This window comes from Euwallacea fornicatus, chromosome 12 (genome assembly GCF_040115645.1).
Source record: "Euwallacea fornicatus isolate EFF26 chromosome 12, ASM4011564v1, whole genome shotgun sequence".
NCBI classification, from domain to species: Eukaryota; Metazoa; Arthropoda; class Insecta; order Coleoptera; family Curculionidae; genus Euwallacea; species Euwallacea fornicatus.
This window is the reverse complement of record NC_089552.1, coordinates 9,960-566,340: the sequence shown is the minus strand read 5'-3', so window position 1 is coordinate 566,340 and position 556,381 is coordinate 9,960. Positions and strand designations below refer to the sequence as shown.

Genomic DNA, 556,381 nt, shown 5'->3' with positions numbered 1-556,381 from the left:
CGAGCTACAGGTAAAACTAAAGATCTTCATTAATGGTGACTACACACAGAGATATTAATATTAATTATAATAAATTTTAGTGAGGACAAAAAATTACATTCTCTTCACAAACTATAGTTTTTTGTACAAATAATTTTATAACAGCTTATCTTCTGTGCCCCCGTCCATTCATTTGAACGCCTGGCATAAGCACAGGTCCTGAGCCCATACCCCTCGGATCATACATTCCCCGAGGCACTTCCGACCTTTCTAATTCGTCACCGGATAGATCCAGATCCTGGACCATTTGCATTATTTCCCTTTCTTTTTTTATGTCCTCTCGATCTATATCCTGAAATAAAAAATTATTAGCCTTCCTAAAGCACGGCAGTTCTAAAGTTCTGAGAAAATTATGAGACTCTCGCTAAATTGCTTTGGAACTTACATCGTGAACGCCGTTGGGTGTGGGACTTGCAAATTTAAGATTGGCGAGACTGCCGTAGCTGCGACTCCGATGTTCCTGCCTAATAGAATAAGAAAATGCCCTTTCGTTAAGATGACCGTTTTTCCTAAAAAAAGGTTGTATTTATACATGCTCTGTGTGTGCAGGGGATGCAATGGAATCAATTTGAAAGCAGAAAATGGCACTTCTCTGCCTTACCTGTAAATCCCAGTGTTGAAGGGACTCTCGTCGTCTCGCATTATATTTGGATCATCCAGGCCGTTCATGCTTTGCGCCAACTTTTTGCTCAGTTTAGCTTCTTTTTCCACAGATTTTTCTCGGCTTTTTCGTTGCTTTCCTGTAAAGAGAATACAGAGATAAAACGAGCGGGACAAAATAATATGCAATGTGGAGAACAAATCGTTCCTCAATCTCCATTTGAAACATATTTTTTCAGCTTCGAGATGTAAGATACTCCACGATCTTTCAATCACTCTGAAAGCTCGCAGAATCTCTTGAAAGTTCAAAACTAGGGACGGGGGCGTCTTAGATTTTTCTTATGATTTATTCAAATTGTGGCGCTACCTTGACTTTCCATAGTAGCGTACTGCTGCATCAGATAGGCCTCATGCGGAAACGTGACAGGCTGATAACTAGCTACAGGACTGAGCGCCCTACTGCTGGGCATGTAAATGGGCTCCTCCATGGGCAGTTGTTTCTGCTTTTTCTTATTTTTTGTCAATGTAGTCGGTGCAGAAATCACCATGGGTCCCATAGGTACCATTGGCGGCGGAATTGGACGGGCTGGTATTAGCATTTTGCCTCGGGGACGGTGTGAAAATGTGTTGCCTGAAATAAGCGAAATGCATGACTTAGTCTTATGAATCTACTACTATTAGAATGAAATAGAAAAATCAAATTTTTTGACTTTTTAGAAAATACACTATTGATTGTATTCAAACCTATTGGAAAATCAGTCATTAGTTTTTATGAACATACCATGTTTAAAAAACTTTGGATTAGGTAAAGTGCCTTGATAATGCCCTGGTGGTGGCCCCATTATGTATACTGGTTGCGGAGCGCCGGGTTGCATACCCATTTGCATTGGTATGCTATGTCTAGGTTTCATTAAAGTACCTGATACACTTTTTGCCTGTAAGTTACAAATTATATCAATTATAATTAGCAAATAGCTGAAGACGAAAAAGTACTTTGCCATTCATCATGGGGTGATACAGATCCTCCCTAGATCCAGCTAAGGACTTCGACAGCATTTTATTCTTCTTTTTCTTTTCTTTGGCAGGGGGCGGCGGTACCGCCACAGGTTGAGCTACTTGCCGAGGTCGGGATGGTCGACTTAAGGTGGAAGAAGGGGCGTAAATATCATAGATTCCGTCCAGGTTGTCCTGGCTCCCCGCCCAAACCTGAAACACCTTTGTCGATATGGATTCTAAATTTCTAAAGAATCTACCAGCGGCATAACCAGTATTGAATTTTAGGCTTCGAAATATCCACCTAATTCTCAGGTTAAGATAAATTAAAACTTACTTTGTGGTTTTCATCTCCGTTGTATATGCTGACATCATCTTTCCCGTTTCCGATGGTGTTGATGGTCATTGTTGAGCCTGATTGTGACCTTGTCATCTTCCATTCGTCTATCTGTGAACAACCTTTTTTTTTAACTCGAATGCAAGTGTATGCTATATTTCCGAACAAAAATGAACACTTGTTAACATATGGCTGGAACTATTAGCACGTCTTAGTTTAATATCGTCGTGTGTCGTTATTAACATTAATATGAGAAGTTGATTAGTCAAATTTGATCTGGCCATCTGTTCAAATGAATAAATTAAAAATTCAAAGTTTCGTCTGTCATGTGATTTTTAAGTGCCCTTCATAGAAATCCAATTTAGGCGAATCCTAATTGACTGCGCGATGAGAAGTATTCAGAAAAGTTCTTCAAAGTGAAGACGTGACCTATGTATGTTAGAAGCGAAGCAGATTGTGTTTAGTTCGCTTCTCACAAGTCAGAAGCCGAAGTAGGATATTTTTAACCATTTCCCATACATCAATACGTACGCAACTTTGTATAAAGCATAAATCTTTAATTTAAAACATTGCTGACGTTTTTATGGCCACAATTAGTACAATGGATTCGTAGGCCTTCCTTTAAATACGTGGGTGATCAGATTGCTCAAATCACGAAAGGAAATATTTATTCTTAGTTAAGGCAAAACTACCGGGAACCACGTCAATATTAATATTTATTTATACAATGCGGTTCACTGCTTTGAGTTTACTCACCTTATCTTTATTAGTTAGTCTTTCAGAAGCTAAAGTTCCGTAGATACTTCCGGCAGTGTCTACTTGTTTGGCATAACTAGAATCGGCGTAAGCGTGAAAACAACATCGCACCTACGAACGACAACATTAAAAAATCATTAGGTACCACTAACAGCAGGCAGTACCAAGGCGTTTGCCGCCACCTCCCTCTTGCAGATGAAGGCGTGGCATTCCAGAACCTTGATTCCCGTCGTCCTCCTCAGAATTGCGGCAAATAGAGGGGGATGAGTTGGATTTGGAGCTCTGGCGAAGGGCGAGTCCAGAGGTAGGAATTTGGGGGATGGCGCATGCAGAGTGTTTTTCTCAGGGACTAGAACGTACCTGCAACAGTAATAATTAAATGTGTCATTCAGTCAAGACTTTCCCGAGTTTTCCCCCATTGAAAGAGGAATTGGAAATTGTCTACAACGAAGGAATATTTGTATGTAACATAAACGGTACTCCATGTCTTGGGAAGTAAATGAGGCGAAGCAACCCACCCAGTGCAGGCAGACTGGAGCTCGACGGGGCGATTAATGTGATTTGTATTTTGCAATTATATTTATTATTAAATTGAAAAGTTAAAATGCTGCTCGTTTGTAACTTGCACGCCGATTCTTTCGAATAGTTTCGTGCAATTAACGTCGATTTTATACTCTCTCGCCCTGTCCAGACGTTCTCGTGTCTTGGGCTTCATTACCTTTTCTCGCATGAACGACATCTCCGGTCAGTATCCAATAATTATTTTAATTAAACACCGAGAAAATTTAAAACTGTACCCTTGCTAAATTAGTAACACAACTTCTTCGGTTTCCGGTGCAAATTCCTTGCACTGCAGAGCACCGAGTAGAATTCAGGACGAAGATAGAATCCATATTGTAGCAGTTTTCTAAAATTGCGTAAGAAGCCACTATTGATCAGATACAGAGAGAGAGGAACAGGTTATGAAGAATCTCGCCGAGGACCGGCCTCGGGACGCACGATATGTTTTATTCATTAAAAATTCCTTCATCGATAATTATTTAAAGTTTTATCGGTCGCTAACAGGGTGGTACCGGCACCTGGTGATGGTTTACGATGGAATTTGTCACCATTTGAATAGAAAGTATAGGTTTTAGTAGGTAATGTTGCAGACTAAAACTACAAAGCTTTATGTTCAATTAAGGCGAGGTTCCAGAACGTTTGCGATTTGCTATGAAGACTGACATCATTGGACCCACAAGGTGTGGTTTCTGAGAGGAGGAAAGAGCTCATTTATTTCCCTCGAAATTTCGTTTCGAGCTCTGCTCGATTATTAGTTTATTCCGCGTTAAGGATATTTTGTTTACCGTTGTAGCACTCCGCTGAATCATCTAAAAACAGATATCGGCACGAAAACGTGCAAAAAACTTTACGATCCGGCTTTTGCAAAGATACGAGTTAAAGGGCGAACGATAACAACGGTACGATGGGGACTCCAAACATTCGAACAATCACAGTATTTTTCCGAGCGGTGCGGCTCATCGGCCAAGTCACGGAAATGATACGCGAAACGAAATAATATACAGTGGGTGCATGCTTGAGAAACATATAGACGGGACAGAAATTACTTAGAGCGTTGGCCAAAAGAGAGAATGAAATTTATAAAAAGAGAGGAGAGGAAATTACGTAGGTACCATGATCAAATAGCTATCGCTTACCGTGAATAAACCTCTTGGCATTATGATCCTTTTGGGATCCTGTCGAAAAAACTGTCATTTCGCAGCCACTGAGAAAAGAAATTTCAGTTACTGCTCATTTTCAGCGCACTGCACTGCCTGGTTTGGCGTCCGCCTATGCCTTTTTTATTCACAATCGGCGAAACTTTTACGTCAAATTCCAGTCCCTTCCAGGAATAACACTCGGCGATCGTGCAGTTTCGGAGACCCGAACGCAAACGAGACGACATCCCAGCTATTGTCGAATAAAATCGAATTTTCCAAGTGCGATTTTCGCCCTTTACCAAATTCGAACGATCCCGTACGAACACTCATTACGGCGACGTTTAATTAACTTTTAAATCCGCACATGTTTTTCCGAATTTCCCGCACATTCGAGCCAAAATTTGATCATTTTCGCGAGCGAAACGGAGGAGACGCGAAGACGCCATTCACACTGGCAACTGAAGTGCTATTCTTTTGTTTCCCAAGCCTTCTCAAACTAAAGTGTTCTTCCCGTGTGACGTATTATTATACGTAAATCTACCGAAGTCAAAAACCTCTCCTCACCCTCACGTGGTGACTCCTGGAAGCTTTTTGGGCCGAGTCCGACCAACCAACCCCGGTGGAGGGAGAGAGGAGGAACGGACGCGGAATGATCTGTTGCATAATTAAAAATCAACCCTGGATCCAACACGACTGGGAATGCCATAGAAGTTCAAGACGAATTACTTACGAAAACCCCCGCGGGGCGGCGAAGCCATCGCAAAGGCCCTCTGGGTTGCACGAAGGGCGAAAAGAAACACAACAAGACCGAAACGATCCAAAAAGATAGATGGATAGATAGACTAGAAGATAAGTAGATGTTGTATAAATACATCGCAGGAGGAGAGCTCGAGATCAACTAGCAGAAGACGAGTAGATAGTAGCTCCTCGCAGCCCGCTTCGACCCTGACGATATATCCCGCGGGGACAGTTCCGGAGTCGGAGAAGGTTCTGTCATCCCGAGGTTTTTAGTAAGCCGCTGCGGTGCACCTCGCATCACCCGACCAGAACACCAGGCCGGGTGGCTTTCGAAGATATTCAAGAAACGAGTTCTTCCACCTCCACGGGACATATTTAACGCCCTGGCCACGTAAATTACCCCATTTCGGTAGAATTGGGCCGAGTCTTCGAGTATCCACTCGTACGTATAAGCACCTATTGTTGTTACAGTACAACACGAGAAGTAATCATATTTAGTATGCATCTTGATTATTGTTTCCTGCACGATGCCCGATTGTGTTTTACATACAATGTGTTTAAGAAAATGTCCATTTCCTCGCAGCTTAGTTACCAGCGTGTGTGGTATCGAAAACTACGTCTTGAAAGAAAAAACACTTTCCGGTTATACCTGAGACAATCGTAAGAACACTCATATCAGCTGATTAACTAACGTAAACTGATGTTAAACAATGAAAGAAAAGACTGCACAAGCATTACACACATTTTAGTCATTGTTCGACTTTTCAGTTAAATTCGCCGTAAAATTGCGAGGCGGTATGACGTTTGCCCTCGTGCATTGTTAAATTACTTTTCGCACTGTGAGAAATTGCCAAATACCCTTTCGAAAAACGCCTACTTGCAGCCGTGAACTACCGTGAATTTTTTATTATAAATGCCAGATAGAATTCATATCAATTGCGAGTAACGTTTCAAAATGATATGGTTGGTAAAGTATCGGTTACGATGCAGCATTAGCTGGTCGGCAATAAAGGATTCGCTACGAATTAGCGGTACTTCAAGGTTAAGAAGTCAACATTCGACCATGCAGAACATATTGCTCGGGTATTATGTTCGAAGAGTCGATCATTTGGAATAGATCAACGAGAAAGGACATACTCATTGAAATTTACCATAATAACCAACTTCGCGCGTTCGGAAACCGGCATGGAAAATTCTTTCAGTTTCTGCGATCCTCAGCGGCGTCTCGCAAACCCGGAGAGCGAACGATGCGGGGGTCCTTTATTGTGTTCCAACTTTTTGGGTGCTTCGAAAATAATCAAGCTGCATTTCTAAGGTTACAGTCATCAGTTCAAGAATCCAGGTGAGACATATCATAAAAATATCCAGTATTGGTGTTTTCAGCTGAAAAGTTGCTGAATCGAAGTTATCGCGTGGGAAACGGCCCGCGGAACAAATTTTCCACGTTTCGAGGGGGCTTAGTTCGGATCCCTTAGAACAACATGAATTTTCTACCATGACCAAAGAACTCTATGGTATAAGCGCCCACTTCGATCGTTCCGCTCTGCAGTCGCTTGGGTGTTTTTCAACGTCTTAGTTGCGAAATTACGACACTTTTTAATCAATTTTTCAACGACTGATCCTACATCAATTAATCTTGTTATCTAGGAAGCACATTTCGTAACGAAAAAACTCGTGAACGCTGTAAGAGAGTTGTTACAGAGATTACCAGGACTTAACCCATTCGTTATGCTCTGGATTTTGGACACGCGTAACATTTAATAAGGAAGTGCTCCTCTACTACTTATGATTAAAATAATTAATAGAATTATTTAACAATTTTTGAAATTCCTTTTTCAGCTCAGTGTTACACTCAGGTTAATCCTTTAATGGGTTTTTATCCGTCAATTAACTGTATCGTAATTTGGGCGTTATGGTCACAGATCATTAACATTACCGTTAACAAGTTGTTACCCATGCCCAAAGCTTTTAATCTAGGTTGACCACAGCTAATGTCATTATTATGATATTGCAAGGATGGACAAATGTGAGGCCGAAATTTGCATTAGATTAGTCATTCGGGTGATCTTGGAGGTTAATTTCCTTAGGAATTGTAACTCACCTTACAGCTGCACAATAATGAAGGCTTTCGATGGGGAAGAACCTCGTAATTTTTTTGTGATTTTCGTCTACGTTTTCCAGCAAGATTCCATTTGACCATACGCTCAGCCAACTGTCTATCCCTTTGGCGCCGATAGCCCCCTAAAAATAAGAAACCTACTTCAGATTTCACCAAAACTAAAACTTATTTACAGCGTATTCCTGCTGGTACAGGCTTGCTTGAAGACACCACTACATATCATGCATGCCGTTAACGTGCAGCATACAGATAATTAAAGACCTCGAGTCTAGTATCCTTGCAGGCACTAATTCCCTAACGTAATTGGATCAGTTCTCACTTTTTTGCTGAAAATTCCACCTTTAATGGATATTCTGACAACACTTTGTAAATTTAAATTTTAAATAGCATTTTAATGGGGGAAAAAATGTGAAAACGCAAAAATACGCTTCACCTCAAAGGGAGGTCGACAAGGAGATTTCTTTCTGACCACGTCGAGGCACCGAAAGTAGAAAATTACATGCGGCACGTCCGGCCTGCACAGGGAGGCCCAAAAACCGATAGTTTGCCCGATTTGCCCTAACCGACCATCAAATCAAAAACGACTGAATGATGAATAGAGAAAACACTAATGACTCGTCTCACCTCATCGGGGTACAGCTCCTGCAAGGGTTCCTGAATGCCCTGAAGTCCGTCTTTAGTTTGATGCGGCACGCTCGAACCTAAATAGAGGACCCTGCACCTGCATATCGGAGTCGATTCGCTCATATTGTCGCCGGTGTGTGATCTCCCTTTGCCGTTGACCAGTCCTCAATCTCCCCTTTGCAGTTTTTAGATCGAACTCACCGGCCTGGGAGGGTGTGGCCGCATGATGGCTGTGTACCTGCAATGAAAGTCGGGTTTAAGATATCTCGTTGAATTCGGTTAATGACGGTCTAGAAGCTTGTGCTTCGATTCCTTTGGTGTAAGGAAATTGTTTAAAAAAATCAAATAAATTTTAGAAAATTTCAAATTATGAAATATAACGTAAAATTCCGCCTCTCGGAATGCGTCAGTGGGGCACGCTGCGCATATCGCTGATGGTGAAAAGATCTGTGTCACAGTGTGGAGAGAAATTTTATCACCTTTTGGTAACAGGTGGCAAAAATAACAATAACAAACCTTTTTCAGAGAAGTGTGTTAAACAATTCTCATAGCTTCATAGGTGGTTCAACGGTACTGGACAATTAACGAAATAAAATTAAAAAATCACCGTTTTTTGTTCGTCTTCAAAATTTCATGAGTCAGGATCTAGAACCATCATTATTTATAGTTTAGTTTTCAATGTAAAATTATTCAAATGCGCCCGTCCACTAAGGTCGCATTCTTCGATCCAAAATTGATAATGAAAGTAAAAAATTGTTTTGCACCGGCTTTCGACTAAATATGGATTCTACAAGGCAACGTGTGAAAGCACATTGTTGTGCAACATTTTTCTCTTTGGCAGAAAGGTTTCTTTTATCACTTATATGCACATAATTGCAATAAATACCTAGAACGCGACATCGCTGGTTCAAGTGCGTAGTCGAGACGTAGGCTCGCTGAAAAGATCTTCTGCACGTTCGATTTGTAATTTGTTGATGGAATAAACAATTAATGACACCATCCGGAATCTTTAATCAATATCTAATTTTAGATCATTTGTGCAATGCTAAAAACAGGTTTCCAGTATTTCCCCGTCGGAAACTACCAATAACATGAATATACGTTTATGGTTCAAATCACGTAACTTTTTATGCACGTCACAGGCTTCATAACAGCGTTGATGCCAAATCTCCTCAAAATGAACCTGCAGCAGGGACGCTACAAATTCCACCACCTACGTGCGTAAAGCGACTCTCGATTGTTACATTTTGTGACGCGATAAACCGTTACGTCATTCGAACGATAATAACCGGTACCGGCCTTACGGGGGATGGAGGGGCGAGGTTGGGCGACGGACATTCCTAGTCGGCGATTTTTCTTGGGGGCAGGGGGCGGCGGTTCAAATTTTCGCCCGTTGCGCCTGACTTGCTGAGGCTGGCCCTATGCATAACGCATGTGGTGGCGGCAGCAACGATGGAAAATTAGAACGAAAACAGCGACTTAAATTGAATAGAAGATATTTTCCGCCAAAAATTTTGAAATTTTTCGCGCTCACGAGGGAGCAGACATAAGGCGAAACAAGTAGTAGTATGATAAAAGGGGAAGTTCGCACGCGGGCGAAAACCCTCTGATCTTCCGAGAACGTGCGGGGAATCTGGTAAGAAAGGATCTGGATCCGCTTGGAAAGAAAGGGTCCTAAACAGGACACATTCCAAATGGACTGTTCAACGAAAATTCTTCGAAAATCGCCCAAATTCTCATCGCAAAAAGTGCGTAATATCTCAAGAATTAAAGAAACCTAGCATTCATCCACTTGCGGTAAAAATTCTCTAAACAAAATGATTAAATTTTCCTAACCGTTTGCTCGCAAATTTCCACTTCGCAATTTTCCATTCAATAATTTATTGATTTAATGATTATTTCCAGTCCTGAAAATTCCAAATTTAGTCTTTTAAACGCAACACTCCATTTCTACGTGGCAATATCGTTGAAGTGGACATTAACGCATGGTAACGGGTAGCCCCTGATCAAGGAAGGGTTGCTTAAATTCTACTGCAGCTTTAGTCCGTTTCCACACTAAATACTGAATGATGGGATTATACAGTGTGCAAACAATTCCACAGCACTTGCCACCAGGAATTTCTGCCACACCGTATAGATAACAAAGCGAACACTTAATGCCGCTTTTGCGCGACTGTGTTCGAGGATTCACACATGTGAAGATCTGCATAATTCACGGAGCGTCTCTAAGCTCAAAGATAGCGGTGTCTCATAGATATTTACCACTTGGAGCTCACTAGCGTCCATAAAAAAGGATTTGAAATAGATAATTACCCATTAAAATGCCTCTCCCACAAGCGATGACCGTATTGTTGAAGTTCTTGTGTACCATACAAGTATGTCCTGTTGCGACACAAGAGGCCTTCCTATTATATGCTTCATGTGACTAATGATTGCGCTCATTGTCTGTCAAGATTGCTCAACGCATTTTTGTCCATTTTAATCATTTTCCTACCTACAGGAGGAAATTAAACAAGGTTCCCCGCTTGTGAAGAACACATGTGCAATCATCTTGAAGGCGTCATATATCTTTGGAGCCCCTCTTCATTACGGAGGAATGCAAACTTTGCCAAAGCTCAAATTCGCGTTGTTGTTTAATTATTATTAATATTAATAGTGGTGTTCTGCATGTCTGGTTTATCGATAATTGGGTTGTTAAGTTTATTAACGTGGCCTTGCACAAATGCAATAATTATATTGTTTTCTTGTCGGTATCTAAAACGATTTTCGTGAGCGGGTTTGCAACAGTAAAAATCCCGTTCAAGGCCGAACGAAATGCCAGTTGAAAATAACAAAGCTAGGAATTTCGTTTATTTTCAATTTAAATTGGAGCTTGCTAATTCAACAAAATACACGTGAATTTTTTTAGCCAAAAATTCACAATACTGCAATCCAGATACACTTCCGCAGATCCTGTACCGGACACCCCCACCAACAACACGTAAGTTTTGTCGCCCTTCTTCCAACACCCCCCACAGCATTTCACCGAGTGGGAGGTGGGATTAATGCTCTCTGTGATTTCGTGAGTCATTATCTCTTATTTAGATTCGAAGCTTCATCCTCCCTCCTAATAATTAAAGATCTTTTTTCCTCTTCTACTGCGCCCCTCTCGGTAAGTAATCCAACAGCACAGGTGTGGAATTAAATCTTTCAGTATTTTCTTGCATTTTTCTCGCTTCCCTTTTGAAGTTTTTTCCTCAATATGAGTCTTTGGTTTTTTAGGTTTATCAGCACGTGAGAAAGAAAGGGAGAGAGAGACAAAGACAGAGAAAAAGAGAGGAGAGCGACAAAAGCAGAAAAAAAGAAAGAGTGATAGAGAGAGAGAGAGAGAGAGAGAATGAACTTGTTTCGTTCTCATTCCAGCCGACTTCAAGATTTTAGATATCTCGGGAGCCCTCGCCTCTTCCATCTGTCAATCCATTTTCTTCTTTTCATTTTTTCAATTTTTCCTCCGTTGAATTCATTAATTGAGTGAGGTCAACATAATCCGCCGACGGACCAACGTTAAGAGACCTTTCCGGTTTTGTGCTGCACGGTCATTGAGGGTCAACTTTCAAAGAGAACAACGATTTATATGTTCTTAGGGACTTCGGGCCCTCTAATCGGCACCTTTGGTGCAATTTTTGCTGTTGGACCAGTGACCGTTTTTCCGACCCGACGCATTCGCACGGCAGTTAATGTGCCAGTGATAGAATTTATGGCACTCGAAGAACAATATCCAATGCGTACTTGGTGCTTAAAAATGCGAGAGAAAGTCTAGACAAGCGCATATTTGTTCGGTGATTTACGTGTGAGTAAAACGACTATCTTTAAACAAGAACGTCTGCTTAAGTTTCCAATTTGCACTACAAAAAATCTCACTCAATAATTACGCGTTAAATTGCCGGACTTACCCTTAAAAGGATCAAATCTGGGTCAAAGTTGATGAGGTCCGAAAGCCGCCGAGTTTTTGCTTTGTGCAACAGAAATCGCAGTAAACGCATTAAAAATTAATGCTAATTCGCATTTGTGCTTATGGTGCATAACCGTTTACTAATAATAATTACCTTGCCAGGTAGACTGACTTCCTGGAGGTTCTCATGGTTTGAGTAATACGCGGGTTCTATGACACGCAGCTTAATAGGTGCATTAATACTGGTTTCGTTTATAATTGTCAAGGAAACGCTTATGTAACGTTTCCTGACGAATGCTCTTTATTTTAATAAAACTGCGAACTGCTAATTATTTAGGTGTCTGGGTGTAGAAACTGTGGAAAAATTTGCGTTTCTCTATAGGAATATGTTGCAAAACATAGCAATTGGACCCCACGTCCTCGACTCTTGCATAAGAGGGCTGCTATCAGTTCGATTTTGGGATCCATAAACATACTTCTATTATTGATTTTCCTTTACTACGGTGGTATCCGGGCCTGTGCAGGTAGGCATATGAGGCTCAAGTCGATTTGGCAACGCCGCCATCCTCCATTGACGTTTTTCTGTTGTTTTGTTTATGTCTAGATTTGCATTTGAAGTATGAGGGTAGGCACCCTTTTTTACGCACTTGGTTGGTGCCACTTGCCTCGAAAATGCCTCTCTGTTACGCGTAATTAACGGGAACAACTCGTTTTTCTTTATATCGTTCTTTACCACGTATGTTATTGTTCAGCACCACTAAACCTTGTCAACAGTGCCGGTGTCTCTGCGACTGCGAGCCCGGGGTGGTCCGAACGTGATTGTGCAAGCCATGGTAAGTTTAGCGAGCCATTTTAAAAGTCCTCGAATTCCGGCAATGTCATCAAAAAACATCATTCCTTTGCCTTTCGATAACATTTCTGGTCACTTCGGACCGGAATCACATCGCCGATAACTTGAATATTTTTACGAATCCTCTCGACCGTTTTACATCAAAAGGAATTCTGCAAGAGCGCTCGTATCTCTCAAGTGTTTTCGAGATGTTTCCAATTAGGCGATTCCGCGAATTTTCGTATATTTCTCTATATTTCCTTGTTCTCGAATATAATAGATGAAAAAAACAGATCGTTGCGTGGCAACGTTAGATAACTTATTCGCCGTGCAACATCCTCGTCGACGTCAATTTGTTAACTGCGCCACTGATTTCGCGAGCCATTGTAATTTTCAAACGGAGTTTGGAATTTGCAATTCGAACGTCATTTCCAGCTGTGCTCGGCGATCTTCGATACGATGCATAAATAATTGACGACTGAGAAAACATCACGTGAGAATTAGAGCGGTTTAGGCAAGATCGGCCTTAGCAGGTATGACGCCCCTCGGGTCTGTCATCCCGTCAGGCCTGTACTGCGTGTATAAGATCGTGCTGCGATACCCCTCTTCGCTGAGAAATTTGGGATTCTTCCGGTTAGCTGAAACTCAGCTTAGATAACTGAAATTTCAATCACTCTCCGCCGGTCGCGTTTCGCCGTAGCGCTAGCCTGAACCGGTGATAATTGGCGTACTGCGCAGCTAGTGCCGAAAATAGTACTTTCCGCACGATTAAGACATGAGCCGCGGGCGAGAAATTGGTGAGCGGTGGATTGAAGCGAGATAATTTGATCACATCGATGAAAATTCGAGATTTTGGTATGCGCAAACCGAGGCGCGTATCGTCGTTCTGGTCCTATGTACAGGATTAATTTTAAAATGTGACAAGTTACTGCGAATGGATTATTGAACTTAGGAATCGGTTCTTTATACAGGTACTTTGCGCAATATTTTTGTGATATGACATTAGAAAAACAACGAATATCAGAAGTATCAATAAAACTCAAGTTTTTTTTTTTTTAATGGGAGCCCCCGTATATCAAGGCATATTTGGACCCCGGCAATTTTCCCCCTTTGAAAAATTCGCAATGTGTCAAGGTTGCTCCGGTGGTTTAGAATGTCCTCGATGGACCGAGGATTTTCGCTTGCCGAAATATGAGTATTTTTTCCGTTTTAAATGCCAGCCGTTGCGAAACATACCTCGTTGGTTTGCGGTACCTTCTCAAAAAAACACCGGATCCTCGTTGCTTAAAGGCGGCATTCTTTCGTAATATTCCAAACGTGGTATTCTTTGATTATTCTCGATCATCGCTTAGTTTCTGAACGGGCATTATTTTATAAGGAGAGCGGTGATATCTATTGAGAGCTGCAACCATTTTTCCTTGACTTATATTGAAATAGCTTGAAGCGTTTACCGTAGAATCGCTTGGCCTTTCTATAAAAATATCGAATTCTTGTTTACTTCAGCTCGAGGAGCGCGAAGGAAAAATGTCCTTATCTTCGAAATATAATAGTGCGATTGGATCTAACTCTCCATTTGGAATAACTTCGAACCTCCAATCTTCGCCGAGCGTTACTTTATATTTTTTAAATAATCGAACGACAATTGATGGACGACTTGACGTCGCGCAAAAGCGGCAAGTGACCACTCATGGCGTTTTTGCAATACTTTACCTTAATCGAGTATCGAAAACTGTTATTGTATCTCTGTGAAAGGGGAAATTTTGGCGAAATGTGCATTTTCTCGATAACCTGTTACCTCCATCGATTTGCCACCATAATTCTGAAACACCCTGTATATATATAGATATATATCGATCGCTGATGAACTGGCCTAAACACTTCCTCCCCACCCCTAGGAACGGTGACAAAGATGTTCATTTCAGTATAGCGACCCGTCATGTCGGGTTCCACGTTCCTGCCTCCCTGCCTACATAACCGGCCTGCTGGTAGTTCCATATCTACTGCGGCGATTGTTCCCCTGTTAGGTTGACTGCGATTCATGTGTTCAATTTATTTTTGAGTCTTTATTATGATTGGTCGACCTCAATTTAAAAAAATCGCTTAAGATGCACGACTAATAAGCCCATTGGCGCGCTCATCCATGGCCGACTTGTCGCTTTGCTCCTCATTTTGCAACACGCATTTGTTTCTTATGAAAATTATATCTTAATGTGCTGTTATGTGCTATCTTTACCAGTACAGTTAAATTGGGCAACCAATCATCTGCCCGGCGCTTATGAAGCCTCGGATATGTTTCAATGTTTTTGTTTCTCTACGCCATTGCTTAGAGAACTAGTTTATTTTTACTAGACCGTTAACTGAAAAGGTGAAAATCCGATAATTGCTTATTCATAATTAGCGATATGCACATTTCTCCCGCGTGCAGCTATAGTCTTGTTTTTGCACTAATATGGACTTACGCTGCTCCGGTATCGCAGTCGGATATCGTTTAATACGCAAGTTGAAAGAAAGTGGGATCGAATTCTAGATTTGCCCGCGAGAATTATTATTATTTATTATGGTTTTACGTAAATGTTGTGTAAGTTTATGAATGGCTGTGGTCGGTGTGGTGGTTGCACTCGAGATGAATTCCCTAAAGGGAATTGTGCAACGCGAGGAGAACGTCTGCATGTTTATCACTGTAGTTTCTGTTGCTTCGAGTTGGTTCTCTGACGTCACCACGGGCAGATATTTGAAGCGGAGTAGCGAACTTTTATCAATTAGTCGCTCCAGCGATGGGAGAGCCGCGTTGCGGGAATCCTCCCAAGTTCCTCAGATTTGCCGATACCATTGCGGAGTCCAGTTTATCAAAAACTTGCGAGGAAGCCCTCCCATTCCTCCACCCAGTTCTAGTCGTTGACGTGACCGAGAGCCCAGGAGTTTTGAACGAGAACCGTTTATTACGAATCGAATCGGAACAACGCACAGGGGGGAGCATCGGGGTATTGGACGAGGACGGGTGAACCACAAGTGGAAAAAAACGCGGAGAACGTGGGCATTCTTACGTCGGATTTCGGTTTTCTTGGTCGCACGCCCAAACCGACCTAATTCGGGTTGCCTAAACTCGTCGAACACCTTAAGGATACAATTAAGAAGAAAATCGTCACTGTCAACTTTTGTTAGCTCGACTGGTTTCCGTCAGATTCGTTGAGGTTCGCACTTGAAAGCGCGATTCCGCAACGCAAAAATGTCTCAGCTGTGCCGCGGCAAATTCCCTACGGCCCACCTCACAGATCTACCATCACCATCGACCATAAAAATCCAAAGAATCCTTTCAACCTTGAAAAGAAGGCACACCCAATAAATATTTTCGAAACCTACCCTCTATTCTGTGGAAGCAGTCCTGTCACGTCCAGCACACAGACACACAATTCCGAAAAATCCGACTCAAATCTCGGCGAAAATCCACGTTTTTAGCACAACAGTTATTCAAGAAATTCCAGCGCAAATACACACCTTGAATTCTTCAAGAAATTCACACTTCACGAGCTGATGGTTGGAAGATCACGAGGGGCCGTCTTTGGCCGGCGCGAGGTCGCTGGACTCGAAATCGCCTCGATTTTAATGCAGAATCTACCCGAAATCGGTGGTAAGACTGAAAGTTGGATATTCACACCCCTTTGAGTTGCAAATGTGTATGTAATTAACGGAATTTCGAGGGCATTCGACAGCGCTTACGTAGACAGCCACGAAAGTCGTTCTCGGCTCGCGATTCGGCTCAGGTAACTGCGACCGCCACAACAGGTAAAGTTGGAGAATGTGGACGGCGGTGGGGGCACGACGAGGTACCAGGGGTACTACTTAGATCAGTCACAGGTACTGTCTTGGCGGAGATTTCGACGATGCGTTAAAGAAGGAAACCTGCTTTACTTATTATAGGGACCTACATGCATACAATGTACGTAGCTAAAATCCATACCACGTCTTGCGCCTGTTTCCATGCATTTAACTATGCAAATTCATAGATAAAGAAACCAAAAAGCATCGCGATCTTTTTAAAATTGAAGCCATAAATTTTAATACTCCTTAATGAATGGAGCTTGCAAAAAGTCCTAAATACGGCGCTATCTCTCCTCTGTACACGAATATTGATACATTTAAGCAGAACACAACATTAATGACTCGTTTTAATGAGATTTTTTGCAAAGAAAGATTGTTTGCTTTCGAGGAATGATAAGAATTTCAACACTTTAGCAATCGCTTGGTCAATATGTTCGATGTTGCAATAATCTCTACCTGCGCCAGGAATGTCGGTTGCAGGTATTTTGCGTGTTTTCTTAATCACCGCTGATGAATGATGTGTAGTTTATATGCACGACCTTAAGTAATAGCATTATTGCAGTAATGGTAATAATCTGCTGAGTGAAAAAGTCGTGTACCTATAGCAGCCTCGCTCAGCATCAACTTATCAAATGATGAGCAATGCGATAATGAAGAAGTCTTGATAATCAGATGCGGACACCTAAGGCTTAAAAATATCTCAACGCATGAATACGAGTATTAACTGCGTACAGTTACAGAAAACAAGTATTAATGAGTTCCGTTTATGTGGGAATTACTTTATTATGCCACTTTAAGGTGGCACAACAATTGAGAGGTTCAGACATAACTGGGAACGTATCTATCATACCAAAACTCTGTAAAATATATAAATTTCGTTACCTACGGGTACGTCTTAAAAATTACTCCACTGAATAGCAATTTACGGTCGCAAATCCTGACGGATCTGTTAGCTATCGAAATTCCATTCAGAAAATAGTCTTTGAGGTAGTGTGCGGCGTTTTCTTGTTCGTAATAAGTTATCATTGGCTCTGAGGAAGGTAGCGCCAGTACAAATGCTTCGTAATTTAATAAAAAACAGGAAAAAATAAATATGAGAATGATTATTTTACTGCCTTGGACGGGTAAGTATTCTCAATATCAGAGGCCCTGGGCGACACAATTATAATTTGTAAAGTTATAAATCGAATCAGGGATCCATCTACCTTCGCATATTCGAACTCTTCAAGAGCAGACAATGTTGTTCTTGAAGGAATCGTCGTTGCACGCAGATATCTTCAAGTAACGGCTTAGTCGTACTTTCAATTAGCGGATCGAGTGCCACTCGGGTTACCATTACCGTTCCCAGGTGGCGACACCGGTAAAAACTACTTCAGGGAAATCAAATAGAAAAAGTGCCTAAAATAATTTTAAATTACATATTGAGATATTTTTGACTATTTTAATAACTTGGAAACATATTTATGCGCGATTTGCGATCAGCTTAAACGGCGAACAAGGTGAAGGAAATATAAACACCTTTCCTTCTTTGGAATTCATCGAAATTTTCCAAATTTTTAAATATATTTATGAATTCCAAATTATGCCCTTTGCCCCAGTTCAGCCGACTTCGGATCCTTTACGATTGCCGAGATTCCCTCAGTTGACCTGATAAAGTGGAGAATTTGTATAGATGACGGCGACCCTTTAAAAATACTCGTAGAAAAAACGGTGCAAAAACCGATCAAATCCGCATTGTAAAAATTCCACCCGCAGTGCCAGCTCAAGGACGAAAAAAGATTCCGTTCTTCAAGAAAAACGGTAAACATTCGCTTCTCCAGGCCTGACCTACATTCCATACATTCCAGTAACAAATGCTTTACCGCTACTCAAAGGGGATCTTTCGTCAATAAACAAATAGCTCTGAAGGAATGTGTAAATAAGAACGTTGATCTGCGCAATGCAGAATTGGTCCGTAGTATACACATCCTTGTCTCAGTTTCCCAGATCATTCGACACAGAGAGAGAGAGAAAGAGAGACAGAATGACAATATTGGAGACCTCCCCCATTTCATTCCTTTGTTCATCGTATTCTCAAAAATATTTGTTTTGATTTTAGCCAAATCATCATCTCCCAGCTTATAGCTCAAATGTAATTAAAATAGCTAGAAATTACATTTGGAATTAACACTAATATATCTAAGGTATTCAGGCGTCCTCATATCTCTTCACGAAACCCTTCCCAGAGCTAGAATTAGTACAAACTAACTTATCGTTGTACCCTCAATGTTTAATTATGTAGAAGCTACATTGATCCCTTCTCGAACTTTTTACTAATGTGACTCACACAAGATGTTTGAGAAAATGCCCTTCCTCTTAACCGTGAGGAGGGCTGACATTGTGGATCTGAGACCCTTCTAGTTTCTTGGCATGAGCATATTTATAGGATAAATGTACCCAAAGATTTCTTTCTTTGGCCCCGATTTCGGTTTGGAAACGTGTAGTGACTCATATACAAAATAGCGGCGCAGATAAATGAAGTTTTTTCTTATCCAACGTTACTATGCAAATATCCGCTTTTTTCTCATATATTATTTGAGAATTTCGGCTTCACAGGAGTACGAGTGCAGCTTTATATTTTTTTGGGTAAATAAATGAAACATTTTTTTTCTGAGGCAGCATATATAAGAGCCTTGTATATTTATCTCAATTCAGGTATCCAGATCTTATATTATATATTATCCAATGTATATTCATACTAAATAACATTTTTTCGTTATCCTTATTAACTAATGTTCTTAACTGTATTTAATTAAGGTAAAATAATAAAACACTCTGATGATACATCAAGTAAACATACATTCATACAACATTAAGACTATAAATGCAAAAATACATTACAATCCCCACAGAACATGTAGGTACACCAGCATTATAGCGCACATTCTTAATTAAACAGCTGTGTCAAGACTTCGTTTATATTCGTCTATTTTTCCAATAACATCGTTTATAAAGGGCCTTTCGGATGGATTCACTTGTAATATGTATGGCACTAAATCATGCAGACCCTGAAAAGAAACAAATATATTTTAATGATGGGTATACATTTTTATATAGTACGTTTCTTTAATGCACAATTTTGAAGAGTTTCAACAGAAGAAAACTTGGCACGAGCAAAAATCTAGTAAAAATCCTTGTTTGATTCAATATCGCCTTAAAATTCATATTTATAACATTTACCTGTGTAAACGGGCTATCCTCTGGAAAAGATATATTCCCAGAAATAACCGCTAAATTGACGGAATCTCCTCTTTCATAAACTGCATCAAAGGGTGAGTTAAAATACATAAGTGCATACAAAATACAACCCAAACTCTGTAATTAAAATAAAATATGTATCTAATCTGCTCAAATCATCAAAAACGGGCCATACCCAAATATCAATTCGTTGATCAATAATACAATAACTTTCCACGTGGAAAAGTTCAGGAGCCCTATAGGTAATAGAACATCTTTCAGCGGCAATATCTTGCATCCTTTGAGCGTCCTGTGCCCCGCAAATTTGAACTCTGGCAGGGGCGCTTGAGCCTGTTAAGATATAAGTTTAATGTTACCATCCTATTTTATCTGAAACTTACCTAAATCCATTAAAATCGGGTCCATATTGTCAGTAAGGCATATATTTTCGGTTTTCAAATCTCGATGCGCAATAGGTTCAGGACTATATTCATGCATGTATTTTACAGCTTGGCAAATATCGCTAAAAAATCTTTAAAAAAATTGAACTTTTAAAATCTTAAATTCATGTATGTTAACAAAAAAATATACATGTCCTTGGCCTATGTTTCAACATTAACTGACACAAACTTACCTTATCACTTCCCTCACGTCTAAGTAGTTTTTTGAGAAGGATTTTAAAACCAAATAATCATGTAATGTCCCTCTCCTATAATATGGAAGCACCAAAAAGGCTTCTGAGGTAGAATCTATTACTGCATCTGCTGTACCCTTAACACAAGAATCTAGAAGTGGGACATGTACGTTAAACAAAAGGCAGTTTTTGCAATGTGCATTATTACTATACAAGCCCAGATATGAACATCGCCCAGATCAGATAATAATTAATACCCACAGAAACGTCATAATTGAACTTATGTTTTGATAATTTTGAGATGTATATATACAAATATATAAAACGAAAAGGATAGAACTTACCAATGAGTTCAATAATATTAGGATGCTTCAATGTCTTGCAATAATTAATTTCGTTGAGTGCCATCTTCTCATCGTCAAAGCTGTGGCATTTTATTCTCTTCAGTGCATATTTTGTTTTTGTGGATGCCTGCTCTACGAGATCAACAGAGGAGAAACCCCTGGAAACAATACAGTAAAGGGGAAACAGTAAATCGCTGAAGGACCGGAATAAATGCCAAAAAATGTCAAAGGTAAACACCCACACAATGGTGCCTAAAGTGACCAACATATGACAAAGGTATATATATTGAGTGTTTCCCAATTACCGCCCTCGGACACCCATATAATCTATAATGTTCTTAGTACTATTATTTCATTACCCTTCTCCAAGCAAATCTTTGACAACATATCTGATACCGTGTATTTCAACACTTTCACTGGCGCATAGACATCCTATACGGAGAATAGTACTCAGACCTAAAGCATTCATTTCTAATAAAATTAATTGGCATAAGAATCAACTTTATAAATTATGTTAATGCAAGAAAAATGAAGGTACTTGTACGTAGGAAAATTATATAGTTAAAAATATTTTAATGAGATCATAAATGGCTTAAATAATAGATATAACCACACTCTATAGAGATGCCTACTCTACGCTTTGCTTTTTTCCCACCTCTCTGTCAAATGACGACACGTGACACTTCGAAAGGGTCATACCCTCAGCCTGACCAATCAGAAGTCAAAAGGGACTCACTGAGGCGTGCGATAACCCCACTTAATGTTTAATATTATAATAGATTGTTTAGTTTCTATATTCTTAATTTAAATACATTTATTGATTAAATAAAACTCGATTTAAAACTGGTATAATATACATAACACCATATAAACAAATACAATGGTTCAGATTTCAAAACAAATTGTGGAAAACCTGTCAATATTAAATGGGGACGAAGCACCTTTGAACAGTAATTTGGAGGAATTGCTGAAGAATTCGTTTAATTGTTTAAAAAATGCGACACAGGATGTCGGAAAAGGTACAACTTGGATTTTTAAAAGTCAAGTCAAGTTTATATTACTAAATAGTTCCTCCTCATAATCTACCAATTCATAACAGTAACAACCCAAAAGATCTGCCCCATGTATGTACTCAGGCTTTCCCATTCTCTATTTCATTCCTAGGCCTTGGTTTTAGATTAATTCGCGGGGATATTTTTTTCCTTTGCCTATACTTACCCGAGGCCTGCCTGTCTCAGAATTAATCTGTTTTTGCACACGCCATGAAAAGATGCAAACATGTATCATAGCAATACCATTAGAAGTCATACTTAACCAATACCCTTACACAGAAGTCTGCAAAATTGCACTCCTGGGCGTCATTAAATTGCATGAGCATATAATTCATTTTACAAATTTGTTCTTTCTGAATTTCCAAAGAGATTGTACTTTTGCAACTTTCAATAGATTCATATTGCTTTTAGAACGTTTCTCAAACTCTTTGAAGGGGTATTTTGCTATAACAGGCCTTCATCTGTTATTTTTAGCTCCCTTAGAAAGTAACAATATCCAAATAAAAAGGCTCCAATCATCCTTACTATATGTCTTCTCTGAATTTGTGAGACATGGAAAAACAGCTGAAGATCTCACAGAATTCCTTACAAATCAGTGCAGTATAGAAGCAGGAAAAGTGGCCATATTGAAAGATTACTATGAAAAATGGGAAAAATTTATAAGACTCGAGTTACTCTGTGTTGGGAACCATTTGCCACACATAACTGATATCAAGTGGAAGATTGATCATATTGTGAAGGTGGGATTTCAATATTTTGTTATGATTCCTACACAAAAGTTCATATTTTGGTGCATCTGTAAACCTTATTTTATAAAGCATAGAATCTCTAAGGTGCTTATATTACTGAACTATCAAAGAAATTGCACTGCTAAGAACTTTATTAAGAAAGGTAATTTCTATGAAAGATAGGAAATCAACCTTATCAAAATATCCAAAAACGTTCATTCAAAAAGTTCACATTAGTAGCTTGACCCTTCATTTTATGGGTCCGTGCTCAAATAACGAAATATACAGTCCGATCCAATATGATTCATTGTATGATCATCCAGGTATGTCATCACTTTAGATGTCGAATGTGTGACTAATAAATTTATCACAGACCGTATATACAAACCGACTTCGGTCTCAGCGTTGCCAATTTGTATTTTGAAATCGAAGATTTGATATAACTTTATGAAAAAATTAACGTATTTTCGTGAATTTGTAAAACTATTGCTGCAGGCAACAAGTTTGCTTAATGCAATGATAAAATGTGCGGTAAATAAAGTGTCCTCTTTAAGCCACCTTGGCCTAGAAAAGTCTGGACAATTTGATGAATCCGCGTCATTATCATAAGAGTGTTTTATATTTACGGATGAAGACGCCAGACTTATAAATTGCCAAAGTTTTAAGGAATTTTCTGGCCAATTATACAAGGAACCGTGACCCTAGAATCAATCCCTATGACGTTTTTCTTACATATGTACAGATTTATGACTTTTTTCCAACAAGTAACGTTTATTCTAACTGCAGACAATATTTACTAAATTCCAGACGAACTCCCTCAATCAGCCAGAAGGGCCACTTTTCCGGATATCCCTAAAAACTAACACACATAATAGTGATTGTCGGGATGGTCTTCACGCGGAAAATGTAGATTTTACGTGTAACACTCAAGAACTGCAAAACCTGGTTCATAAGTTGAAAGACGCAGTGAACCATTGCCAGAAAGTAGCTAGTGGGCACTTGCCAGTCGAGATCCGTGACGAATGTATGAATTAGTTAATGGTAGTGTGGTACACATGAGGATTAAATGATGGTTTAAATGGTCCCAGCAGGTCAGTGGCGCTTCATATAATAATAATCGAGTGTTTAAATATTTTAATAAAATATGAATTATTGTTAGGTAAGTAAACGGTTTCTGTTCGTCCCTGAACTGTAAACGTAGGGCGTCGATTAAACTAATTAATGACGACTCCAGTTAACCCACATAAACTAACACGTAGCAGATAAGTCTTGGATATTATTTTTTTATGAATTTCACACGCGGCATAATTCGCCCAAATAACCCTCCCTGTAATCGTAAAGCCAACAATATCCACTGGACTTCAGTTACTCGACCGGGGAGCAAAAGCAAATTTTCCAATTTACATTTAATTTATGTTTGAGTATAAATCTGCGATTTAAAGGGGAAGGGAAGAGGGTAAGGTTGCGAAGAGAAGCAATATTGGAATCGAAAATTCGCTACCTATGACGAATCGACGAACAAGGGCGTCGTGCATTAAGGTAGGATTGCCAGTTTAGGCATGAGAAAATAACCACAATTAGTTCTTCGGTACTGGTAGGTTATTCGAACAAACGATGAAGGATTTAAGAACTGAAATTCGGTTTAGTTTAGGTCGTAATGATTCTCACAATTTATTCCAGGCCGCATTAGGCATTTGGCAAGTAAATTAACGAAACATTTCATAAAAAGACAACTAACCTGAACTAACTTAAGCTGAATATTATTACAAAATATAGGAAATTTATCGCTGATAGGCACTTAAAATGTAAAATATTCACCATAATTACCTGCAACATCTTTGCAAGTTGCAGGTACTTAAGTACAACAAATAATAAAATAGGAATCAAGAGGAATAAAATGTATATCACTAAAAAATTCGCACCACAGTTTTAAAAAAAGCACCAGAAAACAACAAACGATTCTGCCTTCGTCCGATCGATTTTTCAAACTTAAAGAACAAACATCTCAAGCTACGAGCTATGATTCGAGGGCCTAACACGCAATCGAATGAACGCAGAACTTTCTTATCACAAGCTGTAACTCACGTAAATCTGAACCGTTACACTAAAGATATAAGTAGGCACCTGTAAACTAGATTAATTAGATATGAATATGTGTGCATTAATCATATATTTTACCATACGTTTATGATTTTGTTTGGGGGACAGATTTGTGCGAGTTTGTGTAAGTAGGTCTTTATCGCTGTTAGTCATATCTCTACGTTTCTTGGTAGCACCATTGTATAAGTTAAAATTAATTTACAGGGCGTCTCAGGTGCGTATTAATAAAGACAAAATGATTTCCCGACTATTAATAACTCTTGATTAAAAAAATATGTTGGGAGCGTATACCGACCAGCAAAAATCTTTCACAACAGCCAATTTTTCGTTAATTTTGTCGATTTCAGTTCTGCGAACGTGCAATTTGGACACCCTGTATAGCGAAGTATCAGATTTGCAGAGAAAGAAAACTCTAGTTTTCGACTCAGCTTATTTTCAGCTTAAAAATATACGTGTATAGTTTGAATACATACAGATTCTTGTTTCTTATATAATAAATTTATCAATACAGGGTGTAACATATCGTCATGGAGATGTTTCAAGGGCAATGGTACTCTGCAAAATAATAACGAAACGTTAAAAGACCCACGATCGAAAACGCTTCATTTTCGATATACAGGATGGTAAAGTTTCATGTTTTTGTCATACTTCGCGTTTCACTCACGTATGCCTCGAGTTAAATATTTGAAATTTTGCTTAAAACTCTCTGCAACTAAATCTCAAAGCCATCGGCAACCATATACAGGGTGTTGTGTTTTTTTTCCCGTCATGTAGTTTTGCGCTTTGCATTTTTTTTTAATTTAAATTCTTTCTTTACTTGTTTAACTTTTCGATTTTTTACAGTGTTTTCGTATCTTTCTAATCTCTAGAATTTACAAAAATGTCTCTCCATGCAAATTAATAACGTGAAGGAAGTTTGGGAAAAAATTTGCATCCTGTTTAGTCTTCACAAACAAAAACCAAATTATAAGAACTACTCAAAATGTCCTTTGAACAATAGGAAACTTGGTCACTCTGTATATAAAAAATGATGCGTGTTTTTTATTACTTTCTAGAGTACTATCGCCCCGTGGAATATGTCCGCGATGATCTGTTACCCCCTTTATATTTAATATATTAAAGATATTTTTATATTTGGACCATTTCGAGAAGCTTAATGATATAGTTTTGGCAAGGATTATGACCATCGGAATGGTCGCCCCTCATGAGGGTTTTGCCACGAGATTATTGTTACAAACGCTTCATGCCGCCACTCACATTTAAATTTCATGAGTGGTGTGTATAAAGCTGATTTGGGCAATTTTACGTAGTGTAGACAGCTATAAATCCGATGAAACTCTGATAAACAAACAGCCCTAATCGTACTTATACGTACTTTGCACTTATATCGTTAGCAAAAGCATGAAATCATTTGTCGAGAACTCTAGTAAGAAGTGCGCAAAACAGCCGTAAAAGGATAACATAGTTCCATTGGGACAGTCAGTTTTGACTTGTTACTCATTTTGGTTAGTCAAAACCAATTCATCGTCTGGTAAAGGGTTGCGCTTATACGTGGTTTCCGTGACCAAATACAGCACCAAAAGACCATAAAGCACTAGTGCAACGGCGATGAAGTTGAACACAAATGCTTCAGGTACAAAGTCCGCGTATTTCTTATCCCTGAAAATTAGGCCAAATTGAATCCCGTACACGAGACGACCGACCTTGATATACTACGAGCTAACGGACATTCATAATTTATGATCTATATACCTGTCCGTGTTGGTATTTAAAAGAGCGCCAAAAGAAATTGTAAGAAGGAAGATGACCGGACTGCCGTTCGACAGAGTCCGAGACCAAAATAAATAAGAATTCACACCGAATTTGTCCCAATTTTATTTATGGTCACTAGGACAAACCATCAAGATCAGGTTTAGCCCTAAAAAGTCTTTGTGCTATTTATGAGGGCCCTTTCTCAAGGACTCGGACACCTTATCCGTCCAAAATTTTAGCAAATTAGGGATGAACTACCCTTCAATAATAACCGAAGTTTTACCTTTTGTAAAGCAACGAGATTCATTTCTGGTCACTTTCCCGTCAAAATTTGTTTGAAACCTATTTGAATCGCTCTTTTGCTTAAAAAGTCATGAATCAAGAAATATGCGTAAGCACAAGGGGAAAATAATGAGGGCAAGCGCTCTAAGGGATGATCGGAATAAATAGCTGAAACTGGTCTGAAAACATCATCTGAACAATGATAGTCGCCAGAGGCCAGGAGAAATAACGTGGATACGTACAACGCCCATATAGCCTTCTCGGTAAGGCCGGTGATGCAGCTAATCAGTCCCATTATAAATGCACCCGTTCCTATAGTCACATGAATCGGCATCACAGCTTTCCTAATAGACATGGCAAGTCCGGGATACAGGAATGTTATGAAACCTGAAGCAAACTGAAACAAACCATCATCGATTCATGATTGATCATTATCGAACGTTAATTAGGTAAAGTGCTATCTGCAGGGTTGTTCTTACTCAAAAAATTAATAATATAGAAAACAATGATAATATTGCGATGATAGAGTTTTCCTTGTCAACCCCCGCTGAACTAGCCTGAACCTGCCTAAATTTCACAAACAGCCCCGGTATACTCCCATACCTGTATAGAAAAAATTATAACAGTCAGCAGTCCAATCCATGAATGCATCGTATAGAGATTGGAAATGGGAGGTTGAGCTAAATTGTGCGAGTCAAACACAGCTTGTAGGCCTATGACTGAGAAGATAAAGGCCAAGAAATGAAGAGCACCATGTAGAACTTTTAGCCTCATCTTTGGTATGTTTCGGCCCGTGCGGTAAATGAGAATAGCTGCAAATTGGAGTTTCGTTTGGCGCAATGTCTTTAATATCGAAATACGTGCGGTACCTTGAGAGTACAAAAACACCATACCGAGAATCATGAAAAACGGGTGCCAATTAAATTCCGCCTTAGGATTCGAGTGCCATGCGAAACCACCTCTATAGCGTAAAATCCAAAATAAGACTAACAGGAACGTGCCGGCGCCCAACGAAGTAGTAAAAGTATACAGGGTATTGTAGGTTTTTAGTTTTTGGTGTTCCGCCTGAGATTCCATGGCTCTGAAACAGGGAGAATACTTGAATAGAGATGCTTACGATGGTAGGCATTGAAATGGGGAGATCTTTAAAAAAAACCTGAAGTAAGCGATGAGATATCACATGCATGCCCGTGATCAATTCATCTGCGAGTCAGATGTTTCAAGTAGACAGTGCTTAGGGCTTACCTTTGCGACGCTCGCCGTGAGGTTTTTTATAACGATCACCAGTCACTACTATACGGGGTGTTCACGTCGAAACTTTCCATCCTGAATTTTTCGGATGTGCTCGAGGACCGCCCAAAAATATAATTGGAACTCGTTTTTATGTCGAGATTGTGGAGTCCCGATGCCCCGTTTTGCGTAAAAGAATTTTAAATCCTTGGCGAGTTCGGCTAATTCAACGAACACTAATATTTTACAAGTTCAGGGTGAAGAGTCACGGAAAATTTATGCCAATAACGTGAATTCCCCGTTTTACCTTCAGATCTACCGAACTACCTGGCTTGTTTTTATAGACCAAAAGGAAGGAGCATGAAGTTGCAAAAATCTCAGAGATTCAGTGCTTTTGTGCCACATCATCAGTGCATTATGCCAACATGATACAGCCTTACAAATAACCCATTGACTGTGTCCTATTGTTGATGTTCACTTCGTAGAATTTCGTTTTAAATTGTTATTGCTTGTTAACGGTGTTGGTTACTTAGTAAAAAAATACGTAAACAAGGAGCAGCGGAGGTAGGAATAGTGGTGAATTCGAAGCATTTTTGACGTTATGTATTTAGGTTTTTGGGAGAGAATTCAGTCACGGTCCCAAAAGTGGCTTTATTGCTCCACGTTTAACCGTTTTACGCATATAAATTGCCGCTGCTTGTTTACCCATTAGTTTCCACGGTGGAAACAATGAGTTACGACCAGCAGGGCGTCAAGTCTCAATAACACCCTTCGTCCCTGGCAGCAGGCTGTAAAGTAAAAATTATTTCTCTTTGTGTTTTTAACGCCCTTAATTAAACAACTTTAGAGAATCTGGCAAAAACATCAATTGAAATGTACCTGCTAGAGGCCGAAAGAGAGGATTTAGTTTTCAGTTTAGCAATACGAAATCCGACACGGTTCAAATCTGACCTCCAGCGGCTACGGACCTTCAGAGCCCCCTTTTATCTGAATGACTATGGCACCATGGGACTGACCAATGAGAGCTATCATTTAGGTAGACTAGCCCTGTGAGGCTATTGACGATGATTTATTTGCATAAATACATATGAAAATGGAAAAGACGACAAAACTTACTCCCTAATAGGTAGTTTTCACGTTTAACCACTAAAATAACTACCTGTTAGTGATTCCAGATGTTGAATTAACTTCACGCTCGTGTTGGGACAGTAATGACTCTGAACTCATTTACCGTAACTTGTGCAACAAGTCTGAAAATCAATATCTTACACGTTACAGTTAATGCGGGAAAACTATGCTATTAGATATTGTCATGCGTTATTCTCTTTGGTTCCCGGTAGGATAAGGTTGGAGATACGCGCAGGTGGCGGACAGGCAAAAGCACAATAAAGAATGAGGATAAATGAATTAAATATTCTTCGAAGACTACAGCGGAATTATGGAAAAGAGATTGACTTTTCAAAAACAGTGAGTTGAACAAAACAAAAACAGCTGATTCCGATGACAGATGCCGTCAATGTCACGAAATCGAGAAACTTTTCGAATTCCACAAGTTCGCGCGAGGATCACGAGTTCAATTCGATTTTTCGATGTCGAAAGTTGAACCCTTCGAGATATTTTGAATATTTGTGTTCGACGAGTACAATTTTATTTATTGGCGTATCGAAAGGGATTAAAGAAGAAAGGATAATAGTGCTATACACAGGCATCGGTTTGCGATTTTGCTTCGCCTTCGCTATGCATTATATGATAATAACAACAATGAGGGGTTCCAGGTAGCCCCATAAAATAAGGTTCTTGGCTCATTTGATCTGCATGTATCTACTTTCGTTTGCCTTCGTTCTTATATAGGTGTGCAATAAAAATTCGGACGCCTATTTTCGTCAAAAGGTATAAACGAGACTACCGAAATTCTTAATCCATTTACCTCCGAAAGTTCCGCTAGTAAGGTTGTGGAGCCACGATGTTCGTGTTACTTACGTGCTTTACCGCGTTTCTCATCATCATTTATGGTACCACCATTTACTATCGTCATTATTGGAAACGTTTTAACGTGAAACTTAATTATCGTGAACGATGTGAACGTGAAACGGAAACCTACAGGTTAGTCGAATGTGTGAAAACGCCTAAATTCCCACCCGATGGAAAATGTCAAAAAGAACCGCAGCTAACTTCAGAATTATTTTTATCTCTTGAGAATGAATGTCAGACAGAAAAGAGCGGGAAGAATCAGCTTAAAATCGGCGAAAAAATGGTCATTAGCTCTCCCCAGTTACCGTCCGATACAAGTGAAAATATGGAAGAGGTGTCTTTATTCGATGCAGATTCGAAGGACTCTGGATATTGTGAGGACATTTCTGAGGAAAAACAACGGCGATCACTTTCTCCTTGCCTGGAAGACAGTGAACTGGACGGTGATGAAGCTACGATTTTAAGTTTCCCCCTTGAGGGCTTGAGAAGCCGAACTCCCGGAAAAAGTAATTTCCAAACTACAAAGAGACGATTGTTTGCGAGCCCCGTTCGGAGCCCCTGTACTGCAACGGCCACTTCATTAAAACGGCTCAAATTATTTGACACTGAAACAGATATTGACTGCCTTCCTGCCTTAGACTTCAGTGACAAGCTATTAGCGGAAGATTCTGATCATGAGGAGCCCACTTCAGTTCAGCTGCTTGCTAAGTTTGATCAGGAAGTTACCGAGGCTCAGAAAGATTTAATGAAACAGGCTGTAGAGAGATCAGAAGATGAGGAGCTAATAGGAGATTTTTCAAAGTCATACGCCTTGCCATTGATTAGAGGGGCTCATCCCGAATTAAAAAGCATATCGGCTGAGACAGTTAAGAATTTGCTAAATGGACAATTTGATGCCGTTATAAACTCATTTGTGGTAAGACCATTCTTTGATTTATTTTCTATTGCTGCATTCCTCATTCCATTTGAATTAAGAAACCTCTAGTATCTTAGGAGAAGCAAGATGACTAATAAAATGTTTTTTCTTGTAATTTTCAGATTATAGACAGTAGATTTCCTTACGAATTTGAGGGGGGTCACATCAGAGGTGCCAGAAACATTTACATGATGGAAGAATGCATCGAGCTGTTGAATGTACCGATCAAGCCCAGCAAGGAAAGGCATATTCTTATCTTTCACTGCGAGTTCTCCAAAGAACGGGGCCCAAATATGGTCAGGAATCTAAGGTAACTTTGTCAAGATCTTGTAAAATTTAATAATAAGAGATTGCTGTTCACAGTTTTCTCTCAGATTACAGTACAGGCATCCATGTGTGTGAAAACTAAAAATATTTTCTCTGGTTGCAGGAAAGAAGATCGTACAAGGAACACAGTAAACTACCCTGCTCTAACCTATCCTGAAATCTACATCCTCGAAGGAGGTTACAAGAACTTTTTTGAGTCCTTCCCCAGTTACTGCCACCCTGCTGATTACAAGCAAATGCTGGACCCCGCGCACGTCGATGACATGCGTTTCTTCAAAAAAAAGAGCAGGACTTCAGAATGTGTCATCAATACCGCCAAGAAGGGCACTTACAGCCGACTGTCGAAATCCTCTGCTCAATCGTCAAGGTTGGTGAGAAAAGCCCTCTCTACTGATTTTTAAATCAATGTGTTCAGTATGCCAAAACAAAAATGAAAGATAGATTTAGTTCCATTCCTCGTATCTATTTGAGTGTTCTTTGATGCGAAATCACGAAGTTGCGTGTTGTATTTGAGGTTTTAACATTAAAAGGCAGTTAAATGGAGGCCGGATCCAATCTGCAAGTTGTGATTTTTTTTGTAATGTGATTGTTACATTTTTTTGTCGTTAACCCTCAAGGGTTGTGTTCGTTTTGTATGAGTTACAGATTTTCGTTGACTGATGCGTTAGAAACTTGTGTATTTGTGACGTATTTAGATACTCCAGACATTTAGGAAATTGGTTTGTTCTTATTTGTTTTTTAATAGTCAATGCTCAGGACAGTGTGAAAAGAGCACTAATAAGACTTTTGTTCTATTATACTCACGGGAAACAGTCGGATCTTACAAATGAAGTATTTCTAATACTAAAATACTCAAAATCCTGAATATTTTTAAGCACTACGTGGGTCAGTTAGGGTGAACATGATGGAACTTATTTTGCAACGCTCATAGGATCTATTGGTTGTGTGATATTACTAAGATTGTAAAATGCCAGTTTACACTATTTTTGATTGGCAGAATACCTTTAACTACTTCATTGCAACAAGTACAACGCCTTGCTGGGTAGGTATCCATAGCAATGCTCGTACTACTGGATTATGAATGACTTAAATGGAAGCTTTCAGCGTTTGTCGAGCAATTCCGGCACATTGATGTATTTCCGAAAGACGTGTTCTATAATATGCCCTTCTAAAGTACATTAATGCTACAATTAATCCTATCAAATTTAGGTTTTTCCTTTGTTCCCCCCTCTGTTGAAATTAACTAGCCAGTTCTACGCTGTATCTGTATATCTGCGTTGTTCCCTTTTTGGTCATGTTTGGTCGGTGCGAAAATAATCCAAATTCCCTCAAGACGCCTTTGGGTAACACTTCAATGAAGTTTTGCATGTATCCACGTTCAGGAAAGGCGCTTATTAGTCAGCGAGATGACATTCCCCCTTGCTTGCGAAGTAAGCTTTTCGATTGCTGTATTTCTATTCTTAAGTAGAAATTGAAGCTACTTAGATTACAAGATTTAATTAGTTCGTGAAAGTCGTGCGTCGATTATTGGGGAATGAGGATCAACCCCCACAGTCCGTTTTTTTTATTTTTATGATACTTAGGAGTAAGGCCAGTTAGAGTAGACAATAGTTGAGATTTTGCATGCTTTCCATAACTTAGCAGTAGGCAGAAAGTTCTAATGAATTTCGAACAGAGCCGATATTCGGCTTCACCATTAAATTCCTCCCGTGTGTTGCTTCATAATTGTCTGTTCAAGGAATTCGTGGGCATTAATTCTATTCGAAATTTTGTTGTAAATATGTAAATTCCACCAAATAGGTAGAAGATTTTGTGCAATAGGAAATATTTTTATTAATAGGTTCATATGATACATTGTAGACAGGACCGGCCTAAGGGCCAACGAGGTTGGCGGCCTTCCTGGGCGATTTTTTTGGAGTAGTGGGAGATGATTAAAAATTTCACCCAGGGCGTCAAACACGCTCGGGCCGGTCCTGGTTGTAGATATCTCCGGTGCCAAAATATGTGTTAAGGCTTATGATTGAGGGGGCATTTCTGTTAATGTTTCAGACGTGAAGATTTCCATGTTTTAGGACTTGTAAATTTGATCAATAATCAGAAATGCCTTGTAAAGATTCCTTCTACCTATAAGAGTTCAGGTTTGTGCAATTAGTGAAATTGTATTATATTTTTCAACTTGCGTGATTATATTTAATAGTTTAAGGTTAGTTCGATGAGCTGCAGCCCCACTCTTGAAAACTTCAAATTGATGCTGATGCCACTTTATTAAACTTAAACCTCTCATTCGATAGGAATTCGAGATGATAATGCTCCCCCGCAAACTTCTTTAAATTTCTCTATCGAATTCCTGTTTGATAGACTCACACAACTTAATAAAACGACGATCACCGTCAAATTGGGGTTTTAAGAGTCGGGTTGCTGATATATGATTTTATAGAATGATTTATTTCAGTATTAATAAATGGAATGTTGAACGTTTTTCTGTGTGTATTTTTCCCGTTTCCACGGTCTCCAGACTTTTCCTTCCGCGCATCGTGTTGTGTAATGGAACACCCGATGTATTTTTCACCAGCAATGGGGTACCAACTTCTGCCGAGCACATGCTAGAAGTCTGTCTTAGCAGCTTGAAAACTGAAGTGTAATTCGTTAGAAATATTCATGGAAGCCAGTAGCCTCCATTGCGCTACGAGTGGCACTCCAAAACTTGCTATTTGTAGGGGAAAGCACCGCAATTCTATATTAAACGGGGGAATTATTGACATTTTCTTAATGCACTTTAATGAGTAGAAAGAAAACAACTCGTCCATCCCGTACACGGCATCAGAGCGGTATAAAGACACGGTTTGGATGTGGTGCGGTCTATTATCCGCCTAATGCGTGCAGGACGATCGGTGCTCTCGACGATGATGATTGTCCTCGTATTAACAGATCCTAGATAGTCATTAATTCAATATCACCGAAGGTGTTCGTCCATATAGAAAACCCTTCGTTGTCATATTATAGAGGGATATTTCAACGGTCCACTGCATGACAACCGTTATGTTGTCAGGACTTTAGATAGTTGTTACATCTTACTCGTTCTTATTTGATTATACTTATTGTCGTCACAAACGTTGTCCATAATCAGTATAATCCTTGACCCAGCCAGAACTAAGATAAGCACTATTGCCTAGTACTAGGGATGTTCCAAAATATGTAATGCGATTTTTAAAATTAATTTGTGTTGCTGAGTCAAGCTAATTAAATATATTTTTTTGGCTGCTTGATAGCTGTGTGACTAAATTCAGATTAAGAACAACATTATTTTGTTGTTGCCAATTCGCGACAAAAGAACGTTTTGAACGCCCTCTGTATATTATATCGATGTCGTCAATATTTAGATCATTATCGAAATCTTTCTTAATTAAGTTTTAATGAATAATTCGAACTAACAATCTCTTGAATTTGTGAAATAATAGCTGAAATTCGGACTGACAAAAACATGTTTTCACCAAGAAAGCTGTTAACGAACCCTTTCAATTCTTGGAAGAATATCCTTCAAGTTCTGGCCTATTCAACGCACCCATCAGGGGAGACCACCACTCTATACGATTTTCATGTGAAACATGGGGGGAAAATGGTGAACTTTGGAGGATTTATATTACCAGTGCAGTATAGTGATCAATCAATAATTAACTCGCATCTTTTCACAAGGAAATCTGCCAGTGTTTTCGATGTTTCTCATATGTTACAAACTGAAATTACAGGTAAATAAAATTCAAATTTTTTATATTTTTATATTTTTTATATATTTTTATATTTTTTATATATTTTATATTTTTTATATATTTTTATATTTTTTATATTTTTATATATTTTATATTTTTTATATATTTTTTATATATTTTTTATATATTTTATATATTTTTATATTTTTTATAATTTATTTTTAATAAATTGTAATTGATTTTAATTAGGCAAAAACTGCGTCGAATACATAGAAACGTTATGCACAGCCGATATTCAAGGGCTTAAGGAAAACAACGCCACTCTGACTGTATTCACCAACGAAAAAGGAGGAATTTTGGACGATCTAATCGTCACAAAGGTAAACGAAGAGTTTATCTATGTCGTCTCAAATGCAGCAATGAAGGACCAGGACCAAGGAATTATGTTGAGTGGTTTGGTAAAAATTCAAAAACTGTGCCCCATTTGGCGCTTGTAAGGAGTACCATTCCATTTCAGGCTAACTATAAGAAACTACATAAGCCAGACTCAGACATAAACATTAAATTCTTAAAACCAAACGCTCGATCGCTGGTGGCGCTTCAGGGGCCCGGGGCAGCGGCGGCCCTTCAGAAATTGACGAATATTGATTTGTCTACCTTGTACTTCATGAACAGCATCGTTACAAATGTAGCAGATACTCAATATAGAATTACCAGGTAAAACTGGAGAAGCGATTTATTTTTCAATCGAATTAAAAAATATAAAGTTTTTAAATTAATTAATTTTATTTTGAAATTAAATTTAATAAAATTTTATTAAAATTTTATTTTTGAATTAATATTTTTTATATATATTTTTTATTTGTAGATGCGGTTATACTGGCGAAGACGGTTTTGAATTATCGATTGACTCTAGACATGTGGAAAAGATAGTAACTTTGCTCTTGGAAGATGGAGAGGTAAAGCTGGCGGGTTTGGGGGCACGAGATTCTTTGAGGTATACGTGTAAACAACTTTGATTAAAAATACCATTTGTCCATATATTTCCACTAAAACTCACAATTTTGACGATTTTTTCGCTTTTGCTTTGCCGTTCTATGCACAAAAGGCGAGACCCAATAGCATCAAGGTGATAATGGCTAAACCGATGATTCACAGCTGATGCGAAACATCTGCCTATTTTAAATGCTGTTAGGCTTCACATTATCAACAGCATCTATGCCGTAGATTGGAAGCTGGACTGTGCCTTTATGGAAGTGACCTGAACGCCAATACCACACCCATAGAAGGCGCTTTGACATGGCTGGTAGCGAAACGACGGAGAGAACAACAAAACTTTCCCGGAGCTTCGAAAATTTTGCAGCAAATTAAAGAAGGGTATATTAACAAAAGGGTCATTTTTGGATGATGCTCAAAGGAGCCCGATCTCGCTTATTTCAGCTCAAAAATAAAGCGCGTGGGCGTGACGTCAACTTTAGGCCCCCCCGCGAGACATGGAGCGGAGATATTGGACGAACGTGGTAACGTTATCGGAGAAGTAACTTCAGGCTGCCCTTCGCCCACTTTGAACCTCAATATAAGCATGGGATATGTCCCTACGGAGTTCAGCAAGGTGGGCACGAAGGTGGGTTTAAAGATACGAAACAAGACTTTCGAGGGAATCGTCACGAAGATGCCGTTTGTGAAAGCGAAATATTACAATAAACCGAAAGCTAATTAAAAACGTGGAATTTCTAGTTACACACCAAAGCAACCTCTCCTAGCTAAAAACGTTAAGTCCTATAAAGGTTTTTTGGATACGTTTTTGGGACAGTTTCTTAACGCATTCAGAAACATTTACGCACTTTTATTCTTCCAATAGCAAGTCGTTAAGCTCCTCTTTAGCGACATAATTAGGAAACGCGTTAATTGACATTAAAAGCTTTTGATCTCCGAAATTCTGTGCAAAAATCTAAGATCAAAATCCCCTCTGACTTTCCCGATAAAGTAAGGAAACCATGGGCGTATCAGTTTCGCGTAGAAGAGCTGTCTAAACTGCACGAATAAAGAACGCAGAAATACAAGAAAAAATTGTTTGAAACCAGAATTCTGGAATGCCGTTGTCTCCTAGACCACCCTGTATATGTACGCATATCGAATATTGCGCTTCGAAATTCAGCCACAAGTGGGTTTGTCCCGCAGATTTCGTCCAGCAATTCAGTGGGACAATGAGTTAAATAGCGCGATTTGATATTTAAATAATAAGCGTCATTTAAATTAAAACAAACAGTTCGCATAATGCTTTAGCTTTTAGCTGGGAAATCGTAGAAAATTCACTGGAAAGCTCTTTAAAAATAGTTAATATCTCTCGTGTATAAAAGCATTTCGAAGGCTTCATCTATAAGCACCTTATTCAGTTCCTGAATTTGCACATAACGTTATCCGAACAGTGTGTCCAGTTATCTACACTATGACATAATGACCATTAAAAGTCGACTTTCAGGACAGTTATTCGAGTTAGTAAAGTGAGGACAAAAGATAGATAAATCGAAGCAAGTAGGTGATGGATAAACCAGATAGAACAAGCACTCTAAGATAACCGCAAACGCCAACTGATCATCTTAGTATTTGATATTTTAGCACCTAATTAATTAGTATCAAATGAACAGTAATCTGCCCGAGCAAACCGTTGAAGGTGAATTGGAAAATCAGGGTTCGTATACCATAACTGGCCTCCTCGGAGGCCTCAGCGAAGAGGCCGAGGGCACGGATGATCCTGAGAAATACGGTAAGTCTCAATCCTCTTGTGGACGTCGTTTTACCGACCGAACCGAAATTAGGCCTGTAGGAAAGCGACTAAGTATTTTGCCGATCAAACTTTGAGTCCCAAACAAATGTGGCTTAAAGCTGCGTGTCCCTTTAATTGGCGGTAATTAAATTACTTACGCGACATGAGGAACTCTGAGAGGTTTTATTAAATTAAATATAAATTGAATAAAGCCCACGAGCCATAATTTAATTTTCCATTCGGCCTCAGGTACGGTACACGCACGCAAACCTCGATTCGGCCACAACCGGCATTTGGCCTCCCTACCCTGCTTCAGGACTCTTCTTAATTCCTTAAAATTCGCGAATTTTTCTCGATGAGTCCTACAGGATCGGACTTAATCAGCCTGATTGTTAATTGAGGGTAATTCCTCGAGGACTGCTCCGCTTTAAGGCAGTTCCGCTGAGATCGCTGCAGCTAATTAATGACGCGTTTAAAACCCAAATTGCAGGGTCGAGGGACAGCGATCTCGGCCTCGATCGCGAGGGACGGGAGGGGAAATTGCTAAAGTCAAAAAATATATATATTTTCTAGGATTCTCGGACGCCTTTGGCGATCTTCGAAACCAGGCCGAAAATCCCGGCAGCTCGAACTCTAAACGCAAACAAAGAAGGTACAGGTAAGCCTTCGAATTTATAGAATATTCTATTCTCGTGTGTTAAGATCCACCTATTCATTCAGGTTGGTTTTATTAGAGCGGACCCCGCATTTAGAGGTCGCCTTAATAACACCAACTCTCCGAAATCAGACAATTCCTTACGGTTTCGATCAATTACTCTCTATTAATCAATAATTATTATCGATCAATATCATTTAATTGCCAGAACGACGTTCTCGAATTACCAACTTGAAGAATTGGAACGTGCCTTCCACAAAACTCATTATCCTGATGTATTCTTCCGCGAGGAACTGGCCCTCAGGATTGACTTGACGGAGGCGCGCGTGCAGGTTTGGTTTCAAAACCGAAGAGCCAAATGGAGAAAGCAGGAGAAATACTTCGCTAAATCCATGGAACATACGCAAGTGACTGGGCCTCAGGAGCTGTCAATGCAGCTGTCATCAGGTAGGATTCAGAGGGGCTGCCAGAGGGCGTTTCCTTAAAGTTTCAGATCACAACCGAATCACTTGTGATAACGCACGCGCAATTATGATAAGGAGCAACCATATCCCCCCCTTGATAATTTCAGACAATCAGCAGACACACTCGCCCCTTTTGAGTTTCACCCCGATCGACAATTCACAAAGCTTGTTGATGGGTTTGACCTGGCCGAATCCGGTGCAACCCATTCCGATCACTTACACAGATATCGCCTGCACTGGCCCGCATCAGCACCAACTCGTAGGAACTCAAGAGACTAATCTACAGTAAGTACCACACTACAAAAGTGAGTCAGTGATGATTGGGCGACGCATCGTTTGGGCGAATTTCCATGAGTTTCTTGAAGAACTTTCTGCTTTTCTCTCGATGTAATTTTTCTCACCTTCCAGCAACAGACTTGCAAACATCGACCACACCACTGCCTTGAACAAATGCCCTATGGAAAGCCCCACCATAACCATTTCTATGGAGAATCTATTAGATTGTAATAATTCATCAATGGACAACTTTGATAATAAAACTGGTTCCCAGAATCATTGCCACATGGAAAATTCGATGGAGAATATCGATACTCATTTGATATCCATAGCGGAAAACTTGGAAGATTCGATGGAGAAGACGAGGAACGTACTGCTCTCAGAAATGGAAGAGGACTGTATGGCGCTGCATATCTCCGACTGCATTAGTAATCAGGAGGACATATCCATAGACTCTGATTTGTTGACGTTGAAGCCCCGAGAGGAAGGGGTTGTCGGAGCTTGCAGCAACGCTATTGAATGAACGTTAGTGAGATTTTTTTTTGTAGGCGTAAGTAAGAAATAAAAAATTAATTGTTGAGTAAAAATACACAGCAAAAGTTGATTCCTTTACTTTTGCCCCTATATCGACAAAAGAGAAGGTAATTTGGCAAATTCGTGCCATTTGCTCAGTTACCCCCAAGCGTGCCTTTCCGCCTAAATCATAAAAACGAAGACTTTAACTGTTTTTTGCTAAATTCTTTTACTGCCTGCTGAACCGCAGTTTATAAACTTATTGTAACAAAAAATGATGAGCACAAAAACTGGTTATAGGCACATTCCAGACATTCTAGGTATAAACAGGTATCAGTGTCGGGGGTTGATGACCTTAAAAGGGGAAGAACGGAAGTAGGTCATCAGAGTAACGCAAGTCAGTTCGTAAGAAAGACAGAAAATATCAGATCAGATTAGATCATTTACATATCTTTATTGTACGTTGCCATGTTACATAGATTAGAAAGAGATAGAACAATTGCTGTGTTGCCATGTAGCTGGCAACCGTGTAATTTCATAACCCTAAAAATATTTGTTTTGATCTTAAAAGTTAGGTGGATTGTTCTTGTCGATTTATTTATTATACGATAAAGAATAAAGTTGCAGTTAATTAAAGCAGTAACTAAAGAAATACGTCAGTTGGGCTTCATAGCTACCAGCAAGGTACACCTAAACTTGTAATCTTAATATACAACTTCTAGTGGAGGTAGAAAATTCCCAGAAATCACTTATCTAGGCCTGAGGGCTAAGAGGAGAGGACCTGCAATTTGACTAAGAATTAGTGTGAAAAATGCCTGTTTAAGCATCAACATATCATTTGAAATTGAGTATATAAGACAGCTGACAATGTGTCCAGAGCCACAGTAGACTTCAGGTCACTGTACAGGATCGTTCTGAATGTTTTAAACCAGGTTTTGAAAGTGTTCTGTACAATTGGAATTACTGTAAATTACCAAATAGCTGGGTGTCTTGCTAACAAAGTGTTTTAAATTGTATTCATAGATAATATTAACATGTCAGAGGATACTGATGAATGGTCAACAGAGCAAGTGATTGCCAGTGCAGGGAACTGGTCACTCGCAGGGGATGTGGCAATATTAAATAGATTAAAAAATTTTTCACAAGTAGGTAGAAATGAAATACATTAGCATTTGTTATTAAATTCCTAATCCACTATACTATTGATCATTTTTCTTTTGCAATTTATTACTATAATATTTAATTATCTTCCTTCTTCAGACTACAGTTTGAAGTCAGCAATTTTTTATTCCAGGGTCTTTTGTTGGAAATAAATTTGCTAAATACAAAAGTTGATAACTTGGCAAATAACCTCGAGCTTGTGGGTTTGAAGGTTGATATTACAAAAAACGAATTTCATGGATTGAGAAACTTGAAGTTCATCGAGAATAGAGTATATGAAGATGATGAAACCACTGAAATTGAATCAGATAAGGTTATTTTAGTGTTTATTTGCTGCAAACTAAGTTAAAATTGTAAGAAAATACAGGGAGGTCCAACAAAGCTTTGATTTTTAAAATTTTAATTTCGTGTTAGATAAAATCTTTGATAACTGTACCACTTAAAAATTTTATTTATTCTTAAAATAATATATTTAAACTCATTTCAGGTCCCTTCAAAGGAACCTACTGAAGAGCTAAAACAGAATGTTTTAAAACATGCAATATTAAATGGTTTTAAGGTGGTAGATAAGTATTATGATAAGATTGAAGTTGATGTAAGCGATAGTGAGGGAGAATCCAATGAAAAGGGGTACTTTCTATAAAAACCATATTGCATTTGTGTTAGGCTGTTTTTTTAGTTATGTTCTTCAACCCAAAGATCCCTACATGGACAGGCCATTACCATACCTCGTTGGATCTGACAATTGGGTTAAGAAGCAGCACATAGGGCTGCTAATTTCAGATGAATCTGAATCTGAACCGGACCAAGAAGACGTATATAGTAGTAGCGATTCAGAAACGTACTTGCCAAAGAATAAGGCATTGGTAAGATATGCTCATCATTTATGGGTTATTATACTATAAGTATAGCTATGAATAATTTCATAAATTTCACCTAAGACACTTTGGCTTTTAAGGATTCGGAAACAAGTTCGGAACTAGATTTCACTAGTCGAACTTCTGATCCCATTGCGAGTTCGTCCTTGAGTAATGCAGAAGGTTTCAAAAGAGATGACCTTTATTCTTACAATGACGGTTCCGAGACAAGTACCTCAGTGTCAAATAAGGTAAGACATGGAAGATGGCACAGATATATTATAAAAGGTGTTATATCTCGTTTATCTAAATATGATTTATTGTTTCTCTAAATCCTTATTAAGTTGGATTCGCCAATAAATCAAGATAGTTCAGGTTATTCTTATTTTTCCTATATAGGTTCCAATATCAAAAGAGCAGTTTGCCGAACAGTTGGCTTCTAAACTTGGTGATGTAATAACATCAAAACAAACAAATGAGGACACCACTTCAGATTCTCAATCGAAACCCAGACAGAAACTATCAAACTATGGTACGTGTTATTGGTATTTGAAAATTCATTTATAATGCCTCACTTTTTTTCGTGGATATCTACCTACAACCATAATAGTGAGTTTGAGCCTCGATTATATTATCTTGTATTCGTATCATCAAACTACATGGTTTTTGATTTAACGCAGAAAGTTTATTCTCTGATCAACCGCCGCCACTGGAGGATCTCAACAAAAGTATTCTACCGAAACCAGTACAGCAAAGTTTATTTGGAGACGACAGCGATCTTTTCTCCGAGAACGATTCACTTCTTTGGGGTACCACTAGCAAACCAACTCAAAAGTTTTCAGATGACCAAAAATCATCAGATGTCACCCCCAGTTTCTCAAAAAAAGTTCGTATATTTTAGTGTTTATCTTCGGCTACATTATGGTAATTTGTAATAGCAGGTCAAAGTTTCTAAAGGCTTGTTCAGCGATTCGCGAAGTTCTAGCGAAGAAGACATGCTAGCAGTTACAGAGAGGAGGAAGTTGCAAAGCTCAGCAGTTCACACGAATCCATATTTACCACCGTCGAAAAGCACTATTCCATTTTTAGCTGATCAGCCACCTGGCATTAGTCCAAAGAAGGAAACGCAACCCAATAGAAGGGTAGATAATAATTTATTTCTGTAATTTCTAGTAATTATTTTCTGTTTAGATACCCATTGGAGGTGTATCGATTTTTGGGGAAAACACCGATATTTTTGGTGAAAAACCTGTGAAATTTCAATCGCCACTGAAAGAGGACGAGTTATCAACGAAAACAGAAAATAGCGAAAATTTCAAATCTCAAAATGTAATCCCTAAACAATCTATTAAGAAAGTAAGTTTATTTGACGATTCTTCTGATTCTTCTGAAACCGAAGATGTAAAACCTGTTAAACCTGAATTGCAAGTGAAGGGTAAACTATCACCAAAACCAGAAAAGGGAAAAAATATTGTATCTCAAAGTAAGACATCTCAGAAAACAACAATTAGGAAAACAAACTTGTTCGATGATTTTTCTGATGCTTCTGAAAATGATTATATAACCTCTGCTAAACCCGAATTACCATCAGCAGATAAGTTGCCACCAAAAACAGAAAGTATCAAAACCATTGAACCTCAAAGCGGAATACTGAAAAACTCCATTAAGAAGATAAGTTTATTTGATGACTCTTCTGATTCTTCAGATACTGATGAAATATTTTCTTCAAAAAAAGATTCTTTGAAATATAAATCCACCGAAAACTCAAGCAAAGGACATTCTGGAATATTTGAAGGTTTAGATGATGATTTTACACCGCAAGAAAACACAGATTTTAAACCATGCTCAATCCAAAAAGGCTCTCACCCAGTAGTCAAGAAAATCAGTTTATTCGATGATCATGATGAGGAGGATGACGACATACTAAAAGAAGAGAAAGACCTTTTTTCAGGCCTTTCCAAAAAGGAAGTGGATGCAGAGCATGAAATAAAATCAGAAAAGATTGATGATCTTGAGACGCCAAATCATTTTGATGATTTAAACCAAAAACCAAAGGAGCCAAAGAATGATAACACTGAGAAATGTCTTAAAGACTCTGAGAAATTTCTTGTACAACCTGTGGAAGAACATGTATCAACAGGCTTAGTAGAACCTAAGAATGATGATTTATTTGCTGAAGAGCGAAACATTGGAGCCAGTCAAACAGGTTTAAGTAATGAACAAACTTTAAAAGATGTGAAACATGACTCTGCAGATGTGGGCACTTTGAGTTTTGAGCAACAACGAGATGTAATAAATCAAGTAGATTTCATTGATGAAGGCGAAAGTGAAATAAATATTCAAGGAATCAGCGACAGTACTGCTTATAAAGGTAAGTTATATTACAATTGTTTTATAGTCTTTCTGTTATATACAGGAGCTCTAGAGTTATTTTTCTACAAACTTTTGCACTATCACTATTTTCGTACGTTGCCCATGGCAGATGTACGTAGTAGAAATTATTTTCGATTCTGAACCAATTTATTCTACAAACGTAGCATTTAGAGCCTGCAACTAAATAATTATTTAACTTCATAAGGCGATTCAAGTCCTCCAGCAATAAATTTATTTGATCCAACACCTCCACCGGTGGATTGGGCAGCCTTATCAGATGATAGCGCTGAAAGCGATAGACTGTCGTGGACCGAGGGCATTTTTGACCAAGTTGTTACTAATTCATCTCAGTTAAAGTCGAACATTTTTGATGAAGCACCTCCAAGCCTTCTGGGAAATCAAATTGAAAAAACGAGTTCAACAAGGTAAAGTTTTAGATTATTTTCAAGGTTAACTCTGCCAGATCTAGATAAAATGAATACGGACCAGAGAAAGCGAATTAAATTTTTAAATGGACTCGTATTAGTTAAATCATAACATTTCTGTTCTGCAGAACTGATTTTGTTTGCTTTTTAGACTGGATACAGACCTCTCGTTCGCCCATGATTCATCACTTACCAGTCCGTTGTCACCTGATTCATCCTTTGATCTACCAAGTTCATATGATCCTTTTCCGGAAAAGGTCGAATCTGGAGGAATTCCTCATATAGAGAGTCTAGATGAGATCTCAGTAAACGCAAACGTGGAGAATAAAATTATCTCTGCTGGTGGTGATACTGAAGAAAAAAAAGGCGGAAGTGCATTTACAAAAACGGGTATGGTAATGGTTGGCATTAACGTACAAGTCGAAGTTCAAATAACCTCATTTGATACATATTTCGATAAAATCACAGAATATATGCACATTTATCTAAATGTCTCTCTACTTCGTGCTATCTCCTTGCAGTAGTCCCCGGTAAACTCAAGCACAATCTTAACATTAATGTGAAAGCGCTGCTGCCAGGGAAAACAGTTTTTAATAGTAGACCTGTTACGGGAACTTCTAATTCTCTTGACCAGTTAGACGAATCGCCGGTTTTAAGTCCAACCAGAGATGTGACTACCTCAGCCCCTAACCGGCTTAGTTCAATGGCTAAACCCAAACAAGAAAAAATTTCTACGAAAAAAGGGCTTGGGAATTCGAGTTTTGATGAATTAGGGGGGACGCAGATACTACATAGTATTACAAAAGTAAGTATGCGCGAATTAAGCCATATATTTAAATAGAAGCGTTTCCTAATGTACACGATTAATTGTCGGAAAGCAATTAAATATTAAAGGCAAATTTGTAACGACAATTTAAACATCTAACCTTAGGATCGAGCAAGGGTCCCAATAAAACGGAGACCTTCAAGAAGAGCTAGGCACGAAGCAGCAAATACAGCCACGATCAGTAAAGAAGTGCCAGCATGGAGCATTTCTAAAACGTCTAGTCCGAATGAAGAGTCAGATCTCTTTACAAATGAGAATTTAGGAAATCGTAGTGTAGAGGAAACAGCAAAATTAAAAGATCGGTTGGTCATAAACTTTTTTATTATTTTATTAGTCAACAAATCTCTCATTAAACTAGGATAATGACTGAAAAGAATATTGAACTTTCTGCTGCAAAAGATGAAGAGAAAGACACAATTTTTGACAAAAAAAATCAAGTGGAGCCACAGGTACCCAAAAGAGAAACCGTTGCATCTGTAGAAAAACCAGCACCCTCAGAGAAACAGACATCATCAAGGCTCTTCTCTGACAAATCTGACGACTCTGACAGTGACGCTGGATTATTCAGCAGCAGTAAGCCGAAGTTGCCGAAAACTGATTGTACTAAAACGAGTCTCTTTGATAGCTCTGGTGAAAGCAGCGAAGAAGATTTATTTGGCTCGAAGACATCAAAAAATACGTCATCTATCCGCAAAGAACTTGGTAAGCCACTCTCAATAATGTATTTAAGATTTTCGGACAACCTTTTCAGAGTTTTTGTGTTATATGTGCCTTTCAGTTTCAGATGCAAAAGTAGAAAAGAAAACTAGAGAAATTAAGACGGCTAATATAAAGAAGTTGGAAAATAAACAAGTAACTGATTTTGACCCATTATCAGGATTTAAGTGATCGGTGTCCTGTTGAAGATTGTGATGACCTTAACACACTCAGATTGTGTACTTGCGAAGCCAAGAAAAAAATGTTATATATCAAGAAATGTTTATTTTATAAATTTATTTCCCCTTGAAGTGTATTAAAAATCAAAGGTAATAAATCTAAATAGCAGTCGTTAATATTCATGTCTATGATTTTTATTATCGTGATTCACAAGTTGTTAGTCATGTTCCTTGCACGAATCGGCTACATGACATGTGAAAAACTTATTATTACTGTGTATAGGAGCTATGCTGTTGAGCGTCTAAATAGAATTGGGAACCCCCGAATATGGATAAATGGGAATTAAGAAATAACCACTATTAAAGGTGACTTAATATATATTTCTTCTTAAATACAACTTACAACTTATTAAATGCATTTCACTTCACCCAACACTATAATAAAAATACTCATCTTAACAAAAGCTGCTTTTAGCTAACAAGGTAATTAGTGGACAACAAATATATACGATCTCAACAAACTAGAATATAATAAGTCTATTTCAACAGGAAAGAAGATCGATTTCGAACCGTCAGAAATTGGTTTTCTATTCTATTGGAACAAACTAAATATCTATAAATTAAATACTGTTAAATGCCCCACGTTTACGTTTGGCACTGACACCCAATCATTCCAATGAAAAGTTGGAAACATCACGAATTCTTATGTAAATAAATAAATTTTTCAAGTGTTAATTGCTGTTTACACTGGATTTTCTTTTAAGTCCATACTATCTACTTTGCTCTCCATTCTTTTTGGCCAGTTTTTCCATTTTTATAATTTTGCTTTGCTTTTGATGTTCTATTTGGAAGTCTCGTTCTGTTATGTCCAAGCGGTTGATGTTGTAGATTAGAGTCTCTTCATTTAATAATTCCTCAGGTGGATTTCTCAATCTGGCCAAAGTTTCACATAATCCTGGAAATATTTTTTCTTCCAATCCAATAACTTCTTAAGTGGTTCAGGTAATAAACTGAACATTCGCGCGAAAATCAACAATCGCACTCACCTGGACAGTTCCTTCTACTTTTAGCAGTCCCTAAACAACCTATTAATACTACAAGAGCCGTTTTGAATAAAACTTTCACTCCTTCGCATAAGAATACGTCCCAAACCCGCAATAAGGTGTCCCATGGAAGCGTGCGAGTGAAAGCACATAAAAACCACTCTGTGCAGTAAAACATTGGTTCTGCGTTCACTTTTTTCAGATGTTTATAAACTTGCGGACAAACTTTCTTTAGTAATCCTGCAACGGAAAGATAAAAATTGGGTTACAGAAATAGGAATATTGGGATAGATAAGGAATTAATACCTTGTAAAATAAATCCATCCCTTTGTACGACTTCCATGTTAGGTGAATAGTAGTTCTGTAAATATTTATCTGAAATTGAGACTAGACACCAAAATGCTTGCTCAGCAGGCATATGCATAAGGAGAAAAGCAGCCACCGGAGCTTGCGCCTGGCAATAACCAATATCTGGGTTATAAATCGTGTAAGCTTTAAGGACATTAAACAGTTCTTGTTGGCTAAAAACGAAGAAATAATAGTATATTTATCCATTAAAAAATTTGTCATATAGTCATGCAATTCACATAATATTAAATTTTGAGAATATTCAATTAGTCCTAAAGTATCATTAGTGTTAAAGCCCATTTAGGCCTTTGCAGTAAAATGATTGCAGATGCTAGACACAGGTTTTCTTCATAATTTCATTAGAATATTCAAATTTTGATAAAATACCCTGGTTTATCCTCTGAACTAAACATTTCATGTGTAGGAAATTGCCTGTGAATGTCTTTTTTTATGTCCTCTAAACACTTTGCATCAGCAGTAGCATTTAGACAATCTTCGTATCGCCCTGGGTGTTTGCTCAATAGCATTTGACCACCGCAAAGGTAGAGCCATGCCCTGGGCCGAATTGACATTGGTATTCCTGCAAATAATAAAAAAATTACTACAGAAAATTGAATAGAAAGTTTATACTACAGTTCTAATTTACATATTTTTGAAGCACACATGAAATGAGGGCTAAAATATTATTTACCTTTTCTACAACGTTCCTTAATGTTCCTGTAATTTCTTTCCATGTAGAAATTCCATTTACCTAACATTTTAAGCCATTTTCTCTCTCGTCTCAATACAGTTTCAGGAGGGGGCCCTTGCCTTGGCTCTGGGGAGTATTGTGCACCTCCTAATCATATATTTACATCAGAACTCTTCAAACAATTCAATGCTACATTAGGTGGTAGTGAAAAGTATGATTAACAAATTGAGGTAAAGGTAGCAAAAAGTATCCAAGAGTCTTATGTGATAAGAACCTGAAGAATTCACCAGGGGCAGTTGTCGTTTTTTATATTAGTGACAAAATGTCGTTTATCAAAATATACATTGTTTCTCTAATGTAAAACTTTGAAAGAGCAAAGCTTTGCTTCGAGTAGTTGTATGTCGAAACTTCAAAACCCTGACACCCAAAGGTATTGACACACATATTCTTCTTTAATTCACTAGCTTTAATTACGTACCTAAGAAGCCATGCCTATCAGGTACATTAGAAATAACTGAACCATCCATAAGTGTACTAGCTTCAGAACATTCTGAAACAGTGTCTCCATTGATGGATAGAGCCATTGCAATTCGCTAATGTATACTTTTCATAGAAATCTAAAATGGATTAAAAGCTATAGGTGATTAATGAAGTAGGTACACCCACCTTCAACAGCTTTATTAATATTTACCTATAAAACTATGTTTACCACCCACACCCACTCACGAACAGCCCATCTTGGTCCTCATTCTAGACATTTGTACTGAATTTCCTGCATTTGCAATAACACTAGTTTTAAACTTTGTTGCAAACTCTAAACATTTACTTTTTGTACTTTTTTTGGGATGTTTTTGTTGTTAATTAAAAAATTAAATCGATATTAATGGTGATGGAAAAGGGACATCTCACGCAGTACGATCATGTCACTAGTGTAATGATAAGTGACAGTGACAAAATGGCATTTGTCATGACAGTTATGGGCGCATTCAGGCAATTTACAACCGTGAGCGCTGCGGCACTTGAATTCGTTAATTCTTTTTTTTGCCAAACAATTTGATTTGCCAAGAGACAAGTACTTGTTGACTTGGAAATGTGGAAATTGATTATTCAAAATATTAGCTTTCCAGTGTAATACTCTTCATCGCTTCCAGGATAGCGTAATGCAATGGCTACAATAAAGCGCTGTTGTTTCTCATTGTGCTGAACGCCATCGTTACTGAAGCCTGAAATTAGTTAGTTTTTATTGTGGAATTTAGTTTACAATCTTATCGAGATCCAGTACAATGAATAATGTTCCCACCGGTCTCCAAAGTCTCTACGTTAAATTTAACTTTCGTCAAAGTCTCTACCACATATATAGCAGTTTTCGTATGAAGGGTAATTTCCCCTGTTTTAACACTGGACGGGCCTGAAGCTAAAGCCATAAAAATAATAATTTGGTCTTGACAGTGACTATCCACACACGTTTGCTGATCCATGTTCTTCAACAGCATCTCAGAAGCTCTCTCTCCAGTTTTTTCAGGAGATTCGTTTCTTTTGCCCAGAGCATCTGCGCCTAAAATACACTCCGTGTCCGTGTATGCTGTAAGAATGATTCCCGACGCGTTATCTACGGCAACATTACGATCCTCTTTGTAGCTTTCTATGTTTATATTACGGCAGACTTTTAGCAACATTCGTCTCGCACTATCAGCCATTCTGTTTGATATGTGGGGCGGTAGTGCACCTGCTACAAAGCTCCAGCCACTAATCGACGTTACTTTCCCAGGGTTTATTAAGTGAATGCCTTTTAATTCCTTCACAGGTTGAATGGTAATTGCTACTTCGCCTCCTCCTTTGGGGAAATAGCCCCTTCTTACGAGCTCAAAATCAAAGGTAGCCCCGAACTTCTCCAATACAGGTCTGAAGACTTCTGTCATATAATCCACTTGAGGGGCCATCTCGGCGTTAGTTCCCCCACGCAGTCTTAGATTTATAGGAGATTGTGCAAATAATGCGCACGGGAGGGCTACCTGCAATAGTAAACTAATGCTTCCAGCTGTTTTAACAAACGCGTTGAATGTTCCTCCGACAATTTCTTTCGGAGAGAACGATATTTCAGTGGAACCTATAGAAGCTCCGCTCACATGGGCGTTTGATAAATCTTTTACAAGTTCTAATCCTTTTAAATGCTGCTCCATTAGTCCGGGCTTGCTTCTCCCGGCTCGGATGTTGTAGATACGGATAGGTATCCGCTTCAGACAGCTCAAGGTTAAGGCGACTCTTAAAATTTGGCCCCCGCCTTCCAAAAGGGAGCCATCTATGGTTACGGTTTCTGACATCTTTTTGCTGCTAAATGAAGCAGATTATGATCAGAAAAACCTAAAAATAAAATAAAAATTTATATGGAATTCATAAAAACTATTAAGATCTGTCCCACAAATAAATATCAACACATTTTAGAATATATATGGGCATAATATACATTTGAATCTAGAAAAGGTCCATAGCAGAGGGTGCTTCTTTGGTTTGGGGAAGGGCCCATCAATTCACCTTTGTTCCTCACGGAAATCGAATATAAGATCTTACGTGGAATATCGGTTTATATCTCGCACCCGCACTATCATCACGTCTAATTTCTTTAAAATAAAGAGGAGGCAAATTCCAAAAAATTATTGAAATTATAAACTCAATTTTGTATAATAGCGACTGCGCAATTGAGCAACGTTGCCATCAACGCGAACTGAAATGGTGTGTGGGGGTGCGCGATAATAAGTAAGCAGGTTGCCATGAAAACATGCCCACCTTATATGGTCAGCAGGACTATACTTTATAACCGACACATTCCGCATTATTCCTCCTGGCATAATGTGATTCTCGTTTGATTTCAGCCAGGAAGGTGAATATCTGTTCATTCCACAAGTTTCGTTCTCCCCCAGAGTGGTGAATGAGCGTACGTTTACTCCACTGAAGTTGAATGAAGTTTGGATATCACAGCATTGTTGTCACTTTAAAGAAATTAGCGATCAAAGCAGGGAAGTTCCATAAGGAAATTCTTCAGGTCGATGAAGTTTGATTAGATCTAGCAACGATGTAATGTTGAAACGTCAAACACGAAGGTGACGTTTTTGTGTTTGTTTATTAACCTAAAAACCTAAAATAGACGTAAAACACAATCAATTTTTAAGTTCTTAATCTTAATCTGTATTTTATTCTATAAATATTTAATAAACGAAGAATAATCCATATCTATCCTGTAATAGAGATCCACGACATGGCTTTAAACAACTTCCTTGAGTTTTTTCAACTCCAGAAAGGCAAGGTAACATGAGTTTTGAGCTTGATAAAGAAGACAAAAATAGTGATGCTGTAATAGAAATGTATTTTTCTATAGTTCATATTAATGTTATATTCTTATATAAAACACGACCCTAAAAAAATATACATAATCCTGAGGTAAAATATTATGTTCTAGGGTGTCTCTAAAAATCTAGCAAAACTTTAGTTGCATATTTCACATTCATGCATGTTTCAGACCTTTCGGCCAAAGAAGAAATTTGCTCATGGTACCATAAGATACAGCTTACACAAACAGGCCCAAGCTAGTCTAAACTCTGGCATAAATCTCAGATCTGCAGTGAAATTACCTCCAGGTGAAGACCTCAATGACTGGATAGCAGTTCATGGTAATTACAATTATTGGTAACTTATCTTAATATTGAGTGTCTCATTGTTACAGTGGTAGACTTCTTCAATCGAATAAATCTCATATATGGTACCATATCTGAATGTTGTACAGAGCAGACTTGTCCCACAATGTCAGGAGGTCCTCGGTTTGAGTATTTATGGGCTGATGGAAAGCACTTTAAAAAGCCTACCCCGCTCCCAGCAAGGGAGTACATAAGCCATTTAATGGATTGGATTGAAACACAAATAAATAATCAGGCTATATTTCCCTGCACAAGTGATTTGCCTTTCCCTAGAAATTTCAACTCACACTGCAGCAAGATTTTGGCTCGATTACACAGGGTGTTTGTCCATGTCTACATTCATCATTTTCAAAATATTGTGGCCATTTCTGCTGTAAGTATACCTACGGTAATGGCATGGCTTTGAAAAAAGAATAAAAATTGTTTCAGGAAGCTCATGTGAACACTTGTTACAAACACTTCTATTACTTTGTAACAGAACACAACCTTGTCAGCCAGAAAGAGCTTGAACCTTTACAGGAAATGGCATCCAGAATCTGCAAGGATTTACCCACCTAAACCAACTAAATGATGTTTAGAAACAAAGAATGGTAGAGATTTAGGGGCAAGAGTTAGATTTAAGGTAACAGTCATTACTCATACTCATTCATCACCCAAGTTATTGCTCACAATTTGGTAACACCAACAATAATTGATGACTGATTTTCACTTTTGTAACTTTATTAAACATTGTTGGTAGGAATTTAATGGCTTTCAAAGCTTATAAAAATCTAAATTTCAGCCTAAAAAATGTGGTGATTCAACTGAAAATTTATTGGGGAAGATTATGTATTTGAAGATAATACTGTGACTGCTGTAAGTGAATGTTGTACATCTTGCATAAATGTCCTTTTGTCAATTGATGTAGTGTCTTGGATATTATTACTTCTTGATTGGGTCTTCATCAGTCACATCATTTCCGAATAAAAAATATTAAAACGAAAGCTTTAAGTATCGTGAGCTTTATATTAATTATATGCTAGTATTCTGGCTCCATCAAGTCATTCAAATATGTGTACAGGGTCAGTGAAACTGAAAACATCACCGTTTTACGCAAACTTTGTTGCAGAATAAATGTTGTTACATAGTATTTGAGGTTCTAAAACGGTTATTGTTATATAACCGAAAACGTGAGATTTTACTATGTTATTTAGTTTCACGGGCGTTGGCTGAACCTGTATCTTATTGTTTATGATTATTTTCTTGTGTATAGTCAGTTAAGTGTATTATTATTTAAACTTAAGATGCATTGCCGTATAATCTCAATTAACGGGATCTGAATTGTTGAATTAATGTTTGTTGGTATAATTGTCTCTTGTTTTAATGTTTGTTTTAGTGTGTAACACTGTCAATACACCGATACCTAAAGAAAGAATTATTGCATCTACAATTCTTCACTAAAATTTATGATAAATAATAAATATATAGGTACATTAAGTTACTAATAAGTAGTAATTTACTTGAATACTCTTTAATTTGTAAAAGTACAAGTACAAAGTAACATGGATTTGGAAGCTACAAAGAACACTTTACTTTTTACATACCTTTACTACAATCAGAACAAAAAAGTCAGATATGCCATTATTCTAGCCTGACTCCTTTTTGGTTTATTATTTATATATAAAAATTAAGTCCTCATCTGTACCATAACTTTTCCTCGCCTCCTCTAACGTCGATAGAGCCATCTGGCAAACATCTGAAAAGCAATAAAATACGTAAGATTCACAGAGTGGACAACGAGTATCCGCATAGTCGTATTTTTAGGAAATCCCCATCTATAATATTATTTTAGGTCTTACGGTCAGCAAATGACGGATTCCTATAGAAGATCTTTTGTCTCTCAATGTCATATCCACACAGCACAATGTAATGACCTTGATATGTCGTAGGCCACGGCAGGCATTTCCGTAGTTCGGTTGAGATCTTGTTTGATTTGCATTTATCACAGTAAAGAAGTCTTGCGTTTGTGAGGATGATGATGGGTCCATTGAGAAGCTGTTCGATTAGGTGTAGTATTGAAATGGAACGTTTTTTCACTGGAATATTGTTCTCTTTGGCTTCTTGGAATTTCAGGATTACCCGGGTTTCGTCCTAGCAATAGAAAATTTGTGAATATTAGCTCCAGATGCTTATATCTCTATTTCAGGAATTAAAGCAAAATTGAGCTTGTGTCAAGGTAAACGCACGGCACATGATTCTTCACGCTTTTAGTCGATTTTAACTTTATTTTAATTTCATTTATCATCCTCTGGAAGAGTCATTTTTCAAAATCGACTTACTTTGGTTAAAACATGATGATAGTAACTATTTCCTCGATACCCTTCGTGTACGCCAATAGTTACAGTGTAGAAGACATGGTCAATGTTGAATCTTTTCAGTAGATAACAGAGATCTATCGTCCAAGTGCTGAAATCAAAGAAGTATGCTGCAATACATATTGAAACAGGGTTCAGCCAACATTATTGATCCCCAAGAGCAGAGTTAGCTTCTCAAGCCTTTGGAAATTCTGTATGAACAAGAACTGAAAGAGCTGTAAAAAAACCTCTAGTATTAATTTAAAACCCAAAAAGACTAAGTAAGTCTTGCGTTTTGTTGGTATTTGAATACGAATTGCTCTTTATAATATCTATAACATCTGTCTTACCTTTTATTAAAACCCTCAATTTTACTAATTTTAGATAAATTTTTGACTAAATGGTGTCTATGCTTTTGCGGCAGTACCATGAGAACGCAAGAGATGCCACAATCCCAGTTGGATTTTTGCTTGTAATGGCATAGCTCGATGTGGTGTTTCGGAGGTATATCTGGAAAAAAATTTCTAAGAAGTGTACTAAAATCTAATAAGGAATAAAACGCGTTATCTAGGAGGACTACAATGGTGGATTAGGCTATGAGACTAATCTGCTCGGAATGCGATAAAGATTAAGCAAGGTTTTGATAAAATCGCTCTGCAGATAATCCAAGAAAACTCACCAGGCTTCAGTTCAATTCGTCTCCTCATTACTCCACATTTATATTCACAGATTTTTCTCTTGCATTTAGACGTAGATAGTCGAGCGATTTGATAACAACTAATCAATAGAAGTAATTGGAAAACTTAACCGAAACCGCAACATTGCTGACTATCAGCACAAAAGTGGTTTTCCGAATAACAACACTGTTTCAAGTGGAGGCGGATTACAACAATATTTCAATTACTGTGCATTGGAAAGATAAAAAAAAAACAACAAATCCCCCTGAGGTGGACGAAGCTCGTCTGATTGCAGTCGGCAAATTACACGTGTATAGTGCGACGTACGGGCGAATCTAATCTATATCTTTCGAAGTAACCTGAATGCAGATAAAGCTCCGTTTATAGCATTTCGTAATAATTCCTCTGCAACAATGGTTATTAGTCACACAATATGTGACAATGTAATAGCTCATTTGCTTTTTGATACTTAATTTGCTTAGTGAGAAGTAGTTTGATTAGTCTTAGAGGTTTTCGACTGCACGTAGGTTGCAGATTTGCTGAAATATTCAGAGGGTGAAGTGCATAATAGAAGTTATTAAGCACACAATTAAATGAAGATCACAACGACGTAGGAAAATTGATAGGAAAGTTTCGAGGTGGGATTTCTCGCACGTTTTAATGAGGCCTCTCGTCCCGATTAACGCTGAAATGTCACCGATAACGTCACAGGAACAATACGTCACCGCTTTGAGGCTGCAAAAATGTGCAATTGTTCTCCGCCATTGTGGCCCTCCACGGCCGCCTTCGGCGAAAGTGACAAAATGGTCCCCCACGTTTGGGGGCGACAATGCACAAACGGTACTTAATAGCGAGATATGAAGGTTTAAGCCGGGAAGCTGATTAACGGTTTTTGGGGGGAAATTTAAACGTCTTTCGGCGCAAGCAACTCACACACGAAACATTTCATTTGAACAGAACGCACCTTAAGCCAATGCAGTATCTACTCCCACAAGAACGAACCCAAAAAACTCAAATTCCTGACACCTTTCCGGCGCGATCGGCATTTTTGGGCCGGCCGAGAAATATTTGATGCGTCACACTTCCATAAAATCGTATCAGTCCCTGAATTTTTTTGCCCCATTGTGGCGTCGCCGGACCGCTTTCGGCAAAAAAGCCAAAAATTCCTATGCGAGCGCAAACCATAAACAAAACGGCATTTATTTGCGGAATATCACGATTCAGGTGCGGGGACGTGTCGCTTCTACAGGATGTCCGATAGTGGTATGTTAAAAATTCAGGGATTAACGAGTTCCTATGAACGCGCGTCGGTTTTCGTTTCCCGTCTGAAATTCAAGGTGATCATTTTTCTCATCACTTTTGAGCGCAGGATGTCTCATTTAAGCAAAACGCTCTTAGGCGTGATTAATGCCTAATCTTGAAAGCGTTAATTTCTATGTGCTGTTTCCGCACGGGGCGAATTCGTAGATCCTTCCAAAACAATCTCAAATCGGCAAATTTGCCGGGCGACGAACGATGCCTCGTGCCCTGAAGACTGTCAGATAGGGGTACATTACGCCGCAACTCCGGGGATCGTCAACAACCCCGGATCGCAGTTACTTTCGAGGGGGCGTCACTGGATTTTTCGTCAAGTTGCCGAAAAGCACATGATGAACGATAATACTTAAAAAACGGGAAAAAGATGTCGGCTCACATTGTACGTGGGTGCGTTATTTGACCAATAGGCACCCTTGAAGGATCTTGGGTCGCTCGCTGCGACTCCTAAACAATAGTCGGACGCATTCAGCAAAGTCCTACCTCTGAAACTCGACGCATCTTCGCAACTCATGCTGCCACTTTCACACCAAATGCTGCACGAAGCTCGCACGCACCACTCGAATGACTCCGAACACAAAACTGCAATATCAATGACAATGAAATTAATTATTGTTAACTAACTAAAACAACGTTAATCAAGCATTATTTAAATATATCTGACCCAAATCCCGGGCTATTTCTACAAGAACCGCGGTCAGACTGACCAAGTAAACACGAAACGTGCCAGCGCAGCGCGTGTTTCCGAGTGGTTTAAAAATAAATAATAATAAAGGAACCTAACGAGTTCACCCTGAATACGGGAGAAGTACTTTTGTTTAATTAAAAATATAAATAAAAAAATGGAGTCTGGTCAAAAACCTTGATCGTCAAGTTTGTTTTAATTATGAAAAGTGCGCGATTGTGCACATTCGATGGGCGCACGGCTCAAGGGCATTGCGTGCGGTTTTTAAATTATGCGGTGTATTGATTGGCTAATTATTCAAGGGAACAATAGATATAATTTTTTTTAATTTAAGATGTAACGTTAATGTGATAATTGTCATTAAAGCGGACCTTGATATGAAAATCACTCGGTGAATCAATCGCAGTCCATTGATTTAAGTATAAACGCATAAGATTTTGTGAAAGCCACGATGCATTCACGTGAACTAACGTAAAGATGACGTACCGCTTCTTACGTTACGTACGTAAATAAGGCTCAAACCTCGGAAGCAGCTGAGAGTGATAAGTGCTTATCTCCCACGAGGTGCGGAAAGCGATACTGCTCCGCTCGAGGATGACTCAAGCGGTTGAGCGCGGAAATAGTTACTAAACACCTGAAAGATTGTTAACGGACGGAAGACGTGTTTCGTACAATTTACGTTTGGCTTTACAACACACGCAACACTTCAAGGGGGATTTCACGGAGACGTCGGGATAAGAAAATAGGGGGGATTGGAGAACGCTTTGTATAACCGACCAGAAAGTGGCTCTTCGCTGGCAAAAAGTAGGAAGCCCCACTTATTCCGCGGTTCAAACGCACGCGCACTCAAGACAGAACATACATACGTTTGGACAAATTTAATATTGGAATAAAACTATACAATTCACAAATAAACATCATGACCGTTTTATTTGTAACAAAAAATATTAAAAAAAAAAAAAAAAAAAAAAAAAAAATTTGGGTTCGACTTTTTTTTCATTGTTTTCAATAAAGAAAAACGTACGATGCAAAAACAAAACTGTTTTGAGAGCTGCCGCGAATGAACATCGCTCTCGTATTGCTGCGGCCAGCAATAATTCACTATAATTCTGTTAAGATTTGTTTTTAGAAAAAGTGAAAAAGTTCATAAACAAAAACATAAGCACAATACAAAGTGTTTATAAATTTTACTCTAAAAGAAATATGGCGCCGAAAAACAGTACTTTTTGACATTAGGAAGTTAAAACGTATTTATATCGAATAAGGTATACAGGGTGCTTTGGGCAATAATAATTTGCTCTTCATTTTTATTGCTATTATTTAAATATCTTGTATATGAAGCCACCCTGTATAACTAAGGCACCTAAACACTTCTGCGCAATGTCTTTCCTGCGCAGATATTGGACAATACTTCTGACGCATGTTATTTACTTGAACATAAACAATTATTGGGAGAAAGTGTAGATTTGACGAAGTGTTGTCCGATAACATTTTTGCCTTCAGATTGTTCCACAACGCCTCTGCCGAGGCGAAACTCACAATTACATTTGATATTTAACTATACACATGAGCCTTCTTCAACAATCGAAAAACGACCCATTAAGTTTGCTACCACATTACCGTGGTATCCCCTCAATCCGTACAATATTATTTGATACTTCGGAGAGACTCCACCAAGTCTGTGTTTAGACCCTTGAAGTGCCAAACAAATTATCCCTACTTAAGACCTAAATTACAATGAACGCTAATGAAAAAAACGTTGTCTCTACTATAAAGGAAAATCCAATCAACGACAGCGACAGATGAAACTGAGAAAGTTCAAAATGAGTAACAAAAAAATGCAATAACAAAAATATATTATTTAAAAAAGTAACTTAACAATTTCTCCACTTTGGATAGAGAATCTGGTGTTTTCACTACTCGGTTTGTTCAGGTTTAAAATATAAAAAACATTGAAATCGTGCAATGGGCCCTAAGATTCTCTATCAAGTTGCAGAAATATTTTCAGGAGTGTTACGTTTTACTTACGAGGTAAGATATTGATTTTTTTGTTAACTATATATCCAAAGAGAATCACGAATGGAAAAAACGCAGGAAACGAGATAAAAATTATGAATTTTACGTCAACATAAGGTTGTTTTAAATGGAAATATTTTGTTAAAACCGCAATATAAACTCATTTGATCACTCATATGGAATTCGACAGGAGGGCCCCAAGGCTTCTGAGGCGGACCGAAAACCAAAAGGTGGCTCTAAGAACGTGTCTCATCTGTTACGAAACTAAACTGATTTTCTGAATTAGATACGAACGAAAACATTTCACGTATCGAAATGAAAAAAATGAGTTTATAATTTGGTTTTGCATAACAAGGACGCAGGATGTAAGGATAGTGTTTCTGCAAAGCTGCCGCTTTGTTGTTCCTGGGAAGTGCACAGAAAGCATTCCAGGTGAGTCATGCTCATTCATTTTGCATTAATTTGAAATTGACGACTATTGAATTACGGTTGTGAGAACGCAAAGAGCGTCTCGTAATAATTTACACAAAGCGCAGAAAAAGAATCCTCATTTGGGTGGACAGTTCTGCCCGGACTCTGAAGTTGTTTGCATCAGTTTTTTCCAGGCCTATCACGAGTTTAAAGCTCCCTTTTCGCGGAATCACACAGTATAGTTTATAAGGCAACGTTTCCCTGTAAATTCAAATGACCACAACAATGCACCGCCCCACGGCTCCCCGCGAAGAGGAGGATTACTTTCAATATCCAAGAAGATGTAGTAATTTCCACCCCTTTATAGATCTGTCACTCCCTCCGAGTTCGCATTCGTGACCTATTTTGATAAAAAGGACGGACAAAGCTGTAAAAACAACGACGACATGCACAACTCTTGTCCCTCAAGAAATCTTCAGCAAATCGAATGTATCGCACGTACCTATACGCGCGCTAGTTGATTTTTCCCATTTAAAATCGGAAACAGGCCGTGGAAAGTAAAAAGTTGAGAGGAATATGACTAAGCAAAAAATTTATAAGGTTTACAAGATGTTTAGTCACCTTCGTCTATCGCCCAAACTGAATGCAAACAACTGTAGGTTTTTTTAGCTTCTAGCAAAAAAAGTTGTTTTGAAACCTATAGGTATTGACGTCCACTCGACCTTACTGAGAATGTTTAATATACCGACAATGGTGAACTCGAAACACTTACATCCTGTTCGTTTTTATTTTTCAATAAGGCAAAGAGTGAGAAATAAAATAAAACGTCGTAAACAACGTAACAATTAAAAAAGGTTTAAATACTTACCTAATTAAATAAAACTAGACCCATGAAAATACGAGAAATGAGTAGAAAATAAATTAGTCAATAATATTTATGAATATCCTCCTGTATAATAAAGAAGTAAACATGAACAAATATGGATAAATCCATACTATGGATTGGCGGAGAACTATATTTGTTATGGACATTCGCAATAAAAATTTAGCTTTTATTAATAGTTTATGCACTCCTTGTAAGTATTTAAACCCCATGTTTGCTCCTCAATTATCATTATTCCCAAACAATTTATGGCTGTATCAAACTTCCAAAGTAAATGCATACTTTTATTATATTCCGTAAGTGGCGTAGCTTCTGCTTCTTCTGAAAACACTCCTCGTTTTTTCACAGACCCACTTACCATATATTAATAATCGAATGATAATTTACAGTCGAAGGCAAAATTCCCGCCATGACACCCATTAATTTTGCTGCTCCCTTATAATACAATATGACTCCAACTTATTCTGAAACTAGAGGTTCCTAATTTCGACAATAGTTGGACAGTGCATAATCGGGAAGTCTCAGTGCAGCCTGTTAACTTTTTAAGAGTGTACGAGTAACAGTGTTTACAGCGATTAGTAACTTAGTCGCAACGAAAATTTTTTGCCTCCCCTGTAGGAAAATAGATCTTCATATATCCTTACTACCTAAATAAAATTAAATTTTCTATTAAAATCGAATCCCTTCCCGAAGCTGTTGGGTTCAGCGTTAAGGATTCTGGCCGTGATGGTTTCCACCTTGGGAAGGGTGTTGATGCTGGACTAGCACCTGTGTGAACAAATGTTTGTTACAGTATGACAAAATGTGGATAGCAAAATCAAGGGGAAATGACTCATAATACTTTTGGTAAGAAAACTTGAACATAGTTTCAGACAGAACAGGCCGATTTTCGCAATGGCCCTAGAAGTACCTTTTGGTTTCTGTTGGATTTGTCACCGTAGAACCACTTTATTATTACATTATTTCGTACTCCAGTTAGCCATTTTGTCGAACTTAATCTCAGCTATGCAAACCTAATTTAATGCGACATATGGCGTCATTATTGAAGTATCGAATAAAGGAGACAACAAGTGATCGATTAACGAATCTTTGCATTATATTCATCTAAAGAAGCACTTATTAGGAGACAAGTTGACAATTATCATTTTACTGCGTACCTGCAGATGCTGCGGGGGCCCCGGTGGGGGAGCCTGCTGTAGGTAAGGTACATTTGGCATTAAATGAGGTTGCGCTGGTATGCAGAACATACCAATATTCTGCATACCAACCTGCGGTGGAGCCTGTTGTGTATGTTGCACAGCCTGCAATATAGAGAAATAATCCTTAACAATAATGTACAAATAAGCTCTTATTACAATTATTATCGTAATAAACGTATTTCCCCTAGTAAAGAAAAGAAGAACTTACCTTGAAGACGCGTTGTTACCATTATAGATCTTACCTATCTTTTATATAGCCATATTATAATAATCTTAAAATTTAAGGACTAATAATTTGAATACCTTAGGACGAGACTTCGGCTTTAATCGCAATTATGAATGTAGCACCCTACCTGGTATCCTTGAGGTGGGCCCTGTTGTTGCTGGACAGCAGCAGGATTATAAGACTGCGCCGGAGAGGGGGTACCACTCGGCTGTGGAGGTAGGTACGGAAGCTGAAAGATACACGGACGTTAAACAATACAAGTTGAGACGATGCTTATTCTTCAAATTCGGTAATTTGATTCTGTACGACTTAAAAGTGACTAAATAAAAGCTCACCTGTGCCTGCGCTGCTGAGGCAGCAGCCGCCGAGTCATACATCCTAATTGTAGCAGCGGCAGCCGCGTGCATAGCAGCAACCGTCGGCTGATATGCAGCGGCGGCCTGGTTCATGCTGTGCGCCGCTGCAGCAGCCGACGGATATATGAACTGCGGAAGTGGAGCGGGTGCAAGCAACGGTTGCCCCGTTACAGCTGCGGCGTGTTGCATCTGAGATGCCATGTCGTTCCGGATTTGACTCATCGGAACTGGAAAAACGATGGAATTATTGTTTTCAGTTTAAGTTGGAAAGGTATGCAGGGTTATTCAAATCCGCTGCATTCCACTTGTATTTCGAAAATTGTAACGCATATTCTATCTAACACTTACTTTTTCTCATTCTACTTGACTGCGGAGGTGGAGGCGGCTGGTACTGGGGTTGACTGATTGCCATGTAATGCATGGGCATCATAGTAACAGGCATCGGTGGACCGCCCCCAGGTCCGCTCACAGCAATGTAAGGACTATGAGATGGCGTTTGGGGTGTATGCGGTCTGCTTGCAGAAGGAGTACTCGGCGATCTAAGGAAATGAACATTTCGGCTCTTTAAACTTAAAAATGAAATAAAAAACTTAATGTCGGATCTCCTTACGGATAAACATTATTTGAAATAGCAGCATAATTCTTTATTTACTTTACTAATTTTGTAATATATTTAAATTTCTTAAATGATTCTTACCTGGGTTGGAATGGCTTAGCCGTAGGATTCAACACAAATTCCTTGGCATTTGGATTCAATTTCGACTTAGCCACCGCACTCTGCAGTTTCTCGCTTTCGATGCTCTGCGGACTTTGAGCGGGACTCGGTTGCTTCTGCGAGCTGATAGATGTTTGAAGTTGCTCCTGTATGCTACTGCAATAAGTAGATATAAAAATTACGGAAAATAGTCAATTACTCGCATATAGGTACGGATCAATTAATACTCAACTTCCGCATACGAACCTAGAAAATTGGGTGAAAATGGCAAGTAATAAGAAAAGAAATTAATGACACCTCACGTGACACTGTTTGGCGATACACGATCTCACCTGTGTGCACTCAGATTGCTGCTGCTTCCACTAGGTGACGTGCCGGCGCTGTGCGTCTGCACCGGTGGCGCCATTTGAGTCACCATTTGCGGTGATTCCGTGCCCTGTATATGAGAAAGGCTCTGATTAGCCAATCCCTGTTGGACATGTGGTGCAGGAACCGGCTGTAATGTGGGACTCGTATGAGCAGGCATTGACGACAAGGTAAAATCTTGCGAAAAAGCATGAAGCTCTTTCAGGGTTTCCTGGTTTTGAACCGCTTGCGGGGGTGGCGGTTGAGAACGGGACACTTGCTGGGGTGGAGGAATTGAGTGCGGTGGACCTTGTTCCTGATAATAAAACTGCGTGTTATTTAAAGATTTTGGAATATTTTTTTAGAAAAGATATAGTCACAAAGAACCGATTGATTTTATACAATATGCATAGAATTAGGTATTTTTATGACAAGAGTGAGTCCTCACCTGTTTAACATCCTGATACGCAACCTGTTGCGGCGGCGGACCCTGAGGATGTCCAGGCGGCCCAGCGTGCATGATTCGATCTGGATGATATTGCTGCTGATGACGCTGCTGTCTTTGTTGCGGCCCGGATTTGATTTCGCCATTCATTTGAGGTTTGCCGTGAGGCGGTCCCGTATGAGGCACTGCATGAGGACCGCCGGGTCTGGGTGACGGCCCTTGAGTATATTGATGCGGTGGCGTATGCGAATTCGGGCGCGGGGGTGGATTATTAGGCAGTGGCACATGTTGCGGCATAGGCTATGAAGAGATATATTTAGAGTCATATATTAGAAATTTTATTTTTAGTTCGTTTTACAGTCCGACTATTGCCAAATGCGAAGAATCTTCATATTTAAGGAAAATTAATTCAATATAAGAACCAACTAATCAATTTACCATTGGCTGTGCGTGTATTTGAGGAGGAATATTCTGCACCTGAGGCGTCAAAACCTGGGGTGGTACTGCCGCGTGAACATGAGGGGGGGGAGGCATATGTTGTACAGGTTGGGGACCCTGCGGTGGGTGTGGTTGCTGAGGTGGAGTGTGGGCATCTGTAACACCGATTAAAGATTATTAAAAACTCTTAAACATCCACGAAGTATAGTAAAACAACTATAATCATTTAACTTCGATAGGGATAAATTACTTACACTTTTCTTTGCAATTTAGGTGCAAAAAACTGACCAGATTGTTTAGTAGTATTCGAATTCCAGGGACTTAAATATACAGGGAAGTTAAATTTATCTCGTTTTGATTAAAAAGAAAGCTAAATGTACTAGTTGGGCGACCCTGTGGGTTAAAAATTTTATAAAAATTAACGACGTTACATTGTGATTAGTGTTATATGAGCCTAGGAGATTATCCACAAATTCAGGAAGATCCCGTATATTTATTTGACTTGAGATTTTTGTTGAACAAATTATATAAATCATTCATTACATATTTAGTACTATAAACCCAAAATAAAATATTTCAGTTATTATCTTCTAAAATGAAAGTTTTTAAATTTTTAACCGATTAAATAATACTTTACTACTATTGGCTTAATACCCCTCCCACTAGTAAATGTGTATTTAATTTGCTAGTTACTAATATTTACAATTCACTTATTTTTATATATGATACCTCCAAAATACACAGTCAAAAATAAACCCTAAATGATATTATTTCACATACAAAATCCCGGTCCAACACTACACTTGGTAAACTTACTTGGTGAAATGGGGTGAATGTTATTTTGATGGCCTTGGTGTGCGCCACTATGAGCTGGATACTGAATTGGCGCTCGGGTTTCTTTCGGCGAGGGCGAATTTTGAGCGCTAGACCCGCCTGATGGTGGGGGAGTACTACGGACCAATTTACCATTATTTTGTCCCTTTCTCTTCGCTGGAGGAATGTATTTTCCTGAGGAATATTATTTAAGTACTTAGTTGATTCCGCAATACCGCAAAATATAACCAAAAAGTAATTCATTTTCGCTGTTTCTCAATTATTTAATGAGCAAATTACTTCAAAATCGAACCTTACCGTTAGATTCTTGTTGTTGATTTGGCCTTACAACTGCAGCAAAAGCAGCTTCTTCATCTCCATTTTCTAATTCCAACCTAGCCCGATGGCCCGGTTGATTCTCTGCAATAATAAAAGCATCAAACACCTTTTAATTTGCTTAAAACTGTGCATTAAGTACCAATTTCACTAGCAATTTGTTCAGCCTTTGCTTGAGCCTCTTTGAAGTCTGCTGAATCACTTGCCTGCAACGGAACTGTGTAGCCCCTCAAGGAATGGTCAAATGTTGATTGTACCTAAGTATATCGGAAATAAGCATTCGTTAAAACCGTTATTTGTACTGATTATATACCCCATATTCTTGCTCATTTTTGCGAAACATGTCTTGAACATCCCACCCGTTTGACGCTTCCAGATCTAGGTTTAAATCATTCCCGTTTAATTGGCCTGCGTCCCACGGCTCTAGTTCCTTTTCTTCATTTCTATTACCGTTTAATCTTGCAGAAATTGCAGTGTCAGTCTAAAATATTCTGTTTAATTAATCGGTCTATAATAATTACTGAGAACGTCTAACCTGAAAAGTGTCCTTAACGGGAAAATCCAGATCCACATTTTTAAAAGTCATATTCAAAATATCACATGGCTTAAAGATTAACTTGTCCCTATGTGTCTCCGTTAATAAACGAGAGTCAGGTGCGTCAGGATTTTCCACCTTTGCAACCACTTCCAGAACTACATCGAAATTTTGGGAAAATGTTCTGAAGACACCTGAAGGAAAACAATCACATTGGAAAAGTTATTTCTAATGGTGCAGACGTAATCGTTACCTTCCCACACTTGCCCAGAGGCTGTAGTTATCCGTGCCACGTTACCTACTTGTGAGGTGGCTGCATGCATAAAAGTGGGATTGCTATAGACCCCTTCAGTTCCTAGAGACCTCTGTCTTTGGCCTCTGCAAAGCAATTAATCTAGCGTGAGGTAAATTAAAGAAACAATCCCACTTCAACGAAGTTAGCTCAAACCTTGTTTGATGAAAGTGAGGATAAGTATCAAGAAACACTATACTGAGGCATTTATATATAGGCCTGTTATCAATAACGTTGTTAACTGAATAAAAACGCTATAAATGCAATATTTAAGCTGGTTCATCAGTCGCCTTTTGGGGCAAAGCTTAAGGAGCTTTGATATTTCCTTAATGAAGCACATTTCGAGATACAAAATTAAATGATTTTGTTAAAAATGAAATGTTCTATGTACTGACCAAGACCATAATCCTATTAGTAGTTCTCATAGGCAAAAAAATCAATAAGTTTTTATTTAATTATTTAAGGGGACTCAAAGAAAAGGTTATAGCCCTATTTGCAACTATTCTGGTAGATTAGAAAAATACTCCGTTATACAGTATGATTTATGAAAACCATACTATGCCGGTTGCTATGCGCGTTCCTACACCGTTTCCATTATTTATTTTTATTTTACGAAACACCCTGTACAACGTATTATTGACATCAGACATAATTGCAGAAGATTATTTACTACTGGTTCGGAGATGTCCATGGCAATGTTAATGTATGATATTTATTAACGTCGCAACAATTCAAAAATATAAGAACATAGGGATCACAAAAAACCAAAAGGGCCAAAGATACATAGGTATGGAATACGTTTTTTGCAGGATACAAGATGTAAATTCATGGTAAACATTAAGCAGGAATTTTCTTTTTAACACGACACAGAACTCAAAAAACTAAGTAAAATCTTCATATAACACGTTTTTAAATCTAAAAAATTGCCGAAACCAGCATGTTAGAGGTCTGCGTTGTGTTCAAAGGAAAATCCTTACTTAAAATCCACCCTGAATATTATAAAAATTATAACTGAATTCAAATTTACTAATCAATTGTAAATGTAATGAAAAGTTAGCCAGTAGTTATTTAAAGGGGCTTAAAGGACCCATGATTTAATTGATAAGGGAAACGGACATTGTTCTCTAATAACTTACATCAAACAAAACCGTTATTTGATGGCTATAGGTCCTATCAGTTTATCAGTCCTTAATTACCAACCCAATTACCCCAAGAACCATTATTTATTAATATACCTAATAGCTGGCTTATCAGTAAATAACTAATAAGAAATCTGATTTATGTATGGTAACTGTATGAGGCTCTCTTGACTTTCATTAGGCAGCTACAGAATATAAAATTTACCTGGATGTGAAAGGACATGTGCGGATAATTCGAAACTGCTAATTAGGGTCTCAATTCTGGGTAAAGCTTGGATTCGCCAAAGAGACCCAAAATATTTTCAAGCAAAAATGAAACAATTAAACAGACAGAAGGTAGGTAGGTAACATACGTGACCCTTAGAAAAGATATTTACTCACCAAGGCTAGGCTTATGCAGATTTCATTTAAAAATGAGTGGTTTATGACTTCATAAATCGGTTGGTGTCGGCCTTTGGGTTTGGGGCCCATTATTGATTTGTTAAGGAAGCTATTAGTTGATGTCTGGGCGACATCCATAAAATTAAAATATGATAAGAAACTTTCAGTTCAGCGAAGGGACTTCACGGTCTTCTTTAGGCTATGAATATGGCAACGGAAGTAAACTTATGTTTTCGATAGGACGGATATAGAAAAAAAAACCGACTGGGTCAATTCGATAGAAAAAATTCACGCTTTGCTTCTTAATTTCTCAAATGAAAATGATTGCCCATGCCAAAGAAATGAAAAGGCTGAACAAGTTTCTAAATTGAACAAGGATTTAAAATTTAACGAAACTATAAACCAGTGTTTTACAATAGAAAAAAAGGAGGATGGTCAAAGGAGGTCTGACCCCAGAAAAATGATCAGTGATTCCCTGTGGACTACTGGGATTGTTTCGAAATATACTCTGCAGATGCTAAAGCCGTGTATGACCTCAAAATTTGACTTAAGCATCTCAAACACTGAAGGAGCCAAAAACAAATACGAGTTGTGTTCCTATCTGTATTTTAATAAGAGTTTTGGGTTATTTGTGGTACCAAGTTAAACAATGACTTCCTATGGAAGAAACCTTTCGAGTTTTAGATATTACTTTTACTATCAGTACATAAAAATAATTCAGGTAGCAGTGAAGTTCTAACTAGCTATCTTGGGGTGTAATGTCTTCATATAACTTAGTTACCAGAGTTCAAAAAGTCACCTACTAGATGGATCTACTGGTGATACTGTGTGCAGCCCTTTGAAATCCCCCATTTAACTAAAGCGATAACCCTTTGGACAACCTTGATATCTCACATTAGGTGAGAGAACTAATGGGAGATCTCCGATCACATTGTCAATAATATTATTATATAAATGGCTTCTATTTGAGGATTTCTAATGTATCACTGACTTGGTACCTTAGGGGGCACACAATAGATGGTTCAGCTTTGCTTATAAATGCATTTACTGTACAATACAACTGACTAATGCACTGACAATTTACTATTGGAGTTGGTCCCACTTGAGGGACAATAAGTCTGCAACTTACATTATTCTTTCAAATGTACCAATAATGGCGTCTATTGTTTATGTGAAAAATACACATAATTAGTTGAAAATCTGGGAAGTTGTTCACTAATTTTTTAATATTCAAGCGAAAATGGACGTAAAATCGAATTCCCACGAATGTGCATTAAAACGGGAAAGCATTTGAAACGAGGAAAATGGAGGAATGAAAAGGATGTAGACGGCAACAAAAGAAAAACATAAGGAAAAACAAAAAATGGCATACCTGACAGAGCCTCCCCTGGTCTTTCTCTTGTTCATATCACCGTTACCGTGTACGGTATCCTTGTTTCTCGTGGGCACCGGAATTTTGATAGTTTTCCTCTGATCTTCGTCGCAAAAACACGGAAATCCCAGGAACAGATCCCGAATTTTTCAAATAGCTAAATGAAAATTTCAATGTGTCTAGTACGAAATCAAAATGGCCTTTCTAGCGTGACGTAACACGGTGGTTTTCTTTGTTCCAAGAACGGGAGGGGAAGGACAGCCGATTTCTTCAGCGTGATAAACTTTAGATTTATTTGTTAACGCAAAATATTCCCGTGAAAATACGTAAAAGTGTTTAGAAAGTTAACAAACGTTTCCCTGACCAGTGCTGCTGGTGGAAAATGTCTGTCAGACTGGTTGAGGTTGACAGATTTTTGACGGCGTCGATTGCCGCGACTGCGCTTTTGAAGAAGCGGCTGTGTCACGTTGTTCTGCTATGTAGTACATTTCCTGAATTTTTTAATGCGGTTTCGATAAGTATAACACGCCCATCCTACACAACTTTATAGATGCATAATAGGTAATGTATCAAACATTTGATACATTTTTAACATTCAACATTTTTAAATTACTTTTAATGTTTTATAACCTGAAAGTTGCTTCGCAGACGGGAGTTCCGAAGACAATCATGCCGACAAAAGTTGGCGTATCTATTTGCCTTTCGCTTTCTATACATTTTTAATTATAGTCGCGACGACTAAGCGCGAAACAAAGACGCAGTTACGTACGCCGCCTTTTAATCGTTCGCTATCAACGGAGATTGCAGACAGCCAATTTTGGACGCCCTGTGCACAATAAATTGCACGAACAAAAAAAGTTCGAGATACGGTTAAAATTTAATGAAAACTTTCAAATGAGAATTTTTTATTTGAGGAACCTATTTACAGGAAACAAAGTACCAATTTTGCATACTGAATTCTAAAAAGGAAAATAAAACTTGGCACATGCTGGCAACGGCGACAGTGTAGTAGCAGGTCAACGACAGCAGAGCGCGCTATGTTCGTTTTGCCCTCGCTCGCTTTGGCGCCGATTCACTTTGGTTTTGTGGCGGCAAATCAAAATTCTGCGGGAAATCGATGGCCCGCAATTGCTAGGGCGCAATCGCCCGTCTACCCATCAGATTTCCTCCTTGGGGAGTTATTTCTTGCCAGAAATCTTTGTTTTGAAGTTTAGCAACCTGTGGCATATTCTATGTAGTGTTTAAATATGCAGGAATAATATATCGGGTGATAGAATTCAGTAAGTAGTTCACAAAGAAATGAATAGAGAGAGTTATTTAACGAATTACGGCGTGATGAACTGCCGATCCATATGTTCACAGAGAAGTGATGTTAGTCCGATGGACAACGACAGGTTGCGAGTGGTGTTTTACTCAGAATGACTTTCAGGGGCACATGAGCAATAGTTCTTTGGGAGCTGATCGCATGTCAGTCGCGTTCTGACGAATTAGTTACCGCTAATTTCAATGTAGACCATATGGTAGACTAAGGAAGACTGCGTCAAAACGCGTTTTTTTCCATATGAAAAACACGTTTTCATTCTCCATACAGTCGTGTTTCGTACTTAGAATTGCGCCTCTTGAAAGGTCTTCTGAGTAACACGAAAAGAGATTCTATTCAGCGCGATTCCCGTATTTACTTCTTATTTTCGCTCCCGTTTTTAGGTGGTCTCAAAATGCCGAAGACAACTCAAGACAAGCCGAAAAAATCTCAATCCAAGTACACCTTCAATGATCTAAATCGGGATCTCATCGACCTCGACCACTTTTGCGAAGAGAACGACATCAAGATCAAAGATAGAATCGAGCTGCTGAAACCCATAACTTCCAAAATACCGAAGAAACCTCTAAGTCGTTTCACATTACTGTACTGGTTGCTGTTTCTCGGAGCTGTCGGATTGGTGGTGATAATCGTGAGAAAGAATTGGGAACCAATTTCATGGCACATTGCCGCAGTTACCAGAATTACCATGATCAAGGTTCTGCCATACTACGATTGGAGATATTTGAAGGATGAGCGTTGTTTAATACCTAAATGGTTTTCTTCTTCGGTGAAAAAGCCAGAAGAGGTCTTCGATTGCGATCTCTGCGAATCATTCAGAGATTTTAACGACTTTTTTGTTGCGTTGAACGAAGAAAATTCCTCGGTTATGATTAGTCAATTTATAGATTTGGATAGGCCGATTCTAATCCCCGGAGTCATTGATTACTGGATCACGAAGACCCCCGAAGACTTTATCAGCCAGCTACTTGACCAGAAAGAATTCTCCTTTTCCTTTCCTTGCAATTTGGAAACTAACATCCACAACAACAAACGCGACGACATCGATTTACAAGAGCTTTTTGAGAAAACTCCCAACTTCGACAGCTTCTTCCTGCACTTCCAAAACTGCGATAAAGAGGCCATGAGGATATTCAGGAATTACACGTACAGGCCTTCCATCGTTCCCGACGAAATTGCCCCGGTGAGCTACAACTGGCTAATATGGAATAAAAATTACGGCCCCACCAAGTACAAGAAGCTAAATTTGATCGAGAAACACACTGTAGTCGGCCAGTTGTTTGGAAGTACTGCTTTGAGGCTGATCCCAAGAAAAAACTGTGCAGATATTTGCGATACTATAGAGGGAGCGTTACCAGCAGGTTATATTTTAATATTCACCAGTCTCTGGGATTTGGAGTATTCGCCTCAAGGGGAGGAGGACAATATGGCTGTTGTATTGGAAATCAGATAGATTTAAGGTTCGGCGTTTGAATTGTTGTGGTTAATGTGGGCGTTATTGAATTAATCTGAACTAGGGAGTAGGAATCTGTATTACGAATGGGTCCAATCTGGCGGATTTCTGGTACAGATGTAGGTACTCTGGGATTCGTTGCTAATCTAGTAGTATGCAAATTTACTATCTCTAATGGATGTGTAATATACTCTGCTGCGGATTAAATGCCGCCTTATCATTATTACTGCCTTATTTCTTCGCCATCGGAGAGCACTAAAAAACTACTAAATCGCAATGAGAGCGGCAGTTACAATAAATTATTTCATAATTCCTATAAAGCGCTAATAGGATTTGCGGCGCACGAGGTCGGCCGCGCATCATAGGGGGTGTTTCAGATTTTAGGGCGCAAATTTTAATCGAGCAATTCATCTCCGAAGACACGTAACTAGTTGCTGAAGCGAGAAGTTTTCACCGCTACACGAGTACAAAAATTGAAAAAAGCAGTGTACGATTGATATCGTTCTCCTTTTCATCAACGGTTTCGAATCGTTATTGTCCTATATGTAGGTAATATTAAGAAAAAGTTAGCGGGATTGAATTACTCCATAATAGTAAAGTAGGAAAAGTCTTCTCTGAAAATACCGAATGATAAACTTGGCACGATAATCGAAATCGCGTAGGTACGTCGTCACCATCATCATCATCAGCGTAATCGGCAAATATCTAGCATTTGCTACATTGTACTACATGCATATAGTCATCAGAATTTCAAATATGGTTATATAAGAATGCTGCTTGCTCGCGTGGCTTGTAAACTTTCTCTTTTCTCGTTCTTCATCGGGTCCGTACCGAGTCGAAAATAATTACCATCTAACCCACGACGTAAAAGAGTCACGTGTTCCTTTTCTAGTACTCAAAAACGTTGAGTAATCTATATTTGCTGGCTATATCAAGCCAATTGTATTAACCCGAGCTAGCTCGCATGGATCGCTCAACTTTATCTGACCGGACGAACCGACTTCGTTGTCGAAAAAGTTTACCCATCGGTGTTGCGTAAAAAATGTCGTGTTCCGCCCATGAATTTTCACCCCTCCCCCAGCTGGTCGCGAATCTACAAAACTCGTCGTCGACTCGCGTTCCATTACTATTAACTCGGGGATGTTACATTGCCCATGCGTGCTCGTTATGGCATGTACATTTCGCGCTGTGAAGTTACGCGCCTCAACGTAAGTCGGGAGGTCCGAGAGTACCATGTAAACTATTAAAATTGCGCACTTTATTTCGAATTTACTTTTTATTGAGGTCGAATTGAAATTTCTGTTTTTGAATTGACATCACTCGAAAATCAGGAGCATTTCTTTCGAATTTCTTCCTCTAAAGCCCAAAAATCTTGCTTCTCGTTAAACTGCTGGATCGTCCTTTTATGCAGTTCCTCGACCGAGGGCAAGTCGCCTCCATAGTCTGCTGGCCAACATTTTTTTGGGACTATAGAAAACAATCTCTCTTGGCTAGCATTCGGAGGATGAGTTTGTATCTAAAAATCGCAATCACCAATGGAAAGGACAACAGATACCTACAACAATATTACCATGGTAATGAGCTCACTCTTCATGAATATTTTGATCAGATTCATAATTTTGCCGAAGAAACTCACGGTGTTGATAATGTGAATCGTCTTAATTTGGATTGGCAAACCTTCTTGGAGGAATTCTAGATATTTTTTCAATGCGGACATCTTGAGTTTTACGAGGTGCATTAGGCCCACCTAAAGGCGCTTTCCAAGTAAAACGGTGACTTAAAAAGCGTTAAGACTTACACCTTTGGTATCAATGATAACGATTAAACCTTTAGGCGGATCTCTTTCCTGGGAGATATCTAGGAGCATGTACGACACAGTCATTGCGGGGATTAAGTCGAAATTTGAGTAATTTGTGTCTTGTAATTTGAAATAATGGACGACGTAGTCCTCGTCCGTTCTGACAGGAATACTGCTTAGACCTCTGTAATGATTGCAATGCTCTAAGGACAATTACTTGCACGTTTACAAATTTGCACTTACACGGTATTCATTGCCCGTTTCAGGTCAAGTCTCTCCATATTCCAGTTATCGAATATTTCTGGACCGTTTTTCTTACACTTATAATACATTATTATGGTATTTTTTGTCAGAGGAATATCGTGTTCGCAAGATAGCAAGAAAATAACGATCAGTTCGTCTTGAATCTCCGGAAGCGATTCGCTCTGCACGGAGCTCAACCATGCTCGAATCGCATCTATACTCTCTTGCGTCGTTCTACCTTGCTTCACAATATCTTCTGATGTAAACTGGTAAGGTAGTTTCGTCATTGCTTTACCACTATAAGCGCAAAAAATTAATTACAAATATTTTAACGATTCTTCTATGACTCTCTAACGAGTTCAAGTTCTCAAAACCATTTTTAATTCGATGAAATTAAATATTTTATAATTTTTCATTATACATCATTAGTGCCTGACGTAAAAGCAGATGCACGTATACTGAGAAGTTACGCGTAGCCGTCGAGTTATGGCTTATTGATGTCATTTGGAGATGACAGGGGCAAGTTGAAAAAATGTGTCGTTTCGTGAGATTATAATTAAATGCAAATTAAATAAATTATATGGAAAATTTGACCAAATATGCGTAGATTGCCACTTAGCAGCAGTATAATAACAACCTTTATGCGGGCAAAATGATTGCGTCAAGAAAGTCCTTCTAGGTGGTAGAAATCCTCGATATTCGCATTTTTTCGCAGCCAGAACCAATAAATTAAGTCCCACTCAAAGGGCACATTTCGTGCCTGCTACGTGTGCGTTAAAGTTCGCTTTTGCCACCGAAACGCATGCGCGTTTGCCTCCTTAGTTCACAGTCACTTTGCACTGCGTGAACTTATAACCCAAAATGAACGTTGCTCCCTTGGTGGCAAACACCGCGGCCGATGCCAGGCGGGTAGTTAAACAAGGGGGCTACCAAGCCAAATGGTGGGTTTTCGCACGGTCGATTTAAGGCGGATTTACGTTATTTTGTCCTTCCGTAATGGAAGCGTCAGTGCTGTGGGGCGAGCGCAAGTCGCAACGTGAACATATCGTTGAATCGCGAAATCTACTTTTTGTCGTTGAGTTAAGATTTGCATGCAGTCTTGTGAGAGGCAGTTTGTCGTTACGTTAAGGATGGCGTTAAATGTACCTCCGTCTCTTACTGCGAGTAGAGGGGGTCAGGGACGTACTTATTTTTTTGCGGTCCAAATAAAAAAGGGTGAGTACGGAACTGGGTCTCGACTGGGTACCGACACGCAAAAAAACATTGCAATTGATTGCAGCCCGCAGGCGCGACCTCGAGGGCGAACCAAGGGCGAACACCTGGAGTCTCGTTGTACGACTTGGACTTTAAAGTTGCGCTTATCTTACCAGGTACCACACGCGCTGTACAACTTAACAAGTGCAGAGTGAGCTTTATTTCACGCGCAACGGGTATTGCATTATACACGAATGCGTTAAAATGAGCAATGAAAAATAGTGTAGAATTTCAATCGTACAAGAGTTGATTGACTTCCCCAATTAGTCACTCTATGAGAAACGTAATGAATGTAGGATTTTGAACGTAAATCGAGTTTTTGCGATCTACACGCATATCAACGTAGAAAATGAATAAACATGAACTTCCTCTCGAGCAAATGTTCGATCTTCGTATGTATTTTACTTCTTACCTTTCCTTTTGTCGTTCTAATTTCCTGTAACAAGGCTGTGCCTAGTAACCTCAAATAAACGTGCTAAATCACTGTTGTGCTCACGCTATAACTCGTCAAACCTTTCTGCATGGTAATACATACGTCTAGTACGATCACAATACTTTAATGAATATTGAATTTCGTAAAAGTGGAATTAGCATAATGCAATTTCATTGACGATTCGGCAAATTCGACGCATCAGCGTGAGGAATAGGGACGCACGTCTCAGAATCGTTTCACACGATAATTCAGAACCGGCGGCCGTTAAGGAGCAATAGCTCTTTGACATACATTTATAGCGCAAAATTCTTCAGCGTACTTCCTCGGATTTAAGTATTTATTTTAAAAATTATTGTTAACCCACATATCAGCAAAGGTGATTCGGCCACGGTATATAACAGATACCACTCGGTGCATGAAAGAGAAAATCGTTGACCACGTTTGTTTCGCTGTTAGATCTCGCGAAGGCCTAGGCGGAGTTGCATAAATATGGCGTTCGACGGAGTAGATCACCGAAAACGTGCTAAAATTCTTATCGCGGAAATTGCAACGTCCAGAACGAACGCACCAAATTCAACCAAAATCGGTGTACCAGGAACACGTCGCCAAACTTTAGGAAAATTCTCGTAGAACGTTTCAGAAGTCCAACCAATATCAGTTCTCTACCAGCGCGTGGGTTGGCACAATGGGAAATTATGCCGGCTCCGGCACGCTTCACTTGCGACGTGTGGGACCACTTGAACTTACGATTCCCCGAGAGTTGGATCGGACGTGGTCGACCTGTCAACTGGCCGCCCCGGAGTCCAGATCTGATACCTCTCGATTTATTTTCTTGGGGTTACCTCAAATTACTAGTTGGTGAAACAGCTGCAGCAGCAGAAGAAGAATTCGTCGGAAGGGTGACGGCTGCAAGTCACTCTGTTCCGAAAGATCCACATGTTGTTTTCCGCGTGGTTCGGCGTACGTCCGTACGTCAGCAAGGCGGAGGCGGCGATTTTGAACGACTCTCGCAATGCTTTATTGCTTCTCTTTTCTAATAATTACCTTGGAAGGCAAAAAGGCGTAAACATATGCACAACAATGTTTTTATCAATTTTTTTCCAGTGCCTTAACGACCCATTTCCAGATACGTGTCTGTAAGGTAACGTGACTTAACTTATCGCCCTTCACAACCTCCTAAAGTTGGGCAACATGTTTCTGAAACACCCTGTATGTAGCACGTATTTAGGTCGCAGTATTAGCACAGTTGATCACATTTTACATGCAACGCTGCGTGCCACATGCAGGAACTGTTGGAAGCAGTAGCTGTACCATACATTCGGCGTGCTGGCGTGGAAACGCGCTTTTTCAACAAGGTAATGCGCGGCCAGATATTGCTTATCTACGACATCGCACTGTTAACGTGCTTTCTTAGCCTCGGCGCTCTCTTGAACTTATCCAAGAGCTTTACAATCTTAGCGGATTATTGTTGTTTGTTTAGTTTACATAATGAGTAAACCCACCCAAAGCGAGTCGTGGGAGGTATCCGCCGGAGCGTTACATTCGCCAAAGTGACGTCACATTTTTTGGCGAAGTTTGGGGAATCGAAAGCTTCAATGGTAAAGTGAGTGTTTATATGCAATTTCAGGTTATTTATTCTTAGATATTCCGTGGTTGCCGACGAAGGTAGAAGTGGTATGCCAATATTTATTCAGTGCTCTGAGCAAACACGATTTACTCCGATTGCAAATAATCTATCGAGCGAGCTCTGAAAATGGGGACAACAATAACATTTTTCCCCACGAAAGCCGTGGCGCAAGTCGTGCGCAAAAAAAGCAGAGAATAAATAATAATAAAAAAATGTTACGGCACAGTTTGGGTCGCCTGTAAACCGCTTTATGGGAAATGGGGCAAAAGCGTCGGTCCTCGCCGATGCGTCGCATCTTCAGATTACCCCACAAGGAAGACGTTCACGTCTCAGCTACATTCGGAGCTTTGGCGTTTGTTCAAAGTCAATTTGAAAGCTTCGCAAGTGCAAAAAATCCGGCAAGATATTGCGACTCGCAAATGCAAAACGAATTACCCAACCATTGCAACAGTTACACAAGACATAACTTCTAACATGATTCAAGAACTTAATGAATACGTAATGTTTTGAATTTGAAACGCAACTCGAATGCGAAGAATTCATATAGAAAGTGATCTAGATACGACACGAGTAAACTTTTATCGACGATCCGAACAACTTTGGATGCGAACTAACGCGGGGGACCATCGGCAAGGTAAAGATGCACCAGTGTAAGCAACAGTAATTAATTGTGGCTACTTCGAGCCCCTACCCGAGATCGAATTCTTGCAAAAGAAACAAAAGTAAAATTCGTGGTCGGATCGAATCAGTTCCCACCTCCGCTGTGCGTTTCGCTAGTGCCCGGTATCAGGTACCAACGCAGCGAATACGTTAAATCGTTAAACTGCACTGAAAATCGAGACTAGAACATGGAGTTGTGATTGTGCGTTGAACCGCCTTTTGTGTACGTCATTTCGTTAGTTTGTGAGATAAAAAAAAAGGAAATTTCGAGAAAAGTAGAAATGTGCGCGTTGAATTTGAAACACCGCCATCCCTTCATCGATGGGTTACCGAGTCGCCCCGAAGGGAAGAAAAAGGATATGATCAAAATTCAAAACTGGTAGGTGAACCATGAATGTTGCCCTTCAATGGGAGGACTTCACGTTTGTTTTACCAATTTGCCAATTTGCTGAAATACCGAAATTAACGGACGCCATCGATGTAGCGTGTAAGTTGTGCGTAGTATACGCCCGACTCAATGCTGAATATCTACGAACTCCGTTAGTTTCGACACTAATTTCAACGACGGCTTTTATATTATTTGTGAAATAATTCCCAAGGCTGATTTCGTTATCCTCGTCGCTGTCTCCGCTTATTAAAGTGTCTCATTAAGAAACGCGTAATATCGGGTAAAACTGGAATTTCGTGGATTAAAACCTGATCACGCGCAGCAGCAGCAGCAAATTTTAAATTCAAATTTTAAATCGGAATTAAAGCGAAAATCATTTGGGTGAGATACTGTTTCGATTTTCTGCGTCTGTTCAGAGTCAGAGATTCGGGTGATTTTTCTGTCATGCATAAACTAGTTCGCACAATGAGCAGGTATCTGTTCAGGCCAAAGCAGAAAGCTACTCGAAGCACGGGCATACGGCGATGCATGCGATATTGAAAATTCCTGGAGGTGATTTTCGTAATACGAAGGGCGATCCCGAACTGATCCATCTGCCCCGGCAGGCGTTACCGGATGATTTTTCTTCAATGTGAGGAATCGCGAAAGGGGGGGGGGGGGGTTGCCCCTCAAGATCGTTTAGCTGAAGCGACTGGGGGAGGGCGAGTAAATATTCTTTTGAATATTCTTGGACACTTCCGCGAATTTTTATGGGGAAACGTCCGTCTCGCTGGGCGCAGCAATTTTCGTAACTATGCAAATGTCCGTATTGCAACATGTCGTACGTTGAACGTCTCGGAGGAAAGTTACATGATGGTGCTTGTGTATTTACTCTATTTGGAAACTCCGAGCGCTTTTACTTTTCGGTTCTAACGTTGGATCACGGCAGGTCCCACCCGACGCTGGTGGGATCACTCATCTATTCGTCACCCCCGGTATTTTCGGAACAAATTTATTCCTGTGAATAAACTGCAGAGTTAGTTCCCCATTTGTTTTAATCTAGGATTTCTCTCTCCTCTTCCCGATGCTGCGAATAACCAATGCTCCTGCGAGCTTCAGTTGCCGCAACTGTGCATACATTAACGAGATCGGTCCTCCGCATCAAAAATAGAGGACGTTCGCGACTATCAAATTTTCAAGCCAACGTGTACGGCCAAAATCAAATGTGAATGTATTATTATGCTCCGTTAACGAACGCCCGTAAACGAATCGCGACCTTTGTGATCGCACCTGGGTGGGTTCACTTCCCAATATCTTGCAACCAACTTTCCCTGCTACTTGCTAGTTTACGCTGTTGAGCTGAAAATGAATTATTTTCGTGTTATATCCAAGATATGAAACGTTGCTCAATGGGAAACGGGGGGAAAGGGACAAAGCGAGAACGTTCTGCGTTCCAATCTGTATATTGCTTAATCAGTAATTAAATATCTTTGTTTGTTCACAATGACAAACAACGATAACTGTATTGTACCTGTCAAGTCCTGATCAATTATCCGAAATTAGCACTGCCGCCGAAGTGAAAGAAGTGGTGAAAACAGTATTTTCTACGAGGCAGTTACGCAATTAATTGTATTGCTTACACCATCAACTTAAAGCCTCTAGTCATGTATTATTATTTAATGATCTATGTAATTTAAATGATAAGTTTCTCTCATATATGGGACACCGCTAAATCTCTACTATAATTAATGCTCGGAGAACTTTAATTAGTGGATATTAACTTTTGCCTTGATTTTAGGTCACAATTGACAATTATGCACCTAATTATAGCATGGACGGTATACTCTAACGTCAATCTTAATATCCGTTTACGTGCGAATGAAAGTAAATATCGGCGTTTAGGCGTACTGAAGCAACATTTGGATTTACAGGAAAGTAGGACGAAAATGTACGATTATTTGGATTTTTCAGGATGTCATCACAATCACATCTCCCAGAAGTTCACGAGGAGTTCGTCTATCTTTTCCTGCACGCGTGCTACTACTCTCACGAGAAAACGAAAAGTGCAATAGAAAGTTGGTTTACCATCAGAGCCAATTACCCCTATATATTCGGCAACAGAGACCCGCTGGAGCCTAAAATGAAGAACTTGATGGATATGGGGTAAATATTTGTTAATATTTAGGAACGTGGATTAGTAGGGAGGAATGCGGATGAAAAAACGATTTGACTGGTTTCCGCCTTTCGTTTTTTCTACCTTTTTTCCCTGCCAAAAACCTCAAAGAGGCCTCGAAACGGCAAAGGTGCGGCTTATTAGGCAGGCATTAGTTCCTTCTTCCATTTACAAATTGTGGTGTGTGAAAACCTAATCTTTAACAATGAAAAAAACTTAATTGAATACGTCTACCTAATTGTTGATTATACTGTAGCCATTAGGCTGATAGGTCTATGTGAAGCAACGTAACAGGATTGGAACATTTTCTGTGACGATTAAAGGGACATTTTCTACAGGAAAAAAACCGCGGTACAGCAATTTAGCGCTTGGAGGATACGTTCACTTCCTATGAAGAATTTTTTTTGATACGTCGTCTATTATTATTAGGAGCACAGATAGGTCGTAAACGGGGGCATCAGGAAGAAACCGAAGATCAACTCGAAGCCTTCGGCAATGCCCACTCTGTAACCACTGTAAAACGTCATTTTCGTCCGCACCACGCGGCAATGGCAAGACGTTCTACTTGATTGAAAATCAATTTGGATCTACTTAAGTTATCCAAATTTGTACTATACCGTAAGCAAGGAAAACACTTGGGTACTTAGCTTGACGATCGAATACCAGTCACTCAGCGGCAGCTAATCTTCTGCAATTATCATCCATTTGGAAACCTGTAAGATGAACCTCCCCTCCTCGGCCGTTGGGAAGAGAAATTTCAGCAACTGTTTATTTCCGATACGGCACGCACCGCACTGCCCGGCCCGGCCTCGCGCCCGCCTATGGCTTCATTCTTTTCAATCGACGAAATTCTCGTTTCGATTCAATATCAGCTGCTCGGCGATCGTGCGTCTTCGGAGGCCCGAGCGCAAACGAAACGATGTTCCCGGTATTGTCAAATAAAATCGAATTTTCGAAGTGCGACTTTTCCCCGTTTTTAAACGGACGCGATAAGGCACGGACGCTCGTTACGTTGCGGTTTAATTAAGCTTTAAGTCTGCACAGAATGTTCCGAATTCTTTCGCACATTTTCAGTCAAAATTTGACGATTTTCGCGAGCAAAACGGGCGAAACGCGGACGCGCCACTCACACTGACACCTGACAGTCGGTCTTTAGTCGTTTTCAAAATCTTATTGCTCGAAGCGGCGCTCCCGCCCGATGTACTCCCGTAAAGCAATGCCTCGTCTTGTTTATACTGAATTCGGCGAAATTCTGCTATCGGAATTAAAAAATTAATAAGATAAAATAAGTCCGAGAACTAGCGGCCCTTCAGCAAATAAAAATTCCCGTAAAGGGGGTTTCCTTCCTCGGTGTCGCGTAAACGGCCGAGCTTTGGAAGTTGGTGGTTCATGTAGAGATTGACCAAAATCAGGTGCGTACTTTATAATTTGCAGTCCGCTCGCTTAAATATCAATTGCACCAGCGACGTACCTTACGAGTTTTTCTAATAAAAGATGCGTACGATGATTATTTTATTCCGTATTACGAACATCTCGCTCGTCGCGCTAGCGCTCAACTGAATCACAAATGAAACGATATCGGTGCGAAGATATAAAAAAAAAACTTTACAATCCGCCTTTTCTAAGGGTACAAGTCACAGAGTGAACAACAAGAACGATCCGATGGCTTCCAAACATCTTCACAGCCTCTTTTGCCACCGTACAGCTCATCGGTCTAACTCCGGAAATGATATGCGTTCGGAAACAACATACATTGTCCCAATGTACAGATATAGAAGAACGCGGAACTTTTCCGATTTGGGCAAAAAAACCGCACTATGTGAGGATTAGACAAAAAAGTACTTCATTATGCATCCCGAACAGATCAAACTTAAACTAAAAGGGAGAGGACACAAGTGGAGTATCTAAATTCTTGAAGAGGTCGGGCAGAGTTTTATCAAAGGGCATGGCTAAGGGTTTCTTTAACTACAACTATTACGCCGCTTTGCAACTCTCTGCCTCAAGTTGCTCACAAAGTCAACAAAACGAGCACATATTCGCCCATGGGAAAACCGGAGCGTCTAACAGGTGCGGAAGTGTCAACTGCAATCGACGTGCGGCAAATTTTCACTTCCCACCCTTGTTAGACAAACAGCGATTTTTCCCTGCAAGAGACAGTTTTAGTATTTATTGCGTTTACACAGAGGTATAAAAAATGTCAACACGGATTGCTGGGAAGAAAACAGATATTAAAGAAGTTTATTGCTTTGTACATTTTCAGATATTTAATCAGACTTCCAAAAACTACCCCAGAGGGTTACCGGGTGCTTATGTATTCCGTGCGAGATCCAGATCCTACCAAAATGAACTTCAACGATGTCGTCAAGGGGTTCTGCATGTACAATGACTGCGTGCTGTCTGAGGATGGTTTGCAAGATGGGTAGGGGATTTTTATGTATAGTAAAAATCTTCGTTCTTCTTTCCCTAAAGCTTAAGCGTTTCTGAAACGTAATAAAAAATCGACTTCCTTAGATCCTCGACAAATTCTCTCGAGCGTTTCACCTTAAAATGTGTTTTCTCTCTGTTTCAGATATGTTGTTATATTTGACATGAAAGATGTATCGCTTGGACATCTGGCCAGAGTGAGCCTTCCAGCCCTGAAATGTTTCCTGTATTACATACAGGTAACTGCGAAATCCCACAGCCCGTTTCCCACAGGCTTTCCATGAAGCTCCGTATGAAAACGGAGCGCGGGAAGAATTGAAGAGCGGCGCAGATCCCATTTTCGGTCAAATCGTACGGGGTCCATTGAAGGCCAAATTACTAATACATTGCCAACTTTAACAGCAGGCAATCTTCCACAAAATCGTTCAAACACATTCCCAAGCAAAGAAATCGACGACTCTTCGTGGATGATCTGAATTCATTTAGATGCGAGGAAGAATAAAATTCATGAAAATTTGCCATTTTCCTTAAACAATTAACCGCTTTAAATGAAACGGAACTTTGTTATTTTCAGGACGCTCACCCTTGCCGCATAAAGCAGATCCATATCCTGAATACCGCAACATGGATTCATCACGTAATGAGGCTGGTAGTGCCTCTGGTACGATCTGAATTGCTTAATCTTGTTCGGTTCCATAAAGGTAAGAAAACAGTGGCGTTCTTCTGCGTGTAAGCTGCAGCTCGTCCGCCGCGTCGCTACGTCGTGGAAGCTATCGAATTTTTGCATAAAACTTGAGAATATTCTGTCTGAATATGTTGGTTGTGCTAATGTTCTACTTCTAGGCCCCATCCCGGAGGGTCTGCCTCTAGAGCTCTTGCCCATGGACTACGGCGGAGAAGCTCCGACTGTAAAAGAACTAGACACCATTACGAAATCCCTTTTGGGCAAGTATCGTCATTGGCTCATAGAATCTGAACACCTGAAAGCCGATGAGTCGAAACGCGTGAAAAAGGCCGGATTCTGGAATATATTTTCAAATCGGAATTCTCAACCGGTCGAACTGGACGAGAAGACCATCCTGAAGAATCTTCAGATTGATTGACAGGAGTTAAGTTGGGAGCAGGTGTTTAAGGTATATCTACTGCTGTTATGGTTAAATGTGTTACTGCTAGATTTCTGTACATAAGCTGTAAGGGAGAGTTGAGTAAATTAAATATTTTCTTCTATATATCGACAGCTCTGCTGTAATCTCGCTATATTTCTCTTTCTGTTGTGGAAGATTTATGTTACATTTGTATTATATTTTTAAAGCGTTCAAATTATCGTAGTCTTTATTTTTTTAAGCGGATAATATAAGTCGTTTTGGTTAACAGATTTTTCCTCTCCCCGAATCCCTCTGGACAGCCCGACCGTCGAGATTGTGCGGAAATTATATTCTTCCAGTTCAGGACGCCGAAACTGACCCTTCTCAAATTGACCCCCCTGTATATTTTTTGTTTTTCAAATTAATTTTCCATTGGAAGAACTTTGAGCTACGAGAATACCAACATCTGCACAATAATTGTTACTCGTGCGAAATTAATTAAATTGTTTATTTGGAGGTACTTTATCTTCCAGTTTATCGTTCAGTATCTGGAATACAGGTTCTGGTAATTAAATTTTGGCTTTGATAACGAAAAGAGATCAACAAATCTGCTCAATCAAGATTCGAAACTTACCGTCGGTGCTCGAAATGTGCATGTTTCTAAGAAGTTCTGTGAAGCACGTAATGTGCAGTGAGCGCTGCGGGAGCTTGAGAATAAGAATTGCCCGGTTCTGTCATGGAAAGCGGAGGAAGACTTTCGTTTTCAATGTTTCAAAAGGAATGGTGGTTTTTCCGGAAAAAGAAAAGGTAATGTGGTGAGAGTATACAGGGCGACGCTGGAGAGGTTCCTGTGCATTCATACCGTGTGGTGAAACAAGTCTGGAAACCCCCACGTCAGGTGCTCAGCATCCTTCACTAATTTATCCCGACTCCGTATCCGAAGCATAATTCCTTATTAATCATTGGAAATATCCAAACGTCCCAAAATTTTAGCTTGAACGTGCAGTTTAAATCATTTATCATCTCTGTGAATAGTGTATCATACAAAATGCATTTCCGCGATTCAGCTACATACATGCTATATCATAGAAATTGAGATAAACGGAAATCAATATGCATAATGATAGGCAAAATGAGGGTGTTTATACCAAAACGACCAAATCGGACAGATCCAAGAAAACTAACAGGAGAAAACTGAGTTGCGACCCGGCTCGATAGATGGCTGCAGCGAGTTTTCCTGGATACTTTTCCAGGCGGTGTTGTCAACGTGTGGCTATGTAAACTATGAGGGTATAATCGGTTTTCAAGTGTGTCGAATTAAATTTCTATGTTAAACCAACAAACTAACAACGTCGGGTCAGCCGGACTCGGAGGTGGAAGAAGATCTCCTCTTGAGTGAGCTCTAAAGGCGCAAAGTGGCAGAAGATGTGGATACGTGAGGAATTCAAAAACTGACCGTTCGCAAATGGTCTAGGGGAAAATACGAAATACTCGATTTATTCGCTAGTTGATGTCTTATGGGTGCAAAAAATGGGTATTTGATGATACTGTCGATCAGCGGTGAGTTGTAGAACCAAATTTTCAGTACTGAATAAGTCGTTTATGTCGAAAAGATCGCAATCTTCACTACTAAAAAACTTTATGCCGACCGGGGGTTATTGCGGCCCCGACTCCACTTCAGGGTAAATCGAATCTTTGCCTCCCGTACCTGGTTTCGTAACCTTCCTGCTGTTACCGATCCCTCTTGATCCCGTAAGTCGGTTCACTCCAGTTCCTACGAAAATCTAAAAATATTCGGCTCACCTCCGCCGCCCTCCCCGCTCACAATATTTTCCCGAAGATTCGACAACCCCGCATCGGCGATTTCCACTCTGCGTGACGTCATCCACCGGGAGAAGAACAAAATCAATCCGTACTCGCGCCGTGGAAAATCGACCACCGTATGACCTATATATAGATATGCCGCCATTGTGAAAAACCCCAGCTCCGTCCCAAGTGAAAAATCTAATTTTCAGTGCCCCACAACATCTTTCCACGGGGTAAGTCGATCCTACATTGTGCACGTTCGTTTGTGTCGCTTTCCCTGTATCGCTTACTGGATTGAGAGCGGAAAATCGGGACGGGCCTGCCGGACAGACGAAAGGGGTTAAAATAGAGTGAGTTGTTAATTGTTTTTACGGGAAAATGTTTTAAATTGAGGGTGGGTGCGTTCGGGGCTCGTGGAAAGTCATTTCGAGTTGGAGATTTGTTGCTTTGGAAAAAAAATTCACCGGACGGGCTTTTAATGGAAATTTGAGGGTTGCGGAGGAACGTCTTAAAGGCGACGGGAAGAATTTTCAATTTAGGGGAATTGTCGGAAATTTGGGGCGTAGGGCTGTAGCCGACCGGGACTTAAAATAGCTGCACAAAAATTATTGATTTTTTCCGATTAAAAGTAAATTTTTGAGTTTCCAGGCCCTACAAGAGTGGCTGCACGCTATCCAACCCCGACATAAAGGCTTTTTTTAGTTTGGCGACATTCATAAATCAATGCTAAAATCCGATTGTTATCACACTAGGTAGTAATTATCGGAGTAACAGGTTTAATTCACGGTTTGGGTGTTTGTTGATCAATGAATGGGAGTTGCGTTTATAAGCACTCGTTTTCTGCATTGATGCTTATCAATGCGTTATAATGGAATTTCGAATATATTACTTATTGGAGTAATTGGAATGGCTGATTTTCCCTGTGGTATGGAAAAACAACTGACGTGGCGATCACTAACGAAATCATGAGAATGAGGACGCGTCCTGAATCACATACGTACACCAAAGTAGAGAGAGGCTACGTGCCTCTGTGTGTTTCACGTGATTAGTGAAGATTTTTATATATATATATATCTGTGCACCTTCCCTTCCTAATTCACGTTGAATTCGTACTCATCTGCCAAATCCATTCGCGTCTGTACGTTTAGTATCTTTCAATCGCAGCTAGAAAAATTAAAAATGGACGCTGGGGGGACGATGGATGAATGCTATGTATGCCCAGCAGAATCAGCTGCACAACGTTCGTTTCTTCGGAGTTAAATCGGGCGGCCATTTAACGAACGCACCTGTGTGATGGTCATCGTCGCGATGAAATGACGACGTGACGGATGTTCGAACTGCCCGATTCCCATGACGCCTGGGGCATGCCGTGAAGAGCGGACTTGCGAAGCAGTGGAGAGATGCCTCCTTACGTGCGGTTTCTCTTCCCTCCTTGCAGCTCTACGTGTGTGTGTGTGTGTGTGTGTGTGTTTGTGAGTGTGGAATCTCTGCCAGCCAAAATAAGGTCTTTCATGTTTTAAACTTTGGGATCAGTGTCGTAGAGAGCGCTGGGCCTGTGGGACGATGAATGGGGACCCGTTTAAGCGTCCTTCCCTCGCGCCTCTTCGTTCCCACGCAATTTTTCTACGCGTTAGTCGGTGAACTGTACAATTGCCGTTTGACTTGCGAAAATTAGAGAAATACTCGATCGCTCCGACTCGCGCCGAAACGCTGAGCCTCGCTTGAAGCTCGCCCCGCAAGGCTCCGCTCATCGCACAAAATCGCGCGTTTCCGGTTACATAAATATACGTTCAACTTCTGGGACTGACGCTTCTCGTCGGAGTCTTGCTCGAAGCCAAAAATGGCCGCATTTTCTCGAATTTCCATGTGCAGCTTAGAAGGCGTCCGAGGCCTCTTTAGGCCGTACTTTCCGTCTTAATTTCGTCCCCCGCTCTCGTCTGGTAGAATGTCGAATTCGTTGCTCTCAAAAGTCCTTCGTGGCCCGAAATTCACGCAGGCTTCCTGAAAGGAACCCCTTCATCACGTATTTACCAATGACCTCCAGGATCCGTACGTCTCCATTCGGTCGTGAAACGGGTCCGAAGTGATATCTGCTTCAAATTCACTCTGATGGCGTCACGAGAGTACGATTTTTCATACATTATGTGTGATCCAAATAAAATCAATGCGGCATCCAGGCCGGAAATAGAACGACGACCACATGTTACTGATCTCCGCAAAAAGTCCTTCCCAAGTGTAAGAAAATTGGGTCAAACTGCTCAACTAATTGACGCCAAACAGGCCCATTTCATATCTGACACGCTGCTTTCGGTCACGAGACGCTTATTACCAAAGTGCGGATTTATGGGCATAAAAAATGTTGATATCGGCACTTGGAAAGGGGGAGAGGGGGGGGATTTTCACACAACGTGCAGGTAAAGTGCCACGAAACTTGACAGAGGCAGAAAAATCAAGAGTTGACAAATTTGAATGTTCTCTATTCACGTGAACAATTAGCGTTTACGGCGAGAGCGTGCTAGTTCTGGTCAGCGATCGGTCCGGGATCCCCCGGTCTGGACCGTCGGGATGCCGCAGCCGGCCGGAGTTCCCCGGTTGCGTTATTCACGCGAAGTTCTCGCTGAAAACGAGCTCCGCGACCATCTCCTGAAGCATCTTCCTATCAATAGACTTTGGTGGGATAAACGGCGTATGACGGAGTGACGAGTGACGGAATGAATGACGATTTTTCGGAAGTTTACATGAAGTTTGAGAAATAAAATAAAAACACCGAGCGAAGGAAACGTTTGAAAGTGTTTCGTAGGCAAATTAAGAACACTCAGAAAAGCCATTAGCGGGGAAATACAAGCTTAATAAGCCGCTATCAGGGTTTTATTGTGCTGTTAACGATACGATGGAGTTACCATTATTATTTTTATCTCTCGATATTTTATCGATTTCAGAGATAGACAACACCAAGCGATCCGTCGGTTTATGGGCCGTTTAGGTTGAAATCGGGCAATAAATTTTCTATGGGAAAATAACATTCATATGTAGGTCCCATACAATCAGTTTCTCACATAAAGAGATATTGGCCTATTGAATTGTTGACTTTGAATGTGGCGTTATTCATGCTGGAAATTGGGTCGCAAAATTAGCAACAACTAGGTCGCAAACTGTCCCAACAAGAAATTGTTTAGCCAGAAAGGTCAGGGAATTAAAGGTATTGTTTGGACGGTATCTAGTCCGACGTGGTTGCGTGGGTGTAGAAAAATCGTCCGATAGTACGTATGGTGACGCCGTCAGTGATTTCCAGACAATGGACCTCGAACTCCAATTGAGGGCGGCCGAGGCACGTCGAGCGGATCTGGAAAGACAACATCAGGAGGCCCTCAGCGTGCTGGCAGGTTGCGGTCCAGACACGTTAGAAGCCCGCCAATCGAGGGTCAGGGAGCTGGACAAAAAAATTGCTCTGGAAAATGTCAGGTAGCTATACTGTTAATCTAAATTGAAAAGAATCTTCTTTGCTGGGATGGAAAAGTCCACTTTTCCTCCCGCCGGTGTCGTACCAAACGACTTGCCGATGTCAAGTTCCAGGAGGCTTGAGGTTGGCAGGTTCCCTTGTTAGAAGGTTGCGGTCCCGTCTCGGGACCTCTTCCGATTACCGAGGTCCGCATAGTCGAGCCCGAGAGAGGCAAAGTCGCACAGTTTTGCCCCAATTTGACCGACTTGGTATTTTCCACTAGATGCGAAGAACTCCAGCTTGAGCTGAGTTCCGCCACACGTACCCGGGGCCCAACTTCCGCCGGTTTGTCAGGCCTCACCTCGAACTACTCTACTGGGCAGCACCAGCCTTGGTCCCAATCTAAAGGTACTGAGATTGAAAAAATTATGGCAAAAATAGAGCAGGATAACAGAATATTAGCTGAGTTAGACCATAGTCGCAGTACTACACTAGGTGAGTTTTAGTTCTGCTTTTTTCGTAGTTGTACACACGGTTTGTCGTCAGCTTCGTAGTTTTCTGTTTTGTGTCAAGTAGTACTGGACCTGCGCTGGTAGAAGTGTGGTTTGCTCACCTTCCCCATCTATGTTCAACCATTTCACCACATTGCTCCCAAGGCACTTAATAATAAAAGCCAATTGCGTTATCCCCATAGCTGTTTGGTGTCGGTAACTAATGATCAAAGCCATTACTGACCTGAAACGTTGTTGTTCACATAGGTCAAGGACTGGCAACAAGTGTCAGTTCTCATGCTTTAGGAGAATGTAGCCCGCCAATTTCACCGATAACTATGTCGCATACTACTCCGAACATTTATCCGACCAATACGTCGCTAGGCGGTCAGCATAGCTACAATGCAGGTACCGCTAGCGCTACTTTAGGTTTAGGTTTTTCGAACTTTGCCAGCGAGGTGGTATCCATTGAAACGACAAAGTCACAGCAGAACATTGGCCAGTTTATCCGTTTGAATTTACCTCGCGGCAAAGTTACCAGGAGCTTGAAAAACCGGGTCTTAGACACATGCCAAATAATGCTAATGAATGATCTTTTTGGAGGCAGCGACGTAGTTATACGAGAAAATCCTTTCAGGAGTTCTTTCGAGTACTGGTACTGCGTACATCTCGAATCCTGCGAGCGTTGGCAACTACAACACTTCCACGTACAACAGCCTGGGGCAGCACTATGGTACTAGTAAATCTTTGATGGGGGCCACGGGGATTAGTAGTCTTGGGCATCATACTATAGGCATTGGCGCTAGTGGGATGGGACAGCAATCGGTTTTAGGTACTATCGGGTACTCGGCTTGCTCGAGGAACTTAAACGGGCATTTTTCAGGAACATTGATCCAGCCTATGTCGACCTTAGGGGGTAACGTCATCGGGGGAGCTTCGCTTCCATCCTCTGGTTTAGGAACTTCCATTGTACCTCCCACGAATTACGCCACTAGCACCATAGCAAATACTACCTTCACCAATCCGTTGGCGTCCTCTAATCCTAGCAGAATGTTAAGTGAGTTTTGATAATTGAAGATCAGGGATTGTTCAGTTTTAATTCAAACTGTTGCAGGTCAAGTGTCTTCTTACAATAACCCGTCGTTCAGCAACCCTATTACAAGTACTCTAAATCAGTACTCTACTCTGAATCAGTACTCCAATCCGCTTCCAATCGTCACCACCAGTTACACCAATGCGGTGACATTTTCCAACCCCTTAAGTTCCCATTTTAACAGCTTAGGGACTTCTGGCATGAATATTAAGTTGAAAGCTATCGATGACGTTGATTTGGGTAAGTGAGGACCAAAAACTCTCATTAACGAACTTTTCCGTTCTAAGCGAAAAATGTCTTCCGTTCAATTAAAGCACTATTTCGGTAGTTGCTAAATTATCGATTGAGATTCCGGAATGTTCATTCATTAAGCTCAATTAAATTATTCATGAGACAGCCGGTAATATCCTGTTAGGAGGTGCCAGTCCACGCTTGTAGAAACATGTGCGTTTTTCTGCCCGACAAATTAGTCGCGAATGAGCAGCTCATTAAATTGAGCTTCGATAAAATTGTTATTTTGAACAAAATTCTTGAAGATCATTCTGTTGCGTGGGCTTCACAAAGCTGCAAGTCTCGTAACACGGCCCTTTTCCCTTCCTTTCATATATGATGGATCCCCATGTATACATTAAGACGGGCCCGGAATAGTTCGCTTTCTGATCTCTGATCGAGCAAACAGGACGTTACTTAAATTACGATTTCCTTAAGGCCTTAAGGTCCATCATATTAGTGTAGTGGCAACTTTAACTAGAAAATAATTTTTCATCGTTTTCATCGGGGTTCACCCATTACCGCCATCGCGGTACTACCGCGCACATCATCGTTACTCCCACTAGGGTTAGCCGCTCCACCAACGAACTTCATAGTCACACACTCACTTATGAGCACCCCCTCATGTACATGTGCATAACTCCCACAACCCCTCCTTTCAACGCCCTCATGTTTTCCACTTTCCGAATCATCGCATCGCTCATCCTTCAGCCACGCTCCCCAATCTCATCCCATTTTTCCCACCAGGTCAACGAAGAGTGGCCACCCCCGTTACCCCACACCCTCCTCCTTGGACAGGGACGTTGGGTATTACTGACCTGCGCCCGCGCATGCTTACAGATGGCTTGGACTCGGATTGGAGCGGAGGGGCGACCCTTGGGGGCATCCAAACCGGTGACAGGAGCTTCTTGAATGGGCAGCAGGTTCCCGATGGCCAAGTCGATATGCTGGACATTCCAGGAAAAGGAAGATGTTCAGTGTATATTGCTAGGTTAGTTATAGATAGCTGCGTTAGACACCTCTGACTGTATTCCCGCAGGTTCTCCTACGAGCCCGAACCGGAGTCGGAAGAGGAATTGAGCATTGTGGCAGGAGATTATTTGTTGGTGTGGGGGGAGCCTATGGGCCCTGGCGGGTACCTGGACGCGGAACTTCTAGATGGTCGGCGGGGATTGGTGCCTGCCCACTTCGTCCAGCGGCTGATTGGTGGGTCTTCGTTTCGAACCCCACCCGAATCACATAAACTTGTTAATAGGTGACGACCTTCTGGAGTTCCATCAGGCGGTGCTTTCCACATTGCGCGAGGAAGAAATCAACCAAGAGAACTTTGCTGCCGATGTGGCAAGGCTGAACGAACTGGCAGAGATAGCGGAACAGCAAGAAGATGATAACAGTGGCCCTGAAGGTGAGGCAGGTAGGATCACTCGTGCATGAGCGGACTCATACGTCATTTCATTTGATCGAGGTGTGTGATTGTGAGGACTGTTTGATTAAGACTCCTTGAAATCGGGTAATACTAAGATTGATGGCTGGATTACATTACATTCTCTAGAGCTTAGGTAGTTATCCCAGGTGTGTCAGATGATGAATGCCCTAAGTGTACAGATATCATGAGCGGTTTGAGCAATATGTGTACGGAGGGGTGCTCATCGTCTATCACAACAGGTTTTTGCAAAGAATAATATAAGTTTAACGGTTATATTGGCGTACACAGTCCAGTTACATCAGAGTGAGTATCGTTTAGCAAGTGAATTTATGCTGAATTTCGTGGGTGTTTGTCATAGTTTTAGTATTATATTATTGCAGCTTGAATTGATTTAAGTATTCACATTTGTTAGGATTTTTGAAAATAATTTCAAGAGGCACATGGTTAGTTAAAATAGATCTAAAGTAATCGGGTACTTACACTACAGCTACAGTGTACCTCGAGAAGAGTAATACATCTAATCTTGGTTACTTAGAAAGCAGTTTGGTAATAGTGGCACGTTATTATAGCCTTAATTTTGTTTCACCTTTAACATTTCTTTGCTGTTTGGCCAATTTAGCGTTTTAAGCGTATTGGACTTGGTAGGCAGCGTTCGGTTAAAAGTGGCCTTAGCTCATGCTAGTCTCCCTTAAGCGACTTCCACTGCTTGATTGCAATCACGTATGAAGCTCAAGATGATTTTTAACTGAACCTCCCGTTTCTTGACAAAATGGCGCAGGCTTGGTTATCTGTTTTAAGTTTAGCCGGCTCTAGATGCCATATATGTAAATTTAGTCAGTTGAGAAGGACAAGCTTCCAGCCCGAAAGATTTGTTAGCTATATTGATAGATGACTAGTATGCATGAAAGCGAGCTTTCAGTAAGTACCTACGTATAACTTTAAACGATAAGCGTATGCGCCATAAATCATGAACGTCCATTCGGCAAGCCCTCTGAACCCTAGGGCGCAACAGGTGCCATCGAGCGCGATAGAATGATGAATCGCTTTTGAACTTGCACAACTCGCCCAAGCTAAGCCCAACAACGCTTAACTCGACTAAAACGGCCACATCCAAAGCTTCCTAGGCACTTTAGACTGATTTTAGAGTTTCACCTCACAGCTGATCTGCTGTTTTCCGTACTAGTGCCTGCTCCCAGGCAGCTAACCCTGGAACGACAGCTCAACAAGAGCGTTCTGATCAGCTGGACCGCTCCTGAGAATGTCGGTCCCAATCAGATCGAAAGTTACCACGTATACGTAGATGGAGTGCTCAAAGCTACAGTTAAAGCAACTGAGAGGACAAGAGCTTTAGTTGAGGGCGTCGATAGCAACAGAGTGAGTATGGCGAGTTGGTGGGCAACGAATCGGGGAGAATGTTCAATTCTGTTCAGCCACATCGCATCAGCGTTCGCTCAGTGACAGCCAATCGACGTACCTCACGTGACGCAGCTTGTACCATGATCATAGGCCGAGACACACATCAATTAGGACCCAGTGCCGTGAGGGCTTCCAATATCACCTCAACCTCGGCGGTAATAAGTTGGTTACCGGCCAACTCAAATCATCAGCATGTGGTGTGCGTTAACAACGTGGAGGTCAGGACTGTGAAGCCGGGGGTGTACAGGCACACGATCACTGGTAAAGCTCTGCGAGATAATTCGATTTTTGATCATTTAGGAGCGTGCTCTATTAGGTTTGGCCCCGAACACCCAGTACAGAGTGACTGTGCGGGCGAAGCACCACCGATCTGCGCAAAATGTGGCAAATTTAGCTGAGGAATTGCCCATGCCCGCAGCTGCGCATACGGATTTTAGGACGCTTCCGAAGGGGCTGCCCGACCCTCCTAGTGACATTTTAGTCGAGCCCGGTAGGTGATTAATTCCTCCGAATATCCGGACGTTACTATAATTGAAGTTATCGCGAATAGGGCCCCAGGACGGGACACTTTTAGTCACGTGGCATCCCATCACTACACCACACCACCCGGGTTCCAGCATCACCGGATACGCAGTATATGCTGACGGGAAGAAGGTGACAGACGTAGACAGCCCCACAGGTATAAGAACCCGTCAGAGAGCTTGAGGTCCCAAAGGCAAAATTACTTTCTTAGGCGACCACGCCCTGATAGATATCTCGAAGCTCCTGGGACTCAATCCCCGTCACGTGACAGTGCGCACTAAAGCTCGCGACAGTCAATCAACCGATAGCGTCCCCACAGCTATACCCGTGAGTGTGCTTCGAGGGGGCCCTGCCCGCAGGCAGCAGCCTCACAGCGCAGTGATGCCTGCCCATTTACGTCAGCAGATGCCTAGGAGTCAGCAGCCCGGGCAGCAAGTAAGTGTATTTGATTTGATGTAAAAATATAAGTTGCGTGGCAAATTGGTGATACCCTGTAGGCTCGTACAGGGTGATTTCGCCTAAGACTTGGATTTCGCTTTCAGGTCATTGAGCCTGACGAAAACTTAAGTGATAAAGAGATCTTCCCAAATTCGCAGGTCCATAGGCAGCAGCAAAGTGGTATCCCCTCAATAGGTAACGCAAGCATGACTCATTACTGAGTATGGTATCTATGAGATATCTTTGATTATTAACGAAGAGATATATTCAAGCGCTGAAGCCTTCATTGAAGCATTGCAATGTCGTCTATATCTCTTTTCAAGGAGACACTTAAAAGTTTTTTTATTGCGTAGATTGAATAAGTCATAGATCATCTTGGCATGAGAATGGTTAGTAGTTGGTTTACGCGCTTATAGAAGTCCGAGTAGAGAGCCATTTTATCACGAGCAGATTCTGTTAACCGAGAGAAGCAAGTGAAAGATACGTAAAACGTTAACAGGATTTGCGACAAAAGCGATTATATTCTTTAGATTATGTTAGGTCTGTAAAATATTTACTTGATGAAGGCCCTTTTGCTCTAACATCTATGGAACCATCTAGAATCTGCAAGGAAAGTAAATATTTTAACAGGCACCGATAAGTGTACCATAGAGGTAGCAACGTCTTGGCGCTCTACATCTCCTACCTCTATAGTAGATAATTGCCAATGGTATATTTAGATCTTGAGTTTTAGAGAGATCTTAGATTCTTGGTGTCGAAATTCCAAATCTACTAACCGCTTAGGCCAAAAATTTCTCTCCCAAACGAACCTTTAGCTCCCCGATCGCTTACAGAAATAACGAAAGAAAATTACGACCCCAACATGTCTGAAGACGAACTGGATTCTAGAAACAGGAGATTCAATAGGAACCAGCCCAGGCAGGTCCAGAATCCTGGCCAGCCCCAGCAGAATGTGCAGGGGGTCGCGGGTCAGACTTCGCAACAGTATTATCCCGGTGGTCAGCAAGGTATTGTATGAGTGTGAATTAAAGAGCAACTCTGACATTACTATACACAATTAAATCGATCGATCCTCAACCATTCTAATCTCAGCAATTCGGGTTTTCCCACATCGTCTCTGTCGGAGTCCCAGGGGGACGTGCCATAAAAACTATTTATGCGAGATGATGAGTTCTATAGGTAGCTCGGAAATCGTTTGCGACTGACCAGAATAATTTTTTCATCAGAAAACTCGACCAAGTCCAGAAGCCTGTGCTTCTAGAGGAAAGAACCCGGAAGGTTCATCTTCTGAGCCTCTAGGTGGAGTCTTTAATTGTGCGAACTGTGGGCTCACTCTGATGATTATTGTTGTGAAAATGCGAGAGAATAGAAACTGACCACGCCTCATGACAGGCGAAGATTGACTCAGGGGCTCCGCTGAGGAACTCGACTGAACGTTCAAACCAGTGGATCGACACTCAGGCTCAAAACATCTTACTCACAAAACTTTATTGATAAAGACACCGCTCTTTTGGATAGAAATTCATGTGGAGACCTGAAAGGCCTGACGCGTCCTCAGACATCTCCAGGGAGATCCAAAGTTTCGATTTCTCCAGAATCTGAAGGGAGGAAATTTGAGCAATTCCTAGGAAACCGAGGAATTTCTCTTTTCCTCAGATTTTACGTTCGTAGATTCGTTCGGTGGTGCTGGTCGAGGCGATACGAAGCATTTCGACCATCAACTACGTCTTTTTGGTTTTTTGAGGGAAACTAATGCTCATATCTCGATCGTCAAAACCCTGAACAGGAACGAACAATTTACTCTCTTGCCTTCTTCATCTTCCCTTTGATTTTTCTTTCAGCTCTTACGCGCTCGAAATTGTTCATTTTTTACCTTTGTCCTGTTCGTACGTGAATCTTCGAACGCCCAAAACGCTTCTAATTTACTCTCCATCATACCCAATCACACATCTTCCAGTGCAGGTAGGTACCGATCAAGTTTTTAACACTGATTTAATTTGGAATTTAATAGCTAGATTCTGGAGTTTTATGAGGGGAATGAAAAGCTCATTTTAGTGATAGTGTTCAAAAATCCCATTAGCTAATAGCGTTACATAGAGCATTAGGTAATTCTCCTGTATCGAGTATACGTACAAACCTCATTCACATAGAACCTCCCACCTTACGCCCAAAAATGCGTGAGAACTTCTGACTTAACGTTGCTTTTACAGTGGTCCAAAATCAGCGCCAAAACCAGATAATGCGCAACCAGCAGCCCGTGATGCGTCCATCCCCCAACAACCCCCAGAGCAAGATGCGAGACCAAAACACCAAACCAAAATATTTCGTTGCTTTGTTTGACTACGATCCCGCCACCATGTCTCCGAACCCGGACGCTTGTGACGAGGAACTGCCCTTTTCCGAGGGTGACACCATTAAAGTGTGGGGTGAGAAAGACGCGGACGGGTTCTACTGGGGGGAGTGCCGAGGTCATTAAAGCCGCCCCTGATCTCCCTGCGGCTCTTTAAGCATTTCGATTGCAGGCAGGAGAGGGTTCGTGCCCCACAACATGGTAATGGAGCTCGACAACCACAGCAACCAAGCACTGCAGCAACACAACAATCAGTCTTTGCAACAACCAATGAATCAATCGGTGAGGCGAATGGTCGCACTGTACGATTACGACCCTCAGGAGCTGAGCCCTAACGTAGATGCGGAAGTAAGTGTCTACAAGAACTCGTATTAATATCTGAGACAGAAATCACGGAACATTTTACAACGCACTCTACCAAACGCCTTTAACCCCAACTGCAGGTAGAGTTGAGCTTCACCACCGGGCAGATCATCACGGTCTTCGGGGAAATGGACGAAGACGGATTTTACAATGCCGAAATTGACGGGGTGCGAGGACTGGTACCTTCGAATTTCTTAGCAGACGCCCCTGACCAGTTCGGAGCGGGAGGTCCCAATCAAGGACAACCGAGAGGAGGTAATTGAAGGTGTTACGATCGAAACGGAAATGATGGGCTGACATGCTTGGTCCGAATTAGATAACTTCGCAGGTAGGAACCAACCCCAGCCGCGGGGAGTTGGGCCTGGCGCCAGAGGCCCTCCTCCTCCTCCCAGGGAGAATCAGATGAGAGGGGCAGTCAGCGGCACGCAGAATCGAGGCAAAGGTATGCTAGATTCTTGTTACGTATTTTGTTTGGTTTGGCGGACTCAGGAAATTCATGAAGTTAGGAACTAGGCAGAGCTACGTTTCAGATACAAATCGTTTATTGCAGACTATTCGTTTAGGGTTAATTGAGCTAGGGTTATACTCATCACACACTTGCTCTTCCCTCGATTGTGAGGTTTTTCTAACTTTATTTTTGGGTTTTCCGTTGATGGGCCGAGGAAGAGTACATCGCCGGATGTATTTTACTGTTAGGATTCCTTTCAAAAGACACCATACACATTCTATGTTTGTAAGAGACTGACACTGTATTTTTGTGTTTTCTCGCAAGCGTGTGATGTAACAGATTTATTTTCGATACAGTTTGTCATCAAATTTTTCTGTGTTGAAAATAGATTGTTGTTAGCTTTAATTGTTTGCCATAAATAGCTTCGCCGCTCATGGAATTTTTCTCAGTATGGATATGGTGCGCTATTTATGGCGCGTAATCTCAATGTATGAATTTGCACTAATATCAGATTGCCAATTGCTAGCTCTAACTTTTCTACCTCTTTAACTCGCCTTAATTCAAAAGACAATTTTACTGCCAATTACGTAACAGCCGGGCTGCGCGTCCTGCGATGTCTCGTGCGTTCGACCAATCGCGGGCCTCCGTCGAGGTTCGCATAGAGTCGCCTAGTTAGAGTGTTATAATCTCATCGAGCCACTGTTGATTTCAGATAATCGAAAAGACGATGCATTCGCCCTCGTTATTTCACATAAATATCACTTTCGTACGATGAAACACGGCTTTCTCTCAATAACCGCTGGCGGCCTCGGTAACGGGTGCTATTTCGAGACAAATACCTGTTAATTGAGTAAACTGTTGACAGCATCCTGGATACGGATGGCTGGACGAAAGAAGTAATTATTGGATAAAAATCCACCGGTGAAGGGCGATCAATGTAGGGAGGTCAGTAGGACTTCGCACCGATAACCGACCACGAAAATGAGACAGATGGATTATTGAAAATTGGGTGGGCCTTAACCAAGTGCGTTCAGACAAGCTGGCACGCTATTCCGAATCACTCTGATTGCGAGCATACTTGCTTGGGAACGTCCTGCAAGTCTCATCGAATCACCCCGAACAGCTTGAGATAGCAACCGTCTTCCAGATTTATCTCCACCCTGTACACATTTTTATTAACTTTGATCATTTTCGCTTTTACCATACTCTTATGACGTAAAACTGATAAAGGTAAAGCTGATAAGTAAATATATTTTGTCTTTTGAATTAAAACAAGAATGGCGTGGCAGACTGTGACATGTTGGACTTTCCCTGTACATTCGAGTGAATGCAACTTGAACGGCTTAATTGCGTTCATCGGAGGGTGCGCTATGGAAGTGGTGGAAAGCTCTCCCGGGAGGGAGTTTCCATGGAAACCAGACTGAACCGCCGACCTCCAGGAACTGGAGAGTTTTCGGAGGTCGCAGGGCGCTCGCAACGTTCACGAATAGTCCCCAGAAGAAGCGGATGACACTGAAGATATTCTCCGAATATCGCAGGCCAAACGTGCCGGTTGCGAAGTGTCTAGTTCGCGCGTTTCCATGGAAGCCATACTTCCCTTGACTTTTATAGTGACTGGATCAACGCGCATGACAACTGCGCCCGGGAGGTTATTCCTATGGAAACCACGAAACTGGGGCGCACTCTATTTCAACGCTTGCGTGCATACTACCCTTTAGGGAAACTTGCCTCGAGAGCCAGTACTGTTTCCGTTAAAATTGCATCCGGGATTTCCACGAAAAACCAAGAAAAGCTTAACTTATTTTCTTAAAGTCGGAAAATTATCTTTTCGAGTTTGCCGGCTCTCAATAATTCGACCGTAAAGAACTGAAGATCCAACATATCACATGGCCACGCCCTTAAAAACAATCTCTGTCCGCTATTCGCTGATCAGACGCAGGGTTGCCACATTGCCTGACCGTTGTTCGTTTGTCTGTCTGTTGGTCTAGATGCCTGCCACCTGTTGTATAGCTCCTCTCAGTTAGACTCATCCTTCAACAACACTCAAGCATCGATGTCGAACACCAACAACACTTCTACCGAGCACCAACAGGTATATTTGTTACTCTGTCTCTCAGATTCTTTCTCTCGCTTCGCTTCGTTCTTCACTTCTTTTTTGTTATTTCGCTTTGCCTATTTGATGTCAGAGCTGTTGCTACTTTTGCACTCCAAAATATTTTGGATACTTAGAGGGTAGCCAGAGCTAGAATGAGCTAGAATGACATATCGGTGTTAGAACTGCTTCATTACGTTACTTTTTTGCTGAAAATTTATTGTTGTGTTTATTACGCTAGTGGTTTGCGATTGCGCGTTTGGGGGGCATTATTGGGACGTCGATGTTGTAAAGCTCCGCTCCCACGTTAGTCTTTAACATGGATGTGTTTGCTGCATGTGAATACTGATTTTTGGTAAAAACATACATAACTGTTCCAAAAATACCCGACAAATGAAACTGCTTTTTTAATTATAATTTTAATGTGTAAAACATGATTACACGTTATTTTGCTAGGATTTTAATATCGAATGCTAATTTGAAGGTTGTTTTGAATAGGACTAATTTGTTTTAGAATATGTTAGACTTAGCTCTGAATAGACGTTTTTGATAGTTTGTTGGAGACCTAGACATTACTTATTGCTCTGGTATTTTTATCCGGAGCGTGTTTTCTACCTATTAGGCCCCCTGAACTGCCCGGAACCCCTACAATCCCAAAGAAATATTTTTCAAAATTATTCTTTTAACGGGATTTATTACTAAAATTAAAGGGCGATTAATTTATTTTTTATTCCAGTTGGAAACGAAGGAAACCTTACGAGTTGCGTTTATTATCGAGGAAAATTCTCACTTCCCCCCCCCCTTTCGTTCTCCCCCCTTTCCCTTTTCCCCATTTGACCTCCCCCAAGGGGTTACACCGCAACGACCTCGTCGGCTTCATTAAATATCCAAGGCTTCACGTGTCAAAAACACTTCTCCTGCTTCCCACCTCCTTTAATCAATCAGTCAATCAATAAGTGCCGCTCAAGATTAAATTGTGCTCTTGGCACACTTATCGTGACGTGCATTTTCTTAAAGTTCCAAACTCCTCGACCTCCAACCCGCTTTAGTGATTTCTTCAACAATTCTCAATGATCCTGCGACCTCTATATGTTGTGAAGATCGTCGTTTCCGATCATCCCGATTTTGCCGTGAACCTTTCAAGAAGCTGTAAAAACAAATAGTTTCTCTGTTGGGCCTTCGCTCGTCATATCAACTAAAACCAGAGATTTTAAGCGTCTGGATAACCATTAGCCCGGCGACACGATGAGGGCCAGACCATTGATGTGTTACCAATTTTAACCGCAGCTCGATCTCCGTGAAGTCCTTCGAATCCGGAATTTCCACGAGAACCATCTTCCTGTTACATTTAACCGCATTCTTATATTTTACCCCCAAAGGAAGTTCCGCCCATTCGCCTACAACCGCCTCGCGAAAGACTAATTGTTGCTTGAATTTAAAGGGGAGGCTTCGAGGGATGCTGAGACCCGGGCCTGGTAACCAATCCCAAATGCAAACGACACAGCCCAACCAATCGCAGCCATTCGGCCAACCAATTTCCCAGAACACCTCGATGGGTGGGCTGTTCTCCAGCATCACAGGGTCCGGCCAATCGCAACCAATCAACCAACAGACTTACGGCCAGACGAACCCGCAGAACCAAAGGATACAGCATAAGGGGGTGCCCCAAGTCCTTCCTACCGTCGGAGGGATGGCTTCGAGCGGGGTGCAACCTCAACCAGGTGCCGGAGGCGTGCCAGGCGGTCCAAATTTAATGCAGAAGCTCAACGAAATTACCGCACCAGGTGGTGATATCTTGTCGAAGGGGAAGGAACTTATTTTTATGAAATTTGGTTTGGGGGGTAAATAACCCTTGAACAACTGGGGCGTGGTGCCGTTTAGGTGTTGTTCCAGACTTCTAATGACGGTCGTAGGGTGAGTACTGGAAGTACTCCACTATATAAAAATTAGCTAGCAAGGGCGAAAGCCATCTGTAATGTAAAATATTGAATAATCATTTAATATCGGCTTTTGATATCACAAAGGGAGTGTCGAAGTAGGGTGAGGCACGGTTATGATGCGTTGTTGACACTTGTTCGCTTTTGTGGGTGGTTTTGGAGATGCTGCGTTTATGTAGATCATGGGAGGATAATAAGACAATAATAGCCTTTACTAGAAAAAAAAAAAAATATATATATATATATATATATATACATGTATATGTATACATATAGGATAAATTAATTGAATATTATTATTACTGATTAGATAATTTACCCCTTTTGCGTGGCGGTTATTAATTAAACACTTTGTCGGTGCAATTTCAAACAAGTTGTTCATATATCGCATGTAAGCGCACCATGTCCAAAAATGCCCTTTGCTGCAAGTCGCATGCAGGGTGCCTCGTTACACACTCCCGCTTGGTAATTTTGCATGAAACTTCTGGGGTTTCGTGTAAAGATTTGAAACGCTTTATTTAAAATATACAGGGTGTGCAAAAAAAAACGGGGCGGAACAAACTTTTGCTTTCTTAAATGGAACACCCTGTATATTTTTTAAGATCGGGTAGACTGCATCGGGGATTTGAAAATTTCTATGATGTATCATCCCTCCACGGCGAGCCGTGAAGCGCGATGAATTTTTTTCCGCAAAATCTATCACAAAAAGCCGATTAGGGAAGTTCGTTTTTTGCGAAAATCCCCGGATATGAAATTGAAATCGCCGCGACGCAGCCCGTCCAAGTTTTGTAAATATGCTGGTCATCCCGTTTAGCGAAACGGAAGTTTGGTTTGTCGTATTTATTTGGTGCACCCTGTATATTTCAAGTGCGGTGCGCGCAAGAACTTAAGAAAAACCCCACATTTTCGTGCCGCACAATTTCGAGAGGGAGCGTTTCTAGCGAGCCACCCGGTACTACATAAATTATTGTAAAATTTTGTATGTGATGGTTTATCGTGCAACAAAGAGCAATCGGAACGGTCTTAGCTTGACGGCGTCCACCAGAATATAAAACGATACGGGGCGTTTCCCAACAGTTCGTCGGAAATTCAGGCAGTGCTTTCGTGTGCAATTTCAAGGAAATCAGTTCACATGGACATGGGCCCTCTTTCGCCCCCTCTGATATACGACAGACTTATCAGGAAAACATAAAAAAAATTAGGGTTTTTTATCATTCCGTATTTCAGACTGGAGGAGAGAACGGACCCGCGTTCATATGACCTCGTTTCCTTGAAATCGTCCACAGATTCACCATTACGAAACGCCCCGCAGTTGGCAGCTGCAGCGGCAGCTCGTCCACATTTGTTGCAGCATAAGCCGCCACATGCGTAGCAGGGAAAAACTACTTTTCATAATTACTCACTTAAATCTATTTATGAACAATGCAATCGTACAGGATGTATCAAAAGCACTAGTCAACACATTCTTTGTCAAGGCCCCTTTCTCTCCAATCCATTTTGACATACCTTGTACCATACTATAATTAAACATTAGCTTTTAATACTAATAACATAATATATCTGTATGTAAATTTTTCAATAGCGTTATACTATTATAGGGTGATCTAGAGAATGCAAAACGAATCAAAGGCTGTTGAAGGGGGCGTAATGATCGTTCTAGATCTCCTTCACTTAAAAATTCGTAACTTCTTTAAACAAAAATATAATATTGACTGAAATCTTTTTCTATATGTATAAAAAGACATATTTTGTCCGAAGAGTTGAATATACAGGGTGTGTCAAGTCCCAGTTTCGTTGCAATCGTCGGGGACATCCAAGGTGTGTATCATTAAACTTGCCACACTCTATACATTTCCGCCAGTTTCTCTTATGTATGCATATAATAAGTATATTCGACAAATTCCAAAATGTTAATAAAAAAACTCGTGTTCAAAAAGCTTCTATGGTTACCCATATTGCTTGACTTTGTTACCATATCTTACATGTAAAATCTATGATATATTTAATGAACGTAACAGTATTAATCACTTAAAGGTCATCACGACAAGTCGGTTTTAAGTACAAACAGAAATTAAGAAGACCAAGTATCTTAATACTAAAGCGTAGACTTATTTTCAATTATTATTATTATTCATAAGATTTCAAACTGTTACGTAGATTTTTTATTGGAATGTGTTGGTGGATTGACAAGAATCGCAGTTTTCACAGAAACGCATCTTCAATCACCTCTCGGGTCCCCGCTTTCAGCCCTTTCAGACGCGAACTGCCGAAGGTGCGGTGCGCGCATGCGGCGCGAGGGACGCGCGCGCGTGCTCTCGTGCCGCATGCGCGCGTTGAAAGCTCGCCAATCCGACAATCACGGGACGGAATAGTTTCACGAGTGAAATTCGTCGAACGTCGACTAACCGCACTTTTCTGGAACTCGAGAGCCCCCCCCTCCACCCCGCGGGAGCCCTTTTCTATCGGCGAATTTACCGCGCAGGAGCGCGAAGCATTTTTGCACCGTCATCAGTTACAGCCGCGAACCATCCCGGACTCTTTCACGTGGAAGAGGACGAAAAATGCCTTTTTATCATTTCAGAAAACACCGCATTCCGATGGATTTGTTTCTTTTCCGCGTTCACCAGCCCGACGGGGATTTCACGCCTGATGTGACGGAACGAGTCCCGATCACGTGGTCCAACACGCTCACTGCCCCTTGTGAATCCAAACACACGTTATAATTTTAGATGTTTTAGTGTTCTCGTGTTCGTTTAATGACTTCTAGTCAGCAGAATGATTCGTTGCTCTTAAGTTCGGCACAACAGTTATCGTTAAACATGGCTTAAAATAAATTATAATGTACAGGTATTGTTAACTGAATGTTTGCTAAATGTATAATGAGTTGTGCCTTCTCGATCAGTTTATAAATAACGCACAAAATACAGTATGAAGTACGAAGGAGCTTTGGCGGATAGTTTCCTTGTCCTGATTAACCCAAATTTGTGCCCAGCAAAGGTGCGGTAAAAGTCACACAGAATTTTTCCATTCAGTTTCTTGTTTTCCAGCAGGGAATTTTGTGATACTTACTTACTTTTGCCCGCATGATTCTTCGTGTACATAGTTATTATATTTCCGATAATAAATACGCTTTTATATTGTATAATTCAGAGGCGTGCGGGATGTTCGGTTCACGGCGCCTGCGCCTAATCCGAGCTTAGGTGGCAGATTACGTGCGAGGCGGGCCCTCTCCGCGCTCCGCGACGGAATCGATCATCCCGAGTCTCGATACGGCTGAAAAGAAACATGTGGAAATTATCCGAAATATCTAACGAGACTCTTAACTTTATCGCAACCCCCAATTTCCTGATCCTTCATTGTCGGGAATGCAGCAATCAATAGAAGCGCACACCTAAACATGAGCAAACTCGTATCAGCGAAGTTAAGCGTCTCTGATTCAACTTACCGAGTATTTAGTGATTTTTATGAATGGTTGTGAACTTGGTCAGCTGACATATCAAAATATGGCCGAGAAGTAAAGATTGTGTATGGGCCTGCTTGTTACAGAATTATAAAGAAAACTATCAATGTATTATACACACTGTATCGATAAAATGATGAAAATAAATCATTTACGAAGTTAGATTGTCCCTTTATTCGGTACGGCCACGAAGTAATCAATCGGGAGTGTCAAAAATATATTACTCAAAGGATATGGATTTAGTTACAGAACAAATATTTCTTGCTGGACTGACGTAATAAATCATCTCCTGTTCTCCTTATAGGCTTGAACCTGGTTTTCGCAGGCCTCCAAATAACTTCTAACCTTTTTGCATTTGTACTTAGTTTCCTGGCAGAGTTGCTCCAGATTTGGCAAAGTGCCACCAAAATCGGAAGGAAACGTATCTTTGCCGATGTGATTTTTGAAAAACGCCTCCATGTCCGCGTTCGGGGAATGAGTTATTATCTAAAATTTACCATTAAGGGAAAAAAAAATCGGAGCTGCAGATTGCCTCACCATGTCGAAGAGCTCTCTGTTCATAAACGGCTTCAAAATGACCAGTATCTTATCGAAAACGTATGAGGTGTTCAAAATGTGAATATGTTTCAATTGGGTGGGCAAGGCCTCTTGCAGAAAAGCGAAGAACTTCTTCACAGTGGACAATTTCAGTCTCGTGATGTGCATTAACCCCACCTGAAAGGTTGCTTTACATGAAGGCATTGACGAGGCCTAAAAGGCGCGTGCGTACCCCTTTTAAATTCAGGACCACTATCAGTCCCGCAGGTGGATTTTCGTGTAGTATGTAATCGAGGTACATGAAGACCACTTTACATTGTGAGTCCAGGTTAAAGCTGGAATAGCTGGTGTCTTTAAGGGATCCTATCACCACCGAGTAGTTTTCCTTGGTTCGTTGAGGCATTATTGCCACGCTCCTGCAAGGAGTGGGAAAATGCTGTTGGAAATAAATAATTTTCAACTCTAAGGGACTTTTACATTAGGGGGAATGGAAAAAAGAAGAGGGGAAAATATTGACTTTCAGATCAGATCTGGAAGATTTCTCTTACACATCGGGTAAAGAATCTCGTGCACGGCAGCGCGCTCGGAACCAATCTCAGGTAAGGTTGCTTTGCGGGGAAAATCTCGGAAATTTGAACGTGAGGTTGTGTTATGACTTTCCCGTTAAAGTACTTCCTGGGCCCGGTTCTGGAGTTTCCTCGATCAATTATCTATTCATCACATTTCGAGAAACACAGTCAAACATCACGACGTACCTTCAATCCGGACAGATTTCAGAGTTGGGGAGCTCTGCGTTCAACCATATCCGAGAATTTTTCAAGTTGCGCGGGTACACAGAATAGAATCAAAGTGCCCGAACGTGCAATGAAAATATGGAAAGTCAAATGAGATAAATCGCGAAAAGGTGCTTGTTCTGAAATATCATCAGATTTGCAGCTTGGAAAAATCGATTGACTGGACCTATTTTCATTCGGAAAATGGAAGTTCTCGCCTAAACGCCCCTTGTAAGATTTTCGCTATCTTCGGTCCGAAAACTAAGAAGTCATACTTACGACACTTTAAAGCTGTTAATCATCTCGTCCCCATCCAGATCCCTTTCGGCGAACAGCTCAGGGGCTGCCGCCTTATATTTGAAAAAACAGACAATGCAGTTCTTCGTGGCTTCTATATCGTTTTTACAGGCTATGAGAAATATCGCAATCTGCTCGTCCGACAAATGAGGTATCGTCGGCATAAGGTTCAACCATTCTCGTAGCGCGTCTATGTTGTAGCTGGTAGTTCGATTGGCCTTGACCAGATCTTCTGCTGTGAAATTGTATTCTATCCTCGGTTCCACCATTTCAAAGGTCAATGTCCTATGATGGTGATAGTAGGTGCTTAGGATTAGGAGTTTGTTCTGTCTGCTAACTTTTAGCAGAAACTCTTCAAAACTGCAGTAAAAGCTCGTTTACCTACCAAACATTCGTTCGTTCGTTAATGCTGATGAATTTCGAGGACCGCATAAACGGAGTGAAGTGTGAAAATGGAAGTGCAAAGGGAAAGAAGTAACGAATTAATTTTTATTACAAAGTACAGGTCCCAGGTACCGATCTGGTATAGTACCACAACTCATTTTTGTTTATAGCTGCCATTTTAATTACTTAAATTGCAATTAAGGAAGCTACGTATGACTTGTTGAGTTCGGAAGTAAACGAGCATTTAATGACGTTCGTAGAGTGAAATGATGCAAAATTGAATTATAAATCCTGGAAAACCAGGCCAAAAACGGCTTGACTTGTCTTACAGTTGTTTTCTAATCGCATCGTATTGGATTAACTTAGAAACTTAAAGTCGGGCTTCCTTACCGTTAGCTTCGAGGAAAACAAAACTGTTACAGCATGAACTGGCCCAGCTGGACTAAACCTTACACGAAACTAAGTAAGCAATATTATCCTATAAGCTTAAAATGAACTAATTTCGCATAAAAAATGTTGGACCTTGTGGACTATATTCAGTAATTAAAAATTAATTAATTACATGCCATCATAATTAGCCATCGTTCGATCGTACATGTACGTATGTAAATTTGAGTTTTTCCACGTGTTGGATGTTTCCCAAATCGATGTTCAATGTCCCGACTCTAATTGTTGTTCAATGAATGCTACGAAATGTATCGGAAAGATTAATAGTGATGTCACATGCTTTTTGTAAATTAAAGGTCGAAGATTATATTAGCGAAGGTGCATTTACAAGTGTACGATTTTTTCCTCCTTGCAAGTCCGAAATCGAACTTTTTGTGATCCAGTAGCTTTCCGAAAGCTTTGAACAACCAGAGTGATTTGCATTCGCAACCTCACGTTTCTCATGAAGAATTTTCGCACGGCACCAATGCGCACAAGAGATGTTGCTCCTAGACCAAGTGCACTCTGTTACTCCTGTAAAGTGTCTTTTTTGCATCAAATACGACGCAATGTTGTTTAGAATGGAGACCTAACGCCGTACACAGCATTTTGTTGTATTTTCCTCATCAGACAATTGTATTTTTAGCAACTTTTGTTTCGTTAAAATGGTAAAGTGTTATCGTCAAACAAATTGAAGAACGTGTAATCCGTTCTTTAAAAGCTGCCTGCATTGCTGTTGTTCTGTTGGAGTCTTAAGGGAAAAAGCTTCTGACACCAGGTATTCTTTTGTACGTGGATACCGCCACGTCAAATCAGGACGATGGTCGAGACAAAAAACTACCGTAACGTCAACAAGTCTATATTTTAAAAATCTGTGATAACTATTTTGTATTAGGCGCGTTCGAATCTCTAGTATTGACTAATGATTTTTTCCAAAAAAAAGGGGCAGGGAAAAAAACGAGCAGAATTTGGTTTCAGCCCATTTTGTTCTAGTCGACCAATCAGAACACAGGTTTGGTAGATTCCCACGAGCTTAGGATTTTTAGATTGAATAACAAACAGACCTTAAAAGGTTTTTGCAATTAATGTCTTAACACATGTGATTCTGCGAAGGGCCAAATTACTGATAGGGACTGGTGAGTGGCGACAGAGTCACGGTGTGTTAAGTGTACTCGAGAATATTTTTACCTAATGGTTCTCACGGTCAAACCAGAACATCCCTTAAGTTGAGCGATTTATGTATATTGGTTATCGCTTCGTTTGAGATGAGGCATAGCAGATGATTTGGACGGGTATCCAACAGTTCTCTAGGACTTAATCGAACTACTTCTGTTATTCTGTTTTGAATATTTCTGCATCATTTAAAATGTGCTCTTCATAAACAATGTGTTTCATTCTTGCCCAACCAAAAAAATCCATTATTATCTGTTTATTTGTTTTTTCACGTGAGGAATTTTCAAAAGAACCTGTTATTCTGTCGGGCGAGTAGTGTGGGATTCACTGAAGCGCCTACCTACTGAAAACCTTGAAGTTTTTTTGTGCCCCATATCGACCCGAAACTGTGCCTGGTGATAAAAAAAATCGGTGCCGGTGGAGATTGCGGTACAATAATCAGGCGTATATTTTTTTTTTCAGGCTTGGAGGCGCCTCACCTTGACTTATATCCGTTCTTTATATGCGTCAATATTTACAAAGTTTTTGTCGCAGGACTTATTATTACTTATTTACAATAATGTTGATAAATGGCCGAGAGTAACAGAAAATTGCAATGCTGATAACAAAACTTATATTTTGCAGGAACCTGCGTTGCCGGTAAACACCTACATTTTGCAAAAAACTATAACTCTTGTTAGCCATATGACGATTATGCGTCTCGAAACATTTGGGGCTCTTCGCAGCGAAGATTGCCGCCTCATTCTCCCAAACCATCTTTAATCAAATTGATTATTGACCTTATTTAGCCGATCAATGATCATTTGCGTAGAACGGGCAGGGCAACCGACATTTTAAAACAAATACGACTGTCGAATGTTTAATAGGAACTCGTCAATAAACCATTGGAGAATTTGTAAATAAGTATGCTGAGTTAATGTGCCTTCGATGAAAAAAGGTCCAATTATGCCTATTAGAGCTCCTATGATCCGGCACATTAAACATTCACATTTTTTGTTTAATTTTGCTTATTTGCGTTAATTACATAATCGAGGTTGTTCTCGGTCCAAAGCGTGAGTTTTGGCACGAGGAGCACCACTTACGGTAAGAGCCCTATCCCCAGAAAAAAATTATTAGTTTATCAAAATTTCGGTTGGCTAAATTGAACAGTCCCAAAAACCAAAGAGAATTGCAATTGTGTTGCTTCGTCACCTTCCTCTTAAGAGTAACAATATTTGGGTTTATATGGATTGTTGGAATTCTTAAATAACAAATTTATGCACAAAACTAGAATCTAAATAGTAACAGATAAATAATAATTTCGGCATGGTTGACTCATATCCTGTACGCACCAAGCTGATTCATGTATATATAAAAAGGGAAATATTTCTCGTAATCTTCCACGATGCTCGTACTGCAGTAGTACCTTTGCCGTTTATGAGCAACGTCGGTTACTGCGTTCTTGTTTTGTTAATCTCAATTTCCACTAAATATACTCATAATTCCCAACATGGATAAATGTGGTTTGCTTTATAAATGTGTTTGTATGTACACTTCATTTCTTTAATGATGGTTTGGAATTTGCATCTATTGAATTTAACGCAATTAAAGCACCTGCATCAGAGCCGGTTCACCTATCCTGGGACACGCGGTTAACAAGGACCATTGTTATCAAGAATATTTTTCGTGTTGATATGGTATATACATTTCCTAAATAGTCGCTCTTTTTTAATAAACTATTATTTGCTAAAGAAACTTTTGCGGATAAATATTTACTTGAACTTTTTTGCTTTAAATCGCTATGTATACGGACTTGCGATACTTTTGTGATTTTTATGAACCAATATGATTCAAATAAAATTATATGATGCCCATCAAATTAGTCATATTTCTATGTGAAATAAGTGTTTGCTTTATGTACAATAGAATACATAACTACTTAAAAATAGACGGGCAAAAGGTAATTCCAAAAAAAACACTTGACGTAACATATTGTTTATTAAGTAATATTATGGAAAATATATATTTTGCATACCAGCCACACCACAAATATTGATATATTAAATCCGTAAAAGTTGCAACTAGTCTAGAAATATTTATTGTAAATTACAATATTAACGTAAAGAATTATAGTTTTTGCATTTGAAAGAACCCTAAACTTAACGAAGTGAAAAGAAGACGCAATATCAAAATATATTATCATCAAAAACATTTAAAAGTCTGAGCCTTATTGCAAATTAATTGGAGTTGAGTCGTTCCATCATTTTTCAAATCTTTGTAGACGAAATAAATGCAAAATCTTACCCAAACAATTTAATACTGAACTTAGTAATAAGATCCTAAGCAATTCTAAATAGAATGTGTCTTTTCTAGTTAAAGCACTTTAATAATTTACGTTTGAAATATTTTAAACGATAGCCAGATACGCTATTCCCATCGGAATAAGGAACGGCCAAGAACGGCGCATCCCAACGCCTAGAAGACTGGAAAACAGGTACCACATTAAAACCACCACACCAATTCTCAATATTGCATGGGCAATGAACAACCTGAAAAAAATGTTATGTAAACATGTATTCTAAATGTCGTCTCATCTGAATGTGTTCAACCAAGATGTTTTACTTACATTTTGTCTTTTCGTCTAGCAGCATCAAGAGTTTTTTCAGAATCTTTGCTTAAGTATACTCTAGCGCCTAAAGTTAGATCGTTGAAATACACCGGCCATATGAGATTTGATATATCCACATTGTAAACGTCTTGCTCGTCATCCTTAAGGAATTTTTGGAGTGCGTCTGTTTTTTTCGCCGAGAACTTCCATTCTGTAAATATGAATTTAGACAGACGATTGAGAGAACTGTTTACGTTCCTGTGCAACTTCATCAATCTATTAATAAAAGTACATTTAGTCATACTGACATGGACCACTTATGGACAACTCACATGGGTCTTCCACCGGTAACCAAAGCAACGGCATCCAAAAGGATGGCTGGTAAAATATGAACGAAGAAAGCCGAAATCTTGTAATACGTGATGGAATTCACGAGTTTTAGGTTGGGGTACCAGACTGCCGATATTAATGGGTATTTATGTAAGTAGTTGTTAATTGACTGCTCGATAGCGTTCCATCTGAACGGGTTCCTAGTACTTGAGGTGCAATGATAGATTTCCAGTTGTTTGGCATTGGTAATTGCTGCCAAAATAAATAAATATTCCATTATAAAAATAAAGTTAAAATTCAGTAAGGCCATTTGAGATAATAGTGGATTTTGGATCAATTATTTACCATTACTCAAATGTATTCCTACATCTAAGATATTATTTAATTGATAATAAAACAGCACTACTCTAACAATCTTACCTACATAACAACCAGCAAGCAACAAATTGTTCACCACAATATCAACTGGAATATAGTCATACACCAGCTCTTTTGCCACAGGCAATCTTCTGATTACCCCCTTGGAAGCTCCCATGATAAATCCTTGTGGTCCGTTTTTACTTACTGTCCATCCTGGTATCGGCTCTTTCCATGCTCCAACGACTGAAATTTAAAAACTTGAGCCATCTCAAGATCAGATTTATATTTTGATCACTGCACATACTCATGGAAGGCCTGACAATGGCACATGGAAATAAATTTTCACATTTCTTGATTTCATGCTCTGCCATGTGTTTGGTAATGGTGTAGCTATTTGGGTGGTCGCCCAATATTTCAGGGGTTTTGACCTCTATTTCTTCAGGGCTTAATTTGGATACCAAGTCTATGAGCTCCTCTGGATCTTTTGTCAGAGGGTATAAAATCTTGATGTATCCAAAAAAAAGAGAAAAATAATTGAAATATTATTTTTGAAGACTGAACAAAATGAAAAAACTTACTTCATCAACTTCCAACTTAAATGCATTTACATATGCACTGCTGACATGGACGAGAGCTTTTAAGTTGGAGCATTGTTTAGCTAATTCAGTAACTCTTCTGGTACCTAGAAAGTATTGTGTTTATATACATATGGGAAACCAGAAATTCTGAAGAAAATTAAAAAATATTACAATTAAGAAGGTACTTATACTGAGATGTTAAGTTAGAAGGTTGAGTGAGGCAAATTATTGGAACTCATACTAGAAATATGTTAATGTTAACATCATTTACCTAACAAATTTATGTTAATGCTGGTCTGGAAGGGATCTCCAAAATCTAAACTGGCAGCAGAGTGAAATATAACATTAACATTTTGAAGTAAAATATTTCTGTCTGTGTCAGATAATCCCAAGTTTTCTTGACCTACATCTCCAGCTATAGGCTTCACTTTCTCAAATAACTACAAAAATAAACATCACATATGTACTATTTCTAGATGTAAGACTAGCTAAATATTTTAAAATCAGGATATTCTTCTTAAAAAGTTTAGACTGCACCTACCTTTGCAGCAGGCTGCTCTTTCAAGAGAGTAATAAATACAGAGTTTTTCTGCAATTCCTCCAGACGTTCAGAAATTTGTTTACCAAACTTTGGCCTCATAAGTAAGTAAATGTCACCGTGATCAGGAATGGTTCGCAATATCTTCTCCAACAGGCAAACTCCCACAAAGCCTGTGGCACCGGTAATGAAGATATTCTTACCTGAGTAAAACTGTTTTACGTTCCCCATATTAGAGGTTATTGTAAGAGCTTTTCACAAGGAGATATTTCAAAATAGTTTGTAAGGTGATAGTACAGTTTCTGAAAGAGAGATAAGAGTTGTTAAAGTAATATGCTGCCAAATAATAATTATTGTGTGCTGAGAACAGTTTTGTATCATCAACATGCAGATATTTTGCGAAGAGGTTGAGGGTTCTAGTCCCTCTTTTCAGTAATCTCGGACGATATTAAATTTTTCTTAAAATTCATTCTTAATTAATAAAGCCAGGTATTTTTTTTACGGGTAGCGCCCTGAAACCTCTACTCTACCTGTAAAATGTTTGGTTCGCTTACTGTAAGCCTATTTTAGAAAATGTTAAAGGATTTAATAGGTCTTGAAAAGGTTACAAGTAAGGGCTGTTTCCTAATTAATAATAACTAAAAATTACCTCGAAAACCTCAAAAATTAAAGATGAAAAAAGAAATGGGGAAATTAAGTGAGGTTAAAACGGACAAGGTCATAGGACCAATTTGTGTCTTTCATACACACGTATGACAGAAATGGAGCAAATTTGTACCTTTCTTACACACGTGTGACAGAGATAGAGCAAATTTGTGCCTTTTATATGTATGTGTGTGACAGAGATCTAGTCCTAGCTCTGTCTCTGTCACACATCGGTCCTAACCGGTATGGAGAGCGCTACGAACACCGGCTACTTCCTAATTTCGAGAATATGTATTGTTTTTGGAACGTAAAATGATTAAAATTGATTTATTATGATTCGTTCGATTTATTTTCATTTTTCACAATTATCAGAAGAGTAAGAAAGCAACAAGTAACTGGAAAACAGTAATCGACATTTTAATGCGACAATGAGAAAACATTTATTTTAAAATTGGTGTACGCCACTACTAAAAAATTAGGTTTTTCAAACGACGGAAAAAGTTCCCCTTTGGTCTGTTTTGATCAACAATTGATTGATTTTTTTTAAGAGTCTAAAATAATATCAAATACTCGAGGAACGCGCGACGGGGAAAAAATCTCAATTAAATATACGATTAAATGTAATTTCACAAAAAATCTGTCATCTTTATTACGAAATATTGCCATTAAAAGCGTTTAATAAACTCTGACGTAGTTGTTTGTGAAGCAACTAAGTTGTTTTCAACAATTAATTTGCAATCTTGTCAAGCATGTATCCATGTAATAAACGCACAGTTAAACATTTTGAGAGATTTCGGCTCACGGACGGTATACGTTTAGTCTTTTAAATTAGTCCATATATTATTTCTTGATTTGAAATCCTAAGTAGGACAACGAGAAAAGGACACACCAATTTGCCGGACCGGAGGCCTACGCGTCGCTCCGGCCGGAGTCGCTCTTTGACAAATTCAAATATAACATTCCTCGACACCGTTAAGCACCAATTATGTGGTTGTAATATAATGCTAATTCGCTTGTCATGAAAATTATTGTATATTATTAGCGTATAAAGGGGCCTTTAAAATCCTTGGGCTGTACCGTAAGTATCTATATCCGAAAGTAAAAATAACAGAATGACACGTTCACTAAAAATATATTTTTTTCATTAATGATGATGATAAGGCTGCCTAGTTTCTCATAAAAATTAAATTGTAGTCAGCTGGCGACTTGCGATCTCCATGGCAGAGATTCAAAGACCTTATTGTATGTCCACATATCACTCTTGCTCCGAGATCATTTATTCACGGTTGGCGCATTTGGTGGATTTATTGTAGTTATTATTGAAATGTCCACCGTCTTTCATTCAGAGGAAGCAAATATTGGGGATTTAATCAATTAGTGTCCGCAGTACCCTCGTATGCGACGAATTTGTATAGACCCATCACATACATATTTACAATAACACATAATTAACTTCGTTTTGTATTAAATAAAAGGGCAGTTCGTAAATAAATCGTGAATGTGAAAGAAAGTGCGTTAATTGAAATAACTGACATGAGATTGCCGTGCAATTACGTAGGGCCGAGACCAAAACACACTTTACTGGGGCGTACGTGCAGAGGGGTTGGAGGGTACGATAAAAGTGAAAAAAAAAAGTGTTTTTTTATTACTATCTTACACAACTCGTCAAGAATGCAATCGTTGAACGTTGCCTGCAATTTTGGAAAATATAAAGGGCGTTTCATAATGGGGAGTCACACGCTCAAGTTGTGAATCTGCGAGAGATTGAAAAAAGTTCACATTTGCGCGGCTTTGCTTTCGCTTTCTGTCCGGCTGATAATTTTTCAATTTTTTTTTTTTTTCGTAAGTCCGTTCCGGCAATAAATATTTGCATGAAAATTGGAGAGCGTTAAATAGGTGTATAATATAAAGAGCAATAACGAGAAAGAGTAAGATAGAGAGAGAGAGAGAGAGAGAAAGTAATACAAAAAATACGAAAGGAAATGAAGTAAAAATTTTGTTTCGGTCCACCGTGTATAATTTCCTCTCTCAGATAGCAGGTATACAGTACATATCTCTGGAAATTACTCATGAGATTTCAAGGAGATTAATCTTAAAACGTGTACGCGTGAGGTCGGAATGCTGCAGGCGACAATTCGGTACTATCGATAGTACGATCAAAGACAGGTGCAAGAAAGCAGTTTTCCCGCGTGCAAGCAAAAAGTAATCCGGATATTTTTAGAGGTACCTCATTTTTAGGTGTTCGACTTGTATAAACGCACAAAGATAATATTTAACGGTTCTTGATGGTACAAAGCCTTTCGAGCCGGTCTCAAACGGGCAAACAATCGCATTTACTTTCTTCAAAATAAATAATTCCATCTTTAAATAATTGCGTAGACAGTTTTCTCGAGGTATGTTATACACAAAGTAATATATGAACATGTTTTACCTGTGTCATCACGAAATTGAGAACACTGAGACACCGTTAGTCCTCCTAATGGTAACTTGAAGTGTAATTAAAAGTACTCCCATGTTTATTTGTACATAATGTAATGATATGTGTGTGCATGCGATTGTTTTCATTGCGTGTGTCTAATTTTTAAACAAGAGTCACTTCAGACGAACTGATGAACAGGTAGATAGTGAAGAGGAAAACAGTTAAAAACAATTTTTATACCTTCAGATGATACGGTACTTTCTCACTGTGCACATTTACCGGCCATTCACTCTACTTATTCGCAACAGCTAAACAGTTAAAGTTTACTGATAACTCACCGAAAAGTCTACCGATTTAAGTCCTAATATAAGTGATATTAAGTACTGCAAAACCAAAGATAAGCGAAAATATACACTACTGTGTTTTAGTGCTTGGACCTTACTTATTGACTAAGCGACCCCTACCACAGAGATGGTACCACCAAGCCAACTTGCTACCTTGCACTAGTATGTATTTCATACCACGTTGAAGAAAATATAACTGCGGACTTTGGTATTGCATACCTGTCTTTCACCTTGGTAATAAACTATTTGGGCCCAGCGTGTTATGGTCATTATTAATCAAATACCAATTTGCATGAACATGATCAACAGTATTTCATGTTTTTAATACTCGAGATGTGCAGATATCCTATAGCGAAAAATTCTAGTGCATTTCTAATTGATTTTACCGTCTCATGGATATTCAATGTCCAGCATAGATTATAAGAACAAAGTACAGGGTGTCGAAGGTATTTCGTTTGCATTATTATTATTATTATATTGCACAGAAATTTCAGTGGCGTGCGCGCGGCGAAGGTCTGCCGGAATTTCCCACAAGAAACTAATGAGGCCCGCCAAATCGTAACATCCAGTGAATTTTTGCGTCTTTCGGAACCGATCCAAATAAAGCGACTGAAAATGCAACTTTTCCGCCCCACGATTTTTTCTCACGGTTTCTTTAGGACTTTACAATGAAATCTTAAACGTTTAAAATGATTATAGCCAATTGGGAGAGGGCGTAGTGCGTGAAGTAATAAAAATTATATCAAATCTATAAATTTTTCATATATGTACATAATGGTTCTAATTGTGTTAATAACACAAAAATATGTTGGGAAGGTCAAACGCTTCGCGTCAGTATATTTAACGTCACTGGTCAAATTAGGTGGTACTCATTAAAAAAAATTAATAAGAGATGACCATCATGTATGTTAATAATAGTGTTTAATTATGCATGCGTAATCTAAAGAATAAGTATCTGTAACATCAACCTTTCTAAAACTAATCGATCATTTTGGAAGGGATATGTAATGGAGTCCATGGATTTTCACCATCATTTGAAGCAAGTTTTTCTATGCTCTCCTGAAGTAAATGTAAAGAACCTTACAGTTCAGGATAACCAACAGTCAGTGATTGTTAATTATGGAGATGTTTCATACCAGTCCTGGCATCAAATGATGATTGAGATTCGACTTCGTTTCAGCGATGAATTGTAAATTTAGGGTGGCGATTAGGCCATTTCCCCTTAGTAGGCTTAAAAACAAATGCTATATTTAATGCTATTCAAAGAGCATCACTAGAATTGAGTGTTGCTATGGATACGTTCGTGACGTGCTACAAACAAGTCTCCACTATTGTTGTATTTGAGGTCAATTTTTTTTTCGTTTAAAGTTATTTTCTCTATCAATTTCACACTTTCATTCGGCAAAAATTTTAAATAAATGAAATTATGCAATGGTTTTCAAATCAAGAGAAGCTGGAGATAATTGACTGCTACATTTTGAGTGGAAGAAATGGAGGTAGAGCTCAAAATGTTTATCTTCAGAGGTATCCAGAGAGGTGTCAACCTGGGCACGCAATATTTAATAGGTTTAAAGCGAATCTATTTAAGTCTGGATCGCTAGAGAAGAAAATCAGAACACGCGAGATTAACGTAATAATTAACGATAACATGTTGAAAAATTTCGCGTCCCACTGCGTCAAATGAAATATAATATTGGTATAGCCAGATACCAGAAATCGAGGACCTGTCAATTAGCCAGCACGCTCCTCAGACTTGACACCTGTTGATCTTTTTATTTAGGGATACGTGAAACGCACTGCAGATCCTACGAAACAGTGGTGGAGTTGGAAGCTGAAGCTGTGCGAACCATTCAAAAAAAACCTCCAATATGGTAAAAAAAAACCTATTTCTTCATTGTGTTATATTGGTAATTTTTGGAAAATTTATGGAGTTATAATTGGGTTAATATTAAAAACGCATTAAGTTTTTATTGTCCATTAAACCAAATACATGAAACATTAGTGCTTTTTGAACAGTATAAAACACAACGCTTGCTTCTAAATCCACTATGGTGAAATGAGGTTTTTATTTATTTTTTATATTCTGGTAGATCCAAGAACACCTTTATGATGTGTGATTAAAAAAATTTTTATTGTCTATTCGACACCACGAAAATCCAATATGGCGATCATAAGAAATAACAAAGTTGAAGATAATTTCTCAAAATTTAGAAGGTCTGGGAAAATTCCGAGAACGCCGTTCGATTGACAGTTGTCGATAATACGATACTGCCAAATATCTTAAAATTTGCTTAAACGGTGAAATCACAATTTATAATTTTCAAAATTCACAGTTTTCAGTTTTTTGCTCACATTTTGACAACCCCTGAACATACTTTCAATTTTAAAACATTTTCTGACCGAGCATAAAACTATGCATCTGTTTTCTAATTTGAGCCACCTTGTATCTCTTACCGTTCCATAATCCCCATGGAACTCACTTTATTTGGGACATCCTGTATTTCAACACCTACTTAAGGTTTCTTCGATAAACAACTTCTATTTGCTTCTTCTTTGGCCTAAGGTTTGATGCTATTCATGGACGGTTGCACCAATAAACTGGGCCTGTTCATCAGATCCTTCATATAGTTTGTGGCAATAAATCAAGTTTGGAGGTTGCTCCGGGCATTATTGGTGCAACAATCCCTTAGCCCTTTCCAATTGTGACTCAAAATTATTGGGTGGCCACAGTGCACGCCCTTATCAGAATAACACGGAATGTAGTCAATAATTTATCAGTATATAAAGCTGCAAACACGTGGTACTGATTATTCACTTGAGACTAAATAAATGAGAAAACAAGCGCATTACTCCCGTTCAGACGTAGTCTTTTACTATTCAGACGGAGCGCGGTCGATAGAGATATAAACTGTTGGACAACAAAAATTCATAGGACATTCTTTAGCTGCGGGTTTGGGATTGCGATTACGTTACCAAAAAATAATGAAAAGTGATGGGCTCCAAAAAGTATTTAACACGTTTGATACTTTAATTCACGGTAGTGGCATCTTTCATATCGATTGGTTTCATTTCCTCTTACCACGAAAGTACTGTCCTCACGAGGCATACTTCGCGAAAGTGAGGGACACGATCGTCCTTCAGTACCCAAGTTAATGGGGCTTTCTTTTTAGTTTAATTTACATTAATTTAATAATGCAGGTATAACCACACTGATATAAGTCATATCAATGGCAAATTTAAAAAAAAAAAGTTTTCTGAAAAAAAAAAAAGATAAAAAATTTGTAAAAAATTAAATTAACGTTTTTATTTGATCATTCTGCCCTTAAAAATGTGGCTGTTATGAGCCCACCTTAGTATGAAGTATTTATCTCTAAGTGCTTCAAAGGTTCACCTCTTGAAGTCTATCTATATACCTAATTAACACCCTGCATAATAGGTCGGTTTCATGTCAGTCGATCAACAGTTTACATTATCATTGCACCAGACTGAGCAGGGGGCCTATGCGTTCCGTTAATAAATACAATGTTGTCAGACTTGTTATTTTAATATGAGTTTCTGTTATTTTTGCCTTTAACGCGTCTTCTATTATAAATTCAAACAGAACAAAATTAATAATAATTGTTGTGTTTTTGGCATTACACAAAAATTAATTGTTTATAGCATTTGGCCACAACGGAGCAACTCCTCACGGAATGGCACTATTGTAGCATTCCCAATGGAATGGTTGAATGACGTTGGCACCAGTAAATTTCTTATCCCATTATATAATTTATTTTTATTCAATTTTCTTGTGCATTCAGTTCTTTAAACAAATATGTCAATTTATCGAAAATAGGTCTTTACTTCTTTGTTAGTTATTTTAAGATATTTTAAATATATTTTTGATACTTTGTGATGGTTTTATTTATCTTGATACTGTTCCTCGGTCCCTTTTTATTCCCGAAGAAAAAAGTTATTCATTTGGCAACATTGAACATATTTAGTTAGGAGTACGCCGTCGGCCGTGGCAACTGGTATACGCTAAACTGCCGGCAGCTGCCATTATGGTTTCACGTTCACGTTAATTCTTTTGAGCTGTTGCGAATGATACAAAAGAAAACTTCAGTGTGGTTAATAACAATTACAGTGAAATTGAAATGTCGATAATAGAGTCAATTGTAAAAGAAGAAGATGAAGATTTCGAATGCACGGAAGCCGAGATACAAGAAGCGAAATTAACGCCTTTAAATCAATTGCCACAGAAATCGCGAAAGTTATATTTGGCTACATATAAAACTTTTATGCAGTGGAGAATACAGAAGAATGAGGAGTCATTTTCCGAATCAGTGTTATTGACATATTTCAACCAATTATCAGAAAAATTCAAATCTTCTTCTTTATGGAGAACTTACTCAATGTTACGTAGTACGCTGGACTTTCACCATAATATCAAGATAGACAAATACATCAAGTTACGAAAATTTTTAAAGCAGAAGTCTCAAGGTTTCCACCCAAAGAAGGCGAAAACCTTTTCAGCTATAGAAGTACGGCGATTTCTAGCTGATGCCCCCAATGATAAATATTTAGCCACAAAGGTAAAATTTTAATCAAAATTTTTAATAATACTTTTTTCTCTTTTTAAGGTTGCTTTAGTCATAGGCATATTGGGGGAATGTAAAGCAAGTGAAATGTATGCAATGAAAGTTAAAGACTTTGAAGAACAAAGAAATGCATATCTAGTTACTATTCCAACAACTGCTTCGAGAACTGTGAGGAGGTTTATAGTGACTGATGAGTACTATGAGTTGTGCAAAAAATACATGGAAATTCGAGCCCAAAATATTACGAGTGACATATTTTTCTACAATTTTCAATATGGGAAGTGCATGTCAAAACGCATTGGAATTAATAAATTTACCTCCATGGGAAGAGATATAGCACTTTTTCTAAAATTAGCAGATTCAGAAAAATATTCTGCCTTAAGTTTCAGGAAAACTTCAGCATCAATGCTGTTGCTTGATACTGATGGAGACAACCTGACAACTGTAAAAACCACACATATTGATAAAAAGCATGTGGATAATGTGTTAGAAATTAAGGCAGAACCTGGTACAGAACCATCAAAATGCATTCACATAAATCAGGATGAAGATCCTCTACAAACAAATGATACTGCAGAAAATAATGTAAAATTTAAAAAAGTTAATATTGACTGCAATTCCACTATGCCCTTGCCTTCTATTTATGTATCTAACTGTAAGAATACCCATATAGTAATTAATATATATAAGTAACTATCTGACATACAATAATATTAGAAATATTATACGTAAGGACCTATAGGATGTACTTGAAGAAAAGTAAACTGTCTTGTAGGTACAATTACAAGTAATGTCTGTCTGTGGCTATTCGTTGCTCTGTACAAATGCGTATTTTGCATAGTGAGTAGCATGGGCTGTAAGAAAAAAATCTAATAGCAGAATATTTTGTAAAACATAAATTAAAGTGAATTTATAACTTCCTATTTCCTTAGTAGTTCAAAGTCAATCTCTATAGATGTATCTATTTTAGAAAAATATTTTTAGATATACAGGGTGGTGCAATAAAATATAGCAAACTAAATTGTTTTTTATTTATAATGGAAACCCTTAATACTGCTATTTGCCTGTAGGCGATAGTTAAAGTCTTACGAAGAATATTTTATACAGGTTGGATGCACTGACTAACTTTCATCAAAATGTCAAGAACATCCAGTTACGAAATTTTTAAAGCACGAATTTTAAAGTTTTATCCGAAAAGGGAATTTTTCTGTAGAGAAGTATGGCGATTTCTAGCTCATGCTCCTAATAATAATAAGTACTTAGGCGCAACCGTAAAAATTTATTTCAAATATTTACCGCGTAGCATATATATCTATTAAGTTATCTTTTCGCCACAATGTCAAGATAATATTTCTTGCCCCGCGTTATTAAATTTTAATTAAAAACGACAATTATGAGATTATGGTAATTAATAGAACGTTGTTTGCTGTCGAAAGCATATTGTGGCCTATTTGTCACGTTAACAGCACAATTGCTTGTACGCTGTGTCATAACGTCTTTGCCAAATCTAATTGAAATGAATCAAACATTTGTTGATATGATAATTTGTTAAATAGATTATGGTGTAATACGATGCTAATGATAATAGAACAGTTTAAATATTAATCTTCGGCGAGTCCAACCATATGCGCTCCTAAGAGAGAGTAGAAGAAGCCCTTTATCGATTATTTGCCAATTAACTTCGAAAATTTGATATCTTTGTAATTAGGGGTATCGAAGGGCTACATGAAATTAGTGTCATAGTATTTGCAATAAATATTTGAAACACTACGGCACTGAATCTTCTTATTCGAACGCTTAAAATCCAAAATATTTGTCGGACGAGTTTGTTGACATCCTCTGTAGTAAAAAATAAGCTTCTTAATTGGCTAAACGGTTATGCGAACAGCCATGTGGGTTACTAATAATTATAATTTGCTTAAAGATGGTTCCTTTCAATAGAAGTGTTTAGTAGCGAGATAATTTACATTTTACATAACAGATGTTAATTTATTCGATTTAAAAGGGCAATTGATATAGCGTTCACAGGACTGCAGTTACCTTACAAAGAGGGTTTACCACTTAAGGAACTCGTACCAAACAGGGGTATCATTTAGTATGCCCGTTCAGTTCTGGTTAGTTCCGGTTGATGCTGCGAATTTTGTAACATTTACTTGTCAGGAAGATCTGATTCTTTATCATACCAGTCTCCTTAAGTCGGCTCAATTCAAGTTCATGCAACTTCAGAACGTTGGAAATTCGCATTTTTCAGGGAAATTTATTTTCAGAAAATTGCCGTTGTGCTTGAAGATGTAAATTATGAAACGCGTGAAATCATTTTGTGGTTCTTAACTATCGAGAAATGAACGCATTTAAATGCTCAGTAGAACGTTTCGTCTCTTTTCCTATTTTCATCATCTCCATGAGAGTCATTTCTCCCCACACGCGCTATGACGACAATGATGATCTCGCAATAGAACCATAAGTGCTCTGCTTTGTCAATTACCAATATGTTAATGTCCCATTACACAAAATGATTAGACACATGTTACGATTTAACTAGGTTCTTTAGATTTAGTCTATGGCCCATCAATGGAGTGAACATGGTGTTTCGGACCAGGGCTAGAAATGAAAAAGCACCTTTTTTCTGGGCACTAATTTTTAGTTTTGTGTATTTGTCGTGTTACTTGAAACGAGTGGTCGGTCAAGAAGGTACGTATGAAATTAATCGTCAAAGAAAACTGAACTCGCATCCATAGAATTCCCCTTTGATTATTGGCACTCTTTACACTTTACGAGAAACCTGATGAGCCTGATAAATTTGGATAAAAACTGGATAATCGAAGACTAAAAAATTGCACTTTGCACAACTTGAGAAAATATTCGGCCGATCACTGGAGGATCTAGAGACGGTACCCATCGTGGCTCCAAAGCGGCGGTGATCAGCAGACCATCAAATTACAAATTTCTACGGAAAGCACGGCGGTTTCCGTGTCATTTTCAGCCTCCTTAAAATTCCATTGCAAGAAACTTTCAACGCAGAATCGATCTCTGCAATCTGTTACTCCAAAAGCAACATCGCGGCCCTTTGTCCTTTAATTTTGCTTAATTTCTATTCTAGATCAATACGCTTCTTATCCAGGTGTTTATAACTTGTTGAAGCTGGCAGATATCGATGAAGCACCGAACATTAATATCAAACCAGTTGAGGGCCCCTGCAAAAACATATCTAGCAATTTGACATCCGGAGGGTACGAGTGGGATTTCGTAATTTGTGAACAAAAACCTAAATATTTCTTCCGATTGCAGTCAACAGTGGGCTTACAGATGGACGGAAAAAAACGAAATTTCCATTAGCACCGAAAACTTATTTCCACAGGGCTTTCCCGCAGACTTCTCAATATCGATAATAATTCGCCCTTCAAAAGGTTGATCATTTATTCTGTTTTCGTCTATAGTTTTAATAACAATGAACCTTTCAGACCAATCCTTCCCTCTCCTGACTTTGTACAGTGCCGAAGGGGATGAACAACTTTCTGTCACTGTGGGCCGGGAAGTGGGTCTCTATTATGAAGACGATGAAGAGCTACCAGTGGAAGGGAACTACATGACCTTCAATGTTTCAACCGTTGATGATCAGTTAGTAGCATTGATATCAATGAATCTAATTGCCAATGACGATGTATTCTAGATGGCATAGCCTCGCCTTTAGTATCAAGGGGGATTCCGTAACATTAATTTTCGATTGCAATACAACAATTACTAAAGCTCTAACCAGAGGAATTTCATCGAGATTGAACAATAAAGGGCTAATTAGTTTAGGATATCAGCTCCTCTCGGATAGTAATTTTCAGGTAAGGACTGATATAAGTTCGTAATATTTTGCAAGATAATTGACGATGATCTAGGGCGATATCTTTGCTTTGGAAATAGCTGATAAGCCCGATGATGCATACGAGCTTTGCAATCGATATTCTTCATGTCTGCATGGAAGTTTCGCATTCACACGTCCGCAAGTTGAGATACCTTTTCCAGGATCGGCATTCGGTTTTGTAGGAGGTAAAGGGCTTCAGTTTCATCGCAAGGGTTTAGATAAATATGCTTTGAAATTCAGAAGTTGCGTCAGCTTCTTCAGATGCCTTCGGGGGGTCAGTTGGGGGTGCAATAGTGAACGCCCAAGAGGGAGTTAGACTCGAGTCGAACATTGAGGTGATGGAGAACGTAGTCGAATCCGATATCGACCACACCACATCCGGAGAAATTCGGTGGGGATTTGAGGAAAACGAACCGGAGATCACAACATTGCATCCGGTTAGTGCAAATTGTGAAAGAAATGATTCACGTGACATGTATAAAAACCGGATGCAAAATAGTTCTTTCAAACTGGAACGACGTTTTCTTCAATTAATGCAGAACCATTTTAATCCCTACGATTTCACATTAGACAATTCATGGACCTGAAGTAATCCTCGGATCACCGTATCACAACTCTTATCGAGGTCCTCCAGGTCTACGAGGCTACCCGGGTCCCCCAGGAGTGGTGGGAGCTCAAGGCTCAAAAGGCGATGCTGGAATAAAAGGATTAGATGGTACACCTGGTATTCCCGGAATGCCTGGCCACGTATTTATGATTCCCGTGAGTCGCCCATTTAAATCGTGAAAGGAGTCCATGCAACATGTGCTTTTAACGTAATGTAGGTCGCTCCACAAGGCAACGAAAAAGGTCCGGATACCAATATCGAGGCCTTCAGGCAAATGCTGTCGCAGCATATGGTATCGAAACGATAAAAATCAATTCTATGCTTACGTTAATATATATTTTGAATTTAATAAAGGTTTCAATGAGGGGAATTGAAGGACCGATGGGATTGACTGGGCTGCTAGGTCCTCAAGGACCTCCGGGTCCTGAAGGGCAAAAGGGGGAACAAGGAGATGAAGGAGAACCTGTAAGTTAATTGAAGAAGTTGTGACATTTTGAGGGAAAATGGAACAAGTCCAGGATTTCTAAAAGCATAGTTCCTCATAAGTTTTAAAAACTAGTGTGAAGTGATACCTGCGCACGTGTCATTTTAGGGTCCAAGGGGAGACAGGGGGCATCCCGGGCCTCTCGGCCATCCAGGTCGGAGGGGACAAAACGGGAGAGATGGAGAAAGAGGCCTCTCAGGTGAAAATAGAAATTTCAAAAATTAAAAATGCATAATTTTTTTCTTGTGTTACTATCTGTTAAAATCGATAGGAATCGCTTGAGATGTACATGTATTAAATAAAATTATTAATATATTATCCATCTACATGTTTAGGCCCTACTGGTGCTAAAGGAGAGCAGGGCCTTATAGGCCTTCCGGGCCTACCAGGGGACAAAGGGGATCGGGGTTTACCAGGATCCACGGGACAAATTGGTTTGCCGGGTCACGACGGCATACCCGGAGAAAACGGACTACCCGGGTCTCCGGGATTAACAGGAGAAATGGTACGATCAAGCAACTGAAATTCCTTAGTTTCAAAATATAATCCAGCACCTTTTGGATGATCCGCATTTATTGGACAGAGAAAATAAGGACAATACCGTTAGGCGTTTGTGACCCTTTTCAAGGCTATTAGATTGAATAAATACATACTTAATATATAGTTTTCCTATAGGGTCCTAGAGGGTTCTCAGGTCTCCGAGGAATGCCCGGTTTGCCTGGAAGTCCGGGAATACCAGGGGCCGAAGGCCCACCAGGAATCAAAGGTCACGAAGGTCCTGTGGGACAACCCGGACCACCAGGTCAACCGGGACCCATAGGTCATTCTGGTCCCAGTGGACCACAAGGTTTGTTAGGACCACCAGGAATTGCGGTAGTTGATTTAAATTTGTAGTAAGAATGTTCGTAATTGAAATGTGCAATTGTATTTAGGGTCCACGCGGTAAACCAGGAATACCAGGCCTTCCAGGGGCAGAGGGGTTGCCAGGTCCTTCAGGAAAATCTGGCCCTCCAGGAATAAAAGGGGAGATAGGGCTTCCAGGACTTCAGGGATCGGTCGGATTTCCTGGTTCCAGAGGGGTTAAAGGTGAAGAATTCCAATTTTCATAAAAGAACAAAGTTTGAAACGCGACCCGTGATATCAGGTGATGAGGGAAAGCGAGGAGTTTCTGGAGAAAAAGGCGACAAAGGAGATAGGGGTTTAGAAGGAGAAAAGGGTGATATTGGGGTTAAAGGAGAAATTGGTCCTCAAGGGGTACAAGGAGCCACTGGATTGGAAGGTCCTGAGGGCTCAAAAGTAATATCTGTAGATCTATTTTTTAATCTAGCTTCTAGCAGTAACGTTTCTGAAGGGATTTGAAGGACCAAGGGGAGAAGTTGGCCAAATAGGTCTTCCCGGTGAGAAGGGCAAGGACGGTTACAGGGGATTTCCCGGTTATCCCGGAGCAACAGGCGATAAAGGGGAAAAGGGAGCTACAGGCAGACATGGTCCTCCAGGGGAGAAAGGCGAACGAGTAATGTATTATTCTCATTGCTTAAGGAATATCCGGCACAATTTTATTAGGGCAACCCGGGCGTGCAAGGGGAGCGAGGAGAAATTGGACCTCGAGGCTTCAGAGGAATGAGAGGTAGAAGAGGACAGGCCGGTCAACCTGGTGCTAAAGGGGATACCGGTCAACCTGGACCACCGGGTCCTCAGGGAGAAGTTGGCCCTGCTGGCAATGAAGGACTGCGCGGTTTCACCGGAGCCCCTGGTCCGATAGGAAACAACGGAAAGGATGGACTTCCCGGGCAACCTGGAGAGCGCGGCCCTCCAGTGAGCATTTCAAGTTTTCAGAAGTTAAAAGATTGAAATGAATCAAATTCGCTAACTTCAGGGAGAGCCTGGACAACCTGGCACCATTGGCCTGCCTGGAGTAATAGGACCTCCGGGAAATATCGGAGAACCGGGTCCTATTGGTGAGCCCGGCACTCCAGGTGCTCCTGGTGTTCCTGGAGAAGTAGGTCCTCCAGGAGACGCAGGAAAGGAGGGATTAGTGGGTCCGCCTGGGGCTGAGGGACCTCCCGGAATTCCAGGACCGTCTGGCTTGCCAGGATTTCCGGGAGAACGGGGACACAATGGGTTAACCGTAAGAAATTTAAATTTTCGGATGAAATTATGTATCTCTTAACTACGATAGTAATAGTTTGGGCAGCGCTCTGATTTGGTCCATAACACGAGCATAAAATGGTATTTTTAATCTTAAAGTAAATAGAGGTTATTGCCGGATATAAAATTTGAAATATTCCTAAACATAGGGCATGCCCGGTCTGAAAGGAGAATCGGGACCAATGGGACTGCCAGGGCCTCAGGGAGATAAAGGAGTCCAGGGCGAACCTGGATTACAAGGACCGCAAGGAGCGGAAGGGAGAAAAGGGCCTCCAGGTATGGTCGTAATAAAAGGAAGTCGTTTTAATTTCATTGTATGTGCTGATATAGGCTCTAGAGGACCTGGTGGTGCCAAAGGTGAAAAAGGAGAAGGTGGTCCACCGGGAGCTGCCGGTAGAGATGGCTTACTTGGTACAAGAGGTCTTCCGGGTGTACCAGGCCCTGTAGGCACCCCTGGAGAAGATGGAGATAAGGTAAGTTCGAATTTACACTTAAAAAACTGCGTAAAATTTGATTTTTTTTTGAAAGGGCGAAGCGGGACTTCCAGGAGAAAAAGGGTTTAAAGGATCCAAAGGAGAAATCGGTCCAGTGGGAAGTCTGGGTGCTCCAGGTGTTCGGGGAGAACCGGGCCAACCAGGGCCAGGCGGTGAGCGGGGACCGCCAGGAGAAATAGGACGAAGAGGAATTAAAGGGGAACATGGACCAGTAGGCATTACTGGACCACCAGGTTAACTAACGATTCTCAATTTCATTTTATTGTTGCTGGGAATCCTATGTGAATGATTCCTGTGTCAGTGGGTACAATCACAAATTTCATTTTCGTGTTTTTCTCATTTAGGAGCAACTGGTCCACAGGGTCTTCCTGGTCCACCGGGAGTCAAAGGAGAAATCGGAGACGTAGGTCCTCAGGGGTCACACGGTCCAAGAGGATCTCCAGGCGAGGCCGGACCTAGAGGCCAAAAAGGAGTTGTAGGTTTCCCCGGTCCAATAGGTCCTGAAGGCCCTCAAGGTAGATATTCGTTTCTCGTTTTTGTTATAGTTAATTTAATTGATAAATTTTTCTTCAGGTCTGAAAGGAGAAGACGGTCTTCCTGGCATAATTGGTCCCCCAGGAAAGGAAGGAATACAGGGAGACATAGGACCTCAAGGACAAAAAGGAGAAGAGGGAAAGCCTGGCTCTCCTGGACCGCCAGGCTCGAAAGGTTTACCAGGCATAGAAGGTGAAAAAGGTCCTCTTGGACATGCAGGTTTACCGGGTTCACCGGGGGTACCCGGTCCGCAGGGCTTGAAAGGGGAACCAGGCGAAGCAGGAGATGATGGAAAAGAAGGACAAGTAGGACCACCTGGAGAAGCGGGACCGCCAGGTCCTATGGGATCTCCAGGACTCCCAGGAAAACCGGTATTAATGTTTTGTGATCGGTTGAATCTGCAAACTTGGATGCAGTCTACGTTGAGTAGAACATGGAATTTTTAATAGGGTGGAGAAGGAGCGAGTGGGCCACAGGGCAATACAGGATTTCCGGGCGAAAAGGGAGACAAAGGCACAAGTGGACCTCCGGGCCTTCAAGGCAACCCAGGTTCTCAGGGACTACCAGGACCGCAAGGACCTGTAGGCCTTCCTGGAGCTCCCGGAGCTGGGGTAATTTAGAAATAGTCTTCAATTCTTTATTTTTTTCTATTGTGAGCACTAAGTGCGCACATATTTTATCTAGACAATCTCTTATCTCTCGAAAAAATCTAGGGAGAGAATGGTGCCATCGGAGTTCCAGGGCTAATTGGCGTTCCAGGAAAAATAGGAGAATCCGGCCCACGAGGTCAGAAGGGCGATAGAGGGCGACGTGGTCCGAAGGGCCACAGAGGAGAAATAGGCTTGAATGGATTGAAAGGCGACGAGGGCGAGAGCGGAGAAAGAGGTCTTAAAGGAGACCGTGGGTTACCTGGGCCTAAAGGCAATACTGTACGCTGAAGTTTTCAATTATATGTATATACATATTGTAATATAACAATTAACAGGGACCAGTCGGTCCTATAGGTTTGAAAGGCGATGAGGGTGCTCCAGGACCACCGGGGGTGGAAGGCCCGCCAGGGCCAAAAGGCACTGAAGGCCCTGCAGGTCACAAGGGTGAAGTGGGACCTTCGGGTCCAACTGGACTTCCAGGGCCTCCAGCAGAAATGCCTTTAATGCCTCCAGAATTATTGTTCCATTTGCAAGAATCCCAGTCAAGTAAAGGTGTGACAAGGCGAAGACGAAACGTGGAAGATTTAGTGTAATTAATTTATAAATTAATCTCCGAACGTTTAACGTTTTAACCTTTGTTTAGTTCAGAATTTCAAGAGACCGTCGACAAGATGAACAACGAAGACTCAACTGAAACTGATCAAACAGTGGACAACAACAGCATTAACGTAAAGTTTTTGGATATGTACACATCGATCTATTCCATGCGCGTAGAACTGGAGAACGAGAAAAAGCCTTTGGGCAATAGGGACAATCCCGCAAAGACTTGCAGAGACCTCTATTTTGGACACCCATACTTCAAAGACGGTACCCTTCAACAGCACGTTCAATCGACTTTTGGAGTTGCAAATTCCTCCTTGTAGATTGGTACTGGATCGATCCAAATTTGGGAATGATCGACGACGCAGTATACGTTTTCTGCAATCTGACTGCGGGCGGCGAAACTTGCGTCTATCCAGACGTGCACACCTCCAGTTTGCCCGCATTGCCATGGACGAAAGAGGATGAATCGTCCACCAAATGGTTTTCTGAACTCCAGAAGGGATTCAAAGTAAGTGTCAATTCGCGAGAAAAACCGGTACTTTCACGGATTAACATTCATCAGATGACGTACGACGGAATCGGGGTAGTTCAGATGGGTTTTCTTAGATTGTCATCCGAAGGAGCCCATCAGAACTTCACCTATTCGTGCGTAAATAGTGCGGCTTGGTACGATTCTACAAACAACAGTTTCCACATGTCCGTTGACCTGTTGGGAGCCAACGAGCAGCGTTTTGGATTTAATGGTGCGTCTACAGTCGAAAAACTGAAAAATATTTTCTAAAAACGTTTTACAGGAGAAAAATTCAACGTCCTGAATGATGGATGCAAATCCCGCCAAGGAAAATCCGAAACAACGTTTGAAATAAGGACTAAAAAGCCAGTACAACTGCCTATAACGGATTTCCACCCAGTGGATTACGGCAGTCCAAATCAGGCTTTCGGATTTAATGTCGGCCCCGTGTGTTTCAAATAAAAACCTCGAACTTCATTGTCGGACTTCACTTATCCAATTACTCATATGATTTATGGAATATTCTCATTTTAGCACTCTTTCGTTGACTTATTTAATTGTTAAGTTAAAATGTGATATATTGTTAAGACAACTGCTGCCTTAGTTTTAAGTGTATTATCGTTCAATAGAACCAAGACGTAAGCAAAGGGATGGTAACGTAATTAACATTTCCATCGATCACGGACGAAACCTCTCTCCATTACTCCATCTCACCGACGGTACAGATACTAACACGGAACGAAAAGAGGGAAATTGTAGTTATTGATCTGTAGCCGATGTCCGGAGTCGCGACGGGGGCGGACACTTCGGCTGTAGTTCAACAGATGCAGGCATTATTAACAGGATCTATTTTTAAGCCCAGTTCACGCTCGCAGTTCATATGCGAGTATTTAATAGAATCGTAGCTTCAAGCTTAGTAAGTTATTTTCCACATTCGTCTCAATCTCGGGACTTGAAATATCTGCGCAGAGCGTGATTCTAGCATATACAATTTAATTAAACTTTGAAGAAATGCCTCGCAGATGCCTGCATAATTGTAACACATAACAGGCCTATTACGACTTAATGCCTTATTCAAGTTTTGGGTTTAATTAACTTGAACATCTCAAAGACCAATTTCGATTCTATTAGGGATCGTCAGTTCGGTTCATCCAGAGTCAATTAAATGTAGACAGAAATCGGCAATGCCAACGGCAAACATATCGGGAACGAGGCATGGAGTCGTGCTAGACCTTAGGTTTTTTCCTATTGCCATTTGCAGTCATCTACATAACGGGCAGGCAGATACCTAAAATCCAATAACACGGGAATTAAAATCGAGATTATCCACCTCGGATAAAGAAACCAATTACTAGGTGGATAATGCGGCGGTCCGCCGCGTTCGAATGGACTTTTTACGTCGCCCATTTCATCAAGAAGAGGACTCGCACGAGTCACAAAGGCAGGTATTCGCTCGGTCCAAGGACGGGGCCCGCAAATGGGCCATAAAATTTGTATGAAATCGCACAAAAAGTGTCATTCCATATCGATAAAAAATTATCGCTGAAGTCTGCCCTGCTGAGAAATGGAAAGGGATCGGACTACGTATATTTAAATAATTTATACCCTTCACTAAAAGATCTATAAAACCGATTGACTTTTTATTAGCTCTAATAAATGTTCGGGAAACAGTAGGGCGTTTTCAGCCGAGGAAAAGAACCATAAAACTACCTATTTGAGGATTGTTTATTTTCTGTGAATATTGATTTTCATATTTTGTCGTCATTGTGCATCCGACATCATGGTAAAAACCGAGATTTATGATCGCGGAATTGCCTTATTACCATTTATTTTTGTTTTGTACTGAAGAGACGGATCAGAGTCATCAGCAATATTATCCGGTATCGGCTATTCTGGGATCATAAAAAGAGCGATGAAGGAGGGGAAGGAATAAGTTTTGAAAATCGATATTGTGCAACCTACGGAAGTACGCATAGTTTCAAAGGAATCTTACGCACTCACTTTCTCGTTGAATTTTTCAATAGTTGAAATAGTCACGAATTACCTCGGCAGACACGTCCCTCGAATTATTGTCTGACCTTCCCTCGGTACTTACGCAGCCCCTTCACAGCTCTTTGTTCTTTGTCCAGTATTACCCTAAACGTTTCTTCGTGACGCCAAAGCTATAATGTACACACATTATGGCTTCTACCTAAAACAGTTTCGCCATCAACACCAACTTTTCTTCAACAAACACTTAAGTGGTGAAATATTTAATACAAACTCTGGCAAATTACTGGCTTTTAAAAGCTCTTGCCAAAATAATATTCTCTAGAGATTCTGTTTTCTAAGCGAGACCTTAAGAAGGCCATTCTTTCTAATATTGTTAACAAAGTTTTATCTTCCAGCATTTTATGCTGTTCACCCAACACGCTTCCCAAATGGGTTACTGATATAAAGCCTTCGTTCCTGCAAATGTCTTTTTTAATTTTGTATATGGAATAGTTACTGTAATGGCTGACGTTATTAATAAACTGATTTGGAAATTGACGGTCTGTAGCTGAATCAGATTAAATTAATTTTGCTGTTTAGGAAATACTCATATTATTAGGTTCGAATAAAAAGAGTTTAGCTCCAGAACCGAGTAATTTGGGAATAGTTGGACCTATAGGGATTACAATGAAATGCCTCCTATTCTGAGGCACTTCGTCTTCTAAAATGTCTTTCTGGAGTATTTTTGAGGCATTAAAAGTTTTCAAAGAGGCCACGGAATCAAAGTTATATGGAGATTTACGGTTATGAACGAAGGAAGTCATTTCCAATTTGAAGTACTACACATTTAAAAATGTGGATTTTGGATTTATGGGTTTTCAGAGATGTCTCAGTATAAAAAAATCTATATTTATAGCAGGAAAACTGCCATTTTCAGGCCTCGGACCTTCAAAAACGTCTTCCTGGAACATTTCCGTTATTTATACAGAGATCAAAACCAAAGCACTACTGTTTTGGTGGCATTACATGTTTATAATACATTTTGGCCCTTTAGGTTTTCGGTGCATGTCTGGGAACCACTTTTGCGTGAATTTTTATGCACTTGATAAACACGTCGTTTCCCGACTTTTTGCTTAAAACCCTTGGGCTCCTTCTCCTAGAGAAATGGGTCCTACATGACGGATTCGCCAGCTTGGCCGATTATACAAAAATATTCTACCTTTTGAATAGATTTCTCGAAGCAACAATTTGAAAAATCATTTTCCTAAATCTTTCAGCAAAACTCTAAAACTTTAAGTAAATAAATTTTATGAACAGGTCCACTGACAAACTAGGTAAAGTCCCTAATCGACCCTATTAAGGGCAATGTTTGAGAAAATTAAATTTGTTTGTAGCAGGCAAAGTAATTTTACCTGCCATTAAAAAAAGTTCCTACTCCGAAGTTTTGATTAGTTTTTGTTCCGCTATCGGTTAAAAACTTTAATTATATTACCGATTATAAAGTTTAAATGCTTTTGGAGGTGTTTATTTAAGCATTATCGGGAGTTTAATTACTGGGGAGTCCCTAAGCTTATCCTACGGAAGGCAAACGATTAGAGAATTATAAGCTTCAGTTTTTATTTTTTTCCACTAGTGGCTTTAAAAGACGTCATTATTGGGTATACTGAATTATTGTAAAATACGCTTTCTAGCCTTTTTTGCATGAAATGCCATAATTTATGTTAAATAAAATTGTTCCGTGTGATTAATGGTGCGTCGTCCTTCTATGTTTGGGTTGTTCGGATTTAATTTATTCTAATTTCCAGTAAGTTGATTGTAATATTATTAAATCTATATAAATTCGATGATGGAAAAAATTGTTTATGCACGGTATTAATTAAATATATAGGCTTTAAAGGGCGACTCTGGCCCCTTAAAAAAAGGGTCTCCGCCTGTTATCCACAGAAAGCTCTTTACCCTTGTTCTCGTCTCATACCACTCTTGCCTTGGACTTTGAGCTTTTTTTTATCCCGCAGCCATCCCGGTGGGAGAAATGCGGCAGCACATTTATATTATAATTTCTTAATCATTGAAAATACACACGATGATGTTGAACATTAAAAAAACTTGCAGTAAATAATGAACTGTACACTTACGGCCATAATACAGCAATTTGCTATCCACCATTGAACAATTTACTAACAAACGAATGACAAATAACAAACAAATGAGCGGATGAATTTGACATGCCCGTGACGTTTCAACGCCTACTTATAGTTTTTTTTTTAATAACACTTACCCCGTCCAATATACGACGATTGTCTCCTTTACTCAGAATTCCATCAAAGAAAACTCAGAAAAATGTCAATACTCCATGTGGAAACGTCATGATCACGGTTTTTTTTACAAAAATTCGTTCCTACGGGTGCGTCATTTCTTTCAAGTACGTTACGTCATCCCTGGTAAAACAAAACACTAACGCTCCGTCAATAGTGCCGCCGCGTCCCTATGCATTCCGCTCGTTCTGATGTGATTCCGGATCTAAATGACCAAAAAAATGTTTTAGTTCGGTTCAAACGAACAAAAAACGGTGTAAATATGGATTGAATATTCACCTTCGGCTCACTTTGAGTTCGCAGTATAACGGACAGTTTTTTGTGCCAGGAAAAGGTAATCAACAACTCGCAACTATTACTAAAGTAGGAAACAATGTATCTGTTAAACTTCTGTGTATTGGAAAAGACGAGTAACGAGGACGCAGCGGGCAACAAGTTACTTTTAACCAGTGGTGCTAGGTAACTTCCTAAAACGGGTGTGTGTTTTCGTACGTAAATCTAAGCCTAGACATAACAAAAACATGAAAAAAAAACCGTCTGCGGCGAGTCGCGATGTTGTCACGTCGTCTTGGGTTTCACAGTACGCAGGTCATGACAGGGCAACTCCTTCAATGTCGTGCCATGGCGAAAGCAGCGTGGCAACGTGGTATTTAAGCGTCATTTTGCAAACACTAACTAGTGTTATGGCTCTCTAAGAGCTGACGTCTATTCGTCTTAACGTTGGTCGATGCATTTTTTCGCATATACTTGGTGTACGCTTATTAGATGTCCTTCATTTCAAGTTGTCGTTTAATGAATTAGTGAGTTCTAGTGATCATACATAAGATTAGGGTGGTGGTCCTCCAGAAATCTCTGCGCCACTAAACTAAAATGTAGGGCCACGTTATCATATGTGAATCGCATCTTTTCTTTTTTTACTCAAATCAACATGGTATCAAAGGTGCTGTTAACCATTCGGATTTTCTCACAGAATTCGAGGGCCAACAAGGTGATCACCGCTGATAATTACAACCTAAATGTTGTACTTGATGCACTTGATGAGGATTTTCTATGAGAGTTCTCTGCAGCCCTAATGTTATTATTGTGGATGTTGGTGTTTTCACTAAATCATCAATTCACTAAAAACTGAAAATCTGCGATTTTATTACAACTGTTCGGACTGCTACAGGTTTTCTTGGTACATGTGTTGCCTCTTTTCACTGCCAGCTTCATAAAGTCTTGCATAAATATTAACAAAAGTTTCAAATATTTGGGTATACACATACATATATCAAAATCTTTATTGAATCAACAACGTACATATGTACTACATAAAAAGTTTTTCCCCCGACTTGTGCAGCCATTATTATACATTCAAGGCGGGATTTTACTCACAAACTATTACATGAAGTTTCCAGTTTGAAGCTTTGCTTCAAACTATATTTCTGGAGTTTTATCATCATATTATTAACCCTCTACTATCAGCTCTGTTTCGAACCTACCCCCCTTCAGATTCCCTGACATCAATCGTCCATGTTATTTGCCAATATAAAGATTTTCTCCCGAGGTATATTCAGAAAAACAATTTATCCACGTGATCTGACCCGCATTTGTTACAAATAATTCTTAGTGGAAGGACCCGCTTTCTCAGGAATAAATCAAATTAAAAGGGTCCAGTGCTTTTTTCGGTATTTCCTATTTTCGAAGTGACTCGATAGTTAAAGTTAAATTGATCCGAACGGCTGGATGAACATTTAGGTTATATTATATATGTTATAAACAAGATTTCGGAAGGGCGGACGTTTGATAAAATTTCGACACCCTTGGGAAGATACTGCTTTCTCATCCGGGGAATTTCCGACAATAGGTAGGAGCTCTTAAAAATTTCCAGTTAAATGTTGTTCAATTTTTCTGGAGATCCATTCGTTCCCAGGAATTCCGAGAATGCTGTGGTATTTTTTGAGTTTTAATTTTAGTGTACACTTAAGATTAAAGCAGCAAAAGCTATTTTCTGACCGTTCACGTTTGGTTGTATCGAGTGTCTACGTTTGAAATTACAAAGAAGCAATGAATGTCAAGATAAAAACATGTCCCGACAATGCTAGCTTCTATATCATTTTACTCACTCAAGAGGAAAAAGTATAAACGATTTCCTCCACTCAAAGACTATTCAATCCATTTCCTTTAATCCAATTTTCATTTCCTCTAATGGATCGCCTAGAAGTAATATATTTCATATTTTGTATTTTTGAAACATTTTTTCCGAGCCAGATTTTATTAGTTTTTAGACCGGAGCAAAAAAGTCTATTGAAATCCGAATATTAGCGCGCGTGTGTGTGTGTGTGGTGCGCAACGGATTTGAATAACGATTCTATGGCACTGTATCTAGAAGATTGAGTGTGTGCAAGTGGATGGGAAGACCAAAGGGTCGATGGCCGTTTTCTCTGGAAATCAGGATGCCCGCTTAAAAAAATAATCGATTTTGGGCGAATTCGTGAAAATTGTTTCTTAAGTTCCGGTTGTTTTTTATTCGCCTCTAAAACCTATGAATAATAATTAACGCGCCATTCTAGGGCAGCAGCTTCCCCTTAATTTAAGCCAGTTAACTTTTCACAGCTAGCTGAAATATTGTTGTACGTTGCCGACGTTTGTTGAAAATAAAATAGTTTATTGCCCCGGAAAAGCCGGCCGTTTCGATCAATTTTGAATAAAGCACGATCCATGCACGTATGATTGCACGGGGCAGTGGAAAGAGTTACGCAACACGTGCGGTAATCACCTACTTGGCGCACGTACACGACGTACTGTCAACGAAATAGATTTTTAGAAGGAGAATTTATTAAAGGCAACAAAAGATTCCCTCATAATAAGCAGAAATTTCCGCAAGCACTCAAGAAAATGCTTTTACTCCTATACCTATTCTAAACTGCACTCGAACAGAAACACAAACAGACCGGAGTTAATATTTTCATATGAAGGGAATTCGCCTCTAATAAAACTCGAAAAAGTTTTGACACTTTTTTCAACATACTACGACATCCAATATTTCTTAGTAGCGACTGAGCTTTACAGCAACCCTATGAAAGTTTTAGAAACTTTGGATTAAAAATTCCCTTGAACAATATAAGTTTCAAGTAGTATTCTTGGAAATGTAAGGGGACAGGCGAAATTGTTGTGAAGGCATGTTTTAGAACTCGCGAAACATTGACAGATTACTCTTAAGGTTGAGATACTGTTTTTTCTTCTCAGACAGTGGTTTTAAGTTTAAGTGGCTTCCTTGTTGCGATCGACAAAAGAGAATGGCGAAATTATGTACAAAATTTATACCTGGAGTAAACTCGTTTCACAAACACAAAATAAAAGTTCTCTGGGTTTATTGAAATACCATACCTTCAAAGGCGGGCGAATATAATTCACAACAAAGACCAAACTTTTCCGGAGCAAAGAAGACAAATTCTTTTCACGTAAACTTTATTGTTCCAAGTTTAGAATTAAGAGACGAAATATGTTGGCTTCCCAAAAGTACAAAAAGAATCTTTTGCCTTCGAAAAACTTTCACGGTTGCCTATTTCAGAACGTAAATCGAACAAAATCCGTAATAGATTCAACTTTAGTTGTAACGTCACCGAACTCGAGGAGGTACCGAGTGGGTTCAAGCCTACAGTACGCGGACAATAAAATAGCACACAGTGAAATTTATGTCAAAAGTCATTTGTAACGCATTTCATTTAATAATTTTTTGTTAACTTACGTAATGCATAACAAAGGAGAACGATTGCTTTACAATTTTCATGGAAGAGAGGTATTAATAAATAATACAATCAAAATCGTGAAAAGTTAACGCGACAAAATAATAGCACATTCTTCAAAAATAACTAATATTACAATTATTTAATTAACACAACCTAATACATTTTTAAGCTAGTACTTTGTACTACCACCTTTAATTTTTATCATCTCTATAAGACGATCTGGTATTGATTTGAATAATTTTTTAATATATTTCCTAGGAATCTTATTCCATTCGTAAATAATACAATTTTTTAAATCTTCTGCATTATTAAATCGTCTGCCATTTTTGTACACAGCTCTTGCAAGTTTGCCCCGACAATTTTCGATTATATTCAAATCGGGTGATCTTGCTGGCCATTCCAAAACAGTAATATTATTCGTTTCAAAATATCCTTTAACGCACTTTGCGGTGTGTACAGCTGCGCTGCCTTGTTGTGGAAAATAAAATTTTCTCCTGATATTTGTGTAGCATACTTTTTGTGTATCAATTAATTTTATGTACTCACGACTATTCAACCGTCCTTTAATAAAGTTCAGTTAAGTCTTTCCTCTATACCCGATACCAGCGCCAATCATAAGGCTGCCTCCACCCATTTGCCGACGACTTAAATAAACTTCCTCCTTTCTCAAATCATGATAGTAACGATTCCACCCATCTGGTCCATCAAGATTTAATTTTTTTTCATCACTAAATATAACACATTTTAATTTTTTTATAGATTTAAGATGTTTTGTCGCAAACTGCAAACGAGCCTCTTTGTGCCTTGAAGATAGGGGTGGCTTCTTTTTAAATTTTTGATGTTGTATGATTGAGGAATGTTGAAGCACACGTTGTACGTTTCTAATATTAGTATTTATGCCCACTGAATCAGCTATTTCTCTGGCCGTAGCAAGAGAGTTTGATGCTGCTCTCAAAATGGCACGTTTCTCACGGTCTGTTAAAACTGGTGGTCTGCCCTTACCTTTTTTTTGCCATAATTACTGGGATTTTTAATTAAATTATGTATTACTTTGCAGCTTCTACCCACAATTTTGGCAATTCTTAATATGGAATATTTTTCTTTCCATAGGCATAGAATCTTAGCGATTTCACTCTCATTTAACCCTCGCCCCATGACTTCGAAAATTGAATGGTATTTGTGTTTATTTACATTGCGTATGGGTTTCATCCTTCATAAAAAAAGATTAAGCATAAATACTTCAAATTACTATTCGCTGAATCACCGCAGAGATAAATCAAACCAAAATGTGCTATTATTTTGTCGCGTTAACTTTTCACGATTTTGATTGTATTATTTATTAATACCTCTCTTCCATGAAAATTGTAAAGCAATCATTCTCCTTTGTTATGCATTACATAAGTTAACAAAAAATTATTAAATAAAATGCGTTACAAATGACTTTTGACACAAATTTCACTGTGTGCTATTTTATTGTCGCGTACTGTAGAAACCAAGCCTCCATCGATTAACTAATAAACCTCCTGTCCGAGCAGCAGAGTCAGTGATAACTTTTTATATCGTTTTAGTACTCCCTAACGCTTCCCGGGCTTTTGCGTCCCAATGGGAAAGTCAGATGGGAGATACTTCCGAAATTCCAGCTTCAGTTCCGATTCAGTTCTAACGTTTGGAGACGAGTCGACCGCGCGCTTGCGCGCCCCCATCTCAAATGACGTCTTTTCGCTACTTGCCCCGCACCGAACACCGGCGACGTTCGTCCCGTTTCCCGCTTCGCGAGCGTCCTCCTATCCTTTATAAATTGAGTAACACTGTTTCATCAAAGACATTTATTCCTCAGAATTCCATTTGCCCCTATCAAAGCCAAGCGCAGAAATATTGAGTTTGAGGTCGTCGGACTGTTCTTATCAGTATTAAGCAATCTAGAGTTATTTTGCTGGCAGTGAAAATTTATGTCAGCAAACTATATTCGACCCTCTGACAGCGGTTATCAGTATATAATATTAATCGCCGAAGTTTATCCCTGAACGGACCTAGTATTGAGTTAAATGGCCATTTCGTAACCAAATGAAGGTGCATAATGGGAACGAAGACAATAAGAGTATATTAGTTTTGATAACTCGGTCGGTTGGATTTTTTGAAGGGTAATCGAGGGTGTGGCCAGCTAGGTGACCCGTGCACTCGCGAATAAGCTGCGAAAATGCCTCGAGGCCATCACAGCGTTTTTATCGCTCGCCCTATGGCTGGTACATTTCCAAAAGGTAGATAGCAAGGTTTTTGTATGCGTTCGAACCAACATCGTTCCAAATGTAAATAATTCAGTTTGGTGTTGGCGCGGGGGACGAAGCAGATGTTCGTAATCTGGAACTGTTAATCGGGACAATCGACGTTCTTTTGTTTCAATTAGCGGCGAGGTGCGTCACTGGTCTAGCTGACATTTAGCAACTGAAAGTCTCTGTCGCGTAACCGCAATGACGTATGCGAGAGGCGAAGTGTACAATATTCAGAATATCTTTGTGTAAGCGAGAGTAAAAATTTTTTAACTCGACGACTACGTTGTGGTTAAAAAAAAATAAAAAAATCGGTTAGGTGGGTGAGCAGTTAAGCCGGAATTATTCGACGCCGAGCCCGTATGTCTTTGACACGTTCCGCGTAATTCCGAATATAAACAAATAAACCTAACCTCACTTAAATACGCCCCCGTTTACCTTCGTCATTTGTTGGATTTTATTAAAACTGGTATTTTTCAACGCTCCACGGGCTTGTGTGCTGTTTAGTTAAAGTTTTCGAAGTGCTAAAATGATGTTTATACTGAGATAAAAAGCTTTAATTGTTGAGACTTATTTTCCTAATGGACAGTTCTTAAACGGAAAATGGCCTTTAGAAATTCGACCCTGCCTTTGTAGCGCTCGTTGAAAATGGGGTGAATAAATAAATGTTAACTAGATTTGTTTATGTTTCATTTCTTCCTCACCGCCAGCACTAAACCGCTTTAATTTTCAGTCGCGGTACCGCCGTACCGCCACCGTGTCGAGCGCGCGAGTCAGGTCTCTTCTCCTCCCTCCCACCCTTTCGTGAACGGAAAGTTCTTCAAAAACTGCTAACGCCTCAATTTTAGCTTAATTATCCGTCGAAGCACACGCACATGTATATCAAACAATCGTGCACAACCAACAATTTTCAACAATATTAATGAGAAATTCTAGCAGAAGTTGGCAGCAAAAAGGCAACTTGGCTTTTAATATTAGTTCAGATCACGGAAATATCTCGAAAGTGGTTAGAGCTGCCAGCTAAAAGGATTCTGTTGGTAATTATGTTTTTATTATTACCAAAATACGAGGCATATTTTAATGTTGTTTCCGAACAACAGGTTTCAACTATAAATTATTGCCTCTAAGTGCCAGATTTTTCTCGATTCGCTTTGGACCTCGTTATTAATTGATCTGGTTACTTTAGACCTGAACGAAAGTGAAAGTATAATTTATGGCCCCGTACGTATCCCACGGCCGATTGAGGCAATTTGGAAACGTCAAACAATACGCACAATTTGCTTCGGAGACGGTCTCCGAATTAATATTTAATTTATGCGAGACGTTCAGACGAATATAATTTTCGATTTGGGGGTATTAAAGAAGCCCGTTTTCGCCTTAAACCGGTTAGAATTTCATATTTCTCCTATCTTTCTCGTAATCGTTTCCTCGATGACAATTTCAGCTACGATTCATATTTAATGTATTAAACGTCCACCGAAAGCAGGATTTTCGAAAAATCGAGTTTTTAACTAAAAAACACTACGGATACAGAGTTTTCTTTTTGTAAAATTTTGACCATGAATCGAAAATCGTGGCCTTTCGAAAGACATGCGTAAATTTCGATAAGGCCGCTGTCTTATCCGCCAAGGCCTTTGCGAAAGGCTTTTTTGCTTCAAGTAAGAAAAATTTACTTTGCAGGAAATAGAGCGGAATTGCTTTATTTTCCACGAAGGAGATTTGAGCGGACAATCCTTGAGCTGTGGATGTGTGACTCCCCCCGCCAAAACGGTAATTTCGAACTCCGACAATAATTAATATTCACTTAGATCTTCGCTCGTGTCGGCTCGTTAAAAAAGGACTTTTCCCTAATCTCAACGAAGCGGGACGTGGTTATTTATTTAACATTGTAATTAGCCTAATCGTCCTTTATTTCGGAATAGATGAAAAACTCCAAAGAAAGTTGCTTTTCAATTATTCTAACAAAAAAAAAATATATATATGAAAAAGCGCTTACGCATTAGCGCAGTTCACTGAGAAATAAATAAAACCGCACAGATGCGGTTTATTGTGTTGCTTTATTGCCCAGTGGTCATTCGGCACAAAAAAATCATCGTTTTTGAGACGTGCAAAGTGTGAAATTTTTTGCTTTAAAAGTATGCAGCACGCAGTAACCCATATCTGTTTACCATATCTTATTTTTGCTACATTTGCTCAAACATCCGCGAATGTGCACGGAAATATAATCCATTAAATTACTTAGTGCTCTTATGATCTCTGTTTTAGTTTCGGGAAAGTAACGCGGATTAAAAAAATTAATAAATAAAACAACAGTGACGGCGTGATCTTTTAGCCACAGCTGCAGCCCTGAATGTTCCTAATTTCACGGTCATAGGGCGCGCTTAGTAATTTCGAGATTTTGAAGATTCCTTCTTTACCGTCTTCCTTCTTTATTGTCCGACTTTCGAATATTATCGAATTTTCGACGCGTCCCCCTACTGGCGACTGGCCAATGACCAGGAGATGGGAACGTCATGCAGCCTGCCTCAACTTGCTTTCTGGGCCTCTCCTCTAGGTACAAGTACGGTTTTGTTCCCGATTCAAGGCCGCTTCGGTTCACTTCCTGCGTTAACTTACACGTCTGAACGTTAGCTCCATAACGCACCAATAAAAGGTTTAATTAATCGCGAAGGTGCCTCGCCCTCAGCCTTTCGTCAAGCGTTAAAAATTCCATTTGGTGTCAAAACTCTATTAACCCTACACAAAATCAAGGAAGTCGGTATAAGGGACTGCGAAACTGCTGTCAGTTTCCATAAATAATAAACTGCGACTCTAATGGATATATGGAGAATATGGAACACGTACACAAACGATCTTTCCTCTTGTACCATGATAGAAAATTTCCATAAATATTAGGTATGCGTGTTGGTCCGGTTTGCTAAAGGGATTAGTTTGAATGGTTCGGGTTTGGTAAACAACCTCTAATATGAATAATGATGTTCGAGATGTGTTATAAGGTTGCTCTCTCGTACTTAAATGGCGCGCGTTATGTACTCTCGATGTGCTGAAAACATCTCCTGGTTCTACGTCTAAAAAAAGTAAAAAATCACGTTGCACCGCAAGTCTTCGACATCTATCATTGCGGAGTATAGAAGTGAGACGTTTTTGGCGTTCAGTGAGAACTTGCAGCAACACGCGACCTTAACGGCACTAAATTTCTATCAAGCACATCGGTTTAGGGCGCCCTCCCCGGGTTCCGTTTCACAAGAAGGTTAAGAAACCAGCGGTTCACAAATAGGGATTTATGCCAGACCCCAAAAGAGCACGCTTATGCCTATTAACACCGAATTTAATGTGCACGAGATAAATCGTTAACGCAGTAGACCTCTGGACTCTTGTCGAAAGGTCTGCGTGCGCGCGCGCGTGTGTGTGTGTGTGTGGATAGCAAAGTAGTTGCTGTGGCATTTTTGGAGGTGGTCACCAAGATTAGGGTCTTTCATAACCCTCGTATTAAAGTTCCATAAATTTACTAATTTACTGTTACACTTTAAGCTAAAGCAGAGATACCCTAATCATACACAAACGGCGGACCATTTGTTTAGAACAACAACGAGCGCTCCTTTGCATAAAATTATCTAGATTTCTCAAGCAAATTAAACCTGGTTTATGGCATATTAGGTAAAATTTAAAGAGGGAATTTACAGCGGCGCGGCGTGCTCAAAACTTTCCTATTAAAGTTATTAAAGTTTGCTTCCAATTATCTCATGTCACTATTCCAGCCCACTTTCGCATTTGCGAAGTTTTCGCTCCTCCATGTTCATGTTCAGTTTTGATTACTAATTGCTAAATATCTTAAGAAGCATGGCGAGCCGAGGGAAACTTTTCAGTGTGCGAGTAGAGGTATGTGGAAGGAGCTGATGCTCCCGTGGAGGTCATGTAAAACGTCGAATTGGTCGCAAAGGTCTCCGATTTACGACTACGTAAAGTATTAAACTGAGCTTCTTGCGAAACGCAAAGCTTTGAGGAATGGGGGCTCAAAGCGGCATGTACAGCGGCGATCGAAAATTTCGGCCCAGACGCTACTTCTTTTTACTATTTGACAAGAGAGGGCATTCAAAAACGAATTCTATGAATAGGGCCTAATTTTAACGCGAATAAACACGTTGATTGGGAAAACGACTCGGGTCGTTTTCCCTTTATTTAATAAAAAAAAAAAAGAAAAATTTAGGTGCATAAATGTACGTTTTTATTACGTTAGTCTAGAGTATAAATTAAATATGTGTTTATGAAGGCGGGCGCGGCCTTTTTCTCCATTTTAAAATCGAATATCGGCGGGAATCGGAGTTGGAATAGAACAGGACCCCGGGGGTAAAAAATCTTGTCAGAAGACGATGCTGGTGCCCGTGCGGGGTTTCACCCACTGAAAACCCCGTCTCGCCAAGAATTTCGAGTTCCGACGTTCGAACTCCTTGATCGCGCTCCTGTTCATCTGTGAGCTAGCAGAGCTGAGCGAAACTGCCGCCCTTTATTCCGCTCCCGCTCCAGGCCTTTTCTTGCCCCTCCGGGAGGACGTCTGATACCTCTCGTTCTTTCGACTTAAGTCACCTCGCCGACGTGTCGTTCTCCTGTCCGTCTGGACGCTTCCCTCCTCGTCGGCCTATAGCTACTCCCCCCTTTATTTATTTATTTTTTTTTGCGGGGTGGGGACACGACCCCGGGTTGAAAAATCTTGCCGAAAAGACGGTACTGGACTGGATACTGCTCAAGTTTCTCAATCGCGCTTTTGTTTTTTGGGTCTTCTAATGCCAGAGTCGAGCGGTACCACCGTCCCTTGCTCTGTTAATAGGAATTCCCCGTCTTCCGTAAAGTCTTAAGTGCCGAACCCTCTGGCGGCGCACCGTGGGCGTACCCCGGTTGGGGGTGCCACCGGCGCCACGTGCCCGTCGCCTTGGATCGTGGTGCTGAAGCTGACAAGGAGTCCCTCGTCGGCGGCAATTGCGTCTGCGTCACAAGGGCGGCACCGATGCCGACAAAGTAACTCGGTGAGAACTCTCACGCACCAGCTGAAGTCTTTCACGGGCGCGCCGAAGTGATGCATCAGCTCCTCAACAGTAACTTAACCCTAACTATTTATAATTTCACCACGTTTCCGTTAGAGTCTCAACGTAATCGAGATGCGCAATGCAATGGAATTAAAAATTATGTACTGGGTGGTTGGTTCGACTACTGGATCCTACACAGGTATCGGGCCAAGAACTTAAAACCGCTTTAAGTCACGCAAATCATCTGAATGGTTACGCCAAATATTGTGTATAACGAGCATATTACTCAACGTATTATAAACATATTTAACGTTTGGCACCCATACGATTTTGGTTTTTCGAAAAAGCAGAGGCGTAACATGTTTTTCCCAGAAAATAATCAGGGGCACCGCCGCTGCTGGCACTTAAAATTCGTTTTTCTCTTGAAAGGTGTGTTTCTACGCCCGGCTCACGCCCACCAAGCCTGATAAAAATGTTTAGTGCAGGTCCGGACTTATTAAAAAAATATATATAGCAAACCCTGTATTTCAGACGGAAAGCGGAAACGGAGCTAGGCTCATATAAACTTTTTTTCTCAAAATCGCCCCTTGAATTTGTGACATACTACTTGAAACGCCCTGTATAAATAGTAAATATATCGTCGTCATGCCTATTTTTTCATGGTCCAATACTCTTGGACGGAAAAACGGGCAAAGTTCACGACAAATCTGTGAATGTTTATATGTTTTTACTTTAAATGGTATTGAATGGCTTTTGAACAGTCGAACCTCCGTCGTTACGTTGTTCTTCCTGGTTCGAGTGCGACCGACATCTATTCGGGCCGAAACTTTTGTTCGTCGCTGTAAGTTAACGCGGGCCGGCGCACTAACTATAAGCGTTTAACTATGAATTATGACGTTTTTTCACGCCGAGCATAAATCTCTGGAAAATAGGGTATTAGATCAAATTATGTGACTTTGCGAAATATTTTAATCAATGGTTAATTACTGTATATTATCTGCATGGCCAAAATGTTTTCTACCAACTAGACAGGCCACAAATAAATTAGCGCGTAATAATATTAGCAAGTTGTATAATAGAGTTTGCAACTAATTAGCAGGCACATGAAAGCAACTCTATACTTGTTTCAATTTATTCGCTGAAAGTCATGGATATTCCATATTATTATTAATACACCATGACAAATGCTTAATTGGAGAGGTACCCTCTGCCAGTGGCTGCGGTTCCAATTAAAAGGGTTCATCGCGAACGTCACGTGGTAGCAGTTGCCCGACGGGTACCGTCCGTAATGCACCTTTACGGTGCGACCCGGCCCCGAGTGCGGGCGAACGACTCGCACGGCTACCGCACAATTGCGCCCATCTTTCAGTTCATTACTTGCCCTTTTATTCCCCAATACGCTGGATTTTCATTTGTAAAAGTATACATATGGGTCCTGCTGGAAATTTAGATTTACTGAAGCAATTAACATTTGAAAAAGCACGCCACTCTAGAGAGTGCTCACTCATAAAGGTACATTTTCAGGCGCACATTCTCCGTGTGTTTTTAAAATACACCACATATTTTTTTCAAACCAGCCGTGATTTAAATATCGAATCTCCCCCCTGCGCCCCCGCAGCAATTACTACGGCCCGGTTACTTAAGTTTAACGCGCCTTAAGCCTCCCCTCTTAATTCAATAGCAATAAAAAATGTTACAAAAGGGATCTTGAAGTTTCTCTAAGCTTGTGCGACTTATAAATTACTGCTGAATATATCACGATAAAAGGGGTTTAAATAGACACCCCCTCTGTTTAGATAAAGACAGTTCAGACCAAGTTTTCCGATTGATCCGTTAGTTAATCTCCGACATAAGTTCCTAACAGTAATAGAATTGTCATTTGCATACCCCTGCATAATCCTATAGCTTAGTCGAATTCGCTAAGCAGGTAAAACAGAATTAGATGGAATTTGTAAATTACATTAATATGGAAAGGCAATTTAATCAGTTTCCGAATGAAATAACACGGGCCCTTATTCTTTCCGAATTTGCGCAATATCAATTGAATATAAATCTGGGGCGATAATAATAATAATAATAATAATAATAACACGTTCTCACAGCAGCGACAGCGTTGCCAGTACTTTTACGAAGTACAAAGGGCTTCGGCCCGGCCCTTGGGGAAGGGCCAACGTCATTCTCAGATTTAACGGAGAACTGCGCGCAATTCTCCGTTAGAACTGAGAATTGCTTTCGAACTGCACGTAAGAAGGAATACAGCATGCCGTGATAATGAGGGTCTACTTAAGCATACTTGCTTAAACGCCATAAATTATCTTTAGGGTCCGACAAGTTTTAAACGTAATGGCCGCCCTTCAGCCAGTATATTATCCTTCCCGCTTACACCGGTAAGTCCATGCTACGTACTCCCGTTTTTTCGATCTTTCACTCCAGATCTTATTGACTAACTCACGTTAAGTGCATAAAACTTGTTTGAATGTCCAGCCAGTAATTACTATTTTCCCCGCCCTTTCCATGTAGGGCCATATACGCGTGGCCTGCCCTGATTAGATATGTTCGGATCTTGATTTGGGTCAGACCGGCCTTTGCAATTAGAGGAAATTTCAATTTAACATATTTCTCGGTCTTAATCTCAGGAGGGACACCTGCTCATTCGTCATATTCCTCTTATCTCGGATGATATTTGACGTTTCCCGGTGTAATATACAATCTTAAGAGTCCCGGTTATCACCGGACTACATTTGAACATAAAAAGTATTGGATTTTCCGCCCTCACAAGTGGGGAATCGTATTATGGTAACGAGTCCTTTTATATGAGCGCCTACGAGTGCACATGGCGTAGCACTCGTAGGCATACAAAAGCAAAATTTTCTGCTTGAAAATTATTTTGAAGGTACGAAATGGGGAAAATGGGGAATATTTATTCGTCGGTCGGAAGTAGTGTTGTAGACTGAATTTGACATTGATTTCACATCTGAGCGTGATGCCAATCTTTTGATTCATGGCGTAATAAGTCTAGTTAACATGTCTTTGTGCGCCGCTCCCTCATGTTTAAGGGAAACGGATGACTGTTTATTAGGGCTCCTTGTGTTTTGCTCGCTTTAAGTAAGATTTATCTGAGGTGTATTTTTACATTAAAAATGCACCTCAGTTTTCTTTCTTTGCCGGAATTACAGAAGGCGATTCGTTATTCCCCCTCATTTTGCCGCCGGAAAAGTTACGTTATTTGCAGTATATTCCGCGATAATACTGTGCATTCATAAGCTAATGAATTGCATTTTTCCCCTGTTCTGTCCGGGAGTGAGGGCTCACGCACGGGTGGGGGTGCAGCCGCACACCGCCTATTCTCGGTTGAAGCCGGACGAGAACACCATTGCCGGACACGAGTCGGATGGAAATCCTCGCGGAGGTTTCCTCGACGAACCAGTTACCGCCTCGAGGGCTCAGGAAAGGTCACGTGGAACGTTCCACGTGGCCGGTGTACTAATCGTCATTTTAATCCCCGATTGAAGGGCGCAAACGACTTCCATTCGTGAAATTCAAAATTACTCAGAATATTGGCTCTCGAGCTCGGCAATTTCGAAAGAAAAATATTTTGGGGTAAAATCAGGAAATCGATTATAATTAGAAGGATTTTGTGTGATCGACTAACATTTCTCCGTGATTCGGAAGCTGAGCAAGCTAAAGGAAATGAAAATCGTGCCAGTCATTTATAAATTTAATGTCCTTATCTCACCCTATTTTTAATTAAAAAAAAGAGACATGATTCCTGTTTAGGACTATGAATTAAAACGCCAAGACTAAATGACGTTTGAAAGTCGAAGCGGCTAGGTGGCCCCGATTTATGTCGCTCCGTACAGGGTGCTCCGGCTGTAGGAGCCGACTTTTGGCAAAAACATCGACGAGAACGTTGCCCCGCAAACTCCTCGTTACCGCAAACGAAAGGGGTCGAAGATTAGACCATTTTTTTTTTTCAGTTTTATTTTTCTATTCGATGATCAATCCCGTGGGCGCGCTCAGCAGATGGGGGCCCAAATGCAGCCAGCAAATTTCCTAACATGCTGAATCATTCACGCAAATATCTCCTTACGTGAAGCTACTGTTGAATTGCTGAATAAATCTTTCATAAATAACATTTTTATAACTTCGTTTTCCTTTGTCAGACGCCACCTATATAATGCAAAGTTTTTGATTCAAAACTCGAATGCGAAATAATAAATTTGACGTAGCGTCAACTAAATTAAAAACGATGTAACAAAAGGGACAATAAGACAGGATTAACGATAAATCATGAAAAAACCTTCATTGCCTCTGGAAACTCCTTTTTATGAAGTAATCTGATGAAATTATTTTCATTCGCGAGGGGAGGAAATTTAGACGTTTTAGGTACCTGCCTAAATGGAAAAATAAAATATCTCCATTTTTAGGAAGTTTAAAAAAGCCGTTCGATCCATGTAAGTAATTAAAAACCAAACTTACTTAGAGGCAATCGAATCACTTTAACGGGAAAGCCCGAAAGCTTTGTGGGAGATGAAAACAAGCGTGCTATTAGGCTGGTAGAAAAATAGTTTCGTTTTTGTATTTTGGATTTTTACAGCGCGATATTGCAATAAATTCTTTGATAAGTACGGCTATGCTATATATCACTTAAAAACGTCGACTTTTTTCCATATTTTAATAATGAACAGTGTGTACGTAGTGCCCTTTTACAGTTTAGTTAAGGTACCCATACACGTACGGTTCGCCGGACGATTGTTGCCGGAGAGGCCAGAGCCGGCCGGCCGCTATCGACTACAGACGATCGGTCAGACGGCAGGCCAGGACCTGTCCTCCGCCGATAGATGAAGGAAACTTAACGTGTGCAGTCCCGTATTTCGGTTATTGGACTGCCGGCACAAATTTTGGTCTGTACCTAAATTTTTACCATAAATAAACACGAAGGTACGTTTTACCATGTCATGGAAAATCAGCCAGACTTTATTAAAGAGTTTGTAAATATTTATCGGAAACATCAATTCTTATGGAAAGTTAAACGCACGGTGTATTCTAATGAAGCGCTTAAGACCAAAGCGCATAAATTATTGGAGCTTTACGAAACCGTAGATCAAGAAGCTGCTATTGATCGTGTAAAAAACAAAATGAATGATATACCAAGTGTCTTTAGAAAAGAACTATAATTTTTCAAGTCGGCAGCACTCGAGCACGTGTATAGGTACCTTTAGAGAACTTTAGTCGAGATGGAAAAGGGGCAAATTCTTACGATTTCCTTACACGAGTTTAAACTGGGCACCAAAGCAACGGAGGCGGCTCGAAAAATTAATAATGATTTTGGTCTAGACACTGTTCATGAACGGGCGGTACGACTTCGGTTTAAGAAGTTCCGTAGTGTAAATGGAAACCTCGAAGATCAAAGAAGTGGTGGACGTCCGTCGGTAAAAGACAACGACCAGTTGAAGGCCCCAGGCCAAGCGAACCTCCGCACAACTGTCAGAGAGCTCGCGGAAGAATTAGGCACGACTCGTCCAACAGTTCTGGACCATCTGCTGCAGCTTAGGAAACAAAAAAGCTCGACAATGGGTCCACGTGGCACCAACTGAACGAAAAACAAAGACATTGTCGTTTCGAAGTGTCGTCGGCCCTCATTGAGCGCAACAAGAACGACTCGGTTGTTGGTCGTGTTGTGACGTGTGACGAGAAATGGATCCTCTACGGTAACCGTCGACGTTCAGCTCGACGGTCAGACCACGATCGAGATCCACAGCACTTCCCGAAACCACATTTGCACCAAAGGAAGCTCATGGTAAGGGTGTGTGGTGGTCAGCTGGCGGTCTGATCCATCGCAGCTTCGTAAATCCAGGCGAAACCATCGCAGCTGGGAGATATTGTCAGCAAATTTATGACACTAGAAACTACGGCGTATCTACGCGGCATTGGTCGACAGAAACGGCCCAATCCTTCCTCGTGACAACGCCCGGTCACATGTCGCGCAGTCGACGCTACAGAAATTGAATGACCTTGACCGCGAGATTTCGGCTCCTTCGCCATACTGTCCAGAGCTGTCATCTACCCATCACCATTTTTTCAATCACCTCGACCTACGCGACAAATGCCTTAAAAACCAAGAGGCTGCCAAAAAGGCCTTCGACGACTTCGTCGCCTCCAGGTTTTTGGGATTCTATGCTTCCGGTATGCATAAATTTGTTTCACGTTGGCAAAAATGTATTGATTCGAACGGTTTTCATTTTGATTAGTAAAGTGTGTTACAAGTTGAGTGGCATTTGTTTACAATTAAGGGTTCAAAAACGAAATTATTTTTCTATCAACCTGATAACGGAAGGCTCCGAAAGCTCTTTGGGGGGATGAAAACGGGCATATTATAATAAACATTTTGCTAGGGTATCTTATGCAAAGGATAAAGTGTTAATAATCGTTGTCTTAATAATAACTGGCATATTTTCTTGACGTGCAATTTCAAACAATACCCCACGAAACTAAAATTTTGTATTAACTTCTGGATTCTCGACTGTTATTAATTTTGGCAGACAAAACGTTGCGTTAATTTAAGCCAACATCTGCAGAGACGATTATATATTGAAAATGAAATTTTAGATGGAAATGAACCTGGCTGTAATTTCCAAGTAGTATTCTATCATCTTGAAAGACGAATGAGATATTGAATGTTAGAAAGAGAATTGCCGTCAAGGCGATATTAACTTTTAAGGACAAAGTGGAACGAAAGCAAAATTTGATGTATCTCCGGTGCTGGTGCGATTCGCAACGCACCAGAAATATCAAAAGCAATAACAGATAACCAAATTTTATAATTCGGATCGATAATTGATCGAGTTTTTGCCATTTAATGGACAAAAGCAAATTTTAATTTAAAAATTGTTATTGCAAATTAACAATGTTTTCGATGTTTTCGAGATTCGGAATTGTGCCCGTTCTTCAAAGTATTTCTACGTTATTTCAGAATTTGACTATTTTTAAAATGCTTTGTGGATTCGACTGTGGCGGTCACTGAGGATATATTATATACATATTTCCATCGTCGTTATACGGAGTGTCAATATAAAAACTCACCGCCTCTAAAACACATGGATTTCGTTATCGAAGACGAACAATTCTTGCCTGCGCTTCTTTCAACCCTCTATCTCCCACAGCCACCCTCGCAAATACCTTAAATGATAAAAGGGGTTAAATGGTATATCATTTAAAGAGCTTTTCCTTCTCCACATTTTGGTACCTCATTTGTTACATTTGACTGTTGCGTTATCAAATTAAACGTATTTCATCATTCTAAATTCATTTTTTCTGTTAGTGTTTTGATAGCGTTGAAACTAAGAATTTTTTAATTCGAACATGTCTTACGATTGGGAAATTGTCGTAAAAAATCTATTTACTTATTTTCCTCGAGGTGATCATTAAAAGGAAAGATTTATCATTTTACCATTTAATTACCCCTTTACCGTTTAAGGTATTTGAAGAAGTGGCCCTGAGGGGTAGAGAATTGAGGGAAGCGCAGTGAATTTTACGTAAAAATTATGTCCCCTCGATAACAAAATCGACGCGTTTGGGCGGTTTTTTAAAAATTGACACCATTTCAAGATAATAGAGGTGGGAAACTTTCCAATTGACATCTTGTATACTAGGTGCACAACTAAGTTTCCGGGTTTTTTCGATCAATGAAAAATGGCAAATTTTAAGAGAAACACAAAAAACGGTTTATTCAAAGTACTGTCCCTCTCCATCTACACATTGTTGCCACATCTCTGGCAGTACACAGATACCTCGACGATAAAATGGCGCGTCTTCGGGCCGAAACCATTCGTCCGACCAATTTTGCACTTCCTCGAAATTGCCCAAGTGCAGCCCCCCTGCCACGCCATGGGCCATCGATCGGAACAAGCGAAATTTCGACGGTGGTTCTATCTGTCTCTCAGTCTACCCTTGCGGCACCCCTTTTCCCTCTTTTTGAATTTGTCCCGTGGCACTCGAACGTGCGGAAATACCTTGGTGAGCCACGTTTAATGCCTCCGCAAGTCGATCTGGTGTTCGCGTGTCGTCTTCATCCGATGACGCCCGCAGGTCGGCGTCTTCAGTTGATTTCGGTCTTCCGGAGCGCCTCTCGTCCCCGACGTCGAAGTCGCCCCCTCTGAAGCGCTTAAACCGATCTTCACAAGCAGCTTTCGATGGTGCGCGTCGGTCGCAGGCCTCCTCGAGCAAATGACGTGCTTCGGCTGCATTTTTCTTTCAAGTTAAAGCGAAACCTCCCGCAAATGTTGTTTATTTCGCACAGAACTCGACGTCTTCGTTAGAAGAAATAACTTTGCGTTACGACGAACGTTGACATTCCAATTGGTTGTCGATGACAACCGTCTTGATAATACAAACAAAACACGGTTTTCGCCATTTTGTCGATTACACGTGTCGATAGCGCCATCCATGTGTGAAGCCCGGAAGCTCAGTCGAGCACCTAGTACATCCTCCCATTGACAATTTTTCCAAAGTTTAGTGTAAATGAAACCGGTGTTAATTAAAATACTTTCATGAGTTTATGTGCAAAAGCGGCAAAACATTGAAAATTAGAGTGTGAAATCGATTAAGTCTAATTATCTCTGAACCAAAAATTGTGTTGTTCTCGGTTGTGGGAATTCGACACATATTTAACCGTTTCGGTTGTATCAAGGGAATTATTTTACAACATAATCATTAATTAGATGCTAACACTGACTGCTTACAAACATGAATGCTCGTTTCAAAATTGCTAAAGCCGACACGAATTGAAATATAATGTTCGCAACTATCAATTATGGCTTTGTTCCAGCTCGTCAGAGCATTCTTCTAGAATGCGTCGAGAGTCCTCCCGGCCGCTTCACATTGAAAATTGGTCGTCGTTCACGATTTCATGAAGTCCGAACTCGTGGGACGATCAAAGCAAGTTGATTTTTTTTCGCATTCCAAGCCGTTTTCCACCTTTTGGAGGAAGCAACAGGTCCGATTTCTTCCGTGTCTCTGCTTCAAGGTGAAGTTTTTCACGTGGAGTCGCACCGCCGCCGCCGCTCACGAACGGCAGAGATCCTCTGACTTTCCGTTGAGCCGCTTTGTCCGGTTGATCTCGAAGCACGTCTCCCAACGGTTCCTGAAAATGCGGACACTGACCGCAGGAAGGGGGCTCGATAATCACGAATGGAACAAAATCCAAATACACCTATAAACAAACACATAACAGGACCCATTAATCTTTTGAAGGCATTTCCCATTTCATCCTCTAAATTCCCGCAAAGTATTTCCAACACCCAAACTTGAAAGTGTCATCAGAAAATGTGGTCTGGGAAATGCAAACAACCTGGTTACAAATTTAATTTAAAATGAAGTTTGAAGGTTTAGTGATGCATTACGTCTTGCGGGGCGCCATCTTGGAATATCGATCTGTTTGAAAGTTTAATTGAAACCGTTGTCTAGGAAAAGGTTTTAAATTGTTTTATTGATGGGGAGAAAACTCGTTGAACAATTTAAAAGTTTAATCTTTTGGTAACAGCCTCTCGAGTTCCCTCTATTAAAATTCGTCAACTCATAAGAATTTATGGGTAATCCCTGAGAGATCCCTACGATTCGTACCTTTGTTTATTTATTCACTTCCCCAATTGCCCTTTCTTCATCGTCGACCGATCATCTGTCACTCCTTCGACGGTTGATTTTTTCCACGTGAAATTTCGCTTCAGTAAGTCCTCACTTCCCCTCCTTAAAAATTCATTCAATTTCAGCACATCAGTGATGACAAATTGGGATCGGTTTACGTCGAGTCTTACTGAAAACTCCATTAAATCGGGGAGTGCATTGAAAGCTTAAATTTACACATGCCGACTTAAAAATATTTAATTTTCAGCAGAGAGCAAAAAAACTTCATGGGAAATTTTCCGGGATTACACAGGAGCAGGTACAATAGATACGAACAAAAAGAGAGAGAGAGAGAGAGAGAATGAAATTTATTACAAATAGTTGCGAAATAAACAAGCGCAAAAAGTAAATCTTCTATTCAATTATATCATTATGATTCATACAAAATAGCACAAAATTCACTGCCTACATGTAGGAGGGGACCTGTGCGGCGGTTTTAACTAATAGTGAATGAACTACCTCGCATTTTCCCCCTCAAAATCTGCTTAATGCCGTCGTTTTTGTTATTGTCCTAGAGCACACGTCACTATGATTGCCCCATAAAATGACTGACTATAAACGCTTATCAAAAAATAATTTTTAATCGGAACTTTGTAGCTCATTGTTGAAAGAGCATGTGTAATCTGTAACTGACTGGGACCAATTACATAATTGACTTTATTTGCCGGACCAATTTGTAATCGAAATCCCTGCGAATGTAACTGCAAATTGCAGCTGCATGCAATGGTATTTAATTATACTATCAACTAAAGGACAATTTTGAGTAAGCAGAGCGTGCCATTATAATGAATTAATGAGTGTTTCGTTTTGATTATTATTAACTCTGATCAGTTTTCGTTAAACTGGACGTTATTCGTCGTCGAGGGTCGGGACGGGATCACCGTTACTTAGGCGTTTAAGTAATTTCGCTCAGGCTCGTAGTGAAGCTATTCCGGCATAAAGATAGCGATCGGTGCATTTGCAACTAATCAATAGACAAAAACGGCGAGATTTGGAGAATTCTGGAAACGTTCGAAAAAGATTCGGATCTGGAAATCGAACGAAGTGTTCGAGTAAATCCTATTATATGTGAATATATTTCCATATCATTATTTCGCTTTAAAATACTTGATTAAAAGCCACGTATTTTTGTATTACAAAATACAAAAAATATGAGTTCTGCATATTCATTAAAAATTATTTACCTACCGCATGATATTCGTTTTCCATAAAATCAATAGGGAATAGATCATTCAGGATTCGCATTGTCATCGATCTATTTTACGCAAGCTTTGGTACCAGAGACGGCACCTCGGAGCCGTCGTTATTCCACCAGCCCCAATCCGATATTTGGTTATTCGCAACTACTTCCGAATTAGAAAAGTTCAATCGCCTCAACCCCCGGGGGGCACACTTCGAGCTAATCCCTTCTAAAACTCTTTTGGGAAACTTTGTGTGGCCCCCTTACGTAATATCCTCGTGAGTCAACAAAAAGTCCCGCATACGTGTGTAATGAGACACGCAGTCTCACAATGCACCGGCCATTCTATTCCGCTTTCGATATCTCTTTAACACTTTTTAATGAGCGCTGCACTTATTTTGCGTAGAAGCCCATTTGGACGTGGGCCCCTTTAATTAATTTTTTTGCTGTCAGATAAAAGCCATTTAACTCGACGAAAAAGGCTTGCTAGGGATGAAATAAACATGGTCGCCTTTTAAAAATATCTAACAAAAAAACTTCTGGTTATGAATAGAAATGTACAAAGGCATATATTCCCCGAAAGTAAAATACAGTAAGTAGATTAATTTCGCCCACCCACACGCATTAATCATTTCAGCAACTTTTTACCATTAAATGGAAAATAGACCTGAAAGTGGCGTCATTAGTCATCAGAGCCTCTACCCTTTGTGCAAAATTGACCCACTTTTTTACCGAAGTCCATTTGTAATGCGGGGTACAGATGTTGCTTATGGTCAGCCACTCGTTAAACTGGTCTCCGGAAAAGTTCTCTCAGAAGCGGAGTAACAGCAGTGCACCCGGTGGCTCGAATATATGAATATATGCAATTCAGCTTCTAGGAAACTACGAGTATTTTACCCATATACATGTCAGAAAATTGTTTTTAAGGGTAATGAAGGAGGGTGAAATAAAGCACAAGTCTTGGCAGTACTTCTTTACTTCTCTGAGATCGGGGGTCGAATGCCCCCCCACACATAATGTATCCGAGTCACCCTGGGTGCACCTGTTCTTTTTCACCAGAACCGGCACCCAGGCCTCCACATTCTTCCCACGCTCGCATCCCTGAATCACTCCCTTCACACTTCCATATATTTTTGGCGAGATTATAAACAGGCCCTATTTATCTTTTATCACCGATAATCTATTTAACTATTACAGGCTAAGTCCATTTCTAAAATGTGATAAGACAGTACCAAGTGTTCGTAACATTGTCCTTATGCCTAAGGCCAGGTTATAGCACTATCTTTATGAGACAGCATGTATTTTCACACTCACATTAGGCGAATCGATAAACACCCTTGTATCACTTTCTTCATAAAAGCTCACACGGCCAATTCTGACCTAAAATTCGTTCTCGGATTTTACCCTTAGTAAGTCTACAATGTTAAAGTATTGTCACCCTGCCTTGCCGTTGGTGAAAGCTACTTTTACACCTTAACAACTATATTTTAGCAATTTACAAAGCGTTATTTTTTTTTTTTTTTTTTTTTTTTTTTTTTTTTTTTTTTTTTGCAATTGCAAAGAGCACGTCGTTTCAACGTTTAGATCCTTATGACCTAATCGCAAAGAGCACGTCTTTCAACAATTTTTGAGTATGTAATTGCAAAGAGCACGTCATTTCAACGTTTAGGTACTCGTGACCCAATCGCAAAGAGCACGTCTTTCAACAATTTTTGAGTATGTAATTGCAAAGAGCACGTCATTTCAACGTTTAGGTACTCGTGACCCAATCGCAAAGAGCACGTCTTTCAACAATTTTTGAGTATGTAATTGCAAAGAGCACGTCATTTCAACGTTTAGGTACTCGTGACCCAATCGCAAAGAGCACGTCTTTCAACAATTTTATTGTTATTATTTTTTTTTTTAAATATTTATTTTTTTTTTTTTTTTAGCAGTGTAACATGGAACCATTTAATTAACCTATGTTTCTATTAACTAATAAAGCTCACACGAGCATCCATTGTGCGGCACACCTAATAGCAATGGCATAACAAGGTTTACAGATTATTACTAGAGATATGAAATAGCAAGCGTATAAAGTACAGCAATATCGAGAATTATCAATGGACAGTTCAAACTTCGTTTTCTTGAAATTCGCCTGGCCATATTCGCATCATGTCCTTGGCAACAGTTCTTTTGCGGTTAGTGGCTAAATTTTTAATCTCTACCCGATCGTTAGGCAATATCTGCAAAATTTCGAATGGACCTTCATATTTCGGGTCTAATTTAGACAGGTGTGAGTTCCCGGATGGGTGAAAAACTATGTCACCTACTTCAAAAATTTTTGTCATGCGTCGCTTTTTGTCGAATCTTTCTTTTGACTCTAACCCGTACTGCAATGAGCGCTTATGAGCTGTTTTGCGGTCATCATCTAGATTTCTGTTGGTAATTATTACAGGCTTGATAATTTCCGTTAAATTTTGAATCTCTGGAGTATCTATGGTTTGCCCTGTAAGTAGATAAAGTGGGGAGAAGCCTGTTGTTTTTTGGATGGTCGTATTGAGAGTCAGCTGTAGCTTCGAAAGGACGCTCGTCCATCCTGACTTGTTACCATTTAAGTCCGCTCTGAGCAAGTCCAACACTGTCGAGACGTACCTTTCAATTTGGCCATTTCCACGTGGGGCACTTTTGGCAATAAGATGTTGTGTAATTTGTAATTCTGACAGTAGCTGTTTGACTTGTTGATCGGTGAAATTGGTTCCTCTATCACATATTAACTGTTTAGTGTTTCCAAATATAGTTAAATGAGTCTTTAGTTTCTCGCACGTCTCGGGGCCGGAAAGGGTTTTTAAGGGGATTAGAAACAGGTATTTTGTGAAGGCATCGATTATAAGAAGGACATGCTTATAACCGTCTGGTGATGTAGGGAACGGGCCGACACAGTCGCAGTGTACGGTGTGAAAAGGAATTGGGATTTTATTGATAGGGTGTAACAGTCCCTGTTTGGGTCCAGTATGTTTCTTGTTCGCAATGCATTTTAGGCATCGATCGCAGTATTTTTTAACAAATCTGGCCATCCGTGGAAACCAAAAATAGTGATTTATCTTAGAAAACGTCTTGTCAGGTCCTACATGAGATTGTTCATCGTGAAATATTTTTAGTAACCCTAGTCTGCTCCCCTTAGGGACAAATGCTCTATAGATTGGTGGATTTTGGCCAGGGTTTATTTTCCTAAACAAAATGTTGTTTTGACAAAAGTATTCGTGAGTCAGGTAACCGTCCAGTAGTTTTGATTTGATTTCGCGTGTTTCGGGGTCACGTTTTTGATTAATTTTGAGCCAGTTATCGGTGGTGAGAACGTTTACGGGGGCTGCGTAGATAGATTCCCCTGTAGATTGCGGAATGTTCCTACTGAAATAATCCACGTGAGGAATGTATTTGCCTTTTCGGTATTCAATGTCGAAATTAAAGGATTGTAGGTAAAGCCACCATCTTGCAACTCTTGGCGCCAAATCCCTTTTTTTTTGTGTCAATCTCAGCGAATTGCAGTCGGTGACAAGTTTAAAGTGAATCCCTAATAGGTAGACACGGAAATGCTTTGTGGCGTAATACACAGCTAGTGTTTCGAGTTCGTACGAGTGGTACTTGCATTCTTCCTTTGTGGCTCGTTTCGAGAAATACGACACAACTCTCAATTTGTTGTCGTGCTTTTGGAACAAAATCGCCCCATATCCTAAGGAGCTCGCGTCTGTGTGAAGCTCAGTGTCTAGCGCTGGGTTGAAAATTGCTAACAGGGGGTACTGGCTTAAAAATGCACAAACGTAACTTTTGGCGATTTTCTGGTCAAGTCCCCACTCGAATGGCACATCCTTTTTCGTTAGTTTTGTGATGCAAGCCGTACGTGCGGCGAACTCTGGAACATATTTTCGAAAGTAACTAGCTAAACCCATGAACTGTCGGGTCTGTTTTACATTTTTCGGGTCAGGCGCATCAAATAAAGCGATCAGTTTCCTTTTATCTGGTCTTATACCTTCTAGGGAAATCTCATGGCCAAGGTAAAGAATACGGTTCTCGAGAAACTTACATTTATCGATATTCAAGGTAAAACCTGCTACGGTAAGCGAGGCTAGTACCCTATCGAGTTTCTCGAGCCCCTCCCGTATGGTCTTAGATGGAATGATTATGTCGTCCAAATACACCAACGCCTCTGCGTCCTTCAGTTTCCCTAGTGCTCTACAGATTGCTCGTTGAAACACCGCAGGAGAGTTCGATAGGCCAAAGGGTACACGCAAGTACTCAAAATGCCCGTCCGGCGTCACAAATGCCGTCTTTTCGATTGAACTTTCGGCTACGGGTATCTGATGGAATCCCGCCGCCATATCCAAGGTCGTGAAGTAGCTGTGTCCCCCTAGTTGGTCAATTTGGTCATCTATGCGTGGTAATGGGAAGCGATCTTTGATGGTGATTTCATTGAGCGCGCGGTAATCTACGCATAAACGATGACTACCATCCTTCTTGTGAACTAAAATGACCGGGCTAGCGTATGGTGATGAACTTTCGCGTATGATTTTATTTTGCAATAGGTCTTTGATGATTTCCTTGACTTTCTCTCGTTCACTCAATGACATCCGATACGGATTATAGTGTATTATCTTATCACTTTTCAGCTTTATTTCCATTTCGCCGGTTGATATTGGCCCTACGGAGTTGCCGGTAGCAATAAAATCACTATACTTCGTCAATACCCTTAACAATTCGTCGTATTCGCTCTCTCGAACGCTCGTCTTAATTTGTTCGGAGCAAATCCTTGCGTTGTGAATTAACTTAGGCTCGTTTTCACCTTCATCATCATCTAGGTAGATTCTGGTTCCGCGCGAATCGGTGTAAATTTTGATACCCCTATATTTGAGTAAATCCCTGCCTAATATCGCGTCTGGTTTCATAACTGAGTCTTCGACGACATAAAAATTGATGTCGAACGCAGTACCATCTCTTTCAAGTAACAGGGTTGCTTTTTGGCGGGTTGGCACCAAATTGCCACCTATACCCCTTAACATTATAAAGGTTGGTTCAAAACGGCAATGTAGCCTACTGGCAACTTTTTCAGAGATGAGGCTGCATTCGGCACCAGTATCGATCAAACAGCTTACAGGCAAGCCCTGTATCTTAAACCTGACGCAGAAATCGCTATCTAAGTCGACACAGAAATAGTTTACTTTTGAAAATTTCGACAAGTAGCCCTCTTTTTTATTTTTAAGGAAACATTTTTCGGGGGCATGTCCAATTTTTTTGCAGATATCGCAAGGTTTTCTAATTTCCGTTGATTTTGAACCACTCGCAACAGCGGTATCGCTCAATTTAGGCGATTTCCAACAATTTCGGCTCATATGCCCAGGCTTATTACAGGTATAACAAATAATTTTTTCGTCGTCCTGCCTAGACAGGTGTGGACGGGAACGTTTTAAAGGTCTTTCCTGAGGTTGATGACCTCGTTTATCAATTTGATAGTTGCTAAGTACACTAAGTAATGTTGCAATAGAATCAATATTGCTATTAAAGGCCGTTGTTCTAACATGGGTGTCGGTTATGTCACCAATAACCAGCTCAATTATTTGGCCAACACTTAACTCAAAATTCAACCCCTTTAATAGCGATATCTTTTTTCGTGCGTACTCACAGTAACCCGTTGCTTGTTCGCTGGTGTACAAACTTGCCCTACGCAGCCGCTCGCTCAGGTTTTTTCGCCTAGGGTAAAGCTGGCAAATTTCTGCTCGGAAGCTGGCCCAATCCTTCCTTGTTGGGTGCCAATTGTCGTACCATTCCTTAGCGTCGCCCACCAAGGCGTTTGCAGCTCGGCAAAGTTGTTCAAAGTCCGTCCAATTAAAGGTGGTCGCCAAGGTCTGGACATCGTCACACCACCCGCTCGCTCCCGCGTCGCTCTTTGAAGGGTCGAAGGTTGGAACGTCCATTTGAGCAGCAGGTGCCTGCAGCACAGGTGTGGCTTGTTGAGGTCGTTGTTGTATCTCACGAAGAACAGCCGTCAAGACACTGGTCAGTTCTTCCATTTTCACAACACTTTTCCGCGCACACACAAAAAGGAGAAAAAGCAAAAGCCCACTTCTCACTCAATTAATTGTTTACGCGTTGTGGTACTTTTAGCCGGTCGATCCCACTTCTGATGTCAGAAAATTGTTTTTAAGGGTAATGAAGGAGGGTGAAATAAAGCACAAGTCTTGGCAGTACTTCTTTACTTCTCTGAGATCGGGGGTCGAATGCCCCCCCACACATAATGTATCCGAGTCACCCTGGGTGCACCTGTTCTTTTTCACCAGAACCGGCACCCAGGCCTCCACATTCTTCCCACGCTCGCATCCCTGAATCACTCCCTTCACACTTCCATATATTTTTGGCGAGATTATAAACAGGCCCTATTTATCTTTTATCACCGATAATCTATTTAACTATTACAGGCTAAGTCCATTTCTAAAATGTGATAAGACAGTACCAAGTGTTCGTAACATTGTCCTTATGCCTAAGGCCAGGTTATAGCACTATCTTTATGAGACAGCATGTATTTTCACACTCACATTAGGCGAATCGATAAACACCCTTGTATCACTTTCTTCATAAAAGCTCACATACATATTTCGGTGAGTAAGTGTTTTACGGGTTGATTTCGAGACTGCCATTAAAAATACATTCGCCGAGGGGCGGTTGCTCCATGGGGCTAGAGGAGGGGGGGGGGGGGATAAGAAAGTCTCCCCGGTGCCGCGTTTAATTAGGTCCTGAAGACCGATTTCGATCCTATTAAATTTCGTCAGTTCGGTTCATTTTGAATCAATCAAACGCAGGCGGAACTCGGCATTGTCAATGGCAAGGATGCAGGGCCTACAGGAAAATATCCCACCACCGCCATCTGCCGTGTCCTTTTTGCTGCACCTTAATTTCTGCACCCGTCACTATCAGATCCGTGATAGATGGGACTTTTTTAATTAAAACATTGCTATTTGGAAATTGTGCCTTAAAATTGAAATTGCCTGATATCTTCTAATTCATTACCGAGCCCGACAAGTGTCGTGGCCGCAATCTACGAGAGGAACGTTCGGACTCCCACTAGTGAAACGAAATTCAGGTGATTCCTGCCGCGGCAACTATCAGCTTCGCGAGGGATAAGTTCCATTGAAATTTAAAAAAAAGTCCACTTTTACATTTACCATCCGAAGGACGATACCGTTCGACGGATACGCGTCAGATATCCAGGATGAGTCATGTTTTCTTATTCATCGGTAAGCCACACATGTGCGGAGATCGTAATCTGCGAGGTACAGGCTGTCTCAAATTGGATCACTACGTATCTTAGTTATTATTCAAATATGGTTTTTCTCGTTCCCGTGCTCCATTTTCACGGGACGAAAGACCGCGGCGACGGGCCTACGGCGTGTCGATTTCGTAGATACAGAGCGTTTGAAAGAACGCTACGTTTCGGGCCCTTCACGTATTGATTTCGTTCAAAAAGAGATCGGAAAAATAAAAACCGACTCGGATGGAATTTTTGCTGCACAACCGAGTGGTGTAATTTCATTTATTTTCACCATATGGTTACGTCGCAATTAGCCGTGATGTTTTTATCGACATGTTTTGAAATAAAATTGCAAAAGGTCGTACACATGCGATGGCAAGACGAACTGTTCGGTGCGGTAACGCGGTCCCTCCATTTTTGCCGTGACGAGGGACATCTCGGTGCACTCTCACCGGAGGTGAACGCTGAAAAAAATCCGAAATTGACCTGTTCCTCGTAGGAAATAAATCTTCGGTTCAATTAAGGGAATCTGCGTGCGGCGGTAATGAAGAAGGATGCACCTTTTAGCCTAATTAAAAGCACGCGTAGCGAAATAAGTCGGTCGCAGGGGCGTAATTTTCCAATTTTTTTCCAAACGACGTTCCAGCCGATCAATTAAACGCTCCCTTAGTTAGTTGACCTCTCCCTTTTAAAACAAAAACCGTATCTTGGATTGAAACTGATCGTGCTTTTTGCCTCTGAAAATGCCTTTAAAATAATGCGTCTACATTTTCTAAACCTTCGACGGCCATCCCCTAATGGAAGAAAAATTACTCCATACGCTACGGAGAAAGCCCGGCGAGAACTTCAATTTCACATCCAAAATTTATGTGCCCGATCACGAGCGCGCAAATATTGGCTAATCAATCACTGTGAAGTGCTCGTAATTGTAGTCGATTGGTAAGAGGATGCTCCAGAATGTTTGAATGTCCAACATCGATATTCTGATTATCAAACTACAAAAGCTGAAACCTTTCGAATTAATTACTACGAGTCTCGCAAGTCTGCAAATCCAATGCAAACACGATACATACGTATTAAGTTACACAGTGGCTGAATTTTAAATTCCCGATACTTGGCGAAGTACCTATTGCGTTTCCAAGTGGACTTTAGTCCGAGCTCGCAATTATACAATCACCGAAACAACGGTCAGCCGAACGTATTCGGTCGGAATAGTCGAGTATCAAACAAAGGTCGTTGATTAAGTATCAACTTAGTTTCGGAGTTATTACAAGTTTTTTCGCCATAACTTTCCACGTCCCGATAGCGAAACTGAAGGCGAACGCTGACGGCTGGAAAGCATAATTTAAAATTCATGACTGAGGAATAGTTCAAGTACGTTAACAAATATATTTTTCAGGCGTAATGAAAGCTCTGTTATTGCCCTCATTTGCTATCGCATAGTCCAGGTTAGTCTAGATTACCGGACCATACGTAGCACAGTCCGAGTATTGAACTTGCGGAGGTGCGTCACGGGTTTGCGGCATTAAGTAACGCAGTTCTTCTGGACAAAGTGGCGAACTAATGACGTAGAGATGAGCCGCGAGTCGATCAAATCCCTATGACGTAACGGCGCCATAATTCGTTGTTTGCACGCGCTCCGCTGCAGAGCAGCCTCAAGGATGGAGGTTCTAGGAACATCCTGCAGCGAAACGAAAAACAGATTTTTTGCTAGGAAACCTACTTTTCAAACCGCAATCCCGTGTAACACAAACGACCGGCCTAAACGTTGGCAGGAATCTAACTTGAACTTCCTCCGAGGGAGGCAGAACCCAAAACAATTTTGATAATCAAAGGTAAATCTTATTAAGGACGCGCCGCCATTTGGAGATGACATCGCGACTGATGACGCAACTCCACGAGCTCATCACTCAGACTTCATAATTACCGAACTTGCACCGAATGACGAAATGTTTGTTATTGTGTTGTACGTGTAAGGAAATATTTTATCGATTTAATCATTCTCGCCAACTTTGGGGACAGTCGTATGCATCAAGCAAAATTGCCTCTGCCATTCCATTTGATCCAACTTACACCGGAATATGCTTGAATCCGAAGGGGATTTGATTTATTGGACGGTTCAGCTCAAACGGGCTGTTTGATCTAATTAGAAAACAGTTCCGATAAATTCCGGACCCGGAACTCCAGTCTTCCACAAAATGCCCGCCAAGGGTTTCTAAATTTCACTGAAATTAAAGGATTCGGTTTATTCGATATTTAAAATTAAAAATATTGCTGAATATCGCAAAAAGTTCGCGACCAGTCGTAGATCATCGCGTTAGGTGTTGGTTCGGTCAGAGACGGACCCGCGAGCTCGAGGGAGGACAGGGCGGTACTGCGATCGACCTACGTGACGGATTTTGAAAAATTCACAACTGCCTTAGAAACCGGCCACTTCACGGGGTCGTTTTCTAAATTACGCCTCGGTTATGCTGTTGTTTTAAATTGTATTGTCGCAAGCATTCCAATGCTAATGTAGCAAGGGAAGATAGATTTACAGTGCTCGATATTTTGTTACTCCATGAATACTGTATCAACGAAATAGCAAATACCAGATGATTTAAAGCAAGCCGTACGTCTTGTTGATTTTGCCATTTCGAGTTACTCCTGTTAACATAAACCAGAGATCCCTGTGTGTGACCTGATTGCATTTTGTGTCCCTAGATGCTGCAATTGGATTTATAGACTTCTACCAACCGATAAGGTTTTCTCAGCATGTTAGCATGCATCAATAATCGTACCTTGGGATATCTTAATTTATAATAGTTCCACAAATCTCGTGCCCATACACCGGCCATTTTAAAACTAGATGCAGGGATCGGGTCTGTCAGGACTACGGCGATTTAAGAATGTATTACCTCTATCTCACTTCACCGATCCAACTTATTGGATACTTTACATTCTGCCGTCGAACATCGTTTATCGTTTTAGATTAGGTTGCACCCAGCCACGATACAGGTTCTAATGAAAAAATATTGGAGATTCGAAGAAGGATACGAGTGTAATGTTAATCGAAATAATTTAGGTACTATATTGCCTTTAAGCGGTTAGAAAGCTTTCCCAGAAATAAATATTTTTCTCTTGTTCTATTTGGGAATAACGCCTCACACACAAGTAGGGATTGTGTGGTGAAATTGCACATTATCCTCAGTTAAAGCCTTTAGGGCAGAAAACACGCTACGTTCAAGATTTACGAAGCCACGAAACCAAAGTGGACGTACACAAAATATCGCACGTATACAAAGTTCCCTGCGAACGTAAGAAATTTTTTATCGGTCAAGCGTCCAGACCATTAAAAAAAGGGTTAAAGAACGCCTGAAGTATGTTTCGCAGGTCCTGTCCGTGCCAGCGCGCCCCGCACAATCGTCACGAAGTTTCCGGGTGTTTCGCACATTTCAGATATTCACTTCGCGCACGTTTCAATTAACCGTTAATCTTCATCTATGTCTGGTAATTTCTTCTAGTTTCCGAGGGCCGATATGTCGCTCAATCGCTGACAAGGTTCCCATCCAAACCTTGCCGCCATGCCGTTTTCCAGCGATTTTTTTCCCCACCTTTGCTTCGGCGAATGCACTGAGTGACGTTGGAAGTGTTACACCCAGTAGGAGTCATTTTTTGGAATTCGGCAACAAGACGACTGCGCAGAAACCAGGCCACGTTCAACTGTTCATCTTCAACAGCTTTCGCAAAAAAATGCTAATTTCTTAGTTTTTTGCGAAGACAGCGTCTCACCCTTGTACGGCCACCATGCATGCCTAAACAGAATCGCCATTCGCCGCCGGATGCGACATTATGCCATTCTGCCTCCCGACGCTGCCGCTCTCCGCACCAGTCCAAACGTCGACGACGGCGTGCCGCCGTTAAAGGTACCACCAATCGAGGAGAGTACGAGGAAAGTCCAAAGGGTCTCGAATGCGACGGTGTGGAGTTGTTCCAGAAATTCCAACGTAAAGATCGCTCTCGCGCAATGCCCTAACATCTGGGCGATAAATACTAACAGAAAGAAACCAGAATCCGAACCTCGACCCACCATTAGGTGCCAGACCATGGGCATCGCGCTGAGTACCGTTCGTCTGGTTCACGTCCCTCTTGATTTATGAGGTGCGAATCGTATAACAGATAAAGGGCCGCAGTCAATTAGGATGGAATGTCTCGCACCAACCCACGCAAGTGGTCCAAGAACCGGAGGGTGCCAGCGATGAGGCAATGGCGTGAGAGCATCGAGGTGCTGACTTTCCCACGAAATCGTGGCCGGACACTGACACCTGCATTTTTCGGGAAAGAGCACCACTCCCTCTTGGAGCAGAACCAGAACCGTTTCTCATCTCGTCGCGTTAACAGCAACCTCTCAACTCTCCCGATTTCGCAGTTAGAATAGTCAACTTTACCAACTTCTAACGCATCTCGTCGCAACAGAAATCTGTACGCGGGCATTATAGTTAATAGTTTAATCGCCAATTAGACCCTGTATTTCAACTAGGCTGTGATTAAATTTAGTGTCGTTCGTGTAACAGAGTTTCTGAACCCTCTCGAACCTTCGGACCCCCATTGTTTCATGGCGGAAGCCCGTCTGACCCTTCGACTCGAGTGAGAAACCTCGCCAGCGAATTTGGATTTCACTGTGGGTGCCCAGTGAGGCAGTCACTACTGTTAGGCAGGAACTGGCGTCTCGATGGACGACAATTCTACCCCTGTCAAAATCGTTGAGATGGTGATATTGCCGACGTGTCCGCACCCTGGGCATGTCGCGCGGGTGGACAGGAACGTGAGAACTAAAGACGTCTGTCCCGAGCAGGTCGCACGAACCGTCGTCTTTGCGAAAAACTAAGAAATGAAACTTTTTTTTGCAAAAGCTGTTGGAGATAAAGTGCCGAACGTGGCATCGTGGCCTGCTTTCTATACAGGGTGTCCGGAAATAACGTTGAAGTATTTTAGGAGGTGATTCTAGAGGTTGAAATAATAAAAAAGTTCTTATAAACATACTCCAAAAAAATGCTTCTTAAAGGGGTTAGAACCCTTCAAAGGAGGACCTCTGAAGATGGTTTTTTTTGCAATATTTTCGAAACGGTTCGTGTTAAAATTTAAAAATTCGGTATATTTTGACACGTTAGAACGGGAGAACTTTCTTTGCGTCAATAATTGCAAATTTTAGTCAGGGTCGTCACATACGGGGGGTCTCCTACCTCCTCCTCCTCCTCCTCTTAGTGACAATTATTTATTTTGGAAATCAAATTGCCGATTCCCAAGCACTTTTCAGGAAAAAAGGCCCTCAAATTTCGTTCATCGCGTTAGGACGGACCGTTTTCCAAAAAAATGGATATTTACAAATCGATGCCCGATTGCGGGGGCACAGAAATGCATCTCTAGTATGGTAATTTCGTTGCCGAAACGTCAATTCGAAAAAATTATACCTACAGGGTGGGACGCTTCCAACGTCACCGAGTATGCCCGACGTTTACTATTTCTTCGGTTGCGACGATGTTCGTGCAGCGGACCCTGCTTCGGGCAGATTAGATATTCGATGATATGTGTGACAACTCGATACATCATTCAAACAAGGGCAGATTCACCAGGATACACAAAGCCCAACCATAAACTAGCAGATATAAAATCCTAGACGTGGCGGAAGCTCAAATATTTGCTGCATATGTATCTGAAGCCAGCTCGCAAAGAAATGACAACGTTAATATATCATGGTGAGGGCGCGGTATATCAAAACGAAATGGTCAATAAATCTAGTTAGTTTTCGTCTAAGTGTTCAAGTGTAAAGTTCCGTGGAATTCACTAGTGATTGCTTAATTCTGCAGGACACATTCGACTTAGGTCGATAATTGATTTTCGAGGAAAGCCGCCATGGAAAAAGGCCTGTCGATCCTCAAACTGCTTTAATCTCAAATGAGCAAGTTTGACAGAGATATTTCTAAACTAAGTTTGAAACGGGCTGACTTTGATATTCTGGTCAATGTCTAAAATACGGCGGGGCAATCATCTAAATCCGCTCAGAGGGTTTAAATCGTTTAACAACCCCGTATTCTTGGTTTGGATCTCATTCGTTTGACACAATAAAACATGTCCAATCACGTGGAAAGGCAAGGCCTTTTGATGTATGTAGAAGTCGAGAAATCGAGTATAGAATATTTGCTGAATAAGTTCGTTAGACTCGGGGTTTTTCGATACAGAACCATCCTGGCTTATTGTGTCCTTGGATACATTTAATATTATATATATATATATAGATGTGTGTGTGTATGTGTGGATTACCGCAAATGACCACAGAACGGTAATTTCGATTTTGCAACGTTGCAAATTGGCGTTGCAAGAAACGGCCGTTGACCATCCGATATTTTCGCAAATGCGATAGTTTCTAGAAATCTTATATATGCGCTAATTGGAGGCAACGAACCCAAAAGCGGAAACTAAGGAAGATTTATCGGAAGACCATTGACATTGAACGCGATCAATAAAATACAGTGTTGCGTGAGCCGGACCTTGGATATGAAAGTGAGCGGTAAGGCGGCGCGCGTGGGAACACGGCCTCGGCAGTACAATAACGTGAGTCTCGGATTTGACTCGATGGGAAACTCAAATTTGGAGTGTCGATGCGGACGATCACAAGACTTCAAGGGGCCGAAACGTTGAATATCTGGGGGGCGCGCGAATACACACCCCCTGAGTATCAGGGCGCGAGATTGCTAGTTTCGCATTACGACGAATTATCCACTGGCGGAAAACTGAAACCGTTTTGAAAGCGCTTCTAGCAGCGAGACTCGTGTGGGTTTCCATGTCGATCCGTTTTCGATTAATTTTCAAGTCGATTCGGGAACGATTTTGAAACGACGCCGACGAAACTCGGAAACGACAAGGCCGGTCTTCGGCCCTGGGTTTGCGCCCTTCATGCTGCCACTCTTACCCAAATCGTTGGAAGTTCTTTTCGTTGCGATTCTTGGTTTCTCTCTGGGCACGCTTTGTCCCGCTCGTCGTTTAAGAAACTTCCTCAAAGGGCACACACAGGACTGGTAAGCGAGCAAAGTCCGCCGAGGAATGACGATTGCCGCGTTAAAATCAGCAATTTCTAAATTGCATAAAAAATAAAAGAAATTCCTCTGGTAAAAATTGAGCAGATTGCTTTGTAAAAGACTTTAACGAGTTTCAGTTTTGAGGTAGTTATTGACTTTAGTCTCAAATTCTGCCTCCCAACATAGCAAATTAAGCGGATTGTAATATCAAACCCCGGCAATATGGTTAGTGAACGACATTTCACTACGTCATTCGAAAGTGATTAATTGCCTCAAAGGGGCCTAACATACACAGTCAATAAATCATAACAATAGCGTACTCGCTTGTGGCTGCAATTCCCAATATAATTGATGTAGGAAAATTCATAGTATTTCATCGGTTTTGGATGTGGTGACATATCTAATAAATAATTGACCACTCTACTTATCCAGATACCTACAGCACGTTTCCCGGCGCAATAAATCTGTCGAACCGAGGAAATATCCAGGCAGTACCGAGGGTTCCTCGGCTGAAAAACCGATCCGAGATACCAATTAGGTGATCGTGCATCACCTAAGTTGGGTAATTAAGGCTAACTAATTAGATTTTGCAGCTAAAAAAAATTGAAACGATGGATGCAAGCAGTTTCATAACTTCGTGTAACAAGGGCACTACGTTATTGATAAACTGCCAAAGTTAGTATCTCTAACATAATATTCCTCAGCAACAAACTTGACCAAAATTAAACTTGAGGAAGTTTGTATGGCGGTAGTAGGAAAACTGAGATCGATGCGAGTCGTTTAATCAATACACACATATGAGTGTTTGGAACTTTGCGGAAGACATTTTGGAATCTCGAGGAGGTCGGCGCTCAGAGAATTGAAAGCGTTTCAGCTTTCGCACGGAGGAAGTCGATTTTTTCTTATCGTCCAGACGATCCCGCTGGTTAGGCGAGGGGCTCGCACCCACGGTGACATGGTGTTCCCTCCAGGACGAACGTCTCCCTTATTTCGACCCCGCCCATTGTGCGTCGCGCGATTGGAAATTCCATTAAAAAAAAAAAAAAAAAAAAAGTACCCATGGAATTGCGATGGTTTTTAAATTTGTATGACGATTCGATATTCAGTCCCTATAGACCGCCTTTTTGGTTTATCTGTAATTGGTTGTTATTTCCCCGCTCGCAAAGCTCATCCTGTAAAATTTGAGAGTTTCCACTTCGCACTCACTATAATGGAAGAAAAACAAAATTTGAATAAATACACCTACATGGAAACGGGAAACATTTCAACATTAAATCAAGAATTTGTTTTCATACAGCAACTTGGTAATTAAGGTGCTAATTATTTAAACGAATGCAAGACACACCTTGTATTACCCAGGGAACGAATTGCTGCATTTCAGTTAAAGTTTTGCCTAATTAAAAGTGTAGGATGTTCTTCAAATATATTAAACCGTGAGGAAATTTGTAATTTATCGTTCAACCAGTATAGAGTTATCGCTAAACGTCGGAAAAGTTCCGCATGATAAAAAGAAAACTCAGTTCTGTTCAGAGATTAATTATCCGAATTTCGCCTTAGTAAACAACTTTTAGAAGCCTTCATAAATAAAAAGAGCCTCAAACTTCGGACAGCTTTCTTTGTGGCCCGAAGCGTTGAGGACGCAGTTCGTAATTGTCACTTTCGAAATTACTTCTAGGTAAGAAGAACCAGGTAACGGATACATTTTAATTGGAAGGCAAACTGGGCACTTATATTCGCTATTGTTCGAACATTTGCATTCCTGCGAAAGGACCAAATTGGAGGGCTTGAGATAAAATGAAGACCCTAGAATTTTTTGCAAATAAAACTTCCACGGCTGAAGGGCCCACCGACTTAAACCAAATTGGCTCATTTTTTGCGTTCCCATGTAAAGAGAGAAGGACAAATCGGCAAAAACTCGTCCAAATTCATATTAGAATAAATTACGCCGATATTAAATTTATATCGGTTAAGCTGGTTTGCGTTGGCCCTTCCCCGCACTCTGAAATACGCTCGATCAAACTTATACCGAATCATCCGGTATTTCGCAAAGAACCGACTTTCGGTGGGGATCGGGTTCCGGAAATTCAAAGATCAGGCCCAAAAAACATTTATATTGCAAGAATTCAAAGAAAAAAAAAACGATTCTGTGTGGAGCAACGGAAACAAACCGAAAGCCCTCATTTTGTAAAAGCGCGATTTGTGAGAAATTCAAATGATGAATGAAATCGTAGACTCTCCGGGTGTTTCAGCAATCTGCACTTCCACCCCTAGCTTCAGTGCAAGGACGAATGCGACGGGGCATGCGCCTTGAAAGGCTGTCAGTTTTTCCTCGAGGAAGATTTCTCCATTCTTCAAGAACCGCTTGCATCGGTTGCTCTGCATTTCCCGGACTGAGTTGGCGGGCCCTAACCTTTCCTTTAATCGTGTTCCATAAATGCTCTACGGGATTCAGGTCCGGAGACTAAGCAGGCCACTACTGGTACGCAGTGGGGCATTGTCGCGCCTAAATAAAAAATTCTCTCCGAGTTGTTATTACTGGTGGGAGCACCAAATCTACGTACCTCCGTCCAGTTAAGGTGGGCCGAATGGGCCTTTTTTTTTCTCCTATCGTTATGCCGCCCCGAAACGTTACTGCCCCCCCACCGTATTTCGGGCAGTTCGGAGCCTGGCTTGCCTTCTACGGCCTCTTAAAACGTGAAATCGCCGATCATCAGGTCTAAGACCAATCCCGGTCTCGTCCGAAAACAGGACGTTTCGCCATTCCGTCCATTGTCCAATATTGGTGCTGTAAACACAAATTTAATCTATCGCGTTTATGTTGTCTCGTCAATTGGGGGACTTTTAGTGGCCTTCGACTAAATAATTCTCTAGCTCCAAGTCGTTTTCTAATCGTTTCCATGGATACGCGTATCTCCGTCGCTTGTAGAAATTGCCTTTGAAGCTCTGAAATTGTTGCCGTTGGATTTCTTCCAGCTATTTGCACTAAAAATCGGACTCGCTGATCTGTAGTGAGGTCTTGGCAACCTCTTCTTGGCCCGATTTGAAACGTGTCTAATTCCAAGTACCTTGAATAAGTTTTCGAAACCACCCCCTGCGAAACACCATCTGCTCGGGCGACAATTCTTTGAGGCATTCTCGGCTTCACTAACGCAATTATTCTTCCTCTCTGTACATCAGATAATCCCACAAAAGGCATTTTAAGGCAGTTTAAAACAAAAAATTCAAATGAGAGAACCCGAGGCGCGATTATTAAATTAATGAAATCTATACTGCCGATGTACCAACATTAATAAGTTATTGAATTAAATGTTGTTTATCAATATATACAATATTACTTTATTTGAATGCAAATACAAATCAGTAAACACGACTTTCTGTAAAATACTGGGTGATTCCATATAAGTTCGATTGAATGTATCTGCGTGCACATGTCCGTATGTCATTTACCCACATTTACTAGGTGCGCAACTAGGTCTCCCGGTTTTTTCAATCAATGAAAAATGGACAATTTTAAGAGAAACACAAAAAACGGTATATTCGAAGTATTGTCCCTCTCCATCTGCGCATTGTTGCCACATCTCTGGCAGTACACAGATACCTCGACGGTAAAATGGCGCGTCTTCGGGCCGAAACCGTTCGTCCGACCAATTTTGCACTTCCTCGAAATTGCCCAAGTGCAGCCCCCCTGCCACGCCATGGGCCATCGATCGGAACAAGCGAAATTTCGGCGGTGGTTCTATATGTCTCTCAGTTCTACCCTTGCGGCACCCCTTTTCCCTCTTTTTGAATTTTTCCCGTGGCACTCGAACGTGCGGAAATACCTTGGTGAGCCACGTTTAAAGCCTCCGCAAGTCGATCTGGTGTTCGCGTGTCGTCTTCATCCGATGACGCCCGCAGGTCGGCGTCTTCAGTTGATTTCGGTCTTCCGGAGCGCTTCTCGTCCCCGACGTCGAAGTCGCCCCCTCTGAAGCGCTTAAACCGATCTTCACAAGCAGCTTTCGATGGTGCGCGTCGGTCGCAGGCCTCCTCGAGCAAATGACGTGCTTCGGCTGCATTTTTCTTTCAAATTAAAGCGAAACCTCCCGCAAATGTTGTTTATTTCGCACAGAACTCGACGTCTTCGTCAGAAGAAATTGCTTTGCGTTGCGACGAACGTTGACATTCCAACTGGTTGTCGATGACAACCGTCTTGAGCTACAAACAAAACGCGGTTTCCGCCATTTTGTCGATTACACGCGTCGTTGGCGCCATCCATGTGCGAAACCCGGGAACTTAGTCGCGCACCTGGTAAATTCGTCGTTCAATTCGCGAACTTTCCAATTATTTTTGGAAAATATTCATCCGGATCGGTGCGAGATTTTTCCTGAAATAGTCGGATTTCTAAAACAGATCTCGAACGTAATGTGTCTTTACCAGCGTCGGAAAACCTAATTCCTCAGAGGCGGTTGCAATCTAGCCAAGAAACGCAAATGATTCCACTTTCTACTGAGGTTCGTTGTTTTTGCCGCGAGCAAATTAAATGTTTTTTTGAAAACGAAGTAATTAATTTCGTTCGGCTTATTAATGAAAATCCGATTGAGATTAATTGCCAAGGAAACTGAAGAAAACGATTTCCCTTCCAATTAGAATCGCGTGCTATTGTTTGCAATGAGCAAAAACGGTAGTTGTTAAAGTTTTTGAAACAATAGCTGCTCTTGTATTATGCAACTTACTCCAAAGTATCGGAATAATTATGAAAAATTACCCATTGTGGTTAATCTGCGATGCTTATTTGAAACGGGCAGGGTTTCAAAGCCGGGAATTTGGGCTTTAAAATAAGTCCACAAATCTTGCTTCTGTAAAACGAAAATTAAAAAGCTCGCGATGAAAGTTTTTTAGCAGCTCAAAATTGCGAGCAAGGGATTAAAAGTACGTAACATTCTAAGAAAGCCATCTAACAGTTACGAGCTACGACTTTAAATTCCATTTTTACAAACCGAGTCCATTAATTACGCAACCGGGAAGCTATTGTTCTGAGGGAAACGGTTTTTTGTCTGTAATAAGCTTATTCTTGTCCCGAATTGGGATGTTAATTTGTAATTATAGGACTTCTTGCCTGCCTAAAAACTTCGGTAAGGCCACGCAATAAAATGCTCTTCTCGGTTGCTCGTCGTGCTGTAAATTCAAGGTTTATAACATCCATAAACATTACAACGTTTCACTTCGCGATTTTATAGGCGTTAGATAAATTTTCCTAAATTTGAACCCCGACCTCCTTACCATTGCCCGTTTTAAATTGGAAATTAGAGGTTTATTTCGGGCCGCGGTGTCAATACATACATATGTATATGATCCTCGGAAATCTCAACATAACAATGTTATAGACGTGACATCAAACTCCCATGGTAAGAATTTCAATTTTAGGAAAGCGGTATTAGGTTTGATCTGGAAACTAAATCATACGTTGTGACCCCAAATCCTTCCTCCGGCTTTGGGATTACAGGCCCAGTCGGCTTAGAAAAGGGATAAAGCAAAGGCCTGTCGGCTGCCATATCTAGAGGAAATTAGGTAATTGTATTCGTTTCCCCAAGAACTTAAAGACTTTGGTGCTTCGCAATTTCGATGAGATTTGGACAACTTCGAGCATACAAATCCATATTTATTAACCATCGAATGCCCACAATAATAAAATATTGTCGAAAGTCTTACAAATGTTTTTCTTGCAGTTGAGAAAAACCTTATCCCTTTTTGAGCTTAGGAAAAACCCTTTTATTCTTATCATTTCAATTTATCAAATTCCAGAGCTCCGCCGTAACAAGAACGGAGATTTGATATTTTCTACTTTAATCTTTTTTATTCAAAACAGCGCTTGAAACATTGGGAATTTTAAAACTCCATCCAGAGGCTTTTTCCTACGTATTACTTTCGTACGGCCAACACGTCTAAAATCGCGACGGCAGCAGCTACCTGGTCGCCGGGCGAGCGAGTCACTTTCCGAATTTTCCTCTGTGAGTACGTTTTCCAATTATGACGTTACTGCATTCTGGAAGAATGTTATATATTGTTGAATCGGCTTATTGTTTCACGAAAGCCATTAATAAAAGCCCCGATATGGAGGTTTTCCTGGAGGGACGACGTTCGGCGCCTTGCGAGCGAAGCGCCACGTAGACTCGGTCCGCGGCTGAACGTTCGCAGGTTCCGCAAACTGGTGAAAACTCCTTTTTACGCAATTCACCTGAAAGAATCCTTTATTGCTCGCTTTTGAAGGGCAAATCCCTATAGCTTTTCGAAAGAAACATTTATATATATACAGGGTGTCCCACAAGTGTTTCATTATATTTCAGTGGGTAATAGTACATTGAAAAATAATATGACTCCCTATATAAACCATATTCCAATAATGCTTCATTAAGAAGATACAGGGTGTTCATTTATGGAATTTCCTATGAAATTTATAATTTTTTTAATTTTTATGTTTTAATTTTATTTACGCTATAACTTGTAAACAAACGAAAATCGGATGACAACATTTGAGTTTTTTTACATTTATTTTTCATGCACAACACGCTCCTGAAGTTTGGCACGATCCTCCCGACTCACCCCGTATATGTACAAAGTACAGATGGTTACAGCATTTAGCTCTTAGGGCGCGTATTTACATGCATACGCCATGATAAGATCCACGATCTTATACGGCTTAACTTTTAAAGTGGACATATAATAGGAGAGGCGCATTTACCACTAAAACCCACTTTATTGTAGTTTGTTATTTTCCTAGATATTGCAGCAGTATTCGTTGCACGCATGTGCTTTAGGACCAAAAATGATTTACTGCAATATTTTCCTGCACGTCCGTGAAACTATTTTTAGGTTTTTAAGTGTGTTATAAATTTGTCCCTCTAATATTTTTGTCGGGTCTTTATTTAATTTAGTGCCGTTCCCATTATTTAAAAGGCCCTCGATTTTTTGCCCGGAGGTGGCACAGTCCATCATGGGTGTAACGTCACTTTTGCTCGCCGCAAGGACTTTAACGTTATTATCTCCACGCAAAGAACTGAGCGTTTTTCATTCGATGGGGTTGAACTGTGTACAATTTCGGAAAGTCGATCTGAACTCGGTGCCGACGTCCACTTTCGCTCCCTCGCTGGTACTTCTGTCGCGAGACTCGAGCTCCATCTCGTGGGCGAGACTCGAGCTCCATCTCCTGGGCGAGACTCGAGCTCCATCTCCTGGGCGAGACTCGAGCTCCATCTCCTGGGCGAGACTCGAGCTCCATCTCCTGGGCGAGACGAAGCTCGGCTCGGAGCCGTGTTCGGCGGCAGCAGAGCAACTTGAGCCTCTACAAAAAAAAAAAAAAAACAAAAAAAACGTGAATTTCGTCCTCGGGGGGAGGTTTTCGTTGGGCAGATCTGCCACCGCCGTCGTGGCCGCGTTATTATTGTTGTTGTTGGTCATCGTCCGAGCTCGTCCCATTTCTGAGTTCACCGATCGCGCCCACCTCAACGGCGATCTTCCCACCGGGAAATTGGCCAGGGAACTCGCGGCGTTTAGGGAAAAAATTAAAAGCGCGGCAAAAACAAGTTCGGGAAATTTCTTGTTTTAAAATTAATGTAGAATTAAACCGATTCTCATTTTGGTAATCGATTTAGCGAAATTGCTTTCCATGTTTGCAAAAACAAAATGAGGGATTCCTGCATCAAGCGATTGGATGGGGCTTTGTAAATTTCCTATACGTTTCGCCGAAACCGCGAATAGGTGTAAGGCGTTTTTAATCATTACAACATCAATATTAACTTTAAAATATGAATTGTTTACATGGGAGAGAATCCACTGCTGATTTGGGGCCCCGAAATTGAAAAGTTTGACATGCTAAAGCTTTCATTCGAGGGAGTTTTTCCGCAGCGGAATCAAGATCCAGAGCAAATTTTAATTAAAGGATTTAATTTAATTGTTCGACAATACAATAAAGCTAGGCTTAATTCGACGAGAGACAACCTCTAAAAAGGCGGGTATTTGTGTTTTCTCACCAAGAAAATAAATTACTCGAAGAAATATTTTATGAAATCTGCACATGACGTATTATATAAAGGGAGTACGTGGCCGAAATACAGGAACGTGTGCCGGAACCCCAGGGCTGCAGCAACTGGCACTATTTTATCATTTACCCTACCCATGTTCGACATTTGATACACGGAATCGTTAAAATTGTTTGGGGATTTTATTACTTAGCCATGTCACTAGGTAATCCCAAAGCGAATTGGAAGCTGGCTTCCGAAGGAAACTGAGTTAATATAATAAAGTTAGGAGATAGGTTAGAGGAAACTTAATTTTTAGGGTTCACTTCAATGGGAGATACGGTCTCGGCGACTCGAGACAGAGCGGTTTGGTGGCATGTTACGGCTTTACATTCAGTTATTTCGATATGAAGTTTGAAAAAATGGCATCAATGAGCGCCCCGAATCGAGTGGAAACCGGCGTTTCCAGTTTCATTGTCCCAAACTGGCTTTAACGATTTCCAAGGCGAAAATCTACGGTATTCTCTGAGTTTCATAATTACCTCTCCACTCCGGCCTGGCAAAACGAAAAGTCATCTCAATTAATGTATTTGTGCTCCTAGTGGTTTTTGGTAATTTCCACTTGCACCAGTTACTTCCACATAAAATGTGCTTATTGCAGAACTTGAATCGTGACATTAAACTTGATTCTAATTGTAAATTACTGGCCCCAAGTTTAAATCCGACCTGTCAAGGAAAAACCTTCATCAAGTCGACGATCCTAATTTTAACTTCCCAGTTTACATCCGACGGTATATTTCGAAACCATCCTCGACCCTCGGCGTGACCCTCTCAAAAATGGGATTGAGTAAATAAAGTAATAATGGCCTAAGTTTGGATTTCCATAAAAGAGAGCGAATGCGCGCTCCACTGCGAATATCCTCTTATGGATGGATTAACGAATTTTTAAACGGTTAATGAATCTTGGATTTTCCCTAAGTTCCAGTTTAAATCGTCAATTTCAGCTTATTTTATACGAAACATTCGACGTGGACTTAATAAACGAAGAATTAGGGATGGGGAGCTGCGGCCCCGGTTTCCGGATCACGTAGTTACATTTCGCCACGTATCCCTTTGAAAGTCACGTGCACATTTCATAACATTTTTTCTTATTAATTTACTTTCTTGGTGAAAAGAGCCGAGTACGTGGTCCCCTGCGCTGCTGGACAACTTCTCTATACTACTAAATTTCTGAGCGAAGAGAACTGCTTGGTCAGGCTAAGTATTAGTTAAACTGTAGTTTGCGGGCCGCGTCTCTGTCAATTCTTCTGCTATTTGAGGGAACTGAATAGAGCGATCCCCGTTGTGCTCTGTGCGTAGGGCCTGCGCCATCTGTAACGGAAAATTTTGGAATTTAACACTTTTGGAGCGGGGCCGCAGCGAATTTGCCTCAAACTGCCTCCCGTAAGTTTATTACTTATCGTTTCCTTCGCGTTCGGGGTTGGCACTCGCTCTTGCTGCGTAAATGCTAAAAATTCCAATCTTAAACTATTTCGCATCGAAAGTAAATCTTTTATTCCGTATTTCCTCTATATTAAGATGCATCGAGGCTGGTATTCCGACTCCTATTGATAAACCATCGTTCCACGATACATTTGCTGCATCGATAAAATAAAAAAATGAAAATATATATTTGCGCATTCGCCCCCCGCGGCAACAATAAACGTAAATCGTGGATTTCGAAAAACTGTGCAAAAATGGCATTTTTACATTGTTCTTCACTCGCATTTTATCGATAAATCACTCGATTCATTTCGGCGGTCGGTGCGCCGCGTTTCTTCACCATCTCTTCGCCGTTTTTGTTCGTTCGACTTGGAACGACGACGAACAGCCGAAAGATCTCCAAGAGATTTTTGGAAAAAGCGCCGTTACCACCGGCGAAAGTTCATTGAAAAATGGCAGAACCAAAGCTCGCGTATCGTCAATTTGTAAAGTTTGCGAAACGTTAGGTCCACCGGAAAGTTTCGTCCGATAACTTCGTTTCGGGTTTAAACACGCATGCGCACACCCTCTTGAGCCGTATGTGGCCGTGTTTCTTTACAACTGCATGTACATACGTGTTTCCTACGAAATTAACTGCAGTGAAGATATCTCATGTCGCCATTAAGCCAGACGCGATCGTGAAAACATGGGTACTAATAAAGTTCATTTGGGGCACTGTATGTTGTACGAATTTCAACAGGGTAGAAATGCTGCCGAAGCATGTCTAAATTGAGCGAAGGTGTTTGGAGGAGATGCCGTTTCAGAAAGGAGGTGCAGGACATGGTTCGAAAAATTTGAAGCAGCCGGTTTCGATCTTAGCGCTGAGGCACGCTCTGGGCGGCCATCTCCGATCGATGACCATATTGTAAAGACGCCAAGATCTAACGACTCGCGGAGAAACTTGACTCAGCCCCACAGGCTATTTCGGACCACACTCGGAAGCCAGGACTGGTCCATGAGCATTCCAGACGGGTGCCTCATGAGTGAAGTGGAAAAAACTTGCATGACGTCACACCCGCTTGCTCGGACCGGAAGCGAACCTTCCTTGGACCGCATGATAACTGGCGATGGCAACCGGATTGAGTATGAAAACATTGTAAGGAAAAGAGCGTACCGTGACTTACCCCCTCCACTCCTAAGCCTGGATTGAGCCTTAAAAAGAGGGCGCTGTGCGTATGGTGGGACATCCGAGGGCCAATCCATTACGAGCTTCTGATGCCCAGCAGAAAGCTCAAGTCGGAGAAATGCCGTTGGCAAATGGGTGAGTTAAAGAAGGCACTCCGCGAAAAGGTGGACGGTGGAGACGTTCGACAGGAAGCCAGCCACGACAATGCAGCTGTGGCGACTCGCCGGAAAATCGCAGAGCTAGGCTGGGAAATTCTCTCGCATCCGCCACACTCCCCAGACCTTGCACCCTCGGATTTTCGCCCGTTCCTCTCTTTGCAAAAATTTTTGGCCAAAAAACGGAGGAGACGTCGAAGCAGCACCTCTTGAGTTTTTCGTCTCCGAAGACGTTCTTCGGAGATGGGAGTAACGAATTTCCATCGCGTGCGCTGGCAAGAAGTCCCAAACAATAATGGAAATTACATCGTACAGTGAATGTTGTTAGATGGACCGGCAACCGCATCATTTTCTTCTTCTTCTCCTTCATGATCGGACAGGACTTTCCGGTAGAGCTGACAGTTCAAAAACTCGTGACCTCAATCGGTGAGAAGAGACAATACTTTCCACCTCCAAACGAAACAGATGGAAAATGAGCATTCCGCTCAAAAAGTACCTCCTTATAAAATTCGCTTAACGGTTTCGAGAAATCTCAAATAGTCCTTTGAGAAGATCTTCGAAAAATTCCGACGCTCACAAAATCGATCGAAGGACTTGAAAAATTCAAATGTAGTCTAATCTCACGTTTGGACAGATGTGGAATCCGGAATCTCGTAGTATGTGTGTAGTATGTACGGATGTTGGGTTGAAAAACTAGGAAACGCTGTTTTACATTTAAATAGATTTTATTTGCGAGAAAACGATTTGACGTTTCTCTTGCATCGAGATTTAAGTTCGTCTCGACATCCTTCTGCCAGATAATGGAAATGAAATAATAACGTGCATTCGCGAACTCGCAGGTTCGACAGGTTTTTAAACGCACACCCCGACGCTGCGTTAACTGATAAATTAGTCTCACCTGCACTTTATCATTCTATTTCTTCGGTATACGGCCGTTCTATATGGAATGGAAATTTAGTATTTCCATAAAGAGTCTTCAAAGAATATTATTATAACGACGTCGATCCTGCGGAGATTGATTTTAAATTAACTTGGTCCAATTTTTTATGGGTTATCTGCATTTCGCAGACCAATTTTTTTTTATTAAATCCGGTTCGACGGTCGGGAATGTAATAACGGTTTTCGATAAGCGGATGACAGCTAAGACAGAAAAATGTTTGAAAATGATTACAGTTTGGTAGCATATTGGCAACGAATCATTTGATAAAAGAAGTCAATTATTTTCGGGAGGCTCCGGTGCATGTGCCCTGCAGGCCCAGCTCCTTTCGAACGATCCAGACGCACCGTCGCAGGCCACTGAATTCGTCCAATTTTTTATTTATTTATTTTTTTTCACGCAACTTTCAACGCGGATTCTCACCATTAGATCAAAAGCACGCCCCTACCTAGTTATAAAGTACGTGGAGCTTCACTCTGCTGGCTCCCATGAAATGGTAAATCCACATCACTGCACCGGGTTACCTGCTTGCCTATGTATATCTATTCAGGTCTAAAAATAACGTGATTATCCACCACAGAAAATCGGTTTCAATCGATTTAACCTTTCACTGACCCTTTAGTGTTCAATGTTTGCTCCTTTTGATAGCTCTTGAATTTGAGGGTCATTGATAGTATCAGCGATAAATCTACAATGTCCAATATAAACTCAGTTTTAACCGATATGATCGGATTTCCGGGTCAAAGTGAAAGATTATTTAAGAACTTTAGTTTCCCCTCCGTCCGAGAATTTGGAATTTGGTTTTGTCTCTGGCGCTCTGTTTTTGCATTTCGTTATCGGCGTCATTTCATTTTAATACGTGTACGTGACATAAACAATGTTGGAGCGCGTTCCGAGATCCGAAATAAAGTAGTGTTCCATACGGTAATGAAACATGTTCCGTCTAGTATTGCCGTGTACTATTTCCGCGAGTACTTGCCGAAAGAAGGGGCCAAAGGAAAACTGAAGCTTTGGGAAGGAAAAAGGCCCCGGTCGGCGGATATTCTAATCCCAAACCGAGCTCAACGCGTTGAGCATTACCCAACAGATCTATTTACTAATTGCTCAGATAATATTATGGGGAATTTCTTGATAAAATCCCGAGTCCTTTCGAATATTAAAGGCGCCCGAACCACGGAAAATTAAAGAGCCCGGCGTAACTAATCGAATCCCTCGGGATATATTCGGAAATCGAATATTAATGCCTCTACCTCTAGGTCATTAATTTACAATCGAAAACTCAAACGTATAGGCGACCATTATGTGTTACGAGTTAAGTGGAAATTTGCATTTATTTTTCATAGGCCAAATTGTTTTCTCGTATAATATATGAAACCGAAAGGTTGAAATGAAGCTAACCTTTCAGGGAAAATTGAGCCGAGCTTCCTGTTTCATGAAAAATTTAATTCCCGAATAGGAGTAGTGTGTGTTCCACTTTCGAAACTTATTCCATTTATTTAATAATGTTTTCTCCGACGGAACAACAGGAAGAAACAATTAATGGTGGATCCCTTCGATCAAGATTTGCTAATTTGTACGGGGTGTCTCGGAGATTAACGCCGCCGTGGCTTCGAGACCAACGAGGAATTCGGAAAAACGAGGTCGCCCGCCGCGGTCGAATCGTCCCCGTCTCCCCGCGATCGTTATTCCGTTTCATTTTATTATTGTCGTCATTGTTAATTGTTCGCACCTCTAAATCGCCGAAATTCGTACGCAATACGTTATCTGCTCAATAAATAGCTTCGGTTGTCGGAATTGTGTTTTCGCGGCCGAGTAAGATACTTCTTGTCTTGTGGTAACTAAACACAAATTGGTTTTGCGTGGGATAAACGCCTCCAGGGAGGGAGAAATTGTTTTGCTTGTATATATTTGCTTGTCTTTTAGTACGCGTTTGTTAATGTTGAAGTTATGGTGGCTGAGAAATTAATTTAGAAACTCGTTTAAAGACGTCGCCGTCGGTAGGTTGTGAGATTAGTAGGTATTTCTCACTGCGGTATAATCATCTAATATAAATGCACAGCGACAGGGCTCGGGAATTTCTATTCTGATTTTAATTCAGACGAAATTAGATCGACAGTTGTTTCGGGGTAGTAATTTCCAACATTTCATCCCATAACTTATCTCTCCGACTTCTGAGACGGTTTAATTCTGACGTGGTGGTGAGACGTTCCAGGTATTGCCCCGGTACTTACGGCCTCCACATGTTACTGTCTCCATGACGTTGTCTTTTCGTCGAGGACGTGTGACGTATTGCCCGGCGGCGCCACCTTCCGCGTCCCTTCGGCACTAAGTCCCCGAAACGCGGAACCAGAGCCGGAACGACGCGTCGAGTCGTGTGAAACTCTTCATTGCTCCGCGCCAAAAAGTAAAATAGTTTCATTCGAGTTACTGTAGATCGATACCCTCGCTGGGGCTGCTGCGACGAGGCAGCGTGCGTCTACCGGCGAGGTCTTAGATCTACAGTGCACAGGAACGGCTAATTATTGCGTAGGACTTCGTTAATTATTAGGCCCCCGGCTCGTCAACTCCGCCGGGTTTTGCAGCTGGTATCACGCACGGGGAAAGACACTCCGGTTAAATGACTAACCCGCCGAAAGTTCGGTACTTAGAACGGAACGATACGCGTCAGTGGCAGGTCGTGGGTTCCGCGTTTTCCTTTCGTCAAAACAAAACGGTAATTTCACTTCGAAATCGAGAATTAAAGCGATGTAATATTGAATACATTGCACAAGCAATAAACTCTTTGAGGTTACAGTTGTTCCGTAGATATGAATGAAAACGAAGGCATGAAGTGAGAATATGACGCCCATAATAAAATGCACTGGGCTGTCAGAGAACTGTGAAATTGCATTCGGCTACGATTTATCTTGCTAGTCATATTAAATTTCACTATTATCAGCCATGAATCAAATGACTGGCACGAATTAGAATTTCCAGTATTTACAATTAAGTAGATTTCCATTTATCCATAATTCCGTTTGTATTTGCCACAACTGTTCTGAAAATTGAGCAAACAGCAACATGTTAATTAATTGTTGAAAGCGTCATCAAATATTGGTGGATATAAATGTTATTTCAACTTATTAAAAATCGCTGTTGTGTATTGAACTGCGAGCGTTTTCCCTCGCATAAATTACGAAAGTCGGTAATCGCGGCCGTTAAGGTATATCCCGGATTCGGGACCCCACACACACACACACACACTTGTGCGTAATTAATTTCCTCGACTCGGGGCCCCGTTAACTGCCCCCAATATTTTTGCCGCAAGACGCTGACCGATCGATTCCGTGAGATCTGCAATCCTCGTCCAAGTCACAGCTTCCACCCCCTCAAACCCGCAATTATGACATCATTCCCAGTAGATTCCAATAACAGACTTCATTGGCCGTTTTAATAGCTAATGGGTCTCCATGGACATAGAAATATAACCAAAAGGCAATATCGGTGCTTTGATGCATTCCGTTTTAGAACCCAAAATTAAACTTGCAATATTATACCACAAACCCTCTTACATTTGCGTTCTTTTTCCCATTAAAACGGCAAAGGGCTTCAAGAACAGCTGCTGGGCTTAAATTATAATCAAATTCGGTGTAGTTCCCGAACTGTAACGTAGGAATTCAATTATTGGTGTCGTCGTTGGATAATTTTGGGAAAATAAACTTGAATAGCCATATTTGGGGCCGTCATTAGAATTAAATTTTAGGGGCGAAATAGTTCGTTCGTATTTAGACGGCGCTCAAAAATCCTCCGGCTCCCTCGGTTATCGCGGAGCGTGCAAACTGGCATAAGAATCGGACGGTTTACCATAACGGGCAGCCTTTACACGTAAGCGGGTGCACGGTCGTAATTAACTGGTACCGATGGTAACTGTGGTAAATTGGTGCAGACATTTCGGCTCGATCACCTGGTGGTTTTAATCAAATTTACGATCGTCCGTGCAAAAATGAACTTGTTTGGCTTCGAAATTGCGATAGAGCTTTCATCAAATCTATCCTCTTTTGAGTAATTGTATTCGAAATCGCAGAAGAATAAGGGCCCTTAACGTTCTCACCTTTCACCGAAAGTAAATTAAATTACGGTACCCTGATTTCCACCAATTTAAAAACATTCATCCCTCCGAAACTAATTTCGCGATTGGCTGTTTTTCGCTTGATTGAATAAGTGTTATCTATCAGGCTTTAAAGTTGTACTTAAATTGTTTTAAAAGCTTTCTATAACGCTTCCCAGGATGGAACTTCTGTCTCTGATAAGTAGTTTTTGTTTGCTGCTTGAGATATATAATTTGAAATGCTCTTTGTGACACGAATTTTACAACTTTCAGTCAAACTTAAAAGTTTAGCCAAAAGCGGAGTCTTCCCGAATTGCTATTTATCCGTAGACTTAGAAATTAGTTAAGGTGAAAACCGTCGGTTCGAGGATCACCTTTTACGTACGTTACATACAGCGTGTAACAGTTCTGTTCGTACACACGAATTTTTTTAGTAAAACGCTCGATTTGTGGTTTAAAATGCAGCGTTGTTTGTATTTATTTCATTTTTTTTTTTAACAATTACTATGTTGCGAACATCTGTAGAATTCAAACATATTTTAATGCCCATTTTAACATCATATATAATTAATTAAAAAAAATAACTCAATTTTCATGCAACAATTCCGCTCATGTGCCTCATCTTAAATTTAAAAATAAACAAAGTTTTTTCTTATTCACATCGTTAATTAATGTTTTGTTGAAAGCCTCTTGCCTCGATTACCGCATGACATCGTTTTTTCGTGGAACGAACCAAGTTCTTCCACGTGGCTGGAGCGATTCTTCCTCTCTGCGACTCCCCAAGTCAGATTTCGATGAAATTCGATGCTTTCTAATGTTCCTTTCCAAAGCGGCCCGCAAGTGCTCGATGGGATTTGAGTCGGCGGATTGTGGTGGTGTCTTAAGCAACTTTGGAACGTTCCAAATTACTCATTCTTCGTTAAGCAGGGCCGTATGCTTGGGGTCGTCGCCTCGTTGAAGTCTATAAACCCTAATTTTCGTGCACTTAGCCTCACGTTTCTTTTCAAAATTTCATTGCAGCCATGCTTACCCATAATACGTTCCATAGAATCAATAGTTCCGACTCCTCTTGATGGCACGCAACCCCAAGTCGTTAGAGGTCCACCTCCATGTTTTACACCTGAAACTGTCTTACAGGGATTATTGTCGCCTTCATTGGCCTTCCTCCGCCCTCTGTGGATTCCATCGCACCCAAAAAGATTAATTTTTAGTTCCATCCGGACAAATTCTAGTGTTCCAAAACTCTTCGTCTTTGTCTATGTGCTCTTGAGCAAACGGAAGTCGTTTGCGGCGGTTTATCTTATTAATGTGGGGTTTCTTTCCAGGAATTCTACCATGATATCCGTTTTCCCATAATATACGCCGGATTGTTCGATTGGATTCAACCTTTCCTGTTGCACTTTCGATGACCGGACGAATTCGTGGCACGCTTATCCTCGGATTCTTAATTTCGTTGAGAATTAGCCGTTCTTCTCTTTCGTCCAATCGTTTTTTTTTCGGTTTTTGGGAGGGTTTTTAGTAGGGCCTTGATACTTAAATTTGTTCACAATATTCCGGATTGTCGAGCGTGCTTTATTAGTCATTTGACCCATTTTTCTCAAACTATAGCCCTTTAGGGCCGTATTAACAATAGCGCTCCTTAAATCGCCACCAAGTCCTTTGCGATTTGCCGTTTTACAGGGCACTAATGCAGTATTCTTGACAGACTACATAGTGACGGTTATGGGCACGCAAAAATTGTCTGCAGAAACGTTTGTCTACAAAGTTGTTGCTCCCTTTTTAATCGACTGTGCCAACAGCAGCGTTGCTCGAAAATAAGACGTTTATGCTGAATTAAGTAATTACCCGCTTTATATATGAACAATAAAATTCGTTACGATTACCTAAATGTTCGCAACGTGGTGATCGTTGAAAGTCACGAAGTGGCCATAAGCAACGTCGCAATCGAGAACACGAATCGAGTGTTTTATTCAAAAGACGCATCTGTACGGGCAGAATTGTCGCACACCGTATACGCTACGTAGGTAGGAAACGAATGATTTCTGTCGATCTGCGAGACTCGCGGCACGTAACAACGCGCCATTTTCTCGTCACTCATCGAAGTACGGTACGTCGCACATTCCTGCGTAACAGAACGTCTGCGCATATCATAACAGCAGGACACGTCAGCGTTACGTCAACACTAAAAGAATGAACTTGTAAGTACGGAAAATAGATCGGGACCACGTGACGGAGATCCGTTCAGAGACGCAAAGCAACGGCGCTTGTCCTGAGATCGCTCGTCGACGGCTGCTCGGAGATCAGAACGCTTCCGATGCGTCAAATCGGCAATTGGTCGTGGCGAGTTATTTCGAGTCCGACTTACATGGAGAGTTGTTTCGGGGGAAAAAAACCTTGGCATTTATTCCCTCTCCCCGTCACGAGTTCTGAACCTGCCGAGCACACGACCAGACCCCCGAATTCGTTTTGAAGCGGTCGAACAATCACTAATGACCGCCATTTGAAAATAATTCACTGTGGGCGGGACCTGGATATCATATGCATCTGTGTTCTCCGCATAACGCGTCGCTTAAAATATGCATCGATATAAATGAATGAATTCATAAAACTACGAAAAGTGTGGCAAAATGTAATATGTCTACAAACAAGTTTTTGATAAGGTTTTTTACTTTTACGACTCGCCCAGAATGTGATGCATTGAGCGCCGCTCACAGCGTAACGCCGACGTTAAACTCATGCATATTTTACGGTCCATTCACAGGAGCGCAGAAAGTTGAATTTAAGAAGATGATTATGGTTTAAAGTATAAGCAAGTTAGGAGGGAATTAAATTGGCCGAGTGTGATTATTTAAGCATATATGCGAACACCGAGAAGGGATAAAATGCTTAATTCCCGAAAGAACATAAAGGTGAAACCCTGCAAAGCTATCCAAATTTAAACCGTGGAAATGAGATTTTCACAATTGCAAATGATGTCAGGACGAAGCATCGCAAAAGCACTTTCCTAAATTGAAAATGGTAATGATGGGAATCGACATTCATAAATTCTCTCCGAATTGAATTAAAAATGAATAACCGACCGGTGTAAGTTTTAATATGGGTAACGAACCTAAGGGAAGGTCAAAGTTCCCGTATCGAGAAGATTAATATTTGGGCCTCACCCATAAAATATTTCTAAGTTTTAATATTACCCATTTTACCACATTTGCGCCGAACTCATCGAGACGGTCATACCGAGATGGCGGAGACCTGTCGATTCAAATTGGAATTCGCGCGAGAACGCGTTCCGAGCAGATTTGAAACTGTTGCCGTAGCAACTCGAGGTAGTTTTTCCTCACGAGACACTGGCGATCGAAATTCAGGGCTTTTCGTTCCACTCGTCACAACTCAAGTCAAGTTCGCAAGTCCTTCGGAAGTCACAAGAAACGGGCAAAAATTTGAACGCAGAGCCCTAAATCGTTCTCGTGGCCGGCCCCATTCGCCAACCGAATTATGAAACGCAGATGCTCGCTTTCGTTGTGGAACTAGTTACGGAATTCGACCCGCTTGGTCAACGGTTTTCGTCACACGAATTGTCACCTTACGTATCAAGATCAGGAAAAATAGTTTTCGTGTTGTTGCTAGCCGCTCGAGGGGTGCCATTAAGGCTTAACGGTCTCTCACGCAGGATTTCCCTGTAAATTTAAATCCAGTTAAACCCTTCGCAAAGATAAATTAAATCCTGCGAAATCTGCATTTTTCAAGATTTCCGAAGACATTAATGGTTCTTTGGGAAAATCTAATAAAAGAGCCCTAGTGTTTTCCATCCCATGCTCCTCCGTTGTCCTCTGTACACAGCTAATAAAGAGCCCCACTCATCTTTTTAAGTCAATTATGAACTTCAGCCATTAGGGCTGATTATCCCTCATCGGCCCTTAACTTTCCGTTATATTCGTTAATTTGATTAAGAGCTGTTTAAAACACTCCCGTTTGTTAGGCGAAATCGACTGCTCGGTGTTACATCACAAAAACAAGTGATGGAGTTGTGACGCGTCGAAGCTGAAGAATACGCGCGCGTGAGGAGGAGGAGTGCGGCACAGAACTCTCGAGATTCACCAACGTTCCCGATCACTTCTCTATCGGAGAATACGACGGGAATGAATCGTCAAATAATTGTAATAACGCTGCCCGGTGAAATGAGCTTTTTTCTAGCGTTAAGTGGGAGTCTCCGTAATCGTTTAAGTGTTCATTTAGATGCGGCTGCAAAAGGACCCGTAGAGAAATAAATTCTACCAGAAAATTATTCGAATACCAAAACGTATACACGAAAGTAATTTTCAACATTGACAAATTTCCCATTTCTTCAAAGCTCCGCGTCCCTAAAGTGTATACAAACGTCTATCAAACTGAAATAAAATTTAATGTACTGAAAAATAATTTAATTTAACTGCACCAGGCACATTCCTTGGAAATTAAATCGCTCGAAAACTTAAAATATGCTTATATCGCTGATATTCGACAGACGACGAACCCTCCGACGCCGTGAAAATCCAGTTTGATGGAAAAATGTCTTGGAGATTGTTGGAAAATCAATATGGTTCTTTCGCTGTAATTCCAAGGCTAAATTTTATGATAAACCGAAGGATTGCTGGTGAGCAGTAAAGTGAGCATTTAGTACTCTCATTTCCTTTCATTACAGCGACATCGAGCGACGGATTTATTCAACGCACATTACACATTCATTTTTTCTCTTCTAGCTGCTACTCGGACGTTTCTGAGCGGCGCTTTCTTCGCCGTCTGAGCCCTTTTAATAATTGCGTTCGATCATCCATGGCCGCTTTAATGGTCAATTATCAAATGTGCGTTCCATTGTGTAAATAAGGCAAAAACGGTTACTCCCAAAACAAAGGGATTCTGCACGGCGGGTTCCAAAAATATCCGGACGCGCCCTTTTCGCAGATTTCACGCGCCCTAACTGAACGTACTAGTTATTAATTCATTTTTTTTACATCAGAAACGTCCTTATCTATCATCAATTTGGGGGCCTGCATAAAAACGAGCGCGAAATCTCAATGGAGTGGCCCGCAAGTTGACCAGATTTGAGCCCGCTGGATTTTTTCCTATGGGGCGACTTAGAGAGTAAAACCTATAAAACTCAGCCAGAGCCTCTAAATTGTTTACGTCAACGAATCATTGATGATGTCGCAAGATCACACCTGAAATGCTTCAAAACGTCCGTTTTGAACAAAACCTCTATTTCTGTATGGAAGCAGGAGGGCAACACTTGGAACACTTGTTAAATTAGAAAGTCAGTAAAATTGTAGATAAATGTTTTAAATAACTCCTCTATTGTAAAGTTATTACTATCAGAAACTTAAATCTGTGTTCACAAAGAATAGTTTTTCCCGCAGTTTCTTTGTAACGTAAGTTACGAGTTGAAAAAACGCTATTATTTGTTCCACGTTGGCTTCTTCAACATTTATAACGTGATTTCTCGAAAACTACTGCGTCAAATTCAAAAACTTTGATAGCGCTGAAAAGAGATTTTGACGATCTTTAAAATGATGCATCACTTGACTCCTGATCCTATTTAAAGTTTAAGGGTTGCATCTTCCCCCACCAAGGGGTTGAAAGTGGCAAGGCTGGCAGTGGTCGCGAAAGATGTCCCGCTCGAAGCAAAAATCGACGGGTCTCAGCGATTTTTTTTTTTTTTTTTTTGAGCGTAAATATGAGAAATCGGCATCGTTCCGTTTTCATTGGCCCACCCTGTATTTCAATTTCAAGAAGAAGTCTGGAGGACCATTGAACGCGTCACAAAATATTCGGACTGCACGAGTTATATGATAAATTTTGCAAATATTAAGAAATAGGATAATAGTTAAACTAATGAAACGGCTTCTAGTGAGTTATAGGACCCAATTACGCATTAGAAATTGTTTATGTTTATAGTGCATTTTACAGGAATATAAATGGGTAAAATAGATTTCGACGATTATTCTTAAACTGACGTCGTTCCGCATCAAAGCAGTTTATTAGGAAACTTTGGATTATTTTCGTTTTGAAAAGCTACTTGTTCGTTAAAAGTTCGTGACGTCACGCACCACCATAGCAAAAAAAATGAATTCCTGCGCAAGTTATATGGTAACCATCGCCATATTTAGGAAAGATGAGAAAGGGCTCAACTGCGTAGGATCTATTATTGTCTAGAACTTGCAATTGGAGGAAATACTACACTTTACTGTGACGTAATATAGGAAATCATAGATTCTAGAACCCTCATGCATAATAAGCAAATTTTTTTATATAAATAGGTTAAAACGAAGAACGAAGGGGATTCCGATTCCTACCTCAGTCTAGTGTTGGTGTTGCTCAAAATAAGTGTAAATTGTAATAATAAATTTACATTTATTTTTCTTTAAATAGGTTTGTTCGAACCTCAACCTTAACTCGCATTTGGCATGCATTTGTTGCTTGCTGAATGCAGGTGTCGCAAAGCCAGAAATAATATCCGCCATGGGTCGGGCACAATTTCGTTTAGAACTGAGTAACTTTTATTTTTAAAAAATAACTTTATTCCTTTTTAAACGATCACAGAGCCCTTATAGGTTCGTGAGCTAACACCTAAGTCAACTTAAATTAACTAAACTGCGTATTGGAGATTCCTGATTTTCATAATAATATTCTGCTGATTCACCACCGTCTGCACTGATGCTGCGCATAACAACATGCGCAGTTGATCTTTTAATGCGTCATAAAGGTAAATAGTCATATAACTGTATCAAACAAAATTAATGTTAGTTGCGACGAAAGGCAGTTGGTAATACTTCCTCGCGAAAAGGGTAATTCCTATAATAAGATTGGGGAAATGCTCCAATTAAGTAAGGGCGCAGTTGGAGACATAGCGAAACGTTATAAAAATGTCGATAGAATACTTCGAAAGAAAAAACAGGTCGACAAAAAATGTTAAATGAAAGGGAAAACCGGTTCGTAATGAGAACCATTAAGGAAAGCCCCAAAGTTAGTGCTCCAAAATTGAAGACCCCATTGGAGAATCGTTCCGATAAAGTAGTTAGTACTGAAACCTTTCGTCGCACGGACGTCACGACGGCAGCGTATGCAGGAAAAAACCATGGTTTAGCAGTAAAAATGTTAAAGTGCGGTTCAATTTTGCTAAAGAATTCATTTACAAACCAGATAATTGTTGGAATTGTGTAATTATTTGCCATCGGTCGAAATTTAATATTTTTGGCTCAGACGGACGTCAAATGGTACGGAGGAAAGCCAACGAAGAACTACGGAAACAACATCTCTGCCCAACGATGGTAAAAACGTGGAGGAGGTTCAATTTCGATTTGGCAGTGTACGTCGTCATCACTGAGGGTCGGCGAATTAGTTTTCGTTGACGGCATTGCGGACAAAGATGTCTGTTTAAACATTCCAAGACAAAGTTTACGAAAAAGTGCGGAAAACGTGGGCACATCAAATTCGTTCGAGCTATACCACCAAGACAACGATCCAAAACATGGCGCCCATATTGTTCGTGAATGGCTCTCGTCCAATTGTCCTAAAGTCCTTGAAACCCCTCCCAAATCTCCAGACTTAAACCCGATAGGGAATGTGTGGCATTATTTGGAAAAACAACTTGGAAAACGTGAAATAACATCGAAAACACCGTTGAAAACCAGGTTGCAGGACGAACGGGCTAAAATTGATTTAAATTATTTGAGAAAAATTGTATCTTCTATGCCTAAACGTCTGAAAGGTGGAGTTGAAGCGAAAGGCGGCCGTAGAAAATACTAATTTAATAAATTATGTTAATTATTTACCTTCAAATCAATTATATACAAGTAGTGGTTATACAGGGTGAGTCGGGAGGATCGTGCCAAACTTCAAAAGCATGTTGTACATGAAAAATCAATGTAAAAAAACTCAAATGTTGTCATCCGATTTTCGTTTGTTTACAAGTTATAGCGTAAATAAAATTAAAACATAAAATTACAAAAATGTATAAATTTCATAAGAAATTCCATAAATGAACGTATGGATATCATAGTAAATGTTCAAAAATATCGCCATTAACTTCTAAACATTTTCGGCTTCGTCTATGGAGAGCATTCGTTGCGCTCCTGATTGCTTCATGTCTTTCTTTAATGGCAGCTGCAGCATATCTAATGCGTTGAATTAGTGCATCTTGAGTGTCCACTTTTACTCTGTACACTTCAGTTTTAAACCAACCCCACAAACAATAGTCTAGTGGTGTCAGGTTTGGAGACTTTGGAGGCCAACTAATAGGGCCACCACGACCAATCCAACGTCCAGGAAACGTTTCGTCCAAATGTTGCTTAACCTGTCTGTACGTTTATGGTAGATAGAATCCTAGTTAAAAAAATTTATTTACGCTATAACTTGTAAACAAACGAAAATCGGATGACAACATTTGAGTTTTTTTACATTTATTTTTCATGCACAACACGCTCCTGCAGTTTGGCACGATCCTCCCGACTCACCCTGTATATTAGTTATCACCGTCCGGATGTTTTTGTGACGCGTTTAATGGTTCTTTTGACTTTTTTTTTTTTTTTATTGAATTATAAACCATTAAGATTTCGCGTTCTTTCTCTATGCAGACCCCTGAATAGATGGTGGATGAAGACGTTTCTGATGCAAGAAAATAAATTAATAACTAATACGTTTAATGGGGACTCGTGAGACCTGCGAAAAGGGCGCGTCCAGACATTGTTGCGATCCACCGTACATTGATTTGCGACAATGTTTTGTTTGAATTAAGAAGTAAATAAACAACCGCATGTTTTTTGAATTATTACGAAAAAATAGGAAAACATTTTTACTTTTCCCGAAAGCGAATCATTTATCAGAACCAATTAAACTAGCTAACATAAAAATATTTACGTGTGATTTTTCATTTATCAATTAGATAATTTTTTCGCTTACCGGTTTAGTTGAATGAAATACCTGCACAAAGGCATTGCACAGATTAAACCAATTTATTTCCGACATGGAAATATATTATCGAGCCTATTTTGTTTTGGAAATGTTACGATATGTCTGACTAAGAGGGAAAAAAAACAAAAGATATCGCCCCTTTATGAACAGTATCAGTGACGAAAATTGCAATTTATTGGTGCAGTTTATTTTTCTAATAACTACACATGGGTTTTAAAACGTGAAAACGCCGAAAATACAGGGTTGTTCACGCTAGCGCGGCACGGGACATCGCGGCCGAAGTACGAGCCTTTCAGAAAGTTTCACTTTTGGACCGCCTGAGGGCCTACCACGGCTGCTTTTTGAAATTATTCTCGTATTACCCAGGGCGTCCCAAAGGCCCTCGAAGTGTCAAAGTTGTGTTTTTTTCAAACGGAACCCCTCGTCTATTGTTACGTTTTCGAATTCTCCGATCAAAGCGAGTGTCTGTTTTAGTAAGATTTGCAACACCCAACGTTTAAATAATTGAAATATTATCAAAATTTTTATGTAATTTTCACGTTTCGATCGCCCAAGAAGTATTCGAGTTATGTAAGTGCGATTTGCAGCCTAACGTAACAATAGGGCGTATTTTATGTCCCAATCGTCGTGAACTTGCTGCCCTATACGGGGTGTGCAAAGATTAAAACTGGACAAGCACGAACTTCAAGCGGGCAAGAACCTTTCATCAGTTTAAGTGCAATGACACGTTTCCTAACTTACCAGGATACGTACTTTCTAGTCGCCCATCGAGCGGTACTGGGACGTTCACAGCTAAGTCATCGCCATTTTACTGAACGCGCTGGACAATTGTCCTTCGCACCATTTGGTGGGTTTCAGCTCAAACTTCTAAATTACACATCGACCACAACATAAAACGAAAACGAAACAATTTATACGGGGTGTCCAGCGAATACGGGCCACTAACCGCGTCTTGAAAACTGTAGAAACTATAAAAGAAATAAAACGTATTTGACGTATCGTGACAATCCTCGTTTGAACAATTTGCGAGCGCCGCCATGCTTAAATTCCGGCGAGCAGCGCCACCTGGTAACTCTGGACGTTACTTGTAATAAATCGTTAAGTACTGAGCGTTGCAGGGTGTTTTTTTTTTTTTAAATAAAATGAAAACGGGTAGATTGAGATGTGGACGATTGGACTGAAAGTGGTACTTATTTTCTGTGTTAAACATGTATTCGTTGAGGAAATAGGGGGTTGGCTATTTAAAAAATTCGAGATCTTTGCAATTCTCGAATGATGATTTTGGACTCTCCGTTCGAATACCCTGTATGAAAGAACTTGATTTCACTCACCGATCCAAGGACTGTAAAGCGATTTGTGCAATAGCGCAGAACTTCATCGCAAAATACTCAGCCGTTCTCGAATGATTAGAAAATACATTCGTGGCTGCAACTCTAATTTTTTTCGTGGAGAATTCTAAGTATCTCGAAAACCGTAAAAATCGGGTACACAACGACGCACACGAAAAATACTCATAACGCTCCACAGAATCGAAATTTGTTATAATATGTGTTCCATCTAAAATGGACGAGTCGACATTCGTTTCCGGTATAACCGGAAGTGGTATTTTCATGGAAATATTTTTAACCAACAGATCGCCTCCACTTTAGTGCGATGTCCAAGTTTCAACTTTTTCCTAGTCGCAGCTTCCAAGACGCGGATAGGGGCCCACGTTCGTTGGACACCCCGTGTGCAGACTTGCACATAAATCTGCGTTCGTGTATGTGCGTCGATCTATTCCGTGCGAAATTCGTCCACTGGTCACGGTCGTTTCGGTCGACGTTCGCCCAAGGGGATGTGCCATTTACTTTTTCGCTTCAGTACTTCGGAAAATAATGCGATCGGTACAATTTCGGCAGCTTCTCAAATGGGACGGATTCATTAGGGATGCCCTCAACCCCTTATACGGGAGTAAATTAAATTAAAATCAATAACCGCTATAGTTCGGGGGGCGACGGAAACCTGGAGCAAAATTATGTACTACATTTCCTACATACTTTACTCATAAAAGAACCACATCTTTCAATCTATCAAACACTTTCTTCGTAAAAGTTTAATAGGTTGCCTTCAATTTAGAAGGTTCTTTTAGCCACCCCATTGTACGATAAATTTATCAAATTCAGGTCCCGAAAAATAAAACTCCTAAAAGCACTTTAACTCTGCATAACCGCGATAAGAACAAGGGAAGGTCAATCCATCAATTTTTTTCCATTAATCTTGCTTTCTTCTCCTGAATATTGTTCCAATCAATCTTAAATTCATACCTATTGTGAATAAAGAAATAATATACTTTAGAATATCATATTCTAGAATTTTAATACGTTCACTAAGTAATTTTCCGATAAATCCAGAGTTTTAAACTTCCTCAACAACCATAAATATTTTATTATCCTATCTGCCTGCTAAAGTTTATAACAGGACTTTTAACATGCTTTGTGAAGAAGGGGCTGGCTTACAAACGAAATAAACTTATTACCAAGTAAAACTTCTTCCCTCTTTATTGCCTCTTTATAGGTAACATTGGAAAAGATGTAAATACGGCATGAGTAAGGAAATTACGAAAAATCCGGAGAACACAGTCGTCAGTCCCATCGTACGGGACAAGAGCGGATCTGGATCGATCCTGACCGCGTATTAGCGAACATCAATATGTATTTCTAAGTTTTCAAAAACACTGTCCATTCGAGGAAATCAGAGCCACTAAAGCATCCAGAGGCACACATCAACGTTTCCAACTTTCAAAACTTTCTAAATTGTGTTACCAAAGTATTTACTAACTTTCGACGTTCTGCAGACGTCAGCAATTATTATAGATCCGACTTATGCATTCTTGCCGTAATATGACTTTTATATAGTTTTTTTCCGAAATGTGTTGTTTTATCATTTATGACATTAGTTGTGTGCATTTTGAAACGGGACCAGAATAAACAAACATGATAAATCCTGATCCTGAGTAAACACCAAGATAGCAAGATGAGGCATGACAAGCCTTAAGTTAGATACGAGCTGCTGTCCGTCGAATGCCAAAACAGACCGCCATAATGCAAATACAAACGATTTATCAGGGACAGTATCATGTTCGAAATAGATGCTGTACAATTTATCTTGATCTCTTTCCTGTACGTATTAAATAATATAATTGTTGGGAAAAGTATGTCTACTTTCAAAAAAGACACAAACAGGATTTCGTCGTCCTGACAAGAATCTGTTTGGGGAAGCGTCCGGTCCCCTTTGTCAATAGGAAAAGCCAATTAATTTGAGAAATTGCTGCGCTTTCATAGAGTTTCTGAGACAATTGCAGCTGTAATTTATTTTTCTCCAGTTTAATCCGATTAGTATGTTAATCTAAATTAACATAATCGGCCGCATTTCTTAAGATGGCTGAATTAAGACACTGGTCGTAGTAGACCTAAGCCGAGTTCTAATGGTACACAGGGAGACCCTTTATCGAAGGAAAAAAAGTCGCTCGAATTGATCGCCGCCATATTTCTTTGCGACCCTCGATACGCCGCGAGACGCGGGAGCATAAAAACACTGTTCATCCTTCTTCTCCGCTTCACGTGGATCTTCCTATTGTTTATAAATCGAGTACAAGTGTTTCGTCAAAGACCTTCATTCCTCAGATCTCCATTTGCCGCAATCAAGGCCGAGCAAAAAAACACCAAGTCGTCGGGTTGCTTTAGTCAGCTACGGCAGCTGCACACTAGCAAAAAACCCCCTGGAAAGTTATTGGAATGTTTGCGGGTCGTCGGATCGTTTTTACCGCTCGCCCTATGACTAGTACGTCTACCGATGTCGCTCAGTACATAGGTGAGTCGGTTCGGTGCTGGCGCGTTTACAAAGACGTTCGTATTCTGGAACCATTTATCGGGACAATCGGGTATTATTTCGTCTCAGTTAACGGTGACACTACGTCACTAGTGTAGCTGATAGTGACCGACAGTGCCTGTCGTGTAAGTAACTCTTAAAGAGTGTAAGTGCATGTCGTGTGGGTGACATTTAGCGAGTGGCAGTACGCGTGGCGCAATCAAAGAGACTTTGAAGAAGGCTGAATTTGGCATCGCAAGGTAGCGGATAAAGGTAGTTTGTCTTTTGATATTAATTCTGACGTTCTTTAATTCCAACTTGGCACGGCAATGCCTCGGCGGCGCGTGGGGCCGTGCCACAAAAAAATGTCTTAAATTAACCGCTTTACGACCCTTCGGAGACTGCACTGCAACATCTCTCTTCGTTCCTGAGATATTAAGTCGCTTTGGTACTCGTTTTTTGCAACTTTCGTGGGCCGAAAGCGACACTCAAAACGGGGCCCGTGTTGCGTTTAGACTTTCCGAGGTCCCATCAGCCATTGTCCTGCCGCGATTCTATAGCGTAAATCGGGAACTCGTGGCAGTAATCGTTGTCATACTGGAAGTTCCGGAATAGTATTTCATCAATTTAAGAGGTGATTCTATGAGCGATTTTGAAGAAGAAAGTTTATATGAACCCAGGCCCGTTTTCGCTTTCTGTCTGAAATACGGGGCGTTAAGATTTGCTATATTTTTTTGTTCTTTTTGTTTTTTTTTTTTAATAAGTCCGGACCTGCACTAAATATTTTTATCTAACTTGGTGGGCGTGAGTCAGGTGTAGAAACGCACCTTTTAAGAGGAAAACGAATTTTAAGTGCAAGCAGCGGCCGCGACCCTGATTATTTTTTGTGAAAAATATGTTACGCCTCTGCTTTTTCAAAAAATCAAAATCGTCTTAGTTCTAGTTTTTGCGAAAAAGATGTTCTCTTAAATTTTTTTCGTAACACCAAGCGTTTCCAAACAACAAACGGATTAGTTAACGTTGCGTGTTACAACAACAACCAAACTAGTTACAACAATACTTGATTTGTGGCAATTTATAACGACCGTTCAGACGAGAGAAAATTAAATAAGTTGCTGAAAGTGTCCTCCGCCCGCGAGGGCACATGCCTCAGCCCTTTCTCCCGTACTGTCGCGCAGGCTGAAAAATTCCCGGAGTATTTCTAATAGCGTTGTAAGAAGCTATTATGCGATTTCTCAGACCTTCCACATTGTCAACTGGAGTGCTGTAAACCAGAGTTTTAAGATAAGACCGCACAACGAAAAATCCAAACCGTTTAAATCTGGAGACCGAGGGTGCCACGGTCGTGGTCCGGCACGACCTACCAGCCGGTTGTGAGATGAACGATTGAACTACTCTCTTGATTCAACACCGCAATGAGGTGGTGCACCGTCACGCACGAACCGCGTTCCGTTTCTCGTTTTTTTTTTTTTTTTAGCTAAAAGATCTAGAATTAAGGTTTTGATTTTTTGAAAAAGCAGAGGCGTAACATATTTTTCACAGAAAATAATCAGGGGCACCGCCGCTGCTGGCACTTAAAATTCGTTTTTCTCTTGAAAGGTGTGTTTCTACGCCCGGCTCGCGCCCACCAAGCCTGACAAAAAGGTTTGATGCAGGTCCGGACTTATTAAAAAATATATATGGCGAACCCTATATCTCGGACAGAAAGCGAAAGCGGACCTAGGTTCGTATAAACCCGAAATCGCTCATCGAGCCACCCCTTAAATTAATGACATGCCATTCCGAAACACCCTGTGTGTAGATTGAATCGGTTTGCAACAACGCTTGAAAAATACTGGAATTTCTGCGCATTTACCCTCGAGGATCCAGAATGTAGGAAATCATTTTTATACCCAAAATTATATACCTCATTTCAGCAAATTAATCCTCCAAGTTTAATTGAACCAGCGAAGTGTGAGAATGGCTTTCTATGTGATATTTGCTGGAAACATCGACCCGACGTACGAGTAATATTATGAAGTGTTATTACACGTTTAACTCTAATCATAGACGTACGAGTGTTCGTGGTCGCATCGAGCATTTTCTTAACGGTCCGTCGTAAACTAAAAATTCTCCTCTTCACACTTCTCCGTTAATTTTGTTTTCCTTTCAATATTTCTTTGATGAAAACCACGCTCTTCCGGTCCCGCACCTGCGGCCCCCCGGGCGAGTCTTCTCTATGCAAAACCAAGAGGGCCATCCGAATCAAGAAACATACTTGAGCATTACATAGTATTTCTCTGGAAAAATGACGTTCTCTAACGTAACCCACAAACTATTTCGTTAAGCTTTTGCTCTGGACAGGCCCCACTTGTTATTTTTAGGGTCTGCTGGATTACCGGATTGAATGGATGGTGGTGTTTTATTCGGGTTATTTGGAAAGATTTCGTTTTATTTTAAACCGTGGCCATCCGACCTGACAAATGGCAGAGACTGATGATGCGACCTTTCTCTAAATGCGTAATCTGATTTCATGCTTAAGTAAGAATAATCTTGGCACCTTTTTCCGGGAGACACATTTGGTGCATGTCCCGTACGTAACACACAACCAACAAACGCCGCCTTCCTAACTGCGTGCATGACTGAACGTCGAAGTGACGTTAACGTACAACCAAGTCCCTTCCGGGCTTTATTTGCCTAAAATTTTTCTTCCCGCTAAAGTGGGTTTAGAGCAGTGAATGGCTATCGGTGTGCGCGAGCTATTTTTACGTATTCAAACCCAGAGTGTCGATATCTTAAAAATTGATGAGGTGTCAAGTACCACGCCTAAACGTCGGATGGTCTAGGACGGAAACGCCTATACAGGGGGGATTCACGCACGTGAAAAATGTCTGATAAAGTTTTCTTCGCACGAAAATGAAAATGTATTTCATAGTTCAAATGTGCGGGAACACGCCCGACGAGCCAATACGCTTTAAAAATGATGCATGCGCCAGTGTAATGCAAAAGAGAATAAGTTTAACTAAGTTATGTTTGGACGTTGACCCCCCCCCCCCCTTCTCACCCCTCTCTGCCCCCCCCCCTCACCCCCGTCCCCGTCCCCCCGCCCCCCGAAACGATCCGACGTTCTTCCGTCGTAAAAGTCGGAAGTGCCCTTATTGCATGTGTGTTTAAACATGAACATTCTGATGACGCCATTACTGCTGCTACATCACCTTATCAGCTCTCTTGCATATATTCGGGAGTAAATTTCTCCGTTGGTAACGTTACCGCGTCAATTATTAAGCTGGATATTCTTTCCTTGAACTCGCCCAGCTCTAACAACTTCTCAATTTATATGCGGGATATCGTGGTTTTATAAAACTCGTTCCATAGAACGCAAACAAATAAATTTTAGTTCCCTAGAACTGCGGCTCCCATCTCCATACAAATACGTGTTAATTCAGTCTTGATTACTCAGCATCGATCGCTAATTAGGTATCATTAGAGTTGGACGGGGAAGGAAATACACTACACAGCGTTAACGATGCATTAATTCGAAGATAATGATTCTAATATCGACTAAGAGGGAGACCTTATTAAAATATGTGTTTTCGAGATATTCTTCTGCCTTCCGATGGCACGGACGCGTTGTAGAAGATGGGCGATCGTGCGATTGGTCGCCGGCACGTAAGTTCTACTCTCGCGCCGGTCAACCCTTTGTGTCCCGCCGCACGGCGGAGCGTTTGGACATCTTCAACGTTTCCCACTAATTTGATGTCCGGATTGAGGCGAATTTACATAATATTTTCTTTTCCTTTCACTCCGGCGGCTTGAAATTAATGAACAATTCTATAGAAAGACCGTTTACAAGTGTAGATAATTCCTTAATAAATATTAATGAAACTTAAGCCATTCCTTATAACCTACAAAGGCTTTGAAGGATATGCAAATGCCGAATCAAAATGGTAATTTCATTTAAATTCGCCGAATTTGCTCAAGTTGCTAAGTCTCAAAGAGTTTACCACGCTTCCCGGTGCAGCCAGACATGCCATTTCCTACAGACAAATAATTGTAGTCCAATACTTAGAAAAGGTGCTGATTATTGAAATGCAGCTTAGGGACATCAGGAACAGTAAATCCATTAAAACTTTGCCAATTTGCAAAGAAGTTTTCATTAATTTAGTCCCAGTCGTATTTAGCAGAACGAGAGTGGACCCTTTGTAATTTCATTTCGGTTTTCAATTCAAACTCATATAAACAAATTCTTGGAGCATTACGATCATTTCGGTAGAGGTGTTTGTCGTGGCATCGTCGGCAATATAACTTTATGAAACGGAAAATGCCCGGTAGAACCTTAATTGATTCCAGTGGATAACGCGAAGTACCAAGACATGTGCAGGATGCTGTCCTCTTGTCTCTAGATTAAACTCAATCTTGTCCCAGATAAACGTATCTCGGTTTTAGCACAGGGCTCTATACGATCCGTACATAAAATTAGGTTGCCTTATTTAGCTGCGGGATTACAGTTTGTTCTCAATTACGCATGCCATACAGGCGGATAATGCTTACCCCATGCTGAAACTAAGAAGCTTATACCTAGTTAAAAAGAGATAAATTAATAAATCCCGCTGTTGGTATTGGAGAGATTAGACGAAAGATTAATTTTGGGGTTCCCGATTTTGCACGGCCAGAATTGCGAGGAGTACTCGAGGATTAATCTTGACGGTGGTATCGAAAAATGCCTGGTCGACAGAGCTCTCGGGAAAAGGTCTGTGGGCACGATTAAGTTTCCAGGTCCGGGGGCTTCGACGAGATCACAAAGGGTTTTTCCTTCCAGATCACTTTATTGCCTGTCAGAAGCTCTCCGACTATCCCCCATGCCCTCTCTAACCACATCTAAACTTATCATCGCAAAACCTCCCAATGGGACTCGAGCAACCGACATCCTTTAGTAATTTTCATTCCCAATAAGCCACATAATCTAATGTAAACTATTTCGCAGGCTTCTTCAACCACGTCGATTCCCAAAACTTATCAAGGAAAAACCACCAGCAAACGAATATAAATATACCCCAGAGAGTATTGCGGCTCGGTTTCGTCTTATTTATTGGAAAGCGTGCACTATACCTTAGAATTTACTTTACGGATCATGAACAGAGATGGGCGAGCTAATATAAAAAATTGATCGAATCGCTTTAATTCAGATTTAGCGCAATCCAGGAGAGTTTAGGTAAAAGTGTGAAGGTAATTGTTCTCGGAAATTAAATTGGGTTTCAAGTCGTATATGAACGATCGGAAACGCGGCTTCGTTGCAGCGTTTTACCAGATGGACGACCAAGTTTCCGAATTTCTCCGATCAATGGAAATTGGAAAATTTTAAGAGAAACACCACAAAAAACGGTTCATTCGAAGTACCGTCCCTCTCCACCTACACATTGTTGCCACATCTCTGGCAGTACACAGATACCTCGACGGTAAAATGGCGCGTCTTCGGGCCGAAACCGTTCGTTCGACCAATTTTGCACTTCCTCGAAATTGCCCAAGTGCAGCCCCCCTGCCACGCCATGGGCCATCGATCGGAACAAGCGAAATTTCGACGGTGGTTCTATCTGTCTCTCAGTCTACCCTTGCGGCACCCCTTTTCCCTCTTTTTGAATTTGTCCCGTGGCACTCGAACGTGCGGAAATACCTTGGTGAGCCACGTTTAATGCCTCCGCAAGTCGATCTGGTGTTCGCGTGTCGTCTTCATCCGATGACGCCCGCAGGTCGGCGTCTTCAGTTGATTTCGGTCTTCCGGAGCGCTTCTCGTCCCCGACGTCGAAGTCGCCCCCTCTGAAGCGCTTAAACCGATCTTCACAAGCAGCTTTCGATGGTGCGCGTCGGTCGCAGGCCTCCTCGAGCAAATGACGTGCTTCGGCTGCATTTTTCTTTCAAGTTAAAGCGAAACCTCCCGCAAATGTTGTTTATTTCGCACAGAACTCGACGTCTTCGTCAGAAGAAATTGCTTTGCGTTGCGACGAACGTTGACATTCCAACTGGTTGTCGATGACAACCGTCTTGAGTTACAAACAAAACGCGGTTTCCGCCATTTTGTCGATTACACGCGGCCTTAGCGCCATCCACGTGCGAAGCCCGGAAGCTTAGTTGGGCACCTGGTAGAACTTCCCAATACCCGTCGCCTTGATAAAACAGATCGCGAGTATTTTTCGAATTGTAAAGTTTATCTGCACGTGCAAAAGAAACTTGAGATTTCCATCTCACATCGCCACGTCGAGCCGCGATGGAGGCCTCCAGGCATCAATTTGCCCAAACTGAACTCGAGGAACTCGCCTCCGTCCTGGGAGACTCGGCATTCACTGGAAAATTCACCTGTCTAATTGAAGCTTTTTGAAATCAAATTTTTCCTCCTGCAACGCAGGCACCTGTGGAGCTGGACAGCTACCACACGTGTCCTCTGGTTCGCATCCGTCCGTCTACATCGAGACAGCTCGCGGAGATGATCATTGGATTGCGTTGTAATCTCATGGAAATTTAAGATAATTGATAGTGTTCGAAATTCACTTTCTCCGAATTACACTCGAGATGTGGAGATGGAAAGTGCATTTAAACGATACCAACAAAATTTGTCGCCACCGTCGCAGATTAGAGGCAGCTAACTTGGCTTAATAGAATTTAGTTTAGAAACTATTTCGTATTGTTTACGGTTTTATGAAGTGTAGTTAACGAGATCCAGAACCTTCCAAACTCCGTGTAACGCAACTGCAAAACTTTTTATTATCGAATCGGACGTGTAAAGGATTTTCGCATTAACCGAACAACATTAAAACCCCACCAAATTAACATGGAAATATTTACGAGAAAATTTCATTTATCCCGGACACATTTAACCTGCTTTGGAAAAATCGGGGTAACATCCTAATTGCGATTTTTGAATCAAAAGGGTGTTTCAGCACTTTAATTAATATTAACTAAAGGGCACAAAACATATTAATTAACGCCAACCTGCCATGGGAGATAAACGAAAAGATAATTAAAATGTTATACCTACCTTTTCAAAACGTAATTTATTCCTGAATGAGATATAAAATTCGGGATACAGAAGGAGAATTAATTATTTATCGAAGGAGAAATTTGAATTTGTTTATGATTGATGATGATTTATTTATGATTGTCACTTCGCGTCTCCTTGGACCGAGTTCAAAGCAGACGTTGCGGGAGTGGTCCAGGACGGCCGCCGGGCCCGCCGCGGCCGTCGGCGTTTATTTCCCCTAAATGGGCAGTATCAACGCGTTTTTGCCCCGAAATTACAATGAAAAAGCACTTATTCATCGAAAATCCTTGTTCTCATATATGGCCGAGCTGAAAACTAAAAGTACCGAAAGTTTCCAGTTTACAGATAAAGGAACTATGGCGTGTTATAAAGTTTCGCAGTTTATTTTCGACTTTTAAGCCCTGTCTTATGAATGCGATAACGAAGTTCTATTTTATTTTTATTTCGTTTGAATGCAGTTGCAGTTGCTTCGCGAAATGTAGAAATAGTTTTTCGGTACCTGGGTAGATTTCGTTTTACCTCGATGTAAAACAAATATTGAGCTCTATTTGTTTAGCTCGAACATTTCATTTGATCGCATTCTCTGCCCCCTTTCAAGTGATATCCCAGAGTAGAAGGTTGAAGAGGAGAGGGACGCTTTAGACCGGGACGGAACGGGATCGTGACCTCCCGCGGTGTTAATATCATCGAGAAAACTTATTAACCAAATTTGCTTCTTTTTCCGGTGTCCCGGACAATAGAAAAAGCAGGTTTAAAACGTAAAACCTCTAATAGAGCTTTTATTACAAAGCCATTAAAGGTTACGAGAGGTCGGGCGAGACACAAAATTTATTTTACACTTACTGGTTTTAATATGGCGGCTATTAAGCACACCCTAGAGCTTCCAGAAAACAAACACATTAAAAGTTTTGCTTCTCTTTCCCTCTGATAATTATGCGCATATTTTTGTGGAGGCATCATTATGGTGTTATCTTTGTTATGTATTTTGGATTTTCGGTTTAATTGGATTTGCGTATAAGCCGCATAAGGGGAGGAATGAAATTGACCACGTCGGCGTCGGTGGGAGCAATTAATGTGCTGTTTTCGTTGAGGTGAAAATAAAATCTACACCGACCCAGTCTTCGGGACGGTTGTTTTAAATATTACGCTTCTATCGGACGATTTAATTAACGCACGCATGATATTTCCCAATTATCATCCCCCGGCGAGGGTGTCGCCACCCACCCCCCTCCTCGCCCCCACACCCCAATCATCGATTCGAAGATTGTTTTCCGGTCTGGAACGTTCTCGACTTGAGCCGCTCTCGAAACTCTCAACACACCGACGTCCTCGCTCGGACAATCGCGTCCTTCCGCGTTATGGGTCGCGTCGAGCGGACGCAAGAATATTCAATCAAAATCAATTTAATTATGCCGAGTGAAGCGGGGCGTCGCAAAAACGGGAAGACTTGCTTTTCGGCAATGGAGAAGGGACGGCGTCGCAAAAGGGAGATTGTGGCCTAAGCGCCACGCGATTAGGGCGCGTCCCGCCTCGGTTCTACAGCGTCTCGGAAACGAGAAGGGAAATTGTCGTACGCCGGGACACCGCCCTCCTTGGCCGACGCTTACCTCAGGCTCACCCTTTGGTGTTCGAGGAAGAGCGCGGCACGCGCGACCGCGAAATTGGAAATTTCGGGTCGACGCTCGAGCGCAAAAATCACCTCGCTTCGCCGATGCGAGTGCGCCGGAGTCGCTTTTCGCACAGCGCCACGCTCCGATCTCATTTCGCGTCCTCTCACCTTCGCTCAATAGGTTCCATTCTTCTTCATTTTTCTTCTTCATATTTCTTCTTCTTATTTTCCTTCTCCCTCTCCTCATTCCTCTCCTCCTTCCTTTCCCTTTCCCCCTTCCTCCCCCCTCCTCCTTCCCCTCCCCCTCTTCCTCCGCCCTCTGTCAGGAAACCTCTCCCACGCTCAATAACCATTATTATTGTTCGCAGGAAAACCTTTAACGCGGTATAATATAAGCGGTCATGGTAGATTTAACTGTTCAGAGCGTCCCTTGCGTTTCATTGTTGACTCTGTGGATTCTTTTGCGACAAAATAAGTCTGTCTCCCTGTCTGTCGGTGATAAATGGCTAGAACGTTATAAAGCTACGGAAGAAGGACGTTTTTAGTTGTCATCAAGCCCCGACAATATACGAGTTTACACAGGAAATTTCTTACTATGAGCTGCCCGGCTACTATGTGCATTGTTATTTCAGACATTCGTACATTTTAAAATAGGTGTCTTGGAGTGAGCTCGAAACAAACAAAGTGACGTAGATGATTAGAGGCAAATGCTGAGTGCAGCGTTGCCTGTCGCAAACCTGCGGGAAGGGAGGAGCATTAACATAATTAACCGATGAGCCAATTAGAAGTCGGCGGGCCCTAAAAGTTGAGGAGGGCGCCGGAGAGGGAGTTTGCGGAAATGGGCGTTTGTTCCCAGCTGCGAGAGTCTGACCTGCGCACTTCGCCCGTCGCCGGACGGGTGGCGCTCGTCACGTGAACTCTGACCTCGTGCCGTTTTTCATTCTTTCTGGCGTCCCGCGGGCTTCGTCGTCTGTCTCATGAACGAGGCGACGCACTTTTTCGAAAACCGAATTTCGGAATCCCTCCATGTTCTACGTGCCCAAGGCTTCCGATAGATAAGTACGTTGCGAAAGGATCTCTTGTGGCTTTTTATCTTTTCGCCGTATCTTCATTCACGTCTGTTTTCGCATATCCACCCTCACTCTCACTTACCAACTACGTCGTCTGTCGACGATTGGGACACATTCGTGGGGAGTAAAGGGAACTGGTTTTTATCTCATAAACTTTATATATATATATATATATATATGTGCATTTAAAAAAAAAATACTGCTATCTTTGTAAATGTTTTGATAAAGCTATTCTGCTGCAATATTGAAATTTATTCTACTGATACCACATAAATATGTGTATATTCCACAAGTCTCTTTTGGCGGCTACTACCGAGATCCGCGATGTTCGTTCTGGTATATTCGATTTAACCACTGACATATTTATTGCCCTATAGGATTTCAGGCCAAGCTCTGACTCGGCACGACCACGTGATATGTATAATGATTACAAATTTTATAGACCCGTTTTAAACGCCACCCCATGATTTATAGGCAATATACCCGAAACTAATGATTTATCACTGTATTTGTTGCTACTGAACACTGTTGATAAGTTGGTTACATTATATTCTGTTCTTGCCAGTAGCTTGATAAATTTCCGCGTTATGCGGGGGTGGATCAAATTTGCAAATTTTTCCCATTTAGTATAGGAATGTAGCTATTAACATAATTCACTAGCCACGACCGGCAAGGCTTTTTGTTAAAATCAAATACATAATGAAAAGAATGGTGCTTTATTATTCTCCGAACAAAAACTTAACAAAGAAGGACGAACGTCTACAAAGGAATCGGAGAAAGAATTATTGTTTTATAGTTCGCTTTGTTAAGTTGCTTTATGGAGTTATTGTCACTCTTCGGATCACAGTTAAGGGGAGAGAAAATTGCCTTTATTGATATTCTCTGCTGTGTTTTCATATACATAAGTTCACGAAAAAACCGTTCGTCAACCGTTCGTTCTCGAGAATAATCGGGTGTCGGAGGAGCCGAATAAGTAGCACTGGAAAGCGTAAACGATAAACTGTAAAACATATCCGGCGAATTTGAATCCTAACCGTAACCTCGGCCTAACCGTCTTGGAACCTCCGACAACTTCAGCTGGTGGCAGCGCGACAAACCATCGGGGGCCCTCGATCTGCCGTTCCGGTCGCAGAAGATCATCTAACGTCATCGCTCGTCTCGGTAACCAACTGTGATTTTTCAATCGTCTCGCCTCAAACGAGTATAACTCTGAAATTCACATTTATGATCGGTCCCGCACACGACATCTCCTCTAACTGCCATCTTTAATCATGCTTACATCATCTATCACTTTCCAAAACGGCTTAATGTACGTGTTCTGAGGCTCCAATTTCTCAAAACTAACTTATATCTCAAGACGCTAATCCTCCCTCGACAAAAACATTAAACATTTAACATCCGGAACTTGTATAACACAAACGGGAAGGAAGATTAAGTGATTAAGCCAACAGGTTTTCCTGCTTGCGTGTCTAGAGTCACGAAATCTGGGGTCTCTGTTCGTTTAACGAGGCCTCCACCACAAAATCAGGTAATTTAAGACTTATAAAGAATAATATTTGGCTTTTTAACACTTACCCAACTGCGGGAAAATTGTTTCTCCTACGCGATTGGAAAGTTGAGAGTCAACGGAAGATGGCGGAGGCCTGCGGCCTTAAGCAGGAGTGGACGCGGTTTGAATCCAGAGATTCCTTTCGGCCTCGATTGGGGGAGATTGGGGGAGATTTTTGTGACGTGACGACAGGCGGTCTCGAAAATTGTCTCTTTGAGGAACGCTGCGGAGGAAAGAGGCCGTGGCCGTTCGACGTGGTCTCAGCGCGTGCCCCTCTGCTTCTTCTCCGCGCGTAGAGCGCGGCCGGAACCTCGTCCAGCGCTAGTTCCTTGGAGGCGACTTGTCGATTACGCGAAATCCGAGTTCATGCCAAACGTCCTTCTGAGGCCCCCGACTTGCAAAGGGGATTTTTTTTTCTCCGAGCGCGAAATTACCTAGGCGCAAGCGCGGCAGTCTGGTCAATCTCCGTTTCGGTTTTAAAATCGAGCTACCTCGAGCGTGCCAGTTAGCTCGAGGAGGAGGAGGAGGAGGAGGTCGCTCGGTGGCGAGAACACGAGCAAAAAACAAACACGAGACAAATGCGAAGAAGAGTTTTCCAAATTCACTGCCAAGCCCTTTTAATGTAAGTTACAGCTTTCAAGATTATCAACTACTTTATCCGAGAGACACCAACCGATATATCTAGTCATCAGCCGCATATATCATCCGTTCAACAAGGACGAGCAGCGCTAAAAGCTCCATATACACACGGTTGGCAGTAACTTTAACTTAGTCTCATCTAACTGTTATTCAATTGTGTAGAGAAAAAGGCTTTTAGCGTAATCTAACCTCGGTGGCATTAAATTCCTAGCAAGAACAGTTTTCCACGAACACCCCTCCATAGTTTTCTTCCAAATAAATTTACGAATCCTACGGACTCTAAATAAGGATTTATATCGGACCCCAAAAAGCACGTCAAGGTTTATTAATACTAAACGTAATGTGCCCGAGAAAAGGCATTAAAGCATGGAACTCGGCGCAATATTTAGGTATAAGATTGTTTAGGTGCGGAGCTGCTGTTTTGTTGAGGAAATGAGAGAGATTTCTTAAATAAAAACGTTAGAGTTTTTGTAGTTGTTTGCGGAGGTGACAAAAGAAAGACATTTGCAGTCTGCGTCTGGTTGATTGGTGCTCTGATAAAAATCCATTATTTTTTTCGAGGAACTGCATAGCTGGGACATGTCCATTGCGGAAAGAGGAACTTCATGTAACTCGGAGTGGGGAGGCTTTAAAGGAAACAATTCTGCTTTTTACTAATAAAGTAAGGTGGAAAGCGTCCACTTTCCGCTCGGACGGAAAGTGCGCGCTTTCCACTCGGACGGAAAGCGTCCACTTTCCACTCGGACGGAAAGTGACAATCGGCCGCTTTCCACCCGATCGAAACGGGAGAGATGACATCACCGCATACGTGAGCACATGCGGAATTATGCTTTTTTACGGTCCAAGTTACGATCACGCAGTGAAAAAAGTTCCTAAGCACCAGCCTTCCTACTTTTATATTCTTATTTGTCATTGTACTTTATGTCTTGACATTAAGAGAGATTTTTTATTGGGGGGAAGAGAGCAAACTTCTCGGTTTACTTGAATTTTTATTTTGATTGCAGTTTGTCGAGTTCCGTTTCACTTGCTGCGACTTCCGGCACGAAAGTTTAATGGTAAAAATTCGTTCGATCGCGCATCTAAGCGATCCCTTTGATTCTCCGCGTGTAACTCGGTCCAGCGTGGGCAGATTACTTAAGGAGACGCCCGACATCTCGTCCACTTGGCAACGTGGCTCGCAGGGAACTCCATTAGGACGTATGGGACTAAATGAGTCATCAAGCGTTATCTATAAAATTTTTTATTAACATCTTATACATCCTAACTGACTTCGTAAAAAATACACGATTACCAACAATGATAATACTGCGGAATTCTTCAAACGTCAATTTAACTATATGGAAAGCTATAACAAATTAGATTACAACAAAACGGACTTCAAGGGATGATGCACATCTTAATTCATCTTTCTCCTCACTTTTGAACAAGGAAAGTGACGACAACAACCGTTACGTGTGTTAAGGGTCGGGGCCGAATCCGTGGTTTACGATTGTCGTCCCCTAAACTGCTAGAGTTAGGCGGGCGGTTAACTACAATGGAACTCGGCAAATTCGATGGTAAATTGAGATGGGAAAAGGGTACTCCCGGCTTTCGTTTGGTTCGCGACGTGTTAGGGAAAAATCGGAACCTCGCGAAGCGGTTTTCGCCGAAGCAAACGCAAGACTGGCGGTTTCACCTTAGCACCGAGGCTCGCTTCTCTTCATCACCTTCAGCTTCTGCAATATTGAAAAAATGCACTAATAAATTTTGAGAGGTTCATTCTCCCTAATTTTTCTTTCCGACATACACAAGGTATTTTTCGGTTTCTTGTAAGCTGTGAAGCCTTTGTTCGTCCTCCCTTTTCCAACATCTGCGGAATGAAGGTTTTGGGATTATCCAAATTACAAGGTGGTTAACCCTCTTTCCTCGTAGGGTTACGAATACTGTCATCGCGATGACGTAGGACACATCATCTATGCATTAAAGGAATTTTTATCAAACAAGAATTAAATCCGCACGTTTTTCGCGGGGAAAAAATCCGCAAAATTGCGAAAGTTTTTCGGTCCGATCAAATTTCCATTTGTTTACCGAATGAGGAGCGACGAGAAACCGCGTTGCGTAAGGCAAAACGGCCAAGTTTGCTTCGGCCTCAGGGAGGGCGTAAATGCATTAACATGTGTCACTCTCCTTGAAGTAAACGGACTCGTGGAGAATTATTGATTATTCCCAATGGAAAAGTGCAAACGAACAAATTTTGTACATAACTCAGGGCGTTGAATTGAGACAGAAATGAGAATTTGCAGCTAAATTACCTATTTCGTAAAATATCGGTCATACACAGGAGGTAACATCGTTTAGGAATAATACTGATTGTTATTACACTCACAGATCAAAACCACTAAGTTACATATCGTCTTCTTTATTATTTAAGAATCTCTTTGTCGGACGCCGCGCCCCGTACGCAATTTTGTATCCGCTGTAAACGATGAGATAGGTCCGTGTCACTATAGAACTACTTTATCTCAAAACAGGTGAAAATAATACCTTCGCATTTTGAGATAAAATGTCACCCTTAACGCAGACATAAAGTGCCCTTTTTCCTCATTTTTCGCGAGTTCGCAACTCCATACGCGCTCCCCGAAACAACGTCACTTGTAGCTTAACAATCCACCATATTCTTATACAAAACAATTATTTATATTACTTATACAACTTAAGATCTACACTCGAACCTATAGTGAGTAAATGGAGTTATTGTTTCCATGGTAGATATGAATTTTTATGTCGTGGGAGATTCCTCGACCTTGGAAAGTCGGTACCTGCACGCACGTTTTGCTTACGTCTTATTTAACAAGCACTGCATCAGTTAAGTCACGGGAGAGGGAAAATTATCATTGATATCGGCATGCGGGAGGACCTTCTTTGATGGCGTACGAGCCGTTCGTGTCTCTTTACTGTCTCGTTACGTCGCTCAGCTCTCCTTTACCGTCGCATCTTTTCTTCCTTTTCTTCCCAACTTAAACACCACTAATTTGCAATTTGTGCCAACAATCCATATAACGTCACAACCGAGCCCTTCGGATCTCCCGACCGGACAATTTTTTCGGTTTGCCGACGCGCCCTTCCTAATGGCGAACTGGAGCAATTTGCGCCAAGTGCACGTTAGTAAATTTGTTTAGTTCTCATGCCCTTAAATGAATTTTGACTAATGCGACCGGCAGTAGGGCGATTTTGATCCGACTCTTGACTCGTCTCGAGATCTCGCTCGTTCCGGTCCTCGACCGCGATCTGAACTCGATTCGACGAAGAACCGAACGTGTACGGCGGCGATCAAAGTTGCAGCAACTCTTCGAAATTTCAAGTAATTTAGATTTGACGGCCTAAATTCAAAATAGTAGATTTTGAAAATGCGATTCTACAATGACTGTCGACGACAGAAGCGCATAACAAAATACAACAAAAAAAAAACATAGAAAAATGTATTCGTTTCGACCTGGACAAAAACACGGCGACTTTTCCAAAATAATTACAAAGAGCAATAGAACCTCAACAAATTACATAAGAACCGTTCAATAATTAACACTTTGCACAACGCCCTCGCTGCTGCACAACTTCTGCACATCTCCGCGGCATTGAACTTATTAAATTGTCGATGTAATTGTTATCAATACTCTTCCAGGCTTCCCGAAGTGCCTGAAATAAATCCTGCAAGTTGGAACGTGTACTATTCCGAATTTTATCGTCCACGCATTCCCGCGAATTTTCCATGGGATCGAGATCGGGAGATTGCGACGGCCAAGCAGGAACTTCCGCCCTTCCCCCTCTAAACAGGTTCCGAAACAAGTTTCGATCTGTGTTTGGGGCCGTTGTCTTGTTGGAAAGTGCTTCTTAGTGGCACGGTTTCTTCAAGATACGGTTGGAAGTGATTCCTGAGAATATCTCGGTACACGAACCTGATCCGTGCGGCCTTCTGTTTTGTGAAGCGGACCCGTACCAAAACCTGAGAAACGACCCCGAACCGTAATCGAACCTCCTCCATGTTTTACGGCCGGTAAAAGAAACTTTTTTTGCGACCTCGCGCCTTCGGGTCGTCTGACGTATGATGGGCCATCGCTTTTGAATAAGTTAAATTTGGGCTCAAAGCCACCAATTTCCACTGTTCAGATGTCCAGTGTTGGCGATTCTGCGCGAACTCAAGTCGGGCTTTCGCGTTCTTCTCAGGCAGCAATGGTTTCTTCGCTGGCCGCCCACCAAACAATCCATTTTCCACTAATCTTCATCGTATGGTCTCGGAACTGATGTGAGCTACGCCCGTTTCCTTTAAATGTGATTTCCTACGAGCGGATGATAGAAATGGATTTTTTTGACGCATTCGAATTATCCGTTCATCAGTTCTTTTTGTAATTTTCCTGAATTTTTTACAGCTACTTCACTTCCCGCTTGTCCGAATTTGTAAATAATTCGAGATACGATTGACTTGGGGGCACGCCCGAACTCTTTACAATTTCGCTTTGCCGTTCGTCACTTCTATGCCGCTCAATGATAATTTTCCTGATCTCTAATGAGACTGTTTTACCTCGACCCCTAATGAAAATCGTCGATTCAATTTAGAATACAAAACGTCCTTAAACACACAAGTCTGTTAATCAAGTGAAATTTCAAAAATTCCAAGAGTTGCTCTGTCTTCGTCCGGTATTGAACAAATGTGTTTCGGTAGTTTCTTATAGGAATCGTTGATATTTCATTTGGATGCGGTTTAAACGTCAACGGTTGTGGAAGATAAATAATATAAATAATATAAAATTAATTAATTAAATAATATAAATTTTTTTTTAAGTTGCTTTAATTACAACCACCACTGTATGTTCGACGACATATTTATTTTATTATTGAAATTATGAAAACGAGCTACGTTTAAGGAACTTTTTATTCGTGTCTCATCCGTTATGTCCAACACTTTACAAATGCACATGCAGTGTGTCTCCCTTCGGGGGTGGTTGATCGAATTCACCTTTACGTAACACCCAACGACTAAATACATCATAATACTTTTATCTTGTTTAATTCTGCCCACGAATAAGCATTTTTCTTCCACTTTTGCCCCGATTTCGCGCGGAATTTGAACGCTCCACCAGTTCGAAACTAAATTTAATAGGCTTCGAGACCAATTTGAAATTCTGCAAGTGAAAGAAATCCGCACAGTAAGTGCATACAACCATTCCTGAAGTTTTACTGTGTGAACTTCAGTGAAGGCCCGAATTACCGACTCTTATTACCGGTTCACCAAAATACCGTCCCCAATACTTCTTCTTTATTACACGAATAACGCAGGCGTTTCGAGACTTAATCCAACTTTCCCTTACATGTTTTCTCATTTCTTTTATACGGGTGCTATATCTGACTTCCGACTCGATTTATAAAGGTAACTAATGGAATAAAATTGTTATGGGCAGAATTATACAGAACGCTATACCGCACACGTGGCCCGATATTCTCTTCGGGGACGGCATTTCCCACTTGTGCCGTAACCCTAAATTATCTTTTTATCCATTTACCGTTTCGTTAAGGCTGCTCTAATATACATATTTACACAAAAATGTATGTACAGTTTGATTGGTTTCATGAGCTAAAACGGAAATTGCTGAGTGATTCAGTATTGCCACTGGAACTGCAAAATTAGTCATTGATCCGTTAGAAACAGTCACGTTAATGTTCATAAAAATTTAATTCCCTGATATGTGTAATTTCTTTACAAAAGTGCGGAGAAGTGGTGTTACCCAAATAGGTTGTAGTCCTCGTGGAAGTGGAGCGTTATTATTACTGAAATCATCAGAACCAATAAGAACATGTTTCCTTATCGGCAAAGCTGCATGAGTAGAAGGACAACGGCGTGTCCAATTTTGGGAGCAATTTGTCGTTTGGCATCTGGAACAAAAGAAATTCCTGTTAGCGTTGCGTTCCTAAATTTTAATCTGTAAACTTTACGCTGCTCATTTTCCATATACAAGAGGTTGAAAAAAGATCGTAAAATATTTAAAAAGGCAGCGGCATGGGCCAAAACAAGCAAAAAAGTCTCAGTGAACGTGGGTCCGCAACGTAACGGTTCCGGAGATGCGGAAGGTCGTTCTTTTTTCAAAAGACTTATTTATTCATAAACAAACAAAGATTACTGATTTTTACTCGATTTTTTCTTCGTGTTGCAAAAACTTGCATTTTCTCATCGTGGCACATACGTGGCACAAACATTAAGCATTTGATCGTTGTCTGCGCACAAGTCCTCGTCTGCTGCGGCCGTTTACTCCAACGCAGGATCAACCGACGCGCATCTCACGTACGGTCGTGCCGATGGCACCGCCGCCGCCAAGGCGCGACGCCTTCGCGCTGAAGCTCATCCAAATCGCCAGATTCCTTCACGTCGTACGTTTGGAACGATTCGTCAAAGATGGCGCGATGCCGGTCTATCGTACAAACGATGCTACTTATCCGGATGTTCAAGGTCGGCATCCACCCCTAGAGCAGAAGCGCGGATGGGGCGTAATCCAAAACCCTCCGCGAGGAGCTGCTTCATCCATGTCGCGTACAACGAGTACAGGCCTCAAATCCACTTGATCGTCAAGCGCATTTGGTTTTTTGTCGCCTGTTTCTGCCAGCGATGCCGAAAACCCCCGTTTTCTTGCCGACATTCTTTTTACTGACGAGGCCGGATTCACGCGAAATGGAGTTGTTAATTTTCACAATGCCCATATTTGTGCCGACGAAAATCCCCATGCTCTAATGGAATCCGGACATCAGACACGTTTTTCATTAAACATTTGGATGGGTATTGTAGGCGACAGGTTTCTAGGTCCTGTGGTTTTACCAAACCGATTAACAGGCGCTGCTTACTTAAACTTTCTGCAAAACACAACGGGCGATCCCTTTGACGACATTTCTTCAGACCAAAGGCAACAAATGCGGTTTCAGCACGACGGTGCTCCAGCTCGTTTTTTCGATATCCGTTTAGACTGAACTTTTCCACGTAGACTGGTAGGAAGGGGCGGACCTGCATTGCGGCCTGCAAGATCGCCCGATTTCAACCCCGTAGATTTCTTTTTTTGGGGATATTTGAAAGCGTTGGCCCGTGGTGCTCCTGCGAATGGCCGCGAGGGGCTGCAGCTACGGATTAATCAAAAATGCCAACGAGGGGGTTTTAGAAAGCGTTCGCATGCCCTTCGGTTAAAGATGTCGGGTCTGCCTGGAAACGGAAGGAGGCCACCTTGAACACCTCATGGAACTGCATTTTTTTGTTTCCGTTGGAGGTTTTTTTCTGTTATTTGCAGATAACAAATAAGTAACAAGTAATTAGAAGTAAGTCTTTCGAGAAAGAGTAACCTTCCGTATCTCCGGAACTATCACTTTGCGGTTACTTTACTAAGACGTTTTTGCTTAATTTTGTCCGCACTACTGCCTCTTCAAATATTTTACAATCTTTCTTTAACACCCTGTACGCTCTTCGAGCTAGTTACTAATAATTTCTTGCCAGAACGTGCTCATAGTACTTTTTTCATTCGGAGCGATTCAAAGTACCGATTTCTGGTTAGGTTTCGCCAACTTTTTATCGCTTCTCCGCCGGCAAAACGACACCATAAGGGAACTAATAAATGGCCGCTTCCAGACCGAATAGTGAATCCGAATTTAGTGAACCGCACTCACTCCTCCCGGATCGTTGTGACGAATTGACGCGCGCCTCGAATTTTTTTCGTCACTTTTTACGACGAATCTACGGACTGTCCCGGCGCTAACGTATGGCTCGCACGTTAGCGAAGGTGAAAATGTCAGAGTCCTGCTGTGCAGTCACTTGGCCATCAATTTCGGGGACTTTCGGTGACACTTAGCAAATAAGTGTCCGAGATGATCTCAAAACTTTAAAAAGAATCCGGACGAAATTTGTTTGCTGTCAGCGTGTTATGGCAGCATTCGTACAATATTAAGGGCCATATTAAAGTATCTAGCACCCCCACGTTCCAGACAAGAAACGAATCGTGAAGGCGATGTTAATATTGAGTTTCCCATATCCGCCCGTTTCGTGCGAAAAACTCGACACGTCATTTTCCACTAAAAGCTCGAAAAAAGTCTATTTACTTTAATTTACTCGTATAATAGTATAAACAACTATTACACTATAGATGTTTCTTGAGCGTGATAGAGAGTTCTTATCCATTGAAGTTTTTAAAACAGAGTAGTGTTTACCAAAAAGACAATATAACACAAATGTTGGTTGCTATGGAACGCTAAAGGAAATGGAAGTTCTCCCGAGGCATTTAAACCTTTAATAGCATTTCGTTTCGCACGTAAATTGCATATTATATTGTTTTCGTCACGAATTGGTGAAAGCCCTTTTCAGTGCGAATATTTTTAATTATTCCCTTGTTCCATTACTTTTGTAAATAAAAATTCGTTTCAGTTGATTTTTCAGCGCAATCTCTCGCCCCATTCAGCACTGGCACAAAAGTGGCCTAACGCCGTCGGCCGAAATCGGGACGCGCCGAAGAGCGACCGAACGCGGCGATCTTCGGCGACGGCCCCGTCGTCGTGTCCGGCCTCGTTCGGACGCGCGCACGGCGAAGATCGCCGTGCGGCGCGGTACGCGTCCGCGGAAACCGATCACCGGGAGTCTACCGACCGATCGGATTTGCGCGATTTCAATCGCCACGCGGACAACGAAGATCGCGGAGAAACGGTACTTGTTAAGACACTTCCGAGGTTCACGTCGGCCAAATCAAGGCAAAAGTAATCCTCGATAATGAGAAAAACAAGTCGATTCGGGGGAGCGACCCGATTCGGAATCGGGATTTGCGCCCCCCTAATTGCTGTCGGAGGGCACGGGCGGAATGTCCAATGAGGACATATTTAAGTTTTCATATTGCCAAAATCGCATCCTCCGCGCGCGGTCCTCATTGTTGTATTTCGGTCCTTTGAAAAAGTCTTTGTCGGGACCTTCGCGTCCGGCCTTTATGATAAGAGTGGGCACTGTCTTTGATGCCAAGAAGAATGGGAAAAGCTTTCCCATCTGCAGTGGGCCGCGACGCGCCTCGAATCGGAACGTCTTATTCTTACGTGGAGGAACAGAGTTTCATTCCGATCATCGAACGATCATAACGATATTCCGATCGGTCCGGAATCTGGTGCCGGCGGCGGTGGGTGACGTCGTTGCGTCCACGTCACGGCGTGGTCTTTGTTACGTCCGCGAACACTTCTCTTTGGTAAATAACACGTTGCAATATAACACAGAATAAGATTACAATACAAACAGTGGCACTCTAACTTTATATGACTCCAATGCCCACTTTGCTTTTAAAATGTCTGGGTACCTACTGTGTTGCTGAGCTTTACAGCAGATTAAAAGGACGAAGACTAGTTTGTTTTATTGTGAAGCCCTTTCTGTTACTGGCAGAGATAAATTGCGGCTGCAGTCGCAATTTGCATGAATTGTTAGTCAAAGATATATTTCTAGTTTCTACCTTTATATGCTTTACTAAGCTGAGAGACGCTTTCAGAAGGCATTAACAGCGTAAAAGCGAATTTGCGGGGCCCTGCGTGAGATATAATAAAACTGTCGGGTCTAACTTTAAAGCCAACTAATTCTTTTTCACATTCTTCATTGACACAAAGCTTTATCTTATTAGCGTCTAACTGGAAGCTCGAATGCAAAATTAGTTCCACATAATACAAAGCCTTAACATTGTGCTACTTGCTGTGAAATCAGAGACATTGCACATTATCGTAATTGGCTGTCTGGCACCTCTATCTTATGAATTACACGAGTTTTGGGGCTCTGTCAGCATTGTCAAACATTGAGGTACATTGTCTTTACTTGGGAGTGCAGATAACTTAGGTTTCTGGTTCGCTGAGTTTCAAGTAAATGAATGCGAATTAGATTTTGGTGCCGATTTAGCTCGCTTATATACTACATGGCGTCGGGTTGGGAGTACCTATGTGCCGGCACGAGGGCTCGAGTGAGTCGCGCTTCCGTCACGGCGCGGACCTATTTGCCTTTTTTTGAACTCGCGGCAGTCGCCAAAAAAACCCTGAGAGACGCCGGCCGTTAAGGCTAAAAGCCCTCGCAGAAATATGAAAATTTATTATACCGCCAAACAGCATTTACTTTTTATTACGGTGTACATGCGAGTTGATTCCGCAGTTGGCATGAAAATTTATTCTCACCTGAAGTTTCATCCCTAGGCCCTAAAACAGATGAAGACATGGGCTGAGACGTTGCTTCGCCTAATAGCTCCGTTTTCTCACCCCTATATATACCGAAAACGGTTGCCACGCAGCTCAGGTTCGCCTTGCCGTTCTGAAAGGGAAAAATTCCATTGTAGCTACATCTGAAAACCCGCCAAATATGGTGCACAGTGGGCAGTTAATTAATCCTCTGCGGCCCCTATTTTAGCGGCCAGGAATTGCTCGAAAATTTTTAAATAATTTCACCTCGTTAGTGTACAACTTACTTTAAATGTATCTTTTCTTATTTTAATTTCAACTTCTGACGTCGTAATTGCCTGCCTCTGCTTGCTGAATAGGTCCGTGGGCAGTGGAAAAACCTTTTGAGGAACTTTCGGTATAACCTAGGTCAGACGGAGACGATCACAGTTAGAAAACGGCGTAGGTGTTGCAGAGGAAGCGGTTACCTTAATTCCGTCCAAATACCAGCTGATATTGGAGTGGGGGAACGACGGGGGACTCGAACAATTGGCGTAGATGGTCTCATCTACATCTGCGAATTTCTTCTCTACGTAGATTACCGGGTCGCCCACGGGGGCGTCTGCAAAAAAAAAAATACAAGTTCAAAAATGTGTAGTTCGTGGCGCGTTCCGAATTGCGTCCCAAGCCAGCGGCGTCGCTGTCGTGTTAAGGTCCCGCTAAAATTATCCGAAAATTTTCAAAGCCGCCCTTTAGGATTTCAAAATTCCGGCGCCGGGCCGTGGCCCCAACGTCGAGGAAAGTTACACGTAAACCGAGAAAATGATTGCTGGCAGAACGCATGGTGAAAAGAAAAGGGAGTAGAAAATTGTATGAACGACATTACTGTTTATTCGTCTGAGACGGTGGGCAATGAAACTTCCTGCCTTGCGGAATCGATTTTTGCCATAAATATAAACAGCAGGATAAACCGCAACAGTGGTATTTCCGCGCAAAACTGTTTATAGAAATCAGCTCTCGGAGGAAGTACATAACTGGATTTGCAGTATTGGTTTGCCATTATCCGAGTCCACTAATGAAAAGTATCGTTCTTTACGCGCGCGAAACGTGCGTTCCCGCGCTTTCGCGACTTTCCGAGTTCCGCCTCGCACGAGAAACCGCCGCTCGCGCACGAAAACGCGCCATTTCGGCGCTCGCGCTGAGACGCACCGATGCGTACACGTGGTGATCTGTGAGAACCTTAGACGCGCGGCGATTTGGTGTGGCATAAGCTAAGGGAGTCGGATCGCCGACCAGGCGAGGTCGGTTGCTCAGCGTCGTCGAAGTTTCGTCCCTCTGTCATCGCACGCTCAGAAGAACGGGAGCCACCTCAACATCCTCGATGTTAATATTAGAAGTGAATGGCAAATAAACTCTCGATCAATTGAGATGTATCACAAATCGTTTAATATGGGCTGTAAAAGAAACTATCGGAGAAGTGTCTTATTTAATGCTTAATATCAATAATAGAATACTCCGAGACCCTATTCGACGCCCTTACTGTGTTTTTGGGGAAGATCCAAATAAATGGAGACCATTTAGCCTGTGGCATTTTTAGCTGCAATCTCTAAGCCAGCTATTATTCTTCTCGTGATTACACTCAACTGAAATGAAAAAGTTCAATTATGCCGCATTTTTCCTTGAATCTCATTTTAAAATCTAATAAAATAGTGTTTAAAATATGTTATTTAAATTTATCACCCCATTTCTCAATGGCACGGGAAATTCCTGGAATATGCAATGAATGCGTTATAAATCTTAGAGTTTTTAATAAATTTCCAACACTTACTATGCCGCTAATCCGCTAACAAACAGCCTTCCGGGTTTGCGGTCACGCGAAAAATGATAACAATTAAGTGCCATTGGGGGGCAAGACGGGCATTAGGTGCGCCAAAGGAGACAGACGGAATGATTTAAATTCAAACCAAATACTACAACTACAAATGAAGCAAACCTTAGAGACGTTTACACTATAGTTGACCTGATTATCGCACGAAATTCCATTTCCATCTGCTAACACGGTTACGGCGAGCAAATCTAACCAGCTGCTTGTTGGAGGTCATAATCCCCTGATTTTCAACAATGGGGGCAAAATGTACCTACACCACGGCAATGCTATATAGATATAGAGATAGAGCGTGCTAAACAATAATTCAGAAGTCAAAGATTACAAACATAAATATGCCCACTATCTTAAGCGAGGCTAAATTAAGTTAAATAATGTTTTAAATGTGGGGCCAAGAGCAAATCGCATTACTATTTCAGAGATAGGTAAGCAAAATGTTCATACAGTTTTGCAATTTTCTCTTCCCCCCTCTCTCTCTCTCTCTCACACTCTCTCGCCCCCTCTCTCTCTCTCTCTCTCATTCCCTCATCTCCCTCCCTTCACGTCGCTTTTATAATTAGAACTAGATTGTTGCACGAGTTTAGAAATTAATTTTGATAATTTCATTCATATGTCAAACTTAATATTTCATCAGCGCAACGCTAGCATCTCGTTCTTATGCGGAACCAACTGCTGGCGGATTGCAACGGCAATTTCCACTAGTTACCATAGGTAATATAGCAATTATCACGGGGAATGCGGCAAGTGAATTTAAAATTCATAAATAATTAAACGGATTGTCGGGAGATACGCACGCAAATACGCTTCGGTCGGAGCGGGGCGGGAGTGCGCAGGAGCGAGCGCCTTTTGCGTGACGCGCCTCACGCAGTTCGTTTTCTTAAGTGGAACTCGTGCGGCCAAACATAATCCGTGATTCGTGACGACTTAGCGAGGACTCGAGCCCGTGCGTCCTAAATTGATGGGGGCACTCCCGAGGCGCGTGCGCGCTGGTGCCCTTTTTTTTTTTTTAATTCGTGCAAACTTCCCAAATATTATCGATAATTCCCGCTGCCCTTACGCCACCCCTGGACCTTCTGCCGAAGGTGCGCGTTCGCGGGAACTGTCTACGGTTTAAATAAGTGATGAGGGATTTTTGACGGTCAATGAATGGCGAGAGCCGCCGCACGGGGGGAGGCGTAGTATTCCTGAGGATTGTACGCGTCACGATGAGAAGATTCGACACTCGTTTCGGAACCGTCGCCAGCAATCCCACAGCCGCTGAAACTGCTCGAGACATGCTTGAAAATGCTCCTCTAAACGTTTATGAATTCCGCCCTTTCATATGCACGTTTTTTCCCCTTTCGTCGCTCAAGTTCCAGCTCATAGACGCAGAGGTGGGCACACGGGCGAAGCCTCCGGAGCCGGCTCCTCTGCGACTTAAGTATTCACGTCAGATTGTTTCGTGTCGCTTCTCCAATCCGACAACGGCTCGGCTAAAAATTGATTATTGCTCAGACTTCCCGTCCATTAAACAATATCGATAAAGTGTGTATCTCTTTCGATATCTCTGAGCTGACGCCGCAATCACCGTAAAACTACCGACGATTATTGTTTTCGGTTTAGTAATCACCGCCAAGAAATAATTTAGTGATCGCTTCACGGTCGCGACGTAGCTTGCGTAAAGCACCAGCGGCCATTGCTAGACAAGAAAATCTAGACGAAGAACGAATGGTATGACGAACTGTTAAAAGCTAAAGCGAAAGCTGAAAAATCTCTGTCGACTTTGAATTTTAAGAAGGAAGTTGCCCCATTAGGGATCATGGAAACTAATGCCCCCAAAGCGAAGTTGAGAACGGGCTTCTCAAAGGACGTCGAGTCCAATTCGGTTCCATAGTTGAAGTACGTGGCAAGTGGAGATGTAATTTCAAATGGAGGGGAGATATATAATTTCTACGAGTTATGGAACAGATCCAGCGGCCCGATGTAACACATTGTTGTGAGGCGTATCCTAATGTACTTACATAAAACGTGCATGTAGCCCCAGTTCATTTTAGTGTCAAAATTAGGGGCATCGGAAGAAACTTCGCACTTGTATCGTCCTGTCACCTCCGGCTGCACACTCCTTAGAACCACTTCGTGAGGGCTGCTTTTACTGAGCTGCAACAACAAAGTTACTTATTATTAAACACCTCACAAGTCGCCGAACGCGAATTATGTAATCAACATCGTTTGCCGATCGATGACCGACCGTCGCAACAACGTGCCGATGTACTTAACAACAAACGGTTATATTGTTTTTTTGCGAATGAAGCTTTAGAAAAATGGATTACACTCAAATTTTAGCTGTTCGTCCTCGCATGCGACATTTTGTCCGCTCGCAACAAAGGCGGAGAAAGTCTGGTCAGGAACCATCTAAAGGGCAGCGATTCATTGTCTACGTGTGGCTCAAATCACGTAGCTTTTTATCACGTTACGAAACGTAACGATTGGTAGTTACCTTACGTAAAACGACGAGTCGCATAAATTTAACATATTAAAAAAGAATAGAGATATATTTGAATGTCTAAGCGTATTTTTTTCCACGGTTGCGGCTTAATTTGTTCAGGTTTTGCCTTAATTTTTGGTAGTGAAAATGTGTTCTTTTGGGAACTAAAATAGTGCCCCGAATTATTTATTATCGGTGTTATTGCTACCGTGGGCATAATGCCCAACTGCGCAATTATACGAGCACAAATAAATAGCCGACAAATTCCTGCTACATATCAATTTTTGAAAAGACGTGGCATCACCGCCGACACGAAGCCCGTGCCATGCATGTACGTTACGCGATTTCCGCCATAGTTACTTTTTTAGATAGGACAATTCTAAATTTAGCTACACGGCTGTTGTAATTCGCAGTTGATTTTGTTGAAATACCTATACGCTCTGCAAACGTAAAATATATACTTGAAAACTGGCAAAATGGTCCAGGACCTTTTTAACACATTCATCTAGCTAAAAATATTTACTTAAAACTTTTAGTTGGACGAAAATTCGGACATTTTGACCCTTATTCCTCTGTGCATGCGCGCCAATGCATTTTTACTGATGCAATCACTGATGATATCGACTGATAATACCTGGATTAAAAAACGATGACAACTCCAATATCAGGAGCAATCAAATTAAAACAGTCGATGAATCGCTCTAACCGGTAAAAATTGGGAAAAAGGTTTTTAAAGCTCAATGCGCGAGGTTATTTATCTTAGTAAGTGACTGAGTGAAGTAACGAACTCTTAATGAATATTTCTCTTCCTCTTCGGTCCTTTGTCTAATTCCGGAAGATCGATCCCTTTACAATAAATAGGAGCAAACCGGGCATGGTCTAGCCAATCAATCAGTGTACCAGGTGCGCAACTTAGTTTCTGGGTTTCTTCCATCGACGAACAATAGAAAATTTTAAGAGAAACACAAAAAACGGTTCATTCGAAGTACCGTCCCTCTCCACCTACACATTGTTGCCACATCTCTGGCAGTACACAGATACCTCGACGGTAAAATGGCGCGTCTTCGGGCCGAAACCGTTCGTGCGACCAATTTTGCACTTCCTCTAAATTGCCCAAGTGCAGCCCCCCTGCCACGCCATGGGCCATCGATCGGAACAAGTGACAATCGGAGGGCGCCGGGGGTCTGGCCAATATGGCGGGCGCATATACCATTTCAGCGTTTCGATGGTGTCCTGGACGATGGAAGTGCCGTCGATGTCGACGCTTCGCCGGGCGAAGGCCACGATCCTTTGCGTTTGGGGCTCTCAAAATATCTCATCTCCGGTGACAGTTCGGCGCAGGAAGCTCTTTCTTTAATGCCGTAAAAGCGAAATTTCGGCGGTGGTTCTATCTGTCTCTCAATCTACCCATGCGGCACTCATTTTCCCTCTTTTTGAATTTTTCCCGTGGCACTCGAACGTGCGGAAATACCTTGGTGAGCCACGTTTACAGCCTCCGCAAGTCGATCTGGTGTTCGCGTGTCGTCTTCATCCGATGACGCCCGCAGGTCGGCGTCTTCAATTGATTTCGGTCTTCCGGAGCGCTTCTCGTCCCCGACGTCGAAGTCGCCCCCTCTGAAGCGCTTAAACCGATCTTCACAAGCAGCTTTCGATGGTGCGCGTCGGTCGCAGGCCTCCTCGAGCAAATGACGTGCTTCGGCTGCATTTTTCTTTCAAGTTAAAGCGAAACCTCCCGCAAATGTTGTTTATTTCGCACAGAACTCGACGTCTTCGTCAGAAGAAATTGCTTTGCGTTGCGACGAACGTTGACATTCCAACTGGTTGTCGATGACAACCGTCTTGAGCTACAAACAAAACGCAGTTTCCGCCATTTTGTCGATTACACGCGTCGTTGGCGCCATCCATGTGTGAAATCGGGAAGCCAGGTGCGCACCTGGTACATCTCCCATCCTAACAACGCATTTTTGTAACAACATGTCCGCACGATCAATTTATGGTAAAATCGACGCAGGATCCTGGTTTTCAGTCAAAAATTCCTCAATATTTTCGACATTAAAACTGAAGTGAAAATATGTATTTATCCCAGCGCTCATATTGTCTGGCATGTTCTCGAATATAATCGCAAAGTTACATTGAATCGCATAAAAGAAACGATTCAAATATACATTTCTCTATTTGTCCAACATCGAACGTTTTTGAAGTAAATATTGGTTTAAAGGCAGAGAATAATAATGTCCTCTCATGGCCGACAAAACTCTTCCTATTGCTGTATTGAAAATCTAGATTTTCTAGATATTTGGTTTTATTGCCACGGAAGACAGACTTTTATTTATATGGTACATAAAAATACTGTAAGGGAAATGCGGAAGGATGAATCACAGTGGAAATCCCTTAACTAATGGATTGAAAGGAGATGAGAAAGTGCAGTGACCTCGTTAAGGACAACGAAAAAATTGATTGAAAAAGCAAAGAAGTGTGTTGGGATTTCGAAGTTTCGCTTAAATTTGATCATCCTAATGTAACAAACAGGAATCGGGACAGATTAATCAGCAAAATTACAGATGCTGATGTAATCGTAAGATAAAAATCCTGTCGCACGAACAAAATTGCATTTTAAAAACGTAAAAAAATAATATGAGAGCGGAAGAGTGGATTTATCTGTTGCCTTTGACAGTCCTTAGATGGAAGACGGTAGAATAGAATTAAGCTCAAACAGCTCCCAAAATATCGAATTTACAGAATATATTAAGGCTCTAGTGTCATGAAAATTGTCGTTTAAAAAACGTTAAGTAATTGAATGAAAAAACCCGACTTCGGGTCGGGCCAAATCTGGTTATTTTTTCCTTTGTGGCCTTTGTTTTTCCCCCTCTTCTATATGAGAAGCCGATGCATGCGTCCTCCATTTTTTTCACGTTGTTCCTGCCTTCAGACCGAACCTTCAATAGTTACTCTTAAACATGTATTTGTCAATTTTTCCAGACATCGGCGTCAAGGGAAAATTATTGAGATGCAAATTTCGCTTATCCCTTGTAATTTCACCGAACTTTTTCCTTCATAATCCAAATCACAAATAAAGGAGCCCCATATTTGCCTGCGAAATGGTCGTCCTCTGTAACCTGCTCGCAATAAAGGGCATATGTGGGAATTTTTAGCATTGTATAAAAAAGCTCGGTCCCCTTTCGGTTATCGATTTCATTGGGAGCACATTGTTAAATATCGGTCCCCATTTCTGGACAGTTTTCAATCTGTCTGGGAAAGTGAAGAATTTCACTCAAAATAAACGTTACATACGTTTTCATTAAAAACGTCGCTGCACAATTTTGGAAAGTTCTGAAAATACTTACATCAACATCGATCCCGGGTAATACGAAGACTCTCGTGCTGGGCAGTTCCTTGGGGATATACCTGTAGAACTCGTTATTTCCTTTGTACCACTTCACTGTATATAAAGGCTCATGTTCTAAATCATAAGTGCACTGTAATACGACAGTCTCTCCTACTTGAACTCCCAATGGAATGTTAACCCTGATGTCTTTTAGGCCATATACTCCTGCAAAAGAAACGACAATTAGCACGCAATACAAATAAACTCGGTCGCATTAGAAGAGTTACGCCCAGCAGGAATGATTTTTTGGAATTAAGTCTTTGGCAATGGGGAAGCCTCACGTCCAGAACGAAACGATAAACTTTGCAAGAAATATTATTAACGTATAACCCGGAAAAAAATTAATAATGCGTTTGCCGACCTCGTAGATGAGCACACCCTGTACACGTCTGGGCGCGACAAAATTAGATGACCGACGTCCGCTTGCGGCGCTTCGTTCCAGGTAACTTGAACTTCATGAATTAATTGTGCCGAAGTCTGCGGAGGATGGGGCAAAGCGGACAGTCTTCTCCCCATCGTATCCCACACACGTTCGATGGGACTCAAGTCCGGCGAACGGGATGGCCACGGCAAAACGTTAACGCCAGCTTCTCGGAGAAAGTCCTCAGTTCGAGGGGCAATATGGGGACGTGCGTTGTCTTGCTGAAAAGGGACGCGCGGAGGACCATCTAGATAAGGCAGTGAAGTGTATTGTAGGACGTTATCTACGTAACGCGCAGCGGTCAAACTGCCTCGAATATACACAAGAACTGATCGGCTACCATAGGCGATAGTCCCCCGAACCATTACTCCGATAGTCCTGTGTACATGCCTCTCAGCGGCGTATTCAACTCACACAAACTCTTATTCGGCCATCGTGCAGGCTTGAGCAGAATCGCGATTCGCCGCCGGATGCGACATTATGCCATTCTGCCTCCCGATGCTGCCGCTCTCCGCACCAGTCCAAACGTCGACGACGGCGTGCCGCCGTTAAAGGTACCACCAATCGAGGAGCACGGTCCACCAGTAACGGGTCTACCTCCTCCTCCGAACCATCGGTTACCGCGTTGACGTGTGGCGGCAGAGCGGTCTCCCAGAGCTGGTTGTCCGAAGCGGCGACGTCGACGCTCTGTGGCAGGTCTCGGTTGACCAGTCGGTCCGCTACGCGTTCCTCTGCCTCCTTCTGGCCACACCCGACGCGCATGCGCGTTACCATCATTGCAGCGGTGTCAAAGAGCCAATTTCGCGATGAGACAAGCCAGCGTCTCGATGGGCGACAATTCTACCCCTGTCAAAATCGCCGAGATGGTGATATTGCCGACGTGTCCGCACCCTGGGCATGTCGCGCGGGTGGACAGGAACGTGAGAACTAAAGACGTTTGTCCCGAGCAGGTCGCGTGGACCGTCGTCTTCGCAAAAAAAACCGAGAAGTGAACCTTCTTTTTGCGGAAGCTGTTGGAGATGAACCGTTGAGCGTGGCCTGGTTCCCGCGCAGTCGTCTTGTTGCCGAATTCCAAAAAATGACTCCTACTGGGTGTAACACTTCCGACGTCACCGCGTGCATTTAGTCACGTTGGCGGAGATATTTCGAAGAGAACGGGCGGATGTTTATAAAAACGAAGTGACGCGCTTCACTGCGAATGCCGTGTAAACAGGACTTCCACGAGCTCCAGAAACGTCTACAATGCCCAAAGCAAATAAAACAATGCTGAATGTTTAATTGCAATTATGTATCAAGTTCTCAAGTTAAAATCTGATAAAAGTACTGTTCGAAAGTTAGTTGGAAATATCGTCCTTAACGACCTGTTCTTAATCGAGTTAGATGGGTGTTCCGACTCGAACTGCAAACTTTTTGTTTAACTGGTTTTAATTTAATACTACACATACACTAAAGCGTGCATAAATGCGGAATTAATCGAATTTTATTGCGTTTGGAGTATAGTTAGATTCGAGTTTAATTTAGCTAAAGTTTTAAATATGTTCCAATAGGTACGGTTTCGGTAAAAAGTTTATTCTTGTCATGCACTGGATGGGTACATACATTCATTTGTGTCGGATATTGAACATGAGAGTTTTTGAATTTCATATCAAAATATTGAATGATATTCGTTCGAACTATTCGAGAAGTTGCGATATATAAATATAAATATGAACGAGCGAGGCACCTTAATTTTACACTGCGTGACATTAAGGCGATTTCTCTTCTGAGCCCGGAGCACCTTTACGAAATACCGATAAATCTACCAGATTGAGATTGTTTTGTATGTTTCGTGTGCAGTATCGGAATTCGGTGGGACGTCAAATTGCAATACCAGAGCAGACGCGTGGTGGCGCTTACATCTCCGGAAGGAATCGCAGTCCGAGGAGTAAAAGCCGTAAGTGCGCGTCCGTTTACTAAAACGGAAGAGCGAGCGCTGCCTCGTCCCAGTTCGTGCTTTTGAGATTGCCCGGGCGCGCCCTCTCGCCCTCACCAAATGACCCGACTACCACCCGGGCTTCTCGCCCCCCGCTCGGCCACCACCGGTGGTGCCCGGAGGACCGTCACTCTAATTGCCTTGTCACGATATCTTCGAGGATTCAAGGACGCGGCGTCGTAAAACGGAAAGAGCCGATACGTCGAGTCGAGCAAACGGTCGACCAAATCGTGGCCCGGCCTTGGGCCCCTCCACGTTTGATGAATTACGACCCTGTATAATACGATCGAGTAATGCCGCCTAATCGCGACGTGCTCCGGCATTTTTCCGAAAAAAAACTTCCCGATTTCGCGGGTCGAAATCGTCACTTGACGCCCTTACGCCGAGAAAAAAAATGGCGTTTCCCACCTTCGAATGGAGGAGCAAATCCTCCTTACAATAAATTATTTCGCGAACGTGCCGAATGTGCGATGGAGGGCACTCACATGTGCCGCTGATAACAGAACGGAAGTTTCGGAAGAATTAAATGCAATTTTTCGCGCTTAGGAAACAAGGCGAGAATATAAATTATAAGAAACTCGAATTTCATTGAGAATTTCTTATGGTCGAAAATTTTCCTTTTCACTTTTCGAGGTTCGGTCCGCGTTTCTTTACCTCCAGCGCGGGGGCTCCGCTAATGGCGCGGCGTCCTCGCGATCCGTGCCGAAAAACGGCCGAGGGCTTCGCCACGCCGATTAGAGAAAATCCACATTTTCTCAAGTTTATAATTATTTTTACATTATTATTATTATTTTTTTTTAACTCAGGCGCGAGCGGAAGGCATTGGAGAAGCGCGTGGAAACCGGACCGATCCGCATCGACCGGGCCACAAATCGAGCACAATTCCTTTCGAACGATCACCGGGTAGGTATCTGTGCCTTTCGTCGGTTTTGTCCCGATATTTCGACTTTGCAACGTTCCTTTTTTTCAGCCCCCTCCCCCCGAACCCCTCGGCCGAGTTCGCCGAGGCAAAGAAAAACAATCCAGGGAAATGTGGCCCCTTTGAGCACTTTGCGGTTTTTACATCCGACGAAATTTAAGCATTTGCTTAAAAGTGTGCTTAGATTGTTTACCACACAAGTTCTTTTATTCATTTTCCCGCACAGGGAGCGCAACATCCTTCGTGCCTCGGCGTCCTCTGGATTCAGTCGCTCTTTATTAGCGATGCAGAATTTATCGAATTAAGCAGAACCAAGATGGATAGGTACTTCCGCGTAACGAGTTCTATTTCGGTTCGGGGTTTATGGGAGTTTTATATTTAGATTCTCCTTTTATTTATGCAAAATAATAGGATCTTCGAGGTTATTCCGCTGCATTATCTGCCACGACGTATTACAAGGTTTATGGCCTCTCAGGATTTGTGGTTTGTGTTTAAGGAACGTTTCGTTCTTAAATTCGGTACTTTTACGAATCCGAGCGCACAGCAGCAGGTATACATGCACCAGGTAAAATGCTTCGCTTCTCTTCTTTTATGATGATTTGCTTCTTTATTCTACCGCATCCGAGCTGGGGACTCTTGTTCAATTTTAACGTCGAGAGTCGCACAGCCGCTGCGGCCCGAGCAGTGTCCCGACTCGGGACGGCGAAAGGATCGACCTAAAATGACTAGACAGCTAATGAAATCTCGCCCATGAAAGAATGGGAAACTTACCATGTTTGCTAATGGAATTGGCACATAATTCAATAACAAATGTCGCGGCGCGAATAACGATTTTGCCACACACACACACACACACACACGCGCGCGGGCCCTGATATGTGTTTACGGCATGATGTATCGTGCCTTTAAGGGACGGTGGGAAAAAGCACTGTTATTGATTTCTGAATTTCTCATAGGCGAATTAATGTTCACTGATTTCCCGTAGGGCTTAAAGAATTTCTTAATATTTGCAGGAAGAAGATGCCTCTGCCCGAAGTCGTCTGCTCGCGAAATTAATAAGCTTGACGTAAACAATAAATTCCATTTATAATCTTTAACATTTCTGACGGTGTGAGTCAGGCCTGGAGAATTGCGATAAAATCCACTTCGAATGCTTCCGAGAGAATTAAATTAATTTTAGCGGTGAATATGCTCTGCTAATGTATTGGAACTGTTCATCGTGATTAATTACTGTTGTGGTTAAATTTTCACTGGCTAATTAACCAAATAATATAATTAAGCCGCTTATTATCCCTCGTGTCAAGTAAATCACGAATAGAAAATTTGTTTCGTTGTGTCCAATTTATATAAATTGCGTTTTAAAGTTCCCTCAGCGAAGCTCTACTCCAAGAAGGGAAGCTCACTTAATCCTCAACACCTTTTATTCGACTAAGTTAACCTGCCTTCTTACAAAGAGCATAATTCGCTCGCTAATTCTAGTTGGGGGAATACTAAAACACACCTGCCAGCGAATTACCTCCGAAACTAAACCGATTGAGACAAAACTTTAAGAGTTTACTGCGGGTGTTTATATGTTCCTCTAAGTTATTGAGGTTGTGCCAGAAGTCACTGTTTATGCAGCTCATTTCTCGAAAACGCAATATGTTCCGGGTGCCTGTAAGTAACGCCTGCCAAAATATTTCGGCATAACTTTCCTGGCAAGTTCTCTAATTGCCCTAATTCAGTTAAGAAAATCTCACCGTGCAGAGGGGCCGTGGAAAAGAAACGCTCGAGTTTCGCCCCACTTAAATAAATGTAAACATGTGAAAGCAGACACTTTGCGCCGAAAGAAAACCCTTATTGAGCTTATTGCCTCGAAGCAGGAGAACGGAATCACTCGGGGAGGGACCAGGGTAGTTAACCGGAAAAAGCTTGTTATACGTCGTGACGACCACCATCCTCGGATCGCGTTCGGCCGCGTTGCTTGTGTGTTTTCCTTCCGTCGAGACACCAGCCGGCGTTTTCTACGTTGTCGACGCCGCGATGTAGATTTCCCGGGATCGAGACAACTCCCCCACAACTTCGTACTCCCCTAGCGATTCCAACGGGGAAAGGTAGTACGATGGTTTGGAGCACGGGAGATTCAGCAACATTTAACGATCCAATCGTTGGGGACTTTAATAATAACTTATTGTTTTTTTTTTTGTCAGTTGTTAGTTGCTTGCACTTTTATCCCGTAAGCTGCGCCCATGTACTTCGACACTCCTTCTGAGAATACCTTCCGGGTGCCAGACCGCGACGCCCGTAAGGCCGCATCCAAGGGTCCTTCGTGGCTGGGAAACGTGCTACCGCTTCCGAGTGGCACCATTGCCGCGATCGGCGGTTCGCCGGGCCTGCGCGGTATTCGCAGGAAAGCGCCTCGTGTAGGTATTCGCCGGATGGCCGCGCCGCGTGCCGCAAATCGCGGCCCGCGAAGGCCCTTGGTGGTGGTGCGCCCCTGGTTGGAATTCCTCGCGTCCGGTACTTGAGGGATGATCGAAGTAATTTCGCCCTCTTTTTTCTTCTCTGCGTCCTGGAGCGGTGTCGGATGTGTCATCCGAATCGTAGCCCGTAACCCGCCCCAACTGAGCGCAATCTCCCTCTTCACACTTGGCCCAACAAGTTCCGTCATTATTAAAACGAGTGAAATTTAATACGGTCCATTTTCGTAAACCAAACTGTCGGTTTCGTTTGTCGGAGGAACCCCTTAACACTAATGATAATTTGAATGAATCTAGGATAATGGAATCTCTATGAGTCTGGAACGTGAATGCGTGTATGAATGAAAGGGTCTTGACTGCTTGTGCCACCGCGAAACCATGGGCGTGCAGCTGATAACGTGAATTTATCCGGAGCACATCGTTAACGCAATGTACCTCCCGTATCACCTCTGTTCTCACGGAACATTCCTCAAATATCACAGAACAATTAAGCTATTTGCTGCATCTAGCCATTATCTATTCGTTCGGTACCGCAAGTTACTGGGTTAAAGGCCTAAGTTCGGTTAAATCTACGAACTGCCCTTAACGAGACGGTAAGCAGTAGCACTTGAGCTACTCGGAACTCCTCGAAAGAGGTATTCCCTCGACGGGAGGCACACAGATTTCCCGTCTGAAGCCGACACGAGAAGGAACCCATAATTAGCGCCCAGCGTTGTCTCGTTCTTGTACCATCGAGAAGTTGAACAGAAGTAGTGTATCCCAATTCGTGGCCAGTTCCCTGCGGTCGCGTTACATTAAGGGCGGCTAGTGATTCAAACGGATCCTAGACCTTTGGTCTAAGCTGACCGCATTTTGATGATTTCGTCGTGGCAGACGAAGGGATGACGTTCCTTAAACGACCCAGTACTCTGACTGCGCTGCGACGTCACCATTAGGTTTTCACGAGAAATCGAATGGGAACAATGCAAGGGGAACAGATCCGTAGGCGTAACACGGGGCGCTTGGTTTCAAGGACGAGTAGGCACATAACGCTCCAGACGGATTTTCCCATTTGGCTCGCGTCGCGAAGCGTTGCGGGCCAATCGCCTTACGCACTCGTGGCGTAAAGCGTGCGAATTGCACGAGCAGTTGTGCGGCAGGCGCAAGTGAAAATCGAATTTCGACTGCAGCTTTCGAAAAATGTCCCTCGCCGCCGATGAACTCCGGGATAAAGCGCAAACGATGGCAAGGGAAAGCGAAACCAAAAATACCAGAAATCGGATAAGCTGGCATGTATGGCGGCAATTTTCTTTGTTCGGAAAATATAAACACGCGGAACACACGAAACCGTTCATGTTTCAAAGTAAACCGATGATTTAGCATTCAAGCGTATTTTCTTTAAAAAGTGCACTTGTTCATTTTCGCATTTCACCCAGAGAGAGAGAGAGAGAGAGCCCGCCTCGCCCCTCCTTTCCCGCGACTTGGGTGTCGGGTTCCTCCGCGCAGGACGCGGGAACGAAGCTCGCGCAGCCTCCGGAAGGTACTGCGTCGTGCGAAAAGTGTCGGCGATTTCCGCACACCCGTGCCGGTGCTCGGGCGAACGATCGCGACACTTTCATTCGTCATTACTTAACTACACACGTGCATCCGAGATCGCTTTTCGTTGATGCAAAATTCAAATCGCTCAAATAGGTTTTACGCTCTGCTGCATTATTTCCCATTTATCTGAGATTAAATCTAACTCATATTAAAGTTAACGAGATTCACTGCAACTTCTGGTGTAGTTTCTAGTGCAGTAGTCCGCCATAAAACTTCTTTCGAAGTGATATCGGCGTGTTATCGTTTCAAATAACTGTTTTGAAGTGTATTCGAACCGCGAAGAGTTTTAAAACCGCACGATTGGAATGCATTAAACATGATCTAAGTTTGATGAAATCGGATTCGCTTATGGCTAAACCTAGAATTTCAATATCCCAAATTGTTTACAGTATGTTACGTGAGATCAATTTATACCAGCTGTGACTCGGATAACATAAAAAGTAGGGTCCTCCGGTTCGGAGGTCTCCCTCCATTAACGTCACCTTATTGGGCACATATAGGTTATTTATTACATGGGACAACGGGGCTTGAAGGCATAAACTTAAAATGCATAGGGATGTTCGATTTTCCATGCAAATTGCTTCCCTCTCGAAGCTGAGGGTGGACAGAATTCTAATTCCGAATTGCGGAAGAGTCTACATTTAATTCGAGTGTGAGCCCGCAAGTTAACAGATATCTTTGATTTAAACCGATACAATTTACTTTGGCTGACGCGAGCAAAGGTCACAGTTATATTTCGCCGGGAATGGTCGGGAAACCGATAGCCATTTGCCATCCAGTGTACAACCCAACGAAAGTTGTTATCTAAAGTAGACCACTCTGAAATTATTTTCCAGGCCATTATTTCAGAGATCGGATAGTTAACGAGAGTCATTACGGCTACCTTCTCGATTTATATTCACGACAATTTAAGGCGGTCAAGCCGGGGTCGCAACGACCGCAGTGATTAGGGCACACAAAGATCCACTTGCCCGGTCCCCTTTTTCCATGTTAAGAGACCCGAAAGTTTTTTATTAATGATTTTTCGAATTGCACTTAAGTCGGGACGTTCGGGTTCGAAACAAACGCGTCCAGTGTCCGGGGGTCCGGCCTGAAACGGTTCACCTCCGTGACGGGGGGTTAAATGCGATCCGAAATTTAAGTTTCTGGTCTGTCACAATCATAAGCTTAACGGTAAGTGGAGGGCAAACTTGCAGCCCGGCCTAAGCACCAAACAAGGTAACTGTTTAATTGAAATGTAGCTTGATTTGATAGGTTTAATGGATTACAGATGTTTTCCAAGTGACCTGAATAATAATCTTCTATAATGGAGCAGTTCATTAAGCAAAGTGGCTTCTCAGACTTTCGTCGTATTTAACACTGATCGTTATCGATCCCAGCAGGCCTACGTTCGTATCGATTCCGGCGTCCCCGCTAAAACGAATTATCTTTCGACTACTTTTGAGAAATGTGGAGAAATCTCCAGATCTTCGGGGCACCGCGGGAAGGTGCAGCGAGTCGTGAACGTGGGGCGTCTATTAGGCGATTTTCTATTTATCATCAAACATCTCGCATTGACAATGGATAGAAGATGAATCTATCTAGGATGCGCCCTTAATATTTTATCGTCCGCTTCGGTTTTTCCGGCGATCGCCCCTTATTTTCGTTGACACTTAATGAACCGATCTAGCGGGGGGGAGGGAACATGCGACGAAGAGACGGACGAGATACCTCGAAACGTTAAAATCATTCACGTCCGAAGTACGATCTGGACACAGAGGGGACGGTGCGACGAAGACGATTTTCCGGCGATTCTTGCGGTCCGGGGGCTGAATTTTAGTCCGTCGCGCCCAGTCGCAGTGCCCGCGAACGCGAAGCGGTTCGGGGACGAGCGGAGCATCTTGCGTGTCGCGGAACGTGACGAAAATCCCGCCTATCGTGAATGTTTGGCGGTTTTTAAGGTCAAATGACACCGTTTCCTTCCATTCGCAGTCATAACGCGACTGGTTACGTTCCGGCATCTCCTGAGTGCGAACATTTCAATTCGCGAACGTCGGCCGCAGTAACTCATATTTACATTTTTCCCCCGTACGCTTCTTTCGTCTCACGGAGATAATCAGGTCATTACAAATCACTTGCACATTTCGCAACGCTCTCAAGTTCTGCGCGACAACTTGAAACGTTTTATGTCCAGCTTCGGGAAATCCAACTTCCCAGTTTTCGTCGGATATACACGATGTAACTTTGATATAAACTCAACTCTTAAAGATAAACTAACCAAGAAAATTCGTCCAGTCATCCTTACATTGTTCCTTGTAAACTGAGGACCCGGAGGAAAGCGAAAAGTCAGTCGAGCGGAGAATCACACATATCCCTGATATTGCCGGAAAGAATGGGAACTTGGGATTGAACTAGGCTTGGAATAATGATTAATGTTGCCGATTGAAGCTGGAAAGCTATTCTGGACGCCACTTCCATGTAATACAATTACTCGTGGATACGTGAAATTGGAGTTCGTGAAGTGGTGTCACTTATAGAGGGAATTTAATAGTAGCGAACAATTTTGCCAGGAAACTAAAAGCAAAATTCTGTTAATGTTTGATACGAAAATGGAGACTGAACTTTACTGCTTCTTATAAGTTAATTAATTAAGATGGATTTGGGAATACTAAAATTCGGTTTGATTACTGCATCGCCGCGCACGCCGCCGGGATGCGTCTCCACTCTCGGCGCGGCGCGGAAGTGCGGAACGAACGTGCGAAAAAGTCGGAAGGTCGCGCCAGGGCTGCGACGAACGTCGCGTTCCTCGCTCGCCGCGCGCTATTCGTCGAATCGTCCGCGTCCCGGCTCAGATTCTGAGAACGCGGCGGACCGTTGAGCGACGCACGAGACAGGCGTCAGCTCATCGGATCGTGTGAAACGAGCAATGTATAAACTGCCGTCGTACGTATTCAAAGTCGGAGTTTGGCCCCCGCACGGAGCCGGTTCTATTAGAACGTGACCAGAAAAATCGTGTGACACAGATAACATAATCTGACACATCCGTATGCGTGACACGGAATTGATAATGTAGATATAATCAACTGTGCCGCCTGCAAAGTCATATTTATGTAAAAAAAAAAAAGCCCGAACGGCCGTGCATAATCAACTTTGATGATTTAATCGATACGTATGGTCTTTTGGCCCCATCGTCCACGCGGACAGCCGAACGATCGATAATTGCTTATTGCCGGCTAATGTGCGTCTTATTTAAATAAGAACCGAAAAGTCCTCGAAATGAGCAGATTTCTTTTGAAAAACCAACGATTATCTAAATAAATCTCGAGTGCTCCAGAAATGAATACTTACTACCAGTCCCTTTCAGTGGAATTGAGCAATAAATCCCCTTGGGGAATTTAAAACCTTTTATGCCTGGAGATTATTTACATAATGAGGTTTTCTTTTAATATTTTGAACAGAGGTAAGTAGTAGAAATTGAGAATTTTCTTGTTTGGCGGCTTGGCGATGGTAATTTCCTCTGCATTAAACGTGTGCGTTGTAACATTTTTTTTTCTTTTAAGTGACTGGAACGACTTGAGACCGCGAGAACGCGACGGGAAACCCCACGATTTTCAAAAAAAAAAAAAAAAAAATTTTTTTTTTTTCGGTGAACCCAGTCCCCGTTATTTCGAGAGCAGAAAATGAAATAATTTATGTGCATAAAGTGAAAATAAAATTTTAAAATCATTTTATTGCGCCCGTAAAATAACCGGGACAGGCCCACGGTACATTACATAATTGATTATTCATTAAGAAACGCATTTATTGCAACAACAAATATAACAATAATAATAACGTGCATTATTTTGTATGTTTAAGCCCAACTGTTATTTTAACATGCATTCCGAACTTGCAGATAGGGAAAATTGCTTTAGATATGGAATACTAATTTGTATTCCCTAAACTTTGTCAATGAGACTTTCGGCAATTTTCGCTCAAAATTACCGAGATAAAATCCAGGGGAAATTCGCAGGGAATAAGTGAAACTTCACACCAATGAACTTTTATAAATTTTAACATGGAACTTCGGAAACTAAAACTTCCGCTCAGACATGTCGCAAGTTCCAAGAACGGCATTGCCAGTATCTTTCGGCCTCCAACGGGGCAGCATGTCGGCGTCAGTTCTTTAAAGTCGTTTTTCGAGTCCGAGCATGAACCACCGACGTGGGCAGACGACCGTCGTTCGTGGAAGAAGCCGCAGGCTTACGGCGTTGCTCTCCACCAAGAACGACCGGCCAAAGGCTCGGAACGACTCCCAAATCTTCCCTTCGAGAGCATTCTTGGACGTGGCGGCTCGTCGAGACGTTATGGCGGCGGTTTCGGAAGCGACGTCCTCGATACAAATCAAATATTACACGAACTTCAAACCTGGAATCGTTTTCTCTGGAGCTAACGAGGCGATAATTACTACGCCCGGCTGAAACATACTTGGAATTGACATGTAAACACTTTTCGTCCAGTTTTGACGTCACTTAAATTGCCCCAGTCTCTACGTGCGCCGCCATGAGACCTCGATCTCCTCACCCTTGAAATTCGATTTCCTTCCGTCTCGCATCACCACGGAATCTTGAGACCTCACCTGCATTAGGGCACAGGTGGTGGGTCGCGAAAAATGCGATGAAAATACGCAGATTTATACAGCGTGTGCAAATTTTTCGAAGCGCGACAGCGTCGAACGGCAACGAATCGACTCAACTGCGGGTCCGACAGTTTTTGAACTGTTTCGTTTCAAATCGGGCTCCGGAACGTCGAATCGATCGGAACGGCACGGGCCGGTTTTCCGTTTCGTCGTCTACGCGAACAATTTTGCCGGTCGGAGAACCGTTAACTGAATACCCGAGTTCCTTTTTGAAAAACGAACGTTTTGCATTTGCATTGCGAACGAGATGCCAAAAATGAATCGTGCCAACGATCCTGCGAGGCCCATCGCGAACTGTTGCAAATAAAGGTAATTTCGAACTAGATTATGGCTACTTTGATGGAGCGTTCCATTAAGTCCCGAAATGAAATATATAGGTAAGGTTAAAAAAAAAAAAAAACGAGAAAGAGGGGTCGGTGATAATTTAACAGGTGACAAGGTGACAAGGGCTTAATTGTTAAGATGGATGATGACGAGCAGTGACCGCAATGCGGTAAATACAGCGCCGGAATTGAAGACAAACCTTAATTCCGTTTTTTTTTTTTTGTTTTTTTTTTGCGCGAGGAAGCTTTTGTTTTCTGTAATTTTTCGAGGGTTCGCAGAAGTTGCATGTGAAATCGGCACAACAGGATTTAAAGTTCGCTCAAATTGCGTAATTAACGAAGCAAGAAGCGGTGGTCAATGAGCCACGTGAGTCGCCGGCACTGCTGTGAGCACGCGAAAGTAGTGTGTCAACGCAGGAATTCCCCCTTTCAACAATTCACAATACTTTCACACAAATTACATTTTTTAATAAAGCGCCTTCGGGGCTTCCGCTTCGAATCGCGGACTTGTAATTTCTATAACAAACGCTTTTACCCTAAAAACCCCAATACAAAAATACATACCCCCGAGCCCCCGCGCGCTTCTCCCCCCGAAAGGAAGGTGAACATTACCGCTGGGAAAATAAATCAATGGCATAAATCCTCCGGTACCCGCGTAATATTTTCTCCGGTTTTGAATCAATCCCCTTGTCGCTCTTTAAAATTGAAACTGAAGTTTGCCACTTTGTAAGCCCTTAAGATGTTCAATTTCCATAATCCTCCAATTCGAAACTCTAACCTATCCCCGGGGATGTAAATTAATCAGTAAATGGATATGTTGGGGCATACAGTTTCTCTCGGAATGCCAACCGCAGGTTTTGTGAGCAACCGAAAATCGAGCCGAAAATACTACTACGGGTGTATTATTAATAGACGTAATTACTAACCTAAAACTTAATAGCTGTTTCCCCAAATCTTCAATGACGCGCCTTTGGGTAGAAGAGATTAAATGTCTTCCGAAGGTTTGAGGCGGGTTTGACCGTTCTTCCTGTTTGGGGGGGCAAAGGCGATGACGGGGAGCAGTGAGTCCGTCCGACAGAAACGCCTCTAGATGAGAAATCTAAAGGACCTTCCGCGTTGAAAAGAAGCTATGATTCCTTGACAAGTGAGAAGAGGAATTTCGGAATGTTTCACACGTTTCGCGTGCTCATCCCCCGTACATTCATGTCAACTGCTAATTTTCGCCTTTCCAACGATACTTCCCAGGTTTTCCTCAAAGCCTTTGATAAAGGGCGTGTATCGTCCTCATTTCGCCTCCACTGAGAATACCGTGGGCTTCCGCCTCTCCGACAGGCCTCGCCGGTGTGTGGGGCACTAATTATCATTTTTTTTTTTTTTTTTTCTTTTTTCGAAGCACCAAGATTTAATAACTCGCATTTCTCCCAGCAACATATTGTATAAACTGTCCAGATATTCCTCCAGTTGCAACGCAAACGGTCAGTCAAATTGAAAAACAATCAATTAAATTCGAACATGTACGAAGTTTAAAGCGGAAAAAGAATCCTACAGTTTCTGATGAAATTAAGCTGAACTTTTTGTTAACATTTCAAGAGAATCCCAGTAGTTCAACTTGCCAAATTGTTCGTAACAAGAATACCACACGGGAGACTGTTTTGGCATGCCTCGTTGCTGATTTTAGCAAAAGCATCGTTTCAATTGCCCGGAAGGTTAAAATCATATTGTTCGCGAGACCAAGACCCGAACCTCCTCCCTGCAATGGAAAATTATCGCATATTTCCATCATCTTACCCGGCGGAAGTCCTACTTGTGGCAGACGTTTGCGTTTTCTCAAAATGCAGGCTACAGGACCGTTCGCCGTATTCTTCCCCTTGATCGGTCAAATACGCGGCGTTGCAAGTTAGATTCGTATTGTTTACGTCACGATTGATCGCCGCGTCTCGCCCTATTGCTAATCAAGAATTTAAAAATAGCCGGCGAGCTCCTTGATGAGACGGGCGCCTCCCCCTAAACGCCCACGAGAACGTGGACAAAAACCGATGGCCCGAAAAGCGCTTTTGGACAAAACCGTGTCAAAAATGTTAATTCCTCAACGCGAGATTTGTCATCTGAGCAAAAAGCCGAAACCAAATTATTTAACATCAAATGACTACATTAATTGTGCCACAAAAAGGGGAGAGCTTGTGTTAATAAAGTAATGAAAAATTTACATTTTCGGGTAGGTTAACGAACGAGCGTATCAGATAACTGCTGAGACGTTATCCAGTTAGTAGACGCGCTAAAAATGGAGATGAAACAGAAAGCCTTAACGACAGCCTAGAAAAACGTAATATTATTTAATGTGAAGTGCGAAATTCCACGGAATGAGTTACACATAATAAGCGCCCCGTTCGCGGCAGTTAGAATCTCACGACGGACATCGATTTTGTGCACATTTTTGAAGCATGTGCGAATGCTTGCAACGCTTTTATGAGCATCGTTTTAAACGAAACGGAAAAGTCACGTTTTCTTGGGAAACTGGAAAGATCGCGAAGAACCGACCGACGATTCGCCTCCAACGTGCGTGGCGAAGCCGAAGTTGCCGGTACCGTCAGCGCCACGAAACGTACCACTTGACGCGGCCGTGAAGCGGAACCGTCAGAGGGGCAGGAGCGAAGCCGCTGCAAAAGCGACGAGGTCGAGGTGGATCTTCGCCGAAAATAATTACTTGATCACACCATCGATCGCCAATGGACGATCGACTTAGTAATTGAATTTCGTTAATCATAAACTTTCCCCACTTCGACCGTATCGAGAATTCGACGCGAATTGACGTAATCTCCCCAAAAACCGATCGTCCAATCGTCGACCGATGGCCGTGGGTGAATCCCAAGGCCGACCTTTAACGTTGGGAGTCACGATTTTTTGTGATAAAACGACTCGAAATGCAATAAACTAAAAAGGAACGAAATATTGGTCCAACGCATTGGCACGCCTGACGGACTACTTCACACGGAGTGCTACACGCTCGCGTCTCCGCCACTGGCGAATGGTCGAGGCTGATCATTTTTTATGTTACACCCACCGATGTTTTAAACTCAATTGCGAAATTCGTTAAACAAACTTAGAGCCATTTGGAAGTGAAAATTATAAATTTCAACGTTCTGTACCTCGAACCTGGAGGGCAATTAGACATTCGCTCATGTAAACTTCATTTTTCAGGTCAGTCACTGGCGCCCACGGCCAGTAGCTGGGAGAACAGCTCTGACACACCCTGTATGTGCAAGTTATCAGACGTTGCGGGGAAAGCCTTTAATTGTGTTTCGGCGAGAATGTGCGCTAGATGAAGGTAATCAAACACTTAGTGTCTTAAATTCGTCCACGAAATCCAAACACGAACAATGTTTCCTACGTATCCAACTTACAACATACATCCATCAAACAGTCAGGAAACTGAGAATACTGGGAACGAACCTTCCCCGCTATACATCACTTTCGTGCATAATATATTACTACATTTTATTTAAAAGTTGCGAATTCGCCCTTATGTATCATCAAATGCTTGTCATGATTTTCTTCAGGAAGCTTGAAAGAAACTTTTTCGTATCTCCCTATATCACGTCATATCTTAACCACTTTTTAATGCCTCGCGATGGGGAGGTTCTCCAGATGATTTATGGATACTCTTTATATTATTTTTTAAGCCAAGAGGTCTGTTTGCGGCATGAGTATTGAGTGCTCGGTCACGTGTTTGATTTGTTTTTGATTGATCGATTGGCACTTTAAAGGTGCGACACATTTTATAACGGCCCATTTCTTTCTGAGCGTACGGAATTGTCGGGCGACGTAATGGAAATTCGGCGATGAGGCGTCCGCCACGCGCCTACGCGCAACGAATCCGTACAATAGCGCGTAGATAATTGGCGCGTGCTTCATACGCCGCGCGTTCCTTTTGCCGCGCGTACGTTCGTCGAGTAGAAAAGTCGGTTCGTATCGCCTCTTAGCTGTCCAACGCATCGCCCCCCTTTAAACGGAAAGAGGACTCGATCGAATAAATACTTGAAAGTGTATAATTTTTTTCTAGGCCTTCCGCCCTCCTCTTTCGTCCACACGTGAGGTAACAAAGCTTGAATAATGTCCTAGTTAGAGCCCTGATAAAAGTCCATTAATTTAAATCTCTGCAGATTTGCCAGAATTTAAGGGCGTCGGCATCAAGATCTCTGCGCGAATTTTCCATTTAGGCCCAATTAAAAAAATGGGTCGATCATTCCCAGATCAAAAATGAACGCAATTATGAACTTCAATTTTCGAGGTATTGAGCGTTCCATTTTGATTTTGATCAATAGAGCGAGAGTTTCCTTAATCGGAACCGGCGACCGAACGAGCCTAAATATTTCTCTTGTAGGGAGTGAGCTTGGTGTGGGTCGAGGCAACGGCCGCCGCGACAGACTACACAATACGCGAATTTAATTCCGGTTAGAAAACGAGATTGTAGTTTGTAGCGTAAACTTAAGTGGGGATCGAACGAGGAATTAACGTGCTCTGCAGCGCGTCTCATATCGCACACCACACAATTACGATCGTCTCTTGTCCGCGTTCGACCTGATGGTTCCGAACGCACGTTTAACGCCAAAAGGGCCTCAGGTTCTCGAGCAGTTGTGCTCAGCAGAGGCGCACCACCAAAGGGAGACGACTTTCGATGCGGCGTTGCGAGGTCGTCGCTATTTTCCGAGATTTCGCGGAACGCGCAATCATCGCGCCGACCTCCTCGCAACTTTGCCACCAGAGACGTTAATCCGCATTCGAATGTCTCTATTTGCACTCAATCACACACTCGAGCTCGGCTGATGGCAATAAAAATCTTATCTTCGAATATCGGCAATATATTCTTGGCTTGTGGGCTCAAAATCGTGATATTTCAGCGATAAATCAACGATGTTAATTTATGTTATCGTTTCGGAGGTTTCACGGTAAACGCCACAATATAAGACAAGATAAGCAACGCAATTTACAATTCTATTAGTTATCATTGTGATGTATATATATATATTGTTATTGCCATCCATTGTTGTAGGCTGTAAGGCGTTAATTACTCATTACATTCGGAATTTTTCCTCGCCCCCTCCCGCTTCCCGTCTTCCCACCACGTCCTACTTCCCTAAATTCAGTGGCGCGCAGTCCGCCAAACGAACTAATTTCCGAAGGGAGGCGATGCGCTTCGCCTTAAAATATTGTTTTTTCAAAGGAAGATGCATTATTTCTCAAAGAAAATGGACTTCGCTAACTCGATAGATGCCGAAGTCTCTGTCCGATTTAATCGATGATCCGAGATAGGAGAAAACTGAAATGTGCCGCAAATAATGCAGTAGATGTAGTCCATCTGTTCATTGAAGTGCCAGACACTCGGTGAATAATTAAAGGCCGATGTCCATGAAGAAAGAAAGGACTTTTCGAAAATGGACCGGATCCTCTTTTGGTTAATATCTCTCATGTGAACAGGCACCGTATGAAGGTTTTCCTTGGCGTTTACTTTGGTCGTCTCGTGCAATATACACTTCGCCACGTAATATATGGGCATTATCCGACGAAAAATTCAAGTAAAACGCAGTGTTGGAGGACGGGAAATGTCCCGGCTAAAAAATCTGTTTCGGGCGCGGCAAATTCTTTATGGTGTTTATGGAAGTGCCGGGAAGGAATTCCGGAGTGCCAGCTCCGACTTGGGCAAACGTCGCGGACCAACGGTAAAAATGGCAATTAAGCAATCCGGAAGTGTTCCCTCCGTGGAAGTGGGAGATTTTCCATCGCTTCAAAGTCGGCGGAGGGATAAACCTCAATCTCGAACTAATTTTGTGCCATTATTGATTTCGAGACGATAAAGTGCGTTTCCGAATTCTAGGTACTTTAATTAATATAGGGAAATTTATTATAGTTTCGAGCCATAATATTGCAGTCGGCAGGTATTGATTGCAGGGACTCTTTAAATGCACATTATGATTTCAATTTAAAGTACTCCGAAATGCATTTTATGTTTACTAGTGTATTTCGGCATGAAATCGGTGAGAGTGCTGAACAGCGCCCGCTAATTATCAATGCACGTAACGACGGACAGATTCGTGGGATTAGAAGTTTTAGGTGTTCCGGTTGTACCGTGTCCTGTTATTATATCGTCCCGCACTCGTTATCTTAGTGCCGGGAAAACCCGTGAAATTGGCGATCCGGAGCAGCGTTGCGTCGATACGATGCAAAAATTCACCCTTTCATCCCGTTTCAATACACCATAGATAATGGGTTTCCAACCGACCCAACTGTTAAACAGCGTTAATGTAGTTATCAAAATGTGCCCAGCTTTCGAAATTATCATATGAATGCTTTTATCTAGAAACTGCACATTTCCCGTTTGCCAAATTTCAACCCGCGATTGCTCTTATTCCGCCTGCCAACGTTGATGTTACGTCAACCCGGTAATTGCACCAATTTAAGCCTTAAAATCATATGCGCACATATCTCCACTTGCAGGCCTCCACTCACCGAATATTGTCATACTAAATACAAGAATCAGGCACTGTCTCACTGAAACTCCCATGTCCAGTTGGGGCTGGTAACAAATTTCAACTAACCAAAACATCCACTCACTTAACGCGGTCATAAATCGGTGTTCGCAGCCACGTTATGGCACCACCACGGAATTCCACATTTTCAAGGGTGTTTTAGGTACAAAGCGAGATTAGCGAGGGCGAGTTTAGCGCCAAATTCTCAAACCGCTCCGACGCTGAAGGTTCGCGCGCGGAAACTGAATGAGATGTGCGTCGGGGCGCGCTACCGAACCAGACGACGGCGACGCCACTCCCACGAGCACGGATTGCCTTGCCCCATGATGTTGTGCATCCAAGTTTTTCAAGATTATTTGAGATTTTTTTGCACTTCTCACAATCGATATTAGAACTGCCGTAAATTCCGCGGGGGCGTCTCTTATTTCTTATCAAGAGAACGTTGAGAAGGTAATAAAGAAATAACGTGTGCTTTTAGAGCGAGCTGAATGGACAAGTCCCTGAAAGGGCAACTGCACCTCCGATATTTTATGAAAGCGAATGGTTCTGGTTTCTTTTGGGCCGAGGCTGGCACGGTGACAGCGAGAGCCGAGGCTCCGGGGGCCGCACATGCCATTTACGTGAAGTTGACTAATCCTGACAGTGGCGAGGACGACAAACTCGCCCGCGGCCTTCTCGGCGGCAGCTCTGCCCCGTGGCGTACCCGCCGCTGCCTCACTTCCGTTTCAAGGTTCGATAATTTACAAAAATTATTTCGTCCATTACGCCCCTGCGTTTCGTTTGTGCGGGGTAATTTTTCAAATTGTGGCCAACGCTCCGAGCACACCACACACCCCCGGGCATTGGCATAATGTTTTCTTACAAATGTATGACTAGCAGTGGCGCGCTCCCTTGTCAGAGCTTCGGCGGACTCTCGCAACGTCCGAATGACGCACAGGGCTGGCGCTATCGAATGTGCAATAGGGGCATTTGCACAAGCTGACACATCCAGGGGACAGCAAGTGGCCACGGGCGGGCGGAAAATTGTTACATCTTTTGATCTTTTTGGAAAGTAAAACATCACCCCCCCCCCCCTTTTTCTGAACGTGATAGGAGCTTCGGAGAGGTTCGGCCCACGACAAACGGTAGGTAAAAAGTGCGACAACATCCTCGTGGTGGTGTTCCCCCTACTTGTAACGTCCACAATTGTCCATCTCTCATAGAAATTGCTTTAGCAATATTAAATTACACGTAATACATTTATTATTTACTAAAGCAAGTTTTATGAGAAACATGGGGAGGAAGGAAGCCCCTTAATAAATTTTTGCTCTTCGTGGAACAAATTCCTTTGGTCAGAAGTATGGAAACTTTGTACAAGTTGGAAACTGCTTGATAATGTTTTAAAATATCGCCGTTTCAAGTAAACTGGATTACAGCTGTAATGCCTAAAATAATTTATATTGTATTAGATATGGAAAGTAAGTTCCGTGAGGCACGTTTTCCAGGTTAATTCTTAAGACTGAGCAATACTTCGGAACGGCCTTATCTAGCAAATAATTAGTTTTAAAATGTAATTTAGGTACAAATTGCACTCGTTTCGTAATTTCTAAAATGAAGGTGTCTTTCGGGTCCATCAAATCTGAGGATTAAACTGAGGAATCGGGCAATCAGAAATTAAAATTGGAGAGTCGGCGAAAACTGGTTGTTAGTAAATATTGGATTAGGGAGAAAGTATTTCGAGCAGACGGGCGTTAACTGGTGGCAGCGGCAGGTCTCAGCCTAAGCCCGGCTCGAAGCGAAATTAAACTTACGCCTTGTGCCTCAGCGTTGTAGTCCACTGTCTCGAAACACGAATGTTAAACACATCTTTGCATTATTTCGCATTTGCCTCAGAGTGGCCACAGACCATCGTGGCGATTTCTCGTGGACTCCGAGGTACGCGGCACCTCTTAGTTCCCGCACGTGATTAAAACCGGCCAACAGCTCACGCCACCGGCCGGCTTCGCCCTGTGCCTTCACCAAAACGGTGAATCAATCACGGAAAAGGATCGGTAATAACGCATTTTGCTAGTGTGGAATTTCACTGTCCAATTTTATTACATCGTCGACTGATTGATTACTCTTACCTCAGTGGCGGTTTATCTGATTGCCGGCAATTTAAATTGCTGACGCTGCAAACCAAATGTAAACTGAGTATAACTTTATGAAATTATTTATCCATGACAATTTCGCATTCACTCCCTCCACGACCGCGACGGACGACTCGACCGACTCCGATGGATTTTGGCTCGACGTTTTTTCGAAGACAAGTTCGGAAAATTTCGAAATTCCTCCCCCTCGTCGGTTTGATACGTGCAGGTCGGAATGCCATGTGACATATTAGAAAAAATACGGTGCATTTTCTGGGGGATTTTAATATGATCTTTCATAGACTGTGACTCACTCTTCTCGGTCGTAATTTAGTTTTATTGCCCTGACGTCTTCGAGTAGCGGAAAGTTTAATTTTGAATTTTTATTGGGACCTCTTCTTTCACGTTTGCGACCACCTCCGCGAGAATGATCAGGCGTGATGTACCGATCATTCGTCCGTCACCATCACGTTGCTATGCCTTTTTACTCTGTTTCGTCAAATGAACTGATCAAGCGGCGAAATCGTGGTCCCGGGAATGAAGAGGTGCCCCTCTAATTAGGATGACACGATTCAGCTTCTAAATCCTCGATTATTGTTCATCTATTACGGGCATAAGTTTAGTTGGCACATTCCAACACATTAAAGCGGAAGGCTACTGCTCTAAACTTTTAGGGTGATTAATAAAACCCCTATGTTTTCAAACCAGCTATTCCATAGTAAAATCATATATTGCCGCCGCCAAGAGCCTCCTCAGGCAGGGAAAACCGGGAATTCATCGTCGCTTTTTTAGTTCTGGACGGTCAGCGCCGGTTTCTCTTTGTTGTGGCGATCGTATAATTTATGTTTAAAAGCGAAAAAAGTTATTAAATGGCTCGATATATTCGGTTACATCGAATACATTCCTTAAACACACACACACATTTAGTTTGAAGCGTGAGAAATCCTCGCCGAGGTATACTGAGGTGTGCATCTAGCGACGTTCCAACAGAAACGGTATTCCCAATGATCCGTTCATTAACGAAACGTCGATAATTCAATGCGACGGTAAAAAGAAATGGAGCATCCCGTGCTAACTATGTTTCCATCTGAAAATGTCCCGGATATTATTTAATTCCGTGCATGAGGTACTTTCCTAGTTGAATTCAATAATATCGGTTCAATTTATGCATTTTATACAATCACAAGTTGAATTATCAATTCGAAGGAAATGGAATGTTGCACTGCGACTGAACGCGAATGACTACTATCTAAATTTACTTTTAGCATAAACATAAGTGTTAAATTGCAAATCTACCCTTCCGAACATTTGCCAATGCCACTGCCGACACGAACGTCCAGGACGCCAACCAGACCATTTGATCATCCTGCGCCTGAGACACCTTCGTCCGTGCAGAAGTGGTGATTCAAACGATGCGAAGAGAAGAAAAAAAACCACGTTTGGATGAGAAAGTGGTTGCGGGGAGAGAAGAGAGGGCGAGTTTGTTTACCGAGGCGGATGTGGCATTATCGTCCAGAAACCAAACGACTTATCTGACCAAGAAGCTGACCATCGAACGACCAATTTTACTTATTATGGAATTTCCACTTCTACAGAGTATGTCTGCGCGCCACGTTTATCGGGATTTTAATGAATTAAGGTGCGACGGTCGGTTCAACAACTGCAGGTCGGCATGTAATCGAGAACGTGTAAGCCGGACTGAATGTTATCGGCTTCTTCCAGATGTGTGTTTTCGAGCCTGAATTACGCATCGTCATAATGATAATTCCCGGCGTTGCCGCCAGGACAAGATGGAAAAAGCTGCCTATTTAAGCCGTAACGCCGTTAAACTACGGAATCACATTGTGAAACTTAAACGGACGACCCCGTACGATCCCATGACAAACAAACCGAATCGAACCTATTTGAAAACTGTCCATTCAATCGAACGTTATAAAACGTAATCCCGCTGCCTGAAACAAATTTGCCGTATTCGGATATTAAAGCCCCTTTTGTATTCCTAGGAGATGAGGCTTTTTCCGTTAACCGAATATTTACTAAGACCTTTTCCTCGAAATTACAAAACGTGGAAAATGGCTACTTTAATTATTATCTTTTATGTTACTTCACAATGGCGCGGAATGCTCTTTCCGAGTTATTCCATGTAAATATTCAATTATTCGGAAAGAAATTCGACAGCGATTTTATAAATAAGTTTTTATGTCAACAGAATTGCTTTCGCTCAGCGATGCTAATTGCTCCGGGAGGTGTCTGGTTCGAATTCGCGGATCGAGCGCTGCGACGTCAGCGCCCGCCGTGCCGCGCTCCGGACGGAACGGCGGCGACGCTGAATGTACCATTAGCGACTGCGCGCGCATGCGAACGAAGTTTCCTCGTCGCGGCGAGGCACTTGGCCGTTGGTACCCGGTTAGATCGTCGGAATGGGGTTGACTGGTGCGATGGATAACCGGTTCGCCGTTCAAAAAGTGCATTTTCCCCGCGGTCGCTTCTATTCCCCGCGATAAACCGTATAGACGAAGACGCTTTTTAATTATAAACGGAATATAAGACCTCCCGCTTATGTATAATTAAATTTAAAAAAGCAGTGCGGCAACAGTTTCATTCTAGAGGGATGATTTACAGATTCGTAAAATTAAAAATCCGACCAAACAGCGGACATTTTATTAAACTGTTTCAATTTATTTCTATGATATTAAATCTATTGGCGATATAAATTACACCTCCTATAAATAAATTTTCACTTAGATAATAATAGCCGAACATATTTCAAACCGGTATTGCTGAATTCTAATATTGTGATAAATAATAATATTGGTTGAATGCGAAACCAATCGCATAACCGGTTTGGGTTTCGTGATTTAGCCAAATTATTGGTTAGTAAATACTATGGAGTTATTTTTTTCATTCGAATAATAATGAATTCCTGGCGTATTCAGGGCGTGCTAAATGGTATGTTATTTTATTCACTCTTGACAATTCCTGAGGTGGCTCGGCCGCGGCTCAAATATGCAAAATAACGCGCTTATTCGGCAAAAAGTCCCTTTTGGGCCCCTTCGAAATAAAAAAAAAAGTTTCCAGCAAAACGTCGATATGATTTTTATTTTTTTTTTTTTTTTTTTCTTTTTTTGTGTTGCAGTGCGGGATATTTTCCATCGTACAATGAGCCGTAATTTGCGAATTACGCTCTTCACACAAAGTGCCAATCACAGAGCACACCTAATGACGCACATGTAAAAAAATCAAGTCTATTTGGAGCTCGTCACGGTTATTTGACAGATGGGACAAAATTATCGATATCGCTGTCCTCTGCAACACTGCTTCAAGTCAATCAGGGTGAATAATTGGTTTTGATTATGTATTTTGTCGGAGGCTTGAAATGATAGATTGATAGCGCTGATTGATAATTCCGTGCTCGTGCCGGTTTTTTTCCTTTTTCGGGATATCTACATTGTGGCAAGTTCGAAAAAATTGTAGGCAGGTTGTCTGTGTGTGTGTGTGTGTGATCACCGCGATGTCAGCTCGATCGATAAGGGGTAGACCGACAACCTTGAAGAGTGACGAACGCAGCACTTCGCAGGTAGGAAGGTCGCCATCTGTTACTGTACCGATTACTCTACTCTACGGCCAGAGAAGAGTCATCGGCGAATCCGGCGCATCAAAAACGTGGGACGTCGACGATCCTGGTCGTCTATATTCGCGTTATTATTTAACTTAACGCGGAATTTATTCACTTTATTGTCGTTCCATATGAACTGAACATTTATTGTTATTATACGTAAACGATTCGATGCATAAACGATGATCTCTAAACGCCGTTTCCGATTTATGGAAGAGCAACTAAAATAATGCCAAAAATAAATTTATTTTAAACATTTGCTCCGGACTGAGGCGAACGCGCGTCCATCGCGAATTCGCCCTCGTCCTCGCGACCTCACGCGAGGAAGACATTGTTCCAAGGCCGAGCCCTTTCGTCCACCATTAGGGGCCCGTGCGTAAAAATTTCCCACCGCAACGCCGTCGGTTTGACACCGGCTTTTTTGAACGCCCTGTCCCGATCTTGCCGAAATGGGTGGGATGCGCACGTGCCGCGTTACGCGCGTCTCCTCCGTGGCCGAAGGGCACCTCGTCAAAATTCATATTACTTAATCACCAAAGCGAACCGGAAGAGCCACTTTCCAAAACAAGCAATTTCAAAACTCCCCTCCCTCAGCAATCCGCATCATCGTACATCGAAGGTTATGGACATGACGTCATAAAAAGAATCGCTGGCTCCGTGGTCTTTGCCGAATCACTCAGTGCGACCGCTTACAACAATTACGCATCCGAGGGTACGTGGGAGTATGACTTTGCACCGCACTTGTCCCACTGAGAATGAGGGTCCGGATTTATTTTAATCAGCGCAGACAATTATACGCCCCGCACAGCCAAACGAGTGAGGTAAAGTGCACGTTACCACAGCACATCTGCCTGTTTCGATTGGTCTTACGTTTAGTTCCATCTACGTTGGCGGCCTCCCGATTAAAATCTACTTTTCGGGGCCTTCGAAGAGCCAAATCTGTGGGCCGCCAGGAATCGCTCGAAGAGCTCCGTCCACGGTCTGAAAACGCTTTACGCGGGCTGGAATATAAAACGTAATTTGAAGTTCTACACATCGGCGAAACGGCACTATTGAGGCCTGTGGCCGAGAACAAACCGATTAAACCGAGAAACATGGCTTTTTTGTTTTTTTTTTTGTTTTTTTTTGCGCCCAGTGATGAACCCACCGAATCTACATGGGCGATTCGAGTCGCGAACTATGCGCAATAATTAAAACAGCAATCGGACCATCTTCGTAAAGATTCTCCGTATATTCCATTAAGACTGTATTTAATTGTCAACGAAGTCAGGAACGAAACAGAAGCGAGCGATTAAAATTTTAATCTGATCTGAGAAAGATAACACGATTTACTGTGTTTTTCGTTGCTACTTGAGTATTGAGAGTCGCTGCCTTCCCCTGAAAAGGATTTGCTAAATCCCCGATGGGATTATTAAAACTTCACTTTATTTTTTTACAATTTCTCAATGGCACCTAGCCCCTTCCATCGCCGTCCGCGGGAGCGGACAAAATCGCTCACGGCTACAAAACAACCGAACCACAGTTTGTGAAACCTCTTTTGCAAATTTCATTCTATAATCGAACATTCCTCCTCATGAGATTCTGTAATTGTTGTTCGGCCACAAGACAGCGCAATTTAGCTAATCAATCACTGTTAGTCCTTGTAACTAACTTATTGTGTCTCCAGATAATCTCCATTAGTGTGGACAATGTCGATTTCCAATTTATTTGTCAGCTGAATTGAATTACTAGCTAGATTGTTTGTCGGATTGGAACTGTCTACTCTTGTTCCTTATCATCGATTTGTTAAAGCTTGTCAACGGTTCAAAGTGCTTATCGAAGTGATGACTCTTGGTAATGGAACCGGATATCGGGAGCAGTTAATTCACCTGCTGGGCGACCGTGGTACGATAAAAAGCACATGGAAAAATCGTTTGATAATGTATTTGTCCGGTTCGCAATATTACGAAATGTTGTGATTTCGCTCTCTCTGTGTGTGTGTGTGTGTGTGTGTGTTTTTTAAACATTCGAATATGAAACATCGGAACATTTAAATAAATTTGAATATGCGCAATGGTTTTTGATTGTATTTTGGGTTTCTAGTTCGGGTTTAAAAACTTTAACCGGACAGCTCGGCCGGCGGCAAACAGATTTTTTTCCCTGCTCAGCTGGAATTTTCATTAATTTCGAAATATGGGGGAGGCCTAATGACGAAACAAATTTTAGAAGTTCAAATGCGAATTTATCGTTCCTTGCGAATGAAAATCAAATATTGCCTCCGACTGGAACATCGTTAGTGCTACTGGCCTCGCTACCATAAATTCCTTTCTGCCGCTCCTCCCCGTATTAACAAACCGTCTTCAGCCTAAAAGGAAGATATTCGTCTTTACTCCAGGCGCTCAAATGCTGCAAACGGAGCTCGATTGCCGTCAAAGGAGTCACTGTTTCAAATTTGGGGATACTACTACTACTACTACTACTGCTGCTGCTGCTGCTACCCGAATCAACAGACCGACCTCGATAAGGGCGCTCTCTTCACGGAATTGCACGTCCGTCGGTTACTGCGAAAAAACCGGGTCAGTATCCGCCGTGCTTCTTGACATTATTGAATATCAAAATTTCCCCGACTCAAGCCTCCTTGTTGCCGTTGAGGCAGCTAATTGAAATTCTTTTCTACCACTTCTCCCCGAGTTGATACTTGGTCCCGAATTTTTCCCCACTTCTGGGGAATAATTTGTTTTTAGTCCCGCAGGAAGCGGTGGTCGGATAGGTACGCCGCATCCGGTCTTGGCTCAAAAAAACGTCGGTGATAACACGTGTTTCGACAAATTCGTACTCCGATCGAGTTAACGCGTATCATCGAGCGTGCGGAGGAGGAGGAGGGGTGGAGGAGGAGGAGGAGGAGGGACGGAGGAGGAGGGGGATATGGCGGAGGAGGAGGAGGAGGAGGAGGAGGAGGAGGAGGAGGGGATCTTGCCATTTTTCTAGATGCAGACCGGCGAAAGCTTCCCCTCTTCCGCCAAATTTCGTCTGCAACTGCGGCGACACTAGAGATATTAACTCACAATAATTACACGGGAACATTTTGGCCCGAAATGGCTTTTTTCGGTGGATAAAATCCTGCCGCAAACCACCGGCATAAAAAACAGAAATGGCAGAACACCATAGTCATATTTTTAAAAGCAAATATGCTAATATTTAGCTTCGAGTTTCAAAGGGATAAAATGCGGGTGAACACATAAGCTTAAACCCCAACACATACATCACTAGTTTGGCAAATAGCAGATCCAAATAATATTTAGCTTGCTGATATAACCATTAGCAAATACCCGTATTTGCAAAGGCAGTATCTCTGTTTAATCTGTCACACTTTAGGGTAGACAAAGCTTCGAGTAATAAACTCATTTAACGGTCTAAGTCATATTTCCTTTTCGATTTTACAATATTTAGTTTCTGCTTGCGAAGTATCGCGAAAAGTGCTTCTTAAACCGTCCACATCGGGCCGGGCCGTTAAAGGGACGGTTACGCTCGTATGAAAAATTTCCCGTTCAGCCTTTACAGAGAGAGAATTGTTCGCGTATTTTCATATTGGCAAGAAAAGAAATGTTTAAAAACTTAATGAGATTCTTCTACCAGGAACAACGTGAAGTTCATGGGGTTTCTGATCGAAAATATTCTGACTTACGGCGTGAGGATTATAAAATTAAATTTTAACGTTCGAGCTTTGGAATCCGCATTAGATCCGTCCATTAATTTTATTAAATTATTTAATTTCGATAAAGGTGCCACTCACGTTAATAATGTGAAACGAACCCAATTACACTTACCAAATCGATCAGAGTATAAAATTCAATATTTGATGAAAAACCAAATTCGGTCTACCGCAGCAGCCGATCCAATTTTTATACTATCGTTTTCCAAGTCAGCTGTTTCGATAGCAGATTAAATTAAATTACCTCTGATTACGACACCGCCAGGACCAATTTCCCTGGAAAACTTGATGATTTGGAGTCTTTTTTGTTGCCCTCCAAAATGTCCGTTGTCATCCCTTCGGAAACCTATACACCGCCCTATTTGCATTTAGATTTAGAATGTCGGCTTATTTTATTCGAATTGTTATTTATGCAACAAGGGTGTGAAATACCTTTTTAATGATGAAAATGCGAGTTTGATCGGAACGCACGGGAATTAGAAATCGTCGAAACTAATCAGGGAAATTTCGATGATTTTGCTCGTTGTTCCGCTCGAGGGTTTTCACTTCGCACGGTGGACGCCTTTCCGGCCCATATGGTACATTTTTTCTTCGTTCGTCGATAGGCCCGAACGCTAAGCGACCGAGGGGCCTCGCCCGTTTTAAGCTGCCCAACGCTAAAATCGACCAAAATGGTCATTTTGTGTATTTTAAAATGCGGAATCCGAAACCGAACCCCCCTACAAATTCCCGACTTCATATCACAGCTTATATGTGACATGTATATTTGAATATTTTTGGAATTTACTTTGAAACTCTATGAATATTTCATACAAAAAACAACGACTTTCTCTAAGTGTTTTTAGATCGCAGGTAAAATCTGCTAACTCAATTTTTTTGCCATTAAAAACGAATTATTCTTCGGGAAGTTTAAAGTGCTTTGAATGGGACTGAGAGCAACTACACATCTCGTCATTCGTCCTATCTGCTACTGGATGTCCTTCACTGCTTTCATGGATTAACTTTAGCTTAATCCGTAATGAACTTTCCCACAATCTCGAATTAAATTTCTTCTAAGTGCTCGCTTCACAGGGTCACGTAAACCAACTCAGCATGTGCAAAAGGGAGAAGGGTAGAACAAAAATGAACGTTTCAATGCTAATGAAATAATACATTTTTAGTCACTCGGCAAGATATGCGCGGTTCTGCGGCCGTTGCTGGAGCCTTAGCGACGCGCGTCCACGGGACTTTAACCGAATCATGTTCGACATGTTTCTCGAAAATTCGTTCGTAAACCTCATAGCCGTATCAACGTATCAACAATCAAATCAGCACCTATCGATTTGCTGTAACAGCTTTGATGTATCTGGTTACGGTCAACAGAGCTTATTGTGCCAGCGATATCTTGGGGCTGTTTTACTTTATGTATCTGGATGCTTTGATTGGGACGACGTATTAAATAAAGTCAAGTCTTAATGTTTACTGGCGGAATCCCGTTTCCTCTGTGACGTGATTTGTGACCCTCTACGTCGATGGAACTCGGCATCGATCGGCCGAAAGGTCCTTACCGTTTCTGTAGTATCGGAATTCGGTGGGATGTCAAATTGCAATACCAGAGTGGATGTGTGGTGGCGGTGGTTACATCTCCGGAAGGAAACGCAGTTCGAGAAGTAAAAGCCATAAGGGCGCGTTCGTTTACCAAAGCGGAAGAGCGAGCGGGCCGAGGCCTGCCTCATCCCAGTTCGTGTTTTTGGGACTCCGATAGGCTTCAAAGGCGCACACCGGGTCTTCACGGTACAGTTTTCCCTTGCAGTACCCGGTGACGCGCGATCTGCTCTTCGCACCCAGTTGATTCCGGGTATACGAGAGAGAGAGAGAGAGAGAGGCATTGCTGCGCGATCTGCGCTCGCGCATTTTGCCAAGACGAACATCGTTGGTCCCACAACCGGATTCTCCGTTCCGCAACTTAAACGGGAGAGCGTGCGTTTCAGACGGCTTCCGTACCCGACCGAGGGATTGGTGCGATTGGTCGCTGCGAGTCTGTTGGAGAACAGATCTTTTGTAGGTGGTCGGATCGAGGCCCGAACGCTCGGCGACCATAACCCCGTCAGTGCCTTCTGCGGGTTCACAAATTCGCGCACTCCCCTTATGGACTCGACGGGCCAAACAGTAATTGGAGTCGAATTCGAGGTTCTCTTCGGAATTTGACATCCCATCGAATTCCGACACCACATTTCGGAGAATCTGAGGCGAGGCTGAACGTCGGAAACGTACGCGTTTTCGCCGAGGATCTGTTAACTGGGGGATGAGTTAGTCGCGGAACCATCGAGAAAACTTTCGTTCGCGTCGCGCCGTTCGTTTATGGATGATATTAATAAACGCGCGACGTCCCCCTATACATCTTTCCATTCGGTCCGTTACCAAATAAATAGCGAGCCAAAATACTGAATTATAAAAATCCTCCCTAATTGAATTAGGCTGTAATCTGGGAAATAAAGCAAATCCATTAGTGTGTATGTGGCTCAAATATTGGCCGATTTTATTTTGTCATTAAATGTTTCGCTCGGTTCCAATCAACTGGAGGAAACCTTTCAATTTAAGCTGGCACAGTGGCTAATACGATAAATAAAATTCCAAGTCAATTTGGGGTTAAATCGGTCGACCGCGGAAGGAAATTAATAATGGAAATAACGATTTTCTAACAATTGTTTCCTACCTTATTCGTTTTATTTCTTCCTCTTCCAAATTAGTCAGAATTATGTATCTTGAGCAGCATTGAGAGCACGTCTTAACAATCGCGCGCAAACACAACGAAACCAAACTACAAACAAACATTATTGTCTAAAGTATCCACCCCATAAAACGTGAGTTAATAACAAGGTTGCAAATGCTTATTCGTAGATTAAATTTAGTACCCAAGTCCTCGAAGGAAACGCTTCCTGGTAGTGAACATATTATGATAATACCTTGTAAAACGTTTATAACACATCATTTTACCGAATGGCCCTGTACATGCCGAGGGGATTTGGGATAATGTCGTTTTGAAGAAACTTTCGCCAAGAGACCAATGAAATTGCACCCGTTGCCAGGAGCTTGTACAAATATGGTTAATTTATACTCAAGCAGGTGAGAAATAAGATTTACGTCCATATAAGGAAATGGCCTGTTTACGACCTACATAAAACTAGATTTCGAGTAAACATTTATAAATTTCCCGTAAATATTTATGAGGACCGGTACGGCCAATTTGCTTACCAATACAGGGCGGAACCCTCGAGAGCCGAGGCCGAGAGGCAGGAGATTATTCGCGTTTAACGAAGGGAGAGTACTGCACAGCGCCCGTTTTATTCGCGAAAACTATCCGCGACCTCCGGCTGATGTAATCGAATGGCGCCCAGGTGAGCGTCCTCCATTGATGCCGTACTGCGTGTGCCCCCCTCCGTGGTCCGGCAACGGCTCTCCCGCTCACCAAAAACACTTTAAGTCGCCAATTATCGAAGAATGGCGCAAAATCGACGATCCCCAAAACTTCTCCAGCAGTTCGTTTGCTTACTAATAAATCATTGTGGCGCGCCTGCGGAATTTTGCACCCCCGTGATTAATAGATTCGACTGAAATCCGAGTGTTATTATAATTTTATACTAGGTGGGCAAAAGAAGTTTCCAGGTTTCGCACATGGATGGCGCCAACGACACGCGTAATCGACAAAATGGCGGAAACCGTGTTTTGTTTGTATCTCAAGACGGTTGTCATCGACAACCAGTTGGAATGTCAACGTTCGTCGCAACGCAAAGCAATTTCTTCTGACGAAGACGTCGAGTTCTGTGCGAAATAAACAACATTTGCGGGAGGTTTCGCTTTAACTTGAAAGAAAAATGCAGCCGAAGCACGTCATTTGCTCGAGGAGGCCTGCGACCGACGCGCACCATCGAAAGCTGCTTGTGAAGATCGGTTTAAGCGCTTCAGAGGGGGCGACTTCGACGTCGGGGACGAGAAGCGCTCCGGAAGACCGAAATCAACTGAAGACGCCGACCTGCGGGCGTCATCGGATGAAGACGACACGCGAACACCAGATCGACTTGCGGAGGCATTAAACGTGGCTCGCCAAGGTATTTCCGCACGTTCGAGTGCCACGGGAAAAATTCAAAAAGAGGGAAAAGGGGTGCCGCACGGGTAGACTGAGAGACATATAGAACCACCGCCGAAATTTCACTTTTACGGCATTAAAGAAAGAGCTTCCTGCGCCGAACTGTCACTGGAGACGAGATATTTTGAGAGCCCCAAACGCAAAGGATCGTGGCCTTCGCCCGGCGAAGCGTCGACACCGACGGTACTTCCATCGTCCAGGACACCATCGAAACGCTGAAATGGTATATGCGCCCGCCATATTGGCCAGACCCCCGGCGCCCTCCGATTGTCACTTGTTCCGATCGATGGCCCATGGCGTGGCAGGGGGGCTGCACTTGGGCAATTTCGAGGAAGTGCAAAATTGGTCGCACGAACGGTTTCGGTCCGAAGACGCGCCATTTTACCGTCGAGGTATCTGTGTACTGCCAGAGATGTGGCAACAATGTGCAGATGGAGAGGGACAATACTTCGAATGAACTGTTTTTTGTGGTGTTTCTGTTAAAATTTTCCATTTTTCATCGATGGAAGACACCCGAAAACTAAGCTGCGCACGTAGTACCGTCAGAGAGGGTCGAAACGAAACTGTACAGGGTGTTTCCGCCTGGGAAAACGTTGCTCCGTCGACGAATCCACACGGAGGGTCGCGCAATACGTCCGGATACCACCTCGCCTCAGTAAATATTCCTCCGCGCGAGCTAAACTGAAAATTAAAAAATTCGCAGGATATACTTTAATCAATTCAAGTTTAAGCAGGTAATAAATCTTTTTGCAAATAGGAAAATGAAAAGATCATGAAATACGCGTATGGCAGGAAAATCTCGTTAAAAAATTACCATCGAACGGTGAGGCCAGCTATAAAGTTTATCAGCCTCAGCAACTTCGGTCAAATTGGCACATAAATCTTCTTTACATTTTTTCTCCTGTTGGAAAAGTTAGGAAGATTGGATTCGCAATTAGGATGTCGAACACAATTGCATGAAACTCGTTCTCGTGTCAATGGTATTTTGATTTGTTGCTGGTGCAAGGAAAAATGTTCTGCGAAGTTCAACCTCCACTCTTGCCCATTTTTCATTTAACGTGGCTCGTCTCTGCGCCATAGATATTTCACCTTTGGCCTCATAAAACGAGGCCCAAATTGAAAATCCCCCAAACCAGGTTAACGAAATCCCTTTGATGTCATATTAATTACATTCTTCTAATTATCAGCGAATGCATTAAAGGCCGGAGTTTCACTAAAGTTCAAATTTGATGAGACCCGCCTTTAAAATATCAGCTCTTTTTACTTCGTTAAACTTCCGAGTTCCTGCTCATCCTCTCAGTTTTATTTTAATTCATTGAAAATTATACGAAAGTCGATTCTGATAAATTAGAACGGATGGGACAAATTTTAAGCGAATTCCGACAATCTCCGTCTTAACCGCATGTTAATATTTAGGGTGTTCATTTATAAGAATTTACTCATATATTGTTCGTGTCGTTAGTTTAAGCGCAATTTATCACCTGCGGCATGCAAACTTTAGATAAAAGCTTTAATCGAAGGCTATCAATATCGCGCCCTAGATGTTAAACGATGTTAACACCCGGATAAAATACAGAGTATCCATTTAATACTCGATCGGACCCGGGAATCCGAGCGATACCGCGCGATACCATCCGATATTTTCTCCTTCGACGGTCCTCCCGCACGAGGTGTCCCGGAACGGGAGGTCAGTTCGCTCGCTCCGCGAAGAAACCTAAGGGCGACGTTTGCACCGTACGTCGTTAACGTCGGATCAAAATATGTAGTTGCGGAATTCGGGCATAAATCTCGGCAAGAAATTAAATTCTCAGGCAGATGTTGCTTCGGGTCAAACGCCCGAAACCGTTTCTTTGAGAACTTGCGACAATAGTGGGAGCGGAAAAATATGAAATTCATGAACCAGCTCCTCGGGGCTGAATGTTAAAGAGCATCTCACGTGCTGTGAATAATTTCCGATTTTAATAAAGGAAGGTACAAGTCTGAGATTTCTGCGTTCATCCAAAATTATATTTATTTTAGATTTTACCTGATAAATTAAGTCTCGACACAACTGATGTATCGATCTGACGGCATGCAGGAGCGATTTGTGCAAATTGGTTGTTCGCGTTTTAACTCGAAGGACCTCTGGCCAGACGGCTCAGGTACCGTCGGAGATGGGTAATTTCTCAAAAAAAATTTCTGTCCGCCTCACACCTACCTCCAGTTTTTGAGTAACGCTCGTTGTTCGAAATTAACTCCTGTATAACGTTCGCTAAACATTCATTGCTGCTGATTGATTTTTGATTGTATGCCCCAAGGAGTTATTTTCGAAACTTCAAAGCAATTCTCCGGTCTTTCTCGGGCCGCTTTTACTACAAACATTTTTCCTAAAGCCGACCGTATTGGCCTTTTGGCACGAGCACGTAAATTATCGTAAGTTACTTTTTTATTATTTATTTTGGGATTCGCAAATACAGAAATCCTGGCCGAGCTCTAATGGGATTTCCAACCACTTTCTGACACAAGAGAACCGGGTTACACATCTGTAAATTCTGGTTTTCTGAAATAAGTCTCGAAGATAAAGTGCTAGTTTTGCACTCCCGTTTATAATGATTTGGATTGAGACGACGCCCGCTTTTGGTCGCCATTTTTTTTTTACCAGGACACGGCGAATTCTGGGACGAACTAGTTGGGTGCATAGTTGTTCGCCTGTTAAACTCGCTGGAGGAACCAGCGCAACGAATACCGACCTGAACTGACTAAAGTTTATTCCGTAGACTTCGATCGTTATGCTAAATTTCTAAAGCCGGCAACATATAGGTGGTTAATTCTTTTTGTCTGTCTGCTTTATCTGAACCGAACATTCCGAAATTAAATATTTATGAAATTATGTCCGCTCTACGTCACGCAATTCATACGAATTTATTCAGGGAACATATTTACCTAAAAAGCTCGATTTAAAAATCTTGCTTTTTCGGATGCTCGCAATTCGTATCTCCCCGGTCGAGAGTAAAACATATCCCTCTGGCAATATATTGAGGAATTATATGCCCCATTTGAGCAATTTAAACCTACACGTTTAATTGGGGCAACCGAGCGTGATCCCGACATTCAATGTGTTATTTTCTGGAAATATTGGAATTAGTGTGTGGTGAGTTTTTTCCATTATATCACTGTGCATGCAGCTGAAAAATCGTTCGTCATAATTTGTAATGAGCCGCCTTTTAACTGCGCACATTTTTAGAACTGCCAATTAAAAATCGAATTTTTACCAGGCAGCACGTCCAATTGAATAGAAGATTTATTTTCTGCGAGAAATAGCTTAAGCTCGGAGTTTTTTACATTCGCGCGGAAGTAGACGCAATGAATACGAAGTAAGATTGCAAAATGGAAATTTGCAAACAAATCTGTTTTGCGGTCATTCCACCGGTCGCGACCGGTTCTTACGGAGAAGGTACGGAACGAAATCGGGCACGGATTGTCGCGAAGTCGAGTCGGAGCCGGCGTCGGCGGCCCCGCCGGTACCGCGCGAGGCGGGCGATCGAGGAGACTCGGCAAGAAATGCGCCGCGGAGTCGAAAATGTGGAATTGGCGCACGAAGGGCTTCCACGTGTTCGAGCCGAGCAACTGGAAAACCCACTTTCCGAATGTGCGTGAGTGCACGTGCCTCGTTAGGGTCGTTAGTGCCTTCTCTAACGGAATTTGAAAAATGAAAATTTTAATTTTACTCCCGTTTCGCGTTAGTGGAAACGTTGTCGCTGGAACTCCAATTTTAATCCACTTGTCGTTTAATATTAATAATCAATAATGCCAAAAACAGAGATATCGTTTTGCAATTTATATTGTGATGAATAGAAACTGACGCAGTTAAAAAATACATTACAGAATTTTAAATTGCATTTTATTTTCAGAACTGAATTCGTCCATAACGCGGCGCATGTAATAAAGCGACATTTGGGGTAATAAAATTAAGTAATTAAACTCGAAAATAAATATAATGCTCGCGTGAAAATTTTATTTCTTGGCCGGCCATAACACTTGAAAATGAAAACCATTAATCTCGCATTTAACATTATTTTTTTCTCTCTCTCCGTCCGATGCCAAAAACTGGAAAACCGAGCGTTCCCTCCCGAGCAAACCCGGAACGTCTCGCTCCCAAATTCATCGAGACGACGAGAATCTGAGCGAGCCCTCATCCTCATGGAAACCATCACCTTTGATGTTACCGAAACGTTAATAATTTCGATTGGACGCAGCTGTGATTCGTGCACGTGATCCATCCGAAGCAACGTCCTGAGTTCGGTGCGTTCACTTGGATCGTCAGACGATCCGGCGAAGAAATACCAAGTGCGGGCGGATTTACCTTGGCATTATGAAACACTGATCCTCCCCGTCTTGGAATTCCTCCTCTGCAGTCTCATCAAATTTAAAATGATTAAACAAAGAAATCCTCATTTATCAATGCCTATCTGGAAATTTAATCAAGCTCAAAACATTTTTGAAACGGTTCATTTAAATTTGCTTAGTACTCCCTCGTGCTCTTCCACCATATTTAAATGCCTCGAGGCAATTTATTTAAGCAAATCTTAGTTATAGCTGAGAGGTTTTAATTATTAGCTGCTGATAATGGTGATTGTTGAAGATGGCGGTGTTTTCGCAATTTGCGTGCTGAAATAAGTAATTAATTTTAAGGAGAAATCCATAAGGAGGGGATTAATTGATATTAGCGGGGTCGAGCGGCTTGTTGATGCCGAACTAACACATAAATCGTGGGATATTTTGTGCCGAGAGCTATGCACGGTTTTTGTCTGCAGTTCGGCTGAGTTCAGAACGTCGATGGAAGACCGCCGATATGAGCACGACATCGAGACAACGTATCTCGATGGAAGGCTTCCATCCAACGGTCATGGACGAGAAGCCATCGGCGCTGCCTCACGTTCCTCCGAATTGTCCCATTCCTTAGGTGCCGACGTGCGTATGTATTTTTTAATTAAATTGAAAAGAATCGCATTAATTCGTCAACATCCACGTAACCTCGGGAGCTGTTCGAAAAGCCCCGCGTGACGCATCGGGGCTCATAGGCCCTAATTAGGTTATAATATGAAAACTAGCAAGTAGATTAATCTCCAATATCAGGTATTAAATTTATCAGTCGCGAATGCGCATCCAATATACGTAATACACACGTTTAATATTTAATAGCCGCCTTTAACGAACGCGTTCGCAAAAGGCGAATAAAAATGTTTGTAATGTGATTAGTACTTCCCAGACATTTTCAAACCTTTTTCCAGGGCTTCTTCTCTTATTAGGAGACCCGATCGATAAGAGTAGATAATTTATACAGAAAAGGTTGAACTTCGAAATTGACTTAGACAGATGGGCGGCACCCTTTATTGGCTGCGAACAACGGAACGGGAAAGGGTGGTGATTAACTTTCGGGTATTTAATTAGATTTTCTCATTCTGATTTCCACTAATCATACTAATTTCCATTAGCTTTTGCCGAAACCTTTAAAGAATTTAACTTTCCTAAAATATCGACCTAATTGGTTATCGAGACTGTGATAAAATAGATTGCTTTAGTTGAATTTCCACAGTTCGGTTGGAGTGAAACGAGAATTGGCTAACTGGGGGGTTAAAAATTGAAATTAATGATCTAAAAAAACTCACCTAAGGTGAAGTTTGACACTGATTATTTGCAGGTCCTGTGTGGTGCATTGCAAGGGTGGGAACGCCAGTGCGCACTACGGGCGCCTCTTTGTTAGGGCGCGATACGTTTTACACTTCCCGATGTCACGGCGATGTCAAACGGAGGGCGAGAGGGTGGCAATGAAAATTGTGTCGATTTCTTAAACTAATTCATTTCCAATTCGAGCCATTCGCCCTTTCGCGTAACTGTGTTGCCAATTCGGGGGCGCGGAAACTATTAAAAGTTCAAGAATTTCGACCGTTGAGGCACGTCGCAGTTCCAACGCCCCCGCCCGTGCCCATAGGAATTTTTCGTCTCGCTGACCCCGTGCGGAAACAGCAAGTTCGAGTCAAGCGATATTATGTCATGCATAAAATAATGAATACTCAATGAGCTTTCGGAGAGGCTCCCGCATAAAGCAAAACCGTATCTTCAATTAAATTCAGCTTACAATTTAGTCAGAAACCACTCAATACAAAGCTGCGTACGACGCCGACGCCCCCGCGATGTAAGAACCTGCTAAATCGGCTCTGAAAATCACCCCTCTACGTGTGTTCCGAATCCAATAATCCGGGAGATTTTAAAGTAGTAAGAAGGCGTAGTTGACAAAAAGCAAACAATCTCGTTTGATGTATCATTCGTTTATGCTACGTTTTACCCGTGCGTAGTACGAGGACAGGTAAGGCGTGTTTGTGTTCGCAGATCCCATGTCGGCGTCGACTTTTGATATACCTGCGCGGGCACACACTGCGGATGGCCGGAAAATGCGGGGAGTCAAAAAATCGTAAAAACTGAGGAAACGGCTCGTATCTGACGTTTACGGGAAATGTTCCATTCTTTCGCGAATCAAGCCTCAGTCGCTTTAGGTATTTCCCTTCTCGTGCGACGTTCCGTAACGGTCTTCCGGACGCGTTCGTTCAAAAACGCCCACGAGTTTTCCTATGAAGTACTTCCCCCGTTCAAAGATATTCACGCGCGTTTTGGGACGCAGCGTACTGTCGGACTGCAGCATGTCCGCCGCTCGTCCAGGCAAAAACGCGCGAACATCGCCCTGCGGAATGGAAAAAGCGGCAACGGTTGCCGCTGCATCATACAAATCGTGTCGAGCGGCACGCGTCCGGTACCTCGAGTGCGTAAGCACCTTCTTTTTTTTTTTTCCTCGAGGTCGGCGATGAAGTCGTGAATCGATCTTCCATTGATGATCGTGACGTACGCGAGTCGGCCTAATTAAATGTGAAACGAATGTTTCGTCACGCTCACCTGCACGAGTGGTTAATCTGAAAAGACCGTTCCGCGAAACCGTCTACTTCTTGGTTTCCATAAGAAGCATCGCTCACGGCTTGATCGAGCTCGAAACAACAGGTTGGTTTCGTGTATTAAAACTATTAACCGAGTCACGTGACGGTATTCCCGAGAATAATGTCCAAATGCGGTCAAGTTTGTCAATGCACGGCTGAGTGCCAGCTGTCAGCTACAAATATCACAGCAAATAAGGAATATTTTGAAAGCAGGCTTGCTATTGGCATTTATAATTGTTTGCTTAAACTTGTCCGTAATTGATTCATCCGAAGTAATTGCATTTTTCGCTCTTAAATCGTACCTACAACTTAATTTTTAAACCGAATCTTTGGATAATAATAATAATAATAATAATAATAATGATAATAATAATAGACATCCCTTCTCAAGTAGCGACTGACTTCCATTTATCATACCAACTCGACATTAACCATTAATTCTCGCAAATAAGACACAGAGAGCAGTGCATGGTACGAAGCAAGTTTTGGATTTAAACCTGTCACAAATAATATTAAAGCTTGGTGTACTGAACCCATGTTAGGCATTAGCGACGTATGGTTAATATTAATTAAATAGTTTCAGTAAGTGGGAACTATTTGCGGATGGTCGGGTATGCGGAAGATGGTGCGGCAAACTAAACTGTATCAAAGAGTCCGTCCGTATCCGAGACGTCATCCGAGTAGGTCCGAGAACATGACAAGAAATCAAGCGATCGACGTAATTTGGGCGTTGTTAACTCGCGGCCCGGCGTGGTAACAACGCCGAAACGATCCGGAACCGGTCGATCCTGAAGGAAAATCTCGCCATCAATTAGTAAGATTTCGCCTCGTCCCGATGTCCGAGGCATTTCCTTAGGGGACTCGCGACGAAAGCGGGACATGTGCGTTCGCGTGAGGTCAATAGAAACGTCACGAGCGGTCGCGGTCAGATATGGGAAATGCAGATCTGACTCGACGGTGACGTAGGGAAAAGCGGCCAGTCGAGGGGCGCCTCAGAAAATTTTGACGTTTGACGTGGCGGAACCGTCACAAAAACCATGCGGCACGTGCGGAATGCGTTCGCAAAACTCCGGCACACACCGTAAACAAACAGTTCGCAATACAAATAATTTTCAATTAGTGTAAACTGCACTGCTTGCAATATTCCCCATAAAGAAAATCTCGAAGACATTCTTTTGCGAAGAACTCGAGTAATTTTCCGCTTGTTCGCTTCTTAAATATTTAGAATATTTCTTTAAGGACGTGGAAGGCAACGCTTTATTTACATCTACCGTTCTCGGATGTCTTCGACACAACGCATCTTAAAATTGGATGTGATTGTTATTTGCTGAAAATTCGATTAACCCCCGAAGTGTTAAATAAAACGACCCTACTACCCGGGTATGTGGGAACGTTGTGTAAAATTACTTCGATAAATATTGCCGGCGAGGTTACGGGGAAAATTAGAAAACCTGGTATATTTAAAGAGGTTCGGAAGAGAATGATGATGACGACGGAGCGGAATGGTAGGGAGAAAGTGCGATTCCGCAAGGGGCTCCGATAGCAACGGCGAAAATCCTCGTTGTATCGTACATAGATGGGAATTCAAATTCCCGAGCTCCTACTACGTTTTGCCCAGAATGCCGGAGATGGGCGTAATACACGTAGAAGCGGGGCATCCGCGAAGACCGCGTCGATAACATAATCGTCCGGTGGGTCATCGGCGAGGGTCCGATGGCGACGTTCGCCGCCGTTTTTGTCCCCATTCGTGAAATTCATAATCGCAATTGGAAACCTCCAAAAATAATCGTAACACAAAGCACCGGATGGCGCATTTTTGAAATACCAATAATGACCATTTAAAATCTATCTATCTTCATCTTTGTCAATGCTGTTGATTTATATGCTGGCAATATAATAATTTTAATTGCGTATTCATTATTTAATATCAAACAATGCTTTAAACAAACACATTATTTTGCAATTTATATTCGTACTGTCCATAGAGGACTGTCCATTTATATCGAAATACGTAATAACTTTCCTCCGTTCCTTTTGTTCGTCATATACATTTCCATCGGCATGTTATTTTGGGCGAAACAAATTAATTGGAAATTAAATTGTCGGGCAGACAGGGAAGACTCGAAATGGAGAAGATGAGGTTGTTTTTAGTTTTTAATCGTCGAGGTAGGTTCGCCATAACGATTAATTCACTTTTGGCCATTAGAAATGCTGCCTACGGCTCGGATCCGATGAGCGGCGCTCGGCGCCGAACCGAATCCGAACGGAGTCCGGCAACGCTCGAACTATCGCGATCACCCGACGGATCTTAAAGCGAAAAGTTTATTTTCGGCTTGAATCAACGTTTTGTTATTCCGAAGGAAGTTCGTTAAAAAACGCTCCCAAAATCGTAAAAATAGATGTCAAAACGTCCCTGCTTCTCGGATGTTCTGCATAAAGTAACCCTAAAATGAACTTTAGAAATTCCCCATATAAAATACATGGCTATCGGAGCATCTACCCCTTAATGTTTATTTAACAGTGATGTATTTTATATGATAATTTTTCAGACGATCTATCACTTAATGCTGCTTCAACAGCAGCTTTTTTATATAAAAATGTGTGAAATCCAGTTTGGCGTAGCTTCAGCGTGTAATGCTGGCGCCACACCCTCCAATAACATCGTCAATATCTTAGAAATTTATCTCGATTTTTATTATCCATTTCAGGCAGGTTTACAGTTAACACGTTTTTTATTGTTATTATTATTGTTTTTTTTTTTCAACTGGCAATAATTTCATTAGAATCAGAGTGGTGGCCTTGTTGACACGGAATCGCTCCGACGATAATTTACGGACATAAAAATCAAATGGACGTTGAGGATAATTGATTTCGATTTGGTTGGATGTTAATTCATATCCGAATGCCCTGGATCCTTTCATCGAGCTGTTGACACGAAGCAGAATTCGTAATACTCCGCTTTGTGCGTTTTACCCATTTATAACCCCACATGCTTCGTTCACGACACTCGTTTTTGGTAAATGAACTGACGAGGTCCAACAATAGAACGATAATAACGAGGGAGGGTTTAAGAATGGCCCTGTCCTTTGTTAGGCCAACTGAATTAAGTCGAGTATAAGCTGTCTTGATATTAATATAGAGCCGAAAAAAATCGTAAAACTGCCTGTGCCTTGGGAAATCCTTTTTTTCGAAGTAATGTTTGCGAGAGTTTTTTAGGACGTATATAAAATGTCCCTTCACGCCTTTAATATTAATGCAAATAAACTTTTATTGAGTAATTTATCATGCTACTTCCCAGCGGAAATTATTTGGAATGACTTTTGTAAATGCGTTGACATAAATTTGAAATTATTAATTCTGCCCTCCTTGTTTGCAACCAAAATATTTCGACCTACAACTTTGGGCAGAAGCGGAGACTCTTTCGGAATATAGAAAGCCAAATTATCCTATTAAAATCTTCAGCTTCAAAGACACCTATTCGGAACACTAGGACCTCCTCATTTGAATAAAAAATTGGGCACATCCCCCCTTAATTAACTTTATCCGAAAACTTTGCCAGTTTATTCAAATATTTCGTTACGTTTTAAGCTAAGCTGCTATTTTAGAAGTTGCTTCTACATGAATAAATTTGTCTGCGTTTGCGATTTTAAATTTAAGATTCGAGGCGAGCAGTGATCTGTGCCGATTGAAGGGGTTGGAAGATCGAACGTTCCACTCTCGATCGGGCAGCGTTGGGGGGCCGCAATTAAAAAAAAAATAAAAATAAAAAATAAAAAATACCGATAGCGGACAAATTCGACCAGCCGGCGGTGCAGCGCTGTCTCCTCTCCTGTGGCACTTTCCCGAATCGCAACGGCGAATTCGCGAGATAATTTTAATAATCAAACTTCGCGGGCAAAAAACACTCATAAAGCTATCAATGTGTATTCCAGCAAAAAGCGGTTTATTGCCAGCATTGTGACAAAAATTCAATTCCAGAGCAATTACGTACCCAAACTTCTGTAAACTGGAAGTGAAAACGGGAGTACACGAAGAATTGTGGATGCTGCAGAGGAAACTACGGCTGATTTATGCGCTAAGAAATCTAAGAAGCAACACGAATAAGAATTCCAGCTATTTGATGCATGAATTAAAGATAAAAGTGTTGGTGTGATAAATGAAATCGTATTACTGTAGTTTAATTCAGCAAAAAGATAGATCGTGCCCGAATCCGTTGCGCGTAATGAAACCATGCTTTTGTGCACAACATCCCTGTGTAATTTTTATGAGTTCTTTATAAAATTGTTTATCTACAGTGCGACCCATTTGTTTTGGGGTCGGCCCGTAAAATGTTTATTGATTGCGCTGTTTGGCCCGGATTTTTTTTTGACGATAGAGCTTGATGAACTGCACGTTTTCGGCGAAAACGGCCCGGCGGCACAAAATTGGAGGCCTACTGTGACAGTTCCTAGGGACAACATTTTGACAAACCTCGCTGGCGATTTGTTTAGAAAAAATCTGCGCGCGCCGCCCCTCAAAACGGGCCTGCGCAACATTTCGAGCGACGACGATTTTGTAAAAGAATTAAAAACGCACGCCAGCTGCGTGCTCATTATCAAAAATTTATAGTTCGTAACAATTTAGTCGCGGCTTTTGGGCTTATGCCGACCAAATAAAACAATAAAATGAAAATTACGTCACAAGAAACGATTAAATTCGATTTGCTCGTAACGATAAGGTTCGTCGAAAATGTCGTTCATGCGTTGCACTTACCGGTCTACCTGGACGTCCGATGTTGGACTCTGCCGCGGCTCCTGCCGCTGAGCGCGCGTTGTCGCCTCCAAGAGGAATAATTTCCGTTTCTTCTCTCACACTTAAAATGTCCGTAATCGTCACGATCAATAATCTAATTTCTATCAACTACGAGTAAGTTCTAACGTCGACGTTGACGCTTGTCGCGTCCGTTTGACAGTTAGACACTTCACTTGTCCTCCACAGCCCCCTACGAATTCTTCAAAATAAATGTATACCGAGGGTGCACTCTTAATGATTCCACAAAATCGTCATTACTCGAAATGTTGCGCAGGCCCGTTTTGAGGGGCGGCGCGCGCAGATTTTTTCTAAACAAATCGCCAATGTGATTTATTGAAATGTCGCTCCTAGAAACTGTCATAAAGGGCCTTGAATTTCGTGTCGACCAGGCCGTTTTTGCTGAAAACTTGCAGTTTATCAAGCTCTGTAATTTAAGAAAATCCGTGCTAAATCGCACAGTCAACGAACTTCATGCGGGACGGACCCCGAAACAGAGGGGTCGCACTGTATATTAGCAGTGGTCGGCCATTTTCCTTCAAAGTTTTTATCTGTCTCCCCTCATTGGGGAGTAAACACAATTCTATTTTAAGATTTACGTCGCAAATCGTTCCTAATGCTTTTGATGTTTTGCAACGAGCGTCAAAAGACTTTCGTAAATGTTATTCGATACGCTGGAAATAGCCTTTTTGTATGTATCAAATGAAATTCATGGGGGGATATTGTAATTAAACTCCGAAGTAGTCAGGCTTTGGTCGTGCGCATCTTTTATTTACGGTTCTCTTACGCTTTTCGTCGCCGTGAGGAAAGCCTTCAAAAGGTACACGAGTCCGGCGTTCTGGCCGGGTAGCGTGGGACTCGCCTCCGCGCCTGCCCACGACCCCAAAAAACCTCGAGAGGAGCGAACTTCCTCCGACCCCGAAACTCTCCCTGAGGCGTACGTCTTCAAGCCCGAGGAGGACTGCGAGCAGCTACTGCCCCCTCCGCCGGTCTTCCGCTAGTTGATTTCATCCCGGCCTCGTCTGTTATATGTTTTCACGACACCTACTGCCTTTTTGGGCGAATTGTGCCCCCCGTGCTTCACTCGTATCTTGTCGAGTTGCGCGGCAAGATCACTCTTCCTTCTCAAAATCACTTTGTCTGTGCCCCCTCTCGACGCTCATCGTGTCGTTATCAATCGTCACGTACAAATCCGACGGAAATTTTTGCTCTTTCCTTCAGCGATGGAAATGGCCCCTACACGTTTGCGTGTTCTCACTTGAGATGCTTCGCCTTGCGTTGCGATATCCCCTCGCGTACGCCCGTTTTTGGGCGTCAGGTCCCCTGGTCACTTCGTCTTGATCATCTATCGACTTTCCTGCCGCGTTCGCACCAAGGGCTCGTTCCTGGTGACTCGGCAGGCTCGCGTCCGGGCACTCCCCAGTTCTATCCATTTTTCTACCTTCCTCGTCCGTTGCCCTCCTTCGGGGTTGGTGACCCCAATTTCGGGGGAGGAGGCGTTCGGTGCTCACCGTGAAGAGGTACGGATATAAGTCTTTAACCACAGCTATATGACAATAATTACCAGGTCGATTAGATAGCTTTGTTATTCGGACTGCTCGGGGACGAGAGTCGTCTAATATTAATTTGACCATCTGTTCTCATTACTGACTCTGAACTTCGAGTCACGCAACGGTCACGTAACACGCAATATTAATTTTAAGCGTTATGGAACGTAATAAAAGTGTCAATAGTTAGAAACCGTCGATGTGCAAACGACTTAATTTAAATCTCACATAAACCAAAATGATATGATCCACTCGTTTACTTTCTTCTATTCAGTAATGGGTCTAATTTTCCCTGTTATATTCCTCTAGGCTTGCATTAACTTTATAATGGAGCAAATATTTGTTCATTTTAGATGCATCCGAATAATGTAGACATTGCAACTTTTGCCGCAGTTGCACGAGCGGGATGCAATTAAAAAATTTTTATGGCATGTGCAGTTATGAATTTTTGAATTTTTAATGCGTCCCCAATGCTCTCGATGGCGATTTTCTGCTCATTTGTCATTTCCCGCCACTTTAGGATTGAACCCTTTGAAGTTGCGCGGGAACACTCGACTTTCCGACGCGATAATAAGGGATCAACGTCGGCTTGTTGCTGCGAACGAACGCAAACCACTTCCCGTGCCGGCATTCAATAATTTTATCTATAAAAATGCCTCGAGTACGGCCCCAACTTCGGTTCCAGTGACGCTCTGCTGTCTGCTGCGGACGTTCAAAGCGATTATGTCGGTATTCGGCAATATCTCTTTCGGTTCGTTTTAGGTGCTCCGAATCGATCGTTGCATAATGTTAATGACAATTAAGGCCTGGACTTGCTGCGAAAGCGTAAAAACATCGAAAGGGCAAAATTCAAGTGTAATGAACCGTGTCCGGTTCGCTGTGAAATATGTATGTCGAGAGATTTCACGTTTCGCAAATTGGGCCTAACAATTAAAAATGGAAAGGGGAGGTCGACGATCGGAATTATTTAAATCATCATTTACATCATTATTTATATCATTATTTATATCGTTATTTACATCGAATACCTGTAAATCTGCAATTCGATTATTGCGTGGAACGAACGGACCCGTCCAGACCGAAAACCGTTTTAAACGACTCTCTTGACTGCGATATTTAAATCGCCAAATCGTTATAATAAAAATCTGCATATGACGGATGAACAACGCTAATACTGCCATTGCATTTATTACTCAACACGACATAAAACAATTTAAGAACGATTTATTATCAAACTAACTCTGTACAACAGTTCCATATGAAATATGACTGTATCTTGTATAAGCGTCACTACAAACTAATTATCCTGCAATTTTGCTGTATAACAAATTTGCTAAAGTTACATTAATCGAATCTGTTGGATATCTGGAGTTGCGGTTAGTTGTTGCAAGCACTAGTTGCGAAAATAATTCCCATCTAAAACACCTAAAAGCCATTTATCATACGTGCATCTTACACAGAGGTTATTTATGGAGAACTTTGCCAAGGATGGTTCTATTTTATTGGCCAAAGTAAGGGCATCCTTTTCGTATACATTTGCATATTTATAACCGTTCATAAGTCGTTCGAGACTAGTTGGTGATAATTTTCTTAACCGCATTACAATTAGAGGGCGTTTTGATCTACGGCCACTTCTCGCCTCTTTTTACCGAAGCGGATGCGATACTCATTAAGGATAGTTTTGAGTGTCCAACCGAGCTTCGGTCCGGGAGTTTTTAGGTTGGACCGCTTTCGACCAGCTAAACCACCAACCTAGGCGGCCCCTCGGTAGGCAACGCGCACCCTGAAACGACGGTTGAGCCGAGGACCGCTCCTCGAGGCGAAGGACCATCAGAGTGAATAATCACTGGGTTATTCACGTTAATTTTACTCCCCGTTCTCAAAATAATACCATATGTAATTGAATCGCAGCAACCCGCAGAGCTATCCCAAAGATAAATGAACGTTCGGTTTCGCTACAACATTGCATCATGTACCCGAATACGGAAATCACATTATTTTGAGTTATCGATTCATATGCCAATGTATGATGAGCAGTTTTCCCTGGTGGCTTCATCAATGCATGTCAACGCCGCAAATATATGCCCATTTTTCGACCGAATATTGAAAGTTAATGTTTGTTCCATCGAGAACCAATTTATTTTCGCTTTGTTTGTGTCTGTGTACACGTGAACCTATTCCATATACGGAGTGTTGATGGGGTTAGCCGAACGTTGATTTGAAAAAGTGCTCGGCGAAGGAGCCGAGACCGTCGTCGCGGCGAGAGACGTCCGGAAGGAGTTTCGCGCCATCCTTAAGAATTGCAGAGCAGCGATGTCCTTCGATAATCCTGTTTAAAAACCAGGAACTTTGTAGACTGCATAAAATTAAACTAAAACTTGAAACGTTATAAAATTCGCATCCAATGAATTTACACACTCTTCAGACTCAAGTTTCTACCGTTTTCTCGGCAGGAATTATCATAAAACATTCGTTGGAAAAAGCTTTAGCGGGCCGGATGAGTTACAAAGAAGGGTTTCTCTTTTGGAGGGCTTTTATTTTCTTTTATAACTTACATTATCAAAAGTTTCAGAAGAGATTTTAGCGGTGTTTGAGTTGAAAATAAAAAGCGAACTTAGCTCCTCTGGCTCATTACCGAATACTAAAATAATGCGGAGGATTGAATGCGGCAGTGCAGTCCTTTGACGGTGGGTGACCGGCAGGTGTTAATGGATTTTATCGGCCGGTCCGTGCCTCAGCAAATTTACCCTTTACAAAGCTTCTCTTCTTCTGGGTGGGTCCGCAACGAACGATTTTATTGATTTCGTTTCACCCTTTATTTATTTATTTTTTTTTTATTGCCTCGCGGGGCATTTCGATCGTCCGCTAGCATGCTAGTGCTCGTCGGCGATGACTTCGCTGTGAAAATTTTCGTCCGTAAAATAATAAAGTGCGGTAATTCGGACGAGGGAAGTGAATGCAGCCAAATTTACGACTGTCAAAGTAAAAGCGTAAATATACGATTCATCAATTCACCTTACACTTCGAGTATTGGAAACATTCTTTCCAGTACATTTGAAATATTACAGAGGCAACTCGCAAACCCGCAATATCAATTTATGTTCGAGCAGAAAACGACGAACCCGACACCTGTTCCCGTGAGAAAATTGGATTCCGCAATCGCCTGTCTGTTTTACTAAGGATGCTCGTCGCCAGCTGTCCCCATCAGACCCCCCAGGAAGCTTCATGGTCGTCCATCACCGAGACACTTTCAACAAAAATTCATCAACTTACTTTCATTAATTATTATTTGCTGAAATACGGCTAAATAGACTCCCAACTTCATTAAGTGATTTACAGATGTGGAGTGAAGGGTTTCACGGCGAAAATCCGAATTTCGATCGGTGCGTTCCCGAAAACACTGGCGCAAACTACGCCGTGCGTCTCTCTCCTGGCGCGGACCACTGTGTAAAAAAAATCGTTTTTCTCTCTTTAATGAACCAATTTGACTTGGCGCTACGACCCAGAAACTGGGAAAAAAAAGCAATAAAAACTTCCCGACGCTGTCCTGACGAGGTGATTTGGTGCCGAAACCTGGAACTGCGAGGCGTCATAAAGAAATCGAGGGAAAGCGGGAGAAGAAATACTGGCACAACCTCTCCGAGGCGTCAGACATTTTCAGTCTTTCAATTCGGAAAATGCGATATTCCTTTAGTTTGAGGACGCACGCACCGCGAACGTTAGTTTTCTCGCGCGGATCGCCTGTTGTTCGCGAACAAATTCGACTCGGCACCGGACCGCGTCAACTTTGAAAGGAAGAAAAACCGTCCTCCGCTCTCGCCTGAGGAGGCAATTTGAGGCCGAGATCTGCAGCGCCTCGACGCCGTAAAGGGAAGACTGCAGACAAACGGCAGACACGCACCTTCGCTGTAAACCAAATGAGCGAATAAACTTCTGATCTCTCAGTAAATTCCGTACTTCAAAAGTGAGCTTTTAATATCGCCAATTTCATTTGCCATACTGCAGGTACGCGACGTAGAATTCAATACCGTTTCTCGTATTCCATGCAAAATTTAATGACTGTGGAAAGCGACGAAATCTCAAATATTCATTTCGAAACTGGAATTGTGTTGTTTCGCAAACAAAACTTTTTCAGACACGTTGAACGAGATTTAATATAAAACTCCTAGCTTAGGGAATCTTTACTCAACTAGCGAACATAAATAAGGTTTGTTTAATCTGGCTTGAGCTTTAAATTAAAATTATTTTTCTCTGTAATCAATGCTCGGAAGAGCGGTGCTCGGTTTCGTTGTTTGAATGTTCTTTTTGGCACGAACCCTCTCTCCGATAATTTAATTGATTCGACACGAAAATAACGTCTTGCGTAATTAACGGCGTAAATTTTTCCGTAAGTTGAGCGATAAATTTTACGCCACGTTGGTCGGTGATCAGTGCAAAAGGAAAAAGTTTTTCAATTTCCTTTTACGAGGAGAAAATATATTCGTTATTTAGGCATCTAATCCCAATTTTCAATATTACTGTACCATATGACACCTAAGGGTTCGATTTATTGTGAAGTGATATAACGAAAATGCGGGCTGCCGCCTACCTTCGCCACGTTAGAACTGGTACGTCACGTAATGTTATCACAAGGGAAGGGGCCTGGGAAATGCCCGCTCCCGTCCAGCCATTGAGCGCCCCTCGATGACCTGAAACGGATACAAATCCACCTAGTTCGACGTCACCTTTTTAAGTACCAAAAAAAAAAAAAACACGTGAAAACACTTCACTCGCCTTCTGTGAGCGTCACAGTGCGGTAAGGGCGCTTCGCACGTGTTAGGCGCCGGATTGTTTTACGAGCACGTGTGCGTAAACGTGACTGCCTTGCGTCGATCCGATTGATTATTGGCGTGCGCCACGCGCACCCGCGCGACGATCGCTCCACCGCACGCACGTCGAACGTCAGTTCCGTCCCTCGCTCTGCGATTTCGAAAAAAGTGGAACTCGTTCGAAGGCCCCTCCAATGCCTTTGTAAATTCTCAATTTCGCGCAGGCAACAGTAAATTATGTGATGGAAAACATCATCGTCATCATCTTCGTTCGCCAAGGAGAGTTGAGTGCGATAAACATTTCGCTTAGTTTAAAAGAGAAAAATTAAAACTGCCGTAAGCTAAACAGGTTTTTTATTTCAAACAAAGTTCTGACGTTTCCCTTTCTACTTCAAAACTTGGAAATTACTGATCTTATTTTTCGTTTAAAGTTTTCATTAAAGGACGTCTGCGAGGCTTTAGATTCTTAAAAGTCTTGAAAAAGCTGGTTTATATTTTTAATTAAATTAATAATTTTTAATGCCAACTGGGGATCGATCGGTGACCTTGCCGAGGAGTGCGTTATCCAGCGAGTGACGGAAATGGCAGTTTCTGTCACTGGGACACCGGCCACGGTCGCTTTCGCCTCGTTCGGTAATGTCCTCCAATCGCACGAGGGCGGGTCGACGGACAAACGCTCTAGCTTAGGACGAGGGTCGTAACAAGCTTATTATGCGCGAACGGAGAGTTTACGCATCCCGCACCGCGCGGAAGTTCTCCGTCACAAAAACCGAGAAATCAGGTGGGACGACGTAGACGTCCCGGTCTTAATGCCCCTGCACAAATGAGTTTGTGATAATTGCAAATGCGAAAAGAACTTTTACATCCCTTGCTCGGGCATTCGGAATTTTGCTTGCCACTGTTTTAACAATTTATGCAGCATTTACTCTTTTCTAAAACGTGTTTTTCCCCCGCTGAATAGCCTTAAATCGGACTTAAAAAAAGGGTAAATAACTTTTTCTTGTCCATAATGAGGTATTTTCTTACAACGTTTTTTCCTGCTAACGAACTTCTTCAAAGGACGTGATACCGAATATAATGTCACTTATTTAATGATTGAGCAAAAAGCCTTGTACAAATGGAGCGGAAAAAGGTGCAAAGATAAACATTCCTTAATTTCGCGTTCTTTATTTTCCTTGAAGGACATTTTAAAGTAAACAGAGCTGAGCCCAAATTGAAAAACTTGAAAGCGGGCCGTCACTCGGCCCCCAGTTAATTTAAGGAACATATTCAGGGAAGAAATATCTGCGTCATATTTCAATTTTCGCGCTCTTATGGGCCGTTGATTAATGAAAACTTGATGTGAGTTCGCAATTGTCGAATTACGTTCGCGGAGCTATACGGTATGATGTATCGCATCGACGTCCAAAAACTTTGGAACTTGACTCAGTTTATCGGAAACGCGACAAAAACTGTAAGTTCTCATCGCGGACCTAATATGACAAATGAAAGTTTTATTAGTGCCCGCCCTTTAGGGCCATTAATAATAATCCGAGATCCTCTCAAAAAAATCAACGAATCCCTGTGTATTGCTTATTCTAGCTTCCAACTTTTGGCTCCCCACATTAAACCGAAACAAAAACCCTCATCTCGTTTATTTTCTTCTGTATTTCATTCGGTTTTTGTTCTGGGCTTAGTGCGACATTCATCTTCCAGTGTGACGTTATTTGCGGCCCCGCACTTTAATTGCTGCCTTTTATTTCCGCTGAAACGATAAGTGTTGGAATCATGTCTATAGTTTGACAATAAAGGGCAATTTAAGCTATATAAAATAATTGTCGCGACACTATTAGGTTTATTTATGAGAACCAACAACGTCAGGGACGGACTAATTCGCAGAGCCGGAGCCGAACGCAGAAAAATCCCATATGATTTATCCCCACAAGAGTGTCATTAATAAACTGAATAATGCGAATTTTCTCACTTTTTCCACTTACACGAGAACCACATTACCCTCGTATTTATGTGTGGAAAATTACGTGGCCACTCAGCCGCGGGTAAATCTGACACATACATCACTGTGCTCACTGAATTTTTCTAATTCGCCGTTCACTATCGTTCTACGGTCAGCCACAGTTGGTCCGGCCCGAATCGGCCCTGACCGAAGGGTCATCGAGGGTCCTCGTTCGGGAACGCGTCCGGTGGGTTCTATTTCGTTCAAAACCAGGAAGTTTTCCTCCGCATCGGCTGCACTTCGAAGAGGGAAGAGTTCGAAGAAGAGCATGCGAGAAGATCGACTCGCAATTATCGCGTAGGTAAGGCAGCTCGTTAAGTTCATATTTAGCATTATCTTATATTATTCTATTAAATTACACCCCGGAAATTGAGAGAGAATTCAATTTGCGTAAACGTGAGGCGGTCTTTACAACAAGACCAAACCTGATTGCCTTTAATGAAAATTGCACCTAAACCTACAATGCGTAAATATGGGATTTAACGTGCAGCTGACTAAACGTCTGCGAAAGTTTATTTTGTAATGTTTACTAAAAACTGCGTTAAATTTGCCATTTTATTCGCAAATGCGCAATGCTTTTCAGCACGCGCAGGTTCGAGCGGGTTTGAGTAACGCCAGAGCGATTACCTGAAGAATATCGCGAATTTATCGTCTCGACGAGCTCTGCAAGGCGTCGCGAGGCGCTTGCGCATATCTCGTAAAATTCCGAGACGCGGCGTCGTTTCGGCCCTCAATTTTTGCGATTTTTTCGGTACCGAAAATAACGGTTCGAAAAAAGTGCCTTCCCAAGGGTCCGCGAACGCACCTCGGACGTCCACGATCAATACGAGACCCATGCGAGTCCACTGGACCGATGGGCAGAATTTAGAAAATTTCGAAATTCCGCCTCCAAACTGGCCTAATTAAAGTTCTAACGTGGACCGTATCTTTCCAGATAAATAAATTTATGGATCCAGAGATCGCCATGCATCGGTGTCTCTGTGGCGCTCGTGGATGTCTCTCGTACGAGGGTTTGGGAATTTTTGAACCTGCACCGATGAATATGTCACGGAGCTGCCGCTCGTGATCGCCAGGTCTGAGGGAATGGCAACTTTTTAATTCCGAAAACTGAACATTTACGATTTTTGCCACTTTTAAAACGTCGTAACCAATGCGTACGTTAATGGGTCGTTGATAATCGCGATTCCGCGATTACCGAACGCGTTCGCTCCCTTCACGCATTAAATCATCAAAGGTAGCTTTAATTGCGACGCCGAACCTCAATATTTTGCAGCCTCATTTACTGCTCATTCGAAGAATGCTGAAAAAGTGTATGGGGGTACGTGCAAGGCACGTACCGAACCAGAACATCTCCTAGTTCTCCCAAAAAGATGAAACACCTGGAAAAAGATATATGGGGCTGATGCGGTACTCAGGCCGAGCACGGGACAGTAACTTATCGGGGATCATCAGGTGTATTTCCCCGGAGAGACTGTTCCAATGAGGCTCGAAAAGAGCGGAAACTATTGTTGTACAGGGTGTCCCGCCGCAAACGAAACGAATACTGCGTTTCTATCTCGTATCGGCCTTGACATTTTTTCGAATCACCCCGGACGCTTAGCCGAGCGTTTCGGTCGATCAGGCAAAACGACAACGGTTCGGGGTCCCGACTGGGGTACCAAGCAAAAGAAAATGACTATGCCGCTTTGTCACACACCGATTTAAATCATATCAAAGCTGTCTTTGGTCAGCTGGAAGTGATACTTCAGTTTTCGAAGCGCAAAGCATTCGACATGCGCCTACATCCGCAACCCCCAGACAAAGACAAAGGCTTAAAATATCGATACGATTAAATGGACTGCGGGCTAGACTGAAAGGTCTAATGCTTACTTTTAATACATCCTAAGGCAGACCTGTAAATGAGATTCGATTTCACCGAATGTTACAGGTTTGCAATGGCGTGTGGTGAATATTGGAAGAGGTGAACCGCGTTTCCATAATAATAGTGTAATAATTGGAATAAGGGCGGTTCTAGTTCGGAGATCGCGGAAATTGGCAGAAGCTGAGAATATGTTACACTCGAGATCTAATCGGGTAGCACGTGCCCGTAAGATCTACGTGAAAAAATGTTTTTGAACGTCGCCCCTTGAAGAACGCACGAGAGTATTTCGCGTTAACGTATATTAAGTGAAAATCATCCTCCATATTTTCGGAAGGTTTCATTTATATTCCAAGTGCAAGTTATTGACACACCCTGTAAGCTTAGAAAAGGGTGTTCGGGGAGTGGAGGATCGCTAATACCAACATTCTGAAGGCACGCTTCGAATAATATACTATCGAGCTTTCTCAGTTTCAGATAAACCTCGTTTACGTACAACTTCTTAATTTAATTTTCAAAATTAACTTTTAATTTGAAATTATCTGAGAACTTTAAGAGATCTAAGAACTTCTAAATGCGCAAGATTAAACTTACGTTATAAGTGTTTAAAAAGGCGTAACTATATCGTTACGCTATAACGAAGCATTTAATTGGCAATTAAACAATTAAAGAGATGATTATAACAGTCGTTTTTCTTCCAATTTTCTCAGAAATTCAGTTAATAACTTTTATTTCCCGTAGTGCTTTCGTATTGTTAGTACCAACGATGAAGTAAACAATAGATTGGAAACATTGTTGCGTTCGGTTCGTCGCAATCTATTTACAACCCTCAGGGCAAACTCGGACTATTTTTGAATTTACCTGAGGGCCAAGTCACTAACGTGCCGTTTTAGCGTCAAGGTAGCTTTCATTGGGGGCTCTGTTCGAACATTTGAATAAAACTTTCAGGTAAAGATGACTAGATAAGGATTTTGTTTGGAGAAGTTCCTATTTGCTTCTCCTAGTTATATGTGTAGGAAGGTATTTTTGCAAATTTACACGGGAGTCAGGGCTCCTTTTAACCAAAATAAGACGTGTGGAAATCCGATGCCTTAAACGGTTTTTCTGCCACATTTCCATCGCTTGCAATATTCCAAACTCAGCGTTCGGGTTAGTTCAGGTTAGTTGGAAAATTGTCTGTGTGTGTGTGTAAGAGGGTGGATCTGTTAACTTGAAAGGTATTTCAAGTAAATGTCACCTGTTCCTTTCCACAGAAAAGTAACGGGATTGACCGTGAAATCAGTTTTCCAGATATTAGGCGGTCACCCTGTAGATCAAAGGACCGGCTGCCGATCAAGGACATCGGTAAATCCGCCCGTTTAGCTAGACTTCAAATTGATAAAGCATTTCACGCCCTTCTCGAGAATATTAATAATACATTTATTATGCCCATATTACCCCGAAAATACTGGTACACAATTTCACTCTAAAAGTGTCTCCCACGGCTCTAAAACTTAAGACTGGAATAATCTCCTTTCTCCTATACGAAAATTCAGCTCTGACTCGTAAAACCCATTATAATTTTATTTTATATTCAAAAGCTTTTAGCGGAGAATTGTGGTACTGAACCAACGAGGGACTATTTCTAATATATGAAAATTCTGTGTAAATTTAATAACATCCTCACGTGATTATTAGTCGATAAAGTTTTGAATTCCGGAGACTTCGATTTCTTTCCTCGCATGTAACCCTAAGTAGTGCGAATTTTTTCTTGAGCCATAAATGGAATACTCGAAAATGTAGCAGGGACGATTCGCGTGAAAGGGAGGGGCGTGCCTCCTCCCGAAAGGGCTTAGGGCACTTACGGTTCGTTCAGATTCTTGCGGCCGTTCTACTGCACTATCGACTTTTCACTTCCGGTTACCGCACATCTCACTGTTGACTGACCACACTGTATATGCCGTTTCGACGTCGACGCGACAATTCGGCAAATGTCAAAATCGGACGCTGACGTTGTCCTTTATTGATGCGGGGCCAAATTCATTTCCGTGACTGAAACAGCATATAATCTTACGCCGCATCAATTTACCCGTAAACGACGTGCGTTAAAAACTTTTTCTTGATGCGAGAAGATATATCCCCCTGCCGAGGGCAATTTGTTGAAATATTATTTTCAAATCAAATACAAACTGCCTCGCACACCCTTCTTCTTAAACGGTCCAAAATCGATACGAACTAAGAAAAATGTTATTTTGCTCCTGTCCCTATTTTGTTGAAACAAATTCGGATATGTTAAATCAATTTTTCGACTGCGCTCGAATTGTCACGCTCCTTTTCACGGTTATTTATGCTCTAAGGCGTCACTTTTTATGCTTGGATGCTGTTGAAATTTAACAGACACTTTGAAAGTTTTCTTTTCACGTCGACATTTGGGAAAGACCCCAATTTAATGTATTGACACGCCCTTCGTCAAAAATGTAAACAGTGCCTAATTTAGATAATTCTTTCAATTGCACGCGCTCTAAGAATTCGCTTTCCCATTTATTTATTTTCAGCATAAGCAAAAAATTCCAAATAGTACATACAAGAAATGTACAAAAATCAAATGACGAAAATTTTTAATCGAGGAGCGTCAGATCCGGCGATCTCGCTGGTCGTTCTGTGACGCCGCCGCGTCTACCGATCCGTATGCCAGACAAAAGCGGTTGAGAGGGAGACAAAATTTGCAGTTACGTAGCTAGTGCTCTATGTAATAAAGTGCGTAACTCAAGATCGTTTTTATACATACTCGAGTAGGGTTCGTGCCCATAATTAGTCATAAAACCCACGTACGGCCTAGTTTTTCGAAGCTCATTAACCTTTTTCGCATCATGCAAAACTCGCCATTGGCACCTAAACTAAACCTCCAATTAGGAATTACACAACCCCAGCGCCAAGCCCATTATCCTGTCAATAGGTAAACAACGCCAAGGCGAGCAATTAAAACGGGCAATGTGGCATTATTTAGATAAAGACCAGATGCGGTCGTAAGATCTAAAACTACATTTGCCTCGTGCTATCTTTTATCACGAGTCCTCTGGCCACGTTTGAATGTTCCGGATTCCGGACGCGGTCTGGCTTTATTCCTGCTAATGAACTAAATGGCTGTGTTATCTGGAAATTTACAAACTAATTAAAAAACACCTTACTGGCTTTAACAGGAATTTTAGGAGGAATCTATTTTAATTTTCGTAGCAAAAATATATTATCTCTCGGAACTTTTCGTATAGAGCTACTTGAAATTATTGAGCCCTTAAAGCATTATGCGTTTTAATGCGGGGCGGCAACGGTAACGATCCTCAATCAAACCTGAGATGGTAACTGACTTTTCAGCTTCTCCTCTAAATGAATTTCATCTATCCTCACTCATTGGCCTTGTTGGCCTTCGGGAACTGAACCTAATGGCGCAGGAAATATTTTCAAAAATAGAGCGACAAACCAAATTTACGTTTTTTTTTAGGCTCCATATTTTCCCGCCTCCATTTATAACAATTCATATACGTCAAACAACACCGATTTTGAAAATACAATTATTTTATAGTATATTCGTACCATGCAGAATTGACGTTAAGAAGCGGTAACTGGTATGTATGAGTAACTATAACGGTTATTCTCGACATTTTGCCCATATCTAGTGCTTGGCAAACAATCAGATGTTTTTGACAGGTGTAAACGTCAGTATCACGTGGCTCAATTTAAATGTCAAAATAAAAGGTAAACAAATTTTAATAATTATTAATTTTTGATTAATACAGGATGATTGGATTCGATTAGTTATTACCCAGTAGGACCTCGCAATAACCTCCAAACGTGTTTATGATTGGTCAGCAATTTTTTTTTCTTATATAAGTAGCAATCATTAGTTGCAACTTAATCCCCACTCAAATACTTAGTGTGATAGATAAGGTATTATTTTCGTTGCTCAGAATTTTATACTAATAGTTTAGCACTTGTACTTAGCAACACAGTTCAGTGTGCCAGATTTAACCGATTAGACTCAGGACAAATTTCAAAGGAAAGGGGGCAGCTTTGATAAAAATTTTATTTGTTTACATTTTGAGTGGTCCAATAAGCCTTTTTGATATCTCGTCAAAATGTGCATACTGTTTTTACACACTAACCCAGATCCAAAGGACAACGAGTACAGACTAATAGTCGCCACTAATCGAGATGAATATTATCGCAGACCAGCAAAGGCTGCTTTTCAATGCCCCAAGTCAGGAATCATTTCAGGTAAGTCTCACATGATAAATAAATTCTTATTACTTATACCTGTCGCCCCTATTTATATATACCTATTTGACTTGAGTGGCTGTGGAACGGCAAGAATGGTTCTCTCCTTGCTTATTGCGTGGTAGCAACACATCGTTAATTGTGTAATTTGTCCCCAGATTAGCTATGAAAGAATCGAATGAATTGTATCTTGAATTTGGTCTAAACGTTGGAAGATAATTTTCATACCTTAACAAGGAATCGGCTAATGCTTGTCTTTATTTCTTGGTTTGCAGAAAATTATATTTCTAGTAAAGTTAGCAAAAATTAAATTTTTCCACTCTAGGAACTCTGTAGTATTACCTATACCGTGACTAAGTTTGTTTTTAGTGGATGAATGTATCAATATTCTTGAAATCATTTCCAAAAAGATAGTTTTATATAAATGGAGAAATTGGCCATTAAATGGCAGTAGATTTGCACCGTAGACATTAGGTTTGAGGACTAGTTTGAACATGCATGGATTTTATGAACTCAAATATATGTGGTATAAGTTAAAGTCACCTGAGCCCCCAGGTTGCAATTGTGGTGCAAAGTTCTTTAACCTGCCATTATCAACACACACATATCATATCAATAATGAATGTTATTACGTCTACGAAATTCACGTTTTTGATGTTTAGAACAAGTTTTTGCTGTACGAAATTGACTTATTGATGCATCTTTGAAGTTTAGCTTGCTTTGCTCATGAATTTATTAGCTAATGGCTAAACACTTCTATGGTCAAGCTTCCAGACTGTTCAAATTGCACCAAATCTGTACTTGTAAACGAAGTTCGAATTCCGCTTTTAAGTTTTTATAGATACATAACTATTCACCACATTACTTAATTCGATAAAACTTATGCCGATCTTGTTAACGATAATGACGAAAGCTGTCCATATGGCAGTTTTGTTCGCATGTTAAATAATTTTTTCAGTTTCACGTCAACTTAACAAATAATTTCGTTTTATAGGGGGTCTCTTGAGCGCACTGTACCAAGTGATTTATCTGAAAACTTGTAGGAGCTGTTATTTACATAAATACTAAAAATAGTCTACTTTGCTTTTTAGTTTTCGTTTTTCCTAAGATAACTCAAACTCTAAATGTTATGTTAACCATGCATCTACCTACTTCACCGTGATGCTATCTATCTACCGTGAGACTAATTAGTTTCTTGCGTTGTATTATCTCAATTTTTGCTGTAGTTAGCTAGATCGAGGTATTTATTGATTATTATTCTTACGCACTCAGAAGATGAATACTTTATTTTTAGTGTGCAGTTGCATAGATGAGAATTTTTTTAGAAGCGCTTTACGAAAAGCGCATCATCGCAAAACGCTAGAGAGTGATCATTTTAGAACATAATGCTTCCTGAATAGTAAATAGCACGATCCAAATTAAATAATTTATTTGTTAGCTCGGGGATCATTGCGGGGATGTCAGAACATGTTTTTCGATCAGTTAATAATCCTCATATCATTTGCTTCGACGCGAAATCAATACGTCTACCTCTTTAATCATTTTTACATATTTATCTAATCGAACATATCTTATCGTTAACAAGAACTTCCCATTTACAGTTGAATAACATATTGTTCAGGCTGATTTTCCCGTTGCCCGGCTCACCCCAATTCCCATTTTAAATGTCTTCAAGTAATTTAGATGAGCGTGAGATGGGAGTTCCGAAGCTTTCTGGTTTTAAGAGTAAAATTACAGTTCGTAAAGTAGGTACAGATAAATCGACGCAAACTGAAGCCATCTAAATGTTTCTGATAATTTTAGTTCTGTGTATAAAGTATGCAAATGTAAATTTATGCATTGGGAGTTGCAAGTAACCATTTGCATGTTTGTCTACTGCCAATCGAATAACAATGGAAATCCCCAAAGTAATGAAATTCGTGACGAGTGTGAAGTAACACGCAATAAATTTCTTATTAGAAATATTGGTCAGCATTAGGTGCTGCAAATGCAAATTTTCTCGTCTCGAACTTAAAGTTTGATAAAAGTTTTATTTCTGTAAGGTAGAGACATGGAGCCCGGCAAGGAGGGCGGCACGTGGTTGGGTTTTGGAAAGAAAAGTTACCCTAACAACGGAAAATCATCCAAATACTGTTTCAGTTGTTTAACCAATATTTCCAATCACGAGAAAGTCGAAAACCCAACGGGAAGAGGGGAACTGATTGTAAATTATTTGGAAAGTAAGGATGATTTTCCGGAATATATGGAAGCCCTGAGAAAACAAGGATTGGTCTTCAATGGATTTAACTTGATTGGAGTTGAATTAAGGTACTCATTGTTCCACCTGTTTTCAGACAGTTTTGTATTAAGAAAAATTGCCTTAATTCTTGTTACAACAAAATTAGGAATATACTAAACTTATCTTTTACACTGTCATTTGACTAAATTTATTCAAGGGCTAATTGCTAAACATAATGTAAGCGTTAATTCTAGACATGAAATAACATTTTCGCTACTTACCTCTGAAATGGCAATTAGCGATCAAAACGAATTATGAAGGACAAGGCTTTATCAGGAAATGGTAAAATGATTCGTCCATTTTATTAATTTTTAGTAAAGATGGCCCCACCAAGATATACCATAACAGCAATTTTCCACAAATAAAGTCGGAGTATACCGGAAAACATACTCTGGGTTTCGGAAATAGCGCCATCTCTAGTCCTTACATGAAAGTTTTAAACGGAAGAACAAATTTTGAGGAAATCATCGAAAGAGGTTTAGAAAAAGAGCAACTAAAAGACGAACTGGTGGCCCTGTTAAAGGACAAAACTAAGTAAGTGTAACCCGAATGGACTGGTTGAAACAATGGAGTTTCCTTTTAGGGGTCAGTCGTGAAATGAAATTTTAGTTAAGCGCACTTTCATAAAATTTAAATGTCAAAACTCTTTTCTAGACATTTGCCGGACGTTGAGCTGGCCAAAAGAAACGAAGCCGCCTTAGAAAAATTATCTTCAATCTTCGTCGAATATGGTCAAGCCGGATATGGAACAAGGTAATTGGAATTTACTAAACGAAAATGCTTTTACATCAATACCATAAAACTTGCGACAGAGTAATAAAAGTTGTGTATGAGATTTGTCAGGCGGGGCAGGTCGGAGGCTCTTAACTCAAACCGAAATAAATCAGTTTTATCGCAAAATCTAGAAAATATGTACAGGTGCATAAAACAAAAAAAAATGTTTCGATACGAAATAACTTTTCATGCCTTTCGGCCTGTTCACTGTTGCTCGTTATACAAAAAAAAAAAAATACGAGTAGAATTCCTTGATTCTGGTTCAAATGGCGAACAGACATTTTCCTTAAGTGACGCATACCACGTTTCTTTGTGAATAAAAATACGTTTTGGTGACAAAACGTCATGTTGACTGGAAATATTTCAGGACCCATACCATAATATTAATTGATAAAAACTGGAATTTGGAGTTCACGGAGTTGACCATGGTGGAGCCGATCGACATAGAAAATCCGCAATGGAAAATCACGGTCATAAAATCAAATTTATAGTTTTTTAAGACTGAAATATTGTGTTCAATTAGGTACGAATTTATCTAGGTATTTTAACATAATTTAAAAACTTCAATTTAAAACGTTAATTGGTGTCGGACTGTGACAAAGGCATTTTCATTCAGGAAAAAATAGGGTTTGATAATTATTAAGTAAATATTTCATATTTTAAAATTACCACAGTTTGTCCACGGCCATTGTCGGCAAGAGGCGGCAACGATAGGTGTTGTATTAAAATTGATAGAATAACTCAAAAAGGGCCAACTAATGTTGGTTGCTTCTGCGCGTTCTAAGTGAAACTAAAATTCATTTACTTAAAGTAACTTGACCCAAAAAATGGTATGTTTAGCTAGCATAGTAAACAACACTGCATAGTCATGGACAATTTTTTTTTTGGTGTTTATGGAAGTTTTTTCGATTATAGGTTGTGGGTTAACTTAATGCTTATTTTGATGCTCTAAAACCTTGAGTTTTTCAATTGAAATTGAAAATAGCAAATAGATCGTAGACTGATTGTTTGTTTGCTTATAAAATTGAGCACCAACTTTAAATTATTGATAGTATTGTGTTATGGTGAATATAAAAAAAATTGTTATGTTTACAGAACTTTATTTTGTACATATATAAACTTGTAACTTATTAAATAATTAAATTTTCAAACATTTTAAAAATGGTTTTATCTTAATCTATCCGATAAATCCTTGAGGAATACGTTCTTAAGGAATTATGTGAAAAAAATTGTCATGGATGTCACTATTTCGAAAAAGGAAAGATAAAATTTTTTCCCATGCGATGTAGACTTCAACGCGAAATTTGATCTTCGTAAAGTCAGCGGCGCACACGACAAGTTTACATAAAAATAAGTGCAAATTGGGTGTTCCGATATCAACGAGACTTGGTTCCGCAGTGGCCGTAGAGTGGACCTTCAATATGTCACGGTCAAAACGTGAATCTGACAACTGCGATTTTTAAGTCCAAAAATATCATGACCTACACGTCATGCAAATTTTTGGACTAGAAAATCGAAGCGGTATCGTACGGTTACTGCGGAATCGAATCTTGTTGAAATCGGAGCACTTGGAATTTTATTTATTTATATGCATAAAATTATGATTGTGCGTCACTAGTTCGTCGAAGACTAATTTCTGGTAAATATTATAAACGTTTTTACAGAAAAAAATTCAGTTACCTTTTTCAGAACTATTAGGTTTTGAAAGTCGGAACGTAAATGTTGTCGTCCAGCAGCAGTCAAGTTAATTACTTTTTGAAACTTGACGCTCGGGACCATTATACGGGGTGTTTGGTCGGTAATGCAGAATACTGCATGGGGAAATAGAGAATGACATGCTGAATTGATTTAATCAAACATACCTGTATACCAAATATTTGTTTTTTGATAATTAAATTTTAAAAAAAAATTTATTTGACCATGTTTTTCTACAACTACAATTAGAGTGCAGAAAAACAAGCTTTACATCACAAAAACGCACTTAACTTTTTTATATGTATGAATGAACTTTTTAAATTATTGAAGCCATAAAACCTAAAATGACTTTGTTACTTACCCAGAACTTTATACACGATTTTGCTAGTTTTTACTACAGCAAGAAGCCAATTTTAAACGTGAATTTTATTTGAACGCTAAGTTGTAAGTTTTCTCAAATTTCTTAAAAATTAGAGCAAGTAATTTTAAAAGTTTCAAGTATCCATCAAGCTCACTTACCAAAATTTAAGCGAGTCATTTATAATCTTACGATAGATTTCCAGATATTAAAGGTTTTTGGATTTTCATCATTTTTACTACGTTCCGAATATTCGATGTAACATCATAAAATAATATAATTTTCCCATGTAAAGAAAAGAAGTATTCGACGATTTCTTTGTTGATTAAAAAAAAAACAAAAAAAACTACAAATAACGGTAAATAAATCATGACTCATTTATTTATCGTGTTCAAAATGAAAACCATCATTCTGAATACATCTACGTGCTCTATTCCTCATTGACGCATTCATACATAAGCAAAAAAGTTTAATATTTTTTTGTGATAAAAAAACTTATTGTTCTTCTGCACTTCAACAGTTGTAGAAAAGCACGGTCAAATTAAAAATGATTAAAAACTCAATTATCAGGAAAAATAAATTTTGGTATGTACCAAATGTTAGTTCGAGTTAGGCAAGTTTGTTTAAATCAATTCAGAACGACCTCCTCTAACACCCTATTCAATATCCTGCAGCACCGACCAAACGTCCTCTAATTTGCACATTTGAATCAGCAGTGTTTCGTTCGCACGTGATAAAAAAATTATGGGTACAAAAGGGAAAAAATAAACACTTAAGAGCGATACTCGTTTGTGTGTAAACACAGGATTGTTGGTTCCTTAAAATTTAACATGGTGCTATATCCACGATACTACGCCAAATATCTCGTTACAGATCACCGTGACGCCACTTAAGGGTAACTAGCCAAACCGAGGGTTGTGCGATAGAAGAAATTTGTCTCAGCTCATCAACAACTGTACGTGGTATTTAGGTGACGTCGCAAACGACGAAATACTGATGGGGTTTTTCAGTTTTTTTTTCTATCTCTAAAAGTAGGGGCTCAATCAGAATTAAAAACCCTTTCAAATTGGGCGTTACTGGACCCATAATGGTGAATGCACCACCACGAGGGGGTTTGTTTCGGGAGACTCTAAAAACAAAATCGACGGGTCGCGGCAACATATATATTATACGTATTTTGATTGTAGTTGAAAATAAGCCGGATGCGAAGATAAACGTTATTTTAGTTTCATGGGATCGTCCGAAGAGCACCTTACCTTATCTAACGTTCCTTGTACGTCAAGAAGCCTTCTTTATTTTGGTACATAGACGCGTGGCCAAAAAACTAACAAAGGATAGAATAAATAATCATTTATTTTTTTATAAAGCAATAAAACATTGGTTTCGGAAAATCATAACAATCATGTATCGGCTCCGAAGTAACTGCGCCATAACTTTATTGTTTAAAATCACGCAATCCTGCTGAGCTGCACTTTAAGATAAATTTAAATATTCCAGCAGCGTTTCTAGCTAGATGTCCTGTTTACAAACCTACGTTATTTTCGGCAAAATATCGACACTGAAACAAGTGTTTGTACTTTTTAGAATAAAATGATTGAAATTAGAAGAATTTTTCATATGAACTTCAACTGAAGAGACACTGTATCGGAACTAAAACAGAAACTGAAGTATGAATTTCTCAAATAATTGGTAATATATTATTTATAAACTCTTTACAAAAAGTAAAGGAACTTTTCTTTCAAAATATATGACTTCTCCGAAAACATACTGCGGAACTGTCCTTGCCAGGTTCAGAGTACATTTACGAAATACTGAATAATAAAATACTGGCTTACATAAAGGCTAGATTACAGCACGGATTACAGGAGGACAGTTACAGCAATATGCTTCGCATTAATATATCCTAAAATTGTAAAAACAAAAACATAACAAATATTATACAACTTTAGGTTAGTTCTATTATCGTACCGACAGGAGGTGGCCTGCAATTCCCTTACTTTGGCGATAGGAAATTCGTTTTTTAGCAACTGCAATACAAGACGGGTCCCTCCTTTGCGTAGGTAACGAACGCATTGTCAAAAATAAATAATGATTTCGTATAAAAACCTATAGTGAAAAATCTTCTAAGGTTCACAAAACAACTAGTCCTCTTAAAAAACTAAACGTATTGTTTTTTAGCCATTTGCATTATCTTTATATTTATAACTATACATACTTTACATTTTTTTCGTGATTACTTTATTCTCGACTGGATTAGCGTCATTTACTCTTATTACTCCCGACTATACAAACAGCTTTGTAACTATGGTAGTTTTAGTTTTAAAGATGGCTGACATTAATGACAGGTCTGCTAATATTTGGTAAGGACAAGTAGCAAGCAGTGAAAATTAGTAGAGTAATAAGTTAAATCAACTAACCCAACATTTATTGGTTCCAAGTTTTGTTTACCACGTACCAACAATCCTTTCGACCACTCGTAGAAGTTGCTGAAAATTTACCGAGGACGTGCCCGTTTCATCGTTAGAAAGACCATCAAACAGATACTTGGAACAACAAAAGTGACCTTCGGGCTATCCCTATAAATTGCTCGACGTTCTAGGTTCTAGTTTCCGTATTTTTTCATTGGGATCTTTTTTCAACAACCTGCACAAGCGTCGAACACCAAATTTGTTAAACACCTTCAACAGTCCGCACGGGTTTACCAAAACTATATCGAAGCTCATAGATGCTTAACCGTGCGGAACATTGCAATACCTACCTACGTTAGAATATCAAATATTTTATTAATTCTCAAGTAGCAGCATTCCTACACCTCAAATTTTACCATATATGAGATCAGAAGCGCGGCAAAGGTTTGATACGTCAAGGTCGGCTCTTTTTCTTGTTCTTGTTCCTGTTGTTTGGAAATTATCCTGATTGACAAACAACACGAAAGAAATTCAAGTGTAGAACAGATTTAAGATCTGCTCTCGACTATCGAGATTTTAAATTGGAATATGTTGTATAGTTCTGCTTCATTATTAATGCGTCTATTTCGAGAAGGCTTCTAGCCAAACTACGTATTTACTATTAGTTGTGTAAAAAAAAACCTGCCTTTAAGGAATGAGCTTTTTGGCATGGAACGGTGACGCGAGATTTGATGAAGTTCAGAAATCTAGAGCAAAAATCAACCGAGAAAAGGCCACAAGGCTCAGCCTTGCTTCTGCGCGTTTAAGGTAGATACCAAAAACAATCTCGCTGTAAATATTTTGGTATATGAGTGTAGGGTGAAAGAAAGGCAGTGACAAAGGGGGAAAAAGTGTTCCCTAAACGTTTCTGGGCGAAGATGCGTTTTCTTAACGTCCGCGACAGCGAAAAATTTATTATCGGATTTCTTTTTTGGTAAAATTGCTACTGACGTAAACATCACCCAGAATTACGTCGCCAAAAAGTTCATTCCGCTTTCTGTGCCACAATCGCTTACTATTCCAGAAGCCTTTGTACCAGACCAATTTGTTACCCTACAAAAAGTATCACATATATCCAACAACACACAAGGATAGTTTCAACTTACTATTAAAAGTATATCTCTTGATTCCCGTGTTTACTGAATGGTAAATTTACATTATGCATATTGCCCTTTAACCGAGAAAAATCAGCATTCAGCAAAACATATCGCGCATTTGACTACAACCTAAGCACTGTATAATCTCTGTATAACAAAAAAGAATCCACACGGATTATGTCTAGCTGAGGGCTTTGAACAAAAACACGCTAGATATGGAAGAGTATCACTTTCAAATAACAAAAATCTAACAGGGACACACATTTTTAATTTTTGGTTGAATTCCTGCTCTTGAGAATCATTAATAGTCCCTTAGTTGCGAATTCACCGCTGGTGAAATGTTCAAGAGCAGGAGTATTTACAAATCGGTTTCCTTAAAGTATTTTGTGTCAAATACGACCTCGTTAAATATGTTACATAATATGTATACCATTCATACTTGTATTATTTTCACTATTTATACATACAGCATTATTTTCGTTATTACAATATTACCTTCATATTTTTTGCAAATTTTTCTTCCGTTATATAAAAAAAAACAGCAAACAAGACCCGCTTCAAAAACCATACGTCCGTGTTTTGGTTTCTTTCAATAAACCATAACACTTTCACACAGATTATCACAATAATACGTGTTGCATCGAGAGCACACGCAAATTCACGGAAAGCTGGTTTTTAAAACGGGGCAATAGATTATTTTTACTAAGTTGATCCAAGGCGTAGTCCGACTTATTCCGAAGTCGCCCCATTAAAGAGTTCTTCATTTGATACCGCCGGAACGTATGAGAGTGAGCAAACATAGAATCTAAAAACGTGAAGTGGCACAGATGGGTCCAAAGGACAGACCTCGAATTGAGTCTACCTCGCCATGGCGGTAGACTTATTTCGATGGTAAATGAATACATGTGATTCATGAATCACATGTATTTATTTACTTATTAAGTGAAATTTCTCGAGGTGTGAAGTTCGAATGAAAACGAAAAACTATGTAACGAGTTGCGCCAGTCTTTATTTCAGTAAATAAAGTACTCGCGTAACTCTTAATATTGAGCAAAAACCGGTAATGCGTTTGTGACAAAAATTTACCTTAAAGAGTGGATATGAAGCATAAAACAGCAAACGCATCGAAGAGTAAATACATACATATGAATCAATGTACAACGAAATTTAATCCTAAAAAAACTGGTCTCGATGAACTTCGCGGCCCACCAGAAAAGACGAGAACGGGCCAACTTCTGTCCTGCCTCATTCTGTATCTACCATAATTTTTCCAACAGAAAAAATGTTCTTTTGAAGCGGTAAAGTACACAACGCGCAAATTTGATAGTTTTGGTAAATTTTTTATTAAAAAAAAAAACAACACCATTCTGCAACATGCAATTGTATACGTGACGGTATCAATGAAGAACCACTTAAGTAAAGAATTACTAGTGACGAGCGCGACACCATCCAGCATCTATAGTCAGCTATAATTTGGGGATTTCGTACGAAAACTAAATTTTTATTTCAGTTTGTTAAAAGTAAACGAGAGTTCCACCCCCACCAAACTCCTAATACTTTAACGCCAGAGTGTTTTCTGTAAGCAGCATTACCTTCTGAAATACCGTTATCTTTAAGATTACTATTATCATAAACTCCATTAAATAACACATTTTTCGGTGCTAACGCAAACGCGTGGTTAATTTTTAACATCATTCCGAGCGCTTCAAAGTAACAAGATACGAGAACGAGTATTTGGGCAAGTCTACGATGACTGCTTACAAAAATCACCATGTATAAAGTGGTATAAAAATAATAATCATCGGGAAGCCTTCAAAATCATAAGCCAATACAGCGAACTACCAGCCGGCCCCAAAATGTTCCCGTTTACCTGATAATACATCTTGGGGCCTGAAACGTCAGCTACCTCTTCCGAATTTCAATGGTGACATAGTTTGAGTTTAGTAAACGGGCACTATTCAGTAAATAGTTCTTCCCACGCAATTTTAACAATACTCCAAAGTGTGTCTTGACTAGTAGATAATATTTTGATAGTATTGTTCACTTTTAATAAACGAACCTATATAGCTGTACAGCTATATGTTTCCTTCTATTTAACTTACATAAAAATAGTCTTAAGCACTGTCGACTATATTGTCACTTTCACTAAACAAGTCTCCCAGCTCTTTTATACACTGTCCGAGTAGTAGGGTATTTGTTGATTTAATACACTTTCCCAGGCTGGAATTATTAGATTTCACGGATTACAGCGGGACCACACTGCAGAACTATCACTTACCAGTTAATATAAAGTTAACGATTTTGTCATGGTTGTGTTTCGGAGGACCTCTGTCAACTGGCGGCGGTTTATATCGTCTAACCCAATCCTCTTCCTGATAGGGCGATCGTTCTATGTTTTCTTGACTCACATCCTAGAAAAGAAATGCCATGCTATTGGCGACACCATTTAACGCCCTGTATACATGAACATGTTACAATTTGATGGCTCGTAAGAATTGACATTTCTTCCAGCGATTATCCTACGATGAGGCATCGCTGCAGAAGCGGGTAAATACTTACATTCTCACTAACGTTTGGTTCACTAACTACTATGCTATCAGACTGTCGAGGTAATAAGGCATCATCATCGCCTCTACAGTCCTCCAAGAGTAATTGCTCGTTAATGTCAAATCCAAAGACAAGGCCTGAAGGCACTTCCTTTGATAGACCAGACAAAATTACAACCGGTGGAGGACTATCGGCGGTTTGAGATAGTGCTGGTGTAGGCTGAGGGAGACTTGAAGACGAATGTGGCAATTCGTCGCAGATCCTAAAGAAACGATTTACATATGAACCTTCCGCATGTAATCCAAAGACAAATCTCAAAGACATCTCAAATACACGATTGGGTTTTGGCGCAGATTTTCACTAAACACCTTAATTTTTTTTATTGTCGCTACTTCGTGAACGCTTGGAAACCATGGATAACAATAAACACGCCCATTACCCGTTGACCAGCTTGCTACCCGCTCCCCGTTCCTCCAAATTAGTATCACAGACAGACGCGGCCACGTTTTCGCCCGCAAAGGTTCTCGTCTCACTATTTCTGCTTTTTGGAGTACTTCCACTGTTGTTGATGACCTTTTTCCTTTTGCCCTTGTTCCCTGCCGAATCCATAGGCGTCGAGGTGGCATTGGGGGTCATAGGTGTAGAAGGAGGATTTGTGTAAGACACTTGTGTGGAACTTTGAGGTGTGTCCTAATTAGAGACAGTCGTAGGTCAAGTGGCATAGGCCAATAACGCACTAACAAATCTGACGAAACTATTACTCACATTGGCATTACATGACGAATTTACGCTTGAACAATTCATTAGCTGAATCTTCTCTATGGCGGACACCTCCATAATATCCGGAGGCATGCGCTGGGTGGCGTATTGGGCGGAATCCCTCATGAACTGCGAAAAGAACTGGAATAAGGTTGAGTAGATGATATCATGTGATTAATGAGTGTGTCGGACTCTTGGTTGTGGTTTGTGTATGTTTACAGATAAGTGTGCCCCGATGCTTTCAGCTGTGTGGTGATTATGAATGTATTCTGTAGGACGAATTATATGAGGTGCTTGATGCAGGCGATCAATTCAAAGTATCTTTCTATCTTTTTTAAACAAAAACGTGTTGTTTATTTAAATTTTTGTGAGATTAGTGTGAATTGTAGAAAATACAAAAAAAGTCTTCATTTGTTTGATACAAGGCAGTTTTTTGGAACCATTTCCAACGCTATCCATCATTTTTAAACCTTCACCACGATTTGTTTAATAAAAAAAGAATTCCTTTGTTAGTTGTTAAGTATCTATTACAGTTACCAAGTACCATTAACCCCGTATTTAACTCTTACCTAATAAAACTTATTACATATACATATTCGAAATTGAGTAATCATAGAGGTTACTTTGATAAGTCCACGTTTTGGCACATAACACCAATTGTTCTAAACAAGGTAAAATAAACAATACTTACAAAAGCTAAAATATCATCGAATTTGTGTTATATCTGTATACTACAAGGTTGAGATTCCATGTAGATAATGATTTACCCCCTGGTTTGTCACTGCCGTGACCCGAAACAGAAAGTACTACACCATCCCATCGATTTCTCAATCAAAACTTGAAAGTCAGCAGAGTTTTAAGTTTATGGCAAATAATGAACATGAAAAATATAGACAGTAAGTATTTCCTACATAAGTGAACATCGACGTTGACTTATGATTACACTTTCAGTTTAGTTATAAACCTTAGGAATGTCAACACAACTTAATCGTGAATTACATTCTGAAACCAGACCTTTTTGGTTTGCGAATCACAGGTTGAATACAATCTTCGCCGGTGCATTACGTGGCATCCAGATTTCCTGTTTGCATAGAAAAAGTCGTCGTAAATAGAAAGCATCAATCTGACCATTGCTGAGCCTTAATCGCAATCAAATACTTCTATCTTAAGTAACGAATACTTTCTATATTAACTTAGCTATTATATGCATTAAACAAGCTCTAGTAGTTGTTATTCTAGAGGTAAATCACAAGCTCCAAGCAAACTTCTTCAAATAACTTGTTAGCACAAATTAATGTCCGAGTTAGAACAAAAAGCATAATACTTGTAGGTTACACATCGCCATTAGCACAAAAAGCTTGACAACAAAAACCATAACCAAGCCCAAAAAATATGAAGAATATTGTTTGTCTATTAAGTTTACTTTGTTGCACGTTTATGGGCCACAGTAAGTGTATCGTGTGTTGATAAAATACATATATTTACCTACAGCCCAGACCATACGACCATTAATAACTAATATTGAATTGTCATATATCTAATGAGATCGGTTACCACACAAGTCGCGTGATTAACTCATTACGTAATAACTGAAAAAACCCCAAATAAAATAACAGTGACTTTGATTGAAAAAAGATACGAGTTAGACTAGATAGGGATAATTGAACAAAAAATATTCCGCATGAAAGCAACTAAATAAGCCTTTACTCACCGATTCAGAAACGTCACTCTGAGCTCCAAAGAAACCCTGAACACTATTATTAGGAGGAGATAAGACCGGTTCATTTCCACCCACAGTTCCTCTGTTGCGCTTTTCTTTGGGAATTGCGCTGCCTTGACGCTTACCAGTAGCTACCAAAGACGAATTGGATGGCGGCAAACTTGAAGTCTGGACCTGGACAGATTTTACCAAATTATGTTTTACGTTTCAACCATGTTTCAACCTTATTAAACTTTTGAGACCAAAATCTGATGGTTGTCAAAAGAAGCACCGCATAGAAAATCTGCGGTCATGTATCTTATAATGTGAATGACTTTTACCTCTAATTTGGCAAATAAATTGTTTTTTAGCCTTATTGTAATAGAAGAATTTCGTGTTCTTTTATGTTTTTATATTGGAACATTGTATATTGTTTCGCATATCGTCACCGTCCTTAGATCGGTGACCTGTACGCGTAGCAAAAAGCTGTAAAGATGTTTGGAAGCCATCGCATTGTTGTTACGATTCAGCCTATTACTAGTACATTTGCAAAAAGTAGAATATAAAGTTTTTCGCATGTTTTCGTACCGATATCGATTCGTCGATGATTCGGCCGAGTGGTACCACGGCGAACAAGATATTCGTAATACTGAATAAACAAATAGTCCCTGTGCTTAGGCCGGTTAGGGTTTTAGGTTTAGAAAATATTGATTTACACATAAATTTAGCATTGAACAGGAAATAAAAAAATACTTGGGTTTTTCACGAACATTTCAAGTCTATATCTATATTAGTTTCATCGAAGTTAGTTAGAACTGAGAAACATTGCAGAGGAAAAATTTTTAAAGTTACCTCAATCGTCGGTACCGTCCCTGGTTGAGAAGCGTCACTTGACACATTTGGCACCGCCACACCGTTTTTATCGAAAACAGTAGCAGATTTCTCGCGCACAAAAGAGTCCTCATAACTCAAAGTCGATTGCACAGCTTTATCACTTGTCGAAGAATTCTGCGTTTGCAAGCTCACAGTCGTCGTTTTGGTGACTGACCCTGTGATGGCCGGAAAACTTTTTATATTGTTCACATCCGGTACCACGATTTTGTTCGTACGGCTACCGGTCTCCGTATTGATCGCACTTGAACTTGAACTGGCAGAACTAAGCGGGGACTTTTCTTGAACGGAGATTATCTGGGCAGTAACGTGGCAAGTCCCGGTATATTTGATGTCAGTTTCCGGTTGATTCTTTGTGGATTGAGGCGATTTTTCTTTGTTCATTGGCATTGATCGTTCTTGCTTCTCTGGACTAGGTTTCTTCTTCTCGCTGTTTTTGGCTATAAATCAAGCTAGAATTCGAGATAAATACAAGATGTGAAACTTATACCTATATCCGCGTAAGATATGGGGCCGTCCATAGGTAAAGAATGCACAGAGTCAACATCTGAGGAAGAATCGTTGCTCTTCTCACTATGTGGCATCGATTGTGTGGTTTTCGCATTAGAAATACCTGCATTAAAAAAACATACGAAACTATACGTAAGTATACCGATTTAATAAGTAAACTACATTTCAAATCAAAATTTGAAATCAGAGAATACTTACCCACTATTACAGCTCCTAAATCAGGGGTAGGGGCTCTTCTTGACCTTCGATCCTCGTGACTCCCCGATGAAAAAACTCCACCAGCAGATGAATTTTGCCTTGCTCCACTTGCACTGCTTACACTAAATATAATAGTTATCGAAAAATTATATTAAAAAAAAAAACATTAGTATAGAGAAACAAATTTGTATTGAACAAGCATAGAAAAAGCAAAACGTCACCGGCCTACCTATTTCGACGCTTTTTGCTCTTTTTCTTTGGTCTCGTAACCTCCCAAGTATCAGTTGACGTTTCCAGATTTTCCAGCGATGAAGCATTATACAAAGCTTGAAATGAGTGAGGCTAGAAATTAATTAGAAACATCTATAGAACACGATCAATAAGCCCGAAGGAATATTTGTAAGACTTAAATTCCATGTCTGGACGTAATGATATTTCAGCAGCAATTGTAGGACAAAGCACAATTTAAAATTTTTTTAAAGTCTTCGTAGGTATCAACATTTTTATGATTTAATACTTAAACACAGGAATAGGCGTACTACTATGAGAAATACGAAGCGAAAACGAAAATCTTACACAGATTTTTTTTCCTTTACAACAATCCCCAGAATTTGAACATGGGAGAGATGTCCTGGGATACGTCTTGGGATACCTCTTAACGAAGATAACTTTATGACCCAAATTCTTGAGTCAATATATTCCCCCACAATGATTGTTGCAGCATTTATGCTCGATTACATATCGTTTTGGAGTCTACAATTTATTAAAGTATCATGACTGGATGATAGGCGAAATCACATAATTAATGATATGTGATAAATTACATCTGAAATCTTGACGACACCACCTTTGGTGTCATGGTATGGTGACATTTTCAGCATTTACTAAAATTGGTCAGAAGAGTAAATGGTGTTTTTTATCACTCCAGTTTGGCAGAGTCAAAAGTTGTGTAACTGCAAGCATTTCTGTTTAATGACACACTATCCACCCATCAAATACATTTAAATGAGAGCTGACGTCATTTCTGGCTTCGAATTTCATACAGTATACAACAGTTGCACAAATGTTACATCTGCCAAATGTGGCCATTAATTTCAAAAAGCTTTGGAAAGCAGACATCAGAAATTATTTTCGGTCAATATAGAGGGGCAATTGACGGAGCTCGCAGACTCCTAGAATTGCTAAAGAGAATAATTTGGGTGGTAAAAATCTTAATGTGAACGGATGCATCGAGTGAGACTTAAATTGAAGAATGGATTATGGAAAAACATGGGGTAGCCCAAAAGGCAAAACTCTTGAATCAATCTAAATTCCAATTCAATTTAAAATACTTAAATTATGAGTATTTTCCCTTAAAACCCAAAACTACCTAAAAGTTATCAAAAAACAAAGAACAGAAAAAAAACCTGCATAGCTACGAAAATGTATCAAACGTCAAAACAAGCTGGGATTGAATGTAACTGAGATATGCTTTGTGTAGGGAATTATATAGTGAGTGAGAAAAAAATGTTCTAGAATTATGTAATAATTGGCTAAAAAGACATCGGAAATGTTAAGTATTAAAAATTCTAAAACTAATGTCTAAATCAAAAATAAATATTAAGAAAAAATATGTGAAAACTCTTCTGAATTTCATGAAAATTTTGCTAAATAAATACTTTTTATTCATATGAAAAAATTACCTCAACATTGCCCCAAGATCTCCTTTCTCTAGCCCTATCGATGGATGATTTGTTACCCCGTAAAACCACATTTTCTTCTTCCTTGTCTTGCTTATTTTTATTACTACTGAATGCTTCAAAGTCTCTGTCCAACTTCATTCCCGAAATTTCACCAAGAGAATTGCTCTTCTATAAGTGAAAAAAAACCTTGAGTAAATTACAAGTTATTTTCTCTAAAAGATACCACCCAACTTACACTTACCTTCAACTCGTGCCGCCCGTCTCCCCCCAATTGACCCCCCACATCTTTTACACTCGATTTGGTATGCCTTTTTTTACCAGCCTTAGAACCCCCATCCTCTGATGCATGCTGTTTGTGCAGTTGCTTAGATTTGGACTGAGCAACACGAGATTTCATGTTATCGGTGGTCCCTTCAATAAATTGCAAGAGCTGGTCAACGTTGTTTATTATTTCCGATTTATGGCCTTCGATCTGGTGAAAAATAAATTTTTATTTTTAGGTCTAACAGATATTAAAAAGAACTCACGTTTTCCGACTGTAAAACTACTACATTCTTATCACTTTGCTTCTTTTTCTTTTTTTCTTTAGTTTGATGAAGAGCGTTGCCGTTTTCGTCCACTTTCTAAGAGTAATAAAAGAAAAACTATTTCATGTAACAATTAAAAAATTCTGGTAGTCAGCCAACAAAATAATATTTATTGAAATAACGAAATCAAATCATAACTCTAACCTTCTCATCCAGACAAGAAGCTTTAACTGGATACGCAGGAATGATTACTTGACACTTGCTGTTCTGTATCACCTTAGCTACAGTACTTGCATCTAAAAGCTTGTTCTTGTCCGAAGTACTTTCCAATTCTAGTGGCAATGGGTCGTCTACATTTGTGGCACGATTACCAGCTGCACAAAACGATCAAATTTAAGACGATTTTCCCATACTCTGTTGAATGATATAAAAACTTAAGAATACTATTTTATTTTTGTGTAAAAATCTTTATCTTCAAACCATGTTTCTAGAAGCAAAACGAATACCGTGTGAGTAAATTTTATATGATTTTGCTTACATTGCTGGATATGTAAGGTAGCCTTACTAGTATATTTCGGTGTTACGGTTGAAATGTGAGTCTCAGGTGTAGCAACTCCAACTTTGCTGGGACCTCCTCCATCAATGAATCGTTCTTCGTAGCCCCTGGGAAGACAAAATAGCCAGCCATCAGCAAGAGAAGTTTAATATACAATTCATTGGTTTATAACATAAGCTTCAATAAAGTTACTAAGCTCAATAATGCTAATGATTCAATAAAGACCCTTGATGAATGATAACTTTGATAAATTGGAAATCCACATCCTTAAAAGCGAAAAACAAATAGAAGTAATTCATTTAGTTAAATTGCTTAAAAGACATGTTAAATCAACATATGAAGCCTGTAAATTTAATTTCCAGGTAAACCCTCACCCCACAAAGTTTTGGAATAACCCTCAAATGTACACAAAATAGCAGATTATCTGTTTTAGGTACCTGCTACAATCGTGTTTGCTCTTTCACTTATAGCATGTTCTGATAAACTTTCTCTAGATCCATACTTATTTAAGTTAAAACAAACCTTCCGAGATATTCGGCATTTTTATAATTGCTGAACAATCAAGTTCTAATAAAATGTGAACTATTTTCTGTTTTACTACGAGTAATTTTATATTAAAAAAAATGTTTCATGGTCTAGTAGAAATTCTCTAATTGTAGGTGAATAAACACACCATCACCCTTGCCATCACCTAAACTAAACAAACTGATTTTTACCATACGATATACCTAGCAAGTAGATCATTTTCAAGCCTGTCCTTGTCCATATCCACAACCACATATTCCTTGTCTTTCATTTCTTTGCTGCGCTTGGCTTCCTCCAAGAAATCGCGGGAGGTTTCGCCAGAGTTGACATTGGAGGGGAGGCTGCCTGTAAAAGATTAAAACAAACTTGGTAGAAGGAAACTACAGGATAATTGCGATTGCTAGCTAAACCACCTGTTATAACCAAAAATTATTAATATATAAAAGATGTACCAGCTGTTAGTTACCTACAAGGTGTTTGATATTTAAAAGTTGAATTTTAGTTCGCATCAGGATAGGATCAAACGTTTGATTCAACATTGGATATGTTTTATCAAATTTATATTTCAAATTCGACGCATCAGTTATTGAATACAAGATTTATTTTCTACTAGAAATGGGATAAATTAGGAATTTTTAGGATTTATGTAGACTAATAGCGATTCATACAAGTGAAACCAACCACTGTTTATTCATAAGATCCATTAGGTCCAAAAACTTCAGAAGGTGGCACGAGTTCTTCAAGCCAATAAGCAGATTTAAGTCCATAGACTTATAAAAAAATTCATTCAAATTTCAACAACATAGACTCACACTTAGAATCTCACCAAGCTTTGAATAATTTTTAATATGTTAAAATTGAATAAAAACTATTAGATATACTGGTACACATACTTAACTTTGATCTGAACTTTGACCATATTTCACCTGACTTGTACATTTCTAACCTTGCACCTTGCTTAGTTTATACATGAGTAATGACAATTTATATCTGTAAGTAAAAACCACGAGTGAAACCTCAATATTGTTATTTAAATGGAAAACCATACAGTTATGATAAGAAAAGAAGAAAGGTGCTGTGAATGCTAGACATGGATAAGACAATAAACCACAGAACAGCTTGGAATAAAATGCTGTGAAAGCTAAAAGAGATATAAAGAAATGAACATTAGTAATATTTTATGTCTCAAATATTAACGTTTATGCAGAAGTAGATACAATGAGAAATTGCAAGCAGATCTGTTTTGTGGTCATTCCACTCATTGTAATAAAATAAAGAACAGAAAACAATTTGAAGAGACAAAGAGAAACAACTACATAGAAGGCTGATATCCCTGTTGAGATTGGACTATACCTTTTTGCCTTAATGAGTTAAGAATTTAGAAAAATTATCTATCAGGTACCATACCTAAACTTTATTTTTGATATTCTCTCAAAATTGAAGATTTAAAGCAGAATTCTAACTAAAAAAAGAATGACAAAAATGTAAGAATGTTGAATCTTATCAGCTGTTTCTTAATGATAGTAACACCATTTTTCAGAGGTTGAGAATTCTGCTTTCAATCTATTATTACAAACGTATGAATAAGCACAATTGTAAGTGTACTGTAGTTGCATAAGCGGGAAAAAAGGGAAATCATTATGCCAGTTGTTGAAACTGGGTAACAAGAAAGCCAAAAATCGATCGTTCATTTATTGTACATATGAATAAAAAAGCTAAGAAGCTGAAGGACGTACGACTGATCCCCCCTGCCACTTACATCTCACCTGATTCCCAGTAACTGATTTGAATAGGCCGTTTTTGTCCTGATTTTGAACGGGATTTTTCAACAAGTTGGGATGATTCTCCGCCATGACGTTTCAATTTCGGTAGGCTCAAACGAACTACACGGCAGGAAAACTATTTAATAACTCGTTGCTTACACTAATCTACACACTAAAACGTTCCAAAATTGGCAATTTCACATTCTAAATGTGTATAAGACCCCCGAAAGGGCCTAAAACTAAAAAATATCTATACATTTACACGAAATAAAGAGGGCGAAAAAATTTAACTTTGAGGTTAAAATCACCTGTCTGCTGTCTAGCGAAACATTAACATGTTGCCAGATTGTGAAAAGCTCGTCTAGTTTATCGATATTTTATCAGAGAGCAGTCGACGCACAACGCAAATGAAATGTAACGAAAATGAATCGATGCACCTTGAATGGACGTCCTTGAGTTAAATTCCTGTCCAGTTAATTTCTAGATAAGTTTGTGCAGGATTTTTTCATTAACATGAATAGAGGATCGATCGAGAAATACTAAAAAAGTATTTGAATTTGAATACAGGCAAGGTACAATGTTGCCACAGTGGTACAAGTATAATACTGGAGTCCACAGGGTGTCCAAAATTCATATGCGCTACTTATTTCGTACTCATTACGAAACGATCATTTTGTGCAGGTTTTAGTTTTTAGCTAATGGGTTTCCTAGCTAGTAGAAACCCAAGCTTGCAAACGTATAAGTTTCACAAATATTCAATTATTTATCGTTTAAAGATGTGTTGAATGTTTGACTTATGTGTGCATAAGGCGATGTTTAGACATGCATCGTTCAGTGGCGACAGTGCCATTATGATTACCAGCCAAAAAAAATCCAAATGTTTTTCTTATTTTTACTGATACGAATCATTACCGTCAGTTTACTCACTTCAAACTGTACGTGTCTATACACGTCAAACACTGACGGTAGTGAACTGGTGCCCATGATTTATGCGTGTGTGAACGCCCTTTTAAGCAAGGTTTAGGCATACATCGTTTGTTTGCGCCAGTGCCAGCGTAATTGCTTGCGGTAAAAGATAGCTAGATAGTGACACAATCCACCTAAATGTCGAGAAATTGTGACTTTTTGCCCTTTTCAAATTCAAACGTTTAAAAGAGAATCTAACTGGTTGTGGGTTGGTCTTTGAAATCGCTATTGAAAATTGAATAAAAATCAATGCAAAAAATTAGGGAAAACACCTGGTATACAAGGGTCAATGGAAATAAGGTCGAAAAGTAATATAGAAGAATTGTTAGAAACAATCTGAGATCGAACGAAAAACACCAAGTTAAAAACGACGATTTACAACCTCAACTAGCGTTTTGCAAAGCTCCTAAAATTATTTATTTACAACAACCACATTTATTAAAAGCAGGTGGGTGCATGCCCATGTATGTTAAACGAAAATATCAACATGAAGTAACAATGAAAATTAATTCACAAATTTCTTTCAGCATAAATTACTTTCAATTTAATTGTTGTAAAATTAAAAATAGTTTTCAAATAAGCACAAAAACGTATTAACTTTTTTCCACGAACTTTTCATTTAATTCACGAAAGGTTCTGGTCAAGAAACGTAAGAAAAATATGGCCTATTCAAGATGGAGTTGGGCTGTAACTGGCGACCATGTGTATATGCGTTTTGTATAAATTCCTTATTATTCGTAAATTGTAAAAGAGAAAATCTGACCTATGGGCCAAACTTATTTAATTCCTTATTGCATAAGATCATCTAGTAATTAATAGAATTGATGTTAAGTTATATAACTGGGTTTAACAATTTTTATTACAGTTGTTAACGATGCAGACACGTTCGATTGAATTATACTTTTAAAACGAGAATTTAAATAGGGAATAATATCCCATTCTACTTTGAGACGTGAAAAGAAAATGAACAGGATCACTTATTTCCTACTAAAGTTTTCCAAAAACCTCAAATCATTAATACCACACAGTCGGCTATTTCTTAACGATTTGAAGATAATATTAATTGCAACGGATAACCAGAAAGATACCATTGTCAAGTCGATTTGATAAATAATTTTTAATGGCAACGTAATTGCATATTTGATCTAATGTGTTCAAAACAAAAACGTATACGCTTAGACAAAGTTCAGATTTCATCAACAAAATTCTTACTTTAAGGATACTTCATCTCCAATGATTTTTGATCATTCATGTCTAAAGTCAATTTTATATTTAGTGTAACATGCAGCCCGTAATGTAAAATATCGACTAGGAAATTAGGAATATGGGTCGAGCCGGATGCATTTAATAAATAGGAGTGGCTACAAGAAATTTTGATTCTGCCAGTAAAATTGCATGATTAATATTACTTATTTTTAGATCTGTGAGGCTAAAAAATGTTTTAGCAAAAAGCACCTTTTTACAAATTTTTTAGTGAATTAAATAATTTTATTCTCAATTTACCGCAATGAATAGTGATAACAGCCTTACAATGTATAGTCCTACCCCAACAAAAAAGAATAACATGCATTTCTGGCAGCCGGTACTCAATACTTAAAACCTACCGGTATTAGGTCCTATTTCAGGACTAAACTGTTCAGTGTTAAGGATAAGACATGTAACAGTCTTACCAGTTTGACGTTGCGGATCCCATTTTTTAAATTTTCCAGAAGACAGAGAATCTTCGGGCGGCTCATCGAGTAATAAATACACAGCACGCACTTTATTCGCCTGAGAATCATACACCGAAAATGCCATTTGATCCACCACGCTTCTTCCATAAATAAATATTAAGAACTACATTACTGCAAGAGTCTTTGTTTCGGCCGCTGAAGTTCCCGCACAAACACTTTCCACGTATTCCTTTTGTTTCCTCTTACAGTCCACAGCTAAATGAAACATAAACGTGGTTGTTTGCCGTGCGGTCGCACTACTACAACCACCCCCGGGTAGCATGGAAGCCCTCATGCAAATCTGCCATAATTAACACAATTGATTTTTTGCGCCACTTACTAAATTCATACCTACGAAGATTTTATCGTAAAAATAGGACTATTAACTGACCTCGAATAGTAATACGTCCAAGACATTTTAAATTCTAATCAAGATATTATAACTGGCATGTATATGGTAATCAATAGAACAATGACCGCAGAGAGGGCTTTAGTAATATAAATGCTATCAAAAATCACTGCGGGCCATTAGGTCATTTACATACGAGTATATTAATTGATTGGCTTGGTAAAGGCACCATAACTGCACGGATATTAACTTCTCAAAAAGGGCTTTGATGCATTCATTGCATACTTACATATATTATGCAAGTTCAAATTCTTCCTAAAGCGATCAACGGACATATACACAGCAAAGTTATAGGTACAGGGTCTTTCAACACTTGGATTAAAAAAATTCCACCAGATTGTAAAAATTCTTATCAAAACGAGCCCCAGACGATTGTGGAAAGCTACGATAAGCTTTTTAAAATTGAACCAATGTTTTTTCACACTGATGACAATTATAGTGTGTGAAATATACCGAATGCAACTTTTAATTGTCTCAAATGTGTTAAAATTCAAAACATTTGTATGATGTGTGTCAGCTACTTACCGTCTTGAAACTACATTTTAAAAGTAGTTTTGTTGTATTTGTCAGACTTGTACACGTGTCGCGATATATGTTAAAATATAATAACAGATATCGTTATTACAATTAAACAGAAAAATGAAAACGTGGTTAGATGACTATCTCAAACGTGCCACAAAATTATACAAAACAAAGGAAAACGGTATTGGTAAAAAGTAAAAAATCTATCATGGTTCACAAAAAAAAAAACAAATTCCACTGGTATAATCAACGAAGATGAAAAAACGTCACACTAAAAAAGATAAAACTGACGCGTTCGTCCCAGGCCTTCAGCACTTCGACAAGCCCAAATTTAATGCAAATAACTGGAGTTTGGTGTGTAACTAGTATAGCTAGTTTAGATGCATTTAAAGTGATTGCAAATATTCGTATCAACGTTACTTCTTACAAATATGTTAAGCGCATTCAATTTCTTTCTTTCTCATGGGATACTTAAACAAATTACTTACCACCTTCTCTCTGCCTAGCGCTAACTCGCACTTGATTACCGCCATAACTGGAAGATGCCCCACTTGAGCTTGTGCTAGATTTCCTAGCACCCCTTAAACGTCGACATGTGGCCTCATAAAGTTCCTCTTTCGCCAAATTGTCCAAGGAACCCCCGTGAGTGCCTCTGCAATAAATATTGGTAATGAATTTTCAAATCGAGCTTCTTTTAGGTTCTAAGATGACCGACACTTAGAAAACATATTCCTAATACGCACAGCAAAATATATCGATTATTGCGGTATGTACCAACTTACCTAAACGAAGTGCATCAAATATAATAAATACAGCATAGTACTATTGACAAATACAAAAATATAATCATACGATCATACTACTTTTTTTGATTGATTGTTTCCTCATTTGTGTGGAGAAATCGTTAATTAGTTTGCTGCTCATTAAAAGAAGGTGCAATCGTTGAAACAAATTTATATTCAAAAATCATCCTGAAGGAAAAAATTTATTCTGTCAGAAACCCAAATCAGCAACGTGTGATTATTTCATTAATTAGATATAACTTAAAAATATCCTAAAAAATGATATACCGTTAGACAATCTAGACGATAAAACCGCAAAAGTTAGTTAACATTGTTGAATCAGACTAACAAGAATAATATAACAACACGTAACAAGAATTATCATAATAAAAAAAGCACCCATATATTTACAATTATTCTTGATTTATGACTCTCGGTGCCCTAAGCGGTAACTGCAAATTAAATAACTAGTTCACGCATCAAACTTCCACCGATCTTAAGTTTAAATGGCGGAATAAAATCTGTTAGAAATGTGACAATAGATTATACAAAGGTGCTTTATGGGTCTCAATGAAAACAATGCTATTCGTTTGTTCAAATTTACTTCCATTGTATCTTTTCAGCTTTTCAATTGTAAAATACATTCATACTAGGATGTAAAATATAGATAATGTTCTTTTTATGAGGTTATGCCCCATTACCACTCACTGCTTCATTAACTAAAATTTTGTATTTTTTTTTTATAGCCATGCTTCTGAGGGATTAAAAGCTAAATACTTATTTTACTGAGAGACTCATTTAGTAAAAATAGCATTTGCAGTATAACAAACATAATAAATGTTTGCTTACTAAAATGGAAAAAAATATCTTACTATTACGCACCTTTCAGTGACACTCCTACCCATAAGGCCAGAGCTGGAAGGACCTGCATACCTGCGACCCCTAGGCCCCCCACTATGACGCTGTCGCCGAGCTGCAGGGTTACAATGCCGTACAAGTTCTGATCCACCAGCAGAAGTAGCTCGAGCAATGCGTTCTGTTTCTTCAGCTTCCAGAAGCAAGTCCTGTACATGTTAAAATTACTAAATTTTTTTTATTTTCAATGCTCTTACTCAGGTCCAGTAGCCACAAATATAAAAGAAAGTGTTTATACTAAGTTATTAAAAATTGAAATTAAAATGTTCTCTGAAATAATTATTATAATTTCTTAATGTCATTTGTAGTATTGAAAAAGCTCTAAAGCTCTATAACAAGCCAAGCACTGCTAATACACTTACATTAAATAGCTCGCTTTTGCCTTCTCTGTCTTTAGGATTCTTGTAGTTAATAGCTTCGTCCAGCAAAGCCTTCAGCTCTCTATCATTCAAATTTGATAGAGTCTATAATCAAAAAAGGATGCTAAAATCACAAACTACAGAAATTGGAATTAATCTGTTTCTAGGTATATTTGAATTTACAATGCAATTCCTGTAATGCCCTAATATCACTTTAATTTACTTTAAACTTTCTTAATATTCTTGGAAGTTTATTTGAAATATTCAAATACCTAAATACCTACCAATTCAATTCAATGTAATCAATAAGTAGGAAGGAGTTTTAGGTAAATTAGGGAGAGCTTTCATTGGACCTAGCATCTTAATTTTAAAAACTTAAACAATAGCTATTTTAATACAAATAACACTTATGCCTGAAACGTAAAAACACTATGGGTAAACCCGTATCCCAAACCTGAACTTTTTAAAGTGAAACAACAAATATTGCCTTAAAGACCTTGAAAATCAAAACAAATAATACTTAATTTTTAAATTTACCTAAAATTTAAGATGACTGGGCAATCCACTAGCGTAGTGTAGGTTTTAATGGATATGGACATGTAGGCAGTGCATTTAAAAAGAGGTTGTAAACAAAAGTGTTTCAGTTTACATTATGCACAGAGGTGATGTCTACCAAGTCAAATAATTACATATAGGAATATGAATACATATAGCAAACACAGTTAACTTACTTTCTCATCTTTTTGGGGCTCCTTGGGCTTCAATTTATCTTCGTCTTCTTTGTTTTTATTAGCAGTATTTTTATCATTATCTGGCAATGGGGCCATGTCCAGTATGTCCTGTTCCATAAAGAAGCCTACACTTAATACGCCAAAAAACTTATTTAGAGGCTTGCCGTGGCATTTCCACAACAATGCATTTTATGCTGGCAGTACATTAAATTAATTAATAAAGATGTTTTTATTATAAAGTGCCGAAAAAGCAATACAAATTAAGTACAATCACATTTCTCGTTTCCGCCATTATTATTACACAAATACAAATTGACATTGTTGACACATCGGATATTGACAGGTACGTTGAGATGGCAAAAAAAGAAACATGTCATTTGTCGTACAGCAATAAACGTTTTCGAATCACATGGGAGGAATAGGGCGTAGTAGAATAGGAAGTTCTAACAGCGTTGCCGCCATTACCGCTGAAGTACTAAAATCAATACTTTTGATTTATATCGTTACTATAGTTCTCCTTTTTTTCGATCAATATTTTTTCCTCTAATTAATATCAAAAAGAAATTTGAAAATTTGTATTTGAGACAGTACTGAAATGTTTAACTATTCCCACGCTTTGGAAACAAACACCTCCTAATTCGAATGGTAAAAGAAATGTCAATTTTGGCAACCTCGTTTCGTACATATTGAGAGAATGGTAATAAAGTTAAATAAACGTGTTTGATAGGTGCATCTGTTTATTATCAAAGTGGAACTAAAATATTAATTAGTTAATCCATTTAAGAAAAGCCGTACTAAAAACATAACGGTTATACGAAACCATAACAAAGCAAGAGTCGTCCTTGTGTGAAATATACTCTTTATATTACTAATTGAACAAAATTCATATCTTACTAATCTTCAAAAAAATTCCTCATGACTGAACAAACTGAAGAAAATATTTTTCTGTTTGTACCCAATATAATTGGTTGGTAAACTTAAATTTAATTTATTAAAACTATTTAAAACAACTCAACTCTTATAGGCTATGCTCGAGTAATACTGGCACTAATATCTTTTTACTTCATGACCACAAATTATGTGATCGCGTCCCTGTGCTATGTGGTGTCAGCTTTACTTGATGTGGTGGATGGACATGCAGCAAGGTAAACAAGCTTATAACAATTTAAAATTTTGTTAAATTAGTTTGTAAAATTAAGGACCCCATCCTCTGAATTCTTAACTAATAAGGTTTTATACTTTTTTACAGATATTTTAACCAGGGAACAAAATTTGGGGCTATGTTAGATCAACTCACTGATCGATGTGGAACAATGGGACTTGTTGCTGTCTTGGCCCACTTGTACCCCAATGCTATGTTTCCTTTACTTCTTTCTATGTGCATTGATGTTGCATGCCACTGGATTTACCTGCATTCGTATGTTTCAGTATATAGTATGATTTTGGTTTACAAATATTTTATAAATATTCTTCCAGGAGCATTTTACAGGGAAAACAAAGTCACAAATTTATTGATATGTCAGAAAATTCCATAATGAATGTTTACTACACAAATAGGATTGTTTTGTTTTTCATGTGTTTTGGAAATGAGGCATTTTTTGCATCACTCTATCTCTACTATTTCACACCAGGCCCACTTGGTAAGTATTAGTTATCGAGCATGTCACAATTTTTTTACTACCAAAACTACTCTTTATTTTAACTGAAATGATTTTAATATAAGTTGAATTAATTAAAAAGCCAAAATTTTCTCACTCAAAGAATTTAGTTAAAATATTGAAAATAATAATAATTGGAATTTGTACTTTTTGTACCAGAACAACTCTCAAACTCAATTTAATTTTTAACTTACAGAACTAATTGAATCCTATAGTTTTAGGTTTTCCACTCCTGAAAATAATATTATATTCGTCAGCGCCGGTTATGCTAGCAAAAACATTCATATCTCTTCTACATTGCATTGTGGCTGCTAAAAACCTCGCTATTATTGATATAAATGAACGGAAGAAGCTCTTAAAGAAGACAGAGTAAACATTTAATTTTAATCTCTGGCGAATTATTGTATTAACAATTGAAATTGGAAAAACTGGTTCTACAGAAATAAATGTCAAATAAAAACTTTGCTTTCAATAGTATGTTTGGTAATAATCATTAATTCTAAAAGATTGTGACTCGTTTATCCAATTTCATTATAAGTGGAACATATTAAATTTATGGTTAGTAGTATAGTATGTTCATGCAAGAAACGGGGCGCGAAAAGTCAAAATTGAATAATTGATTCAATGTCTGGATTAAAGTAATAAAGAGCAGAAGCAGTTTGTAATTCATTTCTTTATAGCGAAATATTTTGTTTATAACATTATCAAGACTTTATATTCTTTCTGTCATATTTACATTCCTGCCAAAGCCTTTATTTAATATGAACAAGATAATGATTGCAAAATATTTTGATTTTTGTTGAAAATTATGAGTATATTTAGTGGAAATTTGGATTAACAAAACAAGAATGCAGTAACCGGCTTTATTTATAAATGGCAAAGGTACTACTGCAGCACGAACATCGTGAAAGATTACAAGAAATATTTCCCTTTTTATATACACATGAATCAGCTTGGTGCGTATAGGATATGAGTCAACCATGCCGAAATTATTATTTATCTGTTACTATTTAGATTCTAGTTTTGTGCATAGATTTGTATTTTAACAAATCCAAATCAACCGTTTTTGTTATAACATCGAATTCTGCCTTTTTACAACAGTTTAGAAACCCACGGATTTACGTACTTATTATATAAGATAGCACGTTACAGCATAAAATTTGCCATTATTTTAAGATTTCAGCAACATAATTAATGTTATGTTTTGTTTAAGGGATATCTTCGGCCCCTGTTTGCTTGCTAATTGCGTAATTGCAATGATAATATCCTAATTTTGTGTGGTGAGGTAACCCTTGTTATACCTAAACCCAAAAATGGCTATGATCCCTAATTATTGTTATAAATTACTAGTTAAAGAGTACTAGTCAATCCATGTTCTTCTACTAAATTTTTAAGGTTGTTACATTTTTTTTTATAAGGTAATAGGCTTATTTGAAAAGGGGAGAGATTTAAATGGAGCAAGGAGTGCGTTAACCAAAGAATAATGTTTAGAAACTTGATATTTCAACATGTATGTAATGTGAACGCCACTACTGATTTTAATTTTTTAACAAAAATATTAATTAATGGCAATATTGGTACGTTTTCATTCATTATTGTTTCAAGATTTTCCCTAGGTAAGTTATTGATAAATTTTATAACCATTGAATTTACCATGAAAATAGAGGAATGATATACTTTAATTTAATTATCACGATAACTCGTTGTAATTTAGTCGAGTCCCTTTGCCTGTGCATTAATTTTACAGGATCATTTATAAGATATTTATTTTTTTCGAGTTGGATAATTTTTCATGAAAATGTCAAAAAATATGTTTTTATGAAATAGTAAACGATGTGATTCTTCAAGCATTTTAAGAAATATTTAATTAAATAAGAGTTAATATATTATGAATTGAAGGTATGTATATGTGTAATATTAATAAAACTGTCCTGATATGAATAAATTTAATTTTTATCCAGGAGCACAGAAAATCTATTGGCGTACTGTGCTGGATTAATTCAACGTCGTGTCCTAAACAACAAATATTTTAAATCTGATTCCAACACCGTGAAAAATTAAACTGATGTGCCTTCTCATATATTGTCATCCTTTATGTTTTCGCCAATATACTCGAAGGTCAAAACAACAATGCATTTTTGGCCAATTAGATACTCAACCACCTTTCAATCGAAATACCACGCCGTTTAAAATACTTACATTGTAAGGAGTAACATTTTAACATCCACTCCACAATTATTTGTGATGAGTAATAGGAATTGATTCATAGAATTTGGTCCCGTTAGTTCTTGTGCGCAAAAAGATCTGAGGTCATTGCATATCGAAAAAACTTGTAGTATCAAACAAACTTTATTTCGGTAATAGCAAAATACGAAACATTACAAGTTATTATAAAACAAAATAAGAATGTGTGATGAATTATTAACACCCTACACACTTAACAAAGATGTAATTATACAAAAATTCAGGAATTTCATGCAATTCCTTTTGGGAACGAAATAGTGGGCTTAATCTTTTATCGGCCACCCTACACTTATGTACTACAAAACTAAAAAATACGTCACTAATTACGAAACATTACACTCACTGAATGATAAATATTAACAAATTATTTTCATTAGCTTATATATAGGCACTTTTTTGGCAATCTGAGCAGTTTAATATTAGAATTAACCTAGGTAAAGAATCACACTTTATCTATCTAGCGTTTGTCACGTTATATGTGTAAGACGTAAATGCGTACGATTAATAGGACCACAAAGTGAAGATAAGTTAACATGTGCCACGAAATCGGTTGGTATTTTAAACCTTACCTAAATATACGTACGAAAACATGCTCATGATTGAACACCTTACAACTAGTAGTTATTAAAAATTAAAGAAATTTTAAGATAAACGCCAAGCAAGTTTGGGTGTCTACTGAATAAAAAAATATTCTGCTTACTGCAGACTTGACAACAACAAAAAAAAAACGTTAAAAAAGGATCAATGTGAAAATTATATCTGAAAAACAAAATATTTTACACTAGGTAACTGATCATCTCACTTTAGACCAACGCCTTTAGACGTTATTTTTATGTTAAACTTAAACTACTCTCCTATATGAAATTTACCTTAAACTTGGGGTACTGCTTAAGCAATAGTGGTACAGAAAAAAATCACACTTACATTTAATAAAATAAATCATTAACTCAAATTAATGACCTATTTTTATTTGGATGAATTTTTATCACTTCTTATACTTTCATGGCAATGCAGTATTATTCCCTAATTACTTTAATTGCAGTATATTCATCGAATTTAAGGTCGTTTTTTGATGGATAAACCAATTTTAACTTTAGTTCTTCATCCAAAACTCGCACCTGTTGAATTTGCAAATCCGGGCCAAATAGCTGAGCCATCTCTTTCAATAGGTCTGTGAGTACAGTTTTGCAAATGAGTTGTGAAGTCGAGCTTGTGACTTCGATAAACATTTGTTTTGTGATTAGCTCAATCTAGTGTCAATACAATTCAGGTTTTTTAACATTTTTCCTTATCAAAATCCACATTGCAAAAAGGAAAAATTTCCTGTTTTGTTACTCACCTTTGAAATATCTGAATTCGTTATCGGAGGAAATGATATTACATCTCCTGCATCATTTACCAAGCAGGGGTAAGCTGATTTTCCTTCTATGAGATACAAATATTTGTGTATTCCCGAATAACAGCTACGTTTTTTCTCTTTTCTTAAATTATTTGCTTCTGTTTGAAGTTTTGTAAATAACTCAGCACCAGTGACTTCCATGGGTCTATTTAAGGGTTTAATTCGCAATTCCTTTGGTGGTGAAGTTTTATATTTTATTGTAGTAGAATTCTAAAAATTGTGGAAATCGGAAAAAATACAAATAAAAATTTGTTTATCTTCATGTGGGAACATCACTGAACTCAATAGTAATTTAAATAGCAATCGTTAATTAGTGTAAGCTTATGGAAGGACAGCTATTCTTATTTACTTCTACACTTCGCGACATTTCCTATGTACTATTAAGCGTTGCCTTACCAATTTTTTGAAATCATGTGTCGCTATTGTCGCTGCATTTCTTTTGTTGCATATTCCATCATGAAGTTTATTTTGCAATTTTATAAAATCTTTGAAATTATCTTCATTAAAAGTTACATTATTCACAAGGCAACAAACGATGTGCTCTCGAACTGCCTTTGTTGAGTTTTCAACAACCACTTTAAAACTCTCATCTGCCGGTTTTATAGTAATACTGTGTTTAAAATTTAATTCCTCATTCTTAGTTTCATCTTCAGAATCTTCATTTTTTTGGCATGGCTTGGAACCTTTTTTTTCCCTCTTTGAATCCCCATTTTTTCCGTTGGTAGTTCGTGGGCAATTTTGGTTAACATAATCGATTATTTGTTTTGTTCTGCATTGGTTGATAAGTTTTAAAAGTCGTCGATCGCCAATTGGATTCGACTTAAGATTGAGTTCTACAATGATGTAATGAAAATCTATCAATAGTTACCAATAGAGGTCTGTATAGTAAAAGGGGTCTTAGTTTTAGCTGGTGCCCTAAAGTTGCAAGTTTGTCATTCAAAATTTGGCAAAAATTATACGAAATATGTATTGTTAATTAAATGATATGGGAAAAGTTCTAATCTCAGATAATACAAAGAGACACTTACCTTTTAACTTAAGACAATCTGAAAGTTCTCCAGGTAAAGCTTTTAATTTGTTATTGTTCAAATCTAAAACTTTTAAAACTGGCAAAGTGCTAATATTACTTGGAAGTAGATCAATTTCATTGCCTTGCAACTTCAACTCACTGAGATTAGTCATATCCTGACTACAGACATTTGGAAATGTGGCCAAATTGTTATGAGATAAATCAAGTACTGCAAGTTTCGAATTTGACAATAAAGCAGGAAAGCTGATCAGCTTGTTATGCGACAAATTTAAAGTAGCCAATTGAAGCAATGAGCCAATCGTATCAGGTATATTAACAATGCAATTACAGGAGAGATCCAAGTGTTTTAGCTTTGTCAGTTTGGTTAAATCTTCACTCAGCTGTTGAATTTTGTTAGAATGTAAAATCAACGTTTGTAGACTGCTTAGTTTTGAAATATCTGAGGAGACCTCGGAAAGACTTGTGCCAGTTAAACTTAAAAAGTTTAACTCTGTTAAATTGTAAATTGAAGGATCCAGTCCCTTTTTTTGAATTCTCTCTGTAATATGGGCGCCACTAAGAGCTATTTCCCGTCTTTTTTCTTTTTGTGCTATTTCAATTTCCGGCCACATTTTTTATGTTTTTGTTCTAGGAATCCTGGAGATGCTTAACTGATATTCCAAAATTATGTTTTTAAGTGGAAGTAATGGGTGTAGCTTACGATCTGTTATCACTTGCAGATTATATTATTATTTATCGTTATTATTATTATTATAAATGCACACTACTTTTTGTCGTCCAAAAGTTAAAACGTCAAATCTTTAATTGATTTAAAAAAATCATGAAAAAATCGCGAAAAAAAACCTCAAGAAACTGTTTTCAAACGGCACATCGTTTTCGTTTTGTACATAGGGGAAAAATGATGTTTTCAATTTTACCTTCTCTAACTCCCTACTTGTTACCACTAGTGTGAGTGTGCATCTACTTAATTAAGGAGCTAAGTTAACAAAAAACTCAAATAAGCGTTAAAATGTCGGAGGTATGTTTGGAATTGATTTGAAGTATGGTCAAGCATTTGATAGCAAATTGTTAAATCAATATTGCAAGTTTTATTTTAATGATCACTTATTATATTATATATGTATACAATGCACAAGTACATACATGTGTCATATATTCAATTTAATTAATCTGCTGGTTTTTACTTAAATTAAAATAACGTAACTTATTCTACATGAAGTAGAATTAAGGAATCTTAAAAAGGGAAGAGTTATTTGCTTGAATCTGAAAAAATTAGAGATGTCTTCAACCACATTCGAAATAAAATATGTAGAAAAACTTTTTTCAAGACGGTTTTACTTTGCTAAATCCTGATCCCTATATATAATTTCATTTCAGTTTTAGTGTCACCTATACATTACAGAAATCCAAACCGAAACTAACCATGCAACGCAATACTCTTAATTTAAAGATTTGAACAATAAGAACAAAACCCAGGCTCGTTAGAATAGTAGAATAGTAAAGGGCTCTGTAACGAGTGCTGCTCCCTCTCTCAGCTAAATGTGAAATTCAGTATATAAAATTAAAAAGTCCCTAACTTTTCAGTGTCTTTTCTTCTTCTGTCCCTAGAAATCAATGTTGGCAACATGGGTAAAATGTTGCCAAGCTTTCATGTCGTAGGAAGTACTAAAGAAGTTATCCGATATTTTTACCAATATTATACGGCGTTATCACAAATCTGATTTGAACCTTCACGACATTTAAAATTGTCCTTAATTTTGAGTATTTCAATTTACTTTACAGTTGCTGATAATGCAAGAACTGAATTCATAATTTCTTCAAAAATTCATAGTTCAGATTTGCCAATACTCATGTGGCAACGTTGCACTAGTGCATGATGGGTAATCGAAATCGAATGGCGTTTTGGCGTGTTTTGTAGAATTCTATTTGAAGTGTTTCCGCTTTTAAAATTGAAAAATGCCCCGATCTAAGAAAGTTGTAAGTTAGTGCTATCGTTAAACGCAAATTAGATATCGTAGACTTTGAATTCTCGCTAAAATCTGAGTGCTTTATCCCGATTTTGCATGAGAAATAGCTGACCGAAAAAAAAATGGTAATGTCATTTTTTTGTTACCGTCATTCCTTCCCTGCTTTAATCTGTTTATTTTTGCGTTTTTCTTGGAAATTTCCCTTTAATTTCCAATGGAGTAGCTGCTTCCTTATCACTTTAAGCGGTAGAGTGCATTGATTTTTTAAAATTCCCCGTTTTTATCCTTTTTTCCCCCCTAGACCTGCGTTTAAAAATTCATAACCAAAAAATACAAAAAAACAAATATTCGATTTTTCTAATTTAGGGCTTCTACTGGGACATTGTTGATTAGTTGGGTCTCTTGGGTTTGCTAATAGGGTCTGGACCGTCATTTAGGGCGTTGGTGCACGCCATATTTGTCTTAGAACAGAAATGTATGCTTTTGGGTTTGAGTTAGTTACAACTTTAAATCTTCCTTCAGCCCATTGACCAAGTACTGAACACATGTGTTCACTGCTAAGTGGAAAGAATAATGTTATCTTCAATATCACAATAGCTCTAATAGAACATTAACTACATGGTTCTCTATTAGATTTGATTAAACCAATTACATAAGATATGAACAAAGCATCCATTGTTAGAGTTTGTTTAAAACTGTTGATTATTATGTGAAATAATGGTTGCTTTTGCGCCAATATTACCATTACAAATGAACCCCTTTATAATCTTCACTATGAACAAAATTTGATATAAAATCACAATATAATAATAATAATAAATTAAATTTTCCGATGATTTTCATGAGATGCAAGATATTTATATAGATTTTCCAAATTGTTGCAAATGTATATGAGATTTTAGGAGGTTTAATGGATTATGGTTGAAAATTTCAAAAAGGCTTATGTAGCCAAAGAAAATGAATCTTCATCACCCGTAATTATTGCCAACAGTATTTTAATATGTTCATTTTCACATTTACTTTTATTTTATAGTTATTTACGTAATCAATACTGAATCCAGTAGGTACTTTATGGTAAACTGTGAAGAATTACATGGCAATTAAGTGTAGCAAAAAAAGTAGTAGAAACTCCAGTATATTAAATATGACACACCATATATTTTTTTATTTTTAGATTTAGGGCCGCTACTCCATTATAATTTCTGTAATGACCTTTAGCAATTTGCAAACATTACTTCATATTCTAATTTTTGTACTTCATTATGCCCCTTATAATATCTCTGTCATATGTTTCATTAGAGAACATTCCAAAAAATTGAAAATAAATGATTTGGCAGTTTATAAATGCGGATGGGGAATATATACCTTCCTAATTAAAATACTATTTTCTTGTAAGGAGATGTCAATTTTTTGATGCATTTGTTTATTTAATAAAGTAAATTGAAGGTAAGACACAGATCAGAAACTTTCTCTTTCAATTTGAACCACAAACTCATCTGACCCCAATCTCATACTCCCATTGCCTCATCCTGAATGTGGTGCGAATGGAGCAATGCACCCCCCCCTTCCCCCCAGGATCAACAGCATGGGCTCCCTCCACTTTTACTCACCCAATGACAATTACACAACATCCACTTTTCCTCAATCAATGTTAACTATACAAGTGATATATTTCACCAGTACTTAAAACAAAAAAACAACCGACGTTTACGAAATATTATTTTATTCTGAATAACAAAAATCTCGTTTGTTACCGTGCTAGAACTCGACTGAATCATCCCAGAAATGATTCGACGGCTGCCAAACTTACAAAAAACTTGCAGCCTTTTTTGCAAAGGTGCTGCCAGCTCATCGATATAAAAACGGTAACGATACCCAACATGAAATAATATACATTCTTTCCAATATAAGGACAATATTGAATAATAAAAATGGCCAGAATTGTTTAAATGGGGTCAATTTTTACACATTTTTATTACAAATTTATTGATGATCACAACTAGTAATTTACGTGATGTTTTGATTTTTTATTACTTAAAGGATGCTTATATGTAATTTGCAAGAATATATATATATTATAAGATTAAATTGTCCATATTTGTCATTGTGTTAATTTTGCAATATCTAAGTTTTTGTCATTCTGCGTTATTAGATGTTTTGAATCGTTTTCAATATCTTTCAAAAAAACTAATAAATGAAATAACAAAAAAACTGTAACACATAATTTATTTCATCATTCTCTATATTGTGTACTCTACTCTCCATTTAACTAAATGAAAAAGGGGCTTCAACTTTCCCAATATGTTTGAAAAAACTGAAGAGTATTGCATTTATTTAGAGATTCTAGAAGTTAATTATATAATATCTTCTTTCAATTGCGTTTAAATGTCTGCAAAATTCATAAATTACCATCCCGTTGATTGGGTTGTATGCGTACTAGAGCTTTGTAGAAAAGTTAATTGAATATTTTACCAAATGAATAATGAAAATATGTTGATAGAAAACAGATTAATCCAGGAGACCCACGCTTAGCACGACATTATGCTTAATAACTTTCTTTAATTTTTAGATTTAATAATTTTCGTAGTCATACAGTTCGACTTACTTTTGATTTAACCCTGTTTCAATAGTCCAAAAAAGCCATGGACGAAGAAGAGCTGTCAGGAAGTGATTTTGACGATGACGAAGACCCTGATAAGATAGAGGTTCCAGGTAAGATCAAAGAGCTAAACGTTTTTTCAAGACAAGAAATGACTGCATGTGACCACTAACTCTTATTGATTTGTTTGATAGAAAAATGTGACGTTCGCTGTATTTTCAAGAAACATTATTTGATTTGTATTGGATAAATAATTTATGAATTAAGCGATAAATTAAATAAAATAACGTGTGATACACATTCATTAAATGTTATCTACCGTACTTCTGGCATAAAGAACTATTTATTAAATTTGGATTAGGTGGTGGCAAAGATTTAGCTACGGCCGCAGCAATAGCAGAGAACCGTGACACTAAACTGAAGCAAGAAAAAGACATGAAACCAGACATCAAAATACCAGTGGGGTCCTTGGGTATGAATAGCAAAATGATGGGCGGCATGCCAGGCATGAATATACACCCCAATACTATGTATGACATGATGCGACAACCAGGTAATTTAATTACATCATGTCCGTTCTATTAGGGATCTTTGTATTACCATTTGAATTATGCAAACTGAGTTTTTTCACAAGGTTTCGTAAATAATTTTTGGTGCGAATGGTTCAGGAACTTATTCAGTTCACATAAAAACTTGTGAAAATTCTGTGCTGTACTTTTATAGTTTCTGAAATTATGGTGAGAGAATTTCAAATTTAGGTAATGTAATATTTAAGAGGAAATAAAAACCTAGATATTATATGAAATTTTATGGATTCTCAGTTGAGAATTGCCACCTATATTATGATGTCGTTACGTTATTTTCCACGAGAAAATTCTATAGTGGGCCCTCCATTTGGTGGTCCAGCCAATTCGGCCGGTATGGGCGACCTGGCCGCGATGGCTTCGATGCTGAGCAGTTTGACGGGAGGCCCTATGGCCAATATGTTTGGTTTCGGCCATCAGGGAGGCCCTGGGGGGTCAGGGGCGGCTTCCGCCTCCGCGGCCGCCTTAAACGCAGCACGGTTTTTGCAGCAGAGTAAGTTTGATGGCTGTGTGACTCTGTAATTGATTCTAGGGTTTCCAAATTAAAAAAAAAAATTCTTTTAATTGGCCAGGATTCGATATAAAATTATATTTTATAGATATAAAAAGGTATATAAAAGGTTTGCCTAAAAATGAACCTGAGCGTTACTCTATGCTATTCAGGTTCCATCTTAATTTTGTTCTTATAAATAGTGTCTAAATTATTAAAATTGGATTGAGAAAAAAATACCACGATACTTTACGAAGCATTAGTGTGATTTGTACATTTTTTTATCATTGTTGGACAATCTTTTTTCGAAACGGAAATTATTTTAGGAACTTAATTGCTCCAAGAAAAAAAAACATATTTTCTGAATTTTCAACTTTGGAAACCCTGGCAAAAACAGAACTGAGTTGCATCATAGTCTGCCTGGCTTAGAAGATCTCCAGTGTTGCATTGGGTACTTCTTAGATGATTAGATACTCGGGGACCTGCAAAGCTGTTCGCGCTGTCATAACATTTTTTGCACTCTAGAAGGTGTATTCGTATTAGATCAATTTAGAACCTATCATGTTTGTTGTTAACGAGATAACTATTGGTTGTTTTTAGAATGTATGTATATTGCTTATTAATAATTATTTCAGTTGCATGCACAACGCGCACTTCCCGGCGATTTTATTAAAAGCACCTTATACTGATCACTATAATTTTCAGTTAGGCTTGTGATAACACTTCCAGGCCCTTGAAGTTTAGAAAATGTTGAAGATAAGTTTCTAACAATTATTACCAAGGTTTTTTCAATTGTAGTGGAAATGGCCGCATATGGAATGGGAGGAGGACCATATGCTAACCCGATTTTACAGAATCTCTCCTCAATGTTGTATAATTCAAACCCAATGGCACAATGGGGAGGTCCTTTAAGTAATAAGGTCGGTAGTGGAAGCTCTCGTTTTTGTTTTATTTGGTGGGATATTTAATAAATAGGCGCTCCAGCAAATGTGGATGAATCAAATGGACAATAAACCCATGATGCCACAACATCAAGAGGAAGAAGAAGTTGACGACGAAGAGCTTGGAGTTGCGGAAACTTATGCGGATTACATGCCATCGAAGCTTAAGCTTGGCAAGTCCTGGTACACTTGTCTTATTATTTTCATGCTAATTATCTTAGCTGTATTACAGGAAGGAAACATCCAGATCCTGTAGTAGAAACTGCGTCGTTGTCGTCGGTGGCACCAGTAGATGTTTGGTACAACGTATCTCTGCCTGAGGATACAATAAAAACTGGAGCCTTATCAGCTTTGCAACTAGAAAGCATTACCTATGCTTCTCAAGCACATGAGCATATACTTCCCGATGGAAGTAGGGCTGGTTTTTTAATAGGTAGGTATATGAGGCTAACATTTCACAGATCAAAACTTATGTGAGAAGTTTTATAGGAGATGGAGCTGGTGTTGGAAAAGGCCGAACAATCGCGGGAATTATATTTGAGAATTACTTAAAAGGACGAAAACGAGCCATTTGGGTTTCCGTTTCCAATGACCTTAAATATGACGCGGAGAGGGATCTACGCGACATAGGAGCTGGAAAAATTGAGGTCCATCCCCTTAATAAATTTAAGGTGGGTTATTATATTTTATTAAAAAAAATTGTATTGATTGATTTATTTTTATTTTCAGTATGCTAAGATTTCCTCAGCTGTAAATAACAACGTCAAGAGAGGAGTAATATTTAGCACGTATTCCGCATTGATCGGTGAAAGTAACTCCGCAGGTGGAAAATACAAATCCAGATTAAAACAGTTGCTTCAGTGGTGCGGTCAGGATTTTGACGGCCTTATAGTATTCGACGAATGTCACAGAGCCAAAAATTTGTGTCCCGTTGGATCATCGAAACCAACTAAAACGGGTACGTTATATTTAGTCCATTTAACTTCTGATATCCTATGACATCTCTTCAAAATGAATCTCAAGGCCACCGTATACTTGTGCAAAACGTATTTCTACCATTAACTTTTTAATTAATTAACATTGCATTATGAATAATAACAAGTTATTTGCGCTCATTTATAGGTCTCACTGTGTTGGAACTTCAAAATAAACTTCCGAAGGCACGCGTCGTGTACGCATCTGCCACCGGTGCGTCAGAACCCCGAAATATGGCCTATATGGTACGCTTGGGGCTATGGGGTGAGGGGACACCATTTAAAGAATTTGCAGACTTTATTTCGGCTGTGGAAAAACGTGGAGTGGGAGCAATGGAAATAGTGGCAATGGACATGAAGTTAAGAGGTATTAGTGATTTTGAAATATCAATACGTTTTTAACCGTATTATTTTCATTGTAGGAATGTATATAGCTAGACAATTAAGTTTTCACGGAGTATCGTTCAAAATTGAAGAGGTGCCACTTTCAAAAGATTTTGAAAAGGTATACGACGCCAGCGTTAAACTATGGGTCGAGGCAATGCAAAAGTTTCATGAGGCGGCGGAATTGGTAGATGCGGAAAACCGCATGAGGAAGACTATGTGGGGGCAGTTCTGGTCCGCTCATCAAAGGTACCTATATTGTCATAATCTTCTTATCTAATATATGACGAAAATTTGTTTTTATTCTGCAGATTCTTTAAATATCTTTGTATAGCGGCCAAAGTTCAGCACGCAGTAGCAGTAGCCCGTGAGGCAATTAAAATGGGAAAATGTGTTGTGATAGGTCTTCAAAGTACTGGCGAAGCAAGAACTTTAGAACAATTGGAGAGAGATGATGGAGAACTGACCGATTTTGTATCGACAGCTAAAGGTTTGCAGGCATCGCACCAATTCAGATTCTTTACTACCAATTCTATCTTCTAGGAGTGTTTCAAACTTTAGTAGAGAAACACTTTCCTGCCCCTGACCGAAATAGGATACAAAAGTTATTGGGCATCGGTGGAGGGGTCGATATGATGCCCAAAAAGGCGGTCAACGGGAGTTCGGAAGAAGGAAGTTCCGCACAAAAGAGGAAACCCATGAGACAAGCCGCGCAAAGAGCGGTGAAAAGAAATAAATGGTCAACGTCGGATACGGATAACAGTGAAAAGAGCGATTCAGACTTTCAAATGTCAGATAACGAGAGTGAAATTTCCGAGGGTCATAGTGATAGTAATCAGTCTAGTGATTTCAATCCGTTTAATTCTGATAGGTAATCTTTGTTAGATTTACTAAATTTTTTTCTAATAACATCATTTGTATAATTTATACGTAAATGAGTTATTTTAAAGCGATTTTTAAAATTTAGTTTCACTTTCTTCTTTTCAGTGACTCAGACAACGATCCTTGGAGCAGAAACAAGAAAAAAGGTAAAAAACAAAAGAAATCTCCAAAAAAGCGGCAGTCAACGCAAGATAAACTTTCTATGCTCATAACGCAGAAAACAAGTAAAGGTAAGTACATGTTTTTAAGTGATAGCCAATGTGCATAGATATGAAGATTTACCTAAACAGTATATGCTCTTATATTAGTTTTTGACTTATTAATAAAAAAATTGCATTTTCTTTCAATTCATCTTCAGCCAAGGCAAACGGAGGTTCTGAGATCAAATCATCAGCACCGCCTATGGATGCGATCGAACGAGCTTGCAGCATGAAAGAAGAATTATTGCATTCGATCGAGAGATTAGGCGAAAAACTCCCTCCCAACACTTTAGATCAGTTGATTGACGAATTGGGTGGCCCAGAAAATGTTGCAGAAATGACAGGTAAAACAAATTAATAAAGATAACTTTGAATTGCTTACGAAATATTTTTATTTAATTAAAAGTTATAAGTACTTTTTCAGACATTATTTGAAACTTATTTCCTGCTTAGAACAGAAAATAATTGTATTACTTGCAGTTATCGGCTATTCACCTAATTTGAATTTAAAAACTCTCAATCTACCATTAAAAAAAAAATGAAATTCTATTCATAGCCGTGATCTTTTCTTTGATTTTAGGTAGAAAAGGTAGAGTGGTGCAAACTGAAGATGGTGGCATTCAATACGAAAGCCGATCGGAAATCGATGTTCCCTTGGAAACGTTAAATTTGACTGAAAAACAAAGATTTATGGATGGAGAAAAGGACGTTGCCATTATTTCCGAAGCGGCATCTAGTGGAATCTCCTTGCAGAGGTACACTTAGCTCAACTTAAATTAATTAAGTGTGTGATGCACCACCTTGAATAATCATCCGGATCTTAATGTTTTTTGGTCCAAACCTGATGGTGGTGCGAAATTAAAAATGAAGTTGACGGGCCCAAATGCACTAAGTATTGTATGTCGGGTATATTAGGCTTCAGATAACTTTTAACAACATGATATGGATATATAGTGTGTTCTAGATAAGGATTATATAATGATATTAAAAACCATATGCCATTAACGATTAAGAGGCAAAATCTATTTTAATGTATGTATTTAGCAAAAATGTAATTTATCTTCATAGAGAAAAAAGTGAACACATCCTTATTTGGAACGAACCGTATTTAAAAGGTATTATATACATATTTTATAAATTTCAATTAGTGATCGGAGGGTCAAAAACCAAAGAAGGCGGGTACATATAACACTTGAACTGCCCTGGTCAGCAGATAGAGCCATTCAGCAGTTCGGTAGAACTCACCGAAGTAACCAAGTTAACGCACCTGAGTACATTTTCCTCATTTCTGATTTGGCCGGCGAGAGAAGGTTTGCATCTATAGTCGCCAAAAGGTAAAATATTATACATAAAAATTTATTGTCCGTTCCTTTGATAAATCTTCGTACCGTTATTGCGGAAATTTGAAACTGACGTCTTTCAATGACTCGTACTTCAATAAAGCGATTTTAAGTATTTGAAGTGTGAGAGCATGATTGACGTCTAAATCGAAAGCGAAGTTTCGTTTGCTTAGCACATTAAAGCATTATGTGTTTGGGTTATACTGGCTTCCAACATTAATATGAGGTTATTCGAATTAGGTTTTCGAAAACTGAATATTATTTTGTATTTTATTATGATTATAATTTTATAAAGTGAAATCGAATTCAGTTTCACAATCATGTTACAAAATGAATTTTTGACATTGTAGCGTACCCATTCTTGACAATTGGTAATTCGAATGACTTGTCAGAATTTGTAACTTATTATTTTTACTATTAGAGAAGTTTCGACTTTCTGTTCATGCTTTTTGATTTCTGTAGATTGGAAAGCTTGGGCGCCTTAACGCACGGTGATAGACGAGCGACGGAAACACGAGATCTGAGTCAGTTTAATATTGACAACAAATACGGTCGAGCAGCCTTGGAGGCAACCATGAAAGCCATCATGGGATACGATGCGCCGCTCGTCCCGCCTCCTAAAGATTATAAAGGCGAGTTCTTTAAGGATGTCGCTGGTGCCTTGGTAAGTTGATAGTGTTAAAAAGTATCAAATTTAAACTTTATGGCAATTCTTTTATGATATATCTGAGATTTTTGATTGATTTTTTTATGTTCAGTGTAAAAAAATTCTGTTGATTAAAATGAATTAAATTCAGAAGATAATCTCTAGTTTTTAAATATATCCACTGTTTTATAGGTTGGCGTTGGTCTCATAGTAAATAGTGAAAATATGCCAGGAGTCTTGTCCCTTGACAAAGACTACAACAATATGTCAAAGTTCCTTAATCGTATACTTGGTATGCCAGTAGAACTACAAAATAGGTTGTTTAAGTAAGTAATCCACATTTATGTTTGAGCATTCATGATTGAAAATTAAATTGAATTTTTCTCTGGATACGTAGAGATATTAACATTTAAGAATATTGTGAGACTATTGAAAGTTAAGAAGTTATTTTGATCCTTAAACAATAGTAATTTTCAAGAATATTCAGAATAAAAAAAATAAAATCTTGGTTGAGGCTGAATCGATGCTAAATTTTTGTTTTGAACAGTAGCTGAAATGTGAATAACAAAAATACGTATTCATAAAAATATGTCGATTTAATTTGAAACTCAAAAGTGCCAAATGCTCTACAGTTTTTAATTAATTTCAATGTTCAAGGTATTTCACGGATACTCTAGCAGCAATCGTGACCCAAGCTAAGAGGACCGGTCGGTTCGATTTAGGAATCTTAGATTTAGGCACAGGTGGTGAGGTGGTAAAACGTGTGCGCATCGTTACATTCCTTCGAAAGCACGCCACTGGTACCGCCCCTACTGAACTGCACACGGTACACGTGGAACGGGGTATGTCTTGGCCCGAAGCTCTGGATAAGTTTTCTGACCTTTCCGGAGAAAACGAGGGCTTTTGGTTGTCTCATCAGGTAAGTTTTCAGACAATAGTAGTGCATAAATATATAGCGTACTTCAAAGAAACTTGGTCTCTTTGTCGCTGCATGTGGAGCATGTCAGATTGTAAAGAAAACTATTCGAACTATTTCCTAAATTGGAAACTGAACTGCAAAAGACTTTTTTCTTTTTGTGAGATTCTTTTAAAGCAATTTTTGTTGACCGCAAAATTTTTATTTAACATTTAGTCGTCTGGATATCTAGGTGTGGAACCTAATTAAAACGATTTAATTTAATTTTAAGGTACGAAATGGCAAGCATACGTCTATATTAGCAGTAGCTGTCGACGGTGGCAACGCCAGCGCGACAAAGAAGAAGTCGGAAAGCAAAAAAGACCAAATGTTTTCCGTCTACAGGCCAAATACTGGTCTTCAGTTTAGGCAAGAAAGCCTGGCGGAACTTGAGAAAAAATATAAAAAGGTAAGTATGCTTTTGAAAATTATCTACATTAAAAATATATTTAAAGGAAAACCTCTAACGTATCCGTATCTACAGAATAATTGATGTTATTTAATGAAGTCATTTTATTCAGGTTGACTCAGCTGATGCTGAAAAGGCATGGACCGACCAGTACGATTCGTCCGTTAATACGTGTTCGCATGCCTATTGGCGTGGCAATTGTCGAAACGCAACCGCAGGTCATGAATGTGAAGTCGGTAAGATGCAGAAATTTGCAACTTTGCATACATGTTTTAAGTTTCATTTTGTTTAAATATTTTAGTGAGAAAAATTAGGTACATCTCCGTGTTTGCAAATAATTTCGATTAATTCTAACGTCTTAAGACGGTTCAAGACGTATTCAGGCTTTTGTAACAGGACACATTCAATGCGACATTATGGCCGAATTTTTTCACTGTTCTTGTTTTATGATATTTGATAACATGTCTAATTAACGCAGCAAGCTTTCGCAGGCTCGGATGATATCGACCAAAACATTACATCCAATGGGTAGTATTATCGATTTATGGTTATTGACTTTCGTATTCTAATTGACGAGAATAAATGCATTTGGTAATGGTTTCAGCAACATGACGCAACCTGCCACACAACGTGGATACAAAAAATAACTTATTACAGAAGACTAACAATTTTATATCTCCAAATTGGATTTTTGTACCTTAGTTGTAGAGTTAACTAAAATCTACAATAATTTTGACGAAATCTGTTATTTTTTTCAGGTCTTCGAAGGCGCACATATCACGTCGTGAGTGGGAGCGTGTTATCTGTATGGAGTAGAGTTGAAGGTGTCCTAGCGGCAAGAGGGGGTGTTCAAAACAAAATGCAAGTGATTAGGTTAAGGACGGAAGAAGATTTAAAAGTTGTGGGTAAGTCACGTGTTTCATATTGGAAGAGGTATCGTTATTTTAAATGTTTCTTGTTTCTGTTGTTTTTAATGCATTTACGTACTGTAATCAACATGGAATTTCGCGATTGTGTTTAAACATCGATGATTTGGTTAAAGTACAAGACAATTTAATTGCGAAGTGCAAGGGCCCATTCACTTGAAGTTTTGTGTTTAGGGTAGTATAAACTTCGTACAGTTTTTAATTGTTAATATTAAATTACATTTTTTTAACTTATGCATTTGCTTTAGGCACCGTAATTCCCAAAAACTGCGTCGAAGCCCTCATCGAGGCTTTGTCGTCAGACGCTGAAAAAGTGGAAGAAAAGACATTTTAAAGAGACTGACATGGAGATGAAACCAATAATGTGGTTTATACCTAAATTTTGTAACTGTTACAGGGCTAAAAGTATTTTAGGACACACTTTTGCTAAGAAGTTGACTGTAATATACGTTAGATAGGAAACAAGTGATCCAGTAAACGAAAAATCCATTACAACGGAAGTAATGTCCGTTAGGTAATCTCCGATTGTGGGACATATCGTGCTGTGAACTCACGAATTTCTGTAAAGGCTTGGCAACTTTTGACCTTATTGAACATTAAATCGAGGTCGAAGATTACAAACACCCCACTTGGATGTATGTTGTATACAAGGTGATTCCCGGTTGATGGTAATTTAGACATTTGCGTAAGTAGAAAGAACATTTTTTTATTTACAAATATAGATGATCTGTCTTGTTCTCGACCTAAAATGTTCTCCACAATACGACGTTGTCGGTATATAAAAAAATAATAACATTTAAGAAAAGTGGCTGTATATTGTAGACGGCGGCAGCTCAAAATTAATTGTTTTACAGTTTGACATTAACTCTGCTGAAAGTGATTTTTTAACTAGAACGCCCTGTATATTAACAAATATGTTTAAATAAAATTAAACTTCCTTTAAAACGATATATCATGTTCCTTTACCAAAACCTTCACATTATGCGAAGATATAACGTTTTGAAAATAAGACAAACATTTTTAGGTTAATGAGGAAATATCAGAAAATTCATGCACGTAATTTTCCGTAAATGTCTAACATACCGTCGGCCGTGAATCACCCTGTAGAATATCACAAGTTTGAACGAAAAATAACGTTCTAAAATAACCTAAACACTGTGAAATACTAGAAATATTATGTATTTTAGCAGATACCAATGTATTTATATTAGTAAGGATAGTTTTTTAAGTAAAAGTTATTTCCCAATAATTATTTTGTTTTGTTATTTATTTCAGTGATTGTTGATTGGTTGTGCAAATTTAAACGCCCACCGAACATTCATTCAGTGCTCTGTTATTTGCTACCAGAGTTCGTAGTTTTAAGTTTTCTTTTGTTGAGAATGTTTACCTACGTAATGAAGGACCACAGTTCCTAATGGAAGCAGACATTTTCAAGTTGTTCTTTAAATCTTTTTTTAAAGTCAAGTTTCTTATGTCTTTGTTAACCTTTGTTAAATTATTGCATAAATTAACCACATCGTTCAATTGTAGATTTTTTATTTGCGTTCTATATTAAGACAAAAAAGAAATAGTATTGTCTATAAAACCATTGTTTTATTTGTCACTAATATGTACCATAAATATTGGAATATTTTGGAAGGGACTAAACCACCTAGTCATCACTAACAAGGACTGGGAATTAAGATTACATAGACGAGTTTGGATGAAATATCGCGTAGTATAACAGGTGCCGGTATTGTATGGAAATATGTACATCATCTGCGCTCCTTACGTGTAAGCAAAACTCGCACTCTCAAATTTCGCATTATATTCTTGCCCTTTGAAAAAATCTCCACCTTTTTTCCCAATCAAAATACAGTTATTACAGTCGTTTTTTTTTTATCGCTTATCTAATGGTGGGTCGGATATGACCTGAATGAGCGAATCTTAGACCCCTTCAATATTTTTAGCAGCAACCCTTTCCGGCAGGAATTACGATACATGGCAAAGATACCCTCAATTTTGGTCACTACACGTCCATTTCCATGTTCTGACACCCCCCTTGCGATTTCCAATTATGTGATATATTAATTTTTTTGTTTCATTTTAATAAGAACTTTTAAGACAATTCGTTTATGATGGCATTGAAAATTTTATAAAGAAAAAAGTATTTAGTTTCGTATTAATGCTTGGATTCAGAGAAAATAAATATATGATTACCAATCTACGTGATAAGTAGTAAATTGAGATACATAAAACAAATCTGGAATATTCTATTGAATAACCAGTTCACTCCGCAACAAGAAACTTCCATTCATTTTGAAAACACCTACGTCTATATATCTTGCCACATTGCCAAATATTAAATATTGTTTTAAAATATCCAAAGCTTTGCATTTGAGTCTTCGAACTTACAGGATTTATTCCCTGGTGAAAACGCAACGAATCATGCGATACTGTTTTTTCTTTTATTCTATAAATTTCAGACTACTTTTTGGGTCTTTTGTCGAATTACAATATTTGTGATGGTCTGATTTTAAGAATACAGCACAATCGAGACTTTTCATTCGTTGTAGATCTGGCAATACTGCATCTATGGCATTTGACATTTCAGTTTATTTCCTTGAACAGGTAGGTGATTTTGTGTTTTTCAAAAAATATTGAATCATTTTCATGTTTTTATGTAAAAGTATAAATGGACGCTATGCTGACGGTGCTCATTAGAGGTGTGCAAACCGCTTGACGTTCTACCAACAAGCAGGTAACACACAATTTCGCTGTTATATTACACAATCCTTTACTCTAGTTGGATTATGAACATGGTTTACATTATAAAAATGTTATCAAACCGTAATAGACACTATACTAAGTGGTGTACCTTTTAAGGCTCCAAAATTATACGGCAAATAAATGAGAATACAGCTCTGACAATTTGTTGACAACGACGGATACTTAGACTTTTATACTTTTAATTGTCGCAAGAGTCATTTTGAAGGTTTCAGTCAACTTAAGCCTTATCCAAAACTCACCCTAATCAGATGTGAAGAACGAAATTCTTGAGCTACAGATGTCTTTGCTGTGTATTTTATTATGATATATTTCAAGCTTTTACAGTATCAGCCTGATAGTGCTTTGGGCTGTCATAAGCTGGTATATTTAATTTTATAATGTGTCCCTCCTAATAGAGTCAACTTATTCAAGTGAATCAAAGACGTGCCTAATTAGTAAACAGTGTGTCCAAGATAAAAATATCCACCACTAGAATCTCATGAATGATGATAGATACAACGTTTAACTAAGTCTGTTATTATTATCCGTTATGAGATCTCCATGCACAATATCCTTACTTTAAACAAGTGTTACAACTTAGACGAAATGAAACGCCGAATCTCCACTTCACGTCTTTACTTTACTTCCCTTGCAAATAGAAGAATTTACCAAAAGTGGCAGGTCGTAGGGATTACACATCGTCAGCCGCGTCATCGCCACAACTTGGCTGAATCACCCAATGAATAATACACAACAAATAAACAACCACCACCAATAATCAATTAGTAACACAAGGTATAATTTGATTTTAATATTTTTATATTTTGGAGCTAGTGAATATCAGTTTGGTAAATTAAATTACATTTTAAAAAATCAAAAGTGGCAACTCCTTCGTCGGTTTATCATTTATGACCAAGGATTACTAAAAAATAAGAAATATTTAATTGCTTTTTTATCGGGCAAAATTTGAGGTTTTTAAGTTGAGAAAGATGAGGAGTTGAAGCCATAATAATTTATATTTTTTCGAATATCACTCTAAACTTTACCTTAATTGCTAATCCAAAATGAACAAAGTTCCAACGGTGTTTGTATTCAATCGGAATAGCTGCGCTGTAGTTACACAACGCTGCCTTTCACTAACACATTCACATAGTGACGCACTTCACCAACACAAAAGTTACTTAAAAACCCCCGATTATCCCGAATAATAGCTCGTTCGGTCTTACAAACCTCTAGGTTGTCACCGTACTAATTGTTGCCCGAATCATTCAAGAGATTATATTGCTTCGAAATTCACAAAAAACTTTATCACCGGCCGTTTGAAAAGGTATAACTCATAGGGCGTACGGTAAAAACGATGCGATGGTTTGCAAATATTCCAAGGTTCTAAAAATCGATAGGCGGTACGAAACAACATGCAGTCTTCAATATAAGGATAATATTTAAAAATCTGGATGGCCAGTAAGGGGATCTCAAAGGGATTTTAGTTTTCACCTGTATGCCATCATAACACGAAAAGAAATTATTTTTTAAATAGCCGAGAACAACAATTAACTTCGCAGATCTGGTTGTATTGTTCAACTACTACTTTGAATGCCCAATTTTTCTTCCATTATACCACATCGGTTGTCGTTGCCTTTTATGAGATTTCCACATCGGAAATCCCAATTTTGGGAAACTACTTGAAGTCAAAACCCAAATCGGGAGATGTTGACATCATGCGTAGAAGACTATCACAAGGGTTCGGTTTTGTTTTCTTCTACGAAATCACCTGTCACTGTTATACATTGGGCGTTATGAATTGGGGGCATTAAGGCCCTTGGGGCACTTTTTAAAGAAATCGTAACGAGCTATATTTGACATTCTGGTCTTATCATCAAAATTCATGGACGTAAATGTGTTTTAAAATAAAACTGCAGTGTTGATTTTAAACGATTTTAATAAGAACAATCTACGTATCTAATGGTATAATAGTATTTACACAACTCTATGGTCTACGTCTACATATTAAAACATTTCTTGATAAATTATTACAGTAAGTTCACAATTATTTTAAAAATAATTCTATAAAATAGTAATGAGCAAGAAATGGCGTGTCTATATTAATAAAATCTATTCGCTTACGAACAATCACAGAAGTACCTATCCAAAATTTTAGATAAAACGCAGCAGTATTTAATAAACTGATTTAGACCGTAATATAAAAGGTAAAATAGGGACGGTAGTCTAGATCTAGAATTTTAAAAATCAGTCTTTTTTTTATAACTGTTATCAAGAATTAATTATATCTTCATATTCTCTAGCGAAGTATTTGGTCGAGTACCTTGTACTCGAACAAGTATCCACGTCACCACTATTTTTGCCTAGCAAAGTCGCACGATTAGCATTTTCTCCTCCAAACACTTCTTGGGAGGCGTAAGTTATGTAAAGAAATCCGTTGGGGCCAGCATGCTCAGTGTAGACTTCCCCAAGAGTGAGAGATAAACTTAACATGGATCTCTCATTTACCAAAAGATAAAGTGCTTGACTTTGACCCATGTGCATACGATTTCTACAAAAATAAATTTTTTTAACTACTTGCATGCCGTTTCACGGGAGGACATATGGATTTGTTATTAATGAACAACACTGATAGATGCGTGTCCCTAATATATAATAATAATAATATCAGCAGGAGTATAATTAGTTAATTAAATTCCGTCCAACTATGTTGTAGAAACATTATTATTGTCGTCGAAATAGTCCCAGCAAAGATAAAAATTGCGAAATCATACCGCGTTATCATTAAATTAGAATGCCTCTTGGCCCCATGGGCGAGTGTAAGCCAACGGCTTGATTAAAATGCATGTTTTTCAAGTGCTATTTTGAAGCATTAGGAAAGAGAAAAATTCCTTTCCCAATTTACGTGAATTCCTAAAGTGAAAAATACAACGTTAACATAATTTTTTTATGCGTTGAAACTGAAGCATGGTGCCCCGTGGCTGGGCTGTCGCCATGAGCAAATTGGTAGTTTTTACTGTGGACATAAGAAGGGATCGTCAAGGTTCCAATTTTTCCCCGTTTTCTGTCAATATACATTTTATAATTACTTTAAACGAGAAGTTTCCGATTTTTTCCTTTTCAAAAACGGACACTGGTCGCTTTGAAAACAAACGGTCATTTTTAACGTTGTGCAAAACTAAAACCGGCTAACTAATTAAATAGTGGCTGTGGTCATCGTCAAGCGAAATGAAAATAGTGGAGCTATTGCATAAGCAATAATTTCAAATTAAAATCAGCATTACTCATGAAAGTTTTAGTCATGTTATGGATATGCTGCAATTTGCGTCATTCGTACAGTGAGCAAATTTTCATGTGCATAAGGACGTCTTTATATATGTATATCTATATGTAGAAGAATAAAAGGGGATTTGACCTTTCCAAAAGCACCAACCAACAAAAAAAAAACCAATATGAATCGAACTTACCTGATAATAGTTTGAAACTGTGACATGGTGATGTCTTGAGGCACTAAAAACTTTGACTTGTCTAATTGTGGGAGCTCGTTGTCTTTCCAATATTTCTGCACTATCACCTGAAAGGATGCGATTGAGTTTTAAAAACGAAACTTTTGCGACGGATCTGGGCTTACGGGTATTTTGTTCGGAAATCTAGTCCTGATGGCCATAACTTCTTCCTTTTTGATCTCTGAAACGTAAAGAGAGCGAATATCAGAGGCCAACATGCTGAATGAAAAACGAAGTTTCTAAAGGGTGCCAAGAACTGCTTATAATCCTAAAGTGGATTAACTTTTTGTTTTTGGCAAATAGCCTTTTATCTCTTCTTCGGGTAAACGATCGTACTCTATCACCAATTATTTAAATTGATTTTTATGTCCATTACTTATTATTAGTCATTATCAACGTGCTGATTGTTGCTAAGGAGAGCGTACACTTCAAAATATGTTTGTTATTTACTTCAGTACTTAGTAAATAAAAATTTAAAAATAAGGTCTCGAAATATGATGCATTTTTTTAAAATTAATTTCTTGCTATTGTTAGAATTCACATAAACAATAGTTTCTAATATTTGGAGTAATTTTTATCAGCGAGTGATAACGGCTGGGGGCTCGTCTCTAGCAGCTTTCAGAGTCTGATGCAACGTTACATCAAGTTTATTTCATACTGTTTTCTCGGTGCATTCTCAAAGGCCCCTATGAGAATTGTTTACCAACCTTTTTTTACCCATGAAAATTCTACATTCGGAGACCTACGGTTTTCTCCCTTGTCTTTCGCCCGTTCTGTCATGTTTTTCGATGGAATTTGCTTCCCGGGATTATTATTCATACAGGTACTCAAATTTAAATCACCTTTCGAATACATATGATACATATAACATACTTAATTGCACTACAATAATGTATTTCTTGCAAAGTTCGGTGTGTACTCGAATTTATTTTCATTGATACGGGACCCGTCGAACGATAGGGCATACTGTTTTTTAGAAGAATTGTATCTGATGTTTACTACAGAGGCATCAATCTTCGAAAAACCTTTTATGTTTAAGTGGAAAAAAAAATGGTTCAATACCTTTGGCACCCATTTTCGACAAGGCAGCAATCTTCACCTCCATGACCATCATTTTCTTCCCTTCTTTCATTACTGACGCGCCGGGTAAACTTTATAAGGCCAGTTTTTCGCTTTCCCTAAGGTTAATATCTGGACAATAACAGCTCTCGAATAACAACTCAGATTGCAGTATTGTGTGTCAGCGATCGTCTTATTTATTAATACAATAATTAATTTCCTTGGACTCGTAAAAATTACTGTGATATTTAGTCGATAGTGATAACGATTTTTGTTTGGAGACTTTACAGGGAGTTGTATGCCGAAAATGAAATTCTTTAGCGATATGCGATTGTTAGTGGAATTTGCGGTGTCCGGGGCAACTTTAGGGAAACTTAAAAAGTTGCCATTAATTCGCGCGTTGACGCTGAAAATTTCACACTTTTCGCCCTTCGCGGGCCCCAAGATGGTTGGCACCGTTGTCCCTTTAGGCAAAATCGGACAAATCTCAGTGACGAACTGTAAATTAATTTTTCTACGTGACACTTTTCTGAGCCGCTCTGTAGCTTAGATCATAAATCACAATTATCCAACGCCTCCTACATTACTACACGTTGCATTGCTATGCATTATACCCACGTACGCAAAGTATTTTTTGGACAGAGGTTCCGGGATCCCGAAGTCGTTTTACGCTACTCTTTGGTCGCCAACTGAAAACACGGTCCAGATACCAGGACACGTTACATTAACAATGGCGAGCTCGAACTGGATGGATAGACGAACGACAGAAATTCAGCTTTTGTAAATGAAGAGTTGATACTTGAAAAATTCAATGCTTAAGCATCGTTTTTTAGTTTTCGTTTACTTTTACCCCCCGTGGAGCTCCAAGTTTGTTTACATCCGCTCATAATCGTATTTAATTCAGTGGAAAGATCTCTTTGCCCGACTTATCTCGAGTTAACAATGACAAATAGCGCGTTTTTTTTTCAGTTGGGTTATTTGTTTATTGCAGTTGTTTGTCGAAGCGTCGGCGAAGTATTGACCCATTTTGAAGCTCATAATACGACTTAGCTGGGTTTAACCTTAACAAATTTGCTTATTTAGGGTAACGAATGCGTGATTTTTCACGTCATGTTTTCTATGCGACACATGCACGAACGTGAAAGGTTACATTAACTCGGTGGGCAGTAACGCAATTCGGTATTCTAATTAAGTCCGGAAAGGTTCCGTAAAGGAAACTAGCAGGGAGTTGCGGGTAAAATTTTCGAACTTTTATTAATCATCTACGTATGATTAGTCAGATTGCAGTTTATTGACATAACGAAGATAACTTTTTCAAGGAAATAATAATTAATGTCGTAGATTATGTTAAATAATAAGAGAATTGTTTTTCTTTTCGTCAGCTGTTTGCGCTTGGCAACAGAGTTTTATTGTTCTGTGGAAATGTAGTGTATTTCCAGTGTTTTAAATTCAAACGAAGCTAATACCAATTCAATATAAGACTCAACGGTTTGGGATCTCTCCTGCGGAGTCTTTCCTCAAGGTCGCGAGAGAGCGTCATGATATGAACAATGATTTTTAGCAATAACCATCCGAAGGCCACCGCCGACATTCCAACAACATCGGGCGCATACGGGATGTATTTTTAAAAACTCGCCACCCCCCAGATTTCTAGAAGCGTAAACTAAAAGTAAACATGCCGACACGGGCCGGCCTTGTAACGGAGGGGGAAGGGGAAGAGTGGAAAAGTTCTCACCCTAAATTGACAACGCAGCAGGGATGACCACTTGTCCATTTTTTTTTTAACTGGGAAGACGGGTCAAGCGACGCATTACTTTAAAGATCTTCAAATTCTCCTAACAACCCTGCCGAAATTTTGGTGCGTCTTTATGTTACATTCCCAGAAATCGGGAGGGTGACGACTTTTTTGAAACGCGCCCGGTATAAGTACTGTGCCAGCTCTAATTATTCCTACGATTACTCAGCGACGGAGGTCTCAGCGTTATCAGATTTGCGTGAATAACGCCAAATCGACACCTGCGAAGAAACGAAAGAGAACAAAGCCTCCGTGGGGGTGATATAAAACACTTCGGGCAAGAGAGGACTGTAGTCAAATCATTATATTTGTCGGAATAGAAGGGCAATTTCCTTTGGAAGCGATGTTCGGGAATTGAAAAACGCCCGATTGATGCTGTTGATTCTATTAAAAGGGCAACAACGACGTTTTAAACGCTAGGTGATACAAAGTCGCCGATCTAGATTCCTAGAGCAATCGCAAAGAACTGGTGATCCGGGACCAGCTCACTAAATCACGCCGACTGTCTCTTCCCCTTTTTCTCTGGACGTCAGTTCTTTCCACGATATCTTTTCTAATCTCCCCCTGGCCCCGTTCCACCCGACCCAGCCGTATTTCACGCGCTGGGCCTGTTCTTCGTCCGAACCTAAACAAGGCACCCAAATCAGCCAGCCGCGCGCAACTCGTATTCAGCTGGTTCCCGAAGACTCACCACCGACCCTTAACAAATCGACGGGTCCCTTTATCTTAACTATTTATTATAAACACGTTAAGGCGCCGACATATTTGATACACGTTTTTCTCTTCCAGGGTTTTTATAGATGCCAGAATCTCTTGCGCCTATTCTTTGACGTAATCACAATGCATCCAGAAATCAAATTGCGACAGCCGCTTTGATCAAATCCCACGAGTATCGTACCTTTCCAAATTGGGGAAATATGATATTGACGCTATACTACATGTATGCAACACTACTTCAGTGGTGGAGACTGGAAATGCTCAGAAACAAACTAAGCGGTACTCTGAATTCCAGCAACGCCCTTCTAGTATGCGATGAATCCGTTATTTTTGAAACTAAACGCGGCAAGAGCATTGAAAATTTGCTGTTCAGAAAAGAAAATCGCTTTGGTGTTACCGTAGTACCTAAGGTAAGTTTAGCGCCTCGTAAGCATTGCGAAATTTCGCGTTATGTTGATTTTAGCAAAGAATCAATTTGTGTTCGCAATGGTTGTATTTTCCAAGAGATTCTAGATATTTTCCTATATTTTATAAGCAAAATAAGATTACGATATATTCTCCCAACATATACATACTAGTCCAAGCCGTATTAGATAAGTACAAGAAGCACCAAGCTGAGATACTACCGGTGAGGTTTAATCAATAATAGTTAAGTAATTTTAGGAGTTTGTTCATTCTCCATTTGCAGATCGAAAATTTCGGAGAGTTGGTGGCTTGGAAAGTTACCGACTACTTTGAAGCCATCTTAAAGACAGACATGCATAAGCTCTCTCAATTGGTACATTGTTTCTCTCAAATGAATTGTGACATAAATCATGAAATGCAGTTGTTGAGAATTGAAAGTATGTACTGCTCGTATGAATCGAATCTTTATATGTATATGCAATTTTTCGGCATATCTAGCAATCGACATCGATGGCAGAGCCAAGAGAATTGCGTACGAAAGACAATATTCCGCAGAAACTGCCCAAAAATATTCCTTAGCTCCTATTCACTGGAGTAATTTCGTTAGGGACGTGAAGGATTTGTACTCGAAGATCAGGGACGCCACCAAGTACGAAGCAGTAATTTTACTTGCAGCAGATTTTCACTATGTCTTTTACGTAGTCCAAAAATCACTATCGATAACGGCACCCCAAAACCAGAAGAACTGAAGGTTGTGCTGGTCTCTGAAGTTAAACCCATTAAAAAGGACAAAAAAGCCCTAGAGGAGAAAAATACTTTGGAGGTCAACTGTTCAGATTACAGAAGACACAGAAGCACCGACCACAGTGGGTCAAGTATTATTATTTTTCATTATCCTTATGTGTTTTTAATTAGGTAGAGAACATCGATCGCGTGAGCATAAGAGACACAAACAAAGGGAGGAATCGGAAACTGGAAGGCAGCACAAGACAGAGAAGGAGCAAGAACAGAAAAATCATGCAAATCCGGAAAGCATAGACGAGTTTGAAGGCCTTAACAGGGATGAAGTGGCAGATCCGGCCGTGGTGATGGCGAGTAAATCAGTTACAGAAGGTATCGACAGTGGAAAGGAAAAGAAAAGTGGGCATAAGCATAGAGGTGTGTTTAAATATAGGGTGATCCTTTCGATATAAACAAGAGTTCAGCACGCATCCACTAAAGTTCGAGCTACTAAGAGTTGTAAAAAACATCACATAATATCGTATCGTATTTTTAATCGATTAGAAAGGCACAAACACAGGAAAGGCGACCATGAAGAATTTCAACCAGGCACTAGCGGTTCTGGCGAGCAGAAATCTATTGAAAAACTGAAGAAAGGAAATAGGACATCAAGCAAAGAAAAGAAACTCGTCAGGGCCTCAGCTACATGCGACGAACCTCATGAAGATGATAAAGAACGAGGTATAATACTCCACGAATACATTGCTACGTAAAATCATATTAACCGCCATTTGTTCGAACTTCTACATGTTGTTCTGGGCTTCTTTATAGCTGAATTTTCTTTGAATTTAAATGGAGTTATTTCGATGATGTGTGCAGCGACAACGTTCGTTATTAGAGTCGTTTTACCTTCTAGATCATAGCGGATTTCATTTTGAAACCAATGATGAAGAATTGTCGCCCACCGAGTGCAATGGCGTAGGAATAGATAGATGTGTACGTTTAAACGTGAAACCTCCAAATGTTTTGGTGTATGCCGATAGCATGGTCGCCAAAGAGAACGTTAAAGATGTTCTAGCCACCATCTTGAACAGACACAAGTTGGTTTTATTTTCTTGTAGAATGTAGATCATAAAAAAATATTTCAGATACACGATTTACGATCTTCCGACCAGCGGTTCGTCCATATGGAGAGACTCGACCGCATTGGTGGTCGTGTGTGGAAATGTCGACCCCAAACTAACTTCCAGTTTGATGAAGTTTCTATTGAATGGAGGTCAGCTGCTGTGTTTGTGCAGTGACTTACTTTACAGCGTGTTATACACGTTCACCACTGCCGAGGTGCCTCAACGAACTTAAGAAATTAGTAAGATTTTGTTAGAAGAAAACGCGTTTTCCAGGTCAGAGAACACGAATTAGTCTGCTTCTCCTATGGAAAATGGAAGAATGTCAAAATGATGCACCACATTTTTTGTTATCAAGCTTCGCCTGCCAAGAAACAGTTTTCAAAAGATTCCGATACGTCGAATCATAGCAGCGGCAATGGATCGAGTCCCATAGCGCCTCGAACTCCGTCAACTGTTGAAATTCAACACGGTGGTCGAGATTACACAATCCAGGTGCAAGTGTTAGGGGCCGAGGAAACGTGGCAAACTCCCAGTCTTTTATTGGCCACTGTTAATGGGTCAAAGGGACGAGCCGTATTTTCCCAAGTGAGTTTGAAGTCTTGGACGCCAGAATTTTAAAGTGAAGCTGGCTAATTATTAATGCGCTGTTATCTTTCGATTTATTTAAGAAAAGTTCATTCAAAATTAAAAATAATAATTAGGCTTCCTAATCGCAAGAATGAAGAGATATCGCCATGGAAAATATCATTTATTTTAATTCTCTATTATAGGTGCATCTCGAAATAGACCCTTCCGAATACGTGGATGACGAAAATAAGTTCGAAACCCTTAGAGAAAGCAACCAAGTCAGACTTGATATTTTAAAGGATCTGCTCGCACACCATCTAGATATGGACTGCGAAGTCCCAGCTGAAACTCCGCAATTTACTCCTGCGTATTTCCTGGGCCGACACGATTTAAAATTGACCACGCTAAACGAGACTCACTGTATAAAAGACTACGAAATGAAAGCAGGCGACATGCACATCCTGTTTTGTGGAAAAGACGACAGATATGATGAGCCCAGTCGTACATTTTTGCCGATTTTGATTCACGTTTGCCCGCAAAATTTCAATACTCTCAGCTATTTTGACACCTTAGATACGAAATATATCGGAAGATTAGTTCTATACAGCGACGTCTTGACTTCGTCGCATACTCTTTTGCAGCATAACCAACTCACTCATGGGGTGGCTGTAATTTGCCGACAGCAATTAGGCGGAGCAGGTAAGCTTAGACAGGAGTGTGACCACGTATATCCCGAAAAAACTGATTTTATCGAAAAAAAACGATGGGAAAACACCTGGTCAAAGATTAAATGCTTTGCCATTTATCTAAGTAATTTTTATTATTAAACTCAAACACTCCCCAATTCAGGAAGGTCAAGAAATAAATGGATAAGCCCTCCAGGAGGCGCGTTCGTATCTCTGCAAATCCATATTCCCAACATCACCAATTTAGGGAAAAGTCAGGGATTGGTGCAACACCTGATAATGGTGGCTGTAGTGAAGGCTGTTAAGAGATTAACCGGGAACTGCAAAGTGAGTTTGTAAAATAATCTTTTCTTTTGTTTATGATTATTCTTATAGGACATCAAGTTAGGAATAAAATGGCCAAATGACTTGTACATTAATAATTCCGTGAAAGTTGGTGGTGCCATGGTAAACGCTACAGTACTGGGTGAAATGTCTTCTCTTAACATCGGTAATTAGCTGTCAGTATGGTTATTAAGACCGTAACAGTGTAATTCAACGATGCAGGGTGTGGGGTTAATTTATCTAACTCAAATCCTACCACGTGCATAAATGACGTTATCAAGGATGTTAACAACCGCACCGGAAGCAATATACCCGAAATCACATTGGAAAAGTTCATGGCCCAAGTTTTTAACGAGACTGAAAAACTGATTAATCGTTTTCAAATTGGAGATGTCGATTACTTTTATGATTATTATTACGAATACTGGCTCCATAAGTAAGTAACCTAGCCAGTTTTGCTTTTTGAGAATTTTCAATCCACAAGTAATCGCCTAATTGCCTTTTGCTTGCACACTCACTAACACTCCATCTACGTAGCAGCGAAAAAGGTACTGTTTGGTTGGGTTTTATCGCATTTACAATTTATATTACAGTGACGCATCTGTTACCATTACAACCAAAGATGGTAAACTGTTGAAAGCCAACGTTGCAGGCATAGACGATCACGGCTACTTGAAGGTTAGGACTTGCGATGGTTCTGTCGAGTCAGTACAACCTGATGGAAATTCCTTTGATTTAATGAAAGGTCTGATTTACCCAAAAGTCCTTTAAATTTCGAATTTGTCTTCTTAAATAGTACTAGATTTTTGTAAGTGATTTTTTAAGCGAAAGCAAGTGTTTATGAAACTTCCAGTTCAGACTGATATGAAATTTTCGGATTTTTACGTAGTTTGTTATATTTTAAAATTTCGATCTCGTAAATGTAGTTGGATAAAGATCTTAGAGTTTATAACCTTAATATAAGGTCGCAATGAAATTTGTTAAATTGAATGCAACTGCTTTGGTTTCGCGGTTATGTTCTTTTAATGCAGTTCCAAATGCGAATTAGATAGCCGCATTTCAAGATACACCCGTAACTTTCCTGTGTGTAAAACATTCCGCCGTGTTTTAGCGCACTTTCCTTCAGTTGACGCTTTATGTGCTCTCCAGATGTGCGACATTTTAAAGTTTTAACGTTTAATATATTTTTACATCGGTAAATAGTAATGTTTCTTCGGTGTCAACATATAGCAAAAAGCTCCGGTTGTTATAATAATTATTACAATTTACGAAACCATAATTTTTTTTCATGCCCATGTGTTTGCCATATTGTCAAGACGTGATTAACACGTTCGAAGAAATGCAGAAATACATATTTATTATGATATAATAATTAATATTGTGAATATATATGCCAAAGATAAATTAGTTAAATCTGCAATTATCGAGATGAAAGGCATACAGGTGGCTAAAAGAACTTTTTCATTAGCGCACCGAAATTTCTAATTTGCTTTTAATATGGGAAAATAAATGTGATGTTGGTGTACTTTTAGCTTTAAGTACGTATATCAGTGTTAATCAAATCCCTTTCTTATTAAAAGTTGTTGAGGTGTAGATTTTAAATAAATTCTGTCATTTCTTAAACATTTGATGTTCATTTGCCTTCAATAATGATAATTCATTCTAGGGTGGTGCCAGAAATAAAATACAGGATGTGACTAATAAATATTTGAGTAAATATAATTTATCTAAAAATTTGTTTTTTCGAATTAAAATCGTAACAAATCGTCTTTAAAAGATACTTTACATGGTCATAGCAACAATAACAGTATCGACAGGAACAAGCCAAAGGAGGATACAGGCTTAAACGCATCACTTCTAGCATCGATATCGTTACTATTTCCATTCTCGCTGATATCCTTATCAATACTGGAATTATCATTAACCGGAACATCGTCCTCTTTATTTGTAGTATGTGCGGCAACTTGCGCATACACCCAATCATTGAAATCTGTTACTCTGGTGTAAACCGAGGGCAAACTAGCTGTACAATCTTCTACACCAAATGACACGATACCAACTTGAACGCCGTTAACAAGGAGAGCCCCACCTGAATCTCCATTACAAGATCCAACAGTACCATTTCCTAAATAACGAAAAGTGAGTAGAATTAAACGAAGTGTTCAAACTTCAATAAAGATCCATAAGTTCGAGCGTAGACATGATCTTTCATGCGATAGGTATTAACGTGTATCGTAAACAATTTTTTTTTATTTACCTTCGGTACACAAATGGTGATTCACTATGTACGATGTATACTCGCTATAAGAACTGCATTGCTCATTCGTTATTACTGGTGCATCGACGTACCTTAAGACATCAGAAAGTGAGCCTAGAACATGTAGAAGATAACGGTCTATTATAGACAAGACCACCTTTTATGTCTATTTCAAGTCATATGCTATTTGTAATACAGAGACAAGAGGGCTTTCAAACTTCGATAGCAAATACATTGATATTAATATAGATGATGATCGTTTGTCGAGGACGATCGGGTGTGACTGTTTGATAAGAGGAGAATGAGGCTGTAACAAGATTTAAAGGAAACGATCAGGAAAAAGATGCGATTTTTAGGGCAGATGGGGGAGGAATCATTTTCTTTTTACCGTGATGTTGAAGTTTACAATTTCGGCAGATTCCCCGTTATTGCCTCTTATTAGATCAAATCCCTGCATTAAACATTTATAGTGCAAAAATGTTTACGTACCATAAGTTGTTTTTCCCCAACCTAAAACTCTACTAATCAGACCGCTATATGTGTCAGTTCCAGAGGCCATAGTTACAGGACTGATATAACTGCTAAAAGTAACTTTTTCAGGCAATTTTACCAGGGCAATATCATTCTGAAGTGTGTTTGAATTCCAACCTTCATGTATGATAAATGTTGAAGTGTTAAATGCCAACCTGTTGTCTTCTTGAACGTTCAAATCGTGGGCACCAAGAACCGCTATAAAGTTCGTCGCTCTAAAGTAATTCGTGCAACTAACAATTCTAAAATCGTTCCATCCATGTAATTACCCATCCACACAATGGGCAGCAGTCATTATAAATTCATTGGTAATTAAACTACCCCCACAAAAATACAAGGCAGAATATACGTATACATATAGAGCAACTTCAAATGGATATGCATGTGGGGTGGCCACATCCCCTCCTATAATGCGTTTGACGATGATCGAAGGAGATTTGTCTTTGTTAAATACGAATGGCGACGAAGGTTGTTTAACCGGAATCTCCTAAATGCTTCGTATTTTAAATGAACGCAGACGATGAACTTGTAACTTACATTTAGACTAGCTAAAGTGGTAGTGAATTCTTCTAAGTACGCTTCCTGCCCGAATATGCATATCCATAATGAAGCACAAATGAAGATAACACTTTTGAAGCTCATTATTCTGCTCGTCACTTCACACTCGAAAGAATCTTATCATTTTCCAAGCGATATCATTTTTGTTAAGGTTTGTTCACAGGTACTTTACGTCATCAATTAAACCCGAAGCTATGGCCAAAAACGGTAAATATAGCGAAAGTTTTAACGGGCTCAGCATAACTTTTTGGGGAATTTATCAATGAGTAATAATTTTTCCTAGCGGTCGTGAAACGTATATTTTATCTTAAAATATCTGTGAGATATCTGTTTCTATTCGCCTAATAGATCTGCCAGGCTATTTCACCATTTCAGCTGATTTTGTTATCGGTGTTATGTACGAATATTATGATAATCGTAAATTTTAGGAAACTCATATTATATTTGCGTGCTGTGTCATAAAATTATTACAGAGCGGTTCCAAAAATAGATTTCTTAAAATATTGTTTTTATCACTGATAGCAGAGTTTTCACAACATCTGCAAAATCAATCGCTTTTCCGACAGAAAATCATAGACGTAATATTCGAATTGCAGTGCGTAAAACCTTCGTTCACTCCCTTCGTTATCATCGCAATAAAATTCGCCTACGTAATGCATATGATGTAGCGAAAATTCAACTCTGGAACGTGAGGAAATGAATTATTAGCTCATCGTAGTAATTTCAGGAACACACAAACCAGTCGATAATAACTCCGATTATTGGTATATTAAGTTAAAAAAATTGCTGTGAACGCATAATTAAGCATCACTTTACAATCACAACATCAGAATTATCCTGTATCCATTGGGTGAACTCTGAGATCCGAGTGAACACGGACGGCTTTCCTGCTTCGCAGCTCTGATAATTGAATGAAGTTATCCCCACTTGAACGTTGCCTGCAGTTAGGGGTCCTCCACTATCTCCTTCACAAATACTTTTGTTGTCTGCGTGATTTATGTTGTATTATTGGTGCTGAAAACGGCTCTAAAGTCCTTACCCTCCCCGGAGAGACACAAATGAGTGTCTTGGATTACGCCGTCGTAATTTACATCCACGCTTTTGCATGCGTCGTTGCTTAAAATTGGATTGCTCTCGTAACGCAAGATGTCGGTTATTGCCTTTTGAGAATCACTGGTTATACCCCAACCCGTGACTGTGCCTAAAGTTTTTCCAAAAGGCTCGATGTTGTAAAGAGTAATTCGTGTTAGTCTGGATTATTTACCCTCGTATCCAACAAAAGTTTCGTCTCCAGAAACGAGTTCGATTGTCTGTACGTAGTCATTTACTTGTACAGACATGTTCAATTTTATGATTGCTATGTCATTAGTCAGGGAACCGCGGTCCCAATAAGGATGATTAATGTAATCTACAGATGTCTGACGTTGTCTAGTGCCTTCATTGGAGTCGCTGATATTGTAAGCTCCTAAGATAACGTCGATTGACAGAGCCCTATGGAAAATATTGAAAACTTTTCAATGGTGTTTAATAAAAAATATTAACGCAAAGATAAACGGACATTTTTCCTCTGTCGGGAAAAACTTTAAGGACAGAGGTTTCAAGAACAATCTAAGATTAGTGATTAGTGAAATGGAAAATCCAAAAACTTATGTGATAAGTTAAATTATAAAACAAAAAAAAAATTAGATAATCACATGCGTTGAAATAGAGACGCTTCTTGCCACGATCTCTGAGTGGCTGTACATAGGGCAATTTCGAAAGTTATCAATAACATGTATTTTATTACAGAATGGGCAGTTATGTTCGTCCTGCACACCAAACTAATTCGCACAGATAATATTCGAAAATAATCCGGTAATTTTTTTTATAACAGATTTTTTCTACGGTTACATGGTAAAATTTCCTCACTCCAATTTCTTCTGGAAAAACCTATAGGGGTTCAATGTTTAAAAAGGCTTGTCTCAACCCCGATTCTTTTTTCTTAACTCAAATCTAACTCTTTTTTTCTTACCCCTCTGTGCAATGTGCCGCAGTTAACACGTATCTAGTGGAGATTAAAGATCCTCCGCAAAATACTTGCGTCAACTTCTGTTGAATGTAAAGTCCGACTTGATATGGGAATTGATTTGGACTTGCTTGCTGTCCATTGACTATCCTCAAGGGCCCAGATTCTTGGGAGACTTCATTCGGAAACGTAAACATAGGAAATTTTTTCGAGGACTAAAACAAGCGTTTCGAAAATCATACGATTGAGCTGCTTAATAGCTATGTTTCGTCAATTTGTTACCTGAATGTTCACTCCAAGTAAAGAGTGAATAAAGGTCAACATCAAAACAACAACTAAACACTTCATTTTATAAGTTTCCGGCTGTTTAGAGGCGAGTAGCAATTTAAAGGGTGGAAATAAATTAAATCGAAGCGTTTTATAACGATTATTTATCACAACCACTTGCTTTTCCTTATCAGGCATTAAAAACCCTCTTAAAGAAGTACTCATGAAAAAGATACGGAGATACCCTTGTATTGGCTATTTGATGATTACAAATTCATAAATCGCATAATTGTAAATGTGAATTATGAATTGCAGAAACTGCATAGTTTCATAGTCTGAATCTTTAGTAAAGAGTTTCTGAAAGGGAGCCATTGTGGCTTTACCTTCGCAAATAAAATTGAAACGAGTAACAAATATCAGATGTATATTTTTAAACAAAAACAACATTGAATAATCTCGAATAACAAATATATTATGCGGATGGTGGTGTTGCGAAAATATAAGATCCAGGATTAAACCGTTAAAACATAATTTTAAACCTAAGTTGACAAACATTAGCATATACAGTCAGTACCAAAAACATTGGGCCGGAGGATAAACGTTTACAAAATCAAATATTTCTCCGTTAAAAAGTGATAAATAAACGGATATTTTTTAATAATATTATATTAAATCATCAATAATAAAGACTTACAGTAGAAGCTTCGAAATATTTAACAACAAAAATGTACAATGAACAAATATTTTAAATGGTAACATCTCAATGATATAAAAATATTAGGATGATTCATTTCTTATACTTTCACGGAAAACACTGATGTCTTTAATATGTAGTGTGACCACCTTTTTGCCGCTCAACAATAAAAAAACTTTTTTTTTGTAGAAAATCTCTATTCGATTTATTCCCTTTTTGCAATGCTTGGTTTAAAGTGTGCTTATTAGTAATTTAATGACCTCTTATTTGCGTTTATTATTTAAAAAAAATGTGTCTGTTTAACAACTTTTAATTGAGAAATACTTCATTTTGTAAGTGTTTAGCGTCCATCTCAATATTTTTGTACTTGTGCACTGTGTACGTATTTCCATCAACGGAAATTGAAAGATACAAGATCGAATAAAAAAGCCGTGTTTACACAATTTTTTTGGATCTAAAATTCCAAGAGCGTGTTTGTAATGGTATTTCTTATCGATTGTCGCAAAAAATAGGAATTCTCTTTTTTATTGAGCTCCCGCTCTTAAAGATGGTAAACATCCTGAAAAGGTGCATAAGTAGAGCGTCGCTAGTGACGTTAATTCATTTAGTACCGATTGGTGGCGCAACCTGGACTCCAAGTACAGATCTCGCTAATACGCGGAGCTAGATTCCTACTATTTTTTAATGCGCGATTTACCTACTCTCACCTAGATGGCACCACAAGAATCTATAGAATGATACTTCGCATAGTGATTGTAGATAACAAGTTCAAGCAACCCACCATACAAATAACTGTTGTTTATATGACCGCTCTCAAATGGTTATTTTTTGTAACAGACAACTAAAACACCATTGTTCGAAATATTTCACGATCCTGAGCGTCAATTTTGAAACTAGAGTAACTGAAATTTTCTTGTTAGCACTTCTAAATTTTCTCACAAATTAGTCTTTGATAAGTTAGTGGCGCACGTGGCAATTTTACGTAAACAATTAAATTCAATTTGAGGTACTCAGATTTAACGAGATTTGGTTCCGTAATGCGGGTACGATACAAGTCTGATATGTCATGGGCAAAAATCGAATAAATAGATTTTTTTTGGAGTTAAAAATTGAAGTTGTCCGATTCGAGAAGCCAAATTTTGGGGTAAAGCGCACATTATGAAAATATTTGCTGTAAAAAATTTAGACCTAAAATACACGTATTGTCAAATTTTGTATTCGCGAAGACAGTGGCGCCTAAGCAATTTTATTGATACATTTTCTTAATACTACATCGGGTGCACTGATTGAATTTTCTCAATCAGACTACTGCAAGTTCGATTAGAATAAATAATACTTCTTAATTTAAACTATTTTGCTTTATTTAGAGTTCCAAAACCACCGTGAAACTTTGAAATTTCCGTAGTTACTTCACCTTTTTATTTAAGAAATTACCACATTTTCTCAAATATAATTATAGGTACCAGTTGAGCGATAAGACACAAATTTTTCAACACGAGATAATTGGCACAGTTTCTGAGCCACAACACTGTCCAGTATTATGTTTAAAATATTACACAGCACTTGAATTTACATGGGAGAAACTCCACTTTTGGAATACACCTTCCTTACAACTCTCTACTATTACCGCCTTTCCATTATCTACCCCATTACTACTTAAACATTTCTTAGAGGATGGATTGAAAATGGAACCATTTTTATGCAAAATCCAATACTGTTCCCGTTTGTGACCATGACATTCGGTTAGTTGAACTTCATGCTCGTTGAATACTTCGGCACAAAAGTTTTCCTGAAAAGAACCATTGGACACAATTTGAGTCATTGTACTAAACCAACCTTTCTGAGCTCTCCGCTTTTACTAAGTGAAAAATACTGAGAGACTGCGAAGAACTGGTGGCACTGATACAGTCCTAAAGGTCCAACTTTGTCATCCGGCAACTGAAGATCATCTAAACACATTTCAAACTCAGTTTTAACTTGGCCGTAACCAAAGACGTTTTCATCAGGAATAAACTTCTCTGGGTATACATTGTCTAAGTACCTGTATCAATAACCGAACAAAGAATAAAATAAAACACTTCCTCTAGGTTTAAATATACCATTTAAAGCTTTTACATCTCAATTTCTGTCTCAGCTGTTTTCGGTGAGTCAAATCGCCGATGATAGGGTTGTTTTCCAAGGTCGGTTGATACATGAAAAATAGCCGTTTGTAGTCGTCCATCCAAACATGGGCCAATCGAGCAGTATTTATACCGTGGGTGTCTTTGTTTTCTGGAAATGAATAAGGATGGAAGTCCCTGAAAATGTGGCCCACCCTAGAGCAAGGAACCTAAGGGATAATTAAGAATGATTGATTATGGGTATGAAGAGCCATATTACTAATATTGTTAAAGCTTTGAGAGAATATACAGATCTTGTTGTGAGCATATTTGACGCATATAAATTATTAGATCCTGAAAAAACTGAGTAACTTACTGTTTCAAGTCTACCACCACACTGCCATATCCTAAAAGACATCTCTAAATTTTCACCACCCCATCCATCCATCTGTTCATCATAAGACCCCACATCCCAAAAAAATCTCCTATCAATTGCAAACAATCCTCCTGCCATTGTGGGAGATTTCACAGGAGTCACTTTGCCTTTATCATTCTCATCTTGAATATCTATCCAAGTAAAATGACCTGACCATGAGAAACCACCAACTTGAAAACTGGAATCTCCTATTGATATATTTAATACAAAATCGTTTGCAAATTTCCATGAGTATGAAAAAGTATTATTTACCATTAGTAGAATACGCCATATTACTGGCCTCAATAACGTCAATAATAGGAACCAAAACAGCGGTGTTGTCCTCTTGAATTCTGGAAAGAAGAGGCTCTATCCAGTCTTTGGTTACTTCACAGTGGGCATCTAAAATTAATATCTTTTCTCTAGATAAGCTCAATATATAGTACTACAATGTAAATACCCAAAAATATTAATACATCACCCTGAGCTTCTCGGGCTCCTTGCAATCTTGCTCGAATAAGTCCCATTCTGTGTTTTAGCCTAATTAACTTAATGTTGTGGTTTCTCAACCTAGTGTTTAAGTAATAATCCAGTAATTCTTTCAAGCTGTCTGTAATAAATTTTATGTTTTAAGAAAGGCACTCAAAAATAGGGACAAATTCACCATCTGTACTGCAGTCATCAACTAAAATAATTTCCTCTAATAACTGGCTGGGTGTTTGTAAAAGAACACTCCACACAGTACGAAGTATTACTGACATAAGTTCGTTATAAAATATCACAATGACTGATGCTTTAATTGTAGGTGAATACTTTAATTCTTTGCATCTAAAAGTTGGTGATTAAAATGGGGATGAGAGGGAATGAAGATTTTATTTTACTTGCTATTTCTTGGGTCCCTCAGTTTCCTATCTAAAGGCATTCTATTACTTAATACAGTGTTTAGAGCTAGTTTTTTTAAGGCCCTTTCCCCAGCAATCAAGTCTTCACCATCAAGGTATGCTGGCTCTCCATTGTCACCTAATCCTATAGAATATATACAAGAAAAATAAATTAATAACTGACTTTAAAGAAGTAAAATTCTATTTTAAAGGCATATTTTATATAACTCTATAATGAATATAAACAGAAACACCTTTTCTTAAGAAATAATGATCAACAGTTAATAAATCTTGCAAATATGCATCATTAGTCTCTCCATTATTGAAAGTGTCTTCAAGTGTTCAACAGCTATGTCCAGTTTTCACTTATTTACTCAGTTACTTACTTAACTAGTACCTTACTCATATCTCTTACCAGGTATTATTTTGGATTCCCATTCTCTTAATTGTTGTTCAAAGGGTGTATCTCCCAGCAAACCTAACTTTTCATAAACTTGTAAATTCACCCAGTTTGCTGGTTTATGCCTTAAGTACACTATAATAACACAACCAATTATGAGTAAACTTATGAGCAATTTCATATGAATTCTCTTTATACGAAAACATGTTACTAGCATCTTACTACACTTTTGAGGCCGAATTTCAGCTTAATTTATAAATCATTCTAGAAAGTATGGGAAATCTTAGATTTCAGAAGAAATCAGTTCAAGAAATTTATCATTTACGTATATTAATGATATTCTTAATGATTGTTATTTATATGCCCAATTAAACTGTGTATGGTAGCTTGAACGATACATATGTATATTCACGGTAAAAAATATACTTTTAAGTAGTCTCTATCTTTACGTGTTATCTGATTAGATATCAATTAGTTACGTCTTAAATTCAAAAAAATAAATAGATTCTTATTTGTTGATTATTTTTTGATGAAGTGGAATTGATAATTTGGGGTTAGATACCTGTTCTTCTGACGTTACAAGTCAAGGTTAATGACGGTTCAGAACTTTAGATTAGATTTTCATCACTCTTACATTCATTGAGAATGTGAGAGAGATAGAAACCTTTTCGGAGTTGTCATCATGTTCAAATATGTAAAGCTATTCAAAGGCGCTAAAAAAGAGGTTAAATTTGATTCACTATTTCTGGTTTAATTAATTTGTTTCTTATTTGTAAATTATATCGAAACTAATTACTTTCTACTGATAATTTGAATGGAAACTCAGCAAAGATGTCGTTATCTCAAAAATTTTCGGGTCTGATATTAGTCCCATGGTTCAACAGGTATGATAACCATTCCTTCTAACTTCGCATGCCTTTATAATTGGGCTTTGAAATTAAACTTTCAGTGCCGAATGGGAATTTGTTTATCATTCCGTATATTCTGAAAATGTGGACAAGCAACACAAAGCTTTAGAATTGCTTAAATTGTGGAAGACAAGAACACCCATCCTTTCAACTGGTGTTGAAGGCACTCTCATAATACTCGAAGCACTGCTACATGACACTGATTTATTATCAAGTGAACAACTAGCAAATCATTATGCTATAGCTCTTATGAGGTTCAGTTTTATTTGAGTTATTTAAATTTATAAATTTATAATTCTTGCTATATAGGTTAATTGTTTTTTTTTATATATATTTGTAGGTTTTTAAACCTTTCTGCTGCTAACAGTGAAAAACAAGGCTGTTTTGCCAAAACCTCGGCAAAAAATGAGCTTCCAAAATGGCTTATTAACTTGAGACATGATGTCGCTCATGGACATCAAATTCCGTGTTTATTTAATTTAAAAATGGGCCTTGATTTTGGATTTAACTGGCTTCGAGAAAAATATTGGAAACCCCAAAGCAAAATCATAAAAGGTTGTTTCAATTAGAAATCCAAAGATTTTTAGCATTTCAATTTAATTTTTTTTAAGATCTTGACATAGGAGGTTCTAACCAAGACCAACAACTCATCAAATCATTTAATGCCTTTGTGGATGTTACTATGTCTCTCTTCAAAAACTGTGACTTAAATGTTTCCTATCGTAACCAAATTAATATGCTAATTCGCAGCACTGTGGGCAAAACTACATCTCATCTTAATACTATGTCAAATATTTTGTTTGAAATCATACATCGAATTTTACGGGATTTGCCCAAATTGGATGAGTCCTGCTGGAGCAAATTACTCTCAAATGAAGCAATGTTGAAGCCACATTTCAGTGTAACTGTTACAGAACATGGTATGTAAATATGAAAGAAAATAAATTGTGTACATTAGTTTGGACCCACAGTGTATAAATAATTTTATAGCACTTGATACTATAATGGTTTTCAGAAAGTGTTAAACTTGAAACTAAATTTAGAGACATTTGGAAGAATCTACTTAATGTTTTGCATCAATATGGTCTATTATTTCTACTTGTGGAAAAACTTTTTGATGTCACAGGTGATATATCTCATAAAGAGAGTAATAAAAAAATGGCTGCATTGTGGATTAATGAAATACTCCAAGCTTTAATACAAAGTTCAGACGACACTGTAAGTTGTTCTCTACCCACACCATATACAGGGTAGTGATCTTCACTGATTTGTCACTTAATTATTTTTTGTTTTTAATATTATTGCAGGTATTGGAACTTGAACCCAGCAATTTTACATATGAACAACAAGCTCAAGATTTTCAGAAAATAGTTTTGTACCATGCAGATCTTTCTCAGAATTACATTAACTACTTTATTGATAGGTTTGTTAATGTTAAAGTCAAATATATTATAGTAATCTTTATACACGTACCGATTTCTTTTAGCCTGTTGCAGTACGCAAACAGCGATAGCAAAGCAGTAATTAAACAAGACATCGATAGTTTATTTGAAGCAAAAATAGAAAATTCACATTGTGCGATAGCTGAAATTCAAGTGGGAGAAGAGTTACTTTTAGCATATGAAGATCATCATGAGATTTTAGTAGAAAGTGGTTGTAAAGTGTTTACTGAAGTTAAGCCTATGCCAGAACCAATTAGAGCTTTAAATAAATGGCAGAAACTAAAAGGTACATTCCATGTTTTTTTTTAAATCATTTAAAATGCATAATCATGAATTTATTGTTCTATTGCAGACACTTCCGCCTTTAAAAGTTGTCCCTTAGGAGTATTACCTCATCAAGTGGGTCAGAGCCATCCGTTTTTAATTGTAGATTAAATATGAAAATAAATGTGTTTTATGCTATGATGTTGTTTTATTAAATAGTTCTATTAAAATTTTCCTTAAAAGCGCCCTATTGTCCAATAGTGCTGGATGTCAAATTAAGTTCCTGCGCGCCCTTAATGATTTATGCGCAATCGCAGATCGTATGAATCAAGCCATCCTGCGAAATGTTTTACCAGATTTCTTTTAAAATCCGGGTCGAATAATAAAATTCGGAATTATCTACTTCATTAGGTAAGTAATTAATTTTTGTTTATTGCTCCAGTTATAGATTTGAATCTGATACATTTGGTGTAATACCTAATGATTGCGGTAATTCTTTTGGAAATTGGGTCACATTTACGTCAATAGGGGTGGTTTCTTATATAAAAGGCAGTTGGGAAAATTGTTTTTGCATAGATGATGTAAGGGACAGGCTGGACCATTTTTCAAATATAATTTTAAATTATGTTTTATGTCTATTTCCTACTAAGAAATTGTTAAAAATACTTTAATTAAATAAATTAGTAGAATGTGGTTGTGATGCATTCAAACACTGGGTTTTAGGAAAAAAATATATTCGTAAATTCAGCAAATACCAAGGGCAATTTAAAAAAATGTTAAACCCTCTTTAGGACGCATTTCTAATAGTGCAATTTCTCTAGTAATTGTACATCTGAAATGGAGCCGCCAGGTATGGACGCCGGAATGGAATTTCCAAAAAACCCGCTACTTTGCCCTATTTGCCATGATTATTTCACCGAACCATGCATTTTAAGCTGTTACCACACCTTTTGTGCCAGGTGCCTGCGAGGAAGGGAGCAGGACCGAAAGCTGATTTGTCCCTTTTGCAGGTCAAATTACTATAAAACTAAGGCATACATCTCATTGTAAAGTATTCATTTACAGACAACCAACAATATTGAAAGATGGCAGCTTTTTGCCGCCCCCAGATACACTAATGCGGCAGCTCATAGATATCGCCAATAGCGAAAATCCCCCTTGTTGCAATTGCGACAAGAGGGATAGGGCCAATATGTACTACTGCAATACTTGTGGTGGGGGTTGATGGGGTTGAAGGGTTGAAAAGCATTTTCTGATATTTATGTTGTATAGGGCAAGCATTGTGTTCTCATTGCCGAGATACTACTCACAGAGCAAAAATGTTTTCCAGTCATGAGGTGGTTCATATGACGAAGTGCCAAAAAGAACCTAAAAGAGTAAGAATTAACTATAGTTTGATTTGTGCTTATACAGGTTGTTTTTTTAAATTACGTTCATTATTTCTATCTTCAAAACACTAAGAGTTACCAAATTTGTTTTGCAACTCGCTCTTTTTTACCAATAAGATGGATATATTAATTAGAATGTTATATCTCAGTTAAGTATTGTGAAATTAGTCGTTTGGGCTTAAAATCTAAAAGTTCAATCAAGATTAGTCATCTACTTAAAGGTCACTTTATCTTACTTTCTCATGCTCAAACATGAATATTAAATGCAGGCCAGTTTTTTTTAAAGTGCCTTATTTTTCAATTTATTTTTTTGAACTTAGTGCCCTCAGCATGGCGAACACTACATCATGTTTTCTCCTTTACAAACCACGATGTTGTGCGTCAACTGCTTTCGTGATTTGCCCAACGAAATGAGGACTCAATGTGTAGACATTGATACTGCCCATAATCAGGCATCTAAGAGATTGGAACGTGGGCAAAATTCCATAATGGACCTTCAGGTAGATATCACCAATATTAGCTTAAAGAATAAAAGCAAATTTACTCTCATGTAGACATCTGTTCGAGATGGAATTATAGCGCTAAAAGGGTTGATGGACGAGCTGAGGAGAAACATGGACGCGGAAAAGCATACCATCAACACATTTTGTCAAGGAATGCAGGAATCCATGTCCAAAACCCATGCTGCCATGATTATGGAGGTTCAGAGGCAATTCGATAGCAAAGATAGAGTTTACAGAAGTCAGTTGTTGTTATTAGGTGCATTTCGCAAATTTTGCAGTTATCATATTTCTTTAACTAATTTTTTTGTTTACATCAAAGGGACTGTTATGCCCGTATTGCAACTGCACTTGGTACTATGCACCACCTTCACGGCTGCAGCTAATAAGTACCAATTTCTTGAACTCTGTCCTTCACTTATAGAAAGATTGTCTGCTGTCGGGAATCTCAGCCAGCCCGTCAGGTTGTTTAACTTATCAGAAATTTTTGTTTCAATTTAGACTTTGATCTTAAGGTCTCTGCAGTCCCCTCAAATTAAAACCAACTACCGAAGCGAATTTGCCCAATGCTTGGAACCTTGGATTGGTGCTGCAGCTGTTTCTCAACACCAATCAGAACTAGCTGCAAGTAATCTCTTTTTCAGTCAAATTAATCAGTTTTCGTTAATTTTTACATTACTTTTGAAGCTTATCTGGCTTCTTCCCGCATCTACGACACAGCTCCTCCAGCTACCAAAAAGCAGCAAGCTTCCCTCAAGTCAAAAATTTTAGAAAGCGATTCTTCATTCTCCGCTCACTGTCGCTCCTTCGAGTCTCAAATTAGAGATTTAAATCAGCAATTTAATAAAGTTAAAGACAAAGTCACGGAGCTTCACAAGTATGTCTTCATATAGTGAGCTCCGTGGCGGCTTACAACTGAGGTTTACAGGGACATAAATGCGATCAGGAAAGCCCAAACTCCTCCTCTGACCGCAAGATACGAAATGCTGATTCGTGAGTGTCTCCATTTGGATCAAACTCTGGAAAGACAGCAACAAGAATTGGAACGAATGGCAACTGCCTTTGATCAATCGTGGGAAGAACAAATGTGGCGGTTGCGAATCGAACAAGAAGTGTTCAGTTGTCAAAGGGCCGATGTAAACACTTTGAGGAACGAGCTGAAGCACTTGAGCCAGGTTTTATTCCGTTCATTGTGGTAAATTGGATTTTATAATTTTAGTATAGGTTGCAACTCAACTGGAACCATACATCAGAACTCTGACGCCTATTCCTGCAGGGGGATTAGGGGGAGCTTCATCTAGTCAAACAGAACCTGCACAGCATCAGGGAGATGCGGCTCAGCAGCTGGCGAATTTGCTTGAGCATATAGGTGAGTGAGTGAATTTTTTTATAATATTTTTGGTAGTAGATGTTATGTTTCGCGTGTTTGCCATTTTAAACGTGATTTGAATAACTTTGGTTTAGAATTCAAGAATGAACTAAAAATTAGTTGGTAATCGAGGATGAAAAATGCAAAAAACCCGTTGATCTACGTAAGGTTATATGTAAGTATATTTGTCGGTAATAATTACATATAGTAAATATCTCAACAATTCAGGCATATTCTAACATTGGAACTTCAGGATTACTGGTACACGTTGTCTGATATTTCCCTTTATTCTCCACTATATTACTGAAATCCATGTCATCGTCTCTTCTAGATACCTCCAAATATTCACGCTCTCCCTTTCTAATTTTGATGTCACTGTTTGTTACTGGCTCGGGTTCATTCTGTTTTTTTTTTAAAGGAACTTTGTAATTCAGTTTTATCAATTTCAATACTAAATGACCTAAAATAAAAAATCGTTAAATAGTGCTACTGAGTTCTGTAGCTAAATACAGTTGTGCCTTAAACTACACTTACCGGTAGTTTGTGACCGTAAGGCAGTACTTTGCTCTACTTGAACTTCTTCAGGAAGAACCATTTGAAATATCTTGTTTTTTATCGTTATTTTAACGTAAGTGGGCTGCAAATCAATGTCGATCAGACTGGTGTCTAGATATTTGTATATAGCTATATCTAGGATAAACATTTCTGGATCTTCGTCCGAGAAAGTAAAGTTCAATTTGGTTTGGTTCGTGTTTAAAGGTCTTCCATTTACGTCGAATAATCTGTATGCAAAAAGTATGTCATTGAATAATTTTATACTAAAAAAGATGGAGACAATACTTGATGATCCTGTTAGGTCTGCGTGTAGATTTCTCATCGTTCTCTTTCTCATTTTTCTTCTGTCTTTTGGCAATGTCCACTCGTGTTTCTGGACTGTTTTCTGTAACCGTTTGCCAGAATTTCTCATTAGTGAAATGAGAAGTTTCGTTTTTCTTTATACGAATTTTTTGCTCTTCCCGAAAAATTCTTTCAGAATGTCAATATCTGAGTAACTAAGCAAGTCTCTATTTTTAAAAAACTTACTTGTACTTTTCCTGACACTCTGCAATACTCTTCTGGACTGCAGATAAATTTTGCTTTGCGTGAATTCGCTCACTTCTCCTAATTTCCGTCCCATCTAAGCTAGTTAATTGAGTTAGATGAATTATTACATATTCCCTGTAGCCCTTAAAATCGCAGCACGGATTTCCTACATAAAAAAATTTGAGATGTGCAAAACACTTGAGATGTTGGCAGGACCTGTGAGGTACAGCTCTCTCAAATGTGTGTTTTCCCTCAAAGTCTTCACACTTTCCAAATCTCCGATGAAGTTTAAAGTAAGATCCAGTTTTTCCAACGATTCGCATCGCTCCAAGTTTTCAATTTTTTCTATATTATTGATAGCCAAATTTAGGTATTGAAGTTCTTTGAGTTTATTGAGATTTTCGATTTTTGATATTTGGTTCGCCTGTAAATAGAGAATTTGTAGTTTCTTGCACCAGTTGTTTATGTGCTCGATTTTTTGGATGTTCTCTTGGTGCAAGGAGAGTTCCTCCAGACTGCCAATTATACCTAAATAAATTTTTACCAGTATTTTGAGGTTTTTTTGAACGGAACTTCTTACCTTCGTTGTGTTCAGATTTTTTTCTTATTAAGTCTTCAGTTATAGATTTCATCATTGGTCTCTTTATGTTGATTCTTTAACTTTATGCATTGACTTATCGGGTATTAATTGTAAAATTACTAAATTACTGAAAATTTTAGTGGCGACAGTATTGATTTAACAATAATTCAAACAGCACCGCAAGATTTTGTTAAATCGTTAGAATCACAGGACTGTATTCAGGACGAAATGGATGCACAACCATTTAACATTTCGACAACTAAACAGTTGAGCCTCATATGCTCATGAGATGAATATCAATTGGGACCTTTTTCTTAATATACATCCTCGATAAACTCACATATTTTTGTCCAAAACGAACAACCGAGTAATTTTTGCTAGATAATGAAATCATGAAGTTTAAGAAAAAGTAAATTACGTTATGATAAATCAAAAAATATTTGCTTAGCAGTAATGTTTTCCTTCAGGAATGCTCCAACCATCGGACAGTGCAATGGGCAAAATTCCCAGGTCACGCAGCCGTGTCCTGGACCAAATCTTAGGAAAAGTTCGCCCAAATATTCAGGAAAGAGAACGAAGTAAATCAGCTAGTCAAACCGAGAAATCCTCATGTACCCCTGCTGCCCAAAAGACCCCAAAGAAGACTTTTAGCAACAGTGCTGGACAAATGAACGTGGACAGGTTGATTCTCACAAACCTTCACTTATTTCAGTTTCAAACCTTTTTATTTAGTGTGTCCAAGCTGGAAGCTCAAATCAGGGAGAAATTGCATGATATCATGTGCAGACGTCAAAGCCAACCTTCTTCAAAGTCCGACACTGAAATGGATAAGAAACTGAAGCCGGATGACCGCAAATTGAGTAAAGGAGACGTGGATGGAATTGGTAAGCACCAAACATGTAGGTTCTTTGTCCTTGAAAATGCTTTGTCGATATAATGCGGGATTTAGGTAAATTGTCGATGAAGCAGAGGATTCTATACAAAAAAATCGGGAAGAGTTGCGATAAAATTAATGGAATGGCTGATAAAAAATGTCGGTCCATGGAGTCTGATTATCAAAGAATTTCTGATGCCACTTCACAGAAAGTTCGCGAGCCTAGTAGGTCTAGCCCAGGAAGCCCCAAGTGTAGGAGCAAGAATCTACAGGGAAAAACTAAAAAGAAGGTCTTTATATGAATCCATCATCAAAAGATGACAATTAAACTGCATCCATTCAAGGTTTACCCCTACAGCGACGGTGAGGACAATATCTTTTATTCCCTTCACGATTCTGCCGATTCTCTATCAACTTCGTCACGTCGATCCAGTCTCGACGCAGCCGCAGGAGATGCATCTGGGCCTGATAAAACTTTGGTAGTAGTAATTAACAGGAGGCAAAAGGGAGCCCAAACTTTAGCCCAGAAGCAGCGAAGTTGGGAGACTTTTCCTCCTAAACATAAAAGGCACCACGTGTGCCAATCTAAGTTAAGTGCGCCCACACAACCGGGAGTTTTGAAGAAAACGGATAGTTTTGAAGGTAAACAATCTACAGGGTGTCCCAGGGAAACATAGGTAGAAGGATATATCAGCAATTTCTCAGGTGAATGTTTCTCTATCTCTAAATCTATGTACCCATCTCTTTCAAATTTCTTTCACAAAACCATTGTTCTTTCTTTTTTAGCCTATAGCAAGTATATTTTGAAAACATTTTGGTTTTTTCCTTTATCGTCAAGTTCTAAACCATTTCAACGAAATTTGAGATATTTATAAATTAGAGTCTCATTGAAGATGTCTAACACTAGCCCGTAGCATTTTTGGACAGGCCGAAATAGATGGCTTTTGATATCTTTTTGTCGATGTTTTTCTGTGAGACTCTGTATTGTGAAGTCCAGTTTGGATCTAAAGGGTTTTTATTTATCAAGGCCATGAGGAAGCTGTCAGAAGTTTGGTAGCTGCGGTTCAAGAGACCCGACGTAAGCCCAAAGGCAGCAACTAACAACAATTGATCGTGGAAAAGACTGTCGAATACACAGGGTTTCTCATGTTGGCTGCCTACGTTAACAGAAGACAGAAACGCTAAATGAATTGTTTATAATTGAATGTTCCTTGAAGGTGTTTCCTTTTTTTTTTAATTAAATAAGCATTGGAATGCGGGAGAGACATTAAACTATTAAATTTAACTTTCAGTTTTGATGTCGTGCAGTAAACATTTCTTTGTTAGCTTTCAGGTAACTTCTTTCAATGACTCATTTTCGTAAAGATTGAGCAAGCTATAATGCAAGTAATTTAATTGTGGATCTTCTCTCCCTTTATAGTCATTACAGGTCTAAGGAGTATGTTGTATTGATGATTACTTCAAATTGAAAATCAAAATTCCTAAAAACCTTGAAAGTGTAAAGAGCTCTACTAAAATTCCAAAAAAACGATAAAAACTCTCAAAAATTGCTCAAAACTCGTTTAAAAAAATTTGGGTTTAAAAGTATTAATTTTCGGAATGAACAAATTCCAATTGTTTATTTGGCTTCGAATATACGACAAGCCCGTTTTTTAAATCACAACTCACTCTAGCAATCATGTTATAGAATAAATGTTATGAATGACTATTAAATAAGGAATATAGGAATATTACATATAAGCTCTCATAAAATACGTTCGAGGAATTGTTTGTTGCAGGTGGTAGAGGCTCTTATTAGTCTTCCGCTTTAAAGGTAAAGTGATAGACGATGCGGCAAGTAATTAATTTAAATAATTTCTATCAAAAATCATCGAAAGTGTCACTTTGAGCGCAATCACAATTTTGCCCTTACGCTCACAAATGGTCACCTGTAGTGATATATATTTGCGGTGACAAATCGAATTAATGTTTTTTTAATTTCGTAAGAACAGTGGCTTATCTATGAAATATTAATAAAAGCACATTATCATATGGTTTCAAGAAGGCCTTTAAAGCAGGCGCGACATGTGTAGGTTTGTGACGCGCAAGGGCTATAAAGGCTCTTATATCCGAATATATTTTTATTACGAGTGCTGCAATATTACAACCAATTGGCGCTCTTAGATGTTTAAGAAGTGTTACACATTTGTCAAAGCGTTTGGACACGCTGGAATTGAAATGTCTATAATATTGTTTGCCTAGTAACCGTACTTCATAATAAAAAAAAAAACGTTATTACATAACAAATAAAACTGTTTAAAAAGTAATTAATAAATGTTAAGTCAACCATGAGTAAGTTGTGTTTGGTCAAACCTGCAGGGACGATCGGAGGAAGGAGACGGATCGAAACACACACACCCGCTATTTAATATACATTTATTCATTACATAATTATTGTGATTTACATCTAAAAAGACATGGTTATTTGATTCTGATTCCTTATACTTTAAACACACAAAAAAGCTTTTCCTTGTTAACAGTACACAAAATAAAAAATTAAGACAGGTCATCGTCGAAATTCCGCACACTTTGCCTCCTTTTTTTCTTTAACAAAAATTAATTTTCTCTGCGCCGCAGACGAACCGACGAAAGTATGGCAGAATTTCGTTTTCATTTACCCTTACATGGAATGTCCTAACGTCCTTATGTATCTCGATAAAAAATAGTGTTAGCTTCATATTTTTTTCCTTTGATGTGCTTCAAGCATGGAACGAAGCAAAGCAGCCACACACACCATATTTTAAGGTTTTAAGTGCCCTCTATACGTATATCATTAACATTTTTGCATATTATTATTTAAACATCAACAGCCACTAATAAAAGGTCGCTACAAACTACTTAATTTTATATACAGACAAAATTATTCAAGTACTTAAAGGTCGGTATGTCTAGTAGGTTCCTAGTCACAATTCTTGAAGGGCTGCCTTGCCTCAACCGCTTTAAAAACCAAACAATTTTTTTCATGTAAAATCACAGCAATCTATTTTTAACAACGACGATTTTAACACAAACGCGGGGAAAATGGCCTTGATCGCATTGCACCGATACAAGTAGAAGTATTGCGTTAACACTGACATTGAAAAAGTATCATTTCTCGTCGATAAATCTACCACGAATATTGCGTTTTCAAGTCATAGCGCGATATCCCAAAATAAAACTAGTTTCTTATACGTCCTTAGCTCGGTTATTAATGTTACTTAAGTATCTTTCTTCTTTAAGTACCCATACGATTATTTCGCTACGATTACAAAAAATAAACCTACAGCTGCAGAATGTATATACAAGACGTTCATTTCCTATATTTGTCGAAATTTCTCTTCGAAACGGAATTATTAAAGGAATTGTGCGAGTAAAGAAGGCAGATAACATCGACGCTACTTTTGTTAAATTACCTGACAGCTTTAGAATTTTGCCACGAACAGGACAAAACTGTCGAGTTTTTTTGTTATATCGGACAGGGTGAAAGAGGTAACAACCTATAGCGTAAAGGCTCTTAAGTTAGAATACACGTTAATTATTTTATTGGGACCAAAACTTTTCGGGATTGCTGGCATTGTACGTAACAGGACATCTTTAGAGGCTGAAGTCTCAAAATTAACCTCTATGCGTACCGGTCGTTTTGTCGAAAATTGTAAAATATACTTTCAATTGAATGGAGGCAAAGTTGTGCAGGAAATTCAACATAATTTAAATCAAAATACTTAACAGGTCCAACCAACTGTGTATGTGTATAATCCAGAAAAGTTAGGTCCAAACACTTAATTCGAGGGTGGAAGTGCAAAAACTCTTATAAAAAAACTCAATTAACAAGTACAAAACAAAACGAATTTTTTTGCTCTCCCAATCAGGTTTTTTGATGCACGATTGTGAGATGCAAAAGTACCGGAACAGCCGCTAGTGATTGCACACAAGTAAAAAATTTGATATGATTTAAACGTTATTATTGTGACATTTAAAACGGTGATAAGAGGAAACGACGGCTGTAAAATTGCCTTACAAACTAGTTAAGTACAAAAAAATAGACACGCGAATCAAAGTCGAAATTAACTACTATGGTTGGAAAATACTATAGAAAACCAACAAACTTGGGAGTTAAAATTACTAAAGAGAAAGTGTCTTGCTAGAGAAGACTGAAAATTAAGATTTAAGAGAGGAGGAAACAATGGCGACTGCCTCCTACACAAATTAAAAGTGTAAAGGGAGTACATTATACAACATACTGTATACTATAATCTCTAACATTAATTTTATGGACGATTATTGTTGATATCAATTTATGAGGCGCTGTAAAAACACTGTCTTTCTAGCTAAAAGCTGAATCTGCCTCTTTAGTTATGCTATTATTAAGGCGACACAAGCCAGTATTAAATTTTAGTATTAAGCACCTTTGAACAGTGTTTTTAAGCTAGAAATCCGGGACTGTATACTAGTGCCTTATGAGCTGATTCTATGGCACAGCAGGTTGTGCTTCCAGCGCAACTGACATTTAACAATAGCTAGTAGAGTAGTGTCAGTAGGATGAGGAAGGGAGGTTTTCTTTACTTCAAAATTCTCATTAACGAAAGAGGTTTCGATCAAGTTAAAATCTAACAATTATTTTGGTTCCCATCCTAACCTGGATTCTACCCTCGTTCGTTCATCTCCCGCTTACATTGTGCTGTTGTCCCATTCCAGTTGCGACACGTTTTGGTAGTCTCGCTTGCGTCTAGTTGAAGCTGGAATGTCGTCCTCCTCCTAAAAGGTACATCAGGTTTTTCTTAACTTCCGTAGAATAATATAAACAACTGACCTCATCTGAAGAATCAGCTCGGATGCGGCAAGGTCCATCTCCTGGTCCATCCTCATCGGATGAGGACTCGGAATCGGATTGCTCGGACTCCGAGTACTCTCCTGATACGCCGGTGCGTTCCAATTTACGCTCAGCATTCTGGAAATAACAATATTTTTATGTCGCAATTTAAAAATTACAACAGTCGAATCAATCAAAATTTTTAAGAACGAGAACAGTAATTCTAACGGGTTCAGTCTTTCGTCACGAAAAATTCTCACCTCCATTGGATTCACTGTAATAGTCAAAGCGGAGTCATCCCAAGTCATCTCTCCATCTTGAGCTTCTTCGCTGGATGCCTTCTGATGGGCAGCTCTAATTCTGCAAAAAAAAAAAAACGTATTTTATAAATGAAATTCCTTTAACTGACCTATTTTACCTGACAATCCCTAAGACGATCATGAACAATAAGAACCCAACGCATACCACCACAATAATGGTCACGGCATGAGAACCTCCACTCGCCATCAAATTCAGACGATTGCTTTGGGCATAATCGCGTGAGATCACAGAAGCAGGTCTCACTTCCACGTTATGTTTGTTCACTTTAGCGTGAGCCACGATCGATTCTTTGGGTTGAGGATGGATGACTGTAAGCTAAACAGAGAGAAAACTTTAACGATCTTCCCACCACTGTTGTGAATATACTTACCGTCTGTACATATTCATTGCTTGTGAACCTCCCATTTAATTCTGAACAAGTCAATTTGAATACCCTGTTCAAGTAATAGGCCGGTTTTCTGTTGGTGTAGACCAGCTGCCTCAATACTTGTTGGTAGTTGAAGACCATATCGGACCCGCTGATGGTGACTCCATCTTTGGATACGCGAGCGGCCATTCCGAGGTGCTTCAACATCTCTTCGGGTACCCCCAAGTTTTCGTGGTCAGGATTTAAATTTGGGTAGATGGTCAGTTGGCATTTGTCCAGTTTTTGTTCTCCTGGTAAAAAAAAAACGATATATCCAAAAAGAAAGGGATGAAACGCCTACGTACCTGTAATATGAATATCGGCCAAAACACGAACTCCCATGCGAAAATCTTCGTATTTTCTAGCCATGTTTCCGGTACCATTAAGATTTATGCTGGGGGTTTGAGGACGCAGGACCATTACGTAAGTTTGTGCGTCTGGTACCTAAATGTAAACCAACATAACAAATAGCTTACAGCAAAACATCGATCGATTTGTACCTTAACAGTTTTTCCGTTATCACAAGTAACCGTAGTAGTGAGTCTCAAGTTTCTCCTTCCAGGAGTCGGAAATTCTCTAGTGTTGGCGTAGCCGACCTTACGAACCAAAATCTCTAAATTGGTACGATTATCTCCTTCAACAGTAACTTCCGTTAAATCGGAGTTAGTCAGAAGCTCCATTCCGGGCTGTAATAACTCCATACTTGGGACCTATAAAGAGATGATACAAAAAAATGTAACCCTTAATAAAATTACTCCCTATTTTTGTTACCTGTAAGCTCTCTTTGCACTGATGGAGGCAGCTAAGCACTTCCGGTTTCTCATTTTCACCCACGAGGACGCTCAATCCTGCTAAGTATCCCTTCAAGTGGTGCTTCATCTTGTTATCGGAGCCCTGAAAGTCGATTTATAAGTATAAACGTTTTAGTCGTACATCGTTGGTTTTTCAATGTTGGAATCTGGATGGGAGTTTAATTACCTGCCAGCAGGCCCCGACGGTTAGAGTGGTGTTGATGCCTTTAGTTGGGTGCAAAGGCCAATCGTCTATCACTTCAGGGTTCTTCTTTTCGGTTCTGAAGAGTTGTCCGTCCACGTAGAGTTCGACGTCGGGGAAGCGGACGTTGATGGCGTAGTGATGCCACTGATCATCGCAGACCTTGAAAGAAGAATTTCACCGAGTAAATTTTAAGTACGTTTCAGGATTTTTGCTTCGTCTAACACAAAGCAAAAAAATTCGCGTGCGCATGTTTGATGTTTATTACAAATTCTGGAATGCTGCCTTCCAAAATGGTTCCGCATAAGAGCGATCGCAGGAATTCAGATTGGAGATTAGATTAGAGCTACAATACGCGTATTTGTTCTCGGCAACTATCGCAAACAAAAGTGTCATTAATACATCAAAATTCCGCCGAGTGAAACTCCAAATTGGCAACATCTCTTTAGAGTGCGGAGATACTCTAATTAATATCTAAACAGTATTAAAACTGGGATCAAGGAAAGCCTTTCAATGCGCATTAACGCGAAAAATGCCCGGGCAACTAAACTAATTGTCCTAGATAAACTAGACGTTCCTACTAAAGTTTTATTAAATTTTTAACCGGATTACAGAGCGATTCGTCTCCTCTAAACTACTCAATTTTTAACCGTAAATCGAGCGAGTTCCAAACTTTTCAACTTAAGTTTTACATTTTTAACGGGGGCTCTTCGTGAAAGATCGACCGTTCTTTGCACTACCTCTTGAAGGAACTGTCTATAACTTTCAGCATTTAATATTAACAAGCATGTTTCTTGAGAAATTGGTTTCAAGTTTCCAGTACATACATATAACGTAAGTTGAAAGCCATTCAAAGTCGCATATGATTTGAATTCTGAATAGTTCAATTGCAGGGCGTATTTGAAAGTCGCGCTCTGCCTTTCGCTCTTATTTCATTTGCCTAAAAGCTTTGTTGCTAGTTAAGAATAATGCTTACATATAAATAGATTTCTACAGCACGGATAAGGAGATTTACTTTACATTTATTTATTTTGCTTGGCAGCTGAAAGGGGTATTTAAAAGACGAGCTCCATTAATCTTGTTTTTCTGGAAAACGCTCGGAGTGTTAGAAAGTTTTCAAAGGCAAAGTTCTTTAAACAGCGAGGGAAATATTAGAATTTTAGTCTGTCCATTGCAGAGGTTTATATTTACCTGAGGGATTTTCCATCTCCATTCTGCAGGCCTGAAAATGTTTAAGTCCCCTTCCGAGAAGTCGCGTCTCAGCAGCAAAATCAGACGACAATTTCTCACGAAAAGAGCGTAATGATGTCTGTTCATTTCTGAAAAATATTAATTGATTAACGTGGCAAAAATGAGCGTAATCGAGTTTATCAAACGCATTTTTGCGAAGGGAGGCGGCAAGCTTCCAGCCCCGTTTGAGGGCGAGATGCACGGAACGGAAGTTAATATACTAAATCTAAGAAGTTTAGGAGTTAATTTCTTTTCATCGGAGAACAAATAATTGAGTATTCATAGAATTCTTGGAGTGTTCAGTTATCTAGTGCGGCATTCGGCGAAATTTGCACATGCAGTAAATATATGAATTAGGCGAGAGAAGAGGAGACCGAAATCGACACTGAAATTATGATGTTTGTTCCAGTTTCCGAAATACACGGCATGCGCTCACTTTAAGGTCTTTCAAATCACCAAGTAGGTCCGAACGAAAATTCCTCAACGGTCTAATTTTTTTATTCGGAAATAGCAGAAGATCGAATTCAGTTTGACGCAGGAAAGTACTTTTGAAATTGGAAAATTTGCTCGTGGCGAAACAGATTTTTTTCAAGCAATATGTCCACATAACCATTAAATTCAAACAACATTAAAAACCAATAAACTATTTCCGATTTCCTCCTTCTTTAAAACCTCACGAGAAAATATCCAGAAGTGCGCTCATGCAACTCGACTACAAATTTGCATAAAAAGCGGATTTCCAGCCTCCCATGGGCGTCTTCCTTCTCTGGACTCGTATCGGCACAAGTGGAGGCTATTTGGCCTTCTGCCAGTTGAAATAATGAACTTTTAATCCACAAAGAAATATGGTTTATTTGGAATTGATAGCCGCGTGGTGGCTTTTTCCAAAAGGGCTTTTAACGTTCGCCCTAGCCACCGGTTTTGTTGAGCTAGTTCCGAATAATTATGAATAATGGCGATCCAGATGCCAGATGTATTAATACTGTATAGCATGCAATGACCAGGATAGATTTATTCGCTTTTTATGAGCTGTAAAATCTTCAAGTATTGTAACCTTAATGAATGAATAATGGGAGTTTTGTTTTGGTTTTGAAAAAGTTCTTATTTTTGCTGCATACTTAAGATTTCATTTGAAAATGGTCAATTTTCTAAAAAATGCGAGCCACAGATTCGTTCTTCCAATGAATTGAACGATTGAAAATCGATGTCTTGCATACAGTCTCTTCGCATAAAAATATTTTAGCGTTTTTGCTGAAGGTAGTTCTGAAACTCTTGCTGTTTTCAAGGTGCTTTCAACGTTGAAATCTCAAAATAATATCGCTATTCCTTGGTGAGGAAATTTTAATTTATTAATCTTCTGCATTAATCTCCCGGAGGACTGCTGAATTATTAATCTCTCGGTTGTATGTCTTAATTATTTCAATAATTCCTCTCCGGATTGAATTCCCCTAACCGAAAACAAACTTTATGCCCTTAATTTAAATGAATTATCATGTTGAACTCTTCCACCTCCAAGAAAAAACGCTTGACGCAATGTGAACTTTAATCTGGTTAAGTAGGAAAAAGGGCCCTTTCCAGTATTTGCCGAAGGGAATTTTGGGAAATTGTCAAACAGGACGTGAGCTTCGCTGACAAAGACGAGACGTGTCTTCTCCAGAATCTTAAATAGGAATGCTTCGCATAGTGCCGGTGTCGATATTAAAGGAAAGGAACTAGGGAATTGATTTATGTGGATTCAATTTAACACCAGGTAATAGAGAGGTCGAAGAACTTTGAAGAATACGTATATATTTGCAAGCGTGGTTTGCTGGGTTATTGTCCTGAAACAAAGGAGGAGAAGTGGGTGGCGTGTCCTGAAAACGTGGAACTCTAACATTTGAAACATTCAGGGGGTTCTCATATTTCTTACAAGTCTAACCCTCAAAGGAGAAGGTAAATCAAACAGTTTTAAAAAGTTTTAAAATTTTCCCGAAATTCTATACAAAACCTCAGGAATTTGTTATAATTTTAAATCGTTCATCGTCAAATACTCAATTTCACATCTGCTTCAACGAACGAAACAAATCTCGCTGCTACTTATTCTCCGTCTATCAAAGAGCTTCGGCTGTACAATAATTTCATGATTTCTCGAATTGAATTTAACAGGCCCAGACACTCGGGCCTAAGGGCCCGCTAAGGGCTCGAAACTGCGAACTTAGTTTGGCATGCAAATTATTCCTGAGGCATTCGGCCTAGTCTAGTCTAGCGCACGCTAGACCAATTCCATCAAGCTCACACAATGGGAAATCTTAAAATATGACACTGGCGAATTCTTGGATTTTCCCTTTGTTAGTTAATTTTAAATCACTCAACGTAAAAATTGCTGGATTAAGGAGTTAAGTTACGTTAAGGCTCAAACTTGTGCAAACACATCAATCTTACCAAAGGTTCGATGGTGTGGCGGATCTATAAAAATGACTAAAATGAAAACTTAGGAATTATGAAGTATCTGCTGTGATAATAAAAGTTTGCTTAATGAGAAAACTCGGTTCTTGGCTGATGTGGTTTCCGCTTTCGATGTTTTTCTCTACTAATCGACTTAGTGATTTACGCAAATAATGATTTCCTTCAAATGGCTCTCAGTTGATTTTTTAAAACTCAAAGATGCAAAAATAATAGCCATGAAATTTGATTACATTCATTCTATTTCTAGACTTCCGGCAAAACATTCAGGTAAAGTTGTTGAATACTTACTGTGATCATCGGCAGAACAAAGAATATGCTCCTTAGTGTGTTTATCCTGCCCATTGTGTTCTCCATGTCTCATCCAGGTGGCAATAGTGAAAGTTGGAGGTAAATTATGGTCCAACACGGAATTGGGAATTGAAACCGCTGTGCTGCTGCCATCGAACTCGAACATCTGGTCCGATTCGTGCCCTATTAACAAAATTTATGTCTTAAGAGCAGAAAAGTAGAGCTAAATTATAATATATTATCTCTGAGGCGAAGTTTCTGCAAGACACGATAAATCGCTTATGGGGTAACTTACCCTCATCGGAAATCAGCGGTTTGGTCCATTCAGCTCCGGCTCCGGGTGATGGCAAGAGGTCAATCGCTGAAGGAGAAGCTCCGCAAAGTTTACGCTGAGATTGCACAGAATATGTGTCTCTATCGCAACCTTTGCCAATGTGCCTGGAATTTCACAAAATAACTTATTAGGTACTTATCCTGAGACAAAATACGCAGGCCAAAAATTTTGCTCAATTCCATTGATGTTTAAGTACGCATAAATGAAGATGAAGAATGAGAATCCAGGCGAAAAAGTGCAACAGTTATTGTCGCAGGTGTACAAAACCGAAATGTCTAATGGTATGAAATGATTTGTGAACAGTATCTACCGAGAATAACGCTATTCATTTATCATATCTAACTTAAACTACCCTACCTTGTTGCTAAGTCGACCCTGGCCCTCAACTCCCTAACATTACAAGGAACATCGCACAATTCCAAACTAGCACTGGGGAACAATTCCTGTTTTCCAGTCATTGGAGCGTAGTCCACCCTATCAGGCAGCCCTCTCCAGCCCAACCTACACACCCTGTTCACTTTTATCGTCACCAGAGCAGGGAACGACTGGCGCATTCCGCAATCATAGGCGATTACGCTTAAAATGTGGTTGTGGGATCGTTCATAGTCCAAGGGTTCGGTATTCCTGAAAAAAATGTAAGGTCGGATTTCGAGATTTAAAAATTTAACTTTTGCAGTTTAAGAAAAGATTTTTCTCACCTTATAACTCCATCCATGTCAATAACGAAGGGCTGATCACTGGTTAAAATTTCGTATTTGCATACATCACCAAATTTAGGAGTACAATCCCTGTCAGTAGCTTCCACTCGCACAATTTCAGGGTAAATTCGTCCTTCGTCGACCTGTCTGACGTAGCTGGGTTCGGTGAAGGTGGGTGCATATTCGTTGACGTCAGACACTGTGATGTGAACAGTCGCACTGAAACAATAACAAAAAATTTACTAATGATGGCACTTGAGTGGTTCGAAATTTTAAAGTCGTTTAAAAGATTCTGAGAGTTGAGGAAGAACGGGCAGTTCGCGAAAAACAGGACCGAAAGTAATTAAAAGTTGTCTTGACCATCGGTACGCCGGCCAAATCCGCAAAAAGTCTTAATAAAGTTGAAACTACGTTCTCCAACTTTGGCATCGTGGTCTGAGAACTTCCGCGCTTATCCCTTATGTACTTTCTCAGAGCTTCGGAAGTTTCGGTTTAACTTCCTACAAGGGGAAATTTAAGGGGGTTTTTCAGACGCAATTTATTAGATATCCAGACCATTTTGAGCAGTTCGACGGTAAAATAGAACAGCTGGAAACCCCACGAGTGGGACTAGTACATTAAAAAAAAAAAAAAAAAAAATTCTCCGTGTGACCTTTATATGTACTCCTGGACAAACGGAACGGAGCGAGTTTTTAAATTGATCTCAAGTCTCAACAATATAAAAATTATTGTGTTTCGGTGGTGATTGGGGTCCTCACGGACGAGAACAGTTGGCTCGTTCTTGGCCACTTACCCACACACACACACGTACATACATACTTCTTTATGCCGACCAAAACTGTCGGTCGACCACAGTCTGTAGTATCCGACGGTCCTTAAGGGAATCTGTAGGGACAACATTAATTGTCTGAATAGGCACTATAGGCTCATACAAATCAGGTTTAGTTTCTGAGATACGCCCTTGCCTTAATACCTATTTTTGAAATTCTCGTCTTGCTCAATTATCCCAACGGCAAGCGAATGAAGGAAATAACAGTTTATAGCTTCAGATTCGCAGTTGCGATAGAATGAGTATCTCCATTTGCTCAGTCCAGTGTTTTCGTTAAAAAAAAAATTGAGGAACCGTGACGGTTTCACAAACCGGGAACGATATAGATCCGTAAAATCACAAATCCTGGATATTACGAAGAATAACAAAAGATTTGGCAAATAAATATTTTCTACGAATATCAGCCAAAAAACCTGAGCAGTAGCTCGTAAAACCGCAATATTAAACTTGAAGCGTATTTTCTCTGTTGTTACAGTTTTTTGATTTCATGAGGAGATGAAGCCAACTTTTAATTGTCTTTGCCTGTGTTTCTACAATTCCCTCTTCTATAATAAAAATCGAGCGATTCGAGATTTATGACGAGAAAATTCCATTTCTGTCGAGTAACATATCGCGCTTAAAAACTGCGTTTTTTCCCCTAAGTATTCACAGAATTCGGCTGAATGTTTTAAAAGCGAAGTTTCAACATTTCCGTAGATCTAATTTTTGAATTCCGAAATAATCTGTGTTATTTATGGCCCTCACGAGACTTGCGGGACAATCAAATAGAAAACAGGACAATTTCGATTTAACTGTGCCGTTTACATATCGTGGTTCTGATAACAAAGCGCCGCAAAGCTCGAATAAATTTGAGCGCAAATTGTTGCTCAACACGATTTGAGTGTTCTCTCTCTATATTATTTATTCAATTCAAAAGCGCTCAGCAAATAGTTTGCAACAATCATGCAGCCGCAATTGGGTGAATGTGGAATGGAGTAAAATGATAAATAGCCTATTAAATTTGTAAATAAACCCGGCAATAGCGGAAATGGTGTTCCAAAAGCCGTTTGTGGCAACAAAGAAGGCAACACCTCGGCAAAGTGAAAATAAATTTCCGTCCAGGTGCGTCGCAAATTTGAATTTTCACGACCAGTCGAGCGCATTCGAGCCGCCATTATCGGGACAAATGGATTATTTCGGTCTAGAAAACAGGATTCTCGTCTAGTCGGACGGCTAGTAATGTAATGCTACATTATACAAATGTGCCAGAACTTAATCGTCACGAGGCAAATCCTGCAGTCTCTTTTATTGTACATACAAATTTCCAACAGGTGATAGTTGCTCATCTGTAATGCCCGATTGAATTGCCACGACCATCTTGTCAAATTTAAGCTCTTCTCTACAGACCAAAAATTTCTTGTTTCAAATGAGATACTGAAGATGTCGAGTGTTATAAGAAAGTTCAAAAAACTAGATGTGCACACGTTAACAGCGCCTTTACTACACAGGATGTCCAACGAATACGGACCACCATCCGTATCTTCGAAACTATGACTAGGAAAAAGTTGAAACATGGGCGTCATACTAAAGTGGAGGTGATCTATTAATTAAAAATATTTTCTTGAAAAGACCACTTCCGGTTATACCGGAAATGAACGTCAACTCGCTTATTTTAAGTGAAACACCCTATATATTATAACAAATTTCGATTCTGTGGAACATTATGAATATTTTTCGTGTATAGCGTTCTATACCTACTTTTTACGGTTTTCGAGATATTTAGAATTTTCCAAAAACAATTAGAGTTTCAGTCATGAATGTGTTTTCTAATAATTCGAAAACGGATAAGTGTTTTGCAATGAAATTCTGCGCTATTGTACAAAATGCTTTACAGTTCTTGGATGAGTGAGGTAGATCAAGTTTTTTCATACAGGGTATTCAAAAAGAGCGTCCAAAATTATCATTCAAGAATTGTAAAAAACTCATTTTTTTTTAAATAGGAAGCCCCTATTTTTTCAACGAATACATATTTAACATAAAAAATAAGTACTACTTTCAATTCAATTGTCTATATCTGAATCTAACCGTTTTCATTAGATTAAAAAAGAAACACTTTTCAATGTTTAGGACTTAACAATTTATTTTAAATAACGTATAGAGTTACTGAGTGACGCAACGATCGTCAAAAATAGGCCTCTTTCTTCTGTAAGATGCTTTGACAGATCCGCTCGTTTTAAAATGATCCATTATGCGTTTGAGGAGTTTTCGTGATGGCTTCGGTTGTTCTGGATGTCGAATACCAAATGTTTGACACGTCCTGGTTAATACTTTGTTACATTCACCATGAATAATACACATAACGAGATAATCTTCGTTTGAATAATTTACGAGTGCCGCCATACTTAAATTCTGGCGAGCAGCGCCATTCCCATTAATAAGTTCTCCTATTATTGATTAATAAACGAATGTCCGCAATTTAAAGTAGACAATTAATGAGGTGCGCGAATACTCCTGTGACCGACTGGACGTACTATTACGAATTCGAAAAATGGAAAGTTCCAATGACATAAATCATCGTGTGCACCTATTTAGTGAACCAAGTGTAGGTGGACTTGAATCACAACAGTTCTTTCTGGCAACCATCCACAAAACAAACAGAGTTGAAGGTACTTCCAAGTATTTTATTTAGATTTTGGTTAAGCAACAGGGACGGATTAAATGCCACTTTCTGAACCGAAATTTCGGTTGTAAACCCTGCTTTCTTCTCTTTCCTGTACTAATAAAAGATTTATAATAATTAGATTTCTTCCATTCTCTTTAGACGCGTTAGACCTTGATCTTTAAACGATGGTAACAGTAAAACTTAATTGTAGTAAATTCAACGATAAATCAATCGTAGTGGCACGCATTCCACGGCCAAACGATTTCCTTATGAACCATTTCGTTCGGTTCGATTGAGACAGACCTGGCAGCCACACAAAGAGCCTGTGTAGGTAAGTGCCAAGTTCTTTTGGATCTAAATCACGTTTTATTTCCGACAATTGGGATTCACCGATATCTGGGTCACTACTTACATCTATAACTATAATAAAAACATAAACGCACCTGAGAGAATGTCAATTACCATTATTAATGAATCTAATGAATGATAAATTCTCTAGCGTTTTTGTTGCAGCTTTAAAGACAGTATCTAATGTGCCATTTCCTTGAGAATTTCTCATACTGTTTTCCTGTGTTCGCAGCTCTAATGACACTGTCAATGAAAGTTCCTCAACGTAATTTTAATCAATGTGTAAACTGTTTGAGGTGTCCGCCGCATCGCTATAAATTCCCAGTTTGATTTCTTTTACATCGCGATTTACATCATTAATCTAGACACGATTCGTTGTTTAAAGGATGCAATTCGTATACACAAACGTCGTATGAATTCTCAAAGCACATTGATAGATCCATAAAATATAGCAATAATATTTTTTATCGTGTTAATTACAGCAAAATTAATTCATTTGTTCCTTGAGCATGAAGTTTTTAAAAGAATTATCTTCCTTTTGTGTGATTTTTAAGCGGCGACAAGAATACGTGCATTAAAGCGTCAGCAGGCACTTGTGCCTTAGTTCAGGTTTCGTTTCACCTCGCACAGTCACAAATCGGCAACTTACGGACGTAATAAAATTAAGTAGCTTGGAACATTTTACACAATAATTTTAAATGGCAATTATGCTCATTGAATATTTGAAGAGAGACCTCAATTTACAGTGACAACAATTGCGGTCGGATTGTGCCTCTGTATATATGGTTTTTACACTGAAATAGCAATTTTAGTCGACATGCAGACAAATAAATTGCTCTCCGCAAATGGTTTTAAATTTGCATAAATGAGCATCGACTCGCTCTGATTATATTCCATGTCGAACTACAAGCTAAAACGTAAATAATCCCTGATTTAATTGGTGTCCTTTGTACACTGCTCGCCCATTAGACCGACAGTTAGAACATATCTAACCGTTTGTTAAATTTCATCCTGTTAAAAGTCATTCGCACGTTCTACCTGTGAACTTAAGCTATGGTGAGTAATTTCGGAAATTTCAACGTCTTTCCAGGACCGTTTGCGGAGGTTCCCTCAAACCGTTCGTGGGGAATCAGAGCCCGCCCGGTAATTTCTTTAAGCAGGTAAGCGAATCTAATCAAGAATCAATTAATCTAATGTTGTTTCGTAATTTATTAGTGTTTACATGCCGAAATACGGCCTCTGTCGAAATAAATTACCGTAAAATTAAAATTCTCGGTATATCGGCCAAAGAATGAAAGGTACTTTAAAGGAAAATTGTTCTATTTTATTTTCTTGGTTTTACTGCAAGCTAGGGCCCTAATTAACTGCATGAAATGGTGGATAATGGTTGGAGGGAGGGGGTTCATGACTATGTTGGAGGGTTGCATTTGCATTTAAGGGCTAAATTATCAGTTCAACGTATCAGACACGGCAACTTTTCCAAGAGTAGAATTTCCATGGAAACAACGAAAAATTAGTGCATTATTGTTTGGTTTCTTAGGAACTTATCCTCGAGCTAAATTTATCGTGAGTTTAATTTGTTGATCATTACTATCACAAAAAATCTACCAATTATTAGTTCACTTCATAGCTACTCAAAACTAATTTTTCTTTGTGTTCCCATATCAGTTCGTTGTGAGCATTTAGATCACTTTAAAGTGATCCTTAAAGTGTTCAAATATTAAAATCCGATATCTCGACGTCATCCATATTATCAAAAACATTTCAAGCTAACAGAGAGAAATTTTCTAACACCAAAAAATCACATTCTTCTCGGTTCCGATAGCTCAACGCGATGCATCATTTGTGTTAAGTTCTGGCAGCACGAGGAACTTTCCTTCTTTATACAATTCGAAGGCTGTCAGGAGGTTTTAATGTGGCCTCTTTGAGTTTTAGATAAACTTGGCTAATCCATTTTTCCATTTCCCAAGTGAATCCATGCGAAACGCGATTCCCTTCGCCTGGCCTCTGATGTGAAATTTATTGAGGTTGCAGGATTTAAAAAGGTCAGAGCTTCAAAGGGTTCGACTGATACTCACCTCAGACCCATTAGTTAAATAGGGTTCTATGTATAAAACATGTAAAATTTATGTGAATTTATCAATTTAAATTAATGCTCATTAAACCATTCGATCCATTGATATCAAATATTAGGTAATCAGATAAATACCTTTCTCCAATACGGATAATTATTAGCGAACACAGAATGAAGATTTATTTATTTTCTAGTGAAAACATGAGCTAATAAACATAAAGCGTTGCTGATCTAAAGTGAATTGTATTTATTCCCCAAAGGCACATCCCACGCACAAATTTTCCCATTTCTAGAATTACCAAGTTGTAAAGCATAATTTATTTGCTTTATCTGAAAGCGTGGTAGGCACGGGACCGGTTGTTTAAGGTTAAGGAAAACGACTTAACGGTATCTCATTGTTTAGGATGCGTCCAAGTATCATAATCGGCTTTCTCTTTAAAGCCCCAGTACAACAAAGCCACAGTCGTGGAGTATGATTTATAACTGCTACTTGTTGTTCGGGATAAAACACGTTTCCAACTTGTTTCTTTAAGCTATTGGGCCGGTTATTAAGGGCCGTATTACGAGCATTACTTTATTTAGAGCAGGGAAACGGGCAGCTTCGGAGAAATACTCGAACGAAATTTCTCCTCACACTCTTAATCAGATCTATTATTTTCCGTGTTATTTAATACAGGCGTTATTCAGAGTCCACTTCGTTGATGAGATGCGTGCCACTCTTCTTTCGTCTATCTTCGATTACTCATTATGATCATGCCGACGGTGGTGTTAATTTTCCGGATAGCAAATACTCTTAGGATAAATACAAGAAACCCAAGTCAACGTGATAACGTCGCAATACATCGGTAGTGTCTTGTTTACCTTTATGTTAGGCATCGATAAACCTCAGATATTTGTTGGAAATAAGTTTTTTGTACGAAGGAATGTTTCTGACGCTGCAATTTCAAGGTGATCCAAACGTAAATATCCAGTGCACGAATCAATCAACACCTCAAGCACCTTCGAAACCCAACAAATGGCTTATTTTCCGAATAATTTCTAAGTGTTTATTGATTGGACAACAAACTCAAAACTGGCTGCAAAGGAAACGACCTTCTTTTTGCTTAAGGTTACCTAAAACTAAAATCAATAATCATTCTAAGTTCAAAGCCACATTAAGTATTTATGACAGTGCTGCCTCTATTAGTATTCTTCAATTAATTTCGTTCGTTCATATCCTCTTGGCAAGCGTCTGAGGGCTACGCCACGTGAATATTTACGCGGATAATACGTCCACTATGCAGTATTTCGTCTCATTCCCTGTAGTTAATGGAGTTAATGGGCGTCATCCCTCAAGAAAAAAATATGAAAAATTATCGAATGGGGCTAAAAATATATAGCATTTATGAAGTTTCGAGGTAATTAGTTTTTGCCCATAGAGTTGGTTTCAATCTTATAAGAAGCCGTCTCGATGTTAACTGAAACTTCACCCCAATGTCGGGGCTGACGGAGTTTAAGAAAACATACTCCCGAATAAGCTGCTCTTCTATTTCAAACTATTTACGAGGAATCGATAAATCCTTATCATCCCCATATATTCGAAAAAGCTGAAGCTTTCCGTCGAACAGCATTTTCGATTTTCCTCTACTTGTCGTTTTTTTTTGCCAGGGCCAAAATAAAAAAGGCAATCATTTATCATCGTCACCCTTAAATATAAGAGGATTCTTCCGTTTTATTATGTTCCATTAAGCTTATACTCGGTTGATAATAATTTATTAATATGAAAATTTAATATACTCCCCAATAAAAGACAGGAATGGTAATGAATCACATGACATGAAACATGGACATTTATTGCGTTATGATAATTTGTAGCTGGTGGCGCCTAAGCCTCCGCTCTCACCTGATCTAGATCTAAGCGACGCTAATGGTGATTGCATAAATATGTAAGAGTTGTCCATGCCCAGGAGCAAGAATTGTTTCTCTTGATCTCGTTATGTTCCATGCGAGACCGCAATGCTTCGTTCGCTTATACGTGCCAATTCAAAAACAACAATGGCAATGAAAAATGGAAGAGAACGTTGGAAAGGAACTTATTTGAATAATTGAAAAATTCTTTACGGCAACCCTGTGACGAACTCAGACAAGAAGGAACTGAATGACAAAATTCGTGAAAACGACTTTGCCGAAAAGGACAACCGGGAATGATCATTTTTCTCTGAGTTTATAGAGTGTTTTTTTTCTAATTTAAATGGTGACCGCTGTTTTTAGAATTAAGTTCGCTCATGAACTGTGATACATTGAGTGCATTTACCTACATAAGATAAGATTCAGATTGGGAGTCGGATTCAAAATTCGGAATGGTTTGGAAACGCAACCGACAACTTTTGTTTGTGTGTTATCGGTGTTTGTAAATAAATAACAACTTATAGTACATTTGGTTGTGACAATGGCTGATACGTGAACGTGGTGGAAAATCAAACGTAAGAGTAGCCTGAAAGCAAATCGTAGACTTCTTTTAAAGAGAATTTTAGGTCAATACATTCTCATCAAATCCAGATTTATTCATTATTTAACCGTAAAGAACTGCAGAGAAAGAAATCAATGGCAAGTCTTAAAAGGCGACCCCAAATCCTTGAAAAGGTTTTAGTCGCCTCGAAAGTGTGAAAAAATCTTCGATAAGCCCACGTCATTCATTTACTTGGCGTAGGAGGGCAATTTCGGTAAATGGCCGAGCCAGGCAATCTTGCTCATCCCTCTGCTGTCTCGGTCTACAACGTGAGCAATAAACAGAGAGTAAACAACATAAAACGGTTGTGCAAGAAAATGAATAATGACATCGTGATTTTGCAGGCTGCCTCTTTTGGGCAGAAATTACCGTTCGTGGTTATTTAAAAGATGAATGAGGGTCAGGGCCTTTTATTTAATATGAACGGAATTTTTCTCTTGAATGTACTTATGCGTAATCCACATCAAACAAAATAAGTTGGGACATGACATTATTTCTCGAATCTGCTCGTCATCTAGTGGAAGGTTAATTGAATTGAAAGGGGGGAACTTCTTGCCATGAGAAGCGATAATATTTAATTATATATATATATATATAAAAGACATTTTCAACCGATCCATCCAAAATAATTAACTCCCCATCTCATCGGAAAACAATAGGCTAGTTAATATAGTATAATGAGTTCTAGCAGCAATGTTAGAGACGGTTCGAGTAGCAGCGGTGGAAGTGAAATTGTGTGATGGCTTAAATTTCCTGCACCATCTTACAGTAAATCGAATGTGTCACCAATTAGGTGATACTTATTTTTAACGCTCCCAACCGGGCTCGACGAAATTAGAAGCTCTTGTATTTCTGTTTTTCGTTCTATTTACGAACAGACGTGTCCAACTCTAGGTAAATGTGCTTCAAAAATAAGAAATCTCAGTTATATAAATCTCAACTATCGTACGAGAATATTCAGATATGGACGTTTTTTATTTTCGGGACGTATTTTAGAACGATGAAACAATTTGTTATATTAACTTTAGTATATAATCTAATCTGGATATATTTGTACTAAGGAAGAAATCTCAATTATCCCCTACCATCCACAGATTTAGAAACACAAATATAATGGCATAGTGCTTAACAGGTTCCTTCTCGTATGTTGAAAACGCTAATTTGGGATATCCTTTTATGAGGTATTTACACGGTTACACGGGAAAACACCCTTTGATTGAACCCTATGCTAGAACAATGTAGTGACCGCCAATATTTGCATTATTATGGTATGGTATTATTATTAGTATGGTATTTTCACGGAATAGCGCTGTATATACCTTAAATGGCCCACCGGAGTAATACAAAAGGTATAGGAAATTATTTCCTAACCTTGTACCTTTTCCCTATACCTTTCCTGTTGGCGGGTTTCTTAAGACGCACACAACGCTATTCCATGGAAATACCATACAAATATTTGCGGTTACAACATTGTTCCGGCACAGGGTTCAATAATTGTTCGTTTGTTCGAAGCAAATGATTTTACACGATAAAGCTTTTGGGTGCACGAATTGAATGTTAATATTTCTATTTAACAAATTAACAAATTATATATTATGAGTGCATTTCGATATTATATATATCGATATATATATTATCGATATTATATATTATATATTTAGAGAAAATCCTACGCCCTGTATATCGTACGAATCGTCGACTTTCGGATCGGGCATGTTCGCGTCAATTGTCACCATTTGACGTGTAATAGCGCCAGCCAACCTGTTATTAGAAACTCTACAACCGTTCGACAATGGCGTCTCAATGAAAACAATAACGGCGTTGCTAGTAATGGAAAACGGTTAGTTTTTTCTGTTTAGCACATACGTATGTATGTCAATAAATATTAAAAACGTAAACGACGAATTTTAAGTAAAACATGGTGGGCACGAGCAATTAGTTACTAAAACAATTAGAGTTCTGCCATGTTGTATACTTTCACAAGTAAAGTATAATATTTCACCCCAACGTTTACATACACAGTGGCGCTTGACGCCATTCAACCGCAGCTAATTTGAATTAAAATTTAGTTAAAATGTCTGGCATAATAGCCTTTAAAGTGCCTGAAAACTCGCTTTACAGCTTTCAACGTTAACATTCAAATACCAAATTGGAAATGGGTCAATCGATAGAGAGACAGCCTGTTCAATGTTATTATCTATGCCTGGCTATCGGACGTAGGTACGATTTTTCTGTTTGATATTGCTATTTATAGGAGAATGATTTATCTGTGTCTGCGCATTTATACAGACCGTTCTATGCGAGAGGAAGATACTTTACAAGATCATTATACATCACGTTTTCAATAGAGGTCTCATTTTCTTTCGTTTTTATTACTATTTTCTCAATTAAACGCCTAAATGAGAGAAAAGCGCTAGGTCTCCACATTATCCAATGAAATATATGCAGTTTTTTTTTTTTTATTTTCTTAATCGAACTCCGGAGCAACAAGCCCAACGATTATAATATTGAAATCCACAAGTACAATGGTATCACTGCTCCCATTCTATATTATCCACGAGTCATGGTACGAAATGTAGCAAAAATAGAAGATAAATTGTGCCTTTGTCAAAGACACAGAACATTACATAAGTCTGAGAAAATTGCAAAAGTGCACGCGTATTTGTGTAGAAAATCGTAAGCGATGGAAAACGTCTGGTACGGGATAAACCTCTTGATACTAATTTACTAAAACTATTTTTCTTCATCTCCTCTACTGCTTTTAAAATTTTCATAATAAATCCTTCCAAAGCGTCTGTACCGATTTGCGAATTCCAAGAGCATTAAAATATGTTCCACGCATTTGAGACGAACTGATCATTTTTTATTTCATTCCATTTGGGCATAAAACCTCATGCAGAATTCTTACTTAAAGCTGACTGAGAATGACACCCGCCGAAGCTTGTAGGATGTATTATCGGAGGAACGAGAATTAACAGTTAACTAAAATGCATGGAGGGCGAATACGTAAACTGTGTGAAGCATCCCGAAGTTTCTCTTCTTAATCGTTGAGTAATCAGTTTTTATAATATGTTTTGACTGCAAGATTAAGAGCTAGACGGCGTTTGTCACCGGTAGAGCAAATCCGAGTTTCACCGGAGAGGAAAACCGAATTGCGGCTAGTGCGAAACAGCCTAAAACCCATCTTGTAATTAAATTAAACGGCTCACTAAACGCAGCTCTGTCATAGTAATGAGTCCCCAATGTAAATTATGCTGACCCACTAACAATCAGGAAAGATTTCGAGGGTATTACGACACCGCGAAGGAGCTGAGTATGACAACTTATTCCGTTTCGCTAATAGGTCGTGTCACGTGGGGAATATTCGATATTTTAGAAATCGGGTGTTATAAGTAGCGACCATTTTCTGTTTTTAAATATGTTTAAGACTTGCAGACTATGCATAAATTCCAAAATAATTATAATTTATTTTCAATAATTAGTTTTAGGAAGCATAATTTATTTAGTTGCAATGAGTATACCCATTAACAACATCCTACAAAAACCAATTCGATTTGAATTACTGACTCGATTGAATCGATCGCAGAAAACCAAGATCTCAATCATGTGAAAGCCGTTTTTGATTTTAGTAAAGAGCTAAGTGACAACTGCCAGCAAAAAGAATAAATTATTGTTAGCTTTGTTCTTCGTATCATTATCGACATTCCTACTGATTCTCGTTTCTCTATTCGATACAGTAGTAAATAACTATCGGCTTATTCTTTAGTTTAAATGCACACTGCAATACAAAAAAGGAACTGCTCAATATCCTTCTTATACATACCTGAAAAACTCTACTTTCAAATGCCGCCTAAGGAAACGTATTAAGAATTCTGTTAAAACCCCAAAACTTTATGCAATTAAAAAAGTTACTTAACAATAGGCAGCCTTTAATTATCGTCCTTTTGCTTAGCAAAAACTTTACACTTTACAGCCTGGGAATTGATTATCTAACTTATACACCTAATACCAGCAGTATGGCAACAGAACAAAAGACTTCCTCAATCTTCATCTGTTCGGCTGATCCAGTGACGTACTTTCGACGATTTTTTAATATTATGCAACGAATCCGTGGAGAAACAAGAAATTAAGTTATTGTTAATTAACTTTTCCAATGACCTCTTTTCACTGATTGACCTTAATACGGTTTGATATCTCCTGGTGTTGAGAAACATTTGGATTAGATTTCATAGTATAAATTAAAGTTTTCCCGTCGATCTTTATTACATAATGGAGCTGAAATCTCATTTTATGATCATTTCATGTAATAACCGTTTCTTTTAATGGCTTTATAAATCCGTTAAAACTAGACAAACTTATCGTGGTGCCATCCTAGATCCATCCTTAAAATGAACTCCACTCAAAATTGTTACGAGAAGAACTTACCTTTTCCGCAAATGAAGATAATGAGCTATTAACACAACGATGGAAACAATGTCAAGTTTTCTTCCTTTTTAAGCTAGAAATGAATGAAGATTTGTGATAAAATTAAAAAAAAAAAACAACATTGAGTGCCTGTATTTTTTCAAACTGGAAGTTTTCAAAAGGTCTCAGTGTCTTTTTAGTGCTCATGGTTTTAATGTAAAAAACTTCGCCTCTGGGCCGAACAATTTTCAACAATTTTGCTCGTCGAGGCACGACAAGAAATAACTTTCAAAAGACGTTATTTCTTTGTCTCCGGAGCCCTGTGGGCGATTTTTTAAGGATATCTCCCCGGTTCGCTAATCTCACTTTAGCTTGTTGTAAGTTGCGACGAGAAACAAAGGAAGGAGCTAGAAAACTTAACGCTGTCTTGGAGAAAAAAAATTCCGTTTCATGGACACGGGAGTAACTTCTTGAGTTTCGTTTCATAGAATTTTAATAAAGAGCGAATTTGATTTTCTCCAGGGTAATGAGCGAATCGAGGAAGCGTCGTACTATCTACATGGGGCACTAAAACATTATTCTTGTTTCAAACAATTAATCCGAACTTTTTTCGATTTACAACGATATACGAATGCTGTAAAATTTTTTCCCGGCAATCCATAAAAAAAATCACTTTGCCCTTCATTTATATAATAAAACTTATTTAACGAGCCACGAGTCTTTTACAATTTTTCACAGAACCTTCATTACGATCGCATCGCGTCGAAGAGCGTCGAAAGCAGGACACTAAACTCTTTGTCTCCGTAGTCTTTATGTTATAAGGCGTTACATGAAGTTATAGTAAAAGTGCATTAGACTCGAAAATAGGGCGAACTTTTACAATATTGTTGTGTTGAGAGTTAGGATAAAACTTCTGTTGTTCAAGCTCGTCGAGGATCCTGGCTACGTAACAAAGTAAAAATTAAATTTAAGCGGGGCTGATGGAGATATAAAATTGCCCGTTATGGACTTGCCATAAAGAAAAACTCGTCATTTGTTAACTTTTCATTTAAAAAATCATCCCCGTTAATTCTCCAGACCCTCTCGAGACGGATATCAATGGGAAGCCTGAAGAGATGGTAACAAAGAGGTTGCGGCCTTTTGTCATCCCCTTTCAATTTGGGTCTTTGTCGATCATTACAATGGAAAATTAGTTGTTTTGTTTGGTCGAATCATCGCCATCTGAAATTGACAGTAGAAACTATTTGAAATGTCAGAAAAGTTGTAAATATATTGGTCCTATCAACTTCAACACGTTCGGGTGAGAAATCAAAAAACATGAAATATTTCCTCGATTTTATTTCCTTTTACGATCGTTTTTCATTCCTTCGGACGATAAGAAAACCTGAGGAAACGGCTTTAATATAACCAGGTAGAAATATCGAAGCAAACGACGTTTTAGATATTAAAGTCCGAATCTAAAAATGTTTCAATCGAAGAGAAAGATAAATAAAAAAAACCGCTGGAGATGAAAGAAATCCGTATTGATATGCATCCGCATTTTACAGACTCATAAGATACAAGAATGGCCCTAAGGCTCTATCCACAAAGTATTTTCCTCTCTAAAACAAAGGGCTTAAAACTAATATTGAGGCAAATCTGTGTGAGACTCAGAAACAAGCAGCACAGAGGACAAAAGGTTTGCCTTCGGCGAGGTCTTTGTTGTGAGAACATGTTCGTTATTTACAACGTTCATGGAAAATAGCCACAATACCTTTCTTCATTAAGACACTCTACAACCAATTTTCTCTAAATATTGCAAACTCTGGAAGTATTCCAATCAGCACTCCCATCTAGTAAAGTAAATGGCAATGCGACTGCAGGTTTATTATAGAGGCGCTAAACTGGAAAATAGGTCACATTCTCCTCAACTCAATAGCGGTCCTCAAGGTGTTTAGGAGAAAGATAAATGGAAGTTTTACATGGAATGTGTGTTCCGTAGTGGGACCTTTCGATAAAATCATTAGGAATTAATTCAACGATCCTCTCAAAGGCCATCTCATCAAAACTCGTGTGTTTGAAGTGCCATATATTCCACTCTTCAACAAAATATATTTCTGTCCTTCTTATTTTCATTCAAGACAATTTCTTTCGATTGCGTTTTCTCGCTCTTCGTCAATTTACCCGTTTTCTCATGCTTTGCGTGTCACGTGCTCGCTTTTAATAAGCAGTCTTTCTTTTGTACCAGAAAGCTATGTCGTAAACAAGTTTGCTTTTAAGGCTTTAAGTAACTTGGGACGTATAACGAGTTGTTAATTGGTTCCAACCTATTTCTATTTCCATGTAACCAAGAAATATATCATTATTAAAGCAGTGAAGACTTTATTGCAGAAAACTCAGTACTCTTATTTTTTCAGAAAAAATTGTTCGGTTTTAAAATGAAGCTTATACAAGATGGCGAACAATATCGCAATTGCAATTCGGTAAACCCTGTATATCTTTAATATTATCCCGATATACCCTTTTCTCTCTCCCTCATCGTTTAACGTGATATTATACGAGTTTCGCAAGTATTTGACTGTTACACCTTGCAAACTTCGCAGTGCGCTACAAAAACAACCGTTCTATCCAACCAACCGTTTCCGCTCTAATATCTTTCGCTCTACATCTAAAAGAACCCTCTGCATTACCCACAGAGTCGATTTGAGTTCAAATTGGAGCAGCTAGAGGCAGATCTAAAGTAGTTTTTGTTCGTGCGGAACAATATTAGGCGAGAGCGTTTTATCTTTTGAATCCTAATGCATTTCCCGCACTCGATACAGCCAGACCCAGATCTGCATAAAATGGCTTATTTTCCATTTCGAGGGGACTTTCAAACAAAAGTTGCAAACTAATATTGAAGCGAACTTGTGAAACCGAGCCAGAAATGAACAAAAGGCGTATCCAGCCTATTCGGGCGCTTGTATTGTGTAATTTACTGTGACAGACCCTGGATCCCTATAAATATGCTCTTCCATATGGAGAAAATCCGACTATTTTTAAGTCCAAAGTGGTCTTCTTCAAGGCGCATATGCCATAAATCGTGATCCTGATTCCTCCAGCGGTCGCAGTCAAATAGAATGTGTAGAATATAATTTAACCCATCAATTTTGTCCATTTGTTTGCAGTTAGTTATGTATTCCTTGTCATTACGCCTGTTCTAGATTGCAGAAAGAGAGAAATTACTGTTGGTAATCAAAAGAATAGTGGTATAACTGAATTCCCTCCCTAACCTGAATTAAAGGTGCTGCAGTATAATATGTAATTTGGTCGAGTTCTCCCCGTCGTTTATAGTTAAAGGGACGTAGAATTGTCGGAGAATGTGATGATGGGAATTGTGAATTGCCTTTTTATTTATTGTCATGTTTCTCGTCGTTCTCAGTCTAATAGAGCCCAGAAGTCCGTTGTGAACCACGTTTTTCTTGGTTGAAATTGATTAAAGTTAACAGAATACATATCAAGATCTGTGAGGATAAACCTATGAAATCTAGTTCAACGTCGGAACGTCCCATTCCATTATAGGACCCGTAGCTACGCATGTTTAAGTTTGAGGGAAGGCATTATTATTGCGATGCTCGTTCGACTCATCTGATAAATTATTCGTTTTCTCGAAGTATAATATCGTTCAGTATATCGTAAACAGTGCCCCCGATAGTGCAAACTCGGGGTGGTCCGAAGTTGAAAATCTAGTCCGTGGTTTGTTATTTTGTAAACCCCGAATCCTAATGAATGCCTTCGCAACATGGTACACACATTTGTCAACATATTTTCCAATAATCTTAATAATTAACCGTTAAATTTTGTCATAAATTGCCTTCTAACTTAATGGACAACTACTTAATAAAAGGGCCTAAGACAAAAGATATTAGAGATCCAATCAAACCGGACGTCTTTCTTTGCCAGCTTGATTAATGGGACAAGTCTGACGGTTTTAGATTCGCCATCTATAAAATGCGGTTGTTAGTAATGGATTAATAATAATAAATTGGACATCAGGCAAAAGTTCAGCAATAGAAGTTGAGACCAAATAAAATGAGAAATACGTGCAAGCAAGAAGAGCGGGAGGAAAGCAGCTGGAATAAAGTTTAAATTAATAAGGTTACGATGCAAGGATCAAACAATTGATTTCGAGTAAATGGAGTAGACCAAATAATATTTTTTCACACTGTAAATGCTCTAATATGAATTCACGTACAGGTTTCAAAAGTAGTCGTTGAGTAAAAAATGGGAAGCAAAATTTACTTGGATTAAAAATATCCTTCAAAATTACGATACAAACGCACAAATATTCAAGTTAGTTGGTACTCACTTTGATCCTTGGTCTGAAGTGGTCTACGCCGAGTAAATATACTACTATAGTTAAGGACTGTTAAGGGATTTACCGGACACGGAAGGAATGAAGGCAAACTGATTTGGTAGTCCGTAAAACTGATGCAAACATAAAATCATAGTTCAATGTTTTCGTTTACAAAAATCGGAATGTTATTGACGGGCATAAATGGCCGACCAATACAATTAAATTCAAATATTGCACGCAATACAAAACTGACATTCATAGTATGCTAGATGAATATTGCGGCAATTTTTGAGTGTTCCGGGATATATCCGGGATATACGTACAGTATTGTGCAAAAATATAGCAACTTTTATAATTTTTGGCCATCATTTAAGGACACGAATTTAAAACAAAATTAATATATTTAATAGGAAATATCTACGCTTATTTTGAATATTCGACATAGAAACTTCCCATCAAAATTGTAACATTAACGAAAACTGGAAATTTTATCAAAGGGTTGTGCAAAAAGATAGCAACTATTTGGATAATATAATATATTATTTAATAGAGACGTTATAATCAATATTTAGTGTAATAGCCCCTTTGTTTTATTACTGCTGCACCTTTTTTTTGGCATAGATTCAATTAATTTCTTGATGTAGTCTCCATCCAATTCGTTCCAAACAGTCTCGATTGCGACAAAAAAATCATTGGTGTTACCGTAATTTTGAGTTCGAATTTTAGTGTCAACGTAGTGCCATAGGTTCTCAACCGGATTTAAATCCGGGGATTGAGACGGCCAAATCATTACGGTAATATTTTCTTTTTGGGTCCATTCTTTGACAACCTAGACGCATTCTTCGGATCGTTATCATGTTCAAAGATTGCAGTTAGTGGCATAAGTTTGTCCATGTGAGGCACTAAATGTGTTTGGAGAATATCCTTGTACATAAAACGATCCATTATTCCACTGATTCTAACAATAGGACCCATTCCAAATGAAGAGAAACAGCCCCATAACCATGACGTTTCCTCTTCCATGTTTAATAGTACGGCAAACGTATCTTCTGTCCGGTCTTTTGCCAGTAGGTCTTCTTTCGTGAGCTATTCCATCGCTATTAAATAATTGTATTTGGATTCATCGCTGAAAACCACTTTTTTCCAATTATCTATTGACCAATTACAATGATCTTGTGCAAATCGAAATTTTTTTTCGGACAACAATGGTTTCTTCACAGGACGACGTGCTGGTAAAGCAGCATCAAGTAACCTCCTTCTTACCGTACTTGAGCTAACACTTGTCGCATCCGCTTCTTCTAACTTGGCCAAAATTTGAAAAGATGACAAAAATGGATTTGCTTTGGAGATTCGTAGTAGTAATCTGTTCACTCTGAGAGTTGTTTTTCTGGGTCTTTCTGGTATGGATGCTGGACCAGCTTCGCCAGAAATTCTAAACTTTTTAATTATTCGGCTAACAATAGACTTATGAAGTTTTAAATTTGTCGCATTTCACTTTGCTTTACGCCGTCTTGAAAATGCTTAATCACTAATTTTCTAACTTCCGGAGGTATATTTTTGGCTCGAACCATTTTGAGTTTACTAAATATTAATATATTCCTGGTTCATCAAGCAATAAAACCGAATAAAATGAAGAAAATAACATGGTACCTAGTAGTTGCTATCTTTTTGCACAATACCGTGTGTAGAAATATTATTAATTAAAAAGTATTTCTTGGCATTTTATGTATAATAGAGTAAATTCCTCATTTCAGAAAAAAATCGAGACGTTTTGACGGCATCCGACCCATTACAACATCAATAATCGGAGCGACGCGAAATCCCTCCCATAAAAGTATAGCTGAGAATCGTCATCCTGGTCTTATATATTTTCCTACATTTACTTTTTTATTCCTTTGTCATCCGAAAGTATTCTTCTTCTGTCTCGAACAATAACTAACCTCAGCGCTATGTGCCTCGGTTAACTATCTTTTGTACTCGACAGAAAAGACACTTTCTTAGACCTGGATGTATAATCTATTATTATTTTCTTAGCACGTCACAGTTAACTGACAAGTACTTCAACTAAAAAACAAAACTAATTACCAACATCGGGGCGCTTGATAAAGAGATAATAATAAAAATACAGTTTTTCAAAGTACCAACCACGGTTCAGGCAATTTAGTTGTTTTTTTTTTTTGGTTAGAATTCGAACTTCCAGCTCAAAAATAATTCCCTGAAATTTAAAATATAAAAGAAACCAGGGACATTTTAAACTTTCCCACTTATTGGACAACGCAAAAGCACATAAAGGGTGTCGTAATTCCTGCTACAACCCGGCGCGAAACTCCTTGTTTCAGCGGACCCTAGGGCGGCCACATAATCGTAAACTGCAAATATTACCGCCTCTAGTGTTCATTTGATACCCTTAATCACAAAATGTCCAATATGTGTAATGAATTGCGTCGAAATTTTGATTTCGTTGATTTTTGAAATGTAGTAATAGAAATCTCGTTGCTCAGGTCGAGGAGAGGAGAGGAGAGAGGAGAGAAGAGGAGAGAGGAGAGGAGAGAGGAGAGAGGAGAGAGGAGAGAGGAGAGAGGAGAGAAGAGGAGAGAGGAGAGGAGAGAGGAGAGAGGAGAGAAGAGGAGAGAGGAGAGGAGAGAGGAGAGAGGAGAGAAGAGGAGAGAGGAGAGGAGAGAGGAGAGAGGAGAGAAGAGGAGAGAGGAGAGGAGAGAGGAGAGAGGAGAGAAGAGGAGAGAGGAGAGGAGAGAGGAGAGAGGGGAGGAGAGGGAAGAGGAGAGGAGAGGGAAGAGGAGAGGAGAGGGAAGAGGAGAGGGAAGAGGAGAGAGGAGAGGGGAAAGGAGAGAGGAGGGGAGAGAGGACGGGATAGGAGAGAGGAGAGGGGAGAGAGGAGAGGAGAGAGGAGAGAGGAGAAGAGAGAGGAGAGAGGAGAGGAGAGAGGAGAGGAGAGAGAGATTACAACCTCGGTTCTTGGTGTTTGATTTAAGGCAACTTGCAGGTATGGATAAAGCGCTTCTTTCAACTTTATGTGGCAGTTTTCGGATTTAGTTAACTGTGTATATTCTTGAAATTTGTTCCAGGAATTTATATTACTTGGGAAACTTTGTTTTGGGATGATTTAGAGCACCATTACCTCGATCGTCGTGTAATTTCAGCATTGTTGGGTTAACAGAACATATTTATTATAGCACATGATATCAGATAATTTCGAAATATTCTTCATGTTGTTGTAGTAAATTCTCGAAAAAGTTCGTTAAACAATGTAATTAAGGGCTAAATAAAGGACTAACGATAATTAACCTCCCGTTAACTCTCTTAGCTTTAAAGTTGCGGGAAAGAGTTAATTTTAAAACTTCTGCACGTTTTAAAACTTTGCGGTTGATTAGGAACTTCCATAGAAACTTCTTTACCCTTATTAGGTAACTCCGGTTTCGCTTTGTTACCATTGAACCCTGACACCGACCCAAAGAACGATTATATTTGATATTTATTGAAAAATGACAACACTTAACATCGGATTTATACCTGTTAGATAAAATGACCACACCGTTATTTCATGCATGTGCCCTCCATTCAGAACCACCATAAAGAAAGGAATCGTTTTATTTGATCCCCTTTTATGATTTATTCTCGTGTAGTATTAAAATGGACGGAGAGGAGAAATGAGGAAAGAATACCGAGTCAGAAATATTAGCTTCGTCATATGGATTTCAAAACCTCGTGAATAACAATTTCAATAGAAGGCAAAAGGGCATTTTCAGCATAGAGTAGTCGAGATAAGCAGCTTAGCAGTATGTCCCCGAAGAATTACCCACCCCGCGCTCCATACGAAAGTCTCCTCAGAGTATATACGTAGGTCGTTCCGAGATTCGTTGATTAATTATCTACAATTAGTATTATTTTACTCGACACCTCTACACAATTAAAATCCCCACTTAACTAATTCCGTATTACCCCGTTATGGGCGGTGTCCAACAACCCCGGCAAGCATAAATAACTAAAAAACCTCGGCCAGACTACGAGGCATGAGTAAAACGTGTGAATTTTTCAGCGGGCAGTGAAATGAGGCCCATTAAGATAAGTGGTGCGAATGGTCAAACTTAAATGCCCTTTTATGCACCCGGTGCTGGTATGAAATATACACCGACACCGCACTTAATTTCCCGCGACTTAGTTTCATTTGGAAAAACGGGCGTAATATGGATATTTTGCCTGTGTAATAAAACTTGCTCAACAGAGAAATGAAATTTCTGGATGTGGATGTTTCGGAGCAATGTGGTGTGAAATAAAATTTCATCCATTAGTTATTCACCACATTAAAAACTATAACCACATTAATAGATTTTTTCTTTTATTCTATGTGGGAACAGCATTCACCATCCACTAACGTCCCTGGTCAATCTTCCGTTAACAATTGATTGAAGTTTTTTTTTCATCGCGTACTATTTTCCACGGTTGGAATTTGTTATCTGTGCTACAGCCCTGGATTCGAGCAATTGTACTTTTTACGAGGAATTCGGCAAAAAATACTAAAATCGTGTGTAGGCAAAAACGTATTTATTTGTTCAGAAAGCAAGTTGCAGCTCAACCGTCGTTTTTAGTTCGGCCTTTAAGTGTCGGATACGAAATAAAATGTGAGTAATTTTGCCACGTTCACTATTAATTTAATATTCCTGATCGCAATGATTCTTTAATGATAAACGTAATATTTGACAACAACAGATAAGCGTTTGTCAGAGTAAAGCTAACTTTGGAAAATAACCAAACCGAACATATTAACTTGACGACACCGATAGTTCAACCACATTGTGCTAAAATAAATCGATAATTTTCATTATAATTATTTAATAGCTCGTTTTTACGTAATTTCTGAATTGGCAAAGTTTTTGATAATTCGTCAAACTGTTTGGTTTACATTTTCCCTTTGTAATGGGGGTTGGGGGTTGAGTCATCTCTGAGAAATGTTCTTGGGTTGTTTGGAATTTGACCTTTTTCACGAGAATCAAAGTAAAATTGAATTTCCACCCACTTCAATTTTCGTTTATATAATTTGAAATAAAATTTTCTATACCTCAAAATCGTTTGTTGCGAGAGAAACTCTGCAAGTAAAATTGAAATTAGCACACTCGGTGAACCAGAAAATAAACAACAATTCAGAAAGGTTTGAGCTTCGTACTACAGAGTTTTTACCAGGATGGTATGCGATTGAAAACGCTATTCTGTTCTTTGAATTTAAACAATAAAAAAAAAACACATGTGATACAATTTCGAATGTAAGTTAGTGAAATTTTTAAGCCAAATATGCATATGTAAAGACATACATATCTACAAAAAAATATATATTATGGACCCCTAACATTGTGTAGTTCCAAAGCAGTTAGGACGATTACAACATTTGGTGATTTACTTCCGTAGATTTTACTTCGTGAGGTTATCGAACTAGCGGCCGTCGAAAAGACGCGTTTCCTAATTGATTTTGCTATTGTGTAGCGATTTTAAATTATAGCAAAAACTGTAAGTTTACATCCCAACTTGACGGAATTATGCACTTGTTCCGCAAGCTCCATGGCAGAATAGTGGCAAATTAAATCTGAAGGCTTCGACGGGAAAAAATGATATTTACAAAATCTAGTCTAAAAAACTGTCTTTTTGCTGCTTCCGAGCCATTTATAACTTCCACGATAAAACGACGAACCTCGCGTTTATCCAAAAATTGCCGAGAAAATCCCTACCTTTTGCTATTCACAAAAGACGTCAAGGTGGTGATAAATTGCCGTGATTTTAGTACTCCCCGTAACGTAACCTACATATTACATGCCAGCGATTTGTTATTCAAAATGTTACGTACTGCACGGCGACTCTACATTGCCGGCAAAATGATGATGAGGTGGGTATTAATAAATCTTTGCCGACACAATATGTTAAACCTCGACCAAATGATTCTTGAAAATGCATATTTTACATGCAGTTTTTATCTTTTTACTGTTTAGATTGTGGTTATATAGAGTTTAGTAAAAATGCTACAGAATTCCTTCCTGCGCGCTTAAGAGGTGACAATTGAGGTATAAACTATGCAAAACTTTTGCGCTGTAGAGTTACATTGAGCCCTTTATTTTTCCAGTTGCAGTATCTTATGTCCAATTTTAACACGAGCCTGCTTTTTACACAACACGTTGTCGTTAAGGCGGAAATATTGCAATAAAAGGAAATTGTGAAAATGGAATAAGGTCATTGAGAATCAGCAAAAGTTAAAAAATCATTACGTCGCAATAGTTCAACGAACTTATTTACCTAGAGGTGCTATGTGTATACAAGTTTTGATTCAAAAGAGGATTGAGCATATTATTTTTAAACTAAAAGACGAAAAGTGTGTCGTTTTAAGTAAAAAAAAGCGTTTCACTTCAATAGTGGATGTTTTAAAAAGTAGTAACTAGATTCAAGCTACTTTACGCCAGTTTCTGGTCGCCATTTAAAGGTTGCAATTCTACTTTAGAATTGAGCACAATTTAAATTCTGTTAACCGCGAAACTGAAGGGTTAGAAAAATTGTTACAATGGCACATCAAGCATTAGTTTAAGAAATTAATTTTTTTTATCCACCAAAGCTCTTACAACTCCAATACAACTAACGAGCTTCGGTTTCGACCGCACTCTAACTAAAAATAACGATGGTAAAGTTTATCAATTACAGCAACTACCGAACTTTTTAAAACTCAAAAATCAGGAGCAATTTTTACTGCGGCTCTAGAGTTCCCACCAGGACCGGAAAACTAACAATAAAACGGGGTGCATGTGTAGCGGAGCTAACTAAAACCCCAAAACTTCCCCGAAATGAAACTCATTTAAAAGTTCTTTTAATCAAATTCGCTTTTGATGCTTTTCGGTCGAGTTTTAAATGTGACTAAACTTTGTCTGTTTATCTGAAATTATGTCATCGGAAATGTGATATTTGCAGGAATTTACAAATGGGTCTTTTGTTTCATTTACGTGACTACGTGACTGTGTTATTGGGGCTGAAAAATAATGGTAATCCTCGAAACTTGCAATAAATATTGAATTAAAATGTTGTTAAAAGTAAAGAAACAATGCGCGGCACATATATTCAATTAGTTGCAATCCTGAACCACCACAAATTATTGAAATTTTAAAGGCTACAGCCAACTTTAATTACATAAAGGCTGTTTTAATTAAGTTTGCTACACAGGAGCCAGCATTTCTATCGCTTTTTAATTAAAAACTTCAATCTAAAATCCACTTACCCGGTCTCTAAATAAAAACTTAATTGAGAAACTTGGGACACGATTTATATTGCAATACAGTACCTTATTGATAAGAATGTGGTTGCATTTATATGAGTATTTGTGTATTTCGCTTCTCCTCAAAAATCCAGGAAATGAGGAGCTGTGACGATAGCTCTTTCCCTTAATCTCAGTTACACCCCTGATTTTATGAACGTCTTTACCCTTTACGCGAACTCGATTTTCGAATGTAAAAGGGGCAACAGACAATTTCCCGTCACAGTCCCAATTTTTCAATAATGGAAAATTGCTCTTCCATAGTATGTCCTTTGGCACGGAAGGAAAATTGTTTTTAAAACCCACTACACACGCAAATAATTCTTATATCATTGATATTGTCTCGGTCGTATAAAATAAGTACAATTTCTTTCCTTTTAAAAATGCTCAGTTGGTTACCGTTTTACTTCCTAAGAAAAGACCCTTCCGGTCGTTTGGTTTTATGACAAGGGGGGGTGTTTCATGCAAAAATAGGGATAAAATGTTCTCCTCCAACTTCATTTCCTTTTAGTTATGTCTCTGGCGATGGTAAATTTCAACAAATTTTAGATTATAATAAAGTATGTATTGCATTCTTAAGTTGGCATTTCAATGTCATCGCAGATCATTCAAATGAACATAAATTATTACGAATGTAATTCGATTGTATTTGAATATCTTCAAGTCACACTGAACATTATATGTATATCAATTTAAATCACGACAGAGCCAGAATTTTGTGGAAATTTTGGGTTTGCCATAAACTTGTCTCGTTAGTATTTTCCTCGAATCTTTATTTAACTTGGTGTATTTTTTATTTTAATATTATTATTATTATTATTAAATGTCGTTATAACACTTGATTTGCTATCTACGCCACTGTCATCGATTTGACACACCGTTGATGCACAATTGTTTCAATAATTGAATCGTTTTCATCCATTATAAGTGGGTCCGGAACCACCTTTGGCACCAACATCAACATAATCCCAACGTTTACGTACAATAACAAAACAATATTTATTAGTGAAGTTTGACGATTTAAGCAAAGGGGACTTGGATGTATCGATTTAAATTTTTCACCTCCAAATCAGCGTTACAACGCAGTCGACGTTTTTAGGTCAACCCAGCGATATTTAATGCGTCACACTTCCTTGAAACCGCATAAGTGTTGGATTTTTTTTCTGCCATAGTGATGATCTACGGCCGTTTTCAGCAAAAACGCCAAAACATTCTTATGGGGAGAGACGATATACAAAAATACCTTTATTTGGGAAGTAGGACTGTTCAGCGCGACGAACATTTTTAGGTTAGCCGACAGACGTTCGATGCGTCACACTTCTTTGAAGCGTGAAGACCATACACGAAACTGCATTTATTCATGGACATTTGCATAAACAGAGATAACAAAACGAATAATCTTCATTTGACTGGCGATGACGAATATTCGCATTAACATGTTTGGATAAACCATAGATTTTTTTATTACCCCCCTAAATTCTCCTACCGGAGCAATCTACTACTCCGTTCATAATTATAATGCTGAAACTTCAATGTAACCACCCTAATTCTAGATTCAAAAGGAGTTTTATAGAGACAATACCTGTTTGACTTAAACCTTCCATTTAATTTGTGTTTATAACAAACTCCCAAGGCAAAACGATTGCGATACACCGAACACCTCCAGTAACTCAGGACAAACCTAGAGACAGAACTTTCGGCTCACTCTTTCTCTTTGAATAAATGAATGATGTCCGATTAAATCGCACTGAAAGCTGAAGTTAGTTTAGCGGAAACTTCATTACAAGTTTCGTCAATGTTAAATTTTCGATTCGCTTTGCCATAAATTGCGCTTTAAAATCGTCAGACATGGAGCAATGTGACGGATTAAGAGACAACTTATAATTAAGGTCATTAAGTTCCACGTTTCTATGCGTGTGACGTCATCAGCTTATTTCCAGATTTGTGAAAGTTCCTCAAAGTTAGGAATGTTCTTATAATCAATTGCGAAGTTGTCGCATAAACTCTGTTGTTGTGCTATCAGTTGAAGTTAATGTCTATACATTTCGATTAAATTTTTGTCTTACCTGACACTTTGTTTTCCGTTGCACCCTACTGCCGCAATATCAAACTTATAATTCTTTCTTTTCTCGCAATTGAGGCTCCTCCTCGCTCTCAATTCGGCGTGTCCATCCTCCCGAAGTTCGATCTCAAAAGGAGCCTCACCGTGATGTTTATTCACGATCCGGAACCGACACACCTCGACCCCCACAGCCCTGATCGGAGGAGTGACCTCTACGACAGTTTCATTCTCCTTCACGATACCATGGTAGCCATTTTCCAGATTCGAGATATCCAGACGAGGGGCATCGTCTGCAAAAGAAATTGCCTGTTTAGTAAAACAATATTGGCGACAAGAAAGGGCCCGAGAGTTTTAATTAAATGGGGGGTTTGTTCCGCATAAAATGCATTCAGATTAAGGTTGAAAGTTTGTTTGGATTGTGAAAGAGGGCTGGGAATAGCTGGCAATTTGTAATTTGTGAAATGCGAATTGTAGAAGCGTCCTAGGGGGCTTGCCTAACAATGTTTCATGCAGTAGAAAAGGGAGGTTTGTGCACTCGTGAATAAACTCTTCCGAACTATCAAATACGAATAACACTTCTCTGATACAAAAGGAAATTTCATAAAATTATTAAAACCTCCTCACATCAGTCTTAGATTTTTGGCACAAGGTTCAATCGTCAAACACGAAATTAACCACTACACATAATTTTCAATAAATCTCATCATAAAATTTTTGGACTTTCATCAATGGAAAATACATGAAATCAAGTTCGTAATTCACGATATATTTGCTCTTGAATTTGACTTCAAAACTGATGGAGTAGGTCCTGTATTGTATTTACTTTTTCGCATGTTTCATTTAGTTTTTCTGAGTTTAATTTCTAAGGTCAAAATACAGTTAGTTTATGTTGCTCAAATACAATGGGTGAGACGTGACACAAAAGGCCGGAAAGCTTTATTAAGCTCGCGCATTCAGAGGGCGAGAACTATTTCCAGTAGCTACCGCAATGGGCTTTTGTGTGGAAAAAACTAGGGATTTCCCTTCCTGCTTCGTTTTCATAAAAATATTTATGCGCTGGATTTTTCCTACATTCAACTTTTTTTAAAGTTTCATGCCAAAAATCCTCAAATTATTAATCTTCAAAGGTTTATTGGATCTGGCACCGTTTCTCGTCTATACCCAAATCATTGTCATGCCCTTTTCAGTTCTAATCTGTTTACCATCCCCCTAGATAGTTCGCAGTGTAACCTTCGAGAGGTTTCGAATAGCAACTAATAAATTTTCGGCAACAAAACTTTTCCTATTATTAAGAGGTAGTATTCTACTTCAGGAACACTAGAATATCTCGGGATACCTGCGAAAAGGTGAAAAGTTGGAACGTGAGGTTATTTACAAGCTTCACGAAGAGACTGGGAATCGGTGAATGTATTCTCAGGTGCAACAAATGAGATTTGCATAGGTCAAGTTGATTGATTTAGTATTATCCAGGATACAACAAGTAAATATTAGGAAAAGTCTGGATTATCGCGAAGAGGTCAATTCAGGTTAGTTCACGCTAGTTGTAACATATTGTATATGTATACAGAAGTAAAAATGTATATTCAACACGTTCATTTATCAGTTTTCTAAAGCCACGTGTTAACATTTACTATTAACTGACACTAACAGTATCTAAAATGTATATTTAGATTTCAGAATGAAAAAGGGCGGCTGCTTTCCGAATTTTAGTTACACATAACTAGCAGTTTTCTAACGGACACGTTCGGGGTATTATTCTGCTTTCAGAAATTATGTTCCGATCTTCTACAAGAAATTTTTGACATTTACCGTTAAAACTCATTAATCGAAAAGTCTCAAAATCGGTGTTTAAATCCTTCCACGAAAATCACATCCGGTCATATGTATGATCTATGTACATTCGAGTCCCGAAACTAAGAGTAGATCATTCAAACTTCGTAATTCATCTGTATAAAATGATTATGGGTGCCTCGTCTACAATAAACAAATAAGTAACGAACTGAATTTTGAAATTTCGATTGAATAACTAAATAACTATTAATAAGTCGAATCTATGGCGACGCTTTCGTGACTCTCGAACTCAGAGGAGATTTGTATGCTCGGTGTCACACGTTCCAAACCAAAATGCAGTTTCAAGGTAGATAACGTTACAATGGCCATCGTTGAAAGTAGCGAACTAGTAGCGTTAATATGTATTAATGAACACAAGTAAAGCGGAAGCTTCCTGTAATTAAACCACAAATATCGGGAAATTCAATTTGCAGGTTTAGTAAATAATTTGTGTGGTGCAGCTGCTGCAGATTTTAGGGCAAATTGAATGCCTTGCGGAACAAAACTGCAAATTGAGACTTGGCTTATCTACTCTAATATTCCATCAGGGTTGAGTTCCCAACCTTCATCAATTTGATGCGAATTTGATGGTAAATCGTAGGAAATAGCAGCTAATACCTATAGTAATCCATATCGCAATCCAGCAAAGCTAAAACTCACATTCATGTCGGACATGCACGATATAACGTCAGGAATTTTGTTTCGCCTGACATGTGCCCGAAATTAACTGCGTTACGTGAATCTCTCTGAACATTTGCATTTGGAATTGTTACGACATTCAAGCGGATTTCCAGAGATTAGGATTGGAATATTAATAATTACGTTGTACCTGTGTGGCTTAAAATCAATACAAAGTGTGAGACCCCGTTCGGAAGCCTGGTAATATGCTTTGGACGAAATCTAATGACTCACACACACAGTTCCAAGCCACAAAAGGAAAATATCAGTGGCCTAACATTAACGACCCGTATTTCGCTCTCTTGGGACGTTACGCAGATATGTACTTTTATTCTGATGGACATACATGCATCTAATAATTTACTGAAGACACCAGCAAATTATCAGATCTATGTACATCCACCGTATCCCGTCGTTTATCATGAGATAAGAAGAGACGAACATAATTTAATTGCAATCGACCGATATCCCACTCTGTTCAGTTCAGGGTACTCTTTTAAAATATGGAAACGGCTGTCGTGCTTCTATTAAATTCTCTTGGTCTGTTCATAAATAATAATAATTGATGTTTTTTAAATGCCGTTTTTGTCACATTTTCAGAAGGCTTAACTGGCCACATCACTGATTAAAATGCATTAACAACATCAGAAATATCACGGGCAACATCACAACAACACGGTACACCACCATCATTATTGTATCACCAATGTACTTTACAACTTTGCCTTTTTAAAACCCGGAACTATCTTAAAAACGAATACAAAATATCACGACTTCAGCATCTTTTCCAAGTGGCGACCTGAGATTGCAGAGCAATCAAACCCCAAATTGGAATGCATTAAGGGGCCCCTAAACGTGGCGAATTCGAACTACTACATCCGAGACTACATCTAACTTTGCAGTCTGGGCGAGATTACACGGCACGACAAGCACCGTTCAAGATACAAACAGGTATTAGGGAAAATTCCCCTGGAGATTTCCTAAGAGATGTGTTTCCACAAAGATCTGGAGAGCGTTAGTGACGAGACCGTAATTAGCGTCCGGGATTTACGGGCGCGTCCGGGTGTGTCGTAAAATTACATTTCAGAATTAGTGTACCTATGGAAAGCAGGTGCCGTTTTATAGGGCTACGAGGAGAGCCTCATTAGGAGAAAATGTCGCCTCCACTTGTAATATTACTAAGAATCATTCCGACCTTTAAAAAAAAATCTCGATTGACCCCCTTATAACAGCTAGAGCTGGATTTTTTTATTCTTTAATGGCTTTAACTCTGACCTTTCGCAAGGCCGAAAGATCGACACCTGCTGTTCCTTTGTGCTGCCAGGTTTATTTGAAACTTTGCCAGCTCATCGATTGGGCACTGTGAATGCAGAAGGGAATTATTTGAAGGTTAATTCGCAAACGTGACATTTTTTGCAGGAATTTTATTTTTGTCATGCTCTTTCATTTGGGAAATGGTTTTTTTGTGTGTGACCTAAAAATGTTGAAACAGGAAACCACCAGCCTCAAAAACAATCCTTCAGAATTACTAGACACTTCAGGTAAAATCTCATTAGTTCGCGTATCTATCTATAAAAATTAGTTGATTTTTCTGTTGCAAGCAGCAACGTTTGAGTACTTAACAATAATAATGAAGTTTAAAAAGGAGAAACCTGATACAGGGAAACCCAATTAAGTTGGGCATTGTCCTCGATATTGCCTTGTTCAACAAAAAGGTGTTTTCCCTGTTCTTTTCCTCGTGCAAAGCGAAATAGCACTTGAACGGATAATTGGCATCTTTTTTTGTGCGAGGATTTGGAGTTAGAGTAAAAGAAAAATAACACCGCTTCTTCTGAAATTACTGCGAAATCATGATTCGTCCGAATTATTCTATGTTTGAAATTTAAATTTTCCTCCATGAAATTTTCTTTTCTTGAAATTCTTGCCAAACTTCCAGCAGAACAATTACCCTAGAATAAGCATAAGCCCATAATCAATCTCAAGACAATGGAAATATTTTAGTATGTAATAAACGGGAAGATTATCTCTTTCCAGCGAGACTAAGCCTCAAATCGCGCTTCAATGTAATTCCCCGAATTCCCACAAGTTGCAGGACTAATGACGCTTACCCTCGCCCATATAGAAATTCTCAATTTCCACTCTTAGAGTGAATCTTTCCACATAATACAATACTATATTCAGGGAATTTCAGAAATATTGGTACGAACGATTATAGTTTAAAATTGGAAAATTTTAAAATATGAATTTATTTTAATTATACGAAAGTAACATAAACAAATACATATAAAAAATATAAATTTATAATTTTGTCTCAAACCTCACGACAAAAGCGTAATAATTCCTACTAGGCCACTTCTCTATTTGCAACTTTGAAGCATTCATTTTCATCACTAGAGGACAAATTTCAATTTGCTCTACAGGCTTTGTCCACTGTTCCAAATTAATAGAAGCTACAGGGGGAAATCTGCATTTAATGTTGGAATTTAAGAAAAACACCGTGTCTGGTAGCCGGTTATCCTCACGCTTATATTGAGACTAACGTTTGGCCAACTTTGTTTCCACAACCCGTATAGTGGGTTCGCCCAGAACGAAGAACGTTTATTAACCTCTGAAATACCGAAATGAAAAGAAACCGAAGTTCTATTTCAACTAGTTTTCAATTTTGATTAATTCTACCTGCAAAACAAAAAAAAACATTCAAATTCCTTTCTCGTATATTCCCTCAACTCTTTTCACTAATAATCTGTCTATTGGTGGGCGGGGAGGGGAGGGGAGGGGGGCAACAATTTTAATGTGCCCTTATCATTGTTATTCGCCTAGCAGTTCCATTTTGTTGCCAAGCCAAAGACATGCACCATATGGCGTTACCTAAAGCGATGATAATAACATTTCACACATTTTTCTCTTAAAATTTTGTTTTATTCAGACTTCTAAAACTCTGGTTCAAACGGTTCATGTTCGCGTCGTGGTCAGTGATGGAACTTAGAAGTTCTGACAACATATTCCAATAATGCAAGAGTATAAAGAGAACTGCAATAAGGGAGCTAATCTATTACAGTAGGAACATGATGGAATTCCTGTCTGGCGGACTCCTCTGGATTGAATTGCTGAGGTTAAATTATGTTGCTCCGTTCTTGCTTAATGATAAATGACACCATTCAGTGGATGTAGATCGAATAATTTGCCGGAACGGACAAGGAAATATGCGTTTTTCCCGCTTGGGATTTTGAGTTATATAGGAGTCAGTTTTGGATCCAATTAACAGTTCTATCATAGATTCGAAAATAGTGGAAATATTTTTTAATTAAGCTCCGATAAGGCAGAATTTGTCTGCTTGCCAAATAGCGAATTCGGCACAGACGGTACACGAGACTGATTTGATGAAAATTCAATATTTCGCCGGAGCGGCAGGACAGATTTAGCTATAGTTTCGTTTACTCCTTATTAATGTGAAATTTTAAGCAAGAAATTGGAAACGATAATTGAGCAAAATTAGCGAACTGTGATGGAAATTTGCAGCTGGAAAAATTCTGAACTGTTATTCTCGACTTCGTGGCTTAAAAACTAAACTCAAGAAGAACCTGAATATGGGTACTCAAAGTTCCTTAGAACCTTGAAACATTATGTGACGAAACCCTAATGTTTTCTATAGGAACTGTGGAGAAATAGCATCAAATTCCCAATTACAAGACTCATCGACGTAAGAAACATATTCGTCACCATTCTTACCGAACCCTCTGTCCCTATCTTGTGAAAGAAGGAGGCTCCTGTTTGTGACACCCTGACCTTAAAGTTATTAATATATATAATTTATCTTGATATCAAAATCGATCATCCCCTAAAATTATCCTTCGTCTCCTAAATAATTTTCCACGATACCGGCAGTGTTAATCTGGTAAATTGTTATTTTGCGGACGACAAAGTTGAAACCAAAATTTGCATGTCAAAGCAGCTTCTCCATTAAAAAGTACGACAAAACGACCCTTCAAAGCTAATTCTCGCCATTAGTCATGCAAGTTAAAGGTAAAAAAAAGTAGGTCATCTCTTTACCCCGAGAAAATTTCATTAGACTAGGATTTTTTGCTTGGGACCCTTCATTTAAGAAAGGAATTATTAATAAGAGATACGAAATTACTAAAGGTACGTATTTTTAATTTTTCACAATTGGATTTACTAAACAAAAACAGAACCTATATTTCTGCACATGATTTTTCCATTTTGATTACGTAATATGCAAATACCACTATTTAACGGAGAGTTTTTAAACACGTCTAATCCCCGCTTTCTGTTTAAAGGGTTTTCCATAGCTATTTATATTGAAAAATGATCATGTCACTCTGTTAGCCTAATAAACCATCCAACGCAGTCGTTTCTCCACTTTTCAGTATGTGGAAAATGTAGCCATGAACTTTCGATCGATGGAAATAATAGAGTTAATTGAAACTTCCATGAGCATAGTAACAATAATTACAAGAATTATGCTATTACGTAAACCAATCGATATAGAACCCATTTGAAAGTGTATTAGGGTAAACGTTAAATCACGTTCGAAGACAGACCATTTACTGTAGCACAATCGTGCAATTTTATCTACATCTGTATATCCCTATAGCGAACAACCGCATTGGGGCTAGGGGAAAAATCCTGAATAAAGTGCATTAACCCTGTTTAATGTTAAATCCAATGCAGTAATGCGATTTTTATGTACACGCACGTACTTACATTGATTAATCGTTGTTGTCCATGTTTCAGGAATGAACTCAGTAGTGCACGGATTTGGTGAAAATATGATTGAGCTATTCTCCAAACGGCAAAATTTATTAATTATATTCCTCTATCTTCAAGGCCGAAATTTTGATTTATTTAAACAAAAAAACCCGTTTATTGCATATTTTCAAATTGTACGACTTTGCGCAAATAGAATCACACGCTCGCACATATAGGAACAATGTAAATTTTCAACAAAATTTAATCTCAGTATTATATTGCGTCCTAAGTGCCTCAAACATGAGGAAAGGATAATAAAATATTACTAAGGCAAATGGAGCAGTCATGGGAGCATGAAAAATGAGTTTATTTAGACCATAGAGTTGAAAAATTGTTAATACTAACCGGTATTTTATGCCGGATCATGCATTATGAAATATAATACAAAGAAAATGTACAGGGCGATGTAATTCCTAGGTTTTATTAGTTTCGTCCCTTACTCGAAAAAGTATCATGAAGATAACTGTGAATGCAATAACTCGATCAATAGTTGTCATAAAAACAAACTGCAAAAAACTTATTATGGGGCTATTAAAGATTAGGATGTGAGATTCGTATAGCGACGTCATCAAATATTTGCAAAAGGGTACTCCAAGGCCCAGGTAAAAAATGCAAAACATTGAGTTTTTACTTGAATCGAGAAAAGAATATTGTAAACAGGTTGAATACGGAAGGAAATTGGTCATTTCAGGCACAAATTGAAACAAGGGTGGTCTAGGTAAAATCGAGTTTCCAAAAGGTAATAACGTAATATAAATATTGACAATGCTAATGTTTATTCTGTGTATTTAATTCCAAGCGGAACTCACTCAAAATTGAGAAAACAAAATGACATTGAATTATGTAGGCTCCTCTCCGGCCATCCCTAAAATTAAATCCACGTCAACCCTTTGCTCCAAAGCCAAATTTCGTGTGTGTTTTTATGGGGTTTTATAAAGTATGTACTTTCAGAGGCACTTGCTGCATATTTTAACAGCTTGAAAGAAAAAACTTTGCGTCACCAAAAATGAAATTAGCTGACACTGATTCTTTGGACGTTTCCCTGGACACTTCGAAATCAATATCTGTAAATCAGTCCTAATAAGATCATTTCAGTTAGTCAAACATCTTAGATTCCCAAAGGCATGCAAGTCGACACCCAGTGTCCGAAAAGATATTTAGAGCCTGGTAAAAAATTGGGTCTTTATTTCAATAGCTGTCAAGTTGAACCCTTTAAGACCCTTTTTGTGATGGCCACTTTATTTTTCGGGCAAGCATGGGCGTAAAACTTTCTATTAGCCGAAACAAAAAAAATGGCGGAAGGTAGTGGAGTGCAATTACTTTCATGTGTAGGCGGAGGAATTTAAAATGGATTTGGGGAAAGGAATGTCAAATTACATGTCCCATACTTTGACACTCAAATAGGATCATTTTCAAAAGGGGAAGATACCTATTTTTGTGCTACTTCTCAAACTTCGAATCGGTCATCTCGATGACTTTCTCTGACACCCCTTTTCGTATTTCTGAATTCGTTTTTCGGTTAAAGTCACATTGGACTTTAACCCAAACAAACTTTTAAAGATCAATTTCCCAGAAACAGAACTAAGAACCTTACAGGCCTTTTCTACGATTGAAGTCTCATTACTCGAGTAGTGATATTTTAAAACTCATCATGAATTTTTCGATAACCACTTCTTCCTCAATTCGTTTCGAGAAATCTACACATATGCTTCGTCTGCTTTCTAGATTCAAATAATAATATTCCGTAAGCGCATTTTCATTCTGTGTTGATGCAATAATAATTAAAAAAACCTCGTGTAAAGGCCAAAGGCACTCCGCACTCCAAAAACCAATTTTAATCTGGTATTTCGATAAAGCACGACTAAAGGCTTTTAGGGCTGAGAGTCAAGAGGTAATTACTTTTTACAGCCTTTTTTGCGCCCAATTACACCCCGCGGCTCTTGAATTATAGCTCCGACAACGCCTCCTCCCATTCTTCCATTTTTACTTCATTTATTGGAGCCATTTACAATATCGACACCTCAAAGCCAGCTATCGAAGTAACGTGAGAAGGTGGAATTAACTGGGAAAATAAGTTCTTCGTAAAACCATCGAAAAACAAAAATAAACGAGGCAATTCTTGCCTCTCGGACATATACAAGCCGCCCCGAGACATCTAAATTATTCAAACATCTGTTTCGACCCCGCAATATTTACCTGGTTTGCCATTTAGGGCCGCTGAGGTTTCCTTCCTACCGGATGTTTGGCCATAATTTCCAATTTTGGGAGCATCTGCCATCGACCGGACAAACGGTACAGTTCAACTGGTAATATGGTCAAATAAATCTATTGATCCTGTTATTTATTGTTAATAATCGAAACTGCGCCATTTCGGTTCTAAACTATTTGAAACCGAAAGTTAAAACGAAATAAGGATGTTAATAATGGAAAAAGTAGGCAAGCTGCAGTGACCTCACTATTCCTCGTAGATCTATGAGACAAATTCCCTCTAAGGTTTTCGATTGAGAACTCGTCTTCATACACTTTTGGTGTCAGAGGCAGGTGGAATTGATAATTGCAGTTGAACAAATTTTTACTGTAATTCCAATTCTCAATGTAAAAATAAGATACACTTGTTGAAACATCAAATTTGACACATGCATGAAATTCTCATACAGTGAGTAACATTAATCTTTGAACACTAACGTTTGTAGTAAATATACACAGGGAAAGAAAAGAAAAGGAATATTTACTATGGATATATTATTTTTTTATTAACATTAAGAATCTTATTAACATAAATATAACATAAAAACCCGGAGTGAATAACTTAAAAACAGTCCTGGTTAACAAGAACTGAAAACATACAAATATACATGTTACTTGAACACTCCCGAAATAGCGGAAAATATCCTTTTGGATGTTTAGTAATGGTTTATTTAGCACTTGGTGTGACCACCTTCAGCGTCTATGTCTGCTCTCAATCTTCGTGGCGTAGAAGAAACTAACTTTTCCAAATAATCAAGTGGTGTTTCTTCCCATTCCTTTTTCGGACTCTCTTGCAGTTCTTTCAAGTTTGACACCGGCTTCTCACGAACTTTCGTGCCCAAATATTCCCACAGGTGCTCAATGGGATTAAGGTATGTGAACTGGGGTGGCGTTTCGATCACTTTTGGGCAGTTTTATGAGAGCCATTCTCGCGTACGGTAAGCTTTATGCTTGGGATCATTATCTTGGAAGAACCGAAATCTCTCCAAGATCATTAATTTTTCTGCACTGGGCCGTAGATTCTTTTTCAAAATATCAATGCACATTGCAGCATCCATATTCCCTGTAATAAAGTGCAATGCACCTACGCCACTCGCTGCAAAAGATCCCCAGACCTTAATGTTACCACCACCATGTTTTATTGATGCGGTCAAGTTTTTGCTGTCTAGCGCTGTATTAGGTTTGCGCCATACTTTTACTTTCCCATCACATCCAAACGGGTTAAACTTGGACTCATCAGTAAAAATCGCATCACGCCAAAAAGTTTCTGGCTCAAACTGAGGTTTTATTGCAAAATTTAGCCCTATTTTCATTGCTCACTGCACTAATGTCGAGTGTCCGTCGAGCAGTACGCGAAAAGTACCCCCATCTCTTTTATCGCCCTACCAGCAGTCACACCTGAAATTATCACTCCTTTCCTCTGCGATAACTCTGTAGCTGATTTGGGTGCACTCATTTTTGGATTTTTTTCTAGTTCCCTCTTAATCCAACGTTTTTTCGCTTCAGTCAACTTTTTCGGTTAACCCTTCTCGAGGAATTGATTGTATGCGATTTTTCGTTTTGAAGCGACGCATGATTGCATAAATGGTGGTTCGTTTTACATTTAATAATTTTGCTATTTGCTAACCCGATAAACCTTCATCGTGATTCGAAATTACGAGTCTACACACTGCAAGGGGGGTAGGTACGTTGGCTTTTACGCGACATTACTGAACTTACATAAATGTGAGCATTTCCTGTCTATGTTAAGACTATTAATCGATTATTTGAAAATGTCACGGGGTTTTGGCTCTAAATTCCTCCTAAGACCAGTGCGAGAAAACGATAAAAGGCTGTTACGAATCCCCTCGCATTTCTTGTTTGTGTTAAGATCATTAATCGGCATTATCGGAAATTGGTGCAGGCTTTTGGTCCCAAATTCTTTCCAAGATTGGCGTGGGAAGAGAGGGTTGTTTATAAGTTCCTTTGGTGCAGGTGAGAAAAATGTTTAAGAGTTTGGTAAGGTTCCGTGAGGAAAAGGATGGACGGCCCTTTCATCCTGTGGGCTCTCTCACGAAGAGGGTATGTGTTCGGGGTGTTGAATCCGGGTTCTATCAGGGATTTCGTTTTAAGTTACGGGAAATAAAAAAGTGCTTCGAGAACTTGTATCGTTTTTTTTTCCACCTTCCAACCACACGGACCTTATATACATATATTAAAACCTTTCCGAATCTCGATAAAAACTATGACGATTCCTAGCTAAATCTTTCTAGTCGTATCAGCAGAAACAAGTCATAACACATAGTAGGTTTCCATGGCTCACGTGCAAATTCTAACATTATCTGCATATTTACGGATCAATGTAACGTATCGTTGTGCTGCAATTTCACATATTCTTCAATAAATACGAATCCAAAAAAGTGATTTTGCTCAAATTTCGAGGATTCAGACTTTGACATTGTCTTTCTAATTTAAGAACTAAAATGACACAATACATCAAAAAATGATCGAGACATGGGTCTTTGAAAAACACACTTTGTGTTGTTCGAAGATTAATGTCACTCACTATATAAATTTCTCGGTCGCCCTAGGCTCAGTTCATTCGATGAATCTGAATGAATTTTTAATAAAAGTCGACAAATTCAATCACTTATCACGTCACCATATGTGGACCGACCTCCATTGTATGGCAGTGAGGAATGGAGAAATACGGATGTCAAATGACAAAATAAAATTTAAATTAAACTCTTGTTTACGCTTGTGCGAACTTTTTCTGGATTCTCCGCCTTTTGAAATGAAATTACAAATTGCCATCAGACACCCGATGACGCGGACAAACAAACTGCGGCAATTAGTCATCTGCTAGATGAAATTGGGCGCAACCTTTTGCCTTTCAAATTTCCCCGTTTCACTTAGCTTTACTCGTATTTCCGATAGTTTTCGTACGGAAATTTCTAGCAGAGACCTTAATCCGAGCATTAATTCCGATGTGTTGTCGTTAAATCGCCTTTTTGTGGGTTTATCATAAATTGGTTTTTTTTTCTCTAAATTAGCACCACTCGTAAAACAATATAGCTGTGAAAATAATAGAGGCGAAATGGACCGGAAAATGGACAAAAGCCCTGCGGGAAAATTGAAATTCTAGTTACACGAGCATGACCCTTTTGGAAATCAGTTTCGAAGCTGCTGCTATTTCGGGAGGTGGTTTCAAACCCTTTGTAATGTGCCACATGTAGGCTTCATTCAATTGAGAATTGTGGCCATTGCTGGCTGTACAGAAGGAAATTAAAAATACATAAACCGAGAATTCGCATGTAGGCTGAAAGCAAATGACACACGTATTGTTTAAAAAACTTCATAGTTTGACTATTAGCACAAAACAGAATGAATTTGAACATTTTCTCGTTTGTAACTCTAACAGACTGTTAGGGTTCTCGTTATTATTACTAAGAACAATAACAGAAGCTAATCTATCTTCCAAGTTAACTCAAAAGCAATTAGTGGCTAGCTGTATCGAAAGCCATCTAAACTTATCCAATATGATTATCAACACGCAAAACTGAAACTCAATATCTTGTGAACTTCGGGAGCATGTCACGTCCACAGGGCCCACCCATCAAGGGTCGTCGATCTTATTTAATGGAATTCCGACATATTTAGATTTCTATACCTTCAAGATTTGTAAATGTGTGGCTGCAGAGTGACTTCCATTTCAACTGCAGAATACCTAGGTCTGTTTTAAAAACTGTTTCAACTACTGTTCAAATATACACAGATTATAAACAGCATCTATGTCCGCACTCCGTTCTCCAAGGTAACGTTTCCTGAAACCCAACGAAAATTCCCACCTCTTATCTTAAGGACTTTTGCCATGCATTTCATATGTCCGTATGTTCAAAACGTCCTGGTTAATCTCTGCCAAGCTTTCACACCAAAGCAGACACCCCATACATCATCCGTCATTTCTGGCTTCTTTAGACTTTAATCCGATTGTACATAGGTGCATATTTCCTTTGACAAAAGATCCGCTTTTAGTTTCCGACCTCCCTTTTCCTTTCAGTTTAAACAGGTTCTTGCTCGGATTTACCAAAGGAGTGTAGTGAACTCAAATATAGAAAAATCTCCACTTTTTGTATATAAATCCGCAGCCGCATCTTAGAAAAATAAACTTATTGTTAATATTTGTTGAAAACGAATCATCATTTTCCACGGGAAAACTGCGTCGATTGTTTATGCCTTGTGAAGGGAAATATCGAGAGACGTTCAAGGATCACTTCTACAAAAGATTTACTCGACTAAACTCGACTTTATTTTTCTTATATTTAATTTCGCAAAATTGTTACGCACATAATAATATGACAAAAAGATTTGGCAATGTCTTGTTCTTATCCCCGCTGGAATAAAGACAACAAAGACAGGAACTCCTGGAGAGACAATCCCGACAACCGTCGTTTTTACGAAGATTAATTTATAAGGCTCCTCCTGGATAGTACAGATTATTTATTGTTTAGAGGATTGGGCAAGAAGACCGAGAAACTTTCTCAGCTATTGTTGTCGTCTGACGTAATGGCTCTCTGGAAATAGTAAGCCATTGAGGCTTCCAATAAGAAGTAACCGGCAAGTTTATGAAAGAAACACATTGGTGAGAGAGAAATTTAGTTTGCACCTCGACAAAATTTCGACTGGACATCGGAGTTTCCAACAATACACGTCTAAAATTTAACTAATTAGTTGGTTGTTTAATTGGAGTATAAAAAGTATAAGTACGTGTGTACGTATTACATTCAGACACCCTGCATAATTGTGTCATTGCAAGCTCGTGGAAACCACTCGAAACCGAGACAAACAAAATTCGATAGCAGCAATACTGCCATTATGACCCAGATTTGCGAAATTTATGTAGACAACTTACCGTTGCGTTGGAAAGTGGGCATTTAAAATTTATTATGTATATAAGAGAATAATTTTACTCGATAAACCAAAAATTACTACAAAATGAACAAATCGTAAATGCCTACCAATTATTCGACCAATAACGAAACGAAGTGCATTATATTGCGTCATAACATCGTGAAATGAAGGCTATAACCGTAAAATTAATGCAGACCACCCTGAAATGGCCTTATAAAGTCTCATAATCTCATGCCTAAGCATTTTATCCATGAAGCATGTGCTGCTACACTATTTAGTCTTTGCATATTTTTTCATACTTTGAAGGCAGGTTTGGGTGCCGGTCTCCATGATCATATAGGCAATAGTCAAGGTCGTTTTAATTTAACCGAAAACTATGATTTCGTGTTCTTTTATTTATTTTTCTACGTACCATTTACACCTGTGTGACAAAGTATTCACCCGATGACGGGATGGGCAAACAAATTATGACCATTAGTCATCTGTTAGAGGAAATTGGGCGAGAACTCCTTCTTTAAAGTTTTATGGTTGCGCTTTGTTTTCGTTATTCAGACAGTTTGGTTCAACAATATCGAACCGCGAAAATTCATTTAAAGGCCAGTCTTGTTCATGATTCATTATAAGACAACCAACAAATAATTAAAGCATTTACTTTTACGGTGTTACATTTTGTGCGCAAATAAACATTTCTTGTTAAAATCAAACACATAAACTCATCTATTCCTGGATTACAGCATTACGTTAACAATGAGATTATTGCTTATAAAGCACTTGTCTTTGCGTAACATACCAGCCACGCCCGTATAATCGAACATTGAAAACATTGTTCCAGTTTCAGTATTATCAACACGTATTGATGTATGAATAAATAATGGTTTACTATTGTCGCAAGTCCGAATAATGGAATGTGGAACATTTGTGTGGAATACGGTGCTGTGTTTAACGAAAACAAGAGACAATCACAATGAGTAAACCTGAAAGGTTTACTTTCAATTTCAACTATTTCTGCTGAAATATGCTTTGACAGCATGAGATTAGGTATACTTCTAAAACCATTCAAATTCGTCCTTTCGGCAACTTTGATCTTTTAAAGTTTGAGATGTCTAGATTTCCAAAACAACCACTTAATTTCAAGAATTCACGGAACTTTGTTGGTTTTTCAAACGAAACTCATGCTCGTTTTTGGAAACTAACTACGCCAACGAATGCGAGATATTTCAAGCTCAAAAAGCTTTCGTTCTCAGGAGAAAAAATGTCAATTTTATATTCACCGCACCTACTTCTGCGTAAATGCAAAAAACTTGATTTATAAATGGATCTTTAAATTCATTCATTTTAAGGTTACAAATTTGATCCTCTAAAAGATCAACCACGGCCAAAAGAGGTTTTGGAGAAGATTTTTGGAAGACTGCTTTACTCAAATATCGAGACGTGTATGTATGCAGGACGTTTCAGAATAGAATGTCACAAATTTAAGGGGTGATTCTACGAGTGATTTTGAGAAAAAAAGTTTATATGAATATGGATCCGGTTTCGCTTTCGCTGTCTGAAATACAGGGTATTAAAATTTGCTATAGTTTTTTTTTTAATAAGTCCCGACCTGGATTAAATATTTTTATCAAACTTGGTGGGTGTAAGTTAGGTGTAGAAACATATCTTTCAAGAGGAAAACGAATTTTTAAATGCAAGCAATGCCGCTCTCAAGGCTATGGCCCCGATTATTTTTTGTGAAAAATATGTTACGCCGCTACTTTTTCAAAAAATAAAAATCAATTTCTTAACGAAGGACATTTTCAGCAACTCATTTAATTTTTTTGTCTAAATGGTCCTTATAAATTGCTACAAATTAAGTATTATTATAACTAACTTGGTCGTTATTAAAATATACAATGTTAACTAATCTGTTTGTTGTTTGACCACGTTTGATGTTACGAAAAATTTGATTTTTTGAAAACGTAGCGATGTAACATATTTTTCACAAAAAATAATCAGGGTCATGGCCTCGGGGGCGCCACTGCTTGCATTTAAATATTCGTTTTTCTCTTAAAAGATGTGTTTCTACTACTAACTTACGCCCACCCAGTTTGATAACAATATTTAATGTAGGTCGGGACTTATTAAAAAAAAAAAAACAAAAAAATATAGCAAATTTTAACGCCCTGTATTTCAGACAGAAAACGAAAACGAACCTAGGTTCATATAAACTTTTTTTCTCAAAATCACTTATAGAATGACCCCTTAAATTTATGACATTCCATTTTGAAACACCTTGTATAAGGTTTTCGCTAAATTTAATTATAGAATCTAATGTCCATTTTCTTATCTCGATTATTTAAAAAAAAAGTTAGCTGTTAAAGCGCGAAATATAAATTATTGCAAAATCGAAATTCTCTCGATCCATTTGACAACGAAATTTTCCCGTTTATCACTCATTTTATCCTTGGCATCGGACAATGGGATCAGCGATAACGTCCTAATGGGGGCCCTTTCGATACTGTAATTAAATTCTCGAATATAGAAATGGATGACTAAACGACTCTGAAATCAGTCTTTAGTCCGACATTTTTTACGAATGTTGCCTCCATTTAACGCCCACGTGTGTTTGATAATTATTAGAAATTGAGATTGATTGAAATTGGGTCTGCATCGTTAAAGTCGCTCAACGCAAAATGATCAGTGAAATCATAAATTTCATTGTGATGGAATTATATTTTGATCTGGTAGTAGGTTATTCTATTTATTGGCAACCAAATAATTTGCCATTGTTCTGTTAAAAATATGATATCAACCCAGATATGACTAATTGCTTCCCTGTTGTGAGTTGCTGTTTGAAACAAGGAGGAAATATAACATCAGCCACCGTTTAATTTTATTTTGAAGACTGGCGTTTCATTTGTTGACCTGCTCAATTTTCAGTCTATATTTTGCTTAATGAAGTCAATATAACGCTAATCTAAGACAAAGTTCATGAATTTGAGCCAAAACATCTTGGATGCTAGTTTCGGCTTAAGCCGAAACATTCATAAAATTTAAGGCTTTTGTTCACAGTTACAACCTAGAAATTATCAAATAAAATGGCCAAGAAGCGAATTAAGGAAGCTTAGAAAGTAGCCAAACCCGCCCGGGCTTATTAAGCGAACGCGATGACACCACTGGCGGTTTGGTCCATTTGGACGTGACATGAACCGAAGTTTAGAGATATGGTGATCAGGTTTTGCGTGTCTGTAAACTGATCGAACTTCGAATGACCTTTGATGTAGTTAGTTATTAATTGCTCTTGCCCGGTTAAAATTTGGGGGTCAAATTAGAGTGGTGTATTTATCTAAGAGGGATAATGAATGGTTCGAGCGTTTTACTACAGTTCGACCTGGAAGTACAATTTAACGTCCTAATCGATAAAACAATCCTCTTTCTTATACTTCATATATCCATTTAATTATATAATAGTTTATCTATTTCCAACTCAATTGTGGTCGTCACTGTTTTTTAGACAGAGTGTTCATACACCTCTCCTGGATAGTCGATTGGGCAAAAATTTTACCAAATTGGATCTAAAATGAAGTATACGGACCCTCGGTCCAGAACTTAAATCAACTCGGATTCGATTCGAAGATGGGAAGTTAAGGAATTGTTTTATCCCTAGAAAACCGAGCCTTGTTATTATCCCTAATAATTTTCCCTCGCCTTTCCCATCGTTCTCCTGAATAGTACCTCCTCTAACCGAATTAATCCTTCATTCTACAGGCCCAACAATATACTTACCCTTGTGCAAAATACGGAAATACAAGGGCAACGAAATGGAGCCTATTACCGCAATCCCTAGCACTAACTTTATCTCAAAATCCCGGGTGAGGGAGAATCGAATCTTAAACATCATTAAGGTTATTATTTTAGGTATACACTAAGGATTAGCGCGCTCGATTTAGCACGGGGTTATCTATTCGCATCTCTGGTAGTTAAAGCAAATGTCTAATGGAAATGCCCTAAATGTTTATTTTTCACGTTTGATTGCGCAACATTTTTGTTGCAAATTTCTTAAGTTGTAAATGTTCCGCAATGCACATTTCAGTTCGTGAACAATCCACAACAGTGAACACTTAAATTAAATCACATCAGGTTTTATAGAGTGAACAGGTTTTCATTTAGATTAAGTCATCAAAGAGGTGCGTTGCAATACGTATTTACATGTTGATGTGATAGTAAACGATAAGAGGAAATCGCCCCTAAATATCCGGAACTGCCCTTCGTATCACGAGAAGGCGCATAAACGATATGCCAGTTCGGAATTGAGAAAAATGTAACATTAAAAAAAACTTGGTATAGTACACCACGAACAAGATTTTTCTCTGAATCTAAATTTTTTTACTACCAATATATTCTACATTTATTGTTATCAAAACCATAGTGATTTTGATGGTTATTTGCGACATATATAAAAATCCCTCTAACCTATGCACACGATGCTAAACTCATCAAACTGACCAATAAAATGAAATTTCTTGTAAAGCAAGCGCTCAATGCGTTCCAACATCTGCGAATATGGTGTAACACATCCTGCGGCAATGTCATATGTTATTGCACGGATTGATACTAGGTACCGATTGTAAAATATTTACGTAAGAATATCCTCATATCGGTTTATCGATTAATACATTTTGCGGAGCTTTTTAATACAATTCCCCACTGACAGTCATAAATCGACCTTTCAGACAAAAGAGTTCAAACCTTGTGTTTCCGCTTTCGGGAACAAATGACATAAATCTAAATTGGAATTCGTTAGAATCAAAGTTCTCACGCATAATGGACAACACGTGTCGAATTGTTGAAGGAAGAATTAAATATTGATTTGAATCATCAATTTTTGGAAAATAGCGTGATGATAAAAACCAATCTCCCGAAGCCTCTCTCATAGCACATAGCTATTCATTTACTTTACTAAAACGAAAATATTGTAACTACCTAAAAAAAAAAAATACAATCTGAATATGGTGCAAGTTAATCGCACAAACAACCTTAACCAGATTCTACACGAACATTCGCACACAACAGGAATCATATCTTAATTAATGAATCATAGACATGAACATCACTCTGATAAATTTATTTAACATTTGAAACTCTACATAAATGCTAAAGGTCTATAGACAACTTAAAAAAATGTGTAATAATTAATTTTTTTGACCTATGGATATACTTCTGCATTGAACTAGAAAACGATATTTAATTTATATTTTGATTGATACATGACTAGTTAATTAAATTCTAATTGAAAAGTTGATTTATCTCGACTACCTAAACTGGTATCATTGTGGGTACAAAACATGAACAATAAACGCCCAAAGGTAGAACACACGAAACTTCTAATTTAAAATATAATAACATAGTTGGTTTTCTTGTATAATACACATAATATACTATGTCTACTTAGACGCAATAAAACACGAATATATTTATAATAAATTATATATAATTTTCGATCTTTTTTAGAAAATTTCAAAACCTCGCTGAAACCCTCAGAGTGAATTATACTCCTACAAAATCCTACCAATTGCGCTAATTACATAAGATATCACTATTGACATTACCCACTTATTTGCGATCCTCGGGAACAAATCACATTCTCAAATTTCGGTCCAAGTTATGATAGAAATTACATAAACTTTTTCCTTTAATTTAATTTCCTTTCAAACAAACATAGAATTCGAACATATTTCATCTTGTTTTTATCCAACTTGCGAACCATTCGGTTGAATATGCGAAGATTTTCTTTTAAAGCATAGAAAAGAACAACCATCGAATTTTTGAGCATATTTATCGTTCTATGTGGGGAACCTTTCTTTCGAGAGTCATAAAAATTGATACTTTACGGCTTCTTCAAGGCTGGACTGGTTGAGCGGCTCCACAGGGATCGATTCCAGGATAAAAAGAAGGAAAGGTTTGTTTCGGCGAAACGTTTTAATGCATTTCTGGGAATTCATTCGAATTTTCTTCACTTAAGTTGGTTTTTCTTATACAAAAAAACATATAGTTGCCAAGTAAGAAGTGGATACTTTCTAGTGAAATTTTACGCATACACCAAAATCAAATACTGGAAATTGATCACGTCGAAATTCAAACTTTATGTCGTTGAAGTTGGAAATTTATTACTTTTCTATAAAAAGGGCTAGACCCAAATCGCCCCCAAAAAAGCTTGGAATAATAAACCACGTAATCCCAGTTTGATTGAATCTGCTACTTCTTTTGCCATTTTGATCACTTCTCCATACACCTCATATGTAATTTATCTCTATCGAGAGCCTCTCGATTAGGAAAGCCTGAGATCCTCCATCCTTTCCTGAACATTTCTACCCTCACCTTTGGAAACAGGAAAGTTTACTTAAGGAAACCACTTTTTAAGCTTTTGGGTCGCCCCCAAAGGCATAGCAATGAAAACTCTCTTTCGGTCCAAAATGATTTTACAAACATTTAGCATTGTAACATGAAGTTTAATGGGTTGGGAACTTCATGCTAACTGCCTAATTAAAGTGGATTAAGTACGGTTTATTATTTCACTGCTATAGGATTTCATCCCGATCGATTAGGCTTTAAAGGAATTGAGTAGTTTATTTTGAATGGCATTAGAGTGGGCATTAGACCAAACATTTTCTCTACAGGATTAACAAACAATTCATGGGTTTGGGTAAACGATATTTAGTACACACGTTTGAGTTTGATGTAGTCAGGCCAATCTACCTGAGTATGTATTTAATGCCTTTCCAGGAATAGATCTCAAAAGGGTGTAATCCTATCAAATTGAAAACTGGGCTAAAAAAAATTGTTTCACGAGCTTTTTATAATACCCCCAAGGTTGTAGTAAATTGATCAAACCCCCACAACATTTCACCCCGCTACATACTGTGTGTAATTTGTGACCCTAAGGCGAAAACACTTTCAGCATCTCCACTTTTACATTATAGTGGCAATTCTCCATTGGGAAACTCACCCTGACTGAGCTATTTGTCTTTAAATATGGAGAAATTGTCCCCGGGGATTCGAGCTGCCTTTCTGCCTGAGAAATTGTCTCGTTTATGTCGGAGGAAGACGTGGGATGATTTCATACTGCCATACATTTTCTTTGTAGTAGATAGGTAATGTGCCACCTCACGTGTAGCACTTGGTCTGACCTTTATTTGCTCATATAAATGGGACCATTTTTGTGCCGATGATTTTCAAATCACGTATTTTGCGACGAATGCGAGCCTGACTAAATCAATAAAACAATTCACTGTTCGTTTTGCATGGAAGGGTTGCACATTGGCGGAACGTGCTCTAAATGAATTTATAAATTCTGGGGGCTCAAGCCGGAAATTAACGAGAGTTAATTTGGAAATCCATTTAACTAATGAGTCGGGTAAAGGCGCAATTGGAAATCGCTTTGCCCGACAATAGTATGCTAAAGTTGTACACGTCTTGATATGGGTTTTGATTGTTAATATTTTATTTCTTGAAATATACCATATAAGAAATCACCATCCTGATAATGAGAATGCCAATAAAACTCAACATTAATCTTTTAATGTGTTTAATCGTAGTATATAATATAAGAACGTATATTTACAGAGGTATGCAAACGAAAAGGTTAACTCAAGTAAAATCTACATGTTTCACTTAATGATTCTTATTGCATAACATATTTCAGATCGGTATATGTGTATTTAATAAATTAATGTGTTATTTGTTGTTTTTCACCGTTTTCACCTTTGATTGATTAACCACAAATAAAACTGTCCAGTCTTCCATATAATTAATGTACGGGATTGAGACTCCTGGAATTATAAGTTAACCGTACAAATAGCAACTGGAATGGCAAATGCATTATTGCGGTGACATTAAGTATACAACAGTATAAACCATTGTAATGAAGTGATTCACCAAGTTCTTTTATAAAGATGTTATAATGTATATAGTTTCAAGTATGTGAATTTGTCATGGCAACTTATACCATGTTAAATGCTATGATAAAGATGGGCCTTTGCTGGAATATTTAATTTGTAGAATTTCGTGGCTAGTTCACTATAAAACCTTTCCGACATATATTAGAGCAGAATCAACGTTATCGTTATAAATAGTACTAAAAATATTTCATGCGCCAGAAATCAATTGAATATTGATTGCACTTTTTCCGAGAGAAATCGTTTAAGTACAGTAAACAGGGAAAAAATATCTGAATCATCAGACTCTATTCTCATTTTATGACATGTTAGTTCATCTCATATCTCTCTGGTGATAAATACAAAAATGATCCTGCCTAATTGTCAAATGAAGCTGCGGACATCTCCAAGCAAGGTATAAGTTTGACATTTGTTTATTAAACATATTCTTCTTCACTATAGAATTTTATTTTTTCTTTACATAGATACATATATTGCTTATTATCTATTTCTTGTATGTCGTAGGGGTCAGCGTTACGTTTTGTGAGAGAAAACGAAAAATTTTGTTTTCTATGTTGTAGTAAAATTGTGGAGATTTCTATTTCAATATTTGTAGAAACAGAATATATTTACATATCAAAATATAAAAAAAAGACTTGAAAGAGTGTTTCACGAAACGAAATAGCTGTGCAAATGACTGCAATTATTCAGAACAATCAAGAATCTTTGAAAATTATTAGGATCCCTATTTCCGGATTAACCGGATTTCTCAGAAATCCTTGAGAAAGCTCATGGGTCAAAGAGGACCATCAAAATGGAACCAAAATTTTTAAATTTCAAGAAGACTGTGGAAAAACGGCGATTAATTTAACATGAGCTTGAGTTGAGAAGACAAATAGATAAACGAGCCGATTCTCCAAACGCCATTAGCTGAACAATGTTATTGAAGTGGGTTGTGGGTTACTAAAGAAAATGACAAAATATCTTATCAGGTGTGAAAACTTTTATAGGTACTAATATTAAAAGATGCACTAGTGTTAGAGTATTAAAAAAAAACGATTCCGGTTTGTTTAGGATTAAAAACACATTGGACCACAAGTATTTATTTATCTAGATATTGTATTTTATCGGCAAAGAGTACAGGTGAAAAATCCACATACCTATGCTGAATTCTTGGCTCTGGCTGGAGACCACACAGTATCCAAACACTAAGACGCACAGCACCCGCACCACAGACATGACTCCAACGTTTTTCCGCATTAAATTGTTCACTTTTTACTCAATTTTTCAATAAACAAACCGCGATTCAGGGCGAAAAGCGATGAAACGTCGCGGAAGGGAAAGAGTCGATCCTCATCTCCCAGACTGTGCCGCCACGTAGTTGGCGCAATGTGCGGCAGAGGCGCCACCGATGCCGGTCGATGTTTTGCGCGAAGAGGGAGGGACGATACGCACAGACGGTACACGGTGGCCCATAAAACATTTATTACACATGATATGATGGAAACTTTCAACCAATAATAATTATTCGCTTCCGTTGCCGTTAGACTGACAAGTAACAGCCGAACAAATAGTCAACAGAACCCAGAATAAAGTACTTCATGTAATAAACGGTATATCTGTCCAATGTTTCATTTATAGTAGTGTTTAGTGTTTTATTATGTATAACCTACTTCTGTTTTTAAATATTTCACCCACTAAAATCAAATGTATTCTTCATTTTGCTTATTATAAATTTACAAATTTACATTGTACTTATTTTTACATAAGCGATGCAAATTTCAAATTTAAATCATTTTAAATATTAATAAAATTCGTTTAGAAACGCATATATTATATACATTAAGTGATTTTTTTTTACCATTTCTCAGTGAAATGCTCAAATTTTGAACTTCTATATTAGCTTAATAGACGATTAATACTATTTTGTAAATAAATATAAAACTGCCTTACACCATTAATTTCAGTACTATAGACAATCTGCTTTATTCTGAAAATGTTCTAACTACTCTATGCACAAGACTTTGCAATTGAAATCTTCATTATTTGACAATGACAAAATTGACATTGACGCATCAAAATTCTTTCTTCATTTTCTCTTTTTTGTCATTCTTCTATTCCGAAACGCGGTAGTGACATGGCGGTTGTAAGTATCTCTTAAAAATTTCTTAAAAAATTAAAGTCATCTCGACTAATTTCTAGAATATTTTCAATTGTAAGTCACACAAAACAATTTCTAATGGCATCGCATTGGTGGTTTTTCTCTTTCTTCGAATTTAATGACAAAAAACCCCCAGAATGTTTCACCTGATAGTCTGGACGAAAGACAACTTTTGTTGTTGATTCCAGACTAAACCAGCACCGACTGCAGGCAAAACTGGCCAGAAAACTGCCCCCAAAAAGCAGCAGATCAGAGGCAAGGGCATCAAAAAGAAGAAGGTTGCGTTGAAATTCGTGATTGACTGTACACATCCTGTGGAAGACAGCATTCTGGACGTAGCCAATTTTGTAAGCCGAAAATGTAATATTTTCTTTAATTAAGCGAGAATGCAGTACCAGCTCCACACAATGTTTAATCCTAATTGCTTGTGGCGTTTCATTACTGCAATATAGTTAGCTGTACCTTGTTATTTTTGCTATTTCAATTACAAATGGTATTATATAATGGGCAGTGACATATATTTTGAAAAATACCACATTTTCATGTTGCCATGATAAAAAAACATCATTCATTACTTTTCAGGAGGACTATTTAAAAGCTCGTATTAAGATCAATGGCAAAACTGCCAACTTTGGGGGTGGAAAGGGCAGCCAGCATGCAGTCACCCTGGGAAGGGAGAAAAACACAAAGTTGATTCTCCACTCTGAAATTCCCTTTTCAAAAAGGTAAATTGGCATATAATAATGTTTTAATGCAGTCCCAGCTCCACACAATGAAATCTGTAATTGGAAGTGGCGTTTAGCACTGCTATAGTGTAGCTGAGCCTCGCTATGTTAACCAATTTTTTAACGTAATTGGTGTAATACACTGGCCAGCAACAATCATTAACTGACATTTTACTTTGTGATCATTCGTAGAAATATATTATTAGAATTAATTATTTCAAGAAAACAATTTTGCAGGTACCTCAAATACCTTACAAAAAAATATCTGAAGAAGAACAATCTCCGAGATTGGTTACGTGTGGTTGCCTCTGGAAAGGACTCTTATGAATTAAGGTACTTCCAGATCAACAACCAAGATGATGATGAAGATGATGATGGTGACCATTAAATGAATGAATTTTACGTTTACAAATAATACACATATATACAAATTGTATGTATGTGTATTAATTGCGAATTACATTTTTTTATAATAAACCTCATATTTGAAAATGTTGTTTTTATTATTTTGATTTTGCTTTAAGTGATCTTGGTGAATTTTTCCAATAGGCTCAGAATTTACAGGTTACACTTTTTTGTATGTTTTTTCTTGTTTCTAAGGTTTACTCATTGAATTTTACGTAAAACATAAACTAAACAATTACCTATCAAGCAGAAAAAAAATTAAAGTAGACAAAAACTGAATACTGTACATAAAGAACCTCACAAAAACGAGATCAAAAGAACCAAATAAAAATTTATTCACTGAAGTAGTTTGCTTCGTTTTTACCCAGCAAAATCAATAACTTCTATCACGTCTTTATAGTCCAAATATTACTCTTTGCTTGCAAACATGTCTGAGGATGTCTTCAACACCAACTGGCCAATTGTTTTCTTAATTTGTGATATGTTTTCTATGTTCTTGACAACCTCATGTTGGAGCTCTGTCAAGTTTCGAAAATGATTTGCTAACTGGTTAATTTTATCCTTATCCTTAATTGTGTTAGTAATCTTCTCAACATTACAATTAAAATATTTCATTGTCAATTGAAACTGATCACATTCTTCTTGAGTTTCAATAGTTTTTACGTTGTTTACGCTCACGTTTTTCGAAGCAGTTTCTAGAACCTTCGAAAGTTCCCCTAAGTTTGCCATTGGAGTGTGTCTTAAAAAAATGTCTTTAATATCTGCAATATTTTCTTTCACACTTTTAATTGTCTCCATAATAGCAGTTTTTTCATTCAAAACAGCAATTTTACTTTCAATTTCTTCCTTTTGTTCTTTTAACTGACTTAACTTATCAAGGTGAAATAAAAATTGGTCATTAATACTACTCTGGCGCTCTACATTCTCTCTTTTAACAATTTCTTGTTTAAATACAGCTTGCAGATATGCATTATATGCTAGCATATGTGGTGCTTGGCTCAATACATCTGATTCTTTGGGAACACTAGATTGCTGTTTCTCTCCTTCCACCAAACCTCTCACTAAACTCACATCATACGGTTGCAGTAAAGTTTCATTTGGTGTTAGGTGTGATACACTTCTGGTAACTTGACTGAGGCATGTGGTATTTACATCAGTCCTGCTTCCTCTTTGAACAAGATTGGCCTTCCTAGACGGAGCCTCAGCTGTTTGTTTTAGGAGACCTCTTGTGTGAGAACCTTTAATGGAAGTGTTAGTGTGTTAAGTTGTTGATTAGAAATTATGGTGAAACTATACCTAAAGGGTTGGTAGTTGTTTCGGTGTGAAGCTGTCTGCGGGCAATGGGTGCTTTAAATTGCGAAATTTTTTGGTTGTTCATGTTAATTAAAATTAAAAGAATTGAATTTCACCAAAATTAATTTCTTTTAACGGACAAACACGAAATTTCAAAACGCCAAATCCCAAATCATTTCGTAATTACTTTGCAAGAGACTCCATAATTCCAAATATATGGATGTCTTTCTCGTTAACGCGTAGCGAAAAGAAGAAGCACATACAATTTACAACATATTGTTGTTTATAAACAATTTTAAGTTGACGCTGTCAGTATTGACTGTAATCATAAATGTCTATTGGAAGTCAAACATAACCTCTTTCCGCCTCCTTATGTTTGAGATTAAATAACGTATAAGAAGTGTTTGGTGGTCTCATTGTATCTTCGTCGATACCTGTGCCCCAAAATAATATAAAAAATAAATCCTCTTATGAATTCTTCTTAGTTGCTGTATTTAGAACGTCCTACTATGTTGTTACGAAATATGAAAATTTGGTTCTTCACTTTAAGAACCAAGTACACCCTAACGTTGCAAAAAACACCAAATTCTCCAAAAAATATAAACTCTATCGCAAAAGTAAGAAGAACCCCTGAAGATATGGTCGTATCAGCCCTAGAAAATGCTAAGATAGGAGAAAATCAAAACTGGGATGACATACGAAGACGTATTTTAGATCAAAAGGGCTATGTTACTATAACGTCAGACAATATAGATGGGGTTATTATGGCCTCGATAGTTCAATTAAACAGGTAGGCAAATCGCTAGACTTTAAAAAGCATGGGAAATACATAAATGAATCACAATTGGAAGTTTCAAAAGAGCCAGGCCAAACAAAATTTTCAAATCATCAAATAGTTTAGATCCAATTGTTTCCAAAATTTCAATTTAAAAAAAGCAACTATGGTGTTGGAAGGGTGAAAATTATTTTCAATATTTTTTACTACAGCTTCTAGAGTTAATAGATCAGCATTTTGCTAATATTTCTCAACTATAACCTGTAAGAATATTTATTCAAATCTAAAATTGTTATAAAATAATGATGATTTTTCTTGTAGATTGGACTTAGCTAAGAGTTACCTGAATTATCTAAATTTTATTAAGACTGTGCCAAATTTAGCAACAATTGGGAAGTATTTCCGATTACTATATGATAATCACAAAAATAAATCCCTTGAATTTGATGAACATAAAATCATAGAGTTGTGTAATGAAGTTCGACGAAAATACCCAGTGTTAGAATCTCGTACGCTCGAAAACATTATTTTGGCCCTATCTTTAACAAGCAAATGGAAACATTGTTTTGATATCATGCGGGTTTGTTATTGCATAAAATAAGAGATATAATTTAATGTTGTCCAATATAGGAAATAAAGATATCCACCAATGTGTCAACACTTTCATATAGTGCCTTAGCATCGGCCGCATTTCGTAACAAAAATGAATTGTTAGCTTGGGGTTTGTTGAGAGAAGCTGTGTCTAAGGAAAAATTTCCCCATGGTACCGCATATTTGTCTTATTTAGAAATATTAAAGACGCAACAAGAACAAGAAAGTATTGTTAAAGGTGTGGAAAAGCTTTTTATGTTCTTTAAGGAAACAGAATTACTTTGTCCAGAGGAGGTTGTTAATTTTCTAATTGATAGCTTTAAATTGGGTCAAAAAACTATAGTAAGTCATAACAATCATATAAGGGATATAATCTATAGTTATCTAGGTGAAATTTTCAGGTCATTGTAGCCACTGCAAAGTTAAACTTGAGAATCTGCAGCTCACAGATGAAGAGTTTGCTATTGTGCAAAAAATCTTCTTTAAAAACGCAATAATTGGTAAAGATATTTTCGTGAAATCCAATCCCGAAGAAATGGCCCGATTTCAGAAATTTATTTCTTCCATGAAAAAATATGACGTGATTTTGGATGGATTAAACATTGCGTATTCTAAGGGTGCGCGCAAAAGCCCACAAATTCTTTCTAGAAATGTAAACTTCATTGACATCCCGTCTTAGTATAATTGTTATTAAATTGTTTTAGTTAGCTAAGGTCGTTTCCCATTTTGTCCAAAAAGGCAAATCTGTCTTAGTCTTAGGGAGAGTTCACATGCAAAAGTGGCCAAAAAATAACTGGGACTACATTAAAGAGAATGCTTCAATTTTTCTGACACAAGACATATCACAGGTATGAGTGTGTCACTTACCTCGTCGTACCCTTCCCATGAAACTGATATTTCAGGATGATCCGTATTTGCTATACTGTGCTCTGCGATCGGGGAAGGATACCATCATTTGCACGAGGGATTTAATGAGAGGCCATAAATTTCTTCTTCGAGATGCAAAGTATAAAATTTTGTTTAATCGATGGTTGACTCAAAGACAATATTTCTTGCTAACCGTTAATGATGAGGGAAAGGCGTTTTTTAGGTTGAGAAATACATTTTAAAGGATTAATTCTTGTGGTATTCAATGCTAGTTTTTTACAGAGCTCCACCTACTTTTAATCCTGTCGCGCAGAGTAAAGACGGTGTCTGGCACGTTCCTTATATTTCAGAAGGCGTAGAGATCGATGAAATGTATCATAAAACATGGTTTTGTTTAAATAAAATTTGATTTTATTGAAATTGGTAGTTTTTGTTCAAGCTCAGTTTCCCTCAACTGAAGGGAGAATGGAAAGTAATTTATGATGAAGAAGACCCGTCAAACACACGAATCGTAAATTCAAAAAGACTTAACAGTTAAAACTTTTTAAATAAGTTTGCTTATTTTGCAATCCGCCGCACAGACGAAGGGTTTTGTAATGGTTTCATTTGGTTTTGAATACCAATGGCTAAACGGTAGTTGATTGTTTAGTAATACCCGCCATCTAACTGTAACAAAGTGCCGAAAAAGTAAATTGACTTTTGCCAACAATTGCCGATACACTTATGTTGGTTTAATCGCAAGTCTTAAAATTGTTAAATAAATAAACATGAGATCATTTTCAGATAAATGAAGCGAACTGAGGTATTTTATTGTTGAAATTAAAGTTAATCTAAAAAATAAGCAAACATTTAAATATGTATTTGCTTTTGTATAGAGGGTTCCTTCTTACCATTTTGAGAAGTATTCCAAGTGACAATTAAATATTTACTTGGCGTTTTTTTACGACTTCTATTTCAAATACTTGCATTAAACATCAATAGATGTTTAAATTGATCTAAGATAGAACATACTAATAGTGTACTATCCTCGAGCCCGACATGAAAGCCAATAATGCTACTCAACTTATAGTTAATTCAGCAGCAATAAAATTATTACACAATACATACTTTATAACGTGAAAAGCACCGTCATTGTCTTATAACTTATAACAAAAGAGATTTATCATAATATTGTTTAAAATTGACACTCCTTTAGAATTGTTAAACCTGCCATTAAGTTTATTACGAATTCTTCATCAGTAATACTGATAGGTGTACAACTCTGTTAGATTTCAATTTTATTTGACACCTCTCAGAACCTTTATGACTTTGGCACTACGGTACTTTAAGACACATGTAGAAAATTAAAAAATCTCGCCATATTAGCAATGTCTCAGCATGTAGGAGGTACCCCTTTTGCATACCAAATAATTTGTTTGAAGTTGTGTGACTCATCTTCTCTAATATGATAATTAGTCATTAAGTTGTGTCTGGAAGTCAGGGATTTCCAATCCGAAGTTAAACATATTCTGACATTGTCGCGACACTACAAACTCAGCAACACGAATTCGTAAATTATTAATTAGGCGCTTATGTTAATATAAAAAAATTAAAAAATGGCGCTTATCTTATTACGGTTTCTTTAAATTCGCGAGACGTTTTAATGGATAATTCCCAAGGCGAAACTTGGTGATGTTGGCAAGGCTGTCTACCGTACATTCCTGCTCACAAAAGCAGAAAAATGTGTAACAAAACAAAGTAAAGTTAATAATCGTAAATATGTGGAGATTAAAAAGTGCGAAAACATCGGGAAACGCATATTAATGGAGGCTTAATGTGTGGGCAACATCGATGGGCGTTACAAATAAGTCAATAGTTATAACGCTATAGTAGAATGTTTGCATTTTTGAGGTGACCTCACATGAATAATAATGGATGATTTAACATTTTCCTCGAGACCACATGGAAGAAAAATATTCAGTCGTTATAATTGCCTGAATCCGATAATTATACGGAATTTTTTATTACATTCAAAATGGCAGTAATAAAATTATAGTGCAAATTAATACAAATCGCTAATGAAAGAAAACAACCGATATACTTAACATTCACAATTTGATTCAGAAATGATCTGATAAAATCTCATAAAAATGTCTATCGATGTATTCCGATTAGCGACACATACCAAGTAGGTACCACTTCGATGGTAAGGTACGTCCTACTTCCGCCAATACGCATTAGGTTTCTGAGATCCTTGAGGAAAGTCCTTGGACCTTTCCAAAAATTTGCAGTTTTGGCAATGAGATAACTGTATATACAAACTTAGTAATTTATTTAATGTTTACATTACGAAGAAAACTATAAATACAATAAAATATCATAAAGAAGTCATTTTTGACATTTGCACTGTAGATTACAATATCGAAAATTACTTATAATGAACAACTTGTTTTATCAGTGGAACAAGTCAAACTAACACGCTATACTCATTTGTATCAATGTTTCTGAGAATTTTGATATTATATCTCACTAGAACAATAATATTCCTTTTTTGGAAAGCAGAAAAAAAGGCTTAAACGTTCCTGAATTTTCCAATAAATATGACAATTTCCTGAATTAATCTTAGAAACTACACAAGAGTATCTGCGTACCTAGAAAAACTAAATTACAAAATTACTAATTTTGAAAAATTAAGGGGAATTATTAGGCATAATTTTGTTTCGATCGCACATTTTGACAATTTTCTCACCCCATTCCTTTAGATCTTAACTCTTATTTGCATTTCCTTATGACATGGTCTAAAAATATGCCTTCCAGTTAATATCGATACGGTCTTGACGTCTTTTCTTTTGTTGTAAGTACCGTGTGAACAATTTATATTCACAGATAAGTATCACTTATCCGTCCATTGTATTGAAGTACGAAAAACTAATTTAGAAGAAAGTCTGATGCAATGACCGATGAAAGCACGAGTGAACTTCTAGGAGCATTTTCCTTTTTGAAGTTCATATGAAGGGTGACAAAACTAATATTCGACGAAAAAAGTATCCTCCTGTATGTTTAGTGAGCCTAATTATGTAACAGGAACAGAAATCCTGTATTTCGAAAATAAAATTTTTGTAACATTTCCCTAATTCTTTCTAATTTTCTATGATCGAACGGCACTTTATCGGCAATTAAACGTTGAAGCTCATTCTTCATTTTTAGTTTCCAAATTTACTAAAAACACAGAACACGCTTATGGTTTATGTCCGAATAATATTTAAGATTTTGCATTGATTCCTTCTGGTCGATAAATTGATATATGATTTTCAGACGCCTGTTTGTCTGATATTTACAACTTGTGGATTCTTCAGACGAAACAGAAATGGAGCAATTAAAATTTGCGCGGAAATTTTTAAATCAATAAAAGATTTGTTTTTTAACCCAATTCTTACAAAGAGTTTCTCAAATAAGTTCGACGATAATATCGGTGATTTCTTTCCTCTCAAATCTGAGTAATGATACATTTGTATTTTTTGCTTGAATTTGTTCAGGTACGGATCTGACAGTTCTAAGAAGGAGCAGCAGCTTATGCTTTATTCATGTTCAACGTCGTGTGCATCATTTTTGCACTTTTTGAATTTTTGAAGAATCCTGGTTAGAATGGAATGTGCCTTTAATAGCACACCTGTTCAGAAACTTACATTGTGTCCATTTTGTAGTCGTTTCAGGTAGACTTAGAGGAGCCTCTCTTCAAACGTATGAATTCATAAATAGAGAAAAATATCGCTAATGCTTTCAACGCTTTCAGTGAATGATTATCTTTATAAAATCTTAATTACTGCCCAATCTACATTAAACATCTTCATATATTACATTTTGCCTCCTCCTATAGTTTATCTTCTAGTTATAAAAAAGAACAAGAATTTTAATTTCGCAATGACCATCGCTGCTCAAACACTCGTTATAAATCTGAACGTGTTTGGCATTGGTAATTTTTGCCAGGTGGGTGGATGGATGGATGGACGGTATATGATTCTAAAAATTGATGGTGGGAGAAATGGGATTGCGAAATATATATTTGCCTGCCAAACGGCCCTATGTTTAAAATTGTTGTAGCTTGTTAACTAGTAGTTAGTAGTAATAGAGTATATATATATATAAAGTTAAAACATACAAATAAATTAAACAGAAACATGTTCAGTTTAAAGTTAAGGGTGACAGAGGCGTTGTGTTTCTTGGTGTTGGTGTCTCTTGGAGATGCTGTTCCGAAGTCAAGTAAGGGGGATGGGTTTTATGGGAATTTACTTCTTCAATTTTCATTTTTACGTTTCGTAATATTTTGGTGCAGGCACCGTTTCCGTTGAAAATTGAAAAAGGAGTTATTAATCTTATCAGGCCTGAAATAATACAGTTACATTCTTTCAAAACTTTTCATTACTTTAGGATCTAGTTATTATTATCCAAAATCCTATATGGTGGGTGGCAGTTTCTACGCAAATCCTCGTTTTGCCAGAGACGGACATCCCACCCTAGAATATATTACTCCCGGCCAAATGACTGCAATGGTGGTAGGAGATACTGTAGCGACAAATTCCTTCTCAGGACCTACATTTGTACCTTCCCGAGCTATTGTTCCTGCAGTTCCTAATCAGTACAACGAGGTACAAATTACTTTTGATGCATCTTTTATCATTTTGTGCATATTAGTTGTTTTGCAGGCTTCGCAAGAGCAATTTTCAGCTCAAACCACAGAAAGACAGCAATTCCTTCCTTCAATTTCTGAACCTGATACAATCAATGAAACCGAGCCTGAAAGTATTTTTTCTGAGTTTTCTGAACCAAATAGTTCGAAAGGCAGTGAACAGGAAACATTGTTTTCTATCGAGGAAATCACCACTGAAGCTGCAATTGCTCCTACTACTAAAGCACCAATTATAACCACTACAAAGGGTACGCACAACAGTATTTGCTAAATTCCGAGATACATTGTATTTTTAGCCCCTTCGGGAGTAAGGAAAGTTAAAATAGGCAGAGCCAGAAGACCTACTGCCACTACCTCAGCACCTGCTCAGCCAGAAGAAGAACAAGATGACACTTCACTACCGGCCTCCTGGCCTTTCTTGGGAAGTGGAAAGAGTATGTTTTTCATTAAATAAATCAAGAAACAAACAATAATCTTCATCTAACTACAGATGGTGCTCCAGCCTACAATGCATTCTTTCCCGTCTTCATCAATGGAGGTTCTCCATCAGGCCGTTCTCAAACGAGATCCAATGGAGCTCAGGAAGAAACTTATCCAGGGTCAGCTACAGCTATAGCTAATGCATTTTCTACGGGAAAGGGTGGTGTAGCTACGTCGCATGCTACTGCTTTTGGCGATCCATATGCTGCCGCTATGTTGAGGAATTCTGGGTTGTTTAATATCGAGACGAAAAGCACCAGGAAGTTACCCGTGGCGGTTGAAGAATGAAGATGTGAAGGTTATATTAAAAACACTTTTAAGGCTGATTTGATGTGCTCCTCATTAATTTAGCCTTTAATATTATTCTAGAGTTTTATGAATTTTCAGATGTAGATTTTAGACATATAAATATTTCTTTTTCTCTTGTACCCAGGTAACAATTGTTCTTATGTTTTTTAAGTAACAATTTGTTGAATTGTGTTCTTACACATACCAAAATGCTTCATTTAAGGCCTCATCATAGTTTATAAAATCACTGCCATATTGTATCGATTACAAATACTACTTTTCAAATATATATGATATGTTGTCAAAGCAGGAATTATGAGATTCAATAATAATTTTGTAGAAAAGTAATTATTGTTAGTTGTTTTCATGCTATTGGGATATTGAAATTGTCCGACTTGGGTTTAATTTGTTGCATTTTTCAGATCCAGCTTAACTCTTCTATCTATCTAATGAGGTTCCTCCAAATCGAAAAATCCTTGAGTTATTTCTTTATTCTAATATCAAAAAGAAATACAATCCAAGACGATTTTGTGCACGGTCATTATCCATTAAGTAACATAAATTTCTAGGTAATGTTAGTATATCTTCTAAGGAAGAAGAAATCCGCGTTTCCAAAAGGATATTAAAGGACGCAATAGGTAATTATGGAGACAAATTTTCAAAGGGAACTTTGAAGCGAGTTTGAATTTTTATTTTTGATTCTCCTCCTAGCGAATTTAATAGCATTGTGGACGAAAAGATTGAACTTCTTGAACCATATACATATGTATATTGTTCTAGGCCATTGGCAACCACGAAGGTCGAAGATGGTACCTGCATGTTAATCCATACGATTAACCTTTGCTTCAGATTATCACTTGCATACAGGCATATTAACATCACAATTACAACCAATAGAAAAATACAGCAGCAGCACATTGACTGAGATGCCAATTTTCAAATTATTTTAAAAATTACCATAATTATTTGCAACCATCAATCATGGATATAATTTAAGTAGCACCGGGTAATTTGCTTAATAAACGAATTATTTAAGTCGGTAATAATAAAAGTAGGACTAACCCAATTGAATACCAAATGAGTATTGAGCAATTTTAAGACGAATTCTATGGTCATTGTAATTATATTTGATTAATAATTTCAGATTGCTAGATGTTCTTGAAGCAGAATTTATGTTAAGCGAATTAATTACAGAATCTAATTTTTTTTTCAATTTGGAAGGTAAATTCTTACGAGGAAGTAGCATCGAGATACAATAGGGACTTGTTGACGAAAAGTTATATTAATAAGCAAAATCGATACAAGACATTTTTCTAATGACAAACAAATAGGAAAAAAATAGGTTGCAGTTGAGCTATCATCGTTTTATTCAAAGCTTGATGTTACACATGCACATTGCGCAACTAACCCCAAGTAGGGAGTGTATTTAAACCATGGCTAAGAATATATTATTGTTTATTGTGTGCGAGTTTTTAATTCGGTTTCGTATACCAAACCATAAATCTCAAGTTCTTCGTGGTGTCGAACGTCAGTTTCAACAGTTTTCAACTTAAAACATGCTTGCCGTTAAGGGGATTATTACATTCACCTTCGTACTTCACGTAAGTAGATAATTTGTAACTCGTTGAAGTTTACTAACATTGGATTTTTTGTTAATTTAAGGTCTCTTCTACGGTGGCCGCCCCATGGGTCTATAACGCTCCACGTGCTCTCTTCGATTTGGCTAGTTCAGCCTCAGCTTCGGCGTCAGCTCCGATCACAGCAGCGTCCTACATAACCGATTTCAGGAGGCAAAGTGCTAAGGTTACTCAGTTGCAAGAAGAGAAAGATGGTATAGACCCGTTTCCTGAAGAGAATGATGAAGAGCTAAATGGTGAAAACGCCAATGAGGCATCTCCGAATTTATTTCATAAAAAGGTAATGTTTTCTTATTTTCTATTCTTAGAGTTGGACTTTTTCCTACTTTTAGATTGGCAAAATTCTAACGAAGTTACGATTAATCGCACAAATCAAAAATGCCTATCATAATAGATCTGAAAAAAATGATGAGTCCATGAAAGACACGAACAGTACAAACATTAAAAATGACACTAAACCAGTGCCAACTAGTAGTGTCAATATAACAATTCTAGAGCATATTCAGCAAATTCCCACAACTCCAAAGAAATCTCCGAAAGCAGAAGCTGAAACCCCAATAGAAGTTAATTTGGAAATTGACCAAATTAATAAGGACAAACTTGTCACTAACAAAAAAAATGAAAAATTAAAGGAACAAGAACCAAGTCGATTAGGATCCCTAGGAATTTTTTTCGTTGAACTTTTAGGGTCAATTGTTGGGCTTACCTATGGGGCAGTAGCCCAGATTGCTGCTGGCGGTCAAAGTCCGGTGACTGTAAGCACCTCTGAGGGTCTTTAGATTTATTGCATGATTGTGTATTTTATTTATTTATTGAGAACTGTGATTTTTGTGAGCAAATTATGAATGTAGTGATCTAGAAATATACGGACGAATCGTAAATCTTCGTTATAGTGTAGTCCTTTAATTATCTAAAGTATAGAGAAAAATTTAATCTAAGCCAATTTATTCTCGTTCAAGAAATGCTGAATTGGAATGTTGAAAAAATGTACAAATAACTAATTGCCTAAATATTTGCTCTTCACTGAGTGTATCTAATACCGGTACTTGACACAGATTACTGCGTAAGTAGCATTATGCCGACCACGCCGAAGATCTAAAGTTAATGTCACGATTAGTTCTTCCTTCATCGGTTTTTCTTTATTGAAATACAAAATTGATTTCTTCAAGCTGCGTGATTCTACCGAAGTGCTGCATTCGTGTCATTGCCATCTGATTCGCCCCAAGAAAACAATAATTATAACACAGTTAAAAATGAATTAAATTCAGGTCTAATAAAAAATTCGTTATATCCGACAATAAAACAAATAATACGAACGGGCTTGGAACCTCGTGGAGATATTAAGAACCACTTTTCGAATCTGCGCGTCAAAAGCGTTGATACTCCGCGAAGACGTCGACGTTTTTTTAATGGTACCACCGCGGAGAATCTGGTTCTGGTTCTCCCAGCAAATGTAAATTTAGACTTTGGTGAACAATACTGGTACAGCTTTACTGCCGAGCTAGATATGTAAATTGGTGTAGCATAAGCTCTGTGATATATGTGATTGTCTCTCCAACCATCATGAATTCTGTTTTACGGCTGTTTTGTATCAGCTGCTTAGTTCAGGTAAATTTTTTTTCCAAATCTGGTGTTCAGGGTGCTAATTTAGAAGAATTTTAGCTGCGTTTGGGGGAAAGCAATATCCTCAGAGGCCCTCCGAGTTTTGAAAAAGCCTCCAAATTGTCCGGTTCGTATATCCCTGCAGCCATGCAGGTTATCGCTCATGATACCGAGCTCATGAAGTATGTGATAAAACCAGCTCAAAGTAAAGTCATTACTTAAATTTTTGATTCAATTATCCACGTTTCGCTAATCGTTATGATTCAAGGCACTGGCAGCACGACGACAACAGTGAGGCCAACCCCCTCTCATAACCCCGCAGTGTTTGCTCCCGCAGCGCCCCCAGGGCCTATGGAATACTTTTCTAAAGGTTTTAAAACTTCCAAAACGTGTAAATATTGGGACAAAAATGGCTTTGTAGATAACTTAGATAGCAGATATGTAGAAGCTCAACAACATCCCAGTGGCTTAAACTATTTTGAGAGATACGACGTTTTTATTCCCAAAGAAACTCCAGAGCAAGGAAAGCAGCTGCAAAATATTGAAGATGTTTTTAATCGGGCTTGTAAATACTTAGGAAAGAGCTTTGCAGACTTCTTGAAGTTAGCAAACAAGTGAGTTCATCTCTAATATTTCAGAGATCGTTTCACTTTAAATTGAGATTTTAGAGTCGATTCAGATTTTAATGTTAACGATGTCGAGGACAGAGTGCTAGAGCTGTCCAAAGATTTTGAAGATCCGGATTCTTCCCGCAGTTATCAAGTTTTAAGGCAGAAGCAGGTGCCCCCCACTAAGGCGTATGTCACGTTGTTGTCCTTATATGATTTGCTTAACAAAGAGGCGAAGAGGTTGATGTTAAATCGATTTTCCGTAAGTAACCCATCATGGTTTTAAGAAACAGATTATACATAGTTTTCAATTGGAATTTAGTAATATTTATGTTTCAGGGGTACACAATCGACGTGGTAACCAGCCTATCAAATTTTTCAGAGTTTACTTCCAGCTACCAGCTCAGGTCCATATTAAATAAATTAATCGAAAGCAAAGAAATAAAAAAGGCAGATGTACTTAAGAAAATCGAGATTTTGATTGATGATCTTGATGATGGAGACAGTTACATAAACATAGCTTTAAAGAATATTCCTCCGTTAGTATTTACTTTATAGAATACACTTTGAGCAGCAAAAAGCAATATAGTATCGATTATTGTTTTTAATTTTTTCAGTTGTAGATAGTTATAGTTTAACATTTCAGCTTTTATTAGAATTCATCAGTAAGGAGAAATTAATTAAATACAGAGTAAAGGGGACGATGCTAGTTTTAATTGAACGGTTTAATCAAACGCTTTCCTTCCAACATCAATTAATTTCATGATACATCTGCATAATTTCCTATAGAATTTTCACTGACTTGCTCCTTTATGATAAATTGCTATCTGTCCTGGCTAAAATGAAATCGAGCTTAAGAATATATTTGATAACAAAATAAGGTTAAGAATTATCGTTTCATTACGATGAAGCAAGGAGATATAAAAGGCAGGTGTCCTTAAGCAGTTCAAACAGTAGCAGTATACAGGGTGTAACATAAGTAGGGATTTTCCTTTTAACACGACATATACCTCACACCGTTTCCTATCCGTTCACGCAATTTTTCCATCGTGTTAATTTTACTCGTAAACACTAAATTTTTCACGTAACCCCACAAATAAAAATCACATGGATTAAGGTTTGGTGATCTTGCGGGCCACCTTATTGGTCCGTTGCGACTTATCTGCCTGTTAAAAAATTGATCGTTTAAAAAGCCTCGTACTTCACATCTGAAATGAGGTGGACCACCGTCATGTAAAAACTATATAGACTGTCTAACACTTAAACGCACATTTTCAAGAAGTTCAGGCAAATTATATTCCAGAAAATGGAAATATTCTAAATCCGTCATTCGATCTGGAAGACAATTCAATCGCAATTCAATATAATGTGCGTTTTCCTTCAGAGTGTTTCTTTTTTTTTGATGCCCATGCCAATGATGCATTTGTTTAATTTTGAAATTTAGCTGTTTTTTTATCTGGATTTCTTAACTTAAAAAAAATAATAATTTTTTGGCTTTTGTTAGAAGTTGTTTCGAGTTATGACTGATTATACCCGGTACGTGACTCACTTAATTTACTTTTTAGGTGTTTCTCTATTTTTCTTTTTTTTTATTTCTGTCGTGAACATACGTTCAAAAAAACATTTTTTAATTCCATTTAAATTGTCCGCACAATAATCCTGACGGTGAAATAAGAATAATTGCTTTTCGAATTCAAAATCGAGACGTTAGTAAGTGCCACGTACAAGTTCCCCAAATACTAACCCGACCGGCCGTCGTGTTTGTATTCTGGAACTACGTTCTTGACATAAATTAAATAATAATAATAACAATAAAACAAAATAAAAAATAAATTAAAAATTAAAAAAATAATAAAAATAAACCCGAGTTCACATATATTTTTTATTAAGTAAGCGTTCGGATTAAAATACTACACTGTTAAACATCGTTAGAAAAGGGGAAATAGAGGAATAAATATAGACAACTACACCTAATTTATTCATCCACTAAAAATATTCGTACGTTCTAATATAATAGGATATACATGATATGTTTATTGTACACCAAGTTTGTGAAATACCTTATTATGATGCAAACGTCAAATTTAAATACTGAAGAATTCGATCTAAGACGTGAGGATAATACGCATATCACAACTGCAGTATATTTACGATTTATTCCACTACTAAATTTATCTCGATTTTACCATTTAAGCATGAACACACCTAAAATAAGCATATATATATATATGTAATTCGAACCACAAAAAGGCACATAAACATAATAGTAACGATTAATTTAACATTCGTTTCAATGGCAACCACCAAATAAACTAGCAATGAGAAGATGACAATGTAGGTGATTCGTTCTCTAAGTAAATAATGATAAATAAACACATGCCATTGTTAACCTGGTCCACGCACCCAATAATGGTGTTTTTCAAAGACAGTAATAAAATAAAAGTATCTTTCATATTTGAACTCTGTCTCCGAAAAATTCTCATATTTTAAAAAACCGGCTGGAAGTCTCTTGACTACTCTTCTCTTTGATTTCGTCATCAATCTTTTGCCAGCGTTCAAGATTATTCCGGCACATATCTAGCAAAGGCTGACAATCCGGGATGAATCGGTTCAAGAGATTATAGCAAGGCAAGCAAATTCCTTTTAGAAACCCTACTTGACTTGATGGTTGTTCGTCAGGTTGATCTCTATCCATCATTGGAAGGGGCTGTCTACCATTTTTCCTAAAACCAAATGTTTCTAAACTTCCACAACAAAAATTAGCGTACGATTAACTTTTCTGCGTCTCCCTGTTGGTAAAATTCTTCAAAAATAACTCTCACAGTTTCTACTTGAACTTCCCAGGGCTTCGCGCTGGCACTTAAATCACTACCGGTCATGGTAATGGCTTGTAACAACATTCTATGCTCATTATTGCTCCATGAAAAACTACCTTCTTCCACAATTTTCATCAGTCTGGCTTTATTGGGGAAAAACATTGCCAAATCTGTTGCCAGAATGCAATGCTTGAGCAGACCCAGTACTTGCTTGTAATCATTATGTGGGAGCTTGTTGAAAATGTTGTGTCCCTCCTTAAAAGAACAAAATCGGATATTTTATGCTATTTGTGAGGTCATTAATTAGTCGGAACGTCTGGAATATAGATATATCAGGATTAAAAGGGGGTTCGTTTATCTTAAGATTAGAACAACTCTGTCGCAGGGGAAATATTGATTATTTACCTGTTGCAATATGGTTACAGTTTGATTAAAATGATGATGTTCCATCGTTGATGTCGAATAAATTGCAGCAAGAGGTGATTCAGTGTCTAACATGAATTTGTTGTTTTTGCCACGATGATCAAGATCATGGCAAAGGGCGCCCGTTAGCAAAGCTAAACCCTAAAGAAAATTAATTGTGGAAAAAGGCCATCTACTGTTCGAAATTCATTCTCCTCTAATTTAAAATTTGAGAACGTGGGTTTATTGGTAAAAGTACATGTGATGACTGATCTATTTTAAGAGGTACTTACTTCATTCGTTTTAAAACATCCTTCGGATCTCTTTAAAATACAGTACATACTATTGGCTACCGAGAAACCGTGAGTCCAATTATGGTACGGTACCCTTCGGTAATTTTTTCTTACGGTTAAAACAAACCTAAAATCAGAATTTTTAGGAATTAACTTCGTAAACTACGTTTTTATACCTTATCAAACTATTAACTTCAAATCTGGCACTTCCGAAAAGATCTACAAACATATATATCGAATATTTGGCCTTTTCCAGATCTTCAATTTGGAAAGGGTTGAAGTAATAGTCATCCACTCCAGGTAGATGTTCTGGAATACCCTCTCCTAAAGCCGCTTTAAATTCGTCTTCTTTACAAGTATTATGATAGCTCAACACCTGAATATCCAAAAATTATTTTTTGGAAAACTTGACAAGAAATAACATACATCTAGAGCGACTTTGTACTTCTGTTCACTTTTCTTGATTTTATCGTACAATTTTGCATGATGCAAAGCCAATCCGCAGTAGATGGCGAAAGTTTCAAATGCGTTTTCGTCTTCTTTGGTGAAAAATCCCGACTGTTTATTAACCATTTGAACTACTCCTATGATGTTGCCTCTTATGTAAATAGGCATGCAGAGGATGGTCTTAGTAGTATAACCTGTAATTTAGATTAAAATTAATTGTAACATTGGTAAGTGTAAATTGCAAAGAAGGTTTAAGATTTGAATTTAAAGCTCAACAAGGCATATTTCCAGGAATCCTTAATAGTTATTGCACTACTGTAGTTTTGTCGTGATGTTCTTCCTTCTTAGGCATATAAATTAGCACTTAAACCTTTTTAGGACAAACTTCAATTTCTTGGTGTTCTCTCTTTTACCTGTTAATTGATCCACCGTCCTGTTAAATCTTTCATCAGCATATGCATCTTTGATGTTCAAAATCTCTCCAGTCACAGCAACTTGTCCTGCGATGCCAGTCCCCAAAGGAAATCTAATTTCTTTCGATGTGTGCACCTTCATCAAATCATCCCCGTCTCCTGAATAAAGGTTTACTGGGCACTCGTCAATTCCAATATCAAAAATCGTGGCGTATAGTTCTAAAATTCAAAAAAATCATATGCTTTGAATTGAAGTATTTAGCTACTCATAAGCTTAGCTAAAAAATACCTTTATTTTTATTGTCCACCAAAAACAATGAAGCCCTATCTGCATTCACCAATCTCTGAGCGAAGTTCATAATCTTCATTACCAACATGTCCATGCTGACCATATCTTGAAATATGGACCTGCAAGTTTAATTAAAAATGAAATATCCAGAAATGTGTTTTTAAATTTACTTGACCACTGCCAGTAAGAAATCATTTAACTGTCTCTGCTGGTTCATCGACAAATAAAGATGGGCGTAGTGAAGGGCAATGCCCCCCCAAACGAGATAACTTGAAGCAATTTCTTCATCCTCCTCATAAAACTGCCCTCCATTGCTTCTTCGCCACAATTCAAGAACGCCCACCAATTCTCCGTTAGGCTGAATCACTGGCTGGCACTGGATATGAGCAATTTCGCCCTACGAAGACTCTATACATACTTATGTATATGCGAAATAATTTAAGTAACCATTACCTCACTAAATACTTCTTTTGTAAATCTAGGATCTTCTTCGCCTTTAGAAAGTCGTACCGGTACTTGCATTTTAGCCACATAAGTCGGTACCATAATGCCGCTTTTGATTCTTTGTGCCCTAAGCAAACCATTCTCAGAGTGCGAATTTAGTATGATATACAACTCTAATTCATCACATTTCGAAGGCGTTTCTATTGTGTACAATCTATGGATAAGGATAAATAAATAGATAGTTTGAAGATTGTTCACGTTATTCAATACCTAAAACCATCGGCATTAACAGCAGACGATATACAATTGGATAATTCCCACAAAACTTGGTCTTTTGTAGGCTTTAATTGGAGGTTTTGGGTAAGCTCTTGCAGCATTTGGCGCTTGTCTGCGTGAACGCAGAATTTCCATCTAAAAATGTTTTATTACCCCATAAAAAATATTTAATGATAATTCACTATAATCTCCACCTCGACAAGCTTGTTTTTCTACTTTTGGCTGCGGAAAACTCTGGTCTTTTCTTAAGCTGCTGAGATTTGCGGATGATCCAACGTTCCAATTTCTCAATATCCACCTCGGTTATAAGATACCTTTCCAAAAACTCTGGATGAGTGGAAAGATAGCTGGAGACTTCTTCTTCTAAAGTTTAGGCGGTAATATTAATAATAGATGAGTGACAGGGTTGACACGTAATACCTGATATTGTTCTAGGAATATTCATAAAACTGCTGTTGCTGTGGGGATGGAGGGAATGGTTTTGGAGTGTAGGGTCCAACTGCATGGTACCTGAAGACAAACTTTGGTGTGAATCGTTCAACTTGAGCGCTATCGAAAGAAAAATGAATTTAATTTAAGATAATTAAATATCGTTTAAAACGATGTAGCATCGGAGTACTTTGGTATTTTTCTTCTTTAAAAATGTCCAGTTTATCATTGGTCGCCCCAACAATGCAGGTGCATACAAATTCTAGCGTATAACGTAATCTCTAAAAAATCACCACGGCTTACGAAAAACCTTATAGATAGTTTGATACGAAGAAGAATAAGAAATATTAGACAATGGATAATTAAAACATAATAGAAGGAGAATTGTTACCATGGAAAATGATTAATAACAATGTGGAACTGGAACTAGAAAAACCAAATATGCACGTTTTTTTTAATGATCCATGACAAAACGAACCTCATCTCGCTGCATCGAATTTCCAACAAGAACCATTTTAATTTAATTTTTCTTATTATATATTTATTATATTTATTATCCCATTTTTTATTAACTACAACCAATCTACGCGATACATTACTCCTCACCATTATCAAAGTTTATCTCCCTATTAATATAATGATTAGTGCACGCCTGTAAATATTAGCATTTTATGGTTAATATACAACACCGTACAAATAAGATATTGTAGCCCTAATGCGAACCTAAACACAAACGCCAAAAAAGGAACAGCTAAGATGCTTGATATTTAAAGACCCTTTTAAAGCTTCTTTCGCGGTTCTTAATCCGATCAAAAGTGCAGATTTTTGCTTTTAGCTGACATTAAAAGCGTTACGGCTGACTTTGAAATTATGAAGAAAAGAATAAAGTTTCATTGCAAACTACAGAATTATGAAACTTTAAACTTGTTTACCTTCCCGATCTCCTCTTTTGTCTTTGCAAACCGTACAGGCGGTGCGCGAAAGACAACCCCACATGTCGAAGGGCGTCCGAAGCGTCTCGATGCGATTCTTGGCACATGCCAGGAACAATCACAAACTAAACAGAGTCCTACAGGACGTTCGGTTTAGAGATAAATTAGAAAATTGCACGAGTTGCGTACTGAAAAGCCTATTTGCTTTAAGTCTTTCGTAAACAATGATACGCACGCTATATTGATTTGAACAGGAACAAAATCAGTTTATTATATTCCCGAATAGGGAAATAATATTATCTATTATTTGTTCTATACCTTTCGGCATTGGTATTTAAATAATCGAGAGATAACGATGTCAGCAGGTTTTTCCAATTATTGCTTTTCGAGCGAATCAATAGCTGATAAGTTACGGCAAGGAGCTTCATTCGTGGTGTTAACCAGTTCTTCGAAAGTCAGTTACCGAATGTTCTCCAATTGAAAATTTTTCTGGCAAATATTATGTGTCGTACATTTTACCCAATTTGGCAACTTATTCTTTGAATTGTCGACATCCAAAACGTTCCTCGAATCTATCAGTAGTCTCTTCAAAGTTCTGAGCAAGTTTGAAACTGGATCAAAACTAAAAAAAAAGATCAAAAAACTTACTTGGCGTCAAACTGGTTTTTCTACTGGGAGTTCCTCCCATGATTCGAATCTCAGCACTCCCATCGCAGCCATTGACCTGTGTTACCACAATTTGTACCTACAGGAGGGAACTTACTTTTTTTGAACCGAAATTCTACATTAATACCTTATACTGCTTATCATGCGTTAAAGACGAACAATTTTCGCTTGAATCCTCCATCTGACATCTGCAAATTATTATTTTTACTCGAAGTCATAAGTGTCCCTCCTACTCAAATACCAACTTGCATTTATCGTTCATCGGAAGAGGTCCAAAGAACTAACGTTTCTCTTCGTGACCACTAAACTAATGACAATATTATTTGAAGACACGGCATGTTCATGGGAAATGAGGATAAAATGCTGTTTGCATTGCTGCTGGTCAAGTTTCACTGTTATTACAAAAGAACTAAACGGTTTCTGTAATTTTATTCACTCGAAATATGAAATAGCGTGCAGGGATAACTAGTCGATTCCAAATTCAGATGTTTGGATATCACGCTATATTTTGGGTTAATTGGATCTGTTTGTAGGAAAACGAAACTCGTTTGGGAACTGGGGTGGAAAGGACGTTATAATTATAGTTTGAGTTTTAATTATTATTTGCCGTTTTCTCTAATGAGGGGTAATATGTGGAATGAAGTCCTGAAAGGCATACATATCTTAGCCTTATTCACCAGAAACATTATTATTTGTCAGCCGGAAATTAAATACAACACAGTGTGTTCTATATATACAAAAAGGCACTTTAGGTAAGTTTAGTGTCGGATCGTAAAAGGATTAATTTTGAACTGTACGAGATAGATCTGTATTATCGACATTGACCAAATTTGTGACCCTTCCCGAAACATTCTCCAAAATTCCTGCTTTTTATGTATATGAATCGCACTATAATAAAATTTTTCGAAAGCTGCTAGAGATAGGTATGGCAATTATGTATTAAACAGAAATTATCAAAAAGGAAATAACGAACTATGTAGTTTTTTATACCGAGGATCCTCTAAATTGCCTGACAAAAGTGTTTCTTGTTTTGATACGACGCCAATGTTGCAGAAGGTACTAAATTAAACACTCTCATAGAGTTATTAATTGTTTGTGTAAGAACAACTTAGTTAATCATTTTTTCTTGGGAAATTTTGAAAATAGCTTAGAGTAGGTCTTTAAATATCTATTATCGTCATCTCCAGCATATCAAATTTTACTTCACCTCAGTAGCGCAGTTGCGCATTGCAATATTTGATAATAAAAAATTAAAATATATATTTAAATTAATTATTTTAAAAACTACGTGACAAATTTTAATTTTCATATACCTGTTTATTTTTTAAAAACCTTTAATTGATAACGTAACAAAGCAAACTATTGTATTCACCAATACATCAGGAATTTAAAAGTATCTACGTAAATTTCATGCTTGTCGATAAACGGTAATTATAGTGGGTATACATAAAATATTTTATTCACTTTTTGAGATGATACCTACAATAATATTACAAGGTATGTGCTTTTACTCACATACAGGATGAGCCAATGAAAAATTTTTCCCCCTAGTTTTCTATTGATACGTTAATTTTTTCTGAGCAAACGTTTATTTTGAAAACAGAGAAAAACTTTTTGATTTCATTTCATGGTTTCCATATTGAGTCTTTTAGTAGAGGTAGCAAAGCTCACGTTAGCCGAGTTACGACTGAAAGATTAATCATGTATTGAATTTATAAGAAGGGGAAATGTAAAAAGGAAGCTAGAATGAGCGAAAAGTGTTTATTGTCTCGATACACAAAAGTGTAAGATACAGATATATTACATATGTAAATAAATACTTCTTAGATGAACCAAGTTGGATGAGCTAGTTTAAGGTACCTCCTCACGAGAATAATTCTGAACTCGAGTTATGCGCTGTGCATGAAACCTGCAAAGGTATCAAATTTAATTTAATTATTGCCATTTATCCCCGTTATCAGAATGGAGATTCTACTTTCTATGCATCAGCTATTGTCTAGAGCTAATCTACTGTTCTAAGTATGTGGTGTCAAACCAATCCTATACCGCACATTTTCTGTTCCATTTAACCATAACAAATCTCGTCTTATTTTCTTTCGTAGCATGGATATACTTGAATCTTAGTGGTTCTAAATTTGGTGTATAGAAGTATATTTCTCGTCAAAGAAGGATATTATTGAAATATTTTTTTCTATTGAATTTTTTTTTCTTAGACAAAGTTATTTGCCGAATCTGGATCTGAATAGTAATTTTACGACAATCAGGCAACGCCGACATAGCGAGCACATGAGAGCGAAGAAAGGCGTAGGAAAAACCCGTCTCGGTCTGTCAATTAAAAATAAATCAGGAAATACGTTTTCCAGGATAGGCGTTTTGAATGGAGTCCTTGCAAAATGGATTCAAATGATAAATTTAAAGCTTGAGGATGAAAAATCGATCGCTTTGCTCGGTGTTGTGACATGACAACATTGTTCTTTCTATTCTTTTCTCTAAAATCATCTCAGGCAAACGGTGTAAAATATACCAATTGAAGGACATTAGAGCAAATTCAAAGTAATTTACACTTTTTCAAGAAAAGATTGATAAAAACTACATCAAAGCTTTACCACCCAAGTGATTAATGGTATTTAATTAGTGAGCTGTTCAAGTGTAAGCTGACAGTAAAAGTCAAATATATGTTGTAATTGTCGTGTAGTCCTGGGACAAAGACTAAGCTCTATTTGTAAAATTACTAACTAATGAATGAAAGAGGGGATGAAATGTAAAGCCATCACGTTATGATTTTGAAATTTATTGGTATGTAGGATATAAGGAGAAACTTGTCTTCTTCTAATCTACCAGGTGGAAGGGTATTAAAGTCCTTACACCGCTTCGTCATTTACATAAGTTCAGAGCTAATTTGACTAAAAAAAATCCAAGTAGTATGCATGCGACATATGTGGTGTGCGTATTTACATTAGATAAGCATGTAGGTATTGAACGTTAAAAATGTATATACAGCTGTACCAACATCGGCATAGAGTTATTAAGATCTTTTAAGATACGATTTTGTAGGTATATGGAAGGCTTGAAGATGGTACACACAGTAATTAAGTGAGAGTTTAGTTTGAGAGTAATTTTTCGATCCACTTGCTTTAAGTTTGAGAGCCGGATACACTATTCGGATCATGCTAAACTAGGTGTTTCTTGGAAAGTGATGTGAGAAGAGAAAAGAAAACGCTCGAGAACCGACTTTTCTCTACACAAATAATGGCAATCTTCCCAGAATTGTAAAGAGAATTCGTACACATTTAAATGAGATATTTTTGCTTTAAAAATTTAAAAATTGACATTTCTTGATTAGATTTGGACTTCATATGTACCACAGATCACAGCAGATAATGCAATTTTTAGCATTATTTTTATTTGGAATCTCTTTTCATTTATGCCTGTCTTAAAGCGTGAGATACTAATGATAAGCAGCCGTAGAAAATCGTTTATAACACATAACCTGAACGAATTCATACGATCGCACATACATATATACATACATACATATATTTGTTTTTGTGAAATACAAAGTAAGAAATAAAGGAAGTCATTTTTATCTAGTTTTCGTTGTTTTTTTTATAAACTCTAGTTCAGATGTTACTATAAAAACGGCAAAATTCCTTTCAATCCTTTAAAAAATGTAAAAAACTATCGAAAAATCTTATACGTAAGACAAATTATGTTATTATTTTTGACGCGAATTTAATTGTTCTTTTTTTTATCTGTTTAATTTTACTGATATGTAACATCATTAGTGACTAAAATGGATCAATATGAGAACCAAATCTGGAAGTTCCCAAAGTATATATATATATATATGTACAAAAATTCCTTCAGTATCTTATTATATCGCAGACGGATGGCATGTGGAATGTTGATAGGCACTTACGAAGACTAAACAAGTTTGTTTAACATTAACAAAAATATACAACGCATATGTACTTTTTTCAGTTTTTCCACGTGGCAACTAAGGGAATAACAACTAAATTTTCATAAGCGATTTAAATCTTCTTCCCTAAACAAGAAACCTAAGTTTTCCTTGCGAGGGAGGGCGACCGATATTTTCGTTTCGCAGATGAAGAAATGAAATCTTGGCCTTAAAAATAATTACGTTTCTACACTGTGTACGTATCATGCCCTCGGGGAGTAATATCCGTGAATAAAAAGGACCTTTGAAAATAAATCGGAAAATGGTTGTGAGTAGCTATGAACTTTCTTTTCGGCGAATGGAGGTTTCACAATATGAAAAATGGTGAGTTGCCTACAATGGCGACCTTGTGCATGTCAGGAAATTCCAAATGGAACAACGGCAACACGGTGCGCCTCTTATATAAGCTTTTCGCTGCTATTCCTTCGTTTAGTTTAGTCGCATAGCGGTGTTGGAGGTATTGGTTGGGTTCGTTTACCTCATCCCGACATCGCTTCCTCTTAAATGTCGCGAGTGTAAATCCGCTTACCGGTAAAACAGCTGATTCCCCAAATAGCCTTTTATTTGTCCGTTTATCTACTGACCTTTAAGCGTCCTAGATACGCCCGGCCTTCGGCAAGCGGTGAAAGAAAAGTTCAGTTTTCTTCATTCTACACACTATTCTGTTTTTGTTTTTGTCCGCCTAACAATGTGCTATTATGGGAGGGGCCATAAACTCTTGTCTAAATCTTAACAACGGCGAAAAGGCTATTGAGCTGATTTTTTTACTAAGCAGGTGTTAATGGCTTAAAATGTGTAGACTCGCGTAATTAGCTTCGTTATGAGTTGTTGACTACCAGAACGTTTTGTTTACAATCGTTCCAAGAGCTTTTTATTGTTGTTAGCGGCTGCTGCGAATGACACTGATGGAGTGGAAAATGCTGACATGAACTTTGCGAATATGGTTCGCGAAGAAATGTTCAAACGTTCGTGATAATTGTTCCGATAAGACCATGAATTTACCGATGTCTCCATTGAGAAGACGGCATTGTTTCTTGGTATTGGGTTTTGTGGTGTTCGTGCCCTTTTGTTTCTTCGTATTGTTTTCGGTCCCTGGTAAGCCACATTGCATACAAATCAAGACATAGTTAAGATTTACCCCATTTAAAGATACATTCTTAAGTAGTTTTAGCACATTGGTCATCGATATACCGTGTGATTCGCAACGCAATGGGCACAGACCATTAGGTGCGTGTAGAGGATTTCGAAACGGATTAATCTTTGATACAAAATTTTAGAATTATAATTTCCGTAGAATAAAGCCACACTTATTTAAATTTGGTGGTGGTTGTTGGCGGGAAGTGTTAGGGCCCGTCTTTCTACAATGTTTCCATGGTTTTGGAAATTATTGATTTAAAAATTATGAAGATTTGTAATAAATCCCTCTCAGTATGCATCAAGCTTTATTTGTAAAAAGAGTTATCTTGTGATAAAAAACACAGTGTTTGATTTAAAAGGAAATTAAAAAATAATCATTCCTGGCTCCAAGCCGAAACAGTGCAGTAACAGTTCTTACATTTCCTCCGAAACCATATAGATGCCACAAATTACGTTGTATAATTCGAAGGCCTGTGGGTGGTGGTATATTAATTTGACTACTAGTTTATGGTTTATTTTCAATACTGTTTAAATCGTACATATACACATTTCTTGCATTCACTACATAAACGCGACCTCCAGCGTTGCTTCAGCAAAGAAAACCCGTTTTCCCAACTTACCATTCGATTTTGACAAATTTTCGACGACTTAGACTTTGTGGAATACTAAAATCTCCAAGACATAGTCTAACCACATTATCCTATGCACCAAATGAGGACTTTCCAGGACGTTGGCAATTCTTGGAAACTCAGGTAGAAGAGAGTTTGTTGAAATGTTTGAGCTGTTGTTGAAATACACATATTTATATGAAAAATTTCGTTCGATATTTGATAGAGCTTAAAAATAGAGAGTCCATTTAGTTAATCAAAATTACATATTCTGTAGTACCGTGCAAGGATGTGTAGGTGACGTGATATATCCTCTTTTTAACACTTAAAATACGTATAATACGCGATGATGCTTTCGTAATATACGTATGTACATGACTAATCAGGCCGAAAAAATGTATTGTCATAATAAAATATTATAATAAACCAATTATGGTAAACAAGTATTCTGCGCAGTTCTCTGTATTAGTACTTTATTCCTCCTTATACTATACCTGTCACCCCCTTACTGCCACTATACCCATAATGATCTTAAGAAATAAAGTCTTGCCTTGAATCCAGCAAAAAAGTATTGCAAAATCGATCTTCACATGAAAGTTTCAAAAAGTGTTGACTATCGAGTCAGTGTAGAACGACAGGAACATAAAACAGTTTACATCTCGAAATTTACTGTGACTATAGCACAGATTGTTGCAAGACTGATACTCAGATCTATTAAAGATAATAAATTAATGTCAGTTCTAAACATGATGAACATGGACGATAAAGATCTTAAAATCATCAAACAAGAACGAGCTAGCGGAAGAAGTAGTAATTCAAGAAGGCGCGGGGCAGGAATACCTACTATTTCTTACTAACAAATTACCATCAAATCCAAAGTGATATTTTGAACAATTTGATATTTTTGCCTACCAACTAATCAGAAAACATTGCACCTCTTTCGCCCCTATAATACTTTTCCAATGCACATAAACAAGCATTACTCACAGTCATAAATCTAGGATATAAATTGTCAACTTTGCTATAATACGCACCTACGTACAACGTATTTTATGGCCCTATTACCTAACATGGCTTATAAATTGCAGACACGACTGATTTTGTGATAAATTTTCAATTAAAACTTTCAGAGTTCCCTGTCGTTCTGTGTTCTCAAGTTAATAAACCAGAACGATGAAGTTCTGAAGTTTAAGTGGTTTGGTTTTCTAGGTCGTTTCAAAGGCTATTCCTAAAGTGGGACTTTCAGTGAGGTAATTAAGTTGCCGCAAGTCCTGAAGCAAGTGTGAAGTTTCTTGTTTCGTTTGAATTGTGTTTCACGTTAAACTATATTCATAGATCTTTCCTTCTTATATCGGACTTTCTATATTAACAAATACCGCACGTCCGGGTACTTCCGGTAATTCTTCACATCCGATGGGTTCAATGGGTTTAGGTGTATTTGAGTAAAATTTTAACCTGAATGAAACTAATTGAATTAAAATATTTTGTTGGAAATCATCTCAGCTCGTTCTCGTTCTTTGAGGTGTAATAATTGTGACAATGATTTCTCTTTCTTGTGATTAACTACCTAAAATGTCAATATTATACTTGGCTAATTAAAATTTCATCGTTTTGAATGTTAATAAGGCAGATATAGATGCTTGGAGTAGATATTTTCCTTATGGGGTTGGACTGTGGATTCGGGCAGACGGAATGAAGGAACATCAGATGGCTCAAAGTTCTCTAGGAAGTTTGCTGTGAGGTCGAACGTTAGCTAGGAAATCATTACGAAGGATAAGATTTAAAACGTTTATTGCACGTTCTCTCGGCAAGAATGATTCTGAAATATCCGAAATTTTTAAACGAACGTAAAACTTTTTCGAAATTGCTTTGTGTGTAACAACACCATCCTAAAGACGCTCCCACATTTTCACAAGATCCTTATGATTCTCTATATAACACTGAGAATACGTGCAACGAACACCAAAGACGAATTGAAGAAAAAGCAAGGCAAAAGAATGCTAAATTTCCGAGATACTTTAAGAACTTCTTTAAAACTCGCAAAAACTTAAAAAAAAACTAAAGAATTCGGTAAAATCGATCCTTGAGAACATGAAAGGTCAGCACGTAAATATACAATTTTTATTAAACAAAGTAATTATTGGTGTTCCCATTATCATACTATTTGTCATAGGTTGGCAAACAATTCTCACTTCTGGTACAAATGACCATGAGTTTGGCTAGAGGTTATAAAAACATTTTTATCTCGATAACAGGCAATGCAGCAGATAAATGTTCGATTTTAATAACATTTTTCCGTTCATATATTATATATTTATATATTTATGTTAAAAATCAAAATGTTTGACCAACCAATCTGATAATTTTTCCTTATGTTCCGTATGATTTCGAAGGGGAAAACGTTTTAGGCAAGTACCGCAGGCGAACGTGATTATTACCAAAGTACACACCAAAGTGCACATGCATGAGTTTTAATTCTATGCCCTACCGGACTTAAGGTTCTTGCAAACTTTAATAAGAAGTAATTTACGCTAACGCATTTACAGTTTACCTGCAAACGATCATTAATCAATGATGCAATCATAGGTCGTGTACACAATAATTGAAAATGCGAGTATGCGAATAACGGCATTTGGCAATTATTGTGGTCGTAACATTAGATCGCCACAGCAGTACCACCAGTACCAACGACAAAATGTATGCCCTGTTCATGTCCCAATAAACAAACAAGTAAATGCAAATTTTCATTTTGTAGCTCAAAGTGAAATTCTTTCTATTACCGATAGCATGATAAAACTACTCTCAAATGGATGCTTCGCACACATTTTGCAAACTGAGATAATTATAATTATTCTTCCGTATTATATATAAGCCTGTGGGAATTAATATATATAATTGCGCCTTCAAACTAGACTAATTTCGAGCCTTGGTTCTGATTTAATCACCTCAGAGAATCTCAAATATCTCAGAATCTAGTTCAACAATTAATAATAATATTCAGCACGTTTGCCAATAGATTACCTAATACTAGATTACTTACTACTTACATTGGTCAAGTTAATTATTCTATCACACATCTTGCAACATTTTAAAATATTTTAAAACCGGTTTTTGGTGTAGCATGAAGAACAGCAATGTTTTTTTAGTTCGGTATCGATGTCACGCACATTCTTACTATGAAACGTTGTTTAATGTAACGATTTTGGTAATTAATGGCGAGGAAATTTGGATGATAAATCTTTGAAGAAATTTCTGACACTTGACTTTTGACATTTACTATAAATGAACATGGAGGATGTGATAGTGTGAGTAATCGCACTTCGTATTTAATAGCGTGAAATTTAAAAAACGTCACGACCATTTTTCGAAAAAATTTTGAACCCAAATTAACGATAATCAAAAAAGCGGTATTTAAATGCGCTTCTATCCACAATCTTGAGTTCTATGGCCATTGACGGTTTAACACACTTGTTAATTGTTTGCTTTCCTACCATTCGCATATTCTTACCGTCAATATTAGCATAACTCGAAACGTATACCTACCCGTATGTAATAGCACAGTTTACATGCTTTAACCATCCCATATTATAAGATGATCATATTTTAATGCAATTAGTTATGTATACATTCTGCAGTGGCGCACATCGTTTATTGGTCTACTTAAACGTGGCATTATTATTATTTCCAAAGAGAGACAAAATTACTGTGCTACAGAAGGTTTATTAGACGCGTAAATGGGCCGTGAAGGCCACTTTGGAAGTCTTAAAGCCGCATTTACATGGATTACTGCTTCTGAATATTGAGGTTGTTAGTTTTTAAGCATTAACTTTTCGGCCCAAAAATTGCGATTGGTTTTGGTGCCGTTGTTTGCAACTATCCTATTCACCCGTGATGACCAAGCTCTTTTCAAAGTAGGTGAAATTTTAATTAAATATTTATTACCATCTGGCGGAAGATCAGTAAGGCGACAGAGTATTTACCCACGCCGCAAATAACACGTCATTAAATTCCACCTAACAAGGCATACAATATTAATTCTCTTAAATTGAATATGTAGGTGAGGTTTCAGTTATATCTACATATACCGAGTAACGGCACGCAGATGCATGCTTTTTTGTAATTAAAACAATACGAATATTCAGCAAGATACTTCGTTAATTATGTACGTTATTTTTCGTGCAGGCCATTGCACACATCGTAACACTTTTACGCCGCCGAGTCCTTGTTATATTCGAAGATATACGTAAACCTAAAAAGTAGAAATAACCGTTATGTTAGAAATAAGCGGAAGAATTCGCATAAACACCCACATGTACCTATGGAACGGACACAACTAGTGAAATCATTGTTTTAAATCGAGACCAGTTTGAATACATGCAAGTAGAATTTTTTTCCATTACCACAAAGAGACAATTCTCCTATAAAAAATCCCCATTTCAAAATCAATGTAAAGCGGATGGAATTGCTTGAGTGGCAAAAAGGCGAAAAAGTTAGTTCAGGCTTTTATTTGCCTCAAGCGCACATCCCGGATATTTCTTGCGAATTGCACATGTAACTCTGGCAAAATTTCGCTATATCACAATAGTTTTTCTTTCAAACGCGTCGTGGCGTGCAATCGGTCGTCAAGTTGAGAATTTTCAAAATTCAAAAGCTTATTACTGATGCTCAGTTCTAGAGCAATGACAACTAAATTTAAACTGCACTGCGAAAAACGTGCCGTTTACTATGTTAATAGAATTTCTTTTTCAGACGTCTCTTCGGAGCAATTCCTTATCCAACGGATTGCAGAACTCCAAGTTAAGCTTCAGTACCTCGATTCGATGTACAGAACGCGTCAAGAGGACCTTAGAAGACTGACCGAACATATAGACCTCATTTCTTTCGCTCCTAGCGGTGGGGAGAACACCACTACTTTCTTGATGGGTTCTACGGGCCCCGATTTGAGGCCTGAGGTGAAACAGCTCATCAAAAACATGTCGGGGATGGCAGCTGCTCAGGGTTTGAATCCGCCCGTTAGTTTGAGGATGCCTAGTTCGTATCATTTTTTGCCTCATTTGCTGGACGATCCTTCTAGTTTGAGGTGAGTAATTGAATTTTAAAAAGTAAGTAAATTTTGATTTTTTCGGTAGTCTCTGGAGAGTGAAGGTCGCTTCTCAATTTTTAGCGAGGGGCACGTAAATAAGGGACGAAAAACGTTAATTACTATACACAGTATTCCTGGAAAAACAGTCTTTTTGCATGATATTTCGAATCACGGTTTTTGTGCTGAAATACACATGCTTTGAAACTAGTTGAAATTATAGCTTTAAAATTGCTATTGCGGATCTTAGGGCAAAAATATAACAATTACGGCGTAGATAATCATCAAGTTAGAAATTTTAGAAATCTGAAAATCTCTGTTGTTTTTTAGGTAGTTTAATGTCAAAACTGCCTTAGTAATACCCAGTAAAATGTTAAATTCAAATTCCAACCTTTTAATTTGGGTACGTTCGTTTGTGATTTGTTATCACTTTAGATTGCAATAGACACCCGTTAATCACCAAATTGCTGATTTTTGCGAAAACACAAGCCGACGTTTAATTGCCAATTATCTTAAACAACGTTGAATACATCAAATGAAACAATAACTGTCACTAGTTTAACAGATGACGAAAGAAAGGAAAAGTATTGAAAAATGCGAGGGAAATAGTTGAAATAGATGCCTGACATTGCACATATGCAAAGCTATTAATAGGAGTTGCTTATTGACTTATTGTCTTCAACATCATCTTTTATTTCTACCACTAAGCCCACAAAGAGTCAATGAAAAATGTCAACAGAAAGAAATATATATACACAGTTCAATGACGATAGTGTGAACACAAAAAAGCCGAGGGTAATCTGTACTAACGAGGGTGTTCATAGAAAGGAGGGTGTAATTAAATTAAATTTATTGATAAACACCAAATCAAATTATACAGTTCCAAGATGAAAGAAATCAGTAATTTTTTTCTGGATATTTTTTGAGAAATTTTAGTCATCACTCCTGGTTCGAGAATCCTTTTAAGTGTAATTTTTTCGCTTATATTTATTGAATTTCCACTCGCCTATTCTATGGCCATATTTTATACCTTAACGACGTCGGAATAGCTTATTTTTTCAATATGTGGACTATTTTCATTTTCATTGCCACTTTCATTTGAGGATACGTTATTAAGACCAACAACTGCTGCCTCATCTTTAGTCCGATTTTCCGCATCTGCAACACTATATTCTGTCTAGAATTACAGTTTATAATTATGTTATACCAGTAGGTTTCTGGAAAATATGTAATCCCGGTGTGCATTAACTTAGTGGAGCAATTTTCTTTAGCAAATTTATTATATCCTAAATGCAGTATTTTTCAATAACTCCTGCATTTAATTTATTCCATGCCGCAAACAAATGGAGGATTGCCTCTTTTAATAAAATATTCTTCAGAGCTCCTGCCATTGCTTTTTCTGATGTTAAAACAGAACTAAGCAAACTGTTTTCAATAATACTATTTAATGAGCTTCAAAATGCCTTGATCCATTAGTTACAATAAAGGAGTAACATCGGGCATCAAGATTTTGATGAAAATCATTCCGCCTTTAGTTCTAAGTGGTATTGCTGGTGACCATTCGCCAGGACTATATTTGCTTCTGATATATATACATTTATATTTACAACTGACTACTCATACACACATGACACGCAAAATACTTCAAGAAACACAAAAAAGGACTTCCCGCAGTGCTAAACAGGCAAAAACTGAGATAGAAACGTAATAAATTTACTTGTTCACATAATCGAAAGTGTACGTTGTTCACACTATACGCCGTTCAATGTAAATAATTTCGAATTCACGTGACCAAGCAATTCATATTAACGCGTGTTCACACTAACGCGATTGAACTGTATTTTCAAAATTTGGTTCTCGCATGTTGAGACATTGCTAAAACGCAAAATCGTTTTGAGAAAAAGTGCTACATGAAAAATTGAAAACTTATCTTTGCTAGCTCAAAGGGGACAACAATAACAAAAGACTTGAAGTGATTATAACCGGGTTTGTTCAAAATCCCACTGTCTTTATTATGGTAAACTCAAAATTTACCTGAAGATTCGATTACCGAAAATCAATCTAAGTGCTTTTGGGATGATTGATTCACTCATAAGTTGAAGTAAAAAATTGAAAACGGATGGATGGAGCGTAGTGAATAATTACTATGCATCTCAATTTCTAAGTGCTGCAGTATAATAAAAATTCTTTCTCAGACTTGCTTATCTACTATCCAAAGGACGAACCGGTGTTTCAGTAGTTCTAGGAGTTCCAACTGTAAAAAGGGAAAAGCAAAGTTACCTTATGGATACTCTACAAAACTTGATCGATGGAATGACAATCGAAGAAGCCAACGATTCTCTTATTGTAGTTTTTATTGCAGAAGTGAGTTTTTGTCCTCAGCTAAAATGAAACCAATTTAACACTTTTTATGCGTTTCAGACTGACATAGAGTATATCCTTCAAGTTGCCAAAGAAATAGAATTTAGGTGAGCACGCACTACCGTTTAGAATCAAAATGGAACAAATTTATTTATAGATTTCCAACTTACGTCGAAGCTGGATTAATAGAGGTAGTGTCACCCTCATCCAGTTACTATCCAGATTTCGATAAATTGCGGTTGACCCTAGGAGATTCTCCGGAACGAGTAAGATGGCGTTCCAAACAAAATCTGGACTTTGCCTATTTAATGTCCTATGCCCAGCCCAAAGGTATCATTCCCTGATAATGTAATTCTCCATGTCTTTATAGGTAATTTTAGGGACCTTTTATGTGCAACTTGAAGACGACATCCTTGCCAAACCTCAGTACATAACCGAAATGAAGAATTTCGCCATAGAAAAAACGTCGAAAAAGGAAGCTTGGTTCGTTTTAGACTTCTGCCAGTTGGGATTTATCGGTAAGACCCGCTTAATTGTCTTCAATCTAAAACTTGATGTCCTATTGAAGAATACAATTTGATAGATCGTCGCATGCAATATTTAATGAAGTCTATTACGCCAAAAACAATGGCCATGAAATTACCACTACATTAGGGAAATACGGAAGTTAAAATTCTTTGTTTTAAACATTCTGTTAAGTACCCGCAGTCTCTCAAATAAACAAAAAATGGTTATCTCCAGGTCATCTCTTTGTCGAAATTGCACTTTTATATACGACAAAACACGCGGTTCAACTCTATTATTCAACGATCCTAGTTAAAAGTTTTCTTGGAAACAGTCTGGATTTCAAATTTTAATGGATTTTCCCAATTTCATATTCAGTTTTAGTGGCGTTCGGCGTCACACAATGCTGGCTAGTCCTCCGGGGGAAAACGGGAGTAAATAAAATATTGGATCGCAGATATTTCGTTTTCTTTTTCCTTGTGCAATAGACTTACAATGGTTCGGTTCGTTTTGCATGCTTTCCAGAAATTCTCTTTGCATCCTGTTAAATGAAATATGTATGTATTTTTCTTTTCAGGAAAAATGTTTAAGAGCGCAGAACTGCCTTGGTTGATTACTTTCTTCCAAATGTTCTATAACGATAAACCGGTGGATTGGCTGCTCGATCATCTGCTCTATACAAAAGTTTGCAATTATGAGAAAAATAATGTAAGTTTTACCCGCTGTTCCTTAGCAAAATCTCAGTTTATCATCAATTCCATGACTCATTTTTCATGCAATTATTTATTGTTTCTTTAAAAATTTAAGGCCTTTTTAAAAGCCGAGTTATATTTCATTTTCGAATTTAAAACCAAAATTAACTCATTAAGATTCTAATGGGTTGGTAATTTGTTGTGTAATTGGTTAGGTTACCCTTAAAATCGTGCACAGAGTGAATACCATAGTGACAAATATTTGACGATGCAGGTCATAAAGGATAATCTTTCATATCATTAGCAAACACTACCAGAACCCCTAATTATGATAAATACGGGATCAAATGTGTAAAATTCCATTAAGTTACTAAAATTGGAAGTGAACTAGGTATAATAATAGCTAAAAGTTGAATTAAAGTGTCGTGGCTTAAAATTAACGATATTACACCAAGCGAGCTTGAATAATGAGAAAGTGTCGCCACGAAGGGTCACTATTACAAAATAGGCTTTTGCCCCTCTAATAATGGACTTAAAGGACAATTTCGTGTACATATACGTGTAAATCACAACTTGGCAGGCAACGAGTTGAAATTAGATTGATTCATTAAATAACTAAAAACGAATATCGCTTCTAAGAACAGATTGGTGTGTACATGGCCGAATGACTTCCGCGATGCTCGAAGCACATATTTCACTGTGGTATAATTGACCGACCAAGAAAAATAGCCGTAAGATATAAAAGATTAATTTGGAATGCAAAATTAGGCAATAAACAAAATTCAACACCGTTACGTGTATTATTAATGAAAGCAGCATGATTTTGGGTTCAACGGACAAACGGTAAAAGCGGCGCACAATGCGTAATGATTCATATGATTATCTTCCGCCAAATCGCATAAGTACCTAGAAATATATGTAATATATGTACATGGAATATGTAAGGCCTCTTTGAGCGTGTTTCTCGTTATTATGGCCGTAAACTTCAAGATTACCATATCGTGGGGTAACTGCGCTGCCCAAAAGGCCGTAAAAGCTCCGCAATAAATCGCAATTACGGTCGGAAAGTGCAATTTGGACTTGAAGATCTTCAAGTTGCACAGTCAGGTTCTGATGTAATTTTATTGCATGCTCTATCTAACTATACTAATACGATATTAAACGAGGAGACTATAATAAAGAGCAACTGTTTCCTTGTTTCAGGATGTGTGTAAAAGGGAAAAGGCAAAAAAGTGGATTCACTATAAACCATCGTTGTTTCAACATATCGGGACCCATTCATCTTTAAAAGGAAAAGTTCAGAAATTGAAGGTAAGTCTTTTCCAAATTTAACTCAGTTAATTAGTACTGGGAACGTAATTCACAGTAAGGCCGTGTTTTTTGGGAAAAAAGGGACAAAACCTTTCTGACGGTGGCTATTCATTACGCTTCAACGGAAATGCTCTCAGAAGCTTCAATTAGTTAATTAATTCTCGAAATTTTTCGAAAAGCCTTATGAAAGAAGCCTTCTAAGAATGCACAAAGGACTTGGACAAAAACGTCGTTTAAAAGAATTCTAAAAAATTAGAGTGACCTCGTCCATAGGAACGTATGAGACTGTGAATTCTTTTTCCATTTTCAACCGAAAAAATGTACATTCTCATTCTCTTATGTTGCTATAAAATAGGTTTGTAAGGACGTCATTTGTCAAAGGATCACGTTATTGCTAAATTTTGAAAAGTTATCTTTATGTTTTGGATACATGCTTTCAGAATTCATTTCATAGTGTTACCTTAGATTCTCGTTTTTACTTAAAAATTGTCAAAATTGTGACTTCTTCAGGACAAACAGTTTGGCAAAGTTCCCCTCTTCTTCCCGCACAGCAACCCCGAAGCTGAAATCACATCCGGAATCAAACACTATAAACAATATACCCTGAGGAGAGCGTATTTAGGCGAGACATTTTTCTGGGGTCTGCTTCCGCAGCCTGGAGATCAATTAGTTTTTAAATTTAACTCTCCGATTCTAATCAAAAGGTGGGCAATAAATTTGGTAGATTAATTCCTGAAAAAAAAAGAATATTCGTGATTATTTTCAGCTATCTTATCAAAAGTGGCAACGCAGAACATCCATCGGATAAGTTTTACAATACCACAATCGAGGTTCTGCCTTTGGATATGCCGAGCACTCCAAGTTTAACTTTAGCATCAAATATGACAAACGATGGATTCGTTATAATTGGTAAGTCCATAGGTTCCAACTTATTTGAATATTGAAAAATCAACACACATATTAAACCAAATAATTTCGACAATTTATGTGACCATACGGTTTAAGATGATAAAAGAAATCGCCCTATATCCTGTAATTTTTGAAATACTAGTTACGTTGATACCTTTTTCATAATATTCTATCAAACTCGATTTCCAATATTTTGAGTTTCTTATTCATGTATCTAGGGATAATTTAAGATCAAAGCCAGTCAATACCAACGGAAAACAGCAGTTAAAAATATCCTGATAATTTCCAAAATTTATTTCTTAGATATAAAAATTTTTATTTAGGGCAATTTTCATGACTTTTTGCATTCAATCTGACCGAAAAATATGTTATTTTAAAAAATTTTAGAAATTTAGTTTATACCAACTTAAACTTAGTAATATTATCTCTTTATTATTAATAATAATCCACCTTCTTAAAACAAGGCATAAAAAAAAGAAATCCGAAAACGATTTCGGTGGTCGTTAGCATTATAGTCAGAGATCCCAACACTTTTTCCAGCTTCAAAGCGGGATTCTGATATCCAAATGTATAAATCACAGTTCCAACAGATACAAAAGTCATTAGTAACGCGAAGGCTGTCACTGTTTCTGCAAAAAAAGAGAATAATATGAAATTCAAATTCCCAAAAAATATCTGCAAGGAAAACTTCAAAATCTGACAACATTAAAGTGTCAAATTCATTTTCATTTTAATCAGTAAAAATACCTCAAGTAGGCATTGAAATAACTTGTTATCTAACTATCAGATGTTTAATGGTAAATAACAAAAAGGTTAATCAATGCCCCCCTTCAAGTTTTTTAATATCATTTATTATGAAACGCAAATCATTCGACTCACTTCTTCTCCTCTCTCTCCATCTGTAAAACACTAATATTTTCAATATCTCGGCAATAAGTCTGGCAAAACAAATAGCCCCATCCTGTTCTATATTGGGGGTTTCCCTTATACTTTGATACTTCGCAATCACCATAATGAACTCTGCTGAAGCGAATACTGGATAATAGAAGGCGTTGATGTAAATGAGACATTCGAACATCAATTCCGGATCCACTTTCATCGTTCGGCTATGCGCACCTTTTGGGTCGTTGTGATGTTCACTACTAACTGCACCGAAAAAATCTTGGACCCATCGGCGTGCTTATTAATGTTTGAAGTAAATAGCATATTTTAATGTCTACTTGTGACACTGGATGCTGGCGGTGGTAAAATTATACATAGGGCGTATTTTTAGATACAACTATTGTATAATTTGCCAGCACATGGTACAAGCATTTACTGCTTAAATAAAGCGTTACATGGATCAGAAATAAGTTTTCAAAATATATTGCTCACTTTATGGGTCATTTCAGAGCGAATAACATCAGATATGAATATCGCGCTCAATTGAATTAGCTTAAAATAATATACTTTCATATTTCTGATCTGCTTTTCGTTAAGCTGATAATTGATAATAAATCGCAATGTCTTTATCACTATGTTAATCTTTTCTTTAAGGTAAATTTGATAGTGCCGGGGTCGCTAAAGGGGCTGTAGATGGTAGTTTAGGGAGGATTCAAGCATTGAGACTTCACGTGCATTCTGATAGCGAGAACTGGGCAATCCTTAGTGAGGTAAGTTTTTACGTTACATCCCAATGTTCGAAATAATCAATAATTTGGCTAATTTCCTACGATGGACGGGAACTTTATTTAAAATGTATAAACGCTCAAGTGTACCCAGAGTGACAGGGATGAAATAAATGCGATCGTTTAAATCCTCACAATTCCAACGATTCATTTTACGGACATTTCCTTTTAGAGCAAATAATTATTTTAAGTGCTTAACCCTTTAAATACACAGTAAACGTGCCCTTGGTAGAGATAACCCGCTTTAAAAAGTGTTTTCTCCTGGTCGTAATTATCTTAACATATTTTAAAAAATAATCTTCTAAGTAAAAATTATCCATTTTTTCCAGATACACATTCAAGATGAACTGGCCTCGAGATAACATTCAGCCCATCAGTCATTCTTCTATTCCCACCTCGAATACCCTTCGACAAGTCTGTGATAATTATCGAAACCCCTTAGTTAGTTATGATTTTGTTGAGTTTTTGTAGCAAATAGATTTTAATGGTAACTACAGAGACTATAATAGATCTGTGTAGAAATGGTAATGTTAATGTAGTCTAAATGTATTTTTTGGGGGCCATTTGCTTTGCAATTTTAAGCCTTTGAGTAACGTTCAAAGAACAGTAGAATTTGAAATCAAAACTACTGAGCTTTTTCAATAAAACATCGATATGAGCATAAGAACATGCGAGAAGTAACGCGTGTTTTGTATCCATAAATAGTATGTGTAAACGTGTATGGAGACTTAATAAAAATTGTTACATTATTCATACTTTGTGTCAGACAAACAAGAACAAATCTGACGATATTTTCATATTGTATCGATTCTCTGTGTGTATACTTAACTGCTGACTGAAAAAGTGATGTCCTCGTTATATAAAAGAATTTGTAGGTAAATGGTTATTTACAAACGTTGGTATTTTAAGGAACTATGTAAATATCTAAACTCGATTGTTTTGAGACTGTTTGTTACAGTTTATATTGAATATTTTTTCATTAGTCTCTAATACAAAACTGTAAAGCTTACGGGTTGTTTGTGTATAATATATACAGGTATAAAGCTGTGAAATCAACCTATGTATAACAGAAAGGAATTGAGAAATTTATACTAAACGTTAATCTAACTGAATTGAAGAAAGGAAAAATTGTTAATCAAATACATGTACTATTATTATTAATACTATTATTATGGAGACAATATTGTTTCGTATACATAAAACATAATCATGTATGAGCCAGTTTTAGACACATAGAATACAAAATTATAGGCACTAAGGCACTCGCTAATTGTTGTATTTACACGTACATACATACATATGTAGGCAGTATATTTTTGGAGTTTTAAGTTACATACATATTAAAGAAGTGTCAATGATGAGTATCAGCTCTAAATGTGTGTCAAATTTTCCTAATTAAAAAAATCATATCAATGCACGTCATTTATTTGTACTACATAACAGTGGCGTTTGTAGGTCCAATGAGTTTACGCGCATAATTTAATCATTTCCTCCCCGCATTATCTAGATATTAAGAGAATTGTTTGAGTATTTAGTTATTTTCACAACGGTTGTGTTGTTATATTATCTTTGTGTTTCGTTTACTCCGTGTTTTTATTGTTTCGAGACCTGCGATATTCTAAATAAATTGTTTGAATTAATACCTAATGATTATGTGTTTTTTTTTCTCATCCAGAATTTAAAAGTTCTGGCCGTGAGAAAGTGAAATAAAAAAACAAATTTATAGCTAATGTATACAACGCGGGCCGTACAAAACTTTGCACCTGGCTTAATTTAATATTAGTTTAAAATGTATCTTTTGCAAAGATTTCAATGGTACACCCTGTACATATGTTTTTTATTTCCTACAATTGTCTTCTTATAAACTTGGCTTTATAATGCACAGGCGCTGGGGTAACTCCATCCACAACTCTCATATCTGGAGGACTTTCGGGCACTACTTTCACATCGTATTTCTGGAGAATTGCAGTTATAAACATGAATATATTTGCCTTCGCAAGAGAATCTCCCATACACCTATTGATAAAAAAAAATTATGTAATCATTTACAACATTTTCGATATCACCTTCGTTTCCCAATTCCAAAGGGTATAAAATGTTCTGGTATTGTCACCTTTCTATCAACGATATAACGTTCTGGATCGAACTTTTCTGGGTCGGTAAAACCACAGTTTGGGCCCATCATACTACCATGATAATTGGCAACTACCAGAGTATCCTAAAATCCAGAAGAATTCAATGACTTAAAAATTAATATTGATTAAGGTGCATAAATTACCTTTGGTATAAAATATCCTCCAACATATGTATCTCTAAGTGCTCTATGAGGCACTGAGAAGGCTCTAAGGCCAAACATTCGGAGAGCTTCCATGACTACGGCCTCAGTATAAGGCATGCTGTAAAATATACATTAAACAATGAGTTATCATAAAACTTGTAATGTACTTAGGTCTATCACTCAGTCGAGGAGCTCTTCCACCCAAAACACTATCTATCTCCTCCTGGGTTTTTTTCTGAACTTCTGGATTTAAAATCAAATACAGGAACCCAAAGCTGGTAGAATTGTTGGTAGTCTCTGAGCCTGCCATGAACATATCCAGACATATTGCCAAGAGCTGTTCTTCCGAAAATGACTCTCCTGGACATCTTTATAGTAACAAACAACTCTTTTTACTAACATATACCTACCGTGATCCGGTGAATAAAGCACATTCAAATACAAATCCATCAAATCCCTAGGGTTTTCAGGATCATGAGTTTTCTTATGTTGTTCCAGCTCTTTTTTCAAAAAGTCCCATATTAGACAGTGAGTTTCAACATAAGCTTTATATCCCGAAAGCTCCGGAGCCACGTACTTCAGTATTGGGAAGTAACTATATAAGATGTTAATTCCGGAGTTAAGGAAGGATATTAAACTAACCTGAAAGGCGCTCCAATCATATGGATAACCTTAAACAAATCAGACATAATTCTTTGCAATTTTTTCATTTCAGATTGTTCGGGGGAATATCTAACTCCGGCCAGCATCAACCACAGGGAATTCAGGACACTTACACTGAACAATGACTCCATGTTGAAAATTGTGAAATCTAGTAATTAAAATGTGTATGTTATGTTGCTTAAATGAAAATTTGAAAACCTTTCTCTCCCATAGATTTTTCAATGGAGTTTAATAAATGAAAAGTCTCTTCTTGTATCAATTCCGACATATTTCCCGTGCCGTAGCCAAATTCCTTGAGGTGTCTTAAAACAAATTTCTTTTGCTCTTGCCAAAATTCTCGATCTGTTAAAATTATACCTACAATAGATGTTTTTGGAATATACTCTAATATCTTTTTAAACACCGACCAAGCCGTTTATTCCAGGTCCGCATATTAAAATACGACCCCAGGGGCCTGCCCAGCAAGTCTTCCGACATGGACATTTCCTTTATTTCAGCAGGCCCATACATGATCACTACAGGTTCCCTTCCTATCTATGCAAAAATATAATTTTACATAAATTTCATTGTTATAAAATCCAATACTTTCAGTCCAAGAACAGGTCCGTATTTGAGGCACATTTGGGCAGTCGCCTCATATAGCCCTTCAAATTTCTTCCTGGTTCTGATCACTTCCAAAGTGCACCCTATCAGAGGGTACCATTTAGGGCCAGGAGGGAAGTTTTTCGGTTTCCTTGTATCAAGATAGGCTAGTAAAGTCAGTATGGTTAATAAGAAGGGTAGCGCGAACCAAAACATTACTGAAATAAAGGAGAATATTTTTGCTAATTTTATAATAATCATTGATGATATAAGTATTTAACACATCGTTCAATAAAAATTATGTGTGTGTGTGTGTGTTTGTGTGTAAAAACGATTTCTTGCGTGGGTAAGTGACAATAGATATAACATGGATTAACGATCAAAAATTTGAATCACGAAGATCATCAGCTGCATGTATAGTATTCGGTGAAAGTTATTCAAAGCAACCAATAACTCAAAAGTCAATTGAAAAAATTATGGTATCCGCATTTTAAAACGCACATGGGATTTTATTAATCAACTATCTTGAGAAAGATAAAACTAACAATAGATATATTCCATGGTATTATTGATTCTATTGGATATAGAAATCAAGAAAAAAAAAAGCTTCACATGCTAAAGAAGAAAAATTCTGTTCCACCAAGGCAATGCCCCATGTCACAAGTCGATGAAAACGATGGTTACAACAAATCAATTACGTTTCGAATTACTTTCTCACCTACCGTACTCTCCAAATCTGGTCCCCAGCGACTGCTGGATGTTTACAGACATCAAAGAGACGCTCCACGGAAAAAAATTTCACTTAAATGAAGAAATGGTTTCGGAAACTGAAGCTTATTTTAAATGCAAAGACAAATCATTCTACAAAAAAAGGATGGAAAAGTTAGAGGAGCGTTGGAATAAACATTTCACTCTTGAATGAGAATATGTTGATGAATAAAGTCAAATTTATAGAAGAAAAATGTTTTTTTTTTTTATTAGACCAGATGCTTATTCAGAAACGTATTAAAAAGCCAAAAGGTCCAGTACGCTAGGAATTGATGAGATTAATATTATTGTACGGAATGTTATGTAAAAGGGAAAGCATTTGGAAATCAAGTAAGTATATTAGTACCTAAATCGAAAGTAATTACGTAACATGTACGGTAAGAAAGATTGATGCGAAGAAAGTACAACTATCGAAGGAAGGTCAATGCATTCTCTTTAGTGTATGATTTCTCATATTTTCTACATTAACATTCAGTGTATTATCTACAAATGAAATTACTACATCAACTAAGCACTTCCATAAAATTTCGAAGAAATTTAAATTTAAAAAACATTAATGTTCATACTCACTCAAAGATTAACATCCAAATACACATTACACATAAAATCATAAATCAATTTTCTGCATTCTGATGAAAACAGTAAGAATATAATTTCACATCACTGTGACACCCAACAATCTACCAATGATATTTGTTTCTCCCTTATTTTGATTTTATATGCAACTTTCTCTTCTTTCTTCGGCAATGCTGTGCTAGGAATTTTTCCATAATACTATACGTCTGTAAGATATCTATGGTTCATTCAACGTTTACTGTCATGTAGTTCACCATTGATCTAGGCCCGTGACTGAGAAATTAAGAACTCGCTTATCGGATATTACAGAATTTTGCAAATGATAATAAATTAATCCCTCACCAGTAAATTACCGATTTACCAAAAATTATGAAATGCGATCAATTTTATTTAATTACCACAAAGAATTCTGCGATTATACCGGGTGTAACATAAGTAGGGGTTTCCCTTTTAACACGACATAGACCTTAAAAAATTAAGCAATATTTTTATATAATATTTTTTCGAAATTTAGAAAAAGAAACGAAATATTCACAGATGAGTTTTAATACATTTTTGTATAAAATCTAAATCCATTCCGGCATAAAAGAGTAATTCAATGTAAAAGAGATAAAATGTCCCACAAAAAATTATCAGCTATTGCAAAAACGCAAAAAACATTTAATGTTTACTGTTTTTATGCAATTTACTGGCGCCGCTTAAAAATCAGTCGTGAAATTTAGCTCCAGGTGTTATTTTGATAAACAATTACTATTGATACTATTAAATTGACAATGGCCCATAATTATTCGAATTACGAATTGGTGGACATGTTGATATACAGAGAGTATCACCAAAATGCCTTCGCAGCTTCGCGATTTTATGCTGAGCGTTTTCCGAAAAGACATCATCCTGCAGCCCGTAGATTTGTTTATCTTGTTGGAAGAGCTGGTGAAACTGAAAACCTAATAGCAATGCATGATGGACATGCTGGATGACCTAGGCCACCTGGAATGACACCCATTGAGTAGCGTGTTTTATATATCGTTCATGACAATCGAACTACTGGTACTGGAAGAATCGCAGAGCAAGTTCCTACATCTCACATAGCAAGGTGGAAAATTTTTGAATGAAAACCAACTTTATCCCCACCACGAGCAACGAGTTAAAGCATTAATGCCACAAGACCATCTCTCAAGAGTATATTTTTGTGAATGGCTTTTACAGGAAACCGCTCGTAATGAAAATTTCCTTAAGTTTATTCTGATAACGGATGAATCAATTTTTACCCGTAACGGAATAAATAATTTTCGAAATACATACGTATGAGCAATGGAAAATCCTCACGCTATTCGCCGAACTAATTTCCAGCAGAGATTATCTTTAAATGTTTGGGGCCAGCATAGTTAATGGCATGCTTATCGGTTCCCTTTGTCTTCCAGATCGAATGACGGACTTAGACTATCTCCATTTTCTGGAATATAATTTGCCTGAACTTCTTGAAAATGTGCGTTTAAGTGTTAGACAGTCTATATAGTTTTTACATGACGGTGGTCCACCTTATTTCAAGTGTGAAGTACGGAATTTTTTAAACGATCAATTTTTTAACAAGTAGATAGATCGCAACGGACCAATAAGGTGGCCCGCAAAATCATCGAACCTTAATCCATGTGATTTTTATTTGTGGGGTTACGTGCAAAATTTAGTGTTTACGAGTAAAATTAACACGGTGTAAAAATTGCGTGAACGGATAGAAAACGGTGCAGAAATAATTAAAAGAAAACCATCTCTTCTAACAGCACTCACAGAATCGTGGATAAGGCGAGCGACAATTTGGGCAAATGAAACCAATGAAGACAATTTCGAACACCTTTAGTAACCAATTCCGGAGTGATTAGTAGCTAAAGTGGTAGTATTTATTAAAACTTTCACAGGCGCATATTTCGGTTGTTTTGGATATTTAAAAAAATGTTATATAAAAAAGTATTACTTAGTTTTTTGAGGGCTATGTCGTGTTAAAAGGAAAATCCTTCTTATGTTACACCCTATATTTAAAAAAATTGACGAATATAAAAATGTTAGGAATATGGCATTTGTATCGAGCTTTTTACGATTTCGCATTTAGATTCTTGGTGGAGTTTAAGGGAATATTAACTTCTGCTTGTTCCTGTATCCTGATTTTTTTTATAAGTATTTCAGTGAAACATCCATTTGCAACAAAATAATAATAACTATATCTTAAGGGCTGTCAATGTGAATTTCACAAATTTATCATACACTTCAAAACAACCAATAAATAAAAATTAAGCCAAACGCATCTTTAAAAGTAATACTCATACATTATCACATCAAATAACCTAATGGTGCTGCATCGAAAATGAGTTACCTTGTATATCTTTAAAAGTCTCTTTTTACAAGGAACTTTATCTATCTTTATTATTCCTGAAATAGAAATCGGTACGTTTAGATAGGATTAACAGAAAGATAGAGTTAAGCGCATCAGACTGAAATAATTTTATTATTATATTTTATTTTTGTTTTATAGTGAATATAGTGAAAACCACGGGAACCGTTACTCAGCTGATGTTAATTGGTCCAGATTAAGCGAACACCGTCTGCCTCTCCTGTTATTCTAATATTACCTCTACAATGGAGAAAAAACACAATACTAAGACTCATGTTATTACTCTAGTTTTGTGCCTTGCTGGGTTAGTATTTTAACATCACGAGCTTCTTTACATATCGTCGTTCCCAAATATTCCAACTAGAAATGGTTTTTCTACATGCTAGCTTTGCTCTCTGATTCCTTATTGCGTAGATTTCTGTAAAAGCACTGACATTCCTGTTGCAATTGCAAGGCCTACCTTGCAACTTGTACATCATAGTGATTTCGATTTCTCTTTCTTGTATCTTAAAATATGTTGTAGGTAAATGTATTAAAATGGAAGGTGACGTCAATTAATCTATTAGAACACCATTGTCATATTTGTGTTATTTATCTCTCTATATTAAACTTGGAATTGCTTAGCAACAATATTTTTTTGAAATATTACGAAGATCAGTTTTTCGATGTCTTGTTAAACCATTAACACTGTTAGAATATTAAGTGATAATTCCACGTCAACTACGGTAACCAAAAAGAAAAATGAGGTCAATTCATGTGGAACTGTCATGATGACCAGTTGTTTCATTTAAAACTTAGTGATGAATAAATAATAATTCTATGGCAGCAAAAACAGCTATCCTGATTTTTCTACTAATGTATTCCCTTTTCGTGACACTTGAGCGATGAAAAGAGTCACAAAAAAAAACGTTTCACATACGTGCACGAAGTGGCACAAAATGAATTGTTGATTAATAATAAATTGGATGACTTACTTTATAAATCACTCCCTCTTTTGCGCCTTAACACAAATAACAATGTTCACTAAATCATCAAACGGCAACAACGCAAAATATGCTCAGGACTTTTTTTCGGTTAATCGCTGGATCTTAAGATGTGCAGGCCTCTGGAGACCCTCTACCATTAACAAATATATCCAGATTTGCTACACCTTTTATGCAATTTTGGTATTTGCTTTCGTCAACTTATGGTTCACTTTTACGGAATTTGTGTCCTTATTCTACACTTTCAAAAACGAATACGAATTAATTAAAAACGTTAATTTCTTCCTGACTCACTTCATGGGGGCCATCAAAGTGGTTTTCTGGTATTTTTATGGGAATTACTTAATTCGGATTATGGCTGCTTTGGAGGATCCACAATTTTATTATGAAGGATACGAGGTAGGTTTATTATAAAAATTGTAACAAGTGCTAATTAAAAAAAATTATAGAAATATCAGCCCAGCGAAATCTCCCAAAGATACAAGAAAATCGGGCAAAAATATTCATTAATGTTTCTCCTATTAGCCCATGCGACCTTAACGTCCTCTTATATTCCTCCAACCATTACCACAGTACGTTTGCTAAAATCTTCTAGAAATTCCACAATGCTGCCAGTAAACTTGCCCTACTATAGCTGGATGCCCTTTTCATATAATACAGGACTTAAATATTTGCTAGCAATGGCTTATCAGGCAGGTACAGAACTCAAGAGACACCCAAAAACTTCAAATATACACGATAAACTCACGAATGCAGGTCCCATGTTCAATTATGCCTACAGCATTGTAGGAATGGATTCGTTATTTATAAATATAATCAACTGTATTACTGGAAATGTGGTCATAATTCAAGGAGCTTTTAGCACTGTGAGAGAAAGATGTATGGTACAACATGATACTGTGGCATCACGCAACCAACCGATTCAGGAGAACATTGTACTTATAAATTCAATGAAAATGGAGCTGTTGAAAATTGTGAAGCATCTTCAGACTCTTTTTAAGTATTTTATTGCTTTCTAGCGTTTTTTTCAATTAGAAAAGAATTTTCAGAGCTAGCGAGCAACTGGAAAATGTGCATCGATTCGTAACTTTATGCCAAGTGACTGCTACACTATTTATTCTGTGCACGTGCCTATATTTGGTGTCTATAGTAAGTTAGGTTTCGTTTTCGGTGATTTCTCCTTGCTTTTTTTTCTAGGCCCCTCCTCTGAGTAAACAGTTTTTAATCGAATTTGTGTACATGATGGCAATGTCCTATCAATTGTACCTTTACTGCTGGTTTGGAAATGAAGTAACATTAAAGGTAATTTTCTCAATAGAAATTGAGAATTGCCTTCCGTACGTAAAGGCTATGTATATAGTTTCAGGAACTACCTCAACATATTTGGGAAAGCAATTGGTTGGCAACAGATACCCAGTATAAAAAAAGCCTTATGTTTACTATGCTAAGGACCAGGAAACCTGTTTTCTTTACGGCAGGAAGATTTTCTCGTCTTACCTTGCCCACATTCATGTCGGTAAGATTGATTCTAAATATATACGTTTTTTAGTGAAGAAAATATCGTTACATTTTAGATTCTGAAGACTTCGTACTCCATCTTTGCATTAATAAAAAATACCTCGAACTAATACTTTCAAAGGAAAAAAAGCACGTTTGTGAAAACAATAACATTAATTATTTTTATTCACATTACAAGTAGATAATGATACGCAAATACACAGAATTAATAGAATAATTATAAATTAACTTTATTCGAATTCCTAAGGAAATCCCAGGGTCACATAGGATGAAAGAATATCCCTTGCAGTTCTGTCTCGCAAAGGCGCTTTACTTCTTCTACAACATCACAAGTAACGACCAAGCAAAAATATTATTGCAAACAATCTTCATACCACTAATCCCAATTAAATTGGCATTCTTCTGCTGTAAGACAATGTAAAACTCCCTCAAATTTGAAGTTTTACTAAATACCCAGTAATCATTAGTAGTTTTCACGATGTTTTCTCCCGAAAGGCCCAAACATTTGCTTGAATCGTTCATATCTGCCATTATCCTTAAAGACTCTTTGGGGCAAGAAATATTTCCAGTGTGTTTATTGTCTAAATGGACCTTAAATTTGTATCTATTATTCTCCTATTAATGAATGAAATATACAGTGTGTGTGTGTGTGTGTGTGTGTGTATGTTGGTTGTTAGTGAAATTCCAACTTACGGTGCTTTTATAGGCCAAATTCAATTTATTGAAGTAAATAAATTTAGGCGATGATTCAGGCACATTAGACGGAGTCACAACCTGCGTTGCACAGTAATCGGCAATGTCGTTTACAATAGGCGATAACTTTGGATTCATATATTCATCTAGTGCTTTGAAGTCGTCTAAAGTCAATTCATGACTTCCTAAACAAAACCTCGAATTCAGATCAAATTCAATTTTTAACGCATAATTTTACCATCAATAAACAAACAAAGTGTAGCACTAAGAGCTCTATAAACAACCAAATGAAACTCCTTCAAACATTGCTCCTCAAATAAGTGCACTTTGGGCACTTTTCCAATTACTTTTGCTTGTTTTAGGTTAGTAGGCCCAGTGATAAATCTACCGTGTCTAAGAGTACTGAAGGGAGATGGAGAATGTCTGGGAATTGAACCACCTTGAAGCTCTACCTCTACATTTGCAGGTAAAAGCGAGGATATCAAATATTGATAAACAATTTGCATACTATTGGGCTCAATGCCACTCCTAGAAAAGTTTGAAAGACAATAATGATTCAAAGTTAGGATTAATCTGTAACCCACCATATCACATGTTCATTGTAAAGAAATGCAGTGTGTAAAACAAAACCCCATTTGGATTCCAAAGAGTTTATGAAGCATTGAATTTTTAAAAAATGTTGCCTGTCTAATGGTAAATATTGAATTCCTCTGAAAATATTCAGAATATCTGCATGTTCAATTTTCTGAAGTTTTAGGTACTAAAATATTTTATTTACTATGGGTATATATAATTTTATAAAACGCGCACTCACTGCGTTATAAAAAGCCTCCAATTGATTTTTTAAGGTACCCAAATCATTTTTGCTAAGAGTGTCTGTAAGGGTACCCCAAAATAATCTATAAACATGGTAAGTTTGCTTTAAAACAGCTTCAAACACATTATCCTGTACGTCTTCCTCTAAATACTCTATAGAACTAATATTTTCTTTCACGTTCGCCACAATTGGTAATGTGAGGGTCTGCAGAAAAATTATAAAGAAAGTTGTGTTGATCATCACAAATTCTGAAATTTACCAAAACAATCCAAAAATCAGGTTCAGGTTCAAAATACAGCTGCCTCAATTTGCTCATATGAAGAGAACTCACTGAGGATGACGGATTGAAGGTCCTCAAACAAAACCAAAAATGGACTTTTAATGTTTTTATTGTTGAAAATACTTACTGTGTAAACTTGATAACCCCTTCTACTAGGCTCAGATTTTCAACTTGCACAGATGTATTATCCGTGGTTGGATAGTAGAACAATATTTTTTTTAATTCCTGAAAAATAGCTCGGTTTTAAATGGGTATTAAGGAAAACATTCATATAAAAGTTTTTGAATTATATGCAATGTACACTTTTTAAATAAGATAGTTTATTTTTCAGTCAGTTCCAAGAATTCCAAGTATTCTTGTAGAACCTAATTTAATAATAAAAAATAATAATTTTTTTATTTAGAAGGGGCAATCAAGATTGTTTGTTATGAAGATTAGACAAAATATTTATACTGTTAAATGGAATACATAAATAAAATAAAAAAGCTAGTATAATATGATTTGTACTAAAGTTGATTAAAAACAAATTATTAATATTAAAACTCATTTTCAAATGTAGCCTTTGTTTTTTTATTCGGTCTTTTTATGTAAAAAAATGCTTTTTATGAACAACCCTATGAAAATATTGGGCAATATACTATTACAAACAATATGAACTGCTGTTCATATAAATCATAATTGGTATAATGTAAAACCAACTTTCTATCCTATGCATTGTCACGTGTTACGCCCTGTATGCACTTCACATAGTCCTATCTAAACTAACTCACAAATTTATGAATCTGTCAAAATATAATCCTCTATTCTCTTAAGTGGGATTACTTTATGAAGTAATTTATAAATTATTTTAATTTACCTCTCCCTCTTTAGGGCCAAATGAAGAATTAAATATAAAGAAATTCTGAATCTCTACATCTTTATTTACGCCTCCCATAGTGGATAACGGATTAACGGAGCTCGAAACTGCGACTATTTTTGGGTCGGTGTAACTGATTTTCACATTTTAAAATATCTGTGAATTCCTAGGAAAATTTAATTCGAAGCACAAATACTGATCATTAGTTATCTTACTATTTAAGTAGGTCCTAAAAGATAATAAAAATTGATATTATTTTTAAAATATTTTGTTAGAAAATTGGGTTAGGTTATAGGAAGTTGTAATGCTTCGGTTCTTTCCATTATAGAGTGCTCACAGTGGAATATGTTATGTTCAGAAGCAGATTCAGGTGTAGGGTGATGTGGAACATCTAGAACAAAAAACAAAAGAGTAAACATAGTAAGTAAGATTCAAAAGCCCCTTAAAACTCTCACTCTTACATACCAAACAATTTTCAAACACTTTTAACGTCCAAAAAATTCAAGAAGTTAAAATATTTCTTTCTTTTTCAGTATTCTGTTATTTTAAAATTATACGTGAATAATGTCTATATAACCATCTCGAAACAATGGCTATTCCTCCCTCTCTGAGATTAGCAAAATTGCAAGAATTGAAACAGTGGCAAGGAAGCTTTGAGAACCTACTTCAACAATCTCAAAAGAAGTCTCCTTCCTCAAGGTAAATTATCAGATAAAACGTTTCACTGAACCCTAGTTTTAATTTGTATTTCAGAGAGAAGAAGGAAATTAGTTCCGTTGAATGGGACAACAAAAAGGTTTCACCTGCAAAGCCATTTGAGCATTTGGTAGAAGATGCTCCTGTAAAAATTAATACAAAACAGATAAGGCCTTTTCTGAGGAAAGGACAGGGATTGGCACGTTTTAAGATGGCTCCGACACCGACACATGTTAATAAAGTAAATACTGAGAACTTGGAAAAGAAAAAAGGAAACAGTAAGTTATCAGTGGCATACATGAGGTTATAGTACCTGCTATAAAAGTTACTTTTAAATCTTTTGGTATATTCATAATTGATGGATGCCTTGGGTCTTGAAAATACTTATTTTAATTAGTTACATACCACAATTGCATGGAAGTCTACAGAAAGTTCAAAATGTTTCATGGATTGGATAATATTAATCAAAACCCAAACATTTACTTTCAATCAAAAATCACAACTTTTTCTAGCATTCTTAAAGGTTGGTCAACCAAAAACTCCTAAGGGTGTTTTAAAGCAATCAATGCCTTCTTATTATCAAGAAGTAGACTTAAGTCCTTTGGAATTACCAGAATTTGTTAAACCTCAAGGAACATGGAGGCAAGTTTTTGAAGATAGCGAAAAATGTAATGAAAAGAAAGACAGTTTCCACAAACCTACCATCAATTCGGAGAGTGACAACGAAAGTTTGGAGAACTATGATCAATTTAGAAAGAGCTTAAGCCCTGAAGACAAACAATTTGAGCCACCTGGGAATAAAATTGTGGCAAATGAACTGTTATTTAAAACATCTTCTAACAAACAAGTTGCAGGTATACATATATAAACTACCCCACCATAAGTTTTTGACAGATCTAATAAATGGCTCTTATAGGTGAGTCCACAAATGATCTGGTGAAGTCACATTTTATTCATCAAGATTTTGAAGTAAAGAGTGCCCTAATCTGCAATGATATACCGTATGCAATTAAATGCATGCAGTCAAAGCTATTCTAATGTATGTTTTTAGAGATAATCTTACTGAAATTAAGAACCACAAAATAATTCCACAAATAAATGATTTCACTCTTGAAGAATTGAGACTAGAGAAAGAGCTTAAATTATTTGAGGCTTTAGAAGAAAAAGCAAACAACAGCTCTTTTTGTTCCACAAATGCCAGTGTAATGAAATTATTGGCCAGCACTCCTCAGAAAAAAAAACTTGTGATTGACGAAGCTCAAGAAGTGAACATGGTAGATGACATAATGGTATCTAAATATATCCCAGAAACCATTCAAATGAAGCTTAGGGAAGTATCTGCTAAAACTAACATCCTTCAGCAGTTCCTGCTCAAGTTATGTAAGGTCGAACAAGGTAGAGTTTAGCTTATTATAGTAAAATTTGCACTTAAAGATATTTTTAGATTTGCTGGAGAAACGGTTGGAAGAAACGGTCTCTGCCAATACGAGTTTTTCAAATGAAAATACCCGTTGGTCGTCGAGATCTCCTAGTTTGAGGGAAAATTATACAGAGTATGAGACCACGGAACAAAGTGGAAGTTTTGGAAAGATTGACATTGGTGTTAATACGAGTTTCAATTACTCGAAATTAGACGAAACTCTAAGGGAAGCAAGATGCGAGGATTGTGAAAAATTGAGGTAAGGAAAAGGTAGTTTTGGATAGGAGTTATTTATGAACACTAGCGAAGAGACTAAAAGTAGGTATTTTAACTAAAGATAGATCGACGTGTATGTTACACATTTTAGCTAATTTTTCCCAGAAAAATGACTACCACTGTTGGTTATGATATTTTACTCGATGCAATGAAAACAGCATTGTTAAGATTTTTTCATTGTGTATTTGAATTTCTTGGTTATAATTTGTTTCATTCTCCAATCTATAACTCTCCTCTACTACTTTCATGGAATATATGTAATCTACAAGATATGTAGTTCTTCAGGTCTAAATATTCAATTAGAAATGAACAATGTAGGCAAACAGAATATGATAATGTCCGTCTAAAATCAAATTTGAAAGAACTTCAAAAAGAATCTGAAAAACTTCAGAAAACTATTAAAAAAATCGAAGACGACTACGAGGAAAAATTGGAAAAATTAGAAATGGATTTAAACAACGAACGCATGAAGTTTGCAAAAGAAAAATGCTACTTTGAAACGTAAGACACTTTTAGAAAATTCACATCTAAGGTTATCTTCAAACGAAACTTTATAGTTATGTGAAAGAAGCCCAAAGTCGCCCAACTAAAAAAGAACGTGAAGAAATCACTAATCTTAGACAAGAGCTGGCTGATGTAAAAGAATTAGTAAAACTCAAAGACAGCAAAAATGGGGCTACTCAGGCTCGCTTGCGCACTCAGATAAAGCAACAAGAAAAGGAACTGAACGAGCTACGCAGCACCGTTGAAAAATTACAGAAAGAAAATGCCAAATTGATGTATGTAGTAAGAAATGCTCTTTGCAAAAAAATAATTCAAGGTTTCAGTGTTAGTCAAAAATACGCTCGCAGGCCGCAGGAAGTCAAAATGCTGCACAAAATTAACAAAAATTTATCCAAGTTGACGGAAGAGACTTTGAAAAAGCAAACTAATAAGTCTGGGAATGGGAATATGGAGGTAGAAGAGTCTTTCGAAGAAGAAATGCGTTCTAATATTAACGACATTTGTAAAATAGAGAAACAGAGAAATAAAACAATTAAGGTAAGGTTTTCATCTAATTTTTTCAACTTGTCAGGTTGGATTTAACTTAGTTTGCAAACCTGTGAAACATGTTTTCTTCTTTATTTGCCCCATCTTATTTCAAGTTACATCACGATTAATTTCAAGCTTGGAAAAGTAGATTTTCTACTACACGTTTAAGCTTAAAGAAAAACTATTTGTTAATTCAATTTTCAGCCCCAATTTACTGCTCTCCTCAAAGTCTCAAAACATGTTTGTTTCAGGACGATCAAAAACTCATTCCCGCTAAATTAAATAAAGACAATTATATCCCCGAAAAAACTTTAAATGACACTCCGTTCAATAGTCTATCAATTGAGCAACAATACGAAACCACGTTCGAAAATATTACGAATCCCAAAAACGTTAGCTGTTCTACAAATCTCGGTAAAAAATTCCAAACTTCTTAAAAACGATTTGTGCTCATTAAGTGTTTTAGAAAAGACTGAAAGAACCTTACCAGATGGTTCAATAGAAATAGTATACAGTAATGGCAATCTCAAGACAATATCCGCTGATGGAAACATAAAAAAGATGAAATATTTTAACGGAGACACGAAGGAAACTTCATTGAGCGACAAAATAATTAAGTAACTTAAATCAGATAATCTCCTTTCGAATGTTAACTGTAATTTACAGGTATCACTACGCTCTTGCTGATTCATGGCATGTTCAATACCCAGATGGTACTGAGGTGATGGAATTCAAAGAGTAAGTTTGATGAAATTTTTATGTACATTTTTCATGTTAAAAAATATAGTGGGCATAAGTGCACCAAACATACAGATGGCCGAACTGAAGTGGTATTTCCTGACGGTACTTTAAGGATTATAAATGCGGATGGTACTGAAGAACAACGTTTCCCTGATGGCAGGAAAACTGTGAAAAACCTACAAGGAGATCAGATAATCTTGTTACCCAATGGGCAACGAGAAATACACACTGAAGAATATAAGGTGCTTGAGGGCTCTGACGACCAGATTTTTCTAGAAATTGTATTATCTTTTGGTTATATATTTCAGAGAAGAGAATATCCAGATGGAACGATTCGAACTCTGCATAAAGATGGGACTGTAGAGACTGTATATGCTAATGGGAGGGTGAGATTAAAAGACGCTAAGGGGGTTTTAATAATGGACACACATCATAGTTGACTTTAACTATTTATGTTAAAAAATTCCGTCCGATATTTCAATTCTAGTAAATTAATGCTCTCTTATCCAGTCTTAAAGTTTATTGTTTTTAAGTTGTGTAATATTTATTTTATTTTTGAAGTAACAAGAATATTTTAACTATTTCTTATGGCGAACCTTTTTTCCCTGGGAAGCATGTTCATGAAGATGATAATTACATTTTTTTAAATCAACCGTGTTTTATTTCGTAAATTGTTTAAGAATGTTAAACAATTGTGTATCATTTTTTTCTACTGCTTTGATACATACGATTTACTATTTTTTAGAAACAGTTATGACAAATCACGAATTTAAATGTGTATCGAATAATTAAACTATAAATACCTCGAAAACGGTTGGTCAAAATGACACCTGTGAAGTACATCTTTTTTGCGGAGAAATGTACTTTATATCCACAAATCAATTATGTATCACGAGATTGTATGTTCTCACGTTTCTAAGACCGACATGTGAGATATCCAGGCTAGATAAAAATAAATTTTGTGAAAACCCATAAAAAATTAAAATACCAAAATACTTTTTTGCTGTTATTCAACATTTGAACGTCGATACCTAAAAAATCTGTAATTAAATTTCTTCAAAAAATTCAAACAACCAAACAGCAAAAAAAATTAAGCTTAAAGGAAACATATTGAATATTCATAAAAGTTACTTTGCCAGATCCAATCCAAACAAATCTGAGCCAATTTTATACAAGAGTGACCCAGATAGTTAATTTTTAGCAGGTCGCAAAAGTTATCAAGTAAAATCCTATAAATTACATAAGTAATAAATTCAACCCATTACTATGATAGTGAGGTTTTGGCATTCTATTGCTCCAAATAAAAATTTTATGCTTGGAGGTACTTTTAAATTCAAATTTCTCCAGATAACAGAAATGTCTACATTTATACGTAGTAGTTTTCGAAATATAAAACCGTCTTTTATGGGTGAATTATTGTAAAAGACTAGCAATTCTTATAGTGATTTTGAATATGGATAAAAAAGGCGCGTGTGTAATGCTTTTTATTGCAAGTTGCTCAGTGATGTCAGTGTATTTAATGCCACTTAATGAAAATAATAATGATGAAGAAATACCCGATTTGTCCTATTTGGGAAATAGAGTTTTTAGGTAGCTATTTTCTTTCATTCGAAATTAGATTATAGTGTTTATACATTATAGACAACCAAGTCCAGAAACAGGTAAAATTCTAGAAAATTGGAATGCAACTTCCGATGCTAATCCAGAAGAATTGGGAGAGTATGCCGAAGGAGATATTCTTTTTCCCAGGAGGGGGAAAAATGGGCTTATAGCGGAAAGTGCCAGGTTATTATTAATCTTATCATAAAAATTTACGTCAAATCGATTGGTATTTTTTGCAGGTGGCCTAATGGTGTGATTCCTTATTCCATAGATGGATATTTCAACATCGATAGCTTAAATATGATCAATAGGGCTATGTCCCTGTATCATAAATATACTTGTCTCAAGTAAGAAATAGGAGGAATTTCTCGAGCGATAATTGTTAAACTAGTATCTATTTAATATAGGAATATTTAACGATTGATTTTTTTTTTTACTTTCAAAAAGGTTCCGCAAACGTACATCTACAGATACCGACTACATTTCTATAGTAAACACAAACACAGGATGTTGGTCTAGTGTGGGTCGCATTGGGGGTAAACAAGACGTAAATTTGCAGAGCCCTTCGTGCACTTACAAAGTGGGAACACCCATCCATGAACTAATGCACGCTGCTGGCTTTTTGCATGAGCAAAACCGATTTGAAAGGGACGATTTTGTGACTATTGCTTGGTCAAATATTCGAAAAGGTTATTAGATAATCAATCCTAGTAATCACAAAATAAAAATTGTTATTGTAGGTCATGAGAATAATTTTGATAAGGCAGACGCAACTAAAACTATAGGATTTGGAATACCATATGATTATAGGTCAGTGATGCACTATTCCAGTACTGCCTTTTCTGTAAATGGCCAAAAAACCATCATTCCAAAGGTTTGTATTTAACCACACAAGGTGATTTTTTGAATGACGAATCCTAGGACGGATCGAAAGTGGCAAAAATGGGCCAGCGAGATGGGTTCAGCAAAGGCGATTTAACGAAAATCAATAAGATGTATAAATGCCCGGAAAAAACTGCTGAAATTATAGCAAACGGTTCCTTTACTGCTACACCTTCAGGAGGAAATAAGGAAAATTCAAATCCGTTAGTTGAAGCAACCAAAGATATTTTAGGGTTGCTTTTTCATAAGAAATAGATACTTTTTTGTATGTACATAAAATATATAATGTGCAAATACACCCAGTTTTCTTTAAATTCCCTTTTAAATAAACGAAAAACACTAAATATTAAAGCTCTATTTACAATATTACAGTCAGTTTTACAATGTGTTTTTAGGTTAATAATCCTAATAGTATACTTGTATATTAGAGCCATTTCTTGTAAATTCAAACAGCTCAAAAACACACAGTAGAGACGATGTGGACACACACTAGGGCGGTACGTTGATTGCATATTTGGCCAGAAAGAATCGGTGTAAATTATAAGTGTAGAAAGTATTGACTAGTTTAGATATAACTAAAAACATAGACACTACAGACAGAAAGGTTTTTGATATGTCTTTATGTTAATATAATGCGCTAGTTATCGGGGTTGAGGGACAAAAATTCAGACACATGTAATTTTTAACTAGATAGCTAAACAACAAACATGTTCTCAATAGAAATTCAACATCAATGTGATTTTTTTATTTCTTGGGAAATGTAAATAATAAGTCAGAAGGGTACATTTTCCCGATTAACCGCTTTAGTAATGCAACTGACTTTAAACTCATGAGAACCTAGAAAAATCTTTAAGAAACATTGAAACATTTTTTTTATAACTTAACCTTAAATCAACTAATCCTTGTTTCCAAGACCACTTTCGTTTAGATGAAGAAGCAAACACACATTACCTACAACAACCTCATCATACTCCTCTTGTAACACTTTTTTTCTTGCCATCTTAGACAATAGTTAAATTTTAAAATAAAACGAATAAGCGGACAGAAATAATTACAGACTGTCGAAAAATTCCACTTACTCGACATAGACTAAGCAGCTAGCTCCATAGATGCTGCCCAAAGTGAAGAGCATGGGCATCTCTAAGAGTACAACAGATGTTCCGTCATAGGGCTTTTGATTGACAGCAATGTTCTTGACCCTCAAAGATCCTTTAGCGTGGACTCGGCCGCGTTCGTGAGCCGACAGAAACTGTGGTTTGGGCTCAAAATGGAGCTGGAAGCAGCTTGTCAGTTCAGGGCGTCATAAGTCGGGAAACCTACAGACTTAATGTAAAACGATATAAAAAAAATCCAAAGTATACCTTGAAGGGTCTTCTTGATACATCCGAGGCACTTCAAATATAGATGGAGATATATTGTCCCTAAATTCAAACTCTTGGAATGTAATCTTAGCCGTTACTGTAGGCAAAATAGGGAGCTCGATTTTCACTGGAAAGCCCGAAGGCAACTTCGTATTGATAAAATCGCGCAATTTTGAGAAGTGTTTGAAGGGTGCTATTACTTCCAGAACATTTAGGAGCATTTCTACAGACAGGGGAAAATCGTTGCTCTGAAAAGTTGTATAACTAAAAAATCTTAAACATGAGAAGGGAAAACCACTAAAGAAGTTTGGTGTATGGAAAGTAAGAGTAGTATGAGGAAGTTCAAGCAGAGCAGTAGAAACACAGAGCAAATATAAGAAATTGTGATTTAGCTGAAGTGATATATGAAATATTTCTCAGTGGTTTATCCCTTATTAAATATCTCAAGTGTTTTTTTCACTTTTACACCTCTGTAAACTTTCTTTACCATTGCTACTGTCGCTTTAAAATGCTTTGAAGATTCCTTGTAAACGAGATCTCGACCTAATCTAGGATAATTATTGACTTCAGCATTTATATATTCATCCCATGATATATTTTTCTCTGGGGGAGGAGTTAGACTTGTCCTTCTTATATTCTATAACCAAAAAACCTACAGTCACTAATTTTCAGCTTAAAAATCAGTCTTCATACCTCATTATACACATTATAAGTGCCTTTGGTAAAATGCTGCAAAAGAGCCTTATTTTTTTCTAAATCATCTGAAGATAAATGCTCTCTCCTTTTCCTACTCTCTAAGCTTAAGCCATGAACTGTGTAGAGTTCTGCTTCATACTGGCCAGAAACTAGTTCCTAAACAATATCTCCATGCTAACTGAAATTTATGTACCTGTCTCAAAAATAATCATACTTTTCTATCTTCTCTAAATATCCATCCACTCTGAGCCCTACTAAATGATATTTTTTTTGTTGAGATCTGGGCTGCCAATATATCAGTGGACATCAAAAGATTAACTTCATCTTCTATTTCCATTTCATTTTCCTAAAGTCACATTGTTAATTACATTTCATTTAAAACAAACCCAATAGTACTTCATATCTAACTCGTTGAAATAACTGTCCCACATTATCCATTACAGTGAGACTCTCAGTGGGATCTGCATCCCCACAAAAAATAAAAGAAATGTCCCCCCTTTCCCATCTCATGTCAGAAAAATCTACTAATGTTGTGTCAAGTCTGATATTAGCACCACACTTATAGATTTTACAAACATCTGAAGGCAATATTCTCGAAACCAGAGGAACTACAAAAAACTTTATACTTAAGAACCATTTCAAGGCTGTAACAAAAACCTACCCCAACTTTGAAAATCCCACTTTAACTCCATATAAAAACTGTCAATTTTATTTAAAGCTGCCACAAGGTTTGGCCTCCTCTGCTCCATTTGTTCTTTGGATTGTTGGCGGAATTTGCGCACCAAGGACACAACTGAATAAAAATTATTTATTGAATATTACTTGTTTAAGTAAATGAAAAATATATACTTGTTGGACGGTGCCCATAGCTAACTGCTTCAGCCAAAACTGTCCATCCTAAGCCATTTTTCACCTTCACTGGAGCATCATGGTTTAAAAGGAGTTGTACACATTCTGTGTTATCAAAGTTTAGTTAATTAACTTTAATACTTATACGATTAGATTAAGATCAGATACGAGATATTACTTCGATATAAGTGTGTACAATGACTAGAATAACTACCTACCTTTTCTCCCCAACATAACTGCCAGGTGCAGCCCTGTATTTCCTAAAAAAATTTTTGTATAGAAATAATCATGGATAGCAGACAGGAGAACTGTAACGTTATGTTTGAAAATTTGTTGATTTTTAAATCATATGCAAGAACCAAAAATTGTTTAAAAAGAGTAGTGTTTAGTAAGTTTTACAAGGTGAATTCAAATGTTTCTAATTCTGATTCTCTAAGGTTGAGATGAAAATAAGGGGATATTTGAAATCTTACCATGTTTGTCTTTAATTGCCACATCGTACTTCCTTAAATATTTAGACAATTTCTTCAAATCGTTATCAAAAACTGCTTTGTGTACAGGGTATTCTCCAACCTCTTCCTCCATTTTTGTGATAAATAACAAAACAACTCGTTGTCAAATTCAAATTTGGCAATTATACCTGTCATACTTGAATGATTGAACTGTCAAAAAAAATTCGTTTAGGGGTTTTTATTTATAGCTAAGAGAATAGTAAGTGTGCATATTTCACTTTTCTTCTGCACCCACGCCTCTGACCGTGAAGAAATATTTTTTCGAAAACGACATGCATCACGGAATAGAACAGATAAATTAGGAATCCTACAAAGAGTCTACGTCATTAAAATTTTAAATTAAATGAATAAGGAAGTTTATCAGAATGTTGAACACATGTAAGTTGTATCATTACAGTAAAAAATTTTAAATTACGTAAATAATTATAGGTATGAAAACCGAAAGTCTAATTAATGTATCGTCAATTTTCTTTATGCTAATTACCATAGAAACTTTAAAATAAACATGATGTTGGTCAGATTACTGCTTTCAATGGAAACGATCTTGATGTTAAAGTTAACATGTTAACAATTCAAGCCAAGGGTTAAATTTTCCAACTCCTAGTAACTTTTAGTAACATTATTTCCATAAAAACTATGAAAACAAACCAAAGCATTGGTTGGTGGATGGTAAAGAAATTACTTATTTTAAATATTTAGATAAATAACTAATTGTGGATAATTTAGTTCTCTAACTTACATTCCAGGTGCATTAATCGGGGTAGGAGCCTTATGGGGCCTCACGAATCCTATAATTAAAAAAAACTCCGTAGCTATAAAGGAGATTAAAGCTAACTCTGCCATCACACAATTTTGTCTTGAGATAAAGTATTTGCTAACCCATCTTGGAGTATGTAACATATTTCTAATTATTTCAAATACCTTTGTAAATCCAAAACTTTTAGTACATTGCTCCGTTGATAGTTAATCAGCTCGGGTCTGTGCTGTATTTTTTGACATTACAAAATGTGGATTTAACTTTATCAGTGCCTTTGGCTAATTCCTTGACCTTTATATTTACCGCTGTTGCTGGTTCGTATCTAGAGGAAAAGCTTCCCACTAAGAGTAAGCTACTTTAGTCGCGATTATAAATCTAGGTATCGAGATTTATTTTAGAGGTTGTAGCTGGAAGTGCCTTCATTTTATTTGGGACAATCTTATGCTGCTATGATAAGCAGCTAACGGATCATTTATGAAAAAATAAAAGCCCGAAGTTTCATCACACAATTTTTAATTAGTCTTTATTATGAAGTTCACTTATGCATTTAACAATAATAATTGTATTCAATAAATTACAACAAGAGTACGGGACCTAAATGAACTGAACTTAAATCTCTCCATAGTTACCAATCCTAGTCCAACCATTGCGAAAAAAATAATATATGTGTAATAAAGAAAATCCCGGCAGAAAACTAAATTACATCCAGATGATTCTCAACCATCCTTTAACTACAAAGTAAAAAAAAATTAAAGATTTATCTCCAATAGCAGTAAAAAATATACTAATATTTAAGCCTACGCTGGCCCTATCGGGTTTTATTTTTTATATAAAATAAGAAATATTATTTATCACTTAAGGTACACGTATCCTACGATTAATACTGACACCAGGAAGTTCTAGAACACAAGAGAAGCTCTTGCGCTGGACGATTTTACTTAATTTTTAATGGTGGATCACAGTCAACTGGTACAATTCTATGCGAAGACGTTTTTGTTTATTATTTAGTCATCAACCAGGCAGTTTTTTCTAGTCCAGACTCCTGTGTCAGTGAAGCCTTGTAGATTTCGTCAGATCATGGTTTTACTGTAAACGCAGAATTACTTTTAGATGAGTTTTCCTGAGTCTATTCAAAGTGTTCCAGAAAAAGTATGCTACATAGGGATTATGGAAACGATTTGCACAATAATCCTGGAAACAATGGTCTTCAAGTGTCATAAAAATAAACAAAATCCATTTAGTGACAAGTTTCACATTTTTCGTTGTTTAGATCAATTTAAAAAAATCGGAACGTGAAGGGCAATGTGGAGTCGAGTAGTCATTTATAAATAAAGTGTTTCTCGATATTTCTTCGTGCCTGTTATGATTTGGCCGAAATCTTGACTTTTTTGGTATATTGCCTTAAAGTTACTTGCATTTAGATAGTGGATATCATTTATACATTATGCATATAAAAATCATAGATATGGCAAAAATCGATTTTGGACGCTTTAAAAATTTAGAAATTAAAAAACAAAATTTACGTATATTTATAAATCGGAACAACTTACCTTATAATGCTTGTTTATAACTACTCGTGAAGTTCAGATAAGAAAACCTGTAACATCCTACATAGTATAGTATAATAGAATGGACTATATAGTAAATAACTAAAATATAAGTAATAAAGCCGAGTATCTTATAATTTTAATCACTCTGTATCTTTTGCCATAATCCCTTTATGACGCAGTTTACCTGAAACACCTTGCTTATTAAACATATATACTAACTAAAATCGGTAACTCCGAGATAATATTTTTGTAAAGAAAGGGAAATAGAATTTATTCACGGAAATGTCCATCAGTAGAACAAACTGGTTTAGTAGTATAATGCATGCAAATCGACTCATAAATGCTCAAATTTATCCGAATTTTAAGGAAATGATTTCAATGCCCGAATGGTTAGAAGAAAGTTCTTTTAACTTTATAATAAATTCAAATTTGAGCAATTAATCATTCGACATTATCTTGAACTTGCTATTGTTAGTTTCCCATGTAGATCAACCATAAATTGGTCAAAATAAATTTCCATTTGCAAATTAACAAAACAAAAAACTCTCTTCCACCAAAATAAACACAAATTGACGTAACAGAAATTTGATTTTCTTTTGCAGACAAAAAAAAGGTGAGAAGGATTATTTGAAATAAGTCGGATACTATTAAATCTTAAAAAAATACTACTTACACTAATTTATCATGTACATTGTAATAATAAGAAAACAAAGATATTTTGTAAATGCGTAGCCTGGCACACGGTGCCCCAAAAGGGAATCTTGGGATGGAGATTTCTCGAAAACCATTAAAAATACTAAACGCTCTATTCCATAGAAATCATGCTTATTTTAATGTCCCGCTTAATTATTCGTTGTACCATATAAGAGGAATACAAATTTCATTTCCTTATCTTACCTAATCTCAGAATAATTATGGAACTTTAAATTACAGTGTGTCCAAATTAAGAACTGTATTTTTTTTTTAAATACAGAATAAAATCATTCGAGATAGTCGGACATTATTTTGTAATGTGTGTGATCGTAAAATTTGTCATTAGCGTAGATGACATTTAGTGAGTGAAAGTGAGTGTTGTATACGTACAGTGGAGCTATTCCGTGTGAAATGACGTCGTTAGATGGTCCCACGCACAGGAAGAAAATGATGAAAGTACAAAATCAGAGTAAAAGAAGTTTGTGGTCTAATCCAGGGCCAGATCATTATTTTTTGGAGTATACAGGCAAGTTTTAGCATGTCAACCAAAACGATGTAATTGGAAATCTGCCTCAAAGGTAATATTCTTCAATGATCTTTTTCAAAGATCTAGAGATTTTTGTAAATAGAAAATTTCTCATATTTGCAAAGGAATTTTATATATTACGTACATTGTGTGTTCATTTTCGTTTCATGAATATTCTATGATTTCCGAGATTTCCATGTTAAAGAAACGAATTTGGGACACCCCGCACATATTTCAAACAATCGTCACTCGTTCCGCAGCCGATTCGAGTACCAACGAAACAAACAAATTTTCCAAACTGAACCATCGGTATATCGTATTCACCTGACCTACGCATGCCGGAGGGTCGGCTGCCGCGATTTGATCAATTTTTTTAGCAGACAGCGCCTCTTCAACGGATACTTTCTCCTCGACGATTAAGCCGTCTTTTATCTTTGATTCCTCCCTTTTACTATCCGCATTCTCGGGGTTCGTTTCGTGTACTTCAACGTCATTTTTATCCATTCCCTTCGACTGATCGTGCTTATTAGCTACCGCCTCCTCTGCTGTGAGAGGTGTGAAAATGGTTCCGGAATCGACTTCTTGATATAAATGAAAAAATGCTAACCAGTTTTTTTACGAGATGCAACGGCTCACCGAAATTTCTGTGTAAATGTACGGAACGTTGACAGAAGGAAAGGTCTTACCTGGTTGCTGATTCTGTTGATTTGTTGGTTGGTCACTGGACCTGCGCTGCTGGGAGTATCTGTTGTAACCGCGATATCCCCCACGAAATCCTCCTCGGAAACCCCCACGTCCACGATAGCTAAGCAAACAGTTAAATATTAAACTATTGGAAACAATAAATGGTGAATGCTTTATTTTTACCTTCCTCTTCTTGTGGCTGCTACACCGAATGTCTCAGAATTAAGTTTCCTTTCTTGACGCCAATCAGTCTTCTGCATCTTGCCCTTAGCACGTTCCACTGCCTCGCACGATATTTTGTCAAAGAATGACTTAGCTTTGTCATAGAATATCTACAAATAAAGAAGTTATTGTGAATAGCAAAAGTTTCATTTAGGTTGAATAAGGTACAAAAAGGGATCAATTGATATGAATGTGTGTAATACAGTATGTTCCACATCCTTCAATAGTCGCTAATATTTTTATGGTAGTGTATTGCCACTCAAGTCAAGTTAAGAAAACGTATGGCAAAGCAATTAATGACAATAAAAAACATCAAAGAGTTTTTATCACCTTTTTGATTTTATAAATTTGGTAAATATTTGGGAAAGAACTGCTTTGCAAGGAACCATCTATTAAAATTAAACTCTACGCAAAAAAAAACTACACACCTCATGATCCTCCTCTTGTTCAGTCTCTCCAGCTCCCGTCTCATTACCGGAGTCATCCTTTTTCTCCGCTTCTGGGCCGCCACCAACAGCTCCATTTACTACCTCGGATTTCGAACTGCCGGCATCCTCCAATTTCACTTTCGCCAACTTGCTCCTCAACTCTTCGAATTCAGTATTTGCCTGTTCAAAGTCGTACTCACTGTCAAATTTAAGAGTAGACTTCTTATTATTGGTCGTTTGACCCGCTGCACCCGTTCCGGGCCTGAACGGTGCACCTCTCGGTCTTCCCCTGCCTCTGGGCACACCCCGCATATTGGAGTTGGGCCATCCACCGCCGCCTCGAGTGTAGTTTTGGTAGCCTCCCTGATTGTTTTGGTAACCGCCCTGATGGTTTTGGTAACCACTCTGATTGTTTTGTTGCTGATACGGTCTGCCTCTAGTCTGCGGTCGGCCTTGGTTCTGGTTATCGGGCCGGTTTTGAGAATCCCTACGTTCCCTGGATCTAGGTCGCAGATGTTGCTGTTGTTGATTTTGACCTCTGGGCGGTTGAATAGGTTTCACCTGTCTTCTGTTGCCATCCTGAAGGGCAACACCAAGTGGTGAATTAAGATGTTGGATATATATATATATATATATATATATATATATATATATATGCATATTTTTGATGATTCTTTATTATTCTTGGATAGCAACAGTTTAGAAAATCCCTTTTTGAAATGTCAAGAAATTATATGGAAACTTTACTTAATCAAAACTTGTGGCTAAACAGTTATTAATTTGTATCTAGGTACATAATCAAAAAAAGTTACTTTCATTTCATAACTCAGTTTACAAATGATAATAAAAATAGGAATTTCAAATTTTATTTAATTTTAAGTAGATTTAATAAATTAATTAAATAGATGTTTCCTAAATATGCATACTTGAATTTTTTGCATCCTCAGACCAACAGCAGAACACTTTGGCTTAGTTTTACTAATCTAAGTATGTGCTTGAATTCATCACAAGCTAGGGAAACCCCTACAGGTTAAAAAAAACTATCACATCCAACAGAACAAAATAAACCATGTATTGGATTTATACCTAGATTGGACAATTGAATTCAATCTAGATTATCATTTCCTATAAAGGCCTATTATATTACCAATATGTATTTTGAATTACACCTAATTAGGTTGGTTGGGGCAATATGAATCACGTTTACATTGTTAGTCATCCTTACAAACTGTTTTATTATTTTAAGATTTCATTTGCAATGGCAATAATTTATACTTCATAACTTTAGAAATATTTCGACAACTACTTATTAATAAATAATTCTTACCCGCTGTTGGCTAGTTCCAGCCTGAGTGCCCTGATCAACAGATATAGATTTACGAGATCCAATGGATGCAGGTGTGGTACTACGACTGGCTGCCCCACCGCCAATAAAATCTAGAACCGAATCTAATTTGAGACCTCTAGAATTCTTATGGAACTATATAGTAAGCATGTACTAACAAAAGCTTTCAAGTTAAAAAGAAAATTGGCCAAAATAAAATGCAACAAATTTGTAGATATGAAAAGAACAGTGTCTAAATAAGAGTTTTGTTACACATACAAAAAGGTACTCTTAAGGGATCACATAATCTAAAATAATTATGAAAATAAGACTAACATTAAACTATGATACAAAAAGATGAATTCCCAAAGGCAAAACATTATTACATAACTGAAACTGAAATTTAAATACCTTCAACAAATTTCAAACATATTTTTTTGTAAATTTTGTTTATTAAATATTGCAAAATAGTATATAGATTTTGGGTGATGAATTCTCCCAAGTCAACCAAACTTCAAATGGAATATTTTATTATAATTATTGTGAAGTCTTAAAACTTATATTATATTTTTACACTCTAATTTTGTGGTGTATTTCTCAAAAAAATCTAGTTCTGCTAAACTCATGACAAAGTAACTTCAAGAATCAAAACTGTAAAAATACTAATATTTGTTTCTCTAAATGTACTTCCCAGTTTTGTTTCAAAATGTTTATACAACTAAATCTCAGTAGAAAATCAATAAAATGACAAAGCTAGGTTAGCAGGCTCAAATTTGGTGTCAAACAATCTACCAAAAAAAATTTGCAAGGAACCAACAAAGCAAAATAAGCAAAAATTCTGATTAGCTAGATTCTGAGCATATCACAAGCTTTAGAAGCTATTCAGTAATAAATGGATAAAAATTACAAATTTTCAATGCAAATCAGTATAAAATTGCCGCAACTAATGAAAATTTAAAGCAATAAAAACTAATCATGTTACTCACTTAAACCATACAAAAAGCAAAAGCAGCAAGCAGGCAGCATCAAAAACAAATAAAACATATTCATTACCAGAAAGATCATTAATCGGCCTTGATGGCTCCCCTGCAGGAGGTGGAGGAGATAGTAAAGGAGGCGGCGCTCCAACATCTGCTGAGCCCCCAGGGGGGGAAATTATCAACTCACTTGGCTTGGAATCGCCGCCAGCAGACGATCCAGATCTAATAGTTCCTGGAAGACCAGGTGCAGCTCCTGTTGTCAGACCTCCCATTGGCATGAAGGACCCGTAAGGTGGATGGGACATGTGCCCCAATATTGGATGCTGCTGGAATGATTGGCCGCCCAAAGAAGGAGGTACTGATAGCTGCATGATGGCAGGGTCATTAAGGGGCTGTGGATGAGGTGCCACATTGTTCACAATCCGAATATCCTTGATATCAGAACCCCGAAAAAGAATATAATCATACACTTGGTTTTGGGCAGGAACTGGAAATTGGGCATCACGGTTTTCAGTACCAAACGACCGCACTGAAAAGAAAAGTAAGTATTCTAACTTTTAGGTTGATATTCCCAAATTCCATTTTTCTTTCAACATAAAAAAGAAACAAAAACGCAGCCATTTTTTTAACATTTTTTTAAATTGAAATAGTTCATGAATAATATTTTCTATAGTTCCTTAAATGGGAAATCAATTTTATGTTCTCTATTCGCCTTCAAATCGGGCCAATTGCAAAGAAGCGAAGTAACTTCAGTACATAATCAAAAATTACTCATGGATGAAACAAAATCAACTTGACATTCCTCAAAACTCGGCGAATAAAAAATTGCCCAACTTCAAATGTAAGCTCTAGGACCTTAGATTCGTAGAATATCTGTATAAATCATCCCCGATTCATACAATTCAGGACTCAATAGGCAGAAAAATTAAAAAATTTTGTTAAAAATTTCTCTACTTACCGGACGCCAAAGCTATTGTACACTCTTGGGGATCAACGGTAAATAGCCGACCTTCGTATCGAATATCGGCTTTTGAGATGAGGCTGATTTTAGACCCGAGTTCCGGCATTCCCGTGGTCATCTTGGATGGCGGATTTCCCTTCTAAACTGGAGGATGAAGACCGATTTCTCTCAAAGGCCTTTCGCTTTGAGGGAAACGGAAAAGAAAAAACAAGTATTTCCGTATCGATGATGGCGGATAAACAGCTGACAGAACGTATGAGTCCGACATACAAATTTGACGGAACTATACAATCACTTGACATAGACAAGTACGAGTGTGATTGTGAGAGGTATTTTCGTAGTTCACATATGCCTCATAAGTACTCTATTCGTGCACCGAGTGCAAATGTGCCTGTTTATATAAGTCAGACGTGTATTCGTGCGACTTAATTAATTGTGGTTTCAAATATCCCCAGAATGATAGTCCATGATCATTACAAAACGAGAATGCTTTCACCTCAATAATCACAATACGTGAAAACAAAAAAACTGAAATGATTTGGGGAAGAGAGAAGAGAATCAACATTTAGTTTAGTACAACTCTTTGAAAAGAAGTTGGCAGTTGAGATATCACCTATGTATCACCTCCTTAGATCTTTTAATGATGGGTCTTTCACTACCATAAAAATGGTTGATGGCCAAAGATTCATTGTGCTTATGAAATCGACGTACCTGTTTTTCTACGTTGAAGAAGTCGATTTCTGTTCGTCTTTATTTTATACCCTGCAATTAAAACTTCAATTTTATTTTCCACAAAATGTAAACTACAAAATTTTAAAACAGCCTTCTTTTACAAGATAATTTGCCTGAACTAGTTATAATTCACGGCAGTTGTCGTCTCAGTATCTTCTTTCACTCGGTTTAGCATAACCAATAAAAATGTCAAGAGTTTTCCTATATATTTGATAACCTGTAACTGTGAAAAAATTACATGATCTGTTTCATTCTTTTTAGGTTTTATTGAGACAAATAATTTATTATATAATTAAAGTTATCAATTTATTTTTACATAAACTACGTAAGATTTAACTTATATTTACGAAGAATGTCATAAAGACCCTCAAGATCTTTGAATGGGAAAAAAATATTTACAAAAAAAGGAAAGCTACTTTTAATGACAAATGTTAAATTCACATAACAGACAATTGTTACTCTTACGTATTAATAATTTAACGATATATGTCTAATTTTTCGACATTTATTGAGGCGGTGGAGGTGGTGGCGCGAATGCGTTAAAGTACAAAGATGCGTTGTACATTGACGATGTCGAATTTTCTTGCGTAGTAGGCGGTGGTGGCGGAGGTGGGGCACCAAAGACAAATCCAGGAGGCATGTGGTAGCCCTAAAATTATAAAACAAAAATATGAAGTAGTATATTTATTGTATTGTGTTAAAAGGCATTTCGATGTTAAACTGTCTTAACTATGAATATTTACTTTCAATGGTAATAATCAATGACAGATTTCCAGGCTTACCGGATATCCTTGTGTTCCGGGAGGTGGATAATGTGCTTGGTAGTTCATCATATTCGAAGAAGAACTTTGAGAAGTTGCTGGCGGCGGAGGAGGTGGAGGCTGCGTAAGTTTCAATGATGCATGTATTGATGATGGTGATATATGATGATTTCCAGATGCCACTTGATTATGCTGTAAATGAGAAGAAAAGCGTGTGCTTTACGTCGTAGAGTATTCTATAAACTTGCACTCCTTACGTGTTGATAGGGTTGATTAAGCATTCCCGCCCCCTGACTCATATTCGACTGATGTGTTGCTTGGTGATTCTGCTGCTGACTATTCACCTGCGGTGCCCGACTTTGCATCTGGTTGTTCTGAATCTGCTTCTTAATCGCCGCTTGACGATTCTGCTGATTTTGTATTCGGTTCTTGAAGGCCGCAATTTGTTCCAAAACTTGTTGCTGCATTTGCTGCTGAGCTACTTCTTCTGATTGTTGTTGAATATTATTAGTCGGTGCGGGCTTTGACGGATTTGATCCATATTTCGACGGAGATCGTGGTTTTTTTCCCACGGGAGGACTTCGCGATCGAGATCGACTGAAAAAAAATTAAAACAAATGTACGAAAACACATAATTTACAATCTACCTGCTACTGGAGCTGCTGCTACTATCCGAATAAGACCTCCTGCGTCTATGTTCTCTTGAACGACTCCGTTCTCTATCTCTACGTGGTTTGCGCTGATTCGGTGAATAAGAATTCTCGTCTCCTCGACCCATCCGGCCTCCTCCCATTCCAAATCCACCTCCACTCGAACTACCTCCACCTCTACGCCAACGACCTATTTCATCAAATTCATAAACATTCTATCAAATTAAAGCCGCATTTACCTCCCCTCCCGCCCCCGTAACCGGTGTTCTCGGACATTTCTTGCAGCTTTGGATTGATGACTTGTTTTGCCTCTTTCAAAACGGATACCAGATCAGCAGCCTTGTTTGAATTTTGAGGCGTAAAGAAAGTATAAGCTGTGCCAGTTCTTTGAGATCTTCCGGTACGACCGATGCGGTGTACGTAGTCTTCTGAATTGCATGGATAGTCGTAATTGATAACGAACTTTACGTCTTCAACGTCTGTAATATTGAGCTTAAATTAGGATGTGTTTAAAATTTGGATTCCTCGTTAGTAATTTTATATAAGCTAGTTTTTCTATATTTAATAGGGACGTAGGCTTTTTCATTTGACCACACTTTACGTCAATAACGAAGCTTTTACATAAACATATATATAAATTTTTTGCACTCACTTTAGACATAGAACGCGCTGTTTTGAAACCTTTCAACCTAATTTTGGAACACCCTGTATAGGCAATACAAATACGGAAGCAACATAAAATGTAGAATATAGTAAAACTTAAAACATTTCAGAAACAAATAGCGAAATTAACGTGCTAGGTATATGAAACGTCTTATACATGTGTTATTTTGTCGTGGTTCAGTTTAATATGACTTTATTCCAAAATAAAGAGCTATGAATATTTTCACTTGAAACAATAAGGGTAATATTCTAGTCTCTCTAGAGATCGAAACTATAGTCAGTATTGATTATTGCGCGAGTTCACGAAATTTTTTTAATATCATTCATAAAAGAAAAACAAAAATATTTTTTTAAGTCTATGTTGTATTTTTTGTAATATAGATAAACAATATTTTTTCTATCAAAAAATACAGGAGTTTATTCTTTTATCACTCGTTTTATGATCTGATTCTCGATGTTCTAATTTGATAAACCAGAATATCTAAATGTTTAGCTATTAATTGTAAATGTGCTAAGCTTAGTAGATTTCATCATACAAGGAACCGTTTATAAACACCATAAGAAAATCCATATGTATAAATAATGACGGAAATTTTAATAAAATAAATAATCTTAATAAAGGTGATCAGAATTTTACTTTGAACTGAACGAAGGCCTTTACTTATTTTCATATCATTATTGTAGAGCCTATAATAGTGTCTTATAGAACTTTTATCCCTTACATCTAGATGTCGATTCCAACAGCATCGTGGACCTCCCAGTTTCTGCCGTTGGAACGACACTTATTATCAGCGAAACCCACGAGGGAAAAAAAGAAGGCAAAACACAATATCCTACCTATGGGCACCTGTACAGAACAAATGCGCGACAATGCCAAACAGTTGGCGATGTCGCAGTAAAGGACCAACCGGCCGCCTACAGCTCCTGTCTGCGGTCCCTCTACGCCGCTCGCCCTTCCCACATTCCTCGGTCTAGTGACTAGCACAGCCAGTCGTCTCACGTATCCGACTCCGTCACTTTAAAGTTGGACAGATAGCGTTCGAGACGTGCCAGCCGGCGACAAACGAGGGCTGGAGGGCGCAAGGGGGCGACAAAGAGCGACAAGGGGCAGCGGCAGGCCGATTTTTTGGCCTCTTACTCAGAGATGGCCGGGATATGTGGTCGACCGACGAGAGGCACACATGCCGATCGCGTGCTTCGACATTAATTGCACACGAGTAAGTTGTGCGCCTCTGAAAAAAGAGGACATTTTGCTGGGTTTAGTGTCGGTAGTGTGACTAATTATAGGCCGCCTTGGATTACTTAGCTAAGCGATCAGCTTCTTTACCTAACAAACTTCCTACTCTAATTAACATTTTTACAGCCAATAGGTCAAAGTCCTGGCAACTTTACCAAGAAAACAACATCCATGAAAATGTTGTAATAAAGCCAGAGTATTGGTCTGTTTAGTAGTTTCCATAGAAATTATCTTCTAGGTATAGTTGTCAGTATATTGATCTAGTAACCTTAAGTTAAATAAACGGCTTGTCTATAGTTCGGACAGTGCTAATTTTAATTCGAACTTTAGACACTATAATTAAAAAAAATAATTAATCAACTCATCTACTTGGCATCAATGGAAAGCTTATTCTCTTCCATTTCAAATTATGGACAACTTTAAAAATATAAAAAACATATATTAAAAAATATATATTACGTACAGTGTGGCAAAAGAAACGAAGCAAAACATAATTAATTTTTTTGTAATTTGGAGATAGATTCTTGGAATTGGAAAGTAGAAGTATTCCCGGAAGTGATGTCAAAATGACAAAGTTAAGAAAAATTCAAATTTTTGGATGATGAAAGATGACATTTGGACACACTATATCATATGTTTTTTTCATATAATCCTAATGTTTTCTAAAAATAAAATAGGAAGGAATAAATTTCTCGTTGTAAACCTTAAATTGAAGCGTTAAAAAATGGGAACTGAAAATTGCATTATCCGAACCTACAGACGAGTAGGTTATATGGTTATGTAAATTATGGTTAGTCTATTTTTAAGGTAATAATAAATTTTGGTACTGAAGTCGCGCGGAAAAGGATGTGGCTCGATATGTATGTATGTACAATGAGGTAACTTTAACTGGAATAAAATCGGTATCTACATGACTTTTGGTTTTTAGGAAAATTGCTTAAACATGTCAATTTTTATTTTACCCGATATACTTTTAGGTAGCATTCTTATGTTACAAATGTCAACCCTTTAGTGTGACAGTTATCCTTAAAAGTTTAAATGCAAAAAAGGTTCAAGTGATATATCATTTTAAACATTTTTCAACTAGATTTTATTTGACATACTAGTATCATAGAGCAAATAATACTAAAAATAAACAAATAATTATTTCTTTTAAATTAGCAATTATTCGAAATGTTCACCTGTAGCTTCTTGGCACATCCTTAACTGATGATAAAACTCAACTCTCACATTTTCTGCAATAAGTGTAGTGATTTGCCCAATTTCTTGTCTTATAGGTTCTTTGAGTTCGTTGATATCATGTGGTTTAGTATTGTAAGATTTCGATTTCAGGTGTCCTCATAAAAAGAAATTCAGAGGAGCGAGACAGGAAGATCTCGACAGCCATTCTATTGAGGTTTTTCTTCCTATCCATAATGGAGAACGATTCAAATGATTTTTTATTTGCTTCTTGACATTATAGAAATGCGCCCGATTACAAAATTAATGTTCTTAAAAAGAAAATATGTTTTTACATACAAATTAATCGAAACTTTTTATTTGTATTTCGGATAGCACGCCGGAAACAATGAGTTTGGGTCCAACCGGCATTGTTATGTTATGACGACCTGTCGCTTGTAACAACGAGCCATAAAGTTAGAATAACACCCGTCGACTTTAGTAAAGGACCGTAAAGTAAAAAATAACACCTGTTAATTTTTTTATTCTTTTTAAGCAAATAACACGAGAAATCATATAAACAAACATAAATAATTTAGTTTATATGTTTCTTTTATTAATCAAATTTCCGGCTTATAACTCCAAACATGCAGATTTTTGAATTTTACCATAATTTACATAACGTTTGAATTCTAAACCTTAAAATAAAAATGTTAGCAAATATTAAAGTGATTGATATCATTGTTCTACATTTATTTGATATATTTTTTAAATTTAAATGAAGGGAGCAATAAGATCAATCACCTCTTACCTAAAATTGATGTCGTTATCGAACCTCCGTAAAAATAAAAGAAACAATAAAAAAAGACCAATTGAGTAAATTAAGGAAAAACTTACCCAAGCCTCTGGCGGCAACGTCCGTTGCGCATAAAATGGGTGCCTTTCCCGTTCTAAAATCTGCAAATTAAATAGTACAAAAATTCTTCATCACCCTGTATATAAGATTGATGTCACCACCTTGTAAAACCCAATCCCTTTCCTGTTGAGTTTTATCTCCATGAATGCATACTGCAGGCCAGCTGAATATTACCATTGACTTAACACTGAAAACTTATAAAAACTCACACAGCCTTACCCATCTCTTTTCATTTTTCTGGTAATATCATCGACTTTTCTTTTCGTCTCCATGAAAATGATAGTCTTGTTTTCCTTCTCTGACATGATTTCCCGCAGCAAAGTACTCAATTTGTTCTCCTTTTCGTACTCCATGCATACGTCGATAATTTGCAGAATATTGTGGTTCGCCGCAAGCTGCAAGGAGCCCACGTTAATCTGTACATACTCTTTCAGAAATTCAGATGCCAATTGCTGAACTTCTTTAGGCCATGTTGCGGACCACATGAGTGTTTGCCTGAAAAAGAATAGGTAAAAATCTTAAAAGAAAATACAAGGCAGAACTTGATTACCTATCAGGACGAATTTGTTCAATTATTTTTCTGATCTGTGGCTCAAACCCCATGTCTAACATCCTATCTGCCTCGTCCAACACCAAATAAGTACATCTCCTTAAGTTGGTTCTGTTACTCTCCAGAAAATCAATAAGTCGCCCTGGAGTGGCAATAACAATCTCCACCCCATCCATGAGATCCAGTGCTTGAGGCCCTTTTGGAGCTCCGCCAAATACACAAGTATTTCGAATACGAGAGCTTTTGCCGAAATCTGTAGCTACCTTGATGATAAAAAGAAAAAAAGAGAAAATATTTTTGGAATATATGAGGTAGGACAGTGCGTACCTGTTGAATTTGCTGTGCAAGTTCTCGAGTTGGTGCTAAAATAAGAGCAATAGGGCCATCTCCCCTAACCAATTTTGCTTGGTTGTTAATGTGGACAATTCCTGGCAAGATATAGCTCAATGTTTTTCCAGAGCCGGTGGAAGCTATACCAACCATGTCTTTACCTGAAAGTGCAATTGGCCAGCCTTGGGCTTGTATTGGAGTAGGGGCTTTGAAACCAACTTTGTCTAACTCTTCAGTCACATATTCAGGAAATCTATCAAATGATAAAAGCAAAAATATTATGTTTGGAAGGAACCACAAAAATTAGTAGTATTATTATATTAATGTACCTAATTAAAAATTATAGTTTTGTCAGAAACTAAAATAACTTTACTAGATGATTCATGAGTAATTGTATATAATGCACCATTCAATGTAATTAAAAAATTTTAATTTTAACACCCTGCATATTCACAATGCAGTGTTTTTTAGTTATAGTTTATAGGGCAAATTAGCAAGGATGTGTTACAGAAAAAATACTTTATTTAAAAAACAAGATGTAGTGTATGCTTTTGCTAATTTTTTGTATTTTGTCTCTTATCTGATCTTATAAAAGGGCTCTTTTGAAAATAGTAAAGATGATCTCCAGCAACTGTTTTTCTATTCTATTGGACCTTTCAATGTCAAAAATGTGATGTGTAAACAAAAATTGATAATATGTTTTTAAATTAGCTACAATTCAGATAGATTTTGACTCACCCTGCTTCTTCAAATGTAAAGACTGGATCAGGAATATTTTTGCCTTTCAATGTAATTTCTTTAGCTTTCCTCCATTCATCAACTTCATAAAAGGGTCTTTCAGACACTGCAGGATGGGGCACATAAAAATCTTTTTTAAATGTTTCGAGACGGCTAATATCCCAACGAGGCTTCCTCAAATTACTTCCGGCTTGGCTTCTACGAGATCCTCCGCCTCCGCCACCACCAGATCCACCACCATAGCCTCTATCTCGACCTCCACCACCACCACCTCCTCCACGTTCCCTGCTTCTAGACCTCCTGCGTTCTCTAAAGAGAAAATTAACATTATTAATCTGCAGAATAGCAAATTTTGTTCAAGTAATTAGTTTACCTGCGGCCAGTTCGGGGCCTCATAGCCTCTTATAGATCTGCTGTATCTGTATATATGTATATCGGTGCCTGAATTGGACTTTTTAGATCAGAATTCTAGAATTCAGGACTTGGGAAACTCGGGAGAGTTCACCCTGAATTGTAGGGAGCACTTAAAACGTCCTAATTTTTTATGTGAAATGAATATTTATTACCAGTAGGAAGTAAATTTACCCAAAACAGCATTAAATTAAAACAATAGGAAAATGGCGTTTCCCCGTTTCTTAAATCAACCATGCATCACATTTCAATGATGCTTCGAATATACTGTCAACGTCTTGTCTAGTTAGTTCTCTCTCAAAGGTCGCTGTACTAGCAAGAGATAGAGGTTTCACTTTACTTTACGGCAAAATTCGGATTTAATCGACTCATTTTGTATGTATTTTTCAAAACAGTATACAAGATTTGTAAATAATAATCAAACCGAGTATTTGCGAAACCAGTCGATGTAAAATGTTCAAAAGAATAATGCAATTTATGAAGTTTTAAATATATTTTTATCAATATTAATACCCAACACACATAACAAAATAACAATAGTATATTATCAAACTGTTAACAACTACGAACTGATTAGTAAATAACATTTTACCAGTATCATAAAACAGGTTATTTTTAACTGATGGAACGATGTATAGATTCCCAGCATTTTAGCGACAATCACAGGCATAAACTTTTCCATTGTACTTACAGTCTGCTTTGTCAAAAGCTGTATGTCCAGCCGTTTTGCATTGAGCAAGGCAATTTGCAGTATTACTGCAGATTACAACTGAAGAATGGAAATTAATAAAATTTTTATTTAGAATTAAAAACTATAAACAAAAGAATTATAAACATTTTAATAAATTAATCTCTTTAAAAAAGTTAAAATCAATGTAATATCATTCAAATGTGAATAAACTTACTCAAGGCATCGTTACTGGTAATTGCGATAGTGCTGAACACCAAAAAGCACAGAACTACAGTTGAAATTGCAGACATTTTTAAAGTCAATATAATTTTTCTGATACGATCGTTTGTATTATGGAGGGAAAATGGATGTATCCCGACTTTATATCGCTAAAAAAACGGCAAATTTTCCGTTATATTAATTATCTTTTACTAATTTCAATCGGTTTCAGAAGTGAAAAACTCATTATTTTAAGATGATGCTCAAGGCAATCACCGGTATTCCATTGATTAAATTTTATTGGTCATCATCCCTTCTATCTGCTGATTTACAGATTTGAGAAAATAAAAGGTGTCTGAGCCGAAAACGACTATCGTTCTTTATCATATCGCCTCACTGCAATTTCTTGTAATTCTTGTGTTCATAAAAACTTCAGTTTGGAGGTGGTTTTCTTTGTATTTGTATGAGCTGTAATCATAGCCTGTCTTAGCAAGTCTGACGCCACGGGCAAAATTTTTAATTACAGCCTACTTAGCAAAAAATAAATATTCTTTCATCTCATGATAGGATACCCTATAAGTATAACAAAAATCTCGTTAGCGAGGCATTAAGATATCATCCCTGCTTCCCAGCATAAAAAAAAATATTAAACTAACGTATAACTGAGTTTAACTGAGCCGGATTAAATGATACGTAATGGAATAGTTAAATAATAGTAAAATCAACGTGAGTGTTAGACGAGCGGGTGATTAGAAAATCGAAGAACATTTCGCTCGCTTTACAAATGCTTAACTTTGGGTGAATAAAGTTGGTATAAAATCAACCCAAAATATAAGGTGAAATGCCAGAAGTGTGCAAGAATTTTTGGTATGGAGCTTTTAATCGATTTTTTTAATTTCTAGGAGGTCTTAAAACTTTTATAGAATGTTTAAAATAAAAATAAGCAACTTTTTTTTAATAAAAAATAAACTTTGACACCTCATATTTCGGAGATGTAGCTATTCCAGAAATATCTTTATGAGAACTTAATTTAGATGTCAATTTGTATTTTATTCGAATTTGTAGAGGCAACCGGCTAAAAACTACAAAGAAAACCATTTTAGTAATTTCTAATGATATTTTATTAATACACTGTACAACAATATCACAACATTACACGTTTGATTTAATTTAATAGGTAGATACCATCAAGGATTAATTCGAAAATATGTAAGTAAGTACCTACCTATTTGTAGATCAATTATACTATAAAGGTACAATATATCACCACCCGCTAACTCGGTACTTCATCATAAATTATTCTATGTATATGTAGGTACAATGCAATTTTAAACAATTCTCCAAACATGCTATATAAAGTATTATCGAAACAATAATTGAAACGTATACTTCTATGCGAACTATAATAGCTGACGCTCATTTTTCATTATCCGCTAGATGGCGACTTCATGCTGACGAATAGGATATTTAAATGCAACTTTTCTGCAAAAGCTGGCAGCTTTGAGTTATAATAAAATAATTTAAAAAAAAAGCTACAGGGATATATTCTAAAGAGCTATAATAAGCCAGTTCAGTGACAGTCACATATGTACACTTGTCTAGCCGCATTGAATCGACAGTCATTTTGGTCCACTCCGGGATGACCTGCGCCTATACACTGTTGATTACATCCTGCTGTGGTACTACAGATTACAGCTGAAAGTGAAATTAATAAAGAAAAATATATATTATAAATTCAACCTATAGAATATTTTTTTATAAAGGATATATCGCACTTTTAGTTATTCAAGATAGTTTTCAAAATGAAAATTATTAATCATTTTCTGTACTTATTCAAACAAAATATATACTTACTGAGTGCTTCATTGCTGCTAATCAGAACTGCGGCCAAAACCAACAAGTAAATCGTCACTGTGGAAGATTTAGCCATTATTGAGAGGAAATATAACTAATAAACCACTATGGTGTTTCAGAAACAAATCACAGTAATGAGGAAGTTGCATTTAATTATATTGGTCCGACCTGCGGTAGAATCTCCGTTATGGTTCCGGATAATTAATTGCTCATTGCTTTCACTCAAGGTAAAGGTAATATCCCTGAGAGATTTTGTGCATTTTGAAGTTTGTTGTGAAATTGATTTTTATTGGAAAGATGAAACCGAAATGGGTCGAAAGTCGTAAATCTCTAAAATGTATGGTGATGTGTAAAATAAATGAAACACCGTAGGAATTTTTTGTGGTAAGTACCTATAAGTGATGACACTACTTTATTATTCGAACATTTTTGGCACAGTCTGTGTATTTTGCCACCTAAAACTTGTTCAATGCTAATTAGTTCTGTTCACAGATGAAATTAATGCGTACACAACTAAAGGGTTATCATTAAAAAACAATCTCGCTGTAGGTGGTGAACAGTAAACATGGAGCATTTTAAACAGTTCGCTATTTTTCATCAAACATTTGGCGAATAGAAAACAATCGATACTAGAATTTTTTTTAATGACCACTCTATAAAAATTTATAAAATAGTATACGCGCCTATGAAGAAATTCTCCAACTTAAAATAAAGAACAGAGGTGCCAGTGCGATAGCAGCTATTTGGCACCATTATCACCGTCTGAAAATGCAGAATAATAAATATAATGCAAACGAGTATTAAACAAAAATTATAAGGAGCTAAACGCAACTAGTGCCTTATCTAGAAAAAATTGCTCCCATTTTGATAATAACGTCGAGATTAGTTTTAACGTGTATCTTGCACATACATTAAAGTGAAAAAGAAGGTGCTTATGCAGGGTTTTTTTTAACATAAGTCATAGAGTTTTTATTGAGCCATAGAAGATGCAACTATAGACGAAATTAGCGAATGCGTATAATTATTATTTATATTTAACAAAAATCACTTTTGGCGTATGCGTACGTGCGCGTTCGTTATCAGAATATTTTCTCTGATAAAATTCTGTTGATTGAAAAATGATTAATGTTAAATAGTATTTCTCAAAGACAATAAATTTTCTATTCAATTGCAAGTTAATGGGCTGTGTCAGTAGGAAAACACCGCCCGAATCATTTACATAAACAATGATCTATAAAGTAACTTTGGCTATGGCTTATTTTAAAAAATACACTGTACATGAATTTGTTTTCCTAACAGATCTACTTACATTCTCACTAAATGATACTATTTGACTAGAAACTTTATTACCATACATATTCTAAAAGCCAGTGCTTTTCTAACACTTATAATATGTTCCTATAATAAAATATGACAAAAGGAAATTATTATTTATGAAACTATCACCTGCTCGATCTACAAGCGATTAGGTATACTAGAAATGGTCAATTTCATAAAAATTAAATAAATCATAATGAAATTCCTTAATTTGTCGAAATCATCAGTTTACAGATCACATAGAGTCACAATAATCTCTTATATGTTAGTAATAAAGTTTTTCTCACTACTAACTCCAAAAGACCTCAATTTATGATGTATTAAAGGAGTATGAAATACGCTTTGTCGTTTTTTTTTTAACAGTTTAATAACAGTACTATCTGTCTCATATTTACTTAGCGAGCTAATCGACTACAAGGTCATCATCATCCTCATTATTGTTTTACTTAGGGTTGCTTGGGAGAGAAATGTCAAACGAAATATTACCGTTACGTTATAATTCGTTCAATCAGTTGTTTTTTTAAGTTTTGGATTCAATTTATGCCTAATTTGGACAAATTTATTGTTATTTCATACAATTAAAGTAAATTTATTAGATGAAAAAATCCTATATACACGACGGTTGTGAAATACTTGACCTCCACGGCTCAGATATACATTATAATAATATACTTCACCACCTTAGTGTATAATGTACTATTATTTATCTATTAAAAATTTTAAAATAAAGAATACGTAGGAAGGATTACAATAGTCATTGTGAGGACAAGTTAATATATTATGGGAGACGATCATCCAACGTAAGTAAATCCTGTTCGTGGATAAACAATATATTCTCTTTATTCTTGGGCTAAAAGAGAGTATAAAATTGACCGGTATTGAAACTGACGTCGAGAGAGAAAAGCTGGTATATGTGGCAAAAATATTTAGTATTGCACTGAGTCGCTAGTCGATGATAGAGCCATCTTCGAGAGGGTGGATAAGCTACGCTTAGGAAAACTAGGACCGCCGCTGCTCTCGGAAAATATCTTCCGAAAACTGAAAAAAAAAATGACATTGCAAATTACGACATTATCCTAAAGATTATAAAACTATCTCCAGGGGGCAATAAATCAATGTCTTGGCAATTTCATTAAGATCATTTTCATAAAAATTAAGACATGGGTCATTACTCAGTTTTTAGATCACAAGCTTGATATATTGGCACTAAGCCCGCCCTAACTTTCTTAGTGATTTTTGACAATAATCGTTTTAGAATTATGATTAAAAATGAAAATGTTGAAATTTCAACTTACAACTTTCTTATTCCTGACTCAGATGAAGACTTCTTCCAAGGTGCATCATCCGGTTCGTAAGGTAAAGGACCTTGGACTGGCGCTTCTTCATCCACAGGACTGACAAAAAGGGTTTCGTTGTTAAATAATTATTTTTAAATTTATACAATTACTTGCAAAGCGCACTCTATAAATTGGAGTCTTTAGATCAAACCAACAGATCTAACCACAATAGAGTACCCTTGCAATTTTAATTCATATCAATAAAACTTACTAAAGATCAGCCTCCTCGGCTGGTGAAGGCTGTTTACTAAAAGTAACACTGCTAAAATTTGACAAAATGAGGAGGCTATCACATGCACTTGGCCCAAAATTAAAAAGCTTATTTCTAAATCTAGAAAATTCAACAAAAAAGCAACTACCAAATAAATTACTTAAAAAAATATAACAATATGTTACTTACGTATCAACCTTCTTTTTGGGTCTGAAAGTCTCCAACTCGTCTTCTAAATCACTTACTCGTGCTTTAAGCTCATTCCTTTCATGCAATATATCCTTCAATTCTTGAGTAGTGAATCGAGGTCTATTTGGATCGTCCAAATCGTACACAGCCTTGTTGACAGGAATTGGAATATCACACTTTAAAATATTGAATGGTTTTAGGGAACACAAATAACATTTAAAGTTTATGAATCGTAACTTACCATTATCAGATCTTCATTCTCTTTTTGTGCCAAACCCAAGCGCTTCCTGAGGGCATTAATATCCCTTTGTTGATCCTGCATCTGCACCAAAAAATCGGCTCTCTCATCGCAGAGAGTCCGTACTTGGGTTTGCATGGATTTATGCTTTCTGCGTAATTCTTTACTAGTCGTTGTTAGTCTATCTATTTGCGATTTTAACTGAAAATATTTTATATGTATACATCCCCTTCAAATTTTTATCATGATCTGATATACATTGTCAACGTCTAAGCACTTCTCTTGTATCATTTTTTCTTTTTCCCTGATCTCATCTCTCTGCTTCTCTAAGCTGTCTTTTAGGCGTTGCAGCATTTCCGCATCATTGAGGCAGTCTGTAGACGTAGTTGGAGAATAGTTATTTGGGTTCTGGTCTTTTAACAATTTTCTATTTTCTTCTTGCAGTTTTGACACCACAGTTACAAGCTCTTTAGTTTCAGAACGCCACTGTTCTTCAATAACTTCTAGCTCCTGTTATTTAGGAAAATGATTTTATAAGAAATTCATACAAACAAAAGAAAAAGAAACCTTTTCGAATTTCTGCCGATATTCCGCTTTTTCCAACTTGTCATTTTCGAGTTGAGAGATTTTTAGTTGTAACTCGTTTAATACTGTATTTTCCCGTTCGTTTCTAGTAGCTAGGCTTTCTAGTAGCTCGAGGGCATTAATCACTTTTGGCATTAGGGAGGTAACAGCATCAGCTCCATATCTAAAATGCCAGTCTCAGAGGTACACTTATCATTGACAGTTTTATAAATTTTATTGATATAGCCACGTACCTATTTCATAACACTTTTATGGCATTACAAGAAAAAAAAACAAGAACTTTACAGGCTTTTAAACAAAAATGCAGCGAAAATCGCGAATAACGACATTAATTATAACAAGTCGTATATAGCGATGGAAATTCGAACCTTTGGTTGGATTTGCATTTAACTCACTGTAAAAATATGCCTAACACATCGTCGCTTTTAACATCCGCAAATAGACATGTTTGATGATTTGCTAGCTGGGTATAACGACGCTAGGTGATATAGTATAGTGATTGTATGTTTTAGAACGGTTTTTTACAATATTTAAGGGCGGAACGAAAAATTTCAACATACTTATAAATAGAATTGAAATACCTTTAATTTAATGTGCCACTTGAACCCCGTGCCACTTAAGATTCTTGAAGAGGTCGTCACTTCATTTAGAGGGATGACACTATACTTATGAATTTATGATCTAAAAATGTCCCCCTTAAAAGTAAAATTGACATGTCTCTGGGTTTTCTGAAGAAAAAATTTCATTCAAGATATTTAATTGGACTGTTTTAAATGAACCACCCTGTATAAATTGGAGACTGTTCATTGCATGTATTCAGCTTGTCAGCATTGTTGTAATTTTGCTGTATTTAAAAAATGATAAAAAAAAAAGTTTTGTCCACTAAAGCCAAAGGTTTAATAATTTCCAAACTTCAAGTAGGTGAAAACAACAATACCATTGCAAATGAGTTGTACTTATCAGAATAGGATATCACCCTAAACAATCAACAAAATGACACATGACAACACAAAATGAATTATTTTACATATGCAGGTTTACAACTAGCACAAGTAGTTGAGAACTTTAAAGAGGAGAACCATCTTCCTTTAGCTGAGTTAGCAAGAAGGATAAATAATAATTTGAAAAAACAAGAAATTTATTTACATTTAACAGGGAAAACATGGGCGATTTATAGAAGAATAATGTAGAAACAGATCTAGAAATTATATAGGTGGATCTGAGTATGTTAAAAACCATGTAGCACAGACTTGTTCCTTACACTTTTGTCAATTTGATGTAAACATATAAATTTAGAAATATAATGTGTAATATGAACACTTGGGTTTTTAAACGTTATGAAAAGATACAAGGATAAGAATCTAGCATAAAGTCAGAGTGTTGTTACACCCATCCCAATAGCTGACACCTTCATTAATAATTAACAAACAAATTTAAGAGCATATTTATTTCCAAATATTCGAAAAATAACAGATTTTTCTAACTGTATAAGAATATATAAAATTCCCAAAGTTTACTGACCTGTCGATGATTTTTTCACATTCCTTTCCAATTTCAGACGCAATATCATACACGTCCACGACTGTGACATCTCCTGATAAATCACTAGTTTCTTCCATTTTGTAATATTGAAGGTTATTTCTTATTCGAGGCATTAAAATAATTCAAATTCCACCCTAAAATTGACGATACATTTTTAATTACAAATTCACTTTAAAAACACTTTCACGTTGTTTTTATTTCCATTATTGATTTTGGATAAGTCACGTCAATGTCAATGTCATGTGTCTCTTGTTTTTGCAACGTTTTTTTTTAATTCAAACAACCGACGAACAATACCAAGCAAATTTTCTGAGGAAGAAAATTAATTCCTAAAGCCTTATTAAAATTTAAATTTTGAGTAAATTTCTATTGACTTAGCAATTTGTTTTTTACACTTTTGTTTACAAATTCATCGAAACACTCATTAAATAACCCGTCAACAAAATGAGCGTAAGAAAACGCTAGGAGCCCCCAAAAATATCTGAAGTTTTGAAAGATAGTTAAGCCTGTGCATCTGCCACAACTGCGTTTTCCTTGGTAGAAAGTACGAATTTAAACTTATAATGATCAGGAGATAATTTCTGAATATATTTTGACAAAAAATTGTTTCTATTTTGTAACTTATTTTAATATAATTGGAAAAAAAGTAAAAATCATGATACACACTGTACATAAAACACACATGTAACCGGACACATACAATTTACGAGGAATTCAAGGAAATAACATAATATCAAAAAATATCAATTTCAATATCAGTCTGCTTTTCTGAGGTTAGTAAAGAAACTATGAAGCGTTTTTTGTGTAATGGATGTTTTTTTTAATCCCACTCTCCTGCAAGGTCCCAGTTTTCTTCTTTTACTATCATGCTGATCCTAGAAATTATTTTTTTATAAATCTAAACCTTTAATCATTATATAGTAAAAAACTTACAGTAAAACCCTCCCTAGAGCCGTCGTTAACAAAAAGGGCCCTTTCGATTGCAGTTTGCCGCTCGCCACATGATACTTTTACAGCAATATCATTGCTGTTTTCACAGGATTTCAATATGGTTTCATCATTTGATAGCCTTTCTATTTGGCTTGAATCGACCTTTTTGAAAAGTTCATCTACAAATGCAACTTCTTCTTTGCCTACATCTGAGTTATTTTCACTCTCAAAATCGTTTTTTGGCCTTATTGTTTCTGGTTCGAAAGAAGTTTCTGAGCAAAAGTATCTACTTTTAACGACGTCATTTCCGTAATAAAACGTTTTAGGAAATTTACTGATTCTTTTCCTCTTTAAAAACGGATTTTTGTATATTACAGGGCTCACAGTATTGGATTTTGATTCTTCTTCTGGATCAGTATGTTCTAAAATTGGTTCTTCCCGAATGTCAGCTCTGCTACCAGTAGCGTATTTTAATAAATCCTCATTAATGCAAGTTTCCTCCTCTATTATCTGTACCTTTTCCATAACTTCAATGGACTGGATTTTAGGATTTTTCTTTTGCACAAACTCCTGAAGCCTCGATTTTTGTATTAGTTTGTCAGTTTTCGATGACATTCTTTTTTTGCAAAAGCCTGCCCAAATGCTATATTTAGAGAGCTGTAAAGTAAAGATATGTTTACTGGACGTTAACCGATTATTTGAAAAAACGTACGTCTGAAGGAATCCAATCGTTAAATTGCTCAAAATTGTAAGGATTTAAATTGCCAATTGCAACTTGATAAGCTTTTTCATTATCAAATTTTTCGCCGGCATTAACCAAATATTCTGGATTAGTGTTTATTATTTCCGGATCGATAAGGTGAACTAATTTTTTTTTATAAGGATCAAATACCACTTGATGAAGAAATGTTGCGTTTGCAATGAGTACATTTCTTTTATATTCATCCGTGATTTCTAAATATTTCATGTTGAGGTACCTAGGAATTCGGTCGAGGAACTACAAGAACTTAATATAATTTTTCGCCAAATTTAAGCATGCAGAAACTTACTATTTCAGGATTACTTTCTGCGGTTAATTTAATGAACTTTTCGGCTTTCTTTAGACCTATACCATTAAGGCTGCTAACATAATCACAGCCAGATAATATACACATAAACCTAAATTTATCAAAAGTGAATTGATCAGGTCTCATTTTCATTGCGATACTTATTTTGTCCGATTCTACTAAGCGCCCAGAGCCTGCCAAGTCCAATTTATACAAAACTTTCTTGCATCCAAATAATACTAGGTCAGAGTCTTCAGTTATAACGCATTCAGCCACACCTTTCATGTTGAAAAATGCCATTTGAGCATCAGACTCATAAGGTGCTACTATGCAATCAACTTTTAGTTTTTGACATGCTCGGATTAGATTATGGGCCATTTTTGGGGTAACATCAATACACTGTTTCAAATAAGTTCTGGCTTCTTCAAGCTTACCTAAGCTGAGCAGTTGGGCTGCTCTCTGTTTAGCATTTTTTCGAGACTCGCGACGCTTGGCTTCAGTTTTTGCTTTGGCTGGAAGGTTTTTTCCATCAAATACCATTATTGGATGGATGTCATATGAGAGGAGCATTTTTACATATTTCATGCAATAGTCCACGTACCTAAACATATTACACACTAAATGTTGAAGGATTGTATTGTAGTGATGTAAAATATAAGTCTATCCATGTACATATTTAAAAAGATAATAGAACATTGAAATCTCTGAAAGTGCTAAATTATTCATTTGAAAGTGTTTAAAAACTAAAATATAATAGAAGAAAAGATATGAATCAGTATCTGAACATTCAAAATGCATTTTTTCATTTATATGAGTACTCATATAAATATGTGATTTACAGAAATTCAAATACATCATACCAGACAATCCGTAAAAATTTCTCTTAGAAAAGAAAAAAGTTGTCTTTAAAACTATTCCAAATCTTGTAATATGTAAGTTCATTTTAGTACATAATAATGCTAGTGCAACAGTCTTCGTAAAATCAAACTTACAAAGTACTGTCTTCACCCCTTGCCAGTTGTTCAGCACAAGCATTGGCCCCCTTATGTAGTAAACAATAGGAGTCAATTGCTACTGTGCTCTTTCGGAATTCTGAAATGTGGCATTGCCTTGTAGCTTGTTCTAAATACGGCAAAAGGCCTGTTATGCCCATGGTCAACTATTACTTGACATGAGATGAGGTTTAAATATGAATATTTGCTGATATTAGTCTAATCAGCTTACCTACAACAAATATGACGCTACACATGGACCACATTTTTAAATTACACGAATTGTCTATGCTTTTACCATTAAGATAATTATTTAATTTATTTTAAAATAGATAAAAGTTCCCTCCAAAAATCGTTGAATTGTTGTGAACAAGCAGCGTCGTCCCCGATATAGAGTGAAATTAAAAATGAACGCAACTCGGATTTAGGAAAAAAATATCGTTGCTATTTCACGGTGATCAAACAAAGACAGATACAACTTGGAATACGATTGATGTGTTACTGTCATTGTCGATTACATAAAAAAGTAAACATAAACAAATCATTTTGGCCTTGCCATTTTCATAATTTTCAATTTTATTGATATTACTATCTTAATAATTTATTTTGAATCGGGCATATCTGCAAAGCAAGCAATACGGGCAGAGTTTAGTAAATAATGATAAGAGCTAATTGGTTTAACCAAACACCTGGTCGCAGTGAAACGTGGAAATATGCCGCATACTTAGGGGTACAAAAAGTGATTTTTTTTGGAAATGGTTAGAGTAGCCAGGATTTTTAAAATCTACAATGGAAGCGTTTTAATAATATTTTGTTTAATAGCTTTAATACCCTTTTTATATTTATTTATGAGCTACAAAGAGGTAAGCATGATGTAAAATATTAATATATTCCAATTACCATTAAGTTTGCATACCACCTGATCAAATTTAAAGCATATTTGACCATTTATATATTTATATTTAAATTCGTGGATATATCATGTTCCTTCAGATAAGCTTATTCCTATTTTTGTATACAGAAAAAGATCTAGAATATTCACTAATTCTCATAATGTAAATCATGTATAATGTCTCATGTAACATTTTCCAGTTAAATATCACAAACAAAACATCTTGTACATATACTGAACCAATAGATGTTGTTTATACCTGGGTTAATGGTTCCGACCCGTTATTTATTGCAAACCTAAATCATTACTTAAACAAAAATGAGAATATTGATGCTTCAAAACAAAGATATGAAGATAAAAATGAGTTAAGGTTCTCCTTGAGGTCTGTATTGTAACTGTTTAAAAATTTAGTTTTTATGGAGAATGAGCTTTTAGGTCATTGGAAAAGTTTGCTCCTTGGATTAACCATGTTTATTTGGTAACAAATGGTCAAATACCATATTGGTTGAACTTGGATTATGAAAAACTCACTGTGATTACTCATAGTATGATTTTTAGAGATCAAAGTAACTTGCCTACTTTTTCTAGTCCTGCAATTGAAAGCAATTTACATAGGTAAATGTGATTATTAAAGAAATTATTCTGGCCACTGGTGGAGAAAATGTTGATTGTTTTGAAACAGTTTTCTGAATTGTGCTTCTTTTCTGTGAGGCAAAGGAGGAAGAAGGGATGCACAAAAATTCTGAAAAACTGGAACAAAATCTTATAAAATGTGGATTTATATTTCTTTCTCTCTTAATTTAATGGACACAGTTATGGCCATACTATATAACATCAAAAACTTGAAAAACCTTATAAGTCAATCAAACCTTTCTTTTACAGAATACCAGGCCTCTCTAAACGTTTCATTTATTTCAATGACGACATATTTTTGGGGCAACCCTTATATCTGGAAGATTTTTTCAGTGAAAGCAAGGGATATCTAGTGTTTTTAGCCTATACTTTGCCGAATTGCGCTTCTGATTGTCCCTGGCTCTATGTTGGAGATGGGCAGTGTGATTTAACTTGCAATAATGAGAGGTGTCAATTTGATGGGGGAGATTGCAGAGAGGTTCATTTTTTACTAGCTTCCCTTGTCTAAAATCAAACATTAAAAATTTCATAGAATCAAAGCGGAAAGATTGTTTATGCAGATGACATAAATTCAGAGGAGCCTACTGAGTCTTACAATAGTGCGTTAAACAATGAATTGCATAGTCTTAAGAAGAGTGTTCATGACATCTTATCACGTCATGATCAGTCAATCGAAATTAAGAACGGCAATCACACTAATCGATCTAAAACGGAGATACATATTGAATCCAAAAGAGTTTCCGTATCTAGATTGGTGAAGGAGCATAATAAGAGGGTGATGAGGAAAAACAAACTTTCGCAGAGGAAAAAAAGAGATTTATTAAAGGTAATATGTTTGTCAATAAAACAATTATTTCTTTAAGCGCACATTCTAGGTTAAACGAAACACATTAAGGAACATAGATGGGTTCTTAGAATCATTGGAACATACACAAAAAACATTTAATAAAAAATATGGTTTCAAGCAACGATATGTTCCTGCACATGCTCCTATATTTATAGACAAGTAGCTACATTCGTAATTAAACAATTATTTTTGTGTATGTATGTACGTGATGTTTAAGGGATATAATGCAAGGCCTGGAAAACACTTTTGTAACTGAATTTGAATTAACTGAAAGAAATAGGTTTAGGCATAACGACGATATGCAATTTGGTTTCAGTTACTATTATCATCTCATGTCGGAGACTGTTGAAAAACCAATTGAGGCTATTTTCGACAAATTTGACACCGATAATTCTGGGTCTGTTTGTTTCATAGATAATGTGTTTCGGAGTTTACTGATGCAATACATTTTGTAGCACATGGTCAGATAGAGAAATTCGAAATATATTAACAAAAATGTACGAGCTTCCCCTTAGTTTTGACATTGTGGATCATTTCGAAGGAATTTTGTTAAATTGCAGTGAATTTATAGAGTTTCCGCCCATTGTAGCTCCGCTGTATGAAAGATATATAGATTCAAGACTGGTACATATCAAATTCGGTTTTCCACTTTACTTAATGAATGACAATTATTTTAGCCTACGATAAGCAAATACATGGTGACAAATTGCCCCTATTTAAGCAAATTCTTAAAAAAAAAGTTTGGTAGCGTTCCCAAATACAAATACGACATTGTAAAAGATGCAGAAAAAACTTCTACTACATTTAAAATGTTGGTGTCGAATGTAACAAATGTGGTTTTGAATCTTGACGAAATCAGAAGCCACATGAGGTATGTATTTAGCCAGTGAGGTTATAAACATTTAATTGTTCTTTTAAACTTAGGAAATTCATCTGTCTAAACGACAACTTAGATGAGGCCAAGCCAGATGATAATGATTTAATAAAGGCAATTTTATACGATTTTTATCTGGCTCTACTTCCTCATACCAGTAAATTTGAGCTTCCAGAATACTCCCGCAATAGATTTTTGTACATGAATGAATTACGGGAGTGGAGAAGTCGCCATTTTATCGTTAAAATTGTTCTATTATTAGCCATTGCTTCCTTGATTGTGATAACTTTCTTTAATTTTTTTAAGAAATGGTGTTGTGCTTTATTTAGCGAATTATTTATTTATTGTTATTAATATTGTTAATAAAGTTTTGTTTTAACATTAGGAAGCTTTATAGAAAATGTTGTGGGACATTTGTAAAAAGGTATTACTTTGGAAAGAGAAAGACTGGAGGTAAAATGAACGTAGAGTTGGGTGTTCCATTTAATAGCATTCCTTTCCTTAGAAAAATACAGAAACGGTCAACTTATACTTTATTTGTTTCGAAACGTGTCTTTCTGTGTTAAAGACATTTATAACAATCTTGTGCGGAAGATTAAAAAAAATAACTTCCAACATATAACAATATAACAACTTGTCAATTATAAAGTATTCATTCTATACGAATTCTTTTTGATAATACGTTGGCAACGACGAATGTCATTGCAACGAAGAGGAAGGAAGAAATTGAGACGTGTATTTTTTGCGTGCTTATTGTTTATTGTTTACATGTTTACAAACATCTTTTTGTACCTTTATTAATTAAAAAATGGTTATATTAACAATTTCCTTTCAATCTATTTCATAATCAGTAAAAACCCATAATTCCGTTATTATTTCATTTTACGTACATGTAAAACGGAAACTTTCCTAGTGCTTACTACACGTTTAAGCGCTTTGAAGGAACTGCTGCTCAGAAGAACTTTAAAAATGGTCAAAGGTAAAATTTATACTTCATATCTTTAATAATATTAATTTTTAGAATTTCGCGCGTACTTACTGCATACATATTTAGCATGTAGGATAAGATTTTCAATCTGAACTCTTCTGAGTTAATTTCCAAAGTCTCGTGTATATTATTCCGCCTTGTGCGTCTTATTGCATTGGTATTTTTATCGCGTTTGAAACGTGGAAGTACAGTACTGTAATCAAAAATCTAGCTTAGTTTTTCCCTTTGAGGTCAAAATAAAATAGGCACTATAGTAATTAAGTACATTATGTAAAATGAGGAACCAAAGCCATGTGATTAGGATTTTTTTGTCCTATTCTTCCTCAAATTACTAGGTTTCTTTTTCATTCACTTTTTTTTCTTTCTTTGAAGCAACTAAAAGAACCAAACCACCCACTGATCACAAAGTGACTGAATACTTTACAGTAAGAAAGTCAATTAGGAAGACTAAAATCCAAGTACTAAAAGAGCAGCAAAGGTCCCTAGAAGCTTTAATTCGCAGTGAAACTGAGGAAGGTCTAGAAGTTAGTATAAATATGATTCATTAATTTATAACCTTAATGTGTACTTATAAATTGTAGTTCAGTTATATTGATGGCAAAGGTAGAGGAGTATTCGCCAGTAAAAACTTTGAAAAGGGTGATTTTGTAGTTGAATATAGTGGAGATTTTATTAGTCTTATAGAGGCTAATGAACGTGAAGAACAATATGCTCAAGATGAAACTACTGGCTGTTTTATGTACTATTTTAAGTACAAGGATCAGACGTTTTGTATTGATGCCACACAGGAAACTGGCAAGCTTGGAAGGCTGATTAACCACTCTAGAACAAGCAGCAATCTCTATACTAAAACTGTTCTTGTGGATGGATTGCCAAGGTGAAGTAAAATTCTTAAACTATTACTGAAACTGAAATTTTATTTTAGGTTGGTGCTTCTTGCAAAAGACAGCATTAAGAGGGGCCAAGAATTGTTATATGATTATGGAGATAGAAGTAGAGAGTCCATAAAACATCACCCATGGCTCAAATATTAATTCAAGTACTTAATGTTAGTTTGAAAGTATTATGAAATTTTATATCAGTAATGTTATTGATAGACCCAATTGTATAAGGTATTTATTATGGAAGCACCAGAACTGAAATATTGCAAGGACCAAAATGGGAATTTTGCCAGTCCTCGTTAATCAAATATTGTAGGTATTTAATTCAAAGACGATTGGAAACGTAGCACTGCCAGTTATTGTAACAATTTTAGATTACCTATTCTATATAACTATAATGATTTATAAAAATATAATGCACATTTTGAATGAGTAGAAATGATATCTTCAAGATTATATAACACTTAACAATTAACCCGTAGAATCTTAACGATTAAGTAAAATGCTTTTTTTGTCGTCTAAATTATTTATTAATATATTACATTGTCTACAACAAGACAACCTCTCACCACTACATCTTAATAGAATCGTAATAATTAAAAACCTTTCTATGAATATTTTTTTACTACGGTTATAATTAAAAACATATTTAAACGAAACGGAATGCAATAATTTTCTTATTGCCTGGTGCTCTTAAAACACGTCAAACCCAACTCTTTCATGTATACCAATTAGACTCAAATTTTGAATGAACTTCGAGTTGATCCTGAATATTCACAACCAGGTTCTATTTGTGATTTCATTAATTTAAATCGAATGCTGCTGGTTTTAATTTTGTGTTAAATTTGTTATATTCGGTCCCTGTTCTAAATAAATCGAAAATGCTTTAAAACCACGTGCGAAAGGAAATACCGTAAGTATTTGTCAATTGTTTATTGTGAAGACGAAGCTGTCAAATAAATGATTGAAGTTCCTCGTCAGTAGAAATTTCATTTTTGATGAAAATCATGGTTAAAAACCTTTTCTAACGTTAAGGAGACTTTTAACGTCACTGCCCTTGTTGTAGGCACAAAAATTTACGTTAAACTTATGCAAGGGTTGATCGAACTAAAACAAGTGTCAGTCCTCTTAATCTTGTTTGTGTGGCGTTGAGATACCGAAGATTTTTTTTTAAAATGATTACAATTACTGTGAAAACTCTAGATTCCCAGAATCACCAATTTAGCGTCGATGAGAACGTAAGAATCATTATCATATTCTTTGCTATAAGGATTTGAGCTTGAATTTACATTTACAGATAACAGTACAACAATTCAAAAATCACATTGCCGAGACAGTTAGCATTCCTGTTGCAAGGCAGAGAATAATTTATTGTGGAAGAGTATTACAGGATAATTTAAAACTCTCTGATTATGGTAAGTCTAAACTTTTATAAATATACTTATAAATTATGTGATTTTAGACGTTGATGGGAAGGTGGTGCATCTGGTACAAAGAGCCCCACCAGGTGCCTCCTCTAGAAATGTACGATCTCTTACTCCTCCCCCTGACCTCAACAGAGCAAGAAGTGGATTTAGGGGTTTTGATCGATCTGGGAATACTGTTTACATGGGCATGGGCTCTATGACATTTCCACAAAATTTAATAGATCCTCCTCCAGTTATTCCACCAAGAGCCACACATACTTTGAGCTCGAGTCGGTTGAATGTTGCTAGAAGGTTTTCTGAGCTCACATTTTAATAATAGTTTGTAAATATGTGCTTTTAGAATGCTAAAAAATGCTGAAAATGTCATTCGCCTACTTGAGAATCCAAACATGGGTGCTGATCCCCCACCACAAGCTGAAGAGACAGCAGAAGAAGAAATGACTCCAGTGATTGAAGCCAGGTAAGGTTGGTGAAATTTATTAGTGTGGGATCTACTTATATGGTATCCCACGGTACAATAAGTATTATGGAAATTTTAATCAACTTAACAGATATGAAATTGCTTAAATTGAGCATATTTCAGAGTATTTTAAGTAGAATAAATTAATTTCATTTATGTCATTGAAAGGCTTCAATAAGTCAAATAAACAAGCATGAATTTTCATCATTCTGATTAATGTGCTCTACAACAAATTTAAGAGTGCTATTTCTATGTGAGCTCTATTTAAGTAATAGATATTTTCCAGGTTATGATTGAGTATTATTTATTTGAATTTTTTGAGAGCCGCAAATTTACAATTTAATGTGTTTTTGACAGGGTTATTGTACCCACAAATGGTGATCAACCAATAGATGGGAATGCCATCATTAACGCCGTGCAAAATACAATATTTCCTACAATGGGGTAAGCAATTATATATGGTTTTCTATAGTGTCAGAAACACAGCTAACTGGCCTAAGTTATTTCTTTCATTTCAATTGTTAGTCTTCTATGTGTATTTGTTGCTTTTAAGTATTGGCTATTGAAAGTATTTAAATTATGCACAGAAATATGGAACTGGGCCCTAGCACAAGTACCAGTAATGTGGAATCCACAACTGGGCCACAATTAAGTGCCTCGGCTCCAGAAACCCCAAGATCAACTTCAAGTGAAAATTTAAATGCTGATAGTGCTGAAGCACCTAGAGATGGAAGTCCAGCAGCTCCAAGGTTGTAAGTATAATATTTGGGAAAAGTTAATTGAGCTACAAAGGTGTTTGTATCATAAAATAGGTTAGATATAGATAAAGCAGAGAATTTTTAATTGATTTAATAATATAAACAATGAATCTCTGTTTGCATAAGGAGATTGTTAGGTAAATCTATGACTAAATAATTCATAAGTCGTCATTTTTAATTGACGCAAAATTAAACAGAAAAAAAGGTACTTAATTTTTAACTTCTTGTGTGTCGCCTTTCAATTACCAGACTAATTTTTTAAACTTTCATAATATTTGGATCTTTTAGAAGATGTCGGGGAACAGAAATGGCTACACTCCTAACCACCCTAAACCAACTTCAAGTCCGCTTTGCCCCATTTTTAGCCCGATATCAAACCTTTATGCAGGATGACCCTCAAGTGGCTCAAGAAGTATATACTTGATTATTTTCTGATGTATTGTTTTGAAAATGGCTATTTTTGTACAGGATCTTTCTGAAATTCACCTAATGTTGAACAGAGTATCAAAAGTATTGCACTATTTGGGACATGCCTATCACAGCCTCAGCGATATTATAATACATGCAGAACACCCTCCGCCAAGACTCTTATTGTGTCGTCCAATTTTAATCCAGCCGCCAGCTTTAGTTCAAACCAGTATTCCAGTTCAGGTTGAGGTGAAGACTATAATTGACATTTTATTGAATTTTCCTCAATTTCAAATTCCTTCAAGGCTCAGATAAACCTATCAGCTGAGAGGCCGATGCCAAATAATGGTTCGGCTCCTGGATCTACTGTGAATGCAGCAGGAACAGCAACACCTTCTGCTGCAGGTGCGCCACCATCAGCTGATACTGCAGGAACTGATGTACCAAATTCTCTTCCAAATTCTGTCCTTGGAGGGCAACCACAAGTTGGTAGTACTAGTATCAATATACAACCCGGGTTTATGGGTAAGAAATAGTAGATTATTGGACAAGCTTAAGCAGAAGACTATAGGCACAGAGGTGCATTTATGGTTGATTCATTTAATCAATTGAATTATTGTTCGACCTATTTCATTTTTGTTTGTGAGGTTCAAGGAAATATTTTTTGTGGGTCACTCGGTGAAATATTAATTGTTTATTTGTATGCTTGAATTTATATTAATTTTTGTAGGTTTGCCTTTCATGCCAGGAGGTTCAATGCGTGTGTTTACCGCCCCTGTGGAAATACGCACTTTGCGCGCCAGTACACCGAGGACACGTTCCACAAATAATAACAACAACATTCGGAATACATCTGCCCCTGCATCAGCTGCAGAGAGTGCGTCCAATGCTCCTACTCCCAACGAAGGTGCTCCGAACCCCAATCCACCTACTGGTCAAACTGGTCAGGCCCCTTCAGGCGGTCCGTTCAATACTGGTGGAGGTAATTTGGAGTTCTTTATGGAAGTTACCCCTGAAAGTATGTGTCAAAGTCAAGGAGTTAGGGGTCTTAAAATCTTTTGCATTAGGTATTAAATTTGTCTATGTTAATTTTTTGTTAGCACTACGAGGTGGGAATTTGATTCAATCCCTTATGCAACTGGTAGGATCTCAGTTAGGAGACACTATAGCCCAGGCTCAAAATCAGAGGTCAGATGGAACACAGGGAGGGAATACCCAGCAATCACAGGTACCTTCTCAAATTTGTTGTTTACTATAATACCAAAATCTAATTTATTTTTTTATAGGCTCGTTCAACTCAAACGAATCCAGCTACTGTCACTCACACACAATCCACTCCTAGACCGCATGTGCACATGACTCAGCAGGCAGTTCAAGGAGGGTTTGATCCCTTTTTACACTGCTATTCCCATCATGTGTCTCAATCTAGGCCGCAGCGAGTGAGTCAAATTCGCTTATAATATCGTGTGCATTTTGATAATATATAGATGCAGGAGAGGGGGAAGAGGGGTAGAGTTACTTATGTTTATTTTCGTCTCAACGTATTTCTTTGCATTTAGGGCATTTTATTTATTTTTATTATTGTAGATTGTTTCTTTGGGGCCACATCCAAATCGACAGGAATCGACTGCAGGGAGAGAATCGGGTAAGTGTTCGCTATATGGAAAGAACTACTTGGAGTAAACGTTGACAATGTACGCGATTACCAATTTCCCGTGAGTTTGCTTGATTTCTCCCATCCGATCGTTTGTCGTTTGATACATAAAACCAAAAAATTAAATTAGTATTAAAAATATATATCCCACCATCAAAGTCCTAAAAGTTGTACGATTACAATAAGATGAATTCGTCGTCAACGAGTCATGAATTTGAGACAATCTCTTAATGGTGGTGGTCTGATTCGAATCGTTTTAACCGAACACTTTTATTTTTATCGTAGATAGAGGAAAACTGATATGATGTGCGACGATTATTTTTGCAAAAGATGAAATTTCAGAGATTTAAAGCTTTTCCCACTGTCCAAAGTGACAGGAGCAATACGTCGTTATATCGTACTTATACAAGCAAAACTAGTTGCCTCAAGAATGAGACAATTAATAATCATATTTTTAACAATTTTTGCAAAATCTATCTAAAACGTCTTTATCAAGTTTTTTTCTACCTGTATATCCTGTGCGCTATTAGTATTTTGCTTTGGAATATCTATTATTTAAGGGAGTACAATTGCCGAACCAACTACTCAAAACCCCGGAGGACAGCCGATACCTACTATGGGCGGCAACTTGCCCCCAAATCTTGTTGTGCAGATCGAAAATATGTTTAGACATTTACCTTCTCCGATGGTTGACTTTCCACGTTTGGGGGCATTACTTGAAGATCGTCAGCATAGGTAATATTCGACGAAAATAAATTACCACAAGTTTTCCCAACATTATTTCTTTAGGGGTCAAAACGCTTCAGCGCCTGGTGAGACCCAAAGTGCACCATCTAATCAATCTCAAGGTACCCTCACAAGGGGTGCTCCGGATGGTCAGACACAAAATTCCTCTCAACCTAGACCGACGCAAGATATTTTAGGTTTTATTAGCGCGCTAATGGATCAAGTACATATTCCCTCATATTTATAATACAAATTTTAATTATCATCTTCCTTTGACAGAGCCTCCCTGATTTACTGGGTAGCGGACCAACCCTGGATGTATACGTCCAATCGTTCAGCCCGGAACCGTACATACAGGGTGAAAGCTTAATTATAGACCTCATTATGTTAATGCTACGAAATTTGAGAATTAATGACCTATTTGCCATAAGTAGCGGCAATATGGCGCCTCTGGAAAGACAGATCACGACGATTCAGGAGTTTTTTTTAAATGAGGTGTGTCGTAATGACACTACTGACGCCGGCATTACTAGGGCCACCGAAAGAATTTTGACCGATTTTGCACCTATCATCAGCGCTTTGGTATGTAGCTTCTGTTCAATTTTAGGATTTATTAAGAGATTTGGGTTTAGGAATCCGTTCCTGCACGGGAGAATATCGATATGGTTAGAACAATAGAGGGATTTTTCAGACAGAGAGTGCCGGGAATTATTCGTTTGGCTATTAATACTGGTGCCAGAACTGAAGGTAAGTGTGTAAATGCCATGTCACGTGATGCAATTAATTTTTAGTCCAGCTGTGGTCCGTCCAAGTGAGCTTTTAAAATTGATTCCAGAGTTTTTCACATCAAATAATTTAATTGTTGTTGTCTCTTATTACTATTTACTGTTATTTCATTGACCGTTCCAATTTCAGGCAATTCCGTCCAAGACGTGTCAAATTTGCTATCAATTCAAGATGCTTCAAATTTGCTATCAACAATTTGGTTAACTGTTCGTGAACTTTTAGCACTCGCCGTTCATTGTAGCGCAAACGGACAGCAAGGTGTCGAAAGTGCTTGTGAAGATATTATGGTAAACACATATTTTTTTTGAAAATCCTAATTCTTAACTCAACAGCCATAATTCAGGTTTCAACGTTATTTAACCAATCGGACGTGCCCAACGACATTCACCGCTGGACTATAAGCAGTAGCCGGACTGCAATAAGGACTATCCTCCGAGATTTGAACGTGACGCCTTCCGATATAGAGCAGTATGTAGTACGAAAAGCCGCTGAAAGTGCTACTATGTCTGAGAGTGTTCCAGAGCTAAATAGAGCAAATGAATCTGTAGAGGTAACAAATTCCTTGTAGGTTTTTGATCCTTTTTAATTGAAATACTGTGTGTTTAGTCAATGGATGTAGATTTCGTTCCTAGTCCTACCAATGTAGAACCCGTGTTAATAGCCGCCCCCATTGAGGATACCGAACCAATACCCAACGTGATTTGGGGTTCAGAGTCTTGGCATAATCAAACGCCTGAGGCAAATATGTTTTTAGTTGTCATGTTTTCGTATAATTTGTATGATATTGAATTTATCCCACAGGAATGGGTTCCTATAATCACAAGAGACGTGCAAAGACAGAGAAGACAGAACTCTCAACCTTCATTTAGTGACTCGTACCTTTCAGGGGTACCAAGTAAGAGGAGAAAGGTCATTAATAATGCAAAACCACAGGGAAGCTTACCTCAAGTTATTTCTGGTAAGTAATATATCAAATTAATTGTACGATTGATTTACTTTTTATTCATTTTTACCAAAAAATAAAAATATTTCCTTTCATTATTCATCAGGATAATTATATCGAATTTTAGAAACTGTACGTCAAGTTGTAACTTCCGCGGGCTTGTCTTCAGTAGCCCCATTAGACGCGGTGGCACAAGCCGCCAGCGAATCTTTGGATATTCAGTCAGCCTATAGAAGTCTCCTTCAGACCACTGTGCAAGCTAATTTGCGTAATAACGAAGATTATACTCCGGAGAGTTTTCCAAATACCGCTCACTACTTCGAGTCGCCCCCTGAATGAATATACATATTCATTCATTCATATATATTCATACATATATATGTGTGTGTTTGTATGTAGATATATCTGTATTAATTCAAAATATTTTATTGGCAGAGGCTTCCCAAGCCATTCTTCTTAATACGAATAATGTAGACTTTGGTTAATGATAGCTTAATAAATCACCATATAATTAAGTGACTAGAATATTGCTCATTTTCAATTCCAGCAGTGTTTTCTTGAGGAAATGGTACTAATACAAACATGTTTTCCGAATATCGAGGCTTTAATACAGTTCAAACCAAGAATTAAATAATCATGCAATAAAGAAAGGCTGTACAAACTTTCAGAAATATGTGTTTTATCTGGTTCGGATTAACATTAATCCCGCTTAATAATAAAATTACGGAATATATCCTATATTTTCTAAATTAAAAACAACCCCATTCATTCCTTAGGCGGAGAAAATAAACGCCACTGCTAGCCCACCTTATCTTAACCCTCCAAATATTTAACTAAGAAATTGCTTCTTCACAAACCTAATCGTATATATCACTTTAAAAACTACAAAACTAAGAGGATGTTTCAACGCCACATTTTCACTAACAGTTCCGCGACGCCCCCTTATGTTGGAATACGCCTCATTAAAATATTGTAGTCTTTGCAATCAGGAAAAAGAACACTACCGTAAAAATTCTAGCTGTGATTCATAGTAATTTTGTTGGATACTCTACATTATCGTTGAGATTGAGCGGCTTGTGGTTGGTGGGTGCTTTGAAGAGAGGGCGCCGTCGATTGTACTGAAGGAGGGCCCTGCGATGGAGACCCCGCTGATAATTTGGAGAAGGCTAATAGCGTGTCTGGAAAGTTCGGTGGAGTTGCTGGAGTGTTACAGGGCGTCATAACCTGAAAGAAAAGCTTTTAACTTGACAAAGTTCATTTGCGATCGCATTCGCATTGACTTTGAAAATTTCCCCATACTAGAAATGACAAAAAATAACCACTCTGCAATCAGGTTAGATTACATCTTGTGTATCAAGTGTTGAGAGGAAATTGATTGATTTTTAACGAATGACAATAAAAAAAACACTCAAGGATATCACATGTACATGCTATCTGTCTCAGTCTAACAGATCGCGAAATCCCATAGTACTAGCCATAATAAAGCAAGATAGACGACAACATGCTATTATTTACTTTGCCACATTCTCATTGGAACAATATTACTGCAGAGAATTAGTGACGAACCTCGATTTCAAGGTAAGGTAACTGGAACTTTCCGTTGGAAATAAAGATGCTAACCACCCAGTACTCATCGTACACTTGATGCTAAACTAATCAAAAATCTTACCTGTCCAAAATGAGAATTTGCTCCATGTGGACAAGTTGGAAGAGCTGCATCTTGAAAAAATATACTGAGGGCAGTCTGTAAACAAACAAAACTAGAAAGAAACTGGGAAAATCGACTTACCATCTACAGATCAAAACCAAATTATCTTTCCAGATTTTTATTCATTTATTTCACAATAATTACGTTCAGAACTTGATCAATTAAAAATAAAAGTTAGTTACTGGGAAAATATTTTACTGTTAAGCCAATTCCTTCAATAACATTGGCATTGCATTATGAGCAATAGAGAATGAACATGCAAATCAGCAGAATATTAGCTAAATATTTGGAAAAAGTTGAAGAATGTTTACGTAATAATTTACAATGCCGGAATCAAAACAAATAAATAAACGCGGCAACAATGGAGAGGGGTAAAGGGAAGATGACGGCCGTGGCCGCCATATTCATCACGTTTGTTTACAACAACAGACGGTTCGCTTAATTACCTCGAATTGCCAATGAGCCGATTGCAGAATCTGTTTTGCTTGTTCCCTGGCGCAGCCAGCAGCCAGAACGAATTGATTGATCATCACTTGCTCTCTCAAAGGGGTATCCATAATAGCTTTTTTCCCTGATTAATTGACACAATAATAAAAACTCTATACACGGTACCTCTTCACAGACAGGACAGTGTTTTGAAAACTACTACAATTACGATCCTACGTCAGTGAATGATGCCAATCCAGCACTACGTCTTATAATTGCGTGAGATCTGTCTTCGTTGGTACTGCATGTAAGTACATTTCAGCGTGACAAAGAGAGACTAATGTGAGATGCTGCATATGTCGGTTCAATAAACGACAAGCGTCATAACAGGAATTGAATGGTGGGGCAAGGAGGGGTCACATATGTCAACAAACAAAAATAGATCGAGGACTCGAGGATAGAAGAGAGAATATCAGAGAGCGAAATGTTGCTAAATAAAAAAGAAAACAAAATTGTCATTTTTAATTTTAAATAATTTTTTTTTGTTAAGATTTTTTAAGAACATTCAGCTACCTGTTTCATGATGTGATACTAACCACAGAAAACATTTTTTCCCTGTTTTTCTCTTTCATACTCTGATATTCATATTAGGCAAGTGGCTAAAGAAAATTTATTCAGAAATTCGACAGGACCATTCGAGTGTTCTTTGAGTGCATGAAGAACTCTTCATTTGCCTCCGCCAACGTCCGCCTACTGAAAATTGCGCATACACAATAAAAAGCACTGCGCCTGTGTAATTCGCTGGCGTGTTTGGTCTGTCAAAAGTGTCAAACCAAACAAAAATTCATAGTCATTTTGCATTTGCATGTCGTGTAGCCGTTTTTTCTTGATAAAATCACTGAAAATACGGGATTAAAGCCGAAAGAAAAACTTATTTAAAGTGGCCTTTCGTGTCCGATGTCTAGTGGTGAAACTGCAGACAGCTCCGTCGATCCTCCATCCAAGAAGCGGAAGCTCGAAGAAAGGAAGAACAAAGACATGGCGAACAACGGGGTGGCCTCCAGTTCACAGGTTCAGGTACACTAATAAGTCCCCTTTTCTAATTTGGCTTGTTGTTCTACACCCTTCATTTAGGTGCTGGTTTTCGCATTTGATCCTGTCTTACTAATAGTTTCAAAAATTTGATCTAAACGAAGGGTTTTCCGACTAATACCTGGTATCTCGTTTGCTACTACGAAAAATGTTAGATTAATTTAAATCCCTTATAAGGACCTACCAATGATTAAAGTATTACGTAGCCTAATTAACTTCATAGTAATGAACCTCGCGAAAGAAAGAGAAGAGTTTAAGGTAAAGTAGTGTGAGAGAGATAGCACAAGACTAACTGGTTAAAACAATTTTGTCTTTGTATGTGTTAATATAGATTCACGTTAACTTTTTTGCTATTTCTGATAAAATTTTTTTGACAACTTTTCTCTATAATTATGCCATATCCCCATAACTATTTCTTGAATTGTTCTTCATAATTTGTGGATCTGTTCAGTGCTCCTAATTTCAAACCATGAATTCTGCTTGTAATTAAAGGATTTTTAGAAGAACGAATTTTTCATTGTAATTTTGAAACTTTCTTTACTGTTCAACTTTAATCATGTCCCATTACATTACTCAATTTTTCACTATTTTCACATATTGAAAGAATTAATTCCAGATAAATACCTAAATTTTCAAAAATTTTTGGTTTTAGTATAATTACTAAATTTTTATTAATTGTTTTTTGATAGAAGTCCTTAAGACTAATATATAGAGCTCTTCGAGGGACCATATTATTTATTTAAGTGCAAATTTTTAAGTAAAAAAATAGCAACAGCAGCAAAAATCTAGTAAGTCAGAAAGTTCTTCAGCTTGACGTCAAGCTAATAATTTTTTGAGGAAGTGAGATAGGCCGTGGCTTACTTTTGATCCCTCACTTTTCAAATTGAAGAAGCTCCCGAATCTAGAACCTTAGATTTTTTAGATATCCACACATCTTTTCTACTACTAATTTTGCTAATAATCCACCTTGATGTATTTTCAGAACCGCGCCAATGACATCGACGAAGGATTATACTCTCGACAACTGTATGTCTTGGGTCACGAAGCCATGCGACGTATGGCATCCAGTGATGTCCTAATTTCAGGTTTAGGTGGACTTGGAGTTGAAATAGCCAAGAATGTTATCCTTGGTAAAAAATATTTGACGTATTTCACCGAACTTTTACTTTTACCATTTTCTAATAGGCGGAGTGCAATCTGTGACTCTTCACGATCATAAAGTAGCCACAATGACAGATCTCAGTTCTAACTTTTTCCTCTCCGAAGAAGCCATCGGTAAAAACCGTGCAGAAGCAGTTGAAAAACAGTTAGCCGAACTTAACAGTTATGTTATCACTCGTTCTCACACCGGTGAGCTATCTGAGGACTATATCAAAGGATTTCGCGTAGTGGTCTTAACAAACTCGTCGCGAAGTGAGCAGTTACGGATCAGTGAAATTACTCATGCCAACAATATCGCTCTGATTATTGCCGATTCTCGAGGACTTTTTGCCCAAGTGTTTTGTGATTTTGGAGAGAATTTTACAGTCGTAGACACCAATGGAGAGCCGCTAGTTTCTGTCATGATTGCTGACATTAGCAACGATAAAGAAGGTACTTTTAATTCATACAGGGACGCATTTGGTTTTTCATTGCATAAAATTTAATGCAATAGGTGTGGTAACTTGCATTGATGATACTAGGCATGGCTTGGAGGACGGTGACTATGTGAGCATTTCTGAGGTTCAAGGGATGGTGGAGTTGAACGGATGTGCCCCTATTAAAATAAAGGTTTTATTTGGGTTGTGTTGGTTATATGTTTGGCATAGGTTACGTCTTGTCGCAGGTTTTGGGCCCATACACATTTAGTATTGGAGATACTTCTGCATTTTCTAAATATCAAAGAGGCGGAATCGCCACTCAAGTCAAGATGCCTAAAGAGTTACATTTTAAACCTCTTAAGGAGTCTCTAGAGAATCCCGAGTTTGTAATTACGGTAAGGTTTTTGCGACATTTTATATTTCAAATCGAAGTTAAGTGTTTCATTCTTAGGATTATTCCAAATTTGAATATCCTTCACAACTGCACATAGCCTTCAGTGTTTTGCATAGTTTCGTGGAAAAACACGGTAGAGTGCCGAAAGCGTGGAGTAACGAGGACGCGGCCGAATTCTTGGCCATAGCCGAAGCAAACGTTAACAGCGGCGACAGTGAAATAAATTCGGATCTTTTAGAAACTTTTGCCAAGGTACCATATTACAAGCTCTGCCAGCTGTTAATTTTTGGTTAACACGAAATATTATTTCCAGGTGTCTGCTGGCGATTTGAGCCCGATTAATGCCACAATGGGGGGTATAGTCGCGCAAGAAGTAATGAAAGCGTGTTCTGGAAAGTTTTATCCGATTGTTCAGTGGCTTTATCTCGATGTCATTGAAACTCTACCTAAAGATCGATCGGAGATTACAGAAGAGTTGGCAGCACCACAAGGTACCAGATACGACGGACAAATTGCCGTTTTTGGAAAAGAATTTCAGAAAAAAATAGGTAAATTTTTATCATAAAGGGTTACACATAAAATGTATATTTCGTTATGGTTGCTTTTTGCAGAGGCTCTGAAATATTTCGTAGTAGGAGCCGGCGCGATCGGTTGTGAATTGTTAAAAAACTTCGCGATGATGGGAGTGGGCGCCGAGGGAGGCTACGTCGTGGTTACCGATATGGATCTTATTGAAAAATCAAATCTCAATAGGCAGTTCCTGTTTAGGCCTCATGACGTCCAGAAACCTAAAGCAGAGGTCGCCGCCCAAGTGAGTTTGAAACCTTTCCGTTTTTGTCAAATGCCTTATTATTATTGAGTTAAAATTTCGATGGATGCTGTTGCGAAGCAACAAAACTAAGTCCATAAAGTAAATCGGCCGCTCCTCGACTATACAGGGTGATCTATGTTAAGTGTGTACCGATAGTAATGTTTTCATTATTATAGACACAAAATCGGTTAACTTAGTAATCTTGCGTCATTTTTCCCACTGATTAAGAGGATAGAAGTCAAAAAAGTAATCGAATATGGCGTTTAAGAAACCATTTTTTTTTTAATACTTTCTCGTGGATTACGTTCAGGATACATCGGAACACCATAGTTTCGGTGCTCGGAAACTATTTATTCTAGATACAAGATGCATACATCTCTAACACGTCGTATTTTTCTAAACGAGTAAACGCCTTTTTGTGATATTAAAAACTTGATTAAAATTCAGTTCTTTTAATTAACAACAATAATTTTAAATTTCATACTTTAATATATATTAGCCTGCTTTTTATTTTGTTCTTAGATATACACAGTCGATTAGTTTAAAAGAAAAATGTGATTATAATTCGATTATTTCCAACATTGATACAATATTGCATATGGCCTTTTCTGTTTTGTTTGCGATTCGCGAATGTTAGAATAAAAAATATAAAAGGTGTTCCATAAAAAAAAATATATATATATATTTTTTTTTAATGTCACTTTATCATTTTTTCGTTAATGTGACATTCAGTTTCGTTTCTGCTTTCACCATCTTAATTAGCGGACAAAAATGCTACAAGTTTGCTAATCTATCCGAATCTGTATCTACATTAATAAGTTACCAAAGGTGCGTACTTAACTTAGATAATATCTATTATAAAAAATATATATAATAATTTTCTTGCAGGCAATAAAGAAAATGAATCCAAAAATTAACGTCATCGCGGATACGAATCGGGTAGGTCCCGAAACTGAAAGCGTGTATGATGACACATTTTTCGAGAAACTGGACGGCGTCGCCAATGCTTTAGACAACTTAGATGCTAGGATTTATATGGACAGAAGGTAGAAGTTTTCTACAAAATAAAGCTTTCCTTTGTCGACACTTATCAATTGCGCAGATGTGTGTACTATCGAAAACCTCTCCTGGAGTCTGGCACTCTAGGGACCAAAGGAAATACCCAAGTGGTCGTTCCATTCCTAACGGAATCGTACAGTTCATCTCAGGATCCACCCGAAAAGAGCATTCCCATCTGTACACTTAAAAACTTCCCAAATGCAATCGAGCATACACTGCAGTGGGCCAGAGATACGTTCGAAGGCTCGTTTAGGTGCAGAATCCTCATTTCAATTCTTTTTGTATTTAAATCAAAGGTTTAAATCGTAGGCAAAGTGCGGAAAAGGCTTCGCAATATCTCACCAATCCAGATTTCATGGAAACCACCTTAAAACTACCAGGCGTGCAACCTCTGGAAGCGTTGGAATCAGTAAAAGCAGCCTTAGTGGACGAAAGACCTAAAGGTTTTGAAGAGTGCATAGCTTGGGCGAGAAATCATTGGCAGGTTTGAATATTGTATAGTGTTAATTTTGACGTCACTTTACTTATGGAGTAACGACCTACCACAGGAGCAATACAGCAACCAAATTCGTCAATTGTTATTCAATTTCCCCCCGGATCAACTGACCAGCACCGGACAGCCTTTCTGGTCGGGCCCAAAACGTTGCCCGCAAGCCCTTACTTTCGACGTAAACGATCCTCTTCACTTGGACTATGTTTTTGCAGCGGCCAATCTTAAGGCACAAGTATATGGGCTGCCCACGTGCCGAGATAGGGCTTTAATCGCGGATATCGTCACGAAAGTTGAGGTATATTTCAATGAATCTCTTGATCAAATCACAACAACATTTTTTTGGTGTTGCAAATACTGCATGGTTTGCGCTTTAGGTTCCAGAGTTTACTCCGAGATCAGGTGTGAGAATCGCAGTGACCGATTCGCAAATTGCGGCCTACGGAAACAGCGTGGACTTGGACCGTATCGCACAATTGCAAGCGGATCTCCCCTCAAAAGAAGAGTTAGCCGGTTTGGTGTTAACTCCGTTGGATTTCGAGAAGGACGACGATACGAACTTTCACATGGACTTTATCGTTGCCGCTTCTAATTTGAGGGCTATGAATTATAAAATTCCACCAGCCGATAGACACAAGTCGAAGCTCATTGCTGGTAAATTACAAAATTATTTTATAAGATTCAACAACTAGCTAGAGTATTAGAACAAAACTTAATTATTATTTTTTTTTTTTTCGAGGTAAAATAATTCCCGCAATAGCCACGACCACCTCTGTAGTGGCCGGTTTGGCTTGTCTAGAACTTTACAAATTGGTTCGATCTCAGAAAAGCCTCGAGCCTTTCAAAAACGGTTTTGTCAACTTAGCATTGCCTTTCTTCGGATTCAGCGAACCAATAGCGGCACCCGAACGAGAGTACGGAGGTAATAAGTGGACTTTATGGGACAGATTTGAGATCGACGGCGAAATGACTTTAGCCGAATTCTTACAATACTTCAAGGTGAGAAACTCGCGTTAATCATGCATGACAATCGATTTATTATATTTGTATCGATAGGACAAACACGATTTAGAGATTACGATGCTGTCCCAAGGAGTATGTATGTTATATTCGTTCTTCATGCAAAAATCCAAAGCGCAGGAACGGTTGGGGCTGACGATGTCGGAGGTAGTAAGAAGAGTATCTAAAAAGAAAATAGAACCACACGTTAAGGCACTCGTTTTTGAGCTGTGCTGTAACGATGCCGAGGGCGAGGACGTAGAAGTGCCGTACGTGAAATATAACCTTGGATGAGTTTTCGACGAACAATTTAAAGTCGAAAATTGTGATCAAAAAAAAAAAAAAAAAAAAAACGCAACTTCATTATTTTTCGATCGATCTTTCGATATTACGATATCGAAAGGTTCTACCCAACGGCGAGTGCCACTTATTAATTTAACGGCTATAAGTCGATATAAAAATGACACGATTTTCTTTAGCCCTCCTCCCACCCGATTGAATAACAACTTAGTTGCATTTTTAGAATACGTTATTATCGATACTTCAGCCCCCAGGTGTGTCATTAATCGTGTGTGTGTTTAGTTATTTTTTCCGAGTTTAATAATTTAAATTTTTAGGTACATGCTTATTACAAATATTTAAATAGTTTCCTACACGAGTCACAAACATGTTATTAATAACAACGTAGGACTCTGATGTGTGAAAAATATACGAATTGAAGAAGGAATATCGTGTAAATTTTGCACAATCCTGGTATTGAAAAAATGGGGTTTTCTTTAAATATATACATGTTATAATATAATTATATTATAATATATATATTATATATGTACGTATAAAATTCTAAATTGTCATAAAGGTTCTGATTTCTTTTTCAAAGAATTTCTTTTTGCAATGAGAGATGTATTTACTTACTATAAATATATCTAAAGAAATAAAATGATTGAAGGCCATCGTACGGTTGCTATCGTTCGGCTTATAATTCGCACATTTACAAAAAGCAGATTGTAAACTACCTATTTTATCTATCTTCGTAGAAATATCGATTCTTAGATGATTCACTTGAGTGGTGGCACGACAAACAAGATAATCGTAATACGGAATAAATTAATAATCTGGTATTCTTTTGATCGAGATATTCGTTAGATACGTCGGTAAGTTCCTTCTTCTTTTGAGGAGCGTTTCTCCCTTTAGCTAAAACAATATGAACAATTGGACTCCATATTTTGACAGAAACGTTTGATTTTAATCAAATTTTGTTGCGGAATGGTAACTTTTCAAAACTGAGCAGAGAGATTCCTTTATGGTTTATTTTTATTTGCGGAAGTGCTGTTCGTTTTAATATCGAATTTTTAACACATACAGATCGACACGTAGTTTTGTGATATTACGTCACAAGAAAGTTACGTTGCTTTAGCGTAAAAAACTTTGGAAAACAAAAAAATAACACTTGAACTGTTAATGTTAATGGCTCGTCCGCATTTGGTCTTATGTTGCTCACGAAAATAAAATGTACAAAAAAATTAGGAAAATTTATGCGGATTTGAAAGTTAGTTAAATAAAAACGTAATGAAAATACGTACGGGATTGTGTTCGGTAGAAAACGAGTAAAAATGGTACTTTATAATTAAATTTTATTTGCCAATTTTAGGAATGGCGGCTCCATCGTATTCCGATCTTCGAGGCTGTACGAGCAGCATATCTGATGATGAATGTTGTGTCGAAAACAAATGGTAATTGAAATTAATCTTCACAATGGCTGAGGAATGACAGTGTGTTGATAGGATTCTAAAAGGTTGATTTGCGAAAATTGATCGATATTTGATTATTGTGGTTAATTTAACCTCTCGTAGTTTTATTTTTTGTGTTCGTGACCACTACAAGCTATTTTCGGCACTTCATATGCATTCGTATGTCTTTAGTGTATGTACGCGGAATAGTACAAATTTTGTTTTCTGTATCATTTCCATGATTAGGCTAATGATCCGTATAAACAAGATTCAAAATACAGAAAAAAACTAAAGACAAAGTTAGCACGAAATGAAAATTTTTTGACAATATTGTTTTTAGTTTTTTAGACACAGCATCATTTAGGTTCTCAGTTTTTTCATTGTACAGTGCCAAAAATGACGATTCGAAAAAGTATCTTTCCAAGGTTCTGCGACTCCAAATAAAATGTTCACGGACAACATCGGTCAAATTGCGATTTGCAAAATAAATTCGATTTTCTAACGTTTCAAGTGCAAACTGTGCTCGCACCTCTGATTTTGTACGAAATCGTTTGTTAATACTGGTTCTCGCGGAGGAAACTGGCGGAAATTGTGATAAAAAATACAATCATGAATGAAATTCTAAATGTGCACTGTCGTCGAAAAAGCTCCGACTTCGTGAATTTTTCTGTGAAATAAGAAATTTATTTTTCGATTCCTTTATTATAATATCGATTGGTTTTGCCTGGAAGTACTGAAATTTGATTTGTAGAAGGCTAGCATTGCAAATTACGAGATTCATTTTTTTAATGAATATTAAGATTACAAAAGAGTTCTTTAATAATGGCGGCTTAGTAACGTGCAATATACAATTCCACTTAATTCACCCATCAACGAACGAGTGTAAGATATCGTCTATGGACTCGTATCCCAATCGGCGGTTTCGAGAGTCTTACTATGGGTGGATTTAGGTGTGGGAGGGGGCTCCCTCGATTTATTGGAAATTTTCATAATTGCAAATTGGCTCACATAAATGTTTTATCATTAAACGAAACAACGAAAATTTAAATCGAGTTATTAGTTTTTTTTGTATGCGTGATGCCCTCTGTGAACTCTTCTCTTAAACACCGCCAGAGTTGTTTTCACGATAATTATCCGAACATTTCGAATGACAATTATGACGTTTGTGCGTCAGTATCGAACCGCGAAAGTTCTTCGTTTGTTTTCAATGACCGAAAAGTGGAAATTAACTTGAAGTTTTAGCTTTAAAATAAAAATATAATCTCATTCAAAACAGAAGCAAAAAATAAGAAAGGGTATCATCCAGGTCGATTAAAAGAATATCTATAGAACCAAAAAAGAGGTAAGAAAAAAAAAGGAAACCCATTCTTAGAGAGGATCTTCCAAGGACTCCTGTTTTGCAAAATATAGGCTCCCCTATTCCCGAAATTTGTGAACTAATAATAAAATTTCCCCTCCTTCAAATGCAATCAAAACTTATCATTGACATTGTCCCAAAGTAGGAGACCTCTCATAGAGGATCACATTATTTTCATCAACTATTCCCCTCTTTTTATTACAAAAACCACAGATAAAACATGTGAAACTGCAGCGTTCCACCCCAACGAAGTGAAATGGATTCTACTACCCACTACAGCAAGCAACTATGAATATTCTTCAGAGTCTTCGAAATACAGTATCATTTGGGTCCTCAATTTCTGGGATGTTTGAGAAAGTAGGGCTTTTCCACGGCTCCACAGCCTTCACCAAGGTAAGTACAGTCAACTTTGGTCTATCATTTTCAATTGCAATTTAGAGTAAGTAAAATTGTACTTTCTTGCGTTTCAAGCGTCAGCCGTGAGCACCTCCGGTTTGAGGAGCCAAAACCATTTGTAAATATTGGCTCTTACGTAGGCAACTCCAGCGATTTCTAACATTTGTTTTTTTGTGTAAGTGTAGAGTACATTAAACAAAAGCGCGTTATTAATAACAATCACGAAATCTTGACAATTGGCGGAGTAGGTTTTGTTCGGGAAAGATGGTGACACGACGGTAAGGTGGACAGTGGCTTTGTCGTCGTCATCATCATTACAAATATCAACGACGATCAGAACGTAATAAATTGTACACGATCGTCTTTTCGTCAAAACTCCGACTTCTTTTTTCCGATCAATTTGTCTGTATTTTTAAAATAACAATATTTGTCGAGTCCTTACCGGTGGTATAAAGTGTTTCGGCCCGGAAGCACCGAAAGTTTATTCGGGCGAGGACAATATTATAATTTACCAAATAGCACTTTTTAAACCGAAACGCGAAAATTTATTTAAAATGTACGTTTCAAAACGAAAACGTTTTGTCATTAATTACAATTGAAAAGCGTTCATCTCGTGCCAGTCGTCGACGGAGAGAATATAATTCTCTTAACTAGGAGAAGATGAGAAAGAAAACAAAAACCCATTGCCATTTGAATTTCTAGCGATTTCTCATCATCGGTTATTTTAAGAGTTCATTAAATTTTTTTTTGTTGGATAGTTTGTTTCATTTCCAAAACGAACAACGGATATTTTTCCTTTATCATTTTCCCTTATCAAAGAGTTATTGATTTTTTTTTCGTCTGTGGTGCCATCTATGAACTTCGATTTTTTCTCCAACCAAATTACAGTTTCCTTCCTTATTTCACGCCCGCCATCTACCGTCTAGAGGTAGAATCTTTTACAGATTTCTTCCCATCAAAATTACAGTTTCCGGCCTTATTTTACATGCGCCATCTACCGTCCAGGGGCAGAACCTTTTACAGATTTCTTCCCCACCCAATTACAATTTTCCCCACTTGAGTTTTCACCCCTTTTTTTTTACCTGCATGCTCATAGGCGTAGCAGACGCATTTAGAACGGCCTGCGCCCCTTCAGAACCACCCCCATCACCCCAAAAATAGACATACGGAAGGATTGATTTGGAAAAAAAACCTATGAACTACACCACTAAACACACTAGAACATATCGAATGACAATTAAGACATTCGCTTGTCAACAATCGAACCGCGAAAGTTCGTTTTGTGTTTTCATTAACAGAAAAGTGGGAATTAACTTAAAATTTTAAATTTGAAATAGAAATATAATCTCATTTAAAATTGAGAAGCAATAAATAAGAAAAGGTATCATCCCTGTGGATTGAAAGACCATCTACGGAACCAAGAAAGAAGAGGTAAGAAAAAAAAAAAGAAGCCCGTTCCTAGAGGATCTTCCAAAAAGTCCTGTTTTGCAAAGTATAGGCTCCTCTATTTCCGAAATATGAGAACTAATAATAAAATTTCCCCTCCTTCAAACGCAATCAAAACTTATCGTTGACATTGTCCCAAAGTAGCATTCCTTTGGTAGAGAACCACATTATATTCATCGAATGTCCCTGCAACTGGAATTTACCCAAAACTATTTCTCTGTTTTTAGTACAGAAACTGAAGCGTTCCACCCCGACGAAGCGAAAAGAATTCCACTCCCCACTACAGCAAGCAATTATCATTATTCTTCAGAGTCTTCGAGATATAGCATCAGATGGGTGCTCAATTTCTTGGATAGTGGAGAAAGTAGGGCTTTTCCACGGCTCCACAGCCTTCACCAAGGTACGTACAGTCAACTTTGGTCTATCATTTTCAGTTGCAATTTAGAATAAGTAAAATTGGACTTTCTTGCGTTTAAAGTGTGAATGGGGCGCGCCTGCCTTTTCGGTGATTTAAGCCCTAATCATTTGTCAACTTTGGCTCTTTCGAAAGCAACCACTTCTATACTTTCAAAGGTTCTCATATATTTAGCATTTATTTGGAGAAATTTGCTTATTTCATCTTAGGGTATTGTTTTAATAACAATGTGAGAAATGTTTATCGGAAGGGAATACTTATTTTAGCAAAATTACAATACTTTGTGTTTAAATTTCCCTTATAGTAAATCAGTTCATACATTGTATAACCAAGTTACATTGTATGAAGGAAGACACATTGTATCACCAATATTTATTTTAGCAAAATTACAATAATTTGTGTTTAAATTTCCCTTATAGTAAATTAGTTGATACATCTTTATCAAGGTTTATATTTATGTGGCTACCACAACGTGTCTTTGAAATAATCCACCAACCCTTTGTAGGTAGTTTAATAATTGAAAATTGTAACATAACAACACATTTTAAATAGTGGCATAAAAAATAACAGTCATAGATAAAGAAACAGTGTTAATTAATATACATATAATTATTTTCAGAATTTCATCCAATGGTTTTCTTTAAAAATTGCCATTTAAAGAAATCCATCATAGGTGAATAATAAACACTTAAACATTTCATTCGGGGAATTCTTCCTATGAATCGTCGTTACCTCGCTTCGTATCCGCGGTGGCGGCGACGTTGCCATTTTTGTCTCTCTCCGAAAATTGCAATAATTTTCACCTTCTCTCGTTATAACAAACGTTTATTTTTATTTATACGAGATGGTTTTGGTATTAGAAAGTTTAATTTGCCATTGGGGAAAGATAGAAAAGATAGATTCCTCAATATATTTCGTTTCCCACTTTTTAAAGCGATAAGTGCTTTAAACTCATTACACAGGGATACATACGAATGAATATGATTTTGAAGTTGTTAAACTAAAATTACATTGTTAATAATTGAAGCTTTATTTAGCTCTGGTTTAATGGAATTTGTTAATGTAAAATAATCGATTTACAGGTAAAAATTATAACAAAAGAAGGTGAATGAGAGAGATGGTACAAAGGGGGTAATGGGTAATGAGGGGATGTTGAAGGGTTAATTTGCATTATTCGTTATGCAAATTGACCCCCCAACATCCACAATGATGAAAATTATTGAGGAAACCCAGTAATTTTCAGAAAAGCATTCATTGGAAGAATTCCCTTATTTTTTTGATTTCTTGCACAATCCGGCAACACTGTACGACACCGGGCCCAAAGAGGGCCCGGCAAAGAAACGGACGCAACGCAAAGATACGTGGAGAAGAAACCCTCCAGGTACCTTGACGAGGAGTCGGCCTCTCGACCGACCCCTCTTTGGGGGTCTTAACCCAATTGTTAGATCCGGCAGAACAACAACGACCACAAGCCGGAGTCGCCCCCCGGTGAACGGGCAAACGGAGGAATCATCAATGGGGCCAGCACCGATGAGGCCTTCGTTCACGACGCCCCCCGAAGAGGTGCAGCAACAAGTGCCGCTGTCGTTAACTGGTCCAGATCCCGAGGGAAAAGACGGCGACAGCCACCGAAAACTTTACTAGTCTAAGTTCTAGGATTTTGCGAGGAGACGGTTTTTTACCGGTGGTTCCATCTGTGCCGATCGTAAAACACGTCGGGTGCCAGAGGGCAATCTCAGAGGGAGCTGATCGTCACCAGTCGGAAAGTCGTCGAAAGGGACCGAAAGGGATGGGAAGGTCCCAGACGGCGATCGTCGCAATCGTCGGGAACCACCCGTTCTATCCTCTAAACGGAACGAACAAAAGATTAATTCTTTGTTCTGGAATCAAAAACGGATCAATCCACTTGTTTCAAGAGGAACGATCCAGATTCAAACGTTTAGAGGAAATAACGATGATAAAAACGTCGTCGAAAGAATGGGGGTTCCAAATGGGGGGCAAAATGGGGGTGGGGGCCGAGACGGAGGATCGGAAAAAGGGCGTCAAGGTACATCAGGTAAGAACCCAAAATAAACTTTAACAGAGCAGAGAAGAGGAAAATTTGGTTCAGGTTAGCAGCAGCAACAGCAGAGGGGCACCAGCAGCAAGGGGGCACACCATTGGGAAGTGGCTCGATATGGTTATCGAAGCTGGAGGTAGTGAGGGTGTCACCTACACACGGTAGGGGGCGACTCGCTAAAATAGGTAAAACGTAGGGTTCACAGGGCGTAGCACCTCAAATCCTGGGGACCTAGAAAGAAGATTGCACCACCAACTTCAAGTTTAAGGTTCTCGAAGAACCTTAACGAGCAAGTAAGCAAGGGGTACAGGTAAATTTTGGGCAAAAATTTCCACATTTGCCTAAATTCGCTCCTCATCAATCGATTCACACATCTAGCTTTTACAAAAGACACACTTTAACACATTTTCAGTAGGTAGGTAGGTTTAGCTCGACCCCAGAACTTTGACTCGAAAGAGTCTGAGTGACCAACGAAGAGGCAGGATGTCATCTTTGCCCCCTTTAGCAAACACTGAACACGTTTTATACACGGGTTCACTTTGACAAGGCAAAGGGGGGCCAGGGACATATCGAAGTTTCATAGGCATCGACTCTTTCAGCAGGAACAGGGAGTTGGTATTTGTTAATAATTTTTTAGTAACTTTTTTTTAGCAGCTGAAATGGCATTGGGTAAATTGGTAAATTCGTAAGGTACATTTGGCGTAAGCAAGATAAAAAGGAGCAGAGAGCAGAACTTGTCGGAGAAGAAAATATCCAAGGTAAGCACAGAAATTTGGTTTTAATTTGAATATCGAGTGCTTATTTCCAACACGGTACAAGTAAAAAGGGTTACTATCATACAGCAGTAGTGTCTCTATACAGGGAACTAATTTAAAATTCAAAATACAACAGTTATACAAAGTGTGTATTACATTAATAACTGAATTTTTTAATTGAAAAAGTAGGCATTCATCCATTTTAACAATAAAACATCTTCAAATTTAGTTTTTTTTTAAATTTTATAGAGAACATAAGAAGCTGTAAAATATAGACACATAAAAGGAATTATTTTTTCTTTAAACAAATTATAAAGTGTATGATCTTTCCTTTCATTTCTTACACAGCTATTTTAACAAAAACCATTATTTACAACAAGTAGAAAGTTCAACGTAGAGAGAATTTTTACTTGTATATTATTATTGTTTTGGTAAACATATACACATTCATACACTGACTCATTTGTTTCAGAGGTAGTCTGTAAAAAGTTTATCAAAGGTACGATTCAGCATGGATTTTAAAAAAATTATAGAGCTCAACAAAGTGCACATTTTCATAAAAAATGGCCCGGTCAATGTAAAATTTAAGGCCTACTGTGACAGTTTTCAAGAGCAAAATTTTAATAAATCGTCAATATGACTTGTTAAAATTTTGCTTCTAGAAACTGTCCCAGTAGGCCTTAAATTTTACATCCACCAGGCCATTTTCGATGAAAATGTGTAGTTTATACAGCTCTATAATTTTAAAAAAATCGGGGCTAAACCGCACAATTAATAAAACTAATGCAAACTAGGGGACATGTTTAAATGAATATTTTTTCATAAAATATGAGAAGGAACCTTCTCTTAAAATTAATGATCTCACTTAACTTGCACCCAACATGTATATATTTTTAAATACTCGAATACAGTGTATTTCCTAAAGGTAAGGAAAATGTTTTATGCGAAATTTATCAAAACTTACAGCTATAGTTTCCCACCGGATTATTTAAAATGAATTAATTTTAAAATTTCCTAAAACTGTTGAAGAACAAAATACTTAAAATTACTCAAAGAACAATCCAACCCCTAAACTTTCACCTACATTATTACCAAAACGTCCATTCAAAAAATAATTTTAATTCTCTTCTTCATTCCTTTAAATAGTTGCATCGAAGCACCAAACACGAAACACCCTGTAGATTTACAGTACATTTACAATTTGCATTAAGAAATAATTCCAATACTTCACTTTTTTCTTTTTGTTTTGTAAATGCACAATTGTTGATACAAGCCTTTTTAGGTTAACCAAAGGATATAAAAAAATGAGGAGGAGGAGAAGGAGGAGAATACGACGGCAGCAGCAGCACAAAGACAAAAAACAACAGCAACATAACTTCGAGACTCTGCAGTGGATAAGGAGGATTTAAACAAGAACAGAAAGAAGATTTTCTCACAGCCGATTCACGTCACCTACAGAGAAGAAATATCCTAGGTACAAGATCGTTCACGCCATTTGACAATAAGTTTTCAGTAATTTCAAAACTCATCTCATTTGGAAATCGAAGAATCGATTCAATTTCGAATAACAAAACATAACATTTTGTAGAAACGTAACTTTAATACATTATTCTCTCTAACGTTCAAGTTAGCTAACTAACTAGTAGTCGAACTAAATTGAGATTTTTTTGAAATTCTTGTATTTCAATTACAATACATTCGGTAGAAGAGGATCCGGTATGGCGTGAACGACCCTGTATTTAAGTTTAGATTAAGCATTTTCCGGGGTAGTCATCATTTGAGTTAGCAACAAACTTTTAAAGAACGGATCGGGTGAATAATCCTCCCTCACACCCTCACACAAGGGGCGAGTCTCAAGTAGGAGTTTTCTTTTTCTTTTTCTTTTCTTAATACGAATCTTCAGGTTAAATTTATCGGAAATCCGAAATATCAAAAACAACTCAAAACGACTTCTTTACGACTCCAAAACAATCATTCCGTTCCATACTTTTTAGACAAGATATTTTAACTAATACAAGTTTAGAGTATTTTTATGACACGTCGTGTTTTTGTCTTTTCTTTTTGTTACATTCACGTTATAAGAACTGACAAGCAGGAACCCTGTATCATTTTCTTTAAAAAAACTCAAACTTGACGGATTATCGAAACAGTTCTTGTACTTTTTAATTGGTTTTTCAAATTTGAAAGAAACGAAACATTTCACAAACTCACTTAAAAAATATGTATTTTTTTCAAATTATTAAAAATAGGGTTTTGACACCTTACAAAACAGTGAGACGAACAAGACAACTTTTAAACTTTTTTTTTGTCAACATTTTAGGATTAGTAGGATATTTGGGTGGTTTTTGAAATTTCTCTTAACTTTTCGAAGTCGACATCGCGACACAAATCGAAAACTCCCACTCAAGACGTATTTCGCATGTACACGGTGTAGTGACTGGTATTAGTTGGCGAACTGGTATTAGTTGGCGAACCTCGGCTAACCGGAGATATTCGAAAAGTGACTTTTGCAACAATAATTCAGGCATACGTTAACAAAATTTTGTAGCGACGCATAGCTCGATTAGGCTAACATCTAACATTCGGGAAACGTAGTAACAAATGGGAGCCAAAGCACACGTTTTCCTCGTAACTTTGTCTTTTCTAATTTTTTCGATCGTTCGGCTCTCTAACAATTCATTCGGTCGTCCATTTATATTTATTTGGATTTCTTCATCGTCATAATAATTTAGATTCGCAAGTTACTTTACAAGTTACCTCAGAAAATATGTCAGTTTAAGACGGCTCGTCTAACAGAACGGATTAAAAAAAATTTTTTATTATAATTTATTTTTTTTACAACAAGAGAAAAAGACTAATATAAAACTAATACAGCAAGTCAAAGATGAACTTTTAACAGTAAATATCTCAGAACTTGAAGCAAAATTAAAATAAAAAATATATGGCAAAAGTTTATTTGAGCTGAAGTAATAAAAAAACCAACGTCGTTCACATTGCAGATAGTCCCTAAAAGACACAATTAAATTATTGAAATGATAATTTTACCGTTATAGTTTCTGGAGAATGAACGATATAGAGTAACATACATGACATGGTACACACGAACTAACATTCATAGAGTAAATAAAATATATTTATAATTTTTTGTCACACGAGGAACGTACATAGGTACCTACTTGAATAACTCGTCGCGTACGTGGCATCGTTTACAAAGGCAACGTAAGAATATTCCTAGGTTCAGGTTATTATTTATTTTTCAATTTTTGTCTCATCATTTTTTATTTTTTGCTTCTTATTTTTTCTTTATTTTTCATACACTGGTGAGCATATAATTCGGGTCACTTCGAAATTTCCAAATATAAACGTATCGAAAGAGAAGTGATATTTTTCGCTGGCATATCGGCATCGCTTCACGAAATTTCGGATCATTGGGAAAATGTTTACAGTTCTGCATGGTTCTACCATGAAAAAAAAAGAGATTGATAAAATACCTTCAATATCTATGCATCCTCTTTGTCAGTTTCATTCAATTGTTCACTTTAGGCGAATTGGTTAAAAATGTTCTCTTTAACTTCAAGTTGCGCTAATAGCAGAAAGGCAAAAAGAGGGAGAAATACGCGATATTAATGTCATTATGAGTTTTTTTCGATAGCACAAAATTGTATTAAAAAATGTTACAGTGCTTGGGTAATGGGCACCTGTACAATACATCGGTTATTTGGGTACAGGATCGTGTTTTTGTCACCATTTTTACCATTTACCCTTAACAAGGTTAAAGAACCTCAGAATCGATCAAGGCTATTCTTTTTTAATTTTTTGGAAGTTAGGAAGGCAAAAATTTCGAAAATACTAAACTGACCCGAATTTTATGCTCGCCAGTATATTATTCATTAATTTTTTATTATTCATTTTCTTTACTTTCTTTTTTATCTTTTTCAATTTTTAATTTTTTCTCTTTCGTTTTTATCATTTTCTTCTTTAATATTTTTATTCAATTTTTTTTCCTTTTTCTTTTATTGTTCCTTTTCTTTATTTTATTTTCTTTAAATTTATTTCTCTTTCGTTTTTATTATCATTTTTTTCTTTAATTTTTTATTATTCATAACGATAGCAATCGTATCCTCGCAAACAGCACCATCCACAATAATCACCTCAAAACTGCCAGTACCAATCACACCCCTAGTAAAACAAGTAATATTCAAAATTTACAGCACAGCACAAAAGTGCAAGCACACAAGGCACACCAAACATCCAACATCTAGTCTTGTATTTCCACTTTTTTTTTTGTATTCGTACTAGTAGTCGGTCTGATATTTTCGCATAACGCTTCGTCGGAAGGGTGGTACAGTGGATTATCCGGGTGACGAATTTTTGTAATTAACATTAACATTAACGTTATTCGTTCTGTAGTTTTGTAAGTATTTTTTTGTTTTTGTTTCGTCAGTTGCGTCAGCCATAATTACGTTACCGCAGTCCAGTAGCGGTCTACAAAGGGATTTATATATCTCGGATGCCGCGTTATGCCGATTCCTTTGTCTTTGTACGTCAATTTTTATAATTTTTTTCTTTATTTTTTTTACGTTTAAAATGTTTTAAATTTGATATTTATTTTTTCTCTTTCTTATCATTTTTTATTTTTTAATTTGATTTGTATAATTTGTATTGTGTATAGGATGAGTCAGGAGGATCGTGCCAAATTTCAGGAGTACGTCGTACACGAAAAAAAAATTGAAACGTTATCCGATTTTCGTTTGTTTACAAGTTACGGCGTAAAAAAATTATAAATTAACGTTTGGATATCGTAGTAAATGTTGGGTAGTGGTGTGAGGTCTGAAGACCTCGAAAGCCAATTAATATAATACATCAATATCACCAATACCAAAAGTACGTTTATGGTAAATAGAATCCTAGCTAGAAAATTTCTATTTACGCCATAACTCGTGAACAAACGAAAATCGGATATCTGAATTTTTTTTTACATTTATTTTTCATGTCTAACACGCTCCCGAAGTTTGGCACGATCTATATATGTATTTTTTTTGTCGTAAGCACATCTTTCCGATTTCAAGATATCTGTTTTCGTCCCACTCATCTAGAATTACGGCGTACTATTCAATTTATTTTTTTTTAATTTGATTTGTAAGTGTATTACACACAGGATTATTCAGATTCGACGCTCATCCTTGAGATCTCAGTAACCGTAAGAGATACGAGGTGGGTCAAATCGGGGCGAAGTCGTACAATTCGGAGCTTAGGAAAATTCCCATTACTTCCGGAGATATCCGAAAAGACCGAAATTGTGAAAACGCATTTATTTTCTGAAGTTATTTGGTTATTGGAAAAGATAATTAACAACGAATGGCACACTATAATTGCCACCTTTTTTGAATTTTAACGATATGACGTATCAAACATAAACGTTTCCTTAAATTTATTAACTTGAAACGTCACAACAAAGTATCCTCGTTCTTGTTTTTCAAAGCACTCTTAGCAAAATCATTTTGTTTAATATTTTCATCGAATTGCAGGTTGCAGGAAATTTCAAACACGACTTGAGTATTTTCTAGAAGATGAAAAGTGGCAATTATAACGTGCCATTCGTTTTTAATTATCTTTTCAAAATTTCAGTTTTTTACGGATATCTCTGGAAGTAATCGGAGTATTCCAAATCGTATAACTTCGCCCCCATTTAACTCGCCTCGTATCTCTCACGGTTACTTGGATCTCGACGACGAGCGTCGAATCTGAATAACCCCGTATATATATATACACGTCGGAGATTTATCAGTCCTCAAGTCTAGAAATGTAAAATTTGAGTTGGCAATAAGGGCCATTCGTGAAAACCAGGACGAACAGGTACCATTGGAAATGGAATGGGAATCGCGAAGAAGACAATAATAAAAAAAAAAAAAGAAGGAAGGTAGCCGTCGAGCAGTAGTGAATTCGTGAGCCTCGTTTTTATTTTTTTATCATACCATCAATCGATACGAATTAGGAATATTCTTCATCATCGATAATTTTGATCGTTTCATTAAATAAATTGACGGTAAGGCAAGGCTAACGAATTCACTTCCCTTCTTTTTAATTGCTGCCTTCTTCACAGTTTCCATTCCCATTCCCCGTGGTCCTCTCCACTCAAGGGAACGGTACTTGTTCGTCCTGGTCCTGGTTTTCCCACGGACCGAAACTTCACACAAGATCCTTAATTGCGTCGGTAATAGTGACTAGTGACCTCGTCCTACGTTCTCTTCATCTCCACGATAAACCTGTCAACCTGCTCTGTTCTTCAGCCTCATTGCTAACTCAAATTTTACATTAAAAACTTAAGAACTTACAAATCTCCGACATATATATGTCAGAAGAAAGAAACTTCTTCTTATAGCGAAAACAAAAAAACACAAGTTTGTGAGGGACTTCTTTATTTGCCAACGATTGAGAATGGAATGCCCCCTCGCAAGGTGTCGGAGTCATTCCCCGGGTATCTGTTTTTCCCATCCGATAAACCTGCCATACCATCCACATTCTTCCCACGTTTCCTCTTTATCTTTTAACGTAACGATCTACTTTTACAAGTACAAGTTTAGTCCATTTCCAAGGGAACACTCATAGGTGCTTGTGACACACCACATATGCCCAAGGATAAGATATAACACTATCCTTGCAAGGTGGCAGGTTTATTGGTTGTTTTGAGTGAATTAATAACTAACCCCGTGTCACTTTACTTTACGAAAGCTACATATACATATTTTTTAAAATATTTTTATTAATGTATTTTTTATTTGATTTGTATAATTTGTATTACATATTTATTTATTCATTTTCTTTTCTTTATTTTTAATTCTTTCTCTATCATTTTTTTAAAATTCTTATTGTCTATTTTTATTTTGTAATTCTTATTTCTTTATTTTTAATTTTTTCTCTTTCAGTTTTATTATCATTTTTGTTTTTTAATTTATTGTTTTTTCTTGATCATTTTTTATTTGTTGCTACTTATTGTTTTCTTAATTTTTCCTCTTTCTAATTTTTATATTTCATTCTTTTTCTTTATCTATCATTTCTTTTTACTTTAAAAATTTTAATTTTTTTCTCTTTGGTTTTTAATATTCATTTATTTTTTTAAATTTTGTTTTCTTTCTTTTTTCTTCAATTTTTTTATTATTAATTTTCTTTACTTTATTTTTTATTCTCTTTCTTTTTTATCATGTTTAATTTTTATATTTTTCGCCTTCGTTTTTATTATCTATTTTTCTTTCATTTTTTCATTGTTCATTTTCTTTTCTTTTTTTTTGTTTGTTAATATCATTTTCTTTTCTTAATTTTTATTTTATTCTTTTTTATTCTCATTCCTTTTTCATTTTTTAATTGTTCATTTTTATTTCTTTCGTTTTCTTATTATTCATGTTTCATTCTTAATTTTTATTTTTTTCTTCTCATTCGTTTTTCATTTTTTAATTGTTATTTTGTTTCTTCGTTTTCTTATTATTCATGTTCCTTTCTTAATTGTTTTATTTGTTATTCTCATTCTATTTTCATTTTTTAATTGTTATTTTTTTCTTTCGTTTTCTTATTATTCATGTTCCTTTCTTCATTTATTTTTTATTCTCATTCGTTTTTTAATTGTTATTTTCTTTCGTTTTTATTTTCTTTCTTTTGTTAATTCTTATTGTCTATTTTTCATTCTTTCTCTTATTATTTTCTTAATTTTTATTATCAGTGTTTTTATTCATTTATTTTTTTCATTATTTAGATTACTAACTTTCGTTCCTTAATTTTTCTATTATTCAATTTTTTTTCTTTTATGTTTTTAATTGATTATTTCATTTCTTAATTTTTATTCTTTCTTTTTAATTCTTATTCTTTATTCTTTCTTTTTTTATTATTTTCTTTTATGTACTTTTTATTCTTTTTCTTTTATCATTTTTGTTTGTTTAATTGTTTTTTAATTCATATTACTTTTCATTTTAATTTCTTCTTTATTTATATTTTTAACATTCTTTCTTTAATTCTTTTTATTCTTTCGTTATCTTTATCAATTTTTCTTTATTATTCTTTTATTTATTTTAATTTTATCTTTATTGTTCTTTTTTTTTGTTATATTTCTTTTCTTTATTCTTTTTATTATTATAAGGTTTTTTTTTTTTTTTTTTTTTTTTTAATTGTTATTTGTTTATTTATTGTTATATTTGTTGTTTGTGGAATTGTGTGTGTGAAATAAGAAACAATGAAAATATCTACAGTTGTTTTATTTAGTATTAAGCACGACAACCCGGGTTGGTAAGAGAAAAAAAAAAAACAAGTCAGGTTAGTTCAGAAAATACAAAATAAACAACCCGGGTTAGTTTTAAAAAAAAAGCTCAGGTTAGTTCAGAAAATGGAAAAATAGAAACGAATCCACGCCAAAAATACAAAAATATTTTGAATTATTCTAACTGATTTGAATTGGTATCTGTCTCATTTCCTTCTTTCTTTTCCAGGGATGGATCTCTGAAGCTGAAGTTACCAAGTGCGAGGACCGACTTAATGTGGCCAGAACAATAGTGAGTGAATAGTGAAATAGTGAATCAGTGCCTTTTCTCGGAGGATTACATCTGAGTAAGTCCACTTTTCTACTTTTCTGTC

General features: G+C 38.3%; 60 protein-coding genes and 2 long non-coding RNA genes across 165 annotated transcripts in view; 32 read left to right on the top strand and 30 right to left on the bottom strand.

Annotated features, from left to right (window-relative positions):
- LOC136342733 (uncharacterized) overlaps positions 1–16,450 on the bottom strand; it is a 16,959-nt gene extending 509 nt beyond the window's left edge. Inside the window, exons 1-12 of one of the 4 annotated variants that reach the window (XM_066288834.1) lie at positions 16,027–16,450; positions 7,907–8,144; positions 7,265–7,404; positions 2,890–3,085; positions 2,726–2,836; positions 1,970–2,080; positions 1,633–1,854; positions 1,421–1,574; positions 1,007–1,270; positions 641–779; positions 425–503; positions 1–331 (exon numbers count right to left, since the gene is read on the bottom strand). The exon at positions 1–331 is cut by the window's left edge and continues 509 nt beyond it. In XM_066288834.1, the coding sequence (XP_066144931.1) occupies positions 146–331; positions 425–503; positions 641–779; positions 1,007–1,270; positions 1,421–1,574; positions 1,633–1,854; positions 1,970–2,080; positions 2,726–2,836; positions 2,890–3,085; positions 7,265–7,404; positions 7,907–8,029 (1,725 nt within the window). In that variant the 5' untranslated portion in view covers positions 8,030–8,144; positions 16,027–16,450 and the 3' untranslated portion in view covers positions 1–145. Of the gene's footprint in view, positions 332–424; positions 549–640; positions 780–1,006; positions 1,271–1,420; positions 1,575–1,632; positions 1,855–1,969; positions 2,081–2,725; positions 2,837–2,889; positions 3,086–7,264; positions 7,405–7,906; positions 8,145–16,026 lie in introns of all 4 variants that reach the window. The other 3 variants (XM_066288831.1, XM_066288832.1, XM_066288833.1) reach the window with 3 other exon arrangements.
- A 2,695-nt stretch (positions 16,451–19,145) lies between these two features.
- On the bottom strand, positions 19,146–21,286 carry LOC136342736 (serine/threonine-protein kinase 16). Its single transcript, XM_066288837.1, has 7 exons — positions 21,039–21,286; positions 20,680–20,837; positions 20,336–20,486; positions 20,103–20,233; positions 19,898–20,052; positions 19,705–19,839; positions 19,146–19,532 (listed from the first exon to the last, which is right to left on the bottom strand). The coding sequence occupies exons 1-7, from the start codon at positions 21,146–21,148 to the stop codon at positions 19,416–19,418; spliced, it is 957 nt and encodes a 318-aa protein (XP_066144934.1). The 5' UTR covers positions 21,149–21,286; the 3' UTR covers positions 19,146–19,415.
- A 128-nt stretch (positions 21,287–21,414) lies between these two features.
- Positions 21,415–23,627, top strand: LOC136342738 (COMM domain-containing protein 3). The gene is made up of 3 exons (XM_066288842.1): positions 21,415–21,698; positions 22,206–22,471; positions 23,267–23,627. The coding sequence occupies exons 1-3, from the start codon at positions 21,560–21,562 to the stop codon at positions 23,492–23,494; spliced, it is 633 nt and encodes a 210-aa protein (XP_066144939.1). The 5' UTR covers positions 21,415–21,559; the 3' UTR covers positions 23,495–23,627.
- Positions 23,628–24,106: 479 nt separating this feature from the next.
- Positions 24,107–29,315, bottom strand: LOC136342737 (putative transmembrane ascorbate-dependent reductase CYB561 homolog). 4 transcript variants are annotated; one of them, XM_066288838.1, is made up of 5 exons: positions 28,983–29,315; positions 27,463–27,674; positions 27,197–27,405; positions 26,836–26,990; positions 24,107–26,218 (listed from the first exon to the last, which is right to left on the bottom strand). In XM_066288838.1, exons 1-5 carry the CDS (start codon positions 29,048–29,050, stop codon positions 26,053–26,055), a joined length of 810 nt encoding a protein of 269 aa, XP_066144935.1. In that variant the 5' UTR covers positions 29,051–29,315; the 3' UTR covers positions 24,107–26,052. The 4 variants fall into 4 exon arrangements, with proteins under 4 accessions (XP_066144935.1, XP_066144938.1, XP_066144937.1 ...); XM_066288841.1 differs by having other exon boundaries at positions 28,940–29,045; XM_066288840.1 differs by lacking the exon at positions 28,983–29,315 and adding an exon at positions 28,151–28,880.
- A 438-nt stretch (positions 29,316–29,753) lies between these two features.
- On the top strand, positions 29,754–33,515 carry LOC136342735 (M-phase inducer phosphatase-like). Its single transcript, XM_066288835.1, has 3 exons — positions 29,754–30,710; positions 30,833–31,020; positions 31,141–33,515. The coding sequence occupies exons 1-3, from the start codon at positions 29,787–29,789 to the stop codon at positions 31,436–31,438; spliced, it is 1,410 nt and encodes a 469-aa protein (XP_066144932.1). The 5' UTR covers positions 29,754–29,786; the 3' UTR covers positions 31,439–33,515.
- An 893-nt stretch (positions 33,516–34,408) lies between these two features.
- On the top strand, positions 34,409–36,467 carry LOC136342451 (aminomethyltransferase, mitochondrial). The gene is made up of 6 exons (XM_066288282.1): positions 34,409–34,783; positions 34,994–35,202; positions 35,262–35,461; positions 35,613–35,741; positions 35,972–36,121; positions 36,185–36,467. The coding sequence occupies exons 1-6, from the start codon at positions 34,519–34,521 to the stop codon at positions 36,462–36,464; spliced, it is 1,233 nt and encodes a 410-aa protein (XP_066144379.1). The 5' UTR covers positions 34,409–34,518; the 3' UTR covers positions 36,465–36,467.
- Positions 36,468–36,495: 28 nt separating this feature from the next.
- On the top strand, positions 36,496–39,492 carry LOC136342452 (uncharacterized). Its single transcript, XM_066288283.1, has 5 exons — positions 36,496–37,511; positions 38,085–38,169; positions 38,375–38,613; positions 38,738–38,915; positions 39,039–39,492. The coding sequence occupies exons 1-5, from the start codon at positions 37,385–37,387 to the stop codon at positions 39,427–39,429; spliced, it is 1,020 nt and encodes a 339-aa protein (XP_066144380.1). The 5' UTR covers positions 36,496–37,384; the 3' UTR covers positions 39,430–39,492.
- A 461-nt stretch (positions 39,493–39,953) lies between these two features.
- On the top strand, positions 39,954–46,119 carry LOC136342613 (WASH complex subunit 2-like). 7 transcript variants are annotated; one of them, XM_066288596.1, is made up of 16 exons: positions 39,954–40,103; positions 40,443–40,564; positions 40,714–40,893; positions 41,068–41,210; positions 41,260–41,446; positions 41,539–41,688; positions 41,837–41,969; positions 42,118–42,323; positions 42,376–42,579; positions 42,629–43,808; positions 44,016–44,235; positions 44,387–44,625; positions 44,757–45,040; positions 45,167–45,363; positions 45,420–45,763; positions 45,840–46,119. In XM_066288596.1, the coding sequence occupies exons 2-16, from the start codon at positions 40,454–40,456 to the stop codon at positions 45,947–45,949; spliced, it is 3,888 nt and encodes a 1,295-aa protein (XP_066144693.1). In that variant the 5' UTR covers positions 39,954–40,103; positions 40,443–40,453; the 3' UTR covers positions 45,950–46,119. The 7 variants fall into 7 exon arrangements, with proteins under 7 accessions (XP_066144693.1, XP_066144691.1, XP_066144690.1 ...); XM_066288594.1 differs by having other exon boundaries at positions 39,954–40,351; XM_066288593.1 differs by having other exon boundaries at positions 39,954–40,384.
- Positions 46,120–46,296: 177 nt separating this feature from the next.
- Positions 46,297–49,089, bottom strand: wkd (whacked). Of its 2 annotated transcripts, none has more exons than XM_066288603.1 (7): positions 48,710–49,089; positions 48,497–48,652; positions 48,019–48,165; positions 47,715–47,907; positions 47,286–47,500; positions 46,983–47,219; positions 46,297–46,891 (listed from the first exon to the last, which is right to left on the bottom strand). In XM_066288603.1, the coding sequence occupies exons 2-7, from the start codon at positions 48,600–48,602 to the stop codon at positions 46,707–46,709; spliced, it is 1,083 nt and encodes a 360-aa protein (XP_066144700.1). In that variant the 5' UTR covers positions 48,603–48,652; positions 48,710–49,089; the 3' UTR covers positions 46,297–46,706. The 2 variants fall into 2 exon arrangements, with proteins under 2 accessions (XP_066144700.1, XP_066144699.1); XM_066288602.1 differs by having other exon boundaries at positions 48,497–48,635.
- Positions 49,090–49,231: 142 nt separating this feature from the next.
- Positions 49,232–50,821, bottom strand: LOC136342618 (RNA 3'-terminal phosphate cyclase-like). Of its 5 annotated transcripts, none has more exons than XM_066288609.1 (2): positions 50,803–50,821; positions 49,232–50,379 (listed from the first exon to the last, which is right to left on the bottom strand). In XM_066288609.1, the coding sequence occupies exon 2, from the start codon at positions 50,337–50,339 to the stop codon at positions 49,284–49,286; it is 1,056 nt and encodes a 351-aa protein (XP_066144706.1). In that variant the 5' UTR covers positions 50,340–50,379; positions 50,803–50,821; the 3' UTR covers positions 49,232–49,283. The 5 variants fall into 5 exon arrangements, with proteins under 5 accessions (XP_066144706.1, XP_066144702.1, XP_066144703.1 ...); XM_066288605.1 differs by lacking the exon at positions 50,803–50,821 and adding an exon at positions 50,483–50,769; XM_066288606.1 differs by lacking the exon at positions 50,803–50,821 and adding an exon at positions 50,551–50,769.
- On the top strand, positions 50,801–53,071 carry Mob3 (MOB kinase activator 3). Of its 2 annotated transcripts, none has more exons than XM_066288612.1 (4): positions 50,801–51,058; positions 51,533–51,683; positions 51,737–52,080; positions 52,137–53,071. In XM_066288612.1, the coding sequence occupies exons 1-4, from the start codon at positions 50,975–50,977 to the stop codon at positions 52,263–52,265; spliced, it is 708 nt and encodes a 235-aa protein (XP_066144709.1). In that variant the 5' UTR covers positions 50,801–50,974; the 3' UTR covers positions 52,266–53,071. The 2 variants fall into 2 exon arrangements, with proteins under 2 accessions (XP_066144709.1, XP_066144710.1); XM_066288613.1 differs by lacking the exon at positions 50,801–51,058 and adding an exon at positions 51,118–51,319.
- A 130-nt stretch (positions 53,072–53,201) lies between these two features.
- LOC136342623 (protein GUCD1) lies at positions 53,202–56,791 on the bottom strand. The gene is made up of 5 exons (XM_066288615.1): positions 56,515–56,791; positions 54,391–54,550; positions 54,026–54,152; positions 53,546–53,837; positions 53,202–53,442 (listed from the first exon to the last, which is right to left on the bottom strand). Exons 1-5 carry the CDS (start codon positions 56,543–56,545, stop codon positions 53,357–53,359), a joined length of 696 nt encoding a protein of 231 aa, XP_066144712.1. The 5' UTR covers positions 56,546–56,791; the 3' UTR covers positions 53,202–53,356.
- Positions 56,792–57,579: 788 nt separating this feature from the next.
- Positions 57,580–69,245, bottom strand: Atx2 (Ataxin-2). Its single transcript, XM_066288599.1, has 16 exons — positions 68,619–69,245; positions 65,688–65,812; positions 65,435–65,628; positions 65,213–65,380; positions 65,042–65,156; positions 64,882–64,983; positions 64,567–64,758; positions 63,751–63,905; positions 63,316–63,612; positions 62,855–63,183; positions 62,505–62,678; positions 62,156–62,346; positions 61,787–62,034; positions 61,579–61,680; positions 61,184–61,327; positions 57,580–60,794 (listed from the first exon to the last, which is right to left on the bottom strand). Exons 1-16 carry the CDS (start codon positions 68,651–68,653, stop codon positions 60,735–60,737), a joined length of 2,631 nt encoding a protein of 876 aa, XP_066144696.1. The 5' UTR covers positions 68,654–69,245; the 3' UTR covers positions 57,580–60,734.
- A 367-nt stretch (positions 69,246–69,612) lies between these two features.
- Positions 69,613–71,616, top strand: LOC136342617 (uncharacterized). The gene is made up of 2 exons (XM_066288604.1): positions 69,613–69,898; positions 70,323–71,616. The coding sequence occupies exon 2, from the start codon at positions 70,334–70,336 to the stop codon at positions 71,390–71,392; it is 1,059 nt and encodes a 352-aa protein (XP_066144701.1). The 5' UTR covers positions 69,613–69,898; positions 70,323–70,333; the 3' UTR covers positions 71,393–71,616.
- Positions 71,617–72,649: 1,033 nt separating this feature from the next.
- On the bottom strand, positions 72,650–75,328 carry LOC136342621 (alpha-tocopherol transfer protein-like). Its single transcript, XM_066288611.1, has 5 exons — positions 75,100–75,328; positions 73,434–73,730; positions 73,191–73,374; positions 72,963–73,139; positions 72,650–72,908 (listed from the first exon to the last, which is right to left on the bottom strand). The coding sequence occupies exons 2-5, from the start codon at positions 73,718–73,720 to the stop codon at positions 72,720–72,722; spliced, it is 837 nt and encodes a 278-aa protein (XP_066144708.1). The 5' UTR covers positions 73,721–73,730; positions 75,100–75,328; the 3' UTR covers positions 72,650–72,719.
- A 2,144-nt stretch (positions 75,329–77,472) lies between these two features.
- On the top strand, positions 77,473–83,742 carry LOC136342620 (alpha-tocopherol transfer protein-like). Its single transcript, XM_066288610.1, has 6 exons — positions 77,473–77,786; positions 79,746–79,937; positions 82,208–82,366; positions 82,517–82,610; positions 82,946–83,072; positions 83,215–83,742. Exons 1-6 carry the CDS (start codon positions 77,689–77,691, stop codon positions 83,472–83,474), a joined length of 930 nt encoding a protein of 309 aa, XP_066144707.1. The 5' UTR covers positions 77,473–77,688; the 3' UTR covers positions 83,475–83,742.
- Positions 83,743–85,357: 1,615 nt separating this feature from the next.
- Positions 85,358–105,169, top strand: Rbp (RIM-binding protein). 17 transcript variants are annotated; one of them, XM_066288894.1, is made up of 23 exons: positions 85,358–85,495; positions 88,555–88,724; positions 88,985–89,109; positions 89,460–89,600; positions 89,830–90,024; positions 90,076–90,249; positions 90,307–90,525; positions 91,303–91,546; positions 91,595–91,761; positions 91,811–91,969; positions 93,141–93,355; positions 93,412–93,658; positions 93,714–93,887; positions 93,948–94,076; positions 94,131–94,354; positions 94,462–94,552; positions 95,173–95,364; positions 96,568–96,825; positions 96,880–97,055; positions 97,148–97,325; positions 97,387–97,512; positions 99,507–99,610; positions 101,052–105,169. In XM_066288894.1, the coding sequence occupies exons 2-23, from the start codon at positions 88,558–88,560 to the stop codon at positions 101,457–101,459; spliced, it is 4,113 nt and encodes a 1,370-aa protein (XP_066144991.1). In that variant the 5' UTR covers positions 85,358–85,495; positions 88,555–88,557; the 3' UTR covers positions 101,460–105,169. The 17 variants fall into 17 exon arrangements, with proteins under 17 accessions (XP_066144991.1, XP_066144988.1, XP_066144983.1 ...); XM_066288891.1 differs by having other exon boundaries at positions 88,985–89,196; XM_066288886.1 differs by adding an exon at positions 92,270–92,284 and having other exon boundaries at positions 88,985–89,196; positions 89,830–90,249; positions 91,811–91,960; positions 93,165–93,355.
- A 40-nt stretch (positions 105,170–105,209) lies between these two features.
- LOC136342761 (retinaldehyde-binding protein 1-like) lies at positions 105,210–107,547 on the bottom strand. Of its 2 annotated transcripts, none has more exons than XM_066288899.1 (5): positions 107,389–107,547; positions 106,597–106,899; positions 105,777–105,960; positions 105,545–105,721; positions 105,210–105,493 (listed from the first exon to the last, which is right to left on the bottom strand). In XM_066288899.1, exons 2-5 carry the CDS (start codon positions 106,881–106,883, stop codon positions 105,290–105,292), a joined length of 852 nt encoding a protein of 283 aa, XP_066144996.1. In that variant the 5' UTR covers positions 106,884–106,899; positions 107,389–107,547; the 3' UTR covers positions 105,210–105,289. The 2 variants fall into 2 exon arrangements, with proteins under 2 accessions (XP_066144996.1, XP_066144997.1); XM_066288900.1 differs by having other exon boundaries at positions 106,597–106,995; positions 107,389–107,472.
- A 3,008-nt stretch (positions 107,548–110,555) lies between these two features.
- Positions 110,556–135,135, bottom strand: LOC136342500 (putative fatty acyl-CoA reductase CG8306). Of its 5 annotated transcripts, none has more exons than XM_066288373.1 (9): positions 135,112–135,135; positions 112,994–113,292; positions 112,724–112,892; positions 112,453–112,556; positions 112,179–112,377; positions 111,935–112,117; positions 111,517–111,766; positions 111,203–111,460; positions 110,556–111,125 (listed from the first exon to the last, which is right to left on the bottom strand). In XM_066288373.1, the coding sequence occupies exons 2-9, from the start codon at positions 113,219–113,221 to the stop codon at positions 110,984–110,986; spliced, it is 1,533 nt and encodes a 510-aa protein (XP_066144470.1). In that variant the 5' UTR covers positions 113,222–113,292; positions 135,112–135,135; the 3' UTR covers positions 110,556–110,983. The 5 variants fall into 5 exon arrangements, with proteins under 5 accessions (XP_066144470.1, XP_066144466.1, XP_066144467.1 ...); XM_066288369.1 differs by lacking the exon at positions 135,112–135,135 and adding an exon at positions 116,393–116,544; XM_066288370.1 differs by lacking the exon at positions 135,112–135,135 and adding an exon at positions 116,295–116,437.
- Positions 120,400–121,999, top strand: LOC136342475 (uncharacterized). The gene is made up of 2 exons (XM_066288322.1): positions 120,400–120,972; positions 121,021–121,999. Exons 1-2 carry the CDS (start codon positions 120,535–120,537, stop codon positions 121,669–121,671), a joined length of 1,089 nt encoding a protein of 362 aa, XP_066144419.1. The 5' UTR covers positions 120,400–120,534; the 3' UTR covers positions 121,672–121,999.
- On the top strand, positions 123,521–131,504 carry LOC136342495 (collagen alpha-1(XI) chain-like). Its single transcript, XM_066288350.1, has 30 exons — positions 123,521–123,669; positions 124,079–124,208; positions 124,267–124,385; positions 124,440–124,596; positions 124,649–124,811; positions 124,866–125,016; positions 125,072–125,268; positions 125,402–125,593; positions 125,656–125,730; positions 125,793–125,903; positions 126,031–126,121; positions 126,258–126,427; positions 126,598–126,795; positions 126,855–127,008; positions 127,067–127,218; positions 127,274–127,435; positions 127,486–127,737; positions 127,799–128,050; positions 128,220–128,346; positions 128,401–128,543; positions 128,599–128,797; positions 128,909–129,079; positions 129,138–129,469; positions 129,548–129,709; positions 129,812–130,027; positions 130,084–130,337; positions 130,392–130,615; positions 130,672–130,859; positions 130,914–131,094; positions 131,146–131,504. The coding sequence occupies exons 1-30, from the start codon at positions 123,561–123,563 to the stop codon at positions 131,322–131,324; spliced, it is 5,211 nt and encodes a 1,736-aa protein (XP_066144447.1). The 5' UTR covers positions 123,521–123,560; the 3' UTR covers positions 131,325–131,504.
- Positions 135,136–213,074: 77,939 nt separating the features above from the next.
- LOC136342502 (uncharacterized) lies at positions 213,075–248,835 on the bottom strand. Of its 2 annotated transcripts, XM_066288374.1 has the most exons (8): positions 233,829–234,138; positions 233,620–233,773; positions 229,705–229,910; positions 225,897–226,032; positions 222,500–222,633; positions 222,320–222,436; positions 222,033–222,165; positions 213,075–217,754 (listed from the first exon to the last, which is right to left on the bottom strand). In XM_066288374.1, the coding sequence occupies exons 1-8, from the start codon at positions 233,829–233,831 to the stop codon at positions 217,684–217,686; spliced, it is 954 nt and encodes a 317-aa protein (XP_066144471.1). In that variant the 5' UTR covers positions 233,832–234,138; the 3' UTR covers positions 213,075–217,683. The 2 variants fall into 2 exon arrangements, with proteins under 2 accessions (XP_066144471.1, XP_066144472.1); XM_066288375.1 differs by lacking the exons at positions 233,620–233,773; positions 233,829–234,138 and adding an exon at positions 248,579–248,835.
- Positions 248,836–287,786: 38,951 nt separating this feature from the next.
- Tango2 (transport and golgi organization 2) lies at positions 287,787–292,563 on the top strand. Of its 2 annotated transcripts, XM_066288377.1 has the most exons (6): positions 289,954–290,094; positions 290,153–290,327; positions 290,392–290,656; positions 290,943–291,161; positions 291,282–291,380; positions 291,769–292,563. In XM_066288377.1, exons 3-6 carry the CDS (start codon positions 290,400–290,402, stop codon positions 291,890–291,892), a joined length of 699 nt encoding a protein of 232 aa, XP_066144474.1. In that variant the 5' UTR covers positions 289,954–290,094; positions 290,153–290,327; positions 290,392–290,399; the 3' UTR covers positions 291,893–292,563. The 2 variants fall into 2 exon arrangements, with proteins under 2 accessions (XP_066144473.1, XP_066144474.1); XM_066288376.1 differs by lacking the exons at positions 289,954–290,094; positions 290,153–290,327 and adding an exon at positions 287,787–288,349.
- A 327-nt stretch (positions 292,564–292,890) lies between these two features.
- LOC136342506 (uncharacterized) lies at positions 292,891–295,069 on the top strand. Its single transcript, XR_010732653.1, has 2 exons — positions 292,891–293,040; positions 294,328–295,069. It is a non-coding gene; the product is annotated as an uncharacterized lncRNA (long non-coding RNA).
- On the bottom strand, positions 294,790–315,375 carry LOC136342498 (uncharacterized). Of its 10 annotated transcripts, none has more exons than XM_066288357.1 (20): positions 315,052–315,375; positions 314,324–314,425; positions 313,929–314,110; positions 312,753–312,916; positions 307,084–307,237; positions 306,350–306,474; positions 306,016–306,185; positions 305,812–305,907; positions 305,520–305,756; positions 305,285–305,452; positions 303,832–303,944; positions 303,603–303,724; positions 303,385–303,507; positions 302,856–303,334; positions 302,016–302,198; positions 300,311–300,445; positions 299,985–300,235; positions 299,558–299,807; positions 299,277–299,409; positions 294,790–299,218 (listed from the first exon to the last, which is right to left on the bottom strand). In XM_066288357.1, exons 1-20 carry the CDS (start codon positions 315,166–315,168, stop codon positions 299,166–299,168), a joined length of 3,357 nt encoding a protein of 1,118 aa, XP_066144454.1. In that variant the 5' UTR covers positions 315,169–315,375; the 3' UTR covers positions 294,790–299,165. The 10 variants fall into 10 exon arrangements, with proteins under 10 accessions (XP_066144454.1, XP_066144458.1, XP_066144455.1 ...); XM_066288361.1 differs by having other exon boundaries at positions 300,311–300,433; XM_066288358.1 differs by having other exon boundaries at positions 305,526–305,756.
- Positions 315,376–315,593: 218 nt separating this feature from the next.
- Positions 315,594–318,559, top strand: Pis (phosphatidylinositol synthase). Its single transcript, XM_066288378.1, has 5 exons — positions 315,594–316,018; positions 316,076–316,196; positions 316,301–316,468; positions 316,528–316,691; positions 316,925–318,559. The coding sequence occupies exons 1-5, from the start codon at positions 315,967–315,969 to the stop codon at positions 317,080–317,082; spliced, it is 663 nt and encodes a 220-aa protein (XP_066144475.1). The 5' UTR covers positions 315,594–315,966; the 3' UTR covers positions 317,083–318,559.
- Positions 318,560–319,039: 480 nt separating this feature from the next.
- Positions 319,040–322,357, bottom strand: LOC136342499 (leucine-rich repeat-containing protein 47-like). Its single transcript, XM_066288368.1, has 4 exons — positions 321,381–322,357; positions 320,749–321,185; positions 320,293–320,562; positions 319,040–320,203 (listed from the first exon to the last, which is right to left on the bottom strand). Exons 1-4 carry the CDS (start codon positions 321,991–321,993, stop codon positions 319,970–319,972), a joined length of 1,554 nt encoding a protein of 517 aa, XP_066144465.1. The 5' UTR covers positions 321,994–322,357; the 3' UTR covers positions 319,040–319,969.
- Positions 322,358–323,258: 901 nt separating this feature from the next.
- On the top strand, positions 323,259–336,203 carry sno (strawberry notch). Of its 6 annotated transcripts, none has more exons than XM_066288353.1 (24): positions 323,259–323,474; positions 325,980–326,061; positions 326,310–326,501; positions 326,831–327,025; positions 327,821–327,942; positions 327,998–328,140; positions 328,200–328,396; positions 328,453–328,634; positions 328,693–328,921; positions 329,086–329,304; positions 329,360–329,570; positions 329,633–329,811; positions 329,865–330,192; positions 330,309–330,433; positions 330,562–330,747; positions 330,984–331,158; positions 331,552–331,737; positions 332,206–332,407; positions 332,582–332,715; positions 333,047–333,308; positions 333,577–333,753; positions 333,866–333,989; positions 334,512–334,658; positions 334,928–336,203. In XM_066288353.1, the coding sequence occupies exons 1-24, from the start codon at positions 323,472–323,474 to the stop codon at positions 335,011–335,013; spliced, it is 4,086 nt and encodes a 1,361-aa protein (XP_066144450.1). In that variant the 5' UTR covers positions 323,259–323,471; the 3' UTR covers positions 335,014–336,203. The 6 variants fall into 6 exon arrangements, with proteins under 6 accessions (XP_066144450.1, XP_066144451.1, XP_066144449.1 ...); XM_066288354.1 differs by having other exon boundaries at positions 325,919–326,061; XM_066288352.1 differs by having other exon boundaries at positions 323,261–323,359; positions 327,998–328,136; positions 328,196–328,396.
- Positions 336,204–337,271: 1,068 nt separating this feature from the next.
- Hcs (holocarboxylase synthetase-like protein) lies at positions 337,272–349,956 on the top strand. 2 transcript variants are annotated; one of them, XM_066288436.1, is made up of 16 exons: positions 337,272–337,289; positions 344,577–344,914; positions 344,968–345,132; positions 345,193–345,346; positions 345,408–345,558; positions 345,612–345,775; positions 345,825–346,067; positions 346,194–346,370; positions 346,546–346,729; positions 346,778–346,970; positions 347,030–347,341; positions 347,527–348,022; positions 348,173–348,336; positions 348,385–348,499; positions 348,556–348,769; positions 348,927–349,956. In XM_066288436.1, exons 2-16 carry the CDS (start codon positions 344,705–344,707, stop codon positions 349,102–349,104), a joined length of 3,120 nt encoding a protein of 1,039 aa, XP_066144533.1. In that variant the 5' UTR covers positions 337,272–337,289; positions 344,577–344,704; the 3' UTR covers positions 349,105–349,956. The 2 variants fall into 2 exon arrangements, with proteins under 2 accessions (XP_066144533.1, XP_066144532.1); XM_066288435.1 differs by having other exon boundaries at positions 337,281–337,419.
- On the bottom strand, positions 339,349–342,237 carry LOC136342541 (microtubule-associated proteins 1A/1B light chain 3C-like). Of its 2 annotated transcripts, none has more exons than XM_066288450.1 (4): positions 341,996–342,237; positions 341,059–341,114; positions 340,895–341,001; positions 339,349–339,978 (listed from the first exon to the last, which is right to left on the bottom strand). In XM_066288450.1, exons 1-4 carry the CDS (start codon positions 342,063–342,065, stop codon positions 339,699–339,701), a joined length of 513 nt encoding a protein of 170 aa, XP_066144547.1. In that variant the 5' UTR covers positions 342,066–342,237; the 3' UTR covers positions 339,349–339,698. The 2 variants fall into 2 exon arrangements, with proteins under 2 accessions (XP_066144547.1, XP_066144546.1); XM_066288449.1 differs by lacking the exon at positions 341,996–342,237 and adding an exon at positions 341,641–341,981.
- A 71-nt stretch (positions 349,957–350,027) lies between the features above and the next one.
- LOC136342625 (uncharacterized) lies at positions 350,028–354,111 on the bottom strand. Its single transcript, XM_066288617.1, has 10 exons — positions 353,967–354,111; positions 353,691–353,899; positions 352,944–353,170; positions 352,719–352,880; positions 352,489–352,665; positions 351,659–351,795; positions 351,391–351,608; positions 351,080–351,336; positions 350,591–350,704; positions 350,028–350,458 (listed from the first exon to the last, which is right to left on the bottom strand). The coding sequence occupies exons 1-10, from the start codon at positions 354,030–354,032 to the stop codon at positions 350,124–350,126; spliced, it is 1,902 nt and encodes a 633-aa protein (XP_066144714.1). The 5' UTR covers positions 354,033–354,111; the 3' UTR covers positions 350,028–350,123.
- Positions 354,112–355,981: 1,870 nt separating this feature from the next.
- LOC136342536 (polypeptide N-acetylgalactosaminyltransferase 1-like) lies at positions 355,982–358,992 on the bottom strand. The gene is made up of 9 exons (XM_066288443.1): positions 358,456–358,992; positions 358,041–358,185; positions 357,824–357,987; positions 357,620–357,769; positions 357,433–357,561; positions 357,121–357,368; positions 356,745–356,974; positions 356,482–356,686; positions 355,982–356,434 (listed from the first exon to the last, which is right to left on the bottom strand). Exons 1-9 carry the CDS (start codon positions 358,655–358,657, stop codon positions 356,198–356,200), a joined length of 1,710 nt encoding a protein of 569 aa, XP_066144540.1. The 5' UTR covers positions 358,658–358,992; the 3' UTR covers positions 355,982–356,197.
- Positions 358,993–359,134: 142 nt separating this feature from the next.
- On the top strand, positions 359,135–361,252 carry LOC136342538 (uncharacterized). The gene is made up of 8 exons (XM_066288446.1): positions 359,135–359,324; positions 359,390–359,602; positions 359,689–359,903; positions 359,960–360,268; positions 360,364–360,566; positions 360,656–360,771; positions 360,835–361,076; positions 361,143–361,252. Exons 1-8 carry the CDS (start codon positions 359,272–359,274, stop codon positions 361,223–361,225), a joined length of 1,434 nt encoding a protein of 477 aa, XP_066144543.1. The 5' UTR covers positions 359,135–359,271; the 3' UTR covers positions 361,226–361,252.
- Positions 361,253–361,367: 115 nt separating this feature from the next.
- LOC136342534 (RING finger protein 207-like) lies at positions 361,368–369,179 on the top strand. 4 transcript variants are annotated; one of them, XM_066288441.1, is made up of 16 exons: positions 361,368–361,465; positions 361,876–362,064; positions 362,120–362,268; positions 362,327–362,430; positions 362,763–362,942; positions 362,997–363,201; positions 363,265–363,406; positions 363,458–363,570; positions 363,630–363,819; positions 363,871–364,117; positions 364,167–364,311; positions 366,442–366,655; positions 366,707–366,858; positions 366,924–367,138; positions 367,193–367,490; positions 367,876–369,179. In XM_066288441.1, the coding sequence occupies exons 2-16, from the start codon at positions 361,892–361,894 to the stop codon at positions 367,947–367,949; spliced, it is 2,601 nt and encodes an 866-aa protein (XP_066144538.1). In that variant the 5' UTR covers positions 361,368–361,465; positions 361,876–361,891; the 3' UTR covers positions 367,950–369,179. The 4 variants fall into 4 exon arrangements, with proteins under 4 accessions (XP_066144538.1, XP_066144537.1, XP_066144539.1 ...); XM_066288440.1 differs by having other exon boundaries at positions 366,707–366,873; XM_066288442.1 differs by having other exon boundaries at positions 366,707–366,873; positions 367,193–367,553.
- On the bottom strand, positions 364,536–366,113 carry tilB (touch insensitive larva B). The gene is made up of 6 exons (XM_066288447.1): positions 365,975–366,113; positions 365,611–365,922; positions 365,395–365,560; positions 365,152–365,337; positions 364,846–365,093; positions 364,536–364,771 (listed from the first exon to the last, which is right to left on the bottom strand). Exons 1-6 carry the CDS (start codon positions 366,027–366,029, stop codon positions 364,536–364,538), a joined length of 1,203 nt encoding a protein of 400 aa, XP_066144544.1. The 5' UTR covers positions 366,030–366,113.
- A 67-nt stretch (positions 369,180–369,246) lies between the features above and the next one.
- On the bottom strand, positions 369,247–428,564 carry Cals (calsyntenin-1). Of its 2 annotated transcripts, XM_066288437.1 has the most exons (17): positions 428,332–428,564; positions 404,854–405,139; positions 378,392–378,610; positions 378,051–378,317; positions 377,655–377,797; positions 377,360–377,542; positions 377,048–377,071; positions 374,588–374,715; positions 373,382–373,558; positions 373,175–373,297; positions 372,904–373,113; positions 372,709–372,847; positions 372,368–372,654; positions 372,095–372,312; positions 371,937–372,036; positions 371,677–371,814; positions 369,247–371,621 (listed from the first exon to the last, which is right to left on the bottom strand). In XM_066288437.1, exons 1-17 carry the CDS (start codon positions 428,429–428,431, stop codon positions 371,535–371,537), a joined length of 2,829 nt encoding a protein of 942 aa, XP_066144534.1. In that variant the 5' UTR covers positions 428,432–428,564; the 3' UTR covers positions 369,247–371,534. The 2 variants fall into 2 exon arrangements, with proteins under 2 accessions (XP_066144534.1, XP_066144535.1); XM_066288438.1 differs by lacking the exon at positions 377,048–377,071 and having other exon boundaries at positions 428,332–428,563.
- A 645-nt stretch (positions 428,565–429,209) lies between these two features.
- On the top strand, positions 429,210–430,549 carry LOC136342542 (large ribosomal subunit protein eL22-like). Its single transcript, XM_066288451.1, has 4 exons — positions 429,210–429,317; positions 429,521–429,679; positions 429,915–430,057; positions 430,295–430,549. Exons 1-4 carry the CDS (start codon positions 429,309–429,311, stop codon positions 430,443–430,445), a joined length of 462 nt encoding a protein of 153 aa, XP_066144548.1. The 5' UTR covers positions 429,210–429,308; the 3' UTR covers positions 430,446–430,549.
- On the bottom strand, positions 429,915–431,977 carry LOC136342540 (uncharacterized). The gene is made up of 2 exons (XM_066288448.1): positions 431,759–431,977; positions 429,915–431,700 (listed from the first exon to the last, which is right to left on the bottom strand). The coding sequence occupies exons 1-2, from the start codon at positions 431,838–431,840 to the stop codon at positions 430,871–430,873; spliced, it is 912 nt and encodes a 303-aa protein (XP_066144545.1). The 5' UTR covers positions 431,841–431,977; the 3' UTR covers positions 429,915–430,870.
- A 139-nt stretch (positions 431,978–432,116) lies between these two features.
- Positions 432,117–434,408, top strand: mldr (mitochondrial ribonuclease P catalytic subunit). Its single transcript, XM_066288444.1, has 7 exons — positions 432,117–432,545; positions 432,852–433,110; positions 433,161–433,463; positions 433,510–433,773; positions 433,826–433,969; positions 434,024–434,211; positions 434,271–434,408. The coding sequence occupies exons 1-7, from the start codon at positions 432,265–432,267 to the stop codon at positions 434,395–434,397; spliced, it is 1,566 nt and encodes a 521-aa protein (XP_066144541.1). The 5' UTR covers positions 432,117–432,264; the 3' UTR covers positions 434,398–434,408.
- Positions 434,409–438,056: 3,648 nt separating this feature from the next.
- LOC136342376 (uncharacterized) lies at positions 438,057–439,770 on the top strand. Its single transcript, XM_066288114.1, has 5 exons — positions 438,057–438,227; positions 438,396–438,613; positions 438,671–438,902; positions 438,951–439,088; positions 439,145–439,770. Exons 1-5 carry the CDS (start codon positions 438,146–438,148, stop codon positions 439,420–439,422), a joined length of 948 nt encoding a protein of 315 aa, XP_066144211.1. The 5' UTR covers positions 438,057–438,145; the 3' UTR covers positions 439,423–439,770.
- Positions 439,771–440,871: 1,101 nt separating this feature from the next.
- Positions 440,872–441,949, top strand: LOC136342378 (uncharacterized). The gene is made up of 3 exons (XM_066288116.1): positions 440,872–441,023; positions 441,085–441,339; positions 441,392–441,949. Exons 1-3 carry the CDS (start codon positions 440,979–440,981, stop codon positions 441,836–441,838), a joined length of 747 nt encoding a protein of 248 aa, XP_066144213.1. The 5' UTR covers positions 440,872–440,978; the 3' UTR covers positions 441,839–441,949.
- A 139-nt stretch (positions 441,950–442,088) lies between these two features.
- On the top strand, positions 442,089–443,969 carry ImpE3 (Ecdysone-inducible gene E3). The gene is made up of 6 exons (XM_066288115.1): positions 442,089–442,667; positions 442,722–442,866; positions 442,930–443,031; positions 443,083–443,275; positions 443,330–443,531; positions 443,609–443,969. Exons 1-6 carry the CDS (start codon positions 442,623–442,625, stop codon positions 443,825–443,827), a joined length of 906 nt encoding a protein of 301 aa, XP_066144212.1. The 5' UTR covers positions 442,089–442,622; the 3' UTR covers positions 443,828–443,969.
- Positions 443,970–445,226: 1,257 nt separating this feature from the next.
- Positions 445,227–459,582, bottom strand: LOC136342432 (probable 3',5'-cyclic phosphodiesterase pde-5). Of its 12 annotated transcripts, none has more exons than XM_066288229.1 (16): positions 459,427–459,582; positions 450,804–450,983; positions 450,659–450,755; positions 449,070–449,198; positions 448,844–449,012; positions 448,644–448,784; positions 448,383–448,587; positions 448,100–448,326; positions 447,930–448,048; positions 447,641–447,859; positions 447,207–447,421; positions 446,957–447,156; positions 446,781–446,907; positions 446,491–446,649; positions 446,045–446,340; positions 445,227–445,992 (listed from the first exon to the last, which is right to left on the bottom strand). In XM_066288229.1, the coding sequence occupies exons 2-16, from the start codon at positions 450,855–450,857 to the stop codon at positions 445,749–445,751; spliced, it is 2,601 nt and encodes an 866-aa protein (XP_066144326.1). In that variant the 5' UTR covers positions 450,858–450,983; positions 459,427–459,582; the 3' UTR covers positions 445,227–445,748. The 12 variants fall into 12 exon arrangements, with proteins under 12 accessions (XP_066144326.1, XP_066144327.1, XP_066144325.1 ...); XM_066288230.1 differs by having other exon boundaries at positions 450,804–450,864; XM_066288228.1 differs by lacking the exon at positions 459,427–459,582 and having other exon boundaries at positions 450,804–450,864; positions 450,922–450,983.
- On the top strand, positions 455,080–470,550 carry Mgat4a (alpha-1,3-mannosyl-glycoprotein 4-beta-N-acetylglucosaminyltransferase a). Of its 2 annotated transcripts, none has more exons than XM_066288256.1 (12): positions 455,080–455,729; positions 461,129–461,459; positions 463,655–463,823; positions 463,881–463,927; positions 463,978–464,150; positions 464,201–464,338; positions 464,902–465,032; positions 466,220–466,327; positions 466,838–467,031; positions 467,094–467,236; positions 468,773–468,888; positions 469,233–470,550. In XM_066288256.1, the coding sequence occupies exons 1-12, from the start codon at positions 455,627–455,629 to the stop codon at positions 469,263–469,265; spliced, it is 1,686 nt and encodes a 561-aa protein (XP_066144353.1). In that variant the 5' UTR covers positions 455,080–455,626; the 3' UTR covers positions 469,266–470,550. The 2 variants fall into 2 exon arrangements, with proteins under 2 accessions (XP_066144353.1, XP_066144354.1); XM_066288257.1 differs by lacking the exon at positions 455,080–455,729 and adding an exon at positions 459,664–460,290.
- On the bottom strand, positions 467,554–468,416 carry LOC136342448 (uncharacterized). Its single transcript, XM_066288280.1, has 2 exons — positions 468,116–468,416; positions 467,554–467,865 (listed from the first exon to the last, which is right to left on the bottom strand). The coding sequence occupies exons 1-2, from the start codon at positions 468,333–468,335 to the stop codon at positions 467,672–467,674; spliced, it is 414 nt and encodes a 137-aa protein (XP_066144377.1). The 5' UTR covers positions 468,336–468,416; the 3' UTR covers positions 467,554–467,671.
- Positions 470,052–474,331, bottom strand: Cyp303a1 (Probable cytochrome P450 303a1). 5 transcript variants are annotated; one of them, XM_066288261.1, is made up of 10 exons: positions 473,765–474,331; positions 472,430–472,644; positions 472,252–472,374; positions 472,043–472,201; positions 471,824–471,992; positions 471,592–471,776; positions 471,349–471,541; positions 471,182–471,299; positions 470,970–471,121; positions 470,052–470,919 (listed from the first exon to the last, which is right to left on the bottom strand). In XM_066288261.1, exons 3-10 carry the CDS (start codon positions 472,352–472,354, stop codon positions 470,748–470,750), a joined length of 1,251 nt encoding a protein of 416 aa, XP_066144358.1. In that variant the 5' UTR covers positions 472,355–472,374; positions 472,430–472,644; positions 473,765–474,331; the 3' UTR covers positions 470,052–470,747. The 5 variants fall into 5 exon arrangements, with proteins under 5 accessions (XP_066144358.1, XP_066144359.1, XP_066144357.1 ...); XM_066288262.1 differs by having other exon boundaries at positions 472,252–472,370; XM_066288260.1 differs by having other exon boundaries at positions 472,252–472,378; positions 472,430–472,593.
- Positions 474,332–474,707: 376 nt separating this feature from the next.
- LOC136342443 (odorant receptor 2a-like) lies at positions 474,708–480,369 on the top strand. Of its 6 annotated transcripts, none has more exons than XR_010732642.1 (7): positions 474,708–477,535; positions 477,586–478,136; positions 478,186–478,285; positions 478,334–478,438; positions 478,497–478,652; positions 478,711–480,040; positions 480,099–480,369. XR_010732642.1 is itself a non-coding variant. In XM_066288271.1 (7 exons), the coding sequence occupies exons 2-7, from the start codon at positions 477,119–477,121 to the stop codon at positions 478,762–478,764; spliced, it is 1,383 nt and encodes a 460-aa protein (XP_066144368.1). In that variant the 5' UTR covers positions 474,708–475,256; positions 476,295–477,118; the 3' UTR covers positions 478,765–480,369. The 6 variants fall into 6 exon arrangements, 5 of the variants coding, with proteins under 5 accessions (XP_066144368.1, XP_066144367.1, XP_066144366.1 ...); XM_066288271.1 differs by having other exon boundaries at positions 474,708–475,256; positions 476,295–477,535; positions 478,711–480,369; XM_066288270.1 differs by having other exon boundaries at positions 474,708–475,658; positions 476,295–477,535; positions 478,711–480,369.
- On the bottom strand, positions 478,789–489,159 carry Ccz1 (vacuolar fusion protein CCZ1). Of its 4 annotated transcripts, none has more exons than XM_066288264.1 (11): positions 489,029–489,159; positions 481,516–481,691; positions 481,301–481,466; positions 480,572–480,669; positions 480,424–480,517; positions 480,162–480,368; positions 479,932–480,107; positions 479,586–479,875; positions 479,348–479,532; positions 479,029–479,245; positions 478,789–478,972 (listed from the first exon to the last, which is right to left on the bottom strand). In XM_066288264.1, exons 3-11 carry the CDS (start codon positions 481,376–481,378, stop codon positions 478,914–478,916), a joined length of 1,404 nt encoding a protein of 467 aa, XP_066144361.1. In that variant the 5' UTR covers positions 481,379–481,466; positions 481,516–481,691; positions 489,029–489,159; the 3' UTR covers positions 478,789–478,913. The 4 variants fall into 4 exon arrangements, with proteins under 4 accessions (XP_066144361.1, XP_066144363.1, XP_066144360.1 ...); XM_066288266.1 differs by having other exon boundaries at positions 481,301–481,456; XM_066288263.1 differs by lacking the exon at positions 489,029–489,159 and adding an exon at positions 482,104–482,221 and having other exon boundaries at positions 481,301–481,691.
- On the top strand, positions 481,743–486,117 carry Sas-4 (spindle assembly abnormal 4). 2 transcript variants are annotated; one of them, XM_066288227.1, is made up of 14 exons: positions 481,743–481,999; positions 482,054–482,274; positions 482,509–482,850; positions 482,913–482,997; positions 483,048–483,376; positions 483,441–483,675; positions 483,978–484,193; positions 484,250–484,471; positions 484,520–484,733; positions 484,976–485,138; positions 485,191–485,341; positions 485,391–485,462; positions 485,512–485,707; positions 485,774–486,117. In XM_066288227.1, the coding sequence occupies exons 1-14, from the start codon at positions 481,890–481,892 to the stop codon at positions 485,903–485,905; spliced, it is 2,688 nt and encodes an 895-aa protein (XP_066144324.1). In that variant the 5' UTR covers positions 481,743–481,889; the 3' UTR covers positions 485,906–486,117. The 2 variants fall into 2 exon arrangements, with proteins under 2 accessions (XP_066144324.1, XP_066144322.1); XM_066288225.1 differs by having other exon boundaries at positions 483,048–483,391.
- LOC136342447 (hatching enzyme 1.2-like) lies at positions 486,150–488,257 on the top strand. The gene is made up of 6 exons (XM_066288278.1): positions 486,150–487,055; positions 487,107–487,250; positions 487,307–487,414; positions 487,515–487,756; positions 487,808–487,941; positions 487,989–488,257. Exons 1-6 carry the CDS (start codon positions 486,919–486,921, stop codon positions 488,202–488,204), a joined length of 981 nt encoding a protein of 326 aa, XP_066144375.1. The 5' UTR covers positions 486,150–486,918; the 3' UTR covers positions 488,205–488,257.
- LOC136342444 (ankyrin repeat domain-containing protein 13C) lies at positions 488,290–491,479 on the bottom strand. The gene is made up of 10 exons (XM_066288273.1): positions 491,329–491,479; positions 491,074–491,115; positions 490,856–490,960; positions 490,668–490,799; positions 490,403–490,614; positions 490,221–490,352; positions 490,004–490,162; positions 489,798–489,947; positions 489,311–489,558; positions 488,290–489,265 (listed from the first exon to the last, which is right to left on the bottom strand). Exons 1-10 carry the CDS (start codon positions 491,438–491,440, stop codon positions 489,250–489,252), a joined length of 1,308 nt encoding a protein of 435 aa, XP_066144370.1. The 5' UTR covers positions 491,441–491,479; the 3' UTR covers positions 488,290–489,249.
- Positions 491,480–491,596: 117 nt separating this feature from the next.
- Positions 491,597–492,723, top strand: LOC136342449 (transmembrane protein 234 homolog). Its single transcript, XM_066288281.1, has 4 exons — positions 491,597–491,745; positions 492,114–492,256; positions 492,312–492,471; positions 492,523–492,723. Exons 1-4 carry the CDS (start codon positions 491,733–491,735, stop codon positions 492,600–492,602), a joined length of 396 nt encoding a protein of 131 aa, XP_066144378.1. The 5' UTR covers positions 491,597–491,732; the 3' UTR covers positions 492,603–492,723.
- tral (trailer hitch) lies at positions 492,621–499,756 on the bottom strand. 8 transcript variants are annotated; one of them, XM_066288243.1, is made up of 8 exons: positions 499,490–499,756; positions 498,605–499,060; positions 497,555–497,676; positions 496,228–496,806; positions 495,761–495,909; positions 495,580–495,698; positions 495,223–495,495; positions 492,621–493,210 (listed from the first exon to the last, which is right to left on the bottom strand). In XM_066288243.1, the coding sequence occupies exons 1-8, from the start codon at positions 499,608–499,610 to the stop codon at positions 493,200–493,202; spliced, it is 1,830 nt and encodes a 609-aa protein (XP_066144340.1). In that variant the 5' UTR covers positions 499,611–499,756; the 3' UTR covers positions 492,621–493,199. The 8 variants fall into 8 exon arrangements, with proteins under 8 accessions (XP_066144340.1, XP_066144341.1, XP_066144344.1 ...); XM_066288244.1 differs by having other exon boundaries at positions 495,218–495,495; positions 499,490–499,755; XM_066288247.1 differs by having other exon boundaries at positions 495,223–495,471; positions 499,490–499,755.
- Positions 493,986–495,211, bottom strand: LOC136342450 (uncharacterized). The gene is made up of 2 exons (XR_010732643.1): positions 495,039–495,211; positions 493,986–494,976 (listed from the first exon to the last, which is right to left on the bottom strand). It is a non-coding gene; the product is annotated as an uncharacterized lncRNA (long non-coding RNA).
- Positions 499,757–500,624: 868 nt separating the features above from the next.
- LOC136342433 (uncharacterized) lies at positions 500,625–507,920 on the bottom strand. Its single transcript, XM_066288241.1, has 12 exons — positions 507,601–507,920; positions 507,228–507,536; positions 506,487–506,742; positions 506,160–506,422; positions 505,829–506,104; positions 505,711–505,772; positions 505,591–505,650; positions 501,875–502,114; positions 501,633–501,825; positions 501,243–501,582; positions 501,007–501,177; positions 500,625–500,873 (listed from the first exon to the last, which is right to left on the bottom strand). The coding sequence occupies exons 1-12, from the start codon at positions 507,621–507,623 to the stop codon at positions 500,730–500,732; spliced, it is 2,337 nt and encodes a 778-aa protein (XP_066144338.1). The 5' UTR covers positions 507,624–507,920; the 3' UTR covers positions 500,625–500,729.
- Positions 507,921–510,889: 2,969 nt separating this feature from the next.
- On the bottom strand, positions 510,890–516,135 carry Rilpl (Rab interacting lysosomal protein like). Of its 4 annotated transcripts, none has more exons than XM_066288274.1 (8): positions 515,780–516,135; positions 514,241–514,421; positions 513,932–514,183; positions 513,677–513,874; positions 513,436–513,611; positions 513,247–513,366; positions 512,994–513,092; positions 510,890–512,736 (listed from the first exon to the last, which is right to left on the bottom strand). In XM_066288274.1, exons 1-8 carry the CDS (start codon positions 515,911–515,913, stop codon positions 512,625–512,627), a joined length of 1,272 nt encoding a protein of 423 aa, XP_066144371.1. In that variant the 5' UTR covers positions 515,914–516,135; the 3' UTR covers positions 510,890–512,624. The 4 variants fall into 4 exon arrangements, with proteins under 4 accessions (XP_066144371.1, XP_066144372.1, XP_066144374.1 ...); XM_066288275.1 differs by having other exon boundaries at positions 513,247–513,297; positions 515,780–516,134; XM_066288277.1 differs by lacking the exon at positions 515,780–516,135 and adding an exon at positions 514,840–515,253.
- Positions 516,136–516,403: 268 nt separating this feature from the next.
- tos (Exonuclease tos) lies at positions 516,404–519,222 on the bottom strand. Of its 4 annotated transcripts, none has more exons than XM_066288253.1 (6): positions 519,067–519,222; positions 518,769–519,017; positions 517,780–518,377; positions 517,443–517,727; positions 516,734–517,387; positions 516,404–516,675 (listed from the first exon to the last, which is right to left on the bottom strand). In XM_066288253.1, exons 2-6 carry the CDS (start codon positions 518,927–518,929, stop codon positions 516,556–516,558), a joined length of 1,818 nt encoding a protein of 605 aa, XP_066144350.1. In that variant the 5' UTR covers positions 518,930–519,017; positions 519,067–519,222; the 3' UTR covers positions 516,404–516,555. The 4 variants fall into 4 exon arrangements, with proteins under 4 accessions (XP_066144350.1, XP_066144349.1, XP_066144352.1 ...); XM_066288252.1 differs by having other exon boundaries at positions 518,769–519,000; positions 519,067–519,202; XM_066288255.1 differs by having other exon boundaries at positions 518,769–518,941; positions 519,067–519,161.
- A 95-nt stretch (positions 519,223–519,317) lies between these two features.
- Positions 519,318–522,398, top strand: Gnptab (N-acetylglucosamine-1-phosphate transferase subunits alpha and beta). Its single transcript, XM_066288242.1, has 10 exons — positions 519,318–519,631; positions 519,861–520,042; positions 520,096–520,275; positions 520,543–520,771; positions 520,826–521,119; positions 521,169–521,299; positions 521,358–521,537; positions 521,596–521,764; positions 521,818–522,011; positions 522,065–522,398. The coding sequence occupies exons 1-10, from the start codon at positions 519,524–519,526 to the stop codon at positions 522,366–522,368; spliced, it is 1,971 nt and encodes a 656-aa protein (XP_066144339.1). The 5' UTR covers positions 519,318–519,523; the 3' UTR covers positions 522,369–522,398.
- A 304-nt stretch (positions 522,399–522,702) lies between these two features.
- On the top strand, positions 522,703–524,312 carry LOC136342731 (N-lysine methyltransferase KMT5A-A-like). 2 transcript variants are annotated; one of them, XM_066288829.1, is made up of 5 exons: positions 522,703–522,993; positions 523,375–523,526; positions 523,584–523,879; positions 523,928–524,041; positions 524,100–524,312. In XM_066288829.1, exons 1-4 carry the CDS (start codon positions 522,984–522,986, stop codon positions 524,034–524,036), a joined length of 567 nt encoding a protein of 188 aa, XP_066144926.1. In that variant the 5' UTR covers positions 522,703–522,983; the 3' UTR covers positions 524,037–524,041; positions 524,100–524,312. The 2 variants fall into 2 exon arrangements, with proteins under 2 accessions (XP_066144926.1, XP_066144925.1); XM_066288828.1 differs by having other exon boundaries at positions 523,928–524,312.
- Positions 524,313–524,853: 541 nt separating this feature from the next.
- LOC136342729 (large proline-rich protein bag6-B) lies at positions 524,854–531,560 on the top strand. Of its 2 annotated transcripts, none has more exons than XM_066288826.1 (22): positions 524,854–525,121; positions 525,181–525,298; positions 525,346–525,601; positions 525,651–525,770; positions 526,128–526,214; positions 526,358–526,522; positions 526,817–526,940; positions 526,997–527,185; positions 527,242–527,461; positions 527,667–527,918; positions 528,037–528,164; positions 528,223–528,375; positions 528,524–528,581; positions 529,151–529,325; positions 529,380–529,539; positions 529,596–529,898; positions 529,949–530,063; positions 530,232–530,389; positions 530,446–530,652; positions 530,709–530,840; positions 530,904–531,060; positions 531,173–531,560. In XM_066288826.1, the coding sequence occupies exons 1-22, from the start codon at positions 525,059–525,061 to the stop codon at positions 531,382–531,384; spliced, it is 3,552 nt and encodes a 1,183-aa protein (XP_066144923.1). In that variant the 5' UTR covers positions 524,854–525,058; the 3' UTR covers positions 531,385–531,560. The 2 variants fall into 2 exon arrangements, with proteins under 2 accessions (XP_066144923.1, XP_066144922.1); XM_066288825.1 differs by having other exon boundaries at positions 527,667–527,954.
- Positions 531,561–531,630: 70 nt separating this feature from the next.
- LOC136342732 (UBA-like domain-containing protein 2) lies at positions 531,631–533,437 on the bottom strand. The gene is made up of 3 exons (XM_066288830.1): positions 533,200–533,437; positions 532,715–532,789; positions 531,631–532,269 (listed from the first exon to the last, which is right to left on the bottom strand). The coding sequence occupies exons 1-3, from the start codon at positions 533,308–533,310 to the stop codon at positions 532,099–532,101; spliced, it is 357 nt and encodes a 118-aa protein (XP_066144927.1). The 5' UTR covers positions 533,311–533,437; the 3' UTR covers positions 531,631–532,098.
- Positions 533,438–533,989: 552 nt separating this feature from the next.
- Uba1 (ubiquitin-like activating enzyme 1) lies at positions 533,990–543,842 on the top strand. 3 transcript variants are annotated; one of them, XR_010732683.1, is made up of 17 exons: positions 533,990–534,256; positions 535,254–535,401; positions 535,457–535,864; positions 535,926–536,041; positions 536,097–536,246; positions 536,303–536,497; positions 536,559–536,793; positions 536,857–537,056; positions 537,945–538,102; positions 538,159–538,368; positions 538,425–538,599; positions 538,664–538,903; positions 538,983–539,259; positions 539,345–539,604; positions 539,662–542,676; positions 542,905–543,084; positions 543,163–543,842. XR_010732683.1 is itself a non-coding variant. In XM_066288827.1 (15 exons), exons 1-15 carry the CDS (start codon positions 534,137–534,139, stop codon positions 539,896–539,898), a joined length of 3,129 nt encoding a protein of 1,042 aa, XP_066144924.1. In that variant the 5' UTR covers positions 533,990–534,136; the 3' UTR covers positions 539,899–543,842. The 3 variants fall into 3 exon arrangements, 1 of the variants encoding a protein (XP_066144924.1); XR_010732682.1 differs by having other exon boundaries at positions 542,905–543,842; XM_066288827.1 differs by having other exon boundaries at positions 539,662–543,842.
- Positions 543,843–556,381: the final 12,539 nt, after the last annotated feature.

What these genes read in the sequence shown, in the direction of transcription:
- ImpE3 (XM_066288115.1), top strand. Translation starts at nt 442,623, where the DNA reads ATGAATTCTGTTTTACGGCTGTTTTGTATCAGCTGCTTAGTTCAG. An exon ending in TATGGAATACTTTTCTAAAG is followed by an intron (nt 443,032 to 443,082) that starts GTTTTAAAACTT and finishes ATGGCTTTGTAG; the next exon opens with ATAACTTAGATAGCAGATAT. An exon ending in TTCTTGAAGTTAGCAAACAA is followed by an intron (nt 443,276 to 443,329) that starts GTGAGTTCATCT and finishes TTGAGATTTTAG; the next exon opens with AGTCGATTCAGATTTTAATG.
- Cals (XM_066288437.1), bottom strand. Translation starts at nt 428,431, where the DNA reads ATGCGGAAAAACGTTGGAGTCATGTCTGTGGTGCGGGTGCTGTGCGTC. An exon ending in AACGGAAAACAAAGTGTCAG is followed by an intron (nt 378,611 to 404,853) that starts GTAAGACAAAAA and finishes TTATTGTTTCAG; the next exon opens with TGCGACTGTTCACATCACAG. An exon ending in CCGTCGGGGCCTGCTGGCAG is followed by an intron (nt 373,298 to 373,381) that starts GTAATTAAACTC and finishes ATCGACTTTCAG; the next exon opens with GGCTCCGATAACAAGATGAA.
- Gnptab (XM_066288242.1), top strand. Translation starts at nt 519,524, where the DNA reads ATGGTTAGAGTAGCCAGGATTTTTAAAATCTACAATGGAAGCGTTTTA. An exon ending in TATTTATGAGCTACAAAGAG is followed by an intron (nt 519,632 to 519,860) that starts GTAAGCATGATG and finishes AACATTTTCCAG; the next exon opens with TTAAATATCACAAACAAAAC. An exon ending in GAAATCAGAAGCCACATGAG is followed by an intron (nt 522,012 to 522,064) that starts GTATGTATTTAG and finishes TTTTAAACTTAG; the next exon opens with GAAATTCATCTGTCTAAACG.
- LOC136342735 (XM_066288835.1), top strand. Translation starts at nt 29,787, where the DNA reads ATGTTCGTGTTACTTACGTGCTTTACCGCGTTTCTCATCATCATTTAT. An exon ending in CCGTTATAAACTCATTTGTG is followed by an intron (nt 30,711 to 30,832) that starts GTAAGACCATTC and finishes TGTAATTTTCAG; the next exon opens with ATTATAGACAGTAGATTTCC. An exon ending in AATATGGTCAGGAATCTAAG is followed by an intron (nt 31,021 to 31,140) that starts GTAACTTTGTCA and finishes CTCTGGTTGCAG; the next exon opens with GAAAGAAGATCGTACAAGGA.
- Tango2 (XM_066288376.1), top strand. Translation starts at nt 288,211, where the DNA reads ATGTGCATACTGTTTTTACACACTAACCCAGATCCAAAGGACAACGAG. An exon ending in TTGATTGGAGTTGAATTAAG is followed by an intron (nt 290,657 to 290,942) that starts GTACTCATTGTT and finishes ATTAATTTTTAG; the next exon opens with TAAAGATGGCCCCACCAAGA. An exon ending in CAAGCCGGATATGGAACAAG is followed by an intron (nt 291,381 to 291,768) that starts GTAATTGGAATT and finishes GAAATATTTCAG; the next exon opens with GACCCATACCATAATATTAA.
- Atx2 (XM_066288599.1), bottom strand. Translation starts at nt 68,653, where the DNA reads ATGAACAAGAGAAAGACCAGGGGAGGCTCTGTCAG. An exon ending in AGCAATCTGAGTGCACACAG is followed by an intron (nt 62,679 to 62,854) that starts GTGAGATCGTGT and finishes TACTTATTGCAG; the next exon opens with TAGCATACAGGAGCAACTTC. An exon ending in CCTCAGCAGCGCAGGCACAG is followed by an intron (nt 61,681 to 61,786) that starts GTGAGCTTTTAT and finishes TGTATCTTTCAG; the next exon opens with CTTCCGTACCTACCTCCACA.
- Uba1 (XM_066288827.1), top strand. Translation starts at nt 534,137, where the DNA reads ATGTCTAGTGGTGAAACTGCAGACAGCTCCGTCGATCCTCCATCCAAG. An exon ending in ATCCCGAGTTTGTAATTACG is followed by an intron (nt 536,247 to 536,302) that starts GTAAGGTTTTTG and finishes TTTCATTCTTAG; the next exon opens with GATTATTCCAAATTTGAATA. An exon ending in TTTTAGAAACTTTTGCCAAG is followed by an intron (nt 536,498 to 536,558) that starts GTACCATATTAC and finishes TATTATTTCCAG; the next exon opens with GTGTCTGCTGGCGATTTGAG.
- LOC136342542 (XM_066288451.1), top strand. An exon ending in TTCTGGACGTAGCCAATTTT is followed by an intron (nt 429,680 to 429,914) that starts GTAAGCCGAAAA and finishes ATTACTTTTCAG; the next exon opens with GAGGACTATTTAAAAGCTCG. An exon ending in GAAATTCCCTTTTCAAAAAG is followed by an intron (nt 430,058 to 430,294) that starts GTAAATTGGCAT and finishes ACAATTTTGCAG; the next exon opens with GTACCTCAAATACCTTACAA.
- LOC136342534 (XM_066288439.1), top strand. Translation starts at nt 361,892, where the DNA reads ATGGAGCCGCCAGGTATGGACGCCGGAATGGAATTTCCAAAAAACCCG. An exon ending in CTGATTTGTCCCTTTTGCAG is followed by an intron (nt 362,065 to 362,119) that starts GTCAAATTACTA and finishes ATTCATTTACAG; the next exon opens with ACAACCAACAATATTGAAAG. An exon ending in AATCTCAGCCAGCCCGTCAG is followed by an intron (nt 363,407 to 363,457) that starts GTTGTTTAACTT and finishes TTTGATCTTAAG; the next exon opens with GTCTCTGCAGTCCCCTCAAA.
- LOC136342475 (XM_066288322.1), top strand. Translation starts at nt 120,535, where the DNA reads ATGTCGATAATAGAGTCAATTGTAAAAGAAGAAGATGAAGATTTCGAA. An exon ending in ATAAATATTTAGCCACAAAG is followed by an intron (nt 120,973 to 121,020) that starts GTAAAATTTTAA and finishes TCTCTTTTTAAG; the next exon opens with GTTGCTTTAGTCATAGGCAT.
- Sas-4 (XM_066288225.1), top strand. Translation starts at nt 481,890, where the DNA reads ATGGCTATTCCTCCCTCTCTGAGATTAGCAAAATTGCAAGAATTGAAA. An exon ending in GTTATGTAAGGTCGAACAAG is followed by an intron (nt 483,392 to 483,440) that starts GTAGAGTTTAGC and finishes AGATATTTTTAG; the next exon opens with ATTTGCTGGAGAAACGGTTG. An exon ending in TTGAGCGACAAAATAATTAA is followed by an intron (nt 485,342 to 485,390) that starts GTAACTTAAATC and finishes TGTAATTTACAG; the next exon opens with GTATCACTACGCTCTTGCTG.
- LOC136342498 (XM_066288357.1), bottom strand. Translation starts at nt 315,168, where the DNA reads ATGGAACAGGACATACTGGACATGGCCCCATTGCCAGATAATGATAAA. An exon ending in TTTAGGAGCTGTAATAGTGG is followed by an intron (nt 303,508 to 303,602) that starts GTAAGTATTCTC and finishes TTTTTAATGCAG; the next exon opens with GTATTTCTAATGCGAAAACC. An exon ending in ATTCGTCATGTAATGCCAAT is followed by an intron (nt 300,236 to 300,310) that starts GTGAGTAATAGT and finishes GTCTCTAATTAG; the next exon opens with GACACACCTCAAAGTTCCAC.
- LOC136342500 (XM_066288373.1), bottom strand. Translation starts at nt 113,221, where the DNA reads ATGGGGAACGTAAAACAGTTTTACTCAGGTAAGAATATCTTCATTACC. An exon ending in TTAAGTTGGAAGTTGATGAA is followed by an intron (nt 112,378 to 112,452) that starts GTAAGTTTTTTC and finishes GGATACATCAAG; the next exon opens with ATTTTATACCCTCTGACAAA. An exon ending in CATTGTCAGGCCTTCCATGA is followed by an intron (nt 112,118 to 112,178) that starts GTATGTGCAGTG and finishes TTTAAATTTCAG; the next exon opens with TCGTTGGAGCATGGAAAGAG.
- LOC136342495 (XM_066288350.1), top strand. Translation starts at nt 123,561, where the DNA reads ATGGTGTTTCGGACCAGGGCTAGAAATGAAAAAGCACCTTTTTTCTGG. An exon ending in CGGGATTAACAGGAGAAATG is followed by an intron (nt 126,428 to 126,597) that starts GTACGATCAAGC and finishes GTTTTCCTATAG; the next exon opens with GGTCCTAGAGGGTTCTCAGG. An exon ending in GGGGACACAATGGGTTAACC is followed by an intron (nt 128,051 to 128,219) that starts GTAAGAAATTTA and finishes TCCTAAACATAG; the next exon opens with GGCATGCCCGGTCTGAAAGG.
- LOC136342378 (XM_066288116.1), top strand. Translation starts at nt 440,979, where the DNA reads ATGCTTGCCGTTAAGGGGATTATTACATTCACCTTCGTACTTCAC. An exon ending in CATTCACCTTCGTACTTCAC is followed by an intron (nt 441,024 to 441,084) that starts GTAAGTAGATAA and finishes TGTTAATTTAAG; the next exon opens with GTCTCTTCTACGGTGGCCGC. An exon ending in CGAATTTATTTCATAAAAAG is followed by an intron (nt 441,340 to 441,391) that starts GTAATGTTTTCT and finishes TCCTACTTTTAG; the next exon opens with ATTGGCAAAATTCTAACGAA.
- LOC136342617 (XM_066288604.1), top strand. Translation starts at nt 70,334, where the DNA reads ATGCCGAAGACAACTCAAGACAAGCCGAAAAAATCTCAATCCAAGTAC.
- LOC136342449 (XM_066288281.1), top strand. An exon ending in ATTTGCTAACCCATCTTGGA is followed by an intron (nt 492,257 to 492,311) that starts GTATGTAACATA and finishes CAAAACTTTTAG; the next exon opens with TACATTGCTCCGTTGATAGT. An exon ending in GGAAAAGCTTCCCACTAAGA is followed by an intron (nt 492,472 to 492,522) that starts GTAAGCTACTTT and finishes GATTTATTTTAG; the next exon opens with AGGTTGTAGCTGGAAGTGCC.
- LOC136342451 (XM_066288282.1), top strand. Translation starts at nt 34,519, where the DNA reads ATGTTTTCACCAAGAAAGCTGTTAACGAACCCTTTCAATTCTTGGAAG. An exon ending in GTTACAAACTGAAATTACAG is followed by an intron (nt 34,784 to 34,993) that starts GTAAATAAAATT and finishes GATTTTAATTAG; the next exon opens with GCAAAAACTGCGTCGAATAC. An exon ending in GAATTATGTTGAGTGGTTTG is followed by an intron (nt 35,203 to 35,261) that starts GTAAAAATTCAA and finishes ATTCCATTTCAG; the next exon opens with GCTAACTATAAGAAACTACA.
- LOC136342729 (XM_066288825.1), top strand. Translation starts at nt 525,059, where the DNA reads ATGATTACAATTACTGTGAAAACTCTAGATTCCCAGAATCACCAATTT. An exon ending in TTTAAAACTCTCTGATTATG is followed by an intron (nt 525,299 to 525,345) that starts GTAAGTCTAAAC and finishes ATGTGATTTTAG; the next exon opens with ACGTTGATGGGAAGGTGGTG. An exon ending in CGGTTGAATGTTGCTAGAAG is followed by an intron (nt 525,602 to 525,650) that starts GTTTTCTGAGCT and finishes ATGTGCTTTTAG; the next exon opens with AATGCTAAAAAATGCTGAAA.
- wkd (XM_066288603.1), bottom strand. Translation starts at nt 48,602, where the DNA reads ATGGCTCTATCCATCAATGGAGACACTGTTTCAGAATGTTCTGAAGCT. An exon ending in TAAGGAACGTTGTAGAAAAG is followed by an intron (nt 47,908 to 48,018) that starts GTAAATAATATT and finishes TATTATTTGCAG; the next exon opens with GAATACCAATGTCAATTCGG. An exon ending in GGATGGATTTATTTTACAAG is followed by an intron (nt 47,220 to 47,285) that starts GTATTAATTCCT and finishes TTTCCGTTGCAG; the next exon opens with GATTACTAAAGAAAGTTTGT.
- Rbp (XM_066288881.1), top strand. Translation starts at nt 88,558, where the DNA reads ATGGACCTCGAACTCCAATTGAGGGCGGCCGAGGCACGTCGAGCGGAT. An exon ending in TAATCCTAGCAGAATGTTAA is followed by an intron (nt 90,250 to 90,306) that starts GTGAGTTTTGAT and finishes AAACTGTTGCAG; the next exon opens with GTCAAGTGTCTTCTTACAAT. An exon ending in AGACGTAGACAGCCCCACAG is followed by an intron (nt 94,077 to 94,130) that starts GTATAAGAACCC and finishes TTACTTTCTTAG; the next exon opens with GCGACCACGCCCTGATAGAT.
- LOC136342761 (XM_066288899.1), bottom strand. Translation starts at nt 106,883, where the DNA reads ATGGTGGAACCGAGGATAGAATACAATTTCACAGCAGAAGATCTGGTC. An exon ending in ATTAACAGCTTTAAAGTGTC is followed by an intron (nt 105,961 to 106,596) that starts GTAAGTATGACT and finishes CACTCCTTGCAG; the next exon opens with GAGCGTGGCAATAATGCCTC. An exon ending in TGGTCCTGAATTTAAAAGGG is followed by an intron (nt 105,722 to 105,776) that starts GTACGCACGCGC and finishes GCAACCTTTCAG; the next exon opens with GTGGGGTTAATGCACATCAC.
- tos (XM_066288253.1), bottom strand. Translation starts at nt 518,929, where the DNA reads ATGGGCATAACAGGCCTTTTGCCGTATTTAGAACAAGCTACAAGGCAA. An exon ending in CAGAAAGTAATCCTGAAATA is followed by an intron (nt 517,728 to 517,779) that starts GTAAGTTTCTGC and finishes AAGTTCTTGTAG; the next exon opens with TTCCTCGACCGAATTCCTAG. An exon ending in GCTCTAGGGAGGGTTTTACT is followed by an intron (nt 516,676 to 516,733) that starts GTAAGTTTTTTA and finishes AATAATTTCTAG; the next exon opens with GATCAGCATGATAGTAAAAG.
- LOC136342613 (XM_066288596.1), top strand. Translation starts at nt 40,454, where the DNA reads ATGTCAGAGGATACTGATGAATGGTCAACAGAGCAAGTGATTGCCAGT. An exon ending in GAAAAAACGAGTTCAACAAG is followed by an intron (nt 44,236 to 44,386) that starts GTAAAGTTTTAG and finishes TTTGCTTTTTAG; the next exon opens with ACTGGATACAGACCTCTCGT. An exon ending in TACTACATAGTATTACAAAA is followed by an intron (nt 45,041 to 45,166) that starts GTAAGTATGCGC and finishes ATCTAACCTTAG; the next exon opens with GATCGAGCAAGGGTCCCAAT.
- sno (XM_066288352.1), top strand. Translation starts at nt 323,339, where the DNA reads ATGCCCCGATCTAAGAAAGTT. An exon ending in CTACAAAATAGGTTGTTTAA is followed by an intron (nt 332,716 to 333,046) that starts GTAAGTAATCCA and finishes TCAATGTTCAAG; the next exon opens with GTATTTCACGGATACTCTAG. An exon ending in AGGTCATGAATGTGAAGTCG is followed by an intron (nt 333,990 to 334,511) that starts GTAAGATGCAGA and finishes TATTTTTTTCAG; the next exon opens with GTCTTCGAAGGCGCACATAT.
- LOC136342540 (XM_066288448.1), bottom strand. Translation starts at nt 431,840, where the DNA reads ATGAACAACCAAAAAATTTCGCAATTTAAAGCACCCATTGCCCGCAGA. An exon ending in AACAACTACCAACCCTTTAG is followed by an intron (nt 431,701 to 431,758) that starts GTATAGTTTCAC and finishes CTTCCATTAAAG; the next exon opens with GTTCTCACACAAGAGGTCTC.
- mldr (XM_066288444.1), top strand. Translation starts at nt 432,265, where the DNA reads ATGTTGTTACGAAATATGAAAATTTGGTTCTTCACTTTAAGAACCAAG. An exon ending in TCGATAGTTCAATTAAACAG is followed by an intron (nt 432,546 to 432,851) that starts GTAGGCAAATCG and finishes TTTTTCTTGTAG; the next exon opens with ATTGGACTTAGCTAAGAGTT. An exon ending in ATTGTTTTGATATCATGCGG is followed by an intron (nt 433,111 to 433,160) that starts GTTTGTTATTGC and finishes TGTCCAATATAG; the next exon opens with GAAATAAAGATATCCACCAA.
- LOC136342621 (XM_066288611.1), bottom strand. Translation starts at nt 73,720, where the DNA reads ATGACGAAACTACCTTACCAGTTTACATCAGAAGATATTGTGAAGCAA. An exon ending in AAACGGGCAATGAATACCGT is followed by an intron (nt 73,375 to 73,433) that starts GTAAGTGCAAAT and finishes CAATCATTACAG; the next exon opens with AGGTCTAAGCAGTATTCCTG. An exon ending in AGAGTGAGCTCATTACCATG is followed by an intron (nt 72,909 to 72,962) that starts GTAATATTGTTG and finishes TGCGATTTTTAG; the next exon opens with ATACAAACTCATCCTCCGAA.
- LOC136342620 (XM_066288610.1), top strand. Translation starts at nt 77,689, where the DNA reads ATGTGCGCGTTGAATTTGAAACACCGCCATCCCTTCATCGATGGGTTA. An exon ending in ATGATCAAAATTCAAAACTG is followed by an intron (nt 77,787 to 79,745) that starts GTAGGTGAACCA and finishes TGGATTTTTCAG; the next exon opens with GATGTCATCACAATCACATC. An exon ending in AAGAACTTGATGGATATGGG is followed by an intron (nt 79,938 to 82,207) that starts GTAAATATTTGT and finishes GTACATTTTCAG; the next exon opens with ATATTTAATCAGACTTCCAA.
- Ccz1 (XM_066288264.1), bottom strand. Translation starts at nt 481,378, where the DNA reads ATGGGAGGCGTAAATAAAGATGTAGAGATTCAGAATTTCTTTATATTT. An exon ending in TTGGCCCTAAAGAGGGAGAG is followed by an intron (nt 480,670 to 481,300) that starts GTAAATTAAAAT and finishes GCTATTTTTCAG; the next exon opens with GAATTAAAAAAAATATTGTT. An exon ending in ATTTGGCCTATAAAAGCACC is followed by an intron (nt 479,246 to 479,347) that starts GTAAGTTGGAAT and finishes TACAAATTTAAG; the next exon opens with GTCCATTTAGACAATAAACA.
- LOC136342732 (XM_066288830.1), bottom strand. Translation starts at nt 533,310, where the DNA reads ATGGATACCCCTTTGAGAGAGCAAGTGATGATCAATCAATTCGTTCTG. An exon ending in CGGCTCATTGGCAATTCGAG is followed by an intron (nt 532,790 to 533,199) that starts GTAATTAAGCGA and finishes GTTTGTTTACAG; the next exon opens with ACTGCCCTCAGTATATTTTT. An exon ending in CAAATTCTCATTTTGGACAG is followed by an intron (nt 532,270 to 532,714) that starts GTAAGATTTTTG and finishes CTTTTCTTTCAG; the next exon opens with GTTATGACGCCCTGTAACAC.
- LOC136342541 (XM_066288449.1), bottom strand. Translation starts at nt 341,797, where the DNA reads ATGTATCATATGTATTCGAAAGGTGATTTAAATTTGAGTACCTGTATG. An exon ending in ATTTTCATGGGTAAAAAAAG is followed by an intron (nt 341,115 to 341,640) that starts GTTGGTAAACAA and finishes TTTACGTTTCAG; the next exon opens with AGATCAAAAAGGAAGAAGTT. An exon ending in GATTTCCGAACAAAATACCC is followed by an intron (nt 341,002 to 341,058) that starts GTAAGCCCAGAT and finishes GCATCCTTTCAG; the next exon opens with GTGATAGTGCAGAAATATTG.
- Mgat4a (XM_066288256.1), top strand. Translation starts at nt 455,627, where the DNA reads ATGAATTTACCGATGTCTCCATTGAGAAGACGGCATTGTTTCTTGGTA. An exon ending in GTCCTATGCCCAGCCCAAAG is followed by an intron (nt 464,151 to 464,200) that starts GTATCATTCCCT and finishes AGGTAATTTTAG; the next exon opens with GGACCTTTTATGTGCAACTT. An exon ending in CGATGGATTCGTTATAATTG is followed by an intron (nt 467,237 to 468,772) that starts GTAAGTCCATAG and finishes CTTTTCTTTAAG; the next exon opens with GTAAATTTGATAGTGCCGGG.
- LOC136342502 (XM_066288374.1), bottom strand. An exon ending in GGTATTTGGACGGAATTAAG is followed by an intron (nt 222,437 to 222,499) that starts GTAACCGCTTCC and finishes CGTCTGACCTAG; the next exon opens with GTTATACCGAAAGTTCCTCA. An exon ending in TAAGAAAAGATACATTTAAA is followed by an intron (nt 222,166 to 222,319) that starts GTAAGTTGTACA and finishes TTTCCCTTTCAG; the next exon opens with AACGGCAAGGCGAACCTGAG.
- LOC136342737 (XM_066288838.1), bottom strand. Translation starts at nt 29,050, where the DNA reads ATGAGTTCAGAGTCATTACTGTCCCAACACGAGCGTGAAGTTAATTCA. An exon ending in ACATCTGGAATCACTAACAG is followed by an intron (nt 27,675 to 28,982) that starts GTAGTTATTTTA and finishes TCCCTGTTTCAG; the next exon opens with AGCCATGGAATCTCAGGCGG. An exon ending in TTATAATTTTTTCTATACAG is followed by an intron (nt 26,991 to 27,196) that starts GTATGGGAGTAT and finishes GGTTTGTTTCAG; the next exon opens with TTTGCTTCAGGTTTCATAAC.
- LOC136342536 (XM_066288443.1), bottom strand. Translation starts at nt 358,657, where the DNA reads ATGCTAGTAACATGTTTTCGTATAAAGAGAATTCATATGAAATTGCTC. An exon ending in TGATGACTGCAGTACAGATG is followed by an intron (nt 357,770 to 357,823) that starts GTGAATTTGTCC and finishes AATTTATTACAG; the next exon opens with ACAGCTTGAAAGAATTACTG. An exon ending in GTGGTGGTAGACTTGAAACA is followed by an intron (nt 356,975 to 357,120) that starts GTAAGTTACTCA and finishes ATTATCCCTTAG; the next exon opens with GTTCCTTGCTCTAGGGTGGG.
- Cyp303a1 (XM_066288258.1), bottom strand. Translation starts at nt 473,197, where the DNA reads ATGTCTGTAAACATCCAGCAGTCGCTGGGGACCAGATTTGGAGAGTAC. An exon ending in GACCAGATTTGGAGAGTACG is followed by an intron (nt 472,645 to 473,148) that starts GTAGGTGAGAAA and finishes CCTTTATTTCAG; the next exon opens with TAATGTTTTGGTTCGCGCTA. An exon ending in GCTTTATTCACCGGATCACG is followed by an intron (nt 471,542 to 471,591) that starts GTAGGTATATGT and finishes AAAGATGTCCAG; the next exon opens with GAGAGTCATTTTCGGAAGAA.
- Pis (XM_066288378.1), top strand. Translation starts at nt 315,967, where the DNA reads ATGACTGAACAAACTGAAGAAAATATTTTTCTGTTTGTACCCAATATA. An exon ending in GTTTGTACCCAATATAATTG is followed by an intron (nt 316,019 to 316,075) that starts GTTGGTAAACTT and finishes CAACTCTTATAG; the next exon opens with GCTATGCTCGAGTAATACTG. An exon ending in CACTGGATTTACCTGCATTC is followed by an intron (nt 316,469 to 316,527) that starts GTATGTTTCAGT and finishes ATATTCTTCCAG; the next exon opens with GAGCATTTTACAGGGAAAAC.
- LOC136342499 (XM_066288368.1), bottom strand. Translation starts at nt 321,993, where the DNA reads ATGTGGCCGGAAATTGAAATAGCACAAAAAGAAAAAAGACGGGAAATA. An exon ending in AGATTGTCTTAAGTTAAAAG is followed by an intron (nt 321,186 to 321,380) that starts GTAAGTGTCTCT and finishes ACATCATTGTAG; the next exon opens with AACTCAATCTTAAGTCGAAT. An exon ending in CACATGATTTCAAAAAATTG is followed by an intron (nt 320,563 to 320,748) that starts GTAAGGCAACGC and finishes CACAATTTTTAG; the next exon opens with AATTCTACTACAATAAAATA.
- LOC136342448 (XM_066288280.1), bottom strand. Translation starts at nt 468,335, where the DNA reads ATGAAAGTGGATCCGGAATTGATGTTCGAATGTCTCATTTACATCAAC. An exon ending in ATGGAGAGAGAGGAGAAGAA is followed by an intron (nt 467,866 to 468,115) that starts GTGAGTCGAATG and finishes CTTTTTTTGCAG; the next exon opens with AAACAGTGACAGCCTTCGCG.
- LOC136342738 (XM_066288842.1), top strand. Translation starts at nt 21,560, where the DNA reads ATGGTTCAGATTTCAAAACAAATTGTGGAAAACCTGTCAATATTAAAT. An exon ending in GACACAGGATGTCGGAAAAG is followed by an intron (nt 21,699 to 22,205) that starts GTACAACTTGGA and finishes TGTTATTTTTAG; the next exon opens with CTCCCTTAGAAAGTAACAAT. An exon ending in AGATTGATCATATTGTGAAG is followed by an intron (nt 22,472 to 23,266) that starts GTGGGATTTCAA and finishes ACTAAATTCCAG; the next exon opens with ACGAACTCCCTCAATCAGCC.
- Mob3 (XM_066288612.1), top strand. Translation starts at nt 50,975, where the DNA reads ATGAAGTTTGGATATCACAGCATTGTTGTCACTTTAAAGAAATTAGCG. An exon ending in TCCATAAGGAAATTCTTCAG is followed by an intron (nt 51,059 to 51,532) that starts GTCGATGAAGTT and finishes TGCATGTTTCAG; the next exon opens with ACCTTTCGGCCAAAGAAGAA. An exon ending in ATATTGTGGCCATTTCTGCT is followed by an intron (nt 52,081 to 52,136) that starts GTAAGTATACCT and finishes AAATTGTTTCAG; the next exon opens with GAAGCTCATGTGAACACTTG.
- Hcs (XM_066288436.1), top strand. Translation starts at nt 344,705, where the DNA reads ATGATATTGACGCTATACTACATGTATGCAACACTACTTCAGTGGTGG. An exon ending in ACCAAGCTGAGATACTACCG is followed by an intron (nt 345,133 to 345,192) that starts GTGAGGTTTAAT and finishes CTCCATTTGCAG; the next exon opens with ATCGAAAATTTCGGAGAGTT. An exon ending in ACCATCTTGAACAGACACAA is followed by an intron (nt 346,730 to 346,777) that starts GTTGGTTTTATT and finishes AAAATATTTCAG; the next exon opens with ATACACGATTTACGATCTTC.
- tilB (XM_066288447.1), bottom strand. Translation starts at nt 366,029, where the DNA reads ATGATGAAATCTATAACTGAAGACTTAATAAGAAAAAAATCTGAACAC. An exon ending in GAGAGAGCTGTACCTCACAG is followed by an intron (nt 365,561 to 365,610) that starts GTCCTGCCAACA and finishes TTTTTTATGTAG; the next exon opens with GAAATCCGTGCTGCGATTTT. An exon ending in CTTACGGTCACAAACTACCG is followed by an intron (nt 364,772 to 364,845) that starts GTAAGTGTAGTT and finishes TTTTTATTTTAG; the next exon opens with GTCATTTAGTATTGAAATTG.
- LOC136342444 (XM_066288273.1), bottom strand. Translation starts at nt 491,440, where the DNA reads ATGGAGGAAGAGGTTGGAGAATACCCTGTACACAAAGCAGTTTTTGAT. An exon ending in AGTTATGTTGGGGAGAAAAG is followed by an intron (nt 490,961 to 491,073) that starts GTAGGTAGTTAT and finishes TTGATAACACAG; the next exon opens with AATGTGTACAACTCCTTTTA. An exon ending in TTAAAGCGACAGTAGCAATG is followed by an intron (nt 489,559 to 489,797) that starts GTAAAGAAAGTT and finishes ACAACTTTTCAG; the next exon opens with AGCAACGATTTTCCCCTGTC.
- LOC136342625 (XM_066288617.1), bottom strand. Translation starts at nt 354,032, where the DNA reads ATGAAGTGTTTAGTTGTTGTTTTGATGTTGACCTTTATTCACTCTTTA. An exon ending in GCGGCACATTGCACAGAGGG is followed by an intron (nt 353,171 to 353,690) that starts GTAAGAAAAAAA and finishes TATTTTCCATAG; the next exon opens with GGCTCTGTCAATCGACGTTA. An exon ending in TCACCATTTGTGTACCGAAG is followed by an intron (nt 350,459 to 350,590) that starts GTAAATAAAAAA and finishes TTCGTTATTTAG; the next exon opens with GAAATGGTACTGTTGGATCT.
- LOC136342376 (XM_066288114.1), top strand. Translation starts at nt 438,146, where the DNA reads ATGTTCAGTTTAAAGTTAAGGGTGACAGAGGCGTTGTGTTTCTTGGTG. An exon ending in TTCCTAATCAGTACAACGAG is followed by an intron (nt 438,614 to 438,670) that starts GTACAAATTACT and finishes GTTGTTTTGCAG; the next exon opens with GCTTCGCAAGAGCAATTTTC. An exon ending in AATTATAACCACTACAAAGG is followed by an intron (nt 438,903 to 438,950) that starts GTACGCACAACA and finishes TTGTATTTTTAG; the next exon opens with CCCCTTCGGGAGTAAGGAAA.
- LOC136342447 (XM_066288278.1), top strand. Translation starts at nt 486,919, where the DNA reads ATGGATAAAAAAGGCGCGTGTGTAATGCTTTTTATTGCAAGTTGCTCA. An exon ending in TTGGTCAAATATTCGAAAAG is followed by an intron (nt 487,757 to 487,807) that starts GTTATTAGATAA and finishes TTGTTATTGTAG; the next exon opens with GTCATGAGAATAATTTTGAT. An exon ending in AAAAAACCATCATTCCAAAG is followed by an intron (nt 487,942 to 487,988) that starts GTTTGTATTTAA and finishes GACGAATCCTAG; the next exon opens with GACGGATCGAAAGTGGCAAA.
- LOC136342433 (XM_066288241.1), bottom strand. Translation starts at nt 507,623, where the DNA reads ATGAGGCCCCGAACTGGCCGCAG. An exon ending in AAGGGATTGGGTTTTACAAG is followed by an intron (nt 505,651 to 505,710) that starts GTGGTGACATCA and finishes TTTAATTTGCAG; the next exon opens with ATTTTAGAACGGGAAAGGCA. An exon ending in CGTTGCCGCCAGAGGCTTGG is followed by an intron (nt 502,115 to 505,590) that starts GTAAGTTTTTCC and finishes TCAATATTACAG; the next exon opens with ACGTTGAAGACGTAAAGTTC.
- LOC136342736 (XM_066288837.1), bottom strand. Translation starts at nt 21,148, where the DNA reads ATGAATGCTTTAGGTCTGAGTACTATTCTCCGTATAGGATGTCTATGC. An exon ending in GACGTGAGGGAAGTGATAAG is followed by an intron (nt 20,234 to 20,335) that starts GTAAGTTTGTGT and finishes ATTTTTTTAAAG; the next exon opens with ATTTTTTAGCGATATTTGCC. An exon ending in CCCGATTTTAATGGATTTAG is followed by an intron (nt 20,053 to 20,102) that starts GTAAGTTTCAGA and finishes ATATCTTAACAG; the next exon opens with GCTCAAGCGCCCCTGCCAGA.
- Rilpl (XM_066288274.1), bottom strand. Translation starts at nt 515,913, where the DNA reads ATGCCTCGAATAAGAAATAACCTTCAATATTACAAAATGGAAGAAACT. An exon ending in AGTGCTTAGACGTTGACAAT is followed by an intron (nt 513,875 to 513,931) that starts GTATATCAGATC and finishes AAATATTTTCAG; the next exon opens with TTAAAATCGCAAATAGATAG. An exon ending in AGAATGAAGATCTGATAATG is followed by an intron (nt 513,612 to 513,676) that starts GTAAGTTACGAT and finishes AATATTTTAAAG; the next exon opens with TGTGATATTCCAATTCCTGT.
- LOC136342432 (XM_066288228.1), bottom strand. An exon ending in CAAAAGAAGTATTTAGTGAG is followed by an intron (nt 448,327 to 448,382) that starts GTAATGGTTACT and finishes GAGTCTTCGTAG; the next exon opens with GGCGAAATTGCTCATATCCA. An exon ending in GATGTTTTAAAACGAATGAA is followed by an intron (nt 446,650 to 446,780) that starts GTAAGTACCTCT and finishes AATTTTCTTTAG; the next exon opens with GGTTTAGCTTTGCTAACGGG.
- LOC136342452 (XM_066288283.1), top strand. Translation starts at nt 37,385, where the DNA reads ATGAACAGTAATCTGCCCGAGCAAACCGTTGAAGGTGAATTGGAAAAT. An exon ending in GGATGATCCTGAGAAATACG is followed by an intron (nt 37,512 to 38,084) that starts GTAAGTCTCAAT and finishes TATATTTTCTAG; the next exon opens with GATTCTCGGACGCCTTTGGC. An exon ending in GTCAATGCAGCTGTCATCAG is followed by an intron (nt 38,614 to 38,737) that starts GTAGGATTCAGA and finishes TGATAATTTCAG; the next exon opens with ACAATCAGCAGACACACTCG.
- LOC136342538 (XM_066288446.1), top strand. Translation starts at nt 359,272, where the DNA reads ATGTCGTTATCTCAAAAATTTTCGGGTCTGATATTAGTCCCATGGTTC. An exon ending in TTAGTCCCATGGTTCAACAG is followed by an intron (nt 359,325 to 359,389) that starts GTATGATAACCA and finishes TTAAACTTTCAG; the next exon opens with TGCCGAATGGGAATTTGTTT. An exon ending in ATTAACTACTTTATTGATAG is followed by an intron (nt 360,772 to 360,834) that starts GTTTGTTAATGT and finishes GATTTCTTTTAG; the next exon opens with CCTGTTGCAGTACGCAAACA.
- LOC136342731 (XM_066288829.1), top strand. An exon ending in AAACTGAGGAAGGTCTAGAA is followed by an intron (nt 523,527 to 523,583) that starts GTTAGTATAAAT and finishes TATAAATTGTAG; the next exon opens with TTCAGTTATATTGATGGCAA. An exon ending in CTTGTGGATGGATTGCCAAG is followed by an intron (nt 523,880 to 523,927) that starts GTGAAGTAAAAT and finishes ATTTTATTTTAG; the next exon opens with GTTGGTGCTTCTTGCAAAAG.
- tral (XM_066288243.1), bottom strand. Translation starts at nt 499,610, where the DNA reads ATGACCACGGGAATGCCGGAACTCGGGTCTAAAATCAGCCTCATCTCA. An exon ending in TACAATAGCTTTGGCGTCCG is followed by an intron (nt 499,061 to 499,489) that starts GTAAGTAGAGAA and finishes TTTTCTTTTCAG; the next exon opens with TGCGGTCGTTTGGTACTGAA. An exon ending in GCAGCCACAAGAAGAGGAAG is followed by an intron (nt 495,699 to 495,760) that starts GTAAAAATAAAG and finishes CTGTTTGCTTAG; the next exon opens with CTATCGTGGACGTGGGGGTT.
- LOC136342618 (XM_066288609.1), bottom strand. Translation starts at nt 50,339, where the DNA reads ATGTCAGAAACCGTAACCATAGATGGCTCCCTTTTGGAAGGCGGGGGC.
- LOC136342443 (XM_066288271.1), top strand. Translation starts at nt 477,119, where the DNA reads ATGACTTACTTTATAAATCACTCCCTCTTTTGCGCCTTAACACAAATA. An exon ending in TTTATTATGAAGGATACGAG is followed by an intron (nt 477,536 to 477,585) that starts GTAGGTTTATTA and finishes AAAAAATTATAG; the next exon opens with AAATATCAGCCCAGCGAAAT. An exon ending in CATCTTCAGACTCTTTTTAA is followed by an intron (nt 478,137 to 478,185) that starts GTATTTTATTGC and finishes AAGAATTTTCAG; the next exon opens with AGCTAGCGAGCAACTGGAAA.
- LOC136342623 (XM_066288615.1), bottom strand. Translation starts at nt 56,545, where the DNA reads ATGAGTTGCGAAGATGCGTCGAGTTTCAGAG. An exon ending in AGATGCGTCGAGTTTCAGAG is followed by an intron (nt 54,551 to 56,514) that starts GTAGGACTTTGC and finishes ATTTTTTTCCAG; the next exon opens with ATATACCTCCGAAACACCAC. An exon ending in GAATCCGTCATTTGCTGACC is followed by an intron (nt 53,443 to 53,545) that starts GTAAGACCTAAA and finishes ATTGCTTTTCAG; the next exon opens with ATGTTTGCCAGATGGCTCTA.